The 515,673-nt window shown below is 37.1% G+C and overlaps 23 protein-coding genes and 12 long non-coding RNA genes across 103 annotated transcripts; 20 read left to right on the forward strand and 15 right to left on the reverse strand.

The window, feature by feature from the left end:
* The first annotated feature begins 701 nt into the window (after positions 1-701).
* LOC108609691 (uncharacterized) lies at positions 702-11,802 on the forward strand. The gene is made up of 9 exons (XM_089463854.1): positions 702-730; positions 1,570-1,691; positions 3,705-3,906; positions 3,964-4,230; positions 4,295-5,408; positions 5,519-5,617; positions 7,257-7,367; positions 7,429-11,285; positions 11,392-11,802. Exons 2-8 carry the CDS (start codon positions 1,589-1,591, stop codon positions 9,325-9,327), a joined length of 3,795 nt encoding a protein of 1,264 aa, XP_089319980.1. The 5' UTR covers positions 702-730; positions 1,570-1,588; the 3' UTR covers positions 9,328-11,285; positions 11,392-11,802.
* An 11,350-nt stretch (positions 11,803-23,152) lies between these two features.
* DIP-lambda (Dpr-interacting protein lambda) lies at positions 23,153-55,155 on the reverse strand. Of its 8 annotated transcripts, none has more exons than XM_089463711.1 (12): positions 55,100-55,155; positions 54,647-54,815; positions 44,816-45,131; positions 43,724-43,842; positions 42,915-43,100; positions 40,662-40,776; positions 40,482-40,562; positions 40,118-40,249; positions 33,140-33,259; positions 32,682-32,855; positions 30,046-30,318; positions 23,153-29,052 (listed from the first exon to the last, which is right to left on the reverse strand). In XM_089463711.1, the coding sequence occupies exons 3-12, from the start codon at positions 44,934-44,936 to the stop codon at positions 28,862-28,864; spliced, it is 1,512 nt and encodes a 503-aa protein (XP_089319837.1). In that variant the 5' UTR covers positions 44,937-45,131; positions 54,647-54,815; positions 55,100-55,155; the 3' UTR covers positions 23,153-28,861. The 8 variants fall into 8 exon arrangements, with proteins under 8 accessions (XP_089319837.1, XP_089319834.1, XP_089319832.1 ...); XM_089463708.1 differs by having other exon boundaries at positions 54,647-54,838; positions 55,100-55,148; XM_089463706.1 differs by having other exon boundaries at positions 54,647-54,900; positions 55,100-55,146.
* On the forward strand, positions 49,193-51,236 carry LOC149270037 (uncharacterized). The gene is made up of 3 exons (XR_016268969.1): positions 49,193-49,433; positions 49,494-50,533; positions 51,092-51,236. It is a non-coding gene; the product is annotated as an uncharacterized LOC149270037 (long non-coding RNA).
* Positions 55,156-57,123: 1,968 nt separating the features above from the next.
* Positions 57,124-57,562, forward strand: LOC149270038 (uncharacterized). Its single transcript, XR_016269169.1, has 2 exons — positions 57,124-57,225; positions 57,289-57,562. It is a non-coding gene; the product is annotated as an uncharacterized LOC149270038 (long non-coding RNA).
* Positions 57,563-64,214: 6,652 nt separating this feature from the next.
* On the forward strand, positions 64,215-73,790 carry LOC149270039 (uncharacterized). Its single transcript, XR_016269162.1, has 2 exons — positions 64,215-67,017; positions 67,132-73,790. It is a non-coding gene; the product is annotated as an uncharacterized LOC149270039 (long non-coding RNA).
* A 1,711-nt stretch (positions 73,791-75,501) lies between these two features.
* Positions 75,502-91,047, reverse strand: LOC149270040 (uncharacterized). The gene is made up of 3 exons (XR_016269164.1): positions 90,863-91,047; positions 75,996-76,172; positions 75,502-75,914 (listed from the first exon to the last, which is right to left on the reverse strand). It is a non-coding gene; the product is annotated as an uncharacterized LOC149270040 (long non-coding RNA).
* Positions 91,048-91,714: 667 nt separating this feature from the next.
* On the forward strand, positions 91,715-105,743 carry LOC149270041 (uncharacterized). Its single transcript, XR_016269161.1, has 2 exons — positions 91,715-93,589; positions 105,352-105,743. It is a non-coding gene; the product is annotated as an uncharacterized LOC149270041 (long non-coding RNA).
* Positions 102,935-149,721, reverse strand: LOC108610088 (cell adhesion molecule Dscam2-like). 7 transcript variants are annotated; one of them, XM_089464343.1, is made up of 14 exons: positions 120,029-120,263; positions 119,173-119,526; positions 115,373-115,492; positions 115,117-115,308; positions 114,572-115,039; positions 112,559-112,779; positions 111,274-112,405; positions 110,939-111,217; positions 110,691-110,869; positions 110,368-110,626; positions 110,202-110,297; positions 109,722-110,090; positions 109,575-109,656; positions 102,935-105,592 (listed from the first exon to the last, which is right to left on the reverse strand). In XM_089464343.1, the coding sequence occupies exons 1-14, from the start codon at positions 120,261-120,263 to the stop codon at positions 104,974-104,976; spliced, it is 4,605 nt and encodes a 1,534-aa protein (XP_089320469.1). In that variant the 3' UTR covers positions 102,935-104,973. The 7 variants fall into 7 exon arrangements, with proteins under 7 accessions (XP_089320469.1, XP_089320468.1, XP_017857416.1 ...); XM_089464342.1 differs by having other exon boundaries at positions 109,722-110,297; XM_089464344.1 differs by having other exon boundaries at positions 105,203-105,592; positions 109,579-109,656; positions 109,722-110,297.
* Positions 127,277-128,442, reverse strand: LOC149270042 (uncharacterized). The gene is made up of 2 exons (XR_016269163.1): positions 127,885-128,442; positions 127,277-127,824 (listed from the first exon to the last, which is right to left on the reverse strand). It is a non-coding gene; the product is annotated as an uncharacterized LOC149270042 (long non-coding RNA).
* On the forward strand, positions 143,476-151,485 carry LOC108620319 (proteasome subunit alpha type-7-1B-like). Of its 5 annotated transcripts, none has more exons than XM_089464378.1 (5): positions 143,476-143,936; positions 144,257-145,796; positions 145,889-146,118; positions 146,175-150,191; positions 150,267-151,485. In XM_089464378.1, exons 2-4 carry the CDS (start codon positions 145,623-145,625, stop codon positions 146,611-146,613), a joined length of 843 nt encoding a protein of 280 aa, XP_089320504.1. In that variant the 5' UTR covers positions 143,476-143,936; positions 144,257-145,622; the 3' UTR covers positions 146,614-150,191; positions 150,267-151,485. The 5 variants fall into 5 exon arrangements, with proteins under 5 accessions (XP_089320504.1, XP_089320507.1, XP_089320506.1 ...); XM_089464381.1 differs by having other exon boundaries at positions 150,278-151,485; XM_089464382.1 differs by having other exon boundaries at positions 143,480-143,936; positions 146,190-150,191.
* A 3,672-nt stretch (positions 151,486-155,157) lies between these two features.
* On the reverse strand, positions 155,158-165,670 carry LOC108610087 (chromatin remodeler ATRX homolog). 6 transcript variants are annotated; one of them, XM_018001924.2, is made up of 20 exons: positions 165,537-165,668; positions 164,003-165,112; positions 163,583-163,745; positions 162,658-163,467; positions 162,426-162,595; positions 161,149-161,342; positions 160,957-161,094; positions 160,714-160,889; positions 160,556-160,636; positions 160,344-160,436; positions 160,237-160,287; positions 159,964-160,178; positions 158,613-158,707; positions 158,112-158,419; positions 157,936-158,057; positions 157,659-157,864; positions 157,564-157,591; positions 157,445-157,508; positions 155,452-156,860; positions 155,158-155,399 (listed from the first exon to the last, which is right to left on the reverse strand). In XM_018001924.2, exons 1-20 carry the CDS (start codon positions 165,566-165,568, stop codon positions 155,318-155,320), a joined length of 5,547 nt encoding a protein of 1,848 aa, XP_017857413.2. In that variant the 5' UTR covers positions 165,569-165,668; the 3' UTR covers positions 155,158-155,317. The 6 variants fall into 6 exon arrangements, with proteins under 6 accessions (XP_017857413.2, XP_089320463.1, XP_017857412.2 ...); XM_089464337.1 differs by having other exon boundaries at positions 159,964-160,181; XM_018001923.2 differs by lacking the exon at positions 165,537-165,668 and adding an exon at positions 165,208-165,364 and having other exon boundaries at positions 159,964-160,181.
* Positions 165,671-165,689: 19 nt separating this feature from the next.
* On the forward strand, positions 165,690-170,676 carry udd (under-developed). Of its 9 annotated transcripts, none has more exons than XR_016269156.1 (3): positions 165,690-166,119; positions 166,212-166,419; positions 170,517-170,676. XR_016269156.1 is itself a non-coding variant. In XM_089464384.1 (3 exons), the coding sequence occupies exons 1-3, from the start codon at positions 165,787-165,789 to the stop codon at positions 170,533-170,535; spliced, it is 423 nt and encodes a 140-aa protein (XP_089320510.1). In that variant the 5' UTR covers positions 165,691-165,786; the 3' UTR covers positions 170,536-170,676. The 9 variants fall into 9 exon arrangements, 4 of the variants coding, with proteins under 4 accessions (XP_089320510.1, XP_089320511.1, XP_089320512.1 ...); XR_016269157.1 differs by having other exon boundaries at positions 165,691-166,119; positions 166,236-166,419; XM_089464384.1 differs by lacking the exon at positions 166,212-166,419 and adding an exon at positions 168,833-168,903 and having other exon boundaries at positions 165,691-166,119.
* Positions 170,677-179,556: 8,880 nt separating this feature from the next.
* Maf1 (repressor of RNA polymerase III transcription Maf1) lies at positions 179,557-181,731 on the reverse strand. Its single transcript, XM_018001940.2, has 4 exons — positions 180,674-181,731; positions 180,241-180,487; positions 179,896-180,173; positions 179,557-179,840 (listed from the first exon to the last, which is right to left on the reverse strand). Exons 1-4 carry the CDS (start codon positions 180,772-180,774, stop codon positions 179,786-179,788), a joined length of 681 nt encoding a protein of 226 aa, XP_017857429.1. The 5' UTR covers positions 180,775-181,731; the 3' UTR covers positions 179,557-179,785.
* Positions 181,732-184,003: 2,272 nt separating this feature from the next.
* On the forward strand, positions 184,004-194,776 carry rl (Mitogen-activated protein kinase rl). 4 transcript variants are annotated; one of them, XM_089464375.1, is made up of 8 exons: positions 184,004-184,125; positions 184,449-184,624; positions 192,692-192,818; positions 192,874-192,984; positions 193,825-193,959; positions 194,021-194,305; positions 194,359-194,547; positions 194,614-194,776. In XM_089464375.1, exons 2-8 carry the CDS (start codon positions 184,470-184,472, stop codon positions 194,737-194,739), a joined length of 1,128 nt encoding a protein of 375 aa, XP_089320501.1. In that variant the 5' UTR covers positions 184,004-184,125; positions 184,449-184,469; the 3' UTR covers positions 194,740-194,776. The 4 variants fall into 4 exon arrangements, with proteins under 4 accessions (XP_089320501.1, XP_089320498.1, XP_089320499.1 ...); XM_089464372.1 differs by lacking the exon at positions 184,004-184,125 and adding an exon at positions 184,132-184,355; XM_089464373.1 differs by lacking the exon at positions 184,004-184,125 and adding an exon at positions 184,132-184,345.
* Positions 194,777-194,925: 149 nt separating this feature from the next.
* l(2)41Ab (lethal (2) 41Ab) lies at positions 194,926-204,204 on the forward strand. Of its 2 annotated transcripts, XM_089464359.1 has the most exons (7): positions 194,926-197,173; positions 198,450-199,297; positions 200,235-200,377; positions 200,435-200,994; positions 202,631-202,775; positions 203,045-203,253; positions 203,309-204,204. In XM_089464359.1, the coding sequence occupies exons 2-7, from the start codon at positions 198,483-198,485 to the stop codon at positions 204,110-204,112; spliced, it is 2,676 nt and encodes an 891-aa protein (XP_089320485.1). In that variant the 5' UTR covers positions 194,926-197,173; positions 198,450-198,482; the 3' UTR covers positions 204,113-204,204. The 2 variants fall into 2 exon arrangements, with proteins under 2 accessions (XP_089320485.1, XP_089320484.1); XM_089464358.1 differs by lacking the exon at positions 194,926-197,173 and having other exon boundaries at positions 197,193-199,297.
* A 4,725-nt stretch (positions 204,205-208,929) lies between these two features.
* On the forward strand, positions 208,930-221,598 carry LOC108610090 (amino acid transporter heavy chain SLC3A2-like). Of its 3 annotated transcripts, none has more exons than XR_016269150.1 (5): positions 208,930-209,217; positions 211,988-212,353; positions 212,747-212,928; positions 212,983-214,587; positions 217,883-221,598. XR_016269150.1 is itself a non-coding variant. In XM_018001931.2 (4 exons), the coding sequence occupies exons 2-4, from the start codon at positions 212,003-212,005 to the stop codon at positions 214,196-214,198; spliced, it is 1,749 nt and encodes a 582-aa protein (XP_017857420.1). In that variant the 5' UTR covers positions 208,930-209,217; positions 211,988-212,002; the 3' UTR covers positions 214,199-215,844. The 3 variants fall into 3 exon arrangements, 1 of the variants encoding a protein (XP_017857420.1); XR_016269151.1 differs by lacking the exon at positions 217,883-221,598 and adding an exon at positions 214,657-215,844; XM_018001931.2 differs by lacking the exon at positions 217,883-221,598 and having other exon boundaries at positions 212,983-215,844.
* On the reverse strand, positions 217,883-229,238 carry LOC149270043 (uncharacterized). Its single transcript, XR_016269168.1, has 2 exons — positions 229,110-229,238; positions 217,883-217,963 (listed from the first exon to the last, which is right to left on the reverse strand). It is a non-coding gene; the product is annotated as an uncharacterized LOC149270043 (long non-coding RNA).
* On the forward strand, positions 221,998-261,492 carry LOC108610102 (uncharacterized). 5 transcript variants are annotated; one of them, XM_089464376.1, is made up of 4 exons: positions 221,998-239,863; positions 239,916-244,621; positions 261,141-261,287; positions 261,340-261,492. In XM_089464376.1, exon 1 carries the CDS (start codon positions 223,002-223,004, stop codon positions 224,013-224,015), a length of 1,014 nt encoding a protein of 337 aa, XP_089320502.1. In that variant the 5' UTR covers positions 221,998-223,001; the 3' UTR covers positions 224,016-239,863; positions 239,916-244,621; positions 261,141-261,287; positions 261,340-261,492. The 5 variants fall into 5 exon arrangements, 1 of the variants encoding a protein (XP_089320502.1); XR_016269153.1 differs by lacking the exons at positions 221,998-239,863; positions 239,916-244,621 and adding exons at positions 256,709-257,665; positions 260,281-260,538; XR_016269155.1 differs by lacking the exons at positions 221,998-239,863; positions 239,916-244,621 and adding an exon at positions 256,739-257,665 and having other exon boundaries at positions 261,146-261,287.
* LOC108609695 (dipeptidyl peptidase 4) lies at positions 237,304-285,922 on the reverse strand. Of its 11 annotated transcripts, none has more exons than XM_089464364.1 (17): positions 285,713-285,922; positions 284,888-285,296; positions 269,693-269,792; positions 261,732-261,892; positions 254,681-254,757; positions 252,704-253,004; positions 249,162-249,435; positions 248,837-249,104; positions 243,921-244,215; positions 243,720-243,852; positions 243,472-243,660; positions 243,294-243,418; positions 242,841-243,227; positions 239,176-239,361; positions 238,945-239,102; positions 238,674-238,879; positions 237,304-238,613 (listed from the first exon to the last, which is right to left on the reverse strand). In XM_089464364.1, exons 6-17 carry the CDS (start codon positions 252,907-252,909, stop codon positions 238,470-238,472), a joined length of 2,571 nt encoding a protein of 856 aa, XP_089320490.1. In that variant the 5' UTR covers positions 252,910-253,004; positions 254,681-254,757; positions 261,732-261,892; positions 269,693-269,792; positions 284,888-285,296; positions 285,713-285,922; the 3' UTR covers positions 237,304-238,469. The 11 variants fall into 11 exon arrangements, with proteins under 11 accessions (XP_089320490.1, XP_089320488.1, XP_089320487.1 ...); XM_089464362.1 differs by having other exon boundaries at positions 269,658-269,792; XM_089464361.1 differs by having other exon boundaries at positions 269,633-269,792.
* CYLD (ubiquitin carboxyl-terminal hydrolase CYLD) lies at positions 275,922-309,405 on the forward strand. Of its 10 annotated transcripts, none has more exons than XM_089464350.1 (11): positions 275,928-276,515; positions 276,587-277,394; positions 288,206-288,431; positions 298,553-298,731; positions 298,823-298,977; positions 299,035-299,253; positions 299,316-299,550; positions 300,648-300,789; positions 300,850-301,046; positions 308,649-308,846; positions 308,903-309,405. In XM_089464350.1, the coding sequence occupies exons 1-10, from the start codon at positions 276,012-276,014 to the stop codon at positions 308,840-308,842; spliced, it is 2,859 nt and encodes a 952-aa protein (XP_089320476.1). In that variant the 5' UTR covers positions 275,928-276,011; the 3' UTR covers positions 308,843-308,846; positions 308,903-309,405. The 10 variants fall into 10 exon arrangements, 9 of the variants coding, with proteins under 9 accessions (XP_089320480.1, XP_089320481.1, XP_089320476.1 ...); XM_089464351.1 differs by having other exon boundaries at positions 308,914-309,405; XM_089464353.1 differs by having other exon boundaries at positions 276,043-276,183; positions 276,260-276,515; positions 308,649-309,405.
* Positions 300,686-388,315, reverse strand: Ufd4 (ubiquitin fusion-degradation 4-like). 6 transcript variants are annotated; one of them, XM_089464332.1, is made up of 8 exons: positions 387,877-388,300; positions 381,702-381,750; positions 377,955-378,094; positions 367,599-369,294; positions 367,299-367,524; positions 367,017-367,235; positions 344,978-350,495; positions 344,401-344,921 (listed from the first exon to the last, which is right to left on the reverse strand). In XM_089464332.1, exons 3-8 carry the CDS (start codon positions 378,092-378,094, stop codon positions 344,639-344,641), a joined length of 8,082 nt encoding a protein of 2,693 aa, XP_089320458.1. In that variant the 5' UTR covers positions 381,702-381,750; positions 387,877-388,300; the 3' UTR covers positions 344,401-344,638. The 6 variants fall into 6 exon arrangements, with proteins under 6 accessions (XP_089320460.1, XP_089320461.1, XP_089320462.1 ...); XM_089464331.1 differs by having other exon boundaries at positions 387,906-388,299; XM_089464334.1 differs by lacking the exons at positions 344,401-344,921; positions 344,978-350,495 and adding an exon at positions 300,686-306,841 and having other exon boundaries at positions 387,906-388,314.
* LOC149270044 (uncharacterized) lies at positions 373,551-374,351 on the forward strand. Of its 2 annotated transcripts, XR_016269167.1 has the most exons (3): positions 373,551-373,635; positions 373,705-373,739; positions 373,800-374,351. It is a non-coding gene; the product is annotated as an uncharacterized LOC149270044 (long non-coding RNA). The 2 variants fall into 2 exon arrangements; XR_016269166.1 differs by having other exon boundaries at positions 373,625-373,739.
* Positions 388,316-395,794: 7,479 nt separating the features above from the next.
* On the forward strand, positions 395,795-398,484 carry Mdh1 (malate dehydrogenase 1). The gene is made up of 2 exons (XM_089464377.1): positions 395,795-395,953; positions 397,317-398,484. Exons 1-2 carry the CDS (start codon positions 395,951-395,953, stop codon positions 398,313-398,315), a joined length of 1,002 nt encoding a protein of 333 aa, XP_089320503.1. The 5' UTR covers positions 395,795-395,950; the 3' UTR covers positions 398,316-398,484.
* Positions 398,485-408,981: 10,497 nt separating this feature from the next.
* LOC108610097 (ubiquitin thioesterase otubain-like) lies at positions 408,982-410,078 on the forward strand. The gene is made up of 3 exons (XM_018001939.2): positions 408,982-409,119; positions 409,174-409,473; positions 409,539-410,078. The coding sequence occupies exons 1-3, from the start codon at positions 409,045-409,047 to the stop codon at positions 409,950-409,952; spliced, it is 789 nt and encodes a 262-aa protein (XP_017857428.1). The 5' UTR covers positions 408,982-409,044; the 3' UTR covers positions 409,953-410,078.
* A 699-nt stretch (positions 410,079-410,777) lies between these two features.
* On the reverse strand, positions 410,778-411,996 carry LOC108610095 (uncharacterized). Its single transcript, XM_018001936.2, has one exon. It carries the CDS (start codon positions 411,802-411,804, stop codon positions 410,899-410,901), a length of 906 nt encoding a protein of 301 aa, XP_017857425.1. The 5' UTR covers positions 411,805-411,996; the 3' UTR covers positions 410,778-410,898.
* A 9,036-nt stretch (positions 411,997-421,032) lies between these two features.
* On the forward strand, positions 421,033-421,704 carry LOC149270045 (uncharacterized). The gene is made up of 2 exons (XR_016268986.1): positions 421,033-421,173; positions 421,253-421,704. It is a non-coding gene; the product is annotated as an uncharacterized LOC149270045 (long non-coding RNA).
* Positions 421,705-422,726: 1,022 nt separating this feature from the next.
* On the reverse strand, positions 422,727-424,432 carry LOC108620429 (uncharacterized). Its single transcript, XM_018017336.2, has 2 exons — positions 424,292-424,432; positions 422,727-424,236 (listed from the first exon to the last, which is right to left on the reverse strand). The coding sequence occupies exons 1-2, from the start codon at positions 424,301-424,303 to the stop codon at positions 422,872-422,874; spliced, it is 1,377 nt and encodes a 458-aa protein (XP_017872825.1). The 5' UTR covers positions 424,304-424,432; the 3' UTR covers positions 422,727-422,871.
* A 12,636-nt stretch (positions 424,433-437,068) lies between these two features.
* Positions 437,069-445,100, reverse strand: LOC108609697 (phenoloxidase-activating factor 2). Of its 3 annotated transcripts, none has more exons than XM_089463433.1 (4): positions 444,941-445,100; positions 441,983-442,324; positions 437,836-438,088; positions 437,069-437,777 (listed from the first exon to the last, which is right to left on the reverse strand). In XM_089463433.1, exons 2-4 carry the CDS (start codon positions 442,316-442,318, stop codon positions 437,170-437,172), a joined length of 1,197 nt encoding a protein of 398 aa, XP_089319559.1. In that variant the 5' UTR covers positions 442,319-442,324; positions 444,941-445,100; the 3' UTR covers positions 437,069-437,169. The 3 variants fall into 3 exon arrangements, with proteins under 3 accessions (XP_089319559.1, XP_089319560.1, XP_089319561.1); XM_089463434.1 differs by having other exon boundaries at positions 444,902-445,060; XM_089463435.1 differs by lacking the exon at positions 444,941-445,100 and adding an exon at positions 444,557-444,684.
* Positions 445,101-452,533: 7,433 nt separating this feature from the next.
* Hand (heart- and neural crest derivatives-expressed protein) lies at positions 452,534-478,012 on the forward strand. Of its 2 annotated transcripts, none has more exons than XM_089463436.1 (4): positions 452,534-452,667; positions 457,496-457,695; positions 460,965-461,108; positions 477,758-478,012. In XM_089463436.1, exons 1-4 carry the CDS (start codon positions 452,550-452,552, stop codon positions 477,836-477,838), a joined length of 543 nt encoding a protein of 180 aa, XP_089319562.1. In that variant the 5' UTR covers positions 452,534-452,549; the 3' UTR covers positions 477,839-478,012. The 2 variants fall into 2 exon arrangements, with proteins under 2 accessions (XP_089319562.1, XP_089319563.1); XM_089463437.1 differs by having other exon boundaries at positions 452,566-452,818.
* LOC149270047 (uncharacterized) lies at positions 458,882-460,966 on the reverse strand. Its single transcript, XR_016268883.1, has 3 exons — positions 459,539-460,966; positions 459,374-459,453; positions 458,882-459,317 (listed from the first exon to the last, which is right to left on the reverse strand). It is a non-coding gene; the product is annotated as an uncharacterized LOC149270047 (long non-coding RNA).
* Positions 477,857-478,694, reverse strand: LOC149270048 (uncharacterized). Its single transcript, XR_016268884.1, has 2 exons — positions 478,458-478,694; positions 477,857-478,371 (listed from the first exon to the last, which is right to left on the reverse strand). It is a non-coding gene; the product is annotated as an uncharacterized LOC149270048 (long non-coding RNA).
* Positions 478,695-495,760: 17,066 nt separating this feature from the next.
* Usp14 (ubiquitin specific protease 14) lies at positions 495,761-497,870 on the forward strand. The gene is made up of 7 exons (XM_018004522.2): positions 495,761-495,886; positions 495,949-496,124; positions 496,178-496,282; positions 496,341-496,726; positions 496,892-497,048; positions 497,104-497,169; positions 497,244-497,870. The coding sequence occupies exons 1-7, from the start codon at positions 495,871-495,873 to the stop codon at positions 497,781-497,783; spliced, it is 1,446 nt and encodes a 481-aa protein (XP_017860011.1). The 5' UTR covers positions 495,761-495,870; the 3' UTR covers positions 497,784-497,870.
* Positions 497,871-500,349: 2,479 nt separating this feature from the next.
* REPTOR-BP (REPTOR-binding partner) lies at positions 500,350-501,572 on the forward strand. Its single transcript, XM_018017415.2, has 4 exons — positions 500,350-500,490; positions 501,058-501,139; positions 501,219-501,340; positions 501,399-501,572. The coding sequence occupies exons 1-4, from the start codon at positions 500,440-500,442 to the stop codon at positions 501,498-501,500; spliced, it is 357 nt and encodes a 118-aa protein (XP_017872904.1). The 5' UTR covers positions 500,350-500,439; the 3' UTR covers positions 501,501-501,572.
* Positions 501,573-504,519: 2,947 nt separating this feature from the next.
* Rsf1 (Repressor splicing factor 1) lies at positions 504,520-505,649 on the reverse strand. Its single transcript, XM_018004543.2, has one exon. It carries the CDS (start codon positions 505,500-505,502, stop codon positions 504,912-504,914), a length of 591 nt encoding a protein of 196 aa, XP_017860032.1. The 5' UTR covers positions 505,503-505,649; the 3' UTR covers positions 504,520-504,911.
* A 1,472-nt stretch (positions 505,650-507,121) lies between these two features.
* On the forward strand, positions 507,122-507,847 carry LOC149270049 (uncharacterized). The gene is made up of 2 exons (XR_016268907.1): positions 507,122-507,236; positions 507,297-507,847. It is a non-coding gene; the product is annotated as an uncharacterized LOC149270049 (long non-coding RNA).
* Positions 507,848-515,673: the final 7,826 nt, after the last annotated feature.

The following is a 515,673-nucleotide window of genomic DNA, read 5'->3' on the forward strand; positions in this document are numbered from 1 at the left end:
TAAACTAATAACAGTTACGAAATCTACCTATAATCTGCCTATATTATAGAATATATATAATTAAATCAAAAAATGTTTATAACGATTTATTTCATTAACGCAAATTTGTTGCATATGCTTTACAGTTTCTAAAAACTGCAAAATACATATATGTATATTCATTTGATACTTTCGGTTCTGCAATACTTGCATTTTGCCTCTGAAATATATTCCTTGTAAATGCCGATTAAAAAGATAAAGTGTATATTTGTTTTTGTTGTTATATTTATTTATTTTTTGTATTTTTATACCAAAAACAAAATGGATAAGAGGTATACTGGTTATGCTTACGCGTATGTATGAATAACAGGCTTACAAATGTAGGTCCATGATATACGTATGTATATATTTTTGTTGAGTGGAAAGTCGCCATAAAGCCGTATGTATATATGTTTGCGCTCATCCCATTAAAGAATGAAATTTTGAAATTAAGCACGGGGAGATTAAGTTGGCGTTTAATAATTATATTGCACAAGGTAATCTTTGAGGAGGATGCAAGGTATCTGCTAGTCAGGCTCTCCCGACTAAAGCACTCTTACTTGTTTTTTTTTATGACGTTGGACTGTTGACAGACAGTTTAATGTGAAACTTGAATTTGTTTCGCATAGAGCGTTCATTATTTTTTGTTTTGAACATTCTGTTTCAGTATATTATCAAGCTTCAATCGGACAACATCCGAATCGTTTCGGTTGTGCGTGAATGATTTATATATGCGTATTTTTAATATTCAACGAATATTTGATTAATAAGATAATAAATTATAGAGTAATCAATTAAAGAAAAAAATCAATTTAAATAGACAACATATTTTTTTTTTTGTTTTTTTTTTTTTCGAAGAAATTGCATTTTTAAAACGCAATTAAGAAGAAATATTTTATTAATGGATTAAGTAAGATTATGTGATATTGTTCAATAACAAAATTTGTGTTTGTAAGTATATAAAACACAGAAGTGGATATTTATGTGTTTTTTTTTTCCACATGTGTTTTCAAAATAATACGTGGGACATCAAATAAGTTTCTCCTAACAAAGTCTATTAAAAAATCAGTTGACAAATAAATAAATGAAACGTCGCATTTTTGTGAAGTTATACTTATATTGTGTATCTATTTTTGCGTGTAAAATCTATATGAATTAAAAGAAAAACAAAGCGTTTCATTATTAGCATTCTGTCCACCTTTATTTTAAGAACTAGTCTGTGGGCGTTTATTAGCTGAAAGTGAACCAAAAGATGAATATTTTTGCAGTTCTTGACTATTTGATGATTGAGTTCATTCTATAATAACTTTCGTGCAATAAATAAATAATAAAAATAAAAATAGTTAATATATATATTTTTGTGTTAAAATTTGTATAAAATCATTTATTTTAAATATTATGCATCTTTTCGGAAAGATTTATTTAACCTTTTAGAAGATATATATCAAATATATACATATATATATACAAATATAAATAATATATATATATCTGTATATTAATGTAACTAGCTTATATGATTTTTAATTATCTAAAATATTTTTTTTTCAGTAAGTTGAAAAAATCAAATATGTTATTCAAGCAAAATCGTGTGTTCGTCATGCCCTTTGCGGTTGCTTTCTTATGCCTTCCTGTATATATTGAATCATCTAATAAGTGTCTTAAAACAAATAGTAAGTTCATATAATTTAATAATTTAATAATTTATAAATATCTTTCTTATCTTACTTTATTTATCACAAGAATGAGACAATATATTTTTAAAAGAATTTTTATTATTTTCAATACATATTGTACTTATATTAGTGTATATACATAAATTTTTTAAATTTTCAGTTTTGGGAACATATACATTCGGTAAGGGATCACTATTCCTCTCTTTCCTTAGGGAAAATTCTTCATTCAAGATTCAAAGATCTAGATATAGGAAAAATGTATATGGGCATTTCTCCAGAAAGGTCAACCACAGCCAAAATATACAAAGTCAATGAAAGCATGTTCTGCTAACACATTTATTTTTACAACTAATCCATCAAATTGAACTAATATAAACCAATTTTACTTTTTATCATAATACATATCGAAATATTGAGACACAAAGCCGAACAAGTCCAAAAGTTCTGTTTTGAGCATTTCTATTGCACATTAGTTCTTATTATTGAGACACTATGCTTATTATGATAATTCGAATTTTCTCTATTTTATTATAATTAATAAATTGAGTATATTGAAAATCATTTCTAATGCTTTTATTCATGTAACATTACTAAAAAATTAAGAAATTGATTAAAACTAAAAAATAAAAAAACTACTCAATATTTTTGAATCAAATAAAAAACATTGTAAAAATGTGCCAATTTCTAATAATTTAAAATTATTCGTCACTTAAGGTTTCGCTAAAATCTCAAATACGTACGAATGTCCCATTCGCCTCTAGATTTGCCCATATTATTTTAAATATTGCTGAAATACATAAATTGCTTTTTTCGTATTTTGGATATTGGCTTCAGATATTACAGAATTCTCATTTGAAGGTTGGAAATATATGTATAACCATTTTTGATTACATTGGCATGTTTTCTATAACGTCAAATATAAGTTACCCAAATGTAGAAAGTTAAATATAATCCGTTAATGCAACATAAATTATTAAACAAAACATTTGGCCAACGTGGCAGCAACAAGAAGAGTTTCCCTATACATGTGCATATATACATTTAACCGTTCATGCGTTTTTCTATGCATTTGTACACATACACAATGACAATTGAAGTGTGTTAGAATTCTCAGCTGCTACTTTAGCTTGGATTTACTGCTGAGCGCAGTGGACACGTTTCAGGTTTATTAATGCTTGTTTGAGCTATAGATATTTGAAATATATGTATGTATATATGAAGAGGTTTTTTTTTGTTTAGACCTGTGCTCGATTCCAAGTGGATTTAAATTATTTCATTTTGGGCACACTATGGAGTATATTTAAAATCGCAGATCGGAATGGGCTAGGAGACTTGCTAGTCGAGCAGTGACGATTAGAATACTTTTTGAAGAGGAAGTTGATGAGATACTATTTAATTCAATTATTCAGTACGATATGCATAGTTCAATTTTTGAATAATTTAAAAAATTAAGTATATTTTTTTGAACGAATACACTTGACTTTGATGGTGTTTAGTTGCGTATTGATCTTTATTCTTCTGAGCCTGGGTTTATATACCCAGACTCATGCATAATTTCAACCCTTATAGTGCGTCTATTGCTGAGTGTGTAAGGCTCAGCATTGGTCTATTACATATTCTTATCTTATCGCAGAGTTTGTAAGGCTCCGCGTGGGCCAATTAGCTATTCTTATCCTATCGCTGAGGTTGTAAGGTTCGTGTCTTACATATCTGACTCTGGGGTTGCAAGGGTTGGTGTCCATTTGTCTATTTATAGAGTCTGTACATGTGACCTTTATCTTTTCCCAGCGAAATACCTGCTACACGTAGAGTGCGTCGGAGGCATGTATACGATCTTCGTATATTCATATGTTTATGCGTGAACATTTTAGTTACTAAATATGGTATAGTTCAACAATTAATTGAAATATATTTTGTTGCTTGTTTTATTTTTTATAATTATATTTTTGCATATAAAAAAAAAAATAAAAAAAAACGAAGCCTAATTTAATATAAAATCAATATTTGTAGATTACTTTTCAATTAATCCTTCAAGCAATGGATTTGGCATTGGTCTTCAAGTTACAAATAGATCGACGCATCAAGTGATGACACGAATATTTGCAATATTTTTAAAGGAAGTGCTTAACTATAAGGATGTACAAATCATTCCATTAATATTTGAAAATTCATCGGACCCTGAAAATGCTTTGCGAACCCTAAAATATGTTAAGTAAGCCCGATATTCATAACTTTCTGAGAACCATTATGAATATAATTGATGTTGTAGATACTATAAGGGACATCATCAGATTTCAATGATCAATTTGGAAGTGTGGACACCGTACACAGTACATAAGGAGCCTCAACCAAATATTTATAGTGCCGGTGCATCTATAGCTCCCGGTCGGTTTAGTTGGTTTGTGCCAAGATCACAAATTACGACGGATACAAAGGACTGTAGCTTGCATTATGAAGTCTTTAGAGATATTAATAACGTATATTATTCACTCTACATAATGGAGAATAATATTATGTCAATATTATTAAACAGAAGGTAAATATATAGTATAAGTATCTGATTGAGTGATAAACAATAAACTATCTTACCATTTTTATAGTGTTGAAGAATATACAAATCCAAATTGTGCCAATATCAAATGTGCGACGCTAATGGCGGAATGGCGCGATGATTCGAACTTTATTACAGAGGAATTAGATGACAGCTATCTAAATGTAGTTTGGTTAGGACATCAATTTAGAGATACTATTCAGGAATTGGATACAATATATAAATCTAGTTACAGTCGTGGACAAAAAAGATTTGTCGTTCTTCATTGGATTCCCTCGGATGTAATTGATTCTAAAATTAAATTTACACAAATATCATTGCCCAGATGTGAGGACCATGATTACTTGAAAAGGTCAAATTGCCGATACGAGTTAACTCCGATTCTAAAATATTATCCCGGAAGTTTAATTTATGATAAGCGAATGATGTACGCTCTTCGAAATTTTTATATAAATGATACAGACTTGGAGAATATTCTGAATGAGCTTAGTGTACAAAGAGCCTATACAAAAGATTCTGAAGAATTGTTTAACAATGTCGCGTGTAATTGGCTGCTCCAGAATTTTAAGATATACAGTCAATGGGTACTTCCAAAGACGGTAAAAACATTAGCGATTGGTGGTATATTCCCACTCCATATAACAGATCGGGGACATGCAAATATTATTGAGGCATCGCAAAAAGCTGTCGATGTAATCAATGAGAATAAAACAATACTACCAAACTATCATTTAGAGCTACTAATAAAAGACGGGCAATGCAAGTCGGATATGGTTTTAAAGTCATTTATACATTATTTCAATGAACCAAATTTATTGGGTGTTCTGGGCCCTGCGTGCAGTGAAACTGTTGAACCGATTGCAGGTATTTCAAAGCATTTAAATATGATGGTCATATCATATTCAGCTGAGGGCGACTCCTTTGTTGACCGCAAAGCATATCCATACTTTTTTCGAACGATTGGATCAAACAGCGAGTATGTGGATGCTTACATCAAAATTATGCAGCGACTTGGTTGGACTCGAGTCTCAACATTGACAGAGGACACCCAGCAATATACGGGCTATTTGTCGCGTATGGAGAACAAATTGAGACTATATAACTTTACCTTGGCGTTCAGCCGAAAGGTTCCGAGTGATGTGACTGCTACGGACATGAGAGAGGTTTGTTTTAATTACCGCATTGAAAAAGAATGTGTTAAATAAACAAATCAATAAAAAAAATCTATATATATACATATATAAATATATAAATATATGTTTCTTTATTTTAGCATCTGGTCAAATTAAAGGAATCTTACTCGAGAATAATTATTGCGGAGCTGCAAGGTGACAATGCGGCAATTACCATATGTGAAGCTATAAAGCTGGGCGTACGTATTACGATTACGATTATTATATTTATTATATAGAGACCTAGAAAATTTGAAAAGTAGTCAGTAACTAAGTAGATTTTAGGTTAGGAATTTTTGACGAGCCATCATACTTAGGTGATCATGTTAGTATTATAGTTTTAAAGAAATATCCTTGTGGTCGATTTGAAGCCGTGAAATTCCAATTATATACAAACGCGCTCTGCTAACTGCGCAGTTGACCCTACGACTTCGCTTGGGCTACAGTATGAGAACTTATTTATTAAATAATCCTGTTGTAGATGATTTTCTAACAACTTAATTTAATAAGAACGGTAAACGTGTATATTTGCATATGCACTTCTCTAGTATATAGAGTCCTTTCCTTTTATACCCTGAACCCATTTTCAATGGGAAATCAGGGTATAATAGTTTTGTTGAAATGTATGTAACAGGCAGAAGGAGGCGTGGCAGACCCCACTCCGTCTGTCTGTCTGTCCGTCTGTCCGTATGTTTGAACGCGTCGATTTCCGAAGATATAAGAGCTAGAGACTTGAATTTTTTTTTTAAATGACCGTATATACAGCGCGGATGTCGAGTTTGCTTTTAAAATTCGATAAATCATCCGGTTATGTTTTATCGAATAAAAACATTCAAGTTCAAGTCAGATGCCACTATAGTTAATTGTGAATGATTTTTCATTTTTTTTTAATTTTTCAAATATTCACTATAATATGTAGAGCATATGCTGAAAGTTTAAAAAAAATTAAAAATCATCAAATATTTGGCCAATTAAGAAACGCACGTGCAGCAGCTACTACAGCATCGTATACGTGTGCACACATACATTCAAACTTCTTCTAGAACATTCTTTGAATCACATCAGATGTTAGTTTGGTTTAGTTTTGGTAGATGGCGCTGCAGCAGTGAATCTATTTGAGTTTTGTCAGCGCGGATTCCAAAAGTGAGATGGCGTAGTGTGTTAGCGGTATGACGCTGGATCGAGAAGTCGTGGTTCGAATCCCGATCGGTGCAACTGATGTTAATTTTTTTAATTGTTTCCAATATTTTTATATTTTCTTAAATGAGTTTTCTATTTAATTTATATTTTTAAATACACCGAAATTTAAATTTTAACCATGCTAAATGTGCGTTTTTAAAAGTATGGTTATTCTAGAAGATTCTTAGAATCACATCAGCAGTTAGTTTGGTTTAGTTTTGCTAGATGGCGCTGCAGCAGTGAATCTATTTCAGTTTTGCCACCGCAGCTTCCAAAAGTGAGGTGGCGTAGAGTGATATCCGAGCGGTGCAACTTATGTTAATTTTTTTAATTGGCTCAAAATATTTTCATATTTTATTAAGTGAGTTTTATATTTAATTTATATTTTTAAATACATCGAAATTGAAATTTTAGCCATACTAAATGGGCATTTTCTCGACTAGAGTTTTCTAACTTGTTTTTTTTTTTTTTTTTTTTTTTTTGTATAAATAAATATTTCCTATTTCTACTAGGTTCAATATAGAGTTGAATATAGAGTTGTTCTAATTTATATCTAATTAATATTTTGGTTAGGGTTACAGTAATATCTTGCTCTAGAGCCCTAAAAATATTATTTTATATAAAACAGTCAACCATAATAAAACCATTAATTTGTTTTAGATGACACAAACTGAGAACTATGTTTGGTTCTTACCATCTTGGTTGTCAAAAGACTTTAAAATGTGGAGTATTAAAGTTGATAATAGATGTTCCATTGAGCAGTTTCGAAACGTGAGTAGTTCATATAAAAATATTAAATGCTGACTCTCACTAAACATTCTATGTTGAACAGGCGATCGAAGGACATTTAAGTATAAGACACACCCCATTTGGCGAGCTAAATGCAGAAATGCAAGAGGGAATCTCTATAAATTCATGGCTGACTACTTATAAAAATATGTATCCAACGTTCTCAAGTTATGTAGGGTTTGTGTACGATGCAGTGTGGACCTATGCACTTGCTGCACATAAATTGCTGGAGAACAACACGTATGCTTTCAATGAGCTAAGATCAATAGAAGCTACAAAGCAACTGTCCAAATTAATTAGCGAAACAGATTTTAATGGCTTGTCTGGGAATGTGAGATTTGGAACAGGCGAGTTTGGCGGCTCGCGTATAATCGATCTGGATATTTTGCAATGGACGAATTCGACGTATGAAAGAATTGGTTTATTCAAACCTATTATTGAGGGAGAAGCAGCAAATATGCATATTAACGGAGGAAGACTAATTTTTTCGACAGAAAAAACATTTCATGGACAGGTGCCAGAAGATGGACGATATGACTGTAGCTTTTCAGCTTTAGCCCGTTTTTTGGATGTCACCTGTGATATTGCTTCTATGATATTCATAATTTTTCAATGTTTAATAGTAATTGTGTTGATGTCACTAATCTCTTGTTATTTTTGGAAAAAACGCTTCGATCGAAAAGTACGACGATCTGCTCAAATAATGAAAATGTTTGGCATTGACCTGATCTCACCATCAAGAAACAAAGTGAATACATTAGACAAATGGGAAGTACAAAAGGATAACGTTGTGATCAATAGACGGCTAGGCGAAGGTGCCTTTGGTACGGTCTATGGCGGTGAAGCGCGATTGGACTCTGACGAGTGGACTGCAGTGGCTGTCAAAACTCTGAAGGCTGGGCAATCTACAGAGGATAGATTAGATTTCTTGGCAGAAGCAGAAGCGATGAAAAAGTTTAATCACAAGAATATCATTAAACTTCTGGGTGTTTGTTTGCAAACTGAACCAATTTACACAATAATGGAATTCATGCTTTATGGCGATTTAAAGACATACCTTTTGGCTAGAAGAAACATGGTAAATGAGAAACTAACTGATGAATCGGATATATCATCAAAGCGTTTGACAATGTATGCCATGGACGTTGCAAGTGGATTGGCATATCTTGCAGAACAAAAATATGTTCATCGCGATATAGCATGTAGAAATTGTTTAGTGAACTCTCAGCGCGTCGTTAAAATTGGAGACTTTGGTATGGCCCGACCCACATTCGAAAGTGATTATTATTGCTTCAACAGAAAAGGAGTAAGAAAACTTTTCCCAGTCCGTTGGATGCCTCCTGAAACACTTTCGATGGGTTTATTTACGCCTGGCTCTGATATATGGTCATTTGGAGTTGTACTCTTTGAAATAATAACATTTGGATCATATCCTTATCAAGGCCTAACAAATAACCAAGTTCTCGATTTTGTTAAAGCTGGTAATACACTACAAATACCAAGCGGTGTCAAGCCACAGCTGGAAGGCCTCTTAAAGTCCTGTTGGAGTCAGGATGTCAGTAAACGTCCAACGGCGCTGGAAATAATAGAATATATTTCCAACTATCCACGATTGCTCACACCATCGATAGACTTTTCCGGAACGGCAGTTCAACTGTCAGAGTCGGAATGTGATGAAGTGGAACTTCTACCAACTTGTCACAAACCTTTTTCGTCGAACAACGAGCCCAAACTGGATCTTTTGTCACATCATCAAATTTGTTCTGATAATTTTCACAAAAATAACACCGAGAATGAATTTTCTAAATTGGAGGAAAATGATGGTTCTGGTTCTCCATGTAATGATATTTCCTTTTCCCAAACGACGCCAGATGGTTATAGCATAATGGCTCCACTTTTGAAGCATCAATTGGATGACATTTCAAACGGAAAAAAATCGTAAACTAATAATACCCGTTAAGTAAAACTTGGGACCTATGAGGTCTAAAAGTTAGTGGACTTAAATAATAATTCAACAAAAAGGAATGATGACAGTTTTCTTAAAAGTACTGATGAATATAATAATACTATTGATATGCAGGGATAATTAGATATTCAGATATGGTTAACATTAAGACAGGGACCGCAAATAACAGTTATGCATTTAAAAAAATTGACTCACGAAAGAACCCCCTAGAAGAGAGGGGAAAACACACAACAGAATAAACTCTTACTTGCAATTTTTTGCTAAAAAATTATTTTTAATTATTAAAATTTATTTTTTGCTAAAAATGATTTAGATATATGTACATATGTACACATTTATAACTACATTAGCTATAAGCAAAAGTAATAAATATATAAGCAATTTGGGTTTCTTACAGCTTTTAATATCACAAATCTTAATAACTTAAGTCTATGCCAAATTTATTTTTTTGTTTCACTCGCCCAAGTTGCCCAAGACTTATACCTGTTATTATTATAACAGACATTATGACACATAAGTTTTTGGTTATTGTATTTTAAACTTTAAAAGTAATCGTCTTTCCTTGGCGGATGCACAAAAGAAAACAACAGTTTTAGTAAATCATTTTAAGTAAATTGCTACAAAATGCTTTCATATATATAAGCTAATTTCGCTTGTATGTCATGCTGGGCTAGTTAACAAAAATGCTCTATGGTAATTATAGCAGGAATATCTTATCAATTGAGAAGTATTTCAAATTTTGAAATTTAATATATTTAAGACATTCATAAAGTAAGTATAGCTATGTTATATTCATTTCTAGCTTCGAATAACTTCTTCAAGGGCTTCTTGGCCTGAATAGAACTGACATTTGTCCTAAGGTATACTTAACAATATATTAAGTAATTAAAGCAACTATTGTCTAAATATCGATAGAAAAGCTAGTTATAAAAACTGTGTTAGTAATTTTATTATAAGCTATATTTTTTATTTAAATGCTTTTACTCAGACCTATTAAAATATGTGCACAAAAAACAGTGTACATATATATTCACAAATTTTTAGTGCGACATTCGCTGCTTTGAGGGATATAACAAGAGTTCCATATTCGCTGAGTGAAAGAATAAAGTAATAAGGCTAGAATGGAATAGAAGCGCATTCACAATTAACCAACCGCACACACTTCTATGTATATGTATGTATTTGTGTGGGTGTCTGCGTAGAGATAGACTCTTACCCACACACATGAGTGCCTATATACATATTGTAAATCTGTGAATTAAGAAACAATCATAATAATCGCACTCAGCGCACGTAATTATAAAATCCACATCACAGAACGAGAAACGGTCGGGCCTAGCAATAGCTACACATCTACAGCGACAGCTACAGTTTCACCATAAGCTCCATTGCAGACTCCCTGCCTTTATCTGCGTCTCCGTTAACGCCATGACTGCCGTAGCAATTGCTGTGGAAAGTGCACAACGACATTATGTTGCGCTCTACCGCGCTAATGCAATGGTCTATCATCAACGTCCAGAGCAACCATATAATAGAATGGAAAGAGATGCAGATATACAGAAAGTATGTGTGTGTGTGAGAGAGGGAGAGTGAGTGGGAGAGAGAGGGAGAGCGAGAGAGAGAGAGAGGGATGTGGAGCGAAAGAGAGGTAGGGTGAGAGAGCGAGTGGGTTTGGATGGAAAAGCAAAGGGACCTAGCAGAAAGCTACAAGCGCGTTGCATGCAATTCCACAGTCATCATTAGTTGTGCTAATGCACCGGAGCTAGAGGGAAAGACGAGGTAGTGTGTTATCGCAGCAGCAGAAAGAGCAGCAGCGGCATCAGCTGCAACTGCAGACGCTGCAGTAAAATTGTCTGTCAGATGCAATTCCAAACGAATGAAATTGTTTCATGTTACACAATAAAAATTCTATATGAAACCAAAACAATGGGAAGGTAAATAAATGCGGGATCTGAGCGTTGACTCGAAATAAAAATATTTATAGCATATTCAAACACATTTATATATTAGAGCATTATGTTTGGCAATATTTATTTACAGTACAGTGGGCCATCTGCTTAAAAAAATGCAAAGCGTAATATTTTTAAACTGATAGAATTCATACAACATGATTGTGCGGCTCTTTATATTATTGACACGAAACGCAAAATACGAAACTTATTTAGGATCAAATAGTTCCTCAGTTTCTTACAAAGCTTGACGTTCATAATAAGTAAGTTTAAATATTATATTCTAAAATAAGTTTAAGACTGTTTCGATAATTATTCTAATATTTCACACGCGCCGAGTATGTGAACCAGGTGTGTTATCTTGGCAAATGAATACTTCTGCTAGATGTAGATTTGATATAGTGCAGTGAGGAAGACAGTTACATTAATTATCGGGTGCCCTTTGGTCTGGGATTTTATATGTACGCATTCATGTGTTCATAAATGTAGAAAAAACAAAAACTTTTCACAACAAATGTTAGTCATGCCCTTTCGATTAGCATTTTCTTACCAAAAAAAAAAAGGGGATAACAATTGCGGTATTCGACACGGTCAAATTCTAACATGACGTGATTCGGCTCAGACAGCGATGCTACTGCTCTGTTTGAAGAAATAGTATCGAAATTAAAGCAGCTTCACTGCTAGAGCGCCACACAATACAAACACAATTCAAAGAGAATGCAAACACGATTCAATATCAATTGTGATTGGTAGAATAAGTTAGAATGCATGCATATCAACATAGAAAACAACCCACGTGCATTGCTAATTGTTTCGCTTTGCTTAATAATTGTTGAGGCATGGAACGGAATGTACGGAATCTTTCAGCAATGATCTACATATTGTATTGAATATATGACATTCTATATAATATGCAAACTCTAAATTATTGTATTTAAAATTCATCAGAATTGTACGAGAAAGAATTTTATAATTGTTTGTTGATAAGCTTTATAATCGTTAAACAAGTAAGAAATCTCTAGTCGAGACTGCTCGACTACGAGATCCCTTGAACCCTTCAAGCAATAGCTATTTCAGTAATTTTTCGCGTATTTCTGCTTACACAAGAAACACGCACACACACACACACACACATACACACACACGCATACACACACACAGACGCATACACACACACACATACAAAAACATTTATACACACACAAGCATAAAGACGCATGGACTGCAATGTGCGCTTACTATGAGAACTTAATTGTTTAATAACTTTTTTTGGACATACGTTTGTGGACATACGATCTTCATGAAACTTTCAGATTATGATTATAACATGAATATGCATGTATTTGCCAAAGCACAAGTCTCTAGTATTTGAAATACGCCTTTTACAAAAGTGAGGGTGAGGGGGTGGATATAGAGGTGGGGGTAAATTCTAACGAAAACCGAAATTGCATAAATTGCATTTAAGCATACATTAAAAATTTAGAGACTCTAGCAATAAAGGTGTAAAAGATATAATTTTATAGCTGGTTTTCGATAAGGTTTTTTATCGATAAAACAAAGATCGATTTTTAATGATAAACTCGATATCTGCGCTGTAAATACGGACATTTTTTTTTTTTTAATTTGAAGTCTCTAGTTCTTATATCTTCTGAAATCGACGCGTTCATACATACGGACAGACGGACGGCTAAATCGACTCAGTTCGTCACCCTGATCAATAATATATATACTCTATGGGGTCCGCCAAGCCTCCTTCTGCCTGTTACATACATTTCAACAAAACCATTATATCCTGATTTCCCATTGAAAATGGGTTCAGGGTATAAAAAGGGAATAGTTGTCGGTTTTTAGAAACAAACTCAATTTACGCTATACCACTACTCTTGTTCTTGCTCTTCTGAAGTCAACGGGTTCACACTACGAAAAGTCGGACGGACAGATTGACGGACGGGCTAAGTCGACTTAGCTCGTCACTCTGACATATGTAGGTATTTGAAATCAATCATTTGTCACAAAGTTTCACACATACATTAAATTTTTACTTTCTTCATATTTACCATTATTATCTTGGGACTAACTTCACTAGAAGAACAACCATTCAAATGAATACATCCTTATATTTCATTATCATTATATTCATGATTATCTGACTTATGCTTCTCCACACTGCCTATTTTTCTAACATACATAACACTTCTTTCATCAATATTTTATAAAGCTGGCAGCAACGTACATATGTACATAGGTCCACAAAATTAAATTTAACAATATGTATGTTTTTAAAAGCAGGGTCTTATTTCTTTCATCTGACCACTGCGTGTTTAGTGAGAAAAAAACCCTTTCGCAGTTTGCATTGTGCGCAGGAATCGCATACAGGATTTGAGCTATTTTTAATAATTCCGAGTAACAGCACTAGTGTACGTTTGTTGCAAAAAAAAAACTATACTACCTTATCTGCGCTGCTTTTCTCAAAACAATTCATGTCCACCAAACTTGTCTCGACAAAAACTTCTTCAAGTTTGTATTTTGAGTTGCATTGTGTCAAAATGACGATTTTTGATCGAAACAGTAAAAAGCGGGACATGTCCCTGATGTGTAGGACGGATAGTCATCCTACTATAAACGGTCTTCCGCGCTTTCTGCATGTTAAATACATTTTAACAAAACCATTATACCCCGATTAAAAGTAAAGCCTAGCACAGCTTCATACGGCATTTGGCATGGTGGTGGTAATAGACTTACTTCGATTGAAACTTTTATAGTTGTAGCATATAGCCTGCATAATATTTTGCTCTGCAATACACTGTAAACACTTGAAATTGAACACATAATCGAGTATATCTCCGATTTATAAAGAGTTAAAATTTTCCCGATCCGCCCACTAGGGGCGTGGCAAATCGGATTATGCATTTTCCGATATGCCAGAAATCATATTAGTTGAGGAGCTAGATCATGAGCTATGGCGAGTATATCTACGCCCATTGGGGGCAAATCGGATAAAACTATCTCCAAAAAATTTTGCACGTTATAATGTTATGATTCTATAAAGTCTAATGACAAAATTATATGTCTACACCTATTAGGGCGTGGCAACACGGACCTGAAGATATAGTGCTTTTCAAATTCTGATATATTTTGAGCACTATTGATGCTATATACTAAATTTGAGGTCTCTAGCTCAAATTTAGTATATATCCTCGGGCTGACCACCCAAGACCACCGGGGGCGTGGCAAACCGCAAAAGTTTATATTTCCTAAAGTATAATAGCTGGAAACTGCAAATTTGGATAGTTACTAGTAATCTCCTCTATCGATAAAAATCATTTTTATGCCTCTTTAGGGGCGTGGCACATAGAATAATACCCTGTAATTTTCACATTTTTTGAGCGTAAGAATTCAAATTTTGCAGTTAAGCTTGTTCTAAGAACTAACCAGAAATAAGGTGTCTACAATACTAAGCTACTAAGTCGCGAATGAGTATTCTGCAAACGGTATTGCCCGACTGCAACGTTTTTCCTTTGTTTATGAATATGGGCTATAATTTTGATACAGCTAATGGTGCTGTTAAACTACTAATTTTTGAAGATTTTGAGGAAATATGCCATTTGGGAAAATTTTCAGTTTATTCGTTTAAGTGGATTAAAAGTGGGCTATAATTATGATAAGCATTGTATATTTATTATAACTAACAAAAATTTTACATAAAGCGAAAAAAAAAAAAAAAAAATATATATACATATATATATATGATAGATCACATTTTTCTGAAACGTTATCAGGTTTCATGAAAATTGAAAACTATTTTGATTTTCTTATTGTTTTTATAGTACGCTGATTTTTATACCCTGAACCCATTTTCAATGGGAAATCAGGGTATAATGGTTTTGTTGAAATGTATGTAACAGGCAGAAGGAGGCGTGGCAGACCCCACAAAGTATATATATTCTTGATCAGGGCGACGAGCTGAGTTGATTTGGCCCTGTCCGTCTGTCTGTCCGTCTGTCCGTATGTATGAACGCGTCGATTTCAGAAGATATAAGAGCTAGAGACTTAAAATTTTTTTAAAATGTCCGTAATTACAGCGCGCATATCAAGTTTATCATTAAAAATCATCCCGATCTTTTTTTTATCGACAAAAAACCTTATCGAAAACCAGTTATAAAATTATATCTTCTACACCTTTATTGCTAGAGTCTCCAAATTTTTAATGTATGCTTATATGCAATTTATACAATTTCGGTTTTTGTTAAAATTTACCCCCCACCCTCAAATTCACCCCCTCACCCTCACTTTTGTAAAAAGCGTATTTCAAATACTAGAAACTTGTGCTTTGGCAATTACATGCGTGTCCATGTTATAATCATAATCTGTTTCATGAAGATCGTACGTCCACAAAAAAAGTTATTAAGCAATTAAGTTCTCATAGTAAGCGCTCACTGCCGCCCATGCGTGTTTATGCTTGTGTGTGTATATGTATGTAATTGTTTGTGTATGTGTGTGTGTGTGTGTGCGTGTTTCTTGTGTAAGCTGAAAGACGCGAAAAATTATTGAAATAGCTATTACTCCAAGGGTTCAGGGGATCTCGTAGTCGAGTAGTCGCGACTAGAGCTTTGTTACTTGTTTCGATTCGAATTTACTACTAACGATGATATGGCTGCAATGGTTGGTTCGAAAATTGCGTAGTTGTGATTATAGTAGGGTCTGTATAAAATAAATACGTTCTGAGTATCTACGCATTGTCATGCAGTTTATTTAAAAACCCATATCTATCGTCGTTGAAGATATCTTCTACTGCGTTTCTATATTTTTCATTCAACCGGCAGCTATGAAAAAATAGGCTAGCCTTGGAATGTTGGGTGAAGGAGACATTTGAGTGATATCATTAAGATGATTTATTAACAAGAAATTAATTGCATGCATTGAAAAAGATTGGTAGCTATCCATAAATCGAATAAATATTTATAATAAAACTCTTCAATAATAAACGTCTTCTGCAATATATGTATGATTGCTTGCAGAAATATTTTCGTCAAATTAACAGCACGCAGCTAATCGAATTATATAAATATACGTAAATATACATCAATGCTATGCATACGAGGATGCTTTCAATTACTTTGACCCTTATAGTCTTTTGTCGTTTCTCTTTTTATGAACGTAGGGGTTTGATTTTCGTAGAAAGTCGAGCATCATCCTTGACTGTAGCATTGGAAACGATTTCGATGTGTGGCCCAGCTGTTGTTGCCTTGCTTCCAAAAAGAAAAAAAAAAAAAAAAAAAAAGAAATTTAAGTGACAATACGCACTCGGGTTGACGACAATGGTAATTTTTTTTAATTTTCTAGAAAATGTTCAACATTGAATCTAGTATATATATATATGTATATATCAATCACTAGTACTCTAGTGTGGGAGCGCTTAACTTATATACAAACAATATATAAATATATACTTGTTAATTGCTTGTTTGTTGTGCTAATATAATATATATTGGGGACGCTGTGTTGGTTTCTTGTGAATATATAACAACTTAGTGTTCAAAGAAATAATATATTAAATATATAATTAATAAACTGAACTGTTCTGTTCTACTGGTTAGGTTCTCCCCTTGAATGTCTGACTGGACTCTCCAGCCTCCTTAGATTGTCGATAGTCTTAACTTATATATATGTATATATGAATGTATATAAAACAAGTAAGAAAGCTCAACTCGACTACAAGATCCCCTGAACCATTCGAGCAACTGATATTTCAATAATTATTGCCACATGCATACACACGCACACACACGCAGGCACGCATAAACACGCATTGGCTGCTTACTATGGAAATTTAATTGTTTAATAACTTTTTTTGTCGATGGACTATCTCTATGAAACTCTATGAAACTCTATTTACTTGTTTTTCTTTTTCAAGCATATTAGATTTTGAATGCCACGCTAGCTTTTTGCCCAGTTATTAGTAGTATAGTATTTTAAGTACTATTATCTTGTGTTATTTCTCTTTCAAAAAGATAGTCCGTAAATGACAATATTAAATTTAAGTTGCCATAGTGAAACCAAACCTGTGTATGGTTTGTATATACCGTAGAATTGGAGTATAAGCTCCCTACAGGTTCCAGAGTATCTTCTAATCGAGCAGCCATTTTTATTTACATTATATCAAGTGAATTTTCAAAAATTAATTTTTGTAGTGTATTTATCCAAATTTGCCCATAGTGCATTGGGAATACACATGCATATGTATATATTGGGTGTTACATATACATAAGATTTTTTGCATGTTTTTACTGACGCTGCAGAAATATTCGGAACACAACTGGTCAGCTGGGCAGTAAATAGTGAACGCCACACTGAGACCGTGTGGGCGCAGTTCACGAATGGAATGATATCGAAGGGTGTCGCATGCCAGCTGAATGTCGGGTCAAAAAATTGTTAAATTGGCATTCATAAAAAACCCATATGTACGTATGTATATCTCGGTGCATATTCGCGCTTCAAGCACACACATGTATGTATGTATGTTCATATGTACATAAGTGGAAAAGTACACATATATGAATGCATATATTCGGATATGTACATGTGTATGTATGTATGTTCATTTATACATTTTCACGCATGTACATTCATATGTCAGCATATCCAAATGTATAATTTCTGTCAAGCCAAAATATTTAAGTTTATTCACATTTTTAAATGTATGCATATGCTCATACATGCACGTCGGCTCACACATACATACATGTGTCTATCATTGCTTATTTTGCAAACACATAAATTCGATTAAAATTCGAAAGTGGTCTCAGTATAAATACAAAGTATTTAGATATATACACATGTACATCAGTAAGCTTGGCTAAACGGTTCTCAATTTCTTAAAATTATTAAATATCTACTTCTGTTTTTCTATAAAAATTATACAACTATTAATGTTTTGGATATAGTCTTTATACGTATATACATATAGATGATAAAAAAATAATACTTTTGTAGAATCTTTAATTCTATGTATCCCCTTTTATGACTTTACATCGTACCCGCCGTTGAAATCAATTATGTACATATATCTCTTGACCTGTCACTATCTACCATACAATAATTATCTTTTTTATATATACGTTTTAAAAAAAGTCAAATTTGGTAAACAAAAAATGTGCTTTTTGTAGGGTATTTTCAAGGCAGTCACTTTGTGCTATGGTTCGCTTATTTGTTTTTCCATTCATACTTGCGCACTCACTCATGGAACTCACAAAAGGAAATAGCACGCGCCAGCTGCAGCAAGAGAATTAAAAGAAAAACTGAGAGACTGCCGGCCAAATTTCTTGTTTACGTTTTTTCAGTAATGCAATTAACGATCAACAAACTGAATTTCTTTCCATGAAATTTTAGGTTCACATTCGCCTTCATTACAACTTAAATTTCATTATATTAAATGTTTTCATTATTCCATAGTTTTATACCATAAATAAGTATATTGGTTTTGTGCAATGTACGTCCGTCTGTCCGTCCGTCCGTCTGTCGCTATTGAAGCTAGAGACTTGAAACTTGAAACTTAACAACTTGTCCTTTAAAATAGTACGGTTAGTTAAGCACGTCTAGCTAATCATCGGTATCAAATAGTTTCAATATTCTTATAAATTGAATAAACTAATATAGCTATAGTTGTTCATGAAGCAATTTACATAATAAGGTTTGTTTGTCATTTTACTTGCTCTTGTTTGAGTCCTCTAATATTTCATCAATTGAAAATCAAATTATGCCAATAAGCTTGTAAATTCACTTTATACATATGTGTATATATATAGTAACAAGTAAGAAAGCTCTAGTTGAGACTGCTCGAGTACGAGATCCCCTGAACCCTTCGAGCAACTGATATTTCAATAATTATTCGCATATGCACACTTACACGCACACACACAGCATACATACGCACGCATAAACACGCATTGGCTGCAGTGTTGGCTTACTATGGTAACTTAATTGTTTAATAACTTTTCTTGTGGATGGACTATCTTCATGAAACTTTCAGATTATGAATATAAAATAGATATGCATGTATTTGCCATACATAATACTTCATAATCATGAAGATAGTCTATCCACAAGAAAAGTTATTAAACAATTAATTTCCCATAGTAAGCCAACACTGCAGCCAATGCGTGTTTATGTGCGTATGGGTGTGTGTGTGTGTGTGTGAACAATTATTGAATATGAGTTACATGAAGGGTTCAGGGGATCTCGTAGTCGAGCAGTTTCGACTAGAGCTTTTTTACTTGTTGGTACTGTCTGTTATATTCGTATTATTCTGCTGAGCTGTTCTCATGAAGGGGGCACTGCAATGCACCTATGTGCATATGTAGAATTAAGAGATTTTACTACTCAGATCAATTTTTAGAAGAATTTTAAATTTCAGCCACTTCAAGTTGATAGAGAAAGCCATCTAATACCTAGAGCAAAAAGCCATTAGAGTGCAACATTTGGCGACACCCTTAAGTGAAAAGTATTTTTATCGTTTTAAATGCGGGAAATGACTTGCAAAATAGTTAACAAAATGCAATTAAAATGCTGCAATTATAATTATAATTGGGCGCAACAAAACGGAACATAGCAATCAGAAAGCAGTCAAAAAGTCCAGTGCTCCGCCTCGTCGAGGATGATGCTGACTGTTGCAGAGGTTAAAAAAAAAAACAACAACAACAAAAGTGAAAAGAAAAGCCCCGTGGGCTAAGTTAATCTGAAAAGCGTTAATTGCTGCCTGAACTGAATGAGCAACAGACAACAATACAATTATTCCAAGCGCAGCAAAAGATGCTAATTCCGCCTAAAGCAGTACTTCTCTTTAAAGCCCTACTGAATTATGAATGTAAATTTCTGCGTACCCCCAAAATCTAGTTTCACTTAAGGTTTTAAAGAATTTTTTTCACATCAATCTGAAACTGTAATCTTTTACAAATATATTATTCAGAAAAAGGTAATGCAAAGTAATATTCAAAATGCTTGCCTGCTCTATGAAATGACATAAACTTTCATTCATTTCATGACTGATTAGACTGTGAATTTTCATTTTATTTTTCCCACGTGCTAAAAGCAAAAAAGTGATTAAAGTTTATATTATCTTATGTAAAAATCCTTACAATAAATACATAAATTTGAAAATTAAATTAAACTTTTAAAACATTTCGGCTTAATATCATGCTGAGGCAGTGTATACTGCCTTTCTTTGAATTGTACAGTAAACTTCCTTACTTAAACTTCCTTATTTTAATCGGTTCCCACTTACTCCAGGTCTCTAGTCTGAGCCAATGCTAGACTTCTAGTCAGCGCAACACACAGAGGGCCATATTTCATAATCCTTTTGGGCTCTGAGATTGTTTTTGCTCAGCCACGAAGAGACCACTGACATTCTAATCGCTTAGCAGTGCACACAGCGTGCAGCCGGTTTCGTTCGTTGCCTTTTTGCATGCTGTTCGGATTGATTTTATACCCTGCACTGACTGGAGCAGGGTAAAATGTATACAATTGTGAATAAAGTAATGTACACTCATTACACAATGTTTTATTTAATTATCTTTCTCCGCGAAAGCGACTTATGCTTTTCTGAAGCTATTTTATTCTAAAGCACGTATTCAATATGTTTATTCCATTAGTATATATAGACTTAATTATACGCTCTACAATACTTTAAGCAGAGTTTTAAAGGGAATCGACCACGAATGGATTAGTTATGTGTAATAATAAATTTATAAAACATTGATTATTCAATTTTTTCTTTTTTGCACGTATATAGGGTACCTTTCATTCGGGAACCGTATCAACAGTATTTTTGTCCCTTTTGTGCTTGCTTCCAATTTGTGGGTGATTTTAATTCTTTTTCCAATTGGCTTGTTGATAACACATGGCGACTATTGGAAACTGATGCGCCCAACATTCGGCTCAATGAAAACAAAAATTTGTCAACTGGAGCAAATAGAACTAGAAACTTACTATTTCGGAGTCATTGAAATAATTTTAATAAACTTAAACCTTTTGCGAACAGAAGAAACTAAATAAATCATCAATCAATGAAATATGCTAAAGGCATACATACATATTCGTATATCCATTCTGTTTCTACATGTACTACTCAGCCTTACATAAAGTATTTGTACTTTTTAAAATTAACCCATTGTCACAGTCCGTCTGTCTATCTCAAAATCCTTAGTAGCTAGAAACTAGACATTTTTTGGTTGGATCTTCTAAAAAATGAGCAGATCAAGTCTGTGCTGAATAGACTATAGTTATTTCGTTAATGTATAGATAAAACCATAATTTTTTATACCCTGAACCCATTTTCAATGGGAAATTAGGGTATAATGGCTTTGTTAAATGTATGTAACAGACAGAAGGACGCGTGACAGACCCCATAAAGTATATATATTCTTGATCAGGGCGACGAGCTGAGTCGATTTGGCCCTGTCCGTCTGGCTGTCCGTCCGTCTGTCCGTCTGTCCGTATGTATGAACGCGTCGATTTCAGAAGATATAAGAGCAAGAGATTTTTTTAAATGTCCGTATTTGTGTGTGTGTGCAGGTTTCTTGGGTAAGTAGAAAGACGCGAAAAAGGATTGAAATAGCTATTGCTCGAAGGGTTCAGGGGATCTCGTAGTCGAGCAGTCTCGACTAGACCCTTCTTACTTGTTCTTCCTGTTTTACAGTTCAACGTTTAGTACATCGATCCTTCTGACTTTCGATCCTGCTGTCCTTCCATATTAACGCAACGATCTCGTACACCAATCTATAGATTTTCTGTAGAAATTACTAATTTAAAATAGTAATTACTACTTTGGCCAATACAAATGATTGTTGTTGCCTTTGAGAGATTAATTAAGAACCTTAAAAAGAAACTTCTTTCAACACATAATTTGTATACTCCGCCCACTAGGGGCGTGGCAAATCGGAATATGCATTTTTCCGATATACCAGAAATTATATTAATTGTAGAGCTAAAAAGTTGAAATTTGGAATGTTGATTCGCGACGACTACCCAAGATTATGAGCTATGGCGAGTATATCTGCGCCTATTAGGGGATAAATCCGTATTTCCAAGAGTTTTACAGCTAGAACGCCGAAATTTTGAACGCAAGCTGATGATGTTATGATTCTAAAAAATCTAATGTCAAAATTATATGTCTACGGCCGTTAGGGGCGTGGCAAATCGGACCTGAAGATATAGTCATTTTGTTAATTCTATTGATGCCAGAGACCTCAAATTTTGTATATATACTCGGGCTGACCACCCAAGATCAAAAAGCTTCGATGGATATATTTCCGCCCACCGGGGGCGTGGCAAACCGTAAAAGTTTATATCTCCTAAAGTATAATAGGTAGAATTATGTTTGGATACTTAGTTACTAGTAACCTCCTCTATCGATAAAAAATAATTTTACGCCTCATTAGGGGCGTGGCATATCAAAAAATACCCTGTAATTTTCACATTTTTTGAGCGTAAGCGCTCAAATTTTGCAGTTAGGGTACTGTTAGCTCGTGCTAAGAACTGACCAAAAATGAGGTGTCTACACGCATCTCTAAGCGCATAAGAATTCGGGAAAAAATTGCTGATGGGATGTGAATGAGTATTCCGCAGTCAGTAACGCCCGACTGCAACGTTATTACTTGTTTATAATAGAGAAAGTCAATATTGAACATGAAATTTGAACCCGTTATTCATCTAAAGAATCAAATCGTAACTTGATAGCTCAAACGGCGCTCAAAAGCAATCATCAAATTAAAACTATTCAGTTACATTTAAAAAACAAAACTATTCGGATCTTATTTATGTCTGTTGCTTGCATCCAAATGAAACATTTGACAAAGTTGAATATACTTATCTTTATTTATAATTGATTAACATAAGAACGCTTTGAACTTCACATATGTATTTGTTTATACTTATTAATAGTATATGTGTATGTTTATTGTCCTGTATTTCATTTCTGAGTATTTCACTTATTAATTGATAAATATGTGTTGTATTTATAAGTTTACTTACATATGTAGTTGTAATATTCTTTATTTAAATTAACGGGAACTTATAGTTATTGTCTTATGGTAAATTTGTATTATATAACAATTATCCATTTCAATATACTGCTTTTCTATTATTTTGTGCTTTGAATATATTTCTTAGTTGGCCACAATCCGATATTACTGTAAAATTATGAAAATAATTTTTTAATTTGATATTTTAATTTTGATAACATATTTCTTTAATATTCTGATGTATTCTCCCTGATTATTATTATATTTGTTTATTTCTTTTCTTATATAAATACACTAAAATAATTAATTTTTGTTTTTATTATCTTTAAATAAATATAATAAGTAAGAAACCCGCATTTTTAGTTGAATTTTTGATTACGATCAGAAAAAGTATCTTGAAAACCAAATATTGAATATTAGAGATTATAAGAAGGCAACTCTTAAACAGTGACAGGAAAATTAGGAGGTTCAGTAATGGGAATGAGCTCAATAGGATTAAAAACAAAAAAACAAGTAGGAAAGCTTGCATGCATTGGCTGCAGTGGAGGCTTTCTAAGGGAACTTAGTTGTTTGATCATTTCACTTTCTTTATGAAGCTTTTAGATTGTGATTATATCATTAAAATGCGTGCATTTACAAATACTCTTTTTATAAATTTAGCGGTGAGGGGGTGGATATGGCCTGGGGGGCCTGGGGGGAATTGAATTGAATTATAACAAAAGCCGAAAATCTATAAAGTAAATTTGCATATACAATTTGGCGACTCTAGTCTAAAGATGTTGGAGATATAATTAAGTAGCTTTTTTTCGATAGTGTTTTGAATCTATAAACAAATAACGGAAAGAGTTATCGATTTTTGGAGATACCTTCGATATCCGCGTTATATATACGGACACTTGAAAAAAAAAATGCAAGTCTCTAGCTTTATATCTTCTGATATCGACGCGTTCAAACATACGGACAGACAGACAGACGGACGGACAGACAGACCGATAGGTCTGAAACGACTCAGCCCGTCACCCTGATTAAAAATATTTATGCTTTGTGGGGTCTACCACGCCTCCTTCTCCCTGTTACATACATTTAACAAAACCATTATACCCTTATTTCCCACTGTCAATGGGTTCAGGGTATAAAAACAAGAAAGAAAAATTATAATAAAAAGTATTCTTTAAAGTATTTGTCTTTTAAATAGGACAGACGGGTATGGAACATAAATAAGGCCTAGGCATTGCATTCAGGCTCTTGTCCGACACTATCTTTGGTTTCTTTATAATGCCTGTCCAGTGAATCACATATTTATCTAAGCGTGTTATTTAAGGCTAGGTAAAACAACTTACTAAAACATGGTTGCGTGATTCATGTATTGCAGATGTGTTTTGTATTTGTGGCATGCATGCAATTGTCTGCCAAATAAAAAAAATTGCTCAACTATAAATTTATTACAACTGCAATGAAGTCGGTTTCTACGTAGACAATTATAAAAATTTTTAAAAAGCGCTGCTTGTGGTGTAGTTTTACTTGTAATAACATTTATAACTGAATTTTCGCCATCAATTTAGTATTACTTTCATTTAGTTTGACAGCGAAATAATATAGATTGGAAATTATGTCTTGTTTAGGACAAACACGAAGAAATCAAATTGAATCATGAGATACATATATATCATTTATAGTCATATATGATATGATAATTGTTGTTGCAAGAAATTATTATATTATTAATTTAATGGATGAAAATGAATGCTTTTGAGTACAGAAGTGAGCAAAGATGAAATGGAAAGAAAGAAAGAGCTGCTAATTGTTAAATAATTATTGCAACTGTTAAATTGTTATTGTTGTTATCTTGATTTCACGAAAACATATAATTTGACAGAAAGGCCAAAGATCTATTCATATACTGTCATCGAGTCTGAGAGTTGGCTATTTGTATTGTGAAATAAAACTGAGACTCGCCACACCAAATTAGTTTCATGCAAGGAAAATGCTAACGAATATCCAATTGTGCTAACGAATATCCATACACACAAAAATGTTATGTATATAAAAAGTACGAATTCCATTTTGTTATCAGTCATTTCGTAAAGTAAATATATGACTTGATGTCAACCAAGTAATTCAAGATTTTTAGGATTTAGTGACCATAGTTCAGATTTAGTATTTAGTAGTGTGAAAACTGAATGTGATACAATTACTCAGAATCAGCGATAGATGAAGAAGAAGATGAAGATGGAGCGAGCCCAGTATCTGTGGTCGACCACATGCACTTTGGAGTATGCAACGGCACGTAGCAGGATGCGAGTAAATTATGCATGCAGCTTCAAGTGCAATAAAACAGAATTTAATGGGAATTTAATGTTGAAAACATTATCAGGCTCTGCACTGGCCAAAGTGTGTGGATTCGACAAACAAACGGGCTCATTCCAACAAATAAATGCGCTCTCGTTAGGGGTTGTGGGTGGCGCATATGAGTGTGAAGTTTGCCGACTGTGCGACAATTGTCGAATCAGCCCATTTTTTATACTCGCTCAGGAAATGAAAGAGTGTATTGGCTTTCTAAAATGTCCATTTATTCCGGAAAACAGGCAATCAATAGACGCAAAAAAACAATAGTTTTTTATTAAATTATAAAATATTTCCAAATGGGTGATTATTATTATTGGCCCACAAATGTTAGGTAAAATATAGGATAAGAAAAGGTTAGCGAGTGAACCATAGGGCCCTCTCTCCCTTATAATTTCGCGATCCGCTTATAGCAAAGTTTTAAAGAAATATGCATAATATTGACTGCACCAGGATCGTACATCATATTATGCGGTGGTTACGTCCAACTTGTTATATTTCTATGAGCTGATGCCGCGCGAGCACTAGATTTGTCTAACTTTAGCTGTTCTCTACGATTCTGCAGCTAAATTAGGGGAAGAGTCTGCCGAAAGCCGGAGAGACTCGAGCAATGCATAAAATTCGTTAATGCGTAAATGCATGGGTGTAAGTGAGTGAGTGTGAGCGTGCTTCTGTTTGTTGGTGATGCAAGTTGGCTACTATTTCGAAAACCCTTCCTCATGGCCAAAGTGGTAGCATCGAGCGCACTTGAAGGTTTTGGCTCTTATCGCCCGTTGTCCACGCAGACTCGATAAACAAGCCCGACCGAGCCGAATATAGCGAGACGTGTAGAGGAGGCTTGGCGGTTGCCGTCATTTGCACAAATGCGCATCATCATTTAGATTGTTCCGCTGTAGTCGAAATGCAACAATAGCATGAACCACATTGCTCGGACACTAAACTGAACGCCCTCTTTTTCTGCCACGCATACAGCACCACCGGACACAAGCCATGTCCACAGACTAACCAGCCCATCCACCCACCATAGCTGCAGCAATTGGAAGCTGTCGCGTTTCGTCTCCCCCAAAATGGGAGTTGAGCTGCAGTCCGGGATTGCCATGCAACAGCAGCCACTTTGGCATTTTCAATAGCATGCATTTATGCAAATTCAATGCCAACTGCATCCCCGACTATACTGCCAGCTAGCAAGTACAGCTCTAAGTCTACTGCACGCATACACAAACTCGTATGTATATAAATTTATGCATACATAAACATATACATATGTATGTTTGTGTAATTAAATATTTAACCAACGCATACACCACCGATTGCATTGACCAGGATGACAATAATATTTCAAATTATATTCCTATTCACATGCACATAATATCGCATATGATATGTATGTATATCAGTGGAATGTAATTTGATATTGAATTATTTAAATTTTTGAACAAGACTCAAGAGTGTTGTGTGTTCTTCATGATAAAGGGTAAGCAACTTTATGTTTCATGGCAATTCTTTTCTTACAATTCGTCTGTTTGTTCCGCAAAGATTTTTATGCTTGCAATTTTGAGTGTCAGCATTTAGATATATGTATATACGCATAGTACATTCTGTATTCTTTATATTATAGAAATCGTCAAAAATGCAATTAATAATCACAAATTAAAAACAAATAGTCTGTTTCAATAAATTAAAGCATAGGTTATGAAAATAGTATTACTATTCCACTTTCCAATTACGATGTTCTTCCATGCATATAAATTAGTAATGCATATAATTTAATAATATAAATGAATTTTTTTCGTTTCTTATTGCATTTTTTAACTAATGCTCGAGATATGTTTAGTAAATGTAGGCCTTAAATAAACATTTATTGTCTTCAGGGCAAATAATTAAAGAAAATCAAATTAGCTTGGCGCTGTTTCATTATTAGAGATAGCATTGTTTGGGACTTCTGCCTTATAGGGTATGAAAATATGGCTTGTAAATCATTTGATTTTTATGACCGAAGGTTTCCCAATAACACATCTATATCTGAGATATATCTTCATTAAAGTTAATTATACTCTATATATACAATTTCGGTACAATGTTCAAGAATAACTTATTACATATGTATGTGAAATTTAATAAATTATTGTTGATTTTCCTTTTGTAAGCGTCAATCTTAATTCATATTTTTCTTTCTTTTTTCACGGAAGACATTTCTGTATTGCATTATTCATTATATAACTTGTGATATTTTTAATTATCTAATGTGAGCAAATAAGCTCAGTATAATGACTTACATATAAAATTTTTCGTTAACATTGATTTTCGTGTTGTATAAAATTATTGTATTGTTTATTTTAAGCAGGGGTTTTCTTTGCTTCATTGTTATTGATTTCAATTGGACTTTGAACTATTCTAAAGGGTTCATATTCTATTTATGCATATATATATATATATATATATATATATATATATATAATATATATATATATATATATATATATATATATATATATATATATATATTCAATTTTAAGTCACCTGGCTACGGTTTTACCATTCATTCAAATAAGGAAAATGTTAAAGTAGTATGATTATTTATGCGGTATAAAAATTAATGCAGATACAAAGCTTGAATATAAGAATATTACTTTTTAGTTTACACACTGAATGGAGATTTATATTAACATTTTTTTTTTTAAGTTTAACTCACAAAACTTAGTATAAATTCTTTCACACATATTTAAACCCTTCAATTACAAACAAACAAAAAAAAAAAAAAATAATAATAATAATAATAAATAAATAAATAAAATTACAAATTCAAAGACAAAAAGGTGACTAGCGAAAAAAAGATACATATATTTCTCTATATATTATTTTATTATTTCGGATCTTGCTTTAGAATATTTTGAAAAACTATTTTGATTGAATATACTTAGTTATGTGATTAGTTGTTTCGATAGCATTATGAAAGGCTTTCATAAATATATAGATAGGTTAAAAAAGTGCTAGTGCAAATAAAGCTTCCCTTTGACGGCCAGAGGATTGATACCCTCTAATGGGCCTTGGCCAGACCGACTTCATTTTCTCTCTTCATAGCTAATATAGTGCACTGTTAACTGATACCTTCTGCTTCTGCTACTATCGCCTACTGCTGGTGGTCTCCTTGCCATCCTTGCTGGTTGCAGTCTGGTGTTGGATTTAGTTGGAATCATAATTTTAAATGAGCTTAACTAAATACATAGACAATAAGCAGAAAAAAGCCATCTGGGCATTAGTCGTTGTCGTAGCTATGCCAAGCAGCTGTGACCCCGCACTTGGGTAAGTCCAGGGCGGACGATGCGATGGTACCGCACCCGGCGACTTATTTGTTTTTTCGTATCCATTGCGCGTTGGAACTTGCGTATGTACTACAAATTATTTTTAGATAAAACAATATTTTTTAAAATGTTTCAGAAATATAAAGATATAGAATATGAAATAGAACAAAATGTTTATTTTCGCCCAAACATTTTGGGTTCTTCTATTATTAACCATTTTTACAAAATTTGCAGAAACTTGTCGGTCAAGTTTTCTATTTAGATTGCAATGGTTCAGTGGTTGCAGTGTTCTTCTCTATATACTACATAAGTGTAAATATTTAATGATATTATTGAAATAAATTTTAGCTCTTACACCATTAAGGTTATTCTATCTAAATAATGTATCATAGTTTTTGCCTAGAAATATATTTACTGGCTAGTTTCAGTTGACATTAGCCAATTCCGGTTGAAAGTAGTTGGGTGGAAGGGAGGTTGGACTAGAACGAAAACGCACACTTGAAATTGAAACTGACTGCCGGAAAATTAACTTCAAAAGAGATTTGGAATATACTGAGTTGTACCAAAATACGGTTTCACTGATAAATCAGTGCACTCGACAGCTGCACGAGTGCTAAGTCCTGGTGACTACTACTGCTGCTACTGCTAGAGAAGTGGGTGGCAGGGTAAGCCCGTAGTGGCTTGAAAGGGGGTCACGTACTCTTGAATGGGCCGATGGGAGTGTACTCTGCTACTGCTGCTAGTGCCAGTGGATTGGAGAATGAGTATGTTGCGGTTTGCTGTCCGTTGTACTTTTGGTTCCTAGTAGAGAAGGAGCAAAGATCGAAGAAGTAAAGGCAAGCCACCAAGAGTTTCTTAAAAGGGCAGCCCTGGTGCAGCGACATTATATTTGTCCAAGTCATGGTCCCTTGGTGAAGAGAAGTGCCCTATGGATGGTGGAGTCGCATGTGTATGCAGACTGAGAGTATCCCCTGGTCCGGTAGATGTGGATGTGAGTGTTTGTAACTACCGCTTATGCCTGACTTCATTCTATGCTTGTGCTGCAGCATGTATTTGTGTGGAATTTTCTAAATCGTAACTTACCTTCCGCTCCGTTTATCATGCCGTTGACGTTTCCACTTGCCACAATACCACCGGCACCGGCACCACCACCGCCGTTGGGACTCTGGGGCACACCAATCCCGCTGCCGAATACATCGTTCTCTTGCTGCATTTGATTTGAGAAATGGGTTTCCTTGGCACGCACCACTTCGTTCAGTCCCTTGTTGTGGCTGGGCTGCTGCTTCCGACGCGGCTTCGTGGTAGTGTGCACGTGAGGTGTTGGCGTCGTTGTCGACTTGGGCGGTAATCGTAATTCTGCAAGAAATTGCACCAATTATGAAATGCCGAATGCTTCTTTGCATGGTTCGAGGGGCAAAACAAACCCAATGGGATGGCAGATAGACTTTAAAAAACAGTGAGGCAACAACAATTACAAATACAAACCCAATGGCAAGGGTTAAACAACGTGGAACGTTGCACTCAGTAGCCCTTAAATTTAATAATTTTCCATGTGTTACTTTTCTTCAGGGGACATCAGACACATTATGTATACTATACATTATGTGTACTATATGTATAATATATCATATCATATTATTGCTTTTTCCGTCCTTCCTATTTTCCAGCAGATTATTAAGCTAACGTTTCTACAACGTAACGTAAGGTTTCTACAGGATTTCAATAATATTTTAAGAATATGGTCAACAAATTCTATGAATATGTGAAAAATGCTCTCACTTATTGGATATGCTTGCAGCTAATTCACCTAAACATTATTATATTATATGAAAAAAAAAAACCAACAAAAAATTGATAATTTACTCTCGAGTTGTATGATATATCGTTTGACAACTATATTTTTTCATAAATACTGCCAGCGGACGAAGGGCACGTCAATAGCTTGTCGTCCTGATCAAGAATAATGTTATAATTATAATTATAAGTCATATAATGATATTAAAACAAGTAAGAAAGTTGCCGTCGGGCGTTACCGACTGCGAAATACTCATTCATATCCCATCAACAATTTAGTAGTTAAGTTTCGCTCTAATACTGTAGAAAATGCAGTTTTCCCTAATTTTTAGTCAGTTTTTAGAACGTGATAACGGTATACTAACTGCAAAGTTTGAATGCTTACGCTCAAAAATTATGAAGATTACTGGGTATTTTTCGATATACCACGCCCTTAACGAGGCGTAAAAATTATTTTTGGGTCATCGATAGAGGAGGTTACTGGTAACTTAACTATCTAAATTTGAAGCTATTATACTTCTAGCTATTATACTTTAGGAGATATCAACTTTTGCGGTTTACCACGCCCCCTGTGGGCGGACATATATCCGACAATGCTTGTTAGTCTTGGGTGATCAGCCCGAGTATATATACAAAATTTGAGGTCTCTGGCATCAATAGTGTCCAAAATATAGCAGAATTTAAAAAATCACTATGTCTTCAGGTCCGATTTGCCACGCACCTAATGGGCGTAATTTGTAATTTTGTCTTTTGACTATATAGAATCATAACATTAGCTGACGTGCAAAATTTCAGCGCTCTAGCTGTAAAACTCTTGAAGATACCGTTTTATCCGATTTTCCACGCCCCCAATGGGCGTAGATACATCCGCCATAGCTCGTGATCTTGGATGGTCGATGCGGATCTATATTCCAAATTTCAGCTTTCTAGCTCTTCAATTAATATGATTTCTAGTAGGCGGATCGGGAAAATTTTAACACTTTATAAATCGGAGATATACACGGGTATATGTTCCAAATTTCAAGTCTCTAGCTTCAAAAGCGCCGAAATAGATTGTGTTCATACGGACAGACGGACGGACGGACGGACGGACTGACGGACGGACGGACGGACAGACGGACGGACAGACGGACAGACGGACGGAAAGCAAGACGAACATTGCACAAAACCAATATACTGATTCACTTTCGTGAATGAGTATAATGAGCTACAGATAAAGCTCATAAAGATATTTGGAGTATTAATATTCCCTGTGCCCATTTACTTTCAATAAGGTAAAATTGTTCAGGTTAATACATTAATAATTTATTAATTATAAAAATTAGCTATATTGACATGGAACGTATAATCAATATACACGTGCAAATATGTACATATTCAGCTAATTTTTATTTTCTGTATGATATTCTTGGGTTTATGTCAGTACTCCTTTAAGTGTAAATTAAAATGTCGCCTATGAGCTGGATCCAACCATGGTGGCAATGCGCACAGAGAAAGTTTTTCGCTGATTGTGCAATAATTCATGCTTAGTTTTAGTGCTCTAGCTCTATTTTGCGTTGGCATTGGAGTCAGTGACTGCGACTGGGACAGCGTGTGAGACTGAGACTGAGACTGAAACTGAAACTGAGGCTGATGCTGAGCATGAGGATGTGCACCCACTGCGTAGATGAAAGATAGAGAAATGCTTCAGTCGCCTTTAAATGAGATCGATAAAAATAATAGACCGAAGAAAATCCTAGGTGATTTATTGCCAGGAAACTGAACGAATTACACATGCGATGTGCACACTCACACACACACATTCATTCTTCACTGAATTGATGGTTCCGAATTGAAAGAACTGCTTGGCTTAGCTTGGGCCTGGTTGATTGGTAAAAAATCATATGGGCAGCATTGAACTTGAAATAAGTTTCATTTTATCTTACCTTGCAGCCGAATTCGCGCCTCACTCTTCCCTAGAGCATTTACACTAGAGCAGGTATAAGCTCCAAAGTCAGATTTCGTCAGGTGTCGTATTGTCAAATTAAGGTGCCACATGTACAGATTAATCATCGCTTCCGAGATGTTGTACTTGTTGCTATTGTGCAACTTAACATTTCCTGAAAGTGTTAATAAGTTTAGTTATATAATGAAAATACAAAAATAGATCAACTTTAGCCCGGTGAAAAATATACTACAAATCACTGATTAGTTACAATAAATCGGTTACATATCATTTTAGATGCATTTTCCCTAATAATTAAAACATCAAATCAATTTCTAGCGTTGTCGGTTAAGTAAATATTTAAAATATTAAATATTAATAATGTATATTAAAAGTCAACTACCTGATTGATGTTACAATAAATAATACTATGTACAAAAATTAAATAAAAAAAAATACCTTCGTTGCGGTACCAGCCGTTTAGTGGTTTTGGATAAACTTCCACAATGCATTCTAATGTTACCTCCCGTTCAACCGGCGCTCCTACTAATTGGTTGACAGCCTTTATAGTTGGCGGAACTGAAAAATACAAATTAGCAACCAAGAGTATTTATAATTGCAACTGCTAGAATTTAAATTGCAGTAGTTTTAATGAGAACATCCTTTATGTTAATGAAAATGTATTATAATGTTAATCAAAATCTGTTCAATTTAGACGAATATCCCGTTGATAATCATTACTTAACCACACCAATCCAATGTATTATTAATATATTACAATTTATACTCTACTTGGCTTTGTCCGTACTATGACCTCACACCCAATGGAGTTACAAATACTGGTTCAGACTACAGAATTTGGAGATATTTTTCCAAATCAATGGGTAGCCGTCATCATTTCCCATTTAGCTAGTTAAAGTAAACTAACTTTAAATATATTATTTAACCATAGGACTCTAAAAAATTAAGTGTTTCGCTATTTTCGAGTTCATGACGGATGTACGGCAAATAATACGGCGAACATTACTTAAAACATTTATACTCTGTGCACTTAAATGCAAATAAAAATTTTTACCGTGTTGTCGAATATTGAATACCCTGGACTTATTTTTCTTTGTATAATGATCTGGCGTTGCTAAAAAAAATTATTGAAGTTTAATATATTTTAAAAGTCCCTACAATAATATAATTTGGTCAGAAATAATTCCATTTTACATACTCATCTCAATGTATGTATATTTTAGCATAGAACAATTGATAGAAGAATGAAATTATAGTTATTTACAATATTTTGAGATATTCAAATAAATAATACAATTTTGGATGTTATTCATTTGTATATGACCAGACTGTAATTCTTTATAAATAAAAGTTAAATTAAATTTAAGACGTAAATATACGACGTAGAAATAAATCTAAATGACATTGTATTAGTCGAGTACACCCGACTAGACTGTTGTTTTAATAGCCGCAATGGTGGCTGCACTTGCTTCTTAGGAATGACGATGCTGCATTCATCTGAAAGGCAAACTTTTTGTACTTTACATAGATACTGAGAAACTACGCATAGCAATAACTTGGAAGTTCTTTTGCTGTCATTTAGTTGCCTTAAAATTAAAATTGCTGCGAAGTTTTACAATAACTGATAATAAGTACTTACATTGAGATGGCGAGTACTTGCAAACCGAAGAGACACAGAAAACGATAATTGAAACCTAACTATAATTTGAATTGTTGTTACGTTTTAAGATTATTTTGCTTACACAGATGAACATGCATAATTCATAAGTATAAGAGACCGAAGAAGATAACAACAAAATAACAACAAACAGGTAAAGAGATCTTGGGCTTCATTCCAGGAATCACAATTGTAGTTGAGCTTCAAATTTGTTTTCTGAAAATGATTGGCTACCTAGTGCTGGAAATATTCACTTAGTGTTTTTTGCACACACGGTAGAATGCATTTGTGTTTTGAATGTAAATAAAAAAACACACTTAGGCTCTATTGTTGTATTTTATTTTATTTTATTGTTATTATTATTTTAATTTTTTTTTTCAATATGTATGGTGCTGTCAGTAAATCTTGATTTGTATAATCTAGACGTTTTTCGTTGATCTGTTAATTTAACAATACATGTATATATCTAAAGTCGTATAAAAAGTCTAATTTTCCAAAATATATATAAATATATATATATATACGCTTAGATACTAATTTACTTTAAACGAAAAATGCTATTTAATTATTGCTCTCACAATATATATATATAAATATATATATATATATATATATATATATATATATATATATATATATATATATATATATATGTATATATATATATATATATATATATATATATGTATATATATATATATATATATGTATATAAGCGTATTTTAACGTCGGCGCACAAAAATTATTTATCTGTTTACTCTTTGTACTTTTGCTCACAGATTACACTGACTGGGGTAAACGCAGAAGCTCGGGTGTTGTTTGGTTGGGTGCGTGAGTCGATAGTGGGGTGGTGTTTTCATAGGATTACTTTACGCTAGTTGTGTGGGTGCCACCCTAGTGTGAGAAAGAGAATGACAACTGTAATGTTCTGTTTCAATGCAGTAAAGGCTCATGCTATTTTTCCTCTTGCTGGGTGGTGTTTGGCTCTAGGAGTTCTTGTTGCTGCTGCTGATGCTGTTGTTGTAACTGAAGGATAATATTAAGCCATAAATAAAATGGATTAAAACCCACTGATCCGCTCATCAAAAAAGATTTCACCCTTTGTAACACTAGAACATTATTAAAGCTTTTCTCCAAAATCAATATCATCAGAATCCTTCTGTAGCGGATTTGCGCAATTTTAAATTTATGTTGTTGCTTATACTTTCACATTATGTCGTATGATGTTTTTGGTTAAGATGTCTTTTCACCAAGTAGATGCTACGATGACCCGGTTTAGTTATATTTTTTTTTTTTGCTTAGCTCTATTTATCGTTATATAGTGCATATTTAATTGTTCTTATTCAAAATAAAATTAAATATATGCCACCAATTTGCAATTATATTGTTTAAATCCATGATTGGCTCCTAATGTAAACAACAATTTTGTACAGTGTGGTCAAACAAAAAAAGTCAAACAATGGCCTGTATGCCAGTAGAAATTTGAAAATTTGTAGTTGGTTTTGCACTGTGTTTGACGTAGACACATTGCCTAAAATTGTAGTTTTATTTTACTTGGAAGGCTCCAGCAACACAATATACACAATCTACATAGCCGTGTTGCCCAGTCCCTCACAATTATGGAGTTGTTATTTTCAAATGTGTACTACTTGCTCACATTAGCAAAATTTTACAGTCTGTATGCTGGATACTTACTGATGGCTCTCGTGTATGGGAATACATTCTTATTAATATATATATATATACATATATATTAATATATAAGTACAAAATATACATATATATACACAAATATATACATATATATATATAAGATGTAAACAGAATAATAGCTCATGACAATAGTTCAATGTGTGTGCTGGCAGCTTCTCTGCTTCTACTGCTGCTGCATTGCTCGTTGCAAGCAGATGTTATAATGGAAGGACACACATACAGTTGTATGTGTGTAAATTTGATACGCCCTGCTTTGAACATGAAGTGAGACTATCGTAACTTTCTACAACTGGTACTCTGATTTTGACTTGACAATCTCACGGTGTTGATTTGTGTCTTCTGCCACACCAACAGCTTGTTTAAGGTACTGAAGCATTCTCTATGGACTGAAATTTCGCAACTAAACTTTCATTATTTCAAGAAAATACAAGTACAAGACTAAAGTGAGCAAACTGCTTTAAATACAGATCCCATTGAATAAATATAAACCCGGTAAAAAAAGTATGAAAATAACATTTTGGCAGCCAATTGAATTTGAATTTAAAAAAAAAAAAAACGAATGCCAAAAAATTTTTTTATTTTGACGATTAGTGAATCTTTTAGCTCTTGATTAGCTCTATAATTAGTGCTAAATCTGATTTTAGGCAAATGTTAGTTTTCAATATAATCACAAAAAAACCAAGAGGTTCGCAGGCTACAAAAAATGTAAGTCGCTTTTTAAATGAACAGTTCAACCTGAGATTTTAGCGAAACCTTAAGAAACCTTAGAAATTGGCACATCTTTAACATGTTTTTTATTTGATTCAAAAAAATTGAGTTTTTTTTTTTTTTATTTTTTAGTTTTAGTCAGGGTCGAAGGTGACGTGTCGTATAAGACATTTTTTACACCATACATTTATTTATTTATTTTTTTTTAAATTTTTTAGTAATTGCATCGTACCTTTTATATTTTTCTTTTACTCTTTAAGCATAAACGAAGATTTGAAAAATAATATTTCATTGTATAGTGTCTCTCTTTAAGAACTTTGGCACTTGTTCGGCTGTGTGTGTAAATATTTCGAGATGTGTTTTAAATAAATGCAAAATTAGTTTATACTAGTTAAATTTAAATTAATTTTAATTATTTTACATCGATTAGTTATAAAAAAAAAAATGTTATCAGAACATGCATTCATTGAACTTGCACTTTTTGGCTGTGGTTGACCTTTCTGGGGAAATGCCCATATGTAGAAATGGAATACCTTTATGCAGTTGACAGCACTTTCACGAATTATAAATAAATTACCTATGTATATCTATAAGTAACAGTATTAATTTATGTATGTATAATACAACGATACACACGTAATAAGTATTTGGAGTGCCATATACATATATTGTATGTATCGTATGTTGTTATCCGTAAACCTTTCCGTAATTATACCCTAAATCCATCGAAACTTGTAAAATAGGGTAAATTGGGTTTGTTAAATACATTTCAGGCAAAAGGAGGCGTGGAAGACGCCTATCTGATGCCCATCTGACCGTCTGTCCCTCCACCCGTCCGTCTCACCATATGTGTGAATGCGTTGATGTCAAGTGTATTGCACGCCCAGATCGAGCTCATATCGCCGATTAAAAACTGTCGCAAATTTGTTATGATATTATATTACCTCTCTTCAGCTGCCGTGTTTAATACTATGTTAAGAAATTCTCATTACGTTCCAAAGAATAGGGCATTTCTCGAGGGAAAAAAACAAGACTTTCAAAGATATAATCTATGCCCCACTATCACACTTAAAGGCCAACAATTAATAACTGTGATTCAATAAAAATACCTCGGACTAACTCACGATATCGAACTCACCTGGCGAAAACCCCTCTGCTGATCCCTAAACGATCTAAGTTTTTAAGTATACGCATTTATGTGTTTATTTATTGAACTTGCACTTTTTGGCTGTGGTTGACCTTTCTGGGGAAATGCCCATATGGGGCATCCACCAGACACGCATTAACATACGCATTAACTTTGTATACTTAATTACCGAAATCCTACCACACTTGCATAACTAATATTATTAACATGTACTCTACGACAACTCACTACAGTTTACACTAACATTCTATGAAATCACACAGTTCGACATAAACATTATTATTAATAAATACGTAGATAAACAAGTAAGAAAGTTCTAGTCGAGACTGCTCGACTACAAAATCCTCTAAACCATTCGAAGACTTGATATTTCACAATATTTCTTCGAATCTTTCAGCTTACACAAGAAGCACACAAACATAAACACGCATTGGCAGCACTATGGAAATTTTATTGTTTAATAACTTTTTTTGTTGATGAACTGCTCATTAAACTTTAATTCTAGTATTTGAAATACGCCTTTTACAAAGGTGAGGGTGAGGGTGGATGTAGGGGTGGGGGATAAATTACAACAAAAATCGATTATGATGGCGTTATTATTATTTAAAAAAAAATAAAATAAATATAAAAAAAAACTTAAAAGTTTATTTAACAAACATAAAAATATAAATATAACATTATTTAACAAACATAAAAATATAATAATAATAAAAGTAACAAGTAAGAAAGCTCTAGTCGAGACTGCTCGACTACGAGATCCCCTGAACCCTTGGAGCAATAGATATTTCAATCATTTTTCACGTCTATCAGTTTACACAAGAAACACGCGCACACACACACACACACGTACGCACACACAGGCATACATACACACACACGCATACAGACACACATACATACACACACACACACACACACACACACACATACACACACACATACACACACATACACAAACACATACACACAGAAGCACCCACGCATAAACACGTATGGGCTGCAGTGTGCGCTTACCATGAGAACTTAATTGTTTAATAACTTTTTTAATGGACGTACGATCTTTATGAATTATCAGATTATTATTATAAAATTAATATGCATGTAATTGTCAAAGCACAAGTCTCTAGTATTTGAAATACGCTTTTTACAAAAGTGATGGTGAGGGGGTGAATTTAGAGGTGGAGGTACATTTTAACAAAAACCGAAATTGCATAAATTGCATATAAGCATACATTAAAAATTTGGAGACGCTAGCAATAAATGTGTAGAAGATATAATTTTATAACTGGTTTTCGATAAGGGTTTTTATCGAAAAAAAAAGATCGGAATGAGTTACGAACATTTTTTAAAAAATTTGAAGTCTCTAGCTCTTATATCTTCGGATATCGACGCGTTCATACATACGGATAGACGGACAGACGAACGGACGGACAGACGGACAGAGCTAAATCGACTCAGCTCGTCGCCCTGATCAAGAATATATACTTTGTGGGGTCTGCCACGCCTCCTTCTCCCTGTTACATACATTTGAACAACCCCATTATACCCTGATTTCCCATTGAAAATGGGTTCAGGGTATAAAAATGAGCTTTCATAGCAGTATTTTGCTTAAGGCCTAACTTTAAAATTTTTAACATAGGAGATATATCATATACTTTCATAGCAGTCTTATACATTTAACTAAAATTAAACAGAGTTACATATTATTTTAGAGGGAACAGAAGATGCCATAAACGGATAACATTGTATTGCAATTTCGAATAAATTAGGATAGGTACTTTTCATAACTTCCCAAAAAGACAAAAGGTTTCAAATGGGGTTAACTGCATTCGCAGATAATGATGTTTTGCAAAGCATCGATGCATCGTTCAACATCGGTATCAGCGAAAACATCGGAAAACATCGGTAAAAATTGGTAATAAAACATCGATGTTCGATGCATCGATGTTTTTTACATCACTATTTCATATCTTCTGAAATCGACGTGTTTAAACGGACGGACATACAGACAGACGGACAAATCGAATCACCTCTTCGCCCTGATCAATAATATATGTATATACTTGGTGGGGTCTGCCACGCCTCCTTCTCCTGTTACATACATTTCAACAAAAACATTATACCTTGATTTCCCATTTTCAATGGGTTCAGAGTATAAAAAAAATTATATTCTATATATTGTGTAACTTACAATTTACGTGAACATCAAAGCGTTTGCTCACTGAAGGTGGAACTCCATTTGATGCAATGCAAAGGTAGCCCCCCATATCCGTACGATGAACGTGAGCAAGAGTCAGTCGCTCGCCTTCCACTGATTTGAATGCTTGAATATTGAAAGAGTAGTTAAATTGTTTTGTAATATCATCATCATCATGCCGAAAAATATAACTTGTCGTAGTGAAAATACATTTGGATACAAATTATATAAGTTCATACATACAGTTGTGCTTCTTATATGTCAGTATAAGTCTATGCCAAATCAATGAATTTTCAGGAGTGTCTAATATCGACTTATTCTGATAACTGAATAGACGTTAAAATATTCAAATATGCACCTTGCTTGTCTCTACCCTCTGATCGAATTATAATATCCTTGCCGCCTTCCCGTCGCCATTGAACCATAGGCTCTGGTACACCTTACGACATTGAGTTAGAAGAAATCGTAATAATTACTTATACATTGTAGTTTAACATTTTTTATATTCATATCAAATATAATAATAATTTGCTGGTACCTGTGGCACTGCATAGTAAGGAAATGCTCCCTCCTTCCGTACTAACACCTTCATTGATATTTTCATCAGGGTGGTTTAGGATATCCGGTGGAACCACGACATCTAAATATCCCGACTGTAAAACATTTCAGACATTAATACAAACAATTAGAATAATAAATGTCATAGCATATAATAATAGCAAGTGATTTTGAAAATTGGTATGATTCATAAGATCTTCAAGTCTTTTTTCAAAGACAAACGAAGAAACAGAATGTGAGACAGACAAGGAGATAGACAGAGAGGCAGATATACACACTAAGGGCTGCATGACTTCACTCACAACATACGTCCATTCGATTTGAAGTCGAATGAGTAAGTCAGAAGCATGAGTAAGTTATATTGAAATGCACTTTCGGCACTTTTTGGCACAAATATAGCTTAACACGGAAAGAAAAATATGACAAAGTATAAAGGCGTCGAGTCACTTGAGCCTTTGCATGCATAAGCTACTTTGTATTTTATTTATTTATTATTAAGGATATTGACAAAAATAGAGTCAACTTAAAGATAAGCAATTAAAAAACAAGTTTGAAAACTTTAGTCGAGAGTGCTCGACTAGATACTACCCTGAACCCAACAAATAAAAATGCCCATTTAGTATGGCTGAAATTTCAATTTCGATGTATTTAAAAATATAAATAAAATACCAAACTCATTTAATAAAATATAAAAATATTTTGAAACAATTAAAAAAGTTAACATCAGTTGCACCGATCGGGATTCGAACCACGACTTCTCGATCGAGCGTCATGCAGCTAACACACTACGCCACCCCACTCCTGCTGGTGGCGCTGGCAAAACTTAAATAGATTCACTGCTGCTGCGCCATCTACCAAATCTAAACGAAACTAACAGCTGATGTGATGTTTTTGTTGTAGCTGCTGCACGTGCGTTTGTTAATTGGCCAAATATTTGATTATTTTTAATTAATTTTTGACTGAACGGAATTTAATGAAACTTTCAGCATATGATCTACATATTATATTGAATATTTGAGAAATTTAAAAAAATGAAAAATCATTCATAATTAGCTATAGTGGCATCTGATTTGAACTTGAATGTTTTTACTCGATAAAAACATAACGGGATGATTTATCGAATTTTAAAAGCAAACTTAACGTCCGCGCTGTATATACGGTCATTTAAAAAAAAATTCAAGTCTCTAGCTCTTATATCTTCTGAAATCGACGCGTTCATACATACGGACAGACGGACAGAGAGACGGACAGGGCCAAATCAACTCAGCTCGTTACCCTGATCAAGAATATATATACTTTGTGGGGTCTGCCACGCCTCCTTCTCCCTGTTACATACATTTCAACAAAACCATTATACCCTGATTTCCCATTGAAAATGGGTTCAGGGTATAAAAAAAATAAAATAAAATAAATAATAGAGGCTCGAACCTCCCCTACTCTAACATTACTTGCGTCGCCCTTAGCACCCGCGCCGCTGCTTTGCTCGAGCAATCAGTTGCTAAAATAGAAGAGAGCGTATTCAGACAAAACTACAGTAACGGCTAGAAAGTCCAGAAATCAATCGAAATTCTAAGAATGTGAGAAAAGGCGCGCTTCTGTCTGTACGCATAGAATAGACGATGAGTGTGTGCACATGCATGGGAAAATCGCGCTGATCTGCTGTTAGCTTGAAGCCGGTATCCAATATATGGATATAAATATACATATATATGTATATCAAAATTGTATAAATTATATATGTATGTAATTTGAATGCAAAAGCTATCGATGATTTTCCAATTTTAATGGCATCATGCCGAGTTTTTTGCTGCGCACTAGACTTGAAAATTGCACTATATACTCTGGTTGACAGCGTTTGGCCTGTGAATGAGTCTTCTGCAATCGGTATCGCCCGACTGCAACGTTCTTACTTGTTTCCCATTGAAAATGGGTTCAGGGTATAAAAATAGAAATCGCGTTGAGAAATGTTACTGTTTCAGTTTTTCCAAATTAAATTAAGCAAAATATTATTTAACATTTTAGTGCACTGTTTGGCCACAGGAACTCTATAAAGCTACGTGCCAAGGCTTTTGGAGCCCTGCTTACCTGTGCTTATGCCTTATTTCATTGCTTTCACATAAGCTTGGACTCAGACGCATATGGCGATAAGATTACTGACCCTGCCAGGCAGCTAAGCATTTGAAAATTGAATAGCTGACCACTAAGGTCAGGGGTAGAGCTGTGCTTGACTTACCAGACTTTTCATGGGATCTGTATTCACTTGACACATGTAGCTGCCAGAATCATTTAGTTGCACGTGGGATATGTGAAGTTTCCAGGTGTTGTGCCCATTGTGTGTCACTGATAATCTTGGATTTAGAGATACCATATGTGTATGTATACCAAGTATTGCCTTTGAATCTGATTTAATCCAAGCCACCTGAAATAGTGAGAGCAGACCCAGGCAGCATTAAGGTAAGTAGTGTAACTTTGCTTTTGCCAACTTCACCCTCGCACACTGCTATGCTCTCCTCATAAACTTACTTACATTCAGCTGCAACTATGTATAAGAGAACATTTTCTACCCTTGTAGGCCTTAACATAAACTTATACTTAGGCATTCTTAAGATTTTGTGTAAGCGTATGTATGTGTAATGCACAATATTGTATAGCTTACATTACATTATATTTGTATACATACATACATACATAAATACAAAAGGCAATGCAGTCTGCTTAAAATTGACTTATTAAATTAGTGATGGTCCATCTACTACAAAATATATAATATGTACAATATAAAATATATATAGTATTCAATGCTGAAGTAGAATTTGTCAGCATAAATAGAATTTGTTATGTAATTTTGTAAGACTTTTCGCTATCGTATGTATAAACTTCAGTGTTGAAATATTCGCACAATTTGCAGTTTATAGATACATATGTATTTCACACTTCACATTTGTTCTGCCATCATTTCTTTGATGTTTTTTTATTTATATATATAGGAATTAATATGATTTATGTTTGTATACATACATATATTTATGGTTATCTACACACCCGATATTGTCCCAAGTTGTCTACAACACAGGTGAAAGATACGTCACGACCTTGTGGTACAGTAATATTTGTAAGTTGTGCCAAAAAAAGCGGTCCCACTTCATCAGGCTCGTTATGACCTTTGAATTCACAGAAAATATAAAAGATAATAAAAGAAAATGGTCCTGAATTGTTTGTTATAAATATGTATATACATATGTGTATATGCAAAATATGAATAAAAAATATCAAAACGCAAGAGATTAATTAAGCAAATGTACAAAGCATCATGTGGTTTCACTAACGAACCCATAACATTAATAAATTCTTACGAAGTCATAAAGTCCGTTTTCCTTGATGATTATAAATATTTATAAGTAAACGAATAATAATTTGTAACAAGTAAGAGAACTCTAGTCTGGGTTGCCGCCTGATTTAATTTTCAAATTCGGCTATATTTTGGGCACTATTGATGCTAGAGGCCTAAAATTTTGATATATGTTCTCGGGCTGAGCACCTAAGACCAAAGAGCTATGGTGGATATGTCTACGCCCACAGGGGTATAGCAAACCACAAAACTTCATATCTCCAACAGTTTATAGCTTAATAGTTAAGTTACTGATAATCTCCTCTTTCGATGACCCAACAATAAGAGCTACACTTCTTTACAATAAAATGCCCTGTAATTTTTAGTTTCTTTGAATGTGAGCGTCCCAAATTTACAGTTACGCTACTAAACCTAAAGGAATATATACATATTGAGGGTTTGGCAAATTAAAAATGGGATGTGAATGAGTTTTCTGCAGCTAGTAACGTTCATTTGCAACGTTCTTACTTGTTGATCTTTCGTGGTCATCGCGAATCTATATTCAAAATTTCTAGCTTTCTAGCTCTTCAACTAATATGATTTCTGGCATATCGGAAAATGCATTTTGTATGTTTTCTAATTTTCTAGCTTCAATAGCGCCGGCATTCGTTCGTTCATTCGGACAGACGGACAGCAAGACGGACATTGCACAAACTCAATATACTCATTTTACTTTCGTGAATATAAATCTATTTTTTCTCAAAAATAATTTATTTCACGTTCACGTGTGTTATATTAAATCCTACCTTGTATATTTGCTATTGAATGACTTCCTTTTGTGCGCAATGTTCCGATGAGTAACAAAAGTATTACAGAGGCTAAAGTCCTCACGCAGAATATAGTCTGAGTCATTGGGGCAGTCTTCATTTAAATATCAGGCTTCTGATCGTCAAAGGATCTTCAGGTACTTCCAAAACTTACTAAGTTATAAAATATTAAAAATAATCTCGCTATTCGAGCTGATCCCTAGCTGTTGATATTCGCCTAATTATTCCATAATATAATTATTATATTATTGTGTTTTATTGTCCCTGTTAACTTATGGTGCACTCGAAATCATTTCTGAAAAGAGAAAGAACCTTTTATTTAATTCTGTGAAAAAAATTGTTGTATTAAGACAGTTTAAGTTATTATTATTTAAATAAATAAAATAACAAGCAAACAAATCAATGATTAATAATAAAAAATTAAGTAGAATTCCTAACTTTTAAATGATCAACAATAATAACAACAGCGAACGAGTTAGAAAACCTATGTAGTCGCTATTTGAATTCAGCTTGGCATTTTCTTCAAGGATATGCATATATATACATAAAGAGATAGGCTGATGTCAGAGTGGCCACGATAAGCGAGGCAATAATATGGAGTGACAATGCGCGAGAAAGCGAGAAGAGAGCCAAAGTGAGAAGTAAAGCGAGTTGCGAGAAAGCATTCCTGAAGCGTTTTCTCGCTTTATCGCACGATAAAGCTGTTCTGATAAGTGTATTTACGTTGCGTGCTGAATAACCGTTGGTTAGTAGGTGAAATATATTCTTTTTGTCAATTCAAGCAATATATCTCTCTTTAACTCTGACATGCCATCGCTTTGCAGATCGCTACAATAAGTATCGCTTATAGAATCGCATCGCTTATCGCGGCCACTCTGACATCAGGCTTAGACGGGAATCCTTCTGTCTGTTACATTTGTATATTTTCACCCAGATTTTCAATAAATTCAAAGGTCAACAGTGTTGGCTATCGTAATTCGAGAAAATTCTGATGAATATTAATTCAAAAATTTTAGATCGATGGGAACATTATATATTTTAAAATATCAAACTAATTTAAAAAAAAAAATTTTTTTTTTATTTTATAAGTACAGTTTATTAGATTAACATTAAATATATTATGTCCTTTTGATATACATTTCCATTCATCTCTTAGCATTCCAGCAAAATAAACATTTATTCAAGAGCTTCGCCTAGTATCCCTCGTATATTTACAAGTTTTGCACTGTTAATGCAATAATTATCTCTATTTGTAAAGATATTTCCTCAACCGAAAGGCATAAAATGAAAGGGCGAATAGCAACCAAAGTTAAAACCAAATTCCTGTTGTGGAATGCGTCGCGCAATTCACTTTGCCAAGAGGAATTTCTTTACCAAAATTTTAAGTTGTGTACAAAAATGTGTAAAGTGGTGTAATATATCTAATTCAAGAAGGGTGAGTTCTGCTCATAAGTGAACAATACAATTAAAGAATGTACCATTTAAATAGACTAGATTATAAATATTTGACTTTTGTTTCTGCAGATATTTGCACTCATGTGTATATTTTATCTTTTGCTTTACTATGCGTAAAATAATGTTACCAAAATTTTCAAATATATATTGTAAGAAGTAAGGCCAAACAACTTTTATTCATTAACTTTTTAATTTTTATGAGCTGTGTCATTAATTAATTGACTAACAACTGAAGAAAGAGAATTTTTTAAATATATCGAATGGAATAAGACCGTCATTATGTTTTTAATATAGAAGCTATTTTTGCTAATTAGCACACGCACGGAAAAGCAGCGCTGAGAAACGCAAAGAATTTGAGTGAGCTTGGTACATTCCAAATTCAAATCCATGATCTAGTTCTGCAGCTAATATGATTTCTGACATATCGGAAATTGCATTTTTCATTTTGTCACCCCCCTAGAGGCAGAATCAAGAAAGTTTTTATACCTTTTATTTCGAGGGTATACACATGTATATTTTCCAAAGTTAAAATCTCTAGCTCATTAGTTGCGCTTAACGAAAATGGCGTATATATAACGTGTCATTTTGAAATTTCGGATCTGAGCCCGCTTGTTTCATCGTAATAGTCATGCATCAACAATTAATCGTTGAGTTGGTGGATGCCTTCAAGTAAGGAAAAATATTCAGTCGGCATTTTTAATTCGCAACGATTTCAATCAAAGGATTTTACAAATGACCAACCCTTCTGCTTGTCGGCTGCTTTTTGGCTTGAGCGAAGCAATGCGATTGCATAAAATGCTTTAACCACATTTTATGTTTGCTTTTGCACACTTGGACCGAACATCAGCCGTCGACCACAGGAAAACCCAACTCTGTTACTTTAGTGACATCATGGCCATCACCATAAAGCGCCTGCTGATCCATTTATTCATATTCAGCTACAGCTGAAATCACATGCAGCTCTACTGTGCCTTGTTAAATTTAAACGGAATGCCCAAAAAATTGTCTCTCTGTCCGTAGCAATGGGTCGGCTTCGAATGCCCAACGATGAGTCAATGCTTACACTTATGTATGCATTTACATACTTACATACTAGTTATACATAGTGCAATCGGATGAGCATTATGCATGTGGATTTGCATGACCGGATTGCGGGCTCGGCCACTAAGAGATACGTATACGTTGCGCCGGATACGGATGCGGAATTTCGAAATTGTGTACTGTTGGGAAATTCGAAATTCCATTCGCCACAATTTTTAATCAGAAGTAACTGGTGTGGTCGAAAATTTCCGACGGCCTAAAATAAAAATTCAAATAAAAAGATTTTCGTCTGAAATCTCATTAAAAACATTTCCGTTTGTGAAAACAAACAAATAAAAACAAGCAGACGAGCAAATAAACGCACAGAGACATGGACATATCCATCCACACGCATGGACAACGCAACGAGCTTGCGTCCAGGCGTAATCCCTACAGTTGTAGCGACGGCACTACCAATCGCCGCAGATGCTCTGCGCCTTCTTCTCTCTGTCCCTATCTGTCTGTCCGTTGCTCCTTTTGCTCGCAGTGCACTCACTGCCTTGAACTTGTCAGCTCGTTCGTCCAACTGATGCCTTGGTGGGCTGGCCAGTAGACCAGCTTGCGTAGTGTTCCTGTTTGTCCATTTGATGACGAAGAGCTACCATCAATTTGCAACACTCCCATTGCCGCTGCCACCGCTTAACTCCCACACAGCAGCAGCAAACCGGCAGTCGGGGTCCGTTGCCCACTCCTCAGCTTGAGTGTAAACACATAATCCATTTAAATTGTTTGTGGTTTTTCTTATTGTTTGTTTCCCTTCTTGTTTCCATTGTAGCTGCCGTTTTCGCTGCTGTCGTTGTCATTGCTGCCCAAGCTATGCGAAGGCAAATCAGGTTCATGTTTGAGGCCTACATATTCCACTGCTTTGCCTCCAGATATAGAGAAAAACATTACCCTCCATCCATTTTGTTAATTTTTGCAGATTCTTCAGTACTTTCAGTATTCTCGAAAACAGCAAAAGCAGTACTAAATCGGACATAACTAAATATATTTCACAATTTTATCATTAGATATTAAAAAATTAATATGCGGGACTATTTTAAAGATAGATACGGAGACATACAAAAATATATACTTTTGGGATAAAGTTAGAAAGTTTAATTTTTCAATATGTACAGGTAGAAGGATGTACGAAGCTATAATAGCTACAGATTTAGTTTTCAATTTTTGGTTTCACAGAAATGATAAATATTGCTTCAACATTGTCGAAATTAATCATTACATTTTTACTCCTACTTCTTGAGCGCTAGGTCGCCCAATTTGGCATATCGATCTAGTGTATTTTATACAGATTTGATTTTTGCTATATTTTTAATACCATCTTCAAACATTTATTTCAAACTTTTAAAATCACCTGTTAATATAGTACTAATATAGTACAAATATACTCAAAAAGCGCTTTTTCTCTGCATATTCGAGACTATTCTACAAATGAAATTGCGATTGTATTTAAACTTTCAGATTAATATGAGTTTAGATTACATGTGATAAATGTAGGAAGTAGTTCTAAGTTGCAAACCTGAACCCTGAACCCTCATTCTGCACTTCTTTTATGCACACATGCATACACACGCAACCACACGCGCGTATATAACGCGCTCTGCTAACTGCGCTTGGGCTGCGCTGCAGTGTGGGCAATATTATGAAAATTTATTAGTTGAATAATTTCTCTTGTAGTAAGACTATCTTTATGAAGAGCGTGATCATATGGTTAAAATGTGTGTACATTCCAAAGCACAAGTTTCTAGTACTTGAAATAAGTTTTTTACAAATTAGGGGAGAAGGGGGCGTGGTATACAAAATTTGCGATGACTCCTTCCGACTAATGCTGCAAAAATATCGGATCGGAATCGTTATAATCGATATTTTCGAATTTTGGCAAAAGATCGATATGGGTTTCTTAGTATCGATATATCGAAGAAAAAAAAATGGTTATTCTTGGCGTTGGTTTTAACTGTGTAAGAAGCGTATTTATTTAATTTTGCTAAATTGTATACAAATTGATTGATTTAATTTAATTGCAATAGAAAGAAAAAAATGGATCAGTTTTTGGGAAGAAAACGTAAGTACAATTGATATATCCTATTGGAAAAGCTTGGAGTCATAGCTTGTGTGTTTTAAGCGCGGCGAGGGTGGACTCCGATGAAGAAAATAAGACCGTGGGAGCCCCAAAAAAATCCGAAGTGTGGAAATATTTTGAAAAAGGAAAGGATGGTTGTGCGGTGTGCAGAAATTGCTTTAAGGTCTGCAAAACAAGTGGAAATACCAAAAGCCTTAAAAATCACTTAACACGCATGCATCCATCGCTGCAAGAGAGTGAATTGGCACCCAAGTCCGGTAGCATTTTGCACTTCGTAAATAAAAAATATGAGGCAACGTCCTCTGAGAGCGAGAGGATGTTTAGCAAAGCGGGAATGATTGCTAATTCCAGAAGGGCGTCATTAAAACCGGAAACAGTAAACAAACTATTTTTTTTTTTTTAATAAAAACCAATGGGTTTTGTCTTAATTTCTTTTTTTTTTCAAACTGCCATGGAGGCAATTGTTTTTGTTATTATTATAATATAATTTTAAGGAGCATAGTGAATTTGAGCTTTAATGAATTGCTGTTTTAGGTTTAAGTTAATGAAAAATAATTTGGTTTGGTTGAATAAATTTGTTTTTGTTTGATTCTGTTGCTTTTATTTTAATCTTGAAATGGTTGCCATTTTATCCATTAAGAAGTCATAATTAATATAAATATTATAATAGCTTCTAAGCAAGAAAATTAACATTTAAAAGAAGTGTTCGATATATCGTTTTTATCGATCTTTTTCTCTGAAAATATCGTGAGTATCGATATTACGGAATATCGATTCTTTTGCAGCACTACTTCCGACGCGTCGCCGATAAATACAAGACCGGCTTGTAAATTTCTCGTCTTTATTTCTTAGATGAATGCTGTGTATTTTTTTTATAAAAAGTGTATCGTATGTAGTCGATATGTACATAAGTGTCAAAAGTACCATGACAGGCATGTGACAAGTGCGGCAGAGACGAAGTACTCAGCGGTATGCTTAATACCGCTAACCAGTAGGAGAACTGGTGTTAGGGTTGTGTTATTAACATAATGCTGTTAATAGCATAGCATGGCGGGAGAAGTAATTCCTGTTAACGCAATCTGGTATTAACAATATATTTAACTATCTTTTTATTTACCCATAATTGAAAAATGGTGGAGCTCGAAGATATATTGAAAATATTTGCAAGGACATATCTAGCATTTTTACACTCATTTCATTGATAATGGCGTGCAATCTTAGGAGAATATTTGAAGTACAGAAATCTTTGCGTCTTCTACTTGGCTACTAAAACTTCAAGTAAAGAATTAAATTTTTGTAGAGAATATCTATATTGAACTTTCAGAGCGTGGTAATAACATTAAAGTTTGTGTATTTTCCTAATCATGGTTATGTAGTGTAAATATCTCATTTTGAAAAACTGCATTTTCTACAGTATTAGAGCGAAACTTAACTACTAAATTGTTGATGGAATGTGAATGAGTATTCCGCAGCCGGTAACGCCCGACGGCAACGTTCTTACTTGTTTATTATTATTTTTTTTTTATTTTATTTATTTTTTTTTTTTTAAGAATTATTTTAATTATTATGTTAGATATAGTTAATAAATCTACATATATAATTTTTTTTTTAATTTTTCTTACTAACACTTTTTTTTATAGCGTCATTAGTATCACTGACCATGTTTGGCTGTGAGACGTGGGCATAGCTGGCCGGACTGCCAAATAAAATCCCCCATCGCGTCGGTGTTACCATTGAAATTATATCCTGTACTTTGTTTAGGCTTTTTAATTTAAATTGACTCTCGTTTTTGTCAATAGCTTTAAGAAATAAATAAATAAATAAATAATTCACTTTCGTGAATGAGTATAATAATTCACTTTCGTGAATGAGTATAATTACAAAAACTTTGTATTCATTATATAGACCTGCACAGTAAATCAGAAATCTTTAGCTCTAACAGTATTCAATTTACGAAGTAAAATTATGGATTATAAGGATAAGTCATTAAATAAAACATAGTAAACTTCTACATACATGTAAGATTTTTAAGATTCTAGCTTTTGTTGCAAAATCTACAATTCACCAGAGCTCCTTTAAAAATTGTGGTTGAAGCGATATTTCGTTGGAACCTTAAATTTACCCTAGCTTTCTCTTAATTTGGCATGATAATCTAATAGGTGATAGGAAATCAGCTGTTTATCTTTCTACTCAGATATAATTTGAAAGAAGTTTAGGTATAAAAAAAAATATACTTGAAATTAAAAGCTAAAAAGATATATGAAATTTCACTGCTTCTCTTAAAGACGGGAGCTAATGTACACAATTTATGTGCCAATAGAAACAGTAGACCAGTGAACAGTGGTTACTCGTAAAGTAAAAGGGATGTGACTGAAATAGTCGTCCTGCAAAAGTTTGCCCCACAACACCAAGAACAAAGAGATGGAAAGCCAAGATATTAGGGGCCGGAGACTAGCTCAGGTTAGACTCCAAGAGGGAAATAATAATATTATTATTAATAATAAACTATAGCAGAAACGAGTGCCATGCAAAATATACATATCACATATTCATATAAATATGATAATATATGGTTTCATTTAACAACTCATTTGCCAATATATATACAAATGTATATATAATATATATGTAGTTATATGAGAATCTATACATGTTTAGACTCCTTTCAGAATGAGTCCTTAAGCTAGTGTGCTTTTCATAAACTGAGTCCGTTTCCGTGCCCTGTGCTTTGCCTATGCATTTGCCTTTGCCTGTGCCCAATTGAGTTGTGGAGCTCACCGTGTCTGTTGACTTTGTTCAACAAGTCGCCACTTAATTCAATTACATTAGATACGACGAGCAAATAAAAGGATGAGATGGCATCCCATACCAGCCATGGAGACTGAGGCGCGCGGTGGGGTCTACGGGTCATGCAAGTTGCGATAGGCCAAGCATAGAATCTGCGGTTAAATGAGAGCTGAGCACTGCTGCGGCATTTACTGTGTGAATATAAAACGTGGTGCCGTCTTAATAGCCGCGGGAACTTTAATTTAGATTTTTGCCACGAATTAAATATCTCTCGATGTGCTTTTGCGGTCTCATATATTTTCCTTTTCAGCAATAGCAATAGAGACTCAAACAAACTAAAAGCCTTAATAAAGGTCAATCGCTAAATGGGGCTCTTAAATGTTGAGAATCGCCTAGAGCCAATTAATTTCATCAGCGGCAGCTGGAAGTTTCATATATTTATTTATGCCACTGACCAATTTCACAGTTTTGTAAATCAATATTTGATAAATATGTATTTTCGGATTATGTATAAACATAAGTATAAGGAATAAGATGTAAATGACTTAGGTATCAGTCAAAGTCAAAGGACTTTGTTCTGTTTTATTAAAGTATTCATTAGTTTAGTGTAGTTCATTTAGATTATGTGAAGCTTCAAATTAAGTAAAACAATTATAGCAATGCACCTTCAAATTTATTTAATTATTTTGTACAGTATTATAGGACTATAGTATAGAATGCAAAGTTTCTTGATCAAGATAATATTAAAGAACATGATATATTTATGTTTATATTTTCTATTACATTTTCTGACAAAATATCAGTTTATTATTGATTATCTTCCAGTTGAAACAGATTTAGGATCTCTGACCTTGCTCTACCTTGTTCAGCTAATCCACTTACCAAAAGTAACTAAGAAAAGTATGAAATAAGTTAAAAACAATGAAATCACAATAAAAATAAAAATAAAACATTACAGAAATTAATTTGCTTTATATTTTGATGAATTGACTATAAGCCTTTGAGATTGTTGAATTGAATCAAATTATATACATACAACATTAAATGTTTAAATGAAAAATAAAAGACGAATGTATTTCACAAAAAAAAAATAAAATAAATGAATAAAAATAAACACGTTAGAAAGCTCCCCTGAACCCTTCGAGCAATAGCTATTTCAATCATTTTTCGCGTCTTTCTGCTTACAAAAGCACCCACGCCTAAACACGCATGGGCTGCAGTGTGCGCCTACTATGAGAACTTAATTATTTAATAACTTTTCTTGTGAATGTACCGAATGTACTTTATCTCATTGAAAATAGGGTCAGGGTATAAAAATGCCCAAAGAAATATACATTGAAATCATCGCATCATCATTACTGCAATTGAATTTATAAAAAGTCGTGTGATTTTCCACCGTGTATGCAAATTCAAAAGTTTAAACAGAGCAATTTGAGAGTTGCAAGCTACTTAGAATAATTTTTTCTATTGATTTCATTATTTTGCATTTATTGTTTTCATAAAGTAAGCATTTCCCTAATATTCATATCATTTTATTTCTTATACCCTGAACTCATTGAAAATGGGAAATCAGGGTATAATGGTTTTTGTTGAAATGTATGTAACAGCCAGAAGGAGGCGTGGCAGACCCCACAAAGTATATATATTATCTTGATCAGGGCGACGAGCTGACTTGATTTAGCCCTGTCCGTCTGTCAACATTTTTGAACGCGTCGCTTTCTTAATATATAAGAGCTAGAGACTTGAAATGTTTTTCCTATGTCCATGTATACCACGCGGATATCGAGTTTTTCCAAAAATCGATAACTTACACCGTTTATTTTGATATCGATTAAAAACTGCACTGCTGTGCACTGCAGCCAATGTGTGTTTATACGTGCGTGTGTATGTGTGTGTATGTGTGCATGTGCGAGTAATTATTGAAATATCGGTTGCTCGAAGGCTTCTGGGGATCTCGTAATCGGGCAGTCTCGACTAGAGCTTTCTTACTTGTTTTTATGAAAAAATATATAAATATATTGCATATAACGACGATTGAACTACTCCCATAAAACATTTCTCTTGAACAGAAAAAATCACTGCAATTCACAGATAAAAAATATATTCAAGTTGCAAAAATTATAATATGAATATTAGTAAAGCTTTTAAAGGGATTTTCGAGATTTAAAGGGGAACTCTTTTGAGATTGCAAGAGGAAAGATGTTGATCACCCGACCGATATCTAAAATGATGCTCAAAAACAGCCTTCTAAGCTACATTTATCTATACATCTATATTAAGAATTCGTTTACAATGCGGGTTAGAAAAGCAATTCGTGTATGCGTTACTTGACTTAATTAAAGTTCAAATTTATCTTTTTGTTTTAATTTTGAATGAGATCATTAATTATTATTTATTAAATTGCTTACGTTTTAGACATGAACTGATATTAGTTTCGCTTACAATGTGGCACTTCCTTTATTTTTTTTATTTTTTATTTATCTATTAGATTTTGATTTTATTTCTATCATGTGAAAAACAAACGAATTTGGAGTAGAAGTATCGCGAATCCTCTTCGAGTCTTAGATTAAGATAACGCTGAGTAATGCAATATTAATTATCTGTGCACAAATGATCGGTAATTTATGAAAATAAAATTCCATTTTCATTGAGAAATAACAAACTGGAAATTTTGATGTATATGTATAAAAGAAAAATATAAATATCGATGCGACTTCTCTTTAACTTTTTTAGCTCGGAGTTCACAATTCAACATAAAATTGGTTTAATTATATGTATATAAACGTTGCAAAGCCAATTATAAACGTAACGACGGGATTGCACGTTTTGGAACTGTGAGCTTCGAGTTCGCTGTCGCTTACAATTTGTGCTCAATGCAACTTCTACACGACCGACGCGCGTCAAGCTCTGATTGAAACTGAGTAAATGCGACTAGTGATAAGCTAAGCGTACCGTGTAATGGACAAATGCTGCACTTCGTATTAGCTCGTTTGCGACCCGAAGTAGACAATCACCCCTTCGATGTGCGGGGAGAGCGTATGCAGGACATCCATTGGCGGCTATATGGCAGGGGTTGGAGTGTTGGAGAGAGAGAAAGCGAGAGAGAGGAATCCATTATAATGAGAGAGTGACTGGAGAAATAAAAACAGATTCCACCACGTGTCGATGTGGATTTTATTTCCTGTTCTTTGATTCATGTAACTAATTGTTTTACCCTTTTGTCATTGAATATGAGTTAATGGTCTAACTCTTGGCTTGAACTCATTGAAAATTGTTGGTTAATTCTTAAGCCAAGTCTTTCAGCTTATATTTATTTATATATACCTTACAAAACCCTTTTATTTTGGGTACCTGAAATACATATTGTCTACCTATAGATCAAAATGTCATAGCTTGATGATTAAATCTATTGGGTAGCCAAAATCATTGAGGATTAACAAAATTAGAGACAGTTCAAAACTGGTCTTGTCCCAGTAGTGTGCTTTGTTAAATAAATCAGTTTTGCTTGAAACTATTTATTATTATACAGTCTATAGAGGCCTGCATTATAGTTAATTTGATGGTAATCCTCATTGGATATTTTCATGGTTAAGGTGACTCAAAGTTGACTCAAAGTTCTATTCTGACCTTTGTTTCACAAACTTAATATTCAATTCTGATAATGCGGATTTTATTATATTATTAACATGTTTATATATATATATCAGCTTTTACGACCAGACTTGAATTAAAAGCATTATAAAATTAATAAAATTTCATTGTTTACCGCAAAAATTAGAGCCAAAGCAAAAAAGCAGCATATTAGAAATAATGCAAACAACCTAACAAATGGTCTCAAGTGAATTCATTGAACATACATACTTGGTTTACATTTCCCAAATTCTTTTTAAAACATAACCCCGCCATTATTTCATTTCCAAGGTCCTTCGGTTTATTTATCACCACAAAATCTACGAATTTTACCCAGCTTCCAACGCAAAAGTATATACATACTAATATACATTTTTATTTGTACGCTCACAGGTTGTGTGGTTAGATTACCATGGCGATTGTGTATCTAACATATTAGCAATGGAATGTATGTGATGTTTTCGGCATTTTCTGATGGTTATAATTTAAACCTTTCATATACGCTACACATAACAAGTAAGAAGGCTCCAGTCGAGACTGCTGACTGGGAGAAATGGGCGGAGAAGGGGGCGTGGTATCCAAAATCTGTAAAATACAAAATCGTTGTATCCATTAACTTTATATACAACGCAAATTTAAAGTCTCCAGGTCTAAGGGCGTTACAATTAGGCTGAATAAAACAAAATCGATTTTCCGATTATTCTCGATAAAAAAATTATCGGAAAAGTTATCGGACATTATTTCATTTCCAATACTGCCTATGGTATACATGAGTATGTATGCCAAGTTTCAGCTCTCTAGTTTTTATATCTTCTGAGATCGGCTTGCTCATACGGGCGGGCGGACAGACGGACAGGGCTATATCGACTCAGCTGGTCATCCTGATCAAGAAATAGTTCGCCCGTCTGTTTCATAAAGTATTGTAATTATCGAATCGGAATATATACTTGCGTAGTCAATCCCAGATCGAATTATTCTTTTCTATTTCACTCGTCATTCTGTTTATTTCACTCTTTGTTATAACTACAGATTTTTTTTTTTTTGTGAATGAAATCTTACAATAATTTAAGAGTTTTGACCTTATCTTATTTACAAATATAACATATGGCATATCCGATGACATAATTATTTAGGTAAAAAACAAATAAAAAAAAAAATAAAAAAAAAAAAACAACTAGAAAACCCCAAGGTTATTTGTTACAAGTTAAATTAAATACTAAATAATACAAAAACTACATGGCTATGCCAGGTAAGTCGTTTATATACGAATATGTATGTTGATTTATGATACTTGGCTATGAAACGCACGTACTATATGTTTGAGTTTTCGTTTGTATTGGTTAAACGGTCGTTGAAAGTAAGTCTTTTGTCCAGTGTAATACCCAAGTACCTGACATTTGATTAGATCTAATTTATGTAGTGGATAAACATGGACGAAACAACCCACATATTTTCTACGGTTAACGGTTAACATAGATTTAAAGCCTATGCGTAAAATCCGCAGATGGGTTACTTTTCACTCTTATTAACGATGGGCCAACATTATATACAGAGTTTTGATAAATTTTCATACTTTTTAAATTATAAAGTCAAAATTTTACTAAATTCTTATTGCTGATCTTCATATATATGTATATTTTATGATTTCTTTTATTAAACAAGATTCAAATGATTTTAATCCTGAATGATAATAATTAATATTAGACTATTTATACCCTGAACCCATTTTCAATGGGAAATCAGGGTATAATGGTTTTGTTGAAATGTATGTAACAGGGAGAAGGAGGCGTGGCAGACCCCACAAAGTATATATATTCTTGATCAGGGTGACGAGCTGAGTTGATTTGGCCCTGTCCGTCTGTCTGTCCGTCTGTCCGTCTGTCCGTCTGTCCGTATGTATGAACGCGTCGATTTCAGAAGATATAAGAGCTAGAGACTTCAAATTTTTTTTAAAATGTCCGTAATTACAGCGCGCATATCAAGTTTATCATTAAAATTCGATAACTCATCCCGATCTTTATTTATCGATAAAAAACCTTATCGAAAACCAGTTATAAAATTATATCTTCTACACCTTTATTGCTAGAGTCTCCAAATTTTTAATGTATGCTTATATGCAATTTATACAATTTCGGTTTTTGTTAAAATTTAACCCCCACCCTTAAATTCACCCCCTCGCCCTCACTTTTGTAAAAAGCGTATTTCAAATACTAGAGACTTGTGCTTTGGCAATTACATGCATATCTATGTTATAATCATAATCTGAAAGTTTCATGAAGATCGTACGTCCATAAAAAAAGTTATTAAACAATTAAGTTCTCATAGTAAGCGCACACTGCAGCCCATGCGTGTTTATGCGTGAGTGCTTGTGTGTGTATGTGTTTGTGTATGTGTGTGTATGTGTGTGTGTATGTGTATGTGTGTGTGTATGCGTTTGTGTATGTATGCGTGTGTGTGTGTGTATGTGTGTCTGTATGCGTGTGTGTGTATGTATGCCTGTGTGTGTGTGTGCGTGTTTCTTGGGTAAGCTGAAAGACGCGAAAAATTATTGAAATATCTATTGCTCCAAGGGTTCAGGGGATCTCGTAGTCGAGCAGTCTCGACTAGAGCTTTCTTACTTGTTATACCCTGAACCCATTGAAAATGGGAAATCAGGGTATAATGGTTTTGTTGAAATGTATGTAACAGGCAGAAGGAGGCGTGGCAGACCCCACAAAGTATATATATTCTTGATCAGGGTGACGAGCTGAGTTGATTTGGCCCTGTCCGTCTGTCTGTCTGTCCGTCTGTCCGTCTGTCCGTATGTTTGAACGCGTCGATTTCCGAAGATATAAGAGCTAGAGACTTCAAATTTTTTAAAAAATGTTCGTAATTACAGCGCGGATATCGAGTTTATCATTAAAATTCGATAACTCATCCCGATCTTTTTTTATCGATGAAAAACCTTATCGAAAACCAGTTATAAAATTATATCTTCTACACCTTTATTGCTAGAGTCTCCAAATTTTTTATATATGCTTATATGCAATTTATACAATTTCGGTTTTTGTTAAAATTTACCCCCCACCTCTAAATTCACCCCCTCACCCTCACTTTTGTAAAACGCGTATTTCAAATACTAGAGACTTGTGCTTTGGCAATTACATGCATATTCATGTTATAATCATAATCTAAAAGTTTCATGAAGATCGTACGTCCATAAAAAAAGTTATTAAACAATTAAGTTCTCATAGTAAGCGCAACCTGCAGCCCATGCGTGTTTATGCGTGGGTGCTTGTGTGTGTATGTGTATGTGTATGTGTGTGTGTTTCTTGTGTAAGCTGAAAGACGCGAAAAATTATTGAAATAGCTAGCACTCCAAGGGTTCAGGGGATCTCGTAGTCGAGCAGTCTCGACTAGAGCTTTCTTACTTGTTATACCCTGAACCCATTTTCAATGGGAAATCAGGGTATAATGGTTTTGTTGAAATGTATGTAACAGGCAGAAGGAAGCGTGGCAGACCCCACAAAGTATATATATTCTTGATCAGGGCGACGAGCTGAGTTGATTTGGCCCTGTCCGTCTGTCTGTCCGTCTGTCCGTCTGTCCGTCCGTCCGTCTGTCCGTCTGTCCGTCTGTCCGTCTGTCCGTATGTATGAACGCGTCGATTTCAGAAGATATAAGAGCTAGAGACTTCAAATTTTTTTTAGAATGTCCGTAATTACAGCGCGCATATCAAGTTTATCATTAAAAATCGATAACTCATCCCGATCTTTTTTTATCGATAAAAAACCTTATCGAAAACCAGTTATAAAATTATATCTTCTACACCTTTATTGCTAGAGTCTCCAAATTTTTAATGTATGCTTACATGCAATTTATACAATTTCGGTTTTTGTTAAAATTAACCCCCCACCTCTAAATTCACCCCCTCACCCTCACTTTTGTAAAAAGCGTATTTCAAATACTAGAGACTTGTGCTTTGGCAATTACATGCATATTCATGTTATAATCATAATCTGAAAGTTTCATGAAGATCGTACATCCAGAAAAAAAGTTATTAAACTATTAAGTTCTCATAGTAAGCGCACACTGCAGCCCATGCGTGTTTATGCGTGGGTGCTTGTGTGGGTATGTGTTTGTGTATGTGTGTGTGTATGTGTGTGTGTATGCGTGTGTGTGTGTGTATTTGTGTCTGTATGCGTGTGTGTGTATGTTTTTTTTTTTTATATTCATTTATTGACAAAAATTATACAAATTGCAAGTTGCGTGGTGGCTAGGATAGCGCGCGGTGCTTGCGGGACGCCCGTAAAGCATTGCTTCGCAAGCACTATGCGCTACCTTAGCCTGGGACAGCTCGTCTTCTCGATCGCTCGACTCGGCGGAGCTCCATCATCACCGTGGCCGCGAAGGTGCTTGTTAGTTCCCAAGCTTTCTCCGATTCCAGCATGGCGTTGACTAAGTTGTCCGCTCTGATGGAGCGGCCCACTGCCTCTTCCAGACGACGCCTCTCCTCCAGGAACCGTCCACATTCGAAAAGAATGTGGTTGGCGTCTTCCACATGCCCTCGCTCGCACCAGGGGCACTCGTCAGATTCCTCGTGGCCAAAGCGCTTCAAATAGCTCCGAAAGCATCCATGACCCGAGAGGATCTGCGTAAGGTAGAAGTTAACCTCGCCATGTTTGCGGTTAACCCATGGTTCAAGCTCCGGGATGAGCTTGTGCGTCCACCGCCCTTTAGCTGAGCTATTCCACCTTCTTTGCCATCGTGCGATGCTGTTCGCCCTGACAGCGTTGAGTCGCGTAGGCCCGTGCGAATTCCGCTCCACGGCTTCGGCGACCAAATACTCCAGTGGCACCATACCGGCTATGACGAGCGCCGCGTCATCGGAGATAGTCCTGAAAGCGCAGCTGGCTCTGATTGCGCTCAGCCTGTAGATCGCGCAAATGCCTCGGCTGTAGCTCGGCGTTGCCATCGCTCTTGCCCATATTGGCGCAGCATAGAGGATGACAGACCTAATGACGCTCATTAGGAGGAGACGTCGTTGCTGTTTAGGTCCCCGCGTGTTAAGCATGATTCTCGAGAGAGCTCTGCAAGAATCAGCTGCCTTTTTATGCACATATTCTAAGTGCTCGCGGAAAGTTAATCTTGTGTCTATCATGACACCAAGATATTTTATCGCCCTCTTTGACGCAATGGTGACGCTGCCGATCTTTATATTGGCAGTTTCCGCTCTTTTGCGACTGCTGACTAGTACAACTTCTGTCTTGTGTGCCGCAAGCTCGAGCCCAGCTCCTGTCAACCAGCTTCGTATGCGATTGATACTTTCGCTGCACATATCCTCTGTATCTTTGAGCTCCTTTCCTATGGCTACGACAGCTACATCATCAGCAAAGCCAATGGTGTGCGCGCCTGCTGGTAGTTCCAAGCGCAGTACGCCGTCGTACATGATGTTCCATAGGAGAGGCCCCAGCACTGAGCCTTGGGGTACTCCAGCTGACACTGTATGAGTTTGGGGACCCTCACTCGTGTTGTATACCAGTGTTCTTCCTCTGAAGTAGCTCTTTATTATCTCTCTTAGATATTTAGGGATATTATATTGTGTCAGCGCATTCAGTATCATATCCCAACTAGCTGTGTTGAAGGCATTCCTTACATCCAGGGTCGCGATGATACAGTATTCCTTCGTCCCGTGCCTCCATCTGGTGCCTTGAATAACGGAAGTGGCCAGACCAACAACTTTGTTAAGCGCGTCCGTTGTTGACCGGGCCTTCCGGAATCCAAATTGGTTTGGTGACAGGCCTCCGGCGCTTGCAATCGCAGTCTCCAGCCTAGAGCAGATCAGTTTCTCAAACACCTTTCCCATGGTGTCTAAGAGACAGATCGGTCTGTACGAAGATGGCTCATCTGGTGGTTTGCCAGCCTTGGGTAGCAATACCAGATTCTGGGCTTTCCATTTTGCCGGGAACGTCTCTTGGATCAGGCATTCGTTAAATAATTCGGCGAACGTACTTGGGTGCAAGGCGAGGGCTAGCTTTAGCGCACGATTTGGGATCCCGTCCGGCCCTGGAGCTGTGTTGGTTCTAAGACCTCGGAGAACTACTGATATTTCTTCCTCTGTAACTAAGACAATTTCAGTGCTCGTTGAGCCCTGATCAGCAGACTCGGACTCAGGGGCGTGAATGGAGCTTAAACTTTCTGGAAAGAGTGTTTCCACAATCGATTTAAGCTCCAGACGATCCGTAGGCTGCACCTGTCTACCTGCGTATAGTCTTTTAACTACTATCTTATATGCCCTGCCCCAAGGGTCATATTCGGCTGAGTCGCACAACTGTAAAAAACATTCTCTTTTGCTTGCCCGAATGGCCTTCTTCAGCTGTCTTCTAGCTGCCTGGTAAGCTAACTGTTTCTCAAAAAACGTTGACCTACCGCGAGCCCGTTGGTAGCTTCTTCTCGCCTGGATGCATTTGCGACGAATGTCACCTATTTGCGTATTCCACCAATACGTAGGCTCATGTTGTCGCGTGAACTGCTTGCGACGTAACATGCTGCCATTGCAGGCACACTGTATTTGGGCTACCATTTGGCATGCTCTGGCCTCAGCATTACCAATTGTACCCAGAGACTGAATGGCCTCTGAAAAGACCGCGGGATCAAAAGTATCTAGCCGATACGACTCCCTCCACAATGTTGACGCCCTGGCAGGTGGCTCACCTATTGTCGCGAAGATCTCCAGTAGGATACGACCTCTGGCATTTGTTGTGGGGCTACCCCATTCTAGCGCCCAGGAGTTAAAATCTCCAGCTATAATGGCCTTCCGACCCCTAGCATCCTCGGCAAGCTCGTCGAGCACCGTCGTGAATTCACTGAGCTGCATGCTGGGGGCCAGATAGCAACTGTAAAGCCATAAGCTACCATATCGGCCACGTACGAACCCATTGAATGACTTAACATTCGAAAGTACGTTCGTTGAGTTGCCGCATACCCACAACGCAGCTTTGCCATTAACGTCTGTTGACCATGTCCTAGGGCAGCTGGTTCTACAGTGGTGAGGCTCACTGAGAAAAGCTACATCTATACATTTTTCCCTAATGGTCTGCTCTAGAAGATCTTGGGCAGCAACACAATGATTTAAGTTAAGCTGCAAAAACCTTAACATTTCATTTTACGAGCAGCTTCACGGTAAGATGGGCACTTGAAGCTGCCTGCTGAATGGTCCGTCTGCTTTTCACCTTTCCGGATGCAGAGGCTACATTTTGGTGGCTTGGTGCATGCTTTGGCACTGTGACCCATCTCTCCACACCTGAAACAGGCGCCCTTTAAGTCACAGTCGCTGCCGCAGTTTGCTGCCATATGACCGTAATCGAGGCACTTGAAACAGCGTTTAGGCTGCTCCACGGCTCGGATACGGCAAACTACCCATCCTATTCTAATTTTGGACAGCTCGAGCAGAGTTTTAGCTTTCCCAATTGGAAGAGCAACCGTAGCTCTTTGCTGTCCACCGAAAGCTGGCCGAAGCGATTTGATAGCCTCAATGGGGAGTGAGCTATCCTTCAACTCCACCCTAACTGCCTCCAAGATCTCCTCTTTGGTCGCTAACTCATCTAGATCGCGAATCTCAACTTGCGCCGATTCGGTAAGTGTTTTAACTACCGCTCGGTCTCCCAAGGCCTTGCCTACAGCTTCGTGCAGAGCCTCAGCGCTATGCTCCGGCTTCCTACTCAGTTGCAGTAAAAGGTCCCCCTTAGCTGTCTTCCTAATGCCTTGAACGTCGCTGCTCAGATGCTTCAAATTTGGGTCGTTTTTAACTACACGAAGCATGTCCGCATAGCTGCAACCCCCTACGCCTGAAATCGCAATCGCGTCAGTCCTGGGACGTTTTTGCATAGGCTTTCGCCCTTTGACGACTGTCCAGCTGCTCTGGTTTGTCTGTCGGGCGGCCTGGTTTGAAGTTTCAGATTCAGCTGTAGCCCGTAGAGCCATTGGTTCTTTTGGGTTCGCTGCACTTCTATTGGGCCTCGGCTTTTTTGAGGGAGTTTTCCTCTGTTCGGAGGCAACTTCCCTCGACCGCTTGGGAGTATTGCTACCTACTGTAGCACTAATGCTCGCTGCCTTAAAGTTTTCGCCTACTTTTTTGAGTGGCGTGGTCTGCACCTCACAGTTTTTAACCGAACGGTTGCAGAACGCTTCGGCCGTCTTGTGAAGGCTGACCAGCCTAGCCAGCTCCTCTCTCATTAAGGCATTTATATGCCGCTGACCCCCAAATAAGGCAGACAAACCCTCTAGTGTAGCTCCTATTTGAGCTAACGCTTCTTTTAGTGACTTGGGTGCCTGGCACTCAGCCACTGGAGCCTGGATAGAAGTCGACGGCTGCGCCAACCCTCTCTGTTGTTGCTGCGGCGATCGCTGCAACGAGGAACGACGCGCAAAAGCTTGCAGCTCGTCCTCCATCATGGCATCCATTTCTGCTCCGACTACCACGGCGTGAAGCCTGTAGTGGGCAATGGCTACTACTATAATCTGAGTTTACAACCCGCAGTAACTTAAACTCAACTTGACTACAGCGAGAGCCCGAAAGTATGCACTACTTTTATTAACTGCTACTTCACTCCAGCAGCTAGGTTGCTGTCTTTGCTAAGGCTTAGCAACTCACCAACGTTAGTGAGCAGCTGATTGCCCGATGCAATTTCCAGCACTACTAACAGCTGTTAGAGTGAATGCACCTGATTTTTCTTATTGCGCAAGTGTGACGCCTAAAGTAACAAAATTTACGCGCTCACAAAAGACAAGGAAAGGAAAGAAGCCCTGACGCCAAAACACTGACGCTATCGCCCCCCCTCTCTTGCACCTACGAATTATACCGCTTGGGAATTCCACGAACCGCCGCGCAGTAAGTCTCTGGTAGTTTTTTGAGGTCGCTGGGTACGCCGCGCCCACAGCAAACACGTTGACTTCAGTTCTTTCCACTTTCACAAGGGAAAACACAGTTCAAGCTATTGTCTACGATGGACCACGATGACATCGACCGCACTCCGTGAAAACGCAACTCGAACTCGTGTGTGTGCGTGTGTGTGTATGTGTGCCTGTGTGTGCGTACGTGCCTGTGTGTGTGTGTGTGTGCGTGTTTCTTGTTTCTAAGCTGAAAGACGCGAAAAATTATTGAAATATCTATTGCTCCAAGGGTTCAGGGGATCTCGTAGTCGAGCAGTCTCGACTAGAGCTTTCTTACTTGTTTATAATGGTTTTATTGAAATGTATGTAACAGGCAGAAGGAGATGTGGCACACCCCACAAAATATATATATTCTTGTGCCATGTCTGTGTGTCCTCCCGTCCGTCTATGTATCTGTATTTTTGAACGCGTTGATCTTAGAAGAGTTTATCTCCGTTCCGTTATTATACCCTGAACCCATTTTCAATGGGAAATCAGGGTATAATGGTTTTGTTGAAATGTATGTAACAGGCAGAAGGAGGCGTGGCAGACCCCACAAAGTATATATATTCTTGATCAGGGTGACGAGCTGAGTTGATTGGGCCCTGTCCGTCTGTCTGTCCGTCTGTCCGTCTGTCCGTATGTATGAACGCGTCGATTTCAGAAGATATAAGAGCTAGAGACTTCAAATTTTTTTTAAAATGTCCGTAATTACAGCGCGCATATCAAGTTTATCATTAAAATTCGATAACTCATCCCGATCTTATTTTTATCGATAAAAAACCTTATCGAAAACCAGTTATAAAATTATATCTTCTACACCTTTATTGCTAGAGTCTCCAAATTTTTAATGTATGCTTTTATGCAATTTATACAATTTCGGTTTTTGTTAAAATTTACCCCCCACCCTTAAATTCACCCCCTCACCCTCACTTTTGTAAAAAGCGTATTTCAAATACTAGAGACTTGTGCTTTGGCAATTACATGCATATCTATGTTATAATCATAATCTGAAAGTTTCATGAAGATCGTACGTCCATAAAAAAAGTTATTAAACAATTAAGTTCTCATAGTAAGCGCACACTGCAGCCCATGCGTTTATGCGTGGGTGCTTGTGTGTGTGTATGTGTTTGTGTATGTGTGAGTATGTGTTTGTGTATGTGTGTGTGTATGTGTATGTGTGTGTGTATGCGCTTGTGGTTGTATGCGTGTGTGTGTGTGTATGTGTGTCTGTATGCGTGTGTGTGTATGTATGCCTGTGTGTGTGCGTGTTTCTTGTGTAAGCTGAAAGACGCGAAAAATTATTGAAATATCTATTGCTCCAAGGGTTCAGGGGATCTCGTAGTCGAGCAGTCTCGACTAGAGCTTTCTTACTTGTTTTTTATTTTATTTATATAAATAAGCTACTTTATTATATTTCCAACATTAAAGCTAGAGTCGCCAAATTTCATATGTAAATTCATATGTTGTACTGAATTATCAGTTGCTCGAAGGGATTAGGGGATCTCGTAATCGAGCAGCCTCGACTAGAGCTTTCTTACTTGTTTATTATTATACTTGTTAATTATATCTCCTACATCTTTAGAGCTAGAGTCGCCAAATTTTAGTTCATATTTATCGTTTTTGTGATAATTCCAGGGCTGTCATTTCAGCTTTTTTCCCGTCAGATCTGGCTTTATTTGAAGTCCCACTGCGGGAAAAATTCGAAAACGGCGGGCTGCGGGAATTCTGGCTTTCAAGAAATTAATTTAGCTCTATTTTAGCTTTATTTCATTTTCATTTACTTATTTTGATTAATTTTGTTCTTATCGCTGCCAACACTAAAAATCATGAATACAAGTATCGATACATGATTTTATATCATACAATCTATAGAAATCATTTCGTGGTATGAGCAACAGGTCTCGTGTGTCAACAAAAAAACACTAACGTGCACGAATTGGATGGGCACAGAAAGAAAAAATTGATTTTGGGCAAACTCCAACAAAAACCACAGCAACAACCAACAGCACTTTTCCTCTATGTGGCAAATCACACATTAATTGCTCCCATCAACAACCTATGTACTCTCCGCCAAACAAAATTATGCGACAGCATGAGCGTTTAGCGATTTAAACTACACCGTACTAAATGTACAACATAATTAAACATTCGTTGGCTCCTCATTTTCTGGAAGAAATAAGATTGGAAGTGTTAAATTTATTTTGGTTTTGGACAAATCAAGTGACAAAGCGGCTCGGTAATTAACAATTATTTATTAAACACCTGACCTCTCGTTAAAAGATTGAATATTTTATAATTTGCATATATGTATATGCATGTATATCTATAATTTCTACGTTAATGGTTTTAGGTGTCGTTATTAAATACGTCTCTGTTGAGAGTGGAGTGATGATTTCGACGTTTCTGATTTTAACATTTCTCTTGAAAGTGAAGATTCCTTGTCTATAGTTGAAGGCATCAAACAATTAAAAACAAATGAATAATCATAAATGAATTTAATTAAGAAAATAGTGTTTTTTAAACCCAGCTTTTATTTTGGCCTATTTTTTCTTTAATTTAGCTTCTTTTTTTTTTGCCAATCTGGCTCTATTTGCTCGAAAAATTATGAGAGCACTGGATAATTCACTCCCACCCCTATATCCGCCCCCTCACCAATAAATTTGTATAGAGCGTATTTAAAATACTAGAGTCTTGTGTTTCATGAAGAAAGTCCATCCACTAGATGCGTGCTTGCGATTGTATGTGTGACGCGAAGAATTATTGAAATATTAGTTCCAAAGAGTTCAGTGGATTTCGTTATGGAGCAGTGTCGATTAGAGCTTTCTTAGAATGAAATTGATGAATATCTCACTTGTTAAATTTGTGTAGACACCCCAAAATACATACGTATTTAATATATTGAACTCATTCAAACTATAGAAGGGTGCTCATTAAATCAAATCAATACCATTCACTGTGAACAAAGTGTAACACTTGGAGCAATAATATTCAGGGAAAGTATCAGGCGTACCAATTGACTGCTTTTATGACCACTTCAGGCATCAGGGTCGTATCTGACTTATGCAATGCGGAGGCGAACATTAGCGATGTAGAAGTTCAGGACTTATGTGAGCATAATTTCTGTACTTTGTCTGTACTTCCCACTTGAAAGACAATCGAAAAGCCGATTTACTTTGTACAAGTCGAGTGGCTCAGGAAAAAATGTTTGCTTTTTGGTTTTCGAGCGAACAGGAAAAATGTAAGAGGAGCATGGCTTACCAATTCGCTCCCGGTGCCGAAAAACAAACGGAAGTTCTTGCTGGCAAACAGGCCCAGACAGTGAGACAGTCAGGCATCCATGCATAAGAAACGACAACAGCTACGGCTTTCTCAACAAAAAGAGAGCCAGGCAACAGAAATCAAAAGCCTGGCAAGACGGTTGCGAGTGTGAATGCGAATGTGGATGCGAATGTGAATGCGCCCTTCGCGAATTGCAAGTGCACGTCAAAAGGCACACACTCTTTCAGGAGATTTCACATCATTTATTGTTCAAAGTCTTTTTTGAAAAGCATCAGCTTCCCACTTGACTGACTGACAATAATCTCTGTTGTTTTGTCGACATCGACATTGCGAATGTAATTATTGTTGTTGTTGTAATTGTTACTGTTACTGTTCGGTTTGCTTTCGGCCATGGCAGCCAAAGTCAACGTCCATTTGTTCGAGTGCCATCCGTACTAAGAGGGATGCTTTCCTGAGCGATTGACAGTGTTTTAATGCCGGCGATTACAATGCTCCTTGCTGTTTATTTGGCTCGTATAGAAAACAATTAGCCTTTCTGAACGACTGAGTGACTGAATGACGGAATGACTAACTGCTTTGGGCGATATGAGCATAAGAAGCAAAGGATGTCACTCGGCTTATTGGTCCCCGCTCTCGCAATTATGGAGTACCTCTTAGCAGTCCAATTAGGTTTAAGCAGTTAAAAGTTCAACAGTTAACGGCCATCATTTGTCTTGGAATAAGTTTATGTGGAATGCAAGCGTACGCCGATGATTTTCTCAACATTCCCAAAAACACATTAGCTATATACGATTATGTACATATATGTTCGTTAATATTATATATTATATGCGCTTCTTTTCATGGCAAACTTCTAAAAACCTGTAAGCTGAAAAAACGTTTTCAGCAAATACAATTGTGCGTCTGTACATACATATGTGTATATATATATTCCTCTTAATCCTCATGTACAGAATTCATTGTTGCATTCACATAAGCCTTTTAATTAGAGTATGCTGTAATCCAATTTTAATTCCTCATTAGTTGAGATTATCATCATTGTGATAGAAAGGCATTTATCAAAGCATCTAGCAATAACAATTTGTTGTGTTCACATTCGCGTTAGAAGGCAAAGTCTCTATCTACACATTCAACATCACCAGCATCATCTAAGTTTCAGCTGGTTTCGTTCAGCTGGGAAGTGCTCGACTCCTTTCGAGCAGCCGCGCTTGGGCGCAGGGGCGCTTGGGCGCTTGGTCGCTTGGGTATGAGAAATGTTTGCAAAAATCCGCATTTGCGAGTATATACATACGATTGAATGGCAAGCGGTCTTAAGACTGGCGGAGCCATGATGTTCTAGTGCAAAAGGCATTTTACTAAGCCGTTGAGATTCACTGAGGTAATCCCCAACAAGAAACTCAGTAAATCCGAAAGTGTTTCTTGGATTTTATTATTTAAAGTGATTAAAAGTTATTGTTGTCGGCTGCCATTGACGTTGTCTTTGCTTTTCGACTTTTCATTCTATGAGTTTAGGGGATTTGCTCAAAAGTGATTATGTGAGCACAATAAAATCTTAACTGCTTAGTTGCAGACTCATACTTACATTTTTAATATTGACTCATTTTCGTTTCTTGATTTTTCCATCGGCGCTCCTATGAATCACTACACTCATAAATATTTAAAATACAAGAACAATGCCACAGCAGATAATCATCTATTTCGCTAGTACTATTAAGCAAGTTATTTAGAAATGTCGTTTGGCTGTGAATGTCTGAAGATTCAAATACATATATTAAAACTCTAATCATTTAAATTTATGTTAAGTCGTAATTAAACTTTAAAATTTACAATAATTTTAGCTTAATGCTTTATTTTAAATTTTTCCCGATTCTATCAAAAGTATCCATGTAGTTTGTAATATTAAATTGAATATCACATTTGAGCAGTTAGCCTTTCGTAAGTAATTGATTATGAACAAATAGTTTCTTTTCACAATATCTTAAGAAAGAAAGCTGCTGCATAGATGTCTTATGCGGATATGGATGGTTGTGAATTTAGTTACTAAGAGTTCTAAGCTGGGATAGAGAATGTTTGTGTAGACATTTTGCATAATTTACTTATTACTTAGGGAGAGTATATCTAAGAGCTGTGGAATACTTTGTGTTTATATACCAACAGTATTTTAATATATTTTTCACTTTTTCTGTAGATTATCATTCAGAATTATTTTGATAATTAAACAATATGTCTTTCGTAAACGTAAAAAAAAAAACGGAAATAAAATTTTAAAAAATCACTTGAGTGACGCATGTACATATGTGCGACTGTGAAATCGCTGAACTCTATTTTACACATCACCTTGCAAAACATGTGCGACCACTGTAAGCTTATTGACAAAGTATGAATTGCCTTTGAAGAGAGAAATACAACAGGAAAATACTCACATTCACGTTCAGTAACAATAGTGTCCATTAACACGCTGGCGGCCAAACAACTTCGCTATTGATGTCATAAATTAAAATTGCAATCGCAGACCATTGATGATAAATCATACGCTCGGATGAGTTTTCATCTCGCACATGAATTGTAGCTGCCGGCGACTCAACGCTACTCGGCCCACTACCACCCGCCTACCAAACGCTGCCCGATGCGATGATGTGACTGCTGTATGAGGGGCATGAGGGGCAGACACCACACAGCAGTCATCAGGAGCTGTGGGTGCTATATTGCGACGTGATGGGATTTTCAAAAATCCGAGCTAAATCGTTTTTGTTTGCAGCAAAGCTAACTTTGACTGCTAACTTTGTTAGAAGAGAAATTTATGTTTTATTTGGTGTCAATTTGTGGTAGAAATCATTCTCTTTATTCATAAATCGCATACAATTCGATTATATTCGATGATTTGATTGCTTAAAATTGAATTTGCGTGATACTGAAGATATTTCAATACATCCTCGAACGTGACGATCAAACACAATATGAATATACTTATGTAGTTTACGAATACATACATAGCTCCATATATGTAGGCTTGCGTGCATACCAATTTAGCAGTAGGCGTGTCGAGCATAGATGAATACTTGAATTACATATTTTACATACATATGTATATGCTACGACACGTCCAAGTCTACTCTCATCGATGATATCAACTCTTGAGAACAGAGAGATGGCTACTATGAAAATCATTTTGCAGTATTCAAGTAGGTTAGTTACCAAAGTAGTTCTGTCATAGTCGATTGAGCCAAAGTCAAAACAGATTTATATTTCAGACAAGTGTGCATATAGAAATAATGTTATTTATTATTAATAGCCCGTTTCTTTAAGAACTCTGAATAAATAACTTATCCATATATGTACGAGCTCTATAAAATATAAATTTATATGGCTGAACTATTGTTTCATTGGCCGATATTATTCGGACCCGCCCATTTACCAAGTAATTCAATTCTTAGCTATCTCTTGGATTCCAACTCACATCAAGCTTAATAAAGGCACAAATATCACTATATAACAAGTAAGAAAGCTTTAGTCGAGACTACTCGACTACGAGATCCCCTGAACCCTTGGAGTAATAGCTATTTCAATAATTTTTCGCGTCTTTCAGCTTACACAAGAAACACGCACACACACACACACTCACACACACACACACACACACACGCACACACACGTACGCACGCACGCACACACAGGCATACATACACGCACATACATACACACACATACACACACACACACATACACAAACATTTACACACACACACACAAGCATAAACACGCATGGGCGGCAGTGTGCGCTTACTATGAGAACTCAATCTATATATATAAAAGAGAGTTGTGTAAAAGTGTCCAAGCACTTATAACTCGAGATCTGCTGGACCAATTTTCATGGTTTTTGATTTGTTAGATTTGTCTCCGCCACGAGTAGGTCAGTGGATCTTTAAAATACTGAAAAAATTTGACGAATACTTGAAAAACGCGTTTTTTTCCCTAAAGATTCAAATTTCCATTTATACTCAGTAGCCTTGACAACAGTGACAGTTTCGGTCCTGTATAGAAGTAAATAAACAAATGTAGTCAGTCAGTCTACGGCACAGCCTCGAGCAGACCTGACTATTCAACAAAACAAAAAAAGAATATTCAACAAAAAAAAAAAATAAAATAAAAAAAAAAAAGAAACGAAAAACAAAAAAAAAATCAAAAAGAAAAATATTTCAAGTCAAATCTCTGCAAAAATTCAAAAAAATCAAAAGATTAAAACCTGACTGTTCAAAAAATAAATAAAAAATTCAAAATTCGAAATTAAAAAAAAAAAAAAAGTTAATTATTAAAAAGTGTATTTTTGGCTTTTTATATTTTTGGACTTTTACAAAAGCTAAATATCTCGAAAGTTCAGGTATTTGTTTGTCTCAAACATAAATTTGTGTAAATTATTTATATTTATATTTCTCGATTGTTTTATATGGTTTTGTGCGAGGGCAGTATTACTATTAATAAAAATGCCGCGTCCTAGAAGATCTAATCTTTCCCGGCGGACCCATAATGCAATTAGGCAACGGAATAGCGCGAGTCAATCATCTGACGAAGAGCGAGAAATCGCCCGAGAAAGGCTCCGCGTTAGTACCCAGCAAAGAAGGGCCTTAATTCGTGCTTCTCAAAGAGAGGCAGCCCGTGAAATGGCAATAAGAAATGGTTCAAGGATTGATTTGAATCGAGCAGCGTTTCGATATGATTGCACCATTGATTACAGCTTGAATCGTTTAGTTTGCATTGGTCCAATGGACGTTGTTTGCCAGAATTGAAGTTTGCTGGTGAAACGCCCGGTTTGTGCTGCCTTAATGGTAAAGTGACATTGCCATTAGTGGTCGCGCCACCAGAGCATTGCGTTCCCTGCTTTACGGCGAAACACTAGAATCACGACATTTTCTAGCGAACACTCAAAAATACAATGCTTGTTTCCAAATGTCTTCATTTGGGGCGGAAATTATTGGAGACGGATATAATCCGACATTTAAGGTAATTTACGTTAAAATTTTTATTTTCTATGATTGTAAAAAAAAAAAAACAAAAAACAAAATTTTGGAATAATGTAGTTTGTTAGATTTCTGTAAAAAGTGTAAATCTAACTATAACTATGGCTTTGAATTTAAAGATTCAAGGCCAGATTTGCCATCGCATTGGATCATTGCAACATATTGAAGATGCACAGCACAAATTCTTGCAAATATACTTCATGGGCAATATGGAAGAACAACTTGACCGGCGTCATGAAATGAACACAGCTATGAAAAGAGCAATTCTCCAAGATTTGCATGCTTAGAAATTTAAAGCAACCAAAACTGTGCAATGGAACGCGTTTGGTGATAAGAAAACTGATGAGCAATGTGATTCATGCGTCGATACTCAAAGGAAAATTTAAAGATGAGGAAGTTCTTATTCCTAGGATTCCGATGATCTCAACAGATATGCCCTTTGAATTTAAACGAATTCAATTCCCGCTTCGTCTTGCCTCCACCATGACGATCAACAAGTCATAGGGCCAATCTTTGACTATTTGTGGCCTCAATCTAGAAAATGTGTGTTTTTCTCATGGTCAATTGAACGTGGCAAGCTCACGTGTTGGAAAACCATCCGCATTATTTGTTCTTGCACCTGACCAAAAAACGAAGAATGTCCTTTGCCACAAGGTGCTTGAATGAAAATCCGATTAATAAATTAATCAGAGTGTATCCCAACCTGAACAACATAGCTTTCAACAATTTTTTACCTAGAAATAATATAGAGGGCAATGCAACGTTTGCCGGGCCAGCTAGTTGATTATGATTATAATATGGATATGCATTTATATGCCAAAACACAAGTCTCTAGTATTTGAAATACGCTTTTTACAAAAGTGAGGGTGAGGGGGTGAATATAGGGGTGGAGGGTAAATTTTAACAAAAACCGAATTTGTATAAATTGCATATAAGCATACATTAAAAATTTGGAGACTCTAGCAATAAAGGTGTAGAAGATATAATTTTATAACTAGTTTTCGATAAGGTTTTTATCGATAAAAAAAAGATCGGAATGAGTTATCGATTTTTAATGATAAACTCGATATCCGCGCTGTAATTACGAACATTTAAAAAAAATTTGAAGTCTCTAGCTCTTTTATCTTCGGAAATCGCCGCGTTCAAACATGCGGACAGACGGACGGACGGACAAACGGACATACGGACGGATGGACAGACAGACGAACAGGACTAAATCGACTCAGCTTGTCGCCCTGATCCAGAATATATATACTTTGTGGGGTCTGCGAAGCCTCCTTCTGCCTGTTACATACATTTCAACAAAACCATTATACCCTGATTTCCCATTGAAAATGGGTTCAGGGTATAAAAAAAAAAATATTTTTATACATTTTAAGCAGGAGGCCACAAACTTTCAGCTACCCAAACGTTTTATATCCAACTACTGCTTATGTAAAAGACATTCACTAAACAACATTACCTTTTGAAAAGAAGGAAAGCTCTAAGACAATTATTATAGGGGCTTCATGAACCATGAAAGGGGCGAAGGCTGTTCTTTTATATTCCTACCTCTTGAACAAGTTTTTCAAAGCAAAAGCAAATCATTTATTAAGGTATAGAAGTACACTTTTTGGTATGATAGATAGTTTGTGCGCCTCTTATAGACCGAGAAAAGAATTGAATTATTCTAGTATGCATATAACAGACTTACGACATTATTTGCGTGTACTATGTGTGTATATGAACAGAAAATAAAGGGATTATTTAGTTCTATGTTCTAAATACTGTAGAAAATGCAGTTTTCCCGATTTACCACGCCGCTACTTGGCGTAGACACCTCATTTTGAGGTGTGAATGCTTACCCTCAAAAAATGTGAAAATTACAGGTTATTTTTCGATGTGCCACGCCCGTAACAAAATTTGAGGTCTCTGGCATCAATAGTGTCCAAAATATAACAGAATTTAAAAAATCACTATCTTCAGGTCCCATTTGCCACGCTCCTAATCGGCGTAGACTTATAATTTTGTCTTTAGACTTTATTTGCAAAATTTCAGCGCTCTAGCTGTAAAACTCTTGAAGATACCGTTTTATCCGATTTGCCACGTCCCCAATGGGCGGAGATATATCCGCCATGGCTCGTGATCTTGAGTGGTCGACGCGGACCTACATACCAAATTTCAGCTTTCCAGCTCTTCAACTAACATGATTTCTGGCATATCGTAAAATGCATTTTCCGATTTGCCACGCCCCTAGTGGGCGGATCGGGAAATTTTTAACACTTTATAAATCGGAGATATACACGAGTATGTGTTCCAAATTTCAAGTCTCTAGCTTCAATAGCGCCGAAATAGATTGCGTTCATACGGACAGACGGACAAACGGACAGACGGACGGACAGCAAGCCGGACATTATAGGATGCTCTACTACTACTTTGCATAATACAATTGTACGCGATGTATCTACTGACGCTACACTTGGCGCATTCTAAATATGTGAAATCATGTACACATTTCATACGAATACACTTGTTTGTATTTAATAATGTCGACACTTCCGACATTTGGCACTTAATAATTTAGCGCTAAAATGTTTGTAGAAAAATTGACAGCATTTTGACAGAAAAAAAAACATGTGCGTAGTTGCTTTGTCCCTTCACGCCACCCTCACATGCCAGTTTTCGACCGCAATGCTTCATTGTGGGCCCTATGTATATGTCAGATCCAGCGCATTTTTGTGTGTCATTCCGGGTTAACATGCTTCACGGTCTAACTTAATACGGGCTTTGGAGTCTGTCCTGTTTTCTTTCGCATGCTGGATATACTTATGTATTTTCCATTTCATACAGACACACTCACCTACACAGAAACAGATTTATATATCGGAATGAATGTACTTGTGTATCTATCTAAATATATATTGGTAGATATACAGCTTACCTCGCTCGCCTGTCAACATGAAATCATAAGACGCTTGTCACTACGTAAGAAAAAATGCTTGAGCGGCGGAAAACATCCTTTAACTCAATTTTAATGCATTTGTAGTGTTCGGGCTTCAGCGTAGAAAAGTTCGTTGTAATTTTTATACCCCGTCTTACTTGCATCAAAAGAATATTTCTGTTGGGAATTTGAGCTTACATGAAATCAAAAATCTGTTAAGTATAGTTGAATGTTATTTAAACGAAAATTACATAAATATTTAGAGCTAAAAATTTAATTCAAAATTAAAATATTTAATTTAAAACGAAAAAATTTATTTCAAAACGGAAATCTGTTAAAATTTCAATAATTCAATATTTATTATTTATTTTTTTTTTATACCAGAAATTATATATTCATATATTGAAATATTTTGATTAACATACATAATATAAACAGATTTTTCCTTTTGGATCCAAATGAAACTATCGTATCTCTATAATAAAGTTATTATCTTATTATTATCTTCATAATAAAGCTATTAATTTTACATAGTTAAAGCAAAACAGACAACTAAACTACGCACACAACTCATTCTCTCGGTAACCAAATAACTATTTAAATAAGGTTACACGGTATTTTTCTAGTCTTGCAAGATGGTGTTGTATTACTACACATTTTCTCGAACACTATTAGCCTTGGATTAAGGGTTTTACTGTCAGTGTCAAGTTCTTATGATATGAAATAGATAGATACCAAATTTCTTTTGGGCTAAATTTATAAATATAAAAATTGAGCATTCGTTGAGGTTGAATGAACAATCTTTTTAGTTAATAAATTGATCAATGAGATTTAGAAGTGTATTTATAATAATTAAACATTTTCGTCTCATAAAGTATTTATTTTCATAAACAATATGATATATTCTTTACTTACATTAATAACGCAAGTTAATATGAATTAAACAAGCCAACAAAATTTGATCAGATTGAGAAACCAACAATAAATATAGGCTCCTCAAAAGTCGTTTGACTTCGATTCTGAATTCTAATTTGATCCAGATTTATAGAAAGTCAAAAAAATGTACAAATCTACGTTGGAATGGCAGAAGTAGCTGAGCGGCGGGCTCATAGTATATCCTTTACAGTTAGGATATGTGAAAAAACTAATATCGTCACAATTCTTTTTAAATTTCAATTATAAGAATCAGTATTTAGTAGATAAAATAAATCTCTTAGTTAAAATATATTCGGATACATATTGTTCATTCGTATTGGCCTGTATTTTCAACAGACATTATCTATCATTAATGCGAAAATATGTACATAGTAAATCCGAAGGCTAAGAATCTTTTAAATGCCAGGGACACCCTAAATATTATTTTTATTTCTGTGCCGTTTATATGTCTTGTATATGTATGCAGCCAGAGACTTGAAAATTTCCAACATAATTAAAGTACCCTTAACAGAGTCTTAAATAGCTGTAACACTTGTGGAACAATCATTTTATTTTAACCCCTTTGAAAATGTTATGGATTCTGCTCTGTTCGGCTCTTGTATTTAATTAATATCGTTACTCAAATACTTTGTATATTTACGACTCTTTTGGAAAGTTCTTTAGTGTTATTTACATTCCACTCTTACTCTATAGTAGTCAATGGAAGTAACTGGCTCAAGAAATCAAACTTTTTCAAACTGGCATAAACATTAATGACGTTTCACACCATAATCTCGCCCAAGTTTTAGAAATTCATAATTTTTCACAAGTATGTATTTAATGAAAAGCTCCAATATGGAATACTGAACGAAAGTGAAAAAAGAAGAAATATTGGTTTTGTGCATGTCGTCTTGATTTCTGTCAGTCTGTCTATTTTTGCTAGAGACTTGAAATTTTGAACACACACTTCTGTATCTTAATTTATAAAGTGTTAAAATTTTCCCGATGCGCTCGCCAAGGGCTTGGAAAATCGGAAAATTCATTTTCCGGTATGCCAAAAGCATATTAAATGAAGAGAAAACTGAAATTTGGAATGTATGTATCTTTCAGTTTGAGAGCTAGAGGCTTCAAATTTGGATAGTTGAGTTACTGGTACCCTCCTATAAATGTAAAAAAAAATTTGTATTACGGCTCTTAAGGGACTGGAATAGGGAAAAATAACCTGTAATTTTCACATTTTTGAGCGTAAGCGAGTTACGTTACCTTCAGCTCGTTCTAAGAACTGGAAAAAATATTAAGGATGTCGAATTTTTTAAAAATATATTATCGATGATATTTTAAGTTTAGAAAAAATATCAAAATGATATTTGATATGTAACTTTTAAAAAATCGATATATCAATATTTTTCGATTTTTTCCCACAATAAATTTATAATCCGTTCCAAAAAGGGAGAACAATAAGAATTAGTATTATTTGTTAAAATGGTAAAGTCCGCCTAACTCCAGTATTCGGTACTCAAAGATTAAACAAGTAAGAAAGCTGTCGAGACTGCTCGACTACGAGATCCCCAAAACCCTTCGAGCAATAGCTAATTCAATCATTTTTCGCGTCTTTCTACTCACACAAGACACACGCACACACACACAAACACATACACGCACACAAGCACCCACGCCTAAACACGAGCAGTCTCGACTACAGCTTCCTTTCTTGTTTACTTTGCACTTGGTTTATTTATCACGAGAGTGACCAACACAAATATATTAGAAAATCGAAAAAAAAATTTTTTTTATTCGGTTTATTATTAATTAATTGGAACATTTATATGCGTGTGCCATCTATATACAGTGAAATCCGGTTATAACGACTCAGCTTAATGTGGTCAACCGGTTATGACGACGAAAATTCGAAGTGTTCGTTGGTCCCCATACAAACTTATATGAAGAAGCCTCCGCTTAGCACGTTTCCGCTTTTAACGACAATCCGCTTATCTCGACGATTTTTTTTTTTTTTTTGTCATATTTTTCTATCCTTCACTGCCGTGCCAAAAAAAAATACAGTGAAATAATGACAAAATATTTCAGCATAAAAATGTATATATGTATGTATGTATTTATCACTGCGTAGCATCGACCCAGAGACAAACTGCAATGCCGACGTCGCACAAATGTTTCGATACCATGTTATTGAATAAATTTATAAACCTTTTTTGTTTTGATTAAAAAATTAAATTATTTTATGGTAAAACCTAATACGAACATGGAAACCGTAAAAGATAATAAAAAAAAAATTTTTTTTTGCTCTTTCTTGTTTAAGCGTCCGGCGAATATAGCAACGTAATATCGTCGGTCCCTTGAGTTATATATGTATGTTATAACCGGATTCCACTGTATATAAATAAGCTTAAAAGGCATTGATAACACGGAAACAACACAGAATTAAATAAATATAAATTAAATTAAAAATCTTTAAAGAATCATAAATAATTAAAAGTTTTCTGCAGCTAAGAAATTTATAACAACAGTGCTGGCTGGAAAATCAATCGCATTTCACAGAATAAGCTTGATGGCGCGCTTTTGACTGTACGCATAGAGTAAACGATGAATGGATGCACATGTATAGAATAATCGCCCTGATATGCTGCTAGCCTGCAGACGGTACCTAAAATATATAAAAAATGAAAATTGTATCCTAGCTGCCAAGATGTACAAGATATAAAAAGGAATAGCTATCGATGATTTCTCAATTTAAATGGTATCAGCCCCTGTTTTTTGTTGCGCACTAGAAAGTCCAAAATTGCAATTGAATGAGTATTCTGCAATCGGTTACGCTCGACTGCAACGTTCTTACTTGTCTTTAATTCTTGATCATGATGAGGAGCAGAGCTGTTCTAGCCATGTCCATCTGTTCGCCTTTCTTGCAGCATGAAAGTCTACAATTGAGCTTATGCTCGTGTACAATTGAGTGAAATAATAGTGGTGTATTCAGGACAAGTACAAACTTATGTTTTTATTCGTTATATATATCGATTTATTGATTTATTCAACATTGAAAATAAATAAGGATATATGTATATATCTGGCTATGAACTTTCTATGAATATAATAACTACACAAGCTCAAATTGCACGCAAATTTTGTTAAGAAAGTTTTAAAGTCACGTTTAAGGTATGCTTACAGTTACTTACCAAACCAAACTAAGGCTTAAAAGTAAGTATGCATGCGAATAGACATTATGTAAAAAAGCTATGAAAGCTTCTGACTTTTTTATCTACTCAAAATTTAACAAGTAACAAAACTTTAGCCGCGCCTTGCGACTATGTGATCCTCTGAAATCCAAATGATTTAAGGTTTTAAGCAGACCTATTTTCGTATGTATAAAAGCAGAAAAATATGAAACTAATCCAAATTTTCGACTACAAAATTAGTCACCGCTTCCATCAACGTCATCCATACTTATGCAATCAGTAATAAAAACTACATCACTGCTAAAGCTCTATTGTAATTATCAGAGTATGCTCGATTGCATGCATCTCCAAATTTGGCATATAGTTTTAGAAAAATTTGATGGATTATTTTGTGTTGCCATTTTTATACCCTGAACCCATTTTCAATGGGAAATCAGGGTATAATAGTTTTGTTGAAATGTATGTAACAGGGAGAAGGAGGCGTGGCAGACCCCACAAAGTATATATATTCTTGATCAGGGTGACGAGCTGAGTTGCTTTGGCCCTGTCCGTCTGTCGTCTGTCCGTCTGTCCGTATGTATGAACGCGTCGATTTCAGAAGATATAAGAGCTAGAGACTTCAAATTTTTTTTAAATGTCCGTAATTACAGCGCGCATATCAAGTTTATCATTAAAAATCGATAACTCATCCCGATCTTTTTTTATCAATAAAAAACTTTATCGAAAACCAGTTATAAAATTATATCTTCTACACCTTTATTGCTAGAGTCTCCAAATTTTTAATGTATGCTTATATGCAATTTATACAATTTCGGTTTTTGTTAAAATTTACCCCCCACTCTTAAATTCACCCCCTCACCATCATTTTGTAAAAGGCGTATTTCAAATACTAGAGACTTGTGCTTTGGCAATTACATGCATATCCATGTTATAATCATAATCTGAAAGTTTCATGAAGATCGTACGTCCATAAAAATAAAAAAAGTTATTAAACAATTAAGTTCTCATAGTAAGCGCACACTGCAGCCCATGCGTGTTTATGCGTGGGTGCTTATGGGTGTATGTGTTTGTGTATGTGTATGTATGTGTTTGTGTGTGTGTGTGTCTGTGAGTGTGTGTGTGTATGTGTGTATGTAAGTTAAGTTCTTTCTTTATTAAAACGGGAAAAAATAAGATGTTTTGATATTTCACTGCTTAAATGCAGTCCGCTTTATTGAAGAACAAATTTGCAACTGAATTACTTAAATCAATTCTATCCCTAGCTGAGCTGTGGTTCAGTCGACGACGTTGGCAGCGGCGTCGCTCGTGGTGTTGTTGAACCGTTGTGCAATTCTTCTTAGAATTGCTGGAGCTCTGGTTGGCGTGTGCAGGAAGTCCGCTAGACATGGTGTCAGCAGTTTTGGCTTATTGGTCTGATCAGCTTGTTACGTTTTATTTGTGTTGCAACAATTCCCATTGGGTTTTGTTGCAATGCAGAATATTTTTGTTTTTAACTTGAAAAATATATTTGTTGTTAACTCTTCCCCCTTTGATTTGAGCTTGTCCTCAAGCGATCATTAAAAGAAGGGAATGTCGTTGAACTGTATGTTTTCTATGGTTCGTCTTGGTGCCTCTGTTACTTTCTTTACCTGGCTATTGTCCAGTAGTAACGTAATTTTTTTCGCTCTCTTTATGTAGAGGAAGGCAATGACAATGATTATCACGACTATGCAGACCAATATTATGGATGATATTGCATGTGTCGTAAGTTTTAGGTGTTCTAATCTTTGGGTATTGTTGATGTGTAATGCCTGCAAAGCCTTTAGTGATAGAATTTGGAGTCGTCTCGATTCTTCTGGTGTCATCTGGATTATCGAAGAGCCGACTCTCAGTGTGCTGCTCTCTAGGTTGTTGAAAGTCCGGTTGCCAATTGAAATGGACTCGTTGGTAAAGCGAATGACATAGGTGCCGTTTAACCATGTACTTGTTGTGGTCGATGTCACCACTCCATCAAAGTTGTTGAGGATCAGAAGACCGTTGGCCACTTCTTCGATGGGTTCCACATGCTCGGCGTTACTGAACTCACACAGCGACTTTTCTCCATTGAGGAGCCTAGGCAAACATGTACTATTGCTAATGTTGACAATGTTATTTTTTGAACAAATCTTAATGTTATTATATTTTTTACAATTTTTTATAATTCCAAACATTACATTTTTTCGAGACAATATTTCTTTATACTCTATATTTATGATAGCGTTATTTCTTACGACTGGTTTCACAATTAGATTTTCATAATCATTTTCTTCTACGTTAGGTATTTTAATTACATAAAACAAAGTAGTAGTATTGTGAAATATGGCCACGTCTGAATATTCTAGCATTTCTTCTACAGATAATGAAGGCATTCTACCAGCTTTGAAGATTCTCTCTATTTCATCTATTTCTGCTTTTTTTAGTAAAAATGAGTTTATTACGTTAACTTTTGCCCATTGTATGGCATATTTTATATTAATAACCTCCTCTTTGATCAATCTAACTTGGTTCTGTAAACTTTGCGCTATATCGTGTGTGAATCTATCGTCTTTCCGTATATTGTTTGTAAGGGTATTGGTAACTGTGGTCAGCTTATTTAATCTTTGTTCTAACTGTGAGTTTATTATTACTTGTTTGTTATTGTTATCTATAACTTTATTAATATGTTCTTCTATCTGCACGAAGTCATCATGATCTGGGTTGCCTGCTATGTATTTCCAAGCTGTGCCTAGAATATTAATGGCCCTTGTGGTCCTCTTGTTAATGTCATAATCTATAGTGCGTAAAGTCAAGTGAGTTTGGTTAATTTCGTGGTGCAAGGTGTGGTATAAACTGCTAAATTTTAAATTTTTTTCTGTATGAAATTCTATCTGCTCTAAAGCTTCTTTAATTTTGCCTAAGTTAATGATGTGAATAATTCTTGTCGTCGTTGTTTGTATTTTGCCTAGTCCGTCGTAGATCGTTATGGTTTGTGCTGCCGTATGGTTCGTTATGTCCATATTCGGTTCGATAGGTTGTACCATCATCGCCATTATTACGAGTAGTCTATAAATGTCAAACGTTTTTAATATTACTTTTATGTATGACTCTATTTGTTGAGGTTAGTACTGTTGTGTTTCTGTCCTCTTTTACTGTTTCTTTTTTGTATCTGGGAGACAATTTAGTTCCTAGTCTGTTGTTGATCTTGACGTATATTTCTTGTCCTGGTGTGTAGGTACGTGTTTCGTTGCGTCTTTTATTGTGGTTCTGTAAGTCTATTGTTTGTTTCTGTCTAAGTCTGTCAATGTTGTCTTGTCTAGATTTTTCATATTGTTCTGGGTTCGTCGTTAGGTTTCTGCCAAAAAACAAATCTAGTGGTCGTCTGTTAGTCGTTGAATGAATGGTGTAGTTATAGTCGTATATTGATTTGTCAATTAATTCTTGAAAGGTTTTATATTCTTGTTTTCTCTTGTTACATCTCATAATGTCTGAAAGCGTAGAGTGAAATCGTTCGACTTGGCCGTTGACTGTGCTTTTATAAGGTGGAGTGTTATAAATTTCAATCCCTAATTGATCTCGCATCATGAATGTTATGGATGCTGAATTCAGAGATTTTTCGTTATCTATGACCACGAATTTCGGAACTCCATAATAAAATAAAATGTCGTGAAGTGGTTTTTTTATGTCCTCTATTGCTCTAGATTTGATGATGCGTCCTTGGGCTAATTTCGAAAATTTATCTATTGCTGTCAGTACTAAGTTTTTGCCTGTCGTGTATATGTCTACATGAATTATATGTCCAGGATATTGAGGTATGGGTGTTTCATTTAGTTTAGGGTTGTTTGGTTGTCTGTCGTATTTTTCTTCTTTACAGACTTGACATTGTTTGACTAATGCCGCTATTTTCTGTTTCATTTTGGGGAAGTAATGGGTTTCTGATAATTGTTTTTTATTTTCTATTGCGTTGCGGTGAGCTCTATTGTGTATTTTTAGTATATGTTCGTCCTGCTCTGTTTCATTAGTCAAGTCCTTCACTTGTGTCTGGGTGAATCTGATTTTATAATTCCTAAAGTGTTTGGGGTATATTTGTTGAATTTGGTTCATGATTTCTTCTGACGTTATTATCCCGTTAATTACAGAAGGGTTTAAATGCTTTTTTAATATCTGAACTAAGTTATTTTCTGTGTACTCTTGTCTAGTTATTAGATGTCTATGGAAAGTTGGGAAAGGGATTTGGAATTTATAGTCGTCTGTGTTTGCTTTGTTTAAGAATATTTGGTTCTTGAATACGTTTATCGGGACCTCTATACTAGGTATTAGGTTGTGACTTGAACTTTCTGCGCTATGCTGAGTGGATGTTACTGAATTGATTTGGTTTACTATGGGTATTCTTGACAATGCGTCTGCTACTGTGTTATCCCTGCCTGGTTTATAAAGGAGTTCATAATCAAACTCTTCTAGGTACGTTTTCCATCTTTTGATTCGAGCGTTGCCATTCCAACTGCTAAGCGAATGTGTAAGTGGTTGATGATCTGTGTATATTTTTATACCCTGAACCCATTTTCAATGGGAAATCAGGGTATAATGGTTTTGTTGAAATGTATGTAACAGGCAGAAGGAGGCGTGGCAGACCCCACAAAGTATATATATTCTTGATCAGGGCGACGGGCTGAGTTGATTTGGCCCTGTCCGTCTGTCTGTCCGTCTGTCCGTCTGTCCGTCTGTCCGTCCGTCCGTCTGTCCGTCTGTCCGTCTGTCCGTATGTATGAACGCGTCGATTTCAGAAGATATAAGAGCTAGAGACTTCAAATTTTTTTTAAAATGTCCGTAATTACAGCGCGCATATCAAGTTTATCATTAAAAATCGATAACTCATCCCGATTTTTTTTTATCGATAAAAAACCTTATCGAAACCCAGTCATAAAATTATATCTTCTACACCTTTATTGCTAGAGTCCCCAAATTTTTAATGTATGCTTATATGCAATTTATACAATTTCGGTTTTTGTTAAAATTAACCCCCCACCCTTAAATTCACCCCCTCACCCTCACTTTTGTAAAAAGCGTATTTCAAATACTAGAGACTTGTGCTTTAGCAATTACATGCATATTCATGTTATAATCATAATCTAAAAGTTTCATGAAGATCGTACGTCCACAAAAAAAGTTATTAAGCAATTAAGTTCTCATAGTAAGCGCTCACTGCCGCCCATGCGTGTATATGCTTGTATGTGTATATGTATGTAATTGTTTGTGTATGTGTGTGTGTGTATGTGTGTGTATGTATGTGTGTGTATGTATGCCCGTGTGTGCGTGCGTGTGTGTGTGTGTGTGTGCGTGTTTCCTGTGTAAGCTGAAAGTCGCGAAAAATTATTGAAATAGCTATTACTCCAAGGGTTCAGGGGATCTCGTAGTCGAGTAGTCTCGACTAGAGCTTTCTTACTTGTTACTTTTGCCTTACCGTAAAGGTAATTTTTGAGGGCTTTTAGTGCCCAAATAATCGCCAACATTTCTTTTTCATTAGTGGCGTAATTTTCTTCGGATTTTGACAATGTTCTTGAAAGGAAGCATATGGGTCGTTTATTCTGAGATAAGACTGCTCCAATTGCATAATTGGATGCGTCTGTTGTTAATTGAAATTCCTTATTAAAGTCTGGGTATTGTAAAATAACTTCATTGGATATTAGAGCGTTTTTGATTTTGTCAAAGGAATCAATGGCTTCTTGACTGAGATTAATTAGTTTTTTTGAAGACTGGCTTTTGGACACTCGTCCATCCTCCCCTCTTAAAAGAGAGCTAAGTGGTTTTGCCAACTTAGCGAAATCTCTTATGAACCTTCTATAGTAGCTAGAGAGTCCGAGGAAAGATCTCAAGTCTTTGAGTGTTTTTGGATAGGGATACTTGGCTATGGTTGCTATTTTGTCTGGGTTAGTCTCGACGCCTTTATCTGAGATGACAAAGCCGAGAAATTCTACCTTGTCTTTAAAGAACTCGCATTTGTCTAACTGACATTTCATGTTAGCTTCTTGAAGAGTTCGAAAAATTGTGTCAAGATTTTCTGCATGTGTTTCATTATCTTTGCTAAAAATGATAATGTCGTCTATGTAAATGAAGCATATCTTGCCGATATGATCACGAAGAATGTCATCTAACGCCCTTTGAAAAATAGAAGGTGCGTTTTTCAGACCGAAAGGGAGTCGTGTAAACTCGTATTTTCCGTTGTTTACGGAGAAGGCGGTCTTTTCAATATCTGCTTCTTTTAATGGAATTTGATGGAAACCACTTTTTAAGTCAAGCACTGAAAAAATTTTATTATTCCCAAGTTGTGCTAGTACTTCGTTTATTTCTGGAATAGGGTACTTGTCTGCTATTGTTTCTTTGTTAAGCTTTCTGTAATCAATAACCATTCTATACTTTTTCTCTTGGGAAGCATCCATTTTCTTGGGAACAATCCACACAGGTGAATTGTAGGGTGATCGGGATGGGCGAATAATTCCGTCCTCTAAAAGTTCTCGTATTTGTTTATGGACTTCGTCTTTTAAAGACATTGGGAATTGGTAAAATTTGGAATATATGGGTGAGTCTGTCTTGGTTCGAATTTCTGCTTTTACATTGGTTGTGTAGGTTAATTTTTCGTTTGGGGTGGCAAATAAATTGGGGTATTTCGTAACTAACTGTTTTAATCTTTGTTTCTGTTCGATAGTCATGTGATCTGTCCGTGGTATGACAGTGTTAACTGCCTCGATTTTTTTCTGTTTAAGGGGTATAAATATGGTATCTTTAATTATTAATTGATTCTTGCTGCTATGGATTACGGCCTCTAGTTCTTTAAGGCTGTCGTTGCCCAGAATTGCGTCAAATGCTTTTAACGTAGGTAATAGGAAAAACTTTACTTGGATATCTTGTCTGTCAAAGAGATTAGCGATTTTATGGTGAGTTATTCTTATATTTCCGCCGACTGTTACGGCTTCGAAAGGCTTTTGATTGGGAATCGGGTTAGAAACTAGTTTGGGCTGTATGTAATTTCTGTTCGAACCTGTGTCTATTAGTATTTTAAGTATCTCTCCGCTTTTTGTCTTACATTCTATGTAAGGAAGCGAAGAGCTAGTTATTCTAAAAAATTAATGTTATCATGTTCAATGGGGCTCTCTTGTTCGTCGTCATTTTGTTCAATTTGTTGTGCGTACTCTTGTAGTGATTGTTCGTGTTCGGTCTGTTGTTCGTAGCTTTCGATGGTCTGTCCGTATTCTTCCATACTTATGGAAGCGTTGTGGTAGTCGTTGTCGGGATATTCCTCTCCCATTTGAATATTAAAATTTCTTTGTCTTTTGTCCGTTGTATTTGTTATTGGTGGGGGTCTTTTCCCTAGTTCAAAATTTGGCCTGTTCATGTAATTTACCATCCGTGTTTGGATGCTTTTGTCAACGTCCATTGGTTCGGGGCGTGGCTGTGGTTTGGGTGCTAATGGTCGGGGCGGTACGTTTGTCTGTTGAGGTTGCGTTTGGTAATATTGTTGTCTATGGTATTGGTGTCCCTGATTAATGGTATTTGGCCATGCATGTTGCATTGGCACTTGAGCTCTGAAACCAATTGGTACAGATCTCATCATCTGAGGGGGATTTTGTGCGTATTGAACCATACGCGGTGGCAACATGGGTGGTGTTGCGTTTCGAGCTACGCTTTTGTGACCTGTTTGATGGCTTTTATTGAATGCTATGTTTGTTCTATAGTTCTGATTTTCTAATTTCAAACATAAATGGAGAGCTGAGGGAAGGTCTGTTGGTTCCTTTATGCTAAGAATACGTGGCAAGTCTCCTCTCAAACCTCTGATGAAAGTGTCTAATGCTTTTTCCCTGTACATTTTCGTCATGAGTAGTTCCGACTCTCTATTTAGTTCCATACATCCTACTTTGTTCAATATTAAAGTCAGCTGGTTGTAGACAACCTGATAAAACTGTTCTACTGTCTGGTTGTTGCCCTGTATTAACATAGTCATCTCGTATTCTAATGTATTTATATCTCTTTTATCTGCATAGTGCAGTGTGAGACACTTGGAGATGGCACTCCAATTAAGGGGAACATTGTAAGATTCGAGGGCCGCGTCGGCTTGACCGATGATCTTATTTCTCACGGTATGCAAAATGCCATAGTACATTGGTGATCCAACTTGGCTTGCATATATGGAGAGTATGCGATCCACACTCTTTTTCCATGAGCTAAATTCGATTTTGTTGCCGGAAAATTCCCTAAGACTTTTGACAATGTCTGGTACTCTGTTAAGGTCGTTCAAATTTTGATTGTCGTTTATGGTCTGATCGTCCACGTCATTGAATTCTCTAGAAGGGTTAACTATTTGTCTCACTAGCGTCGGAAGTTGTTCTGTCAAAATTTGAGCGACAGTGGCTGCAATCAACTGTTCTGCGTTATTCGCCATGCCTCTGTTCTGCAAATGTTCGTTCTGACGGTCTATATGTCGTTGTTGCTGCCTATTGATAATGTGTGCACCTACTTGGGGTTGTTCGACTAACACTGGGGGCCTAATCAAATTATTCTCGTTAGCCATACGTTATCAACTGTGACTTTGATCTATTGTTTTATGTTTACAGGTGGATTTTTGATTGAATTTAGTTAGTTAGTTAGTGTTAGTTTATGATTATCATTAGTACAACTTAATTTAATATAAAAAAATTTCTGATATAAAAATTTTTTTTTTTTTTTTTTTTTTTTTTTTTTTTTTTTTATAAATTTAAATTTAGCTTTTATTTTTATTTTGTATTAAGACCAGTGGCTGGTTTTTCCCTTCTACTTTGGAGGGTCCCTTGGGAATCGCAAAGTTGGGTTATTTTATACTACTATTGTAGTCACTTTGAATTTGATCGCTTTACGCTTTTTTATTTTTTGTGTTTTATTTATTTTTTTTTTTTAATAATTTATTTTTCTCTTTATTTTTCTAAAAAATTTTCTTAAATTTTCTTAAACTTGTTTGATTTTTATTTCTCTCAAAAATTTTTCTTATATTTTATTACACTTATTTAATTTTTATTTTTCTCAAAAACTTTTCTTATATTTTATTACACTTATTTGTTTTAGTTTTAGTTTTGTTAGTTTCTTGTTTCGTGTTCTTATGTTTCTAACTTACAATAATGATGATGTGGCGGTCTTCACTGCTGATCCGGATTTCATCCTTTTTGGTTGTACCTACTGGGGATCCTGCGACCAGACTCCGTTGAAGTATCCTGTGGGCGGGCCGTACAGGATTACCGTCCACCGATGGGCAATCGAACTATTACGTTCCAGACTACCTTTAACGAATTCCACCGAACGTCGAAGTTACGCGACGTGAGTTGCTTTGGTGATTTTCGGTCGCGCTCGTACAGGCGTTTTGCTGTGTTGTAACGCGATCGAATATTCGTTTTATTTAAACCGACTCTGCTTTTAACTTGCAGTATCACGCACGTACTAAACGTTTTGCTGTATTGCGCGCGAAGCCAGTCCCTGCTCGGGCGCCAGTTAAGTTCTTTCTTTATTAAAACGGGAAAAAATAAGATGTTTTGATATTTCACTGCTTAAATGCAGTCCGCTTTATTGAAGAACAAATTTGCAACTGAATTACTTAAATCAATTCTATCCCTAGCTGAGCTGTGGTTCAGTCGACGACGTTGGCAGCGGCGTCGCTCGTGGTGTTGTTGAACCGTTGTGCAATTCTTCTTAGAATTGCTGGAGCTCTGGTTGGCGTGTGCAGGAAGTCCGCTAGACATGGTGTCAGCAGTTTTGGCTTATTGGTCTGATCAGCTTGTTACGTTTTATTTGTGTTGCAACAATTCCCATTGGGTTTTGTTGCAATGCAGAATATTTTTGTTTTTAACTTGAAAAATATATTTGTTGTTAACTTGTATGTGTGTGTATGTATGCCTGTGTGTGCGTGCGTGCGTGCGTGTGTGTGTGTGTGTGTGTGTGTGTGTGTGTGTGTGTGTGTGTGCGTGTTTCTTGTGTAAGCTGAAAGACGCGAAAAATTATTGAAATAGCTATTACTCCAAGGGTTCAGGGGATCTCGTAGTCGAGTAGTCTCGACTAGAGCTTTCTTACATGTTTTTTTCTAGCTCCGTGTATATCACGCGCATATCAACCCCCGATATTTTATTATCGATTAAACACCTTATCGAAAGCTAGTTATTTAATTATATCTCCAACACCTTTCGAGCTAGAGCTTCCAAATTTTAAATGTAGACTTATATGTATTTTATATAATTTCGATTTTTGTTGTAATTTACCCCCCACCCTTATATACACCCCCCCCCCCCCCCCCCCCCCACCATCACCTTTGTAAGTTCAAGTACTAGAGACTTGTGCTTTGGTATGTACATACATTTGAACATTATGATTATGTTCTGAAAGTTTCATTAAGATTGTACGTCTAGAAATTAGATTATTCAACAAATAAATTCTTATAATGTTGCCCACACTGCAGCGCATCCCAAGCGCAGTCGCTGCTTACTGCGCAGTTATCAGAGTGCGCTCTAATACGTGCGTGTGTGTGTATGTGTCCCGAAAAGAGTTCAGAGTGATTAGAATATCAGATTAGAGGGTTCAGGGTATCTCCTAGTCGAGCAGTCTCGACTAGAGTCTTCTTACCTGTTTGGTATGTTTTTATATGCACAACCTCTTATGACAAACGGTTATATATGCAGAGACATGTGAAATGCGTAATGCGTATAAGTTACTGGTGTATGAATATTCCTTTAATTTACTGAACTATTTGCTTATACTCACAATAGGATTTCATTTGAAATTTGTTGCTCTATTAGAAGCCTTGCTGCAACAGCTAAAAGTTATATTTTCCTATATGTTTGAACAAATGACATTCTCAGTTTTGTTTGTTGACAAGTTTTGTCTGAAAGTTTCGAGTTGGGTTGCTTTTTGATTGTAGTGATAAGCCACACAATGCTTCAGGCAAAGTAAATATGAAAACTACGTTTTCAACTAGCTTTTAAATTTTAAGCTAACTTTGTGTCAATTCAAATATGACCTAATATGGCATATGATGAGAAGAAAGATTTTTATCTATGATGTATGCTTGCATTTCATATTTGATTTCTCGATGGCAAATAATTAAAAATAATATATATGTATATTAAATATAGTAACATCGCCAAAGTTTTATCAAAGAATAAATGTCTCACTCTTAGAATACCCATTCACGAAAGTGAAATGAGTATATTGGTTTTGTACAATGTCCGTCTGTCCGTTTGAGCGCAAATTATATCGGCGCTATTGAAGCTAGAGACTTGAAATTTGGAACACATACTCAAGTATATCTCCGATTTATAGAGTGTTAAAATTTTCCCAATGAATTTTCCGATATACCAGAAATCATATTAGTTCAAGAGCTAGAAAGCTGAAACTTGGAATGTAGATCCGCGTCAACCACCTAGATCACAAGCTATGGTGGATACATCTACTGTATCTCCTAGACTTTTAAAGCCAGAACGTTAAAATTCTATAAAGATTAATAAATAACAAGTAAGAAAGCTCTAGTCGAGACTGCCCGACTACGAGATCCCCTGAACCCTTGGAGCAATAGATATTTCAATAATTTTTCGCGTCTTTCAGCTTACACAAGAAACACGCACACACACACACACACGCACGTACGCACACACAGGCATACATACACACACACGCATATAGACACACATACACACACACACACGCACGTACGCACACACAGGCATACATACACACACATACACAAACACATACACACACATACACAAACACATACACACACAAGCACCCACGCATAAACACGCATGGGCTGCAGTGTGCGCTTACTATGAGAACTTAATTGTTTAATAACTTTTTTGTGAACGTACGATCTTCATGAAACTTTCAGATTATGATTATATGGATATGCATGTAATTGCCAAAGCACAAGTCTCTAGTAATTGAAATACGCATTTCACAAAAGTGAGGGTGAGGGGGTGAATTTAAGGGTGGGGGGTAAATTTTAACAAAAACCGAATTGTATAAATTGCATACAAGCATGCATTAAAAATTTGGAGACTCTAGCAATAAAGGTGTAGAAGATATAATTTTATAACTGGTTTTCGATAAGGTTTTTTATCGATAAAAAAAAGGTCGGGATGAGTTATCGATTTTTAATGATAAACTTGATATGCGCGCTGTAATTACGGACATTTTAAAAAAAATTTGAAGTCTCTAGCTCTTATATCTTCTGAAATCGACGCGTTCATACATACGGACAGACGGACAGTCCACGGACAGACGGTCCACAAAGTTATTAAGCAATTAAGTTCTCATAGTAAGCGCTCACTGCCGCCCAAGCGTGTTTATGCTTGTGTGTGTATATCCACATGCCCTCGCTCGCACCAGGGGCACTCGTCAGATTCCTCGTGGCCAAAGCGCTTCAAATAGCTCCGAAAGCATCCATGACCCGAGAGGATCTGCGTAAGTGTGTGTGTGTGTGTGTGCGTATGTGTGTGTATGTATGCCTGTGTGTGCGTGCGTGCGTGCGTCTGTGTGTGTGTGCGTGTTTCTTGTGTAAGCTGAAAGACGCGAAAAATTATTGAAATAGCTATTACTCCAAGGGTTCAGGGGATCTCGTAGTCAAGTAGTCTCGACTAGAGCTTTCTTACTTGTTTCAGATATAACTTTTGTTAATGATTGGTATATTAGTAGATCAGTCCCGACTAGAGGAATACTAGATCTTTTTACTTAATCAATACTATAAATACTATATTTATGTATGTTTATGATGGCTCTGAAATTGTATCGACTTTTATGTCGTTCATACTAAGGATTCAGTATTAAAATTGGAAGAAATTGTGTTTTGTAAATGTTGAATGCCTATCACATTATTAATCATACATTATTACATTATTAATCATACATATGTTATGAAACGTCCGAAACAGTCCCTTCAAAATAAACGAAAATAATGAATTACATATGTATGTTATATTATCTACACATACAAGTACACAAACACTCCACATTTTATCCATACTTATACATATCTATGTACACACGTAAATGTTTGTGTATGCCCTTTTCTTTTAAATACATACACACACATACACATACGCACATGAGCGTGTAATATTTGATTGTCCAAGTTATCGGCTTTATGATTAGCGTGTCTGCAACAAATGAACCGTTAAAGAATTAAATTGCCGGAATTCCAACCACTCTGTTACAGATATTTAAGAAAACAGTTTTCCACATGCCTTACATTTGTGAAATAAGACTGTACAGGGACTGTACAAATTTTTCCAATTGATTGTAGCTCAACTGTAACTTAATATTTATTTACTAATTTAATTCAATATCCCACAAATAAATTGACCAGGAAGATTAGGATAATTTTGTAAAAAGTAATACAATTGATTCGTGAACCCTTAAAAATGGACATACTTCCTTCAAATAAGTAAGATAGGCCTAATCGGAGTCCTCGACCACTAGGACCTGCACAATCAGGTAATATATTTATAAAAGAAAGCGATATAACCAAGTATGAAACTTCTTGTCGAGGCTGCTCAACTTCGAAGCATTCGGGGAATTTATTTTCAATAATTCGTCACTAAATTTAATTTATTACTTTAAGGTATAAATAAAACAACACTCTCAAATAATAATTAATATATGACGGGGTGCATCGCCTCGGGTAAAACTACTTTACTAGCATTTGTAGCATCTAGCAAACTGAAACTAAATTAACGCCAGAAAATTAAAACAATGTACAATGTACAAATGAATGCTTAAATGCATGTGTGCAGACGTATAGGAAAACTATTTGTGCTATTGCACAAATTGCATAGAAAACACGCACAACTAAATAAAAATTTAATCTAAAAATATGCATGATATTGTTTTGTCACTGCATTTTAATAAGATCGGAAAACGGAAATAGTTACATTTTTTTTAAAACGAACATTTTTAACGTCAAGGCTATTGCTCTTATTCTATGCCATGGCTGTTTCTGCCTGTTATACATATACATTTTAACAAAGCCATTATACATTGATCTCCCGTTATATAAGCTAAGCCCTCCCACACTAGAGTACTAGTGATTAGGGATGCTGTGTTGGGTTCTTGTGAATATAAATAACTTTGTGTTCAATGAAGTAATATATTTTATAAAATTTAGTAGCCATAGGTCTAAGCTCTCTTTCGACCGAATATAAACTGAGCCATATCAGTTCTACTGGTTGGCTTCTCCCGTTGAATGTCTGACTGGACTCTCCAGCCACCTTAACTTATATATATAATACCTAATATATATAAAACATATGCATTTCTTAAAGCTTTATTTTACTTAGATTAAAAAGTCCCTTTATATTTGTCAATGGAATACTAAAACTAGTAAGAAAGCTCTAGTCGAGACTGCTCGACTACGAGATCCCCTGAACCCTTCGAGCAATAGCTATGTCAATCATTTTTCAAACACACACACACACACACACACACACACACACACACACACACACACACACACACACACACACACACACACACACACACACACACACACACACACACACACAAACACACATGCATAAACACACATACACACATACACATATACATGCACGCACACAAACACCCACGCCTAAGTACGCATTGGCTGCAGTGTTGGCTTACTATGGGAACTTAATTGTTTAATAACTTTTCTTGTGGATGGACTATCTTCATGAAGATTATCAGTATAACATTGATATGCATGTATTTGCCAAAGCACAAGTCTCTAGTATTTGAAATACGCCTTTTACAAAAGTGAGGGTGAGGGGGTGAATTAGATGTTGGAGATATAAATTTATTACTGATTAAAGATGTAGGAGATATAAATTTATTACTGATTTTCGATAATGTTTTTAATCGATAACAAAATAACGGGGCAAGTTACCGATATTTAAAACAAAGCTCGATATACGCGTGCTATACACGGACCTAGGAAAAAATGTCAAGTCTCTAGCTCTTATATCTTCTGAGATCGACCCGTTTAAACATACGGACAGACGGACAGACGAACGGACGGACAGACGGACAGAGCTAAATCGACTCAGCTCGTCGCCCTGATCAAGAATATATATACTTTATGGGGTCTGCCACGCCTCCTTCTGCCTGTTACCTACATTTAACAAAACCTTTATACCCTGATTTCCCATTGAAAATGGGTTCAGGGTATAAAAAAATAATGAGAAGGGTTAGCCTTATTTTGCTAGTGCATCTAAGTTATGTGTCTGCTCGTATGCTGCTTCACGACGAAACAAAATGCCGAGTAATGTAAAACATCAGTAATATAAAATATGTAGTCCCTTATACGAATTCCTTCGGTGGCATTTTCTGCTTCAAATATTTGTCGTGCACACACATTGCAGAAGAGTCACATTTACTGAGCTATGCTCCAGGTAATACTAACCGTGGCTACCTATGTTTGTCGTCATATTGAAAATATTCACGAAAAGCTTGTAAACTTTGTGCACCCTCATAGCTTTCCAAGGGGTTGAGGCTGAGGGTTGAGGTTTCACCGCTGGTCACGCTGACAGAGCTTATTATGGCTTGCGTGGGTGCTTTCAATGTTTTCAAAATTCACTGCACGCAAGAATTCCTTTTGTTCTTAAAACATATTTTTGTAATATATTATAAGTATATTCTCGTACGCCCAATACTAACACGTTTACTAGTACATAGATACAAATATCGTGTGCCCTTCTCATAGAATATTGTCCCTTGAGAGGATAGGCTTCCCTTCTCACTTCAAATGGTTTCTTCTTTCACACTTACTCAAATTTCCTCAACGACAATGAGAGTAAATAGTCCCATACACATGATAAATCGTTTAATATTAGACTGTGCTCATAGCGTGCTTCAATCGAAAGTGTTTGCTTTTCATTTATTTTCTTCTATTCTCAGCAAACACATTAAATTGCAACTAAATATTACGGAAAATCTTTTATCTGAGAGCACACATACAAAAACAAACATACTCATGCAATCACACAACATACTATCAAGCGGTATTGCAGCTGTATCACTTTGTACGTAGTTATTATGTAGAATCAATAAAGTATGAATCCGTTCTTTATAGAGCCTAAAAATAACAACAATCATGATAGAATCAAATAGGCAAAGTAAGTTAAATTTGTGAAATCGTTTGAATATTTTAAATCAAGTTATTAGTAAGATAAGAAGCGAATCATTGAAATTTGTATCTATTGTTTGGAAATTAATAGAATAACAGTTCTACACCCAGCGACAAAAAAAAAGCAACACTATAAACATAAAACTTTTTCCGTCTTTAGCTCGGGGCTCCCCCAAATGATATTCAATTCATTTAATGTTTTCTTTAGTTTTAATAAAATTTGTAGGGCTTAGGCAAGACAAGGTTGAAAACATAGGAAAATGAAAGCAGATGAATATTTCTGAAAAAATAAAAATTATTGCATGGTATAAGCCAAACTATTCAATTCGCGAAATAGGTAAGAATATTGGCTTTAATGTTCATGTTAATGTTCATGTTTAAAGTTCAATTTGACGTTTAGTAAAAAAAATTTCGTGAGAGGGAGAAAGTAGAAAGGAAACAAGTAAGAAAATTCTAGTCGAGAGTGCTCGACTAGATACTACCCTGAACCCAACAAATAAAAATGCTCATTTAGTATGGCTGAAATTTCAATTTTAATGTATTTAAAAATATAAATAAAATACCAAACTCATTTAATAAAATATAAAAATATTTTGAAACAATTAAAAAAAATTAACATCAGTTGCATCGATCGGGATTCGAACCGCGACTCCTTGATCGAGCGTCATGCAGCTAACACACTAGGCCACCCCACTCCTGCTAGTGGCGCTGGCAAAACTCAAATAGATTCACTGCTGCAGCGCCATCTACCAAAACTAAACGAAACTAACTGCTGATGTGATTCTAAGAATCTGCTAGAAAAACCGAACTATTAAAAACGCACATAAAGTATAGTTAAAATTTCAATTTCGGTGTATTTAAAAATATAAATTAAATAGAAAACGCATTTATGAAAATATAAAAATATTTTGAAACAATAAAAAAAAAATAAACATCAGCTGCATCGACCGGGACTCGAACCGCGACTTCTCGATCGAGCGTCATGCAGCTAACACACTAGGCCACCCCACTCCTTCTAGCAATCCTGGCAAAACTCAAATAGATTCACTGTTGCTGCGCCATCTACCAAATCTAAACGAAACTAACAGCTGATGTGATTCAACGAATTTTTTTTTTTTGTAGCTGCTGCACGTGCGTTTGTTAATTGGCCAAATATTTGCTTATTTTTTATTAATTTTTGACTGAACGGAATTTAATGAAACTTTCGGCATATGAGCTACATATTATATTGAATATTTGAGAAATTAAAAAAAAAAAATCATTCACAATTAGCTATAGTGGCATCTGATTTGAACTTGAATGTTTTTACTCGATAAAAACATAACGGGATGATTTATCGAATTTTAAAAGCAAACTCGACGTCCGCGCTGTATAAACGGTCATTTAAAAAAAAAATTCAAGTCTCTAGCTCTTATATCTTCGGAAATCGACGCGTTCAAACATACGGACAGACGGACAGACGGACGGACGGACGGACGGACAGACGGACAGACAGACAGACGGACAGGGCCAAATCGACTCAGCTCGTCGCCCTGATCAAGAATATATATACTTTGTGGGGTCTGCCACGCCTCCTTCTGCCTGTTACATACATTTCAACAAAACCATTATACCCTGATTTCCCATTTTCAATGGGTTCAGGGTATAAAAAGGATCGGGAAGAAAAAAATTTACAAGCGATCGAGAAAATCGCATTATCTTAAAAACGAGCCTACAGAATCGGGTAAACAATGCTGTGAAAATTGCATCTGAAGTATATCAACAATTTTCCACCAAAATTTCGCCCCGAAATATTAAATGAAGGCTTAATGAGATGGGTTTGATGGCAAGGACTTTAGCCAAAAAAAAAAAAAAAAAAAAGAAACTGCTTCTCAACCAGAATATATAGACATCTCGATTAAATTGGACCATGATATGAAAAAATGGGGTCATTCCGAATGGTCAAGGGTAATATTTTCGGATTAGTCCAAATTCACCCTTATTGGATGCTGGTTGCCTCAAAGTTTGGCGGGGAAAAAGACAACAAATTTCCGAAAACTGCTGTCTTGCCACTGTAAAGAATTAGCCTTATTTTATGATATGGGTATGCATATCGAGATATAATACGGACTCAATGATTATTCTTCAATTCTATATTCAATTCTAAATTTTTGAGCAGGGTGACGAGCTGAGTCGATTTAGTGCAGACCGTCCGTCCGTCCGTCCGTCCACCTGTTCGTATCTATGTCGATCTCAGAAGAAATAGGAGCTAGAGACTTGATTTTGTATATATATATATATATATATATATATATATATATATATATATATATTTGAAGTTTGTAATATATAATTGTGATAAAGTCAAGGTCTTCCCGATATACCCGCTAAGACAGTTACAAATTGAAGCATGTGTTTTCCGGTGTGTCAGAAATCGCATAGCTACAAAATAAATATTTGGTATGCAAAGTCAGATGAAAGCTCAAATTAAAAACAAGTAAGAAGGCTCCAGTCGAGACTGCTCGACTAGGAGATACCCTGAACCCTCTAAGCTGATATTCTAATCATGCTGCACATCTATGCACACATACATACACATGCATCCAGACGCACGTATAGCAACGCGCTCTGCTGACGGCGCAGTAAGCAGCCACTGCGCTTGGGCTGCGCTGCAATGTGGGCAATATTATACGAATTTATTTGTTGAATAATTTAATTTCTAGACGTACAATCTTAATAAAACTTTCAGAACGTAATCATAGTATTCAAATGTATTGTAAACTTGAAATGCGTTTTTTACAAATTGGGGGCGAAGGGGGCGTGGTATCCAAAATCTGTAAATTACAAAATCTTTGTATCCATTACTTTATATACAACGCAAATTTGAAGTCTCCAGGTCTAAAAGTGTTCAAAATAGGCTGAAAAAACAATGCCGATTTTTCGATTATTCTCGATAAAAAAGTTATCGGATGAGTTATCGAAAAAATATGATAAACTTGTACTGCCTATGGTATACACGAGTATGCATGCCGAATTTCAGCTCTCTAGCTCTTATATCTTCTGAGATCCTTTTGCTCATACGGACGGGCGGACGGACGGACGGACGGACAGACGGACAGGGCTATATCGACTCAGCTCGTCGTCCTGATCAAGAATATATATACTTTATGGGGTCTGTGATGATTCCTTCTGCCTGTTACATACTTTTCACAAAACCATTATACCCTGATTTACCATTTTCAATGGGTACACGGTAAAAAAAAGTAGTACAAAATTTTCGAATACTTGAAAACGCGTTATTTTCCCAATTGCTATTGAGGATCTTTGCATTGTCATTGAGACTCAGTAGGCTTGATAACAGTGTCCGTTTTCGGTCATGCTCTCATGTGAAAAAGATTTATTCTGTGTAAATGTCTTTTTATAGGTTGTCTATGATTTTTATACCCTGAACCCATTGAAAATGGGAAATCAGGGTATAATGGTTTTGTGAAAAGTATGTAACAGGCAGAAGGAATCATCGCAGACCCCATAAAGTATATATATTCTTGATCAGGACGACGAGCTGAGTCGATATAGCCCTGTCCGTCTGTCCGTCCGTCCGTCCGTCCGTATGAGCAAAAGGATCTCAGAAGATATAAGAGCTAGAGAGCTGAAATTTGGCAAGCATACTCGTGTATACCATAGGCAGTACAAGTTTGCTTTATTTTTTCGATAACTCATCCGATAACTTTTTTATCGAGAATAATCGAAAAATCGACAATGTTTTTTCAGCTTATTTTGAACACTTTTAGACCTGGAGACTTCAAATTTGCGTTGTATATAAAGTTAATGGATACAAAGATTTTGTAATTTACAGATTTTGGATACCACGCCCCCTTCGCCCCCAATTTGTAAAAAACGCATTTCAAGTACTAGAGACTTGTGCTTTGAAATGTACACACATTTAAGCCATATGATTACGCTCTAAAAGTTTCATTAAGATCGTATGTCTACAAAAGAAATTATTCAACAAATAAATTCTCGTTATATTGCCCACACTGCAGTGCAGCCCAAGCGCAGCCGCTGCTAGCTGCGCAGTTTGCAAAGCGCGTGCTTATACGTGCATGTGTATGTATGTGTGCATAAAAGAAGTCCAGAATGATTAGAATATCAGTTTGGAGGGTTCAGGGTATCTCCTAGTCGAGCAGTCTCGACTGGAGCCTTCTTACTTGTTCTTGATAAGCTATTATCTATGCCTTGATTGTTTTATTTGGGTTCGTGCGAGTGCATATTCAGAATTACTATTAAAACAAGTAAGAACGTTGCAGTCGGGCGTTACCGACTGCGGAATACTCATTCACATCGTATCAACAATTTAGTAGTTAAGTTTCACTCTAATAGTGTAGAAAACACCGATTTGCCACGCCCCTACTGGGCGTAGACACCTCATTTTTGGTCAGTTCTTAGAACGTGATAAGAGTACCCTAACTGCAAAGTTTGAATGCTTACCCTCAAAAATGTGAAAATTACAGGGTATTTTTCGATATGCCACGCCAATAAAGAGGCGTAAAAATATTTTTGGGTTATCGATAGAGGAGGTTACTGGTGACTAAACTATCTATATTTGAAGCTTCTAGATATTATACTTTAAGAGATATCAACTTTTGCGGTTTGCCACGCCCCTGTGGGCGGATATATATCCCAAAAAAAATTTTTGGTCTTGGGTGATCAGCCCGAGTATATATACAAAATAGGAGGTCTCTGGCATCAATAGTGTCCAAAATATAGCAGAATGTAAAAAATCAATATATCTTCAGGTCCGATTTGCCACGCCCCTAATGGGCGTAGACTTATAATTTTTATCTTTAGACTTTATAGAATCATAACATTAGCTGACGTGCAAAATTTCAGCGCTCTAGCTCTTGGAGATACAGTTTTATCCGATTTGCCACGCCCCCAATGGACGGAGATATGTATATCCGCCATAGCTCGTGATCTTGGGTGGTCGACTCGGACCTACATACCGAATTTCAGCTTTCTAGCTCTTCAGCAAACATGATTTCTGGTATATCGGAAAATGCATTTTCCGATTTGCCACGCCCCTAGTGAGCGGATCGCGAAAATTTTAACACTTTATAAATCGGAGATATACACGAGTATGTGTTCCAAACTTCAAGTCTCTAGCTTCAATAGCGCCGAAATAGATTGCGTTCATACGGACAGACGGACGGACAGCAAGACGGACATTGCACAAAACCAATAAACTGATTCACTTTCGTGAATGAGTATAAAAAGTGCCGCATCCTAGAAGATCTAATCTCTTCCAGCGGACCCGTAATGCAACTAGGCAACGGAAGATCGTGAGTCAATTATCTGACGAAGAACGAGAAATCGTCCGAGAAGAGCGCCGCGTTAGTTTGGAGCAAAGAAGGGCCTTAATTCGTGCTTCTCAAACACAAGAGCAAATAGAGGCAGTTCGTGAAACGGCTAGATTAGAAACGAGAAATCGTCGAGCTTATCGTACAGATGAACAGAGGAATAATCTTCGAAGTGCAAGAAGAAATGGTTCAAGTATCGATTTGAATCGTTTCGATATGATTGCGCCATCGACTGCACCTTGCATCGTTTAGTTTGCATTGGTCCAATGGACGTTGTTTGCCAGCACTGTGGCGAATTGAAGCTTGCTGCCTGATTTGTGCTGCCTTAGTGGTAAAGTGACATTGCCATTATGTATATTTCTATCTATATTAATATTGTTTTGTATTATTGTATTACGTTCATCAAAGCCTAGATTAGTTCAGCTAAGAGGTAACACGACATTCTTTAACTGTTAGGTACGAAGTTCGCCGGATCAACTAGTATATATATATACATACATATGTTTAAAATTTATGCAAAATGTGAATATGACACGGTGTTTTTCGATATGCCACGCCCCTAAAAAGGCGTAGCAATTATTTTTGGGAATAGATAGAGGAGGTTACCAGTAACCACTAACCAGATACCAGTAGCCACAAAGATTTCGGTATACTCTTCCCTTAAAAGGAAAGAGGTGGAATCGATCCGAAAAAATCTCAATTCTTGTGCGCTGCTGAGTTTTATGATTTGAGAGACAATAGAGAGAGAGATACTGTCTCTGGCACATCAGAAAATACATATGCGACGCCCCTAGTGGGCGGATCGGGAAACTTTTAACACTTTATAAATAGAAGGTATACACGAGTGAATGAGTATAAAAATATATACGCGAATATAAATACATATGAATACGCAAATATGAATACATATGTATATCTCCTACAGTTTCAGTCTTTTATTAAAATTGAATCGTTGAGTTGCTCATACACAACAAGTTTTTCGTTCTTATCAACGGTTTGAGGAATCGATATTGGCCGTAAGCGCTTATAATCTACAATATATAAATAATCTTCATTGCATACGAACGATTGAAGAGAATTACAAAATCAGAACAGAGTATCCCACAGTCGGTTGCGGCCGGCTGCTTAGTTTAATTGTTTGTGACGAAAGATTGTTTTATTCTGAGATCGACACAGATATACATACGGATGCTAGGGCAGCATAGGACATCCGCCAGGTTCTGGTACGCCTTGTTTTGTAAGCGTATAAACCCTCATTTGATATTTTTCTGAGTTGAGGGTACAAATAATTACTGAAAGGAACAAAAAAAATATCTTAAGTGTTATAAATTTGTACACAACGGCTTCGTTTTTAATATTATATTTCAATTGACAATAAAAATTGATCTTGAATTCAGAAAGTCGTTTTACAAATACATATAATGGCATTTTTATATTAGTATATATGCTACCTTAAATAATACCTTTTATATACTGTTTTCTTTCTTCTTAATACCTATGACATATAAACAAATTATTAGATCATTCCAAATATATTATGTCGTATAAGTACTATAAAACATTAGTTATTATATTTAGTTTACTTATGTTGTGATGAACGATCTACTTATTTAGAATTCATAATTCGATTTCATGCCACCTCAGTCTAATAATTAAAAAACATAGTGACAATCTATTGATAGTAAATGCAGCTTCGCATGTATTAATAAATGTATTAAAGACACGTTTTGCCTTTTAAGAGTTACTCTACACTGATGTTTATAAAAACCCAATTTACAATTTTGAGCTCTAATAATATTGTGACATCGAATTTAACATGTATACACTAGTGCTTCAAAATTAATTTTCGTTACAACATTTTTGCGGTTCACCAACAAATGCACAAATTGTATATATATAGTAGGTAGTGAACATGTGATATAATTATTAGGTTAATTATTAATTTAAATAAATAAAATATATAAATATTTGCGAATTAACATTGCCTATTCGTTGCATAAACGTATATCGTTATTAGCACAAATAAATAATTCTTTGTAAAATTACTTTAATATTGTAAGAATAAAGTCTGTAATCGATACAGCTCAATTATTTTCAAATTGCGTGTAGAGCTTAACCTACCATTGAGATGACAAAGTACTATAATTGTTATTGGTGTAAGTAATAAATCGTTCATATTATTTAGTTACATCTAAATTGATTCATTCCTTTTTTATTTTCTAAATATTAGATATGAACGAAATTTCCGCATATATAATACTCAAAATATATTGAAAACTGAAAGGACACCAATCCAAAAAAAAAATTAAATTCAATTATTAAAGCAAGAATTTAAAAGCCAATATAACTTTTTTATTAGACAACGATTTCCAAGAATTCCAAAGTATAAATGTTTAATAGTTTATTTCTTAACTAACTGGAAGAGAATATTATTGGGTATAAGATTATTTATTTTCATCTTAAATGCTTTTCAAAAACATTTTCCAATAATTCTGCTTCCTTTTCACCATAATAATTGACTTACTTAAGTTATTTTCTTACTTCAAAATAAAGTATTGATCACATTAATATTGGAAGATTTTTTAAATATGGGATTTGTAAAAATGTTATCAAAGATGTCTATCTTCGGCCAGCTACATATGAAATGATCTTGTATAAATATGGCACATAGGTGTTTTGAGAGGGTTTTAGATATGTCAAGGTGTTATGGCCAGACTTGAACTTTGTGTTCATTAAAAGAACAAAAAAGGAAATAGAACTTTTTGATATGGTAGTCTCTTTCTCAAAAATTTCACTATCTATATTAGGAATATGGCAACACATGGGTTTTTGAATAAAATCTGTGTGTATTTTGTTATGCCAAATTCCATTCAACAGCGATTTGATATATAAAATTCGAAAGATGTTCTTTCCAAGTATTGTAGTACTTTTTTGAAACTGGGAATCTCGCTTACAGAGAAAGAAACACAAATAATATATACTTTAATGGCTTGAACAACCAGTTTCAATGTAATGATTTGATGGGTGATACGAATTGAGACTGTACATGATTTATAAACCCAAAGTAAGTAAACATATTATATTTTCTACAAGGGAATTAATAGATCGCAAAAACATTTGTAGAAAGAAACATTAGAATTAGAAACATCCAAAATACTTATATTATTAATTATTTGACATTTAACAATTAAATTATGTTTGCGACATACAGATAAGTCGCTAATTTTAGTCATATGTAGTTCAAATGTGCTCGTTACCATAATTAGACTACGTTATAAGGTATTTACATTTAGTATTAATTACCTATTATGCTGTTGAGAGCAATATTTGATCTACTAATTACTTTAATAAATGCAGTATTCATATATCTTAGCTAATTACATTTAACCAACTTTGTCAACAAAAGCAAATGGTGGACTGACTCGCTTTTCGGTTAGAATGTAATCTAATTGCTCGGTTTTTGTGATTTTTGTTAAGCTAGAGCTTGGTTTTGATAGTCTCTCAGTGTTTTCCATCTGAAATTTATGGTCACTCATAGTTGAACCAATAGCTAATGTTTCAGTGTTACTTAAAGTATCCATGCAATTGTATTCATGTTTATTTGCTATTCCTAATGAATCTGAGACAGATTCAATGCTATAAATATTTCGCCGATGAGTTAAGAAGTCAAGTTGATCGCCCTCAGTTGATGCAAGTAGCTTTATATTCGTATCAACAAATTTTTTTCTATAACCGAACTCATCCGACTTACGCGGTTTTAGTTTTTCATTGCATGAGTCCGATTGTGCAGTCTGTCGGGAGTTAAACTTGGCTTCCCCACAATCGCGATTAAGGGTGCTGCAACTGGGTCCACTTCTGGACATATCTGGACATTGGATTGCAACTTTGGCAGATTTAATTGTGAGAACTTTCCGCTGGGATTCACAATGATGCGTTGATTTGCGTTGCTGCTTTGTGCCCGGGTCAAAGAACTTGTAGTTGACGGGTACGTTGTCCACGGCGCTGTGGGTAATTAAACATTTTCATAATTTAAATTTTTGTTATTAACATTAAAAAATTTTGTAACACGGCACGTTAAAATATTATTCATATAACAACAATCAAATTTAAGCTAAATACAAATAGAGGGTCTAGCTCTAAAGATGTTAAGAGATATATATGGATAACTGAAATTTATAAGGGCTTTAAATCGATCAAATTAAATTTTTGAAACAAACTTGATGATTGATAGACACCTCTATCAGTTTCAAAGCCGATGTGTCCACGTCTACGGACAACCGGAGAGGGATAGTTTTATTCAGCAAGTCCTTAATATTTACTTTATGGAGTCTACCATAAATAATTCGTCCTTTTTATACCCTGAACCCATTGAAAATGGGAAATCAGGGTATAATGGTTTTGTTAAAAGTATGTAACAGGCAGAAGGAGGCGTGACAGACCCCACTAAGTATATACATATATCCATGATCAGGGCGATAAGCTGAGTCGATTTGGCCCTGTCCGTCTGTCCGTCCGCCCGTCCGTCCGTCTGTATGTATGATCGCGTCGATCTCAGAAGATATAAGAGCTAGAGACTTGAAATTTTTTTTCCTAGGTCCGTGTATATCTCTATATATCAATAACTCCTCCAGGTATTTTGTTATCGATTAAAAAAGAAAGATAGTTATTTAATTATATCTCCTACACCTTTAGAGCTAGAGCTTCCAAATTTTAAATGTAGACTTATATGTATTTTATATAATTTCGTTTTTTTTTGTAATTTACCCCCCCCCCCCCCCCCATATATCCACCCCCCTCACCCTCACCTTTGTAAAAAGCGTATTTCAAGTACTAGAGAATGTTCGAAAAGCATGTGCCTTCAGCCTAAAATTTGTGGTACCCGATTTTCAAATCAATCAATTATTCAATGACCAGACACATTTTTTTGAGAAATTTAAAAAGGATATGAATTATTAGGGTTTCTACTATGCGTTGGCTTTAATAAAATTTGATGTTTGAGCTTATTCTATTCATTTTTTGTAAAATTAGCAAGTGTTGCCAAATGCCATTTCTTGTAAATAAAATTAAACTTTGCAAAGAGATATAAAACAGCCATAAGGGCGCATAAATATAATTCCAATTGCATGTCATAGAGCAATTAATTGTGATTTCAATGCCTTTGTCTCAATGTGCACTTTTGCGCACAACCGGCAAATCAATTTTTAGCAGGTGACTACGAGCTGACCGGTTTGATATTTGGCTCAATGAAAAAGGCAACTCTAACCAAGAAATAGCAATTGTGATTTTTTTTAAGGCGAAACTAAATAAAACTAATATTTATTCAACTTATTAATCATATTAAAAAAGCAAAACCCGCTTTTTTGACAAAATATAAATGCCAAATGGAAGAAATGCAGCAGGAACAAAGACTAGCTGACAACTATGAATGACTGTCTATGACAGCAAATGTTTATAAAATAATTGCTTGGTCGAGGCAGATTTCATCACGCATGGAAAGATACCAGACTCCATAGTTTGTAATAGAGCAATGGATATATCTGATAAGATTATTTCTTCGGCAAATCTTTAGAAACGAGTTTGAAAGCATAAAGGTCGCTGTCTAATGAATTTGTACATCTTGTATTATGTATATTATGTAAAGTTGAAGGCACAATTAAATCAGTTGAAGAACCCGAAGTTTTTTAGCGGATCAATATTTGTGGCTGATCTAGAACTCGAAACATAAGAAAACTAATTTCGATTTTATGAAAGCTCTAAAGTATTAACTAAATTATTTTTTTTTTTTTTATTTTTTAATAAAAAATTTCAATTATTTTTTTTTGGGTGGGCGGTGACACGCCCATTTTTCTAAAATATATTTCTAATGGTAAACGTATTAATAATACAAAAACCGGAACAAAAAAACTGGCTTATTTTTTAAGTTATTAATTAATACCCGATAATTTGGATTTTTCCCCATAGTACACTGCAGCGCCCAAGCCCAAGCACAAGCGCAGTCGTTGCTTACTGCGCAGTTAGCAGAGCGCGTTCTAATACGTGCGTGTGTATGTATATGTGCAGAAAAGAAATTCAGACTGATTAGAATATTAGATTAGAGGGTTCAGGGTATCTCCTAGTCGAGAAGTCTCGACTAAAGTCTTCTTACTTGTTCATTAAAGCAAAAGTCATAGAATAATTTTCAACAAGTTCAGATAGAGGTGGGCATGGGCCGCGTTTTTGTCGGGTACCCGTGGGCACCCGCGGTTACCCGTGGGTATGGGCTGAAAAATCGAGTTTCAGGTTGGGTGCGGGCGGGTGCGGGTTACACCGCTCAACCTGTTTTATCCGAAAAAAATCATATTTTAGAGACCGTCAAAAGCATGATGGTTGAAATTTGTGATATGCAAAATTATGCAATTGAGGACGCGAGAATTGAGAACTCTCCCACAAATATGAATCTTGAATTTCTAGAGTTTTTGGACAAAAATCAACAAAAAACAAGTAAGAAAGCTCTAGTCGAGAGTGCCCGACTACGAGATCCCCTGAACCCTTGGAGCAATAGCTGTTTCAATCATTTTTCGCGTCTTTCTGCTTACATAAGACACACACACGCACACACACACGCACACACACACACACGCATACACACACAGGCATATACACACACATCATACACACACACGCATTGGCTGCAGTGGTGGCTTACTAAGGGAACTTAATTGTTTAATAACTTTTTTTGTGGATGGACTATCTTGATGAAACTTTTAGATTATGAATATAACATAGATATGCATGTATTTGTCAAAGCACAAGTCTCTAATATTTGAAATAAGCTTTTTACAAATATGTGGGTTAGGGGGTGTGTATGCGTGTGTGTGTATGTATGCCTGTGTGTGCGTGTGTGTGTGTGTGTATGTGTGCGTGCGTGTTTCTTGTGTAAGTAGAAAGACGCGAAAAATGATTGAAATAGCTATTGCTCCAAGGGTTCAGGGGATCTCGTAGTCGAGCAGTCTCGACTAGAGCTTTCTTACTTGTTTTATGTATACTTATATGCATTTTATAAAATTTCGATTTTAAAATTTACCTCCCACCTCTAATTCACCCCCTCACCCTCACTTTCGTAAAAAGCGTATTTCAAATACTAGAAACTTGTGCTTGCATGCATATATATGTTATATTCATAATCTAAAAGTTTCATCAAGATAGTCCATCCACAAGAAAAGTTATTAAACAATTAAGTTCCCATAGTAAGCCAACACTGCAGCCAATGCGTGTTTATGCGTGCGTACGTATGTCTGCGTGTGTGCGTGTATGTGTGCATATGCGAATAATTATTAAAATATCAGTTGCTCGAAGGGTTCAGGGGATCTCGTAGTCGAACAGTCTCGACTAGAGCTTTCTTACTTGTTTTTTAATAGCTTTTCTTGTCGATGGACTATCTCTATGACGTTCATAACATTTAAATGCGTGCATGTTTCAAACCACAGGTCTCTAGTATTCTAAATACGCCTTTTACAAAGATGTGGATGAGGGGGTGAAATTATATAAAACACCTATAAGTCTACATTTTAAGTTTTGAGACTGTAGCTCTAAAGGTGTTGGAGATATAATTAAATAGCTAGTTTTCGATAAGGGTTTTATTCGATAACAAAAATCGGGAGTAGTTATAGTTTTTTTTTTTTTTTTTTTTTTTTGGTAAAGCTCGATATGCGCGTGACATACACGGACCTAGGAAAAAAATTTCAAGTATCTATCTGTTATATCTTCTGAGATCGACACGTTCATACATACGGACGGACGGACGGTCAGACAGATGGGCAGGGCCAAATCGACTCAGGGTATCCCCCTGATCAAGAATATTTATACTTTGTAGGGTCTGCCACGCCTCCTTCTGCCTGTTACATACATTTAACAAAAACCACTATACCCTGATTTCCCATTTTCAATAAGTTCAGGGCATAAAAACAGTGAAAAAATTGTAAGAGAGAAAAGAGTAGGTACTAACTTACTATGCAGTTGAGGTCTGCTAAATACAGAAGACCTTTCTTTACCGATTCCGGTGTCATTTCTGATTTTTCTTCCATGTGCTGGAAGATATTATAAAAACTTTATAACGATTTCAATATTTGGAATATATGGTACAGTAGAATACCTGTAATCACTTCGTCCTCAATAAAACTTGATGTTTCACGGTTGCTAGTACGATTTTCATCATGGGCAAGTTCTCGCTCCCCACTTAGCTCACTATCACTATTCAGGCTATCGTACTCCTCCGACTCTGATTTTATAATTTTCGATCGGCGCTTTGATCGCTTTTCTGTATTTGTATTGTTGCTGTCATCAACAGTCATCATATTAGGAAGTTTGACATTTGAGTTGATTCCACCTATATTCGTTGATACAGGGCGCATACCTTTCGACCCCGAGCTACATAAAGTATTTTCATCCTCACAGCGAGAATCGTACTTTAATGAGCTTCCCGTGTAGCTCAAAGGAATATTCCCGGACTGGTTTTCATGTTCTGGTAAATGAAATGTAGCGTAAGGATATATGTCTTCTGAGTATTCGGGTATTCGCTCAAGTCCAGCAACCGCTTCATTCGGGGTTTGCTGGCAAGATTTGCGTACTGTACCATAAAAGTGTTCATGACTTTGAATATCCTTTCCATCTGTAGCACTACTTTGTGGCCTTAATGAATCAACATTACGTGTAAACAAAGTATGAGGATCTATAAAACATAAAGGGTTCAGCTATTTTGTTCTCTTTTTGTAGCCCAGACATAAATATTTAATACACACAATTTCTGAAGCAGATAAAAGCTCCAATTAATGCAAGAATTGTTCCAAATATTGATGTTATGATAACAGCTATAAAGTGAACATCACTGAAAACAGTTTGCTCTTCAGGCATCGCATCAAACTCCGAGTTACCGGCTAATCCAAGCAAATTCTGTGTTTCGAAATAAAACTCCTTTGTCGTGGAGCCAGCATTGTTATTCGCTGTAACACGTAGCTGATAAGCAGTGGCTGGCTCTAGGTCTCCAATACTATAACGATTCTATAAAAAAAAAAAAATACATAAATGACGAAATGAAGTGTACACAAATAAATAGTATACTAACATGTGATTCAATTTTATTTGAAACGATAATCCATTCACTAGAAGTCTTATAGTGTTTAAATTCAATACTAAAATAAAGTATCGGGCATCCACCGTCTTGCCAAGAGGACAAATCTAGGATAACTGATGTTGTATTCGAACGTATGAAGCTGTGCTTTTGCGGTGCTATTGGCTTATTTCCTATTGAAATTATTGATAGTAGACTTTAGGTGTATAAAACTGTAACAGAATTATATTTATATGTAATACCTTTTGTCTGCGCTGAGACAATAGCACTAGCTACGCTGGTGCCAATTTTATTGAAACAAGTCATTGTGAATTGATATTTAGTGCCGCATTGAAGGTTTTCAAGCATGTATGAAGTAATTCGACGATCAATTTGCAACTCATCCCATTCGGCGGACTCACGCCTATAGGTTAAAGTAAATCCTCTAATTGGAGCACCACCAATATCGTCGACTCTCCACTGAATGGACACCGAATTCTTGTGAGCTGAATTTACCGACACAATGGGAGCGGAAGGTGGAACTAAAAGAAAAATATATTTTATTCAAACTTTAGCAAACATATATAAACTATTTTACCTTGTACAAATAGCTGATAAACAATATGATCTGAGCCTATTGGATTTCTAACAATACATGTATAATTGCCTTCATGCGACCGTTGGACATTACGTAAGGTTAAAGTATTCTCTGAGTTAACTTCGAGTGGTAATTGCTTCTTGGATCGAATATTGAGTATTTTCCATTCGGCACTTGACTTGGGATTTCCAACAAAAACACATGCTAACTTAATATCTGACCTCCAATTTACTGACAAAGTTTGACTGAATGATATTATTGCGGCTGGTATTGTTGTGCTGGGTACTAGTTTAATTACTGGAGTACTTGGGCCCTGGCCCACTCTAGTTGATGCTGTGACCCAAGCCTCATATGTTTCTCGAAAATTTAAGTCTTTTGCTTCAAAATGCCTATTATGTGCTGGCAAGACTTCTTTAAGGATTTTCAGCTCCTGACCCTTTTCAAGAACTCGTATGTAAACATTGTATTTTGTAATTAGTCCATTAGGCCGTCGAGGGGGTAGCCAGCTAATAATCACCGAAGATTCCGTGTTCACTGCGGATTTGACAAGCTCCGGCGCATCAGGAACTGCTTCCTCCGTAATGCATGATACAGGTGAACTGGGAATGCCTTCACCAGCTCGGGTAAATGCTAATACTTGAACACTATAATTTGTGAACGGCTGCAATCCGTGGAGTACTGTACTAAGAGCCGATGTTATCTTTGTCTCTCGAACGCTGTATTCACTTTCTAAAAGTCCTGGTTCATAAAGCAATTTATAGCCTTGAATAATTCCATGACATAGTTTCTTTGGTGGGGACTGCCACGATATTTGAATATTTTGTGCAGTGAGCGCAACACATGACACTGACCGAGGAGATGCTGAAGGTACGTCTTCTAAAGTGTGACCCAATACCATATCACTCGGGGGACCGTCGCCTTTTATATTAAATGCTGCTACAGTAATTCCATACTGAGTATATTTCTCCAATCCAATCAAACGGAAGTCATTTAAGCCCTCTGTAGTCAAACTTCCGACCTTGGTGTGATTTTTCTCATTTTCGGGAGAGCCCTGCTTTTGATATGAAATTGTATAACCTAATAGCTCTCCATTCCACGAATCACGTACAGGTGCTCGCCAAGTAATCAGCAACTATTTATGCAAAAAAAGATTTTAATGCAATTAAAATTTTTTCTTTAAAAGATACATGTGTAAGAAAAACTAGTGTATACATACCAATACTAACGCATTGGAATTTAATTGTCCTTATACCTTATACCTTTATTATATTATGACTTCACTCACCTGTTGTGGGCCCAGAGGCTCAACAGCGACATCTTGTGGTGGGGCAGACGGAACTTCTGAATCAGTTTGCACAAATAAAATATCACTTGGGGCACTGGTGCCTAGATGATTTTCTGCAAACAGTCTTATATGATACACCTGCGCTGGTCGAAGAGATCCTAGCTGAGCCGTTGTTCTATCACCAGGAAGAAGCTTTTGATTATTATGCTCATGCCAAACATCTAAAATAAAAAATTTTAATAATGATTATTCTTTGAATAAACTAAATTTTCAGCTTAAATTTGATTCGACAAACAACCCAACAGTACAAACTTATAAATTTATTATATTCCATTCTTCCTTATGTACGAAAGCCCACATTACAATACCGAAGCTATAGACTTGAAAATTACCCTCGTCCTATATAGTGTTAAAATATTCCTGATACGCCCACGAGAGGCGTATATACATGAGCTGGCGCTATACATATATGCATTTATTATTTCTTTTGTAAGACTTTTACTTTATAATTTTTTTTATTAAAGTGCCTGTAAACAATTATAAACAAGTAAGAAACCTCTAGTCGAGACTTCTCGACTACGAAATCCCCTGAACCCTTCTAAGAATTGATATTTCAATAATTCTTCGCGTCTTTCTGCTTACACAATTATCGGGAATAATTATCTATTTTTGGAAAAACACGGACCTAGAAAAAATTTAAGTCTCTTATATCTTCTGAGACAGACAGACAGACAGGGTTAAGTCGACTCAGCTCGTCGCCCTGATCAATAATATATATGTCTACTTTGTATACTATTCACAAAACCATTATACCCCGATTTCCCATTGAAAATTGGTTTAGGGTATAAAAAAGAAAAAAGTATGGTGGAAAAAATTTCTCATTCGACACGTCACCTTCGACCCTGATTAAAACTAAAAAATAAAAAAAAACTACTCAATATTTTTGAATCAAATAAAAAACATTGTAAAGATGTGCCATTTTCAAATAATTTAAAATTATTTGTAATAAATTGTCACTTAAGGTTTCGCTAAAATCTCTGATTGAACTGTTCATTTAAAAAGCGACTTACGTTTTTTGTAGCCTGTGAACCTCTTGTTTTTTTGTGATTATCTTGAAAACTAACATTCGCCTAAAATCAGATATAGCACCAATTATAGAGCTAATCAAGAGCTAAAAGGTTCACTATTCGTAAAAATAATAAAATATTTTGGCATTCGTTTTTTTATACCCTGAAAATGGGAAAGTATGTAACAGGCAGAAGGATCAGGGCGACGAGCTAAGTCGATTTGGCCCTGTCCGTCTGTCTGTCCGTCCGTCCGTCCGTATGTATGAACGCGTCGATCTCAGAAGATATAAGAGCTAAAGACTTGAAATTTTTCCTAGGTCTGTGTATATCATGCGCATATCAAGTTTTTCTCTACATATCGATAACTACTCCCGATATTTTATTATCGATCAAAAACCTTATCGAAAGCTAGTTATTTAATTATATCTCCTACACCTTTAGAGCTAGAGTTTGCAAATTTTATATGTAGACTTATATGTATTTTATAGAGTTTCGATTTTTGTTGTAATTTACCCCCACCCCTATATCCACCCCCTCACCATCACCTTTGTAAAAGGCGTATTTCAAGTACTAGAGACTTTGGAATGTACATACATTTTCACCATATGAATACGCTCTGAAAGTTTCATTAAGATTGTACGTCTAGAAATTAAATTATTCAACAAATAAATTCGTATAATGTTGCCCACACTGCAGTGTAGCCCAAGCGCAGTCGCTGCTTACTGCGCAGTTAGCAGAGCGCGTTCTAATGCGTGTGTATGTATGTGGGCCGAAAAGAAGTGCAGAGTGATTGGAATATCAGATTAGAGGGTTTCATGGTATATCCTAGTCGAGCAGTCTCGACTAGGGTTTTCTTACTTGTTTAAACTCAAATACGTACGAATGTCACATTCGCCACTAGAGAATTGCCCATATAAAATATGTATTAATAATACATTTGGCTTACCTCCAGCTTTTTTGTATTGCAAAATATAATTTGATATTGGTTGTGCATCCCGGTTATTACCACCTCCTCCTCCCAATATAATTGAATCCTGGTCGTTTGGTGACCACGCCAATGTTACTGATCGACTTCCAAGATCTCTAACATGCAAGTTAACGGGAAAATTTGGAGGTTCCTGAACTTGAACATGTATAACACTTCGATCACGCCCATACGCGTTGCTGGCTATGCAAGTATATTCCCCTCTATCAGTTAAGACCGTTTGTAAAATAGTCAACTCTGACGAAACGCCACGAGCTAATGGCGAGTTTTTTATATGATAACGAATATCATAGGATGGATCGATACGACTTGCTTTCGATCTCCATGATATTTCTAAAGGCTGATCTCCAGTTGCCTCGCAGCGCAATGTAATACGTTCTCCACGTCGAATCGATAACTGCTTTTTCTCAACGGTAACTGTAGGGCCAACTATTTTAAAAAGCAATATGAAAACATACATTTTTAAAATAAAATTATTTTTTAATCGAATAAAGATTCATGCTCACCATGAACAGTCAACTTAATTAAGGTACTTAGGCCCGCACCTATTCCATTGGTTGCTTGACACAGATAGCTGCCCTCATGCTCACGGGCAACCTTGGATATCATCAGAGAACCATTCGAATGAGCCATAATATTTGATTGTGAGTTTCCATTGCTTACAGCATAGCTAAGATCACGATAATCCCCAGAGTCGCCTTCATGTACATACACGTTTAAATTAAGATTTTTCTCTTTAATTTGTCGGATTTCTTTTAATACCTATGGACTGCTTCCACTGAATGGTTGGTATGGGGAATCCATCAGCCTTACATGATACTACTACTGAATTTCCCAAGATTGCATCTTGATCAGTGGGTTTCAAAGTCCAACGTGGAGGAACTATTTTTTAATTTATATAGTTACTTATAATAGGTAATTTGAAGATTATCATGCACAGCAACAAAATCCATATATTAATCATGCTATCATATGTTTATATAAGTAAATTAAAATGAGCGGCTGACAAGTCAATTTAAAAAACTCAGATGTTGTACTATTCCGTTACCAGTTTGAAAGGAAAAAATGAATTTATTATTTACAATTCAAAAATAATACAAATGTTTTAGGAATATCTCATATTGTTACGGCTATGAATAAAGTATTCAGCTGAAAACGATTTTTAAATTGTAGTCCATCGAAGTAAAATTAAAAAGTAAATGTACAAAGTCGGCAAAATTGTTTATTACAAGCAGCAAACCAAAATAAAATTATTGTCAATATTACCGAGTTCATATTAAATTGACGCATCTGCGATCAAGTTACTTTTATCTCCGATTTCAAAACACAATCTATCAACTCCAAGGACAAATTTTATGGCTATTCGTACATGCATTGAAAATATATGTAGTTATTAATCCATGCGAATTGTGCATCACTGGTAGTTCTTGGAAACCGAGTGCATGGTGCTCAGTGCAATGATCTCCTATATTTTTTTTTAGTATTTAAAAATTATGCCACATCATATATTTTCTCATATAATATTGATCCCCTAATTTTTTATTATTAGTATTATCTTAATGTAGAGCCTATAAAAAGACAGAATTTAATAGATGGTCTGGTTTTTTATGTGACACCATCAATTCGACAAAAAATTTCCATTGAAATATATGTATATATAAATATATTTTTTTACTTTAATTTCAACTTAATTGCAAAAAAAAAAAAAAAAATTAAAATAAATGAAATTTAGTAGGGTCAAGCACAAACATCATATTATACAATGAATTGGCATGTACATTTGGGTTTCAATTAACCTATTTTATAAAATTGATTATATTGAATTATGTATAATTGATCTCCCACGTATTCTTAATAGTTTCTAATTACGAGTCAAACAATGTATATGAATATGTATGCAATTTTCTTTTGAAAATTAAAATTTTCGAGTTATTTCGCCTTACACAAACTGCGTAAAGATAAGACTATATTCAACGCAAGAATTCATTTATTTAGATTTATAGAAATGAAAAGTATTACTTTATAAACTAATTCTCTCAATTCATAAGTTATAAAACAGTCATTGTTTTACTGCAATTGGATATTATAATATTCTTTAAATACAACTCTAGATCTGAAGGTCTCTGCTTCCATAGCCATGTAGTAAGCTAGCCTATAATTTTGTTATTAATAAGTAAGCTCTTAAATAAATAAATAAAATATTCTTTAATCTCCACTTGCAAGTTCGATTAACTACCATATCTAAATACCTGAAAAAGCTTTAATACTTTCTATACATCATTAAAAGAGTATTTTAAATGGTAGATACATGTATCTATTTTGATACCCATTTATGTATTTTAACTAGGGTTGTCGAAAATATATTGAAATATCAATATACAGTGACGAGCAAAACTGTAACACGAATTCTATGTTGCAACTTCAAGGGTCTGTAGTTTTGTTTCTACTCTATGGATGTTTAAAATCTTAATTAGAGCCAACAGACTGGACTGTGGGAGCTCTATGCTAATGCCGAGATTATCCATATGACTTGAAACTGTTAATATGATCAGAGTATACAATAAACAAATTTTTTGAGTCATATGGATAATCTCGGCATTAGCATAGAGCTCCCACAGTCCAATCTGTTGACTCTAATAGTACAGTAAGGTAAACTATCAAGCGCGGTGGCCGCTCTCTTTTGGTTTAGGGGAGAATAAACAAAGATTGTGCTGGAACTCTTGGTTTTAATCGATGGCATAACGTTTCGGAGAATTAAGTGAACATATGGGTTTTACTACAGAAAAATGCAGAGCAATGACTCAAAGAACACGTCTAATTTGGTCAAAAAGTGGACAATATGACAAGGATTTAAGTCCCTTGAGTCTCCTGAATATTCTTCAGACATGAATATCTTTGAAAATATATGGAGTCATTTGAAATCGCAGTCTGCGAATTATGGGTGGCTCCAAAAGGAATGATAAAGCTATGTGAAAGGAACAAGGACATTTGGTGCGCGATTCTTGCTGAAATGGTGCGACGGTACACAAAAATGATGGCAAATGACATTAATGACCAAAAAAAGTCAAAAGAGCTATGCATTAATTATTAAATAATTATTAATACATATATTTGTTGAAAAATGACCCGGGTGCAAAACTGTAACATTTTACTTTTTTACATTTTTATTTCTTATAATTATTTCAGCCAACTGAATGATTTCAAATTTTCAAGTAAGACAGCTAAATATCATACTACCAAAATAAAATTCATATATTAAACATCCATAGATTAGAAGCAAAAATACAGACCCTTGAAGTTGCAACATTGAATTCATGTTACAGTTTTGCTCGTCACTGTATAGATATTTTTTGTTTGAAATAATATTTATATCGGAGGCGGGAATATTGTTTTGCAATTTATTTATATATTCGAGTTGGTCTCTCATGTGCTAAATGAACCAAGCTCAAAAGTAAAAAAAAAAATTAATATGCTGAAAACGAATTATTTGGACTTTAAAAATGGAACAGCCAAAAGTAATTTGTGCCTTAAAATAATAAAAGCATGTGGTAATACATCAATTATAGCGTCGCGTATGAAAAACAAGCACCATGATGGCTGCAAGATGCGGAAAAGAGGGAGCTTGAGATGTACCGCAGCTTGCCGCAAACTCCTTGGGGGAGCAATCTAATGATTGTTTTTATTTCTCATAAGGCGGCAATGCCTGGAGTATCGGAGAACGCACTACGATTCCTATCCACTCCTGGTAGATCAGTCTCTTCCGAGTGACTTGCTTGGCCATAAAATGTGTTGTCAGCGACTCACAAAGTCGTATGACGGATACTCATATCACAGAACGCGTTTTTATTTTTAAAATCTTTGAGTACCGAATACTGGAGTTAAGCGGTCTTTATCATTTTAATAAAAAATACGTATTTTGTTTATTCTTGATTTTTGGGACGGATTATAAATTTATTGTGGAAAAAAAAGTTTAAAAAAAAAATCGAAAAATGTTGATATGTCGATATTTTAAAGTTGTATATCAAATATCACATTTATATTTTTCAAAACTTAAAATATCATCGATATGATATTTTTAAAATATTCGACAACCCTAATTTTAGCATAAAGGCTATCAGGGTAAGTAAACGTTCAGGTACTCGAAACTCTGGATTACTCTAGACAAAGAGTTGTTCATTATTTCACTGAGGCTGATCAATAAATACTGATGAGCTCTTCTACGGGTAGAACTATTAATTATGTGGTCCATCCATTAGCAATTAAGAATAACAGTATGACTATTCTAAACATCAAACTGAATCTTATCTACATTCAGTATTTCATCACATCAACACAGATTTCTTAGTGTATCTGATTAATGTAGACTTGTAAATAGGAATTTGATTAACATCTCCAATAGTAAAATTTGTAAATACCAGATGAAACCCTTAAACTAGGTGAATTATCCTCCTGGTGCATTGTCTACGATATTTACGGTGAGTTTTTTTTTTTTGGTGCATTTTATATTTAGAGTTAGATGGTTTATTAATGTTTCTAGAAAACAATAGTTACTCTTGATTTACCCGAAACCGAAAGAACGGCAGTATATTCAACAGTGCCAGCGTGATTTGCTACACTGCAAGTGTAGTTACCATTGTGCCAGGAAGAGACGTTGTGAATGGACAATATGCTGGAAAATGGGGTATAATGATTGATTGTTAACGATGGATCCGGAGGTAGAAATTCTTCGCCTTGCTTAGTCGTCATGGTTAATTGTTTGCCCATTCGAACGCCCGAATTACTCTGAATTGTCACATTGTTTCTGTACCAAGTTATATTAAAGGGTTGATCTCCTTGGCTACTGGAGCACATTATCTGTGTCCGCATACCTTCAGTAATTTCATCTTCAAACGCAAAAGGAGATATACGCGGTGGCACTATACATAAAATATCAATAAAGAAAATATATTTTAAAACCTCTTCTTTAATTTTAGAATAAGCGTGAGCGGTTTGGACGTTGTTGCGAAGTGGATCATTTTCCTCTGTACAGTAAATATAGTTCAATCAAATTAAATTATACCTATACAAAATATAAAATTGGTCATATCAAAGACTTAAAATAAAATAAAAAATAAAATACACGCAACTTTATAATTTTTAAACAATTTTTTTTTTCACTTAGCTACTGGATTATACGAAAGACAATAAATGTATTTTGTTTTGGGTTTTTTTTTATACTAATTATCTACTGTATGCATGGAGTTTTTTATATGTAATTGTAACTTTCAAAATATGTAACCGTCTACAAATAATATAAGTAATCTTTTTGCAATAATAAGACAAATACGTGCACAAATATGTACATATATACATATATATACGGTAAATTTATTTTATTTGTATGCACAAACTAAAAACACATAATGCGATTACAAGTACCATTAACTTTAAGCTGTGCAGAGTGCGTTACAGTAGCGGCATCATTTTGAACACGGCACGTATAGGTGCCACTTTGGTCCCTCGTCACACTTGTGATGCTGAGAGCGCTGGTAAAATCATCATTTTGGCGAATTGTCACCTGGCCGCTACTTTCACCACTACTACGACCATTATCATTCGATGCGATTTCACTTGTGAAGGCCGACGGTGACATCGAAGATGAAAACTGCGACATTAATCCGGAACCGGAACCCGACACAGAAGCGCCACCGGTACCCTTAAGCCCACCGCTGACACTGTCGACGGACGCTGCCGATGGCAGAGGTATTCCATCCTTCAGCCAGGTAAATGTTAGCGGCAGGTCCCCGGTGCCAATAACGCACTGAATGCTTGTACGGTCACCGACGTTCAGATCGCGTGCGAATGAGAATGGTGTAATCTTGGGTGGAACTGGATGTTTAATTTTAGTAAATATGCTTAGTTAATAAATTGATCAGATGCTGTTCTGAAAACTAAATTACGAATGGTGTTTAATAATGTATATGGTATTAACGATTCTTCGAAAGTGCCGTCATATTCTCAAACTATCTATTTCATTAATGTATCTAAAATTGTATCAAATTTTAGATTTCTTTTATTTGTATACGATCTGAGTATCTTGAAAGTTTGCAGCGCTTCCAATTAGTATAGTGAAAAGGAATCATGAACATAGGTAGTCAAGGTCGAATTCGAAACTTTGTGTATTTTTATTTATTTAAAGGCTCAAAACAAAAATTTGTATTTTATAATGAATTACTTAGTAATTAAATATATTTATTGACAGCTTTTTGGCATTCATCTGGTTATTAGGAACCTTTTTTTTAAATAATAATGTTAGTTGCTTAAATACAGGGAATTGCAAAACAATCGATAAAATAGAAATTTCGCAGGTAATATCATATCCCAGATTCACACCAGCGGCAAAATATTTGCAGGACAAAATATCAACAAGAATTTGCTTTCTGTGTTTTTTAGTAGTCTTCTTGAATATGATTTCTCTTATAGAAACACGTAGGCGAAAAATATTATTATGTATTCATTTAAAGTAAGCTGAGTCGATCATATAGTATCAATACGACCAAGCACTCAGATGATATACGATAAATAGTTCCCACATCTGTTGGAAATGCATTTTTTTCGTATTGTTAAAAAATTCATTGTATATATGAAATATAATTTCCTAAATATTAGTGCATGGTATTGGTCATCATTGCTTAAAAACCGCTGTAGTTTAAAATATGGGACAACTGATGAGGAATATTTTATATAAAAGCTTCAAAAAGACTACCATTAAGTACACCTGCAAAAAAAATCCGATCAAAACACCAAATTGATGCGAACCGCGAATTTAGCTCGCTTCTTTAAACCTGTCTATGGATATTGCTTTAACAGTTAAAGAGATTTTTGGAGCTATTACAACATACAATTGTGGCGAATAAAACCCTGAAAGAATACCGCGCATGTCAAAAGCAAGTGCAGGCTCAAGTGTAAATGCAAGTGCGAGTGCAAGGAATACCTTAGGTGAGTGCGATTTTTATGTGCATTGTCAAAGTTCGAGCGGTGCAGATATTACATAATATTAAAATCGGATATCAATACAAAGATATGACTTATATAATGTGCTTAATGCTATAAGAATATCATATTTTTAATATCAGAATTAACATAACCTTACTTAGATTATATTTATGTATACTACGATTGATCTTATAGGATACGCTTAAATAGCATTCAGAATTAGTTTTTATACCCTGAACCTATTACAAATTGAAAATCAGGGTATAATGGTTTTGTTGACATGTATGTAACAGACAGAAGGACATATATTCTTGATCAGGGCGACGAGCTGAGTCGATTTAGCCCTGTTCGTCTGTCCATCTGCCCGTATGTTTGAACGTGTCGATCTCAGAAGATATATGAGCTAGAGAAATTTGAGTTTGAAAGTTGTTTTAAAATATCCGTATATATAGCGCGGATATCAAATTTATATCCAAAAATCGACAACTCTTCTCGTTTTTTTTTTTTTTTTCGATTAAAAACCTTATCGAATATAAGCTATTTAATTATATCTCCAACATCTTTAGAGCTAGAGTCATATGCACTTAGATATACTAGAGACTTGTTCTTTGGAAAATGCACGCATTTTAATTATGGAATAACAATCTAAAAGTTTCATTAAGAAAGTTCATTCAAAAACAAAGATTTTAAAAAATTAAGTTCCCATGGTAAGGCCACACAGGCGCATGGTGTTTATGGGTGCGTGCCTATGTGTGTCTGTGAGCGTATGCGTGTATTTCTTGTGTAAGCAAAAAGACACAAATAATAATTGAAATATCAGCTACTCGAAGGGTTCAGGGGATCTCGTAGTCGAGCAGTCTCGACTAAAGCTTTCTTACTTGTTCAATTTAATTTCATTATTTGGTTCGCAAAATATATATTATAATGATGTGATGAAATCAAATAATCAGATTTTAGGATAATTAGAATATAGGATGAAGAGAAAATATGGAGAACAAAATTGAGCTTTTACAGCATAAAGTAAAGTTACTAATTTAATTCCAGCTGACGTTCTACCTAACATCTTCCACATATTTATATCTCTTATATCTTTATATCTCATAAAGTCAATTCATCCACTATATCATTAGTTTTATCATATCTAGGTACATCCTTTAGATAACATCCAACCATCGATTTCAGATATGTTCCATTAGATAGTAACGCCCTTACTTTTTTACGCAGAATTTCAAGTATGTTCGATATAATAAATATCACTCGATGAAAATTTTTTATAATTACCAAATTCTTCAAAATTTCTTCATAATTGTATGTAATATGTAAGTTTAAACTATTTCAGAAGAACTATATCAGAAGAAATTTATAATTGGGACATAACACTTAAATTATCGCATCCATATTAAAAAATAAGAAAAAGGATCGTGCTGCGTACATTCAAATGCAAAACTTTTTTATGCACGTGCATTATTATCAGTTTTGTGATATAAACTTTCCTGAAAGTATTAAGATTCATATTTTAATTTAAGATAAACGCATGCATCTGTATAGAAACATTTGAAAAGGCTTCTTGATATATAAGATTCTTAAATAAATACAAGTTTATAAATAGTTATAGTTATCTTTTTAATACACAATTATGTTAAGCAGTAGCAATCTTATGAATATTATCCTGTCTCAATTATTCTGAAAAGCAAATGAATTTTAAATTCAAAATGGGGATTCTGAATTTTTATACTCATTCTCGAAGCGGAAATAAAATCTCCGTCTTTCTCTCCGTCGATATATCCGTATAAAGGCAAATCATTTAGAAATTTTGAATATATACTGTCGATATCTTTAGATATTAGGGAAATAAATAGATATACATATTTTTGGTATACCAGAGACCCTATTATTTAATTTGCTATAAATTTAAAATTTGGGTTATATATGTATGTATATATTCGTAGGCACAATCGCATCTAAAATATTTAAATTATTTATGTGGTCCTCTTTTTAGAGTTGTTTAAAATTGCTTACAGTTTCGTTAGACTAGACTCCTAAGGAGTTCTTTTAAATTTGTTCACTTTAGTATATTGTCATATATTTCATTTGGTCCAACTGATTTTAAACCGCGAATGAGTATGCAGTCGGTATCACCTGACTGCGACATATGACTGCGACATAATATCATAAATATATAATTAATAAATATATTAAATTTAGAAATACATACCCAATACTTTAACATCTATGGATCGCTGCGAAGTATAATTGTGCTTATTGCGTGCTATACATGTGTATGTACCCTGATCGGCAGCTCGTTGTACATTATCTATCACAAGTGTTCCGTTTTGGACCCGCTGTCACATGTTGCTTGGCAATCTAATACCATCTAAAGAAAATAATACTGTCTAAAAAGTGCTTAGCTCATTTTTAAACAAACTATACCTTTTTCTATAAAGACATTTTCTATTGGATATCCAGCAACCGGGCATTTTAAAGTAAAAACTTTTCCAGCGACAGCTGATATTTTTGGCATATGTCTTATATAGGGCATACCTGTAATGGACCAGGAATACATTCAACAAGTGAGAAAGCTCTAATCGAGGCTGCTCGACGGCTGCCTGAACCCTTCGAGCAATAGCTATTACAATCGCACACGCACACACATACACACATACACACACACACACACACACACACACACACACACACACGCATACACACACACAAACGCATACACACACACACACACACAAGCACCCACGCATAAACATGCATGGACCACAGGGTGCGCTTACTATGAGAACTTCATTGTTTAATAACTTTGTGGACATACGATCTTCAGATCGTAATTATAACAATAATATGCGTACACTTGCCAAAGCAAAAGTCTATAGTATTTGAAATACGCCTTTTACAAATATGTGGGTGAGAGGGTTGATATAGGGGTGGGAGGGTAAATTTTAACAAAACCCGAAATTAAATAAATATACATTCAAAATTTGGAGACTGTAGCTCCAAAGATGGAGATATAATTTTATAGCTGATTTTCGACAAGGTGTTTTATAAAAAAAAGACCGGGATGAGTTATCGATTTTTATTGATAAACTCGATATCCGCGCTGTAAATACGGACATTTAAAAAATATTGAAGTCTCTAGCTCTTATACATACGGACAGACGGACGGACGGATAGAAGGACGGAAAGACAGACGGACAGGGCCAAATCGACTCAGCTCGTAATCCTGATCAAGAATATATATACTTTGTTGGGTCTGCCACGCTTCCTTCTGCCTGTTACATACATTTCAATAAAACCATTATACACTGATTTACCATTTTCAATGGGTTCAGGGTTTAAAAATATTTAGAATCCTTCTTAGAGATAAAGTAATACACATCGTTAATATTTTTATACCCTGAACCCATTGAAGATGGGAAATCAAAATAGTTTTGTTAAATGTATATATGTATGAAGGAAGCGTGGTGTCTTCATCAGGGCGACTAGCTGAGTTGATTTAGCTCTGTTCGTCTGTCCGTCAGTCCGTTTGTTTGAACGCGTCGATCTCAGAAGATATAAGAACTAGAGACTTCAGATTTTTTTAAATGTCCGTATATTTAGCGCGGATATCGAGTTTATCTCCAAAAATCGATAAATCTTTCCGTTATTTTTTATCGATTAAAACCCTTATCGAAAAGAATATATATATTCTTGATCAGGACGATCTGATGAGTCAATTTAACCCTGTCTGTCTGTATGTATGTTTGCGCGCGCCGATCTCAAAATATATAAAAGCTAAATATTTTCCAAAAATCGATAATTACTCTCGATATTTTGTTATAAAATTATATCCACTACACCTTTAGATCTAATGTCGCCAAATGCTAAATGAAGATTTATATTTATTTTATATAATTTTAGTTTTTCTTATCATTCACTCCCCACCTCTATATCCACCCCTCACCCATAAATTTGTAAAAAGCGCATTTCAAATAGACTGATAGAAAAGATTCATGAAGATAGTACATTTAAAAAACAAGTTATTAAATGCGTTTTTGTGTAAGCAGAAAATAAGCGAATAATTATTGAAATAGCAGTCAAAGAGTTCAATAGATCTCGTAGTCGAACAGTCTCGACTAGAGCTTTCTTACTTGTTTTTTGAATATATACATACGTACCATATATATTTAATCTTGCAGAATGCGTAACAGCACCAGCTCTAGAAGTCGCCTTACACTCGTATTCTCCTCCATCCTCTGATTTAACAGCTGATATATTGACGTGGCTTATAACGTCACCAAAAGTAGTGACATATTGTCCTATCATAAGACGATCGTTCTGAAAGATATATAGTAGAATCCGGTTATAACGACTCCAATTTTAGCGAAATTCAGGTCCTCAGACAAACTTATATGAGCAAACGTATACAGTTACAGCCTCTTCCCGGTATAAGGACGGTCCCTTGAGCGGATTATACTGTATTTACTTTTAGTGGAGGCGTTGTTAATGCTAATTTTAATCGTCGAACTATCATTATAGCTCATATTCTTATCTATTATTATGGATTACACACAAGCAAGTGTATATTGTGCGTATATTAATGTAATTATATACATATACAGTGAAAAAAAACTCAAGCATAATAAGCCGCTATTGAAAATGTATTCATGATGAAAATAATAGGTACACCCCTTAAAATTTAACTTTATTGACATTTTCTTTACCCTGAACTCATTGAAAATAGGAAATCAGGGTATAATTGTTTTTTTTTTTTTTTTAATGTATGTAACACGTAGAAGGAGGCGTAGGAGACCCCACAAAGTATATATATTCTTTATCAGGGGGACGAGCAGAGTTGATTTAGCCGTGTCTATATGTCTGTCCGTCCGTCTGTCCGAATGAATGAACACGTCGATCTCAAAAGATATAAGAAGAAGGCATAAAATGTCCGTATATATGTATAGCGCGGATATCGAGTTTATCACCAAAAATCGATAACTCATCCCGTTATTTTTTATCGATAAAAAAAACCTAATCGAAAATCAGTTATAAAATTATATATCAAACATCTTTAGAGCTAGAGTCTCCAAATTTCAAATGTAGATATGTACCTCCCACTCACCTCTAAATTTGTGAAAAGCGTATTTCAAATGACAAATGGCAAATGCTCGCAATTTATTGTTATAATCACTGTGTATGTGTGTGCCTGTGTGTGTGCGTGTGTGTATGTATGTTTTTGCGTGTATATGTGTGTGTTTCTTGTGTAACCAGAAAGACGCGAAAAATGATTGAAATACCTACGTATTGCTCGAAGATTTCAGGGGATCTCATAGTCAATCAGTCTCGATTAGAGCTTTCTTACTTATTAACTTTTAAAATCTGTGTGAAGGATATTTACTATTTTATAACAATAAAAGAAACATTTCGTATTCTAAACTTTTTTTCAGACTGAAGAAGTTGAGTGTACGTATTATTTTCACCAAGCTCTTTACAATGGGTTATGACTAGTGCTGCAAAAGAATCGATATTCCGTAATATCGATACTCACGATATTTTCAGAGAAAAAGATCGATAAAAACGATATATCGAACACTTCTTTTAAATGTTAATTTTCTTGCTTAGAAGCTATTATAATATTTATATTAATTATGACTTCTTAATGGATAAAATGGCAACCATTTCAAGATTAAAATAAAAGCAACAGAATCAAACAAAAACAAATTTATTCAACCAAACCAAATTATTTTTCATTAACTTAAACCTAAAACAGCAATTCATTAAAGCTCAAATTCACTATGCTCCTTAAAATTATATTATAATAATAACAAAAACAATTGCCTCCATGGCAGTTTGAAAAAAAAAAGAAATTAAGACAAAACCCATTGGTTTTTATTAAAAAAAAAAAAAATAGTTTGTTTACTGTTTCCGGTTTTAATGACGCCCTTCTGGAATTAGCAATCATTCCCGCTTTGCTAAACATCCTCTCGCTCTCAGAGGACGTTGCCTCATATTTTTTATTTACGAAGTGCAAAATGCTACCGGACTTGGGTGCCAATTCACTCTCTTGCAGCGATGGATGCATGCGTGTTAAGTGATTTTTAAGGCTTTTGGTATTTCCACTTGTTTTGCAGACCTTAAAGCAATTTCTGCACACCGCACAACCATCCTTTCCTTTTTCAAAATATTTCCACACTTCGGATTTTTTTGGGGCTCCCACGGTCTTATTTTCTTCATCGGAGTCCACCCTCGCCGCGCTTAAAACACACAAGCTATGACTCCAAGCTTTTCCAATAGGATATATCAATTGTACTTACGTTTTCTTCCCAAAAACTGATCCATTTTTTTCTTTCTATTGCAATTAAATTAAATCAATCAATTTGTATACAATTTAGCAAAATTAAATAAATACGCTTCTTACACAGTTAAAACCAACGCCAAGAATAACCATTTTTTTTTCTTCGATATATCGATACTAAGAAACCCATATCGATCTTTTGCCAAAATTCGAAAATATCGATTATAACGATTCCGATCCGATATTTTTGCAGCATTAGTTATGACTACAATAAGTTTAAGGGGAAGTACACAATTTTGTTTGGCATACATCACATTGCCAGATTGCGTTCTTAAAGTTACCATCCAGCTTTTTTTTTAAATACCAAAAATTAATTTGTTTTGACCAAATTTCCAAAATTATTTTGGTAAACATTTTATTTTCATCACGGGGTATGCATTTAGCAGTGATCAAATGAAATGCTGCTAAAACATAGAGAGAAAGAGACAATCTACAATGCTGACGTCACAAAAATTCTCCTATACCATGTTAATGGAATAAATTTATACAATTCTTTTTGTTTTGATCAATAAATTAAATTGTTTCATGTTAAAGCCTATTATGAAAATGTCAACCGTATAAAAGGAAAGAACACGTAAGAACGTTGCAGTCGGGCGTTACCGACTGCGAAATACTCATTCACATCCCATCAGCAATTTAGTAGCTAAGTTTAGCTCTAATACTAAAGAAAATGCAGTTTTGCCACGCCCCTACTGGGCGTAGACACCTAATTTTTTGTCAGTTCTTAGAACGAGCTAACGGTAACCCAACTGTAATTTAAATGCTTATGCTTTAAAAATGTGAAAATTACATGGTATTTTTCGATATGCCATGCCCCTAAAGAGGCGTAAAAATTATGAATGCTTTTTTTGCTGCTTCTTTTAATTTTTATAATTAATGTATATGGTACTATAATCATTTATAATTATATAATTATATTTAATTATAAGACCATCAGCTATATCTCATTTAATAAATATTTCAACGATTCTAATTCTGAATTATATAACACATGATTATACAATAAAAACGAAAGTGTTTGTATTCTTTACCCTTTCATTAGCCGTTGTTCTAAGCTCTCAACTAAAAATAAGCTAACAATTTACAAATTTATTATACTTCTAAGAAACAGCTTTTTCAGGCCGACATACATAAGTTGTGTAGTGCAAATGGAATATTCATTCTGGGAGGAGATTTTAATTGCAGACATCAGTCATGGGGATGCTCTAGAGCGAACTCATGTGGTAACTTACTAAAATACAAGGTAGACTGCAAAAACATTTACCTAATGCATCCCTCAGAACATTCATATTACCCCGCAGGAAGTCACGGGCAACCCTCAGCTTTAGACATTTTCCTTACCAATCGTCCCGTTTATCTATCTAGCCCACGAGTGTTACACACATTAAATTCTGATCACCTTCCAGTGCTTCTTGAGATCTCTGTCAACTTTGTCGCGTCCGCAAACTACTTTTATTTCAATATAAAAAGAGCAATCTGGGTAAGATTCGCTCGAAAATTCGTCGAAAATTCGCTTCCTCACCTAAACTCAAGCACAATGTGACACCTAGAAGATGTTGATCACATGATTAACATTTGTTCTGATGTCCTCCGTGAAGCCAAAGATATTAGCATCCCAAAGGAAGAAGTGAAATTCTCGCTAAAACCACTGCCGCAAAACATTCTTAACCTTATAACAAGTAAGAAGACTCTAGTCGAGACTGCTCGACTAGGAGATACCCTGAACCCTCCAAGCTGATATTCTAATCATTCTGCACTTTTATACACATATACATACACATGCATCCACACGCACGCATAAGCCTGCGCTCTGCTAACTGCGCAGTAAGCAGCGACTGCACTTAGGCTGCGCTGCAGTGTGGGCAATATTATGAGAATTTATTTGTTGAATAAACTTTTGTAGACATACGATCTTAATGAAACTTTCAGAGTGTAATCATATGGTTGTACCATATGTGTGTACATTCCAAAGCGCAAGTCTCTAGTACTTGAAATGCGTTTTTACAAATTGGAGCAGAAGGGGGCGTGGTATCCAAAATCTGTAAATTACAAAATCGTTGTATCCATTAACTTTATATATAACACAAATTTGAAAACTCCAGGTCTAAAACTGTTCAAATTAGGCTAAACAAACAAAATCTATTTTTCGATTATTCTCGATAAAAAAGTTATCGGACGATTTATCGAAAAAATAAAGCAAACTCGTACTGCGTATGGTACACACGAGTATACATGCCAAATTTCAGCTCTCTAGCTCTTATATCTTCTGAGATCGACGCACTCATACGGACGGACGGACGGACGGACGGACGGACGGACAGACGGACAGCGCTATATCGACCCAGCTCGTCGCACTGACCAAGAATATATATGTATACTTTGTGGAGTCTGCCACGCCTCCTTCTGCCCGTTACATACTTTTTCACAAAACCATTATACCCTGATTTCCCATTTTCAATGGGTTCAGGGTATAAAGAGTAGAAACATACGACGGCACACCTGGCTAAGGTTCCGTCATCAGTCCGATCTTATCCTAGTCAAGTGGCTAGATTACTAGAATAGTAGCATTTAGAAATAAGTCCTGGAATATTACTTTTGCAGCCTTAGATAAAGGTTCTTCCCCGTTTTGGAAACTCTCCAAAATTATTAGAAAGAAACACCCAAACATTCCAACACTAGTCAATAATAACATCAGTTACTCGACGGACAAAGAAAAGGCCGAGACGTTAGATCAATCCTTTAAACTAAGCCATACGGTATCTGCTGGGCTCGGCGATCCGGTAACTAATGCAGCCGTCGATGCCTCAATTCTCTCAGTCGCACAATTAGCTATAGGGCCACTAAATGACTACCTTGTTAGCATCAACGTTATAAAAGGCATACTGAGTAGGTTTAAAATAAGGAAGTCACCAGGGATTGATAAAATTGACAATCTATGCTTAAAAACCCTACCTCCGAAGGGTATATAATTTTTATTATTTGCATAGTCAGATAAAAGCCTGTCGAGTTGCTCTCTTCCTATAGGCCTATTAGTCTCTTATCGGCAGTCAGCAAAATCCTTGAGAAGGTTATTAAAGATAAATTAACTAGTTTTATTGATTCTAATAATATCCTTCCAAGTCATCAGTTTGGCTTTAGAAGCAAACAGCTGCTTTGTAGAATTAAAAAAATTATTCAAAATAATTTTGCTAGTTCTATGTTATCGGGAATGATACTGCTGGACATCAAAGCCGCATTTGACTCAGTTTGACACGACGGCCTAATCCACAAAATGTTACATTTTAATTCTCATCCTGCAACTATAAAGATTGTTCAAAATTATCTAGAAAACAGATCCTACGTCGTATATTTAGGAAATGCTTCATCCACAGCCGTCAATATTTCAGCAGGCTACCCCCAAGGCTCATGTCTATCGCCTATATATATAATATATATACTATATATATAATATATATACTATATATATAATATATATACTATATATATAATATATATACTTCTGATCTCCCAACATTACCCCAGTGCACCACCTCGGTTTTTGCGGATGATACGGCAATTCTTTGTGGAGGAATCCGATCCGCTGACATAGCTAGAAACCTCCAATCAGCATATAACTCTTTAGATGCATATTTCTCCCAATCGAAAATTTAAGTCTGCCCAGAAAAGACCAAGGCAATATTTTTCACAAAAAAACGAAAAGACATCTACGTAATGACAACTGACATCAGATTGGGCTCGGAATATATAAAGTGGGAACCAAATGTCAGGTACTTGGGTATTACACTGGACAAAAGACGTACTTTTAAGGACCATATAACCAATACAATCAAAAAACTTAAACATATTGTCCGTACGTTATACCCGTTTATAAATAGAAAGTCGAGACTAAATAATATATTCCAAGCAGTAACGTTCTACGGTGCGCAAGATGTCACATAAACCAGTTACATATCACGCAAAATAAAGTCCTGAAGCTTATCTTTAATCTTCGATGGCATCATTCCACGATTGATCTACATTGTCGAGCCAGTACTGAACTGATAGATATTAGACTATCGCGACTATCGCAAAAATTGTAGTGTTTAGTGTTTAATTTAATTAAATTTAGTTTGTAGTAAATTTTCTTGGGGCTTTCTATTTCTTTGTTGTTTCCCCAAATAATAATGTTATCGCATATCCATATGTCATGTATGTAAATAAATAACTTAGCAGAAAAGGACTATGTATCAGCCTAAACTCTTCAAACATTGTAAAACACCATTCACAACATCATGTAGTTATAACAAAGAGTGAAATAAATTGAAAATTGAAAAAATAAAATTATACTTCTAATGATAATGTACAGTGCTGAAAGAAGGAACACGACTCCAAGTTGCTCAAAAAAAGCATTAAAGATGATCCTCAATCTATTCTCTCTATTACAGAACCACATATCTGCACAAACTAGCGAAAAACCAAATTCATAATTACAAAATTATATTTAACAGGATACGACTTGATAGGGCATAGGACAAGTGCCTATGTTATGCTATGCTATGCTATTTTAGTTTAAAGTTCTTTCTAAGCGTCAACTAAAGATTTGACATCCATTTTCTTTACCATTTAAACATATCAAACAACGTTCAAATTTAACTCTATATAAGCTATAAGCTATATAAGCTGCTCAGACATAAAATAAGTCTAAACTCTGTATATAAAAAACTAAACTAGCTTTAAGCTAAATGCAATAATTTGGAGAAATTCATATATTAAATTGAATTAAAGTCTGTAATTTTCATACTATTGGAGAGGTAAAACTCAAATTCTCTATTCTTTTTCCCATTTTCAATGGTTCAGGAGATACCATGAACTCTCCAATCTGATATTCTAATCACTCTGTAGTACAGAGTACTGTAGTACTGTTTAACAGAGTATTGGTTTTATTAAATATTTGTAACAGACAAAAGGAGGCGTGGCAGACCCCATTAAGTATATACATTCATTAGTGCTATTTAATATTGATTAGGTCGACGAGCTTAGTAGATTCGTCCGTCCGTACATACATATGTATGAAAGCGTCGATCTTAGAAGAGAATAGTTACACTTGACTTTTATGAGTTCCTTATTGAAAATCACTTATTTCGAGTCCCAAATTTTCAAAATTAATTTGTTTCAATTTTATAGAATTTTAATTTTTTATATAATTTACCACCTCCTAATCTCAGTTAATCGAATAGTTCAGAGCATCTCGTATTCGAGTTGTCTCGAGCTGCAGATTCTATATAAAATTTTAATTTCCCTATAAACTTAATAATTTTTATGGTCACAGAATGTATGAATACATATGTAAAGAGTTGTTATATTTATATTGCACCCATTATAATTTGTCATAGATTTTAGTTGTTATAAATTTCATATTTAATTAATTTTAAATATTTACATTTGGGAGAGGAAATCCATCCAAGTGCCAAACAATTTTAGGCGTCGGGTTACCACTTGCGCTGCATTTAAGCGAAACGGAAGGTCCAGGCTGCATAGTTTGCTCTATAAACTTATAAAGTAATTGAGGTGCCACTTCTGCAAAAAAAAATACATAATTAGACCATATGCACTTGAAAGTATTATGATATTTATTTCATAATTCATATATAAGAAAATTCGAATGAATGTTTCAAAGAAAAACATATTATATATTCTAAAGTTCTGTGAAAAATCAGTCCCACTTGCATAGCTCACAAATAACTAATAACCGTTTATTCTTTAAAGGAAAATAAAAGCTTTCTTTCTGAGCTAGAGTCTTCGGTTCTTTTTGGTATTTTTTCCGTTAAGCGCTTTGAGTTAACTTATTTGTCTGACGCTCTTTTCACGAACATAATTTAGGGAGAGATACGACTTTCGTTCGTAAAATGAGACTCAAAAAGTAGGCAAATGGCTCAAAAACTCAATGCAAATGGGCTTCACGATCACAAACAATGAACAAACTCCATGTGTATCTAATATATCGAAATTTTTTTGTATAAAAAATATATTTACATCGGTATATCTTTTTGCCCAAGTATCGATTTTTTTTTTTATTTTGGTGCCTGAAAGTAATAAAATCAAGAGGCTAACACATCAGATATGGCGTCGCATTTTAAAAAAAATCACTATGATTGTTTTGAGTACCAAATACTGGAGTTAAGCGGTCTTTATCTTTTAAATAAAAAAATACATATTCTTATTATTCTTGATTTTTGGGACGGATTATAAATTTATTGTGGAAAAAAGTAGCAAATCTGTAGTAGTAGTAGTAGTGGTAGTAGTAGTAGTAGTGGTAGTAGTAGTAGTGGTAGTAGTAGTAGTGGTAGTAGTAGTAGTAGTAGTATATCTAATATCATAATGATTATAAACTTAAAATATTATCGATACGATATTTTAAAAATATTCGACATCCCTACTGATAATGCATGAAAAGACATATATGTAAGAATAGTACATATCATGATCATGATTTTAAGACCCGTCTGCTTTCTAGCAAATATTTTTGTGGAGCAAAACCCTACCGTAAAAATGTGGCTTAGATGTCCCATATTTTGTATGTAAGATTATGCTACTAGTACTTCGTCTGCCAAATACCTACCTCCCAATCTTAGCTCGGCAGAACATTGACTTGACTCTAGATCGTTCTTTATAATACATTGATACATTCCCTTATCTTCTTTGACGATAGATGTAATGCGTATATGCTCCGTTGACAGATGACGAACACGAGCCCCAGAACGTAGTGTTTTGCCATCCTTAAACCACAAAACTTGTTGTTTCGGAAATCCAGACGTACTGCAAATCTTTAAATTAAAAAGTCATTTTTTGTTAATATGCATCTCAAAATACACCACAATGAAGTCACTTTACTCACTAAATCAGCCGTTTGTCCAAGATTTACAGTTTGTACTCGAGGCTGTACAATTGCACTTAAGGGCGATGATACGGACAATTTGACTTCTAAAGTTTCACTACCCTCTGAGTTAGTAACTGTACAATAGAATACCCCATCGTCGGATTTTGTGATGGCCGATATAATAAGAGTTCCATCTTTGATTTTGGCACGCCCAGTCGCAATCATATGCTGCATAGACTCTTCATTGCTTGAACGTGTAATATGCCACCTTAAATATAAAATATTAATTTTATTTTAAGCTATTGATAGAAAACAAGTAAGAAAGCTCTAGTCGAGACTACTCGACTACGAGATCCCCTGAACCCTTGGAGTAATAGCTATTTCAATAATTTTTCGCGTCTTTCAGCTTACACAAGAAACACGCACACACACACACACACACGCACGCACGCACACACAGGCATACATACACACACATACACACACACACACACACACATACACAAACAATTACATACATATACACACACAAGCATAAACACGCATGGGCTGCAGTGTGCGCTTACTATGAGAACTTAATTGTTTAATAACTTTTTTTATGGACGTACGATCTTCATGAAACTTTCAGATTATGATTATAACATGAATATGCATGTAATTACCAAAGCACAAGTCTCTAGTATTTGAAATACGCCTTTTACAAAAGTGAGGGTGAGGGGGTGAATTTAGAGGTGGGGGGTAAATTTTAACAAAAACCGAAATTGTATAAATTGCATACAAGCATACATTAATAATTTGGAGACTCTAGCAATAAAGGTGTAGAAGATATAATTTTATAACTGGTTTTCGATAAGGTTTTTATCGATAAAAAAAGATCGGGATGAGTTATCGATTTTGAATGATAAAATTGATATGCGCGCTGTAATTACGGACATTTAAAAAAAAAATTGAAGTCTGTAGCTCTTATATCTTCTGAAATCGACGCGTTCATACATACGGACAGACGGACAGACGGACAGACAGACGGACAGGGCCAAATCAACTCAGCTCGTCACCCTGATCAAGAATATATATACTTTGTGGGGTCTGCCTCCTTCTCCCTGTTACATACATTTCAACAAAACCATTATACCCTGATTTCCCATTGAAAATGGGTTCAGGGTATAAAAAATTATATCAACCTTATGTCAAAAGATAGATACTCGTACTGTGTATGGCATACATAAATATCGCAATTAGAAAGCAAGAGATTAGCTTTTTTATAGTTATGTGATTTGTCGAAATTTTTATTAAAGAACACAACTGTCCACAAAATTAAAGAGTAGTTTAAGTCAAACAAAAAATATTTATTGTATTCTATATATTTTATATATTTAAAAAACTAATTTAAGCACTGGCTATTTGCTTTAATCTAAGAATTGCGAATATACATACATGTATAATTAAAAAATGTATGCATATACATATGTACATACATATGTATGTATATGTTTAGCTGTCATTACAATGTTTTTGCATTTGTATGGGAATCACAAATGTGAACGAAATAAACGAAAAATCTAACCACTCTTATGTATGCATATACATATGTACATGCATACATACATGAATACGTATTTATATCTTTTATGTACATACATACAATATGTAAATACATATAAACATAGATTTCGTAATGAACGAAAAGTATATGACTGGCAATACAGTAAAGTTATAGGTACACACATACATATGTATGTATGTATGTACATTTGTATGTGCTTGCAAAAGTCCATGGATTTATTTTTGTGCTTACTCCCTTACATGGCTGCTACACATAAATACATATGTACATATGTATGTACATCTATGTAGGTGCTTGTACATGCAACTGAAAGTCTATATTCGTAAATGAACACATGTATGTATATATACATATGTATGTATGTAGTCACACACCACAAAGTCACAGGCCAAAGAAAAACATCATGTAGAAAAACTCAAGAGGAGAACATCGCAAATAAAACAAAGCAAACCCTTACGTCGTTGACGACTCGTCCTGGGCTAAACGTTTGGACATACATTTGTACTTGTGTATGCTTACATGTACACATACAAATGCATGCACTATATACAGGCATGCATGCATATTTCGTACATACATACATATATACACATGCATGTACATGCAAACATATGCAGACACATATGAATGTGTATGTACATATGTATGTAGATACCGAGAAAAACTCCACGTCATTTAAATGAAGTTGCCAGAGCCAAGAGACAGACTTACCCTAACGAGGAACTTGGGAGCATGGGAGCATGGCAGCATGGGTACATGGAAGCATGAGGAGATGTTGCCAGAGCGACACAGACCAGAATAAGTGTGGAAAGGATGTATTGAAACAAATTTAGTTGATACACTGAAGTGCATTCAGTTGAAGCATTTAATAGATGGCGAAGGGAAAGTACAGTAACACTGCATATCACGTTTCATAACGGCATTTTTATTTTAAAGAATTACTAGTTAAACGAACTTTACTATATAATCTTTTCTGTATCATGGTAGTTTTATAAGTATATACACATGTACATACATATGTGCATTCTTGATCAGGACAAGGAATGGATAATCAATAAATTTTTCAATGCTTTGAATTCAGTTTAGAAATTACATGGTAGTGTTCGTAAAGTTTCACGTTTCCGGGAAAGTAGGCTTAATGCGATATCGGGACTATATTTGTCGACGCATAAAAGCTCACACTTGCCGGAGCGTAGTATTTGCTAACCGAACACTCCTGATTAGATATTTCTTGTACTAAATTGAAGAAGACTTAATATAGAGATGTTTATATATCTATATAAATAAAAACAAGTAAGACTGCTCGACTAGGAGATACCCTGAACCCTCTAATCTGATATTCTAATCACTCTGCACTTCTTTTCGGCACACATACATACACATGCATTAGAACGCGCTCTGCTAACTGCGCAGTCAGCAGCGACTGCGCTTGGGCTGCACTGCAGTGTGGGCAACATTATACGAATTTATTTGTTGAATAATTTAATTTCTAGACGTACAATCTTAATGAAACTTTCAGAGCGTATTCATATGGTGAAAATGTATGTACATTCCAAAGTCTCTAGTACTTGAAATACGCCTTTTACAAAGGTGATGGTGAGGGGATGGATATAAAGGTGGGGGGTAAATTACAAAAAAAAATCGAAATTATATAAAATACTTATAAATCTACATTTAAAATTTGGAAGCTCTAACTCTAAAGGTGTAGGAGATATAATTAAATAACTAGCTTTCGATAAGGTTTTTGATCGATGATAAAATATCGGGAGTAGTTATTGATATGTAGAGAAAAACTTGATATGCGCGTAATATACACGGACCTAGGAAAAAAATTTCAAGACTCTAGCTCTTATATCTTCTGAGATCGACGCGTTCATATATACGGACGGACGGACGGAAATGATTTCCCATTTTCAATGGGTTCGGGGTATAAAAATACTGAAAAATTGACGAATACTTGAAAAATTTGTTATTTTCCATATTGCTATTGAGGATCTTTGCATTGTCAGTGAGAGTTTACTCAGTAGGCTTGATAACAGTTTATTTATTATTAATACGCGGACATGATTAATAAATATACGTGTTTTATTAGTATAAGAGGTAAGGCAAATAGTGAGCAATCAAATACAATATTATGTTACTGGTTATCACCAAACAGTTTTTCAACTTGATTAATTGTATGTTTGATTAGCAGACAACAATGCCACAAAGACGCAAGGGGGCTAATTTGAGTAGTCGAACCCTCAAATCTAGAGGCATGCAAGATAGAAGAGCACAAAGATCAGATGAAGAAAGGCATCAAAGCAATGCAGATGTCCGTGTAATCATAGCGCAGTTACGTGCATCACAATTGCAGGAGGCACGAGATGAGCGAAACCAGCAAAGACCATTAGAACGAAGAGAAGCGCGAAGATTCGTAGTCAATAGCCGTAGAGGAATTGACCTACAACGTCAACAAGTACTTCGAGCATTAACATCACATTCATTTCTTCACCTAGCATTTCAGTATGAGCCTGATGTTGTATATTACGCTCATTCCAAAGTGGTCATTGGCACTGCTATGCCTTTAAATTTAAAAATGAGCCGATCGGGATGTGTTGCTTATCAGGAAGAGTAATACTTCCAGAAATTGAAACACCGCCAGAACCATTGCACGGCTTCCTTATTAGTTCTGAACCAGATTCTTCGCTGTTCTTGCAATCAATTCGAAAATTCAATTCATGCTTTCAAAGGACGTCGTTTGGAGCAACGGAAATAGTTAAAAATACTGCTGCAAATAGTCAACAATTTAATTCCAATTCCAAAGGCCAAGTTTACCACAAAGTCAGCTCATTGCTATTAATGCCAAACGAACCTTATAAATGTTTACAAATTTACTTTATGGTTGGCGAGGACTCCGAACGCGCACTCGCCAATCCCGTGAATGCACGTTGCAACTATAATCAACTCAATTCACCTTTTGCAACGCGCATCGTCAGCGAACTAGACGCTCTGTTAAATAAGCACAATGAATATTTGTGGATTCCATTGCGCTGAGAGATGAATCTGAATTTTCTTTTAAATGTCATTATTATTAGTAAAAAAATAAAACATACTTCGGTTGTTTACAACGCTTTCGACATTCGGCATCCCCACACACTTATAGTAAATTAGTTATTTTGTATTTAAGTACAAAAAATATTCCCTAGAAATAATTGATAGGGCAAAGCAACGTCAGCTAGTATAATATAAACAATGCCGAACCCCCAAAATTATCTCTGGCTCATCGATGGAGAGGTTAACAGTAACCAACTATGTATGTTGTTAAGATTCCTCTTAGTATAAGATTAAGATTCCTGAGAGTATATAGAGAGAGAGAGTATATAGAGCATATAGATTCTGAAATTTAAGAGCTAAATTGTTTGCAGAAAATTTATATATATATTTCAGTAATTTTCATTTTTGACATCATACCTGTAAGTTGGTTTTGGGTTTGCATAGGCCACACATGCTAAAACTAATGGATCCCCAACTCTGGCAAATAGAGACTTTGTTTTTTCATTCAATATTGGGGGAACAAGCTCTCGCATTTCTAAAAAAATAAGGAAGAATAATATAACTCAATTAAAATCTTTAAAATCATACATAAGTACTTATGAATCACAAGCCCATAAGAATAGACTTTGTTGATCAGCTAAGAATTGACAGATAATTGGTAAAGTTGGTACATACATATGTTTAATACTAATCTGTATAAAACAAATCATACATACCATACAAAATTTAGCTATTTTCCCCCAACTCTGACGTTTCACAAACAAAGAGCATAGAAACAATTGTTAAAGAGCAGCTAGTGGCTTTACTTTGCTACAGACGATTTCTCAATATTTCAAATTTTCTAATAAGTTTAATTAGAAATTTAACGCTCAGCATTTTAAATTAACATTAAATTAAAATACTCATGTTTACCGCTTTGACCACGAAATTCGTGTACATACATACTCTATTCTTGTTACCCATGTTTAATTCAGGACATAAAATCATTAAGTGATTCTCTGTGAAATGTACATACATATATTAGATAATATCGCTAGACCCACCTGTTAACTGAATTTTGCCAACATTACTGCTGACTTTTGAGTCCTGTGTTAATTTGTGATGTGTTCGACAGCGGTAAATCTTTTGCGAATCATCTCTTGTTATGTTATATAGTAAAAGTTCCCCAGTTGGTAGCATGTGATTTTTACCGTCTTCATTGAAGAAGCATTAAATTACAAATAAAATCTGTGAAAGAAATGGTACAATAATTGTCCTTTAGAATGCACTTACCTCCTTCTAGAGATGGATAAATATTAAAGTTTGGTTCTTGCAACCAGGAAGTTACTGTTACGTATTCCTTGACGAACGACGGAATGTTACATTTAATAAGAACATTACTACCAATAAATCCACCAGGATTTTGCACTTCAGGCTCATAATGCTGATAGACCACTACAAAATAAAAAATAAAAATAAATAAATATGTTACAATTTGTCTTTAGCGACCATTTAATACTCATTCACGCTCAAATTGATAGAGATATAGTTCTACCCGAATTCAAGGGGCATATACATGCAAAGCCTCCAAAATCTTATCTAAATACTTTTACCTTATATTTCTCAAATTGTACCTTGCATTTACTTCTGTATTAAGTATTTTTTTAAGTTTGTGCTCAGATTGCAACATGAGAATTGCAACACGAGCAACTCTATTGGATAATTTTTCCAGTTTTCCATACAAATTTGTATTTTTTCGGACTTAAATAAATATAGTGGTTCTGTAAGAATCTATTAATATGATTCTAAGCATCTTAAAATTATATTAGATTTGAAGAATCAACGAAATTAAAACCGTTTAATATTGAAATAAAAAATACTTATTCTTGTTTTTTTTTTTTTTTTTGACGGATTATAAATTTATTATTGGCAAAACGTTTTTATTTTAATATCGAAGAATATTGACATATCGATATTTTTTAAGTTGCATATCAAATTTCATATTGATATTTTTCGAAACTTAAAATATCATTGTTCGGCGCAGCAGCTAATAATTGCTCTTAATAGTTAATAAGTTGCTCTTAAGTTAATCTCTTGTCTTTGTCATTCTCATTCTCTGTTAGTGCACTCATGCACATAACAAAGCATAACACACATACATATGTAAATTTCGGCTGCTCTGTTAATTGCATATTCCTACTTACTTCTATTCTTTAAACTCTGTACAAAAATAGTCTTCATTCGCGCAACACCTACAAATTTGTCACCCTCGCATCGAAATAACTTTGCCTAAACAGCTACCACAAACTCGGCTTTAAATTAATAAATAATAAGCTAAATTAAATCGTATTGACTTTTATTTGTGCCTTCGTAAATGATTGGAGCCAGCGTTGCCGAAAAAGCTCGGCGGCTTCAAACAATCATCGATACGATATTTTGAAAATATTCGACAGTCAACCCAATTAAAATGGTACAGGCAAAAGGAGTGTCAGAATATAGAATTTCAGATCTTGATATTATAACCTTCTTGTTACACTCCACCAGTGTATTGTATAGTTCATCTGCAGGAAAAGTTATTAAACAAGTAAGTTCACACACTACAGCGTGCTTAAGCATAGGTGTGCATGTGGGTATGTGTGGACCTGTTTGTCTCTTGTCAAAGCAGAAAATAAGTGAATAATTTTTGTAAATATCATAAATAAGGAATATTAAACAATAAGTAGTGTAGTAAGTCAGAGTGGAAGCAGAAGTACATCCATTTCATACTTTGACTGTGCTTCTTTTGCAAAAATGACGTGAGTATATTAAAAATCTTTTTAGATCTGTACGATACGAATGCTATTTTAAGACCAAGAGTCAATTTTGTAATGCCTATACATAAAGGCTCGTGACTCTAGTATCTTAAGCGTACGAGTTGTGCTCGAATAACTGACATTTTCCGCCCACCTTTAATATATTTAAGGCATATAATTGTAAGATAATATGTACTTAATGAAAAGAAAAATTGTTTATACATTATACCTATTGGGATTGCGGAAGGGAGAAAAACCAGTAGGAATAAAATTCTGGTGTTTTGGACAAAAACTGATCATAGAAGCACAAACCTGCTTTTACAACCACATCCCTGGATATTATAGTACCCACGCTGTTGGATGCTGAGCAACGATATATCGCCCAGTGAACATCTTGTCGAAATTCCTCTGCTGCAAATGGTGGAAAATGTAGTGAACCATTTGTGAAAATATGTTGAACCTGGAATATACAAAATTGAATATAACATTAGCTTTTCAGTAAATAAGCTTTTTAATATTTCAACATATCTATACTCTATGGGGTATTTTGTATTCCAGTTTTATACCCTGAACCCATTGAAAATGGGAAATCAGGGTATAATGGTTTTGTGAAAAGTATGTATGTAACGGGCAGAAGAAATTATCGCAGACCCCATAAAGTATATATCTTGATCAGGGCGATGAGCTGAGTCGGTATAAGACATATGAGCAAGAGACTTGATATTTGGCATGCATACTCGTGTATACCGTACGCAGTAAAAGTTTATCATATGTTTTCGGTAACTCATCCGATAACTTTTTTATAAAAAATAATCGAAAAATTATTTTGTTTTTCAAACTAATTTAAACACTTTTAGAACTGGAGACTTCATATTTACTATGTACATATGTATATACATATGCTGAATACAAAGATTTTGTAATTTACAGATTTTGGATACCACGCTCCCTTCGCCGCCAATTTGTAAAAAACGTATTTCAAGTACTCGTGACTTATGCTTTAGAACCATTTTAACCATATAATCACGCTCTGAAAGTTTGATTAAGATTGCCCGTCTAAAAAAGAAATTATTCAACAAGTAAATTATCATAATATTGCCCACACTGCAGAGCAACCAAGCGCAGTCACTGATTACTGCGCAGTTAGCAGTGCGGCTGCTTATGCGTGCGTGTGGATGCATATGTGTGTATGTTTTCATAAAAGAAACGCAAAATTATTAGTCCAGACTGCACTCTTACTTGTTAAAACAAATTTATAAAAGCATTTAAATTTATATAAACACAATTTTAATCATGCATAGTTAATAATATAATATAGTTATTTCGCAGCAAATCTATATATATAAAAGAAAGTTGTGTAAAAGTGAAGACTGCTTATAACTTGATTTGGGCTGAACCAATTTTCATGGTTTTTGATTTGTTGGATTTGTCTCCGCAACGAGTTTAGTATAGGGTCTTAAAAATACTGAAAAAATTTGCCGAATACTTGAAAAACGCGGTTTTTTCCCCAAATGTTCAAATTTTTTTTATACCCAGTAGGCTTGGTAACAGTGACAGTTTTGACAATAGTGTAGAAGTAAATAAACAAATGTAGTCAGTCAGTCTACGGTCTCCTGACCTCGAGCAGACCTGACTATTCAAAAAAAAAAAAAAAAAAAAAAAAAAATTTTTCAAATCAAAAGGAAAAATATTTCAAATCAAAAATCTGCAAAAAATCAAAAGATTAAAACCTGACTGTTCAAAAAATAAATAAAAAATTAAAAATTCGAAATTAAAAAAAAAAGGTAATTATTAAAAAGTGTATTTTTGGCTTTTTATATTTTCGGACTTTTAAACTTTATAAATATTTCAAATCAAAAATCTGCAAAAATTAAAAAAAACAATCAAAAGATTAAAACCTAACAATCAAAAATAAATAAAAAATTCAAAATTCAAAATTCGAAATTAAAAAAAAAAAGTTAATTATTAAAAATTGTATTTTTGGACTTTTACAAAAGCTAAATATCTCGAAAGTTCAGGTATTTGTTTGTCTCAAACATAAATTTGTGTAAATTATTTATATTTATATTTCTCGATTGTTTTATATGGTTTTGTGCGAGGGCAGTATTACTATTAATAAAAATGCCGCGTCCTAGAAGATCTAATCTTTCCCGGCGGACCCATAATGCAATTAGGCAACGGAATAGCGCGAGTCAATTATCTGACGAAGAGCGAGAAATCGCCCGAGAAAGGCTCCGCGTTAGTACCCAGGGAAGAAGGGCCTTAATTCGTGCTTCTCAAAGAGAGGCAGCCCGTGAAATGGCAATAAGAAATGGTTCAAGGATTGATTTGAATCGAGCATTGTGGCGCATTGAAGTTTGCTGGTGAAACGCCCGGTTTGTGCTGCCTTAGTGGTAAAGTGACATTGCCATTAGCGGTCACCATAGCCATTGCGTTCCCTGCTTTATGGCGAAACACTAGAATCACGACATTTTCTAGCGAACACTCAAAAATACAATGCCTGTTTCCAAATGACTTCATTTGGGGCGGAAATTATTGGTAACGGATATAATCCGACATTTAAGGTAATTTACGTTAAAAATGTTATTTTCCATGACTGTCAAAATAAAAAAAAAAATAAAAAAAAAAAAAATTTTGGAATAATGTAGTTTGTTAGATTTATGTAAAAAGTGTTTGTAAATCTAACTATAACTATGGCTTTGAATTTAAAGATTCAAGGCCAGATTTGCCATCGCATTGGATCATTGCAACCTATTGAAGATGCACAGCAAAAATTCTTGCAAATATACTTCATGGGCAATATGGAAGAACAACTTGACCGGCGTCAAGAAATGAACACAGCTATGAAAAGAGCAATTCTCCATGATTTGCATGCTTAGAAATTTAAACCAACCAAAACTGTGCAATGGAACGCGTTTGGTGATAAGAAAACTGATGAGCAATGTGATTCACGCGTTGATACTCAAAGGAAAATTTAAAGATGAGGAAGTTCTTATTCCTAGGATTCCGATGAGCTCAACAGATATGCCCTTTGAATTTAAACGAATTCAATTCCCGCTTCGTCTTGCCTTCGCCATGACGATCAACAAGTCACAGGGCCAATCTTTGACTATTTGTGGCCTCAATCTAGAAAATGCGTGTTTTTCTCATGGTCAATTGTACGTGGCATGCTCACGTGTTGGCAAACGATCCGCATTATTTGTTCTTGCACCCGACCAAAAAACGAAGAATGTCGTTTACCACAAGGTGCTTGAATGAAAATCTGATTAATAAATTAATTAGAGTGTATCCCAACCTGAACAACATACCTTTTAATCATTTTTTACCTAGAAATAAGGGTAGGGCAATGCAACGCTTGCTGGGACTGCTAGTATATACATAATATTCGTACCAATCCCTATTAAAGTACATCACGAAAGCTTGGAAATATTTGTTAGTCTATTTTTCAGTTTCTCATAAAACTTTACAATATGTGTCGTAGATCACTAATATACAACATTATATTATCAAAAAAGCAATACCCCAAATGCAGCATGAAGCCAATGTCAAAGAAGTTTGATGAGGCCGTGAATATATATTCACCGAATGGACATTTAATGCAAGTAGAATACGCTGAAGCGGCGGTACGCAAGGCTTCCACAGTAGTAAGTGCTAAGAATCATTAAAAATAAAGATGGTTCTCATAGTAGAAATAGTTTTCTTGTAAATTTTGCGTTTTTATTACTCTGTCGTACAGGTGGGCCTGTGCACTCAGGAATGCATTATTTTAGGTGCAGAAAAAAGGGCCATAGATGTGCTACAAATCCAAAGAACATCTTATAAAATAAAAAAAATAGATGAGCATATTGCAATGACTTTTGCGGGTCTTACAGCCGACGCTCGAATTCTAGCAAATCGTGCACAGATGGAGGCTCAAAGTCATCGCTTAAACTTTAATAGTCCCGCAAGAGTGGAACATATAGCAAGGTCTGATTAAAATACGATTTACCAGATGTGTAGGTTTTGTTTCTATAGATCTATAGAATTTTATTCTGTAGATTTTTAGCGAAATTAAAGCAAAACTATACTCAATGTTTTGGCCGGCGTCCGTTCGGTGTGGCCTGCTTGGTTGGGGGCTTTGACTGTGATGGCAAGCCCCATCTATTCCAAACTGATCCCTCAGGCATCTATCACGAATGGATGGCTAATACAACAGGTCGCATGGCCCAAACAGTAAATGAGTACCTAACAAAGAATTTATCTGCAATTTCCACCATCCCAGACACACTTTCAGCCATGAAGCACGTGGTAAGAGCCTTGCAAACGGCAACGTCTTCAGATGTCAGTTTCTTTGATATAGCTGTGCTCAAGTACAAACAGCCAATTGAAATTGTTAGTATGGATAAGATAAAGTATCTGACAGATTTAATAAAGCAGGAGACTGTGGGATATACGACTAGAAGACACTTCGGATTTATTTAAATAATACTTTTCTCCCTTAAAAACCTATTTCACGCTTTAACACACATCGATAATCCAATATCTATCTTTCATATTGTTTAATCGATCATAATATAGTGGCACTAACCTAACAAGCTGGACAACATAAAAAAAACTTCTCCATAAAGAAATTTACAACATAAAAATATATAAAAACTCTGCTGGAATGTTTGATTTAGCAAATGCAATCAAATGGCTTAGAGGCTGAAGTCGCAGGATCAGGATAGTTGGCTTACGAATTCAACTATGAAGAATGCTAAAGAATTCTCTATAAATGTAAGACGGCCACGATTATGCTATTATGAGCGAAGTTCCGCTGAAAGATATTAGGTGCCGGAGCTTCAGCAGACTTGCTGGTTTTAAAAAAAGTGTGGAAGAAGACAATAGCTAAGTCCAAAATATTAACTCTAAAAAATGTCCACTGTGCAATCACCAGTTTCTTGTATTTTCATCAAAGACATTTGAATTAAAAATTCGTAACTCTCGTGCCAATATTGAAGAGAATTTGTTCAATACTAACTAAAAAGTCAAAATTTCATAGGTCTGCTACGCTATCAATATGTTATTATGAAAAGCCTTAGTCTCAATCGAGAATACATCGATATACTCATCAGAGTTTCCATGCCAGATTTATTAAAGGTGTATCTTAAAGCAAATATGACATAAAATAAACATAGATATAGATATTTGGATCATACCTTTGATATGGATGTGATTGGATTGTTTTCCTTATCGAGCCACTGGACTATTGGAACAGGATTTCCATGAGCAATACAAGAGACTGTGCTTCCAACCGTGTTTAAAAACTCGATTCTACTAGGTGGCTCCAGTGAAAAGCTCGGACCCTGCGTATCAAAGTAATTTGATACTTCTGAAATTAAATTTAAATGAAAAAAAAAAAAAAACAAATATAAATATATATTTACAAATATATATATATATATATATATATATATATATATATATATATTTATTTATTTATTTATATTTATTTATTCATTTATATATACATAATGATATATATTAACCAATAAGATACAAATAATTCTATCATCCCTTAGGCTATTGTCAGAGTGGCCGTGATAAGCGTTGCGATATATGCGAGAAGGCTCTACATGCAGATTTACATGTAATCACTTCAAACATGTCAGAGCTCAAGCGAACCGAAAGCATTCGAAAAAGCATTCCTGAATCGTTTTCTCGCTTTATCGCATGATAAAGCTTTTCTGCCGATATTTTTTGTTTAAAATAATATTAATATCGGGATATTTCTTTTGGCCAAATATTGAATATATGTGGCGATTTTTTTTTATATACTTGACATCGTCACTCTTGTGATAAGTAAACCAAGCGCAAAAGTAAAAAAATTGAATTTGAAAATTGAATTGACCCCATGAAGTATATATATTCTTGATCAGGGCGACGAGCCGAGTCGATTTAGCTCTGTCCGTCTGTCCGTATGTTTGAACGCGTCGATCTCAGAAGATATAAGAGCTAGAGACTTGAAATCCTAGGTCCGTGTATAGCAGGCGCATATCGAGTGTTGCTTAAAATGTCGATAAATTGTCCCGTTATTTTGTTATCGATTAAAAACATTATCGCAAACCGGTAATAAATTTATATCTCCTACATCTTTAAAGCTAGAGTCTCCAAATTTTTTATGTATACTTATATTCATTTTATACAATTTTGATTTTTGTCAAAATTTACCCCTCACAATCACATTTGTAAATGGCGTATTTAAAATACCACGGACTTTTGCTTTCGCAAATATATGCATATCTATGTTATAATCATAACCTGTGTTTATACTTGTGTGAATATGTGTTTTTGTATGTGTAAATGTTTGTGTATGTGTGTGTGTGTGTATGTATGCCTGTGTGTGCGTGTGTGTGTGTGTGTGTGTGTGTGTGTGTGTGTGTGTGTGTGTGTGTGTGTGTGTGTGTGTGTGCGTGTTTCTTGTGTAAGCTGACACAAAAAATTATTAAAATAGCTATTGCTTCAAGGGTTCAGGAGATCTTGTAGTCGAGCAGTCTCGACTAGAGCTTTCTTACTTACCCTGATAAACTTGTACTGCCTATGGTATACACGAGTATGCATGCCAAATTTCAGCTCTCTAGCTTTTATATCTTGTGAGATTCTTTTGCTCATACGGACGGACAGGGCTATATCGACTCAGCTCGTCGTCCTGATCAATAATATATGTATATACTTTATGAGGTCTGCGATGATTCGTTCTGCCTGTTACATACTTTTCACAAAACCATTATACCCTGATTTCCCATTTTGCATGGGTTCAGGGTATAAAAATATATGTTCTGCGCACATAAGAATATGTGCTAAACATTTTAATCTTAACCGTTTGTACTTCTTTTTTTTTTTTTTTTTTTCTTCAATATGCAAAATATTTATACTTAATTCTTTTCATCAAAGGAATTACATCTACTTTATGCCTTTCTTCGACATAACGATTTAAAAATTTTATCTTCATCTGCTTTTTAATAAAGCGGAGTGCTATCCACCTGCCCTGTACAAATACCTCCTTTTTGTTAAGCTTTCTACCCGCTTAATTAAGCAACCCTTACGAAAATAAAAGCATCAGGCTACGCTAAATAAAGGTTGGGCCTTTTACAACTCTCTGGATTATATCTTGATAAAAGCAATCTATTGAATTTCATCTTGGCTAAATATTATCTTAGCTTTCATTTCTTACTGCGTTGCAATATCTGATGACATCTTTTAAAAGTCTAAAGAATAAGTGATTACAAGCGCTATGAATGCATTTTATATACTTAAGTCAATTTACGCTGGTATATACAGATGTCTCTGTGTGCTGTTGCTATATGTGCGCAAAGGTAATTTATATATAGATTGGTTCAGTTCTTCGCACAGGAACTAGGGTATGTTCTAGTCGACCAGTCTTGTCTATGTGTGTTTACTTGTCTTACCTGTGGCAGTGGTAGAAACACACAAAGTCAATGTAATTAAGAAATAGAAAGATTTCCCTTTTGCTTCAGCTTTCCAATTCATCTTGTCAAGTTTGTCCAATAGCTGAACAGCTATGAAACATTAATTATTTTTAGAACTTATATTACTCTTCTGAAATTAAAAAACGAAAAGAAAATTCCTTATTAACATATATTATAAGCTCATGAATATGAATTTGATGAAATATAACATGTGAGAGTGCTATAGTCGGCATTTTCCGACTTTCCTGAACTTGTCCCGAGCCATACGATCATGCTCCTGAGAAGTATAGAATTATTGGGATATATCTGAGTTCAGAATTCATTTTCCATTGGGCTTGAGCTCTGAATCTCGAGCTATATGCATTGGAACCTGGTCATTTTCATAATACTCATACTCAAATTTTTGATGAGCAGAGTAAGAATAATTTTTGTGTTATATTTCAGCTTCTAACACTTTTAAAGATAAACCCTTCTATCTATTTTGATTAAAGATCAATCTATATAAAACGCAAACTCACTTGCAAGATTTATGGATCTAATTCCCAAACTCAAGGTGATCAAATATTATCAAATCATCCCGCCCCCATCTCGGTAGGTATTCAACATATCTTTTTGATATTGGGATGTCAGTGTAATATACATTATATACATACATCAAATTTAAAGTATCGTTTCAGTATCGATAAAAATCTTTTTATTCAACATTTTGAAGACTGTGCCCTTAATAGCGACAAATGGTTTGTATTTATACGGACAGGACCAACGTATATGTGGATTCCATGTACATTTGATATAAACCAATATACCCTGTTGACCCATTTTTAATTGGTTCTGTGAAAAGCCCAAACTGAATTTAGACAACACATTTGAGCACTACATTCAAATTACATAGATATAAGCTTGTTGTTAATTAGAAACACAGGTTTATTGTTTACAAGCAAGAGCGCGATAAGTAACAGAAGTAACAAATCGTAATCATAAATACATAGCTTTAAGGCTCTTTTGCTCTCTTCAATGCGCTGAAGAGAGCAATATTTGAACTGAAACCGTTATAATCATTAGTTATGCATCACATGTGCAATTTGATTATGATAATAATTGTTATCAATAGTGTATAGAATGATATACGTAGAAATCAATCACTTAACACGTTTGCAAAATATTTTTACGTATGCATTTCAACTAGTTCACTTGAGTATAGGTTAGTTCAATTATGTTAATTATCAATAAGTCATGCTGCCGGCAAATGAACTACTCTCAGGCTTTTGAGATTCAAATGTGTGTATTCTATCTTCTTTGCCACATAGACAAGAATTGGGGTTTTTCACAAAAAACAGGCACGAAAAATGTGATACATACGTGTGCATGAATGTGTATGCACAAACGCAAATGTGTATAGCTTTGATGGAAGGCCTTTCCTTCTATAAACTCAACATTTTTTCAAACTCAGTTTTTCTGCTTTTTCGCGATACACTTTTGTGCCTATGAAGGACCTACTCCATGGACACACTCTCGATGACTGGCACAACCGAATGCAGCTTTCACAACGAATTCCCGGAGCAGATGCTGCTAGTACATTGTATGCGCATCATCTGCGCAGATGCTGTTTGCTATCGAGCTTTCGTATAACAATATTAAAGCAAAAGCCCTTAGGACAACTGAAATGTGCTAATCTGATGCTGATAAGCAAATCAGCTGCTTGGTCAGTAAATAAAAATTGCATATGTATGTACATACATATATTCAAAATATAATTTTAAAGACACATATACACCACCCAAATATTATTACATACATACAGTCTGTCAAGAAACACATTACACAGTGGAAAAAAACTCAATTTTTTTACTTTATGTGCAAAAATAAAGAGTTTTTGTTTAATTTAGCCAATTTTTTCAATGGGTAACTGTTTAATGGATATTTTTAAATTAAATTATAAAAAACAGAAACAAAAACAATAAGGGTGAAACTTAAAAACAACAAAAACTTAGATTACTCATATTTGACACTGTCAAGAAACTCTACACATTTTGTTCTCTTCGTCTGTTTTGCTCTCATTCTAAGAAATAACGGTGCTTTACCGTTAACTATGCTTTTAGAATCTCTGTATGCATTTCGGTTTTTGTGTTTATTTTTCACTTTGCGCGAAATTTGGCTGAGTTCACAGGAAAAAAGCAATTAAAATTTTGATTAATAATGCCTGGAAATAGATTAAGTTTCGATGTTGTCCAATTGATCTTCTGGAATCGGCAGTTGGGAAAATCAGTTCCAGAATTAGTGGAAATGTTTTCCGTGTCGAAAAAAAAAGAATATACAACGTTCTCAGTCGCGCGGAAAACGAGGGAAGATTTGAGGCAAAGGGTGTAGGTGAACAACAGATTTCTGATCGGGCAAACCGCCTTATGATGCGAAAGATAAAAGCAAATCCCAAAATTTCGACCAGAACTCTTGCCATGGAAGAAAGAAGAGTGTGACGTAGATGTGTCCCACGAAACCTTACGTCAGGCCATTCTGCGGCATGGGTATTCTTCGAAAGTGGCACGTAAGAAACCCTTGCTGTCGTCGACGAATGTGGAAAAGCGCTTCTCTTTTGCTCTTACTATGCTTAGGCACCCAGAGGACTATTGGAAAGACGTTATATTTTGAGACGAGACCAAAATAATGTTGTATTACAACGAAGGTCCGCCAAAAGTATGGCGAAAAGATTCTACAGCTTACGATAAAACGAATATCATTCCCAAAGTCAAATTTGGAAAACTGTCGGTTATGGTTTGGGGCTACATATCCAGACAAGGAGTCGGTGAACTGGTATTCATTGAAAACACAATGAATGCCGAGCAATATCTTCAAATTTTGAAGACAAATTTACGCCAAAGTGCAACCAAATTTGGCCTTATAACCGAAAAAAGGCCAACTTTTAAATTTTACCAGGATAACGATCCTAAACATAAGGAGTATAATGTACGCAATTGGCTACTTTACAACTGTGGAAAGGTCTTGGATACACCACCCCAATGCTTAGATCTCAACCCAATCGAACATGCATGGTCCTATTTGAAAAAACGGTTGGAAAAAGGAATCCAACCAACCGTGGACAGCTAAAAGCTGTAATGGAGGAGTGGCAGAAGAAGATGATTTTTTGTGTTGGTTTTACAGAAATATGCATGTACATATGTATGTAATAATATATGCTTACTTTCGTAATAATATATACTTACTATAGGTATGACAATCCCTGAGACCAATTTAAAAAAATATTTTTTTTCCAATCGAAACGTACAAATTTTATTACTCAATAAACAAATAAAATATTCCTACCTTTTTAATATGATATTCTTCTGATAAGACTCGACTTATTCACATTTTATATTCTGTTACCAAAAAAAAGTATTTTTTTGCTTTGTCCTTAAAAACGGAACCCAATTCTAAGCTATGGAAGCTAAAATATTTAAACTTGGAACAAATACTCGTGTATACCCTCGTATAAGTATAAAGATTTTCCAGATACACCCACTGATGCTAGAGATTTCAAATTTGGAATACATTGCTCAAAATAAAAAATATATGGCAGATACATGAGCACTCAGAATGGGCATGGCCATTTGCATCTTCTACAGTTCTAAAGCTAAAACTGTAAAATTTGGCACGTAAGTTAATGTTACAGTCCTCATTCATTATTTGTCTAGGCCTACTGGAAACATTTTTTATCTGGGGTTACTCGCTCTCCAATTTGATGAACAAAAACTTGAGCCTACAAGCTCAGTGCATTTTAAGATCTCAGCAGATACTTTCATGACATTGATCAATCATCCGTGCCGGAATGATTGGTTCGCAAGGTTCAGAGGATCTCCGAACAGTCTCAAAAATGGAGAATTACGCAATAATGGTTTTGTAATAGAGAGAAGGGTGCGTGACAGACTGCATAAAATATATATAGTCGAATTCCGAATATATAAGAGCTACAGACTTGAAATGTTATTTTCCAAATCCGTATATGTATACCATGTAAATAAAGTAAAAAAAAAAATTTATTATTATTCGCGTTTTTGTTTTTTATTTTTTATTTATCGATTAAAAACCTTATAAAAAATAGTTTCGATTCTGTTCATATCTTTGATACCGGCTCCAAATTAAACGAAACTCCTTACGAATGTTAAGTACCTCATTGCAATTAAACAAAACAAAACAGTTAGCAATGCACGTGCAAGAAACGTTGAGCAACGCAAAGCATTTTTTTATGTTGATACATATATGTATGTATGTAGCTATCCCACTAATAACAATTGATATTGAATTGTATTTGCATTGTCTTTAAATTGTATTTGTATTTTCAGCTACTACAATAGAGTCCCGGTAATTCGAAATGACAAGGGTATTTGTTATTATTCGATTTACAAACAAATTCGAATTATCGAGATTTTCACTAAACGAGGCTCAAAAAGTAAAAATTCAAAGAAGCGAGGCTTTTATATTTCAGCATGTATACTTAATAAATTTACATTCAATTGAACGTTTTTCATATTAAATCATAATTGAACAGAAAATAATTTTATAATAATAAACTTCAAAATTTTTTGTTCCATTGTCAATGGCTGAAAAAAATTCCTTGCTTTTGCGCGATGGCTTGGGTCGTATGCGTACGTCTATTTGCCATTTCTAAGAGATGATGTTGCACTTAGAATAGAACTGAAAAACCTTCGCGGGGTTAAGTCCTGCCAATTTTGAATGCTTTTCCCTTTTATCTTTAACAAACCTGCTATTCAATAGTGATGCAGCTTCGAAGGCATTCGCAGATGATAACCCAATCGGGCACCCCGACTTAAGTTTTTATACCTTGAACCCACTGAAAATGGGAAATCAGGGTATAATGGTTTTGTGAAAAAGTATGTAACGGGCAGAAGGAGTCATCGCAGACCCCATAAAGTATATATATTATTGATCAGGACGACGAGCTGAGTCGATATAGCCCTGTCCGTCCGTATGAGCAAATGAATCTCACAAGATATAATAGCTAGAGAGCTGAAATTTGGCATGCATACTCGTGTATACCATAGGCAGTACAAGTTTATCATATTTTTTCGATAACTCATCCGATAACATTTTAAACGAGAGTAATCGAAAAATCGACTTCGCTTTTTTTAGACCTGTAGACTTCAAATTTGTGTTGTATAAAAAGTTAATGGATACAAAGATTTTGTAATTTACAGATTTTAGATACCACGCGCCCTTCTCCCCTAATATGTAAAAAACGTGTTTCAAGTACTAGAGACTTGTGCTTTGGAATGTTTCATTAAAATTGTATGTCTACAAAAGAAATTAATCAACAAATAAATTCTCATAATATTGCCCACACTGCAGCGCAGTCGCTGCTAACTGCGCAGTCAGCAGAGCGCGTGATTATACGTGCCTGTGTATGCATGTGTGCATAAAAGAAGTGCAGAATGAATGCAATATCAGCTTAGAGGATTCAGGGTATCTACTAGTCGAGCAGTCTCGCTTTCTTACTTTTTTTATTTGAATATATTTATTTTGTATTCTTAATGATTTAATCTCAAAATTGTATGAGCAAGGAAATCAAAATATATTCACAATTAAAATATATAATCTCATAAACATAGTCACAGTTGATCTGTTCTGATCAAAATCATTGTTAGTTGATACAAAGCAATATTTATATGTATTCTAATTTTATAGATAATAAAATATAAAATACTATATTAGAGCTTAGTCCGTTTACTATTTAGATTTTCTCTTGGACTTTCAGTAGACCTCTTTCTCGAAGGGCTGCTTGACTTTTCTCTGAAATTTTAATATGATAATTATTGAATAATATATGTAACAAGAGTCTTACCCTGGTGAATGTACATCTGTTGCCATTGAACATAGGTCACTAGTGAGAAATCGACCGTCGCTTGAGCCTTCACCCTGCTTAACAAAATTTGTAGGTAAACTAGTGTTTAATGTATTATGCGTTGTGTTTATGGTCTTGCTTTTATAGAATGATTCGGGCAAAATTTTGTTATTCACTGTCGTCAACGACTTGGAATTATTTAAAATTAATTCCGCGCTATTCCTGTTGATTAATGTTTTGTAGTCTGTGGTAGCATCGCTAACTGCAGACAACGAAGCATTTGATAATGGTGATATATTCTGATGTAAAGTATTCTTCGATTTGTAAAGATTTGTATTTTGCTTATTATCGACAGTTAAGTTAGAAGAACTCTTTTGCAAGGTCTGCCGGCGAGATTTCGTTTTCTCTGTTAATGAGTTAACTGCTGTAAGAGATATGCTGGGAGATATTTCATTTAACTGCTTTGTAATACTACTTGTACCAGGAGGACTTGTTGTTGGTATTATCTGCATTTCAGAGTTCCTTTTTAAATAATCTTTTGAAATGGATGAACTAGCGCCACTGGGATATGTTGATGAAAAATTCATACCGCCTTTCAAAGATGACGCGGTATTTTTCGCTGCAACGGCTGTGATCGAGTCACTGCCAAGCGTTGACTTGGTATTATCAACTGAACTTGTGGCGAGCGTTTGCAGTTTTTTTGAATTCACTGAAGTCTTTGAGAGTGAGCTACTGACCGGCACACTAGCTGCCGATGTAAGATCGACTGAGCTGACAATATTATGATCAACCGGTTGCTTTGATTTAGTTGTTTTTTCTTTTATACTCATACTTTCGACTTCATCTAGAGTTTTGTCTGGATAAAGCAAAGTGGGAAAATTATGAAAACCACCCTTTAAATTTGAATGTAGGTTTTCAGGTGGAAGGGATGAAGAGTAGCCCTGGGGAACATAGTTTAATAGACCTGATAGCGGGTTTTCAAGTAATTGCTTATAAGGACCTAAACTTGCAAGAACATTATTAGAGTTGGAATTTACTGATGAGTTCTCCAGTGACGTTGTTTCTGGAGGGATCGGATGGTGAAATTGTGAATGATTCATGGAGCTACTTCGACCTTTTTGTGTATCAAATAAATTTGAGTCTCTACCCTGTGGTTTAGAATTTGTAAGATTTTGCATATGTGACAAAATTGAGGGATTTGATGGCAAACGATTAAGACCTGGCGTACTAAGCACATTAAAAGGGGATGGAGCAAAGTTATTTTCAATGCATGAGTTCATATCCGGGTAACGCAGAGATGTATACTTTTGATACAAACTTAAAGTATCTATATAGTTTTGATTTAATCCATAACTGTACGGTGGCATAAGTGACGCAGATTGTAGACTATAACTTAATAGAGTTTGCATCTGAAAAGAAAGACAAAACTTTTGATTATAATACTTGTATTCCGTATCCGTTCAATAATAGACATAAAAAAATATATTAAACTATTTATTTATATATTGTGCGCAAGCAAATCACATTCATAGCTAGTATTCGCTCGAGGTATTTTTGGGACAATTGAATAATAAGCTTATAGAGGTTTCGAATATATCAAACAAGTATATAAGAACTTCCTTAGTGAAGTCCAGATTTTTAAATTGATAGCTCGTACTTGGGGTTAATTTTTTCTTATCGTTTCAGTCTACTGTTTGAATAAATTACTTATGTAGTTGTTGCTGGCAATGGAGCCATCATCGTTAAGAGAATAAAATTCTCTTTAAGACAAACAAAAATTGGTTTGCGTTATCTTTAGTAGTATTGGCAATATAAGAGCATGGCGCACTGAAAAACAAAAATTCTGTTATTCGTGGATTGGGCTCGTATATTTCCATGAAATGTAGAGATTGCATATAATTTTTATATTGAAATTCTAATACAATTTCTTTTCAAATATAAAATTATATAGAAGGCCACGTTGTCAAGATTGATAAGGAAGAATATTACTTACATCAAGACTCGGAACAGAGCCCAAATATGACGCCAGTTTTGCGGGGTGAATAGAATTTTGAGTCCTACAATAATTTGACATATATTATCTGTGAATAATAATAGTGTGACCGTACTTACTTATCGGCATTAAATCCTTCCTGTTGAGCTATTAGGAAAAAATTGTTTTATATTAAGGCCAATAGAAAAGATCCATTAATTTGCTTGTCACATACCCAAATTCATTTGTAATTCTTTTTCATATGTATCCCAAGCATCAGCTTTTTCCTGCTCACTTAGTTCTTGTTCCACTTTATTCTCTAAAAGACTGTCGTGTTCATGATATTTATAAACCAACTCCGATTGCCGTAAAAGATGTGCTAGTATGGTATCTTTTGGTAATACAGGCATTGTCCTTTCACATTGTTTGGGGACAGTTAACCTTAATATTAGAAAACGATTACGAATTTAAATATTTCATATTAACACTTAATTTTTAAAAGAATAATTTACGTGTAAAGTTCAGCCAATTCTGCCATGTTGTAATGTCTATCAATTTGCTGCTCATCAACAACTCGAAAGCTCATTGCTTGCTTTGTGACCGATCGTGAGTAGACTTTTTCTTCCATCGTTCCCTGTGTAAAATTATTATCTTACATGAATTTTATTTTAAAATGGCTTCAACATACCATTGCTAGTAGACGGTATATATAACAGTTTTTTTTCTGGCCCAGTCGAAATATGCGAAAAATATTTTGCTGATCATTAGAAGGATTCCATGAAGTGTCCAATATTATAACTCTATTTGCACCAGTTAGATTTATTCCCTGGCCTCCTGCTTTGGCAGATATCAGGAAAACTCGAGCTCGTCTGTTGGCTTCACTGTTAAAACGTTTTATCATTTCGTGTCTAATGTTTTTCGGCGTTTTTCCATCTAGCCTATAATAATCTTGACCATTAATCCAAGTATTTGAAACTTTATAGCTACTTGGAATATCTGTAAAAAAAAATATATATATATAAACAATTTGAGAAGTCTCATGATTTACAAAATTAAAGTTGATAATTGATGCTAATAGGTCCAAAGAAAGTCTTTTTCCGCTATAAAGTCTGCAAGAATAGTTAACGCTTATTCAACTTACATATATTTTTACATAAATATATAGTTATTTTTTTTTTATTAAACTTACGAATGTGTTGTAATATTTCAGTATCCGATTCCGTTATCTTTTTAAAAAAATATTCAACCACATTAAGTACTGCAACAAACGCCGAGAAAATTAGGCTGAAAATATAAATGGACGATTAAGACAATAAATCAAAGAACAGATAGTTAAATAATTCTTCGCTTATTTTCTGATTGCACAAGAAACAAAAAATCAAAATTCTACAAAATTAATGTGAACCTAGACTTAAAATTTTGAGACTCTAGCTTTAAAGATATAAGATTTATAATTTTATAAGCAATTTTTGATCAAGATTTTAGTCAATAACAACAAATGGGAGTAGTAATCGATTTTTGGAAACAAAATCGAGATGATATCGACACTTGGATGGACTATCTTGATGAAACCTGAACCCATTTTCAATAGGAAATTAGGGTATAATGGTTTTGTTAAATGTATGTAACAGGCAGAAGGAGGCGTGGCAGACCCCATAAAGTGTATATATTCCTGATCAGGGCGACGAGCTGAGTTGATTTAGCCCTGTCCGTCTGTCCGTATGTTTGAACGCGTGGATTTCAGAAAATATAAGAGCTAGAGACTTGAAATTTCGATATAAATAAATAAATAAATTGCCCCGTTATTTTGTTATCGATTAAAAACATTATCGAAAACCAGTAATAAATTTCTATCTCCTACATCTTTAAAGCTAGAGTATACTTATATGCATTTTACACAATTTCGGTTTTTGTCAAAATTCACCCCCTCACCATCACATTTGTAGAAGGCGTATTTCAAATACTAGAGACTTGTGCTTTGGCAAATACATACATATCCATGATATAATCATAATCTGAAAGTTTCATGAAGAAACTACATCCACAAGAAAAGTTTTTGAACAGTTAAGTTCCTTTAGTAAGCCACCACTGCAGCCAATGCGTGTTTATGCGTGCGTGCGTATCTCTGTGTGTGTGTGTGTGTATGTGTGTGTGTGCGTGTGTGTGTCTTGTGTAAGCAGAAAGACGCGAAAAATTATTAAAACAGCTATTGCTCGAAGGGTTCAGGGGATCTCGTAGTCGGGCTCTCTCGACTAGAGCTTTCTTACTTGTTTTTTTTTGTTTTTAAGTTTTAAATAAGCCAAAATCTGACAAAGTTTATACTTATTGTTGAAATCTCTTTTTAAAACGCATCATTCCAAATCCATCAAGCAACAAAACTCTAGTCATTGTGCTAGAATATTAGATCCCCTTAACCTAATATTTATTCTATCGGTGGTGGTTACACGTTCATTCATACGGGAGGACAGACAAACAGATGGATGGATCGATAACTAAACCTCACTTATTTTTTACTAGTTTATTATTATTTAACAACGTACCATTTCTCTCCTTTTTCTTCGCACATACGAAGAATTGAAAACATTGTTCGAAGTTTATTGCTTGGCATAATGGTTTCCAGATCCCTTTTTGAAAGATATTTTCGCCACCAATCATTAGTCACGGAAATCACACCAGTTTGACTATCATAAATATCATCTGGCTGATCGTCGTCAGAATGCGGACATCCATGCTTTTTGTTATCTTTTTTATTTTTCTGCTAAAAACGAATTATAATCTCCATTCGATATTGTGAGCTTCGGTATATTACTTACAGCGTTAGCATTTTTCCACGCATCTTCGAGGACCTTGGGATGTGTCCATATCTTAAAAATATAACAAATTATTTTAATAATATTCATTAAAAAAAAAATCAGATTACCTTCCTTAAAACAGTGTAATCTGTGATGAGACTTTTTCCTCTACTATCTCCACGGCTGGCTATAGCTTCCAAAATAAATTCATATAGAGTGTTCTGTAATATAAAGATGTTTAGCAGGAAACTATACAGAATCAGACATTAAATAATATATATAGCTATTATTAAAATAATAATATTCTTTTAATTTTTTAAGATGCTTATATTTTACATACTTGAACCGCAGTCATTGGAATAAAAAGCACATATTCAAATTTTTGTGGTAAAAAGGTCTTTAGCAGTTCAGCTTCCTTTCTCTATTATGAAAAAAAAAAACAAATGTGAGATTGTAAAAAAAAATGCGAGATTGTAAAAACATCAAATACTTGAGTACCTGTACAAATTTGGATAGTTTTTTGTGTAAGACATACGATCTTTGCTTCATAACTGTAATATCCTTTTTACTTGAATCCTTATGTTGTCCATTCTTTATTGGATTAGCATATAAATTAGCAAATTCCTTTTCTGTACCGAGGTATAATGGCTTTATAAAGTTAACCATACTGTAATCTGAAACATAAAACAAACATTATTTAATACATTTATTATATTAACTGTTGTCAAACGCTATACAAACATTCTTTTAAATTATTTTGAATTGGAGTTCCGGTTAAAATAATTCGTTTTGGGGTTATAATTTTTGCAACAGCTAGACTTATAGCGGACTTGCTGTTTTTTATTATATGACCTTCATCACAAACGACAAGATCCGCACCTAAAATTATCTGTATTAATTTCCTTCTCAGTGCGATATTTCAATTTAAATTACCAGGTTGTAGTAAATATTTGTTTACTTTTTCTCGAATACTCTCCAATTTTGTAGAACTCAAATTTCCTCGGTTTTTATATTTGTGATAAAACACCAGAGTCCGAAAAGCCTCATATCCCACCAAAAGGCAACCAGCACGTTTGGCCGATGATAAGGACCACTCCTCTAATACACGTAATTTATCTGAAATGTCCCTTAAGTATAAAAGACAATGACAAAAGATTTTTTATATGTATGTATGTATGTATATTTTAAAATATGTCTATGTACATGTATTGCGCTAAAATACTTTTATATTCCCACCACTACATAAGTGGGCTATTTACGTATTATTATAGAGGAATATCGAATATTGAATTCAAATTGAATGTGTTAATATTAATATCTTAATATTAATATTCCAGCACAAAACTCTTTGGAATGTTATAATTAGGCAAACATGGAAAGTATCTACATATGTGCTACATCGTTAATTAGAAGAAACTTTTCACAGACTTCAAGATAAAAAAAAGTTAAAAGAAAAAAACAAGTAAGAAAGCTCTAGTCGAGACTGCTCGACTACGAGATCCTTGAAGCATTAGCTATTTCAATAATTTTTCGCGTCTTTCAGCTTACACAAGAAACACGCAAACACACACGCACGCACGCACACACAGGCATACATACACATACACACACACACACACACACACACATCCATACACATACACACAGAGATACACAAACATTTACATACACAAACACATACACACACAAGCATAAACACGCATGGGCGGCAGTGTGCGCTTACTATGAGAACTTAACTGTTTAATAACTTCTTTTGTGGACATACGATCTTCATGAAACTTTCAGATGATAATAACATAGAAATGCATGTAATTGCCAGAGCACGAGTCTCTAGTATTTAATATACGCCTTGAAGGTGAGGGTGAGGGGATGTGTTATCGATTTTTAATGATAAACTCGATATCCCCGCTGTAAATACGCACATTAAAAAAAAAAATTGAAGTCTCTGGCTCTTATATCTTCTGAAATCGACGCGTTCATACATACGGACAGACGGACAGGGCCAAATCAACTCAGCTCGTCGCCCTGATCAAGAATATATATACCTTGTGGGGTCTGCCACGCCTCCTTCTGCCTGTTACATACATTTCAACATAACCATTATACCCTGATTTCCCATTGAAAATGGGTTCAGGGTACAAAGGTAAAGGTAAAATTTATTCTATACTACATACAAGCAAAACTTATTAATTTTTAAAATTAAAACTTACGATGAATCCGGAAAAACGAAAACTTTTATATGAGTACTACTTTTCAGTGGCCCCAACCAGCGTTGCAGCTCATCAGCCCAATTCATAACCGTGCTCTTTGGACAGAGAACTAGGATTTTTGTTGTGTTTAGTTCTTTGTATGAAATAACGGTGTGTAGTAAAGCTATTAACTAAAGGTATATAGAATATGTTCATTTGTTTCTAATATAATGTTTTTTAAATAACGCTTCACCTGCAATGTTTTCCCCAAGCCCATGCAATGAGCCAATATGCATCCCGAGCCAGAGTTCTTTTTAGAGTGATCAATTCCTCCATAGCATGAATCATACATGAACTTAACTCCATCAATTTGGTGAGGCTTTAATTGTTTCACGATGTCATCATCGACCTTTATAAATGTTTTTGTGTTTTCCATGTAATCCAGTATTAAATCACCTGTTTTTGAATTTCCTAATTTATTTTTTATAGCTTTAGATAACATCACATGTTTTTTTTCCAGTCTTCGTATTCTTTCACTTTCTGATTTTTGAGCAGCTCTTGTTTCATTAGCCAACTGATCCATACGAAGCATTGGCTTAATAAATCTCGTCTTTTCTTCAACTGGTTCTGGCTCCGCATCAGAATAATCACTCTCTGAACTCAGCACAATTTCCTCATTTTGATTACGTTTTTCCGCTTCAGATAAAAGTTTCTCCAATGATTTTTTGGGTTTGTTTTTGTGAATAAAGTTATCATTCCATAGTTCATCGCAAACTTCAGAACTATCAGTCTCTTTCTTCTCAGATTCCACTTTACTTTCTTTAATTTCGTTAATTTTTACGTCCCTATTCATATTATCTGGTTCACTTTCAAAAACTTGCAGAAATTTGTCTACTACATCTGTATTATATTCATCTTCCGTAGACGATTCTTTCGAGAGATTGTATTCGCTTTGATCCGAAAGACCAGAATCATCACTGTTTGACTCATTTAATAATTGTTGTTTAACTTGTTCGTTAAATCGTAAAAGGTATTGGTTCTCCGTTATAATCTCATCATCACTCTACAAAAAAAAAAAAAAAAAAAAAAACTGGCTTAGTATATGGGATATAATGATGAATTTTGATTCTAAAAATAACATCTTGTACATGTTATTTTTAAACTACATACAAACTCACTTCTTTGAAACTGTGTTCAGTATCATACATCTCCATATCATCATCCATTTCAGTAGGCGGAGTTGCATTTTTAGTACCTACAAGTTTTTGATTGATTTTATCATTGGATTTGGCTCCCCTGTTTTGCACATGTCGCTTTTTAAGTCCATTTAAATTGGTAAGCCTAATCATTGAAAATATTGTTATTGAGCATTATATTTTGAAAAGCATTAAACATGACGAGACCATCTGAATAGGAGATACCTTAATTATATCTAAATATTGCTGCTTTATCTTTTAAATGAGTCTACCAATTAGGGTTTTTTTTTTTTTTTTAATTTTATTTGGTTTACCAAAATATGTTAATCTTGCACTTAAAATAAAAGTTATGTTTTTAGCGAAAAGTTAAATATTATTAAAAGCATATTTATAACTACATACCTTTCTATTTCTTTATCCGTACCATTTTCGGAAGAACATGAATTTGTGTTGTCATTATCAAAATCACAAGATTGCCAAAAACTACTTTTGTTAAAATCTAAATTAATATATTTTCTAAGATCAATACCGTCGCTGTATTCAAAAGTCTTAGCCAAAAAGTTTCGATCTTTTGCACTTTCGTTTTCCTTAAAATCATCCATAATATCACACTCACTTTCTGTGGTCGATGTAGCGGATGTATCTAACAGATACTTTTTTGCGTTATAATTAATTCGAAGTCTTTTCTTTAACAAACCTTTCGAAAACGTTTGAGTAGATTGATCAGTTGTTTTTATAATATTGGCAACTATCTTAAGTTTTTTAATTTTTTCAAATATATAATCTTTAAAATCCTCTTCCGCTTTGGATGAAAATGATTTGCATTCATTATAGAAATCCTTTACAAAATCAATTGTATTCTTGAAAACATTATTTGCCACACTTTGATTTTCAGTAATGTGTTCATAAAGGCTTTCAAAATATTCATCATTACCCTCAACTTCCAAAGGCTCCGAGCAGTTTTCTGAAAGAGTCGCATTGTTGCTCCGAGTGAAACCATCAATAGAAGATTTCTCATCAGCTTTTTTATCTGCGTTTTTCAATTGAAACTGTTTCATTTTATCAATTGTATTGTCTATAAAAGCTGTGACATTTTCTGGGACTGTTTCAACAGTTGATCTATTGATTATCATGTAACTCAAGAGTACGTCTTTAACACTATCCAAACTAGGTTGTGCTAGGAGCACTTCTTGAGATGTATAGTTATGATCATTTAAGGCATCCGAAAATTCCAAATCAATATATGGATATGGTTCAGGATCTTTTTGAAGTGCACACATTTCACCAACGTTATTATTGAGACTTCTACAGCATTCCCCGCTGGTGTCCAAAACTGTCTCGAATTCTACTTGACAAATCTGTTCCATTGGAAGATCCATGAATGAAGTCTCCGTTATTTGTTCCTCCTCAAAAGTAATTTCGCTTTTTATATATTTGTCTATGGACATTGAATTGCCAACCGTCAAATCGGGTTGCAATAAATTCAAATCCGGTTTAATATCCATTTTGAACCTAAAATAATGTAAAAGCTTGTAATTGCATCTATGTGTAAGTACACGACTTGCTGTGAAAGGGAAAGTAAATAAAAAGCTATAAATTTACTATACCATAGATATTAAAGTAGACAAACAATTCTACAATTACAATTCTTCTTAAAAGTTATGCAGTTTCCAATTTGTAGGTAAACAAATGCAGAGTTTATTGATATGCTGACTACTTTTAATAATAGGGATGCCAGATATATTTATATCGATATTTTAGTATTTTTATAGATACTTGATATTGATTACAGAGGCCAAATATATTAGCGATTAGCACGTATAAAAACTAGGTAAGAAATTAATACATTTTAAATTATTGTCTATTTAAAATAAAAATAAATAACATCAAGCTAATAAAAGTTCTGATCTGATTCAAAATTATTACAATACAATACCGATTCAATATCCAGACGTTCGATATAATCATTAAATAAAAACGAGCAAATTTGTTTTATTTGATTTAATATAAAAAGAACGTCAGCAACACCTCAAATAAATGGTAAGATAAATTAAATATCGATGACTCAATATAATATCAACATCGCTTGTATATCGATATGAAAAAATAAATCAGTATCCCTATTTTCATTATAACTTCTAACTTAGTAAAGCCTAAAGTTGATTTTATTTTTGTTTTTATTAGAAATGAAGGCAAAACAACACCAAAACTATGAAGAAAAATATGAAAGAAAATTCAGTTCCTTAAGATTTCCGCCGAAACCAATACCAAAACATGTTCTTTCTCGTACAATTAAAATTGTTAGCGATTCAAATGATAAATTTTGGTTAAACAAAAATTCATCATGTGCGCCGCCAGTTAATTATGAGCTTCACAATCATTCCGATGCGTACAAGAAATTAAATTTAGCTCGCAGATGTATATTAGGACGTGACTGGCATAACTTGGCAAAACTATTAACAACCAACTTGGTCGGTGATAGTTTGATACAAAAGAGTTCATATCCCGTGTTTTCCCAAGTAAGTAAATATTATTCGTTCAAGATAAAGTACAAAAATAATTAGCTCCAACATCTTAAAGTGAATGACATATTTGTTATCATTTGTCCAAGCATTACAACGATAATGTATTGCAGTGCAAAAGACTAAAAAAAATTCTGAGCCATATTTTTAGACCGAAGCAGGCTATGATATGTTTAGATGCTGAGGACTATCAGTAATTGACAGTAGAGGTGCCAAACTATCGATGGTCGGCCACTATCGAGCGACTGAACTATCGATTGTTCAATGTCTCGATAGTGGACGATAATATCGTCAAAGGTGCGTGACAAATAATTATAATTTTTCCTAATTTTATATCATATCTTGCAAATGATGGCTGATCCTTTTTATACCCTGAACTAGAGGTGGGCACGGGCCGACTTTTTTGCACCCGGCCCGATCCGCCCACGGTCAAAAGTTCAACATTTTATCGGTACCCGAAAGCAAAAAAAAATTGCATACCCACACCCAACCCGCCCGCCCGAAACACTTACAAAAAAAATTTAATTCTTAGAAATTACAACAAATTTGTTGTTCTCAAACATAACAACAATTTAATTCTTAAAATTACAATATTATTTACAGAAATACTACATGTTTTTATTTAGAGAAAAAAAGGAGCATATCAAGATTTGCGCTTAATAGCCTTGTGCGCCTTTCATTTAAAATTTTTCTAGAAGAGGAGAATACTCGCTCGCTTGTTACACAGCTTACCGGAATACATAAAATATTTTTTGCCAAAATTTAAGGTCCGTTGCCTCCTGCCAAAAATCGAAGATTGACAAGTTTGAATTATAACGTGTGGCATAATATTTATAAATTTCTAGTCAATTGCATTTTTGCCAGGTTCGTCAAGTTTTCTTTTTATACCCTGAACCCATTTTCAATGGGAAATCAGGGTATACTGGTTAAATCAGCCATTTCGATTGGGTGCTCCAGATACGGTATGTAAAAGTCTTGTATTTTACATTTTCATACCCTTTATTTATTGAAAATAGAAAGTCAGGGTATAATCGTTTTGTAAAAAGTGTGTAACAAGCAGAAGGAAGCATCGCAGTCCCCATGAAGTATACATATTCCTGTTCAGGGCGGCGAGCTGAGTCGATGTCCCTCCGTCCGTCTGTCCGTATGAACGTACCGATCTCGAATTACATGTATTGCAGCTAGAGACTCGTGTCTAGCATACCACTAACCAGAGAACACATAGACCGGACACATAGTGTAAAGCGTTTTGCACAATTTTTTTTCGAGCGTAATCTCCCAGACCACTTCGTAATTGCTCGGCTCTTCACTTTTAGGTTCGGGCTACGAAAATATACGAAAGCACAATCATTCGAAATATACGCCTGACCGAGAACAAAAGATGCCTCTATGCTCAATGTTTCCCTTGCCTCTCTCTCTCTCTCTCTCTCTCTCTCTCTCGATGCTCTCTACTCTCTCAAATATGTATATGTATGTAATAATACGTAAATGTATGTAATTGTAATGCATTACCTATGAGATTTTTATACCCTGAACCCATTTTCAATGGGAAATCAGGGTATAATGGTTTTGTTAAATGTATGTAACAGGCAGAAGGAGGCGTGGCAGACCCCATAAAGTATATGTATTCTTGATCAGGGCGACGAGCTGAGTCGATTTAGCTCTGTCTGTCCGTATGTTTAAACGCGTTGATCTCAGAAGATATAAGAGCTAGACTTTTTTCCTAGGTCCGTGTATATCACGCGCATATCGAGTGTTGCTTTAAATATCGATAAATTGTCCCGGTTTTTTGTTATCGATTAAAAACATTATCGCAAACCAGTAATAAATTTATATCTCCTACACCTTTAAAGCTAGAGTCTCCAAATTTTTAATGTATGCTTATATGCAATTTATACAATTTCGGTTTTTGTTAAAATTTACCCCCACCTCTAAATTCACCCCCTTACGCACACTTTTGTAAAAAGCGTATTTCAAATACTAGAGACTTGTGCTTTGGCAATTACATGCAAATCCATGTTATAATCATAATCTGAAAGTTTCATAAAGATCGTACGTCCACAAAAAGGTTACTAAACAATTAAGTTCTCATAGTAAGCGCACGCTTGCGTGTGTCTGTGTTTGTGTATGTAAATGTTTGTGTATGTCTGTGTGTCTGTGTTTGTGTATATAAATGTTTTTGTATGGCTGTGTGTCTGTGTTTGTGTATGTAAATGTTTGTGTATGTCTGTGTGTGTGTGTGTATGCGTGTGTGTGTGTATGTATGCTTGTGTGTTTCAATATTGTTAAAATTCGAGAATGAGTACAAAGAGTTTGCTATATAGATTTTGGATACCATGCTTCCTTTGCTCCAAATTTGAAAAAATGAACATTTAATATAGTATAGGCTTATTCATCAGCAAATACACACATGTATGCATAATAAAAGCGTAAATTGATTGGAATATCAACTTTTTGCCGAGTTCTGTGGATATCATTGTCGCGAAATCTGTAGCAGAGCACTCTTAGGAATGTTTTATTTCATAAGCTCTGAGTGAATTATTCGGTGAAATGAAACCTTCTATATATTCAATAGAATATTTGTCATTTTGGAAAAAATGCCACTTCATTACTAATTGTTTATACAATGCACATTGGGCCAGCGAGCCGATTTTTCGACGAAAATTAAATTACATTTAAAAGTGTCGATGCACATAAAAATATATCTAAGTTTCAGCCCGATCTGACCACGCCTTCCCTAGCCGCCCATATGATATTGATTCCTCTTATTGATACTTTGCGGTAATTAATTTTGATACCACTTATTAAATTCAAAAGCTGTTTTTAATTCATTTGTTTAACCATTATCCTTAATATTAATAAGTTAAAATAAACAATAATTACTCGCATATGCACACATACACGCACACACACAGACATACGTTCGCACACATAAACACGCATTGGCTGCAGTGTTGGCGCTCTAAGGGAACTTAAATGTTTAATAACTTTTTTTGTGCTTTGGCAAATACATGCATATCTATTTTATATTCATAATCTGAAAGTGTCATGAAGATCGTATGTCCACAAAGTTATTAAACAATTAAGTTCTCATAGTAGGCGCACACTGCAGCCCATGCGTGTTTATGCGTGAACGAACTCAGTCGATTTAGTCCTATCCGTCTGTCTGTCCGTCTGTCCGTATATATTAACGCAGTTTCTCTCAAAAATCAATAACTCTTCCCGTTATTTTTTATCGATTGAAAACATTATCGAAAATAAGCTATTTAATTATATCTCCTACATCTTTAAAGCTAGTCTCCAAATTTTAAATATATATTTAGATGTATTTTATACAAATTAAATTTTTATTAAAATTTAAACACACCTCTATACCCACCCTCTCACCTCTAAGATTTTAAAAGGCGTATTTTAAAAACTAAAGACTTGTGCTTTGGCAAATGCATGCATATCCATGTTATAATCATAATCTGAAGTTTTATGAAGATAGTCCATCGACAAAAAAAGTTATTAAGCAATAAAATTTCCATAGTAAGCCCACACTGCAGCCAGACGTATTAATTATTGAAATATCAGTTGCTCGAAGGGTTCAGGGGATCTCGTAGTCGAGCAGTCACGACTAGAGCTTTCTTACTGGTTTTTTTCTAATTGTTCATGCCCCCGACGCACACAACTAGTGCGCTGGGAAAAAATAAGGGTCACATGTACGGACTCTATAAATAGACAAATGGACACCAACCCTACAACACCAGAATCAGATTATGTAAGAGACGAACGCTGAGCCTTACAACCTCAGCGATTGATAAGAATAGCTAATAGACCCACGCGGAGCCTTACAAACTCAGCGATAAGATAAGAATATGTAATAGACCAATGCTGAGCGTTACACACTCAACAATAGACGCACTAGATTTAAGGGTTGAAATCATGCATGACTCTGGGTATATAAACCCAGACTCAAAAGAATAAAGACCAATACAAAACTAAACACCATCAAAGTTAAGTGTATTCGTTCACTAATATTATGCCTAAGTATTTTACATAGTTGTCCCAATTGATGTCTATTTGATTGAGGGCAATGCTCTTTGATGGGAAATAAATACTTTTTCTCTTTCTTGTAAAAAAGATTGCCTGGGTTTTGTGTGTATTGACAAAAATTTTCCGTTTGTAAAAATAAGTAAAATGGGTGTTAAAAGCTTTTTAGACGGAGTTTTAATTTAGACAAATTTCAGGTTTTTAGAAACAGTTTCCATTCATACTGGCAAACATTACACAAATCAAAGTACAAAATGTGTCTATAGGAACTAAGTATGCTTGATATTCAGTTTTTAGTTTTTTACAATTTAATTACTTAGTTACTTGTTTAAATTATTAACTTTTTTATTTATTTTCAGTATGTCTCAATCTTATTAACATTGGAGAACCCCGACCTTTTGCAAAAATTACAACAGACAATTACACCATCTACGTCCACGGTAAAACATCAGAACTTAAAATCGCATGATAACGATAATAATACGTATTTATAAAATAAAATGTCTACAATAAATTAAACGATCTTTGTTTCCCTTATGAGACTTATCACGTTGCTTGGGTTAATCTAGGTTCTGGACATCTGAAACTTAATGGAATAATATCGCATTGAGCCATATAATTAAATTTCTTAGACCTACCATTTAACTCGTTTCACTAGTCGCAACTATATACAGTGAACCAATAATGTCTTTGTACAGCAGCAACTTTTTTCTTTGGGAACGAAAAAAACATATAAATAGTAAAAAACGAATAAAATTTTTGATGCAGTCTTATTATCTTATATATTAATCTTCATTTACAAAAAGAATTATGTCAATATGTTGCTTAGTTTAGTAGTTATAACTAAAAGTACATAGAAAGACACGATTTTGGCTCCAATAAGTCTTCGTACACCGTACTTTCCTAGAACTTTAACTGCGGACAGAAACCGAAAATGATAACGGTTGTTTTCCAATGCATGCTCGGGCATAATGTCGCCACATTTTGCAAGAAATTTTCTTCAATTTGAATCGCTAAGCGGACAAATATTCATTTAAAATGCCGGGCAAATATTTAACCATAGAAGTACGTCAACTAATATTAAATAATGCACGTTAAGCAGCAGAAATCATATTCGGAAATTGCGAATATATTGTCTCGCAGTCGGTCAACGATCCAATCCGTAATTGGGCGATTTAAATACGAAGGGCGAGTAGAAAACAAGTGAAAATCCGGAAGGCCGAGCAAGCTAACAAACGGAGATCAGCTTAATATTAAGAGAATAGTGTCGTCGGATCCATTTGTAAGCGCAAATACGATATCTACACATATTTTACAATCTCAAAATAAAGTCGTCCACCCAGAAACTATAAGGAAGGCTATAGTAGCTAATGGGTATAAGTCGCGCACACCTAGACGAAAACCTTTTATAAGCAGCGCTAATCGCAAAAAACGTTTAGAGTTCGCAAAACAGTACGAAAATGCGCCAGTCGAGTTTTGGCGTAATGTACTTTTTTCTGACGAATCCAAATATAATATATTTGGATCGGATGGGCGACATCGCGTGTGGAGAAGAACCGGAGAGGCACTCCAACCAAAACACACACTGAAGACAGTGAAGCATGGCGGTGGTGGCGTTATGGTGTGGGGCTGTATGGCTGCGTCTGGTGTCGGAAATTTTAAAATAATTGATGTGGTGATGGACCACCTTAAATATATTGAAATTAAAAAAAAAAAATTTGGTGCCAAGTGTTGCTATGCTTGGATTATCGAGGTCTTACTTTTTCCAACAAGACAATGACCCTAAACACATGGCTCATAATACCAAAATGTACTTAGCCTATAATACGCCACATCTATTAAAAACACCTCCCCAAAGTCCTGATTTAAATCCAATAGAGAGTTGTTGGCATAAGTTGGAAAAAAATATCAGGAAGCATCATATTTCATCAAAACCCAAGCATATAGAGGTTTTAAAAGAGGAATGGGAAAAAATAGATAAAAATTATACAGAGAAGTTAGTCCTTTCAATGCCAAACCGACTAAAAGATGTTATAAAAAATAAAGGTTACCCAACAAAATATTAAATATACAAAAAATTACATTTTTGTTAGTTTTTAAGACTATTTTTTAAGTATTAAGTTTTACTGTACGAAGACTTTATTGGAGTCAAAATCGTGTCTTTTTATGTACTTTTAGTTATAACTACTAAACTAAGCAACATATTGACATAATTTTTTTTTTGTAAATTAAGATTAATATATAAGATAATAAGACTGCATCAAAATTTTTATTAGTTTTTTACTATTTATATGTTTGTTTCGTTCCCAAAGAAAAAATTTGCTCCTGTACGAAGACATTATTGGTTCACTGTACATATGTATGTATTGTCGGATTTTAACACCAGCAGAATAACACTATGATATAACACATTATTTTTCAGTTATAGGTTTTAATTTTCAAAATCCATATAGATTGTTTTATGCATACATATATCAGTAAAACGATAAGTGAAATAAAATATCGTTAATTGCCATATTTTCTATCTATTCCATATTTTATTCATTTAAGAATTAGTTATGCGCTTTATACCCTGAACGCAATGACAATGGGAAATGTATGTAACAGGCAGAAGGAGGCATGGATGATCCCATAAAGTATATACAATGAACTCTTGATCAGTGTGACGAGCTGAATCGATTTAGCCCTGTCCGTATGTTTGAACACTAACCATAAAACACATAGACCGGACAAGTAGTGTAAATCGTTTTGCACACTTTTTTCGGGAGTTATCTCCCAGACCACTTCGTATTTGCTCGGTTCTTCACTTTTAGGTTTGGGCTACGAAAATATACGAAAGCACAATCATTTCGCTTCATGCGCTCAACCGAGATGGTCAAATGTTGAATGCATAGTGCGCGCCGTTACGAAGACGGAGATGAAGATGAAACGCAAGCAATCAGCTTCAAACGCTGCTTTAGTGATTTTGCTATTTTACCAACTCTACCTGAATCGTCATCAAATCAATATTTTGATAATGATTTATCCCCACAGGAACCGAGCACCTTTGTTACATCAGCAAATATTACTACTTTTTCAAATTAAGTTAAGACAGTAAATAAACAAGTAATTAAATGAGAAAATCAATAAAATAAATAAAACTAAATATATTTTATATATTCTTTTACGTTAACATCACAATTAGCCTTTCACCGCACAATTTGGGGTTTTATTAATATTGGTCCAATTTTTAATAATTAGTTTAAAATGTAATCAATTTTTATTAAAATGTAATCAAATGTGCTCACAATACTCTGAACCCATTGAAAAAGGGAAATCAGGATATAATAGTTTTGCGAAAAATATGTAACTGGCAGAAGGAATCATCGCAGACCGCATAAAGTATACATATATATATATACATATTCCTGATTAGGATGTTGAGCTGAGTTGATAATAGACGTCTGCATGAATGGCAAAAAAAGCACATTCAACTGTACAAAGTCATCATTGAATTGAGTGAAAACTTGTACAAAACGAAATGAGAATGAGTGAGCAACTGAAGTCGTGTTTCTCTCGGCTGCACAAAAATATACCCGAAAAGAAACGAAGTAAGTGAGTGAGCAGCAGAAGCTATTAAATGTTGTATATTGAATACATTCGATTATTGTCAGCTGTTTTCTGCTGTGTGTATCTGTTAAAAGAAAGAGGAGAAATATGTGTGCAATGTATTTTTGTTGTGGAATTTTTAACTTATATATTTATTACAAATAATTAATTAATAATATTAGAATTTAGAAACATAATTTTATTAATGCTATCAGGGTTGGAAGCTATTGACCAAATAAATATTAAATCTGCAAATATCAACACAGATAACATATATAGACGGTCACAACTACACATTTTGTTAGTAAAACTAAAACACAAACTTTAAACAAAACAAAACACAAAAACAACACGCTGGTATTTGCCGAAAAATACATACATTTTTTCCACTTCCATTTCGCACGTCTGCTCATAATTTCTCAAAGCACAAAATGAATACACAAAATATTCTTCGAACTACTTGAGTAGTTCGAGTGTTTTCGAAGTTTTCATTTCACTTTGCTCTTCTTTCAGTCATTCGGCATGAGTCACCACATGTTCGTCTTGCGAAACAGTAGTATACACATTCGTCTCATTCTGTCCTTTTCACTCACTCATATTCCACTCAATTCGAATGTACTCAATGTGGCTTTGTTATGAATGTAATCATGCAGACGTCTAGTTGATATAGCCCTACCCATCTATCCGTCCGTATGAGCACTGACCAAAGAACACAGATGAGACATGTAGAACAAACTTTTTCAACACAGAAAAAATGTGCATTAGATACTACTCAATTTCGTATTTGCTTGGCTCAGTCTCGAGGCTCGAGCAGTGAAAATATTGCAGGACAAAGTCAGTGCGCTGCAAGCGCTCAAACGAAATGATCCCATTATTATATGGAACACGACTATGCGCTATATGTCCTACTCTCTCTCTCGTACTCTATCTCTCTCTTTGGTCCCTCAAAACACCAAACTCAGCAGCGCACAAAAATTGACTTTTATTCACGACGATTCCAGCTATTTCCTTTTGAGTGAAGGGTATACCCAAATCATAAAAGCGTTTGTCACGCGCATTCAAACAAAATGTAAGCGTTTCGATGGTTATTTGTGGGAAGGGTATGAAAGCGTTGATGTGCATAAAGAATATGATTTCGCGACGGGCAAGCACACACAAACTTGCATATGTGAGCATTTGTGGCCTGTGCAAATTGTAAAGCCGAAAATTTGTTGTTAGAGCGTTAAATGAAACAACTCCACTTTTGCCGAATTCAAGATTGAAACTGAACTCTTTATTGCTTAAAATCCTAGTTCTTATATACCTAACAGAGACTCTTAAAACTACTTCCAGTCATTGGTCGCTGCATTGGTCGTTTTAACTAAGGGGTGACATATTTATTACTTTGTGTCGGATAACGCGCAGGTTATCGAGTATTGTCTCTATTTTTATTATTATGTATGTTCATGTTTGAACATTTGTCGTTGGTCGGTCTTACGGACTGTTATATCCACTTGTTAATGCCAGATCCCATTAACAAGAATTGCTCCTCCCACACCATACCATAATAATCATAATTATAGCCCACTTTTAATCCACTTAAACGAATAGGCTGAAAATTGTTACCAAATGGCATATTTCCTCAAAATCTTCAAAAATGAGTAGTTCAGTATATCAATTATGAATGGCAAAAAACATTTTTACTTAAAATTAACGATTTCTTAAAAAGAAGTAAAAAAAAACTAAGAAAAACAGCACCATTAGCTGTATCAAAATTATTGCCCATATTAATATATTGGTAAAAACAATTGCGAATTCGTTGCGGATTGATGGAAAAACTAATGGTAATACATAGTCCGGCCTCCATTCGCCTTAGTTAACTCAAAAATTCTCATCCTTATTGAAACCACTAAATTTAATAAAAGGTCCTTTTCGAAACTTTGTCATTCATTTTGAATTTGCGTTTTAAGATATCAAACTGTCTCCAATTGGCGATTTTTGGCATACACACGTCTTGCAAGATTACCACAGACATTTTCTATCGGGTTGAGATCTGAAAAACATGCTGGCCAGTCAAGGACATCAACATGAAATCCCTCCATACACTCCACTCAAAATTTGTAAAATACTCGAAATAGACTCTACTGACACGAAAAGTGAGAAAATACGGCCCTTTTCATAATAAGATAATTGTTTTCCAAGCGACATCTCTTAAAAACTGTCTAAATTTACTTAATTACAATGTCTGTAAAGCCAAAAGTCTGTTCCGCACTTAATAAATTGAACATTTGCGACAGTGGGCTATAATTATGATGATGAAAAATCCAAGCAAAAATGCTAGCACAGAGCAAAAGTTAACGGTTCTTTCTTAGTGTTCCATAAATTGAACAAAAATTTTAATAAAATCTACTGAACATACTCTGGTTTACAAAGTGCTGTAAAATTAATTTTTGAAAACCCTTAAATATGTTGTTAAAACTGACTCAAAATTTAAGTTGCTGGGTGAGCGTTTAACCAAGAGGCAAGCAGTGGTGAAGTTGATGGAAGAGTCCATGGAGGCCAAATTCGACAACTGCTATGTATAACGGTGTACGACGCACCTGGGGGTGCAAATCGACACTTTCCGCATCGAGTACACCGCCCGCTCCTGTGTCTGCTACTTTTGCCTCGTCTGGAGGCTGTCGCCTTCCACCCGTTGATACGGAAGTGTTCCACGGCGACGACTTGCGCTGGCCAACATTCCGCGACCTGTTTACTGCGATTTATATTCAGAATCTGCGCTTGACTCCGGTGGAAAAGTTAATCCACCTCAATTCAAAGACAGCAGGCGATGCAAATGCCTTAGTCGCAGAGTATCCTCTCACAAACGATGGTTTTGCATCGGCTTGAGGCTCCTTGTGTGATCAGTTCGAAAATAAGCGGCTGTTAGTCAACAGCCAGCTTAAAATCTTGCTCAACCTCTCCAAAGTCACCAAGGAATTAGGCTTAGCTCTCAGATAGTTGCATGGCACCATTCATAGGTGCATAACTGCAATCGAGCATGCTCAAATCTCTACGGAGAATTGGGACTGTATCCTTGTGTTCGTGTGCACATCCAAATTGCCAGATCACACTCGATCTCTCTGGGAGCATTCACTGACACGAAAAACAAAAATCCCAGACTGGCAGGACGTTAGTCACTTTCTTATGGATGTTGATCGTTTTGCACCAACAGTTCCAATCTCAGTTCCGAGATGCGCGAACTATGCCCCTCCCAAACGAGTCAACTCCTTCACAACGCAAGTGAATTCGAAGAGCACAATGTGCGATCTGTGTTTAAAAGAGAACCATCCAATCCGATTTTTCCTCGGTTTCTCCAACTGTCTAGCCATGAAGGAGAGGCATACATCAAATCAAAGAATCTTTGCCTGAGCTGCTTTGCTAAGGTCACCAGTTAATGGTCGACATAACAACCTACTCCATAGGGACAATACTCCTCGGACTGCTGCAGCATCCGCAACAGCTATAGCCCCGATTCGTACGCAACCTACGTACGTCCAACGTCTAAATATATCTGGCTGCCAACACGCGAGGTGTCCTCCTCGGCACGGCGGTGATCAACATATACCATTCCGCTTCCAACACTTACATTTTGTTTGCAAGAGCGTGACAAACGCTTTTATGATTTGGGTATACTCAAGTGAAGGAGTGGAGTGAAGGGTAGCTGGAATCGTCGTGAACAAAAAAAACCAAAGAGAGAGATAGAGTACGAGAGAGAGAGAGTAGGACATATAGCGCATAGTCGTGCTTCATATAAGAATGGGATCATTTCGTTTGAGCGCTTGCAGCGCACTGACTTTGTCCTGCAATATTTTCACTGCTCGAGCCTCAGGAGACTGAGCCGAGCATATACGAAGTTGAGTAGTATCTAATGCGCATTTTTACGGTGTTGAAAAAGTTTGTTCTACATGTCTCAACTATGTGATCTTTGGTCAGTGGTATGAGCAAGCCGATCTCAGAAGTTATTAGCCATACGCAGTACAGGTTTATTATATTTTTATCGAAAATAATCGATGGATTGATTTAGTTTGTTCAGCGTAATTTTAACACTATTAGACCTGGAGACTTCAGGTTTGCTGTGTATATACATTTGATAAATACGAAAATTTGATAATAATAATAATTGATAATGTATAGATGTTGGATACTACGCCCCCTTTGCCACCAATTTCAAAAAAACGCATTTCACGTACTAGAGACTTGTGCGTTGGAAAATACACACATCACGATTACGTTCAAAAAGTTTTATTAAGACAGTCCCCCTAAAAAGAAATTATTCAAGAAATAATTCTTCATAATATTGCCCACACTACAGCGCAGCCCAAGTGCAGTAGCTGCTTACTGCGCAATTGGAAAAGCGCGGGCTTATGCGTGCGTGTAAATGAAGAATGATTAGAATATCAGCTTGGAGAGTTGAAGGTATCTCTTAGTCGAGCAGTATCGACTAGCGCACCTTTGTTTTCATTCTAGTATATTCCACAAATTCTCATCAAACAAATGGTGATTTGTTTCATTTACTTTTTTGCATTGCTCACAAATGAGTTTTTATCGCTTTTTCTTATATGCTCTACTTCGTAACATAACCACTGACCAGAGAACACATAGACTAGACATGTAGTACAAAGTTTTTCAACATCGAAAAGTCTGTCTCCTAGGGCCTATCAATTTCGTATTTGCTCGGCTCGTCACTTTTTAGGTTCGGGCTACGAAAATATGCGAAAGCACAATCATTCCGCTCCATGTTGAATAAAAGATGCCTCTCTGCTCAATTTTTGTTCTTGCTCTCTCGCTCTCTCTGCTCTCTGCTCTCTCAAATATGTATATGTATGTATGCATGTGAGCACAAGCAGCAGCTTACGAAATCTGAAATTTCTTCGGGTTAGACTGCCGTTTCTTCCCTTACGTGTGGAGAGTATTCCGAACACCAAGCTCGTACAAAATATTTGCGTTTTCGTTATTATTTGTGGGAAGGGTATGAAACAGAGCTTGCAAATGAGAGTTGAGCGTTTTTTCGTTTATTCTCTTTCTCGCATCATAACCAAAAAAAATTGTGCAGACACGTCTCTCTCTGAGCGTCACTCTCTGTTTTCTTTAGCATCTGTTTCGCTCAGACGCAATGCGATGACTCATTCGCGTAAAACTAACACGATTTTCCCTCACACAAAGCCTCTCAGCAAAAAACACTTTGACTAACAAACTCAGCAGAAAATGTTTTTGCCTTCGTGTGCATGTAAATACACGCATACATACATACAAAAAGAACGCAGCAATCGCGCGTGATTACCCATACAAACGCAACTTACCGTTACTTCATTTAACTCAAGCAAACGATCAGTGTTTGACTTGAGGAAACGAAAACAGAAACAACTATCTCCCTCAGAGCGCGAGAGAGCTAAGCCAGACGCGACAAAAACAGTTTCTGTCTGAGTTTTTTTGACTGTGTCACTGAAAGACACTTTTTTGCAGACAACGAAAAAGTGTTAACAGTTATTTGCGAGCTATGGTATGAAAGCGTTCGTGCGCATAATGAAAATGTTTTCGCGATGAGCATGCACACACACACTCTCGCTTGCTACATGTACTATGAGCATTTGTATGCCTGTGTGCGAAGCTCTTGCCGCCTGTAGCAATTTTACAGTCCAGCATTTGCATTTGGTCGATCTTGTGAAGTCCTCACATACATATGTATGTATGTATGTACAATATATACATTTGTGTATACATCTTGTGTAAGCAGAAAGACGCGAAGAATTATTGAAATGGTAGAGATCAGCATTTACAAAACGATAAATGTATGGAAACTTAGGTTTATTTTCAAAGAACGCATATTAATATTGTTTTGAATAAAGTACTTGATTAAATATTATTGTTCTTAGATATAATCATGTTCGTGATGCGTATAAAGATCAGTTTGCATCCATAGCATGTCTGACACTGAAGTACACAATTCCATCCATTTCCCTTCTCGTACTTATATGCCAAAATGATCATTGTGAAAATAAAATCGAAGGCTAAGAACTCGTTAGTATAGATCTTCTTCCATAGAAAAATCGGATGTTTCTCCAGCATAGAGTGAACTGAAAGTTTAACAATATATATAGAAAGTTTTTTTTAATTCAGTGTAGATCATACTTTACGGCGCGACTAGTAAAGAATACAATGCGCTTCAACTTCTTGTTGTAGAAGAAATAATTGAAAGACCATAAACAACCAGGTTCTCCAAACGGATCTGAGCTTAAGTCCGGATTATAGCTATATATATCGCATTCCGATAAATTAATTTCATCATCTACGGCTGACCACAACGGTTGGCGCAAAACCTGGTACTGGTCCCCAGCTAAAGCTGATAAATTTGAATGAACCGAATTCATAACCCATGGCAAGGAAGGTTCCTTACTAAATTCATGAGACTAAAAACATAAAGCGAGTTAACTTAGGGTTCATGTTTTATTTTGTATACAGGTATTTTGTCCTTACCTTTGCGTCTGAAAAATCATAATCGGGCTCAAAGGACGCATTTAAAGTTGCAATCAAGTAAAATAAAGTTTTTCGAGAGATTGTGTCACATAAGATTACGCCTTCATCCCCTGATTGACTGTTATTGCGATGAAAGTTTGGTGAAAGATCCGACAAAGTTTGCGGAGGCGACAGCGCTTGCAAATCATGCCCGTGCGTCTCAGCTGTAAATCGTTTGTATAATACCTTCTCAGCTGCAACCATTTTGCTTGAAATAAAAAAAACATACATATTTCTTGTCATAAAAAAGCTTGTATGGTTATTAATATATATGAATTTACATGATATGAATCAGTGAATGTACATATTTTCAATCGAAAGTCAACGTTCATTACAACTATTCTTTGCTTATACATACTAAGTGCTCAAAATAAATGTAACTGAGATTTCATACCAGGAATAGCTTTCTATTCGTCCGAAAATTGTGATTCCGCCAGTTTGTATCGAAAGCGCATTATTTATTGCTTCGAATCGGGAGCTCTCTAATAGCTTCATCTTTCTTCCACCAGTTCCCAGAATCTGTTCACCGTCGAGGTTGTCTCTATAAGAGCAATTTCGTGCGACGTGTCTTGCCTATCTAGTGGGAATCTTTATTTGATTCGATAATTGTAACTTATCCAAATCTGACCAATAATCAAAACTGATTTTACGGGAGATCCTTAGGCGCTTTGCGGTCTTTTTGAATCTATCGGCGTCTTGTTGTTTCTCGGTTGGTTTGCTCTTGATGCGTTCATTGCCCAGAATGTAAATGTTTGACAAATTGTACAATTTCTGAACATGGTATCCGGATGGACTGCGATTCTCTTTTTTACTGCCACTTTTTTCTCGACTTTGTAAATATGCTGAAGTCTGCACTGTTTCAATAACATTACAGTTAGCCAATTCTCAATTAAATTTTTTATCTCTGGCACTATTCGGTGCTGCAGAATACTATATCGCTTTTTCTTTTCTTTTATTATCTATTTGTATTTGATTATTTAATTACTTTTTGTTGTATAACTTTGTATTAAAGTACACACATATGGATTTATTTGTGTTTTCCTTTTAACTATGCATTTGTAGATTCATGCATCAGATTTTTCCGCATAAGCATATGTTAATATATATGTATATATAGTAAACACTTCAATATATTATCAATGTATAACGAGTTTCATGTACGAAAGTGTTTGCAATGACCTTCGTATTCAGGAATACTCATATATAAATATGGCGTCGAAAATACCCAGAATGACGACGTTATGTTTTATTATTTGAAACAATATCTTTATGACCTTAAACACTTCAGTTTATAAATGTTCAGAATCCATTGAACGCAACATATTTGAGTATTCCATTTGATTTCTCTAGATATATATAAGCTATACACAAATAGACGAGAAAAATTTTTTTTGTTACTTGAATCCCTCACACCAGCATTACAACATGAACACTGGTTGTATTTATGTGCTTTTGGTACTAAACTGGTGAAAATTAAAAAATACTAAAGTTTTGGTAGTATGTTTTTTAATATTTGGCATACATTTCTTAGTCAAGATAGCGTAAAGTGTTACACCACTATCCATAGAACACGCACCGGACACGTAGTGTAAAGCGTTTTGCACATTTTTTTTTTTGAGCGTTAGCACCCCAGACAACTTCGTATTCGCTCGGCTCCTCACTTTTAGGTTTGGGTTACTAAAATATACGTAGGCACACCCATTTCGCTTCATGCGCTCGACCGAGATGGTCAACTTTTGAACAAAAGATCCCTCTATGCTCAATGTTTCCCTTGCTCTCTCTCTCTCGATGCTCTCTGCTCACTTAAATGTGTATATGTATTTATGCATGTGAGCACATGCAGCAGCTCACGAAAATTGAAATTTCTTCGCAGCAAGAACCCATGTCTTCTCTTCTGAGTGAAGAGTATTCCGAACTCTTCAAGCCGTTTGCCATGCGTTTTCGTTGTTATTTTTGGGAAGGGTATGAAAGCGTTGGAAATGTTTTCGCGACGAGCATGTACACACACACACTTACAGTATGCTACATGTACTATGAGCATTTGTATGCCTGTGTGCAAAGCCCTTGCTGGCTGTAGCAATTTGAAATTCCAGCTTTTGCATTTGGTCGATCTTGTGAAGTGCTCACAATTGCATACATATGTTTGATTGTGTGTACGCAGGGGCGATGGGCCGCAATCACAAATGATGGGGTAATCATTGTAGAAGCATTTTAGTGCCTTTATATGTATGTGCGTGTGTGTATGTTTATGTGTGTGTGCGACATGGACATTGACGTGCGCCTACGACAACTTAGAATTGTGTGAACGATTTTGGGGTTTAATTGAAGAGGCGCCCTTAAATTTAAGTAGATGATTTTATTTCAATGTTCGTGGCATCTAACGGATGCCTCTTTTTAAAAAAGGGTCAATTTGGGCAATTTTGGTATGCAATTTTTGTAAAACGGGTTAATTTTACCTGTTTACGTATTCATCTTTTTAGAAAGGTGTCAAATTGACCTGCATATGTATGCACAAGTGCAAGGGTTCAAAAAACACATCCCATTTTGCCCACTGGGATTAATCAGGTACCATTTTTAAAAAACATTTATTCTGATAGGCAAACCCACGACCATTGAATGAAATCAGGTACTTAAACATAAGCACACCTTTTCAATTAAAACCCAAAATCGTTCACACCATTCTAAGTTGAGGGAGGCACACGAAAATGTTCATCTCCCAGGCATACACACACGCAAGCCACACACAGGCATACAAATGCTTCTACAAGTTATATCCCATAATTGTGAGCAGCGCCTCCCATGCGTACACACAATCAAATGTATATACATACATACATACATATGTATTTGAGCACTTCACAAGATCGACAAATGCAATTTTAAAATTGCTATAGGCAGCCAGAGCTCGCACACAGGTATACAAATGCTCATAGTACATGTAGCATACTGTAAGTGTGTGTGTGCATGCTCGTCGCGAAAACATTTTCAATATGCGCACCAACGCTTTCATACCCTTCCCACAAATAATAAGGAAAACGCATGGCAAACGGTTTGAAAAGTTCGGTATACTCTTCACACAGAAGGGAAGGCATGGGTTTTCGCTGCGAAGAAATTTGAATTTGTGAGCGCTGCTTGTGCTCACATGCATACATACATATACATATTTGAGAGAGCAGAGAGCATCGTGAGAAAGAGAGCAAGGGAAACAGCGCAGAAGGACCTTTTGTTCAACAGTCGACCATCTTGGTCGAGCGCATGAAGCGAAATGATACTGCTTTCTTATTTTTTCGTAGCCCGAACCCAAAAAGTGAGGAGCCGAGCAAATACGAAGGGTCTGGGAGATAGCTCCCGAAAAAAGTGTGCAAAACACTTTACACAACTTGTCCGGTCAATGTGTTCTCTGGTTAGTGGCTCGGCGAACATGTTCGTATAAGAAATTCGACTGTGGATAGCCCCATTAAAAAAAAAAAAAAAAAAAAAAAAAAAAAAAAAAAAAAAAAAAAACGATGTTTCTTCATAATATTTAAGCAAAATTTAAAAATGTGTTTTTTCGCATTGATCAGAGACTTACACTACATTGAAGAAAATTGTTTTACATTTGTATTGACTATAAAAAAAATTTGTAAGATAAGATAATGAGTTGTAAAATAAAGTAGAAAAATAAATGAACGATATAAATATATATTTTTTTTTTTAATTTTAGAAATTGAAGCGAAAATAACTAGGTAGATAACCAGTCCGACAATAATATTAAAAACCAATAACGATAGTACAGAAAAGGCTCACTAAACTGAGTAATGTTATCGAACTTGTTCAGAAAAGTGAATTTAACGCTATTAAATATATGTATGTTCAATAAATGTATCGCAATCGGATAGATGATGATTAAGAAATTTACTCATAAATTAAATACATAAAAAGTTAACAGTTATTTGTGTAAATCAATGATTATTATTGTGTAAATTGTATTTGCGTGTGGAAGTCTATACTAGGACTTATCAAACAGATGTAAAATCATTGGGTGTTTCCCAAACAGTAGATACATTTTGCATTATAAGAAGTTCATGTAAATTAATGTAAATGTCAAATAAATTGTAAAAAATATTTTAAAATACGTATAAGACCATGTCATTACTTATATATTGACATATGTATGTGATGAATTTCAGATCAAGAATTTTGTATATAAGATGGCGGAGGGAAATGCTGGAACTATTGCTGAGGGTGCCGCTGCTTTGGCTGCCCCACATCCCAACGCCGAAGTCATCAGGGGGCAAATATTTGAAGTTGGTCCAAGGTATAGAAAACTAACATATATTGGAGAAGGCGCATATGGAATGGTGGTGTAAGTATATTCCTAATGTGCATTAGATATTCATACATATATGGATACATATTGTTTACATGAAGCCACCGTCATGTACATCTAAATGCATAGTATGTGTGTGAACAATATAACTTAAAACATACTTACATATATTGCATTATTTACATGTAATATAACGGGGTTGAATTAATATCAAATCTAAAACTTCTCGAATAAGATAATGGAATATAAAATAGATTTTGCTTTACTTGTGATGCTATTATCTTGTATATGTATGTGTGTATGCATTGAATTTGGTAAACTTGATTACCTCCTAATGACACACAACATTTTTTGACTTTTTTTTTTAAATTCAAAAACCAAAAATAAACCTCGATATTGCTAAACAAAATTATTGACACACAAAAAAAACTTAAAAAAACAAAATATTTGAAAAACAAATTGATAATATCTATAATTAAAATTTTGTATGTTACCTTTTAACTTTAATAATGGCTGATAAGAGGTTTGGCATAAAAAAAAATGTTATGTTGTTATTACCCGTCTTGAGATGCGCCTATCCAATTCATTCCACAAGTATTCAATTGGACTTAGGTCTGGAGATAGTGGTGGGTGTGGCAACACACGGGCGATATTATATTCCAGCCATATCTTGATGATATGGGTAGAATGCTTGGGGTCGTTGTCATTTTGAAATGTGAATTAGCTTATTAGTTGTAGTTTTGAAATAGCTATTGCTCGAAGAGTTCAGGGGATCTCGTAGTCGAGCACTCTCGACTAGAGCTTTCTTACTTGTTTAAAGTTTATCTTTCAAAATATTTAGATACAAATGTTTGTCTATTATATACAAATACTAACTCGCGCACACCTGCTGCAGTTATGCAACCCCAGACCATCACCCCACAACCACCATGCTTAGCGTAATATTGTTTTTGTGAAACGCAGTATTCGGCATCCTGCAAACAGTTTTACGCCCATCCGATCGAAATATATTGAATTTGCTTTCATCACAGAGCAAGACTTGACTTCAATAATCAAATGGCTTGCTAAAATATTCCTTGGCGTAGTCCAAACGCTTCGTTTTATAATCATCATTGATGCACGGTTTTCGTCTAGCCACAGCCGTATTTGTCTTCTGCAGTACTCTTCGTATCGTAATCGGGTGCATATCCCTCCCAATTTCTCTTATAACCTCAGGAGCAATCTGTGTTGATATTATTTTGGAATTCATTTGCACCTTTCGAACGATTTTCCGGCATTCATTGCTGTTCAACAATTTAAGGCTTTGCGGATTGCGGGCTTGCTTGGAGTGCTGCACGTAGCTTCGAATAGTGAATCGGTTTCTTTCCATTATCTCTCCAGTTTATGCATAAAATCTGCCTTGTTTGTGCAAATGCAGGATAATTTTCCTCTGAGTGACGTCTCTTTTAGCTTGGGTGCCATTATTAAGACAAGTAAACCAGTAAGAAAGCTCTAGTCGATACTGCTCGACTACGAGATCCCCTGAACCCTTGGAGTAATAGCTATTTCAATATTTTTTCGCGTCTTTCAGCACACACAACACACATACAAGCATTTACACACACAAGCATAAACACGCATGGGCGCAGTGTGCGATTACTATGAGAACTTAATTGTTTAATAACTTTGTGGACATACGATCTTCATGAAACTTTTTATATTATGATTATATAATATGCATGTATTTGCCGAAGCACAAATCTCTAGTATTTGAAATACAAAAGTGAGGGTGAGGGGGTGGATATAGAGGTGGGGAGTAAATTTTAACTAAAACCGAAATTGCATAAATTGCATAGAAGCATACATTAAAAATTTGGAGACTCTATCAATAAAGGTGTAGAAGATATGATTTTATAACTGGTTTTCGATAAGGTTTTTTATCGATAAAAAAGATCGGGATGAGTTATCAATTTTTAATGATAAACTCAATATCCGCGCTGTAATTACGAACATTAAAAAAAAATTTGAAGTCTCTAGCTTTTATGTCTTCGGAAATCGACGCGTTCAAACATACGGACAGACGGACGGACGGACAGACGGACAGACAGACAGACAGACAGACAGACGGACAGGGCCAAATCAACTCAGCTCGTCACCCTGATCAAGAATATATATACTTTGTGGGGTCTGCCACGCCTCCTTCTCCCTGTTACATAAATTTCAACAAAACCATTATAGCCTGATTTCCCATTGAAAATGGGTTCAGGGTATAAAAAATGTACGCTGTAGTGTTTCGCAATATTTGTATTGTATAATTTAATAAATACCAAATTCTATTTAGTAAATTTTTTTATTTTTTTTAGAAAAATTGCTATAAAGTTGAAAAAGCCTGCTTTGCCAATAATTTAGTTTGTCACTGTATGTGTAAGTGGGCTATCTACAGACGAATTTTTTACACGAACATGTTCGCCGAGTTTGCCTACTATGATGCGAGCAGACAATTTACTTTTGCTTTGACGACATTAATTGTGGCGTTTTCTTGGACAACTTTATATTTTAATTATAATTCGTCCCATGATTTGTTGCGCATTTTTTTATTTTGATAGTTTTTGTTTTTATTTTGCCACAAAACCAGCTCATTTTTTTAAACAATCAAGAAATTATCGGTTCATTTTGGCCTATGTTGATTGTCCGAAATATTACTAGAAATGATGTTCGTGCGAACACTCGAATCCACTGTCGAACATGCTCGCACGAACACCCGTAAGATAGAAACATTTCTATTTCTATGCGAACACAAACGGCGAACAAAATATTCGTACGAACACTTCTATCCACATTCGAATATTTGATGAACACAACATGTTCGTGTAACAAATTCGTCTGTGGATAGCCCCCTTAAGACAGAATGTTAGACCCATTTATAATGGGGCTCTTTTCGGATACTCCCAACTAGAGTACTCCTCTTGAACATAAGTGATATACCCGTAGCTTAATTTAGATTCAGCATAAAAACGTGTGGAGATTGAACTGTTCAAGCAACTGTTTCAATAATTCTTCGCATTTGTTCCGCTGACACATTAAACATCTAATGCAAATACACATGCACACACACACACATGCATAGGCACACATAAGGCCGCAATCAGTTAGCCTATTTGAGGCTAGATGTAGCCTATTTGAAAGTGGCCTAGCCTGTTGATATAAAACCTATTGAAAACAAGTAAGAAGACTCTAGTCGAGACTGCTCGGCTAGGAGATATCCTGAACCCTCTAATCTGATATTCTAATCATTATGGACTTCTTTTATGTACACATACATACACATGCACTTATAAGCACGCACTCTGCTAACTGCGCATTAAGCATGGGCTGCGGTAGGGCTGCGCTGCAATGTGGGCAATATTATGAGAATTTATTTGTTGAATAATTTATTTTGTAGATATACAAACTGAAACTTTCAGAGCGTAATCATATGGTTAAAATGTATGTTTATTCCAAAGCACAAGTCTCTAGTACTTGAAATGCGTTTTCTACAAATTGGTGTCGAAGGGGGCGTGGTATCTAAAATCTGTAAATTACAAAATCTTTGTATCCATTAACTTTATATACAACGCAAATTTGAAGTCTCCAGGTCTAAAAGTGTTCAGATTAGGCTGAAAAAACAATGTCGATTTTTCGATTATTCTCGATAAAAAAGTTATCGGATGAGTTATCGAAAAAATATGATAAACTTGTACTGCCTATGGTATACACGAGTATGCATGCCAAATTTCAGCTCTCTAGCTCTTATATCTTCTGAGATCCCTTTGCTCATACGGACGGACGGACTGCCCGATACGAGATCCCCTGAACCCTTCGAGCAACTGATATTTCAATAATTATTCGCATATGCACACATACATGCACACACACAGACATACGTACGCACGCATAAACACGCAGTGGCTGCAGTGTTGGCTTACTATGGGAAGTTAATTGTTAAATAACTTGTGGATGGACTATCTTCATAAAACTTTGAGATTATGAATATAACATAGATATGCATGTATTGCCAAAGCATAAGTCCCTAGTATTTGAAATACACCTTTTACAGATATGTTGGTGAGGGGTTGAATTAGAGATGGAGGGTAAATTTTGACAAAAAATTCAAATTGTATAAAATGCATATAAGAATACATACAAAATTTGGAGTCTAGCTTTAAAGATGTAGCAGATATAAATTTATTACTGGTTTTCGATAATGTTTTTAATCGATAACAAAATAACAGAGCAAGTTTCGATATTTAAAGCAAAACTCGATATGCGCGTGCTATACACGGACCTAGGAAAATAAATTTCAAGTCTCTAGCTCTTATATCTTCTGAGATCGACGCGTTCAAGCATACGGACAGGGCCAAATCAATTCAGCTCGTCGCCCTGATCAAGAATATATATACTTTATGGGGTCTGCCACCCCTCCTTTTGCCTGCTACATAAATTTAAGAAAACCATTATACCCTAATTTCCCATTGAAAATAGGTTCAGGGTACAAAAACAAGTAAGAAAACTAGTCGAGAGTGCTCGACTAGACTAATAATAACAAGTAAGAAAGCTCCAGTCGAGACTGCTCGACTAGGAGATACCCTGAACCCTCCAAGCTGATATTCTAATCATTCTGCACTTCTTTTATGCACACATACATACACATGCATCCACACGCACGCATAAGCCTGCGCTCTGCTAACTGCACAGTAAGCAGCGACTGCGCTTGGGCTGCGCTGCAGTGTGGGCAATATTATGAGAATTTATTTATTGAATAACGTCTTTTGTAGTCATACGATCTTAATGAAACTTTTAGAGCGTAATCATATGGTGAATATGTGTGTGCATTCCAAAGCCCAAGTCTCTAGTACTTGAAATGCGTCTTTTACAAATTGGGGGAAAAGTGGGCGTGGTATCCAAAATCTTTAAATTACAAAATCTTTGTATCGATTAACTTTATTTTCAACGCAAATTTAAAGACTCCATCTCTAAAAATGTTCAAATTAGGCTAAAAAAATAAAATCAATTTTTCGATTATTCTCGATAAAAAAGTTATCGAACGATTTATCGAAAAAATAAAGCAAGCTCGTACTGCGTATGGTACTCACGAGTATGCATGCCAAATTTCAGCTCTCTAGCTCTTACAACTTCTAAAATCGACGCACTCATACGGACGGACGGACGGACGGATGGACGGACGGACGGACGGACAGACGGACAGGGCTATATCAACTCAGCTCGTCGCCCTGATCAAGAATATATAAACTTTTTGGGGTCTGCCACGCCTTCTTCTGCCTGTTACGCACTTTTTAACAGTGTTTGTTTTGGTAACTTTTGTAACTGTAATTGCCGAAGTCACTTGCGGCATACTTTGTTACAATGAAACAGATCGTAGGCGTAGTCTTGTATTAATGTGCAGAAAAGCAAAAACTGTGGAAGCTGTCTGCTGCGAAAATGCGAACTGCGAAAACTGCTCGCAGTTTTTTAAACACTGCTTTTTAACAAAAACATTATACCCTGATTTCCCATTTAAAATGGGTTCAGGGTATAAAAATAACAATGCATTCAAAATGACTATATTTCACATTTTAAAATGTTCTAAAAAGTCATCTTCTATATTAATTTATGTATATTTTCAAGCAAATATGCTAAAGCTTCATCCTTCGTTAGTCGAACCGAGATTTTTTCTCGCCTTATTAAGGTTAAACGGAGTAAGAAATGTATTTTTTAACACAAGGGATGTATCTTTCTCGTTCGATTTTCGGCCGAAACCGCGGTGGCAAGGAGAGATATGTGGTGACCCTGATTTACAGCTAAATCGGATACCAGTTTTCTCTTCTGGCGGCGTTAACACGTTCAATGGGTAGGCGTCCAAATGGTCTTGATGTTGACGGTTTAGGATTTGAAGATAAAAATGAACTTACTGTTATAGCCATATTGGACAAAAGCCATTTGGTATGTTTTGTCTTAAATCTGGGCATACTTATATTAAATTTTGCCAAGTTCTTTTGTATGTAATGGTAAAAGCTTCTCACTTTGGTGCTGACTTCATTTTTTTTCTTCGGGCTTAAATAGAATTCTTTCAGTTTATCATAAATGCAACCCGAAACGGCAGATTCGCGATGATTGTTTTGTATGTAGATCTCTAGCAGTTGCTCTTTGGCGAATTTAATCACAGCTACAATATTTGGGATTTATACACAACGGAGCAAAATGGAGCAATAATTTTTTTTTTACATTAGTTTATATACACTTTGCACTATACACATAATTATTTTTTGGCACAACTTGGCACAAAATTAGTTATAATCCACAACAGACGAGTTAAAAGGTTAGCTTTTTCTACTTTTGGACAGCTCAAAGAAACGCACACAAAAAACACACTAAGAAACGTGAACAAAATTTTTTTCTACATACCCTGGACTTTCTGTTCCTTAATTTTAGTGAAAATAGCTAAAGCCAAAATCATTATAGTTTTACTTTCCATAATAAATTTGAATTTTCGTCGAAAAATCGGCTCGCTGGCCCAATGTGCAATGGAGGAAAAAAGTATTTTGACAACATATTGCGAAAACTTGAACCTCATAGTTCTGCGTGCTGAGAGGGGTAACGGTACTCAATACATTTTTCAGAGAGAGCAAACATAATAAGCTATAAGTGACCAAAATATTGCATTGATAACATGACTCATTATTTTTTTTTATAATTATTTGCATGGCAGATTCTCAGTTTTTGGCTGGACAAAAGTATTTTGACATTCCTTTTCAAATTCATTTTCGGTAATTCGCTTGGATTAAAAAATACGTTTATTTATTATACTCATTCACGAAAGTGATTTAGTATATTGATTTTGTGCAATGTCCGTCTTGCTGTCCGTCTTGCTGTCCGTCCATCTGTCCGACTGCCCGTCTGTCCGAATCTAGAACACATACTCGTGTATATCTCTAATTTATAAAGTGTTGAAATTATCCTGTCCGCCCACTAGGGGCGTGGCAAATCGGAAAATGCATTTTTCGATATACCAGAAATCATATTAGTTGAAGAGCTAGAACGCTGAAATTTTGCACGTAAGCTAATGTTATGATTCTTTAAAGTATAAATAACAAAAATTATATGTTTTTATTATTATTATTTATTATATTATATATAGTGATTTTGTAAATTCTGCTATATTTTGGACACTATTGATGCTAGAGACCTCAAATTTTGTATATATACTCGGGCTGTCCACCCAAGACCAAAAAGCATGACAAACCGTAAAAGTTTATATCTGCTAAAGTAAATAGCTAGAAGCTTCAAATTTGTATAATTGAGTTATTAGTGAGGAGGATACTATATATGTCGTTGACCCAAAAATAATTTTTACGCCTCTTTATGGACGTGACATATCGAAAAACACCCAGTAATTTTCACATTTTTTGAGCGTAAGCATTCAAATTTTGTAGTTAGGGTACCTTTCGCTCGTTCTAAGCACTGACCAAAAAAGAGGTGTCTACGCCCAGTGTATTACAGTATTAGAGCCAAACTTAGCTGCTAGATTGCTGATGGGATGTGAATAAGTATTCCGCAGTCGGTAGCGCCCGACTGCAACGTTCTTACTTGTTTTTATACCCTGAGTGTAGGCGTGTGTGTGTATGTATGTTTGTGTGTGGGTGCCTGTGTGTTTCTTGTGTAAGCAGAAGGACGCGAATGATTGAAATAGCTGTTACTCAAAGGGTTCAGGAGATCTCGTAGTCGAGCAGTCTCGAATAGAGCTTGCTCACTTGTATTGTTTTTGAGCTATAGATGCAGAATGGAACAGTTCAGTATCTCCAGAATGCTTATAGACTTTTCTAACAAATAAATTCTGCATTGGGCTGTGAATGAATGTGTTGCTGTAGGTAACGCGTTAATGGCTATGTATTCTTTGTCATACGAAAGTTCTATTATCGATATTATCTAAATGCGCACACACCTCGTTTTATCAGAATAGCAAACCTTTCATGTTCTTTCTTAATTGCGCACTGATTAGATGTAAGTCTTACTTCTTCTTAGCTTAACACTTGAATTTAGGGTAGCCGTACTCCACATTATTTATAAAATGTTTATGTTATTTTACAGATCCGCTGATGACACGTTGACAAACCAAAGAGTTGCTATCAAAAAAATTTCACCCTTTGAGCATCAGACGTATTGTCAACGAACGCTAAGGGAGATAACCATATTAACCAGATTTAAACACGAAAATGTAATTTAAATTAATAATATTGTTCCATTTTAATTAAATAATTTGTTTCATTTAGATAATTGATATACGTGACATTCTGCGAGTAGATAGCATAGAACAAATGAGGGATGTATATATTGTACAATGCTTAATGGAGACTGATCTGTATAAACTACTTAAAACACAGGTGATATAAAATAATTTGAATATGTATATATATATATATATTTTTGGGCTATTTTTGATAGTTGCTTTAATTCAAGTGGCCGTTTTTTGAGCTCATTTACAATGAGCGATCCTTTAATGAATACGTATATGTTTGTGCCATGTCCCTCTTGTTAATCAGGCTTTTACAGTCTATGGATTAACCAATTCCCGCTTGAATGTTGTAGTAGCCGAACTTCGCCGGAAAGTTGTGAATTGCTTTAGTATCTTTAGTATCTGCTTTAGTAATATCTACCGCTACATGTATGGTATCTTATTAAATACTTATTCCGCAAAGTATAATAATTAGTTTTAATTTGCGCAAATGTTGCAATATCAAAGCAAAACTAACCAGTGTGGTGATCTTAACTAGAAAGTCAACATCAGGCTACGATGGTATAACACGTTTGATGACTATATGTGAATATACAGGCAGAGAAGGGCGTGGCAGTTATCGGACACCTTGTGAGCTAGAAGTCAAAATCAAAATTTGGTTTGTGTTTTTCCTATAACTTCCCAGCAATTTTACCATGTATTTAAGCTTGGTTGCTAAGAATGCCATTAAAATCTGTTTAGTAACACAGACAGAATTATAAAAAACGTTAAATGTGTATTTTGTATAACGTTCCTAACTCAAATTGATAAATCCAATTTACGAAAATCCTATTTCGAATTCTAGAGACCAGAGAGTGGGCTAATGCACCCATATTCTATTCTGAAAATTCCTTGTTCAAATACGTTCCCATAACGTTGCCCAAAATGCAACTTAACTCTTACTAGTATTTGTTGTTCCCAATTAATTATTATTATTTCTTATTTACAGAGGCTGAGTAATGATCATATCTGTTACTTTCTGTATCAGATATTGCGTGGCTTAAAGTATATCCATTCGGCAAACGTTTTACATCGAGATCTTAAGCCGAGCAACCTTTTATTAAACAAGACATGCGATCTAAAAGTGTGTATATTTAAATGACACGTTACATATACTGCAGTTATTTAAATTCAATCCTTATTAGATTTGCGACTTTGGCTTGGCTCGCATTGCTGATCCAGACCACGACCATACTGGGTTTCTTACAGAATATGTAGCAACTAGATGGTATCGGGCACCTGAAATCATGCTTAATTCAAAAGGATATACAAAATCCATTGATATCTGGTCGGTTGGATGCATTTTGGCAGAAATGTTAAGCAACCGACCTATTTTTCCGGGAAAACATTATCTAGATCAACTGAACCATATTCTTGGAGTCCTAGGTTCTCCATCCCAGGAAGATTTAGAATGTATTATAAATGAAAAGGTATGTATTAAGAATTCGTAAAAATATTTTGATTGCTAATAATTGTATTTTAGGCACGAAATTATTTAGAGTCTTTGCCTTTTAAACCAAATGTGCCATGGTCGAGGTTATTTCCAAATGCGGATCCTTTGGCTTTGGATTTACTTGGTAAAATGTTGACGTTCAACCCACACAAGCGTATTCCAGTAGAGGAAGCTCTTGCACATCCATATTTAGAGCAGTATTATGATCCTGGCGACGAGGTAACCTTAATATCTTAATGATGTAATAATATTATATAAACTGATTATTTCTTTTTTACTTTGTAGCCCGTTGCAGAAGTACCATTTGGCATTAATATGGAAAATGATGATATATCGCGAGACGCTTTAAAATCATTAATCTTTCAAGAAACGTTGAAATTTAAAGAACGACAACCAGAACAGGCGCTATAAAAACAATTATTAAAAAATAAAAATTAACATTTTTAAATATTTGTTTTATTTTAATTTTGTTTTTTTTTTTTTAAACATGGTAATTAAATTATTCAGTTTCTCATTCCTTCATGCATATGAAGTAACTTTACTCTGCAGTGGTAAATGTATTCAAGTTACCCAAAAAAAAAAAACAAAAAAAACTATAGTAACGTATATGCAATTAGTCTATTTATGAACATCCCATAAATATTCAACATAGTTATAAATAACATCATTAATAAGTAATTGGCTAAGCATATACCTCAAGAAAAAAAACAATACGTTTTTTTAATAATTCATCTAAAAAAAAAATTTCTTAATTTTTTGTTTTTTTTTTCTATATAAGAAAATACTTTATTCTATCTTACCCATTAAAACAATTATATTTTGTAGAGGATCAAACTTATTTATCGAAAGCATACCGATAATGGTAATAGAGATTTTTTGTATGCAAGCTTTTATTTTCTGATGTGAAGGGTTTTGCGTTTATGTCAGTTGAAGGAGTGGAAATATTAAAAAAAAAAATTGATATCTGTATGATGTAGTGATGCCGTACAGGTTATTCCGCAATACGTGCTTCCTAATGATTAAGATTTTTTTCCTAATGATCAATTTACAGTTATCAACCATAGCAATCTCATTTTCAGACCATAGTTAGCTTTTAAAATAACGGTAAGCAAGGTGTCTAGTAAAATCTTTTATAAAACAACTTAAAATTGATTCAGAAACTTAAAGTGTTACAAAATATTTATATTGAACGTAAACTCATTTCATTGGGGTATATCTTATGTGTTATTTCCTGGTATGACATAAATATATACTACTCAGAAATTTTTAAGACATTAGGATATAAATAGCACATCTATAATTTTTTGTCATTTACATATTAAAATTATAAATCGTAAAACTAAAAAAAAAAGGAGAAGCACATTTGTTACTTAATAAATTATATGTTGTGGGACTAGCAAATAATATAAGTATAATATATACATATAAAGAATTATTTAAATAAATTACAATCAATGTGGGCTTTTCCAATCAAATAGAATATCTTCAAAGAAAAGTATTTTCAAATTTTCTTTTTTAAAGCCGTCATTGTCATTTTGTCTTTAAAGATATAATTTTAGATGAGAAATAAGTCATCAAAAGGTTTATTGATTGTATAATTGAATGTTTTTGTCAGTTCCTTTTATAGGGAACTGCAAATAGTCAATTTGCTTCTCTTTGAATACATAAAACCTTTGCCTTGTCTGCTTTATTCCACAGAGTAGTCAAGTGTTAACATGTTTTTTATTATCCAAGAAACAAATTGAACTTTGTTATATACATATTTAAGTCGAATCATCGCGCGTGTAATGCCCATAATTGTGTAGATTGTAAGCACAACATGATAAAATATTAATTGAAACATTTAACTTAGTATCTTAAAGAGTTTATGTAATTTTTACATTTTTATGTGCGTTTGCTCTCAATTCCTAAATTAAAATCTAAAAATATTGTCAAAAGAACAATACAAATTTGCTATAATAATGAATATGTAATACTTTGATGATGAAATGTAGTATATGTTTTGGGATTGATTTACTCATAATGAAGATGGAACTCCTTAGATTTGCATATTCACATGTATGCACTATTGTAAACATGTTACATTCAATTTCTACACTTTTTAAAATTGCAATTATGCATTGCTCATTAAAAAATTTGATATATGTATTTATTTACGTACCTAAAGATTTGAATTTACAATTAGTTACCGTATATGCATGTAATTCCAAAACACATTTCAAGGTCAAGAGTACGATCTCTTAAATGTATGTATTTTAAATAAACATTTTACATTTATGCCAATACACTATGAACAAACTATTATTTTTTGTGAGCATTGTTAACAAAACTTACATCTTTGTATGTTGAAATTTTGAATAATTAAAATGTAATCATCATGGCTAATTTAGAAAATTTATTTTGTATAGTACACTTAAGATAACTCATTTGTTGGTGAAGGGATGAATTCATTGCCAATGATCAGCATAAACTAGGAGATTTGGAAATGTAAAGCGTTGTTCATGCGGATTTGAATTATTTATTTGGATGATAGTGTAGCATGTCCAATATGTTGAATAAATACTGTAACAATTCATTGCAAGTATTAGCAATAAATATCAAAAGCACACTTATAGTGCATGTGTAATTTCAGTGCCAGCATGTTTGACCCAACAGCGCACATGACCTACATTAGACATGCAGCTCTTTCTCTTTCTATAGAAAAAATATATTGCAGGCGCTCCGCTGTCAGTTCACTTTTCCTTGGCCTTACTTGATGCGCCAGGCGGTGCCGGTGCAGGCTGTACAGGCTTCTGCTTCTATGGTGGGAGACCGGTGCTGGCAGTGCCGGTGTACTCACATTAAGGTGAGTTTAGTGGTCCCTCACATGTCACATGTTCTCTTTAGTTTTGAAATCTCTTTTAATTTGGGTGGTGATTTGGTTAATTTTTCTTTTGCAATATTTGGAACGGCAGGCTAGGTGGATGTGTGCACAGTTGGTGTTTGCTTTTTTCAAATTGTAGGTTGATATTTTATATGTTCAACTTCGGCATGTAGTTTAACCGACCGAGTTGTTCCAACTTATCAGCCTAAAGCCTAACTTGCTCTGAGGTCTAAGTATAGGCAGTCCTTGGGGGTTCTATGCCACATCAGTTTGACGTTCACGCAATGGTGGACGCTGATGATTCCATGGCAGACGACAGGTCAAGTCAAAGAATAACGTCGATACTCAGTAATTTGAGCTGCGGAGTTTACTTCAAGTTTATTTTTAGGGACCCCATTGTCGCTTAGATACGGTACTTTGCTAGAAGGGATGTACGACTCAACTTTCCAGGAATATTGAAGTAACTATAAGAGAAATGCCAATACCATTCTCGACGTTTAGTGTCGAATCATAAATAGTCTGAATAACTTCCTCAATTTGCTTTACAAGCAGAGCGCGCATTGCAGTGTGCGATGCGTCGCGACAGTGCCAGAAACTAGTTGCTAGAGGCGTGCCTGACTGCAGAGCCCTTATTTGTTATATATAAATACCTTCGGCTAATAAACCCGAGTACATATTCTAGTTCTGAGGCTACCCGAAAAATGTTCAATAAAATTAGCATACTTATTTCGCTCCGAGAATGGTGAGATCAAGGGATATCAAATAGATGTCTAGTTATATTTAGATATATACTTCATATCTTAAATATTGTACGACTTGCAGTTTCTTAATCAAAACGAAGAAACAATCCAACCTAAACAATGAACATACATATGTACATCTCCTTGGCAACACGCATCGTATATATTCTTATGTATTTATTTGCACACCATTTGAGCAATAGACATAAGCATTAGGAGAGCAGCAAATAAATTATTCAATTAAAATAAATAAATTCTTGTAATAAGTATAATTTGGTAGGAAAATATAAAAATATATATAACGAGAGCCTATACAAAATCTATAAACAAAGGCGTATATATTTAAAATTTCAAGTCTCTAGCTTTAAAAGTGACGGAACAGATGGACTAACAGCACGATTGACGTTGCACAGAACCATTCGTAACGCTTAGCAACCTTAAATGTCAAGTAGTATTGTCAAAAATAACAAGTAGTTTTACACAATTGAACTGAATTATACGAAACATATTTTCAAAAGATATATATTTGCTGAAAAAAAAAAACATTTACAATGTCTGATGATGGGAATTTCGAGTCTTGTGAATTTGCAAATACTACGGAACATGGTCAACAGCCTGTTCTGGAGCCTGAAGAAATGGGTATACTTCCGCCTAACCATCCTTTGCTACGAAGATTTCAACTGTCTTTGAAGGAACATCTTTTGCGTACAAAAAATAAGTTGGAAAACGAGATTACAGATATAAAATATCATGTCAAGACCAAAGAGGAACGTAGGGAGGAGCAGGGGCTGGCATTGTATGACATGCAAAATAAAATTACATACCAGGAGCAACAAATCAAGGAAATATCTGCCCAAATTGATGAACATATCGAAAAACGCCAACTGGAAGAAGCCGCCGTAGAGATTCTAAGGAAGGAATATGACGAGAAAATTAAGTTGACAAGAACTCAAAAATCATTATACCATAATCGAATGATGGAACTAGAAGATCTTCAAAGTTTGGGCAGTAATATTAAGAATTGGGCATACGAAGTGGAAGATGAAGTTAAAAATGCAAAGCGCATTGTTAGCCGCGATGCTCAATTGCAAAAACAGCTGTCAGAGGAAAAAAGAAAATCGGATATACTATTTTATAGACTCGATATGGAAGTAAAGAAAAAAGAAGCAGAGCTGCAATCAATTTCCGAAGATGAAGTTGCAATTAAGGAGGTGGTTAATGTCCTTAACATGAGCATTGCCGATGCTAACACTGATTTGGAGGCTCTGCAAAATGAGCATAAACGCTTAATTCAGGCATGGAGTGAAGTTATCATAGCTATTCAGCAAAGAGATAAAATACTCTTTCAAGTTCAGGACAACATACGGTACGTAATTCTAAATAACAGTATGGAAATTCCTCTTTTTATATCCTGAACCCATTTTCAATGGGAAATCAAAAAAAGGCTATAATGGTTTTGTTGAAATATATGTAACAGGCAGAGGCGTGGCAGACCCCACAAAGTATATATATTCTTGATCAGGGCGACGAGCTGAGTCGATTTGGCCCTGTCCGTCTGTCCGTCTGGCCGTCTGTCCGTATGTTTGAACGTTTTGGTAGATGGCGCTGCAGCAGTGAATCCATTTGAGTTTTGCCAGCGCCGCTTCCAGAAGTGAGGTGGCGTAGTGTGTTAGCTGCAAGACTCTCGATCGAGAAGTCGCGGTTCGAATCCCGATTGGTGCAGCTGATGTTAATTTTTTTTAATTATTTCAAAATATTTTTATATTTTCATAAATGAGTTTTCTATTTCATTAATTTTTTTAAATACACCGAAATTGAAATTTTAACCATACTTAATGTGCGTTTTTAATAGTTTGGTTATACTAGCAGATTCTTAGAATCACATCAGCAGTTAGTTTGGTTTAGTTTTGCTAGATGGCGCTGCAGCAGTGAATCTATTTCAGTTTTGCCACAAGTGCCGCAAGTGAGGTGGCGTAGTGAGTAGCTGCGTGACGCTCGATCGAGAAGTCGCGGGTTCGAATCCCGAGCGGTGCGAGCTATATTAATTTTTTCAATTGTTTCAAAATATTTTTATATTTTATTAAATGAGTTTTGTACTTCATTTATATATTTAAATATGTCAATCGAAATTGAAATTTTAGCCATACTAAATGGGCATTTTTATTTGTTGGGTTCAGGGTAGTATCTAGTTGAGCACTCTCGACTAGAGTTTTCTTACTTGTTTTTTTTTTTTTTTTTTTTTTTTTTTTAATACTACATACATATTTAATAATAAAAAAAAATAACAAAATTTAAAAAAACAGTAAGCAAAAAGAGTCAATAAAACTGAATTCAAACGGAATTGAGGCCGTGAAAAAGCAAATTTCAAGAGAAATGGAGCTTAACAAAAAGCTGGAATCCTTCAAGCAAAGATTGGCCGATGATATGAGTAACTTAAGTCGTGATTGTAAGTGAAAAAGTCTAATCAATCGCAATCAAGTTATTAATTTATACATATTTTTAGGCCAAAGGGAAATGGAAGCATTACTGACCTTGCAAACAAAGCTGGACGAGTTTCCAGAGTTTCTGGCCCGTACCGAAGCCGATTTGCAAGAAGCGACTCGTGAAGGAAATAAATTATTATCAGAAATGCGTAGACTCGATCTGATTTTGGACAAAAACCATCAAAAAAAATTCAAAACTGAGGAGGCCATCTTGAAGTTAGCTCAGGATCAGCTTATCACTGATAAAGCTAGTGCTTATCGTCTTAAATTATTAAATAAAGCTCAAGAGCATCGTCGAAGCGTTGACATTTCGTTGTCGAAAGTACAAAATCAATTAGCATTGGCCATGCTCGATGTGGAGAAATTGCGAAGCGTATTATTTAACACAAAGAAACAAAATGACAAAATTCAAGACAAACTAACTAAAGCTGAAGAAAAGTCAAATAGTTTGGACGATGAACTAAAGAAGATACAATCTAAAATTGAAATCAAAATGCAGCGGTTCGAAAAGCTTAACAGCCTGATTGAAGAGATCCACAGCGTTCATGGTGACGAAACTGGTAACCCAACTGAACTTAAGGTAATATCACTAACCAGAGAACATATAGACCGGACAAGTAGTGTAAAGCGTTTTGCAAACTTTTTTTTCGGGAGTTATCTCCCAGACACTTCGAAAGCACAATCATTTCGCTTCATGCGCTCGACCGAGATGGTCAAATATTGAACAAAAGATCCCTATGCGCTGAATGTTTCCTTTGCTCTCTCTCTCTCTCTCTCTCTCTCACGATGCTCTCTGCTCTCTCAAATATGTATATGTATGTATGCATGTGAGCACAAGCAGCAGCTCACGAAAATTGAAATTTCTTCGGGTTAGACTGCCGTTTCTTCCCTTACGTGTGAAGAGTATACCGAACTTTTCAAACCGTTTGTCATGCGTTTTCCTTATTATTTGTGGGAAGGGTATGAAAGCGTTGGTGCGCATATACACATACACTTTCCCTTGCTACATGTACTATGAGCATTTATATGCCTGTGTGCGAAGATCTTGCCGCCTGTAGCAATTTTACAGTCCAGCATTTGCATTTGGTCGATCTTCTGAAGTGCTCACATACATATGTATGTATGTATGTACATATATACATTTGATTGTGTGTACGCATGGGAGGCGCTGCTCACAATTATGGGATATAACTTGTAGAAGCACTTGTATGCCTGTGTGCCTTTACATGTGCGTGTGTGTATGCATGGGAGATGAATATTGGCGTGTGCCTCCCTCAACTTAGAATGGTGTGAACGATTTTGAGTTTTAATTGAAGAGGCGCCCTTATGTTTAAGTACCTTTGGGAAACAGCCAGTAAATCAAACATTGAAATTCTTCAGCGTTACCAGTCTAAAACACTGAGAACAATAACAGGTGCTCCATGGTATGTATATAGCCAACTTTGACGTCCATAAAGACCTCAAACTTCCTCTTATCAAAGAGGAAATAAAAAAACCGCAGAGAGGTATTTAAATAGGCTACATGACCACTGCAATGCTCTAGCTTCTGGACTCCTCGACAACACAAATAACAGCGAACGGCGCTTAAAAAGATTCCACGTATTAGATTTGCCAAATAGAGAATAGACTAGTAGAGAGTTAAACTAGTAGATTAGCTATAAATATGTAAATATATGGTTATTTATAGTTATAGTTTAAAGATTTGCTTATTGTTTTGTACAAGACAGATTGCAAATAAAATAGATATACATAAAAAAAAAAAAAAAAAAAAAAACAAAACAAAAATTCAATTCAGGGCGACGAGCTGAGTCGATTTGGCCCTGTCCGTCTGTCCGTCCGTCCGTCCGTCCGTATGTATGAACGCGTCGATATCAGAAGATATAAGAGCTAGAGATTTGAATTTTTTTTCCTGGGTCCGTGTCTATCACGCGTATATCAAGTTTTTCTTTATATATCGATAACTACTCCCGATAGTTTATTATCGATTAAACCCCTTATCGAAAGTTAGTTATTGAATTATATCTTTTCTTTTCAAGAGTACTTGGTTAGCACTGTATATTTGTACTCTAGTGTTGTATTTCTTTATATTCTTTGCAATAGTATTCTTTGTAAATAGTATAAATTTATTCCATATATATTTTCCGGATATAAAGTATATAAAGTTTCCAGCTAATGTTCCAGCCTTAATAACTAGTTCATTTTTTTTCTGTTCACAGATAAAGCAAATAGAAAAATCTATTCATGTGGGCGAATACCAAATTAGAGAGCATCAACAATTTTGGATAATGCTTCAAAATCATTTTGTAAATTTAACCCATAAAAGAAGCGATCAGCTACATGAAATTCAGGTGACTAGAAAACGTAAGTATATGCTTTCAACAAAACAGAGATTGTTATCTCAGACTATAGCTTCATGCTATGAACTGTGAAATGGTATGGCTATGTTTATACCCCTTTTCTCATTTGGATGGACACTTTTATCTAGAAAGTACTTTTGCTGTCACGATTATATTGTAATATAATAATAATATAATAATATAATTTTTTTCAGCCCCAAAAAGAGCACGCTTTCTTGTTAACGTTGAATATCAATGAAATTTCTTTGAATTTGATTGAACTTTTATTTTCAGAATTATCGATCATAAAGCAGAAATCGCTGAAGGTTGACCAAGAATTAGAAATATCTGAAAATAAGACAAGAGATCTAAGGCTAGATATTCAGAAGTATACCTCAAAATTGGAGCTATTGAATGAGAAAATATACACTAAACGAAAGAACCATGATATTGAAGAAAGCGAATATGAGCACGAACAATTTGAGCTAAGCCAAAAACTGAAGGTAAATTTGGTGATCTGCTTCAGTTCCTAAAATATTACATTTAATTTATTTTCAGGATACCGAAATGAGTACATTAAAGTTGGAAAAAGATATAAATGAATTGTTAAATGAAATTGAACTAAGCAAGGACCTTGTACTCGATAGACATAGAGAAGCTCTTTCCTGGGAAACAAAGCATAAATTGATTGAGGAAACTATTGATTGGACTAAAACTGAGCGTTCATTAAACGGTGAAATAGGGGCAATGAAAATTGAAATTCATAGAATGACCATTCGCTTAAATCAATTAAAACGCGCACAGGAAAAATTGGTGCAAGATTTAGAGCATTGTGTGATGCATCGTGAACAAATTTTCGTAAATGCATCGGTGAAAGAGCACGTTGATGCAAAAAAGAAGAAATATAAAAACGCATCCCAAGCCCAAATAAAGCTTGATGAAGTCCGCAACAAATCAAAAGCCATTCAAAATGAAATAACATTTCTTTCCGAAAAGCGCATTACTGATAACATAAATAATATTGAACGAATGGTCTACATTCTACGAAAAAATCAAAACGATCTTAAAGAAGTTTCAAATAAAGATGCATCTATCCGAGCTCAGATTGAAGATGCACTTCTTTTAAAACATTTTAATTTAGAGCAAATAATTCGCAAACAAAATCGTGCTAAGGCATTCCGTAAATTAAATCAAACAAAAGGACAACAAAAAATTGTTAGATCAGAGAGTTCAATTGAGCAGCAATTACAGGCTCAAATCGAAATGAATGATACTCTAATGGAAATTGTTCAAACTTTAACTAATGATTATCCCGAGAAAAAATCTTTTTTTTCAAAACTGTTTAACTTCTTAAAAGAATGAAAATTCTTACAATAAATTATAGTAATGTAAGATATGTTATACCATAAACTAAGATTTCATTTAACCGATTGAGAATTATGTTAAACTATAAACTTGTTTTTTCATTACCCGACGGGAAGTTATTAGAGTTTTCCGTAATATTATATATAGAGTTAAAGGCAGATGAATGAATACATTCTCTCCAAAATCATAAAGAAATATTAAGACGGGATCTCATTGAAAAAGGGGAAATCAGGGCTTAATGGTTTTCTAAAAATTTACGTAAGATTATCAAAAGGTAATTCTTAAATTTAAGATTTATTTTTCTTCATGTGCAGCTTTTTTAATTATTTTATGTCGTATTCTGCTTTCTGATAAATCAGGTCTTGACATTGAGAAGGAAGCCATCGATTTTATTCAGCCGTACGAATCTTCCGTTCATTTCTTAGAATATTCGATCAAGGGCTTCTTTCAAGAACCCTTTCAATTCTTCGATGGCACTCAAACCTCACCATCCATATTTCTTATTCATCTTCATATTCATCTTCGGCCTTTTTCAGTTGCAACGTCCAATTTTTGACATAGAATTATCCCTTCCTCGAATAAACTATCAACGATGGCCTCTATTTCATTTTTTTTTTTTTTTTTTTTTTTTTTTTTTTTTAAATAATTTTGAAAAGCCTCAAAATCTCATATCAGCATTATGAAAATTAATCGTTGGATCTGGACGCGGTACATCCATATTGGTACTTTATTCCAAAATTTGTTGTAAGTGGCTAGACATCAATTCCTGTTTCACTTGTTTTATTCTTGCATTTGGGCAGAAGAAGAACTTTCAGAATTTGATTCAAATGGAATATACATTGAATTTATACAGTTGAGTTTATTTGATATAATATTGGGAGATGATTGTACCCCTGTGAGATTCAATGGTATAAACGACAACCCTTGGCTTCAATGAGTATGCCAAATTGTGGAATCACATATAGTTCTGACAAAATCAACAACTACATTGAATTTTAAGGTTTTCAAAAAAGGTTTTGTGCTAAAAAGAATTTAATAGGCAGAAAAAGGCGTGGAAGATCCTATTGAGTTTATATGTATATACATGATCTGTCCGTCCTCCCGGACACACACACACATGCACACACAAGCATAAACACGCATGGGCGGCAGTGTGCGCTTACTATGAGAACTTAATTATTTAATAACTTTTTGTAGACATACGATCTTCATGAAACTTTCAGATTATGATTATGTATGTATCAAAGCACAAGTCTCTAGTATTTGAAATACGCTTTTTACAAATGTGAGGGTGAGGGGGTGAATATAGGGGTGGAGGGTAAATTTTAACAAAAACCGAAATTGTATAAATTGCATATAAGCATACATTAAAAATTTGGAGACTAGCAATAAAGGTGTAGAAGATATAATTTTATAGCTGGTTTTCGATAAGGTTTTTATCGATAAAAAAGATCGGGATGAGTTATCGATTTTTAATGATAAACTTGATATGCGCGCTGTAATTACGGACATTTAAAAAAAAATTTGAAGTCTCTAGCTCTTATATCTTCTGAAATCGACGCGTTCATACATACGGACAGACAGACGGACAGGGCCAAATCAACTCAGCTCGTCGCCCTGATCAAGAATATACATATATACTTTGTGGGGTGTGCCACGCCTCCTTCTCCCTGTTACATACATTTCAACAAAACCTATATACCCTGATTTCCCATTGAAAATAGGTTCAGGGTTTAAAAAACAAGTAAGAAAGATCTAGTCGAGACCGCTCGACTACGAGATCCCTTGAACCCTTCGAGCAACTGCTATTTCAATAATTAATCGCCCATGCACACACACACAGACACACGCCTGGCTGTAGTGTGGACTTACTATGGAAATTTTATTGCTTAATAAATTTTTTTGTCGATGGACTTCAGATTATGATTATAACACAAGTGCCAAAGCACAAGTTTTTAGTTTTTAAAATGCGCCTCTTACAATCTTAGGGGGGAGGAGGTGGATATAGAGGTGTGTCTAAATTTTAATAAAAATCTAATTTGTATAAAATACATCTAAATATATATTTAAAATTTGAGACTCTAACTTTAAAGATGTAAGAGATATAATTAAATAGCTTATATTCCATGTTTTCAATCGTTAACAAAATAACGGGGAAATTAAGATTTGCTGACCATGTCCAACATTTCATAAAAAAATTAAATACACTAATCCGTACCTTATATCCATTTATAAATAGGAAATCTAGCCTATGTTTAATAAAATGTACCTATTCAGATCAATATAACAGTCCACAATATTTTGTGGGGCTCTGGCATGGGCTGATATTGCAAGTTTTACAAAATACAACATTAACAAGTAAGAAAGCTCTAGTCGAGACTGCTCGACTACGAGATCCCCTGAACCCTTGGAGTGTTAGCTATTTCAATCATTTTTCGCGTCTTTCAGCTTACACAATATACACGCACACACACACACGCACACACACGCACGTACGCACACACAGGCATACATACACACACACGCATACAGACACAAACGCATACACACACTCATATACACACACACATACACAAACACATACACACACATACACAAACACATACCCACACAAGCACCCACGCATAAACACGCATGGGCTGCAGTGTGCGCTTACTATGAGAAATTAATTGATTAATAACTTTTTTTGTGGACGTACGATCTTCATGAAACTTTCAGATTATGATTAAAACATGGATATGCATGTAATTGCCAAAGCACAAGTCTCTAGTATTTGAAATACGCTTTTTACAAAAGTGAGGGTGAGGGGGTGAATTTTGAGGTGGGGGTAAATTTTAACAAAAACCGAAATTGTATAAATTGCATATAAGCATATATAAAAAATTTGGAGACTCTAGCAACAAAGGTGTAGAAGATATAATTTTATAACTGGTTTTCGATAAGGTTTTTTATCGATAAAAAAAAGATCGGGAGAAGTAATCGATTTTTAATGATAAACTCGATATCCGCGCAGTAATTACGAACATTTTACAACAAATTTGAAGTCTCTAGCTCTCATATCTTCGGAAAAATGAAGCGTTCAAGCATACGGACAGACAGACAGACGGACAGGGCCAAATCGACTCAGCTCGTCGCCCTGATCAAGAATATATATACTTTGTGGGGTCTGCCACGCCTCCTTCTGCCTGTTACATACATTTCAACAAAACCATTATACCCTGATTTCCCATTTTCAATGGGTTCAGGGTATAAAAATGCACTCTGATAGGCAAACCCACAATCATTGAAATGAAATCAGGTGCTTAAAGGTAAGCGCGAGTTTCCCGGCAGTCACTATACCACACTTATATACATATGTATATGAGTTACCCTCCGGCCACAGTGCCACAGAGAATTGGGAAGTGCACTTGTCACTTTAGCTAGTCAGCTATTTATATACATATGTATGTATGTATGTATAAGCTCGCCTCTTCAATTAAAACCAAAATAAAAATATGTATGCGAGCACTTCAGAAGATCGACCAAATGCAAATGCTGCGCTTTAAAATTGCTACAGGCAGCCAGAGCCTCACACACAGGCATACAAATGCTTAGAGTACATGTAGCAAGGGAAAGTGTGTGTGTGAATGCTCGTCGCGAAAACATTTTCATTATGCGCACCAATGCTTTCATACTCTTCCCACAAATAATAACGAAAACGCAAATATTTTGTACGAACTTGGCAAACGGTTTGAAAAATTCGATATACTCTTTACATAGAAGGGAAGAAACGGGATTCTAACGCGAAGAAATTTCAATTTTCGTGAGCTGCTGCTTGTGCTCACATGCATACATATATATACAAATTTGAGAGAGTAGAGAGCATCGAGAGAGAGAGAGAGAGCGAGAGAGAGAGAGAGAGAGAGCGAGAGAGAGAGAGAGCAAGAATAAATTGAGCATAGTGGCTCCTTTTGTTCAATATTTGACCATCTCGGTCAAGCGCATGAAGCGAAATGATTGTGCTTTCGTATATTTTCGTAGTCCGAACCTAAAAGTGAAGAGCCGAGCAAATACGAAGTGGTCTGGGAGATAACTCCCAAAAAAAGTGTGCAAAACGACTTACACTACTTGTCCGGTCTATGTGTTCTCTGGTCAGTGGTAAAAGTTAATCATATTTTTTCGATAACCCATTCGTTAACTTTTTTATCGACAATAATCGAAAAATTGATTTTGTTTCTTCGGTCTAATTTGAACACTTTTAGACCTGGAGACTTCACTGTGTATATACAGTTGATGGATTCAAAGATTTTGTATTTACAGATTTTGGATACCACGCCCCTTCGCCATCAATTTTTAAGTACTAGAGACTTTTGCTTTTGGAATGAACACACATTCTAAACATATGATCAAGCTCTGAAAATTTCATAAAGAATGTCCTACTACAAGAGAAATTATTCAACTAAAAAATTCTCATAATATTTCGAACACTGCCGTGCAGCCCAAGTGCTATCGCTGCTAACTACGCAGTCAGCACAGAGCGTTATGATACGTGCGTGTGAAGAATGAATAGAATATCAGCTTGGAGGGTTCAGGGTATCTCCTAGTCGCGCAGTCTTTGCTTTTAAAATATGCAAAAATGTTCTGCTTAAGCAAATACAGTGTTTTTAACGTTATTATCACGGTTTAAAAGGTTTATGAAGATAGTCCATCTAATTAATTTCTGATAGTAATACCATGCGTTCGCGTACATTTTCCAAAAAAAAAATTATATCCTCAAATATCATTTTTGGCAATAACAGTCTACAATAGTAGGTAAACAGTAGAGAATTACTTTATCTACTAAAAACCAACTATTAGCAGTTGCCAAATTTCAAAAAGATATATTTTGATTTTGTATAAAAAATCAATTATCGATATATTAAATATAGCTTCAGATATTATCCGCCACTATGAGGCAAGAGAGCGCATGCGCTGTTTATTAGTTGCTTTTGTTATTCAGGCGAATCAAATTATAAAATAAAGTTTTGCTTTCATATTTCATTCATGATATATGAAAATTTTCTATTTAAGTGGTAAAACTCATCTCGTATATTTACGCAATTAATGAGTAAAAGTGGGCTGAGGTATGTTATATATAATACAATGTATTTACGAAATTTAAGTAATGTTACATATATGTACATATGTTATGTTATGTATATACATATATGTATCTTATCTCATAGATATGCTTATTTACATATATTTTCAAGATTTTGATAAAAAAAAAAAAGATTGATAATAAATGTGTAGAATATAGTTCTCCAGATAAACACTTTCATTTGATTCATTCGCAAAGCATTAATTCAAAAAATTATTAAATTGATAGCAAGATGATGATGCCCTCTGGATGCTGTGACCGCTGAAATTTTTTTTCGACCTTTCATATGGGTTTAGCCACATGATGGAAAAATAAAAAATGGGGCAAATAAGCCCAAATCACTTTAAAAATACATTGAACGAAATTTAAAAATTTGAAATTGAATCGAGTTAAGCGACCAGCATTAGTTATCTCGTTTTGTTAAAGTTACCTGATTTAATATAAAGTTTCGTGAACTCCCTATTATATTTAATTAGTATTGATTAGTAGATTAAAATAACAACAAATTAAGATTAATTGTTATTTATCGATAATTTTCTACTTGGATATTAATTTGTTCATATGTATATCATATGATAATTTAAAATTAAAAATTTTTGTTGGGAAAAGAGTTAGCCTACTTAAAACAGAGCGAAATTATTTTTGTGGGGATGTTTTGACTTTTGACATTTAATGGATACATTGGTCAATCATAAAGTAATACTAGGGGAGGTTTATGTGTCATTTGGTTATATCTGATTATTTTTTATTTATATTTTGCTTATTTAAAAATATGATCGGAAAACCGTGGTGTTTTCTAAATTTAGCTTCGCGTTTCTATAAATAAACGGTTAAAGAAACCAGCCTACAGTTTTGAGTGATTTCTTTTTATACCCTGAACCCATTTTCAATGGAAAATCAGGGTATAATGGTTTTGCTAAATGTATGTAACAGGCAGAAGGATGCGTGGCAGACCCCATAAAGTATATATATTTTTGATCAGGGCGACGAGCTGAGTCGATTTAGCTCTGTCCGTCTGTCCGTATGTTTGAACGCGTCGATCTTAGAAGATATAAGAGCTATAGACCTGAAATTTTTTTCCTAGGTCCGTGTATAGCACGCGCACATCGAGTTTTGCTTTAAATATCGATAACTTGCCCCGTTATTTTGCTATCGATTAAAAACATTATTGAAAAGTGGTAAAGTAATACATTTGTATCTCCTACATCTTTAAAGCTAGACTCTCCAAATTTTTAATTTATACTTATATGGATTTAATACAATTTCGGTTTTTGTCAAATATTATCCGCCACCTCTAATTCACCCCTTCATCCTCACATTTGTAAAAGGCGTATTTCAAATACTAGAGACTTGTGCTTTGGCAAATACATGCATATTCATATTATAATCATAATCTAAAAGTTTCATGAAGATCGTATGTTCACAAGAAAAGTTAGTAAACAATTAATTTCTCATAGCAAGCCAACACTGCAGCCCATACGTGTTTATGCGTGCGTACGTATGCGAATAATTTTTTAAATATCAGTTGCTCGACGGGTTCAGGTGATCTCGTAGTCGAGCAGTCTCGACTACAGCTTTCTTACTTGTTTTAATTTAAATCATCTAAATTTAGTTCATTGCAATGTCTGTAAATCCAAAAGTGTGCTCCGCAATTAATAAAGTTTAATTTGATACTGTTGGCTATAATTATAATAGACAACAAGTAAGAAGACTCTAGTCGAGACTGCTCGACTAGGAGATACCCTGAACCCTCTAATCTGACATTCTAATCAGTCTGCACTTCTTTTCGACACACATTCATACACACGCATGTATTAGAGCGCGCTCTGCTAACTGCGCAGTAAGCAGCGACTACGCTGTAGTGTGGGCAACATTATAAGAATTTATTTGTTGAATAATTTAATTTCTAGACGTACAAGATTAATGAAACCTTCCAAAGCACACGTCTCTAGTACTTGAAATACGCCTTTTACAAAGGTGTGGGTGAGGGGGTGGACATAGGGGTGGGGGGTAAATTACAACAAAAATCGAAATTATATAAAATACATATAAGTCTACATTTAAAATTTGGAAGCTCTAGTTCTAAAGGTGTAGAAGATATAATTAAATAACTAGCTTTCGATAAGGTTTTTGATCGATAATAAAATATTGGAAGTAGTTATCGATATATAAAGAGCGGACGGACGGACGGACAGACAGACAGACGGACAGGGCCAAATCAACTCAGCTCGTCGCCCTGATCAAGAATATATATACTTTGTAGGGTCTGCCACGCCTCCTTCTGCCTGTTACATACATTTCAACAAAACCATTATACCCTGATTTCCCATTGAAAATGGGTTTAGGGTATAAAAATGCAAGCAAAGATGCGAGCACACAGCAAAAGTTAACGGTTGATTCTTAGTTTTCTATAAACAGATCACAAATTGCGGTAAATTCTACATGCTTCTGTCAACAAAGTACAGTAAAATTTAGTTTTGAAAAACCTTATAAATGTTGTTAAAATTGGTTCAAACTTTAAGCTGCTGGGTGGGTTATAAATATGATAAGCATTGTACGTTTATTAATTCGCAGGAAATTGTAATTTGCATATTATTACAAAAGTTATTGATTTTTTAATTTAGAAAATATAGCGAAATATCCAGTTTTGCACATAGTTATACTAGACCTTTAAACCTCCAAAAATTGATTTGTGATCAAAGAGATATATAAGTTATATGCAGGTTATTTTAACGAACATCTATCATTTTTAGTAACATCTGTTAAACATGGACAACATGGAAATATCAACGGAACCATCTTTGCTTGAAGTCGAATTGCCACAAACCCTTCTTGAATCACCGTCAGTTTCCACATTTTTACCAGATGAAGAAGCTTCGATTTGTCCATTGCTTTCAAGCAACACCGTTTTAGGCCAAACCTTAATATCCCACCCACTCAGTCCGAACGTTGTTCCAAGCGATATTACCTCATCTAATATAAGTAATACCGACTGCAAAGCCGAAACGAGCTCTTCTGGAAGTAGTACAGGAATAGCAATGGATGCAATGGAGACGACAGCCAACCTTTTTAACAAAGTTAACTATCATCATCTACAAAACAACAACATTACAACTCAGGTAAGATTCATAAAGTCCTGTACAATCGCGTTTTCACTGTACTTGCATTTAATATTCTGAGCCCACTCAAAATGATTAACCAATCATCGATTTAGCTATATCTATAAATCTGTCAGTTTGTATCTTTTAACCCGTCCATCTCGAAAATAATATGATAATTGAAGAAATAATTTGATTAATATTATGAGAGGCTTTAACAGTAGCTAATTTATAAAATTGCTCTAGATAAAAAATATGTTTTTCTATCCACTATTTTTTTATTTTACATATAATTTTTGGTGAAACTTTAACAGTACCCAATATTGATACGACAGGCAATTTATTTTGTGAAAGAATATAAACATTGAGTATACGTACAGCCATTTGGGGTTTATTTATTGTACTTTTTATCAGGAAGCCAGCAATCACTGTTTAAAAGTGAGCAGAAGGAAATCCAAGGACACACCCTCTTTTGTATCTTGGAATTGGCCACTAATTCGGAAATGTACATTTTTCGTATTCGTCTCTGCAATTTTGGCAATATGCTCGATAGTCGTTGCAAAAATAGTCAGTATGCCAAAAACATGTAATCCAAAGTAAGTAAATCTATTTATAAAGTCTCAAATTAACTATCTTCCATTTTGCTTCAGAACTGCTTGGTATCGTGGAAGCGTTTTCTACGAAATAGATCCTGCCTCCTTCAAAGACACTAATAATGATGGAATTGGCGATATTAATGGAATAATAAACGAAATAGATTATTTTGTTAATTTAGAAATATCTGGAGTACGACTCAACTCTATTTTTGCATCACATTATGTCAGCTATATTAATGCTACATCGATAAATATAATAAGACCTGAACTAGGAAACCTGAATAGTGTAAGAAATTTGGCTAAACTCTTACACTCCCACAATCTGACTCTCTTATTAGATTTACCGCTGCAACATGTGATTGCAGCTGGAAAAGATTCTGACGCTCTTGATGTTGTTTCCAAATCGATTCTACATTGGATTAACCAGGGAGTGAATGGGTTTTATTTAAAGGGACTGGAATCATATACAAATACTCGAGTACTCTTAACCTATTTGTCATCTTGGAAACGTATACTTGGGCCAAACAGAGTACTTATAGTAGGAGAATATCTTTTAAAAAATAAATCAAAACCAGAACTATCTGCCATGTTTGAGCATATTGATTTGGTTGACTTTGTTTTAGATATTGAAAAAAATTCGCAAAATTTAAAAAAGTTCACAGATAATATATTGTCAGAAATGCCAATTGGTGACGACAAAACTTGGGTTCACTGGTCGATCGGAGGAAATTCCTTTAACAGGCTTAACACTAGTCAGCCAATTATTTCGAAACTGTTTGCAGCAACAATTATGTTGCTAATTTTACCGGGGACCCCAAATATAATGCATAGAAACGAAATCTTGATTGCTCAAAGAAAAAATCATACTTATTCAGGACAAACTACTCATCTAATGAACGATGAATTAATGAATCACGCAATGAGCATAAAATCATTGGATGAACTAACTATGGTACATAGGATGATATCATTACGTGAACATTCACCATCAATTTACAAAAAAGTTATTTGTAAATCTGATATAAATAAACCAAACACTCAAATACTGACTCACAGCAGTGCCGATATTCTGATAATAGTGCGAAATTATCCACGTAAAAACTCATTCGTATCAATAACAAATTTCGGGAATACCAAAGTTAGTTTAGATTTAACGTCAAATTTTTATAGTGGAACGAGAATGCTTATTGTTGGATCTGCTGAAAAAATATACTTTAAACAATTTTTAATTGATGCATTTAACACGATTGTAGTCAAATTGGATAAGTAGAAGTTGATATTGCAAATGAGATATATTATTTTTTAAATTATGTATGCTATCGAATTGAAAAGAAATATAATAATAAATTGTTATACATTAAACTAAAATTATCACATCCAAAACCCTCTCAAACTAATTTTAAAATCTAAATACGCTTTTACACATAATATATTTTTTTTTTTTTATCATAATCGATCAAATTATAATGTCATATACTGGTAGGCTTGAACTTAATTTTTTAATTTAATCCACTCAGTTACATACATTTTTATGTTTTGATTTTTACCTCATATTTGCTATTAGCATCATCCCCAGTAGAATATACTTAAATTGTAATATGAACGAAGCCACATGTTAAAATTCATTATAATCTATCAGTCAAATTAGCAGTCGTATTGGTAAGCCGATAAATATTAATTATTCAGTTTCAATACTTACGGTAGTATTTTTATGCTCATTCACGAAAGTGAAATGAGTATATTTATTTTATGCAATGTCCGTCTTGCTGGCCGTCCGTCTGTCCGTATGAACGCAGTCTATTTCGGCGCAATTGAAGCTAGAGACTTGAAATTTGGAAAACATACTCTTGTATATCTCCGATTTATAAGGCTTTAAAATTTTCCCGATCCGCCCACTAGGGGCGAGGCAAATCGGAAAATGCATTTTCCGATGTACCAGAAATCATGTTATTTGAAGAGCTAGAAAGCTGAATTTTGATATGTAGGTCCGCGTCGAACACCCAAAATCACAAGCTATGGCGGATACATCTCCGCCCGTTGGGGGCGTAGCAAATCGGATAAAACTGTATCTCCTAAAGCTGTAAATCTAGAATGCTGAAATTTTGCACGTGAGCCGATGTTTCGATTCAATAAATATGGGTAATTCTTATACCTGAAGATATCGTGATTTTTCCAATTCTGCTATATTTTAGGCATTATTGATGCTAGAGACCTGAAATTTGGTATATATATGTGGGTTGACCACCCAAGTCCCACGAGCTATGGTAGATATATGTCCGCCCCTATGGGTCGTGGCAAACCGTTAAAGTTTATATCTCCTCCAGCTTAAGAACTAGAAGCTTTAAATTTGGATAGTTGAGTTACCGGTAGCCTCCTCTATCGATGCCCCAAAAATGATTTTTACGCATCTTTAGGGGCGTGGCATATCGAACAATACCCCTACCATATACCCCTACGCCATATAGCAATGAAAAGCCAGTGTAGCGGCTGGAAATTCAAAAACAATGCAAAGACAAATCAATTGCAATTGAGATTCTTAGAATATGCTAGAGTACGCATTTATATGTACATACGTACACACATACGAATGAGCGCTGTTTTGGTAACTTTTGTAACTGTAATTGCCGAAGTCACTTGCGGCATACTTTGTTGCAATGAAACAGATCGTAGGCGTAGTCTTGTATTAATGTGCATCCGAGCAACAGCAAAAATGTCGCGTAATAAACAATGTGATGTTTCGAAGTATTTTGATACCAATGAGGAAGGGGACTTTGCTACATGTAAAACATGCAAAAGCAAACTTAAAACCAATAGAATTTCTAATTTAAAAGCTCATGTTGTCAATGTACATCATTTGAAAACGACTCCTACTTCCGAACTGTCGGAAAACCCTTCTATTTGTTCGTCGTCTAAAATTATACGAAAAAAAAAAAAAATTAAATTGAAATGAACAAAAAGCAACTAATAAGGTCATACATTGGGCCCGTTACGGAGGACTCCATACCGTTCAATGTGTTAAATTCTGTTAATATTGACAACCTGCCGCTCTTCCATGGAGATGACGAATAAAAACATAAATAATCGCCATTATAAATAAATAATTAAAATGTTAATTTTCATTTATTTCGTTCATGACGCACAAAGCAAAGCAAAAACTGTGGAAGCTGTCTGCTGTGCTGTTCGGCAGTCGACAGTTTTTGCTCTAGCTGCGACTGCGACTGTCGCCAGTGAACGCAGTTCGAATTGTTTTTTGCTTTTGCTGCAACTGCGACTGTCGCCAGTTCACGCATCAACAGTTCTTGCATTCTCAAAACTGCCGAAGCTGTCGATTCCCGAAGCGCTGCGCTGCGGATCAAGAAATGTTTTTACTTTTGCTGCGACTGCGACTGTCGAAAATGCTCGCGGCAACAGTTCTAGCAATAACAGAACTGCGAAAACTGTTCGCAGTTTTTTAAACACTGGTATTTTATAAACAAGTAAGAAAGCTCTAGTCGAGAGTGCCCGACTACGAGATCCCCTGAACCTTTCGAGCAATAGCTGTTTCAGTCATTTTTCGCGTCTTTCTGCTTACACAAGGCACACACACACACACACACACACGCATACACACACAGTCATATACACACACATCATACACACACACGCTTACACACAGAGATACGCACGCACGCATAAACACGCATTGGCTGCAGTGGTGGCTTACTATGGGAACTTAATTGTTCAATAACTTTTGTTGTGGATGTAGTTTCTTCATGAAACTTTCAGATTATGATTATAACATGGATATGCATGTGTTTGCCAAAGAGCAAGTCTCTAGTATTTGAAATACGCTTTTTACAAAAGTGAGGGTGGGGGGGTGAATTTGAGGGTGGGGGGTAAATTTTAACAAAAACCGAAATTGCATTAATTGCATATAAACATACATTAAAAATTTCGAGACTCTAGCAATGAAGGTGTAGAAGATATAATTTTATTACTGGTTTTCGATCAAGTTTTTTATCGATAAAAAAAGATCTGGATGAGTTATCGATTTTTAGTGATAATCTCGATATCCGCGCTGTAAATACGGACATTTAAAAAAAAAAGTTAGAGACTTCAAATTTTTATGGAATTTTTATGGATTTGTGTAATAACAAAAATCAATGATGATGTCGGATGTGGGTTTTGTGGTACTGATTTGGAACACCTTAAATTAGATGATTAATAATTTTCTGATGTTGATGTCAGAGTGACCGCGATAAGCGATGCGATGTTATAAGCTATAATGATCGCAGCGATCTGCAAAGCGATGAAAGCTATCCGCAAAGAGAGAAACATTGCGAGCATTCAAATTTTAGTCTCAGCCGTAATGTTTTCATGAAGAAAAGCAACGGGATCCATCCACTAAATAAAAACTATTTGAAAAGAAAGGTTCATTACTTATATCCAAGTTTAAGACTAAATATTAACAAATTTTCTAACTATACGAGTATACGAATTTCCATCATTACTTTTGATTATTGACAGTTCAAGTGTAATTGAGAGCAAATACATACATACAGTGAACCAAAAGCTATTGGCACACTTGAAAAATCAAACTTCTTAGAGCTGTAACTTTTTTTTTGAACACAGCTATAAATAAACGAAAACTGGTATTTGTTAAAACCATGTTTTCTAATAATATCTAACAAAAAAAAATAATTAAATCTATCGTTTGGTTCACCTGCGCAGAACTAAAATATAAATTTAGGCACAAATTTTCGTCAAAAAAGTATTGACACAAAAGGCGTAATCAGTCATTTCCATCGGTAGTCAATCACCCCAATACTTTGTGGGTCCTCCTAGACTGAATATCCGCCTGCATACGTCTCTTCGTGCTAATTATTAGCCTTGACGTTTCATAAGTAGCGCGTAGCGCCTCTTTTAGAGAATCCTTTGAGGTATTTGATGATATCGGATCTTTTTTTTCTAATAGGTGCCACACATGCTCAATGGGATTCAAATCCGGTGATTGGGGCGGTGTTTTGAACTGCTTGCAATGGTATATGAGCCACTCCTGCACAAGATAAGACGAATGTTTTGGGTTATTGTCTTGCTGAATCTTTTTGAGAATGTTTATTAAATTATACAGTAAAAATATTGCAAAAAAAACATAAACGTACTTTTTTTTAGACTCATTCACGAAAGTGAAATGAGTATATTGGTTTTGTGCAATGTCCGTCTTGCTGTCCGTCTGTCCTTCTGTCCGTCTGTCCGTATGAACGCAATCTATTTCGGCGCTATTGAAGCTAGAGACTTGAAATTTGGAACACATACTCGTGTATATCTCCGATTTATAAAGTGCTAAAATTTTCCCGATCCGCCCACTAGGGGCGTGGCAAATCGGAAAATGTATTTTCCGATATACCAGAAATCATATTTGTTGAAGAGCTAGAAAGCTGAATTTTAATATATAGGTCCGCGTCGATCACCCAAGATCACAAGCTACGGCGGATATATCTCCGCCCATTAGGGGCGTGGCAAATCGGATAAAACTGTATCTCCTAAAGTTATAAACCTAGAATGCTGAAATTTTGCATGTAAGCTGATGTTTTAATTCTATGAAGATAGGTGAAAATATTATATATCTACGCCCACTAGGGGCGTGGCAAATCGGACCTGAAGATATAGTGATTTTTCGAATTCTGCTATATTTTAGGCACTATTGATGCTAGAGACTTGAAATTTTGTATATATACGCGGGTTGACCACCCACGTCCAACGAGCTATGGTAGATATATGTCCGCCTATAGGGGGCGTGGCAAACCGCAAAAGTTTATATCTCCTACAGTTTAAGAGCTAGAAGCTTCAAATTTGGATAGTTAAGTTACTGGTGGCCTCCTCTATCGATGCCCCAAAAATAATTTTTAAGCCTCTTTAGGGGCGTGGCATATCGAAAAATACCCTGTAATTTTCACATTTTTTGAGCGTAAGAATTCAAGTTTTGCATTTAGGTAACCGGTTGCTCGTTCTAAAAACTGGCTAAAATTGAGGAGTCTAGGGCCACTAGGGGCGTGGCAATCGGCATTTACAGTGCCCGAATTGCGACATTTATATGCGTCAGCCATCTATTAAGTGCCATTCAGTCAAGCTCGCACCTTCCCAATAAAATATCTATTTTATAAAAAACGAAATATGTATGAAAAAATAAAAAACATAACACAGTAAAGGCTCGACCCTCCTCTACTCTAACATTACTTGCGTCGCCCTTAGCACCCGCGCCACTGCTTTGCTCGAGCAATCAGTTGCTAAAATAGAATAGCTTATTAAGATAGCGTCATCAGACAAAACTACAGTAACGACTAGAAAGTCCAAGTCCTGCTGTTAGCTTGAAGCCGGTATCCAATGTATGGATATAAATATATAATAAAAATCAAAATTGTATAAATTATATATGTATGTAATTTGAATGCAATAGCTATCGATGATTTTCCAATTTTAATGGCATCATGCCGTGTTTTTTGTTGCGCGCTAGACTTGAAAATTGCACTATATACTCTGGTTGACAGCGTTTGAGCTGTGAATGAGTCTTCTGCTATCGGTATCGCCCGATTGCAACGTTCTTACTTATTTTGTAAGGTGGCCTTTTTGCCCACCTTACATATTGCATTCTAGCTGTCGAGTTTACTGGAGTTTGTAGTGAGTAAGTTAGTAGTAAGTTATATTTGTAGTAAGTAAGTTGGTTAGTGAGTTATATTCGTAGCATGGAAGATAGTGAAAGGAAATGAATTGGATTATAGTCATTAAGTTTATATCTGTAGTTTTGTAGCCATTAAGTTTACGTTCTGGAGTCATTGATTATTTTGGTAGATAGTAAGTAGGCTAAGTGTTAGATAGTTAAGTAGATATAGGTGTCATAGTCGTTAGCTTTAGATAGTAGGCAAAATTCAAATTAGTAGGCGGGCACGCGATCAGCAATGCAACCGTGCAGCTCGAAAGCTCGCGGTGGTGAATTGCATTGCTGGTCGCGTGGTAAAATCTGCACAGCGGCAGAAGAGGCTCGAAAGCTGCGCGCAGATTTTAATTAGTTTTGAGCACTCAACGCGAACGGTCGATGTCAAAGAAAATAATAAACGGATAGGCGAGGGGCAGGAAACGCGAGGTAATATGGAATAAAAATGTTAACGTATTTAGAAATGATTGTGTTCTCATTCGTAGTTGATTTGGTAATAATAACCCACTAATAATCTTAACATTACTAGCCGGTGGTTAGCACGAGGGCAATCCTGTGCGCCAGACGGCCAAAACTCTGGCACATAAAACCGCGTGGTCTGGAGTGAACGCCGGCGTCAACGCTGGGCGTTCCTCGATCTGCGGTCCACCAGTTGTAGTAGAATAGCCCCACTAACACCCCGCAATATGCCTTTGTAGCCCCGACCCCAGCAATCTAGAGTGCGCTTGATCGCGCCACTCGATCGCTGCAGCCATCCCACGTGCAAGCGTGTGCGGGCGTGGTCGGCGAGTTCGGGCTGCGCGGCCATTTAATACGTAATAACTCCCCCATCCTCTCCCATTTCTCTAACTCGTAGTCCCGTAGTAATTTACAAATGTCTTGTAAGTTGTGGCCCTGGGCAGACTGAAGCTCTGACCCCGGCTGGAAAATTCTAACTTTACAAGTGGCGCCCGAGCAGGGACCTGCGGGGCTAGAGAGAGTGCGGTATACGGGCGGCGTAAAATCCCGCCGGCATACCCAAATAGAGGTTATGGTAAAATTGTTGGTGGCGGTTAATGTGGACAGAGTAGTGGGCATGTGAAAGTGAATAAAAGGAGGGAAACTAAGAACATTCGCGAAAAGCGTGAAAATTTAAAGCGATTATGCCTTACGACGGCCACGGGGTCGGGGCAAAAATTTCGAGAAGTGTCAAGTGAAAAGAAGAAAAAGTACAGTGCGCGCGCAAATATTACGCAGAAGCGTAAATCGAATACGCATATGCATAAGCATATGCACGCGCGGGGGCAGCGTCGCGAACATTGCCGAAATCCAGCGAGAGAGAAGAGAGGCGGCCGAAGAGAGGTGGTAAGAGTGTAAAACGAGAGTAAGTGAAAGGGAAGTTAAATTGTGAAGGGTATTAGCGCACGCACATATAAGCGTGCATAGATATGTGTATGTATGTATGTGTATATATATATATGTACATATATATATGTGCGCATTTGTCTATGCGCGCATTACAAGGTATTCACCACTAATTTTTACATGCACATATATATATACATATACATGTGCGCTTTATTAAACGTTTTGCTATTCACTCTCTCTATGACAATTTTATATGCGTGTATGAATAGTGAAGGGTACTTGGCGAGAGTGAAGAATTTTGTGCATAGGCGAAAGGGTAAGCATGCATGTGTATATATGCATAGGTGCAAGCGAGAAGGCCAGTGCAAATGTATAAATATGTATGCGTGAATAGATCAAGAGAGTGAGAGAGCAATCGGTTAAGCGTAGGCGTGTGATTGTGCGCATATGACACTGAGTGAATTTTGACATAGATGAGCTTGCGCGTGAAAGAGAATGCATGTGTGATTAAGCGCATATGACACGAGGCTAATAGTTGAAAATGAGAGTGGACAGTGGGCCGAAGCCGATATAAAATAAAGTGAATTGTGAACAAATAATAAGCGAGACTTAAATCAATAATAATAAATAAATAAATAAATATTAAATGAATAAAAATAAATACATATCAAATAAATAAAATTTATAAATAAATAAAAGTTATAAATAAATAAAAGTTATAAATAAATAAAAATTTATAAATAAATAAAATGTATAAATAAAATTTATAAATAACAAAAAAATAATTTATAAATAAATAAAATTATAAATAAATAAAAATTTATGAATAAATAAAATTTATTAAATAAATAAAATTTATAAATAAATAAAATTTATAAATAAAGAAAATTTATAAATAAATAAAATTTATAAATAAATAAAAAATTTATAAATAAATAAAATTTATAAATAAATAAAACTTATAAATAAATAAAATTTATAATAGAAATAAAAATTATAAATAAATAAAATTTATAAATAAATAAAATTTATAAATAATAAAGTGTTAATAAATGAAAATTATAAAAATGAACAAATGAATAAATAAATATAAATTGGTAATAATTAATAACAGGTAAATAAATAAATAATTCATGATTATACAATAAATAAATGGGATAAGGTTAGAGTGCATGACAATCGGGTCGGTGAGAAGTGAAATGAAGAGAGACGAAACCCAGTGGGGTCAAAGTAGGTCATGAAGTGAAATGAAACGAAGTCAGTTGAACTAGGCGTAAAGAGGAACAAGGTGAAGTAGATGAGAAAAGGTAGAACGAAATAAGCGGATAGGAAATAAAAGAAATCGGGAAAACGGAAAGCGAAAGATAAGAAAAAAAAGGGGAATAAATGAATATAATTAAAACAAAAGTAAAGAAAACGAAATAAAACGGAGTATATTAAGAGAAATAAAGAAGAATAAAATAAAATAGATTAAGAGCAATAAAGAAAAGAAAAATAAAATGAAATAGATTAAGAGAAATAAAGAAAACGAAATAAGAATAAAATAGATTAAGAGAAATAAAGAAAACGAAACAAAAAAAAAAAAGAAATAAAGAAAAGCGAAATAAAGCAAGAGAGATTAAGAATAATAAAGAAAGCAAAATAAAGATAAAAGCGAACCGAGAAAGGCAAAGAAAGAGAAATACAGTAAATTGAGAAAAATAAAGAAAAGGAATAAAAGGAAGTACATTAAGAAGAAGAAGATAAGAGAGAGTAAAATAGATTAAGACGAATAAAGAAAAGTAAACCAAAACTAGAATAAATGTAACATAAAATAGATTAAGACAAACAGAATTGTATAACATAAGGAAATTTGGAAAAAAAAAGAAAAAAAAATATAAATAAATATATAATAATAAAGAAAGGTTAAAAAAAAAAAAAAAAAAAAAAAAAAAAAGGAGGAAGAGAAAAAAAAGGAGAAAAGAAAAGGAAAAAAAAGGAGAGAGAGAAAAAAAAGGGGGAAGAATAAAGAAAGAAAAGAAAATTTTAGTAAATAATGGAAGGAGCAACACCCCACATTTCGGGATTAAGCGTCGGCTGGGTTTACCAGCGCTGCAAAGAGGAACTGATAGCGGTTGCACGAGATCTCGGCCTTGACGACGAGGGCCGCGTGGAAGATTTAAGAAAGAGATTGTCATCCTACATCCAGGGCGGTGGCTATTCGGCGGAAGTCAAAGGGCGACTGACTGAATGGGAAGCACGTTTCTCTTCGGGAGGCGCGATGTCGAGCATGGGCAGCCGCGCATACCAAAAGTCAGAGCCCGACCTACGAAAGATCCAGGAGAGCGGTTCCGCTTCGACGGCGCCGCTGAGGCTTAGCGTACCGACGGCGAGCAGCATGGCTGGGAGCCGGAGGGACGAAAAGTCGAAGGGATCTGGCAATGGAGGCGAGATGAGTGTTGAGCGTCGGACTCCAGTGTTCTCACCGCCACCAGAGAGGCACCCGCCGTGGAATATCGCCGAGCAAGTCAGGAAGTGGGGAATGAAGTATGACGGTCGATCGGATCCCCTCGGTTTCATCGAGATCCTGGAAGAGCGAGCCATAACTTATGGGATCGAGTTGGACAGGATGCCGAGGGCACTAAGCGAGGTGTTGGTAGACAAGGCGGCCAAGTGGTTCCTGACCAGTGGGCTAAGAGATGTGCCCTGGTTGGAATTTAAGAAGGAGTTCTTGGACTTCTTCTTACCTCCCCAATACCTCGAGCGTTTGGAGGACCAAATCCGGGCGCGCCGGCAACGGGAGGGCGAACCTTTCAAGGACTACTTGATTGAGCTACGCCTCCTGATGCGACAGGCTAGATACAGCCCGGCCCAAGAGTTGAACAGGGCTTACGAGAACGCATCCCCGGAATACAGACTGTACGTACGGAGGCACGATTTCTCAGTCTCTAACGCAGCTGACCCAGATGGCCGCGGAGTTCGAGAACGTGAGGAGTCAACAGAGAGAACAAGGAAGGAAGGCTACGGTGGAGACCGGCTGGCCCAAGCCAGTGGAGGCGCGGCAGAATAATCCGTTTCCGCGCAAAGACATCTGTTCCCCGATCTGGAGGACAAGTTGAAGGGCGGACGGAGACGCCGGTGGCGACGCAGTCGGCGGAGGCAACTAGCCGGATGATGTCACAGGATGCTGGACCCAGGCCAAGTCGAGTTTGTTATCGATGCGCACAACCTGGACACTTCGCGCGAGAATGTCGTAACGCGCCAGTGTTGTTCTGCTGGCGTTGCGGGCAGCAAGGCCGGACTGCGAGGGAGTGCTGCGAACGAGACAGCTCGGGAAACGGCCAAGGGCGCCCTCCAAGAGAGCGGAGCGGCGCCAATTAAAAACGGAAGATGAGGAGAGGAACCCGCTCCGAGTAAAGGAGTGGAAGATCGTCGCGTCGGTAACGGTCGGGGGTCAAAGGATGACTGCCACGATCGACACTGGAGCTACACGCAGTTTTGTTAGTGAGGACTGCGTGCGCCGACGGACGATAGGAGGCGAGCGTTGCCAAGTTGAGTCGCGGATCAGATTGGCCGATGGATCAGCACTAAACGTCACGGAGATGGTGAGGACGGATGTAAGCCTGGCAGGCAAAACGGCGGAAGCAAACTTGCTAATAATGCCGACCATGCTAGACCATGTCATCCTCGGCATGGACTTCCTGTGCGCCATTGGTACTACGGTGCGTTGCGGCAACGCGGAGCTCGAGATGAGGATGATAGACGACGTGGGAGATGGCGCATCGCCACCAAATGGACAGCGAGTGGAGCAAGGCAACAGGCGTCTTGGAGAGCAACGCCAGTTCGTCGAAGGAGTGAAGGAGTTGGGCTCGGAGGCGTCGCACGAGGCCGCAACGACAAAAGAGGGCCCAAAGTCGGCAATCGCAGTGTCAACGATCGGCGTCCAGCAAGCGTCGAGCCAAGGCACACTGCCCGACGAGAACAGAGGCAAGAGGGAAGGAATGGAAAAGGGAACGCCGAAGGAGAGACTTAGAGGGAGTCTCCCAGCGACAAGGAGAGACAGAAAGAAACGACAGAAAGAAACGAGCTAATTGAAGACAAAAGGGGAGCTGAGCCTCCCGCGAGAGTTGTAAAACAGAGCGAGGACTTGAGGAGCGGACCCGAGGAGTGGTCGCCGGAGTTCAAATCAGTCGAATTAGAGAAGGAAGGTGAGCCCGAGGGTGGCCCACCGACAGGAGAAGCAGCAGAGAGCGAATACGGAGGATATAAACGATCCGCGCCCAATAGTAAGGAGTGGCCGGATGAGTTAGAGACGAGAGAAGCAACGGAGAGCGAGTACGGAGGATATGAACGATCCGCGCCCAATAGTAAGGAGTGGCCGGATGATTTAGAGAAAGAACTGCAGGAGTTCCTCGAGGCAGAGTTGGCATTGTTCGAGGACCTCGAGGGCGTGACGCACATCGCTGAGCATAGCATCCGGATGAAGGACGACAAGCCTTTGAAGCAAAGGTACTACCCTAAAAATCCGGCTATGCAAAAGGTGATCAATGAACAGGTGGACGAGCTGCTTCAAGCTGGAGCGATTGAACCGTCGAAGAGCCCACACAGCGCACCCATAGTCTTAGTCAAGAAAAAGACTGGGGATTGGCGCATGTGCGTAGATTATCGACAGCTCAACGCCAACTCAGTCCCGGACGCGTATCCTGTTCCACGGATTCTTCACATTTTGGAGAAACTACGACACGCACGATTTATATCTACGCTGGATCTAAAGAGCGGTTACTGGCAGATCCCAATGGCGGCGGATAGCAGGGAGTACACGGCGTTCACCGTACCAGGCAGAGGATTGTTCCAATGGCGAGTGATGCCATTCGGTTTGCATTCGGCGGGGGCGACATTCCAGAGGGCATTGGATACGGTCATCGGGCCCGACATGGAGCCTCACGCGTTTGCGTATCTAGACGACATAGTGGTCATCGGAGAGACGAAGGAGCAACACGTGGCCAACCTGAAGGAAGTTTTCCGGCGGTTGCTAAAGGCCAATCTCAGACTCAACAGAAAGAAATGTAGTTTCTTTCGGGAGAAGTTGGCATACCTTGGCCACGTGATAAGCGGAGAGGGGATTTGTACTGATCCCGCGAAGGTCGAGGCGATCCAGAGCCTCCCATCACCTTCAAATCTCAAGGAGCTGCGGCAGTGCCTAGGGATGGCATCGTGGTATCGACGCTTTGTACCAAACTTCGCGTCACTGGTACAACCGATGACGAAGCTGCTAAAGAAGGGCCAGAAGTGGAGCGAGGAGCAGGAGGAAGCGTTGCAGAAGCTTAAGGAGAGTTTGACAACCGCACCATCAATTCGTCGGGGGGCGTCACAGTCGCTCCGTCGAAGTAAGGGGGGGGGGGGGGGTGTAAGGTGGCCTTTTTGCCCACCTTACATATTGCATTCTAGCTGTCGAGTTTACTGGAGTTTGTAGTGAGTAAGTTAGTAGTAAGTTATATTTGTAGTAAGTAAGTTGGTTAGTGAGTTATATTCGTAGCATGGAAGATAGTGAAAGGAAATGAATTGGATTATAGTCATTAAGTTTATATCTGTAGTTTTGTAGCCATTAAGTTTACGTTCTGGAGTCATTGATTATTTTGGTAGATAGTAAGTAGGCTAAGTGTTAGATAGTTAAGTAGATATAGGTGTCATAGTCGTTAGCTTTAGATAGTAGGCAAAATTCAAATTAGTAGGGCGGGCACGCGATCAGCAATGCAACCGTGCAGCTCGAAAGCTCGCGGTGGTGAATTGCATTGCTGGTCGCGTGGTGAAATCTGCACAGCGGCAGGAAGAGGCTCGAAAGCTGCGCGCAGATTTTAATTAGTTTTGAGCACTCAACGCGAACGGTCGATGTCAAAGAAAATAATAAACGGATAGGCGAGGGGTAGGAAACACGAGGTAATATGGAATAAAAATGTTAACGTATTTAGAAATGATTGTGTTCTCATTCGTAGTTGATTTGGTAATAATAACCCACTAATAATCTTAACATTACTAACCGGTGGTTAGCACGAGGGCAATCCTGTGCGCCAGACGGCCAAAACTCTGGCACACAAAACCGCGTGGTCTGGAGTGAACGCCGGCGTCAACGCTGGGCGTTCCTCGATCTGCGGTCCACCATTTGTAGTAGAATAGCCCCACTAACACCCCGCAATATGCCTTTGTAGCCCCGACCCCAGCAATCTAGAGTGCGCTTGATCGCGCCACTCGATCGCTGCAGCCATCCCACGTGCAAGCGTGTGCGGGCGTGGTCGGCGAGTTCGGGCTGCGCGGCCATTTAATACGTAATAACTCCCCCATCCTCTCCCATTTCTCTAACTCGTAGTCCCGTAGTAATTTACAAATGTCTTGTAAGTTGTGGCCCTGGGCAGACTGAAGCTCTGACCCCGGCTGGAAAATTCTAACTTTACAATTTTTAATTCAATAACCAAAAATAAACCTCGATTTTGCTGAAAAAATTTTTTGGCACAAAAAAAAAAAAAAAAAATTAAAAAACATAAAAATTTTATTAAAAAATTTGATAATAACTATAATTAATATTGGGTATGTATCCTTAAAACTTTAATAATGGCTAATAATAGGTTTGGCATCGAACAAAATTATTTTTGAGTGACGTCTTCACTAATTTTTTGCATTCCTCAATAAGAGCTTGTTTTAGGTCGGCTTGTTTTGTTATTACCCGTTTTTAAATGCGCCAATCCAATTCTTTCCACGAGCGTTCAATTCTATTTAGGTCTGGAGATAGTGGTGGCGGTAGCACATGGGCGGTAGCCATATTTTGACGATATGGGCAGTTGTAGCTTTACAGAATTTTTTCAAAGGTGTCACTCAAAATATTAAGATACAAATGTTTGTCCATTATCCCGTCTACAAATACCAATTCGGGCACATCTGCAGCAGATATGCAACCCCAGACCATCACCCCACAACCACCTGGCTTAACGCTTGGCGTAATGTTGTTTTTGTGAAACGAAGTATTGGGCATTCTCTAAGCAGTTTAACGCCCATCCGATCGAAATATATTGAATTTTCACTCATCACAGAACAAGGCTTGACATCAATTTTCACAAAAACCGAAATTGTATAAATTGCATATAAGCATACATTAAAAATTTGGAGACTCTAGCAATAAAGGTGTAGAAGATATAATTTTATAACTGGTTTTCGATAAGGTTTTTTATCGATAAAAAAGGTCGGGATGAGTTATCGATTTTTAATGATAAACTTGATATGCGCGCTGTAATTACGGACATTTAAAAAAAAATTGAAGTCTCTAGCTCTTATATCTTCTGAAATCGACGCGTTCATACATACGGACAGACGGACAGACGGACGGACGGACAGACGGACAGGGCCAAATCAACTCAGCTCGTTGCCCTGATCAAGAATATATATACTTTGTGGGGTCTGCCACGCTTCCTTCTGCCTGTTACATACATTTCAACAAAACCATTATACCCTGATTTCCCATTTTCAATGGGTTCAGGGTATAACAAGTAAGCAGACCCTAGTCAGACCCTAGAGCAGACCCTGCTCGACTAGGAGATACCATGAACTCTCCAATCTGATATTCTAATCACTCTGTAGTACAGAGTACTGTAGTACTGTTTAACAGAGTATTGGTTTTATTAAATATTTGTAACAGACAAAAGGAGGCGTGGCAGACCTCATTAAGTATATACATTCATTAGTGCTATTTAATATTGATTAGGTCGACGAGCTTAGTAGATTCGTCCGTCCGTACATACATATGTATGAAAGCGTCGATCTTAGAAGAGAATAGTTACACTTGACTTTTATGAGTTCCTTATTGAAAATCACCTATTTCGAGTCCCAAATTTTCAAAATTAATTTGTTTCAATTTTATAGAATTTGAATTTTTTATATAATTTACCACCTCCTAATCTCAGTTAATCGAATAGTTCAGAGCATCTCGTATTCGAGTTGTCTCGAGCTGCAGATTCTATATAAAATTTTAATTTCCCTATAAACATAATAATTTTTATGGTCACAGAATGTATGAATACATATGTAAAGAGTTGTTATATTTATATTGCACCCATTATAATTTGTCATAGATTTTAGTTGTTATAAATTTCATATTTAATTAATTTTAAATATTTACATTTGGGAGAGGAAATCCATCCAAGTGCCAAACAATTTTAGGCGTCGGGTTACCACTTGCGCTGCATTTAAGCGAAACGGAAGGTCCAGGCTGCATAGTTTGCTCTGTAAACTTATAAAGTAATTGAGGTGCCACTTCTGCAAAAAAAAATACATAATTAGACCATATGCACTTGAAAGTATTATGATATTTATTGCATAATTCATATATAAGAAAATTCGAATGAATGTGTCAAAGAAAAACATATTATATATTCTAAAGTTCTGTGAAAAATCAGTCCCACTTGCATAGCTCACAAATAACTAATAACCGTTTATTCTTTAAAGGAAAATAAAAGCTTTCTTTCTGAGCTAGAGTCTTCGGTTCTTTTTGGTATTTTTTCCGTTAAGCGCTTTGAGTTAACTTATTTGTCTGACGCTCCTTTCACGAACATAATTTAGGGAGAGATACGACTTTCGTTCGTAAGATGAGACTCAAAAAGTAGGCAAATGGCTCAAAAACTCAATGCAAATGGGCTTCACGATCACAAACAATGAACAAACTCCATGTGTATCTAATATATCGAAATTTTTTTGTATAAAAAATATATTTACATCGGTATATCTTTTTGCCCAAGTATCGATTTTTCTTTTATTTTGGTGCCTGAAAGTAATAAAATCAAGAGGCTAACACATCAGATATGGCGTCGCATTTTAAAAAAAAATCACTATGATTGTTTTGAGTACCAAATACTGGAGTTAAGCGGTCTTTATCTTTTAAATAAAAAAATACATATTCTTATTATTCTTGATTTTTGGGACGGATTATAAATTTATTGTGGAAAAAAGTAGCAAATCTGTAGTAGTAGTAGTAGTGGTAGTAGTAGTAGTAGTGGTAGTAGTAGTAGTAGTGGTAGTAGTAGTAGTAGTGGTAGTAGTAGTAGTAGTGGTAGTAGTAGTAGTAGTGATAGTAGTAGTAGTAGTAGTATATCTAATATCATAATGATTATAAACTTAAAATATTATCGATACGATATTTTAAAAATATTCGACAACTATGAATAACTATGCTTTGTATCCCATGTCCCAGCTGTGAACATAATTTTGATCCATGGATAACAGTTAATGGATAGCTGCTAGTATTCTTGAAGAAAACGCATCAGAAGCTCGGAACAAAATGTATACAAATTTAAAATGTTTTCATGTCCGAAAGAGCAGCAGATTAAACAGATGTTTTTCAGAGGGTATTAGACTTATCTGACCAACTCTTGTTGTCTTTGTCTTCAAAAAAGGCAAAACTCTTCAAAATAAATTAATTTTCAAGTGAAGGATTGGTCTATTTGATCTGATTGAGCGTCCGTCAATCGCGCCTCAGTAAAGATAGGATGATATAAGCGAAACCGGAAATTTAAAGGGAAGACGAAGATAAACATGATCTAGACAATTTTAATGTCGCATTAGGTAAAACATATTAAGATTATTGATGTTAATAATAATCAATATAAGTGAAAAAGAAAAAACAATCAGTTTTGCCATTTAAAAAAAAAAATTTACAGGATATAACTGAATTGTCATACACTTTTACATTTTTGTATTATATTATGACTTATTTTAATAATTTTTATCTAAAAATATGTGGTGCCTTGGTATGGGAAATTAATTGTTTAATAACTTTCTTGTGGGTGGACTATCTTCATGAAACTTTTAGATTATGATTATAACATGAATATGCATGTAATTGCCAAAGCACAAGTCTCTAGTATTTGAAATACGCTTTTTACAAAAGTGAGGGTGAGGGGGTGAATTTAGAGGTGGGGGGTTAATTTTGACAAAAACCGAAATTGTATAAATTGCATTAAAAATTTGGAGACTCTAGCAATAAAGGTGTAGAAGATATAATTTTATAACTGGTTTTCGATAAGGTTTTTTATCGATATAAAAGATCGGGATGAGCTATCGATTTTTAATGATAAACTTGATATGCGCGCTGTAATTTTAACAAATTTGAAGTTTCTAGCTCTTATATCTTCTGAAATCGACGCGTTCATACATACGGACAGACGGACAGACAGACGGACAGGGCCAAATCAACTCAGCTCGTCGCCCTGATCAAGAATATATATACTTTGTATATAGTATATGTATAAGTAGTATAATAACTCAAAGATCAGCAGAATGCAAATATACCAAATCATTTAAAGTATACCAAATTAATTATATAGAACCAAACATTATTTTAACTTGGAACTACCCAAAAACAAAAATCATTCAAAATTGTAATAAAAATAATATTAATATTCAGGGTAATAACATAATTAAAATATATGCTTGCAGCCTTCAAATAAATAACATCTCAATTGTAAACACACTATCAGACTACACACAAACTATCTATGTAACAAATAATATCACTAAAACAGAACCAATATCATTACTACAAACCAGAGCTTGCAAATGAGAGTTGAGCGTTTTTTCGTTTATTCTCTTTCTCGCATCATACTCAAAAAAAATTGTGTAGACACGTCTCTCTCTGAGCGTCACTCTCTGTTTTTCTTCAGCATCTGTTTCGCTCAGACGCAGTGCGATGACTCATTCGTGTGACGCACTCACATGAGTGTCGCGTAAAACTAACACGATTTTCTCTCACACAAAGCTCTCAGCAAGAAACACTTTGACTAACAAACTCAGCAGAAAATGTTTTTGCCTTCGTGTGCATGTAAATACACGCATACATACATACAAAAAGAACGCAGCAATCGCGCGTGATTACCCATACAAACGCAACTTACCGTTACTTCATTTAACTCAAGCAAACGATCAGTGTTTGACTTGAGGAAACGAAAACAGAAACAACTATCTCCCTCAGAGCGCGAGAGAGCTAAGCCAGACGCGACAAAAACACTTTCTGTCTGAGTATTCTTTGCCTGTGTCACTGAAAGACACTTTTTTGCAGACAACGAAAAAGTGTTAACAGTTTTTTGCAAGCTATGCTACAAACAAAGCAAATAGTTTTAGAAAATACAAAATATAATAAGACATTCAATATTATAACCACTACAACATTTATAATTACTTTTATAAGTCTAATACTATTTGTAATCATTAAATTTAAGACAATATCTAAGAAAATTATCATAAGACATAAAACAGCCATAAAATCAAGTAATTCAACACCAGAAGAGCAACCACTCCCCCAAACTCATGTACCATTAGAAACATTCCACAATTGTACCCTACATTTTCCGCCTGAGGACAGGCTAATCTCTTTAGGATGGGGAAGTAATATATCCATCAGCGCTCACCCACAAACACAACACCAAAGCCACGATCCCCTTCATCACTCAACATAAAATCGCCCTAGCGACTACTCATAAACAAATCGTCCCAGCGTCCACTTAGAAACAAATCGTCTCAGCGTCCGCTTAGAAACAATCATCCCATCGTCCACTCGTATAAACACTCCAACGCATCGAACCCTTCTCGTGGGAATTGCATATACAGCATATTTGGGAGTCACGAATCAGGAGCGATCAGGCCACTCACTTCACTAAAATCACGCCAGCATCGATATACATTTCTAGCTACTGTGGCTCACAGCTTATTTGACCCAACGTAAAATAAAAATTTCATCTGCTCATTACTTTTTACCCAATACAAATTTTTGAAAAATTCAAACGTGGAATTGTTATTTCAATATTAAATTAATGGAAAGCATAACTTTTTTTATTGATATTTAAATTTTTATTACATTACATTTACATTAAGATCCGGGGACTGTGCTTAAGGTTTGAGGTTATGCGGCCAGTTCCATACCCGCCAAGACTGAACGACACTCGATGTGTGCTTTGGGTCGTTCTCCTGATAAAATGTAAAGTCCTTTTTCAGGGCAAGATATTCAGCACTTTGGATAAGATTTTGTGTTAAAATGCTTAAGTACATAATCTTATCCATGGTGCTTTCAATAAAAGCTAGTTTTCCAACTCCAGAGACAGACATACAGGCCCAAACCCTCACAGACCTTTCATCATGCTCAGGGTTTCGGGTGCTTCTCTTGCAGCTCGGTATTCGCTTGTCGCAAGACGTAGGGCCTCCCATCCAAACCAAATATGTTAAACTTGGACTCGTCAGCGAAAATGACTTTGCCCCAGGTGCTGGTGTCCTTGTTTATGTACTCTTTAGCGAGTCGGAGCCGGCTTTCCTTATTTTTCTTACTAATGAAAGGCTTCTTTCGAGCAATTCTACCATGTAAATCATGGTCTCGGAGTATACGACGAATCGTTTCTGCACTAGCTGACTTTCCCCAGCTGTTGCTCCATCTGACTAGCCAGTTTTGGAGCGGATAATTTGGGGGTTTCCTTCATTTGGCGCACAATGTATCGCTCATAGGTGTCATTGAAAATTTTGTTGGCAGCCGTTCTACCCTTATTAACCTCTCTGTTTTCAAAAACAAATAGGTTTATTATGTTGTTTACTGTAGATTCGGGTAAATTAACGAACTCTGCAATTTTTCTTATTATATATATATATATATATATATATATATATATATATATATATATATATATATATATATATATATATATCCATATACCCTACCATTGTACTTCTTAGGTACGTTTCCAGCCTCCTTAGTGAAGAAAAAGAGCGTTCGCTCGGAGCAACAGAGACTGGAAGCGTCGCAGCAATTTGCAAATACAATTCTTATTGCTAGTAATTGTAACTTCGTGTATTACAAGTAGGAGCATTTTGAATCGAATAAAGGTACAATTGACTGCAGCAGCATAAGTAATGACTGTTAAATACCTGTGCAATTTTGGGCTCGAGTGAAGATGCTGTATCGGGAGCCTCTGCTTGCTGCTTATCAGTTTGTTTAGAAGTTTCCTAAATGAAATGTAATATATTTTTATAACCGTAAGTTTGAGGAAATCCAAAACATGATGATTCACTTGATATTCCAGCTTGTAGTATTCGATATGACAATTTTTACTTACCTCCTGATTTTCTAACCTAGGTCTTTTAACGAAAAATTTACGAATGTCCATTCTTGTGTATGTGATCTTTGTAGTGTTTACTCACTATATTTAAGTTTACACGCTTTTTAGTGTTTACACTCAATTGGTTAAATCACAGAAAAATAAATATCATTCACTGATCGGTGGTAAGAACGCTGGTCAGGGTAGAATGGAAAACAACATCAATTTTCAAAATGCTGTAATATATTACGGAAGTTCAAGAAATTGTCGCAAGAATTTCCATTCATAATATTGCAGCCGAGTCAAAATAAACGGCCCTGAGGGCCGGGCCCTCGCTCAAAACAGACAAATTTATTTCAAGACGGATTGGGCACACTGCCTACAGCCCACACTACGATCAGCTGTAGTCAGCCTTAGTGTGGCAACTTAGCGAAGATAAGCGAATGTGGCAACATCGGGATTCGCGGAGAAAAAACGTGCTTTTGAAACTATATGTATGTACATATGTATGTATAAACTATGAATGATTTCCCCCGAAACCCCCCTGTATACACGCCTGATATATACATACATATGTATGTATGTACATATACTTCATGGGTCAGCCTGCTGCCTGCTACATACACACTAGAGGGCTGCATGAGTGTCAAAAAAAAACGTATCCGAATTAAGAATTCGCATATTGAGATGTGTGGCTCCGAGATCAAATTTAAAACAAGTAAGAAGGCTCTAGTCGAGACTGCTCGCTAGGAGATACCCTGAACCCTCTAAGCTGATATTCTAATCATTCTGCATTTTTATGCACACATACATACACATACATCTACACACACGCATAAGCCTGCGCTCTGCTAACTGCGCAGTAAGCAGTGACTGCGCTTGGGCTGCGCTGCAGTGTGGGCAATATTATGAGAATTTATTTGTTGAATAATTTCTTTTGTAGACATACGATCTTGATGAAACTTTCAGAGCGTAATCATATGGTTAAAATGTGTGTACATTTTAAAGCACAAGTCTCTAGTACTTAAAATGCGTTTTTTACAAATTAGGGGAGAAGGAAGCGTGGTATCCAAAATCTCTGAATTAAATCAAATTAGGCTAAAGAAGTAAAATCAATTTTTCGATTATTCTCGATAAAAAAGTTATCGGACGATTTATGGAAAAAATAAAGCAAACTCGTACTGCGTATGGTACTCACGAGTATGCATTCCAAATTTCAGCTCTCTAGCTCTTATAACTTCTGAGATCGACGCACTCATACGGACGGACGGACGGACAGACGGGCAGGGCTATATCTATCGACTCAGCTCGTCGCGCTGATCAAGAATATATATACTTTGTGGGGTCTGCCAAGCCTCCTTCTGCCCGTTACATACTTTTTCACAAAACCATTATACCCTGATTTCCCATTTTCAATGGGTTCACGGTATAACAAGTAAGAACGTTGCAGTCGGGCGATACCGATTGCAGAAGACTCATTCACAGTATACTTGGGTAAAATCAGCTCATTGAGGTGAACCGGCTCACTTGCTCTTTTTTGTGAAGTGTGCCAACACACTCATATGGCTCACTGGCTCACCTGCTGATTGCTCGTGAGTGATCGAGTGATTGAGTGATCGCAAGCAACTTGAAAAAAAAAACTGTCAAAATACGTTACATTTAAACTTAAAAAAAATGACACATTTAAAATTTGTTTCTTAAAACTAACAGAACAAACTTTTAATGTCTGCCTGTCAATCTGCAAAGATTTGCTCACCGGAATGGGCTTGCGGACAAACGAAGTGACTTTTTTTGATGTGTTTTTTCCAGAACAACTGAGCCTTCCACGTTTTGTCGTATACCGGTCTCAAGAGCTGCTGGATGCTTGGTTTTTAAATGTCTATTCAAATTGCCTTGTGACTTGCAGCTTAAGACACTTTTGCAAATCTTGCATTTAGCCTGTTGCGTTCCCATGTCCTCAAAATGAGTCCAAATTTCGCTGTGCTTTCTAATTACCGACATTGAAAGTTTGATGAAATACACGATTCGCCGGAAAAAAAACGTTAACTTTCCGATTGAGAAGAATGCAAAACGAGCGAGTGAGCAAAAATGCGCTAGTCAACCAAAATGAGCTAGTGAGCCAAAATGAGCCATATCACTGACCAAACAACACATAGACTAGACATGTAGAGCAACGTTTTTTCACGCCGCAAAATCTGTGTAGCAGGTCCCGGCCAATTTCGTATTCGCTCGGCTTGGTATTGGCTGGCTCGGGTAATGAAAGATAGCACGACGAAATCAGTGCGCTCTAAGCACGCAAACGAAATGGTCATGCATGCGTTTTGCGTTTTTTGTCTTACTCTCCCTCTCTCTCTCTAACTCTCTCTCTCTCTCTCTGTGGGCTCTCAAATCATGAAGCTCAGCAGCGCACAAAAATTGAAATTTCTTCACGACGGTCCCATCTCTTTCCTTTTGAGTAAAGAGTATACCGAAATCTTAAAATCGTTTGCGACATTCATGCAAACATTCGATATATATTTATGGGAAGGGTATGAATGCGTTGAGGCGCATAAAGAATATGATCTCGCGACGGGCATGCACACACACACTTGTAGTCCCTTGCCACATGTTCTAGCTCTAGCTCTAAAGGTGTAGGAGATAAATTTAAATAACTAGCTTTCGATAAGGTTTTTAATCGATAATAAAATATCGGAAGTAGTTATATTAAATTTAGAGAAAAACTTGATATGCGCGTGATTTCAAGTGACTAGCTCTTATATCTTCTGAGATCGACGCGTTCATACATACGGACGGACGGACAGGGCCAAATCGACTCAGCTCGTCGCCCAATCAAGAATATATATGCTTTGTGGGGTCTGCCACGCCTTCTTCTGCCTGTTACATACTTTTAACAAAACCATTATATCCTGATTTCCCATTTTCAATGGGTTCAAGGTATAATGAATCGAAATATAAGCCTGATTACGCAGTAGATCATAGGTACTTATTTGCTGATCATGTGTACGAAATTAGAATTTCTAGTAAAGTAACATAACCTTTCATTAGAACTACGATACATATACAATATATATTACACACATTTCACTTTCAAAAGATGTTTTTAAAATAGGCATTACTTTGAAAAGTAAAGTTACTTTAAGCAACTCAAAATATTACTAAATAAAAAATTATTTCTTTATTTATTTTATTTTTGAATAAAATCAAACAAAATTAATTAAGTTGCAATTCACACATGTACGTATGTAGATGTAAAATTTCTAATCACCATATTTATTTTATAATATAAATTAATTAAGTAACACTTTCGGAAATCCGAATCTTAAATAGTTATAAAGGGGCTTGTAAATTATTATACAGTGTAAAAAATATTATTTTGAAACAATTTATATTCTATACAATTTTACGATTCTAAATTGTCCGTTTTTGTTTTCTTACTGACACAATATGAAATACATTTATATTTAAACGCAACTAAAACAAGGACAAGTGCCGATAAAGTTAGCCCTATACATAGTATGTATTTAAAAAAAAAACTTTTACGACTGTGAAAAAATCTTCGAACGTTTTGCCAATTTGCTTTTGATAATAACTTTGAGATAATTGAAATACTTATAGGCAAATCGAGTCGAGTAGTTAGGACATTAGGATCTATACATTGAGGGCAGCAGTATATCTCTTGAAAGGCAGGCAGTTCACATTTTAATAAGCTGATTGCATTTACGATTGTTAAGATACTTCTCATTGTGGATTCCAATATTATGTAAGAAGATATGAAAATATAAATTAAATTAATATTTAGAACTTTGTAATACGGCTTAGTCTATGATTTTATTTTTAGTTTTTTATACAAAAACAAAAAATTGTTTCTCAGTGATAAATGAGGGAGTAGTGTTTTCACAACAAAATCGAATTACATAATCTAACAGACCAAATATGTAGATTGCTTATTAATGAGGTTACTGAAAGCAGTATAAATAGTATGTTTTTAAAACCACTGCCACTAGTTATAATATATATATATATATATATATATATATATATATATATATATATATATATATATGGGAAGGACTAGAAAAGGAAGCATGTAATTAGCTCCAACGAGTACGTGGCTCTTTGGAAGTTATATGCACTTAAGATTTTATAAAATATGTAAGACAAAATTTACAATACATACACAATACAACCATCGAAGGATATTTTGTGTAACTTTAAATTTTGTGGCATAAGTACTATTTCTAGTATTAGAATAAAGCAATTTATGAGCCATATTTCGTTTTTTTTTTTTCATTTTCCTTCGTTTGAAAACAACCAATGTATCTAAATATAATGGTATAACAATTCAAATTATGTGTAATATTATAATATTTAGTCTACTCTATGTACATTGCCAAGGTTCTTTAAGACTGCTACTCAGCAGGTACCATATTTTGATCCAAATCTGGCTTAGTATCATCTGGATCCAAGCTCAAGCATTCTGCAAAGTAATGCTCCATTGAAGAGTATACATGCTCTAAGACTCCATTTAGTTCATGACCTTCATCAGCATAAGTCTGTAAATAAAAAAATATTTTTTTTCGTTGGGTTTATTATAAAAGTTTACAAAGCCTTACCTGATATCTATATAATATATTTGCTTCTGTTAATGATTTAGCTAATTGAACACCATGGACGTAGGGTGCTGTAGAGTCTGCTAAGCCGTGAATTAAAAAAAAAGAATTTGATTTAATAAGTCGAGCACGTTGAGTTGCATCAGCTTCTACGTATCCTTTATAGTTTTCCGCAGGTAGACCTAATATGCGTTCAGTAAAGGCAGAATCTAAAATCATTTATATTGATTAATGGATGAACAATATTAATTAGTATTAAATCAGTATTTCTTACTATAATATAACCAATCAGCTATAGGGGAAATCGATATGCCGCACTTAAAGACATCTTGCTGAGTTCCCAAAACCATAGATGTCACATATCCTCCATAGCCCCAGCCCCAAATACCAACTCTTGTTTCGTCCAAGAAGCTTATGGTATCCAATAGATATCTTAGCATTGAGACAAATTTAAATTTGTTGTTATTGTAAATGACGCTTATATACATTTTTAAATTATACTCACCTTAAAACAGATATTTGATCTTGAACTTCGACTCCCCCCAAATGACGATATAAAGACTTTTTACTTTGGCCTTTTGCTCCTCTGACATCCAAGCGCACATAAATAACATCATTTCTTGAGGACATGTATGTTCCCCAATCTATTTTAAACTTTTCAGAAACAGACTCGGAACCCGGTCGGCCATTGCTATAAAATAATGGGAAAATACACGAATAAAGTTCCCTATTAAAAAAGGAATTTTTTTAAAACAAGGCAGAAAACTCTAATCGGGAAATGACCAACTAAGCAATTCCCAACATCGGTATTCGAACTTGCAACGGCGCTTATAGCAAATCTCTACGAGCCCAAAACACCAATAATTCGAAATCAGATTATTGCTTAGGGATTATTTTAAATCTGGGAAGACACTTACGGAGATTAAGTTTGTCTAAGTCTGTGCAAGGTGCATGTGCATGGTGATAAAAATGTTCAACAAAAATATGGGAATATTGAAAATAACATTGCGAATTGAGGCCGAACATCAGCAAGAACACCCCGCGATAAAATACAACTGGTCAAAATTATTAAGGCTGATCGTCGCCAATCTTTAAGAAATTTGGCTTCTGAGTGGTCGCAGACAATTGGCAAAACTGTCAAGCGAGAATTACCGCGACCTCATTTAAAAAATATTGGATAAGGTTTTTATAAAGTATGTTTTGTTATTACCTATGCTCGTACCCAATAACTTATCTTACTCGTAGGCCAAGGAAAACCCCTTGCTTACGTTTCGTCAAAAAAGAAGCGTTTGCAATGATCTCGGGAAAGGATGCAATCAAGCAATGAAGCTAAATTTGATGTTTGTGTCGGCGATACGAGAAAACACGTCATCATCGTAAAGACTGCCTAAAAAAACAATAAAGTTCCCTGCAAGCACTATGGTATGGGGATGTATGTCTACCAAAGGATTAGGAAAACTGCATTTCATTGAAAGGATTGATATTATACATATTATTTTTGTCGAACCCTGAACCCATTTTCAATGGGAAATCAGAGTATAATGTTTTTGTTTAAATGTATATAACAGGCAGAAGGAGGCGTGGCAGACCCCACAAAGTATATATATTCGTGATCAGGGCGACGAGCTGAGTCGATTTGGCAATGTCCGTCTGCCCGTAAATGTCCGTATTTACGATATCGATATTTCATTAAAAACATAATAAAAAAATCGAGTTTATCATTAAAAATCGATAACTCATCTCAATCTTTTTTATCGATAAAAACCTTATCGAAAATCAGTTATAAAATTATATCTATATATAAATTTACGCCCGACTCCTATATCCACCCGCTCACCAACATATTTGTAAAAGGCGTATTTCAAATATTAGAGACTTGTACATTGGCAAATGCATGCATATCCATGTTATAATCATGTGTGTTAAAAATGATGGAAACAGCTATTGCTCGAAGGGTTCAGAGGATCTCGTCCGGCAGTCTCAACTAGAGCTTTTTTAATTGTTTAAAATCAAATCAGCATTATTTAAAGTGTTTGAAAGTAATTGAATAATATTGGCACATACAATTCGTACACTGCCGAGGAGAAAATTGATTTGATTGAGCTCGATAATCGTGTGTCAATTTTCGAATAAAAATATAATTCATAACACGTATGAAAGCTCTAGTCGAGACTGCTCGAGTACAAGATCCCCTGAAACCTTCGAGCAACTGATATTTCAATGATTCTTCGCGTCTTTCTGCTTACGCAAGAGACAACACATGCACACACACACATACGCACGAACGGATAAAGACGCATTAGCTGCAGTGTGGGCCTACTATTAAAACTTAATTGTTTAATAACGCGTGACATACGTGCGTGTGGATGCGTGTGTATGCATGTGTGTTCAGGGTATCTCCTAGTCGAGCAGTTTCGACTGGAGCCTTCTTACTTGTTTCTTATCTCTTAAGTCAATCGTTTGAATAAATTAGTCATATTTTTGTTATTGTTGGAAATAGTGCAACATTTTTCATCGTGAAGAGAATAAAATTATCTTTAAGAAGAAATGCATTGGTATGTGCTATCTTCAGTAGTATTGATAATATAGTGTGTTAAACATTGCGCACTGCAAAAATTCAGTTCGAATTATTAGTGGTTTGGGCTTGTAGCGGTGACGGTATTTTAGTACCAATATTTAATTTCCATCAACAGTTGAGAATTCAAAAACATTTTAATGGCAATTGTAAATTTTCGAATATGCCTGAATTTGTGTGTACATGCATAAAATGTTTGAATGTAGGTGTGCACACGCTTGCTCCATATGCTAACCTTTAATTGTGACTGATTTAATGGAATTAAATGAAGCGTTCAACATTTAATTCTGTTAAATATTTGACATTTTATAAAAATTTGAATCGACAAGTCGATATGCGCGTGCTATTCAGCGATCTACAAATACAAGGATATACTTCTTATATTGACGAATTCATACATATGGACAGACGGATATGCGGAAATGGATATAGAAAAATATACATGTCGACTCTCATTATTTCAAACCTGCGATATTTCGAACCTCTCATTAATTCAAAGTAATCACGAGTCCCTTACAAATTCTCTTTCGAATTATGTTCATGCACTCAGTAATTCGAACTACAAAATCTTTGCTAAGACGCGGTAATTCGTACTCATTTGGTCAAACACTCGAAAATTCAAATTTCAAGTTGGAGTGTTAGTACGAACTTTGAATTTCAATTTGGGGACTCTCCTGAACTACGAGTACTGTGCGTGGTTGCGTGTTATACATATTAAAATTTTTAAGAAATATGAGTCCTAAAAAGTATAAAAGTTTGACGATTGCTAAAAAGAAATAAATAATGAAACAAGTGAGAAAGCTCTGGCTGGCTGCAATGTAGGCTTACTTTGGAAACTTAACTGTTTAATATATTTTATGGTAGATAGACTTTCTTCATGAAACTTTTAGATTGTCATTGCGTGCATTTTCCAAAGCACAAGTCTTTACTATTTTACATTTGTAGGTGAGGGGAAGAATTTAGGGGTGGGCGAAAATTTAACAAAAATGTAAATTCAATAAAATACATATGAGTCTACATTTAAAGTTTGGAGACTTTAGCTCTTAAGGTATAGGAGATATAATTAAATATTATATTTTCGATAAGGGTTTTAATCGATAAAAATAACGGAAAGTGCTATCGATATTTGGAGATAAATTCGAAATGCGCGCTATGTATAGACAGACAGATGGACAGGCCTCAGCTCGTCGCTCTAATTAAGAATAGATGTATATACTTTGTGTGGTCTGCCACGCCTCCTTCTGCCTGCTATATACATTTCAACAGAAACATTATAGCCTGAAAATATCAACCATGAGTGTCGGACCAAACCCTTATGAATAAGTTCTTTTCAAAGATAATATAATTGGAACATACATTACAAATATTTAAAATAAAAAAATAAATAAAATTCGAAGTTTTATTCATTTTTTCTAAAAATTTCGAAACATTTAATATTTCGAGCATTCGATAATTCTTAGTATTTTAAGAGTCCCTTGAATTTCGAAATACCGAGAGTCGACTATATATGTATACTATTATAAATAAGTGCATAGTTGTAAATTTTATAATCTGTAAAGAAATAAATCTTCTCGTAAGAAATTATTGGTACCTACACTTCGACAACAACAGGAAACGCTGCATCTCGGAGTTCTTCTCGCCAGCTTGGGGGCAAAAGCAATTGCACTTGCGCACGACTACCATGAGGTAATGGTATTTCAAATGATCTTTGTATTGGTAATGCTAATTTTTGTAACCTTTCTGTGTAAAATGGTCGCGTATCATACAGGATTTTCACAAGGCTGTGCGTCCTCTGAGTATGCACCCCAGATACCGGTAATCCTGGACCTTGACACTCAAGAATATAGAAATCAATTCCATAGTTCGTTGCTAATCCATTTGATGGTGTTATGAAGGCGTCAAAATGGGAACAATTTGTATAATAATATCTACTACTCCATAAAGCTTCGCCTAAATCGCACGTTATGCACTGTGGCTCACTTCTGGTATTTAAAAATAAATTGCATTCATTATACTAGAATTAAATAAATTTAATACACTCGGCTTACTTTCTGGTATCATCATGCACGGGATCCTTCACTGAATACAAATGTCTTTGCCCAGGCTTCTTATCTTGAGTAGCAAGATAATACACTATATGATTCGTTGTATCCCAACATAAGATTTTTAAAACCTTTTAAACAAATATAATAATATTATTGATTTCATAGTTCTTTAAGAAAATACCTCATAACGGCCATGGGATATTACAGAAATTCTTTGCTGCGATATTGTTATATGTTTTATGTGAGTAAAATGATCGTTTCCGGATTCCTGAACGCCGGCTAGCAGTAAAAAACTGTTTCCATCTGGAGCAAATACAGGATGCGGAAAAATATCTAGCCATTCATCTTCGGGTGCGCGCTCAGAATGAATCTTGAAAATTAGTGAGTGCTGGTGAATTATATTTATTATATTATTAATACTACACCTACTTCTGCACATGACCAATTTGTATCCTTTGAGCACGTTGCTATTATACTATAATTTTGAGAGCGCACCATGTAAACTACAGATACTTGATTATTGCTACCAGATACCCAGCCAGCTGATGTTAAGTAATAATCTCTATGAAAAGAAAATTATTAATAATACACGCACATTTCGTAGACTTTGGTGCAAATATATTTACTTACTGTTTAAGGAGGGAAGGCGGCGGCATTAACTTCACTTTATTTATGGACGTAAAATTCGTTATGTCGACTATCCACAACTGAACTTCTGGATTGGCAGTACCTGGTGTTGGGTACCGTACATTTTTGGTTTCAGGAAATGAGCTTCCTGATGACATACCACTACCAGCAATTATGGCGCCAGATGATAGCCATGGATATGTCATCATCCCGACATGACTATCGTTAAATGAGGCGAAAATAAAGTGACTTCCATCAGTGGATGACCATATAGCTTCCGGTATATCAAAAATTTCCTCTAAAAAAATATAAAATATATATATATATATATATATATATAAATATATATATATAATTGGAAGTAAAAATAGGTGACTAATCGAAAAGTGCGTTTTGATCAGATCAAATTTGACAGTCAAATATTAATGAGAATTTATTTGTAGTGAGACTATCTTCATAAACCTTTCAGTACGTGATCGTGATGGTTAAATGCGTGTACATTCCAAAGCACAAGCTTCGAAAAAGTATTATAAACTCTTAGAGCGTATGGTATACACGACTATACATGTAAAACTTAAAGTCTATAGATCTTATATCTTCTGAAATCTCATCGTTACGTCTCATACGGACGGACGGACAGATAGACATGGCGATATCGATTCAGCTCGTCGCCGTGATCAAGAATATACACGGCGAGTCATCAGGTTAGTGCCTCTTATACTCATTATACTCATTCACGAAAGTGAATCTATGGCGGATATATCTAAGCCCATCGGGGGCGTGGAAAATCGGATAAAACTCTCCTAAAGTTGTAAATCTAGAATGCTGAAATTTTGCACGTGAGCTGTTGTTTCAATTCAATAAAGATGGGTGAAAAAATGTTATATCTACGCCTACTAGGGGCGTGGCAAATTGGACGTGATAATATTGTGATTTTTATACCCTGAACCCATTTTCAATGGGAAATCAGGGTATAATGGTTTTGTTGAAATGTATGTAACAGGGAGAAGGAGGCGTGGCAGACCCCACAAAGTATATATATTCTAGATCAGGGTGACGAGCTGAGTTGATTTGGCCCTGTCCGTCTGTCCGTATGTATGAACGCGTCGATTTCAGAAGATATAAGAGCTAGAGACTTAAAAAATTTTTTTAAATGTCCGTAATTACAGGGCGCATATCAAGTTTATCATTAAAAATCGATAACTCATCCCAATCTTTTTTTATAATTATAATTTACCAGTTATAAAATTATATCTTCTACACCTTTATTGCTAGAGTCTCCAAATTTTTAATGTATGCTTATATGCAATTTATACAATTTCGGTTTAAATTGACCCCCTCACCCTCACTTTTGTAAAAAGCGTATTTCAAATAGCGTATACAATTACATGCATATCCATATTATAATCCTAATCTGAAAGTTTCATGAAGATCGTACGTCCACAAAAAAAGTTATTAAGCAATTAATTCTCATAGTAAGCGCTCACTGCCGCCCATGCGTGTTTATGCTTGTGTGTGTAAATATATGTAAATGTTTGTGTATGTGTGTGTATGTGTGTGTGTATGCGTGTGTGTATGTGTGTCTGTATGCGTGTGTGTGTATGTATGCCTGTGTGTGCGTACGTGCGTGTGTGTGTGCGTGTTTCTTGTGTAAGCTGAAAGACGCGAAAAATTATTGAAATATCTTCTGCTCCAAGGGTTCAGGGGATCTCGTAGTCGAGCAGTCTCGACTAGAGCTTTCTTCCTTGTTCAAATTCAGCTTTGGACACTATTGATGCTAGAGACCTAAAATTTTATATATATACTTGTAGTTAGGGTACCGTTAGCTTATTCTAAGAACTGACCAAAATAAGGTGTCTACGTCCAGTAGGGGCGTGGCAAATCGGAAAAAAATGAATTCTCTACAGTATTAGACCTAATCTTAAAATTTTTCCCTAGGTCCGTGTATACCACGCGGATATCAAGTTTTGCTTCAAAAATCGATAGCTTGCCCGTTATTTTGTTATCGATTAAAACATTATCGAAAATCAGTAATAAATTTATATCTGCTACATCTTTCAGGCTAGAGTCTAGAGATTTTAATTGTACTTTCATATGTACTTTATAGAATTTCGATTTTATCAAAATTTACCTCCACCCCATCACACTTGTAAAAGGCTTATTTCAAATACTAGAGACTTGTGCTTTGGTAAACGCATGCATATCCATGTTATAATCATAATCTAAAAGTTTCATGAAGATAGTCCACCCACAAGAAAGTTATTAAACAATTAATTTCCCATACCAAGGCACCACATATTTTTAGATAAAAATTATTAAAATAAGTCATAATATAATACAAAAATGTAAAAGTGTATGACAATTCAGTTATATCCTGTAAAATTTTTTTTTTAAATGGCAAAACTGATTGTTTTTTCTTTTTCACTTATATTGATTATTATTAACATCAATAATCTTAATATGTTTTACCTAATGCGATATTAAAATTGTCTAGATCATGTTTATCTTCGTCTTCCCTTTAAATTTCCGGTTTCGCTTATATCATCCTAAATTTACTGAGGCGCGATTGACGGACGCTCAATCAGATCAAATAGACCAATCCTTCACTTGAAAATTAATTTATTTTGAAGAGTTTTGCCTTTTTTGAAGACAAAGACAACAAGAGTTGGTCAGATAAGTCTAATACCCTCTGAAAAACATCTGTTTAATCTGCTGCTCTTTCGGACATGAAAACATTTTAAATTTGTATACATTTTGTTCCGAGCTTCTGATGCGTTTTCTTCAAGAATACTAGCAGCTATCCATTAACTGTTATCCATGGATCAAAATTATGTTCACAGCTGGGACCTGGGATACGAAGCATAGTTATTCATGTATATTTCAAAATATGAGCGCAGAACGCTCTACATTTTTCACTATTTATATAGGGCTCAGAAAAGATAGCAAATAGTGTTTTCCTCTTGTCTTGCATGATCAGAAGCAAATTTTATCTACACTTGAGTGCTTGCTTCTTCATAATTAACTTCCTTATGGAGAATTTTATTTCGCGAGGTCCTCGACTCTTTTAACTTTCTCAATATTCTACCCATGAATGACCTATTTTGAATTTTTATAGATTCCGGCTAATTTTGACAAATATTTTTAATAAAATCAAAAAATTAGACAACTTGAGCAGAATATTGTTATTCATTTTCTCAACGATACAAAATTTTTTTAGCTCTACTTGGCGATTTTTGCTTGACCATACGTCTACAAATTCTCAGCGCTGAAACTCATATTTTACTAGAAAATTGTTATTTTTTCGAAATGGAGCAAAAAGAAGCACAAACAGTTAATAGTCTCTAATAATAGACGGTTCAGACAACACGTTTACAATTAAACTTAATCACTAATTTCCTCTTTTTGTAACTAATACTCCACGAAACAGGAACAATTTTTTTTTTAGTTAAATACACGACATTACAACATAGAAAAATTAGACAATGAAACATATATTATATATTATTAGTAATATGTTCCATTTTTATACCCTGAACCCATTTTCAATGGGAAATTAGGGTGTAATGGTTTTGTTAAATGTATGTAACAGGCAGAAGGAGGTGTGGCAGACCCCACAAAGTATATATATTCTTGATCAGGGCGACGAGCTGAGTCGATTTAGCCCTGTACCTCTGTCTGTCTGTCCGTCTGTCAGTCCGTGTGTATGAACGCGTCGATCTCAGAAGATATAAGAGCTAGAGACTTGAAATTTTTTGCCTAGGTCCGATTATCGATTAAAAAGCTTATCGAAAGCTCGTTATTTAATTATATTTCCTACACCTTTAGAGATAGAGCTTCCAAATTTTAAATGTAAACTTTTGTGTATATTATATTTCGGTTTTTGTTGAAATGTGTGTGTGTATGTATGTATGTATGTATGTATGTATGTGTGTGTGTGTGTGTGTGTGTGTGTGTGTGTGTGTGTGTGTGTGTGTGTGTGTGTGTGTGTGTGTGTGTGTGTGTGTAATTTGTGTGTAATGTGTGTGTATATGCCTGTGTAATGTGTGAGTATATGCCTGTGTGTGTGTGTGTATGCGTGTGTGTGTATGTGTGTATGCGTGTGTGTGTGTGTGTGTGTGTGTGTGTGTGTGTGTGTGTATGCGTGTGTGAGTGTGTGTATGCGTGTGTGTGTGTGTGTGTGTGTGTGTGTGTGTGTGTGTGTGTGTCTGTGTGTGTGCGTGTGTGTCTCTTGTGTAAGCTGAAATACCCGAAAAATGATTTAAATAACTATTACTCCAAAGGTTCAGGGGATCTCGTAGTCGAGCAGTCTCGACTACAGCTTTCTTACTTATTAAAATATAAACTTTTATTTATATTTACCGCAGCATTAAACTTGAAAGTTGCGCAAATTTTTCCGAGTTTTTTTTTTTTTTTTTTTTTTTTTTTTTGCTTACAGAGCAACTCTAGGTCAGGTGACTAGTAAGGAAAATTAATAAAAAATTTTAAAAGTTCTTTCTAGTTTAGTTAAGATGCATATTATTTTAAAATAAAACAAAAAGTTTAAAAATTAACACACAAAAAATTGCAATTATGCCAAAATTTCGGGTTTTTTTTCCTATAGTGCACTACAGCCAATGCTTGTTTATGCGTGCGTGCGTATGTATGTATGCATGTGCGAATAATTCTTGAAATATCGGTTGCTCGAAGGGTTCAGGGGATCACGTAGTAGGGCAATTCGACTGCTCTAGTTCCTTGTTCCTTGTTTATACTTAACATTCGTACGAATCTCACATTCGAAACATTATATGCAGATTACCCATTTTTAATAGAATCAGGGTATAGAAAATCAGATATATTACATTTAATATCGATTTTATAAAAATCAATGAATACCGGGCATAAAACAAAATAAATTTTAAACAATTTACATATAAAATCACCTTGGTAAAGCCAATCTGGAACTCCGTTATAAATATTGTTTTCTTGACCTGTCATTGTTATTCTAATATCTTCTTCCATGGATGGAGATTGTCTTACAAATATATCATTGTCAGCAACAATGATGATTGAAGTTGTGTTTCCCAGCCAGGCAGCATATTGAAGTCGGGTTCTTTGCACCTTCGATGAGTCCTTTAACTTCACAGGCATATGGTGGTCATTATCTACATCATAGATTGTGTAAAACGCAGTAAAGGATTTCTGAAATATCTGTAAAATATATTTATAATTTATAATGCTTACCATTATATACTTTAATCAACTTGCCTTCTTTACATTGTGCCTGAATAATACATATTTCAGATCGTGTGAGCATTCATATCCCCTTACATTTAGTTGACGAATGGTATGATTTGTTACTAAAATATTTATTGAGTTTACTGAAGTATCCAATAGGGAAAGCCCTCCATCGTCTGATTGAAAGACATATTTCTTCGTTGTCACCCATGATGGCTGTAATCGAGTCGGCGTCAATTCACCTTGCAAATACTCATCGAGAATCATTCTTCGACCCGACCAATATAGTAGTTCATCCACATATCTATAAAAATATTTATTAAATAAATATAAAATATACTATAAGCAGTATAAGCACTATATATATATATATAAAATTAAATAAAACGACGAGACTTCTTAAATTAGTCCTGGATGCTAAATCTAAATCTAACAATTTACCTTAAATAGTGAAATCAGTTCAATTGTTAGATTTAGATTTAACATTTAGCGTATATATATATATATATATATATATATATATATATATATATATATATATATATATATATATATATATATATATATATATATATACATATATATATATATAGTCTCTTATCGATTTATTTAATTTTACTTAAGTACTCAGTTATGAGCGTGGAATTTAAAAACAGCTAGCTGCGACTAAGCTTAAGCTGTATTATGAGATCCCCTAATCCCTCTAAGCTGATATTCCACACATTTAATTTTTCGTCGATTATTTAGAATGACATTAACTGATATGCCAAATTTTAGCGGTGTTGCGTTAAAATTGTAGAGACTTGCTACATCCCCATTGGATGTATATCCGCCATATTTTTATACCCTGAACTAGAGGTGGGCACCCGGCCCGATCCGCCCACGGGCAAAAGTTCAAAATTTTATCCGTACCCGAAAGCAAATAATACTTTCATACCCGCACCCAACCCGCCCGCCCGAAACACTTACAAAAAATGTAATTCTCAAAAATTACAACAAATTTTTTTTCTCAAACATAACAGCAATTTAATTCTTAACAAGTAAGAAAACTCTAGTCGAGAGTGCTCGACTAGATACTACCCTGAACCCAACAAATAAAAATGCTCATTTAGTATGGCTGAAATTTCAATTTCGATGTATTTAAAAATATAAATAAAATACCAAACTCATTTAATAAAATATAAAAATATTTTGAAATAATTAAAAAAAAATTAACATCAGTTGCACCGACCGGGATTCGAACCGCGACTCCTCGGTCGAGCGTCATGCTGCTAACACACTAGGCCACCTCACTCCTGCTAGTGGCGCTGGCAAAACTCAAATAGATTCACTGCTGCAGCGCCATCTACCAAAACTAAATGAAACTAACTGCTGATGTGATTCTAAGAATCTGCTAGAATAACCAAACTATTAAAAACGCACATAAAGTATAGTTAAAATTTCAATTTCGGTGTATTTAAAAATATAAATTAAATAGAAAACGTATTTATGAAAATATAAAAATATTTTGAAACAATTAAAAAAAAAAAACATCAGTGTTGCACCGATCGGGATTCGAACCGCGACTTCTTGATCGAGCGTCATGCACCTAACACACTAGGCCACCCCACTCCTGCTGGTGGCGCTGGCAAAACTCAAATAGATTCACTGCTGCAGCGCCATCTACCAAAACTAAACGAAACTAACAGCTGATGTGATTCAACGAATGTTTTTGTTGTAGCTGCTGCACGTGCGTTTGTTAATTGGCCAAATATTTGATTATTTTTTATTAATTTTTGACTGAACGGAATTTAATGAAACTTTCAGCATATGATCTACATATTATATTGAATATTTGAGAAATTTGAAAAAAGAAAAATCATTCACAATTAGCTATAGAGGCACCTGATTTGAACTTGAATGTTTTTACTCGATAAAAACATAACGGGATGATTTATCGAATTTTAAAAGCAAACTCGACGTCCGCGCTGTATATACGGTCATTTTAAAAAAAAATTCAAGTCTCTAGCTCTTATATCTTCGGAAATCGACGCGTTCAAACATACGGACAGACGGACAGACGGACAGACGGACAGACGGACGGACGGACAGACGGACAGACGGACAGACAGACAGACGGACAGGGCTAAATCGACTCAGCTCGTCGCCCTGATCAAGAATATATATACTTTGTGGGGTCTGCCACGCCTCCTTCTGCCTGTTACATACATTTCAACAAAACCATTATACCCTGATTTCCCATTTTCAATGGGTTCAGGGTATAAAAATTACAATATTATTTACAGAAATATTACATGTTTTTATATAAAAACAAGTAAGAAAGCTCTAGTCGAGACTGCTCGACTACGAGATCCCCTGAACCCATGGAGCAATAGCTATTTCAATAATTGTTCGCGTTTTTCAGCTTACAAAAGAAACACGCACACACACACAAAAACCCACACACACAAACACACACATACACACGCACGCACGCACACACAGGCATACATACACACACACACACACAGACATATACAAACATAACACATTTTCAATGGGAAATCAGGGTTAATGGTTATAATGGTTTTGTTCAATGTATGTAACAAGCAGAAGGAGGCGTCGCAGACCCCATAAAGTATATATATTCTTGATCAGGGCGACGAGCGGAGTTGATTTAGCTTTGTCCGTCTGTTTCTCTGTCCGTCTGTCCGTATGTTTGAATGCGTCGATCTCAGAAGATATAAGAGCTAGAGACTTGAAGTTTTTATTTTTTCCTAGGTTATTTATTTATTTTTTTATAGATTAAAAATATTATCGCAACTCAGTAATAAATTTATATCTCCACCATCTTTAAAGCGTTAATGAGTCTCCAAAGTTTATATGTATACTTATATGAATTTTCTACAATTTCGGTTTTTGTCGAAATTTACCCCCACCCTTAATTCATCCCCTCACCATCACCCTTACATTTGTAAAAGGCGTATTTCAAATAATAGAGATTTGTGCTTTGGCAAATACATGCATATCTATGTTATATTCATACACTGAACGTTTCATGAGGATAGTCCATCCAGAAGAAGAGTTATTAAACAATTAAATTCCCATAATAAGCCACCACTGCAGCCAGTGCGTGTTTATGCGTGCGTGCGTATGTCTGTGTATGTGCGTGTGTGTGAGCATGTGCGAATAACTATTGAAATATCTATTGCTCGAAGGGTTCAGGGGATCTCGTAGTCGGGCAGTCTCGACTACAGCTTTCATACTGGTTTTGATCTTAAGTTATCAACGCAATACATTCCAAATGCCTAAGCTAACTTACTTTAACCCTATCAGAGTATATATTTCAAATTTCAAGTATCTAGCGTCGATGTGGTATAAACGCTGTAAACGTAAATCGCAATTTTTCCCCTCTGGGAAGAAAGTTTAAACAAATGAACAAATATACTTTAAATCTGTTAGCTTAACCCTACCCGATAGATAAATGTTTGTCAATTACGGATACTGATGCCACAACTATTTTTTACTCTATCGTATTAATGTAATATTTTGTAAGTTATTATTTGTGAGGTGCACAAATAAAATATACTTACCCCAGTAAATATATAGCAGTTATTATTCCAGCTATTACGAAACTAATAACCAATAAAGAGAAGATTATACTACGCCAGTTGTGTCCTTCATCCAAGTCCAAGTCCTGATCTTTTTGCTTTGGATCTTGAACTTGCAATGTCTCATCCGGAGGAAGTCTCCACGATCCGCCTCCACCTCCGCGATCAGAAGCAACATTGGCATGCATTTTTTAAAATGCAAGCAAGATGATTTAAAAATAAATGGTTGGAGAGTTTAACTTATGGCAATATGAGGTGTCTCAGTACTCTCAGATGTAAAGAGCTAAAAAAGAAAGAATGAAGTTATTTTTTTTATATGTAAGATAGTCAATATTTGAAGTCGATATGAATAGAATATTTGCGATCCTAATCGTAATCCTAATTAATTCACTAAATTCACAAAAAACACGTATGCGTCGGCTTATTATTTTTCTGGTGCCTCTGTTGTAAGTAATTGTGTATTTAATGGATCTCTACTAAAACTTCCTGTTTTTATACCCTGAGCCCATTGAAAATGGGAAATCAGGGTATAATGGTTTTGTTGAAATGTATGTAACAGGCAGAAAGAGGCGTGGCAGACCCCACAAAGTATATATATGCTCGATCAAGGCGACGAGCTGAGTCGATTTGGCACTGTCCGTCTGGCCGTATGTTTGATATAAAAGCTAGAGACTTGAATTTTTTTAAATGTCCGTATATATAGCGCGAATATTAAGTCGATAACTGTTCCCGTTATTTTGTATCGATTAAAAACATTATCGAAAATAATAATAATCCAATATCTTTAAAGCTAGAGTCGCCAAATTTTATACGTAAATTCATATGTATTTTATATAATTTCGTTTTTTGTCAAAATTTATACATATTTGTAAAAGCGTATATCAAATACTAGAGATTTGTGCTTTGGCACACACAAGCATTTTAATGCTATGATCACGATCTACAAGATTCATGGAGATAGTCCCTCGACAAGAAAAGTTATTAATTAATTATTATTCCCTGAAATGCGGTATAAAAAAAATTTAGGTATTTTTAAGTATAACCGGCAATAACAGGACTATTTGTTAGCCGATTTCTTTATGACCTTTCGTCTTTGAGTGCCCCATCTATTGACGTATTCAGATTTTCAATGGGCCAACAACTTTTTGAAATATTTACATTATTATCCCCCCAGTATGGGCTTACTATACAGCATTAGTCTACGCCCATTTGGAGCATGGCAAATCGGACTTACAGATATAATGATTACTTAAATTCTACTATATTTTAGACAATATTGATGCCAGAGACCTCAAATTTTGTATATATACTCGGGCTGATCACCCAAGACCAAAAAGTTTTGTCGGATATATGTCCGCTCACAGAGGGTGTGGCAAACCGCAAAAGTTTATATTTCCTAAAGTATAATAACTAGAAGCTTCAAATTTAGATAGTTAAGTTACCAGTAACCTCCTCTATCGATGACCCAAAAATCATTTTTACGCCTCTTTAGGGGCGTGGCATATTGAAAAATACCCTGTAATTTTCACATTTTTTGAGGGTAAGCATTCAAACTTTGCAGTTAGGGTAACTGTGTTTTTTACAGTGTTAGAGCGAAATTTACCTACTAAATTGCTGATGGGATGTGAATGAGTATTCCGCAGTCGGTAACGCCCGACTGCAACGTTCTAACTTGTTTTACTCTGCTATATTTTGGGCACTATTAATGCTAGAAGCCTTAAATTTGGTATATATACTCAGGGCGAACCCCCAAGGAAAATAAGCTACGGCGAATATATGTCTGCCCACAGAGGGCGTGTCAAACCGTGAACGGTTCACTTTCGTGAATGAGTATAAAAGCATAAAAAGCTTAGTTAAAATAAATATCAAATATCAGCCAAAATGCTCAATATTATATTATATGCCTTTACACAAAAACATCTGACAAATTAAAATTTAATTGTTTGCATAATTTCTTACCTTAACCAAATCATTATGTTGCTAATTTCTTTGTCATCGCTTTATATTGATAACGGGGAAAGATGACAACCAATTTCCTGAAACAATAAATAAATTAATTATAAATAATAAAATTAATTAATTAAACTTGCAAGACATAATTTTAGTATTACGGATTTTACATTTCTAAAATATTTTCGATCGCACGGAGCCCTAAACTGTAGTTATTAGTAAATGTACAAACTTTAAAAATAGTTATTGCTTTTGTGAAATGTCCGCCTTGATGCCAACTATTTCGATAAGCCAAGCCTCTCCAGACGGCGTAATGTGAGTCAGATTACCAGTAACTAAAGAAATTGATTTTTACGATTTAACGTGCGCCCTTTGGGTATACGTATAAAACTAAATATTTGTATATAGGATCTATACCCGCGAAAGATATGCTAGATTTGAAATCTTTAGTGATTTTTTGCCTTTCACATTCCCTTATGGGAGACTTAGGCTCTAGCCGAGACTGCTCGACTACGAGATACCCTGAACCCTTTGAGTAACAGGTATTTCAATCATTTTTCGCGTCTTTCTGCTTACACAAGAAACACACACACACACATACACATATTTCAACAAAAACCAAAATTGTATAAAATACACAAAAGTCTACATTTAAAATTTAGCTTTAGTTCTAAAGGTGTAGGAAATATAATTGAATAACGAGCTTTCGATAAGCTTTTTAATCGATAATCGGACCTAGGCAAAAAATTTCAAGTCTCTAGCTCTTATATCTTCTGAGATCGACGGACAGAGCTAAATCGACTCAGCTCGTCGCCCTGATCAAGAATATATATACTTTGTGTGGTCTGCCACGCCTTTTTCTGCCTGTTACATACTTTTAACATAACCATTACAGCTGATTTCCCATTGAAAATGGGTTTAGGGTATAACAAGAGAGCGCTTGTCCCTCGTGCCCGGCTAGGAGATTCTCTAGTCCCCGCATGTGTTTATAAATGAAAAGGAAATACTACTCACTAAATTTTAAGGCATTTAAAAGAATTTAATGACGTTTTCCACATATTATTATACCCTGAACCCATTGAAAATGGGAAATCAGGGTATAATGGTTTTGTTGAAATGTATGTAACAGGCAGAAGGAGGCGTGGCAGACCCCACAAAGTATATATGTATATTCTTGATCAGGGCGACGAGCTGAGTCGATTTGGCCCTGTCCGTCTGTCTGTCTGTCCGTATGTTTGAACGCGTCGATTTCCGAAGATATAAGAGCTAGAGACTTGAATTTTTTTTTAAATGACCGTTTATACAGCGCGGACGTCGAGTTTGCTTTTAAAATTCGATAAATCATCCCGTTATGTTTTTATCGAGTAAAAACATTCAAGTTCAAATCAGATGCCACTATAGCTAATTGTGAATGATTTATCTTTTTTTTTAATTTCTCAAATATTCAATATAATATGTAGATCATATGCCGAAAGTTTCATTAAATTCCGTTCAGTCAAAAATTAATAAAAAATAATCAAATATTTGGCCAATTAACAAACGCACGTGCAGCAGCTACAACAAAAACATTCGTTGAATCACATCAGCTGTTAGTTTCGTTTAGATTTGGTAGATGGCGCAGCAGCAGTGAATCTATTTAAGTTTTGCCAGCACTAGCAGGAGTGGGGTGGCCTAGTGTGTTAGCTGCATGACGCTCGATCGAGAAGTCGCGGTTCGAGTCCCGGTCGATGCAGCTGATGTTAATTTTTTTTTAATTGTTTCAAAATTTTTTATATTTTCATAAATGAGTTTTCTATTTAATTTATATTTTTAAATACACCGAAATTGAAATTTTAACTATACTTTATGTGCGTTTTTAATAGTTTGGTTATTCTAGCAGATTCTTAGAATCACATCAGCAGTTAGTTTCGTTTAGTTTTGGTAGATGGCGCTGCAGCAGTGAATCTATTTGAGTTTTGCCAGCGCCACTAGCAGGAGTGAGGTGGCCTAGTGTGTTAGCTGCATGACGCTCGATCGAGAAGTCGCGGTTCGAATCCCGATCGATGCAACTGATGTTAGTTTTTTTTAATTGTTTCAAAATATTTTTATATTTTATTAAATGAGTTTGGTATTTTATTTATATTTTTAAATACATCGAAATTGAAATTTCAGCCATACTAAATGAGCATTTTTATTTGTTGGGTTCAGGGTAGTATCTAGTCGAGCACTCTCGACTAGAATTTTCTTACTTGTTTTTTATTGAATAACCAACAAATTCACAATTAGCAATACCGGACAGGCAATCAGACAGAGCCTAAATCGAGAGTATACGACAAAGCTTTCGAGCATACTGGAGCTAGGGACAGTAAACCTGTATTTGTATGCTCTTTGCCCATTAAAGATTCATAAAAAAGTTACCATTTAGCATAAGCGAAGATATCGAAAATCTCTACTCAATGAATTTCAAAAAGATTGTTCAATTTGTCCCATCTAATTATGTATGTTATGTTGTTAGATTAGTCTCTAAGAGGCAAATTTGGGCTTTCCAATTTTCACAGGCAGCTAGAGTTACGCACACAGGCACATACATATATTAAGGGACTATGTGTGTGTGTGTATGTCCATCGAGGGAGAGCGAAAGAGAGACAGAGAGAGAGGGAGAAAGAGAGACAAAGAAATAGACAGACAGAGAGAGAGCTGTGCTTCACATGAACGCTCACAGCGCACTATAGGAAAAAAACCCGAAATTTTGGCATAAATACAATTTTTTTTTTTATCAATTTTTAAACTTTTTTTTTTTATTTTCCAATAATAAATATCTTAACTAGTATAAAACGAATTTTTAAAAAATTTTATGGACTGCCCCTACTATATAACGCTGGGCTGCAAGTCAGCTGACCAAGAGTTGCTTTGTATGCAAAAAAAGCGCGGTAAAAATTTTGCAACTTTCAAGTTTAGTACTGCGGTAAATAAAAATAAAATTTCTAACTTTTAAAATGGAAAACATTACTGATGGTATGTACTATAAATTGTCAATTCAAATTTTTGAGTACATTTGTTTACTTGTCTAATTGTTCAATGTTTTGTTGTTGTGTATTTTAGCTAAAAAATAACAAAATAGTTCGTGTTTCGTGGAACCACTGACCAAACAACACATAGACTAGACATGTAGAGCAACGTTTTTCCACGCCGCAAAATCTGTGTAGCAGGTCCCGGCCAATTTCGTATTCGCTTGGCTTGGTATTGGCTGGCTCGGGCTCGTGCGCTCTAAGCACGCAAACGAAATGGTCATGCATGCGCTTTGCGTTTTTTTTCTTACTCTCCCTCTCTCTCTAACTCTCTCTCTCTCTCTCTGTGGGCTCTCAAATCATGAAGCTCAGCAGCGCACAAAAATTGAAATTTCTTCACGACGGTCCCAGCTCTTTCCTTTTGAGTAAAGAGTATACCGAAATCTTAAAATCGTTTGCGACATTCATGCAAACAAAATGTTGGCGTTTCGATATATATTTATGGGAAGGGTATGAATGCGTTGAGGCGCATAAAGAATATGATCTCGCGACGGGCATGCACACACACACTTGTAGTCCCTTGCCACATGTATGAGCATTTGTGACCTGCGCGCGTTACTCTTGCTGCTTGTAGCCATTTTAAAGTCCAGCATTTGCATTTGGTCGGTCTTACGGACTGTCATAACCACTTTACACAGATGTACTATGTATGAACATACATATGTATGTACATAAGCACATTTATATATTATTATTGCTAATCATGTTTATAAATGTGTTTATATCCGTAAATAATTATATATAATTCAAATTATTTTTTACACATTTTCAAACGAAACAAGTAAGAAAGCTCTAGTCGAGACTGCTCGACTACGAGATCCCCTGAACCCTTGGAGCAATAGATATTTCAATAATTTTTCGCGTCTTTTAGCTTACACAAGAAACACGCACACACACACACAGGCACGTACGCACACACACGCATACATACACAAACGCATACACACACACATACACATAACCACACACATATACACACACATACACACACATACACAAACACATACACACACAAGCACCCACGCATAAATACGCATGGGCTGCAGTGTGCGCTTACTATGAGAACTTAATTGTTTAATAACTTTTTTTATGGACGTACGATCTTCATGAAACTTTCAGATTATGATTATAACATGGATATGCATGTAATTGCCAAAGCACAAGTCTTTAGTATTTGAAATACGCTTTTTACAAAAGTGAGGGTGAGGGGGTGAATTTAAGGGTGGGGGGTAAATTTTAACAAAAACCGAAATTGTATAAATTCCATATAAGCATACATTAAAAATTTGGAGACTCTAGCAATAAAGGTGTAGAAGATATAATTTTATAACTGGTTTTCGATAAGGTTTTTTATCGATAAAAAAGATCGAGATGAGTTATCGAATTTTAATGATAAACTTGATATGCGCGCTGTAATTACGGACATTTTAAAAAAAATTTGAAGTCTCTAGCTCTTATATCTTCTGAAATCGACGCGTTCATACATACGGACAGACGGACAGACAGACGGACAGGGCCAAATCAACTCAGCTCGTCGCCCTGATCAAGAATATATATACTTTGTGGGGTCTGCCACGCCTCCTTCTCCCTGTTACATACATTTCAACAAAACCATTATACCCTGATTTCCCATTGAAAATGGGTTCAGGGTATAAAAATTATCGTAAAACACTATTAACTTTATTAAATGCTTTGCAATATATGAAATACACATGTCATATTATACTCAAGCTTTACTCATTATTGTCAAAAATTTCTAATTAAGTCATAATGGCCCATTTGATAGTCACCCTACGATTCAAATCATACAAAATTTACAAACTACTAAATCCAGAGACAATTAGCTTGCCATCCTATACAAGCATACACATACACAAATGTACATATGTATGCATGTGCTCACTTCACAAGGCAGACCAACGGTAGTTGGTCTAGTCTATGTGTCTAGTCTATGTGTTGTTTGGTCAGTGGTGGAACATAACTTACAAATAGAGGAAAGTAGTGATGAAGTTTAATTGCAAACGTGTTGTCTGAAACTTCTATTATTAGAGACTTTTAACCATTTTTGCTCCTTTTTGCTCCATTTCGAAAAATAACGTTTTTATAGCTAAGCATGAGTTTAAGCGCTCAGAGCTTCTAGACGTATGGGCAAGCAACAATCGCCAAGCAGACGCGGTGAAATTGTTTATGATTGAAAAAATTAATAATAATGTGGATGAAAATGTAGAAAACAGTATTTCTACCCAAGTTGCCCAGTTTATTGTTTTTGTTAAAAGATATTTGCCCAGATGTAACCGTAATCTGCATAGATTCAAAGCAACACATTCACGGTGGGTCGAGGGCAAAATATTTATCAACTTAAAAGAAGTTAAGTCCTCGAAAGATAAAGCTGGCCGTAAAGAACTTACTTATGAAGAAGCAGGCAGTCGGCTGAAGAGAAAATTAGCTTCTGATCTTGCAAGTCAAGAAGAACACACAACCCAACAAAATTTATAAAACTGACAGAAGGTCACATGCCAGAAAGAGCAGTAGGCTAAACAACATCACTGATGTTTTTCACAGGGCATTAGATTCATCTGATCCGCTTTTGTCAAGTCTCTGTCTTAAAAAAAGACAGAAGCTTCACAAAAAATTAAAATTTCCAAGCGAAGTGATTGATCTGTTTGCTCTGATTGAGCCTCCGCAAATCACGCATCAAGATGATACAAATGAAACTGAAAGTTTAGAAGCTGAAGATGAGGATGAGGATGATGCAAACAATTTCGACCCGAATATCGAATTGGATGAAGAAAATTATGATTATTGATGTTAATTTTTTGAGTATGTGGTAATTATTGTAAAATAAAAATACAACAAAATTTTTTTTCATATTTTTCTTAATTTTACAGGGTATAAACGGAATGATAATACACATTTTAATTTTTTCATTATATAATAAGCAGAGCTTGCAAATGAGAGTTGAGCGTTTTTTCGTTTATTCTCTTCCTCGCATCATAACCAAAAAAATTGTGCAGACACATCTCACTCTGAGCGTCACTCTCTGTTTTCTTTAGCATCTGTTTCGCTCAGACGCAATGCGATGACTCATTCGTGTGACGCTCTCACATGAGTGTCGCGTAAAACTAACACGATTTCCCTCACACAAAGCAGCAGAAAATGTTTTTGCCTTCCTGTGCATGTAAATACACGCATACATACATACAAAAAGAACGCAGCAATCGCGCGTGATTACCCATACAAACGCAACTTACCGTTTGCTTCATTTAACTCAAGCAAACGATCAGTGTTTGACTTGAGGAAACGAAAACAGAAACAACTTTTTTGCAGACAACGAAAAAGTGTTAACAGTTATTTGCGAGCTATGATAATAAGCTGTATACATTCATTTTTATCTGAATTTTTATCTGGCTTTTTTCCTATAGTGCAGCGCACCGATTTTGTCGTACAGTACTTTCACTTTCCGAGCTGAGCATATACGAGGTACAGTGGTTCCTCATCTTCAGATTTCTGAGCGTGGAAAAAAATGTCTTTACATATCTGCACTATCTGTTGTTTAGTTAGTGATCCAGGTAAATAAATTTGCAATCTACAATATATTGATTGATTCATCTTCAATTTCAGAAAACATAAGAATGTGACGTTTCACGTAAAATAATTCGTGATGTAAAAAAAAGGCCAATACATAATATGGGTGAATTAAAAATTTATTAGAAACTTACAGTAAGATAAAAATAATAATAATAATAATAATAAAAAATGTATGAGAATGATGTATGTATTATGATAGTTTAATTTATAATTTTATTTTGATATAAGTTGCCGGCCAATATTCATATTCCACGGATATTTCAAATTCCAGTAAGATGTTTCTCAATTTGCTTGTTCTAATTAAGTTTAACCACACGTTGTGTAATAGGTATTGGTGATCGACTGGCGTTGGAACTTCATTTTTATCAGGTCACAACAAGCATCAAGAGATATATTTTAAAAATTGTAATTTTTATTCGTCTTACCAATATACATTGATGATCTTACTATACTGTATATTTCTGGTGCCATTCACACAAGTCTTATTAGAAATGAACTGCCGTCATGTCTAAGTATATAATTTTGAGTCCTCCGTAAAACTATAAATACGATCACAGAGTGGAATGAGAATTGTGAATTTTGCAACCTGAAAATAAATCGCATATACTGTTAAAAACGTGTTTTTATCAAATTATAATTATACAAAAATTTAGAAATTAATATACTTGTTTGAAATGGCATTTTATCAGTACTCGGCAGACGACTTATGTATCTAGAAGCCCTGGTGCGTTAAAATCAAATTGATCCAATCCAACCATTTTCATTTACTAACAAGTATTTGCTTTTATAAATTTGTGTTTTATTTTAATTTAAAAATTTACCATTTAGATTAAGAATCGAAATTCTATAAAGTATATGTATATGAGTCTAAATTGAAAATTTTGCGACTCTAGCTCTAAAGCTAGGTACACACGATGCAAACAATTTGCAGCAAGTTGATTGCTGCAATCAAATTTGCTCGTTTGAACACGAGTGCAAACATTTTGCTGCAAACAAAAAATTTGCAATAACTGTTTGCGGCAGCTTTTTTTGCCTGTCGTCGGAATACAGAATTTTACCGTTAACTTGGTTGCGTCAGTAGCTTGCTTGTTTGCATGTGCTGTTTGCTTTCAGCCGCAATATTGCAGCAAGCAAAGCAAAATGTGAGATCGCGAGAAAACGATTGAATTAATTGAATTGTACGAGAATTTTTGAGTTTTATGGGATGTTTCGTCAGCAGACTTTAAAAATAAGTATAACAAGTAAGAAAACTGTAACAAGTAAGAAACTGTGTAAGCATACGGACAGACGGACGGACGGACAGACAGACAGGGCCAAATCAACTCAGCTCGTCGTCCTGATCAAGAATATATATACTTTATGGGGTCTGCCACTTTTTTTGTGGACATACGATCTTCATGAAACTTTTAGATTCTGATAATAACATGGATATGTATGTATTTGTCAAAGCACAAGTCTCTAGTATTTGAAATACGCCTTTTACAAATGTCAGGGTGAGGGGGTAAATATAGGCGTGGAGGGTAAGTTTTAACAAAAGCCGAAATTGTATAAATTGCATATAAGTATACATTAAAAATTTGGAGACTCTAGCACTAACCAGAGAACACATAGACCGGACAAGTAGTGTAAAGCGTTTTGCACACTTTTTTTCGGGAGTTATCTCCCAGACCCTTCGTATTTGCTCGGCTCCTCCATTTTTGGGTTCGGGTTACGAAAAAAATACGAAAGCACAATCATTTCGCTTCATGCGCTCGACCGAGATGGTCAAATATTGAACAAAAGATCCCTATGCGCTGAATGTTTCCTTTGCTCTCTCTCTCTCTCTCTCTCTCTCACGATGCTCTCTGCTCTCTCAAATATGTATATGTATGTATGCATGTGAGCACAAGCAGCCAGTGTTGCCGAATCAGCTATTTTGTAGCTAGATCTGGCTACTTCTTGAGTCCGATTGCTACACAAATTTTCAAGCAGCTATTAGCTACAAATCTGGCTATTTTCAAATATATATATATAATAGGTAAGCTTTCTAAAATGTTATGCAAAATTCATTTCTTATCAGTTTTTATACCCTGAACCCATTGAAAATGGGAAATCAGGGTATAATGGTTTTGTGAAAAAGTATGTAACGGGCAGAAGGAATCATCGTAGCTGAAATTTGGCATGCATCATATTTTTTCGATAACTCATCCGATAACTTTTTTATCTAGAATTATCGAAAATTTGATTTTATTATTTATGCTATGAGTATAGCGTTCCACCCAACTACATTAAAAAGGCAAATTATAAAAGCGACAATGGTGAAAATGACGAGTTGGTGGTCATAGATGAGATATTATAATAATTAAATTAATAAAGTTGACTTTTTATAAAAAAAAAAACGGCACTGTTTTCTTTTTTGCTACTTTTTCAGCTATTTTAGAAGAAAGTTGGCTACTTTTAGCTACTTTCAGCCTTCGATTTTGCTACTTTTGCTGAAAAAGTTTCGGCAACACTGCAAGCAGCAGCTCACGAAAATTGAAATTTCTTCGCTGCGAGAACCCATGCCTTCCCTTCTGTGTGAAGAGTATACCGAACTTTTCAAACCGTTTGTCATGCGTTTTCCTTATTATTTGTGGGAAGGGTATGAAAGCGTTGGTGCACATAATTAAAATGTTTTCGCGACGAGCATGCACACATACACTGTCCCTTGCTACATGTACTATGAGCATTTGTATGCCTGTGTGTGAAGCTCTGGCTGCCTGTAGCTATTTTAAAGCCCAGCATTTGCATTTGTCGATCTTGTGAAGTGCTCACATACATATGTATGTATGTATGTATATACATTTGATTGTGTGTACGCATGGGAGGCGCTGCTCACAATTATGGGATATAACTTGTAGAAGCACTTGTATGCCTGTGTGCATGGGAGATGAATATTGGCGTGTGCCTCCCTCAACTTAGAATGGTGTGAACGATTTTGGGTTTTATTTGAAGAGGCGCGCTTACATTTAAGTAGCTGATTTTATTTCAATGATCGTGGGCTTGCCTATCAGAATGATTTTTTCTTTTAATGTAGTACTTGATTAATCCCAGTGGGCAAATTGGAATTAATCAAGTGAAATTTATCTTTTTAATAAGAAGCAAATGTATGTACATACATTCATATAGTGGCCAAATGGACACATTTTAAAGGGTGCATCTGTTGGATGTCATAAAAATCATGCAATTAAAAAATACGTATAAAAGCAATGGAAAGTGAACTTGTTACTTTAGTTAGTCAGCGCCCACTGGGATTAATCAAGTACTACATTAAAAAAAAAAATCATTCTGATAGGCAAGCGAAGGGTCTGGTTAGTGACTCTAGCAATAAAGGTGTAGAAGATATCGACGCGTTCATACATACGGACAGACAGACGTCTAAATCGACTCAGCTCGTCGGACTGATCTAAAATACAATTTCCCATTTTCAATGGGTTCGGGGTATAAAAATTAAATTAATTAGTCAATCAAAATTTAATTCAGCCTGTCTCACCCTTTATAATTCAATATAGATTTTTCTTGTTCTTTGATACGTTTATCGAAAATACTTGGTCTTTATCTGCTTTTGTATGTCAGCAATTTAGTTCACCTTATTAAGCCCACATCCTTGCTATTCGTACCAAGTATTGATTAACAAATAAGAAAGCGAGACTGCTCGAAACTGCTCGACTACGAGATACCCTGAACCCTTCGAGCAATAGATATTTCAATCATTTTTCGCGTCTTTCTACTTACAAAAGACACACGCACACACACAAAATCACACACACAAACACACACACGCATACACGCCTAAACACGCATGGGCTGCAGTGTGCGCTTACTATGGGACCTTAATTGTTTAATAACTTTTCTTACTTAGGGGGTAACTATAGGGGTGGGGAGTAAATTTAAACAAAAACCGAAATTGTATAAAGTGCATATAAGTATATACTTAAAATTTATAATATAATTAAATAACTAGCCTTCGATAAAGTTTTTATCGATAATAAAATATCGAGAGTAGTTATCGATATTTAGAGAAAAACTCGATATGGGCGTGATTACACGGACCTAGAAAATTTCAAGTGTCTAGCTCTTATATCTTCTGAGATCGACGCGTTCATACATACGGGCGGACGGACGGACAGACAGACGGACAGGGCCAAATCGACTCAGCTCGTCGCCCAATCAAGAATATATATACTTTGTGGGGTCTACCACGCCTCCTTCTGCCTGTTACATACTTTTAACAAAACTATTATACCCTGATATCCCATTTTCAATGGGTTCAGGGTATAACAAGTAGGAAAAGTCTAGTTGAGAGTGCTCGACTAGATATTACCCTGAACCACTAACCACACAACACATAGACCGGACAAGTAGTGTAAAGCGTTTTGCGTATCTCCCATACCACTTCGTATTTGCTCGGCTCTTCACTTTTAGGTTCAAGCCATAAAAATATACGAAAGTACAATCATTTCGCTCCATGCGCTCGACCGAGATGGTCGAATATTGAACAAAAGAAGCCACTATGCTCAATTTTTTCTTGCTCTCTCTCTCTTTCTCTGCTCTTTGCTTTCTCAAATATGTATATGCAAGCAGCAGCTCACGAAAATTGAAATTTCGTCGCTTTAGACTCCCGTTTCTTCCCTTCTGTGTGAAGAGTACACCTAACTCTTCAAATCGTTTGCCATTTTCATGCGAAATGTTAGCGTTTTCGTTATTATTTTTGGGAAGGGTATGAAAGCGTTGGTGCGCGACTGCGCTTGGGCTGCGCTGCAGTGTGGGCAATATTATGAGAATTTATTTGTTGAATAAACTTTTGTAGACATACGATCTTAATTAAACTTTCAGAGGGTAATCATATGGTGAATATGTGTGTACATTCCAAAGCACAAGTCACAAGTACTTGAAATGCGTTTTTTACAAATTGGTGGAGAAGGGGGCGTGCTATCCAAAATCTGTAAATTACAAAATCTTTGTATCGATTAACTTTATATACAACGCAAATTTGAAGACTCCAGGTCTAAAAGTGTTCAAATTAGGCTTAAAAAACAAAATCAATATTTCGATTATTCTCGATAAAAAAAGTTATCGGATGATTTATCGAAAAATAAAGCAAACTCGTACTGCGTATGGTACACACGGGTATGCATGCCAAATTTCAGCTCTCTAGCTCTCCTCCCTCAGCCCGTTACATACTTTTTCACAAAACCATTATACCCTTTCCCATATTTCCCATTTTCAATGGGTTCAAGGTATAAAAACAAATGGTTAAGTGCTTATGTATGTAACAGCTGAAGGACGTATTTGAGACGACTAAAATATCTATTCTTCATTACCATTGTCTATTGTCTACCCTTCTTAGAACACTTGAAAACAATTCTCAAAAGCTAACTGGCTCAAACACAACTTTAGAACAAGTATGAAAGCTCTTGTCGAGGCTGCTCGACTAGGAAGTCCCTTGAACCCTTCGGGGAACTGATATTTCAATACTTCATCGCGGGTTAAACAGTATGGGCTGCAGTGAGTGCTTACTACGGGAACTTAATTTGTTAATAACTTTTCTTGTTGCTGTACTATCTTTATAAAACATTGAAATACATGTATTTGTCAAAGCACGTCTCCTAACATAGCAAAATAAAGTCCACTCAACGTGAGACTGTGTGAGTGAGTGAGGGGCATAAAACATATTGAAAGAGTGCAAATTCGCTTGGACTCATGTCTCAGATCTCCATGACTTCAGTAAAAAGAGTGACAATAAATAAGACCGAAAGCGGAATACAAAAGTTAACCGAAGCATATAGGCGTCGAGTCACTCGAGTTTTTGCATACATATGTATACATATTTTCGTAGCAACACTGTCCGGCTCCGTTGTTTGAGACTCGATCTGTGAAAAATTCTAACGCCAAGATCACGCGAAAAGTACGCCTTTCAATATGAAGCCTAACTGCGCGCTTAGGAAATTAGGGTATAATTTTCACAGGCCACAAATGCTCACACATGTTTCCAGAGACTGCAAGTGTGTGTGTGTGCTTGCCCGTCGCGAATTCATATTCTTTATGCGTATCAACGCTTTCATACCCTCCCCACGAATATCCATCGAAACGCTACATTTTGTTTGCATGAGTCTGACAAACGCTTTTATGATTTAGGTATACCCTTCGTTCAACAGGAAAGAGCTGGGATCGTCGCCAACAAATTTCAATTTTTGTGCGCTGCTGAGTTCGGTGATTTGAGCGACCATAGAGATATATATATATATATATATATATATATATATATATATATATATATATAGAGAGAGAGAGAGAGAGAGTAGGACAAAAGCACATAGTTGTGCTTCATATAAGAATGGGACCATTTCGTTTGAGCGCTTGCAGCGCACTGACTTTGTCGTGCAATATTTTCACTGCTCGAACCTCCAGCGACCGAGCCGAGCAAATAGGAAGTAAAGTGGTCGACCAACTTAACATTTTCTGCTGTAGAAAAATTTGTTCTACATGTCTAGTCTATGTGTTCTCTGGTCAGTGGTTTTATAGAGCATACCAAACTTTCGAAAGGGTTTGCCATGCTCATGTAAAACGTTAGCGTTTTCTTATCTTCTTATCTAACTAAATAATCCGGGCAACATAAATAAAATATTGTTTCTAAATGCTAATATTTATCTAAATATAATATTTATGAGACATTGTATTACAAAATTACATTGCCCTTCGTATTTACGTTATTTGTGGTATGGTATGTGGTATTGTGGTATGTGGGTATGAAAGCGTTAACATAAAGAATAAGCTGTCGCTGCGAACTTATAACGGGAAATTTGATTTTGTTCGGCCATCTGTTCTGCACACACACACAATTACATTACCATCGACATCGGAATTAAGTCAGTCGAAGATCTTGAGAACCATCACCGGAGAATCCGATGTGATCGAACCGAAAACTTTCTTAGACACTTGAATAATAGCAATAGCAATGACGATATTATGAAAAAGTGAAAGATTTAGGGGTTTATGGACAACTTAATAAATAAACCATTCAAACTCTTTGCTGAAATAATCAAAGCTTTAATTAATGCTTCTTGAATTTGGCGAACTAAAGCCAAAAATTTATTGAGATATTTATTAATTTCTTTCAATATTATGCCAGTTCATTAGGGTGACCATCTGGACCGGAGCCCATTCCGGGACTGTCAACAAAAAATATTCAAAATTAAATCACATATAACATAACATTATAAACATAAGTTCAAATATTTGTTATGCTTTCTAAATGTTAAGTAAGCAGTTTCCACGTATATATGTATGTAAATTTGTATATACAGTCGACTCTCGTTATTTCGAAATTCAAGGGACTCTTAAAATATTTCGAATTGTAGAGTGTTTAACCATATGAGTACGAATTACCGCGTCTTAGCAAGGATTTTTAGCTCTAATTACAGAGTGATTACTTTGAATTAATGAGGTTCGAAATAACGCAGGTTTGAAATAACAAGAGTCGACTGTACATACATATGTACATATGTAATACATGACATACATACATACGTATTTACATGTATACGAGTAAGCTTGTGTGTAAGAGGTTGCTAAGTATTGGACTCAAATATATCGTTTTGTACCTACATACATATGTATATGTAAGTATACTTACATACATATGTACACGTATGTATGTATAAATCAATTTTTTAAATAATTGGTATTGTAGGTAAGTGGAATTAATGCTTATAACACTTAAATTCGCTCAATACTCGGAATTTCTGTTCTTACATTCGTTAACTTTGTAATTATATAAACATCCTTCCATTACTTTATTTTGATACATACATACATATACTCTTATGTCTATATGTATATACACATGTATGTATTTCCCGTAATAAAAAACTACTCAAATTTGCAATTGCAATAAACCTTTTCCGGTAATGTTGTTTCAAAAAGTAAATATTTATATATATGTATGTACATATGTATTTATGAACAAATATTGTTTGTGCTTTTAGGTTCGTACATACTAATACATACATACATAATACATAGTATGTATGTGTGTACATACGTTTTTAGGGACTCATGCACCAAAACGAGCACTCAGTACAATCAGAATTGTTTATATGAATGCACATATATACGTATATAAATATAAACATACATATATGTATATCATAAGCCATAACTATTAATTTTTCAAAGAACATTTGTGTCCTTATTTTATGCACACTCAAAGCCATATGAATAATTTTAAGCACAGACACAATCGAGCAATTAAACACATTTCACTATATAAACACATACATATGTATGTATGTATGTATTAACATACTTTATTACAAGCCAAAAACACATACACTGGTTTCAGTAATATTTAGTGGAAGACCATTACCCAGTGACAGGCACCCCGGGACTAAATGTTTTAAGAATTGTAGCTAACTTTCTGCTCTTGCGAAATACTTGGAGGATTTTTTGCAGACATTCGGGGAATTCTGTAAATACACGGTAAAAATAATTATATATTTCGAGGTAAAATATTTATAGCATATTTAAAGGCTTATAATAAAAATTTATATATATAAATATTTATTTTTTTTTTTTTTTACACACTTTTGCTGAATAAACTATGCGGAAGAATAAACAAAGCTCGTTCGACTTCAAAATTGTATCTATGTATACGTAATGTTATTGTACCTTCTTAAGTGTTTATGTTTTCATACATGTATGCCCTCGAATATAAGGAAAAATTTACAAAATAAGTACAAGAAAAAAATTATATATGAAAGCACATGCATTTTGATAATTCTGTCTGCACTTTTTGTTCAGTGTATGAATGTATACTAACAAGGGTAGCTTAAACCCAAGTCCGTTAAATAAAAAAATATTATAATGACAACAACAACCAGCTTATAGTTATGTATATAAATCCATGTATATGAAATAATGTAGTAGGTAAAGTATTTATTGAAAGTCAAGTCATGTTCATTTCTTTATTTTATTATTTTAAAACTAAAATCAAACAGCTTGCCAATTGGTGGGATATTTTCTCTTAAAAAAAAGAGAGAAATTGACATACTCTTAAAAAACGGACATAGTGTCCAGGGCTGATATAAGCTTATTCGAGTACATTTCAGAATCAGTTGTCTTCAAGAAGCAATATTAATCAAGTATGTATATATATTTATATACTTGTCTGATATTCAAATTGGTCAAAATATTTTATCTAAGTATAAATACATTATTACTTTTTAAGTTTACCCAAATACATAAGCAGGAAGAGGCGTATCAGAACCATATAGGATATGCATAAATGTATGCTCAGCGTCTCTTGAAGGTATCGGCTCTAAATTAGTTTAAAAAAATTAAAAACTATTTATGTTTGTCTTGTGAGTGAATTTTTAAGGAGCATATTGACTAACGATTTGAAGAGTTCGATATAGTCTTAACTTGGAAGGAAGCAATGGGAATTTATCGCGAACAAACTTTAAGGCTGATGTCAGAGTGGCCGCGATAAGCGATGTTATAAGCGATAATTATCGCAGCGATCTGCAAAGCGATGTCATGTCAGAGTGAAAGAGAGAAATATTGCTTGAATTGCCAAAAAGAATATATTTCACCTACTAACCAACTGTTATTTAAGCTCAGAACGCAGCGAAAACACACGTATCAGAAAAGCTTTAGCTATTTAACGAATGCTTTCTCGCAACTCGGTTTACTTATCGCTTCGCTTGCACTCTAACATGTTTTAAGCGATTACATGTAAATCTGCATGTAGAGCTGTCTGGCTTATTGTCGCTCCATATTATCGCATCGCTTATCGCAGCCATTCTGACATCAGCCTAAAGCAATTTGCGAGAAAGCGATTCCGAATCGTGTGTCTTTGTTGCGTGCTGAACTTAAATAGCCGTTGGTTAATAGGTAAAATGTATTTTTTTTTCGCTATGCAAGCTTAAATAACAGTTTGTTTCAAAACTATTTCTATTTTTATACCCTGAACCCATTGAAAATGGGAAATCAGGGTATAATGGTTTTGTTAAAAGTATGTAACAGGCAGAAGGAGGCGTGCGTCCGTCCGTATGTATAAACGCGTCGATCTCAGAAGATATAAGAGCTAGAGACTTGAAATTGGTTTTCCTAGGTCCGTGTATATAACGCGCATATCGAGTTTTTCTCTATATAGAGATAACTACTCCCGATATTTTATTATCAATCAAAAACCTTATGGAAAGCTGGTTATTTAATTATATCTCCTAAACCTTTAGAGCTAGAGCTTCCAAATTTTAAATGTAGACTTACATGTATTTTATATAATTTCGGTTTTGGTTGTAATTTACCCCCACCTCTATATCCACCCCTCTCCTTCACCTTTGTAAAAGGCGTATTTAAAGTACTAGAGACTTGTGCTTTGGAATGTACATACATTTTACCATTTTACCATATGATTACGCTCTGAACGTTTTATTAAGATTGTACGTCTAGATATTAAATTATTCAACAAATAAATTCTTATTATGTTGCCCACACTACAGCGCAGTCCAAGCGCAGTCGCTGCTTACTGTTCTAATACGTGCGTGTGTATGTATGTGTGCCGAAAAGAAGTGCAGAGTGATTAGAATAATAATAATAATTTATACAGTAAGGGCAATATTATGATAATTTATTTGTTGAGTAATTACTCTTGTAGCCGTTCTATCTTCATGAAACTTTCAGAATGCTCAAATGTACATATGTATGTAAATACACTTGCCAGAAAAACTATGCGTACAGGCCTAACGTGCGACTTTGATAGAGAATAAATATGATAAATAATAGGATTATTATCAATATTATATTTTTTAGTGAAAAACTATTTAATAACACACATTTAACAACAATTTTTTTTAAATAATATTAAACAGTTTTTTTTTTATATTTTAAATAAGAAAAAAACAACGAAAATTCACTTAGAAAAAGTTTGCGTACAAACTAAAAAACAAAACCAAAAATAACTTTTTTTCAATGAAAATTTAAAAATTAATATGAGGTTGGATACCCCTTTCGCTTCTTGGTCTCTTCCAACCGTTTTGGCATCGATGCCACCAATTTCCGGGTGAAATCAGCCGGAATTTTGAGCCACTCCTCCATCAGAACCGATTTGAGCATGTCCTTTGAAGTAATTATTCGGTCTCTGATCCTGCGCTCCAAAAAATCCCATAAATGCTCTATGGGATTAAGGTCGGGTGACTGGGGAGGCGAATGAAGCTGGTATCTGGTATTATAGAGCAACCAGAGCTTGACATTGTGAGCTGTGTGTTTGGGATCATTGTCATGTTGAAAGACAAAGTCCTCCCCAAGACCCAATTGTCTGGCGCTTTGGTGTAAATTGTTTTTTAAGATATGGAGGTAATCCATATGGTTCATTGTGGACTCAATAAAAGCCAAATTGCCCACTCCAATTGAATTAAATGCCCGTGTTGCTCGAAGGAAGCCACTTATCTCTGAAGCAAATAAAATCAAACGGATGGATTTCGCCAGAAAATACTTGGAAGTCAGTCCTGAGTACTGGAACCAAGTGATATTTAGTGATGAGAGCAAATTCTGTATATTTGGTATCAAGGGGAGAAAGCTTGTGTGGCGAAAGAGAGGCACTGCGTTCGACGTACAAAATCTAACTCCAACCGTTAAGCACGGCGGTGGTGGCGTAATGGTGTGGGGGTGTATGGCAGCAAGTGGAGTAGGCAATTTGGCTTTTATTGAGTCCACAATGAACCATATGGATTACCTCCATATCTTAAAAAACAATTTACACCAAAGCGCCAGACAATTGGGTCTTGGGGAGGACTTTGTCTTTCAACATGACAATGATCCCAAACACACAGCTCACAATGTCAAGCTCTGGTTGCTCTATAATACCAGATACCAGCTTCATTCGCCTCCCCAGTCACCCGACCTTAATCCCATAGAGCATTTATGGGATTTTTTGGAGCGCAGGATCAGAGACCGAATAATTACTTCAAAGGACATGCTCAAATCGGTTCTGATGGAGGAGTGGCTCAAAATTCCGGCTGATTTCACCCGGAAATTGGTGGCATCGATGCCAAAACGGTTGGAAGAGACCAAGAAGCGAAAGGGGTATCCAACGTCATATTAATTTTTAAATTTTCATTGAAAAAAAGTTATTTTTGGTTTTGTTTTTTAGTTTGTACGCAAACTTTTTCTAAGTGAATTTTCGTTGTTTTTTTTCTTATTTAAAATATAAAAAAAAACTGTTTAATATTATTTAAAAAAAAATTGTTGTTAAATGTGTGTTATTAAATAGTTTTTCACTAAAAAATATAATATTGATAATAATCCTATTATTTATCATATTTATTCTCTATCAAAGTCGCACGTTAGGCCTGTACGCATAGTTTTTCTGGCAAGTGTATATTCCGAAACCCAAGGCTCCTTTCTAATACTTTTTTTTTTTTAATTGGGGGCGTAGGGGGCGTGGTTTCCAAAATCTGTAAATTACAAAATCCCCGTATTCTTAAAAAAATGTATATACACAGTAAATCTAAAGTCTCTAGGTCTAAAAGTGTTCAAATTAGGCTTTAAAAAAAAAAAAAAACAAAATTTATTGATCTTCGATTCTGCAATTTGAACTCATAATCGCTCACACAATTTTAAGTTGTGGTAGGCACACGCCAATGCTCATGTCCCATGCATACAGACATGCACATACACACATGCACATAGGCACACAAATGCTTTTACAATGATTAGCCCATAACTTGTGAGCATCGCGGCCCCTGCGTACCCACAATCAAACGTATGTATGTGTGTGAGCAGTTCAAAGCATCTACCAAATGCAAATTCAGGGCTCTAAAATTGCTACAGGCAGCAAGAGCTAGTGCTGCAAAAATATCGGATCGGAATCGTTATAATCGATATTTTCGAATTTTGGCAAAAGATCGATATGGCTTTCTTAGTATCGATATATCGAAAAAATGGTTATTCTTGGCGTTGGTTTTAACTGTGTAAGAAGCGCATTTATTTAATTTTGCTAAATTGTATACAAATCAGAGCTTGCAAATGAGAGTTGAGCGTTTTTTCGTTTATTCTCTTTCTCGCATCATAACCAACAAAAATTGTGCAGACACGTCTCTCTCTGAGCGTCACTCTCTATTTTCTTTAGCATCTGTTTCGCTCAGACGCAATGCAATGACTCATTCGTGTGACGCTCTCACATGAGTGTCGCGTAAAACTAACACGATTTTCTCTCACACAAAGCCTCTCAGCAAAAAACACTTTGATTAACAAACTCAGCAGAAAATGTTTTTGCCTTCGTGTGCATGTAAATACACGCAAACATACATACAAAAAGAGCGCAGCAATCGCGCGTGATTACCCATACAAACGCAACTTACCGTTACTTCATTTAACTCAAGCAAACGATCAGTGTTTGACTTGAGGAAACGAAAACAGAAACAACTATCTCCCTCAGAGCGCGAGAAAGCTAAGCCAGACGCGACAAAAACAGTTTCTGTCTGAGTTTTTTTGACTGTGTCACTGGAAGACACTTTTTTGCAGACAACGAAAAAGTGTTAACAGTTATTTGTGAGCTATGATACAAATTGATTTAATTTAATTGCAATAGAAAGAAAAAAAATGGATCAGTTTTTGGGAAGAAAACGTAAGTACAATTTATATATCCTATTGGAAAAGCTTGGAATCATAGCTTGTGTGTTTTAGGCGCGGCGAGGGTTGACTCCGATGAAGAAAATAAGACCGTGGGAGTCCCAAAAAAATCCGAAGTGTGGAAATATTTTGAAAAAGGAAAAGATGGTTGTGCGGTGTGCAGAAATTGCTTTAAGGTCTGCAAAACAAGTGGAAATACCACAAGCTTTAAAAATCACTTAACACGCAGAAATAAGCGGTTTGAGTTTTTGCAATATGTTACATATTACAGAACGCAACAATCGCGTGTGCTTACCCATACATACGCAAAAGACAATTCATTTAACTCAAGCAAACGATTAGTGCTTGACTTGAGTGAAACGAAAACTGAAATAACTGTCTCGCTCAGAGCGCGAGCGAGCTAAACCATACGCGACAAAAACAATTTCTGTCAGTCTTTTTTATTGTGTGAGTAAAAGACACTTATTTGCAGACAACAAAAATCGATCACTACAATAAAAAACATAACATAATAGTTTTTAGGTTTTAGCTTTTAAGTCAATTCAGCTTTTATTTTAAAACGTAATTTCACAAAATTGAAACGTTCATATAAGTTCAAATTTGTAAGGATACGAATCACTGTTTTTTTTTTCTTTTTTTGGCGACTGTCGACCGCTATCGACGGTTTGAAAATTACTATCGTCCTCAATCGATGGGACCCACCATCGATAGTTTGGCTCCTCTAGCCCGAACCTAAAAGTGAAAAGTCTAGCAAATACGAATGGGTCTGGGAGATAACTCCCGAAAAAAAAGTGTGCAAACCGCTTTACACTACTTTTCCGGTCTATGTGTTCTCTGGTTAGTGGTAAAGCTGAATTTAGAAGTTAAATTAACAATAATACATGATACAAATCATGTTCTGTTTCTATGTCTATTTTTACGTATAAACGCAATTCATTTTCTTATCGATTTTTATAAATATGCTTACATACATATATCGATATTATTTCATTTATTTATTTGTTATTTGTAACCTTTATATTCATTGTTAACTATTTTGGTATCTGAATTAGATGGAAACTAATCTAAAATATCTTAAATACGCGCTCGTTAATCGACAGATAGAGCTAACCAAATCTGGAATTATATCTTTATCCGATAATGGTGAAAGTAAACCCTCTATGTATCTCGACAAACAAATGGTCTTTCCTGGATCATTAATAAAAATTATTGGAACTTCTGATGGTAAAGAAAGTGACGAATGTATTGTTCAAATTTTAAACTTCAATGCTGTTACAAATAACCAATTTTACGAAATCAGGACGAGCTACTTGGTTAAAGTAGCAGAGGAAATTTGGCCATTTGTTATTAGCATTGACAGTCTTGAAAGTCGGTTACGTTTAGTTAACAATAGCGAAGAATGTCTTTGGTTGACTAACTTAAAAGTCAATGACGTTGTGTGTGTGCGTGGAGAATTGTTTAAAAATGGAAACACGAATTTTGATTGTATTATACGTTACATTGGTCCAGTGCAAGAACTCAATTCCGTAGGATATTATTTTGGATTGGAAATTTTGGTTTGTTACTTGAATGTTACTAATATTAATCAATTCTCCACTAATATATATAAATTGCTGTATTATCTTAGCATCTCAATAACGGGTACTCACCTCAAGCCAAGGAAATTCAGTTCGCTACGAAGTACATGCAGTGTGAACCTAACTTGGCAATATTTACCACTGCTAATTGGATAGCTCCTGTATCAAGTGAATCAAAACATAAACTATCCGCCAGACAATTGATCAACGAAACTATTGATCGTGTGTACACATCCATTGTGCCATCAACATTAAATGGACAGCGAAGTGATCACAAGTCCAAGAAACGACAGCCTACAGCTCATTTTTATGATTCATTGATAGAAACAGACGTGAATCGAAACACAGATAAATACGACTCCGAATTCATGAGTGAGTCTATTAAAGAAAATGATTCATCTATAAACGGGATAAATAAATATAATAATAGTAATAAATTATATTTAAATAACATTCTGATACCTATGGGACGTAAAGGATCAAGTCTAGTAAGTTGTCAGAAAAACGAGAATATTTTTGACACAATGAAGAGAACCGAATCAAATATTAATGAAAGCGATACTAATGTTATGACTAATAGTGACATTGAAGACGTTAGTAGAAAGGAGCAAAATATAAGCATTGTTAGTAATCGTCTGGAAAAAGAAAACGTCGATTTGGCCGATTTGCTCGGTACGAATTGGCCGACAAATGCCGGAGAAGCTGGTTTCATTTTAAACAGAGCTAAATTAGGTTCAAAACCATGCGACAATAAATTGGAGACATCTGCATCTAGTTCTACCTTTGAAACTTTTGCCAAGAATAGAAACAGAGTTTCCCAAGTACCTAGTTCATCTATAGAAGTCAACTGTAACACTGGTAAGAACATATTAACATATCTTATATATACATATATAAGTTAAGACTATCGACAATCTAAGGAGGTTGGAGAGTCCAGTCAACCCATCAAGGGGAGAACCCAACCAGTAAAACATATATGACTTGGTTTATATTCGGACGAGAGAGAGCTTAAGCTAGGTACACACGATGCAAACATTTTGCATCAAGTTGATAGCTGCAATCAAATTTGCTCGTTTGAACACGAGTGCAAACATTTTGCTGCAAACAAAAAATTTGCAATAACTGTTTGCAGCAACTTTTTTTGCCTGTCGTCTGAATACAGAATTTTACCGTTAACTTGTTTGCTTTCAGCCGCAATATTGCAGCAAGCAAAGCAAAAAGTGAGATCGCGAGAAAACGATTGGATTAATTTAATTGTACGAGAATTTTTGAGTTTTATGGGATGTTTCGTCAGCAGACTTGAAAAATAAGTATAAAAAACAATATGCTTATCGCGAAATTGCTGAAAAAATTTACTTTTTCTAATAAAAAATTGAAATCACTGAGTGACATGCGAAAATTGTTATAGTTTTATTCATCGCCATATTGTAGCTCTTTTAAAAGGTTCTGATGCAATCCTTTTCATCACCACCACCCACCCTCTTCTAGATCTATTATTACATTATTGTGTTCAACCGGGAAAATGTCTATTTTCCTACAATTTAACTTAGGTTGGGGATATCTTATAAGAAAATATAAAAGTACAGAATTTTGAAATGCTGAGCATCTCAGAATATTAGTGTAGTAGACCTTTTAGATGTATCTAGCATTAAATACCTCTAAAAGGTCTACTACACTAATATTCTGAGATGCTCATTTAACAACTCTTTAATGTCAATGCTATCCAAGATAAGTGGGCTAATAAAGCAAGTGTTACGGATAGAATTAGGTCTTCAAGATTAGCAATTATAATTCTGTTCTTCGCTAGAATTGTTGAATAGAGATGCTCAACTTTTGCATCGGGTTTTAGAATTGCATTAAGTGCCTTCGAAACTTAATTAAGTCGTACTTGAAATTTATTGTTTATTTCAATTTGTCTATTTTCTGAATCTATTAACTGACTCTGCTTGAACTTTATTTGCTCCCAGTCGTCAGAATCTGGGGTTCCTGCAATTACCTTAAGGGCGGGCACTACCTATCAAGTTTATGCTTCCAGATTGCCTATGGTGAACATTTAAAATTGTAATTAATGTGGCTATATGTTGAAAGTCGGACTTCAGTGCCTGTTTCATGTGGTCTTTGAGTAGGTTGTCTATTAGTTGTCTTGTTTCGTCAACGTAAGTTTTGAATGATGTTAAGTTTGTCGTGTGTCCCAAGTACCTGTATTCGTCCCAGATTGTCACGTCTCCGTCAGCTATGGGAATGTAGTCCGCGTGTAAATAGTCATTAAGTCTTAGTGTCGCTTCGGTCACAGGCAGCGTTGTCATTGTCAGAGCCAAAAAGTATCGTAACCTAAAGTGAGATGTATTTAAAACTTATTCGTCTAAAAGTTCAAATTCTGAGGAACAAGTTTTTCTCTACTTAAGACAGTCCTTATGGACCACCCTCCCTTTAATTAGAACCGTCGTACCCAGGTCCGCCTCAACTGTTGCTTCAGTGAATAGGGGCGAAAGTTTATTTCCCAATCTTCTGTTCGTTTTTAACCATACTTTCTCACCTACTTTATAATTTTTCTGGACCCTGTTCTTGTTCTGGTTTTCCAACGATTTTTCTTGTGCTGCCGTGATTTTCTTTTCACAGCAGCTTCAATAGGGATTGAATGGATAATTTCTATCGGCTTCTTTTTCGTAAGCAAGTGAATCGACTTATATTTTATCGTCGCAAGGAGGATATTGTCGACAGTGTCTTCAATATGGTTCCTGCTTTTAAGACAGCGACTTATGTCCCCTAAAGTACCGTGGAAACGCTCTACTTGCCCGTTCGACGTGCTATGTAGGGGCGGAGCATTTACAATCGCGATGTCAAAGTTATTTGACAACATTGATCTAATGGTCTCTGAATTTATAGACCTTTCGTTGTCACAGTAAATCGTCTTTGTTTTTGGGAAGTCGTTCAGGAGTTGTAGCAGTGGAGCCTTTATGTCGACGATCGCACGTGAATAAATGGGTTGGATGATTGCAAATTTAAACAAGTAAGAAAACTCTAGTCGAGAGTGCTCGACTAGATACTACCCTGAACCCAACAAATAAAAATGCCCATTTAGTATGGCTGAAATTTCAATTTCTATGTATTTAAAAATATAAATAAAATACCAAACTCATTTAATAAAATATAAAAATATTTTAAAACAATTAAAAAAGTTAACATTAGTTGCACCGATCGGGATTCGAACCACAACTTCCCGATCGAGCGTCATGCAGCTAACACACTTGGCCACCTCACTCCTGCTAGTGGCGCTGGCAAAACTCAAATAGATTCACTGCTGCAGCGCCATCTACCAAAACTAAACGAAACTAACTGCTGATGTGATTTTTGACTGAACGGAATTTAATGAAACTTTAACTTATTGAATATTTGAGAAATTAAAAAAAAAAGAAAAATCATTCACAATTAGCTATAGTGGCATCTGATTTGAACTTGAATGTTTTTACTCGATAAAAACATAACGGGGTGATTTATCGAATTTTAAAACCAAACTCGACGTCCGCGCTGTATATACGGTCATTTAAAAAAAAAATTCAAGTCTCTAGCTCGTATATCTTCGGAAATCGACGCGTTCAAACATACGGACAGACGGACAGACAGACAGACGGACAGGGCCAAATCGACTCAGCTCGTCGCCCTGATCAAGAATATATATACTTTGTGGGGTCTGCCACGCCTACATTTCAACAAAACCATTATACCCTGATTTCCCATTTTCAATGGGTTCAGGGTATAAAAAATTTGTCAGTGTAAGTCAAAAAGTATTTCTGGTCAGTGGAATAAATGTCAACGTGTAAAATTTCTCCGGTATATGACGGTATTGGGGTCTTCCCTATTTCTTGTTTAATTGGGTGACGAATGTGTTTGTTCATCGTGCACACCCGACAGTTTGCCGCTATTTCTGTTGTAAGACGACCAATTTTTGGGAAAAAATAGTCTCAAAGTATTTGTTGCGCATTCTCTTGCGCCGCGCGGTGAGCACGATTATGCTCAGCTATAGCAATTTCCCTTTGTTCTGCTGTGTCTGAGATGTCTATGAGCAGTAGAGGGGAATTCTTCGACCAATTTGTGTTGTATGAAGGCCAAAATGGGAAGCTCGCAAAATATTGCGTTGGTCGCTTCTGCGTTCACAGCTTCTCGAAGAGTTGGGAACAGTGAGTTCCGATCGGAAAACTGTATGACATGTCTGGTTTTTGTTTTGAACAGGATGTATGTCCTATGCTGTGGATCGGGGCTTTCCTCCAGTATTATCTGGTTTCGGAAGCAATTGACTTGGCTTGTCTGTCGTCTCAATTGTGTAAGTAAGAGACTCCTCACTATGGACTGTAGCAATGTCAAAATCTGTCGAATCTTCTAAGGCGTTGATACTTTGGCGAGACAGGGCATCTGCCACAAAGTTCTCTTTGCCAGGCTTGTAAATGATGTTAGCGTTATGCTCATGAAAGCCTTCCAAGGATTTATCTTAGCGTTCGTATTTTTTTCCGATACGGCAAAGGTTAAAGGTTGATGATCTGTATAGATGTTTAAATTTTTTACTGCATACTGGTAGTTTCTGAGATTCTTTAGTGCCCACACAATGGCAAGAAGCTCTAACTCATTTGTGGCGAAGGAACATTATAATCGGACGGCCGCCTTGGGACAACACCTCTCCGAGCCCTTGACCTGACGCGTCTGTTGTAAGATCAAATGGTTTTTTGAAGTCGGTATATGACAACATCTGACGCTTGAATTTCTTTTAGTCTGTTAAAGGCTGGCTGGCGCTTATTTTCCCGTTTTCACCTTTTAAAATCTCCGTTAGAGGTCTTGCGATGTTGGCGAAACCCGCAATAAAGCACTATAGTAGCTTGCTAGCTCGAGAAATGATCGAAGGCTAAACAATGTTTTAGGCGGTTGGAAATCTTTTATGGCTCGTACTTTAGCGGCCGACGTCTGGATTCCACCTCTGCATACAGTGAATCCTAATGAATCCATGCCTACGTGTCTAAGACTTTTCAAGACCCATTCAATACATAACAAGTTTTCCCAATGTGGTCCCTGAGGACGTCGTCTATTGCCCTCTGAAAAATGCTAGGGGCGTTCCTTGACCCGAAGGAAAGCCTGCAGAATTCGTACTTCCCATTATTTACAGGAAATGCAGTTTTTTCTCTGCCCCTTTCTGATAGTAATGAAATCCCGATTTCAGATCCAGTGTGGTAAAATACTGAGCTTCGCCCATGTTTGCCAATGTAGTGAATATTGATGGGATAGGGTATTTATCATCTATTGTTTTTTGATTGATGGGATAGGGTATTTATCATCGATTGTTTTTTGATTTAACTTGCCAAAATCAATTACATGACGTTTCTTTCTATGACCGGAGTTGTCAACTCCTTTCTTATCCACAACCCATATCGGGTTGTTATACGGAGATTTTGATGGTCTAATTATGCCGTCTGCCAGAAGTTGTTTAACCTCTGCATTGACAAATTCCGACACACCCATTGGGTATGGGTATAATTTAGAATATACTAGTTCGCCGTCCGTTCGGATTGTGGCGTTAGTGTGAATGTTATAAGGAAGCGATTTGTTAACGTCTGCAAAGGCGTCAATCATCCGGTCAATCATACGATTGAAAGTGGGTCTGATCGCGGCGGGAACATCCGCGTCAACTATTTGGAAGTGATTCACTTGTTGGCATGCCGTGAACTCTATTTTCTTCATTCCCTGGTCATATTTAATAATATTGTTTAAGTATATTTGGGCGTTGACTTTTTTTAACAAGTCGAAGCCGATTATACCATCGAAGTCTCTTAATGAGTCTAGCATAAAGAAATATGATTTTGTATTGAAAAGATAAATGAGATATTTCTGTTCAATTTTTGTGTGCCCGTGGATCGATTTGATATGAAATGGGGTATCGACTGACGTCCAATATGTGTCTATCAGTCGAGGCCGATTATACCATCGAAGTCTCTTAATGAGTCTAGCATAAAGAAATATGATTTTGTATTGAAAAGATAAATGGGACATTTCTGTTCAATTTTTTTGTGCCCGTGGATCGATTTGACCTGAAATGGGCTCTCGACTGACGTCCAATATGTGTCTATCAGAAGCCATATTTCCCGCCCTGCAACCCTGCAACGTCTTACAAACGGTAGCAGGGACTTTTCACTACAAAATTGCAACTATCTGCACTTGACAGGTCTTCTTCGACCTCCTCCACTTCGTGTTGGGAGCATGGCTCATAACTACCTTCGCTACTTTCTTCTTTGGGCAAGTGGTTAATGTTTTGCTGGGTCCTCATGGAATGATCCCCATAGTTTGCATTACCCCGATAACCCTGTGTGGGCTGTCTGAAGCGGGACGAGGTATCTACCTCCATTGGTTCGGGGCCACGCCCCTGTGGTTTCTGAAATTGAAAGCGTTGCTTTGAACTGTTTGGTTTCTGTTGACTTTGACTATTCTGAGTTTTTTGAAAATTGGGGTTCTTTCTCTGAGAACCGCCGTCATTTTCTTTTTGGCCGTTTTGACACCAGTTTTGGGTCCTTTGGCTACTATTTTTCTGGGGTTTTTCTTCGAGGTGTTTTGCGAAATTGGCTGCAAAAATGCTTCTTTCATTGCTTGACTTGGCTTCTTGTGCCAGAGCTAAAGCAGTTGGAAGATCTTGGGGCTGTGCTAGGAAGACGGGCTATCTTAATGACTTTCTTAGTCCCGAGACAAAAGTGTGGAGAGCATCGCTCCTGAATTTCGCATTTAAAACAGCCGCTGCGGCTGGATCATGAGTCATTAAAGTTTTATTTGTTAGGAGTGTGAGTTTTTTCTCCACTTCGTCATAATATTTCAACAAGGAAAGGTCACCCTGCCTTAGTGTGCTTAATTGCTGTTGGATCACGTGCACTGGCGTTTTGTCAACGAATGTGAAATCCAATCTGGCAATTATTGCTCTGAAATTAAGTACTGTGTTGAATGAAGCCAGTACTGCGTCCGCTGAACCCCTTACTTTGTTACGTATAATAGCAATGTCTAGAGCTGCCATTATAAGGCTCGAATACCCTGTAGGCAACGCTGGCGGCCTGTCTCCATGAAACGTAGGCCTCCTGCTTCCCGCAAAATTCCGGAATGAACTTTACAATGTCCAGGGGCTCATCGCACTTGATGCTTGGTACTATTTGTATTTCCGTATAAGTCTCAATTTGTGGGGCTGTTCCCTTAAGTTCATTTAACTGTCCTGTTAGAGCGGCTAGCTTTTGTTTAAAATTCTGTGTTTGTCAGTTCTGTTATTTGTTTGTCGGTCATTTTATTGTTTTTTCTATATTCTATATAAGAGGTAATGAGCTCTTCCTCGCTGCTGCAGTCTGAACTACTTATGTTTTGCATTCAAAATTGAAATCGAAATAATCTGATTTACGACAGAATTTAAAAAAAATCTAGCGATGTAACAGAATACTCAAAAATTATATTTTTTATGTAAAGAGAAAAATATTTCACACACTTATCTTGACCAGCATTAATCAAAATTTTGTAATATTTTTATACCCTGAACCCATTGAAAATGGAAAATCAGGGTATAATGGTTTTGTGAAAAAGTATGTAACGGGCAGAAGGAGGCGTGGCAGACCCCACAAAGTATATATATTCTTGATCAGCGCGACGAGCTGAGTCGATATAGCCCTGTCCGTCTGTCCGTCCGTCCGTCCGTCCGTATGAGTGCGTCGATCTCAGAAGTTATAAGAGCTAGAGGGCTGAAATTTGGCATGCATACTCGTGAGTACCATACGCAGTACGAGTTTGCTTTATTTTTTCGATATATCGTCCGATAACTTTTTTGTCGAGAATAATCGAAAAATTGATTTTGTTTTTTTTTAGCCTAATTTGAACATTTTTGGACCTGGAGTCCTCAAACTTGCGTTGTATATAAAGTTAATCGATACAAAGGTTTTGTAATTTACAGATTTTGGATACCACGCACGTAAAAAACGCATTTCAAGTAATAGAGACTTGTGCTTTGGGATGTACATACATATTCACCATATGATTACACTCTAAAAGTTTCGTTAAGATCGTATGTCTACAAAAGAAATTATTCGACAAATAAATTCTCATAATATTGCCCACATTGCAACGCAGCCCAAGCGCAGCCGCTGCTTACTGCGCAGTTAGCAGAGCGCGTGCTTATAAGTGCATGTGTATGTATGTGTGCATAAAAGAAGTGCAGAATGATTAGAATATCAGCTTAGAGGGTTCAGGGTATCTCCTAGTCGAGCAGTCTCGACTGGAGCGTTTTTACTTGTTATTTATTATTCTTTTCCTTGTTCGAATTGTAATGAAATAATGAGCATCTCACTTACATTTTTTATTGTCTGGCTTTGCGTAATAGTCTTTTTTTGTTTGGTGGCCGATGTATTTATTTCTGTCCCCTCGTTGCACTCATTCGGACGTTTGTTTTTGTTGCTTCGGACGAGGACCGATGTATTCAGCTTGGTATGGTGGTTCAACGACAGATCACAAATATATTTTTTGCTCCAGCAAATTTATGTTTTGTGTTTTGTTTTTTGTTTATTTATTTCTTATTTGTTGTCTTCTTGTTTGCACTACGATTTTTCGCACAGATCACAAATAAGCAGTTATATTTTTGTTTTGGCAACACTTGTGAGTTCATTCGACGTTGGGCGCCAATGAAAACCGAAGTTATTACTGTTGATTATTTTTTATTTTCGACTCGGTTGAATCGCTCGAGTAATAATCTAAAAACTAAAGCTAAAAGTAACATAAATGGATTTATATAGCTGCCACTGGTGGCAGACCGACCGGCAGACCGCTATGTCGACGCTTCCCATCGACGATCAGGCCACTTAGGCATGGTGATATCAGGTTCGCGATTCTTTCACACGGTATCCGGCCCAATTGCTTCATCAGCAACTCCGACCTTGCGCGTGTTGGCTACGATCAAACCATCCAGGTGTGGTAGTGTCAAGTTCTGCTTGCGATTCTTTCGCAACGGCATCCGGTGCAATTGCTCCATCAGCAACTCCGGCCGTGCGCGTTTTAACTTATATATATATTTGTATACAAATTTACGATATCTCGATTCTTTACATATCAATTTTGATAAGTAAGAAACAATGAACCACTTGAATGGAATTTATATCAATTATCTTAATAATGCTCATTACCGATAAATGAACTTTCTGAGATCGTTGAAAAAGAAACAGAGCCTTTACATTTAGTACATTTATTCCTTCCAATCTGCTGAGCAATAATTACAGATAACCGTTTACATTTTACACCAATTTTTACTTAATATTTTTATGCCATTGACTTGTTTGTAAATATAAATTCTGCATATACAGTGAAAATGCAGAGATTTTACGATGAACTATTGGTCTGAAAAATTTGTTTTATTTTCATTTCTTGTGTATTCATAGAATTTTATTATGTACATGTTCTGTTCATGATTATTAATAGAAAGTTTGACAATTTAAATGCAGTAGTTGGCAAGTTCGCATGAGTTTTTCATTAAAAAGTCAGAAATACAATTTATATATGTAGGTACATATACATGTATTTTTAGTATAGGGTATTGTGTAGCATTTATTCTCTTACAGTTCTATCCCTATATTTTTACTCACGCACACTTACAAAACTTAAAAATAAATCTCGTTGAGTCGCTTTTCATTATTACTTCCATTAAATAGGAGAACGACCAAGTGAAATTTACACGATATTTTGCATTGAAACAAGTTACTTTGCATATTAAATAAATAAATAAAAATGCATAATATTCCCTTGACTGTTCTGGAATTCAGTGTAACTAGCAAAGAAAACTATTTGGAAGGTATATTAAACTATTTATTGACCTGGACATCACATCGGAAATGAATGTCGCTGCGTTTGCAATTTTAATATAAAAATCGGGTGTGCAAAAATCTTTATATGACGAATCTTGAATATTTTTTATATTGCGTTAAATAATATTGTATTGTCACATTTTACGATAGGGAGATTATAAGAATTCGTAAATTTCCCCATTTTATAGGATAAATAAATAATGTATGTTTCAGAAAGAAGGAAGCTTCTTAGCCATAACTACACTTGCCAGCATAAGCAGTATAGCAATTGCTAAAAAGCACTTATGGAAATGAATATTCTTTTTGAAATATAGTTAATTTAATTATGTATTTATCCATGTGTTAGGTTTATTCAAAATAACTATGTGCCAAAAAAGAGAGCACATAAGTCCACCTTTTTCCTCTAATTTGAAAATATTAGGTGTTCAAAAAGCTAGCATGCTTGCATCCATACGCTTTTTATACTCAATGGGAAATCAGGGTATAATGGTTTTGTTGAAATGTATGTAATAGGCAGAAGGGGGCGTGGCAGACCCCACAAAGTATATATATTCTTGATCAGGGTGACGAGCTGAGTCGATTTGGCCCTGTCCGTCTGTCTGTTCGTATGTCCGTATGTTTGAGAAGATATATGAGCTATAGACTTGAATTTTTAAAATGACCGTATATAGAGTGCAGATTTCGAGTTTATCGAATAAAAACATTCAAGTTCAAGTCAGATGCCAGTATAGCTAATTGTGAATTATTTTTCATTTTTTTAAATTTGTCAAATATTCAATATAATATATTGATCATATGCTGAAAGTTTCATTAAATTCCGTTAAGTCAAAAAATAATAAAAAATAATAAAATATTTGGCCAATTAACAAACGCACGTGCAGCAGCTACAACAGTTTCGTATACGTGTGCACACATACATTCAAACTTCTTCTAGAACATTTTTTGAATCACATCAGCTGTTAGTTTGGTTTAGTTTTGGTAGATGGCGGTGCAGCAGTAAATCTATTTCAGTTTTGCCAACACAGCTTGCAGATGTGTGGTGGCGTAGTGTGTACCGGCGTCACGCTCGATCGAGAAGTTGCGGGTTCGAATCCCGAGCGGTGCAACTAATGCTAGTTTTTTTAATTGTTTCAAAATATTTTTATATTTTAATAAATGAGTTTTGTATTTCATTTATATCTTTAAATACATCGAAATTGAAATTTTAGCCATACTAAATGGGCATTTTTATACTCTGAACCCATTTTTATTTGACCCTGTCTGTCCGTCCGTCCGTCTGTCCGTATATTTGAACGCGTCGATTTCAGAAGATATAAGAGCTAGAGACTTACATTTTTAGAATGCCCGTATATATAAAAAAAAAAAAACTTTATTGAAAATCAATTTTAAAATTATATCTCCTATATCTTTAAAGCCAAATTTTTAATGTAGATTTATATGTACTTACCCCCCACTTCATTCCCTCACCCACATATTTGTAAAAGGCGTATTTCAAGTACTAGACTCTTGTGCTTTGGCAAATACATGCATATCTACATTATATTCTATCAGTTGCTCGAATGGTTCAGGAGATCTCGTAGTCGGGTAGTCTCGACTACAGCTTTCGTACTTCTTTATGTTGCTCTCTGATCTGTGCAGCTGCCGACGTGCAACATGACCATGATAGGGGTCTTATTCCAGACGCGAGGAAAGTTATTAAACACTAAATTTCACTAAGTAAGCCCACACTGCAGACCATGTATGTTTATGCCTCTTACATGTTTTGATTTTATATTTGTAATTCTAATATGTTCGATTATTATTTGTATATAATTTCAGAATTGCCTAACATAAGTTACCAACAATTACATGAAATACCTGGAACAAAGCTCACAGTTGGATCTCTGGTTGAAGTGTCTGATTCTGGGATTTCTGATTTGTATGGTGTAATACGATGGATCGGTATTCGTTCTACCTCCAAAAATATATTGGTAGGAGTCGAAGTAGAAGACGATCCAAGCTTAAGAAATCTTAACACATCCGATGGAACTTATCACGGCGTTCGGTAATTGCCTGACTTTAGAAATTTTTACGCATTAACTAAGCTAAAAGATTTTTATTCATTCACGAAGTGAAAATCCTTTTTTGTGTTTTTCCGTAATACCTGCTCATCATTATTCCTCTCCAGTGTGAGCATAGCTAAAATCGCTAGTTAAAATTTGAAATACATACTTTGATAATGATAAGCCCTTAATGGTGTGGCAAGTCGAGAGTCACTATACAGTAGAATCCAGTTATAACGACTCCGCTTATAGCATCCGTACGGTTATTGCGACGAAATAAGCTTATATATAACAAATTGATACAGTTAAAGCGTATTCCTGGTATACCGACGGTCCCTTGAGCATCGTCATAACTGGATTTCATTGTATATTAATTTGTAGAAAAGGGAGTTATTTTTACCCACTCGAATTTTTAGACTCATTCACGAAAGTGAAATGAGTATATTGGTTTTGTGCAATGCCCGTCTTGCTGTCCGTCCGTATTGAAGAGCTAGAAAGCTGAAATTGGTATATAGGTCCGCGTCGAACACCCAAGATCACAAGCTATGGCAGATATATCTCCGCCCATTGGGGGCGTGTCGAATTGGATAAAACTATATCTCCTAAAGTTATAAACCTAGAATGCTGAAAATTTGCACGTGAGCTGATGTTTTAATTTTATATAGATGGGTGAAAAAATTAGGGTAGTGATTTTTCGGATTCAGCTATATTTTGGACACTATTAATGCTAGATACCTGAAGTTTGGTGTATATATGCGCCGGTTGACCACCCAAGTCCAACGAGCTATATTAGATATTTGTCCGCCCATAGGGGTGTGGCAAAAGTTTATATCTCCTACAGTTTAAGAGCTAGAAGCTTCAAATTTGGATAGTTGAGTTATTGGTACCCCCTCTATCGATGCCCTAAAATAATTTTTAAGCCTCTTACAGGGTATCGAAAAATACCCTGTAATTTTCACATTTATTAAGCGTATTCAAATTTTGCATTTAGGTTACCGGCTTCTCGTTCAAAGAACTGGCCAAAAATGAGGAGTCTGCGGCCACTAGGCTTAATAGGCATTGATAGCACGGAAGGAAAATTTTTATAAAATTAATAAAATATAAAAAAGCTAAAATAACAAAAAAAAAAATTGCAATTTAGAAAAACGAGTTTTCCGCGGGATTTGAACTCGCACCCAAGCCGAAAAGCATGCTCATGTCAAAATATCTAAAATAAAGATCGCCGGCGCTTTTGCCTATAGCACCACCGCGTTTCGAGCAACAGAGTTAAAACGAAATCACATTATTGTTATGACGCCACATAAAGAAAAGCCAGTGTAGCGGCTGGAAATTCAAAAACAATGCAAAGACAAATCAATCGCAACGAGATTCTTAGAATATGCTAGAGTACGCATTTATTTCTTCATGAAACTTTCAGATTATGATTATAACATGGATATGCATGTAATTGCCAAAGCACAAGGTTTTTTATCGATAAAAAAGATCGGGATGAGTTATCGATTTTTAATGATAAACTCGATATCCGCGCTGTAATTACGGTCATTAAAAAAAATTTGAAGTCTCTAGCTCTTATATCTTCTGAAATCGACGCGTTCATACATACGGGCAGACGGACAGGGCCAAATCAACTCAGCTCGTCATCGTGATCAAGAATATATATACTTTGTGGTGTCTGCCACGCCTCCTTCTGCCTGTTACACACATTTCAACAAAACCACAATACCCTGATTTCCCATTGAAAATGGGTTCAGGGTATAAAAATAAATAAAATAACATCGAAGAGGTTTCAATCCTCCCCCATACTCTAACTCGCGCCACTGCTTTGCTTGACCAGCCAGTTGCTAAAATAGAATAGCTTAATAAGAGAGCGTCATCAGACAAAACTACAGTAACGACTCGAAAGTCCAGAAATCAATCGAAATTGTAAGAATGTGCGAAAAGGCGCGCATCTGTTTGTACGCATAGAATAGACGATGAGTGTGTGCACATGCATAGGAAAATCGCGCTGATCTGCTGCTAGCTTGAAGCCGGTATCCAATATATATATATATTTGAATGCAATGATGCAATGATCATAGCAATAGCTATCGATGATTTTTCAATTTGAATGGGATCATGCCCGGTTTTTTGTTGCGCACTAGACTTGAAAATTGCACTATATACTCTGGTTGACAGCGTTTGGGCTGTGAATGAGTCTTCTGCAATCGGTATCGCCCGACTGCTACGTTCTTACTTGTTTATTTTCGTACTGTGCAAGTATACTCTCTCGCTGTGTACTTTCGTTCTGCTCTGTAACGGTTGTTTTGTTGTTTGGACTCGCTCTCTCAACATATATTTTCGTTGCGCTTTTTAACTGCTGTTTGTTGTTGGACTTGCTCTCAACATATTAATACCTCTCTTTCTTTTTACATCTCTGTTTAAAATCAGTAATTTGTGTTTAATCCCAATTGCCAATATGAGTTGCTGTAAAAAATCTTGCACTATTAGACAGGCAGTTGATTCTGCACAAGCGCCATTTATAAATTGCTGGTTATGCGATAATATGATGCATACTAAGTGTGCAGGTCTTACTGGGCGTGAATATGACAAGATTATGTCCACTACTAAAGCTGGTAGTGGAGGCGTACGCTGGTTTTGTCCGATTTGCTTGGATAAACAGATCAACTTTTCTAAAATGTATAGTGCTATAGGGGCTCAATTTTTAAAACTGAAGAAGATTTCTGTGCTGTTAACCAGTGACATGGCTGCTGCTGAAGAAATATTAAATTAGTATTGTTTTGATAGTCCTCTCCCTCAATTGGAAAACCCTTCGTTGTTGGTAACTCCTTCCGTAATAGTACCGTCACCTAATTCGCTTGCTCCTCCCTCACCTTGTGCTTCTGTTTTGTCATCGGCTCCTAATTCACTTGATCCTACATCACTTGGTCCAAATTCTGTTTCTCCTATAGATGCTGCTATTGAAACTCAAACCCCTGTTCCAAATTTACTACTTCTATTGTTGTTCAAACAAAGAGTGACAATAAGTCAGCCACTCCGGAAATCACCTTATCAGTCGTCTTTCTTCGAAAGCCAGTATTTATACCCTGAACCCATTGAAAATGGGAAATCAGGGTATAATGGTTTTGTGAAAAAGTATGTAACGGGCAGAAGGAGACGTGGCAGACCCCACAAAGTATATATATTCTTGATCAGCGCGACGAGCTGAGTCGATATAGCCCTGCCCGTCAGTCCGTCCGTCCGTCCGTCCGTCCGTATGAGTGCGTCGATCTCAGAACTTATAAGAGCTAGAGGGCTGAAATTTGGCATGCATACTCGTGAGTACCATACGCAGTACGAGTTTGCTTTATTTTTTCGATATATCGTCCGATAACATTTTTATCGAGAATAATCGAAAAATTGATTTTGTTTTTTTAGCCTAATTTGAACATTTTTATACCCTGAACCCATTGAAAATGGGAAATCAGGGTATAATGGTTTTGTGAAAAGTATGTAACAGGCAGAAGGAATCATCGCAGACCCCATAAAGTATATATATTCTTGATCAGGACGACGAGCTGAGTCGATATAGCCCTGTCCGTCTGTCCGTCCGTCCGTCCGTATGAGCAAAAGGATCTCAGAAGATATAAGAGCTAGAGAGCTGAAATTTGGCATGTATACTCGTGTATACCATAGGCAGTACAAGTTTATCATATTTTTTCAATAACCCATCCGATAACTTTTTTATCGAGAATAATCGAAAAATCGACATTGTTTTTTCAGCCTAATTTGAACACTTTTAGACCTGGAGACTTCAAATTTGCGTTGTATACAAAGTTAATCGATACAAAGATTTTGTAATTTACAGATTTTGGATACCACGCCCCCAATTTCAAATACTAGAATGTGTACACACATTTTAACCATATGATTACGCTCTGAAAGTTTCATTGAGATTGTATGTCTGCAAAAGAAATTATTCGACAAATAAATTCTCATAATATTGCCTGCTTACTGCGCAGTCAGCAGAGCGCAGGCTTATGCGTGCTTATGGATGCATGTCTATGTATGTGTGCATAAAAAAGTGCAGAATGATTAGAATATCAGCTTTGAGGATTGAGGGTATCTCCTAGTCGAGCAGTCTCGACTGGAGCCTTCTTACTTGTTATAAATGACCTTACTAGCTATATCTCTTATTCTACTTTATTTATGTATGCGGATGATGTAAAACTTTGCCATCCGTACTCCAGTGCAAATGGGCATCTTCAGTTTCAAGATGACCTAAATGCATTGCAAATTTGGTGTGTGGCAAACCAGCTGGATTTAAATTGCTCACAGTGCTCTAATTGTTGATTATAAAAATTAACATTTCCTTACGACGCATCTTTACAATCAAAGATTTTGGTGTGTTCTTTGACTGCAAACTAATTTTAGTCTTCATATTTCTAAAAGTGTGCTTGGCTTTATTAAACGTTGGTCTAAGGAACTTAAAGATCCTTTTATTACCAAGCAATTATTTATTTCGCTTGTGCGTCCTATCTTAGAGTATTGCTCAGTTGTATGGTCTCCGCAGCATAAACTGTATCAGGATGGTATCGAATCGGTTCAAAAACATTTTTTTCTTTTTGCCTTAAGAGATCTTAGATGGGTCAGTAATTTACGATTACCGTCTTATCATAATAGGCTTCAGCTCATCGATCTTCCATCGCTAACCAATCGCAGAACAATTTTGGGAATTGTTTTTCTGCATAAATTGATTAGCGGTGATATTGATTCGTCCTCTTTGTTGAGTCGTCTAAATTTTTCGGTTCCGTTCCGAACAACTAGACACTATCGTCCGCTTCATTTACCTGTGCGCACTTCTTTGCACAGTACGTTTCATGTCCTTTGTCTTAATTTTAATAAATATTATCACGTATTTTCCTTAGAGCTCTCTCTTCCTAAAATAAAATCATTACTTTTAGCTTATCTTATATACATAATAAGTTCCCGGAAATTCTCATTTTAAATTTTTCGTTTGAGAATATTTCTAAACAAAATTTTTCCCAGGTTAGCACAACTGTTAGCCACTATTCTGTGAATTTTTAATGCTATATGTCATATAGTTTGGTTCCGGCCTCATTAGGACCAAGTCAACCTTTTGTGTGCGTTGGGATTTTTACTATGGATAAAAATTTCGAATAAGAGTTTGTGTGAAATTTTGTGTTTCAAACAAAATTTCTTATGCCAAAAGGTTGGAAATGTTGAAAAAAACATTTGGTGATACAACCATGTCAAAAACTCAAGCTTACGTTAGGTATAAATCGTTCAAAGAGGGGCGAGAAGAAGTGAACGATTTAACACGCTCAGGACGACCTTTGACCTCTTCAACTGGTGTCGTAAAAGATCAGATTTGTGGCGGAACAACAGTTGGATTTTGCACCACGGTAATGCACCAGCACACAAAGCGATCATCGTGAACGAGTTTTTGAACAAAAATTCAACAAATATCATCGAACAACCACCGTACTCTCCAGATATGACCCCGTGTGACTTTTTGCTGTTTCCAAAACAAAAATTACCACTTCATGGATTCCGTTGCATTGAAGACATAAAAACTAATTCGCAACAAGAACTGAAGGCCATCCCGGAATATAGCTTTAAAAAGTGTTTCGATGATTGGATTTTTTGTTTGAAGAAGTGTATTGCCTCAGAAGGGGCCTATTTTGAAGGGGATGTAAATAATTAAGATGATTGATAAGTTGTTTGTGTTTTATTTGAAATTTCCGGGTACTTATTTGATAGAATGTACATTTCGTTGCCAATGTTGTATAGTGATTTCTCAATCCTATCCTATATTCTATTTTGGGTCTTCCCTTAATCTTTTCTTTTTATTATTTTTTATTCTTTGTCATTATCAACTATTCTTGGAATAACGTTTAATATTGGGTAGTCTAAAAAGTCTTTTCGTATTTGTAATGAAACTTCAAATCATATTTTTTAATATTTATAATAAACTTTATTAAATCAAATATGCACCATTTTGGTCGGCCACCTTTTGTCATTTTTCTACTCGAGCATAATTCCATTCGTGTAAAACTTTCGTGGTTTCTCTTTGAAAAACTGCTCCAAGTAATTTTCACAGTCTTCTCTTGAAGCCAACTTTACTCCATTAAGGGAGTTCTGCATTGACCGAAATAAATGGTAGTCCGAAGGTGCAAGGTCAGGTCTATATGGTGGATGCATTAAAAGTTCCCAGCCAAGCTCTCTCAGTGTTTGCCGGGTCATCAAAGATGTATGTGGTCTGGCGTTGTCCTGATGGAATACGATGCCCTTTCTGTTGATCAGTTCTGGCCGTTTTTTTTCGATTGCTTGCTTCAATCTCATCAGTTGTTCACAGTAAAGTATCGAATCAGTCGTTTGGCCAGGCTGAAGCAGCTCATAGTGGATTATTCCTTTCCAATCCCACCAAACACACAGCATTACCTTTCGAGCCGTCAATCCTGACTTTACGACCATTCGTTTAGCTTCACCACTCTTGCACCATGATCTTTTTCGCACATTATTGTCGTATTTGATCCATTTTTCGTCTCCTGTTACCATTCTCTTCAGAACTGATTCGATTTCATTTCGTTTCAGCAAAGAATCGCAAATGTTAATTCTGTCCAATAAATTTTTCACAGACAATTCATGTGGTATCCATACATCGAGCTTCTTTTTGTAGCTAGCCTTTTTTAAATGGTTCGGAACCGTTTGATGACGAATGTTTAGTTCATTTGCGATGTCATGGCTGCTTATGTGACGGTCCTGGTCAATCCTTTCCATAATTTCATCGACTTTTTCAAAGATTGGTCGACCAGAGCGAGGTGCATCTTTCACATCGAAATTTCCAGAACGGAAGCGAGCGAACCATTGTTGTACTACACGAACTGATAGAGCATCGTCACCGTAAACATCACAAATTTCATTAGTGGCTTGCGTGGCATTCTTTCCTTTTTTATAGAAAAATTTCAAAATATAGCGAATTTCTTCTTTATTTTTACTCATTTTTGAACAGCTGTAACTTTTTTCAAATTCTTTGAATTACATTTTTTTGCTTTTGGCAATCGAAGCTTAAAGTGCTACCAATCGAACACCACAATGTGTACACAATGTGATTGGTAGCACTGGAGATATACGACGCCAACGACATCTATTGGCAAAATACGAAAAAACTTTTTAAACTACCCAATACTTTTCTTTTTCTTTTTATACTCATTCACGAAAGTGAATTAGTATATTGGTTTTGGGCAATGTCCGTCTTGCTGTCCGTCCGTCCGTCCTATTTATCAATCTATTTCGGCACTATTGAAGCTAGAGACTCGAAATATGGACCATATACTCGTGTATATCTCCGATTTATAAACTGTTAAAATTTTCCCGATCCGCCCACTAGGGGCGTGGCAAATCGGAAAATGCATTTTCCGGAAAATGCATTTTCCGATATGCCAGAAATCATATTAATTAAAAAGCTAGAAAGCTGAAATTTGGAATATAGATCCGCATCGACCACCCAAGATCACGAGCTATGGCGGATTTATCTAACGCCCATTGGGGGCATGGCAAATCGGATAAAACTGTATCTCCAAGAATTTTACAGCTAGAGCGCTGAAATTTAGCACATCAGCTAATGTTATGATTCTATAAAGTCCAAAGGCAAAAATTTATGTCTACGCTCATTAGGGGCGTGGCAAATCGGACCTGAAGATATAGTGATTTTTTTAATTCTGCTATATTTTAGACACTATTGATGCTAGAGACCTCAAATATTGTATATATACCCGGGCTGACCACCCAAGACCAAAAACTTTTGTCGGGTATATGTCCACCCACAAGGGGCGTGGCAAACCGCAAAAGTGTAAGTGTGAGCAGTTCACAAGATCGACCTAATCCAAATGCTGGGCTTTAAAATTGCTACAGGCAGCAAGAGCCTCGCACACAGGCATACAAATGCTCATGTAGCAAGGGAGAGTGTGTGCGTGTATGCTCGTCGCGAAAGCATTTTTATGAGCACCAACGCTTTCATACCCTTCCCACAAATAATAACGAAAACGCAAATATTTTGTAGGAGCTTGGCAAACGGTTTGAAAACTTCGGTATACTCTTCACACAGAAGGGAAGGCATGGGTTTTTGCTGCGACGAAATTTCAATTTTCGTGTGCTGCTGCTTGTGCTCACATGCATACATACATATACACATTCGGGAGCAGAGAGCATCGAGAGAGAGAGAGAGCAAGGGAAACATTGAGCATAGAGGGATCTTTTGTTTAAAATTTGACCATCTCGGTCGAGCGCATGAAGCGAAATGACTGTGCGTTCGTATTTTTTCGTAGCTCGAACCTAAAAGTAAAGAGCCGAGCGAGTCCAAAGTTGTCTGGGGTGTTAAAGCCTCAAAAAAAGCGTGCCAAAAGGTTTCCACTAGTTGTCTAGTCTATGTGTTCTCTGGTTAGTGTTAGTGGTTAGAAATGTATACATATGTTTTTTTAAATGTATACATATGTATTTTTATATAATTTCGATTTTTGTTGTAATTTACCCCCACCCTTATAACCACCCCCTCACCATCACCTTTGTAAAAGGCGTATTTGAAGTGCTAGAGACGTGTGCTTTGGAATGCACATACATGCTCACCATATGATTACGCTCTGAAGTTTCATTAAGATTGTACGTCTAGAAATTAAATTATTCATCAAATAAATTCTTATAATGTTGCCCACACAACAGCGCAGACCAAACGCAGTCGCTGCTTACTGCGCAGTTAGCAGGACGCGTGCAAATACGCGCGTGTATGTATGTGTGTCGAAAAGAAGTGCAGACTGATTAGAATATCAGATTAGAGGGTTCAGGGTATATCCTAGTCAAGCAGTATCTACTAGAGTTTTCTTACTTGTTTTTATTATTTTTATGATTGTTATTTTTTTATGTTAAGAATTATTTTAATTATTATATTATTTATACTTAATATTTATATATTTAATATTTATTTTAAGTTTTCTTTGTAACACTTTCTTTGCATAGTCTCAATAGTATCACTGACCATATTTGGCTGTGAAACGTGGGCATAGCTGGCCGGTCTGGCATATAAAATACCCCCATTGGGTTGGCGATTCTATTGAAATTATTTTCTGTACTTTGTTTAGGCCTTTTAATTTTATGTTGACTGCCGTTTTTATACCCTGAACCCATTTTCAATGGGAAATCAGGGTATAATGGTTTTGTTGAAATGTATGTAACAGGGAGAAGAAGGCGTGGCAGACCCCACAAAGTATATATATTCTTGATCAGGGTGACGAGCTGAGCCGATTTGGCCCTGTCCGTCTGTCTGTCCGTCTGTCCATATGTATGAACGCGTCGATTTCAGAAGATATAAGAGCTAGAGACTTCAATTTTTTTTTAAAATGTCCGTAATTACAGCGCGCATATCAAGTTTATCATTAAAAATCGATAACTCATTCCGATCTTTTTTTATCGATAAAAAACCTTATCGAAAACCAGTTATAAAATTATATCTTCTACACCTTTATTGCTAGAGTCTCCAAATTTTTAATGCAATTTATACAATTTCGGTTTTTGTCAAAATTAACCCCCCACCTCTAAATTCACCCCCTCACTCTCACTTTTGTAAAAAGCGTATTTCAAATACTAGAGACTTGTGCTTTGGCAATTACATGCATATTCATGTTATAATCATAATCTAAAAGTTTCATGAAGATCGTACGTCCACAAAAAAAGTTATTAAACAATTAAGTTCTCATAGTAAGCGTACACTGCAGCCCATGCGTGTTTATGCGTGGGTGCTTGTGTGTGTATGTGTTTGTGTATGTGTGTGTGTATGTGTGTGTGTGTATGCGGTTGTGTGTGTATGTGTGTGTGTGTGTATGCGGTTGTGTGTGTGTGTGTATGTGTACCTGTGTGTGCGTACGTGCCTGTGTGTGTGTGTGTGTGTGTGCGTGTTTCTTCTGTAAGCTGAAAGACGCGAAAAATTATTGAAATATCTATTGCTCCAAGGGTTCAGGGGATCTCGTAGTCGAGTAGTCTCGACTAGAGCTTTCTTACTTGTTTTATTTTAAAGTACTTAAATTCAGAAAATTAAATCTTTCTAATAAAATTCAATAATTATATATTTCAGATTGTTTCACTGTCGTGAAGGTGGAGCTATTTTTGTTCCGCCCAACAAATGTGCGAGTGATCGCAGGTTTGCAGATACAGAAGGCAGCTATTCTTTTAGTGCGGTAACACCCGATACAAACGCTATAAAATTTGGACACGTTGATTGTCCTTCAGTGCTGGGAGCTGTACCACCGTTAGGTAAACTATTTAGAAACAATTGAACTTGGACACTAAAACGATAATAAAACGATACTTAGCATTCACTTTTTTTTTTGTCCTTTATTATTAGTAATAAAAGATTTAGATGAATTGGAAGCCATATGCGGAAAATTTAAAGGAATTCAGGGACATCACAATTCCTGCTATTTAGACGCAACATTGTTTTCAATGTTTACTTTCACTAGTGTATTTGATTCCATTTTATACAGAAGGCCAAACTCTGAGGTAAATAAAATAAAACATAAAAATAAATATTTTTAATCATTATTATATTGATTTCAGGATATTTCACATTATAGTGCTGTACAGAGTGTGTTACGTGATGAAATAGTTAATCCATTACGAAAAAATGTTTTTGTGCGCGCTGACCGTGTCATGAAACTGCGAAATTTTTTGGACCAACTTAGTTCTGTAAGTGGTTTAACCAGTGAGGAAAAAGATCCAGAAGAGTTTTTAAATAGTTTATTATCTCAAATCATGAGAGTGGAACCATTTTTAAAAGTATGTTTTTCAATCATAAAAGCAGAATATAACGCAATTTCATGTGCAGTCTTTTTTTTTAGCTGAGCTCTGGGCAAGATTCTTATTTCTATCAACTATTTGTAGAGAAAGATGAGCGATTGACGTTTCCAACAGTACAACAACTGTTTGAACAAAGCTTTCATTCATCCGACATAAAATTAAAAGAGGTTCCGTCATGTCTAATTATTCAAATGCCACGGTTTGGAAAGAGCTATAAAATGTATCCTCGCATTCTACCCTCTCAAGTGCTGGATATAACAGATATCATTGAAGATTGTAAGTTATTAACGAATGTGTGTCTTTTTAAAAAATCAAAGCAGACCCAACTAGTCAGAGTTGAAATTGGTCGAACATGTTTAACTTGGAGAAAAACCGTAATCGTGATCAGGGCGACGAGCTCAGTCGATTTAGTCTGTCAGTCTGTCTGTCCGTTCGTCCATATGTATGAACGCGTCGATCTCATTAAAAATCGATAACTCATCCCGATCATTTTTTATCGATGAAAAACCTTATCGAAAACCATTTATAAAATTATATCTTCTACACCTTTATTGCTAGCGTCTCCAAATTTGTAATGTATGCTTATATGCAATTTATGCAATTTCGGTTTTTGATAAAATTTACCCCCCACCTCTATGTCCACCCCCTCACCCTCACTTTTGTAAAAGGCGTATTTCAAATACTAGAGACATGTGCTTTGGCAAATACATGCATATCCATGTTATAATCATAATCTGAAAGATTATCATCATGAAGATCGCATGTCCACAAAAAAAGTTATTAAATAATTAAGTTCTCATAGCAAGCACACACTTTAGCCCATGCGTGTTTATGCTTATGTGTGTATGTGTTTGTGTATGTGTGTGTGTATGTGTGTGTGTGCGTGCGTGCGTGTGTGTGTTTGTGTGTGCGTGTGTGTGCGTGTTTCTTGTGTAAGCTGAAAGACGCGAAAAATTATTGAAATAGCTATTACTCCAAGGGTTTTGGGGATCTCGTAGTCGAGCAGAGTCGACTAGAGCTTTCTTACTTGTTTTTTTTTTTTTTATTTGTAATTTACCCCCACCCTATATCCGCCCCCTCACCACTATATTTGTAAAATGCGTATTTAAAATACTAGAAACTTGTGCTTTGGCAGATTCACATACTTTGATGTTATAATCACGATCTGAAAATTTTCCACACTGCAACCAGTGCGTGTTTATGCTTGCATCCATATGCTTTTCTGTGTGTTTTTTATGTAAGCAGAAAGAAGAATTATTGTGAAATATCAATTCTTCGAAAAGTGCAGGGGATTTCGGAGTCGAGCAATCTCGACTAGAGCGCTCTTACTTTTTGTATTTTATAACAATGTATATATTTTTTATATTTATAAGCCCCTCGACAGTGTTCCATTTGTGGGAAACTTGCTGAATTTGAATGTCGAGAATGTTTTGGTAGCTTGCAGGTTGGTTCTGGTCTCGAGTGTACAGCTTTCTGCCAAAAATGTCTTAAAACAGTACATACGCATGGAAAAAGGTAGGTTCCTAAAAAACCAATTATACTATATATATTTAAATTATATTTTTATATTCGCAGAGTAAATCATGAAACAAAGAAATTGTCTGTACCAATAGACTTCAAAGTAATGGCTGATAACATGGTTTTACCCAGTCTTTATATGGAGCTATTTGCTGTTGTATGCATAGAAACTTCTCATTACGTAGCATTTGTGAAAACGGGCTCTGGACCAGATGCTCCTTGGTGTTTTTTTGATTCAATGGCGGACAGAAAAGGTAAATTATTTCCTTTAATTTTCATTTAATTAACATTATCGTATAACAGTTGACTGATATTTTTTTGAAGATGCAGGTCCTTCTCTTATCGATTATCATAAGAGGTTCTGTAAAACAATTTGAATGAGTTATTTCAGTATAAGTATTAGACAGTGCTCGACAAGTAAATACGCTGATTACCGACCTATATGCGTTTTCTAATATACTCAATAGCTTGTAATTAAACAGTGCTCTAGCAAACTCAACTCTCTATGAACGCTTTCACTCAAAACTTATCTCATATATTTTTATACCCTGAACCCATTGAAAATGGGAAATCAGGGTATAATGGTTTTGTGAAAAGAATGTAACAGGCAGAAGGAATCGCAGACCTCATAAAGTATATATATTCTTGATCAGGACGGATCTCAGAAGATGTAAGAGCCAGAGAGCTGAAATTTGGCATGCATACTCGTGTATACTATAGGCAGTACAAGTTTATCATGTTTTTTCGATAACTCATCCGATAACTTTTTTATCAAGAATAATCGAAAAATCGACATTGTTTTTTCAGCCTAATTTGAACACTTTTAGACCTGGAGACTTCAAATTCGCGTTGTATATAAAGTTAATGGATACAATGTTACATGTTGTACATACATGTTGTAATTTAATAGAGACTTGTGCTTTAAAATGTACACACACTTTAACCATATGATTACGCTCTGAATGTTTCATTAAGATTGTATGTCTACAAAAGAAATTAATCAACAAATATTTATTTATTTATTTATCTTAGAGTTAGAGTTAATTAAAATTAAAACTAACTTAAATTTTTAAAGCGCTGGCTGCATGGGCCTTCGGCTTATCGGATTAAGAATATTTTAACATTTTTTAACATATTTACATATTTTACTTATAATAGGTTTTAAAGGTTTATAGGATGTGGTAGAGGTTTGATTTCTTTAGGTATTTTATTATTTGGGGAATGTTGGTTGATGTTGGGTTTGATAGCATTTTTAAGGGGCATACGTTTTTGAAGATTTCTTTTCTTATGTGGGATGTTGCAGTGCAGTTTTTTAGTATGTGTTCTATGTTTAGGTCGGATGTTGAGTTGCAGTTTGGACAGGGTGTTATATCGTCAGGGTTGATGTAGTGTTGTTGGGTGAATCTTGTGTGTCCTAATCTGAGCCTTAGAATTTTTATTTGATCTATGCGTGTTATATCTTTTTGGTTTAAATTTTTTAGGTAGTGTTCTGTGTGTGAAAGGTTGCTGTTTAATTGTTGGTACCATGTATTGCAGTGGTCTATGTTATTTATGAGTTTATGAATTGAGTTATTTTTTAGAAATTTGTTTATATCTGTGGAGTTGAAGTTGGGAGTGTAATGGAGTGGGGAATTAATTGTGGATTTGGCGGTTTGGTCAGCAAGTTCGTTGCCTTTTATGTTGCAGTGGCTCGGGATCCAGAGGAGTTTTATTTTGGTTTTGGTTAGGGTTAGGATTGTTCTTATTAATGTGGGATAAAAGTTGTTGTTGTTTATGTTGCCGATTGATTTGATTGCTGATAAGGAGTCAGAGCATATTATGAAGTTTCCTTTTTTGTTTCTTATCAGTTTTATGGCTTCCAGAATGGCTATTATTTCTGCAGAGAGGATGGGGAGTTTGCGCTGTGTAAAATAGTTTTGAATGTTTTTGCTGTCATGAGGTCTCTTTTTTGTTCTAATGTGGGTATATTAGCTTCGAAAAGCAGATTGGCTATTGGTGTTGAGGGAAGGGCTCCTAGGGCTGCGCGTATTCCTGCATTAAGTGCTGTTTTTAGTTTGTTAAGAGACGATTTAGGGGCGTGTCCATATATGAATAAGGCGTAGTCAATTTTGGCTACGAGTGTTGCCTTTGCTATGTTAACCAGTGTGTGGGTGTTACAGTTAAATTTGGGGCTGGCTAAGCATTTTATTATGTTGAGTTTTTTGTTAAGGGATGGTTGAATGTATTTTATGTGTGAGTCCCATCTGTATTTGTTGTTTATTGTTAGGCCTAGAATTTTGAGGTTATTTACTTCGGGAATTGTTATGTTGTTTGAGGAAATTTTGCATTTGCAGTTTTGTTTCCTACAAATATGTAGGTGTTGGCATTTGTCTAGGGATAGTGATGCTCCTGAGTATGAGCACCATTGTTGGATGTTTGCAAAAAGGGAATCAAGGTTGCATGTTTGGTTCTTTTGTCTATTGAGGGGAATTATTAGGAAAAAATCGTCTGCATAGGCACTAGATTGGATTTCTTTTTGTAGGCTAATTATGTGGGAAAGTTTGTTGTAAGCAATTAGGAAAAGGATAACTGATATGGGTGATCCTTGGGGGATCCCGTTAAAGAGTGGGAGGGGGTGACTGAATGTGTTTTTTATTTTGACTTTGATTTTCCTGTTGGACATAAAGTTTTTTACGAAGTTTATCATTTTGGGGCCCATTTCCCATTCTATTAATTGGTCGACTATGGAGTGCACTCCGACCCTGTCGAAAGCTTTTGAAAAATCAAGAGCAATGACAGAGGAGTGCTTTTTGGTGCGCAGCGACTTTGTTAAAAGAGAGTCTGCTATGAGCAGACCATCTGAAACAGACTTGCCGCGTTTGAATCCTGTTTGATTAGGGTGGATCAAATTGTTTTTGGTGACGAACCACCAAAGGCGTTTTGCAATAATTTTTTCTAGAGTTTTTGCGAGACAGCAGTTTAGGGAAATTGGTCTGTAGTTTGTGATTAATGTCTTGTGTGAGTTTGACTTTAGGATGGGGATCACTAGGCTGGTTTTAAAGGATTGTGGTATGAAGTTATTGAATATGTTGTTAAAGAGGTTTTTGATACGGGTTTTGACTGTGTTGGAGCTATTTTTAATCATAGGGTATGATATTCTATTGATGCCGGGTGTGGTTCCTTTAAGTGAGTGTAATGCGGAAAGGAGTTCGATTTGGGATATGTCGGATTCTATGATTTGTGCTGAGGGGTGGGGTATGCAGTTTGTTGATCTGTTTGAGTATTTGTTTGTTATGAAGGTTTGTTTAAAGTTGTCATCTTTGGATTGGTTAGACCAGTGTTGGGCGAATAGTTGGGCTATGGAGATTGGGTCTATTGTGGGTAGGTTGTTGGATGGGTTGGTTATGCAATGGATTTGCTTGACTGGGTTAAGTCCGCAGAAACGGCGGATGTTGGCCCAAATTTTGTCGGAGGGGGTGTTGTGTTGTATTGTGGAGGTGAATTCGTTTGCGGCTTTGATTTTAGATAGTTTAAGTTCCCTGCGAAAGATTGCGTTGGCTCTTTTGTAGTTGATTAAGTTGTCAGTGTTATTGTTGTATTTGAATATTTTCCATGTTTTTTGTTTGTTTGCTCTAAGTACGCTAAGTGTTTTGTTCCACCAAGGTGTATTTTTTTTGAAGTGGTTGGGAGAGGTTTGTGGTATATTATGGTGGGCTGATTGGAGAATGATTTTGGTAATGTTTGCAGTTTCTTTGTTTATGTTTGAGCATATTGGCACGATTTCGTCTTTATCGTGGGTATATTGAGTGAAGGATGGCCAATTGGCTTCTTTTATTTTAAAATAGGGGCGAAAGGAGTTGTTTGTTTTTGACTGGGAGAATAGTGAAATAAGGATTGGGAAGTGGTCGCTGCCGTGAAGGTCATCGATAATCTTCCAATTAGCGAAGGGTGTAAGTTGAGGTGAGCATAAGGATAGGTCTGTGTGTGTGAATGTGTTGTGTGTTGAGAAGTGTGTTGGAGATCCGTCATTAAGGATGTGTAGGTTTGCATTCTGAAGGAATTTGTGAAGGTTTTTACCTCTCTTGTTTGTTTGTGGTGAGCCCCAGCTGTTATGCCAACTGTTGAAATCACCTACAATAATCTGGCTATTGTTGGTTGTATCGATGTTGTCGTTTAAAGATTTAGTGGAAAAATTTTTGTTAGGGGAAATATATATTGATGTTATTCGAATTTTTCTTTTTGATTCTATTTCTATGGTAAGTGATTCAAAGTAGCCGGTTTGGTTAATCTGGGTATGGCCAATAGATTGGTGGACTAATATGGCTGTGCCACCGAATCTGTTGGAAGCTGTATTCGTGAAAATTAGGTAGTTAATTGGGATTGGTACAGGTATGTGTGTATTATAATAGTGTGTTTCTTGAAGGCATATTATTTGTGGTGAGTGTTTTTTTATAATAGTTAGGAGTTCGTTGTAGTTGTTAGTGTATCCTTTTATGTTCCATTGTAAAATCTTAAGCATTGTTATAAATAAGTATAAGTTTTCGTGTTTAAGTATCTAAGAGTGTTTAAGTGTTTAAGTTTTAAGTTGATTTAGCTACTTTGTTTATATAGATTCACTATCGCTGTTGTTTGTTTGTTGGTTCTTAGTTAAAGTTTTGGGTTTTGTCTTTGTTTTTGTGGATTTGAAATTGGTAGAGAGGGTGTTAGTTTTGGGATCTTTAGAAAATATTTTTAATTTTAGATTGCTGGTCTGTTGTGATGTATATGTTGTGTTTGTCAGATTACAGTCGGTTTTCATGTCCTCTGTTGTAGTCTGTTGATTATTATGTTCTTTTTGGTGCATTGATCGTGTTTCTGTTACTTTTATTGAGTTGGCTGGTGGATTGTGTATCGATATTGGTGTGGAAGTTGATGGTTGTAGCGAGCAGTCTTCTGAGTATGTGTTTAGATTCCTGGAGAGTGTGTTGGTTGGACGGGTGTTTCCTGTGTGTGCAGTCGGGAGTGTGAGTATTTTAGCATATGTGTTTCCCAGTTGTTGACTGTGTCTTGTAAAGTATATGTTAAGTGCTGTTTTGTGATCCACTTTTTCGGTTATTTTTATAGCTGTTAATTCTTGTTGTTTGCGGAATGTGGGGCATTGTCGATCGAGAGGTGAGTGTTGATGGTCGATTTCAGGGTTATTTTTGCAGTTAAGGCATTTTTTGTTGTTCTTGCATTGTTCGATTCCGTTTGTGTGTGTTTGTTCAGAGCAGTTTTTGCATGATTCTGAGTTTTTGCAGGCTGAAGTAGGGTGACCAAAGCGAAGGCAGTTTTTGCATCTGAGTGGAAGTGGTATGTATGGCCGGATCCGTACGGTTTCGTATCCGATTCTGATGGTTTCGGGTAGTTTAAGTGTTGCGAACGTTAACGTAATAAGTCCTGTTTCGGTAAGTTTGACGTTATTGTCTGCAGTGTTTGTTGTTTGGTGGGCAGCGTTTGATTGTTTTTTAAATATTTTTTTAACTTCTGTTACCTTTTGTGGTTTTAATTCTTGTAATATATCGTTTTCGTCTATGTCCCTTAGTTCGTTGCAATAGATAACTCCTTTTGTGAAATTTAATGTTTTGTGTTCTGATGCGATAATGTTGAAGTCTGTCATTTTAGTTAGCTTTAATAGTTTTATAGCTTGCAGTTTGTTTTTGGTCTTTACTAGCAGGGAGCCGTCTCTTGTTTTTTTGCAAGATTCGACTTCACCTCCGCAAGTGTAGTTTATTGTTTTTTTGATTATAAAGGGAGACACTTTTTCGAATGTGCAGTTATCATCGCGTTTTAGTATTATATATTTCGGTTCGCCCAGTTATGTGTTGTTGTTTCTGTTGATTTTGTGTATGTCTGGTGGATCGAGCATGTTTGTTGTTGTTGGGCTGAAGCCCGGTTTAACGGTTTGCAACGTGCGATTTGTTTTTGTCTTTGTTTTCTTTTGTGTTTGAATTTTGTTTGAAGAGTTTTACTGTTACTTTTAGATGCACTGGCGTTAAGCGAGGTTTAATGTATTGCGACACGTCTTATCTCTGCGGGAGTTGAGGTGTGACTGTAATCAACAAATAAATTTTCATAATATTACCTACATTGCAGTTAGCAGAGCGCGTGCTTATAAGTGCATGTGTATGTATGTGTGCATAAAAGAAATCCAGAATGATTAGAATATCAGCTTGGAGGGTTCAGGGTATCTCTTAGTCGAGCAGTCTCGACTAGAGCCTTCTTACTTGTTTGAATTTTTTATTGGAAGGCACGATATATGTACTATGATTACATCTTGCAAATATTTAGTCAATGTGTGAAAGAGTTCATATTTCAATAAAATTTTTTACTATAATCCAAAAACCTCAATAAAAGCCATTGAAGCTATTAAACAAACTTGTTGGCTTAAGGGGGCTAACCACAGAAGAATTTGTTACACGAACATGTTGTATTCGAATGTGGATAGGAGTGCTCGTAGGAACATTTTGTTCGCCTACAAATAGAAATGTTTCTATCTTACGGGTGTTCGTGCAAACATGTTCGGCAATGGATTCGAGTGTTCGCACGAACATCATTTCTAGAAACAATGAACCGAAAATTGGGCAACAAATCATGGGACAAATTATAATTAAAATATAAAGGTGTCCAAGAAAACGCCACAATGTCGTCAAAGCAAAAGTAAATTGATGGACGCTTCATACAGGCGCGAACTGGAAAAAATAAAAGGAAACGCAAAGTCAGGTGCTTTCTTTTGTTTTAAATAAACATTCATTGCCATTAAGATTTTGTTTTCTTCCGCTGGCATGCTCACAGTCCAAAATTTGTTTTAGAATTATGATCGCGAACATGTTCGTGAAAATGTTCGCATAGTTAGTTGGCAAACTCGGCGAACATGTTCGTGTAACAAATTCGTCTGGATAGCCCCCTTTATTGCAAAGAACACACGAAAAGCGTTCTATATGAATTTAGAGTTCGTCGATGGCATTATAGCGGGAAAGTTTTTCGCAACTAATTAATCGAGCAGTGAAATGACTCTGCGGCTTGAGGCGATGCACGTTGCATCGTCTTTAAAGTGGGTGTTTGGAAGTCGCCGATCTGGAGTGTTTTAGTATCGTTGTCTTTTTTTAGAAACACTCCATTCGATTGCAAAACTGTGAGCTGGAATTACGTTTTAATCAAATTTTTTATTATACCCTGAACGAATTGAAAATGGGAAATCAGGGTATAATGGTTTTGTGGAATGTATGTAACAGGCAGAAGGAATCATCGCAGATCCCATAAAGTATATATATTCTTGATCAGGACGACGAGCTGAATCGATACAGCCTTGTCCGTCAGACCGTTCGTCCGTCCGTCCGTATGAACGCCTAGATAAATTGAAATATACCTAGAGACAAAGATTTTTAATTTGCTTTGTAGCATATGTATTTAATAAGTAAATTCTCATAGAATTGCCACAATGCAAGTCCAAGCGCTTCGCTGCTTACTGCAGTTAGAGAGAAAGAGAGAGAGAGAGAGAGAGAGCGTGCTTATACGTGCAGAATGATTAGAATATCAGCTTTGAGAATTTAGGGTATTATTTTTTTTTCTAGTCTCGAGTATGTTCAGCTATTGGGCAGAGGCAACGCAAATTTGCTTGTAAAGCGATCATTAACAGATGCAAGGCATTTCAAAGCATACTAGTGCATCTTCATATTGTAAATTTGTGTATTTTTATAAGCTTGTGATCCACGAATATGAATAAATGGCACAACTCAATTTACTTAATTATTTAAATATTTTTGTATTTGTTTTATAAATAAAAAATTCACATTAAAATTAAAGGAACCGAGTTAAGAATAAAAAATTAATTTTATTTAACTTTTCTTTTTTATTAGGTGAAAAAAACGGGTATAATATACCGGAAATGATATCCGTTCCTGAAATACCTCAGTGGCTATCTGATGAGGGGGCTAAACACATTAATGAAAGGTCCACAAATGACAAGGCCTTACCCGAACATGCTAAACGTCTCTTTTGTGATGCATATATGTGTATGTACCAAAGCACAGATGTCATGATGTACCACTAAATAGGTATTTGCCATTAAGTTTTAAAATATTGTAGCATATTAAACTAAAAAAATATTTAGTTTATTTATAGTCATGGAATTCAATTCAATTCAAGTTTACTGTTTTTGTAGTACCTATAAGAAAAAAATATTGCAAAAATCTGGATCTAATAACAACAATGTGAATCTGTATTTGTTTTTATATCCTGAAATGAAACGAAACTAATTACAAATGTTTTTTTTTTCCATTTACTTGATTACCTTCACAAATGAAGATTTAAAATTTACTGTCAGGTATATGTAATGAATACTAAAAAATAAAACAAAAGAAATTAATACAGTTATTTTAATTTTGATATTTTGAAATGTTGTTAACCAAACGAAAATTCGCCCATGCTGCCAGATGCAACCGTCACTTGGTGTAGTGATTTACCAATCATACATATTCGATTTATTTTTAAGATTCTTTAATAATTACTTTGTAAGTTTCCCTTAAATGTTTGTGACCACACATGACCGTTAATTGGGGCATGAGTTGAACTGTCAAATAAAGTACCCTTACCGGTTTGGTGGTATTATTATTATAGGTTTTGTCCTTTCTACCAATATAACCTTTAATAGTTTACCTTTAAATAGACTCCAGTTTTGACAATATCTTTACATAATTAGAACTACTACTACTCTTCATGCATTCACAATCAACTTAACAACAGCCCTCGTGGCTTTTCATTCCATGCCTCCAATTATATACTTTTAGACTTATATCTTTGTATTTAGTAATCCAGTTCTGTACGCGCCATTTAGTAATAGTCACACATTGCTTCAGCACTTGCCGATAAAGTCAATTAATTGCAATACCTTGATACAATGCAATGTAAGAAAGAAAGTGAACTCTCTAATCTAATCGTCCTATAAATTTCTCCAGTTTGGTCGAGCAGCAAAAGCTGTTGGACATTGGATAACCCTAGGATATCGCGGGATCAAAGCCAAAAATTTAACTCCTGTGCCTCAGCTGTAATTTAGGCTATTTTATGGGAGCTTATGCTGAATAACTTTTCTTGTAGATGAGTCTCAATTGAGTCTCCAATATTTCACAGACGTTTTTGAGAGGAATGGTCTTAATTTGGGGCGTTATTGAAAATATGACTATAACAAGTAAGAAAACTCTAGTCGAGAGTGCTCGACTAGATACTACCCTGAACCCAACAAATAAAAATGCCCATTTAGTATGGTTGAAATTTCAATTTCGATGTATTTAAAAATATAAATAAAATACCAAACTCATTTAATAAAATATAAAAATATTTTGAAACAATTAAAAAAATTAACATCAGTTGCATCGATCGGGATTCGAACCGCGACTTCTCGATCGAGCGTCATGCAGCTAGCACACTAGGCCACCCCACTCCTGCTAGTGGCGCTGGCAAAACTCAAATAGATTCACTGCTGCAGCGCCATCTACCAAAACTAAACGAAACTAACTGCTGATGTGACTCTAAGAATCTGCTAGAATAACCAAACTATTAAAAACGCATATAAAGTATAGTTAAAATTTCATTTCGGTGAAAACTCATTTATGAAAATATAAAAATATTTTGAAACAATTAAAAAAAATTAACACCAGTTGCATCGATCGGGATTCAAACCGCGACTTCTCGATCGAGCGTCATGCAGCTAGCACACTAGGCCACCCCACTCCTGCTAGTGGCGCTGGCAAAACTCAAATACATTCACTGCTGCTGCGCCATCTACCAAAACTAAACGAAACTAACAGCTGATGTGATTCAACGAATGTTTCTGTTGTAGCTGCTGCACGTGCGTTTGTTAATTGGCCAAATATTTGATTATTTTTTATTAATTTTTGACTGAACGGAATTTAATGAAACTTTCAGAATATGATCTACATATTATATTGAATATTTGAGAAATTAAAAAAAAAGAAAAATCATTCAAAATTACCTATAGTGGCATCTGATTTGAACTTGAATGTTTTTACTCGATAAAAACATAACGGGATGATTTATCGAATTTTAAAAGCAAACTCGACGTCCGCGCTGTATAAACGGTCATTTAAAAAAAAATTCAAGTCTCTAGCTCTTATATCTTCGGAAATCGACGCGTTCAAACATACGGATAGACGGACAGACGGACAGACAGACAGACGGACAGGGCCAAATCGACTCAGCTCGTCGCCCTGATCAAGAATATATATACTTTGTGGGGTCTGCCACGCCTCCTTCTGCCTGTTACATACATTTCAACAAAACCATTATACCCTGATTTCCCATTTTCAATGGGTTCAGGGTATAGAAAGTAAATCAAGTAAGAAAGTTCTCGACTAGGACGAGACTGCCCTACTACGAGATCCCCTGAACCCTTCGAGCAACTGATATTTCAATAATTATTCGCATATGCACACATACACACACACACAGACATACGTAAGCACGCATAAACACGCATTGACTGCAGAGGTGACTTACTATAGGAAGTTAATTGTTTAATAACTTTTCTTGTGGATGGACTATCTTCATGAAACTTTCAGATTATGAATATAATGTAGATATGCATATGATATGCATATGAAATACGCCTTTTACAAATAAGAGGGTGAGGGGGTGAATTAGGGGTGGGGTGTAAATTTTGACAAAAATCGAAATTATATAAAATGCATATAAGTATACATAAAAAATTTGGAGAGTCTAGTTTTAAAGATGTAGCAGATATAAATGTATAACTAGTTTTTGATAATGTTTTTAATCGATAACAAAATAACAAGGCAAGTTATCGATATTTAAAGCAAAACTCGAACTGATATTCTGCTGTCTGCTCTTGGGCTGCGCTGCAGTGTGGGCAATATTATGAGAATTTATTATACCCTGAACCCATTGAAAATGGGAAATCAGGGTATAATGGTTTTGTTGAAATGTATGTAACAGGCAGAAGGAGGCGTGGCAGACCCCACAAAGTATATATATTCTTGATCAGGGTGACGAGCTGAGTTGATTTGGCCCTGTCCGTCTGTCTGTCTGTCCGTCTGTCCGTCTGTCCGTCTGTCCGTCCGTCCGTCTGTCCGTCTGTCCGTATGTTTGAACGCGTCGATTTCCGAAGATATAAGAGCTAGAGACTTCAAATTTTTTGTAAAACGTTCGTAATTACAGCGCGGATATCGAGTTTATCATTAAAATTCGATAACTCATCCCGATCTTTTTTTATCGATGAAAAACCTTATCGAAAACCAGTTATAAAATTATATCTTCTACACCTTTATTGCTAGAGTCTCCAAATTTTGAATGTATGCTTATATGCAATTTATACAATTTCGGTTTTTGTTAAAATTTACCCCCCACCTCTAAATTCACCCCCTCACCCTCACTTTTGTAAAACGCGTATTTCAAATACTAGAGACTTGTGCTTTGGCAATTACATGCATATTCATGTTATAATCATAATCTGAAAGTTTTATGAAGATCGTACGTCCACAAAAAAAGTTATTAAACAATTAAGTTCTCATAGTAAGCGCACACTGCAGCCCATGCGTGTTTATGCGTTGGTGCTTGTATGTGTATGTGTTTGTGTATGTGTGTGTGTTCCTTGTGTAAGCTGAAAGACGCGAAAAATTATTGAAATAGCTAGCACTCCAAGGGTTCAGGGGATCTCGTAGTCGAGCAGTCTCGACTAGAGCTTTCTTACTTGTTTGTTGAATAATTTCTTTTGTAGGAGGACTATCTTTACAAAACATTCAGAGTGTACTCATATGGTTAGAATGTGTGTACATTCCATAGCACAAGTCTCTAGTACCTCTAGTACCACACACACACACACATACACAAACAATTACATACATATACACACACAAGCATAAACACGCATGGGCGGCAGTGAGCGCTTACTATGAGAACTTAATTGCTTAATAGCATGTTTTGTGGACGTACGATCTTCATGAAACTTTCAGATTATGATTATAACATGGATATGCATGTAATTGCCAAAGCACAAGTCTCTAGTATTTGAAATACGCTTTTTACAAAAGTGAGGGTGAGGGGGTGAATTTAAGGGTGGGGGGTAAATTTTAACAAAAACCGAAATTGTATAAATTGCATATAAGCATACATTAACAATTTGGAGACTCTAGCAATAAAGGTGTAGAAGATATAATTTTATAACTGGTTTTCGATAAGGTTTTTTATCGATAAAAAAAGATCGGGATGAGTTATCGATTTTTAATGATAAACTCGATATCCGCGCTGTAATTACGAACATTTTACAAAAAATTTGAAGTCTCTAGCTCTTATATCTTCGGAAATCGACGCGTTCAAACATACGGACAGACGGACAGACAGACAGACGGACAGGGCCAAATCAACTCAGCTCGTCACCCTGATCAAGAATATATATACTTTGTGGGGTCTGCCACGCCCCCTTCTGCCTGTTACATACATTTCAACAAAACCATTATACCCTGATTTCCCATTTTCAATGGGTTCAGGGTATAAAAACAAAATCAAATTTTTGATTATTCTCGATAAAAAAGTTATCGGATGAGTTATCAAAAAAAAATCAGCAAAACTTGTACTGCGTATGGTATACACGAGTCTACATGCAAAATCTAAGCTCTCTAGCTCTTATAACTTCTGAGATCTAGGCGTTCATACGGATTTATACCTTGATTTTCCATTGAAAATGGGTTCAGGGTATAACAAGTAAGAGAGCTGTAGTCGAGACTGCTCGACTACGAGATCCCCTGAACCATTCGAGCAATAGATTTTTCAATCATTTTTCGCGTCTTTCTGCTTACACGAGATACACGCACACACACACACAAACACACTAGCGCGCACACACACACGCATACACACACATACACACACACATACACGCACACAAGCACCCACGCCTAAACACGCATGGTCTGCTGTGTGTGCTTGCTATGAGAACTGAATTGTTTAATAACTTTTCTTGTGAGCATACGATCTTCATAAAACTTTCAGATTATGATTATAATATGCATATGCATGTATTTGCCAAAGCACAAGTCTAGTATTTGAAATACGCCTTTTACGAATGTGATGGTGAAGGGTGGACATAGGAGTGGGGGGTAAATTTTGACAAAAAACGAAATTGTATAAAATGCATATAAGTATACATTTAAAATTTGGAGACTAGCGTTAAAGGTGTAGGAGATATCAATTTATTACTAGTTTTCGATAATGTTTTTAATCGGTAACAAAATAACAGGGCAAGTTATCGATATTTAAAGCAAAACTCGATATGCGTAACTCTTGCTGCCTGAGCAAATTGTAATGCCCAAAATTTACCGTTAATTGGCCTTTGAGGGAGCACATACATTTGCATACATATGTGTATGTATGTATGAGATGGGATGATAATTGTCGCGCGATTTACTAGTTTGTCAATTTTGTATGGTTTTAATTGTAGAGTGACTGTCAAATGAGATCAGTAATATTGGCAATAATGAGTACATCTTGAGTTAGTATGACATGTATGTCCCCTTAATGTTAGCATAGCATTTAATAAACTTATTAGTATCTACAATCAACTTTTCGGTTGTGTTAAAACTAATTTTAATTATATATAATTACTATATTTTATCGATATTTGCATTTAACATGAATGTATAATAATATACATATGTATGTACATACATATGTATGTCTGTAAGACCGACCGACGACCAATTTTCGGCTTTACAATTTGCACAGGCCACAAATAGTCACACATGTTTCCAGAGACTGCAAGTGTGTGTGTGCTTGCCCGTCGCGAATTCATATTCTTTATGCGTATCAACGCTTTCATACCCTTTCCACGAATATCCATCGAAACGCTACATTTTGTTTGCATGAATGTCGCAAACGATTTTAAGATTTCGGTATACTCTTCACTCAAAAGGAAAGAGCTGGGACCGTCGCGAAGAAATTTCAATGTTTGTGCGCTGCTGAGCTTCATGATTTGAGAGTCCACAGAGAGAGAAATTTTTGACAATAATGAGAGAGAGTTAGAGAGTAGAGAGGGAGAGTAAGACAAAAACGCATAGTTGTGCTTCATATAAGAATGGGACCATTTCGTTTGAGCGCTTACAGCGCACTGACTTTGTCGTGCAATATTTTCACTACTCGAGCCTCCAGCGACCGAGTCGAGCAAATACGAAGTAAAGTGGTCGACCAACTTAACATTTTCTGCTGTAGAAAAATATGCTCTACATGTCTAGTCTATGTGTTCTCTGGTCAGTGGGATTACTAAACTTTCCGATTGCTGAGTGTTGTCCGTGTCACATAGTGTTATGAGGTGGGAACGTGTAGTATTGCCAGATTGTCAGAAGACGACTCGGGGCAGATGACTTGCATTTGAAAATATAAACACTCTTACAGGGAATTCACGCAGCTCCAGCGTTAAGAAGAATATGTCGGCAAGGGCTGATAGAAACGTGAAGACTATTCCATCTGATGATGAAATAGTTAAATACAAACAGGATAACGAAGACCCGACATATACATATAATAAAAGTTAGATTTTATTATATATTTTAAGTAAAAAAGTACATATTATTTGGCAAATTGGCTTGTATAGCCTTGTTGCCAACCTGCAACAATAAAATGGGTATAAAGAAAGTGGTGAGGGAATATTTTTTGTAAAGCTGAAATATAGGTTTTTTCGATTTTTGTGGTTGTTTACCCTATTCCACTTGTCTTGCAATACACATATTAAAATTTCCCTCCAATTTTGTGAATTGTGTATATTGTGTCCGTACCAATTTTATATCTACAAATTTTTCTAATAAAAATAGATTTTAATTTGCTACATTAATAATGCGTTTGTCACCAAGTTGTTGGGTTTGTTGTTGTGTATTGTGAGTAAGTCATGCATCAGTGCCAAAAAAAAAAACCGTAACCGAGTTAACAATGCTCAAAGGGCATAGAAAGAGATAGAGTAAGAAATAATAGACGCATAATCGGGCTTCATATTAAAATGCGTGCTTTAAGTTTGAACGTCCGAAGCGCACTAATCTTGGCGTACGATTTTTTCACTGCTCGAGCCTCAAGCGACGGAGCCGAGCAAATACGAAGTTTTAACACGGTGATATATGCATGCAAAAGCTTGAGTGCATCGACGCCGAAATGCTTTGGTTAACTGTTGTATTTCTCTTTCTGACTTATTTTTTCTAATTCTTTTTACTAAGGGCAGGGAGATATGAGATATTGAGTACATGCGATCTCCCACTCAATCAACACATTGTATGCCTATCACTCAGTCTCAATTCGAGTGTACTCTATTTTACTAGGTTATGAGTGCGGGCATGCAGCTCTCTAGTCTTGAATATCGTTATGTTGCTGATATACAACAATTTTGTTGCATTTATGCAACATACCATTGTTTGTGTTTATGTTTTATGTTACTGTTTATGCTACTACATACTTCTTGTGTTGTTTTGTGTTAATATGTGTTGCTATGAGTCATAGGAATTTGTTTTGGATTGTCTTATGTATTTTATATACTTTTTTGAGGAATATATGTGTATGTTATATATTTTTGTCGACAGTATTTCTTACACCTTCGGAATTATGAAGATTTTTTAAAAGCTTGGAAAACGAGGACGAACAAGATTTTTCTGCCAATGAGGAAAACGGTTTCGATCCAGACAGAGGTTTCGATTGTACGGATGAGGAAGATATTGATGAACAAGATGAACGTGCTGACGTTGATGTAACCATTGCTTCAAACAAGGCTGCTTCGTCCAATATCAACCTAAAAAGATCTCTGCTATGGAGACAACGCAATTTACTTTCGAATGAATGTCAACTGCGGCTTCTCGCGAGTATTGCCTTGCCTCTTGAAATAATGGAGCTTTCGGAGCCCATACAATTATTTTCATATCTGTTTCCAAAACACTTTTTTGCGCATATTTCAAATTAAATCAATTTGTACGTTTGACAAAAAAAAAAAAAAAAAAAAAAAAAAAAAAAAAAAAAAAAAAAAACAAGTAAGAAAGCTCTAGTCGAGACTGCTCGACTACGAGATCCCCTGAACCCTTGGAGCAATAGATATTTCAATAATTTTTCGCGTCTTTCAGCTTACACAAGAAACACGCACACACACACACACAGGCACGTACGCACACACAGGCATACATACACACACACGCATACAGACACACACACACACGCATACATACACAAACGCATACACACACACATACACATACACACACACATACACAAACACATACACACACATACACAAACACATACACACACAAGCACCCACGCATAAACACGCATGGGCTGCAGTGTGCGCCTACTATGAGAACTTAATTGTTTAATAACTTTTTCTATGGACGTACGATCTTCATGAAACTTTCAGATTATGATTATAACATGAATATACATGTAATTGCCAAAGCACAAGTCTCTAGTATTTGAAATACGCTATTTACAAAAGTGAGGGTGAGGGGGTGAATTTAGAGGTGGGGGGTAAATTTTAGCAAAAACCGAAATTGTATAAATTGCATGTAAGCATGTGGGGTCTGCCACGCCTCCTTCTGCCTGTTACATACATTTCAACAAAACCATTATACCCTGATTTCCCATTGAAAATGGGTTCAGGGTATAAAAAAAACAATGGAAGTTTAAATTTCAATTCGATGGAGATTCGACAAATTGTTGGAATTGTATTGTATATGTCCATTTCACGTCTTGTACGAATCACTCAATACTGGCACTAACCAGAGAACACATAGACTAGACAACTAGTGTAAAGCTTTTTGCACGCTTTTTTTGAGGCTTTAGCACCCCAGACAGCTTTGGACTCGCTCGGCTCCTTACTTTTAGGTTCGAGCTACGAAAAAATACGAACGCACAATCATTTCGCTTCATGCGCTCGACCGAGATGGTCAACTTTTGAACAAAAGATCCCTCTATGCTCAATGTTTCCCTTGCTCTCTCTCTCTCTCTCTCTCGATGCTCTCTGCTCTCTCGAATGTGTATATGTATGTATACATGTGAGGCTCACATTGTGAGCACAAGCAGCAGCTCACGAAAATTGAAATTTCTTCGCAGCAATAACCCATGCCTTCCCTTATGTGTGAAGAGTATACCGAACTTTTCAAACCGTTTGCCATGTGTTTTCGTTATTATTTGTGGGAAGGGTATAAAAGGGTTGGTGCGCATAATGAAAATGTTTTCGCGACGAGCATGCACACACACACTGTCCCTTGCTACATGTACTATGAGCATTTGTATGCCTGTGTGCAAAGCCCTTGCTGGCTATAGCAATTTGAAATCCTAGCATTTGCATTTGGTCGATCTTGTGAAGTGCTCACACTTACATAAATATGTTTGATTGTGTGTACGCAGGGGCCGCGATGCTCAAAAAAGATGGGGTAATCATTGTAGAAGCAATTCAGTGCCTTTATATGTATGTGCGTGTGTGTATGTTTATAAGTGTATGCATGCGACATGAGCATTGACGTGTGCCTACGACAACTTAGAATTGTGTGACCGATTTTGGGTTTTAATTGAAGAGGCGCGCTTACATTTAAGTAGATGATTAACTAAAGTAACAAGTGCACTTCCTATTACTTTTAAAGGTATTTTTTAATTGCATGATTTTTATGACATCTAACAGATGCACTCTTTAAAATGGGTCCATTTAGCCAGTATATGTATGTATGTACATACATATACTTTTTATTAAAAAGGTAAATTTCACCTGTATATGTGCAGGTACAAAGGGATCGAAAATCGCATTCCAATTTGGCCAAACCCACGATCATTGAAATAAAATCATCTACTTAAATATAAGCGCGCCTCTTCCGGTCAAACCCAAAATCGTTCACACAATTCAAAGTTGTCGTAGGCACACGTCAATGCTCATGTCGCATGCATACACTTATAAACATACACACACGCACATACATATAAAGGCACTGAACTGCTTCTACAATGATTACCCCATCATTTGTGAGCATCGCGGCCCCTGCGTACACACAATCAAATTTATTTATGTAAGTGTGAGCACTTCACAAGATCGACCAAATGCAAATGCTAGGATTTCAAATTGCTATAGCCAGCAAGGGCTTTGCACACAGGCATACAAATGCTCATAGTACATGTAGCAAGGGACAGTGTATGTGTGCATGCTCGTCGCGAAAACATTTTCATTATGCGCACCAACGCTTTCATACTCTTCCCACAAATAATAACGCAAACGCATGGCAAACGGTTTGAAAAGTTCGGTATACTCTTCACTCAGAAGGGAAGACATGGGTTCTTGTTGCGAAGAAATTTCAATTCTTGTGAGCGCTACTTGTGCTCACATGCAGTACATAGTACATGTAGCAAGGGACAGTGTGTGTGTGCATGCTCGTCGCGAAAACATTTTCATTATGCGCACCAACCCTTTTATACCCTTCCCACAAATAATAACGAAAACACATGGCAAACGGTTTGAAAAGTTCGGTATACTCTTCACACATAAGGGAAGACATGGGTTATTGCTGCGAAGAAATTTCAATTTTCGTGAGCTGCTGCTTGTGCTCACAATGTGAGCCTCACATGTATACATACATATACACATTCGAGAGAGCAGAGAGCATCGAGAGAGAGAGAGAGAGCAAGGGAAACATTGAGCATAGAGGGATCTTTTGTTCAAAAGTTGACCATCTCGGTCGAGCGCATGAAGCGAAATGATTGTGCGTTCGTATTTTTTCGTAGCTCGAACCTAAAAGTAAGGAGCCGAGCGAGTCCAAAGCTGTCTGGGGTGCTAAAGCCTCAAAAAAAGCGTGCAAAAAGCTTTCCACTAGTTGTCTAGTCTATGTGTTCTCTGGTTAGTGATACTGGTCTAAAAATATCGGCATAGCAGCCGTTCAAAATATTATGTCGTAGAATAAATTCGAAACTATTAGACGTTCATGTTTGGAATTCATGTTAACAATGATGATAATATTTTGCCTTTGACTCATGTGACTCACGATCGGCTTTTCAAAATCAGCCCAATTATCCAGGAATTAAACAATAACTTTTAAAGAGTTCCCATGGAGAACATGTGTGTCGATGAGCAGATTTATTCAACCAAAGATAGAAATCATATGAAAGGATAAAAACCGAAAAAGCCTCATTAATGGGGATATGGGATGTATATTCTTTTTTCAGGTTTCTGCTATAAGTTTGAGGTAGATTCAGGAAATGAAAATAATGTTTTCCTTAACGAACTAAGCAAAATGGAACAGAAATGGATATGAAATCAATAATGAGAAAAAGAATTTCTATGCTCGAAAAGGAAAAAACATAGAAATCCTAATGAACGCGTGCCAAATCAAATAGTACGGCAGGATGAATTTGGACATTGGCCATTCTGTGGTGAAAAACGAATAAGGTGCAAGTACCCAAAGTGTACAGGACACTCACATGTAATGTGCGAAAAATATGAAGTGGCCTTAGGTTGCAGCAAGAGAATGAATCGTTTTCAAAACTTCCATTTAAATTAAAATTTAAAAAACTATAATAATATGTTAAATAGTGTAAGAATATCCAAATTAAAAACAAGTAAGGACATTGCAGTCGGGCGATACCGATTGCAGAAGACTCATTCACATCCCAAACGCGGTCAATCAGAGTATATTGTGCAATTTTCAAGTCTACGGCGTAACAAAAAAACAGGGCTTGATTTCCTTAAAATTGGAAAACCATCGTTAGCTATTGCTATGATCATTGCATCATTGCATTCAAATTACATACATATATAATTTATACAATTTTGACTTTTAATAATATATATTTATATCCATATATTGGATACCGGCTTCAAGCTAGCAGCAGATCAGCACGATTTTGCTATATATGTATGTGCACACACTCATCGTCTATTCTATGCGTACAGACGCGCCTTTTCTCACATTCTTAGAATTTCGATTGATTTCTGGACTTTCTAGCCGTTACTGTAGTTTTGTCTGATGACAATGTCTGATGTCTGATGATCCTAATAAGCTATTCTATTTAAGCAACTGGCTGGTCGAGCAAAGCAGTGGAGCCGGTGCTAAAGGCGACGCAAGTAATGTTAGAGTAGGAGGTTCGAACCTCTTCGGTGTTATTTTTTTTTCTCGTACATATTTCTTTATTTATAAAATAGACATTTTATTAGGAAGGTGCGAGCTTGAATGAGTGGCACTTAATACTCTTCTTTTTCTTAGTCGAATAATTTTATAAGTTTAAATTTGTTTCTTCCTAAATAGCGCTCAAATACATATATATACGAAAATACATACATATGTATATATGTATATATGTAAGTCTGCACGCATAGCATCAAACATTCCAGCCTTATACACGCGCTCATTTGTATGTGTGTATGTATGTACCCATTTTCAATGGGAAATCAGGGTATAATGGTTTTGTTGAAATGTATGTAACAGGGAGAAGGAGGCGTGGCAGACCCCACAAAGTATATATATTCTTGATCAGGGTGACGAGCTGAGTTGATTTGGCCCTGTCCGTCTGTCTGTCCGTCTGTCCGTATGTATGAACGCGTCGATTTCAGAAGATATAAGAGGTAGAGACTTCAAATTTTTTCTAAAATTTCCGATGACTCATCCCGATCTTTTTTTTATCGATAAAAAACCTTATCGAAAACCAGTTATAAAATTATATCTTCTACACCTTTATTGCTAGAGTCTCCAAATTTTTAATGTATGCTTATATGCGATTTATACAATTTCGGGTTTTGTTAAAATTTACCCCCCACCCTTAAATTCACCACCTCACCCTCACTTTTGTAAAAAGCGTATTTCAATTACAATTACATGCATATCCATGTTATAATCATAATCTGAAAGTTTCATGAAGATCGTACGTCCACAAAAAAAGTTATTAAGCAATTAAGGCCTCATAGTAAGCGCTCACTGCAGCCCATGCGGGTTTATGCTTGTGTGTGTATATGTATGTAATTGTTTGTGTATGTGTGTGTGTGTGTGTGTGTGTGTGTGTGCGTGCGTGTTTCTTGTGAAAGCTGAAATAGCTATTACTCCAAGGGTTCAGGGAATCTCGTTGTCGAGTAGTCTCGACTAGAGCTTTCTTACTTGTTTTATATTCGTTTATTGACAATCTTTATAATACAAGTTGCAAGTTGCGTGGTGGCTAGGAAAGTGCGCGATGCTTGCGGGACGGCCGTAAAGCATTGCTTCGCAATCACTGTGCGCTACCTTAGCCTGGGACAGCTCGTCTCCTCATTCGCTCGACTCTGCGGAGCTCCATCATCACTGTGGCCGCGAAGGTGCTTGTTAGTTCCCAAGCTTCCTCCGATTCCAGCATGGCGTTGACAATGTTGTTCGCTCTGATGGAGCGGCCCACTGCCTCTTCCAGACGACGCCTCTCTTCCAGGAACCGTCCACATTCGAAAAGAATGTGGTTGGCGTCTTCCACATGCCCTCGCTCGCACCAGATCGCTCGTCAGATTCCTCGTGGCCAAAGCGCTTCAAATAGCTCCGAAAGCATCCATGTCCAGAGAGGATCTGCGTAAGGTAGAAGTTTACCTCGCCGTGTTTGCAGTTGACCCATGGTTCAAGTTCCGGGATGAGCTTGTGCGTCCACCGCCCTTTAGCTGAGCTATTCCACTTTCTTTGCCATCGTGCAATGCTGTTCGCTCTGATAGCGTTGAGTCGCGCAGGCGCGTGCGAATTCCGCTCCACGGCTTCGGCGACCAAGTACTCCAATGGTACCATACCAGCTATGACGAGCGCCGCGTCATCGGAGATAGTCCTGGATGTAGCTCGGCGTTGTCATCGCTCTTGCCCATATTAGCATAGAGGATGACGGACCTAATGACGCTCATTAGAAGGAGACGTCGTTGCTGTTTAGGTCCCCGCGTGTTAAGCATAATTCTCGAGAGAGCTCTACAAGAATCAGCTGCCTTTTTATGCACATAGTCTAAGTGCTCGCGGAAAGTTAATCTTGTGTCTATCATGACACCAAGATACTTTATCGTCCTCTTTGACGCAATGGTGACGCTGCCGATCTTTATATTGGCAGTTTCCACTCTTGTGAGACTGCTGACTAGAACAACTTCAGTTTTGTGTGCCGCTAGCTCGAGCCCAGCTCCTGTCAACCAGCTTCGTATGCGATTGATACTTTCGCTGCACATATCCTCTGTATCTTTGAGTTCCTTTCCTATGGCTACGACAGCTACATCATCAGCAAAGCCAATGGTGTGCGCACCTGCTGGTAGTTCCAAGCGCAGTACGCCGTCGTACATGATATTCCATAGGAGAGGCCCCAGCACAGAGCCTTGGGGTACTCCAGCTGACACTGTATGAGTTTAGGGACCCTCACTCGTATTGTATACCAGTGTTCTTCCTCTGAAGTAACTCTTTATTGTTTCTTTAAGATATTTAGGGATATTATATTGTGCCAGCGCATTCAGTATCATATCCGAACTATCTGTATTAAAGGCATTCTTTACGTCGCAGGGTCGCACTAATGCAGTACTGCTTCATCCCATGCTTCCATCTTGTGCCATGGATGGCGGAAGTGGCCAGACCAACAACTTTGTTTAGCGCATCCGTTGTTGACCGGGCCTTCCGGAATCCAAATTGATTTGGTGATAGGCCTCCGGCGCTAGTAATCGCAGTCTCCAGTCTAGAGCAGATCAATTTCTCAAACACCTTTCCCATGGTGTCTAAGAGACAGATCGGTCTGTATGAAGATGGCTCGTCTGGTGGTTTTCCAGCCTTGGGTAGCAATACCAGGTTCTGGGTCTTCCATTTTGCGGGGAACGTTTCTTGAATTAGACATTCGTTGAATAATTCAGCGAACGTACTAGGGTCAAAGGCGAGGGCTAGCTTTAGCGCACGATTTGGGATCCCGTCCGGCCCTGGAGCAGTGTTGGCTCTAAGACCCCGGAGAGTTACTATGATTTCTTCCTCTGTGACTAAAACAATTTCAGTGGTCGTCGAGCCCTGATCAGCAGACTCGGACCCAGGGGCGTGAATGGAGCTTAAACGTTCTGGAAGGAGCGTTTCAACAATCGATTTAAGCTCCAAACGATCCGCAGGCTGCACCTGTCTACCTGCGTATAGTCTTTTAACTACTAGCTTATATGCCCAGCCCCAAGGGTCATATTCGGCTGAGTCGCACAACTCTAAAAAGCGTTCTCTTTTGCTTGCCCGAATGGCCCTCTTCAGCTGTCTTCTAGCTGCCTGGTAAGCTAATTGTTTCTCAAAAAACGTAGACCTACCGCGAGCCCGTTGGTAGCTTCTTCTCGCCTGGATGCATTTGCGACGAATGTCACCTATTTGTGCATTCCACCAATACGTAGGCTCTTGTTGTCGCGTGAACTGCTTGCGGCGTAACATGCTGCTATTGCAGGCACTCTGTATTTGGGCTACCATTTGGCATGCTCTGGCCTCAGCATTACCAATTGTGCCCAGAGACTGAATGGCCTCTGAAAAGACCGCGGGGTCAAAAGTGTCTAGCCGATACGACACCCTCCACAAGGTTGACGCCCTGGCAGGTGGCTCACCTATTGTGAATAGAAGTGCCGTATGATCGCTGCCCGTATAGCTATCGCAATGGCTCCATGTTGCTCCCCGAAAGAGGGATGAAGTGACAAAAGTAATGTCGATAACAGATCCGTATCCCGCCCGACTGAAGGTGTACTCGTGGCCAGTGTTGAGCAGTGCAACATCTAGTGTCGCGAAGATCTCCAGTAGGATACGACCTCTGGCTTTGTTGTGAGGCTACCCCATTCTAACGCCCAGGAGTTAAAATCTCCAGCTATAATGGCCTTCCGACCCCTAGCATCCTCGGCAAGCTCGTCGAGCACCGTCGTGAATTCACTGAGCTGCATGCTGGGGGCCAGATAGCAACTGTAAAGCCATAAGTTACCATATCGGCCGCGGACGAACCCATTGAATGACTTAACATTCGAAAGTACGTTCGTTGAGTTGCCGCATACCCACAACGCAGCTTTGCCATGAACGTCTGTTGACCATGTCCTAGGGCAGCTGGTTATACAGTGGTGGGGCTCACTGAGAAAAGCTACGTCTATACATTTTTCCCTAATGGTCTGCTCTAGAAGATCTTGGGCAGCAATACAATGATTTAAGTTAAGCTGCAAGAACCTTAACATTTCATTTTACGAGCAGTTTCACGGTAGGATGGGCACTTGAAGCTGCCTGCTGAATGGTCCGTCTGCTTTTCACCTTTCCGGATGCAGAGGCTACATTTTGGTGGCTTGGTGCATGCTTTTGCACTGTGACCCATGTCTCCACACCTGAAACAGGCGCCCTTTAGGTCACAGTCACTGCGACAGTTCGCTGCCATATGACCGTAATCGAGGCACTTGAAACAGCGTTTAGGCTGTTCCACGGCTCGGATACGGCATACTACCCATCCTATTCTAATTTTGGACAGCTCGAGCAAAGTTTTTGCTTTCCCAATTGGAAGAGCAACCGTAGCTCTTTGCTGTCCACCAAAAGCTGGCCGAAGCGATTTGATAGCCTCAATGGGGAGTGAGCTATCCTTCAACTCCACCCTAATTGCCTCCAAGATCTCCTCTTTGCTTGCTAACTCATCGAGGTCGCGAATCTCAATTTGAGCCGATTCGGTAAGTGTTTTAACTACCGCTCGGTCACCCAGGGCTTTGCCTACAGCTTCGTGCAGAGCCTCAGCGCTATGCTCCGGCTTCCTACCAAAATGCAACAAAAGGTCCCCCTTAGCTGTCTTCCTTGACCAGCGTGGTCTGCACCTCGCAGTCTTTGACCGGTCGGTTGCAGAACGCTTCGGCCGTCTTGTGGTGACTGACCAGCCTAGCCAGCTCCTCTCTCATTAGTGCATTTATATGCCGCTGCCCCCCAAATAGGGCAGACAAACCCTCTAGCGTAACTCCTATTTGAGCTAACGCTTCTTTTAAAGAGTATCGACTAGAGCTTTCTTACTTGTTTTTAAATGACCGTATATACAGCGCGGACGTCGAGTTTGCTTTTAAAATTCGATAAATCATCCCGTTATGTTTTTATCGAGTAAAAACATTCAAGTTCAAATCAGATGCCACTATAGATAATTGTGAATGATTTTTAATTTTTTTTTTTTAATTTCTCAAATATTCAATATAATATGTAGAGTATATGCTGAAAGTTTCATTAAATTCCGTTCTGTCAAAAATTAATAAAAAATAATCAAATATTTGGCCAATTAACAAACGCACGTGCAGCAGCTACAACAGCATCGTATGCGTGTGCACACATACATTCAAACTTCTAGAAACATTCGTTGAATCACACCAGCTGTTAGTTTCGTTTAGTTTTGGTAGATGGCGCTGCAACAGTGAATCTATTTAAGTTTTGCCAGCGCCACTTGCAGAAGTGAGGTGGCGTAGTGTGTTAGCTGCATGACGCTCGTTCGAGAAGTCGCGGTTCGAATTCCGATCAGTGCAGCTGATGTTAATTTTTTTTAATTGTTTCAAAATATTTGTATATTTTCATAAATGAGTTTTCTATTTAATTTATATTTTTAAATACATCGAAATTGAAATTTCAGCCATACTAAATGGGCATTTTTATTTGTTGGGTTCAGGCACTGACCAAAGAACACATAGATGAGACATGTAGAACAAACTTTTTCACCACGGAAAAAATGTGCATTAGGTACTACTCAACTTCGTATTTGCTCGGCTCCGTCTCTTAAGGCTCGAACAGTGAAAATACAACACTACAAAGTCAGTTCGTTGCGAGCGCTCAAACGAAATGGTCCCAGTCTTATATGAAGCACAGCTATGCGCTATTTGTCCTACTCTCTCTCTCTCTCACTCTATCTCTCTCTTTGGTCTTTCAAATCACCGAACTCAGCAGCGCACAAAAATTGAATTTTGTTCGCGATGATCCCAGCTCTTTCCCGTTGAAGTGAAGGGTATACCTAAATCATAAAAGCGTTTGTCACGCTCACGCAAACAAAATGTAAGCGTTTGTATGATTATTCGTGGGAAGGGTATGAAAGCGTTGATACGCATAAAGAATATGAATTCGCGACGGGCAAGCACACACACACTTGCAGTCTCTGGAAACATGTGTGAGCATTAGTGGACTGTGTGCGTAACTCTTGCTGCTTGTAGTAACTTTAAAGCCCAGCACTGAGCCTTGGGGTACTCTAGCTGCCACTGTATGAGTTTGGGGACCCTCACTCGTGTTGTATACCAGTGTTCTTCCTCTGAAGTAGCTCTTTATTATCTCATTTCGATATTTAGGGATATTATATTGTTGACAATATTGATATTATTGACAGCGCATTCAGTATCATATCCCAACTAGCTGTGTTGAAGGCGTTCTTAGCGTCCAGGGTCGCGATGATGCAGTATTGCTTCGTCCCGTGCCTCCATCTGGTGCCTTGGATGGCGGAAGTTGCCAGGCCAACAACTTTTTCTAGAGCATCTGTTGTTGACCGGGCCTTCCGGAATCCAAATTGATTTGGTGATAGGCCTCCGGCGCTAACAATAGCAGTCTCCAGTCTAGAGCAGATCAATTTCTCAAACACCTTTCCTATGGTGTCTAAGAGGCAGATCGGTCTGTATGAAGATGGCTCGTCTGGTGGTTTTCCAGCCTTGGGTAGCAATACCAGGTTCTGGGACTTCCATTTTGCGGGGAACGTTTCTTGTAGTAAGCATTCGTTTAATAATTCGGCGAACGTACGAGGGTGCAAGGCGAGGGCTAGCTTTAGCGCACGATTTGGGATCCCGTCCGGCCCTGGAACAGTGTTGGTTCTAAGACCTCTGAGAGCTACTGATTTGCAGACTCGGACTCCGGGGCATGAATGAAGCTTAATCATTCAGGAAGGAGCGTTTCCACAATCGATTTAAGCTCCAGACGATCCGTCTGCACCTGTTTACCTGCGTATAGTCTCTTAACTACTATCTTATATGCCCTGCCCCAAGGGTCATATTCGGCTGAGTCGCACAACTCTAAAAAGCGTTCTCTTTTGCTTGCCCGAATGGCCCTCTTCAGCTGTCTTCTAGCTGCCTGGTAAGCTAATTGTTTTTCGAAAAACGTAGACCTACCCCGAGCCCGTTGATAGCTTCTTCTCGCCTGGATGAATTTGCTTCGAATGTCACTTATTTGTGCATTCCACCAATACGTAGGCTCTTGTTGTCGCGTGAACTGCTTGCGGCGTAACATGCTACTATTGCAGGCACTCTGTATTTGGGCCACCATTTGGCATGCTCTGGCCTCAGCATTACCAATTGTGACCAGAGACTGAATGGCCTCTGAAAAGGCCGCGGGATCAAAAGTATCCAGCCGATACGATTCCCTCTTCAATTGCTGCCCGTATAGCTATCGCAATGGCTCCATGTTGCTTCCCGAACGAGGGATGAAGTGACAAAAGTAATGTCAATTACAGATCCGTATCCAGTCCGATTGAAGGTGTACTCGTGGCCAGTGTTGAGCAGTGCAACATCTAGTGTCGCGAAAATCTCCAGTAAGATACGGCCTCTGACATTTATTGTGTGGCTACCCCATTCTAACGCCCATGAGTTAAAATCTCCTGCTATAATGGCCTTCCGACCCCTAGCATCCTCGGCAAGGTCGTCAAGCGCCGTTTTTATATCACTGAGCTGCATGCTGGGGCCAGGTAGCAGCTGTAGAGCCATAGGCTACCGTATTGGCCACGTACGAACCCATTAAATGACTTAACATTCGAAAGAACATGCGTTGTGTTGCCACATGCCCACAACACCGCTTTGCCGTTAGCATCTGTTGCCCATGTCCTAAGGCAGTTGGTTCTACAATGGTGAGGAGTGAGCCTTAGTGGAGAAATGCTACGTCTATAAATTTTTCCCTTATGGTTTGCTCTAGAAGATCTTGGGCAGCAACACAATGATTTAAGTTAAGCTGAAGGAACCTTAACATTTGATTTTACGAGCAGCCTCACGGTAGGATGGTCACTTGAAGCTGCCTGCTGAGCGGTCCGTCTGCTTTTCACCTTTCCGGATGCAGAGGCTACATTTTGGTGGCTTAGTGCATGCTTTTGCCCTGTGACCCATCTCTCCATACCTGAAACAGGCGGCCTTTAGGTCACCGTAGGTAACCGTAATCGAGGCACTTGAAACAGCGTTTAGGCTGTATCCACGGCGCGGATACGGCACACAACTCATCCAATTCTGATTCTGGACAGCTCAAGCTGAGTTTTGGCTTTTCCAATTGGAATAGCAACTTTTGCTCCTTGCTGTCCACGAAAAGCCGGTCGAAGCGACTTGATAGCCTCAATGGGGAGTGAGCTATCCTTCAACTCCACCCTAATTTACTCCAAGATCTCCTCTTTGCTTGCTAACTCATCGAGGTCGCGAATCTCAATTTGAGCCGACCGGCCGCTCGGTCACCCAAGGCCTTGCCTACAGCTTCGTGAAGGGCGTCAGCGCTATGATCCGGCCTTCTGCTCAGCTGCAACAAAAGGTCCCCCTTAGCAGTCTTCCTAATGCTCAGATGCTTTAAATTTGGGTCGGTCTTGACTACACGAAGCATGTCCGCATAGCTGCAACCACCCACGCCTGAAATCGCGATTGCGTCACTTCTGGGTCGTTTTTGCATGGGCTTGCGTCCTTTAACGACTGGCCAGCTGTTCGGGTTTGTCTGTTGACCTGCCAGATTTGAATTTTCAGCTGTAGCCTGTAGAGCCATTGGTTCTTTTGGGTTTGCTGCGCCTTTATTGGGCCTCGGTTTTTTGAGGGTGTTTTCCTCTGATCGGTGGCAACTTCCCTCGACCGCTTGGGCGGTCTTGCTTCCTGAGATCGCACTAGTGCTCGCTTTCTCCACTACTTTCTGGAGCGGCATGGCCTGCACCTCGCAGTTTTTAACCGGTCGGTTGCAGAGCTTTTCGGCCGTTCTATGGAGATTGACCAGCCTAGCCAGCTCCTCTCTCATTAGGGCATTAATATGCCGCTGGCCCCCAAAAAAGGCAGTCAAGGTCTCTAGCGTAACTCCTATTTGGCAGTTGGGTGCCTGGCACTCAGCTACTGGGGACTGATTAAAGGTCGACGGCTTCGGCAGCGCCCTCTGTTGTTGCTGCGGTGATCGCTGCAACGACGAACGACGCGCGAAAGCTTGCAGCTCGTCCTCCATCCTGGCATCCATTTTTTGCTCCGACTACAACGATGTGAAGCCTGTAGTGGGCAATGGCTACTAATATAATTTGAGTTTACAGACCGCAGCATCTTAAACTCAGCTTAACTACAGCAAGAGCCCGAAAGTATGCACTACTTTTAGTAACTGCGACTTCACTCCAGATGTTAGTAGAACAAGTAAGAAAGCTGTAGTCGAGACTACTCGACTACGAGATCCCCTGAACCCTTGGAGCAATAGATATTTCAATAATTTTTCGCGTCTTTCAGCTTACACAAGAAACACACACACACACACACACACACACACACACGCACGCACGCACACACAGTCATACACACACACACACACACACACACACACATACACAAACAATTACATACATATACACACCAAAGCAGCGCTTACTATGAGAACTTAATTGCTTAATAACTTTTTTTGTGGACGTGCGATCTTCATGAAACTTTCAGATTATGATTATAACATTGATATGCATGTAATTGCTATAGCACAGTCTCTAGTATTTGAAATACGCTTTTTACAAAAGTGAGGGTGAGGGGGTGAACTTAAGGGTGGGGGGTAAATTTTAACAAAAACCGAAATTGTATAAATTGTATATAAGCACATATAAAAAATTTGGAGACTCTAGCACTAAAAGTGTCCCTGACGGACAGGGCCAAATCAACTCAGCTCGTCGCCCTGATCAAGAATATATATACTTTGTGGGGTCTGCCACGCCTCCTTCTGCCTGTTACACATTTAACAAAACCATTATACCCTGATTTCCCATTGAAAATGGGTTCAGGGTATAACAAGTAAGAAAGCTCTAGTCGAGACTGCTTGACTACGAGATCCCCTGAACCCTTGGAGCAATAGATATTTCAATAATTTTTCGCGTCTTTCAGCTTACGCACACACAGGCATACATACACATGCACGCATACGCTTTTTACAAAAGTGATGGTGAGGGGGTGAATTTAGAGGTGGGGGGTTAATTTTAACAAAAACCGAAATTGTATAAATTGCATGTAAACATACATTACAAATTTGGAGACTCTAGCAATAAAGGTGTAGAAGATATAATTTAATAGCTGGTTTTCGATAAGGTTTTTTATCGATAAAAAAAGATCGGGATGAGTTATCGATTTTTAATGATAAACTTGATATGCGCGCTGTAATTACGGACATTTTAAAAAAAATTTGAAGTCTTTAGCTCTTATATCTTCTGAAATCGACGCGTTCATACATACGGACGGACGGACAGACGGACAGACAGACGGACAGGGCCAAATCAACTCAGCTCGTCGCCCTGATCAAGAATATATATACTTTGTGGGGTCTGCCACGCCTCCTTCTCCCTGTTACATACATTTCAACAAAACCATTATACCCTGATTTCCCATTGAAAATGGGTTCAGGGTATAAAAATGACAAAAGGTGGTCGACCAAAATGGTGCATATTTGATTTAATAAAGTTTATTATAAATATTAAAAAATATGATTTGAAGTTTCATTACAAATACGAAAAGACTTTTTAGACTACTCAATATTTGGCATCATTCGCCTGCGGCACTGGGCTTCCCTCCAAGAGCACGGCTGGCGGCGTTCTCCGCCTCAGCGTATAGCAAACATTGACGGATTTGCTTCCGTTGATGGCAATGTTCCATCGCCTTGCCCAGTCCGCAAATTTTATCGTAAAATCTTGGATGCCATCCGCTGCATCGTACTCACAACGGGACCTGTATGTGATGCATACGTCATCTCCGAAGGTGGCTAGCATTGATGCTCCATACAGGCTGCTATCAGGCTGTGGCATGTCGTGGCTGTACAGGCAGTAAAGCAGAGGGCCAAGGACACTACCCTGTGGTACACCAGTTGCCACATCGCGCTCAGTGGATATCGCCGTATGGAAGCGTACCGCAAATCGCCTTCCCTCAAGATACGACCTGAGCAGTCCAAAAAATGGCGCAGGGAGACTCTGTTTGATTTTCAACAGCTTTCCGGCGTGCCACACTCGATCGAACGCCTCCCGGATGTCCAGATAGAGTGTGTTGCAATACTCCTTGTTGTCGTACGCCATTAGTATTTGGTCGACAACTCTATGCAGCTGCTCCACTGTGCTGTGACCGGCACGGAATCCAAATTGGTGATCTGGGATAATTCCTCGAACTTCCATAATCCTCACCAGCCGAACAGCAATAAGTCTTTCCAATACCTTCGATATCGAAGGGAGGAGACTTTTCGGCCTGAAAGAAGATGGTTCTCTTTCCGGCTTGCCCGGCTTGTAGATCATGGTGATTAATCCAAGCTTCCACTGGGGAGGGGAGTATTGCAGCCTTACTATTGAACACCAACGCTATGAAGCAAACCGCATGTCTGGGCAATGCCTTCAGAGTGACATTGCAGATGGCGTCGTGTCCCCGCGCTCTATTCGTGTTCAGGCTTGCAATAACTTCCGCTATCTCACTTGGGTCGAATGGCTCAATAGGCAGATCCATTTGAAGCGCTTGAGTCAGCTGGTCGTCAGTATCCTGGACCTCTTGCAGGCTGGCCAGATTGAATGGCTGGAAGCGCTCGGCAAGATGTGCAGCAAACACCTCTGCTTGCTCCAAGTCCGTCTAACACCATGCCCCGTTACTGTCGGCCAGAGGCGCTTTCCTTACGCAACGCCCTTTAATACCGCGCGTAGCCTTACAGAGAGAGTGCGTTGCGTCCCTTGCAACCCCAGTATTGGCAAGTCTCTCATCAAACCATGCAGATTTGTGCTCCGCAAGTGCATGGCAGAGCCTACTCCTTGCTCTATTCCACTCGGCTTTGTCCAAGGGGTGACGAGATCTCATCCATCTAGCGCGTATGCGCCTCTTTTCGGCAATGAGCAGCAGAATTTCTCTGGTTACCGGAATCCTGTCGGCTGCAGGTCGCCGGGGCGCTGTGCCAGAGGCCGTTCTAGCTGCTGCCTGAACAGAGCAATTAAACGCGTCGATAGCATCATCAATATCTTTTCCAGAGCTCATGTCCATATTGAGGTGAAGTGTCGTTGATGAATTGGGTTGATGATAGACGAAAATACTGAGAAAGAATTGAGTTCCGCGACGCACGCACACAAAAGCACATACACGTATCAAGGATGTAAATGTGTGTGTGCATGCTCGTCGCGAAAATGTATTCTTTCTGTGCCGTTGGTCTGCCTTGTGAAGTGAGCACATGCATACATACATTTATGTATGTGTATGCTTGTATGGGATGGCAAGCTAATTGTCTCTGGATTTAGTAGTTTGTAAATTTTGTATTTGATTTGAATCGTAGGGTGACTATCAAATGGGCCATTATGACTTAATTAGAAATGTTTGACAATAATGAGTAAAGCTTGAGTATAATATGACATGTGTATTTCATATATTGCAAAGCATTTAATAAAGTTAGTAGTGTTTTACGATGATTTTTTCGGTTCAAAATGTGTATAAAATAATTTTAATTATATATAATTATTTACGGATATAAACACATTTATAAACATGATTAGCAATAATAATATATAAATGTACTTATGTACATATGTATGTTCATACATAGTACATCTGTGTAAAGTGGTTATGACAGTCCGTCAGACCGACCAAATGCAAATGCTGGGCTTTAAAATTGCTACCATCAGCAAGAGTAACGCACGCAGGTCACAAATGCTCATACATGTAGCAAGGGACTACAAGTGTGTGTGTGTGCATGCCCGTCGCGAGATCATATTCTTTATGCGCCTCAATACCCTTCCCATAATTATATATCGTAGCGTTTCGATATATAATTATGGGATTATTTTGTTTGCATGAATGTCGCAAACGATGTTAAGATGTCGGTATACTCTTCACCCAAAAGGAAAGAGCTGGGACGGTCGCGAAGAAATTTCAATTTTTGTGCGCTGCTGAGCTTCATGATTTGAGAGCCCACAGAGAGAGAAATTTTTGACAATAATAAGAGAGAGTTAGAGAGAGAGAGAGGGAGAGTGAGACAAAAAACGCAAAGCGCATACATGAATATGTTTGCGTGCTTAGGGCGCACTGATTTCGTCGTGCTATCTTTCATTAACCGAGCCATCCAATACCAAGCCGAGCGAATACGAAGTTAGCCGGGACTTGCTAGACAGATGTTGCGGCGTGGAAAAACGTTGCTCTACATGTCTAGTCTATGTGTTGTTCGGTCAGTGATAGTACTCAAGTTAGGCTGAAAAAACAAAATCAATAAATCTATTATTCTCAATAAAAAAGATATCGGGTTATCGAAAAATATGATCAACTCATATTGCGTATGGTATGCACAAGTATGAATGCAAAATTTCAGCTCTTGTGAGATCTCGGCGTTCATACGGACGGACAGACGGCAGGGCTATATCGACTCAGCTGGTCGCCCTGCGAACTTAATTGTTCAATAACTTTTCTCGTGGATGTAGTTTCTTCATGAAACTTTCAGATTATGATTATATCATGCATGTATGTATTTGCCAAGGTACAAGTCTCTAGTATTTGAAATACGTCTTTTACAAATGTGAGGGTGAGGGGGTGAATTAGGGGTGAGGGGCGAATTTTGACAAAAATCGAAATTGTATAAAATGCATATAAGTATACATAACAAATTTGGACACTCTAGCTTTAAAGATGTAGGAGATATAAATTTATCACTGGCTTTCGATAATGTTTTTAATCGATAACAAAATAACGGGACAATTTATCGATATTTAAAGCAAAGTTCGATATGCGCGTGCTATTCACAGACCTAGGAAAAAAATTTCAAGTCTCTAGCTCTTATATCTTCTTTATGGGGCCTGCCACGCCTCCTTCTGCCTGTTACATACATTTAACAAAACCATTATACTTTGATTTCCCATTGAAAATGGGTTCAGGATATAAAAAGAATTTCTTGCAGATATGCAACAGATTAAAAAAAAATAACTGATAGTTCTCTGAGTATCTAGAAAAACGAAAGTGAAATGAGTATATTGGTTTTGTGCAATGTCCGTCTTGCTGTCCGACCGTCTGTCCGTATGAACGCAATCTATTTCGGCGCTATTGAAGCTAAAGACTTGAAATTTGGAACACATACTCGTGTATATCTCCGCCCACTACGGGTGGCAAATCGGAAAATTCATTTTTCGATATACCAGAAATCATGTTTGTTGAAGAGCTAGAAAGCTGAAATTTGGTATGTAGGTCCGCGTCAACCACCCAAGATCACGAGCGGATATCTCTCCGCCAATTGGGAGTGTGGCAAATCGGATAAAACTGTTTCTCCTAAAGTTATAAACCTAGAATACTGAAATTTGGCACGTGAATGAATTAATTTTATTAAGATGGGTGAAAAAATTATATATGAAGATATAGTGATTTTTCGAATTCTGCTATATTTTGGACACTATTGATGCTAGAGACCTGAAATGCAATTTACAAAAACGAGTTTTTCGCGGGATTTGAACTCGCACCCACGCCGAATAGCATGTTCATGTCAAAATATCTAAAAGAAAGATCGCCGGCGCTTCAGCCTACAGCACCACCGCGTTTCGAGCAACAGCAGTTAAAACGAAATCACATTATTGTTATGACGCCATATAGCGAAGAAACGCCAATGTAGCGACTGGAAATTCAACAAGTAAGAAAGCTCTAGTCGAGACTGCTCGACTACGAGATCCCCTGAACCCTTGGAGCAATAGATATTTCAATAATTTTTCGCGTCTTTCAGCTTACACAAGAAACACGCACACACACACACACAGGCATACATACACACACACGCATACAGACACACATACACACACACACACGCATACATACACAAACGCATACACACACACATACACATACACACACACATACACAAACACATACACACACAAGCACTCACGCATAAACACGCATGGGCTGCAGTGTGCGCTTACTATGAGAAATTAATTGTTTAATAACTTTTTTTATGGACGTACGATCTTCATGAAACTTTCAGATAATGATTATAACATGGATATGCATGTAATTGCCAAAGCACAAGTCTCTAGTATTTGAAATACGCTTTTTACAAAAGTGAGGGCGAGGGGGTGAATTTAAGGGTGGGGGGTAAATTTTAACAAAAACCCGAAATTGTATAAATTGCATATAAGCATACATTAAAAATTTGGAGACTCTAGCAATAAAGGTGTAGAAGATATAATTTTATAACTGGTTTTCGATAAGGTTTTTTATCGATAAAAAAAGATCGGGATGAGTTATCGAATTTTAATGATAAACTTGATATGCGCGCTGTAATTACGGACATTTTAAAAAAAATTTGAAGTCTCTAGCTCTTATATCTTCTGAAATCGACGCGTTCATACATACGGACAGACGGACAGACAGACGGACAGGGCCAAATCAACTCAGCTCGTCGCCCTGATAAAGAATATATATACTTTGTGGGGTCTGCCACGCCTCCTTCTGCCTGTTACATACATTTCAACAAAACCATTATACTCTGATTTCCCATTGAAAATGGGCTCAGGATATAAAAAGAATTTCTTGCAGATATGTAACAGATTAAAAAAAATAACTGATAGTTCTCTGAGTATTTAGAAAAACGAAAGTGAAATGAGTATATTGGTTTTGTGCAATCTCGCGGAGTACCCCAGTGGTACAATCCGGTGGTGCAAGAGAAGGGGGCAATAGCGTCACTGTTTTTGGCGTCAGGGCTTTCTTCTTTCCCTTTCTTTTTTAAGCGCGAAAAGATTTGTCACATTAGGCGTCACATTTGTGCAAATAATAAAAAATCAAGTGCATTCACTCTAACAGCTGTTAGTAGTGCTGGAAATTGCAGCGGACAATCAGCTGCTCACTAACTTCGGTGAGTTGCTAAGTCTCAGCAAAGACAGCAACCTAGCTGCTGGTGTGAGGTAGCAGGTATTAAAAGTAGTGCATACTTTCGGGCTCTCGCTGTATTTTTTTTTTTTTTTTTTTTTTTTGTTCATTTATTGCAGCGTATTGTCTGAGACTATTTAGCGCATTATTGACTTAAACCTTAACTTAGATTATGGGCTAGAAGCCAGTATTTACATAGTAACAATTTTTAACAACATTTAAGGTCTGTGGTCTAAGGGATGAGATCTTTTAAGCCTTCGCCTACTGTTGTTTACTGCCAGGTCAGTAGCCAGTGGATTTGGGTGTGCTAAAAGCCTGTCCGCGTACCTCGAGGAGTGACGTCCAATCAGTTCAGCGATTGTTGGTACGCTTATGTCGCTGTGCAGCACAGAGTTGCGGACGTACCAGCTAGCGCCTGTGAGTCGCCGAAGCGCCTTGTTTTGCAGGGTTTGCACTTTTTTAATATGAGTCTTCGCTGCGGTACCCCAAATGGGGATAGCGTATGTTAGAGTTGGAACAACGATGGCATTATAAATTTTTATTTTGCTCCGTAGCGAAAGCTTGCTAGAGGGTCTTAGCATCCAATCCAGTTTTTTTATTCTCATCTTGGTTGTGTTAACTGCCTGCGTGGTGTGCGCACTATAGGTCAGCTTTTTATCTAGTGTTACACCGAGATATTTAACTTTGTTGACCTTCGGTATTTGCACTCCCAGAGTTACACCAGGGCAGTCTCCTCTTCGCGTTGTGAAGCTTACGTGGGCTGACTTCTGTGCATTGATGGTTATGCACCACCGTTTTGCCCAGCACCCAAATGCGTCCAGGTACCTCTGGAGGCTTTCGCTAGCTCCTTGCGCGGAATGAGATCTCGACAGGATGGCAGTGTCATCTGCATACGTTGCAGCACTTCCGCGTCTGCAGCTCCGTTGTTGTCCAGTGGAAGTGACATATCAGCTGTGAATAGTGTGTACAGTGTTGGCCCCAGTACACTGCCCTGAGGGACTCCAGCCTTGATAGGTCTTTCTGTTGATATAGCCTGACCCTTAGCCACTTGGATGCTTCTGTTAGTGATGTATGATGACAGCAGCATAAAGATAGATACCGGGAGGGCTGCCCTTGCTTTTTGCAACAGACCTAAGTGCCACACGATCGAAGGGTTGCTTGACATCTAGAAATGCTGCAGAGCAATACATCTTCTGCTCGAAGGCGCCAAGGATATGGTGTACAACTCTGTGTACCTGTTCCGGTGTTCCGTGCTGCCTCCGGAAGCCAAATTGATGATTTGGTACAATCCCCTTGCATTCCAGATGCGGCTGTACTCTAGCTAAGAATATCCTTTCGAATATTTTAGCAAGTACAGGCAACAGACTAATTGGCCTGTACGAGCCAATTTCGCCTACTGGTTTGCCTGGTTTGGGGATCATCACAATCACAGCCCGTTTCCAGCAAGCTGGAAAATGCCGGATGCGAAAAATGGCGTTGTACAGCATGACGATGTAGTCCAGAGTCGAGTCGGGCAGCGATCTTAGGACTCTGCTGTCTATTGGATCATGTCCGGGCGCTTTATTTTTCTTGATCCGGCTGATTCCGCCTACGACTTCCTCCTTAGTGCAATTCCTAATCCCGTCATCTGCTGGGAGTGGAGAGAGTAAGTTGTTTACTGTCTCTTCTACCTCGTTTGGCTCAGCACTGATCAGGAGCGTAAACTGCTGCTGCAGATGGAGGGCAAAAGCTTCGGCTTATTGCTCATCACCCGTTAACCAAGCACCAGATGTGCTGCGGATAGGGTGACGACGCATTGGCTGCCTTTTGATGCTTCTGGTGTACTTCCACAGTTGAAATTCAGCGTCGCACGGGGAGTCCGCTCGTTCCAGGGCATCGCTTATACGCTTCTGTTGAAGCGCACTGAGGGCAGTTTTGAGTTGGTGGTGGCTTCATTGTATCTCCCTTTATCTCTTGACGTCCTTGAGATCATCCAACGTCGCCTTGCCCACCTTTTGTACGTGAGGAGATTTTGAATTTCCAGCGGAAGAGCGATGTTGTGCTGAGAGCGTTCTAGTCTGCGAGGGGGGTGCGGTATAGCCAGGTGTGCAGCTTCAACTATTGTTTCTTGCAGCCTGTTTGCTGCATAGTCTATATCTTCGGGTGTGTTCAGCTCCATTTCCGGGTGTAGCGAAGAGTTCAGATGGCGTCTGAAGGCTCCTAGATCAGATCCTGGCGGCAGAAGTCGTTTGCTTGGGAAAGGCTGAGGCTGTGCATGCAGTGTCACTATGAGGGGATCTGAAGATAGATCGAAGCACTCTTCTATGTCAATCTGACGGTCAGCGATACCTTTGTAAACAGCAAAATCAATTGCTGATGGGTTATGTCCATTTAATGGATACCGCGTAGGGGCTCCAGTTGCAAGTATTTTGTATTGCATTGTATGTATAGCCTCGAAGGTAGCTTCGCCTCGTGGGTTTGTGCTGTTGCTTCCCCAGAATGGATGCCAGCTATTCCAATCTCCTCCGATGAGAGTTTTGTCCTGCCTCTGTTCAAGCTCTTTTACATCATTTTCACACAGTCTAGCGTTCGGTGGGCAATAGAGCGATGCGATCTCTAGCTCTCCGATAGACGTAGATAGTCGAATGGCTGCAACTTGTATCGTTGGGTTGGATATTGGGAGTAGAGGTGAATGTGTGAGGGAAGAGCGTACGAGGACCGAAGATCCACCGAACCTGTTTGCTCCTCCACCGTAGGCCTGATAGTGCTCATATCCGTGTAATTTGACGTGAGGACATTCATGAGTTTCTGCAATTAGCATTGTCTATTTGCTTGCTTGTCAGAGATACTACTAGTTCCTCAGTTTTGCTTCTGAGGCCATTTGCGTTCCAAATGCCCACTCGTAAAGCCATTATTTCGATGTTAAATTCGAAACAATAACCATTAGGCTCTGTAGAATTGTTTGCTGCTGAACATACATCTCATTCATCTTTTTGAGATCTGACCGGATTTCATCAAACTGAGTCTGTTGCTTTTGGAGAAGTTCAGCGAAGAAATTTTCATTTGTTGGCTGGATTTGATTTCTACCCTCTCCGCGCAGGGCTTGAGTATATGATACGCCACCAACAGGAAGGGCACTTCTGCTAAAAGAGCTGCTATGTAGAGCTGCAGCAGGTCTTGAATGGTGACATGTTGGGCCATTACGGACTAATTCAGGGTTAATTTTTTCTGCTGGAGACTGCATCTTGAGAAGGCGCTTGTAGACGAGGCAGCCTTTGTAGTTGGCAGGGTGTTGTTCATCGCAGTGTACGCATGTGGGTGGCTGTGACTTTTCTTTATTGCAGCTTTTGGAGTCGTGATCCCCTGCGCATTTCACACACCTAGGTGCTTTGTGGCAGTATCTCTGCGTGTGCCCGAATTCCTGGCAACGATAGCATTGTGTTAGGTCGTTGAACTTTCGTGGCAGTTCAACCGTACATCGCTGTCTGCAGATGGATCGTAAGTCCAAAATTTGCTTGTTGTTAGATGCCTGGGTCACGTCAACAAAAAATATATTGAGCGGCGATTTGTCGATGCGGCTGACTGGGTTGTACACGTTTTTTATAGCGTGCCCCTTTGCCTCAAGGTCCTCTTTTATGCATTGAGCTTCAGTGCTGTGATGAAGCCCTCTGAGACAAACTCGATAAGGTTTGTCCTCCTTCAGCTGGTAGCAATGGAACTCCAGTCCTTGCTCGGTGAAGTGCTTCACGACAGCGCTGTAATCATCGCTGTTTCGCGTGAGAACTCCAATGTCTCTTCGCCTTGCCTTGATGTCGTACGAGTCTCTGCTGATGCATTGCTCGATCAACAGGTGCAAATTAGCCACCGAATTGATGTTTGGACACCAAATAGGGGGCGGGCGTGGCTTTGGTTTCTCCGTTGGCGCTGCATCGTTCATCGGCACATCTTCAATTTCGTCGGTATCTTCTTCCGCTTGTAGGAGTGCAAAGCGATTTTGAGACATAGCCGCTTTGCTTGTGCTGGGCTCAACTACCAATATCTTTTTACTTGTTGGCTTTGGAGAAGTTGCAAGTAGTTTCCTTTTCGTGTTCACGTTTCTAGGGGTTTGCACTGACGCAACGTCTAATTTGGCTGTAGCGTTTGTTTTTTGAGCCATGAACAGCTTGAGTTGGTTTTGTAAGTTTACTTGCGCTTTTGCTGAGGCAGCAGCGAGATCTACGCTTGGGGTGTTTGCCAATGTTTTAGCCATATTGGCGTCGAACCGAGCTTGTATGTTCGCTTGCAGGGTTGAGGATCCTGAAGCTTCCTTGCTGGTAGCGGTGTTGGGCATCTTGGATAAGTGCAGTCGCACACAATAAGTTATACTGCTAGGCCTAAAAGTATGCCTTGAATATATTAAATTAACGGCCTAAAAGTAGGGTAGAGTTTTTGGTTTGTTTGGCAAAAACCAAAACAAAACACACGCGCACGTGCGCTGTGAAAAAATTTATTTTTCACTATTTCGTTTTTCTTTTAAAGTCTGCGGCTCACTATCCAGGTATGATGCGCGGCGTCCACGCACAAATTGACTGTGCCGTTTCCAGATAGATCTGGCAACAAACGCCAGAGGTCGTATCCTACTGGAGATCTTCGCGACACTAGATGTTGCACTGCTCAACCCTGGCCACGAGTACACCTTCAGTCGGGCGGGATACGGATCTGTTATCGACATTACTTTTGTCACTTCATCCCTCTTTCGGGGAGCAACATGGAGCCATTGCGATAGCTATACGGGCAGCGATCATACGGCACTTCTATTCACAATAGGTGAGCCACCTGCCAGGGCGTCAACCTTGTGGAGGGTGTCGTATCGGCTAGATACTTTTGACCCCGCGGTCTTTTCAGAGGCCATTCAGTCTCTGGGCACAATTGGTAATGCTGAGGCCAGAGCATGCCAAATGGTAGCCCAAATACAGAGTGCCTGCAATAGCAGCATGTTACGCCGCAAGCAGTTCACGCGACAACAAGAGCCTACGTATTGGTGGAATGCACAAATAGGTGACATTCGTCGCAAATGCATCCAGGCGAGAAGAAGCTACCAACGGGCTCGCGGTAGGTCTACGTTTTTTGAGAAACAATTAGCTTACCAGGCAGCTAGAAGACAGCTGAAGAGGGCCATTCGGGCAAGCAAAAGAGAACGCTTTTTAGAGTTGTGCGACTCAGCCGAATATGACCCTTGGGGCTGGGCATATAAGCTAGTAGTTAGAAGACTATACGCAGGTAGACAGGTGCAGCCGACGGATCGTCTGGAGCTTAAATCGATTGTGGAAACGCTCCTTCCAGAACGTTTAAGCTCCATTCACGCCCCTGGGTCCGAGTCTGCTGATCAGGGCTCGACGACCACTGAAATTGTTTTAGTCACAGAGGAAGAAATCATAGTAACTCTCCGGGGTCTTAGAACCAACACTGCTCCAGGGCCGGACGGGATCCCAAATCGTGCGCTAAAGCTAGCCCTCGCCTTGCACCCTAGTACGTTCGCTGAATTATTCAACGAATGTCTAATTCAAGAGACGTTCCCGGCAAAATGGAAAGCCCAGAACCTGGTGTTGGTACCCAAGGCTGGCAAACCACCTGATGAGCCATCTTCATACAGACCGATCTGTCTCTTAGACACCATGGGAAAGGTGTTTGAGAAATTGATCTGCTCTAGACTGGAGACTGCGATTACTAGCGCCGGAGGCCTGTCAACAAATCAATTTGGATTCCGGAAGGCCCGGTCAACAACAGATGCTCTAGAAAAAGTTGTTGGCCTGGCAACTTCCGCCATCCAAGGCACCAGATGGAGGCACGGGACGAAGCAATACTGCATCATCGCGACCCTGGACGCTAAGAACGCCTTCAACACAGATAGTTCGGATATGATACTGAATGCGCTGTCACAATATAATATCCCAAAATATCTTAAAGAAACAATAAAGAGTTACTTCAGAGGAAGAACACTGGTATACAATACGAGTGAGGGTCCCCAAACTCATACAGTGTCAGCTGGAGTACCCCAAGGCTCTGTGCTGGGGCCTCTCCTATGGAATATCATGTACGACGGCGTACTGCGCTTGGAACTACCAGCAGGTGCGCACTCCGTTGGCTTTGCTGATGATGTAGCTGTCGTAGCCATAGGAAAGGAACTCAAAGATACAGAGGATATGTGCAGCGAAAGTATGAATCGCATTCGAAGCTGGTTGACTGGAGCTGGGCTCGAGCTAGCGGCACACAAAACTGAAGTTATCCTAGTCAGCAGTCGCAAAAGAGTGGAACCTGCCAATATAAAGATCGGCAGCGTTACCATTGCGTCAAAGAGGACGATAAAGTATCTTGGTGTCATGATAGACACAAGATTAACTTTCCGCGAGCACTTAGAGTATGTGCATAAAAAGGCAGCTGATTCTTGTAGAGCTCTCTCGAGAATTATGCTTAACACGCGGGGACCTAAACAGCAACGACGTCTCCTTCTAATGAGCGATGGCAATGCCGAGCTACACCCGGGGCATTTGCGCGATCTACAGACTGAGCGCAATCAGAGTCAGCTGCGCTTTCAGGACTATCTCCGATGACGCGGCGCTCGTCATAGCTGGTATGGTACCATTGGAGTACTTGGTCGCCGAAGCCGTGGAGCGGAATTCGCACGCGCCTGCGCGACTCAACGCTATCAGAGCGAACAGCATTGCACGATGGCAAAGAAAGTGGAATAGCTCAGCTAAAGGGCGGTGGACGCACAAGCTCATCCCGGAGCTTTGAACCATGGGTCAACCGTAAACACGGCGAGGTAAACTTCTACCTTACGCAGATCCTCTCTGGACATGGATGCTTTCGGAGCTATTTGAAGCGCTTTGGCGAGCGGTGCGAGCGAGGGCATGTGGAAGACGCCAACCACATTCTTTTCGAATGTGGACGGTTCCTGGAGGAGAGGCGTCGTCTGGAAGAGGCAGTGGGCCGCTCCATCAGAGCGGACAACGTAGTCAACGCCATGCTGGAATCGGAGGAAGCTTGGGAACTAACAAGCACCTTCGCGGCCACAGTGATGATGGAGCTCCGCAGAGTCGAGCGAATGAGAAGACGAGCTGTCCCAGTCTAAGGTAGCGCACAGTGCTTGCGAAGCCATGCTTTACGGCCGTCCCGCAAGCATAGCGCACTATCCTAGCCATCACGCAACTTGCAACTTGTATTATAAAGATTGTCAAAAAACGAATATAAAAAAAAAAAAAAAAAAAAAAAAAAAAAAAAAAAAAACACACATACACAAACACATACACACATATACACAAACACATACACATATGACACAAACGGAGAAGGCTATATCGACTCAACTCTTCCTGTTCTGACGTCCTGATCAAGAATATATATAATATGGGGTCTGCGATGAGCCCTTCTCCCTGTTACATACTTTTAACAAAACCATTATACCCTGATTTCCCATTTTCAATGGGTTCACGGCATAATAATTTTAGGATCGATGCGATTGGTTTGCTCACTCCAAATCAAAAAAAAATTTAAATATTTAAGGGTAAATAATTTAAAACTCAAATTTTTAAAATAATTTAAAATTAACGCATTCAAATTTGTTTTAATAAAAACCAATATTCAACATTAAAGGCAATTTATTAATTCAAGTAATTATCCGCCTAATGCTCAGTTTGTTTCTATATTTTTTTTTTGTGATAAGTTAGATTAGATAATTATGTAATAATTCATTTACAATGCTTCTGACATTAATTGTTATTTTGTTTTACCAGAACGTTTAGTATTTACAGATATAGTAAGATTTTTAAAAGATCTAAGCCATTTTTAATTAACAAAGAAACTAATAAAAATACTAATTTAATTTAAATGAAACCCTTTTTCCTTTGTTGCTGTTAATAATCGATCCTTCATAATTTGCTCAGATGGATAGTCCGGAAGCTTAAGGTAATGAACGCAAGTATTCACAGATGGATAACTTCCTTGTCCAGCATCCACTTTTCTTACGACTGTAAGCCTAGGATGTAAATTAGCCAATCCTCCCGGAGGCAGGCTACTACAGCCCGTAGTAAATTGCAAAAATGCTTTACGTTCAGCGCCCGAGAAGCTCAAAAGAACATTAACAAAACGCAAAAATCCAGGACTACAATAACAAAAATTAATTAGAACCAGAATAACAAATTAATGTTTGAGCCTTACCTATCCTTGGAATAGCCTAATTTGGGCTCAGTGTAAGCCATTAGGTCCTCGCGGCTCCATTGAGGATATTGCTCTCCACATATCATCATTCTAGCTTCAGACGGGTTAAATGCGGCCAATTTATTTAACGGAAATACTTCGCAGAACCCATCATAGAATGCCTGCATTTGCTTTGCAATACCATCATGCAACATAAAGTTTACTAGCAATTCCCAATATGCTTCAAGGTTATTTATATTGACTTCAGTTAAATATCCATTTGGAATAAGCTCTGCGTATGCATATCCATACACAGACGAGCTTGGTAAATAAGTAAATGTGAGGCCCAAGTCTTCCAGAGATACTTCAATATCATTTTTAGTGCGCAATTTAAGATTATTTATCAACTTTTGTTTTTCCTCAAAGTTTAAAGTGTCATCTATATCAATAGCTTGTTTACGCATTAACAATTCCTGTAGTTCAATTAAAAATTGATAACGTGTTGGATCAATTTCTTTTAAGTTTTCAATATTAAGAATTCCATTGATCCAGTTGCACTGTGTAAGATCCCCGTTTAAAAATTGTGAATATATATTTGCAAGCTCGGCATCTTTTGAAACAACTGAGCTCGTCATCAGATCTTGGAAACGTGATTTTGATTTAAGCTTTAAATCATTTCGAGATAATACTTTGTTATGACAAAGTAATTGTAAAAATGAGTTGGACAAGGGCATATCAACAAGTCGCATATCCTGCAATACTTTGGCAATAAAAACGCCGAAAAACCAAAAATATTTTGAAACCTGCTCACAGAGTTCTGAATCTTGTGGCAGGGGAGCTGGGAACAATCCGTGCTCGCGTCTATTTACGTAATATCCAACGGGTTTCGAACCATCTTCTATGTTGTGAAATTGAGCTTCGCTATGAGTTTCACTATATTCATCATCACATAGCCACATACATAAATCAGATCGTTGAATTTCTGCAGCTACTAAAGCATAGAATTCAAGTGTTGGACCCAGCCCAGTTCCCTCTTCATCTAAAAACTCTACTTCTAGCACAGACTTTCGATTACAATGTGCCTTCATGACTTGAATAGCCCACTTAAGTAAATCTTTATTCCGTGGAACTTTTACACGCTCGTGTTTTAATCTTCCAACACGGAAGTCATGTTGATCGTCTCGACGTGGACTCATAATGGGAACTCTTTGCCGTTCAGTTGTCATATCACGTTGAGATTGTAAGCAGACTATACTTCTGGATGCTCCAAATGCAGTGCAATTAAAATATAATTGTCGAGTCTCGAACGGAAATAAAAAGGGACAAGATTGATTTAAGTCCTCGCACCAATTGGGCAGAGCGTTGCTTGAAAGAACTAGAGGATCATGAAGTTGCTGCTGTAATTTATTTGTAATCTTTTTGCTCATAAATAGCTCAGCTGGTAAATATGAATCTTTTTGCAATGATGCAGTATTATCGTCGGATTCAATGTCATATTGATTTAATGTGTTAATTTGTGTAAGTAACTCTAAAACATCCTCTACTGAGCATATGTTATTATCAGTTATGCTTAATCCACCATGGACTGGGGAATTCGGCGATAATGTCGAAGCACCACTTCTCGATGAAACTCCTGGTGTTTTTTGTCCTTCAGATTCGATATATGAACATTCCTGAACAGTTGGATATGTTTCACGATAAACAATTGTATAGGTCGGCTCCCATAATTTGCGAAATTTGTCATTTTTGTTTATTTGACTGTTTTGTAATAGTTCTTGTACTGCTCTGAATATAGTCCACTCACTATTATCCAAATCAATTTCAACGTCAGGAATTCCGCCGACACCTGGCCCACGCAACTTTAAGCTAAGCTTTGTTTGCTCAGGAATTATTTGCCCACTTTGTTGAGAAGTTTCCAGATTTGTGTCTGGTGGACAAATTTCCAAATCGGAAGTCTGATTGACATTTGTACGACCTGGTCTAGGATCGAAAGCTGGTATTAAGGCTGAAAATTGTCTTTTTAAAACAAATTCATCATCCCATGATTTACGCTTGCTTACACTTGCCAATCTATTTTCCAGGGACTCATCATCCATAAATGTTAAGAGGTTGCGAGATACCATAACCTGTAAAAGTGTATTTCCTACTTCTTCATATTCGTCCTCGTTTTCTTCCTCATCATTTTCTTCTTCCATATCATCTTCATCTTCCATATCGCCCAGCAATGTCGGAGCTCTGCAACTTTCTAAAAAGTCTTCTAAGGAAACTTGTTCGCTATCACTTGATGTAGAAGTTAAACTCATTGTTAAAGTTGGATTAATGGACGAAGTAGGTTGCTGACCAACTTGTTTATTAGCTGGATTCGATGAAGCATTTTCTCCATTGTTAGATGAGAGGCTAGGATAACTTTGCGCTGTACTTAATAATCCAGAATGGAAATTGCTAGATAGAGCTAGTTTTACTAAACTTGTTACGGAGTTAGGTCCTCTGGCAAAGAATGAACCTGTTCCAACGTTTTGATTACTATGCTCATTTTTATTGGCAATTGCATTGTTTGACTGATTTGCATCATTGCTTGTGTCTTGTGAAGTTCTACGACGTGCAATAGCTGTGAATGTTTCTAATAGACCAGTATGAACAGCAACTTCTGATGTCGATGATACTTCAGACGATGTTGTTAAATTGGGCACACTGATACTCATTTGGTTAGGAACGGAGACAACATCATTACCAGGAAAAGTTGATGCTTGGGGAGCTTCTGAATTAGAAAGGTTTTTATTTGGGGTGGAAGAATTCACAGATTCGTTACCTACACCAACCAATATTTCAGATTTTTGAGAAGTTTCCGGTTGTATTAATACCGAGAACTTAGCATTTTCCTTTGGAGCCGCTGACACGCTTGTACGAGGTATGTGTGATTCATCTGCAGACAGTATATTATTAGTATTGTTGCGTAACATGTCTACACCATCACGCATTTTATCAATAATATCTCGAGGTTCGGTAGGAAACTGAGAAACACAATGAGAACTAGCTGAATTAATTTGCCTTAAATTTATCAAGAGTCCTTTTGCCAAATTATTGACAGAGTTATTTACATTCATTTTATTGTTTTCTTCTATATAGGGTTTTCGTTTCACGTCGTTTGATACGATGGAATTATTTTCACCTGATTTATGTTCAGTTTGATTTGTACTTTCTTTTGAAAGCTCAACAATTGACAAATTTTCTGAAATTGTAGCCAAATCTGACACATTGTTTAAGTTAATCGCAGGCATTGAATTATTTATTGTAGATAAGTCCGCAATGTGCTGTAATTCACGAATTAACGGTGATGGAATATTCGATGTTACCAAGGAAGGTTGATCGCAGATTGCCTCATTGAATATAGCTTGTGTTTCTTTTACTGAAGCGGTGCTCGACTGATTTGTTGCTATGTGAGTCTTTGCTGAGGTAAATACATTTTCTGTTATGGTCTCTACAGTTTGTTTCCATGCTAGGTTATCAGCTGAAACAGTTTGATTGGATGTATCCTCTGAATTTTTATTTATCTCAGTAGCTTCAGGAAGCGATGGAGTTGAACTAGATTTTCGAGAAGCTAACACGTTTGTCTTATCCATTTTTTTAGGTCCTGAAGAAACTGGTAGCATTGAATTAACTCCTTCAAAAATATGGGCATTCTCCAAGTTAGCTAATTTTAAATCGTATTTACCTTCTGCGCCCATACGATAGGAATTTCTTACACCATGGTCCCATTTAACATCAATCCATCCATTGTGAATTTCTCCAGTGACAGTACCTTCGCAAGAACCATCCTGATCTTCCCAACGCCAGTCAACTCCGCGAACTACTCGTGCTCCACTGGTAATGTGTTTGAGTTGAGCTCGAATTTGACGTCTTTCTCTGCGTGTTTTCGCTTCCGCTTCTTTAATGGTTTTACCTATATCATCACAAACACCTACGACACGTCCGTAAATTTCAAATCCACTTAAGCTCAAATAATGAGTTTGATTAGAGGCGTTACGACCATTTTGTTGGATTTTTATGTGGCGATATCCTTTTGTATCATCAGAAGAACATATTATGGGCCATGTGGCTGTACTTCCGGGTTCTGACAAACTCTTATCATCAACATGATTTATGAGTGTAGTCCAGTTAATTCCGTCTTTTGATGCTTGCAAATGCCAATTTCTTAGGGCGGAGCGACCGTATCCTCTAGCATGGCGCAAGGTGTAAGCGGTAGGTAGAATATATACTCCAAGATCTATTGAAAACCAAGCCTTTTTGTTATCTTTTGTGTGGCAGTTAAGGGAAACGCCGTCACGTGACAGTATATCTTCTAGTTTTCCATAGGGCAATGTTTTACCCTCAGAACTTGTAACTTGCACCAAACCGTATTGCGCAGGATTGACCCACTCACACGTTTTTCCATTTGATCCAATGTAGTAAATTAGGCCCTCTTCATCAAAATCAAAATTGTACGTAAAGGAAATACCTTGTTTATGTTCACGCATCTGTTTTAAGTATAAGAAGGTAGATCGATCGAGGTCATACCATTGTTTGGCAACCATTTTTAGCAAGTATTTTGCGAGTTGTCCAACTGTTGCCAAAGGTTCTACTTTTAATGTCCGACCCGTTCTATCAAAAAGAGTACTCTCAGATGGCGCACGTTCCAGTCGAAAGCGAAGTCGTTTTTGAAGTATTTGTAATCCGTAACTAGAGCCAGGAGCGTCATACAGGAACAATGGAAATTTTTCAGTACTTTCTAAGACAGCGACAAGTTTTTGTATGAGGATGCTTGCCGTATTTTTGGTATTATATATATTGGAGGCATCGCATTCTCCGAAAATACATTTTTTAAATATATCAATGCGGTCCTTTAGCATTTTATTAGTTTTGCAACGCGACGAATTAAATTCCCAATAGTTATTAGATAAAACTGAAACCAAAGCTTGAACAAGGCCGGAAGAATGCATTTCATATGCACTTACAACACCATCTTCATGAATTAACTTTGAAAGACTGGTTAATGCCATCACCAACGTTTTTGACCATTTACTATTAGAAGCCATACGTTGTTCCTCAATAGCGAGATTGATTTGCTTCACAATAGCTGTTAGCTTTGCTACTGCTCCACGCGGTATTACTTGAGCGGACTTAAAATATTTATTATAAATTTCACGAGATAGGTTTGACACTTGAACTTTCTGTATATCTGTCTTTGATTTGGAACGTTTTTTTTTCTCAGTGGACCATCCTGAAGCAAAATCGGCACCTAAGGTTGTTTCAGCTGTAAACGAATGTTTTGTTCCTCTGTTACTTTCAAATATAAAGCCTTGAATATCATCTTGTAGTATAGTAACTTGATGACCTTCTGTATTGTGAATTTGCAGCTGATTAGGTTTATGAGATTGCAACACCCAATTTCCAACAACAAGTCTTAATACACATACATTTGGCAAGATTGGTTGTGAGGGCGTGCCTGGACTTACGCTAGATCGAGCTCGAACTAGTTTTTCCAAGAACTCCCCTCGATTTTCTGAAAAAAAAAAACAAAAAAAAAAAAATATATATATATATATATATATATATATATATATATATATATATATATATATATATATATATATATATTAAGACATAAATAACTAGCTTTCGATAAGGTTTGTAATCGATAATAAAATATCGGGAATAGTTATTAATGTTTAGAGAATAACTCAATATGCGCGTGATATACACCGACGTAGGAAAAAAAATTCAAGTCTATATCTCTTCTGAGATCGACGCGTTCAAACATACGGACAGACAGACAGACGGACAGGGCCAAATCGACTTAGCTCGTCGCCCTGATCAAGAATATACATATATACTTTGTGGGGTCTGCCACGCCTCCTTCTGCCTGTTACATACTTTTAACAAAACTATTATACCCTGATTTCCCATTTCCATTGGGTTCAGGGTATAACAAGAAAGCTCTAGTCGAGACTGATCGACTACGAGATCCCCTGAACCCTTCGAGTAATAGCTATTTCAATCATTTTTCGCACACACACACACAAACACACTCACGCACACACACACACAAACACACTCACGCACACACACGTATACTCACACATACACACGTACACATATACATACACTCACACAAGCACCCACGCCTAAACACGCATTGGCTGCAGTGTTGGCTTAATATGGGAACTTAATTGTTTAATAACTTTTCTTGTGGATGGTCTATCTTCAGGAAACTTTCAGATTATCAAAATAACATAGATATGCATGTATTTGCCAAAGCACAAGTCTCATGAAGCATGTATGGGTAATCACATGCGATTGTTGCGTTCTTTCATGTATGTATGTATGTATGCATATATTTACATGCACATGAATGAAAAGATCATTTCTGTTGAGTTTTTTAGCCAAACAGTCATTTGCTGAGAGTCTTTGTGTGAGCGAAAATCGTATTAGTCTTTACGCGACTGTTATTTGAGAGCGTCACACGAATGTGTCATTGCAATGCGTCTCATCGAAACCGATTCTAAACAAAACAAAGCGTGCCGCTCAGAGCGATATCGTGTCTGCACAATTTTTTCGGTTACGATACGAAGCAGAGCATATACGAACAAACGATCAACTCTCATTTGCGAGCTCTGATTTCTCATGATGATCTGCTGAGCAAAGTTTATTGTTATACTCATTCACGAAAGTGAAATGAGTATATTGGTTTTGTGCAAAGTCCGTCTGTCCGTATGAACGCAATCTATTTCGGCGCTATTTAAGCTAGAGACTTGCAATTTGGAACATATACTCGTGTATATCTCCGATTTATAGTGCTAAAATTGTCCCGATCCGCCCACTAGGGGTGTGGCAATTCGGAAAATGAATTTTCCGATATACCAGAAATCATGTTATTTGAAGAGCTAGAAAGCTGCAATTTGGTATGTAGGTCCGCGTCGACCACCCATTGGGGACGTGGCAAATCGGATAAAACTGTATCTCCTAAAGTTGTTTCGATTCTATAAAGATGAAAATTATATATCTACGCTTACTAAGGGCGGGACAAATTGGACCTGAAGATATAGTGATTTTTTAAATTCTGGTATATTTTAGGCACTATTGATGCTAGAAACTTGAAATTTGGTGTATATAGTGGTACAATCCGGTGGTGCAAGAGAGGGGGGCAATAGCGTCACTGTTTTTGGCGTCAGGGCTTTCCTCTTTCCCTTTCTTTTTTTAAGCGCAAAAATATTTGGCGTCACATTTGTGCAAATAATAAAAAATCAGGTGCATTCACTCTAACAGCTGTTATTAGTGCTGGAAATTGCAGCGGACAATCAGCTGCTCACTAACTTTGGTGAGTTGCTAAGTCTCAGCAAAGACAGCAACCTAGCTGCTGGTGTGAGGTAGCAGGTTTTAAAAGTAGTGCATACTTTCAGGCTCTCGCTGTAATTAAGTTGAGTTTAAGTTACTGCGGTCTCTAAACTCAAATTATATTAGTTGGAAGTGCCCACTACAGGCTTCACGCCGTGGTAGTCGGAGCAAGCTTTCGCGCGCCGTTCCTTGTTGCAGCGATCGCCGCAGCAACAACAGAGGGCGTTGCCGCAGCCGTCGACTTGTAATCAGTCTCCAGTGGCTGAGTGCCAGGCACCCAAGTCTTTAAAAGAAGGGTTAGCTCAAATAGGAGTTACGCTAGAGGGTTTGTCTGCCCTATTTGGGGGGCAGCGGAATATAAATGAACTAATGAGAGAGGAGCTGGCTAGGCTGGTCAGTCACCACAAGACGGCCGAAGCGTTCTGCAACCGACCGGTCAAAGACTGCAAGGTGCAGACCACGCTGGTCAAGAAAGTAGCTGAGAAGGCTAAAACAGCGAGCGTTAGTGCTACAGCAGGTAGTAATACGCCCAAGCGGTCGAGGGAAGTTGCCACTGAGCAGAGAAAAACTCCCTCGAAAAAGCCGAGGCACAATAAAAGCGCAGCAAACCCAATAGAGCCAATGGCTCTACGGGCTGCAGCCGTTAAAACCAACCAGGCAGGTTGACAGACGAGTTCGGTTGTTAAGGGACGCAAGCCGCTGCAAAAACGACCCAGAAGTGACGCCATCGCGGTGGTGTAGGTGTAGCAGCTATGCGGACATGCTTCGCGTAGTGAAGAGCGACCCAAATTTAAAGCATCTGAGCGGCGACGTCCAAGGGATTAGGAAGACAGCTAAAGGGGACCTTTTGTTGCAACTTAGTAGGAAGCCGGAGCATAGCGCTGAGGCTCTGCACGAAGCTGTAGGCAAAGCCTTGGGTGACCGAGCGGTAGTTAAAACACTTACCGAATCGGCTCAAATTGAGATTCGCGACCTCGATGAGTTAGCAAGCAAAGAGGAGATCTTGGAGGCAATTAGGGTGGAGTTGAAGGATAGCTCACTCCCCATTGAGGCTATCAAATCGCTTCGGCCAGCTTTTGGTAGACAGCAAAGAGCTACGGTTGCTCTTCCAATTGGGAAAGCAAAAACTCTGCTCGAACTGTTCAAAATTAGGATAGGATGGGTAGTATGCCGTATCCGAGCCGTGGAACAGCCTAAACTGTCAGCAAACAGTCGCAGCGACTGTGACCTAAAGGGCGCCTGTTTCAGGTGTGGAGAGATGGGTCACAGTGCAAAAGCATGCACAAAGCCACCAAAATGTAGTCTCTGCATCCGGAAAGGTGAAAAGCAGACGGACCATTCAGCAGGCAGCTTCAAGTGCCCATCCTACCGTGAAGCTGCTCGTAAAATGAAATGTTAAGGTTCTTGCAGCTTAACTTAAATCATTGTATTGCTGCCCAAGATCTTCTAGAGCAGCCCATTAGGGAACAAGTAAGAAAGCTCTAGTCGAGACTGCTCGACTACGAGATCCCCTAAACCCTTGGAGCAATAGATATTTCAATAATTTTTCGCGTCTTTCAGCTTACACAAGAAACACGCACACACACACACACACACACACACACACACACACACACACACGCGCACGTACGCACACACAGGCATACATACACACACACGCATACAGACACAAACGCATACACACTCACATACACACCCACATACATACACATACACAAACACATACATACACATACACAAACACATACATACACATACACAAACACATACACACACAAGCACCCACGCATAAACACGCATGGGCTGCAGTGTGCGCTTACTATGGGAACTTAATTGTTTAAAAACTTTTTTTATGGACGTACGATCGTCATGAAACTTTCAGATTATGATTATAACATGGAAATGCATGTAATTGCCAAAGCACAAGTATTTGAAATACGCTTTTTACGAAAGTAAGGGTGAGGGGGTGAATTTAATGGTGCGGGGTAAATTTTAACAAAAACCGAAATTGTATAAATTGCATATAAGCATACATTAAAAATTTGGAGACTCTAGCAATAAAGGTGTAGAAGATATAATTTTATAACTGGTTTTCGATAAGGTTTTTTATCGATAAAAAAAGATCGGGATGAGTTATCGATTTTTAATGATAAACTTGATATGCGCGCTGTAATTACGGACATTTTGAGTCTCTAGCTCTTATATCTTCTGAAATCGACGCGTTCATACATACGGACAGACGGACGGACGGACAGACAGACGGACAGGGCCAAATCAACTCAGCTCGTCGCCCTGATCAAGAATATATATACTTTGTGGGGTCTGCCACGCCTCCTTCTGCCTGTTACACACATTTCAACAAAACCATTATACCCTGATTTCCCATTGAAAATGGGTTCAGGGTATAAAAATGTATAGACGTAGCTTTTCTCAGTGAGCCCCACCACTGTATAACCAGCTGCCCTAGGACATGGTCAACAGACGTTAATGGAAAAGCTGCGTTGTGGGTATGCGGCAACTCAACGAACGTACTTTCGAATGTTAAGTCATTCAATGGGTTCGTCCGCGGCCGATATGGTAACTTATGGCTTTACAGTTGCTATCTGGCCCCCAGCATGCAGCTCAGTGAATTCACGACGGTGCTCGACGAGCTTGCCGAGGATGCTAGGGGTCGGAAGGCCATTATAGCTGGAGATTTTAACTCCTGGGCGTTAGAATGGGGTAGCCTTACAACAAACGCCAGAGGTCGTATCCTACTGGAGATCTTCGCGACACTAGATGTTGCACTGCTCAACACTGGCCACGAGTACACCTTCAGTCGGGCGGGATACGGATCTGTTATCGACATTACTTTTGTCACTTCATCCCTCTTTCGGGGAGCAACATGGAGCCATTGCGATAGCTATACGGGCAGCGATCATACGGCACTTCTATTCACAATAGGTGAGCCACCTACCAGGGCGTCAACCTTGTGGAGGGTGTCGTATCGGCTAGATACTTTTGACCCCGCGGTCTTTTCAGAGGCCATTCAGTCTCTGGGCACAATTGGTAATGCTGAGGCCAGAGCATGCCAAATGGTAGCCCAAATACAGAGTGCCTGCAATAGCAGCATGTTACGCCGCAAGCAGTTCACGCGACAACAAGAGCCTACGTATTGGTGGAATGCACAAATAGGTGACATTCGTCGCAAATGCATCCAGGCGAGAAGAAGCTACCAACGGGCTCGCGGTAGGTCTACGTTTTTTGAGAAACAATTAGCTTACCAGGCAGCTAGAAGACAGCTGAAGAGGGCCATTCGGGCAAGCAAAAGAGAACGCTTTTTAGAGTTGTGCGACTCAGCCGAATATGACCCTTGGGGCTGGGCATATAAGCTAGTAGTTAGAAGACTATACGCAGGTAGACAGGTGCAGCCTACGGATCGTCTGGAGCTTAAATCGATTGTGGAAACGCTCCTTCCAGAACGTTTAAGCTCCATTCACGCCCCTGGGTCCGAGTCTGCTGATCAGGGCTCGACGACCACTGAAATTGTTTTAGTCACAGAGGAAGAAATCATAGTAACTCTCCAGGGTCTTAGAACCAACACTGCTCCAGGGCCGGACGGGATCCCAAATCGTGCGCTAAAGCTAGCCCTCGCCTTGCACCCTAGTACGTTCGCTGAATTATTCAACGAATGTCTAATTCTGGCCACTTCCGCCATCCATGGCACAAGATGGAAGCATGGGACGAAGCAGTACTGCATTAGTGCGACCCTGCGACGTAAAGAATGCCTTCAATACAGATAGTTCGGATATGATACTGAATGCGCTGTCACAATATAATATCCCTAAATATCTTAAAGAAACAATAAAGAGTTACTTCAGAGGAAGAACACTGGTATACAATACGAGTGAGGGTCCCCAAACTCATACAGTGTCAGCTGGAGTACCCCAAGGCTCTGTGCTGGGGCCTCTCCTATGGAATATCATGTACGACGGCGTTCTGCGCTTGGAACTACCAGCAGGTTCGCACACCATTAGCTTTGCTGGTGATGTAGCTGTCGTAGCCATAGGAAAGGAATTTAAAGATACAGAGGATATGTGCAGCGAAAGTATCAATCGCATACGAAGCTGGTTGACTGGAGCTGGGCTCGAGCTAGCGGCACACAAAACTGAAGTTGTCCTAGTCAGCAGTCGCAAAAGAGTGGAAACTGCCAATATAAAGATCGGCAGCGTCACCATTGCGTCAAAGAGGGCGATAAAGTATCTTGGTGTCATGATAGACACAAGATTAACTTTCCGCGAGCACTTAGAGTATGTGCATAAAAAGGCTGCTGATTCTTGTAGAGCTCTCTCGAGAATTATGCTTAACACGCGGGGACCTAAACAGCAACGACGTCTCCTTCTAATGAGCGTCATTAGGTCCGTCATCCTCTATGTTGCGCCAATATGGGCAAGAGCGATGACAACGCCGAGCTACATCCAGGACTATCTCCGATGACGCGGCGCTCGTCATAGCTGGTATGGTACCATTGGAGTACTTGGTCGCCGAAGCCGTGGAGCGGAATTCGCACGCGCCTGCGCGACTCAACGCTATCAGGGCGAACAGCATTGCACGATGGCAAAGAAAGTGGAATAGCTCAGCTAAAGGGCGGTGGACGCACAAGCTCATCCCGGAGCTTGAACCATGGGTCAACCGTAAACACGGCGAGGTAAACTTCTACCTTACGCAGATCCTCTCTGGACATGGATGCTTTCGGAGCTATTTGAAGCGCTTTGGCCACGAGGAATCTGACGAGTGCCCCTGGTGCAAGCGAGGGCATGTGGAAGACGCCAACCACATTCTTTTCGAATGTGGACGGTTCCTGGAGGAGAGGCGTCGTTTGAAAAAAAGAGGCAATGGGCCACTCCATCAGAGCGGACAACATAGTCAACGCCATGCTGGAATCGGAGGAAGCTTGGGAACTAACAAGCACCTTCGCGGCCACAGTGATGATGGAGCTCCGCAGAGTCGAGCGAATGAGAAGACGAGCTGTCCTAGTCTAAGGTAGCGCACAGTGCTTGCGAAGCAATGATTTACGGCCGTTCCGCAAGCAGCGCGCACTATCCTAGCCACCATGCAATTTGCAACTTGTATTATAAAGATTGTCAATAAACGAATAAAAAAAAACAAAAATACAAAAAAAAAAAAAACACACACACACACGCGCACACACACGCATACGTGTTTAGGCGTAGGTGCTTGTGTACGTATGCGTGTGTTTTTTTGTTTTTTTTTTTGTTTTTTTTTTTTTTTTACAAAATACAAAAAAAACATACGCATACGCACACAAGCACCTACGCCTAAACACGCATGGTCTGCAGCGTGTGCTTGCTATGAGAACTTAATAGTTTAATAACTTTTCTTGTGAACGATATACGATCTTCATGAAACTTTTAGATAATGATTATAATATGGATATGCATGTATTTGCCAAAGCACAAGTTTCTAGTTTTTGAAATACGTCTATTACAAATATGTGAGTGAGGGGGTGTATTAGGGGTGGGGGATAAATTTGAACAATAACCGAAATTGTATAAAATGCATATAAGTATACATTTAAAATTTGGAGACTCCGGCGTTTTCGATAATGTTTTTAATCGATAGCAAAATAACGGGACAAGCTATCGATATTTAAAGCAAAACTCGATATGCGCGTGCTATACACGGACCCAGGAAAAAAATTAAAGTCTCTATCTCTTATATCTTCTGAGATCGACGCGTTCAAGCATACGGACAGACGGACGGACGGACAGACATACGGACAGGGCTAAATTGACTCAGCTCGTCACCCTGATCAAGAATATATATACTTTATGGGGTCTGCCACGCCTCCTTCTGTCTGTTACATACATTTAACAAAACCATACAACTCATTTAATAAAATATAAAAATATTTTGAAGCAATTGAAAAAATTAATATAACTCGCACCGCTCGGGATTCGAACCCGCGACTTCTCGATCGAGCGTCACGCACTACGCCATCTCACTTTCGGGAGCTGCGGTGGCAAAAATAAAATAGATTCACTGCTGCAGCGTCATCTACCAAAACTAAACGAAACTAACTGCTGATGTGATTCTAAGAATCTGCTAGAATAACCAAACTATTAAAAACGCACATTAAGTATGGTTAAAATTTCAATTTCGGTGTATTTAAAAATATAAATTAAATAGAAAACAATTTTAAACAAGTAAGAAAGCTCTAGTCGAGACTGCTGGACTACGAGATCCCCTGAACCCTTGGAGCAATAGATATTTCAATAATTTTTCGCGTCTTTCAGCTTACACAAGAAACACGCACACACACACACACAGGCACGTACGCACACACAGGCATACATACACACACACGCATACAGACACACATACACACACACACACGCATACATACACAAACGCATACACACACACATACACATACACACACACATACACAAACACATACACACACATACACAAACACATACACACACAAGCACCCACGCATAAACACGCATGGGCTGCAGTGTGCGCTTACTATGAGAACTTAATTGTTTAATAACTTTTTTTATGGACGTACGATCTTCATGAAACTTTCAGATTATGATTATAACATGGATATGCATGTAATTGCCAAAGCACAAGTCTCTAGTATTTGAAATACGCTTTTTACAAAAGTGAGGGTGAGGGGGTGAATTTAAGGGTGGGGAGTAAATTTTAACAAAAACCGAAATTGTATAAATTGCATGTAAGCATACATTAAAAATTTGGAGACTCTAGCAATAAAGGTTTAGAAGATATAATTTTATAACTGGTTTTCGATAAGCTTTTTTATCGATAAAACAAGTAAGAACGTTGCAGTCGGGCGTTACCGACTGCGGAATACTCATTCACATCCCATCAACAATTTAGTAGTTAAGTTTCGTTCTAATACTGTAGAATATACAGGTTTTTCCGATTTGCCACGCCCCAACTGGGCGTAGACACCTCATTTTTTGTCAGTTTTTAGAAAGAGATAACGTTACCCTAACTGCAAAGTTTGAATGCTTACCCTAAAAAAATGTGAAAATTACAGGGTATTTTTCGATATGCCACGCCCCTAAAGAGGCGTAAAAATTATTTTTGGGGAATCGATAGAGGAGGCTACCAGTAACTCAACTATCCAAATTTGAAGCTTCTAGCTATTATACTTTAGGAGATATAAACTTTTGCGGTTTGCCACGCCCCCTGTGGGCGGACATATATCCGACAAAACTTTTTGGTCTTGGGTGATCAGTCCGAGTATATATACAAAATTTGAGGTCTCTGCCATCAATAGTGTCCAAAATATAGGAGAATTTAAAAAATCACTATATCTTCAGGTCCGATTTGCCACGCCCCCAACGGGCGTAGACTTATAATTTATCTTCAGACTTTATAGAATCATACCATTAGCTGACGTGCAAAATTTCAGCATTCTAGGTTTACAACTTTAGGAGATACAGTTTTATCCGATTTGCCACGCCCCCAATGGGCGTAGATATATCCGCCATAGCTCGTGATCTTGGGTGGTCAACGCGGACCTACATACCAAGTTTCAGCTTTCTAGCTCTTCAACAAACATGATTTCTGGTATATCGGAAAATGCATTTTCCGATTTGCCACGCCCCTAGTGGGCGGATCGGGAAAATTTTAACACTTTATAAATCGGAGATATACACAAGTATGTGTTCCAAATTTCAAGTCTCTAGCTTCAATAGCGCCGAAATAGATTGCGTTCATACGGACAGACGGACAGACGGACAGACGGACGGACGGACAGACGGACAGACGGACAGACGGACGGACAGCAAGACGGACATTGCACAAAACCAATATACTGATTCACTTTCGTGAATGAGTATAAAAAGATCGGGATGAGTTATCGAATTTTAATGATAAACTTGATATGCGCGCTGTAATTACGGACATTTAAAAAAAATTTTAAGTCTCTAGCTCTTACATCTTCTGAAATCGACGCGTTCATACATACGGACAGACGGACAGACAGACGGACAGACGGACAGGGCCAAATCAACTCAGCTCGTCACCCTGATCAAGAATATATATACTTTGTGGGGTCTGCCACGCCTCCTTCTCTCCCTGTTACATACATTTCAACAAAGCCATTATACCCTGATTTCCCATTGAAAATGGGTTCAGGGTATAAAAAGAAATGTATTAAGTGCGCTTCATTCAAGTTCGCACCTTCCCAATAAAATAACTATTTTATAACAAGTAAGAAAGCTCTAGTCGAGACTGCTCGACTACGAGATCCCCTGAACCCTTGGAGCAATAGATATTTCAATAATTTTTGGCGTCTTTCAGCTTACACAAGAAACACGCACACACACACACACACAGGCACGTACGCACACACAGGCATACATACACACACACGCATACAGACACACATATACACACACACGCATACACACACAAACGCATACACACACACACATACACACACACATACACAAACACATACACACACACATACACAAACACATACACACACAAGCACCCACGCATAAACACGCATGGGCGGCAGTGAGCGCTTACTATGAGAACTTAATTGTTTAATAACTTTTTTTGTGGACGTACGATCTTCATGAAACTTTTAGATTATGATTATAACATGGATATGCATGTAATTGCCGAAGCACAAGTCTCTAGTATTTGAAATACGCTTTTTACAAAAGTGAGGGTGAGGGGGTGAATTTAAGGGTGGGGGGTAAATTTTAACAAAAACCGAAATTGTATAAATTGCATATAAGCATACATTAAAAATTTGGAGACTCTAGCAATAAAGGTGTAGAAGATATAATTTTATAACTGGTTTTCGATAAGGTTTTTTATCGATAAAAAAAGATCGGGATGAGTTATCGATTTTTAATGATAAACTTGATATGCGCGCTGTAATTACGGACATTTTAAAAAAAATTTGAAGTCTCTAGCTCTTATATCTTCTGAAATCGATGCGTTCATACATACGGACAGACGGACAGACGGACAGACGGACGGACGGACAGACGGACAGACGGACAGACAGACGGACAGGGCTAAATCAACTCAGCTCGTCGCCCTGATCAAGAATATATATACTTTGTGGGGTCTGCCACGCCTCCTTCTGCCTGTTACATACATTTCAACAAAACCATTATACCCTGATTTCCCATTGAAAATGGGTTCAGGGTATAAAAAACGAAATATGTATGAAAAAAAAATTATGATAATATTAACATCGAAGAGGTTTCGAACCTCTCCTACTCTAATATAAATTGCGCCGCCTTTAGCACCCGCGCTACTACTTTGCTCGGTCAGCTAGTAGCTAAAATAGAATAACTTAATAGCAGAGCGTCGAAATTCTAAGATTATGCTAAAAGGCGCGCTTCTCTCTGTACATATAGAATACACGATGAGTGTATGAGGAAAATCGCGCTAGTCTGCTGCTAGCTTAGAGCCGGTATCCAATATATGTATTTATGTAAGCAAAATTTTATAAATTATATATGTAATTTGAAAATCCTAGCTGCAATGATGATAGCAATAGCTATCGATGATTTTCCAATTTTAATAAGATCATGCCGTTTTTTGTTGCGCACTAGACATGAAAATTACACTATATACTCTGGTTGAACGAATACACTTTACTATGTTGGTGTTTAGTTTCGTATTGAATTTTTATTCTGCTGGGCCTGGGTTTTTATACCCAGACTCATGTATAATTTCAACCATTAAATCTAGTGCTTCTATTGCTGAGTGTGTAAAGCTCAGCATTGGTCTATTAGCTATAATTATTTTATTGCTGAGTTTATAAGACTCCGCGTTGGCTTATTAGCTATTCTTATGCTATCGCTGAGTTTGTAATGCTCAGCGCTCGCCTCTTACGTATTCTAATCGCTAAGGGTCAGGGTCATAATTTATGCCCATTTATTTTATGCTAGCTGTCGAGTGCATAGCGCGTACGTTCCCCTACTTATCATATTTTTATGTTCATGCATGTTCATGAACACTGGTTGACAGCGTTTGGGCTGTGAGTAAGTATTCTGCAATCGGTATCGCCCGACTGCATCGTTCTTATTTGTTTATATGCCCTTATTTCAGAAATTTTTGAGCGCGCGCTTACATTTGTATGAAAATCAAGCAACGTTGACACTGGGCTAGCTGGGCGGCTAAACACAAGTTCTATATAGATTCACGAATCAGACAATATAAAAGTTATTGCTAATTTTTATATTCTAAGCCATTTTCTAGGCAGTTATTCAGCACCCAATCCGTTGACCACTCTTACTTTCGCGTAGAATGGCTTTAGTTCTATTATCTTAGCCTTTAATTTTTAAAACTAAATAGTTACTACTAAGTATTATGCATTACTCATCATCCGCATCATAATATTCACCAATTTCATTCATTATACTACGAATCAGATGGCCATAGATGATACGCAGCATTGTTAGCTTCTGTCTAGGTTTTTAGAGCTGATTCAAGCAGATTATATTTTTCCTGAGGTTTTATTACTCATAATCATGATCAGTTTTCGATTTGGCAATGAATACACCAATTTTATTGTCTACCGGATGCTTCGGACATGCCACCAGGTGTGAGAAGCACCTTTATTGATGCCGCGTCAACGTGTACTATATTTTAATGTGTAGATAGATTGGAATAAATAAACCTTATCGATAATGAAAACTCAGTTAGCTATGTCCATCAACCATTCCTGCTGACTTATTGGTCATTTTGACCATATTATTGCTGCTCTCGAGAGGCCTCTTGTATGGTAATAAAATTAGTGATTGACCATTTTTAGGGTATTTAGTATTGAAATATCCTTATATATACTTAATATTGTTTGTTTTCGACCACTTAGCCGATCTCAGCTGAAATGCCTGCCAAGTTTCAGCCGGAATAACATATCAAAATCTGATAATGTGACATCACAAGAGAGCTGTTAGCTAACATTAAGAGTAACGGGACTGCTCTTTGCGCAACCTACTGTGTCTTTTAACAGTGCCCTGAACCCATTAAAAATGGGAAATCAGCGTATAATGTTTTGTTGAAATGTATGTAACAGGCAGAAGGAGGCGTGGCAGACCCCACAAAGTACAGTTTGGCAAGAAATTGTTTACACACAGGGAAAAAATTTGAATTTTTTACTTTGAAGCGAAATAAAAGCAGTAAAAATATGCATATTCAATTTTTCTTAAATGGAAATAGGTATATTAGACTATAAACTATATTAGTAAGTAAAAAAAAATTACAATATGTTTCCATTAACAAAAGAAAATAACAAAAAACAAAAGAAGTAACAAAAATCAGCTGACAAGAAAGTGTTTACACAACTAAAACAATTAATTCATTATAGTGTTTTAACTACTTTTTAGTTAAAACCAAGACTTTTTTTGGCCACCTTTGGCATCTATGACTGCTCCCATGCGTCTATTCATCGATTGGACCAAGCTTCTGACATATTCCACTGGCTCAGTTTTATACTTTGTATACCTCTTGGCGGTCCTCTTCTTCAGATAAACCCACTCATTGAGGCTAAAGTCCGGGCCTTTAGCTTGCGTATCCAACACATTTTTCCAGTTATAAAGTAGCCAGCACCTCACAATATGCGCCTTATGTTTTGGATCATTTTCTTCTCGAGGGCTTTTAGGAGATTGCGCCACTCTCTAGTTGGACCATTGTTATAACATACCATCATTTTGGATTCATCGCAAAATATTACATCATCCCGATATGTACCTGGCTGATTTCCGTGCATTTTAGCAAACGTTAGCCGCTTTTGAGCGCGATCTGCCGACATCAGTGGTTTTTTCCGGGCTAGTCGGGACGACAGATCGTTACTTTTTAGTGCTCTTCTGACACTTTCCCGGGAAATGGTTATGTTACACTCCTCCTTCAGCTCACTGGCAAGCATCCTGGTCAAAATAGTTGGTTTCTCGTCCATTTTTCTGAGCAGAGCTCTGCCCTGGGTGATGATAGAAGAGGCCGTCCTTTAACTTTAACCATTAACCTTTAACTCAAGCCTATCCTCTTTTTATACCCTGAACCCATTTTCAATGGGAAATCAGGGTATAATTGTTTTGTTGAAATGTATGTAACAGGGAGAAGGAGGCGTGGCAGATCCCACAAAGTATATATATTCTTGATCAGGGTGACGAGCTGAGTTGATTTGGCCCTGTCCGTCTGTCTGCCCGTCCGTCTGTCCGTGTGAACGTATGACGTCGATTTCAGAAGATATAAGAGCTAGAGACTTCAATTTATTTTTTAAATGTCCGTAATTACAGCGCGGTTATCAAGTTTATTATTAAATCGATCGATAGATCGATATCGATAATTCATCCCGATATTTTTATCGATAAAAACCTTATCGAAAACCAGTTATAAAATTATATCTTCTACACCTTTATTGCCAGAGTCTCCAAATTTTTAATGTATGCTTATATGCAATTTATACAATTTCGGTTTTTGTTCAAATTTACCCCCTACCTCTAAATTCACCCACTCACTCACATATTTGTAATAGACGTATTTCAAATACTAGAGACTTGTCTTTGGCAATTATATGCATATTCATGTTATAATCATAATCTGAAAGTTTCATAAAGATCGTACGTCCATAAAAAAGTTATTAAACAATTAATGTCTCATAGTAAGCGCACACTGCAGCCCATGCGTGTTTATGTGTGGGTGCTTGTGTGTGTATGTGCTTGTGTGTGTGTGTATGTGTGTCTGTATGCGTGTGTGTGTATGTATGCCTGTGTGTGCGTACGTGCGTGTGTGTGTGTGTGGTGTGCGTGTTTCTTGTGTAAGCTAAAAGACGCGAAAAATTATTGAAATATCTATTGCTCCAAGGGTTCAGGGGATCTCGTAGTCGAGCAGTCTCGACTAGAGCTTTCTTACTTGTTTTTGCACGGCTTAGTATATTATACACCGTTTTCCAAGAAATCAAAAACATTTGGCCAATCTCTGTGGCAGTTTTACCTGCCAAGAGGCATCCAAAGTATAAAACTGAGCTGAAAACCATTGTTTTGGAGGAATGGCAAAATATCCCAGTGGAATATGTCAAAAACTTGGTCCAATCGATGAATTGACGCTTGGGAGCAGTCATAGATGCCAAAGGTGGCCAAAAAAAAAGTCTTGGTTTTAACTAAAAAGTAGTTAAAACACTATAATGAATTAATTGTTTTAGTTGTGTAAACACTTTCTTGTCAGCTGATTTTTGTTACTTCTTTTGTTTTTTGTTATTTTCTTTTGTTAATGGAAACATATTGTAATTTTTTTTTACTTACTAATATAGTATATAGTTTAATTTACCTATTTTCATTTAAAAAAATTTGAATATGCATATTATTACTGTTTTTTTTTTCGCTTCAAAGCAAAGAATTCAAATTTTTTCCCTGTGTGTAAACACTTTCTTGCCAAACTGTATATACAGTGTGCGTCATTGAAAATCGTACAGCTAATATGAATTTAAAATATAGCTCTTAACTTCTAAAGTAACAAACATTTTTGTACAAAATATTTTTATACCCTGAACCCATTGAAAATGGGAAATCAGGGTATAATGGTTTTGTAAAACAGTATGTAACAGTACAAGTACAAGTTTATCATATTTTTTCAATAACTCATCCGACAACTTTTTATCGAGAATAATCGAAAAATTGATTTTGTTTTTTCAGCCTAATTTGAACACTTTTAGACCTAGAGACTTCAGATTTACTGTGTATATACAGTTGATCGATACAAAGATTTTGTAATTTACAGATTTTGGATACCACGTTCCCTTCGCCACCAATTTATAAAAAACGCCTTTTAAGTACTAGAGACTTGTGCTTTAGAACATTTTAACCATATGATTACGCTCTGAAAGTTTCAATAAGATTCTATGTCTACAAAAGAATTTATTCAACAAATAAATTCTCATAATATTGCACACATTGTAGCGCAGCCCAAGCGCTGTCGATATAATGTTCATAAAACAGGCATTGCTACTCCCATTTTTTTTTAAATGTGCAACAGCTCAAACTGTACGAAAATGTAGTGTCACTGAAAATCGTACATCCGTTTAATTTAATTAAATTTCGGGTATTCCAAAAACTTTTCCAATTGAGCTTGGCTGAGAATGTAGGTGGAGGTGTCTTTAGTGATTTTCCGTTAAATTTATAGAACCAGTATAGTTACATAAACATACTTAAGGAAAATTTGATTTCAAGTGTCGAAAAATTGGGCATGCGGACATCGATCTCAAACACAGCTTTTTGAGTGCCAAGACATGGGCCCTCTATAACTGTCCAAAAGTGATGGAAACACCGGATCAACCTCCAGATATGAATGTGATCGAACATACGGCATTTCGAACAGGGACGATCTCAAGAAAGCACTTATTGAGGAGTGGAACAATATAAGTGTGGAAGCTTGATGAAAGCTGGTGGAAACAATGTTGATTGAAACGCCCAAAAATACCCTAGGGGGATCAACAAAATATAAAAATAAGTAATTCCTCTTGTTAAACTTTTTTTTTTTTTTAAACATGGCTGTACGATTTTCGATGAACGATGCAATTTCGTCGTCTGAATATAAAATGGTTTTTATACCCTGAACCCATTGAAATGGGAAAATTCTAAAAGCATAGATATACAAAAAGTATTCGCAACATTATATTTACCTGAGCTGTCATTTCCATTTTCAGGGCTTCCGCTTGAGTACATTGTAGCTAATTTTCCGTCAAGTATAAAGCGGAACCAGCCATTGGAACCATTAGAAAGCTCTAATGCAGCGGAATCTGACCAAACGTATAAACAATCTCTACCTCGACAAATGCTCCAGTCCCGCCAATGATAGGGTTTGCCTTGCAAAATTTCTTTAGCATCCTCCACTAAATCATCTGCGAACAGAAATATAATAATTGGGCATTCTAATTAATACAAAAATGTAGTTCTAAGGCTACCTGAAACTGATCTACTCGGCATACAATAGGTTGATCCTTTTTGTGTTGACGAAAACTCTGGGGAGCCTGAAGCGAATTGTGATGAATTGTCTCCGCTTTGATCCATCAAGGCTTGTACTTTAGAAAATACTCCCAATCGCGCAAAATGCTCAATAAATTCTTCTTGCGTCTTACACATCAGCTCCTCAATAATGTTCAAAATAATTACGTGACCATCTTCATCATCCTAAAAAATTATAAAAAAATAAATAATAAGAGATATGTGACTGCTTCAAACTTTAAACAATCTTATATTTTTACCTCACTGTCCAAGACGCTGGCGATAACTTCAGTTAACAAGTTTCCAACACTTTGAATAGCTATTGAAGTTGTGGGCTCATCATACTTTCTACAAATATTTTTAAGAACTGAGGGATGTGCATACTGAACAATCTTTTTAATTAGACTCAAACTAGCCCGTCGAACACTAGGAAGCATAGAACCCTGAAATGTTCGACAGAGTATGGGCAAAAGTAGTTTTAAATATACCGGTGCCATTTCAGGATCACCGCGCGGTTCTAGAGATGTGTATATTTGTCCTTCCTTATTTGTCAGTACATTTCCAGAGGACATCCATTCACCAGGAGATTGCAAAATCGCAGCAACTTCGCGGTGGCCATCATCTGATCGTTCACGTGCTTTATCAAGAGGTGTTTTTCCATCTTCATCGCGTAGATCTGGATAAGCACCAAATTTAAGTAAAATTTTTGCTATTCCGGGGCGTCCGAAACAGGCAGCATAGTGAAGAGATGAGCTCCTTTGCCCTTTGTTCACATCCGCGCCCTTCTCACATAAATATTCAACCATCTCCAAAGTACCAAAAGCAGATGCCCAATTCAATAGGGTTTGCCCTACGTCATCCATACAATTTACATCAACACCGCAAGTTTCGATTGCCTCCTGCAAAGCTTCAGTATCTTTAGATCTTATGCAGTCTATAAGCTGGCGATGAGTACGATCAGTACTGGAGTCATTTCGTTTTGGTCGTGGAGCCAATTGACCTTGATTACTATTAGCAGTGCCCCTGTTTAATGCTTGCCGACCTTCAAATAAAAGGAGAAGTAATAGATCTGCAAAACGCATGCAGTCAAGGACACAGCGTTCATCCCCCTTTAGAGCTGTTTCAATAGCATTAGGTAACGGAGACCTTAAGATATCACGTGTTATAGAGGGTGAACCACGACATAATGTAGACAGCAGCGAAATCGTTGTCGATATTGATTGCGGCGACCGGAATTCATTCGATTGAATTTTTCCTGCTGCGTTCGATGATCCTGAAACATTTTCATTAAGTCGGTCTGAATTTAGGTTGGCGGGTACAGGCCCACTTAATTTAGATGTAGATAGGGAGTGACTATTGGCGCCACCAGCATTTTCTAGACGTTTGAGCAGTTCAGCAACCAATCCATATTCAGCTAAAGGTGCAGGGTCAACCCATTTCCGTGTAAAGCGATCCGCAACAGATGCAAAGCATTTTAAAGCACCATCCGCTACCAGTGCATCTTCATGCTGTAATAGAGTGCTTAAACTTTCCACGCAGTTATCTATACATGGTGAATTGGGTTCCACTTTAGTGCAAAGTCGTGAAACAACAGACATGGCAGAATGCAGTGTGTCTTTATGAACTTGGGATCCACAATCCCGAATAAATGACAACACACAATTTAAGCCGCTGCCCTCAAAAACGGCTCCTGCTTCTCTACTGCATATAAGTTCAAGAACTTTAATACACTGCTCTGCAAGATCACGCGATGTACGTGAAGATAAGTCGGCAACAACTAATCGGTTACAAATGGCTTTAATAGCGCCATCGATTGAGACAATTCTTCGTGTACACTCCGCAGAAACATCCAGGTAATAGGTTATGGCGCGTGCAGTAACTTCAAGAACATTTTCAGGTGCAAGCTCATCCAAAAATATCTTGCATAAAGCTGGCAAAAATGTTCGAGGAGGACAACTGAAAGGATATATAACAAAAAGGATTAATATAACAAATAAATTTGTAGTCGGGCGCTACCGACTACAGAATAATCTATTACTGATCAAGCGCTGTCAGATTCAGATTCGCTTTGCCTTTATATATATATATACACTGGTCGGCATATATATTTTTACATCATTTACTTTTCACTATTAATCACTATTAAAGTGCACACTAATAACTGTAAATTTCCGAAATATTTTGTCTATTATGTTTTGTTAGCTCATTCTGCTGATAACAAATGCCAGACGCCAACGATTTTTGCAGCGGCATAAGCATTTTGACATTGGTATGTTTATCAACAAAATTTAATACTATGGTAAAAAAAACGGAATTTAATTTGTTAAATTAATGGAAAATATACCCTCCTTTGGCATTTCTGGCTATTTGGAGGCGGTTCGGGAGGAAATCCACCAAGGTTTGGAGATGTTTTAATGGAATCCTTTCCACCTCCTTTGTGACCTCAGCGGCTCTGTTTCGATTTATAGGCGACCAAATATTTTCAATAATATTAAAATCTGGACTTTGGGGTGGACAGTCCAGTGTTTTAACCCTAACTTCTCACAAAAATGTTGGTACCATTCTCGCCTTGTGGCTAGGAGCGTTGTCCCCTGGTTATTTCACTTAATTTTTATACCCTGAACCCATTTTCAATGGGATATCAGGGAATAATGGTTTTGTTAAAATGTATGTAACAGGCAGAAGGAAGCGTGGCAGACCCCACAAAGTATATATATTCTTGATCAGGGTGACGAGCTGAGTTGATTTGGCCCTGTCCGTCTGTCTGTCCGTCCGTCTGTCCGTCTGTCCGTATGTATGAACGCGTCGATTTCAAAAGATATAAGAGCTAGAGACTTCAAATTTTTTTTTAAATGTCCGTAATTACAGCGCGCATATCAAGTTTATCATTAAAAATCGATAACTCATCCCGATCTTTTTTTATCGATAAAAAACCTTATCGAAAACCAGTTATAAAATTATATCTTCTACACCTTTATTGCCAGAGTCTCCAAGTTTTTAATGTATGCTTATATGCAATTTATACAATTTCGGGTTTTGTTCAAATTTACCCCCCACCCTTAAATTCACCCCCTCACCCTCACTTTTGTAAAAAGCGTATTTCAAATACTAGAGACTTGTGCTTTGGCAATTATATGCATATTCATGTTATAATCATAATCTGAAAGTTTCATGAAGATCGTACGTCCATAAAAAAGTTATTAAACAATTAAGTTCTCATAGTAAGCGCACACTGCAGCCCATGCGTGTTTATGCGTGGGGTTTTTTTTTTTATTTTATTTTTATTTTTTTTTTTATATTCGTATATTGACAATCTTTATACAAGTTGCAAGTTGCGTGGTGGCTAGGATAGTGCGCTATGCTTGCGCAAGCACTGTGCGCTACCTTAGACTGGGACAGCTCGTCTTCTCATTCGCTCGACTCTGCGGAGCTCCATCATCACTGTGGCCGCGAAGGTGCTTGTTAGTTCCCAAGCTTCCTCCGATTCCAGCATGGCGTTGACTATGTTGTCCGCTCTGATGGAGCGGCCCACTGCCTCTTCCAGACGACGCCTCTACTCCAGGAGGCGTCTTCCACATGCCCTCGCTCGCACCAGGGGCACTCGTCAGATTCCTCGTGGCCAAAGCGCTTCAAATAGCTCCGAAAGCATCCATGACCCGAGAGGATCTGCGTAAGGTAGAAGTTTACCTCGCCGTGTTTACGGTTGACCCATGGTTCAAGCTCCGGGATGAGCTTGTGCGTTCACCGCCCTTTAGCTGAGCTATTCCACTTTCTTTGCCATCGTGCAATGCTGTTCGCCCTGATAGCGTTGAGTCGCGCAGGCGCGTGCGAATTCCGCTCCACGGCTTCGGCGACCAAGTACTCCAATGGTACCATACCAGCTATGACGAGCGCCGCGTCATCGGAGATAGTCCTGAAAGCGCAGCTGACTCTGATTGCGCTCAGTCTGTAGATCGCGCAAATGCCCCGGCTGTAGCTCGGCGTTGCCATCGCTCTTGCCCATATTGACGCAGCATAGAGGATGACGGACCTAATGACGCTCATTAGAAGGAGACGTCGTTGCTGTTTAGGTCCCCGCGTGTTAAGCATAATTCTCGAGAGAGCTCTACAAGAATCAGCTGCCTTTTTATGCACATACTCTAAGTGCTCGCGGAAAGTTAATCTTGTGTCTATCATGACACCAAGATACTTTATCGCCCTCTTTGACGCAATGGTGACCCTGCCGATCTTTATATTGGCAGTTTCCACTCTTTTGCGACTGCTAACTAGGACAACTTCAGTTTTGTGTGCCGCTAGCTCGAGCCCAGCTCCAGTCAACCAGCTTCGTATGCGATTGATACTTTCGCTGCACATATCCTCTGTATCTTTGAGCCAATGGTGTGCGCACCTGCTGGTAGTTCCAAGCGCAGTACGCCGTCGTACATGATATTCCATAGGAGAGGCCCCAGCACAGAGCCTTGGGGTACTCCAGCTGACACTGTATGAGTTTGGGGACTCTCACTCGTATTGTATACCAGTGTTCTTCCTCTGAAGTAACTCTTTATTGTTTCTTTAAGATATTTAGGGATATTATATTGTGACAGTGCATTCAGTATCATATCCGAACTATCTGTATTGAAGGCATTCTTTACGTCGCAGGGTCGCGCTAATTCAGTACTGCTTCGTCCCATGCTTCCATCTTGTGCCATGGATGGCGGAAGTGGCCAGACCAACAACCTTGTTTAGCGCATCCGTTGTTGACCGGGCCTTCCGGAATCCAAATTGATTTGGTGACAGGCCTCCGGCGCTAGTAATCGCAGTCTCCAGTCTAGAGCAGATCAATTTCTCAAACACCTTTCCCATGGTGTCTAAGAGACAGATCGGTCTGTATGAAGATGGCTCATCTGGTGGTTTGCCAGCCTTGGGTAGCAACACCGGGTTCTGGGCTTTCCATTTTGCCGGGAACGTCTCTTGAATTAGACATTCGTTGAATAATTCAGCGAACGTACTAGGGTGCAAGGCGAGGGCTAGCTTTAGCGCACGATTTGGGATCCCGTCCGGCCCTGGAGCAGTGTTGGTTCTAAGACCCTGGAGAGTTACTATGATTTCTTCCTCTGTGACTAAAACAATTTCAGTGTTCGTTGAGCCCTGATCAGCAGACTCGGACCCAGGGGCGTGAATGGAGCTTAAACGTTCTGGAGCGTTTCCACAATCGATTTAAGCTCCAGACGATCCGTATTTATTACATGTTTATATTTATTAATCTTATAATAAAGAGTCTGACGTGACAAATTATATTCCTTAGCGAAATATCCAAATACCCTTTAATATGAAATAAATATACGGATCTATTAAATCAAAAGACAATTTCTCAAAAATTTCTTTATAAACACTCAAAGTCCGCCTACAAACAACGAAATCACGCAATGTCTAAATACAGTCTGTCAAGAATGAGCTGGCACACTGCAAAAAAAATATAATTTTTTGACTTTGGATGCAAATTAGATAGTCATTAATGCAAAAAAAAACAATTTTGTTTTTTCAAATAGGAATGTGTTTAATATTATTTCATTAATTTAAATATAAAAAAATAGAAAACAACATTCAGTATGTAAAAAACAAATCAAGAAAAACAAACATTACTCATAAATATCAGTGTCAATAATGTGTTGGCACTGAGCGTTTTTGACATCTGCTTTGCTCTAGTTCTTAGAAGTAACAGTATTTTACTGTTATCTGTTGATATTTTATGCATCTATGAACGTTTTCTTTTACATTTCTTGCCATTTGATTGTCAATTTTCGCTAGTTACGTATTTAAGCACACATTTAATATTTTTTTTAAATGCCTGGAAAGCGATTGAGCTACTATAACCACGAGATGGGCAAATCCGTTCCAGAATTGATTGACCCGTTTTCTGTACCCAGGAGAACAGTTTATAATATCATAAACCGGGCCGAAAAAGAAAACAGGCTGCCTTTAAAGACGGGAGGAGGGCCGAAAAAAAAAGATCTCTGGACGAGTAGAGCGTTTTATTCTCAGAAAAGTGAACGCTAATCCGCATATTTCTGTAAGAAGTCTTGCTAAAGAGCTGAAACAAGAATGTGGCATAGATGTCTCACATGAAACGGTACGCAAAGCCCTCATGAGCCATGAGTACAGTTCGAGAGTAGCGCGTAAAAAGTAGTGCTGCAAAAATATCGGATCGGAATCGTTATAATCGATATTTTCGAATTTTGGCAAAAGATCAATATGGGTTTCTTAGTATCGATATATCGAAGAAAAAAAATGGTTATTCTTGGCGTTGGTTTTAACTGTGTAAGAAGCGTATTTTTTTAATTTTGCTAAATTGTATACAAATTGATTGATTTAATTTAATTGCAATAGAAAGAAAAAAATGGATCAGTTTTTGGGAAGAAAACGTAAGTACAATTGATATATCCTATTGGAAAAGCTTGGAGTCATAGCTTGTGTGTTTTAAGCGCGGCGAGGGTGGACTCCGATGAAGAAAATAAGACCGTGGGAGCCCCAAAAAAATCCGAAGTGTGGAAATATTTTGAAAAAGGAAAGGATGGTTGTGCGGTGTGCAGAAATTGCTTTAAGGTCTGCAAAACAAGTGGAAATACCAAAAGCCTAAAAAATCACTTAACACGCATGCATCCATCGCTGCAAGAGAGTGAATTGGCACCCAAGTCCGGTAGCATTTTGCACTTCGTAAATAAAAAATATGAGGCAACGTCCTCTGAGAGCGAGAGGATGTTTAGCAAAGCGGGAATGATTGCTAATTCCAGAAGGGCGTCATTAAAACCGGAAACAGTAAACAAACTATTTTTTTTTTTTTTTTAATAAAAACCAATGGGTTTTGTCTTAATTTCTTTTTTTTTTTTCAAACTGCCATGGAGGCAATTGTTTTTGTTATTATTATAATATAATTTTAAGGAGCATAGTGAATTTGAGCTTTAATGAATTGCTGTTTTAGGTTTAAGTTAATGAAAAATAATTTGGTTTGGTTGAATAAATTTGTTTTTGTTTGATGCTGTTGCTTTTATTTTAATCTTGAAATGGTTGCCATTTTATCCATTAAGAAGTCATAATTAATATAAATATTATAATAGCTTCTAAGCAAGAAAATTAACATTTAAAAGAAGTGTTCGATATATCGTTTTTATCGATCTTTTTCTCTGAAAAGATCGTGAGTATCGATATTACGGAATATCGATTCTTTTGCAGCACTAGTAAAAAGCCTCTGCTATCGAAAGCAAATATAGAAAAGCGCTTAAATTTGGCTGTTAACCTGGTTTGTTACCCCACAGAATATTGGGATGACGTAATATTTTGTGATGAAACAAAAATGATGCAGTATTACAATAAAGGTCCTTCCAGGGTATGGCGCAAGCCATTGAGGGCTCTTGACAGAAAAAATATAATCCCCACGGTTAAATTTGGCAAATTATCGGTGATGATATGGGGGTGTACATCGACCAAAGGAGTCGACGAGATTGCATTCATTGAAAACAATGAATGCGGAGCAGAACCTCCAAATTTTGAAATAAAATTTGAGAGCGATTGCGGCTAAATTTGGCTTTATGAATGGCAACAAGCCAAATTTTAAATTTTATCAGGACAACGATCCGGACCATAAAGAAATTAATGTTCGCACTTGGCTGCTTTACAACTGTGGCAAAGTGATTACATACTGAATGTTTTTTACATACTGAATGTTATGCTTTCTATTTTTATATTTAAATTAAAGAAATAATATTATATTGTGTTTATGCATTAATGACTTAGATATTTGCATCCAAAGTCAAAAAATTATATATTTTTGCAGTGTGCCAACTCATTCTTGACAGACTGTACTTATGTCGCTGCAAAAATCGTTGGCTTCTGGCATTTGTTATCAGCAGAAAGAACTGACACAACATGATAGACAAAATAATTCGGAAATTTACAGTTATTAATTTGCACTTTACTTTGGCATTCATTTTCGCTTCGTTGAATGCAATGGTACTTAGAAAAAAAGACTAAAGTGAAATGTAAATGATGTGAGTGTATCTAAGATACCGGAAAATGTCTTTCTAAATTTTCGACGCCCCTTAACTTAAGCCTTACATAAGTAGATTGCACGTTTTTGCAAAATAAGAGTTGCATTCAGGGCCAGGGTCCTAAATACTTGAAAATCCTAATTGTATCAAATTCACACTTTATATGCAAAATTTGGACACAATTTTTATACCCTGAACCCATTGAAAATGGGAAATCAGGGTATAATGATTTTGTGAAAAGTATGTAACAGGCAGAAGGAATCATCGCAGACCCCATAAAGTATATATATTCTTGATCAGGATGAGGAGCTGAGTCGATATAGCCCTGTCCGTCTGTCCGTCCGTCCGTCTGTATGAGCAAAAGGATCTCAGAAGATATAAGAGCTAGAGAGCTGAAATTTGGCATGTATACTCGTGTATACCATAGGCAGTACAAGTTTATCATATTTTTTCGATAGCTCATCCGATAACTTTTTTATCGAGAATAATCAAAAAATCGATATTGTTTTTGAAGCCTAATTTGAACACTTTTATACCTGGATACTTCAAATTTGCGTTGTATATAAAGTTAATAGCTACAAAGATTTTGTAATTTACAGACTTTGTATACCACGCCCCCTAAGCCCCCAAAATAAAAAATTAAAAAACGCATTTTAAGTACTAGAGACTTGTGCAAATGTAGAATGTACACACATACTAACCATATGATTACGCTCTGAAAGTTTCATTAAGATTCTATGTCTACAAAAGAAATTATTCAATAAATATTGGGTAGTCTAAAAAGTTTTTTCGTATTTTGCCAATAGCTGTCGTTGGCGTCATATATCTCCAGTGCAACAAATCACATGATGTACACGTTATGGTGTTCGATTGGTAGCACTTTAAGCTTCGATTGCCAAAAAAAAAAAAAAAAAATGTAATTCAAAGAATTTGAAAAGTTACAGCTGTTCAAAAATGAGTGAAAATAAAGATGAAATTCGCTATATTTTGAAATTTTTGTATAAAAAAGGAAAGAATGCCACGCAAGCCACTAATGAAATTTGTGATGTTTACGGTGACGATGCTCTATCAGTTCGTGTAGTACAACAATGGTTCGCTCGCTTCCGTTCTGGAAATTTCGATGTGAAAGATGCACCTCGCTCTGGTCGACCAATCTTTGAAAAAGTCGATGAAATTATGGAAAGGATTGACCAGGACCGTCACATAAGCAGCCATAACATCGCAAATGAACTAAAAAATCGTCATCAAACGGTTCTGAACCATTTAGAAAAGGCTGGCTACAAAAAGAAGCTCGATTTATGGATACCACATGAATTGTCTGTGAAAAATTTATTGGACAGAATTAACATTTGCGATTCTTTGCTGAAACGAAATGAAATCGAACCATTTCTGAAGAGAATGGTAACAGGAGACGAAAAATGGATCAAATACGACAATAATGTGCGAAAAAGATCATGGTGCAAGAGTGGTGAAGCTCAACAAGTGGTCGCAAAGTCAGGATTGACGGCTCGAAAGGTAATGCTGTGTGTTTGGTGGGATTGGAAAGGAATAATCCACTATGAGCTGCTTCAGCCTGGTCAAACGATTGATTCGACACTTTACTGTGAACAACTGGTGAGATTGAAGCAAGCAATCGAAAAAAAACGGCCAGAACTGATCAACAGAAAGGGCATCGTATTCCATCAGGACAACGCCAGACCGTACACATCTTTGATGACCCGGCAAAAACTGAGAGAGCTTGGCTGGGAAGTTTTGATGTATCCACCATATAGCCCTGACCTTGCACCTTCGGACTACCATTTATTTCGGTCAATGGAGAACTCCCTTAATGGAGTAAAGTTGGCTTCAAGAGAAGCCTGTGAAAATTACTTGGAGAAACCACGAATGTTTTACACGAATGGAATTAAGTCTCTAGTGGAAAAATGGCAAAAGGTGGCCGACCAAAATGGTGCATATTTGATTTAATAAAGTTTATTATAAATATTAAAAAATATGATTTGAAGTTTCACTACAAATACGAAAAGACTTTTTAGACTACCCAATAAATTCTCATAATATTGCCCACATTGCAGCGCAGCCCAAGCGCAGTCGCTGCTAACTGCGCAGTCAGCAGAACGCGTGCTTATAAGTGTATGTGTATGTATGTGTGCATAAAAGAAGTCCAGAATGATTAGAATGTCAACTTGGAGGGTTCAGGGTATCTCCTAGTCGAGCAGTCTCGACTGGAGCCTTCTTACTTGTTTTAACTGCTTTTACGTAAGGTTTCTTGTGGCACAGATATGGCTAAATAGACTGTTTGTCGCCATGATAAATTACACAAATACTTGATAGGGTTTGCAGCGCATCCTTCTGCCAGTTACACTTATTTAACAAAGCATTATACCCTGAATTTCCATTTCTAATGGGTTCAGGGTATAAGTATGTATAATTAAATATGTATAATTATATATGAAAGCAATTATGATTTCATTACAATATGGAAGACAACAGCAACAAGTCGTTTAAGTCATTAGATATTTAAAAAAAATTAGTATATAAAATAAATCTAAGCGATTAATTGTAACTTCGCCGGCTTCTAGAAAATAAACTTACCTTTCGAAACATCGATCAACATTATCGGACATTAAAAGAAGCATACATAGCTGCTCTAATGCGATTAATTGCATGTCCCTTTCATCTCCTTGGCCCATCGATAACCATTCCAGCAACGTTTCGGGATCAACATCGCCCATCTGAAACAAAAGTAATAATTTTATTAGCTTAACATCATCAACTAAAAGAAAACATTATCAATTAAAATTTGAAAAAAAAACTTGATTGTTCTAACAAATTTTAATGTGCAACAAATTTTAGAAGACATGTTGAAGTGGTAGTTCCTATTCAGAGAACTACTTTGTTCAATGTTTGTTAGAGGCTCCAGTATGCGTATGTGTGTAGTATACCATTCTGTTATTGGAGCAGTTTCGAGCTATTATAGGTCAAATTAATATATAATAGTAATAAAGCATTAATAAAGTATTCATTAATGTACTCCAAACTAGTAAGAAAGCTCTAGTCGAGGCGGCCGACTACGAGATCCCCTGAACCTTTCGAGAAACTGATATTTCAATAATTATTCGTATATGCACACATACACGGACACACACAGACATACGTACCCACGCATAAACACGCATTGGCTTACTATGGGAAGTAAATTGTTTAATAACTTTTCTTGTGGATGGACTATCTTCATGGAACTATCAGATTATGAATATATTGTATGTGTATTTGCCAATGCACAAGTATATAGTATTTAAAATACGCCTTTTACAAAAGTGAGGGTAAGGGGGTGAATTAAGGGTGGGGGGTAAATTTTGACAAATCCGAAATTGTAGAAAATGCTTATAAGTATACATATACTAAAGACTTTAGCTTTAAAGATGTAAAAGATATAAATTTATTCCTGGTTGTCGATGTTTTTAATCGATAAAAAATAACGGGAGAAGTTATCGATATTTAAAGCAAAACTCGCTATGCGCGTGCTACACACGGACCTAGGAAAAAGTTCAAGTTTCTATCTCTTATATCTTCTGAGATCGACGCGTTCAAACATACGGATAGACGGACGGATGGACAGACATACGGACAGGGCTAAATTGGTTAAATCGATCAAGAATATATACACTTGCTCGCAGAACTCTGCGTACACTTGCAAACAAACACCTATTTTTAAGTTTACATGTATATTGTATTTAATATAGAAGACTTAAGGCAATACTTCTTTTTGTATAACAATTTTCATTTATTTTTGAACATAATTATGTTTTCATTTTATTATTAAAACTAAACCTAATATTAACAAGTAAGAAAGCTCTAGTCGAGACTGCTCGACTACGAGATCCCCTGAACCCTTGGAGCAATAGATATTTCAATAATTTTTCGCGTCTTTCAGCTTACACAAGAAACGCGCGCACACACACACGCACGTACGCACATACAGGCATACATACACACACACGCATACAGACACACATACACACACACGCATACACACACACATATACACACACAAGCACCCACGCATAAACACGCATGGGCTGCAGTGTGCGCTTACTATGAGAACTTAATTGCTTAATAACTTTTTTTGTGGACATACGATCTTCATGAAACTTTCAGATTATGATTATAACATGGATATGCATGTAATTGCCAAATCACACGTCTCTAGTATTTGAAATACGCTTTTTACAAAAGTGAGGGTGAGGGGGTGAATTTAGAGGTGAGGGTTAATTTTAACAAAAACCGAAATTGTATAAATTGCATATAAACATACATTAAAAATTTGGAGACTCTAGCAATAAAGGTGTAGAAGATATAATTTTATAACTGGTTTTCGATAAGGTTTTTTATCGATAAAAAAAGATCGGGATGAGTTATCGATTTTTAATGATAAACTCGATATCCGCGCTGTAATTACAAACATTTTTTAAAAAAATTTGAAGTCTCTAGCTCTTATATCTTTGGAAATCGACGCGTTCAAACATACGGACAGACGGACGGACGGACAGACGGACAGGGCCAAATCAACTCAGCTCGTCGCCCTGATCAAGAATATATATACTTTGTGGGGTCTGCCACGCCTCCTTCTCCCTGTTACATACATTTCAACAAAACCATTATACCCTGATTTCCCATTGAAAATGGGTTCAGGGTATAAAAATGACACCTCAAAAGTCTGCGTACAGTTTAAGTTTGCTGCGTACAGAGTTGGAATTCACGATCACCGTTAGTTTTTGCATGTTTCTTTAATTCCCTTCCGCTGATTTGCGTAATTTGCTATCACTTTGAAAAGAAATTTGGCACGCGTTTCATCATGGAGCAAAAAGGGAAAGAAATATCGGTAGAAGTTCGTAAGCTTATATTAAAATATAGGTTAGAAGGCAAATCCTACCGAGAAATTGGTCTATTGGTAGGCAGAAGTCACTCTTCGTGCCAAAGAGTCTACGACAATTATGTCTCATCGGGCTGTATATTGTCAAAGCTTCATTCAGGCCGCCCACCCTTGCTCACGGAACGAGAGAAAAAACGTATTGTCCAATTGGTACCTCAAAATCCAATGATATCTGCTCACCAAGGACGTCTGGAAGTTGCAGAACGTTTCTCCAAAACTGTTTCTGAGGAAACCATTCGACGCACTTGGAAAGAAGCGGGCTATCATGGCCGCGTTGCACGTAGGAAGCCACATGTATCAGAGGTGAACAGGAAAAAGCATATGGACTTAGCCAATGAGCACATTTCCAAGCCTTCTAGCTTCTGGAAAAGGGTAATTTTCTCAGATGAGAGCAAGTTTTGCCTATTTGGCATAAAAGGAAAGAAAATAGTATGGAGAAAAAGCGGAACAGGGATGGATAAGGAAAGTTTATTGCCTACAGTAAAGCATGGTGGAGGTGGTGTAATGGTGTGGGGATGTATGGCGGCTAGTGGCGTGGGAAATCTCTCTTTTATAGAATCAACAATGAACCATAAGGATTATATAAAAGTTCTTAGTGAGAATCTGCATCAGAGTGCCCAGAAATTGTACCTGGAGGGCGAATTTTGCTTCCAACAGGACAATGATCCGAAGCATACAGCCCACAATGTAAAGCTCTGGCTACTTTACAATGTAAAAAGCCAACTCCGAACGCCTCCCCAGTCCCCAGACCTCAATCCTATTGAGTATCTATGGGACTTACTCGAGCGTAGGATTCGGCAGCACACCATAAGGTCTAAGAACATGCTGAAGGAGGTCATGATGGAAGAATGGGGCAAAATAACTTCAGGACACTAAAAAGCTGGTTGAGTCAATGCCTCGTCGTCTGGCTGAGGTGTTAAAACGAAAAGGATATCCTACAAGATACTAACAACTAACAAATTCCAGCGCTGTACGCAGCAAACTTAAACTGGTTATGTTTTTTGTTTATAATTGTTTTTAATATTAGGTTTAGTTTTAATATTAAAATGAAAACATAATTATGTTCATAAATAAATGAAAATTGTTATACAAAAAGAAGTATTGCCTTAAGTCTTCTATATTAAATACAATATACATGTAAACTTAAAAATAGGGGTTTGTTTGCAAGTGTACGCAGAGTTCTGCGAGCAAGTGTATACTTTATGGGGTCTGCCACGCCTCCTTCTGCCTGTTAAATACATTTAACAAAACCATTATACCCTGATTTCTATTACTATTACTACTACTATTAATATTATTACTACTATTAATATGACATATACATCTACGCCAACACACATCGGATTACTTTTGTAAATTTATAGCTTTATAATTATAGCTTTGTTTACATGATACAGTGCTCTTACATTGTTTTCTTAATTTCCAACAAAATATACAGTTGCGGGACAATTAGATCTGAAAGTAATAGAAAAAAATATATATTATTATTAAAACAAGTAAGAAAGCTCTAGTCGAGACTGCTCGACTACGAGATCCCCTGAACCCTTGGAGCAATAGATATTTCAATAATTTTTCGCGTCTTTCAGCTTACACAAGAAACACGCACACACACACACACACACACACATACATACACAAACGCATACACACACATACACATAACCACACACATATACACACACATACACACACATACACAAACACATACACACACAAGCACCCACGCATAAACACGCATGGGCTGCAGTGTGCGCTTACTATGAGAACTTAATTGTTTAATAACTTTTTTTATGGATATACGATCTTCATGAAACTTTCAGATTATGATTATAACATGGATATGCATGTAATTGCCAAAGCACAAGTCTCTAGTATTTGAAATACGCTTTTTACAAAAGTGAGGGTGAGGGGGTGAATTTAAGGGTGGGGGGTAAATTTTAACAAAAACCGAAATTGTATAAATTGCATGTAAGCAATTTGGAGACTCTAGCAATAAAGGTGTAGAAGATATAATTTTATACCTGGTTTTCGATAAGGTTTTTTATCGATAAAAAAAGATCTGGATGAGTTATCGAATTTTAATGATAAACTTGATATGCGCGCTGTAATTACGAACATTTTACAAAAAATTTGAAGTCTCTAGCTCTTATATCTTCGGAAATCGACGCGTTCATACATACGGACAGACGGACAGACAGACGGACAGGGCCAAATCAACTCAGCTCGTCACCCTGATCAAGAATATATATACTTTGTGGGGTCTGCCACGCCTCCTTCTCCCTGTTACATACATTTCAACAAAACCATTATACCCTGATTTCCCATTGAAAATGGGTTCAGGGTATAAAAAAAAAACTGTTATTTCAATATTAAATTAATGGAAAGCATATCTCTTTTAATCTATTTATTTATAAAAAAAATAAAAAAAAATAAAAATTAAAAAAAATAAATAAATAAAAACAGCAAGAAAATAACAAAAACTAAAAAAAAGCTCATAAATTCAATGTCACAGCTTATTTGACCCACACTGTTTTAAGAACAGTTATATTCGCGTAAAATGAATATTAAAGGTACTATTTCAGCTTTTATTTTGACTATTAAATTTGCAATGTGAAGCTAAAGTATTCTTACCATTCAAAGTGAGATTTTGTCAAGGAAACACGTATTTGCAAAAATGGAAAAGCGCACAACAAAACAGCAGCGGTAATCGGTGCTACACCACTTTGAATCGCGGCGCGAAATTGCAGAGTTCGTTAATTTACCCGAATCTACAGTAAACAAATAATATACTTATTTGTTTTTGAAAACAGAGTGCGAAAATTAAAATAGCACCAAAGCAAATGCAAAGTTTAAGAAGTTCTCCTAAATATATTTCTCAGTGTATTGATCTACTTTTTGCTTTTTTATCCAGCCGAAATGGAAATTCTCACAAAAAAGTTGGTCGCTAGGTTGTTCAAATAAAAAGATCTACAATGCAACTCCATAAAAAAGTGATGAAAAACACGGACGGCGTTGAGCCCTGTCCCAACATCATGTCATTCGACTCACTCGCGAGAGTAAAAAGGATCCTTTTAAGTCGGCTACTCAACTAAAGAAGGACTTAAACATATCAGCAAACGACCAAACAGAACGGAAATATTTAAGACATCACTATTTCAATACTCGTGGCCCCATACCATATTTGAATATAAATCACATTTCCAAACGGATGGCATTCGCAAAGCAACACAAAAATTGGTCTGACCACGAATGGAGAAACATACTTTGGACTGAAAGTAAGGTGGAAAAGGATCGCGGTCCTAAGTGAGACGTTCACAGAACTCGAAATTCAATCCTAGATGTACAACAAAAACCATTAAACATAGCGGATCAGGTGTAATGGTATGAGGATGCTTTTCGTACTGTTGTGTAGGCTCAATTCACTGGATCAAAACCGTAATGAACCGACATGTTTATATACATATATATATATATTGAAAAAAGTGACGCTGAATCAATATGCCACTAAAATGGGTCTTCCAGCAAGGCGATGAAGGAATGGCTCAATCAACCATAAGGTGTGGCTTGCGCAGTAGCCGAACCTGAATCCAATCGACAGCTTGCGGGCGAATGTCAAAAAAATTGTTTCTGAATCTAATCCAACTAATGCAAAGATGTTTTGGGAAGCTAAAGGGGAGCTAAAATTTTTCTTAAACAATGCCCGCACTTGGTCAAATCCATTCCTAGGCGCTGTGCAGCCTTGATTGCCAATAAAAGCAACACAACCAAATACTAAACTAAAGTAATATTTATACTCATTCTCGAAAGTGAAATGAGTATATTGCTTTTGTGCAATGTCCGTCTTGCTATCCGTATGTCCGTATGAAGGCAGTTTAGTTCAGTGGTATTTAAGCTAGAGACTTGAAATTTGGAGCACATACTCGTGTATCTCCGATCTATAGTGCTAAAATTGTCCCGATCCGCCCACTAGGGGTGTGGCAAATCGGAAAATGAATTTTCCGATATACCAGAAATCATGTTAGTTGAAGAGCTAGAAAGCTGCAATTTGGTATGTAGGTCCGCGTCGACCACCCAAGATCACGAGCTATGGTGGATATATCTGCGCACATTGGGGGCGTGGCAAATCGGATAAAACTGAATCTCCTAAAGTAGTAAACCTAAAATGCTAAAATTTTGCACGTAAGCTGATGCTTTAATTCTTTAAAGATAAAGATATATCTACGCCTACTAGGGGCGTGGAAAATCGGACCTTGAAGATATAGTGATTTTTCGAATTCGGCTATATTTTGGACACTATTGATGCTAGAGCTGACCAAAAATGACTCTACGGCCACTAGGCGCGTGGCAATCGGCATGTATAGTGCCTAAATTGCGACATTTATATGCGCGAGCCATATATATATGTATTTGAATATATAAATAAGCTTAATAGATATTCATAATAAGGCTGGAATGCTTGATGTTATGCGTGCAGACTTATATATACATATGTGTGTATATGCGTATATGTATTTGAGGGCTATTTAGGAAGAAACAAATTTAAACTTATAAAATTATTCGACTAAGAAAAATAAAAGTATTAAGTGCGATTCATTAAAGGTCGCACCTTCCCAATAAAATATATATTTTATAAAAAACGAAATATGTATGAAAAAATAATAATAATAACAATAACATCGAAGAGGTTTCGAACCTCCCCTACTCTAACATTAGTTGCGTCGCCTTTAGCACCCGTGCCACTGCTTTGCTTGATCAGCTAATAGCTAAAATAGAATAACTTAATAGCAGAGCTTTATCTGTCCAGCAAATCCAGAAATCAATCGAAATTCTAAGAATAGCAATGATGTACTAGATATAAAGGCTATCTATCGATGATAGGGATGATAGGGACGGACGGACAGCAAGACAAACATTGCTCAAAACTAATATGCTCTTTTCTTTTTCGTGAATGAGTATAAACAAAGAATCATATTTCCGTCAAAAAAAAGTTTACGTGTTCTTACACACGCAGTGGCCACAACGTTTCCCTTAGAAATAACAGTCATTTTTAAAACATATGTGCAATATCTTCAAAGTTTATACTACTTGGCAATATCCGTAAAAAATTAAACCCATATGAAGGAGAGCCAAAATAATGTCCAGAGCCAGGTCGCCGATCTGAACAGTAATCAGCCATACTAGAAACGTGGCTGAAACAGTCATACTAAATCTGGAAGGACCGTCTGCACTTTCGGCTCGCTTGCTAAGCCCCACTTTCTAACGCTATACAGATTGCATCATGAATAATCATCAATAGTCAGTCAATTAGAAATGCTTCGTAACGCCATTAAATCATACGGACACTTCCCACAAGAAGCCATAGTTGAGGCGTTTACAGACAAGCCGCTTTGGACTTTAGCAGCAAGATGATAAAGCACGACGGCAGTGACCAAATGGTTTACAGTTAGCTGAAACGTTGCCGACTACTTTTAGGCCATCGACATCCTCAAAACAATTTGGCTTTTGGTATAAATTTCATTTTTGGTATAGGGTCATTTTCTACTCAAAATAAAATAACAATTCGACTTATTCATTGGAGACTTCACCACATAGTCCAGCCAATAGAGCAAAAGTGGGATGTACTTGAAATAATAATAATATTAATCAAAAATACCATATTAGCAACAAAACAGCCAGCTAAGAATATCATTGCAGTGGTAGAGTTGATACGTGGAAATGGTTATGGTAGATTTCATCTGAGAAGTGATATAAATGGGGGAACGTCCTGCTAGATTCTAAAGTTTAATAAAAGTAAGTAGACTTTTGAAGACACAAATATAATAAAATCATTTTTTTTTAACATGTGACCTAAGAAAAAGATGGCTAATTATTAAATAATAATGTGTATTTAATAGAGTATTTTAAAGTCCGCCACTAAAACACTTTTTTTATTTTTACGAATTTACAGCATATTTTGTGAAAATGTATTGAGGCTACGGCGACATTAGTGGCAGTGTCTGTAAATTTATTCATGCACATCCATATACAGTATGTCCATTAATTATTGCAAAACAAAACAAGTAAGAAAGCTCTAGTCGAGACTGCTCGACTACAAGATCCCCTGAACCCTTCGAGCAATAGCTATCTCAATTACTCTTCGCGTCTTTCAACTTACACAAGACACACACAAATACACACACACACACAAAATGGGTTCAGGGTATAAAAAGTACAAATTCAACTTTAACCATCATACTTTATTAGGAACGAAGTATGCAACGAATTAGCTCGTTTTTCGTCTTAGGACTTCGTTTAACGACTTTTTTCTTTAGTAAAGCCCACAAATTCTCAATAGGATTGATATCCGGGCTCTGGGGTGGGGTATCAATAACTTTGCTGCAGTTATAAAGTAGCCAATTGCGACACAGCAGCGAATTATGTTTCGCAGGTATCCCACACCTTTCGCAGAAATACAATCCCACACCATCACTGATAGCTTGCCAAACTTAACAGTGGGCACAATGTTTTTGGCGTGGAGGTCTGTTTTTGGTTTCTGCCACACTTTTCCAGGGCCATCATTGTAGAACAACATTATCTTTGTCTCGTCGCAAAAGATTACGTTATTTCAATAGTCATTAGGACAGTCAATAAAACTTACAGCAGACATAAACGGCTTCTTCCTTGCCACATGTGAGGAGTATTTGTGTAAATTGAGAACTTTTCTCACAGTCTCGGGACATACTGTCTTTTGAAAGTGTAATTTAATGTCCGTCACCAACTTCCGGAGACTTCTGTGTGGTTTGTTTTCCACTGTCTTAAGAATTTTAGAACAATCCCGTCTAGAGCTTTGCTGGTCTGTCTTTATAGCTGTTTAGTTCCAGTCTATTTTCTTTTTCTGGCCGATTAAAATAATATTATAAACTGTTCTAAGCTTAATAGTAAACATTTCATCTAACTCGTTCATGGTTTTTCCTTTGATAAAATTATAATACACTAATTGTATGAAATTGTCATCGGTGCGTTTACCAGGAATTGCGAAAATTCAAATTGTATGAGAAATGGTAGTGATTCCAAGACTTTATTAGAAGACTTTTCCCCGTCTTCTTTCAACTAATGTTTGCATTTTGCAAAGAATTAATAGACAGTTGATATTTGCTATTTTATCTTTTGAATTATTTTGTATGTTTTTGTTGCTATTCTTATTGTTATTATTTATTTTCGTTAATACATGAAACAAAGTTAATGTAAAAAAAAAAAAAAGAAAAAAAAATCGGAGAAAATGTGCCTTTCCTAATAAAATATAATCAAGTTTAATTTGTACGACTTTTTTTGTTTTACAAACAATTAATGGACATACTGTATATACATATACATACATACATATTTACGTATGTACACATTCTTATGCTATAAAAATATAAAATCTACGCAGTTATTGCAGCTTATTTAAAAAATAAATATAAACAGAATGATTATATAATTAATAAATATCACTGTAATTAAAATTTATTATAAATATTAATTTTGTTTATCCTTCAGTTTTTTATAGCTTTGAAAAAAATTTAGCAAAGCAGATACATACTTACATATGTATGTATGTACTTATATATACACGTGAATTTAATAATTACCTCAAGCACCAAAACTTGGCACTTCATATCTCCAGCCTACAAAACTTCTTATGCTTTACTTAAATACACATTTGCAAATTTTCACAAGCTATTTTAGTATTAATTTTTTTTTTTTTTAATATTGCCTAAAACTAAATGTCTATTGAAAACACACATACATGCTACAAACATTCACAAAGAGCTTACAGCTATTCGATTAAAACTCCAGCTTATCGATTATTTTTGTATATGTAATATTCTATATTCAGATTTCAAATATAAAGTATTTTCACAAGCTACATCTAATTACTTAATTCAATAAAGAAAATTTTTGTTTATTTTTTAACTTTGTCAACAACTTTTGGTTCTAAATACAAATATTTTTTATATAAATTATTTTCTGATCTCGGTCGAAACGAGGGTTGTCATACGTTTTTGGAGGTAATGTTCCGGTGTCCCGACCTGACACGCAATTGTCACGGTTTTCTACTCTTTCGATAAACAAATCTTAATTTTGACAAAATGCAACTCAGAAGACGAAAGAAATAATACACTGATGGGTATAAGATTTTATATTTCTTTATTTTAAAATGTATAGTGGTAAAACCACTAACCATACAACACACAGATTGGATATAGCGAGCAACGTTTTTAACGTGCTATTATTTGCTCGGGCAATGTAGAGATAGCTTGATAAAATCAAGCGCTAAAAAAAATTGATATACATATTTTTATATGAAGCATCGATATGTGCTATTTATACTTATTCACGAACGCAATTCATTTCGGCGCTATTAAAGCTAGAGTCTTGAAATTTGGAAAAGCGTGTATATCTCCGATTTATAAAGTGGTTAGACTTTCCGGATCTGCCCACTTGGGGAGTGGCAAATCCGAAATTCGGAATGTAGATCCGCGTTGTAATTGAGATACTAATAACCTCCTCTATCGATGATCCAAAAATAATTGTTACGCCTTTTTTGGCGCGTGGCATATCGAAAATACCCTGTACTTTTCACATTTTTGGAGCGTAAGCATCCAAATATTACAGTTAGGTTACCGTTAGCTCGTTCTAAGAACTGGCCAAAAATGAGTGGTCTATATCCAGTAGGAACGTAGCAAATCGGGAAAATCTGCCTTTCTTAGAGTATTAGCGCTTAACTTAGCTACTAAATTGCTGATGGCATATGAATGACTATTCTGCAGTTGGTAACACCCGACTGCAACTTTCTTACTTGTTTTACCTTAGTTTATCTATCTCTCTGTCCCATTCTCTATGTACGTAAAATTAAGCATTAGCACACAAAAATAATTATAATATATTTCTTCGCGACCGTTCCATTGCTGCCCTTCTAAGTGAATAGTGAACGAAACTGGACAAAACCGAAATTGTATAAAATGAATATAAGTATACATAAAATTTGGAGAGTCCAGCTTTAAAGATGTAGGAGATATACATTTTTTACTGGTTTTCGATAATGTTTTTAATAGATAACAAAATAACGGAGCATGTTATCGATATTTAAAGCAAAACTCGATATACGGGTGCTATACACGGACCTAGGAAAAAAATTTGAAGTCTCTAGCTCTTATATCTTCTGAGATCGACGCGTTCAAACATACGGACAGACGGACGGACGGACAGAGCTAAATTGACTCAGCTCGTCGCCCTGATCATGCATATATATACTTTATGGGGTCTGCCACGCCTCCTTCTGCCTGTTACACACATTTAACAAAACCATTATACCTTGATTTCCCATTGAAAATGTGTTCAGGGTAGAGGTGGGCACAAGCCGGGTTTTTATCGGGTACCCGTGGGCACCCGGGGTTACCCGTGGGTATGGGCTGAAAAATCGAGTTTCGGGTTGGGTGAGGGCGGGTGCGGGTTACGCCGCTCAACCCGTTTTACCCGAAAAAATCATATTTTGGAGACCATCAAAAGCATGATGGTTGAAATTTATTATATGCAAAATGATTCAATTGCGGACGCGAGAATTGAGAACTCTCCGACATATTTTAATCTTGAATTTCTAGAGTTTTCGGGCAAAAATCAACCAAAAAAAGAAAACTTGACGAACCTGGCAAAAGTGCAATTGATAAATATTATGCCACACGCTATAATTCAAACTTGTCAATCTTAGATTTTTGGCAGGAGGCAACGGACCTTAAATTGTGGCAAAAAATATTTTATGTATTCCGGTAAGCTGTGCAACAAGCGAGCGAGTATTCTCCTCTTCTAGACAAATTTTAAATGAAAGGCGAACAAGGCTACTAAGCGCAAATCTTGATATGCTCTTTTTTTTTTTATATAAAAACATGTACATGAGCGAGTATTCTCCTCTTCTAGACAAATTTTAAATGAAAGGCGAACAAGGCTACTAAGCGCAAATCTTGATATGCTCTTTTTTTTTTTATATAAAAACATGTAATATTTATGTAAACAATATTGTAATTTTTAAGAATTACATTTTTGTTTTGTTTGAGAACAATCATCAACAATCAGCATAGCTCGCAAATAACTGTTAACACTTTTTCGTTGTCTGCAAATAAGTGTCTTTCACTGACACAGTCAAAAGAACTCAGACAGAAACTGTTTTTGTCGCGTCTGGGTAAGCTCGCTCGCGCTCTGAGGGAGACAGTTATTTCTGTTTTCGTTTCGCTCAAGCCAAACACTGATCGTTTGCTTGAGTCAAATTAAGATTGCTGCGTTCTTTTTGTATGTATGTATGCGAGTATTTACATGCACACGAAGTTCTGTTGAGTTTATTAGTCAAACTGTTTTTTGCTGAGAGTCTTTGTGTGAGGGAAAATCGTGTTAGTCTTTACGCAACACTCATGTGAAAGCGTCACACGAATGAGTCATTGCATTGCGTCTGAGCGAAACAGATTCTAAAGAAAACAAGTATGAAAGCTCTAGTCGAGACTGCTCGACTACGAGATCCCCTGAACCCTTGGGGTAATAGCTATTTCAATAATTTTTCGCGTCTTTCAGCTTACACAAGAAACACGCACACACACACACACATACACAAACATATACACACACTCACATACACACACACATACATACACATACACAAACACATACATACACATACACAAACACATACACACACAAGCACCCACGCATAAACACGCATGGGCTGCAGTGTGCGCTTACTATGAGAACTTAATTGTTTAATAACTTTTTTATGGACGTACGATCTTCATGAAACTTTCAGATTATGATTATAACATGAATATGCATGTAATTGCCAAAGCACACGTCTCTAGTATTTGAAATATGCTTTTTACAAAAGTGAGGGTGAGGGGGTGAATTTAAGGGTGGGGGGTAAATTTTAACAAAAACCGAAATTGTATAAATTGCATATAAGCATACATTAAAAATTTGGAGACTCTAGCAATAAAGGTGTAGAAGATATAATTTTATAACTGGTTTTCGATAAGGTTTTTTATCGATAAGAAAAGATCGGGATGAGTTATCGAATTTTAATGATAAACTTGATATGCGCTCTGTAATTACGGACATTTTTAAAAAAATGAAGTCTCTAGCTCTTATATCTTCTGAAATCGACACGTTCATACATACGGACAGACGGACAGACAGACGGACAGGGCCAAATCAACTCAGCTCGTCACCCTGATCAAGAATATATATACTTTGTGGGGTCTGCCACGCCTTCTTCTGCCTGTTACATACATTTCAACAAAACCATTATACCCTGATTTCCCATTGAAAATGGGTTCAGGGTATAAAAAGAGTGACGCTCAGAGCGAGTCGTGTCTGCACAATTTTTTTGGTTATGATGCGAAGCAGAGCATAAACGAAAAAACGATCAACTCTCATTTGCGAGCTCTGATTAGTGCTGCAAAAATATCGGATCGGAATCGTTATAATCGATATTTTCGAATTTTGGCAAAAGATCGATATGGCTTTCTTAGTATCGATATATCGAAAAAATGGTTATTCTTGGCGTTGGTTTTAACTGTGTAAGAAGCGCATTTATTTAATTTTGCTAAATTGTATACAAATTGATTGATTTAATTTAATTGCAATAGAAAGAAAAAAATGGATCAGTTTTTGGGAAGAAAACGTAAGTACAATTGATATATACTATTGGAAAAGCTTGGTATCATAGCTTGTGTGTTTTAGGCGCGGCGAGGGTTGACTCCGATGAAGAAAATAAGACCGTGGGAGCCCCAAAAAAATCCGAAGTGTGGAAATATTTTGAAAGAGGAAAGGATGGTTGTGCGGTGTGCAGAAATTGCTTTAAGGTCTGCAAAACAAGTGGAAATACCACAAGCCTTAAAAATCACTTAACACGCATGCATCCATCGCTGCAAGAGAGTGAATTGGCACCCAAGTCCGGTAGCATTTTGCACTTCGTAAATAAAAAATATGAGGCAACGTTCTCTGAGAGCGAGAGGATGTTTAGCAAAGCTGGAATGATTGCTAATTCCAGAAGGGCGTCATTAAAACCGGAAACAGTAAACAAACTAATTTTTTAACATAAAAACCAATGGGTTTTGTTTTAATTTCTTTTTTTTTTAAACTGCCATGGAGGCAATTGTTATACCCTGAACCCATTGAAAATGGGAAATCAGGGTATAATGGTTTTGTTGAAATGTATGTAACAGGCAGAAGAAGGCGTGGCAGACCCCACAAAGTATATATATTCTTGATCAGGGCGACGAGCTGAGTCGATTTGGCCCTGTCCGTTTGTCTGTCTGTCCGTCTGTCCGTCCGTCCGTCTGTCCGTCTGTCCGTATGTTTGAACGCGTCGATTTCCGAAGATATAAGAGCTAAATGACCGTATATACAGCGCGGACGTCGAGTTTGCTTTTAAAATTAGATAAATCATCCCGTTAAGTTTTTATCGAATAAAAACATTCAAGTTCAAATCAGATGCCACTATAGCTAATTGTGAATGATTTTTCTTTTTTTTAAATTTCTCAAATATTCAATATAATATGTAGATCATATGCTGAAAGTTTCATTAAATTCCGTTCAGTCAAAAATTGATAAAAAATAATCAAATATTTGGCCAATTAACAAACGCACATGCAGCAGCTACAACAAAAACATCAGCTGTTAGTTTCGTTTAGTTTTGGTAGATGGCGCAGCAGCAGTGAATCTATTTGAGTTTTGCCAGCGCCACTAGCAGGAGTGGGGTGGCGTAGTGTGTTAGCTGCATGACGCTCGATCGAGAAGTCGCGGTTCGAATCGCGATCGGTGCAACTGATGTAAACTTTTTTAATTGTTTCAAAATATTTTTATATTTTATTAAATGAGTTTGGTATTTTATTTATATTTTTAAATACATCGAAATTGAAATTTTAACTATACTTTATGTGCGTTTTTAATAGTTTGGTTATTCTAGCAGATTCTTAGAATCACATCAGCAGTTAGTTTCGTTTAGTTTTGGTAGATGGCGCTGCAGCAGTGAATCTATTTGAGTTTTGCCAGCGCCACTAGCAGGAGTGAGGTGGCCTAGTGTGTTAGCTGCATGACGCTCGATCGAGAAGTCGCGGTTCGAATCCCGATCGGTGCAACTGATGTAAACTTTTTTAATTGTTTCAAAATATTTTTATATTTTATTAAATGAGTTTGGTATTTTATTTATATTTTTAAATACATCGAAATTGAAATTTCAGCCATACTAAATGAGCATTTTTATTTGTTGGGTTCAGGGTAGTATCTAGTCGAGCACTCTCGACTAGAGTTTTCTTACTTGTTATTGTTATTATTATAATATAATTTTAAGGAGCATAGTGAATTTAAGCTTTAATGAATTGCTGTTTTAGGTTTAAGTTAATGAAAAATAATTTGTTATACGACTTTGTTCGGTTGAATAAATTTGTTTTTGTTTGATGCTGTTGCTTTTATTTTAATCTTGAAATGGTTGCCATTTTATCCATTAAGAAGTCATAATTAATATAAATATTATAATAGATTCTAAGCAAGAAAATTAACATTTAAAAGAAGTGTTCGATATATCGTTTTTATCGATCTTTTTCTCTGAAAATATCGTGAATATCGATATTACGGAATATCGATTCTTTTGCAGCACTAGCTCTGATAATCAGATCATTTCGACATGTGTATTTCATTTCCACTTGAAGTTTTTATAGTCCACTAGCCAATATATTGCAAAGCATTTAATAAACTTATTAGTATACCCCCATAACATTTTTTCGGTTGAAATTTGAATAAAATATGTAGTTATAATTATATACAATAATAGTTTTTATCAATACATGCATTTATAAACATGATTAGATATAATAGAATATAAATGTACGTAAATATGTATATATACATCTGCTTGGAGTGGATATGGCAGTCCGTAGGACCAACCAACCAGCGGCAAAATGATCTTTATTGCCAAAATTACTGATTAAGTCATAAAGGCTCATTTGACAGTCACTCAACAATTCAAAGCATACCAAATTGACAAGCTACTGAATCGCCAGACAATTATCATCCCATCTCATACATGCATACACATATGTAGGCAAATGTATATGCTCCCTCAAAGGGTAAATTTTGGGTAAATTTTGGCCAACACAATTTATGTTACGCACACAAGCCACAAATGCACACTTGTTTCCCACGAATAACCATCGAAACACTTACATTTTGTTTGCATGAGCGTGACAAACGCTTTAATGATTTTGGTATACCCTTCACTCAAAAGGAAAGAGTTGGGATCGTCGCAAACAATTTTCAATTTCTGTGCGCTGCTGCTATTTGAGAGACCATAGAGAGAGAGAGAGAGCATAAAGAGAGGGTGAGAGTGAGGAAGAGAAAATGAGCGCATAACCGTACTTCATTTGGGAACGTGTGCATTTCGTGGCAGCGATCGCAGCGCACTGATTTTGTCTTGCCTTATTTTCACAGCTTGAGCCTCAAACGACCGAGCCGACCAAATACGAAGTTGTCCGGTCTCTTCAACGCATTTTTTCGGTGTTGAAAAAGTTTGTTCTACATGTCTAGTCTATGTGTTCTCTGGTTAGTGATATCAAATATCATTTTGAAAATTTTCAAAACTTTAAATATCATTGATGCGGTATTTAAAGATTGTTCGACAGCCCTAGCACTGACCAGAGAACACATAGACAGACATGTAGAACAAATTTTTCTACAGCAGAAAATGTTAAGTTGGTCGACCACTTTACTTCGTATATGCTAGGCTCGGTCGCTGGAGGTTCGAGAAGTGAAAATATTGCACGACAAAGTCAGTGCGCTGCAAGCGCTCAAACGAAATGGTCCCATTCTTATATGAAGCACAACTATGCGCTTTTGTCCTACTCTCTCTCTCTCTATCTCTCTATCTCTCTCTATGGTCGCTCAAATCGACGAACTCAGCAGCGCACAAAAATTGAAATTTGTTGGCGACGATCCCAGCTCTTTCCTTTTGAACGAAGGGTATACCTAAATCATAAAAGCGTTTGTAAGGCTCATGCAAACAAAATGTAGCGTTTCGATGTATATAAGGGTATGAAAGCGTTGATACGCATAAAGAATATGGTTTCGCGACGGGCAAGCACACACACACTTGCAGTCTCTGGAAACATGTGTGAGCATTTGTGGCCTGTGTGCATTCATACATACGGACAGACGGACAGACAGTTGGTTGTTGTTGACAGTCCCGGAATGAGCTCCGGCCCAAATGGTCACCCTGTATGTGTGCTCAAAAATGAAGTGTCTAAAATGTCCGGTCTATGTACATATGTGTTCTCTCAGTGATAAAACTTCTTTCTATCTTGATAAATAAAATGTCGGTGATGAAATTATATATTTTTCTACATATTTGTTTGTATATGTATGCTATGTTCATACAAAAACTATATTTAAAAAAAGACTGCATTGGAAAAGCTCTATTGTTGCACTATTTGTCTTAAATGAATCGATAGCTTATTTATGATATTTAATGTAAACATCGATATAATATCCGACTTTAGTAAAATCGATTTTAAAAATATAATTTCTTAAGCATCACTATAATTTGGTAGTTTAGTAATTCGCCAGTTTTATTACGCATAGGAAAACGAATCTATCAGTTATGGTAAGATAGAATTATTAAATGTGCTTACATTATTCACTATTCATTTTCTACTTATAAAACTCATATTAAATATAAATTTTTGCTGTTGTATTTAAATATTGAGAGAATTTGCAATTATTAATTATGGTTTTATACAAATGGACATAACATTCAAATGACCTTATCATGTTTTAATTAAAAAAAAAATGGCCAAAATAACTAACTATCCTATGTATTTATATATATTAACACTCATGTGAATTTTTGATAAAATAAATAAGCATTTTAATGTGTGTAGGCGATATTATCAATTGGCATTATTTAAGCTTATTTAAAATAAATAGGTTTCGCCTGGAGTATTTTTAGATACATATATTCATTTACATGCTATGTTCATATATACTTTATTAAGATATTATGTTTATACCGATTTGGTACCTTGCAAAAATTGTGCATATGTACTACATACATACTACATTGTATGTATGTAAAGTATCTAAAGCGTTGATAAGAAAATAAAGATTACTGTTGACCCGACGACCTTAGATCCAATACGTCAAGCTTAATCTTACCTAATCCAAAACACGCTATCACGAATTATTCTTCCTAAACTTTGGACTGGGGTTCTTCCTCGCTAATGTTGCCTTTTAAAATCAAGTGAAGGTCTTAGTAGCTATGATTGAATATCTGAGTATTTAATAATTACAAATAAAATTTCAGCTGTGTGTGTTTGTAGTGTATTGTAGTTATTATACCCTGAACCCATTGAAAATGGGAAATCAGGATATAATGGTTTTGGTAAAGTATAGTAAAGTAGGTAATAGGCTAAAGGAGGCGTGAGAGACCCCACAAAGTATATATATTCCTGATCAGGGCGACGAGCTTAGTCGATTTTTGTTGTAATTTACCCCCCACCCCTATATCCACCCCCTCACCCTCATCTTTGTAAAAGGCGTATTTCAAGTACTAGAGACGTGTGCTTTGGAATGTACACACATTTTCACCATATGATTACGCTCTGAAAGTTTCATTAAGATTGTACGTCTAGAAATTAAATTATTCAACAAATAAATTCTCATAATATTGCCCACATTGCAGCGCAGCCCAAGCGAAATCGCTGCTTACTGCGCAGTTAGCAGTGCGCGTTCTACTACGTGCGTGTGTATGTATGTGTGTCGAAAAGAAGTGCAGACTGATTAGAATATCAGATTAGAGGGTTCAGGGTATCTCCTAGTCGAGCAGTCTCGACTAGAGTCTTCTTACTTGTTTATGAAGCGTTATTCGAATTTATAAATCTTAATTTATTATTTACTAATTTTTATTATTTTAATTTTCTATTTACTTTACAAATTTGTAAATATTTGCTTTTTGTAATTTGTCATAGGCTGAACCAATCCGCGTTGTTGTTACTGGAGCTGCTGGTCAAATAGCTTACTCCTTGCTTTACATGATTGCCAGGGGAGAAGTTTTTGGCAAGGAACAATCACTAATTTTACATCTGCTTGATATTCCGCCAATGGCTGGAGTGTTAGAAGGCGTCGTGATGGAACTTTCCGATTGTGCATTGCCTTTATTGCGTAAAGTTGTGCCCACAACGGATCCGCTGGAAGGATTTAAAGATGTTTCTGCAGCGTTCCTCGTAGGCGCTATGCCCCGCAAAGAGGGAATGGAACGCAAGGATTTGTTATCTGCTAACGTTAAGATATTCAAAGTACAAGGCGAAGCTCTCGATAAAGTCGCGAAAAAAGATGTAAAAGTGCTCGTTGTTGGAAATCCAGCAAATACCAATGCCTTAGTGTGCGCCAACTACGCACCATCTATTCCACGCGAAAACTTCTCGGCTATGACACGCCTTGATCAAAATCGAGCCGCAGCACAGATCGCTTCAAAATTCGGTGTCCCGATTTCAAACGTAAGCAATTTAATTATTTGGGGAAATCATTCCTCGACGCAATACCCAGATGCCAGCCATGGAAAAATACTTATTGATAATGAATGGAAAAATATTGTTGATGCAGTTGGAGATAATTCGTATTTGGAGGGTCCATTTGTAGAAACTGTTCAAAAACGAGGAGCAGCAGTTATAAGCGCTCGGAAAATGTCGTCAGCCATGTCGGCAGCAAAGGCTGCATGCGACCATATGCATGATTGGTGGCATGGCACTGCTCCAGGCAAATTTGTTTCTATGGGTGTGTTTTCCGATGGCAGTTATGGCTCGCCAAAGGACGTAGTGTTCTCATTCCCAGTTGAGATTAAGAACAAACAATGGAAAATAGTTGAAAATTTAAGTATCAGTAATTTTGGTAGGTCCAAACTAGATTTGACTGGAAAGGAATTGGAAGAGGAAAAAAAGGAAGCAATGTCTGTGTTGGATTCGAATTGACTAGCCGGCGCAGGGGACTCAAAACTGTAACCATCATATGCGTCAATTACAGGTTGAGGTTATCGCAATGGACAACCATATATTTTTTTGTGCTTATGCATTTATAAAATGTTAATAAAATGTTTGTAAATAATATATATTAAAAATATATTTTCTTGAGTAAAAATAATCTTTGTATTGAATTCCTAAAGGCTTCAAATGTTTGTTATTGTCAGACATTTGTTTCTTTGGACAAATTATACGATTTTCACTGTTTTATTTCACTAGTTTACACAAGTATGAAAAATTATTTATACATTCTCAGGTTCCAATGCACAATGCCTAGTAAAATAATTGTAATTGATACACAACACCACTAACCAAACAACACATAGACTAGAAACACTGACCAGAGAACACATAGACTAGACATGTAGTACAAAGTTTTTCAACACCGAAAAATCTGACTCCTAGGGCGTATCACTTTCGTATTTGCTCGGCTCTTCACTTTTTAGGTTCGGGCTACGAAAATATGCGAAGGTACAATCATTCCGCTTCATGCGCTCGACCGAGATGGTCAAATGTTGAATAAAAGATGCTTCTATGCTCAATTTTTGTTCTTGCTCTCTCGCTCTCTCTGCTCTCTGCTCTCTCAAATATGTATATGTATGTATGCATGTGAGCACAAGCAGCCGCTCACGAAAATTGAAATTTCTTCGCGTTAGACTGCCGTTTCTTCCCTTCTGTGTGAAGAGTATTCCGAACTCTTCAAACCGTTTACCAAGCTCGTACAAAATATTTGCGTTTTAGTTATTATTTGTAAGAAGGGTATGAAAGCGTTGGTGCGCATAATGAAAATGTTTTCGCGATGAGCATGCACACACACACTCTCCCTTGCTACATGTACTATGAGCATTTGCATGCCTGCGTGCGAGGCTCTTGCTGCCTGTAGCAATTTTAAAGCCCAGCATTTGCATTTGGTCGATCTTGTGGAGTGCTCACACTTACATACATATGTATTTATGTTCGATTGTGTGTACGCAGGGGACGCGATGCTAACAAATTATGGGATATCACTTGTGGAAGCATTTGTATGCCTGTGTGAGCATGTGTGCATGCATGGGCCATTGAACATTGGCGTGTGCCTACCACAACTTAGAATTGAACAGGCACACAAATGCTCAAGCAAATGATTGCAAGTGTGTGTGTGCATGCCCGTCGCAAAATCATATTCTTTATGCGCCTCAACGCTTTCATACCCTTCCTAGAAATAATCATGAAAACGCTAACATTTTATTTAAGCGTCGGTATACCCTTCACAAAGGAAAAAGCTAGGATCGTCGCGAAAAATTTTCAATTTTTTTGCGCTGCTGATATTTGAGAGACCATAGAGAGAGTGAGGGAGAGAAAGAGAGTATAAAGAGAGAAAGAGAGTGAGTAAGTGAAAGAGAGGGCATAACCGTACTTCATTTGGGAACGTGTGCATTTCGTGGCAGAGATTGCAGCGCACTGATTTTGTCGGGTCTTATTTTCACTGCTTGAGCCTCAAAAGACCGAGCGGAGCAAATACGAAGTTGTCTGGTCTCTCTAATGCATTTTTTGTCGTTGAAAAAATTTCTTCTAGATGTCCAGTCTATGTGTTCTCCGGTTGGTGGATGAACTCAAACACTGACCAGAGAACACATAGACTAGACATGTAGAACAAATTTTTCTACAGCAGAAAATGTTAAGTTGGTCGACCACTATACTTCATATTTGCTCGGCTCGGTCGCTGGAGGTTCGAGCCAGGGATGCCAAGTCAAAATTTGAAAATTACGTAGCCAGGCTGCAAAATCTACGTTTTTTTTTTTTTTAACCATTAAATTTAAACCATTAAATTTGTAAATTAACTGTATTTACTTCGTCGTTATTAATTTCATTTGTCGTTTTAGAAAGCAAATTATAATTATAATATCATTTCGACATGTGTATTTCATTTCCACATGAAGTTTTTATAGTCCACTAGCCAATATATTGCAAAGCATTTAATAAACTTAGTATACCCCGATAAAATTTTATCGGTTGAAATTTGAATAAATTTTATTTATTAGATAATATAAAAAATATAAATCTAAAAATTATTAAACGTGCTAGCTACGAGGGCCATCGACGTGAATGTTGGAAGTTAAATTGGATGAAAAATATTACAAAGATTTATAACTTAACAATTAAATTAATATTTACAGCTGTAGGTTCGGTAAGTAAATTTATAAACTTAACAATTAAATTAATATTTACAGCTGTAGGTTCGGTAAGTAGTGTGGTAGGAGGTGTGTTGCCGAAGAGTCTTATCCTCTCCCGTTGGTAGGTTGGGCATTGGTCAAGTATATGGTCTACCGTTTTACGTGTGTTGCTGTTGTTGTTACAGCTGCAAAGAGGAGGCGCAGAGCCCGTAAGTAGGTGACCGTGTGAAAATTGTGTGTGTCCAATACGCAGACAAAAGTTGACCACTCCTGTTTTCGGGTATTGGGGGGATATTTGCTGCCAAGTCCAGTAGCGTTGTACGTTTTGTAGCGATGGTGGAAGTTATTCCAGTCGCATGAAGTTATGTTGGCGTGCCGAATAAGTTGTAAGCGGATGTCAGTCTCAGCTAATGGAATATGCATGATGGTTGGGGATTGTGCAACTAAATTAGCTGCTGTATCCGCGTTTTCATTGCCAGGGATTCCTTGGTGACTGAGTACCCAAATAAGCACAACATTGTTGGCGATGCATAAGCTGCGGATGTCACTGATAACATCGTTATAGCAGTTGAGATTTTGTACTGCAGTTAGTGTGTAATAAATTTGCCTTTGTTTTACTGAGCGAAATGACAAGCTTTTAAAACAGCAAAAGCCTCTGCCGTGAAGATGGAGTAGTAATTTGGAATTAGGCCGTGGGCTATGGTAACATTTTGATTACAGACCACTGCAAAGGATGTGTAGTCTCCACTTTTCCAAGCGTCTGAGAACAGCCAGGTCCGGTTTCGGTATTTATCTCTTTCCTGTCGATAAAGTTGCTTGAAAGTATCGCTGCTGGTGTTCTTCTTTTTATGAGCGTGGATGTCGAGATTGATATTAACATCTTCCAGTAGCCAAGGGGGCTTGCATGGTGGTTTCTTGGGATGACATGGTAAGAGGATATTTGACTTGCGTAGGATAGCTGCACATCTTCTTATAGTGGACATTGTTTTGTAATTTTTTTTGGCTGCAATAGCGCTCTTGAAGCATTTTAGTAGTAGAAAATTTGGCGTGGTGCAGAGTTTGGCTAAGAGTTTTGTTGTAGATACCACCAACCTATCTTTGATAGAGGGCAGTCCAGCTTCCGCAAGGATACATTTGATCGGTGAGGTTGGATACGCATTAATGCTACGCCGGACGGCTGTGTGGTATGGAGGCATAATTTTTTTGTTGGTGGAGTCGGAGCAACAACCGTAGATTGGCAGACCATAATCCAATTTGGAGAGGATAAGAGCTTTTGTTATGTATGTTAGCGTGTTTATATGAATATTTGAAAATTTTGAACTTAAAAATTTAATAATATTTATTCTAGATTCTAAGTTGGATCTTAATTCTAGGCAGTGTTGTACAAAATTAAAGTTCTTATCAAATACAATTCCAAGTATTTTTAGGCTATTAACTAATTCTATGTTATTATTATTGATGGATATTTGTCCAATGGAACAATTACGCTTTCTGCAAATATGCAGTAATTTGCATTTTTCTATTGAGAGGGTGGCACCCGATAAGTCTCCCCACGTTTTAATATCATTAAGGACTCGGCTAAGAGCGTTATTGGCGGCAACAGTGTCTTTTATCTTCGTATAAATGATAGCATCATCTGCATATGCTGTGAGCTTTATATTTTTGTGATTACGGACAATCGAGTTTAATTTTTCAAAGGCGATTATAAATAAAGATACCGAGAGTGGGGAGCCTTGTGGGATGCCGTTGTATAGGCAGTAGGTATTTGATAACTTATTATTAACTCGAACTCTAAAGGAGCGTTGAGCCATAAAGGCCTTTACTATATTAAAGTCCCTTGGACCAACTTTCCATAGGTCGAGTTGATTAAGAACAGCATGTATACCAACGCGATCGAATGCCTTTTCAAAATCAGTTCCCAAAATGGAGACATGATTTTTTTCTGAAAGGGCATCCGACATGAAATGATGGATCTGCAGGAGAGAGTCGATCGTTCCGTGTTTGCGTTTAAAAGCATTTTGATTGTGGGAAATAAGATTATTTTTTGTGACGAGCCATGACGAGAGAGAATTTTTTCAAAAAGCTTGGCAAGGCAGGAGAGAAGAGATATTGGTCGAAAGCTACTAATATGATGCGCAGGCTTCTTTGGTTTCGGAATAGGTAACACAATTGCCATTTTCCATGTGTGGGGGTAGGAACCGTTGTGTAGCATATCGTTATAGATATTAATTAACATGAGTTTAGCGTTATCAGTGAGGTTTTTGATGATAGGGTATGAGATGCGGTCGAAACCGGGTGTTTTACCTTTAGAATGCACAAGTGATGCATTCAGTTCGGATAGGGATATGTTTGACTCTAAATATTTAGCTTTAGGGTTAACACTAGTAGGGGTGTAAGTTTTATTGATTGTCATATCTTTATTAAGAATATATTCGGGCGAAAAGTTATTGTCTTTGAAAAGATTTGACCACATAACGCCGAGCGCTTCTGAAATATCTTGTGCAGATGTTAATACAAGTTGGCCAACTTTAAGGCTTTTCAGTGGTACGCTGGGCGAGCCAGTTAGACGCTTTACGTCAGTCCAGATTTGGGTCATAGAGGATTTTGGCGAGATCCGGGATGTGAAGTTAAACAGAGCTGATCTTTTAGCGATTTTTGTTTCTCTTTTGAATAATGCGTTGGCTTTTTTATAAGCAATTAGGTTAATGGTATTCATGTTGCGTTTAAAGATCTGCTACAGTTTTTGTTTTTCATCGCGCAATTTTTTTGTGTCCTTATTCCACCAGACAGGGCTAACTCTAAGGGGTATACCTTTAGTTTGGGGGATAGACTCATTTGCTGCCTTGCGGATGGCTTTGGTTAGCTTGGCTACGCCATGATGGATGTTGACATATGAGCAATCTGTTAAACTGGAAGAGAGGCTTAAATTAAATTTGTCCCAATTTGCTGCATCAGTTTTGTATTTTGCGGTGGGAATTGTTTTTTCAGGCCGAAATATACGTATCGACAAATAGCAGAATTTTTGCAATGTTTAACAGTATGACCGAGAAGTTGGCAGTTTTTACACCGCATAGGGTTGGGAATATACTCCCTTACCTTAACATTATTCCAGGCAATAGAAAGTTTGTTTGGAAGTGTAAATAACTGGAAGGTGACTAGTACCACACCGGAAGGTTTAACTTTTCCATCGAATTTTTTGGTAAATTTGTATACTGAGACCACATTTTGAAGTTTTAATTCTTGTACAATTTCTTCTTCTGGTACATTGTTGAGGAACGGAGCGTAGATTATGCCCTTTATATTATTGAGGGAGTCGTGCAGTTTACAGTTAACCTCACAAATACCCGGTATGTGCTTTGTTGTGATAAATCTATATGCGACTTCTTTCCTTTTTATTTCAATGATCGTGGGCTTGCCTATCAGAATGATTTTTTCTTTTAATGTAGTACTTGATTAATCCCAGTGGGCGCTAACATTTAAGTAGCTGACTAACTAAAGTAACAAGTTCACTTCCCATTGCTTTTATACGTATTTTTTTATTGCATGATTTTTATGACATCCAACAGATGCACCCTTTAAAATGTGTCCATTTGGTCACTATATGTATGTATGTACATAAATATGCTTCTTATTAAAAAGATAAATTTCACTTGATTAATTCCAATTTGCCCACTGGGATTAATCAAGTACTACATTAAAAGAAAAAATAATTCTGATAGGCAAGCCCACGATCATTGAAATAAAATCAGCTACTTAAATGTAAGCGCGCCTCTTCAAATAAAACCCAAAATCGTTCACACCATTCTAAGTTGAGGGAGGCACACGCCAATATTCATCTCCCATGCATACACACACGCACATGTAAAGGCACACAGGCATACAAGTGCTTCTCCAAGTTATATCCCAGAATTGTGAGCAGCGCCTCCCATGCGTACACACAAGCAAATGTATATACATACAGACATACATATGTATGTGAGCACTTCACAAGATCGACAAATGCAAATGCTGGGCTTCAAAATTGCTACAGGCAGCCAGAGCTTCACACACAGGCATACAAATGCTCATAGTACATGTAGCAAGAGACAGTGTATGTGTGCATGCTCGTCGCGAAAACATTTTAATTATGCGCACCAACGCTTTCATACCCTTCCCACAAATAATAAGGAAAACGCATGACAAACGGTTTGAAAAGTTCGGTATACTCTTCACACAGAAGGGAAGGCATGGGTTCTCGCAGCGAAAAAATTCCAATTTTCGTGAGCTGCTGCTTGTGCTCACAATGTGAGGCTCACATGCATACATACATATACATATTTGAGAGAGCAGAGAGCATAGTGAGAGACAGAGAGCAAGGGAAACATTCAGCGCATAGGGATCTTTTGTTCAATATTTGACCATCTCGGTCGAGCGCATGAAGCGAAATGATTGTGCTGTCGTATTTTTTCGTAGCCCGAACCCAAAAATGGAGGAGCCGAGCAAATACGAAGGGTCTGGGAGATAACTCCCGAAAAAAAGTGTGCAAAACGCTTTACACTACTTGTCCGGTCTATGTGTTCTCTGGTTAGTGATGTTACGCACACACAGGGCTGTCATTTCAGCTTTTTACCGTCAGATCTGGATTATTTGAAGTCCCACTGCGGGAAAAATTCGAAAACGGCGGGCTGCGGGAATTCTGGCTTTCAAGAAATTAATTTAGCTCTATTTTAGCTTTATTTATTTTCATTTACTTATTTTGATTTATTTTGTTATTATCGCTGTCAACACTAAAAATCATGAATACAAGTATCGATACATGATTTTATATTATACAATCTATAGAAATCATTTCGTTGTATGAGCAACAGGTCTCGTGTGGTAACAAAACAACACTAACGTGCACGAATTGGATGGGCACAGCAAGAAAAAATTGATTTTGGGCAAACTCCAACAAAAACCACAGCAACAACCAACAGCACTTTTCCCCTATGTGGCAAATCAGACATTAATTGCTCCCATCAACAACCTAGGTACTCTCTGCCAAACAAAATTATGCGACAGCATGAGCGTTTAGCGATTTAAACTACACCGTACTAAATGTACAACGTAATTAAACATTCGTTGGCTCCTCATTTTCTGGAGGATCTTAGAAATAAGATTGGAAGCCTTAAATTTAATTTGGTTTTGGATAAATCACTAACCAGAGAACACATAGACCGGACAAGTAGTGTAAAGCGTTTTGCACACTTTTTTTCGGGAGTTATCTCCCAGACACTTCGTATTTGCTCGGCTCCTCACTTTTTGGGTTCGGGCTACGAAAAAATACGAAAGCACAATCATTTCGCTTCATGCGCTCGACCGAGATGGTCGACTGTTGAACAAAAGATCCCTCTGCGCTGAATGTTTCCCTTGCTCTCTCTCTCTCACGATGCTCTCTGCTCTCTCAAATATGTATATGTATGTATGCATGTGAGCACAAGCAGCGCTCACAAATTGAAATTTCTTCGCAGCGAGAGCCCATGCCTACCCTTATGTGTGAAGAGTATACCGAACTTTTCAAACCGTTTGCCATGCGTTTTCGTTATTATTTGTGGGAAGGGTATGAAAGCGTTGGTGCGCATAATGAAAATGTTTTCACGACGAGCATGCACACACACACTTGCAGTATGCTGCATGTACTATGAACATTTGTATGCCTGTGTGCGAAGCTCTTGCTGCCTGTAGCATTTTAACTCCCAGCATTTGCATTTGGTCGATCTTATGAAGTGCTCACATACATATGTATGTATGTATGTATGTATGTATATACATTTGATTGTGTGTACGCATGGGAGGCGCTGCTCACAATTTTGGGATATAACTTGTAGAAGCATTTGTATGCCTGTGTGTGCCTTTACATGTGCGTGTGTATGCCTGGGAGATGAACATTGGCGTGTGCCTCCCTCAACTTAGAATGGTGTGAACGATTTTGGGTTTTATTTGAAGAGGCGCGCTTATGTTTAAGTACCTGATTTCACTCAATGATCGTGGGTTTGCCTATCAGAATGAATGTTTTTTAAAAATGTGGTACCTGATTAATCCCAGTGGGCAAAATGGGATGTGTTTTTTGAACCCTTGCACTTGTGCATACATATGCAGGTCAATTTGGCACCTTTTTAAAGATATGAATACAGGTAAACAGGTCAAATAGACCCTTTTTACAAAAATTGCATACCAAAATTGCCCAAATTGACCCTTTTTTAAAAAGAGGCATGTCGTAAAGTTTCAAAATAGCTATAAAAAGTAGTGGGAAGTGCACTTGTCACATAAACATATAGTACATTTTGTTATTTATTTATTGTTTACGGTTACGACATCTAACGGATGTCTCTTTTTAAAAAAGGGTCAATTTGGGCAATTTTGGTATGCAATTTTTGTAAAAAGGGTCTATTTGACCTGTTTACCTGTATTCATATCTTTAAAAAGGTGCCAAATTGACCTGCATATGTATGCACAAGTGCAAGGGTTCAAAAAACACATCCCATTTTGCCCACTGGGATTAATCAGGTACCACATTTTTAAATTGAGTGAAATCAGGTACTTAAACATAAGCGCGCCTCTTCAAATAAAACCCAAAATCGTTCACACCATTCTAAGTTGAGGGAGGCACACGCCAATGTTCATCTCCCAGGCATACACACGCACATGTAAAGGCACACACAGGCATACAAATGCTTCTACAAGTTATATCCCAAAATTGTGAGCAGCGCCTCCCATGCGTACACACAATCAAATGTATATACATACATACATACATATGTATGTGAGCACTTCATAAGATCGACCAAATGCAAATGCTGGGAGTTAAAATGCTACAGGCAGCAAGAGCTTCGCACACAGGCATACAAATGTTCATAGTACATGCAGCATACTGCAAGTGTGTGTGTGCATGCTCGTCGTGAAAACATTTTCATTATGCGCACCAACGCTTTCATACCCTTCCCACAAATAATAACGAAAACGCATGGCAAACGGTTTGAAAAGTTCGGTATACTCTTCACACATAAGGGTAGGCATGGGCTCTCGCTGCGAAGAAATTTCAATTTGTGAGCGCTGCTTGTGCTCACATGCATACATACATATACATATTTGAGAGAGCAGAGAGCATCGTGAGAGAGAGAGAGCAAGGGAAACATTCAGCGCAGAGGGATCTTTTGTTCAACAGTCGACCATCTCGGTCGAGCGCATGAAGCGAAATGATTGTGCTTTCGTATTTTTTCGTAGCCCGAACCCAAAAAGTGAGGAGCCGAGCAAATACGAAGTGTCTGGGAGATAACTCCCGAAAAAAAGTGTGCAAAACGCTTTACACTACTTGTCCGGTCTATGTGTTCTCTGGTTAGTGGATAAATCAAGCGACAAAGCGGCTCGGTAAATAACAATTATTTATTAAACACCTGACCTCTCTTTAAAAGATTGAATATTTTATAATTTGCTTATATGTATATGCATGTATATCTATAATTTCTACGTTAATGGTTTTAGGTGTCGTTATTAAATGCGTCTCTGTTGAGAGTGGAGTGATGATTTCGACGTTCCTGATTTTAATATTTCTCTTGAAAGTGAAGATTCCTTGTCTATAGTTGAAGGCATCAAACAATTAAAAACAAATGAATAATCATAAATGAATTTAATTAAGAAAATAGTGTTTTTTAAACCCCGCTTTTATTTTGGCCTATTTGTTCTTGAATTTAGCTTCTTTTAGCTCCTTTTTTTTGCCAATCTGGCTCTATTTGCTCGAAAAATTATGACGGAACTGCGTGACGCAGGTCACAAATGCTCATGCATGTAGCAAGGGACTACAAGTGTGTGTGTGCATGCCCGTCGCGAGATCATATTCTTTATGCGCCTCTTCGCATTCATACCCTTCGCATAAATTTATATCGAAACGCTAACATTTTGTTTGCATGAAAGTCGCAAACGATTTTAAGATTTCGGTATACTCTTCACTCAAAAGGAATGAGCTGGGACCGTCGCGAAGAAATTTCAATTTTTGTGCGCTGCTGAGCTTCATGATTTGAGAGCCCACAGAGAGAGAAATTGTTGACAATGAGAGAGAGTTAGAGAGAGAGGGAGAGTAAGACAAAAGACGCAAAGCGCATACATGACCACTTCGTTTGCGTGCTTAGAGCGCACTGATTTCGTCGTGCTATCTTTCATTACCCGAGCCATCCAATACCAAGCCGAGCGAATACGAAGTTGGCCGGGACTTGCTAGACAGATGTTGCGGCGTGGAAAAACGTTGCTCTACATGTCTAGTGTAATTGTTGTTTGGTGAGTGCTCAAATTAATTACCATTAGCGATATCACTTAGATAAATTTGCTAACTTTATCGATTTTTTTTAACACGTGAATGGTTTTCTTAATTGAATACATATATTCTTTTTCAGTATTTAGTATTTATTTAGTAAGTATTTTTTTCGGTTTTTTATCATTAATTCATTATGGTTTTTTAGATGTCCACACAACGAAATCAATTGTGATAATAAAAAATATTTCTTTATAAAAGAATCATGGAATCTATTGAAAATAATGACGCCAATCGTGACGAATTAATTATACAACAGCAGCGAGAAATAGAAAAGGAGGTAATAACCGCTATTACTATTAAATTAGCAATAATAAACAATTTATGTATTTAGATTAGTGACTCCACTCCTCTGGTCAGTGAGCAATTACCGCTTACCTGTTTACAAGCCGAATATAATGGTGATGAGGTCTTTACAGATAAGATACAAGAACTGTCTAAGAAATATAAATTTATTCGACGCACTCGTCCCGATGGTAATTGTTTCTTCAGAGCTTTTGCTTATTCGTATTTGGAATATTTGATCGCAAATAACATTGCTTACCAAGAATTTCGAGAACTTGCTGAAGCTTCGAAAGACAAACTTGTGGAGCTTGGATTTCCTAGTTTTACATTGGAAGACTTTCATGAAACTGTGAGTTAATTGTTTGTTCGACTGTTAATGATTAAAATATTGCTTTTCCATTCGTTTTATGCCAGTTTATGGATGTAATCAAACGTGTATGCCCCATTAATTCCGAAACAACTGAAAAAGTGAAAAATGAACTACATACAGTATTTAACGATCAAGGATATTCCGATTATGTAGTCGTTTATTTACGCCTTATTACGTCTGGAAAACTTCAGGAAGATGCGGAATTTTATCAACATTTTATTGAGGGTGACTTTTCAATTGAAGAATTTCGTCACCAAGAAGTCGAGCCAATGTATAAGGAATCAGATCATATACATATCATTGCGCTGTGCACAGCGTTAGGAGTAGGTGTGCGAGTTGAGTACCTGGATCGGGGCGAAGGTGATCAGGTAAAAGCCCATGATTTTCCTGAAGGGTCGGATCCAAAAGTTTATCTTATTTATAGACCAGGGCACTATGACATATTATATCCTAAATGATGTTGACATGGTGAAACTATGCCTAATAACTGCATATGTTCATCTATAAGCAACTATAGAAAAATACCGTTTTAAAATTTAGCCATCTAAGTCAAATATAATAATAAATACAATTTTCTTAATCTATCGAATTTTGTTTATTCATTCAATTTTTAAAAACTTTAAAATTTGTATCATTATTAATCTTGGTATTATAATTGTCACTGAACTCAGTAATTATTATTTTATTAATGGCTATCCGTAAAACCGAAAGTAGCATCAAGCACATGACTCGACCCAACTGGTCTTGTTTTCCTCCTCCATGTCGGCAGCGTTGAAAATTATGTTGTGTCCCTTTTAGCCGACTATTTGAACTTTTGTAATATTAATAGAATCGTGTGTGAGTCAATAGATAGAAATAATGGACGTCTCCAATATCAAAGAGTACTTTTGGCAAGGTTTTATAATAAACTGGTGCTTAAGTCATAAGACATAGGCTATAATAGTCATATCCCAGTTCTTTTAAAAACAGGTTATTATATATATCAGCGAGTGATAAGGAACAATTCAGATTCGAAGTTTAACTGGCTCGCAATTTGAAAATCGATTTGAATCTCTATACTTTGCCATTTTATTTATATCTAACATATCTTCTTCAAATACATCATATTACTTCACCTTTCATTTCACTTTTTTTAAAATGAAATGCTTGTTTATTCCAGTAAGAAATTTAATTAACGAATTGTTTATACTGGCTGGATGAAATTATTAATTACATATTTAATTTTAATTCTGTTTTCCAAAACTCGTACTGTAAATCTCAATAATATAATTAGTTTATATGCGTATGATTCATATTATATTTAATCTATAGAATTAATTCGAATATTTTGTTTATATACATGTAAAAATACACAGAATTATTTATATTAGAAGTAAATTAAATATATTTGACAGCGCCAATTTCTTAAATATACATCATTTCAGCCATTGAGGACATCTTCTTAGGAATATGCACCATGGTGTCGAAATAGCTAGCCAACTCTACTATGGTGACATCGTCACAATTTCTCGGGCTTGCTCCACTGTTGCCCGCTTCCTGGGAACATGAAAGTCGGGAGCAAGAATTCGAGCTGAAGCTGGTGACGGAGGTATTGCTGCATTGATCACGATTGATAAATGCCTGCTCATCTCCAGTAATATCGCTATTTTTGTCCGTTGCTTTTAAAGTTGATGTCCCTCGTTGCTGACATGTTATGAAATTTTTTGACATATGAATGTTGTCTGTAGTTTCCTTCTTAGATTTAGATTCATCGAGCAAGATATTGCATTCACTTATCAAATCCCGAAAGCTACAAATACCGTGTATACTTGACTTAATATTTATGTTAACTCGTGGTTTATGAAAACTAGCGCGATTTCTTTCGTCTAAATTTAGTGGAATCGAGCGACGAATACGGGTACCAAAACCACATTTCGTATGTAGATTGTCGTGTGTGATTCGTAGTACAGGCTCACGGACCATATTTCTTTTCGATGGCGTAATATTGCTTCGTTTTAACTGAAGTTTATTCACCCCGGGTAGAAATCTTAGAGGACTCACACAAATTTCAAAACTATCTGCAGTAGCAGCAACTGGAGAATCCAACTGTTTATTATTGAAATCATCGATATTGCTCTCTGAACTTCGACGGATCCTCCGCGTCTTACAATGAATTATTTGCTTTGTACTTTGCATAGGTGCTAAAATATTCTCACTCCTAAATGTAACGTTTGGGCTATAAAATGGATTTCTATCACATAATTTTGTGTGTTCCATTTTTGTTGTTATTTTCAGTTTATCTAAATCAGCTGGCAGCTCTTCTGTAGACATATTTTTCCTTCTCGACTTTGCATCAAATGTCCGAAAAAAAATTTGTAGATAATTTTTCAGTATGTAGATCAATTTAGATTGCGTTTCTTATTGAATGACTCTTAGTTTTAGTATATAAAGTTTCCTTTATTATTTACAATTTTATTATTATTGGTGTTGGTCAACGTCCATAATTTATTGAAAAATGTTTTCACTGATTAGCATCAACATTCAAATGCGATTTTCTATAGTCATGAAATACAAATATTTTAAACTGGTTCGTGAATAGAAAAACCATTTTATCTATTATAGTACATTATATATAAATAATCTAATATTTAATCTAATTTAATGTAAGCTGTATTTATGCTGCGCAGAAGCACGTACTACTGACCAGAGAACACATAGACTAGACATGTAGAACAAACTTTTCTACAGCGGAAAATGTTAAGTTGGTCGACCACTATACTTCGTATTTGCTCGGCTCGGTCGCTGGAGGTTCGAGCAGTGAAAATATTGCAAAGGCCAATCAACGGTAAATTTTAGGCATTACAATTTGCTCAGGCAGCAAGAGTTACGCATACAGACCATAAATCGTCCCGTTTTTGCATGAAACACACAAATTTGTTCGCGACGATTCCAGCTCTTTCCTTTTGAGGGAAGAGTATACCGAAATCCATGTGCTCATCGCGAAAACCTATTCTTCATGCGATATAAAAATACCCTTCCCACAAATATTGGAAACACAAACCTTTTATACGATCTTGGCAAACGGTTTAAAGAGTACAATGTACTCATTATGCGAAGAAATTTTAATTTTTGTGAGCTACTGCTTGTGCTCACATGCATATATATATACATATTTGAGTTTGTAACAGGCAGAAGGAGGCGTGGCAGTAAATAAAGTATATATATTCTTGATCGGTGTGACGCGCTGAGTCGATATAGCCCTGTCCGTCTGTCAGTCCGTCCGTCTGTCCGTCTCTATGAGTGCGTTGCTCTCAGAAGATACAAAAGCTAGAGAGCTGAAATTTGGTATGCATACTCGTGTATACCATTCCGTTAACCAGAGAACACATAGACTAGACAACTAGTGGAAAGCTTTTTGCACGCTTTTTTTTGAGGCTTTAACACCCCATACAGCTTTGGACTCGCTCGACTCCTTACTTTCAAGTTCGAGCTACGAAAAAATACGAACGTACAATCATTTCTCTTCATGCGCTCGAACGAGATGGTCAAATGTTGAACAAAAGATCCCTCTATGCTCAATGTTTCCCTTGCTCTCTCTCTCTCTCGATGCTCTCTGTTCTCTCGAATGTGTATATGTATGTATGCATGTGAGCACAAGCAGCAGCTCACGAAAATTGAAATTTCGTCGCAGCAAGAACCTATGCCTTCCCTTCTGTGTGAAGAGTATACCGAACTTTTCAAACCGTTTGCCAAGTTCCTACAAAATATTTGCGTTTTCGTTATTATTTGTGGGAAGGGTATGAAAGCGTTGGTGCTTATAATGAAAAAGATCGTGCAAAAAGCTTTCCACTAGTTGTCTAGTCTATGTGTTCTCTGGTTAGTGACCATACGCAGTATGAGTTTGTCTTAATTTTTCGATAAATCATCCGAGAACTTTTTTATCGAGAATAATCGAAAAAATGATTTTGTTTTTTCAGCTTCATTGGAATACCATTAGATCTGAAGACTTCAGATTTACTGTGTATATATGTACATATGATGAAGGCAAATATTTTGTAAATTACAGATTTTGGATACTACGCCCCCATCGCCACCAATTTGTAAACAACGCATTTCAAGTACTAGATACTTGTGCTTTGGAATATACATACACTAGCTGGCCCGGCAAACGTTGCATTGCCCTCTATATTATTTCTAGGTAAAAAATTGTTGAAAGCTATGTTGTTCAGGTTGGGATACACTCTGATTAATTTATTAATCGGATTTTCATTCAAGCGCCTTGTAAAGGACATTCTTCGTTTTTTGGTCAGGTGCAAGAACAAATAATGCGGATGGTTTGCCAACACGTGAGCTTGCCACGTTCAATTGACCATGAGAAAAACACACATTTTCTAGATTGAGGCCACAAATAGTCAAAGATTGGCCCTGTGACTTGTTGATCGTCATGGCGAAGGCAAGACGAAGCGAGAATTCAAATAAATTCAAAGGGCATATCTTTTGAGATCATCGGAATCCTAGGAATAAGAACTTCCTCATCTTTAAATTTTCCTTTGAGTATCGACGCGTGAATCACATTGCTCATCAGTTTTCTTATCACCAAACGCGTTCCATTGCACAGTTTTGGTTGGTTTAAATTTCTAAGCATGCAAATCTTGGAGAATTGCTCTTTTCATAGCTGTGTTCATTTCTTGACGCCGGCACTAACCAGAGAACACATAGACTAGACATCTAGAACAAATTTTTTCACCGACGAAAAAATGCGCTGAGGAGACTACACAACTTCGTATTTGCTCGGCTCAGTCTCTTGAGGCTCAAGCAGTGAAAATATTGCACGACAAAATCAGTGTGCTGCAAGCGCTCAAACGAAATGGTGCCATTCTTATATGAAGCACGGCTATGCGCTATTTGTCCTACTCTCTCTCTCTCTCTCACTCTATCTCTCTCTCTCTATGGCCTCTCAAATAGCAGCAGCGCACAGAAATTGAAAATTGTTCGCGACGATCCCAGCTCTTTCCTTTTGAGTGAAGGGTATACCGAAATCATAAAAGCGTTTGTCACGCTCATGCAAGCAACATGTAAGCGTTTCGACGGTTATTCGTGGGAAGGGTATGAAAGCGTTGATACGCATAAAGAATATGATTTCGCGACGGGCATGCACACACACACTTGTAGTCCCTTGCCACATGTATGAGCATTTGTGACCTGCGTTCGTTACTCTTGCTGCTTGTAGCCATTTTAAAGCCCAGCATTTGCATTTGGTCGGTCTTACGGACTGTCATAACCACATTACACAGATGTACTATGTATGAACATACATACATATGTATGTACATAAGTACATTTATATATTATTATTGCTAATCATGTTTATAAATGTGTTTATATCCGTAAATAATTATATATAATTAAAATTATTTTATACACATTTTCAACCGAAAAAATTATCGTAAAACACTACTAACTTTATTAAATGCTTTGCGATATATGAAATACACATGACATATTATACTCAAGCTTTACTCATTATTGTCAAAAATTTCTAATTAAGTCATAATGGCCCATTTGATAGTCACCCTATGATTCAAATCATACAAAATTTACAAACTACTAAATCCAGAGACAATTAGCTTGCCATCCCATGCAAACATACACATACACAAATGTATGTATGCATGTGCTCACTTCACAAGGCAGACCAACGGCAAATTTTGGGCTGATGATAGACGAAAATACTGAGAAAGAATTGAGTTTCGCGACGCACGCACACAAAAGCACATACACGTAGCAAGGATGTAAATGTGTGTGTGCATGCTCGTCGCGAAAATGTATTCTTTCTGTGCAGAACAGGCTGTGCAAATTGTAAAGCCCAAAATTTGCCGTTGGTCTGCCTTGTGAAGTGAGCACATGCATACATACATTTGTGTATGTGTATGTTTGCATGGGATGGCAAGCTAATTGTCTCTGGATTTAGTAGTTTGTAAATTTTGTATGATTTGAATCATAGGGTGACTATCAAATGGGCCATTATGACTTAATTAGAAATTTTTGACAATAATGAGTAAAGCTTGAGTATAATATGTCATGTGTATTTCATATATCGCAAAGCATTTAATAAAGTTAGTAGTGTTTTACGATAATTTTTTCGGTTGAAAATGTGTATAAAATAATTTTAATTATATATAATTATTTACGGATATAAACACATTTATAAACATGATTAGCAATAATAATATATAAATGTACTTATGTACATACATATGTATGTATGTTCATACATAGTACATCTGTGTAATGTGGTTATGACAGTCCGTAAGACCGACCAAATGCAAATGCTGGGCTTTAAAATGGCTACAAGCAGCAAGAGTAACGAACGCAGGTCACAAATGCTCATACATGTGGCAAGGGACTACAAGTGTGTGTGTGCATGCCCGTCGCGAAATCATATTCTTTATGCGTATCAACGCTTTCATACCCTTCCCACGAATAACCGTCGAAACGCTTACATGTTGCTTGCATGAGCGTGACAAACGCTTTTATGATTTCGGTATACCCTTCACTCAAAAGGAAAGAGCTGGGATCGTCGCGAACAATTTTCAATTTCTGTGCGCTGCTGCTATTTGAGAGGCCATAGAGAGAGAGAGATAGAGTGAGAGAGAGAGAGAGAGTAGGACAAATAGCGCATAGCCGTGCTTCATATAAGAATGGCACCATTTCGTTTGAGCGCTTGCAGCACACTGATTTTGTCGTGCAATATTTTCACTGCTTGAGCCTCAAGAGACTGAGCCGAGCAAATACGAAGTTGTGTAGTCTCCTCAGCGCATTTTTTCGTCGGTGAAAAAAATTTGTTCTAGATGTCTAGTCTATGTGTTCTCTGGTTAGTGACGCCGGTCAAGTTGTTCTTCCATATTGCCCATGAAGTATATTTGCAAGAATTTTTGCTGTGCATCTTCAATAGGTTGCAATGATCCAATGCGATGGCAAATCTGGCCTTGAATCTTTAAATTCAAAGCCATAGTTATAGTTAGATTTACAAACACTTTTTACATAAATCTAACAAACTACATTATTCCAAAATTTTTTTTTTTTTATTTTGACAGTCATAGAAAATAACATTTTTAACGTAAATTACCTTAAATGTCGGATTATATCCGTTACCAATAATTTCCGCCCCAAATGAAGTCATTTGAAAACAGGCATTGTATTTTTGAGTGCTCGTTAGAAAATGTCGTGATTCTAGTGTTTCGCCGTAAAGCAGGGAACGCAATGCTCTGGTGGCGAGACCACTAATGGCAATGTCACTTTACCACTAAGGCAGCACAAACCGGGCGTTTCACCAGCAAACTTCAATGCGCCACAATGCTGGCAAACAACGTCTATTGGACCAATGCAAACTAAACGATTCAAGCTGTAATCAATGGTGCAATCATATCGAAACGCTGCTCGATTCAAATCAATCCTTGAACCATTTCTTATTGCCATTTCACGGGCTGCCTCTCTTTGAGAAGCACGAATTAAGGCCCTTCTTTGCTGGGTACTAACGCGGAGCCTTACTCGGGCGATTTCTCGCTCTTCGTCAGATAATTGACTCGCGCTATTCCGTTGCCTAATTGCATTATGGGTCCGCCGGGAAAGATTAGATCTTCTAGGACGCGGCATTTTTATTAATAGTAATACTGCCCTCGCACAAAACCATATAAATCAATCGAGAAATATAAATATAAATAATTTACACAAATTTATGTTTGAGACAAACAAATACCTGAACTTTCGAGATATTTAGCTTTTGTAAAAGTCCAAAAATATAAAAAGCCAAAAATACACTTTTTAAAAATTAACTTTTTTTTTTTTTTAATTTCGAATTTTTAATTTTTTATTTATTTTTGATTAGTCAGGTTTTAATCTTTTGATTTTTTTTTTTTTTAATTTTTTCAGATTTTTGATTTGAAATATTTAGAATGTTTAAAAGTCCAAAAATATAAAAAGCCAAAAATACACTTTTTAATAATTAACTTTTTTTTTTTTTTTTGAATTTCGAATTTTAAATTTTTTATTTATTTTTTGAACAGTCAGGTTTTAATCTTTTGATTTTTTTTTGAATTTTTGCAGATTTTTGATTTGAAATATTTTTTTTTTTTGATTTGGAAAAAAAATTTTTTTTGTTGAATAGTCTTTTTTTTTTTTTGTTGAATAGTCTGGCCTGCTCGAGGCTGTGCCGTAGACTGACTGACTACATTTGTTTATTTACTTCTATACAGGACCGAAATTGTCACTGTTGTCAAGGCTACTGAGTATAAATGGAAATTTGAATCTTTAGGGAAAAAACCGCGTTTTTCAAGTATTCGTTAAATTTTTTCAGTATTTTAAAGATCTACTGACCTACTCGTGGCGGAGACAAATCCAACAAATCAAAAACCATGAAAATTGGTCCAGCAGATCTCGAGTTATAAGTGCTTGGACACTTTTACACAACTCTCTTTTATATATATAAGATTTGAATTATGATTACATTCTGACAGTTTCATTAAAATTGTACGTCTAGAAATGAAATTATTCAATAAATAAATTCGTATAATATTGCCCAATTGCGTAGTCGTTGCTTACTGCGCCGTTAGCAAAGTGTGTTGTTATAGTGCGTCTGGATGCATGTGTATGTATGTGTGTATTGGAGAAGTGCAGAATGATTAGAATATCAGCTTGGAGGGTTCAGGGTATTTCCCAGTCGAGCAGTTCGACTTGTTTCTATTTTCGAACCTAAAAGTGAGGAGCCAATCAAATACGAAATTGTCTTTTTCTGATTGAAAAAATAAAGTGTGCAAAAAGCGTTACACTGCGATTATTTTAAACGAAGTCATTGGAAATGGGAAATCAGGGTATAATGGTCTTGTTGAAATGTATGTAAGAGGCAGAAGGAATCATCGCAGACCCCATAAAATAAATACAATCGAATTTTTTACGAATTATGGAGGTTTTCGATTTACCGAGGTTTTCATTTAACGGGGTGTAAGAAATCAAAATACGAATTGAAGGGGTTTTTATATTTAACTTCATTTCAACAATTTTAACTTATTAAAAATAAATAAAATACACATTCATTTCAATATTATGTAATTAAAAACAAAATTAAACATAAATAAAATCATATTGGCAAAAAATTTATTAAGATTTAAAAAAGCTTGTAATTTTTACGAATAGTCTGGCCGCTTCAAATAAAATTAGCAAACTAATGTAAATCCAATAGATAGAACAACGAAATTTCGCACATGAAGCGACATAAAGGCGCCATGCGTAAGAGTCTGTGAGATCTACATATGTACGGCTGCAAGCATAGTGCGCGCTGAGACGAAGACGAAGACAAAGCTGAAGACAAGTTGCATAGTGCAAAAAGAATTGGTTGTCCAAACAGCAGCGGTTAAAGCTTGCGTTTCATCTTCATCTTCGTCTCAGCGCGCACTGTTTCCAGCCTGACGGTAGTTTAACAGAAAAATCAAGACTTACGAATTACAAGAGGTTACGAAACGAAATTACAACAAGTAAGAAAACTCTAGTCGAGAGTGCTCGACTAGATACTACCCAACAAATAAAAATGCCCATTTAGTATGGCTGAAATTTCAATTTCGATGTATTTAAAAATATAAATAAAATACCAAACTCATTTAATAAAATATAAAAATATTTTGAAACACTTAAAAATGTTAATATCAGTTGCACCGATCGGGATTCGAACCGCGACTTCTCGATCGAGCGTCATGCAGCTAACACACTACGCCACCTCACTTCTGCAAGTGGCGCTGGCAAAACTCAAATAGATTCACTGCTGCTGCGCCATCTACCAAAACTAAACGAAACTAACAGCTGATGTGATTCAACGAATGTTTCTAGAAGTTTGAATGTATGTGTGCACACGCAGGGTATCACAAGTAAGAAGACTGTGGTCGAGACTGCTCGACTAGGAGATAGTTATAGTGAAGTAGATGATTTTTTTTAAATGATCGTGAGTTTGCCTATGAGAACGATTTTTGTTTAATGTAGTACATGATTAATCCCAATGGGCAAATTGGAATTAATCAAGTGAAATTTATCTTTTTAATAAGAAGCATATGTATGTACATACATACATATAGTGGCCAAATGGACACATTTTAAAGGGTGCATCTGTTGGATGTCATAAAAATCATGCAATTAAAAAATAGGTATAAAAGCAATGGGAACTGAACTTGTTACTTTAGTTAGTCAGCTACTTAAATGTAAGCGCCCACTGGGATTAATCAAGTACTACATTAAAAGAAAAAATCATTCTGATAGGCAAGCCCACGATCATTGAAATAAAATCAGCTACTTAAATGTAAGCGCGCCTCTTCAAATAAAACCCAAAATCGTTCACACCATTCTAAGTTGAGGGAGGCACACGCCAATATTCATCTCCCATGCATACACACACGCACATGTAAAGGCACACAGGCATACAAGTGCTTCTCCAAGTTATATCCCAGAATTGTGAGCAGCGCCTCCCATGCGTACACACAAGCAAATGTATATACATACAGACATACATATGTATGTGAGCACTTCACAAGATCGACAAATGCAAATGCTGGGCTTCAAAATTGCTACAGGCAGCCAGAGCTTCACACACAGGCATACAAATGCTCATAGTACATGTAGCAAGGGACAGTGTATGTGTGCATGCTCGTCGCGAAAACATTTTAATTATGCGCACCAATGCTTTCATACCCTTCCCACAAATAATAAGGAAAACGCATGACAAACGGTTTGAAAAGTTCGGTATACTCTTCACACAGAAGGGAAGGCATTTGAATTTTCGTGAGCTACTGCTTGTGCTCACAATGTGAGGCTCACATGCATACATACATATACATATTTGAGAGAGCAGAGAGCATCGTGAGAGAGAGAGAGCAAGGGAAACATTCAGCGCATAGGGATCTTTTGTTCAATATTTGACCATCTCGGTCGAGCGCATGAAGCGAAATGATTGTGCTTTCGTATTTTTTCGTAGCCCGAACCCAAAAATGGAGGAGCCGAGCAAATACGAAGGGTCTGGGAGATAACTCCCGAAAAAAAGTGTGCAAAACGCTTTACACTACTTGTCCGGTCTATGTGTTCTCTGGTTAGTGACCGAGCCGACCAAATATGAAGTTATTCGGTCTCTTTAGCGCACTTTTTCATTGTTGAAAAAGTTTGTTCTACATGTCTAGTCTATGTGCTCTCTGGTTAGTGATATTACTCATTTTGGCATACTAGCTCGTATGGCTCATTTTGCGTTTTTCGGAATTGGCGTTCGCCAAATTAACGTTCACTTTTTGAATGTCAGACTATCGGTAGACGAAAATAATATCGAGGTATTGCCGTTTTAGAAAACCATCGATAGTATCGATAGTACCATCGATTGTTTTGCATCCCTACCACGGGGTAGTGCTGGGAAACCATCGATGCAACCATCGATTATATCGATGGACTTTAATTTTTATGATATATCGATGGACTTTTGTCGATATCGATTTATCGCCGCTTTGAGTAACATATCAAACACATGTGAAATTTTCTTTTGTAACAAAATAATATTTATTGTTTGCGTACTTGATCTATTTTTTTGAAATTTAATAAATAGTTGACAAGCATAGTATATGGACATTGTTAAACATTGGTAGTTTTTCTTCAACATGGACAAGTTTGTCGTTTTAGGTAAGTATTTTATACCCTGTGGAGGGACCCTTTACGTTAAAAAAAAAGCGCTATTTTCTAGCCTGAACGTATTTTTCAGATTTTAGATAAAGCCTGCAATGCCTCCACTACAATTGCATCTTCAAATGCATTGACTGAATCCAATGAGCCTAGCACGAAACGAAAAAAAACCACATCAGAAGTTTGGTCACATTTTGAGAAACTGATGAACATGCTTGTCAAATGCCGTCATTGCGGAAAAGAGTACCGCACGAGCGGCAACACTTCCAATATGATGGAACACTTAAGACGTGTACATCCCTTCGTGGTAAGAGACCACGTTGAAACAACTGCTCCAAAATTGGATCAGTATCTTTCACGTATCGAAACATACGCCCCCAGCTCGGCGAAAAAAGCATGTCTTGCTAATTCACTGACTGAAATGATTGCGCTTGATATATATATTTAAGTTATCTTTAAAATCATTATGTTGAATTTGTGTTATGTTTTGGAACTGAAAATTTAATGAATTAAACCTTTATATTTTCTCTATATTTGTCTATATTCTTTATTATTATTCTGTAAATATGTACAACGAAAAGTATGAAATTACAAGAGCATTATTTACATTTATTTCTATTATGAAAAATACGACTTTTATACAAAAAAAAGTAAAATTTGAAAGGAAAAAATGTTCGATGAAATCATCGATATAATCGATTACTTTTTCCATCGATGGGAAAAAATGTGCCATGTACCATGGGGATATCGAGTTTTTCTTCAAAAATCGATAGCTCTCCACGTAATTTTTTTATTTATTAAAAACATTATCGAAAACCAGTAATATATGTATATTTACTACATCTTTAAGGCTAGAGTCGCCAAATTTTAAATGTAGATTTTTATGTAATTTATATAATTTCGATTAAATTTCCATAGTAAACCCACACTGCTGCAAATGCGTGTTTATGTTTACATCCTTATATTTTCTATGTTTGTGTTTCTTGTGTAAGCAGAAATACTCGAAGAATCAGAGTGAAATATCCATTCTTCGAAGGGTTCAGGGGATTTTGTAGTCTACCAGGCTCGACTAGGGTTTTTTGTACTTGTTTTAATACAACCAAAAAATTAATTGTTATTAATGTTAAATTATACATAATCAAGTAAGAACGTTGCAGTCGAGCGTTAGCAACTGGAGAATTCATTCACATCCCATCAGCAATTTAGTAGCTAAGTTTGGCTCTAATACTGTAGAAAATGCAGTATTTTCCTATTTGCCATGCCCACATTGGGCGAAGACATAAATTTTCAGTTCTTAGAATAAGCTAACGTAACCTAACTGTACAATTTTGATGATTCCGGTTACTAGTAACTCAACTATTTAAATTAACGCTTAAACTGTAGGAAATACAGTCCTATCCGATTTCCCACGTCTCCAATTGGCGTAGGTATATCCACCATAGCTTGTTCATCTTGGGTGGTTCAACATGCACAACATGCTGCTGCCTGTTACATATGTATAAGTATTTAAACAAAACTAATTTTAAACAAAAATTAAAGAAAATGAAATAAAATTATGTTTATTTGATCAGTTCTTTTATTGGTCCTTCTTAAACTATATATAACAATGAACACGAATGAACAGCTTTGTTTTCTTAAGTAATTTAAACTACATTTTTTAATAAGAAAAGAAAGAAAAGACTTTGAATTTGGTTCGCATCAAGTATTTTTAAGCGATTGTTGGGATACAGATGATTCCAATCGAATAGGATTTTGAAAAGGCATTGGATGTACTTGAATAAACTCAATGGGAAATGAAAATGGTAATTCTTGTAATTTGTTGGCGAATGTTTGAGGATTTACATCAAATGATGTGTCATTATTAGCGACAAAAAGGTTAAATGGAGTCTTCGTCTCCAGAAATTTTATGGGAAGAAGTGTACTTTCGGCTGTTGATTGTTCCATTTGTCTGATATGTTGTGAGCTATCTATGTTCGCCGGATGCTGATCTATGGCTTCGTTATAGGTATGATATTGAGTACTCGTCGGTAAATCCATTTGCTTGGATTGACTGAGCTTATGGTTATTATTGTAATTTTCATATGAATAAACTGGAGAGTTAGACGTTTCTTTAAAGTGTGTATGCTTCTCATCAAAATTATTAGATCTTTGCTCAAATTTATATGGTTCTTGGGACCTAATGTATACTGGCACCTTTCGTTCAACCTCTACGGTATAGGGTACAGGAATTTTCTTTTCAACAGTTACGGGTACTTTGATTTCAACTGGATATGGAACTGTTTTTAGTACTGGGTATGGTTTCGGCACATGTACAATTTTTTCCGTAATTTTTTCAACTACGTATGGCTTTGGAATATGAACGGGTTTGGGAACTCGAACAATTTTTTCAATAACCTTTTCGATAGGAACATGTATTATTTTTTCAACCGTTACATTAACAATTTTTGGAACTTGGACAATTTTTTCCACTATTTTTTCAATTGGAATGTGCACAATTTTTTCTACGGGATACGGTTTTGGTACGGTCTTAATCACTTCTTTAATATGATTATGATGATGATGATGATGATGATGTTTTACTTTAATTTTAATAGGTATATTATGTTTCTTCTTCTCACTGATTTCTACTCCACCAACATCGTGACTCTTGTGGTGGTTAGAGGGCTGGGTGTCTGGGTCGTGATCGTCAGGCTCATTTACATGCTCGTGAATTTCTTCAAACGTTTCATATATCCTCACGTCTTTGTTATTCTTGGACCTCGTCTGTTGATTTGCAGGTGTAGTGAAAATGATATTTTTTGAATCTCGAGCAGATTTTGGTATATGAGAAGCTGCAGATGCATTTTGCCGTTTGTTTTTTGATCTACGTTTTCGGATTTCATTGAAGCTGCGATTCAAAATTAAATTAGGGTCAAAGTTCTCAAACTGCTGATAATCAGAATAAATTTGTGAATGGTTCAAATTAGTATCGGTCGCGTCCCTTTCATTTTGAATCGAGTTTCCTTGTGTCTTTCCCGTATACAGAAATAATGAAATTATAATAATTAAAAATGTCAAGGATATCTGAAATTTTTAAATTTTATTTGTCAGTATTTAAAATTAAATGATTTAACCTTACGTGAATAATCATTATTGAGCAAAATATAAATGTTTTGCAGAAACGCTTTTTTACTTTTGTTGTTGATGCTGGACGATGTTATGCAGCAATAAATGCTTGGGCTATTTCACGAGGCATTTATAAACCCTGCCAACTCACAAAATAATTTGCACTCACGTTAATGAACGCAAAATAATTTTACCCTTAGTCTTAAATTTTGAAGACGATGTAAAAAACACTAGTCAACAATTATTTAAAAAAAAAGTACATTAAATAAATCAGATCAAGTCAAACATATATTTTTCACAAAATACAAAATTATTTAATAATTTAATTTAGTTAAGTTAATTACGCAAATAAATACAATTTAGCATTATTAGACATTAACATTTAACATTTCCCAGATTCCTGGTCTAGCGAATTAGGATTGTTACGAAATGAATTATTCCGTTAACAATTTATTATCCACACTACGGTGAAATGCAGATTTTTTTCTTTGATCTACATACATAGGTATAAAGGATTTATTAATACAATTTCTTCTTTTGTATAACAGTGTGAGCAATAGAAACAAGTAAGAAAGCTGTAGTCGAGACTGCCTGACTACGAGATCCCCTGAACTCTTCGAGCAACTGATATTTCAATAATTATTCGCACATGCACACACACGCACACACACAGACATGCGTACGCACGCATAAACACGCACTGGCTGCAGTGTGGGCTTACTATGCAAATTTAATTGTTTTCTTGTGGATGTACTTTCTTCATGAAACTTTCAGACTATGAATATAACATAGATATGCATGTATTTGCCAAAGCACAAGTCTTTAGTATTTGAAATACTCCTTTTACAAATGTGATGGTGAGGGGGTGAATTGGGGGTGGGGGGTAAATTTTGACAAAAATCGTAATTCCATTAAGTACATGAAAATCTACATTAAAAATTTAGTGAATAGCTTAAAAGATGTAGGAGATACATATACATAACAAAAAAAAATCAAGTCTTATACATATCTTCTGAGATCGATGCGTTAAAACATACGGGCAGACGGACAGAGCTAAAACGACTCAGCTCGTCGTTCTGATCGAGGATATATGTACATACATATATGGGGTCTGCTCCTTATGACTGTTACATACATTTAACAAAACCATTATACCCTGATTTCCCATTTTCAATGGGTTCAGGGTATACAAATTTAATGTGGATCAACTGAACCGTCATTCACGTACAAGACCAGAAAAAAGAAATACTTTACTCGACTGAAAGAGTTCGATCGCGTGTCTTTTCTCTATTTAATTCCATGGTAAAAGCGTATAGTACATACATATGTACATAAATATGTGAATATATGAGTTTATGTCGTTATACGAACATAACTGCTGTTATTATAAGAAATAGATTTCCGAATGCTTTATATTATCCCGTTTATGTGTATGTACATCTTTGTTTTTTAACACAACGCTAGTACATACAAACATACATATGTATGTACAAACAGCGTGCGTCATTGAAAATCGCACAGCTAATATGAATTTAAAATCTAGCTCTTAACTTCTAAAGTAAATATCATTTTTGTACAAAATATTTTTTTAAAAGGTAGGTTATACAAAAAGGTTTAATATAATGTTCATAAAACAGGCATTGCTACTCCCATTTTTTTTTAAATGTGCAACAACTCAAACTGTACGAAAATGTAGTGTCACTGAAAATCGTACAGTTGTTTAATTTAATTAAATTTCGGGTATTCCAAAAACATTTCCAATTGAGCTTAGCTGAGAATGTAGCTGGAGGTGATTAGTGATTTTCCGCTAAAATTTATATACTTTAAAAGCTTCACTGTGTATTTAATAAAGTTTATCGAGGGTAGATAAAAATATCACTTGTAAGAAATTAAACTTTTAATTAATTTGCTAAGTGTTTTTAATATATAGCTGTTCATATGTACTTACTTAGATATTTAATGATTTGGATTCGAACCAATGTCTACCTCAAAATTGTATTTATAATTTCTTTCTTTTCTAAAGTTGAAAGTTCTGCTTAACAGATACATATTACACTGTTTAAACTATTAAACAAGCAAGAAAGCTCTAGTCGAGACAACTCGACTACGAAATCCCCTGAACCCTTCGAAGAATTTATGTATATTTCAATAATTCTTTGTATTTGTTTAATAACTTTTTTTTTCGATGGACTGTCTTCATGAAACTTGTAGATCGTGATTATAACATTGAAATGCGTGCATATGCCACAAGTCTCTAGTATTTTAAATAAGTCTTTTAGGAATACATACATATGTAGTAATGTGTTGGCTACAGGGATGATGTGTAAATTTTGACAAAAACCGAAATTGTATAAAATTCAAAAAGTATACAATAAAAATTTGGAGACTCTAGCTTTAAAGTGTCGGAGATATAATTTTATAACTGATTTTAGAAAAGGTTTTTATCGATAAAAACAACTAGCGGGATGAGATATCGATTTCTGGTGATAAACTTGATATCCGCGCTGTATATACCGACATTTAAAAAAAAAATTTGAAGTCATACATACGGCAGACGGACAGACGGACGGACAGGCGGACGGATAGACAGACGGACAGGCCAAATTGACTCAGCTCGTCACACTGATCAAGAATACAAATACTTAGTGGGGTCTGCAACGCCTCCTTCTGCCTGTTACATACATTTCAACAAAACCATTATACCCTTATTTCCCATTTTCAATGGGTTCAGGGTATAAAAACTTCCCTCGCTTATACATACATACATATTTACGCTTATTTACGCCCATTTAATCGTCACGATTGGCTAGTCTCAACTTCCGTTATGTACAACATGTACATATCGAATATGAGTTATTATGTGATTTGAATTACACAAGCACACACAGTTACACACACACAGAGAGATACACAGGCACGTATAAACATGCATTGGCTGCAGTGGTGGCTTACTATGAGAACTTAATTGTTTAATAACTCTTTTTGTGGATATACGATTTTCATAAAACTTTTAGATTATTATTAGATTATTATATAATGGTGGATATAGGGGTGGGGGGTAAATTTTAACAAAACCCGAAATTATATAAAATGCATATATCTATCTTTATAGATGTAGGAGATATAATTTTATAACTGATTTTCGATAAGGTGATATGCTCAATATACGCGCTGTATATACGGACATTTTAAAAAATTGAAGTCTCTAGCTCTTATATCTTCTGAAATAGACGCGTTTATACATACGGACAGATGAATGAACCGCAAGACGAACATTGCACAAAACTAAAAATAAGTAACAAGTAAGAAAGCTCTAGTCGAGACTGCGCGACTGAGAGATTCCATTTCGAGCAATAGCTATTTCAATAATTTTTGCGTCTTTCTGCTTACACAAGACACACACACAAACTCACACACACGCACTGTAACGAACCTTCGGTTTATCCCGAGTCTAAGCTGGGCTAGTTTCAGCTGACTGTGGATTCGTGCCAGCAAATTTATTTGTTGAAGCGCCTGCGATATTAATTAGTCACTTGTGATTTATTGTTTAAAGCGTAAAGTATATTTTCTTGAATATAAGCACTAACCAGAGAACACATAGACTAGACATCTGGAACAAATTTTTTCAACGACGAAAAAATGCGCTGAGGAGACTACACAACTTCGTATTTGCTCGGCTCAGTCATAAGTCATAAAGGCTGCCGGTAAGTAAATGGAGTTGATATTTTTCAAAGTTCCCATAAAATTTAAAAAAATATTGTTTTGCAGGCTAGGCATCTTCGTCTCCATGCCCCTTGACCTGATGGCCTGCCGTTGCCAATGCCCACGCCGGGCGCTGCTGCAAAACTCGCCTTTCGGTTTTGCAACCCCCGGTGGCATTGGCGCATGCGCGCACGGCAATTGCCATTTCGGCCATTTCGCGCCTGCTGTCCCTCGCCTCTGGAGACATCTCTCTGCTGGTTTTACTTGCTCCTTCAACCCTTGAGGATGCTCTGGTGGGGCTCTGCAGACATTTCATGCACTGCTACTAGGAGATCGGGCCACAGACGTCGTTCGCAAGTGGGCACCAGTGTCAAATCTTTGTTGTCGGTACGCTTGTTGTATTCGGCCAGCAAAACGCGCCTACGCCTCAGCACGGACAACCGCTTGGACTCGCCGCGTGGCAGGCATCGATGGTGACCCGATCTCCCGACAGGCAACCCAAATATATGGCTGCATGCTCTTCACTTGACACACTTCACTCCACTCTGGTAACTCATCCACAAGAAGACCGGCCCGATGCCAACATGCCCATTTATACCCTCTGCTGCCGCGCCGCCGGCTGCGTAGGCGGCAGCATATAACGGGTCCTGTGTCCTCTGTTCAGCCAACTCTAGCTTTCCATGCCTTATGGCTGAATTCCAGGCAGGCTACGGTATCGCCTTGATATCGTTTTCCCACTCTCATCGACGCATGCATATACAGCCCTTCGATGGCCGAACATACAAATGCACGCTCTTCTGCTACGATACATTGTTGTTGGCCATGTATCTCTTTGTTGTGGCTGTTTTGCACGTCCCCGCGTGTTTTGTTGTTGGCTGTTTTAGATGTCGCTCGCTTTGACATCTTCGTGCCGCTTCGTGCGCTAGCGATCGCTGAGCAGCCGACGTAGGCCCTTGCCTATGCTCGCTTGCTCTCGCTTCGCTGTGTATGTGTGTGTGTGTGCGGAAATTCTTTCGCCTGGAATGCGTGCGGTTTGTTGTTGTTTTTCCGCTTTTGCTTTCGTTAGAAAATGCATAATTTCAGCTGCACGCGTTGTTGTTGCCGAATGCGCCTGCACTGTAGGTGGGTGCTGCTTGCACCTGCACTGCGCAATTTAAACATTTGTTGTTGCGCAATTATATTATAATTTCCCGGTAGTAACTGTGATTTTCCAGCCACAGATGCGTTTCGACGATAAAATTATGCATTTTGAGCAAAATTTTCGCTGTGCTTTTTTTCTCTTCTTCTTTTTCTTCGCTTAGATGAGAAGCAATACACTTCGCTGTGTATTTACTCCTTTTTTTTTCGAAAAAAAAAAAAACGAAACAGCTCTATTGCTCACCCGTGTCTCCTCTCCACGGTTTGAGATCCGCCACATGCGCCGTCCTTTTCCGCTTCTCTGCCTCCGATCTGATCCGGCAGATAACTGGGGACACAAAACTGGCCACTGTGTATGGACCTCCATACACGTGGTGCCAGTTTTGCTGCAAAGCCCTCAGCGGCATTAGACAAGTGGCGTTCCTTGGCCCACACTTTGTCACCTACGGCCGGCTTCCACTGCCGCCTCCGTAGGTTATATTGCCGCGCCTGATCCTGTCCAGCTCTCTCCAGGTTTCGACGCACTTGATTCAGCCTCTGCCCAGCTGCATGCGGCGGACTGGTCTTGCAGTTCTGACACAGCTCGTAACGCTGCACGTACGCCCGCGCATCCAGATACATACAAGGCCAGTAGTATCGTGCGGCCACCCGAACAATTGTTTTTCGGCTCCCAAGGTGGCCAGCGGCGACTGCATCGTGGCTCTCTTCCAGTAGCTGCTTGCGCCGCTCCATTGGCACACCGCCACACTATTGTGGCCGGCTTTATGCGGACTGTGCCGATATAAGTTTCCAGACTCTTCGCAATAGTCTGGCCACATTTGTGGTGCCTTACGCAGATCCTGGCGCAGCTTGGTGATCGAAGCGTCTCCTTACTAGCGACCAAGCGGCTCGCCTCTTTCTCCAGAAGCTGCCGTGAGAGTGCATCTGTTGCCACATTTCGCCTGTCTTTCCTGCGTCGAAGATACCGTTGCTTTTTGGTCCTGTTGGTGCCCTTCACATCCTTATCCACATGAAGCGGTTCTTGACTATCAGAAGTCACCTCCAGTGGCGTCTTGGACCCGATTCCATGCTTACAGCAATCATCGATAACTTCGCTTCCAGTTGGCGGCTTAGTTTGGGATCTCTTGACCCAATTATCAGCGCCAAAGCGCCACACTCCAGTGTGGTGCCTATACTAGCCAAGAAATCCCAGCATAGCATCAAATCGGCGATCACTCCTGGCAGGATCAGCAACGCTATCAGGATTTGCTTATTTCCCAGGCTGATCGTCGTCTGCAACTTCTCCAGATAGCCTCTGGGCAAGAAGAACTCCTGGAAACTCCGCACAAACGTCGCCCACGCCGTCCAGTGTCGGTTGTCGCCCCCTTCAAGGCCATGCCTTTCAGCAGCTCTGGCATCGCCCTCGGGATCATGTCCAACTCCAAGCCATATGTTTCAGCCGACCACTCCACTTGATCCAGGAACTCAAAAGGCTTTGTAGTGCCATCAAAGCGGAAGCTCCACTCCCTCACTTGTTTGGCCACCTTTGGATACTCCTGAGCTGTGGTGCCGAGCCCTCGTGGCCCTATTTCAGATTGCGGGGTGGATGTGGCTCCCATCTCACCTTGCCGCGTATCCTGCAGGCGCGCAGCTGCGCTAGTGGAGGGCACACACAGCCGCGCCACATGCGCAAGCTCTGCCTCCAGATCGTCCTCCGTGCCGGCGGTCGTTGCCTCATCCCTGAGTGAGGCACGGCGTCCATGCAGTCGACCCAGCTCGGCGATCCTCAGTGAGTAAGGAATGCTTCCTTCATTCCTCTCAACCCAATCGCCAAACTGCCTCCGCATACCGTCCAGTGTGCCTGACAAGCTCACTCCGAACTCGTCACCATAACGCAGCACTTCCTCCTTTTTTAAGTTATATAACCACGCTCCCACCATTGTCACAAATGCTAATTAACCTCTTATCGCAGGGCCCACGTTGGGTACCAGTTGTAACGAACCTTCGGTTTATCCCGAGTCTAAGCTGGGCTAGTTTCAGCTGACTGTGGATTCGTGCCAACAAATTTATTTGTTGAAGCGCCTGCGATATTAATTAGTCACTTGTGATTTATAGTTTAAAGCGTAAAGTATATTTTCTTGAATATAAGCTTGTAAATTTACACGTCACTTATTATCACTGGTTCGCATTAGCAAGGCACACTTGCTGAGTGCTAATTCAACGCACTCCGGCTGGGAGAGTGTTGTGCTAAGACACGCTAGTTTCAGTGGAACGATTCGGAAAACGTCAGGATTTGGGTCTGTGAACTCCGGCGGTTCGCTCGGCTATACAGACCTCTCCTACTATTCCACTCGCTCACAACAAAACACTAGCTTCGCTTCACTCACAACACTTCTCTTACGCACGGCTACGTGAACTTAGCGGACCAATGTCCTTTATGTCCTTTATTAAAAATATTTGCCAAAAACTAGCCGGAATCTTTTAAAATTCAAAACAATTCATTCACGGGTAGAATATTGAGAAACTTAAAAAAAGTAGAACACCTCGCTAAATAAAATTCTCCATAAGGAAGCCAATTATGAAGAAGCTGGCACTAAGTTGAAGGTAAAACACCCACTATTTGTTATCTCCTTTGAGCTTTATATAAATAGTGACAAATTCAGAGCGTTCTGCGCTCTATTAATATACATTAATAACTATGCTTGGTATCCCATGTCTCAACTGTGCACATAGTTTTGATCCATGGATACCAGTTAATGGATTCTTGAAGCTCGGAACAAAAGTTATAAAAATTATAAAAGCTCTCATGTCCGAAAGAGCAGCAGATTAAACAACATCACGGATGTTTTTCAGAGGGCTTTAGACTTATCTGATCCACTTTTGACGTCTTTGTCTTCAAAAAAGATAAAACTCTTCAAAATAATTTAATTTTCAAGTGAAGTGATATGTCTATTTGCTCTGATTGAGCGTCCGTTAATCGCGCCTCAGTCACGATAGGATGATATAAGCGAAATCGAAAATTAACAACTAAGAAAGCTCTAGTCGAGACTGCTCGACTACGAGATCCCCTGAACCCTTCGAGCAGCTGATATTTTAATAATCATTCGCATATGCACACACACACGTACACCCACAGAGATATGTATGTACACACGCATTGGCTGCAGTGGTGGCTTACTATGGGAACTTAATTGTTAAATAACTTTTTGTGGACATACTTTCTTCATGAAACTTTCAGACTATGATTATAACATGGATATGCATGTATTTGGTCTGATGATAGACGAAAATACTGAGAAAGAATTGAGTTTCGCGACGCACGCTCACAAAAGCACATACACGTAGCAAGGATGTAAGTGTGTGTGTGCATGCTCGTCGCGAAAATGTATTCTTTCTGTGCACAACAGCCTGTGCAAATTGTAAAGCCCAAAATTTGCCGTTGGTCTGCCTTGTGAAGTGAGCACATGCACACATACATTTGTGTATGTGTATGTTTGCATGGGATGGCAAGCTAATTGTCTCTGGATTTAGTAGTTTGTAAATTTTGTATGATTTGAATCGTAGGGTGACTATCAAATGGGCCATTATGACTTAATTAGAAATTTTTGACAATAATGAGTAAAGCTTGAGTATAATATGACATGTATATTTCATATATTGCAAAGCATTTAATAAAGTTAGTAGTGTTTTACGATAATTTTTTCGGTTGAAAATGTGTATAAAATAATTTTAATTATATATAATTATTTACGGATATAAACACATTTATAATCATGATTAGCAATAATAATATATAAATGTACTTATGTACATATGTATGTATGTTCATACATAGTACATCTGTTTAAAGTGGTTATGACAGTCCGTAAGACCGACCAAATGCAAATGCTGGACTTTAAAATTGCTACAAGCAGCAAGAGTAACGCACGCAGGTCACAAATGCTCATACATGTAGCAAGGGATTACAAGTGTGTGTGTGCATGCCCGTCGCGAAATCATATTCTTTATGCGTATCAACGCTTTCATACCCTTCCCACGAATAACCATCGAAACGCTTACATGTTGCTTGCATGAGCGTGACAAACGCTTTTATGATTTCGATATACCCTTCACTCAAAAGGAAAGAGCTGGGATCGTCGCGAACAATTTTCAAATTCTGTGCGGTGCTGCTATTTGAGAGGCCATAGAGAGAGAGAGAGAGAGAGAGAGAGTAGGACAAATAGCGCATAGCCGTGCTTCATATAAGAATGGCACCATTTCGTTTGAGCGCTTGCAGCACACTGATTTTGTCTTGCCTTATTTTCACTGCCTGAGCCTCAGAAGACCGAGCCGACCAAATACGAAGTTGTCCGGTCTGTTCTGCCACTAACCAGAGAACACATAGACTAGACAACTAGTGGAAAGCTTTTTGCACGCTTTTTTTGAGGCTTTAGCACCCCAGACAGCTTTGGACTCGCTCGGCTCCTTACTTTTAGGTTCGTGCTACGAAAAAATACGAACGCACAATCATTTCGCTTCATGCGCTCGACCGAGATGGTCAACTTTTGAACAAAAGATCCCTCTATGCTCAATGTTTCCCTTGCTCTCTCTCTCTCGATGCTCTCTGCTCTCTCGAATGTGTATATGTATGTATACATGTGAGGCTCACATTGTGAGCACAAGCAGCAGCTCACGAAAATTGAAATTTCTTCGCAGCAAGAACCCATGTCTTCCCTTCTGTGAAGAGTATACCGAACTTTTCAAACCGTTTGCCATGCGTTTTCGTTATTATTTGTCGGAAGAGTATGAAAGCGTTGGTGCGAATAATGAAAATGTTTTCGCGACGAGCATGCACACACACACTTACAGTATGCTACATGTACTATGAGCATTTGTATGCCTGTGTGCAAAGCCCTTGCTGGCTGTAGCAATTTGAAATCCTAGCATTTGAATTTGGTCGATCTCGTGAAGTGCTCACACTTACAGAAATATGTTTGATTGTGTGTACGCAGGGGCCGCGATGCTCACATATGATGATGGGGTAATCATTGTAGAAGCAGTTCAGTGCCTTTATATGTATGTGCGTGTGTGTATGTTTATATGTGTATGCATGCGACATGAGCATTGACGTGTGCCTACGACAACTTAGAATTGTGTGAACGATTTTGGGTTTTAATTGAAGAGGCGCGCTTACATTTAAGTAGATGATTTTATTTCAATGGTCGTGGGTTTGCCTATCAGAATGATATTTGCTAAAAATGTAGTACCTGATCAATCCCTGTGGCCAAATTGGAATGCGATTTTCGATCCCTTGTACCTGCACATATACAGGTGAAATTTACCTTTTTAATAAGAAGCATGTGTATGTACATACATACATATACTGGCTAAATGGACCCATTTTAATGGGTGCATCTGTTAGATGTCATAAAAATCATACAATTAAAAAATACCTATAAAAGTAATAGGAAGTGCACTTGTTATTTTAGTTAGTCAGCTACTTAAATAAAAGCGCCTCTTCCGGTCAAACCCAAAATCGTTCACACAATTCTAAGTTGTCGTAGGCACACGTCAATGCTCATGTCGCATGCATACACATACATATAAACATACACACACGCACATACATATAAAGGCACTGAACTGCTTCTACAATGATTACCCCATCATCATATGTGAGCATCGCGGCCCCTGCGTACACACAATCAAACATATTTCTGTAAGTGTGAGCACTTCACGAGATCGACCAAATTCAAATGCTAGGATTTCAAATTGCTACAGCCAGCAAGGGCTTTGCACACAGGCATACAAATGCTCATAGTACATGTAGCATACTGTAAGTGTGTGTGTGCATGCTCGTCGCGAAAACATTTTCATTATTCGCACCAACGCTTTCATACTCTTCCGACAAATAATAACGAAAACGCATGGCAAACGGTTTGAAAAGTTCGGTATACTCTTCACAGAAGGGAAGACATGGGTTCTTGCTGCGAAGAAATTTCAATTTTCGTGAGCTGCTGCTTGTGCTCACAATGTGAGCCTCACATGTATACATACATATACACATTCGAGAGAGCAGAGAGCATCGAGAGAGAGAGAGCAAGGGAAACATTGAGCATAGAGGGATCTTTTGTTCAAAAGTTGACCATCTCGGTCGAGCGCATGAAGCGAAATGATTGTGCGTTCGTATTTTTTCGTAGCACGAACCTAAAAGTAAGGAGCCGAGCGAGTCCAAAGCTGTCTGGGGTGCTAAAGCCTCAAAAAAAGCGTGCAAAAAGCTTTCCACTAGTTGTCTAGTCTATGTGTTCTCTGGTTAGTGGTTCAGCGCATTTTTTCGGTGTTGAAAAAGTTTGTTCTACAAGTCTAGTCTATGTGTTCTCTGGTCAGTGATATAAGTATACAATTAAAATTTGGAGACTCTAGCTTTAAAAATGTAGGAGATATAATCTTATTTTTGATTTTCGATAAGGTTTTCAATCGATAACAACTGATAACATAGTCAAATTCAAGGGACGCAAAAGTATTTGCATATTCTTTATTTCTTTATTCTTTATTTCTTCCAATTGCTAAATTCGCATTTACCGCATTTACATGAAGAATAGATATAATCTTGATCAAATTTAAACAAATTAAAAATGCCAGGGAAGCGATTGTCATTTGACATGATTCAATTGGTTTATTATAACCAGTGCATAGGAAAAATCGGCCTCGGAAATTGCAGAAATGTTTATAATATTGAAGAGGACAGTTTACAATATTTTAAGCCACGCAGGGAACAATAAAACACTGGAGCCAAAGCGTTCAACTGGCCGACCTCGGGCGTTAACAGATAGGACAGAGCGTATTCTAGCCAGGAAACTTAATGATAACCGAGCAATTTCGACTAGAACGCTTGACAGGAAGTTGCAGCAGAATATCGTATTGAGATATGCCGAAAGTGCGAAAGTGTCCGCAGATTCATAAAAAATAACGAGTCTGCACCCCGATTTGCACGGAATAAACGAAAAAACGTTATTGTCTTCAGATCATAAAAAAAAAGCGTCCAACATTCGTCAGGATGCATGTGGTACATGTGGACTCATATTCGGATAAAAGCATATTTTGCGACGAGTCGAAAATGATGGACCCAGCCGTGTGGGGCGAAAGCCTTTGAAAACCTTTGAACTGGAAAATATAATTCCTATTGTTAAGTTCGGAAAACTTTCACTGATGGTCTTGTGTGCAAACTCTATACTTTTTAGGACTCTGCGCATACTTACGCGGGATATGTCAATACGATATTCTTGCTGAAGCTCCCTTACGATCGTTCTGTGGTGGCAGACCCCACAAAGTATATATATTCTTGATCGGAGCGACGAGCTGAGTCGATTTACCCCTGACCGCCTATCCGTCCGTCCGTGTGTATTAATGCGTCGATCTCAGAAGATGTAAAAGCTAGAGACTTGAAATTTTTTTCCTAGGCTCAAAAATCGAAAGCTTGTCTTGTTATTTTGCTATCGATTAAAACATTATCGGAAATCATTAACAAATTTATATCTGCTACATCTTAAAGCTAGAATTTTAAATGTAGATTTATATGCACTTTATAGAATTTAGATTTTTGTTAAAAATTTACCCTCCACCCCTATAGTCAACACATCACCCATCAATTTTTAAAAGGCGTATTTCATAATCTGAATGAATATAGTCCACCCCCAAAAAAGCTATTAAGCAATTAACTTAATTGTTTAATAACTTGTCTTGTTAATTGAATTAAGTTCCCATATTAAGCCGACACTGCTGCCAATGCGTGTTTATGCGTGAGCGCGTATGCCTGTGTGTGTGCGTGTGTGCATGTGCGAATAATTATTGAAATATCAGTTGCTCGGATGGTTCAGGGGATCTCGTAGTCGAGCAGTCTAGACTAGAGCTTTCTTAATTGTTTAATGTTAAAGAACAAAAATATTTGTTTCCTATGTGAAAACACTTTCATGTTAAACTGTATAAAAAATAATTATCTTTATGCAAACATACTTTTTTTTATTAATTTTTCATTTTACATTGTACGATTCATAAACAAAATTCATACAATTTTCAAATATCTAAAATGATCGATTAAGGCGTAAAATATTTGGAATCAACCTGTCGCAAAGCAAGCTTTTGGTCTATCCATGGTCTTAAATAAGAAACCTTCGCGTATACACCAGGTATATTCTCTTCGCCACAACCTATACCCCAGGCAACTATGCCAGCGGATTTGAAACGGTTAGGTTGATTTTTAATTGGACACACTAATGGTGAGCCACCATCGCCCTTGCAAGTGTCCCTATCCTTTTCTCCCCCGGCACACATAAAGCTATCATGCAATATAAAATGCCTTCCAAGTCGTGTTTCGCGTAAATTAGCTTGGCATTTTGCGTTTGAAACGACGGGTAAATCTATTTTTTTTAAAATAACTTGGTATTCGCCTTCCTTTCCAAATTTATTTTTTCCCCAACCAGTTGCGTAACAGCGATCTAGCTCGAAATCCTCCCCTATATTCGGCAGGCAAATAGGTTGAATATTCATTTGCAAGTTAAATGGACTTTCCAGGAAAAGTAGCGCAACATCATTATAAAGAGACCCCTTATTAAACTGTTCGTGATATATTATCTCCTTAACATAACGATCCTCATGTGGAATTATTTCTACTTTCGTCTGCGTATCCCATTCACCAGCCCGAACTGAAATAAATATAAAGTATTTCAAATTAATATAATTAAATTGTTCAGGTCATCTTACCAATAAGAGATTTTGCATCCTTATTATGAACACAATGGGCAGCTGTCAGTATAACATCTGGGGCTATCAAAGCTCCTCCACATTCATATAAGTTGAGTTGCGATTCTTCTCTTAAAATTGCAACCATCCATGGAAATTCTCCAAATTCTGCTTCTTGATCGATTGCTCCCGTAATCTTAAAGCCAACTCCGTTTGGGTTTTGGTAACCACAGCCCCGATCAATAGGTTCAATTGATATATCTGCCTTTTCTTTCTGGTTAAAAAAAATATATATGTATGTAAGTATTATATACAGTGTCAAACATTAATATTCGGTTTTTTAGACTCATTCAGGAAGTGAAAGAGTATATTGGTTTTGTGCAATGTCCGTCTTGCTGTCCGTCCGTCTGTCCGTATGAACGCAATCTATTTCGACGCTATTGAAGCTAGAGACTTGAAATTCGGAACACATACTCGTGTATATCTCCGATTTATAGTGTTAAAATTTCCCAATCCGCACACTAGGGGCGTGGCAAATCGGAAAATGCATTTTCCGATATACCAGATATCATGTTTGTTGAAGAGCTAGAAAACTGAAATTTGGTATGTAGGTCTGCGTCGACCACCCAAGATCACGAGCTATGGCGGATATATCTCCGCCCATTGGGGGCGTGGCAAATCGGACAAAACTGTATCTCCTAAAGTTATAAACCTAGAATGCTGAAATTTTGCATGTAAGCTGATGTTTTAATTCTATGAAGATAGGTGAAAATTATATATCTACGCCCACTAGGGGCGTGGCAAATCGGACCTGAAGGTATAGTGATTTTTCGAATTCGGCTTTATTTTGGACACTATTGATGCTAGAGACCTGAAATTTTGTATATATGCGCGGGTTGACCACCCAAGGCCAACGAGCTATGGTAGATATATATCCGCCCATAGGGGGCGTGGCAAACCGCAAAAGTTGATATCTCCTATAGTTTAAGAACTAGAAGCTTCAAATTTGGATAGTTGAGTTACTGGCAGCCTCCTCTATCGATGCCCCAAAAATAATTTTTAAGCCTCTTTGGGGGCGTGGCATATCGAAAAATACCCTGTAATTTTCACATTTTCTGAGCGTAAGAATTCAAATTTTGCATTTGGGATACCGGTTGCTCGTTCAAAGAACTGGCCTAAAATGAGGAGTCTGCGGCCACTAGGGGCGTGGCAATCAACATTTATAGTGCCCATATTGCGGCATTTATATGCCTCAGCCATCTATTTATGTATTTGTACACATAAATAGGCTTAATAGGCATTGATAGCACGGAAGGAAAATTTTTATAAAATTAATAAAATATAAAAAAGCTAAAGTAACAAAAAAATTTTCAATTTAGAAAAACGAGTTTTCCGCGGGATTTGAACTCGCACCCAAGCCGAAAAGCATGCTCATGTCAAAATATCTAAAATAAAGATCGCCGGCGCTTTTGCCTATAGCACCACCGCGTCGTTTCGGTAAACAGTAGTTAAAACAAAATCACATTATTGTTATGCCGCCACATAGCAAAGAAAAGCCAGTGTAGCGGCTGGAAATTCAAAAACAATGCAAAGACAAATCAATCGCAGCGAGATTCTTATAATATGCTAGAGTACGTATTTATGTGTACATACCAGAGCTTGCGAATGAGAGTTGAGCGTTTTTTCGTTTATTCTCTTTCTCGCACCATAACTAAAAAAAATTGTGCAGACACGTCTCTCTCTCAACTTACCGTTACTTCATTTAACTCAAGCAAACGATCAGTGTTTGACTTGAGGAAACGAAAACAGAAACAACTATCTCCCTCAGAGCGCGAGAGAGCTAAGCCAGACGCGACAAAAACAGTTTCTGTCTGAGTTTTTTTGACTGTGTCACTGAAAGACACTTTTTTGCAGACAACGAAAAAGTGTTAACAGTTATTTGCGAGCTATGGTACATACATACACACATACAAATGAGCGCGTGTATAAGGCTGGAATGCTTGATGCTATGCGTGCAGACTTACATATATACATACATATGTATGTATTTGCCTATATGTAATTGAGGGCTATTTAAAAATTTCAAGTCTCTAGCTCTTATATCTTCAGAGATCGACGCGTTCAAACATACGGACAGACAGGCATCCAAAGAATACTGAGCCATTGTTTTGGAGGAATGGCAAAATATCCCAGTGGAATATGTAAGAAACTTGGTCCAATCGATGAAATGACGCTTGGGAGCAGTCATAGATGCCAACGGTGGCCAAAAAAAATATTAGTTTTAACTAAAAAGTAGTTAAAACACTATAATGAATTAATTGTTTTAGTTGTGTAAACACTTTCTTGTTAGCTGATTTTTGTTACTTCTTTTGTTTTTTATACCCTGAACCCATTTTCAATGCAATGGGAGAAGGAGGCGTGGCAGATCCCACAAAGTATATATATTCTTGATCAGGGTGACGAGCTGAGCTGAGTTGGCCCTGTCCGTCTGTCTGCCCGTCCGTCTGTCCGTGTGAACGTATGAACGCGTCGATTTCAGAAGATATAAGAGCTAGAGACTTCAATTTATTTTTTAAATGTCCGTAATTACAGCGCGGTTATCAAGTTTATTATTAAATCGATCGATAGATCGATATCGATAATTCATCCCGATATTTTTATCGATAAAAACCTTATCGAAAACCAATTATAAAATTATATCTTCTACACCTTTATTGCTAGAGTCTCCAAATTTTTAATGTATGCTTATATGCAATTTATACAATTTCGGTTTTTGTTAAAAAACCCACCCTTAAATTCACCCCCTGCAGCTCATGCGTGTTTATGCGTGGGTGCTTGTGTGTGTATGTGTTTGTGTATGTGTCTATGTGTTTGTGTATGTGTGTATGTGTTTGTGTATGTGTGTGTGTGTATGCGTTTGTGTGTGTATGCGTGTGTGTGTGTATGTGTGTCTGTATGCGTGTGTGTGTATGTATGCCTGTGTGTGCGTACGTGCCTGTGTGTGTGTGTGTGCGTGTTTCTTGTGTAAGCTGAAAGACGCGAAAAATTATTGAAATATCTATTGCTCCAAGGGTTCAGGGGATCTCGTAGTCGAGCAGTCTCGACTAGAGCTTTCTTACTTGTTATTAGTTGGGTTCAGGGTAGTGTCTAGTCGAGCACTCTCGACTAGAGTATTCTTACTTGTTTTTTTATAAAAACATGTAATATTTCTGTAAATAATAATGTAATTTTTATACCCTGAACCCATTGAAAATGGGAAATCAGGGTGTAATGGTTTTGTTGAAATGTATGTAACAGGCAGAAGGAGGCGTGGCAGACCCCACAAAGTATATATATTCTTGATCAGGGCGACGAGCTGAGTCGATTTGACCCTGTCCGTCTGTCTGCCCGTCCGTCCGTCCGTCCGTCGATTTCAGAAGATATAAGAGCTAGAGACTTCAAATTTTTTTTTAAAATGTCCGTAATTACAGCGCGCATATCAAGTTTATCATTAAAAATAGATAACTCATCCCGATCTTTTTTTATCGATAAAAAACCTTATCGAAAACCAGTTATAAAATTATATCTTCTACACCTTTATTGCTAGAGTCTCCAAATTTTTAATGTATGTTTATATGCAATTTATACAATTTCGGTTTTTGTTAAAATTTACCCCCCACCTCTAAATTCACCCCCTCACCCTCACTTTTGTAAAACGCGTATTTCAAATACTAGAGACTTGTGCTTTGGCAATTACATGCATATTCATGTTATAATCATAATCTGAAAGTTTCATGAAGATCGTACGTCCATAAAAAGTTATTAAACAATTAAGTTCTCATAGTAAGCGCACACTGCAGCCCATGCGTGTTTATGCGTGGGTCCTTGTGTGTGTATGTGTTTGTGTATGTGTGTGTGTATGTGTGTGTGTATGTGTGTGTGTATGTGTGTGTGTATGCGTTTGTGTGTGTATGCGTGTGTGTGTGTGTGTATGTGTGTCTGTATGCGTGTGTGTGTATGTGTGCCTGTGTGTGCGTACGTGCCTGTGTGTGTATGTGTGCGTGTTTCTTGTGTAAGCTGAAAGACGCGAAAAATTATTGAAATATCTATTGCTCCAAGGGTTCAGGGGATCTCGTAGTCGAGCAGTCTCGACTAGAGCTTTCTTACTTGTTACTTGTAGCTTAAATACCTTGTTGGGAATTTCACAACATAGTTCCAAATAATTAGAGCAAGTTCCGTCAAATCGAATGTCTATAATATTTTCTCCACTAGTATTTATCGTATCATTCGCACATAACCATCGGGGCACACATTCCTTCTGTATACCACATGACTCATATTTGGTTTTCTCTTTAGGAGTCTCAGCTGTTTGTGAAGGCTGCGTTGGTTGGATGGGCTGTATCGGGGTTGAAGGAGTGGAACTGTCGGTTTTAAAAATCTCAGCAATAAGATCATTTAATGAGGTATCATCGCCCAGGCAATAGCATGCGAAAATCACTACTATAAAACACTCAATTTTCATCATTGTTTCCTAAAAGAAGCAAGGTAATTATGATTATTAATTAATGTAATATTCAAGAATCTGTAAAAAGGAAATTATGCATATTTTTACACCCTGAACCCATTTTCAATGGGAAATCAGGGTATAATGGTTTGGTTAAATGTATGTAACAGGCAGAAGGAGGCGTGGCAAACCCCATAAAGTTTATATATTCTTGATCAGGGCGACGAGCTGAGTCGATTTAGCTCTGTCCGTATGTTTGGACGCGTCGATCTCAGAAGATATAAGAGCTAGGTCCGTGTATAGCACGCGCATATCGAGTTTTGCTTTAAATATCGATAAATTGCCCCGTTATTTTGTTATCGATTAAAAACATGATCGAAAACCATTAATAAATTTATATCTCCTACATCTTTAAAGCGAAAGTCTCCAAATATTTTTTGTATACTTATATGCATTTTATACAATTTAGGTTTTTGTCAAAATTTACCCCCACCTCTAATTCACCCCGTCACCCGTTGTAAAAGGCGTATTTCAAATACTAGAGACTTGTGCTTTGGCAAATACATGTACATATATCCAGGTTATAATGATAATCTGAAAGTTTCATGAAGAAAGTACATCCACAAGAAAATTTATTGAACAATTAGGTTCCTATAGTATATATATATATATATATATTCTTGATCAGGGCGACGAGCTGAGTCGATTTGGCCCTGTACGTCTGTCTGTCCGTCCGTCCGTCCGTCCGTATGTATGAACGCGTCGATCTCAGAAGATATAAGAGCTAGAGACTTGAAATTTTTTTTCCTAGGTCCGTGTATATTACGCGCATATCAAGTTTTTACCTATATATCGATAAATACTCCCGATATTTTATTATCGATCAAAAACCTTATCGAAAGCTAGTTATTTAATTATATCTCCTACACCTTTAGAGATAGAGCTTGCAAATTTTATATGTAGACTTATATGTATTTTATAGAATTTCGATTTTTGTTGTAATTTATCCCCCATCTCTATATCCACCCCCTCACCCTCACCTTTGTACAAGGCGTATTTCAAGTACTAGAGACTTGCGCTTTGGAATGTACATACATTTGAACATTATGATTATGCCCAAGCGCAGTCGCTGCCTACTGCGCAGTTAGCAGAGCGCGTTCTAATACGTGCGTGTGTATGTATGTGTGCCGAAAAGAATATGATTAGAATATCAGATTAGAGGGTTCAGGGTATCTCCTAGTCGAGCAGTGTCGACTGGAGTTTTCTTACTTGTTTTACATTACTTTACCGTTAACCACATTAAATAAATGCAAATATTTCGTTAATGATAATCTTACAATAAATGATACATAGATATATACAACCAATAGGAAATCAGAGTATAGTGGTATTGTTAAAAAGTATTTAACAGGCAGAAGGAGACGCGTCAGACCTCGTCTGTTTGTCTGTCCGTATGTTGAACGATTCCATCTCAGAAGATATAAAAGATAAAGACATGCAATTTTTTGGTAGGTGTATGCACATATGTACACACATATTTATGTATGTATGTATATCATTTAGCATTTATCTTTACTCAACGAATTTTGTTATTCCTTCGAACAGTGTTTTTAGGTTTACTTAAGTTGAACAACGTGTGTATTACTCTGAAGGCCCATTTATAAAATGTTCTTATCAAAATGAATTGACGTACATATGTATGTATGTATATTTAGCTACAAGCTCAGCTTTAAGTATTGGGAAATAAGTGTTAAAGGTGATAAAGCCACAAAAACTTATATGTACATACATATGTACATATGTACATACATATATATAACATTTAATAGGGCGGCACATTATTCTTCGGTCGATTACACAATACAAATGCAAAATCTTATAAAAATGTAAACAAATATGTACATACATACATACATATGTACAATGAAATGTATAGGTATATACATATGTATGTATGTATGTATATTTCACTTTCAGACTTTATGACGATACAAACAACCAATGACTAAATTAGTTACATAACTCCCTCTCTATAATGTACAACTTTTTTACGGCCAGGAATGTCCCATTCATTCCAAACGATTGTAATTTAATGTTTATACAGACCGGTTTAATTTGCGATGCCGCAGTCACAAAAATACATACAATATGTGTGTATGTATGTACCTATCTGTATTTAATACATACATACATAAATACATATGTATGTACGTATTTATACGGATGTATCACTGTACTGCATTATACACACAAACCCACCTTCGAGCATATACAGCCACTGACAGATTTGTGAGTTGCGATAGACACACGCACATGTGCAAGTGTGTAATTTCTTAAAAACAACTAGCAGTACTGAACATGGCTTCTTGTTTACAAACAAGGAGATAATTATATACTTGTGATTTACAGGCACACATACACAAAAATACATACATATGTATGTGTATACTGATGTACATAAACATATAATATACAGGTTTGTAAGTATGTATGTACTAAATATACATACATATGTATATACATACATACATATGCATACATTCACATTTATAAATTTCCCATTCACATGTAAATACTAAGTTAAATACGAAAAATTCGTCTTACTAAAATACGTAAATATGTATGCACATAATGGCTATAAACCTTTTTGAAATATCTCCAAGGTTCGTTGTGCTACACTCGGAGTTTAAAACGAAACTGATGCTCTTGATGTTGAAATTGAACTTGACTTTATAAGCTTTTGATCGCTTAGGTTGCGATCATCCTCGTAGAAGCTTTAAATCAAGACAGAGATTTGCTGTCTTATAGCGCTCTCGCGCAAAACGCATCGTACATACATACATATGTACATATGTACATAATATCTGTAAATACAAGGTACACTCAATCGTGCATACATTCAATACATGTCTATGTACATCTACATATGTATGTACATACATACATACATATGTACATACATACATACATACATATGTACATATGTATGTACGTAGAGACATTAATGTGTGAATGTACATATTTGTTGCATGTACATATTTCAATATTCAAATCTGAAACTCCTATATGTATGTACATACATATGTATGTATACACATACATATACAGGTTTTTAAAACGCTTAAGCTCTAGTCGAGTTTGCTCGACTTCGGAATCCCCTGACCATTCGAGGAACTTATATTTTAATAATTATTCGTTTTTCTACTTACACAAGAAATACACGCATATACACACATACATATGTATGTATGTACACACTCATGAACACGCATTGGTTGCAATGTGAACTTACTACAGGAACTTAATTGTCTAATAACTTCTTTTCAATGGACTATCTTCATGTTCTTTAGATTTTCAATGGGATATCAGGGTATAATGGTTTTGTTGAAATGTATGCAACAGGCAGAAGGAGGCGTGGCAGACCCCACAAAGTATATACATATATTCTTGATCAGGGCGACGAGCTAAGTCGATTTGGCCCTGTCCGTCTGTGTGTCTGTCCGTCCGTCCGTCTATCAGCCTGTCCGTATGTTTGAACGCGTCGATTTCCGAAGATATAAGAGCTAGAGACTTGAATTTTTATACTCATTCACGAAAGTGAATCAGTATATTGGTTTTGTGCAATGTCCGTCTTGCTGTCCGTCCGTCTGTCCGTCTGTCCGTATGAACGCAATCTATTTCGGCGCTATTGAAGCTAGAGACTTGAAATTTGGAGCACATACTCGTGTATATCTCCGATTTATAAAGTGTTAAAATTTTCCCGATCCGCCCACTAGGGGCGTGGCAAATCGGAAAATGCATTTTGCATGTTGAAGAGCTAGAAAGCTGAAACTTGGTATGTAGGTCCGCGTTGACCACCCAAGATCACGAGCTATGGCGGATATATCTACGCCCATTGGGGGCGTAGCAAATCGGATAAAACTATATCTCCTAAAGTTGTAAGCCTAGAATGCTGAAATTTTGCACGTCAGCTAATGGTATGATTCTATAAAGTCTGAAGATAAATTATAAGTCTACGCCCGTTGGGGGCGTGGCAAATCGGACCTGAAGATATAGTGATTTTTTAAATTCTCCTATATTTTGGACACTATTGATGGCAGAGACCTCAAATTTTGTATATTTACTCGGACTGATCACCCAAGACCAAAAAGTTTTGTCGGATATATGTCCGGCCACAGGGGGCGTGGCAAACCGCAAAAGTTTATATCTCCTAAAGTATAATAGCTAGAAGCTTCAAATTTGGATAGTTGAGTTACTGGTAGCCTCCTCTATCGATTCCCCAAAAATTAATTTTACGCCTCTTTAGGGGCGGGTTCATATCGAAAAATACCCTGTAATTTTCACATTTTTTTAGGGTAAGCATTTAAACTTTGCAGTTAGGGTAACGTTATCTCTTTCTAAAAACTGACCAAAAATGAGGTGTCTACGCCCAGTTGGGGCGTGGCAAATCGGAAAAACCTGTATATTCTACAGTATTAGAACGAAACTTAACTACTAAATTGTTGATGGGATGTGAATGAGTATTCCGCAGTCGGTAACGCCCGACTGCAACGTTCTTACTTGTTTTTTAAATGACCGTATATACAGCGCGGATGTCGAGTTTGCTTTTAAAATTCGATAAATCATCCCGTTATGTTTTTAACGAATAAAAACATTCAAGTTCGAGTCAGATGCCACTACAGCTATTTGTGAATGACTTTTCATTTTTTTAAAATTCTAAAATATTCAATATAATATGTAGATCATATGCTGAAAGTTTCATTAAATTCCATTCCGTCAAAAATTAATTAAAAATCATCAAATATTTGGCCAATTATCAAACGCACGTGCAGCAGCTACAACAGCATCGTATACGTGTGCACACCTACATTAAAACTTCTTCTGGAACATTCTTTGAATCACATCAGCTGTTAGTTTGGTTTAGTTTTGGTAGATGGCGCAGTGAATATATTTGAGTTTTGCCAGCGCAACTTTCAGAAGTGAGGTGGCGTAGTGTGTTAGCTGCATGACGCTCGATCGAGAGGTCGCGGTTCGAATCCCGCTCGGTGCAACTTATGTTGATTTTTTTTAATTTTTTCAAAATTGTTGTATATATTGATAAATGAGTTTTCTATTTCATTTATATATTTAAATACACCGATATTGAAAGCTTAACCATTCTAAATGTGCGTTTTTAATAGTTTGGTTATTCTAGCAGATTCTTAGAATCACATCAGCAGTTAGTTTGGTTTAGTTTTGCTAGATGGCGCTGCAGCAGTGAATCTATTTCAGTTTTGTCACAAGTGCCGCAAGTGAGGTGGCGTAGTGAGTAGCTGCGTGACGCTCGATCGAGAAGTCGCGGTTCGAATCCCGATCTGGTGTACAGTTTTTTAATTGTTTTAAAATAGTTTTATATTTTATTAAATTAGTTTTGTATTTCATTTATATTTTAAAATACATCAAAATTAATATCTTAGCCATACTAAATGAGCATTGTTATTAGTTGGGTTCAGGGTAGTATCTAGTCGAGCACTCTCGACTAGAGGTTTCTTACTTGTTTTTTTTTTATACCCTGAACCCATTTTCAATGGGAAATCAAGGTATAATGGTTTTGTAGGAAATGTATGTAACAGGCAGAAGGAGGCGTGGCAGACCCGACAAAGTATATATATTATTGATCAGGGCGACGAGCTGAGTTGATTTTACCCTTTCCGTCTGTCTGTCCGTCCGTCTGTCCGTATGTATGAACGCGTCGATTTCAGAAGATATAAGAGCTAGAGACTTCCATTTTTAGACTCATTCACGAAAGTGAAATGAGTATATTGGTTTTGTGCAATGTCCGTCTTGCTGTCCGTCCGTCTGTCCGTCTGTCCGTATGAACGCAATCTATTTCGGCGCTATTGAAGCTAGAGACTTGAAATTTGGAACACATACTCGTGTATATCTCCGATTTATAAAGTGTAAAAATTTTCCCGATCCGCCCACTAGGGGCGTGGCAGATCGGAAAATGCATTTTCCGATATACCAGAAATCATGTTTGTTGAAGAGCTAGAAAGCTGAAAATATGTAGGTCCACTCCGATCACCCAAGATCACAAGCTATGGCGGATATATCTCCGCCCATTAGGGGCGTGGCAAATCGGATAAAACTGTATCTCCTAAAGTTAAAAACCTAGAATGCTGAAATTTTGCATGTAAGCTGATGTTTTAATTCTATGAAGATAGGTGAAAATTATATATCTACGCCCACTAGGGGCGTGGCAAATCGGACCTGAAGATATAGTGATTTTTCGAATTCTGCTATATTTTAGGCACTATTGATGCTAGAGACCTGAAATTTGGTATATATACGCGGGTTGATAACCCAAGTCAAACGAGCTATGGTAGATATATGTCCGCCTATAGGGGGCGTGGCAAACCGCAAAAGTTTATATCTCCTACAGTTTAAGAGCTAGAAGCTTCAAATTTGGATAGTTAAGTTACTGGTGGCCTCCTCTAACGATGCCCTAAAAATAATTTTTAAGCCTCTTTAGGGGCGTGGCATATCGAAAAATACCCTGTAATTTTCACATTTTTTGAGCGTAAGAATTCAAATTTTGCATTTAGGTGACCGGTTGCTCGTTCTAAAAACTGGCTAAAATTGAGGAGTCTACGGCCACTAGGGGCGTGGCAATCGGCATTTACAGTGCCCGAATTGCGACATCTATATGCGTCAGCCATCTATTCATGTATATGTACACATAAGTAGGCTTAATAGGCATTGATAGCACGGAAGGAAACATTTTTATAAAATTAATAAAATATAAAAAAGCTAAAATAACAAAAATTTGCAATTTACAAAAAAAGTGTTTTCAGCGGGATTTGAACTCGCACCCAACTCAAACAGCATGTTTGTCAAAATAGCTAAAATAAAGATCGTCGGCGCTTCAGCCTACAGCACCACCGCGTCGTTTCGATCAAGAGTAGTGAAAACGAAATCACATTATTGTTATGACGCCGCATAGCAAAGAAAAGCCAGTGTAGCGGCTGGAAATTCAAAAACAATGCAAAGACAAATCAATCGCAACGGGATTCTTAGAATATGCTAGAGCACGCATTTATGTGTACATACATACACACATACAAATGAGCGCGTGTATAAGGCTGGAATGCTTGATGCTATGCGTGCAGGCTTACATATATAATTATATATACATATGTATGTATTTGCGTATATGTATTTGAGGGCTATTTAAGAAGAAACAAATTTAAACTTATAAAATTATTCGACTAAGAAAATGAAAAGTGTTAAGTGCCATTCAGTCAAGCTCGCACCTTCCCAATAAAATATCTATTTTATAAAAAACGAAATATGTATGAATAAATAAAAAAAAAATAACACTTTACTGTGGTTCGAACCTCCGCTACTCTAACATTACTTGCGTCGCCCCTAGCACCCGCGCTACTGCTTTGCTCGAGCAATCAGTTGCTAAAATAGCTTAAAAAGAGAGCTTCATCAGACAAAACTACAGTAACGGCTAGAAAGTCCAGAAATCAATCGAAATTCTAAGAATGTGAGAAAAGGCGCGCTTCTGTCTGTACGCATAGAATAGACGATGAGTCTGTGCACAAGCATAGGAAAATCGCGCTGATCTGCTGTTAGCTTGAAGCCGGTATCCAATGTATGGATATAAATATATAATAAAAATCAAAATTGTATAAATTATATATGTATGTAATTTGAATGCAATAGCTATCGATGATTTTCCAATTTTAATGGCATCATGCCGTGTTTTTTGCTGCGCACTAGACTTGAAAATTGTACTATATACTCTGGTTGACAGCGTTTGGGCTGTGAATGAGTCTTCTGCTATCGGTATCGCCCGATTGCAACGTTCTTACTTGTTTTTAAATGTCAGCGCGGATATCAAGTTTATCATTAAAAATCGATCATCCCGATCTTTTTATATCCTGAACCCATTGAAAATGGGAAATCAGGGTATAATGGTTTTGTTAAATGTATGCAACAGGCAGAAGGAGGCGTGGCAGACCCCATAAAGTATATATATTCTTGATCAGAACGGCGAGCTGAGTCGATATAGCCCTGTCCGTCTGTCCGTCCGTATGAGCAAAAGGATCTCAGAAGATATAAGAGCTAGAGAGCTGAAATTTGGCATGCATACTCGTGTACACCATAGGCTTTATTTTTTCGGTAAACTGCCATATAACTTCGTTATCGAGAATAATCGAAAAATCGACTTGGTTTTTTCATTTCAAGTACTAGAGACTTGTGTTTTGAAAGTTTCATTAAGATTGTATGTATACAAAAGAAATTATCCAACAAATAAATTCTCATAATATTGCTCACACTGCAGCGCAGCCCAAGCGCACCCGCTGCTTACTGCGCAGTTAGCAGAGCGCGTGCTTATAATTGCATATGTATGTATGTGTACATAGAAGAAGTGCAGAATGATTAGAATATCAGCTAGGAGGGTTCAGGGTATCTCTTAGTCGAGCAGTCTCGACTGGAGCCTTCTTACTTGTTTTATCGATAAAAAACCTTATCGAAAACCAGCTATCAAATTATATCTTTTACACCTTTATTGCTAGAGTCTCCAAATTTTTAATGGATACTTAGATGCAATTTATACAATTTCGGTTTTTGTTAAAATTTACCCCCCACTCTTAAATTCACCATCTTACCCTCACTTTTGTAAAAAGCGTATTTCAAAACTAGAGACTTGTGCTTTGGCAAGTACATGCATATCTATGTTAATCGTACGTCCACAAAAACAGTTTATAAGCAATTAAGTTCTCATAGTAAGCGCTCACTGCCACCCATGCGCGCGCGCGTGTGTGTGTGTGTGTGTGTGTGTGTGTGTGTGTGTGTGTGTGTGTGTGTGTGTGTGTGTGTGTGTGTGTGTGTGTGTGTGTGTGTGTGTGTGCGTATGTGTGTGTGTGTGCGTATGTGTGGGTGTGTGTGTGTGCGTGTTTCTTGTGTAAGCTGAAAGACGCGAAAAATTATTGAAATACCTTTTACTCCAAGGGTTTAGGGGATCTCGTAGTCGAGCAGTCTCGACTAGAGCTTTCTTACTTGTTTTATTGTACAATTTATTGGGACACTACAGAATAATAAAGAAACTCCAATCAACTTTACCAGAGATGATGATAATTTGATAGAAAATACTCTTCTGTCAAACAGAACACTAAGCACCAGAGCTTGCAAATGAGAGTTGAGCGTTTTTTCGTTTATTCTCTTTCTCGCATCATACTCAAAAAAAATTGTGTAGACACGTCTCTCTCTGAGCGTCACTCTCTTTTTTCTTTAGCATCTGTTTCGCTCAGACGCAATGCGATGACTCATTCGTGTGACGCTCTCACATGAGTGTCGCGTAAAACTAACACGATTTTCTCTCACACAAAGCCTCTCAGCAAGAAACACTTTGACTAACAAACTCAGCAGAAAATGTTTTTGCCTTCGTGTGCATGTAAATACACGCATACATACATACAAAAAGAACGCAGCAATCGCGCGTGATTACCCATACAAACGCAACTTACCGTTACTTCATTTAACTCAAGCAAACGATCAGTGTTTGACTTGAGGAAACGAAAACAGAAACAACTGTCTCCCTCAGAGCGCGAGAGAGCTAAGCCAGACGCGACAAAAACAGTTTCTGTCTGAGTTTTTTTGACTGTGTCAGTGAAAGACACTTTTTTGCAGACAACGCAAAAGTGTTAACAGTTTTTTGCGAGCTATGCTAAGCACTCATCTCATGCAAATCCACTTGCACAATTACTTCCATTTGATACTCTTCATCCTTCTCTATAAAGACAAGAGGCCAAGACCACATCATTCCCTTGTAATATCATTTCTTATACATTCTTTCATCTAACTTACACCAGTCTGCACTCAAATTTTATAACAGCGTTCACCTAAACTTTATAAATATAATTCTCAACGTCAAGTTTGTATTACTATGGATCTTACAAATACATATATACATCATGCTATAATAATATAATCCTGGTCAAAATATTGGTTGTTATTTCTATAAAATAATAAAAAAAAAAAAAATATATATATATATATATATATTTACATATATTTCTTAGCAACAAATCCAATGCTTGTTGGTCTCGATACAATAAAAGCATTATTGCATATTCTTATCATAGCTGTGTTACATTTTCACCATGGCTCCGTATTGGCTAAGGGGAAATAACAGAACACATCCCATTGGCTAATACTTGGGGTGCTTTCGGTGTGTTGGTTTGTTCAATATTTGTATATCATGAAAGTGACTGTTAGTGCGGAAAGTGTGCTTCAATTGTATTTAGTTTTTTCCGTGAATCAAATCCGACTACATCCCAATAATGCAAAACTACGTTCGCTCCGAGCGCATAATAAATGTAATTTATAAATAACCATTAAAATAATTTTAACATAATTTAATGAGTGAAATGTCGAAATATGTCAGTTCTGTCTGTCGTGAATCTCCTTCCTATTATTGCAACGGTGACTACAATAACTCTCCAATATCGGATTTAAGTGCTTTTGATTGTATGTATTTAACAAGTATATAATTAATACACATTTTATCTAATATAGAACACAGGAAGAGATTTATTATACCCTAAACCCATTTTCAATGGGAAATCAGGGTATAATGGTTTTGTTGAAATGTATGTAACAGGGAGAAGGAGGAGTGGCAGACCCCATAAAGTATATATATTCTTGATCAGGGCGACGAGCTGAGTTGATTTGGCCCTGTCCGTCTGTCTGTCCGTCTGTCCGTCTGTCCGTATGTATGAACGCGTCGATTTCAGAAGATATAAGAGCTAGAGACTTTTTTTTTAAATGTCCGTAATTACAGCGCGCATATCAAGTTTATCATTAAAAATCGATAACTCATCCCGATATTTTTTTATCGATAAAAACCTTATCGAAAACCAGTTATAAAATTATGAAGATCGTACGTCCATAAAAAAGTTATTAAACAATTAAGTTCTCATAGTAAGCGCACACTGCAGCCCATGCGTGTTTATGCGTGGGTGCTTGTGTGTGTATGTGTGTTGTGTATGTGTGTGTATGTGTTTGTGTATGTGTGTGTGTATTGTGTGTATGCGTGTGTGTGTGTGTGTATGTGTGTCTGTATGCGTGTGTGTGTATGTATTCCTGTGTGTGCGTACGTGCCTGTGTGTGTGTGTGTGTGTGTGTGTGTGTGCGTGTTTCTTGTGTAAGCTGAAAGACGCGAAAAATTATTGAAATATCTATTGCTTCAAGGGTTCAGGGGATCTCGTAGTCGAGCAGTCTCGACTATAGCTTTCTTACTTGTTTTTATTTTGTTAGTGTCCTATTTGAAAATTTGAAATCATTCTGTTGGCTGGAATTATAGGAAATAAAAATGTAAAGAAAGTCAAATGTTAAAGTTTTGCAACCTGGTAATTTTTCAACAAATATATTTATTAATAACTTTTTATACTCATTCACTAAAGTGAAATAAGTATATTGGTTTTGTGCAATGTCCGTCTTGCCGTCCGTATGAACGCAGTCTATTTCGGCGCTATTGAAGCTAGAGACTTGAAATTTGGAACACATACTCGTCTATTTCTCCGATTTATAATAAATTTTCCCGATCCGCCCAATAGGGGCATGGCAAATCGGGAAATGCATTTTCCGATATACCAGAAATCATATTAGTTGAAGAGCTAGAAAGCTCAAATTAGGTATGTAGGTCCGCGTCGACTACCCAAGTTCACGAGCTATGGCGGATATATCTCCGCCCATTAGTGCCCAAATTGCAACATTTATATGCGTCAGCCATCTATTTATGTATTTGAACATATAAAAAACCTTAATAATTAATAATAAGACATTCATAATACGGAAACACTTTTATGAAATTAAAAAAATATAAATAAATCTAAAATAACAAAAAATAGGCAATTTACAAAAAAGAGTTTTCCGCGGGATTTGAACTATTGAACAAATAGCATGTTTGTCAAAATAGCTAAAATGAAGATCGACGACGCTTTTGTCTACAGCACCACCACGTCGTTTCGAACAACAGAAATTAAAACGAAATCACATTATTGTTATGACGCCATATAGCGAAGAAAAGCCGATGTAGCGGCTGAAAATTCAAAAACAATGAAAGACAAATCAATCGCAACTTAGATTCATAGAATTTATGCTTGATGCTATGCGTGCAGTATTAAACAAGTAATAAAGCTCCAGTCGAGACTGCTCGAACCTGAATCTGAACCCTCCAAGCTGATATTCTATTCATTCTGCACTTCTTTTATGCACACATACATACACATGCACTTATAAGCACGCGCTCTGCTAACTGCGCAGTAAGCAGCGGCTGCGCTTGAGATTTTATTTGTTGAATAATTTCTTTTATAGACATACGATCTTAATGAAACTTTTAGAGCGTAATCATATGGTGAATATGTGTGTACATTCTACAGCCCAAGTCTCTAGTACTTGAAATGCGTTTTTATACCCTGAACCCATTTTCAATGGGAAATCAGGGTATAATGGTTTTGTTGAAATGTATGTAACAGGGAGAAGGAGGCGTGGCAGACCCCACAAAGTATATATATTCTTGATCAGGGTGACGAGCTGAGTTGATTTGGCCCTGTCCGTCTGTCTGTCCGTCTGTCCGTCTGTCCGTCTGTCCGTATGTATGAACGCGTCGATTTCAGAAGATATAAGAGCTAGAGACTTCAAATTTTTTTTTAAATGTCCGTAATTACAGCGCGCATATCAAGTTTATCATTAAAATTCGATAACTCATCCCGATCTTTTTTTATCGATAAAAAACCTTATCGAAAACCAGTTATAAAATTATATCTTCTACACCTTTATTGCTAGAGTCTCCAAATTTTTAATGTATGCTTATATGCAATTTATACAATTTCGGTTTTTGTTAAAATTTACCCCCCACCCTTAAATTCACCCCCTCACCCTCACTTTTGTAAAAAGCGTATTTCAAATACTAGAGACTTGTGCTTTGGCAATTACATGCATATCCATGTTATAATCATAATCTGAAAGTTTCATGAAGATCATACGTCCATAAAAAAAGTTATTAAACAATTAAGTTCTCATAGTAAGCGCACACTGCAGCCCATGCGTTTATGCGTGGGTGCTTGTGTGTGTATGTGTTTGTGTATGTGTGTGTATGTGTTTGTGTATGTGTGTGTGTATGTGTATGTGTGTGTGTATGCGCTTGTGTATGTATGCGTGTGTGTGTGTGTATGTGTGTCTGTATGCTTGTGTGTGTATGTATGCCTGTGTGTGTGTGTGTGTGTGCGTGTTTCTTGTGTAAGCTGAAAGACGCGAAAAATTATTGAAATATCTATTGCTCCAAGGGTTCAGGGGATCTCGTAGTCGAGCAGTCTCGACTAGAGCTTTCTTACTTGTTTATTATATAAATTGGAGGCGAAGGGGGCGTGGTATCCTAAATCTGTAAATTACAAAATCTTTGTATCGATATATACAACGCAAATTTGAAGACCCAAGGTCTAAAAATGTTCAAATTAGGCTAAAAAAAAAACAAAATAAATTTTTCGATTATTCTCGATAACAAAGTTATATGGCAGTTTATCGAAAAAATAAAGCAAACTCGTACTGCGTATAGTACTCACGAGTATGCATGCCAAATTTCAGCTCCCTAGCTCTTATAACTTCTGAAATCGACGCACTCATACGGACGGACGGACAGACGGGCTATATCGACTCAGCTCGTCGCCCTGATCAAGAATATACTTTGTGGGGTCTGCCACGCCTCCTTCTGCCTGTTACATACATTTCAAAAAAACCATTACACCCTGATTTCTTATTTTCAATGGGTTCAGGGTATACAAAAAATCGAAACAAGTAAGAACGTTGCAGTCGGACAATACCGATTGCAGAAGACTCGTTTACAGCCCAAACGCTGTCAATCAGAGTATATGGTGAAATTTTCAAGTCTAGTGCGCAACAAAAAACAGGGCATGATCCCATTAAAATTGGAAAATCATCGATAGCTATTGCTATGATCATTGTATCATTGCATTCAAATTACATACATATATAATTTATACAATTTTGACTTTTAATATTTAATATATATTTATATCCGTATATTGGATACCGGCTTCAAGCTAGCAGCAGATCAGCGCGATTTTCCTATACATGTGCACACTCTCATCGTCTACTCTATGCGTATTGACAGAAGCGCGCCTTTTCTCTCATTCTTATAATTTCAATTGATTCCTGAGCTTTCTAGCCGTTCATGTAATTTTGTCTGATGACGCTTTCTTATTAAGCTATTCTATTTTAGGAACATGCTGGCCAAGCAAGGCAGTGGTGCGGGTGCTAAGGGCGACGCAAATTATGTTAGAGTAGGTGACGTTCGAAACCTCTTCTATGTTAAATTTTTTTTTTGTTATACCCTGAACCCATTTTCAATGGGAAATCAGGGTATAATGGTTTTGTTAAATGTATGTAACAGGCAGAAGGAGACGTGGCAGACCCCATAAAGTATATATATTCTTGATGAGCTGAGTTGATTTAGCCCTGTCCGTCTTTCCGTCCGTCCGTCTGACCGTATGTATGAACGCGTCGATTTCAGAAGATATATGAGCTAGAGACTTCAATTTTTTTTAAATGTCCGTATTTACAGCGCGGATATCGAGTGTATCATTAAAAATCGATAACTCATCCCGATCGTTTTTATCGATAAAAAAACTTTATCGAAATCCAGTTATAAAATTATATCTTCTACACCTTTATTGCTACACCACACCTCTATATCCACCCCCTCACCCTCACTTTTATAAAAGCCGTATTTCAAATACTAGAGACTTGTGCTTTGGCAAATACATGCATATCCATGTTATAATCATAATTATCAAGATCGTATGTCCACAAAAAAAGTTATTAAACAATTAAGTTCTCATAGTAAGCGCACACTGCAGCCCATGCGTGTAAATGTTTGTGTATGTGTGAGTGTGTGTATGCGTGTGTGTATGTATGCCTGTGTGTGTGTGCGTGCGTGTTTCTTGTGTAAGTAGAAAGACGCGAAAAATGATTGAAATAACTATTGCTCCAAGGGTTCAGAGGATCTTGTAGTCGAGCAGTCTCGATTAGAGCTTTCTTACTTGTTTCTAAATAAGTCTTTATTAAAATATAATAATAAATATTAATGTATAAAATAGCTTTCAATTATTATTATAATTTTTTTAGACTCCAACATAAAATGTGCCGGTGAAATATATTCATCCACCAATCATCTTAATTTTATTCCACATCCAACGGTTAGAACTATTAAAAAGAGAAATACAGCTAATAAAAAAGAACGAAGGAGAACTCAAAGTATTAATAATGCATTCTCTTGTCTACGCGAGAGAATACCAAATGTTCCTTCTGATACCAAGTTATCTAAGGTAAGTATTTTGATAATATTAGTGCCTAATATTTTTTAATACCCTGAACAATGCGAAAATGGGAAATCAGGGTATAATGGTTTTGTTAAAATGGATCCAACAGGCAGAAGGAGACCCCATAAGTATATATTGTACATATATTCTTGACGAGCTGAGTCGATTTGGCCCTGTCCGTCTGTCTGTTCGTCTGTCTGTCCGTCCGTCTGTCTGTCTGTCCGTCCGTCTGTCTGTCTGTCCGTCCGTCCTTGAAATACGCCTTGTACAAAGGTGTGGGTGAGGGGGTGGATATAGAGGTGGGGGATAAATTACAACAAAAATCGAAATTCTATAAAATACATATAAGTCTACATTTTAAATTTGCAAGCTCTAGCTCTAAAGGTGTAGGAGATATAATTAAATAACTGGCTTTCGATAAGGGTTTTGATCAACAATAAAATATCGGGAGTAGTTATCGATACATAGAGAAAAACTTGATATGCGAGTAATATACACGGACCTAGAAAAAAAATTTCAAGTCTCTAGCTCTTATATCTTCTACATACGGACGGACGGACAGACAGACCGACAGGGCCAAATCGACTCAGCTCGTCGCCCTGATCAAAAATATATATACTTTTTGGGGTCTGCCACGCCTTCTTCTGCTTGTTACATACTCTTAACAAAACCTGATTTCCCATTCTCAATGGGTTCAGGGTATACAAATCGAAGTTATATAAATTACATCTAAGTCTACCTCTAAAGGTCTAGGAGATATAATTAAATAACTAATTTTCGATAAGGGTTTTAATCGACAACAAAATATCGGGAGTAGTTATCGATTTTTGGAAAAAACTCGATATACCAAAGAACATATAGATGGGACAAACTTTTTCAACGCCGAAAAAATGTGCATAAGGTACTACTCAACTTCGTATTTGCTCGGCTCGGTCTCTTGAGGCTCGAGCATTGAAAATATTACACGACAAAGTCAGTGCGCTGCAAGCTAGTGCTGCAAAACCATCGATGGACCGTCCATCGATTTTGTTTGAGTCCGATGGACTAAAATATCGATAGTATCGATGGTTCCATCGAAAATAGCTCTATCATTCAAAATTATTGAAAATTCATAGAAAAAAAAATCAACTTTATAAACATTTACACTTAGTAAGTTCAAAACAATTCATGATTTTTTGTCTAAATTCATAAAAATAATATTTGTATTCCAGTTCATAACAAAACAGTCTATCCTAAAAATAAACTTTGGTTCATATTTATCTTATAACTAAAAAACAAAAGTTCGACTGTAATTAATAAGTCTTAAAATTTAACTTAAAATTAAAAAACAAAGCTTGACTATCTTTCACAAAAGTCTTGAGCTTAAAACTGAAATTAATTATCGTGAGATCCATTATGTGCACGCTTTAAATGCTCTTGCATATTTGATGTGTTCCCGCTCGTTTTATATTGCTGCCCACACAACAGGCATTTCACAAAGTTTTTTCTTTGCATTTTTTCAAAAAACTTCCATACTTGAGATTTCTCAAATTTCTTTCGCTTATTCGGAGGCGCAATATTTTCAGTGTCTACCGTAACAGCAAATGAAGATTCCTTATTGGCGTCTGCAGGCGAAAAAGCAGTTTTATCTAAAATCCAAAACAATTAGAAAAAACGTGTTTGCTATTAATTATATGAATCTTACCAGATGGGATCAAAAATTTTTCCATTTTCCGTGGAGGAACCGCCAACAATTAAATAATGTGGTAATTAGGTATCTATGTGCTATATGTTAAAAAATAAATCAAATTGTTTGTGTAAAATAGATTCTAATTTTAATAATAATTTGAGTATCAACGTATGAACTTACTTGTGGCTTGGCGTCTGTAGCGATCTATCGACATCGAGAAAATTCCATCGATCTATCTAACAAAAGAAAGTCTATCGATACTATCGATATTTCCATCGATGGATTTGCAGCACTACTGCAAGCGCTCAAACGAAATGGTGCCATTCTTATATGAAGCACGGCTATGCGCTATTTGTGTTTTTTTTTTTTTTTTTTTCAAATCACCGAACTCAGCAGGCACAAAAATTTAATTTTATTCGCGACGATCTCAGCTAATAAATCTCTCAAATCATAAAAGCGTTTGTCATGCTCGCGCAAAAAAAATGTAAGCTTTTCGATGGTTATTCGTGGGAAGGATATAAAAGCGTTGGTTCGGTTCATTTCGGCATGTCTTGACTGTCAGAAATATTTCTAGAAATAATGCTCGTCCGAACATTCTGACTTTTAATATCAATAATTATTCGCTTCTTCTTCAAGAAGCAACAAAAATAAATATACAAGCATGGGCTGTACCGTGGGCTTACTATGGGAACTTAACTGTTTAATAACTTTCCTTTTTAATGGGTTATCTTAATAAGACATTTTTGGGATTTTAAGATTTTGGAATATAAGAATATATGTATATGTATTATATATACATATATAATATAATATACATATAAACAGGTAAGAACCTCTGACCAAACAACAGATAGAAATGTATATATGTACATACATAAGTCAGCACGCATAGCATCAAGTATTCCAGCCTTATACACGCGCTCATTTGTATGTGTGTATGTATGCACACAAAAACAAAAACATATTCTAAGAATCTCGTTGCGATTGATTTGTCTTTGCATTGCGATCTTTATTTTAGTTATTTTGAGAAACATGCCATTTAGCTTGAGTGCGAGTTAAATTCCCGCGGAAAACTCTTTTTTGTAAATTGCAAATGCTTGTTATTTTAGCTTCTTTTATATTTCTTAAATTTCATAAAAGTGTTTCTTCTATTTAGCTTATTTATATGTACAAATACATAGATAGATGGCTAACGCATATAAATGTCGCAATTCGTGCACTATAAATGCTCCTAGTGGCCGCAGACTCCTCATTTTTGGCCAGTTCTTAGAACGAGCAACCCAAATGCAAACCTAACTGCAAAATTTGAATTCTTACGCTCAAAAAATGTGAAAATTACAGAGTATTTTTCGATATGCCACGCCCCTTAAGGAGGCGAGGAGGCTACCAATAACTCAACTATTCAAATTTGAAGCTTTTAGCTCTTAAACTGTAGGAGATATAAACTATAAACTACCATAGCTCGTTGGACTTGGGTGGTTTGCCACGCCCCTAGTGGGCAGATCGGGAAAATTTCGTGAATGAGTATGAAAAAAAAAATTAAATTCTATAAAAATAATCTTACATACATAATATTACATATTTATATTTAATGAAATATTTACAGATAAAAACATTAAAGTTGGCAATATTATACATAAATTACCTAGTGGGCATTATAGATGGAGATCAAGATCCCAAAAGCGTATTCCAAGCAGAGCTAAAGCTGCCAAACCGTAAAGTCTACATAGACAGAGAGCAGAAGAATGAGGTATGTATGTTTTCAAGAATTTTATCAACCATTTTAAGTTTGTTAAAACACAAACAAAATAAGTAAGAACATTGCAGTTTACCAACTACAGAATACTCATTCACATCCCATCAGCAATTTAGTAGCTAAGTTTAGCTCAACGTAAGTGCAAAATTTGAATGCTTACACTCAAAAACTGTGAGCATTATAGGATATTCTTTGATATGCCACGCCCCTAAAGAGGCGTAACAATTATTTTTGGGTGATCGATAAAGGAAGTTACCAGTTACTCAGCTGTCAAAATTTGGACTGTATGAGATATAAACTTTCGCGGTTTGCGACGCCGCTAAGAGCGGACATATATCCGCCATAGCTTTTTGGTATTGTGTGGTTAGCCCGAGTATATATACCAAATTTCAGACCTCCATCATCGTTAGTGCCCAAAATATGGCAGAATTCGTCTGTCAGCTTGTTGATTAGGTGGTCAACATAAATCTATATTCGATTCTTCAGCGCTCTAGCTTATTATATGATTTCTGGCTGATCGGAAAATGTATTTTTTTGTATACACGAGTATGTGTTCCAAATTACAAATCTTACAAGCGGCGAAATAAATTGTGTTCATACGTACAGATGGACTTAGCTGTAATTTATTCGATTTTTATCAAAATTTAACCCCAAAATCCAAAAAGCACATACATATATATCTACATTAAAAATTTGGTGACTCTAGCTTTAGAGATGTAAGAGATATAAATTTTTCGATAATGTTTTTAATCGATAACAATATAACGGGACAAGCTATCGATATTAGAGCGTGGTATACACGGACCTAGGAAAAAAATTTTACGCGTGGCTTGCACGCGGACAGACGGACAGAGCCAAATCGGCCCAGCTCATCGCCCTGATCAAGAATATATGTATATACTTTATGGCGTCTGCCACGCCTCCTTTTACCTGTTACATACATTTAACAAAACCATTATACCCTGATTTCCCATTGAAAATGGGTTCAGGGTATAAAAATATAAACAAACAAGTAAGAAGACTCTAGTCGAGACTCGTCGACTAGTCGACTAAGAGATACCCTGATCCCTCCAATCTGATATTCTACCTTTTTACCGACCTTTTATTATCATTTCAGTGTTTTCTATTGTTAATTCTGCCAAAATTTATATAAGTTAGTCCGCTATTTAAATATAAGCGCGCCTCTTAAATTAAAACCCAAAATCGTTCACACCATTAAAAGTTGATTTAGGCACACGCCAATGTTCATCTCCCAAGCATACAAACAAAGATATACACACACGCACATGTAAAGGCACACAGGCATACAAGTGCTTCTACAAGTTATATCCCATAATTGTGAGCAGCGCCTCCCATGCGTACACACAATCAAATGTATATACATACATACATATGTATGTGAGGACTTCAAAAGATCGACCAAATGCAAATGCTGGACTGTAAAATTGCTACAGGCGGCAAGAGCTTCGCACACAGGCATACAAATGCTCATAGTACATGTAGCAAGCGAGAGTGTGTATGCATGCTAATCGCGAAAACATTTTCATTATGCGCACCAACGCTTTCATACCCTTCCCACAAATAATAACGAAAACGCATGGCAAACGGTTTAGTTCGGTATACTCTTCACACAGAAGGGAAGGCGTGGGTTCTCGCAGCGAAGAAATTTCAATTTTCGTGAGCTGCTGCTTGTGCTCACATGCATACATACATATACATATTGAGAGAGCAGAGAGCAGAGACAGCGAGAGAGCAAGAACAAAAATTGAGCATAGAGGCATCTTTTATTCAACATTTGACCATCTCGGTCGAGCGCATGAAGCGGAATGATTGTACTTTCGCATATTTTCGTAGCCCGAACCTAAAAAGTGAAGAGCCGAGCAAATACGAAATTGATAGGCCCTAGAAGTCCGATTTTTCGGTGTTGAAAAACTTTGTACTACATGTCTAGTCTATGTGTTCTCTGGTCAGTGCTGTTACATACTTTTAACAAAACCATTATAACTCATCCCGATCTTTTTTTATCGATAATTATATCTTCTACACCTTTATTGCTAGAGTCTCCAAATTTTTAATGTATGCTTATATGCAATTTATACAATTTCGGTTTTTGTTAAAATTTACCCCCCACCTCTATATCAACCCCCTAACCTTCACTTTTGTAAAGGTGTATTTCAAATACTACTTGTGCTTTGGCAAATACATGCATATTCATGTTATAATCATAATCATCAAGATCGTATGTCCACAAAAAAAGTTATTAAACAATTAAGTTCTCATAGTAAGCGCACACTGCAGCCCATGCGTGTTTATGCTTATGTGTGTGTATGTGTGTGTGTATGTATGTGTAAATGTTTGTGTAGGTGTGTGTGTGTGTGTGTGTGTGTATGTATGCCTGTGTGTGCGTGCTTGCATGTTTGTGTGTGCGTATATCTTGTGTAAGCTGAAAGACGCGAAAAGTTATTGAAATAGCTATTACTCCAAGGGTTCAGGGGATCTCGTAGTCGAGCAGTCTCGACTAGAGCTTTCTTACTTGTTTAGTTTAGATTTGCTAGAATGCACTGCAGCAGTGAATCAATTTCAGTTTAACCATCACAGATTCGAGAGAGCTGTAGCGTTTTTACTAGCAGCGAGACGCTCAATCGATAAGTCTCGGGTTCGCCTCCAGACCGCGCAAATTGTGTTTATTATAATTTTTTCAAAATATATAATTTTCCCAGTTGCCACGACGTCGTTTGTTTTAGCAAAACATACATACAGTGTCTAACATTAATATTCGTTTTTTTATTTTTCAACTTCAACCGGCCATAACACAACAAATAGTAGGTGAAATTTACAAATTTTAAATGCTAAATTGTAGATTGAAAAATTACCTTTCCGATGAGGTGTATATCATTATAGTATATTTAATATAACTAACAAAAATTTTACAGAAACCGAAAAAACCCAAAATTTGTCGTTACTTTAATATTCGGTTTTTTCTTCATCAACTGACCTAACTCGAGTTCTATTAAAAATGGTTCACATTTAACATTTGGTATGATATCCATTATATTTTAGAGTGTCCCTTAGATGTTTTTGTAAAGTGGTTATAGTTTTTGCTATGTCATTGGAGCCGATTTTTCCCCACTCTTCCTGTAGCCATGTCTTTAGGAAAGATATTGAAGATATCGAGGTTTTGTAACCTCGGCAGTCTACCTGGCTCCAAAATTTTTGTATAGAGGTAAGGTCTGGGGGCTGTGGAGGTGTTTCCAAAAGCACTTCACAAGATCAAATGCAAATGCTGGGCTTCAAAATTGCTACAGGCACCCAGAGCTTCACACACAGGCAAACAAATGCACATAGTAAATGTAGCAAGGGACAGTGTGTGTATGCATGCTCGTCGCGAAAGAATTTTCATTACGCGCACCAACACTTTCATACCCTTCCCACAAATAATAGCGAAAACGCAAATATTTCGCATGAGCATGGCAAACGATTTAAAGAGTTTGGTATACTCTTCACACAGAAGGGAAGAAACGGCAGTCTAACGCGACGAAATTTCAATTTTCGTGAGCTGCTGCTTGTGCTCACATGCATACACACATATACATATTTGAGAGAGCAAAGAGGAGAGAAAGAGAGAGAGAGAGCAAGAAAAAATTGAGCATAGTGACTTCTTTTGTTCAACATTTGACCATCTCGGTCGAGCGCATGAAGCGAAATGATTGTGCTTTCGTATATTTTCGTAGCCCGAACCTAAAAGTGAAGAGCCGAGCAAATACGAAGTGTTTTGGGAGATAACTCCCGAAAAAAGTGTGCAAAACGCTTTACACTACTTGTATACACAAGTATACGCACATGCAAAGTTTTAGCTCTTTAGCTCTTATACTTCTGAGATAGACGCAATCTTTCTTACTTGATTTCAATGGGAAAGCAGGGTATAGTGGTTTTGTTGAAATGTATGTATGATCAGGTCGACGAGCTGAGTTGATTTAGCCCTGTCCGTCAGCTTGTCTGTCTGCCCGTCTGTCCGTCGTTCTCAGAAGATATAAGAGCTAGAGACTTGAAATTGTTTTCTAGGTCCGTGTATACCGCGTGGGTTTCGAGTTTTGCTTTAAAAATCAATAACTAGCTCCCTTATTTTGTTATCGACTAAAAGCATTATCGAAAACCAGTAATAAATTTAAATCTGCTATATCTTTGAAGCTAGAGTCGTCAAATTTCAAATACACACAAACACACACACACACCCACCTAGCAAAAAAGAGTGCACTCGAATTAAGACTGCGTGAGTGATGCATATATGCATATATCTTCGTGTCCACACTTCTGCTCCGTCGCTTGAGGCTCGAGCAGTGAAAAAATCTCACCCCAAGATTAGTGCGATTCGAGCGTTCAAGCGTAAAACACGCATTTTAATATGAAGCCTGATTGTGAGTCTATTATTTCTTACTCTGTCTCTTTTCTATGCCCTTTTCATTTAGAGGGTATATCAAGCTCTTGAAAGGGGTTTGCCATGCTCATGCAAAATGTTAGCGTTTTCATGACATTATCTTATGTATCTACTAATCCAGACAGCTTAAATAAAATGATTCTAAATTTCAATATTAATTCAACATATACATATTTACAAATATTGTATAACAAAATTACATTGCCGTTCGTTTGCTCGTTATTTGTGGGGAGGGTATAAAAACGTTGCTACGCATAAAGAATGCTTTTTCGCTACCAAATTGTAACAGTAAATTTGCCGTCAGTCGGCTATCTGGTCTGCACACACACAATTCCATTGCGCATCGCCTTTTACAAAAGTGAGGGTGAGGGGGTGAATTAGAAGTTGGGGGCAAATTTTAACAAAATCCGAAATCGCATAAATTGCATATAAGCATAGATTAAAAATTTGGGGACTCTAGCAATAAAGGTATAGAAGATATAACAGGGTTTCGATAAGGGTTTTATCGATAATAAAATATCGGGACGTGTTATCGATTTTTAATGATAAGCTCGATATACGCGCTGTTATTACGGACATTAAAACAAATTTGAAGTCTCTAGCTCTTATATCTTCTGAAATCCACGCGTTCATACATTCGGACAGACGGACGGACAGACAGACGGACAGGGCCAAATCGACTCAGCTCATCGCCCTGATCAAGAATATGTGGGGTCTGCCACGCCTCTTTCTGCCTGTTACATACTTTTAACAAAACCATTATACCCTGATTTCCCAATTTCAATGGGTTCAGGGTATAAAAATTTCAAGTCTCTAGCTCTCATATATTCTAAGATCGACGCGTTCATACATACGGACGGACGGACAGACAGACGGACAGGGCTAAATCAACTCAGCTTGTTGTCCTGATCAAGAATATATATACTTTGTGGGGTCTGCCTCGCCTCCTTCTGCCTGTTACATAGATTTCAATAAAACCAATATACCCAAAATTCAAATTTTGCATTTAGGTAACCGGTTGCTCGTTCTAAAAACTGGCTAAAATTGAGGAGTCTACGGCCACTAGGGGCGTGGCAATCGGCATTTACAGTGCCCGAATTGCGACATTTATATGCGTCAGCCATCTATTTATGTATATGTACACATAAGTAGGCTTAATAGGCATTATAGCACGGAAGGAAACATTTTCATAAAATTAATAAAATATAAAAAAGCTAAAATAACAAAAATTTGCAATTTACAAAAAAAGTGTTTTCAGCGGGATTTGAACTCGCACCCAACTCAAACAGCATGTTTGTCAAAATAGCTAAAATAAAGATCGTCGGCGCTTCAGCCTACAGCACCACCGCGTCGTTTCGATCAAGAGTAGTGAAAACGAAATCACATTATTGTTATGACGCCGCATAGCAAAGAAAAGCCAGTGTAGCGGCTGGAAATTCAAAAACAATGCAAAGACAAATCAATCGCAACGGGATTCTTAGAATATGCTAGAGCACGCATTTATGTGTACATACATACACACATACAAATGAGCGCGTGTATAAGGCTGGAATGCTTGATGCTATGCGTGCAGGCTTACATATATAATTATATATACATATGTATGTATTTGCGTATATGTATTTGAGGGCTATTTAAGAAGAAACAAATTTAAACTTATAAAATTATTCGACTAAGAAAATGAAAAGTGTTAAGTGCCATTCAGTCAAGCTCGCACCTTCCCAATAAAATATCTATTTTATAAAAAACGAAATATGTATGAATAAATAAAAAAAAAATAACACTTTACTGTGGTTCGAACCTCCGCTACTCTAACATTACTTGCGTCGCCCCTAGCACCCGCGCCACTGCTTTGCTCGAGCAATCAGTTGCTAAAATAGCTTAAAAAGAGAGCTTCATCAGACAAAACTACAGTAACGGCTAGAAAGTCCAGAAATCAATCGAAATTCTAAGAATGTGAGAAAAGGCGCGCTTCTGTCTGTACGCATAGAATAGACGATGAGTCTGTGCACAAGCATAGGAAAATCGCGCTGATCTGCTGTTAGCTTGAAGCCGGTATCCAATGTATGGATATAAATATATAATAAAAATCAAAATTGTATAAATTATATATGTATGTAATTTGAATGCAATAGCTATCGATGATTTTCCAATTTTAATGGCATGATGCCGTGTTTTTTGCTGCGCACTAGACTTGAAAATTGTACTATATACTCTGGTTGACATCGTTTGGGCTGTGAATGAGTCTTCTGCTATCGGTATCGCCCGATTGCAACGTTCTTACTTGTTTGCTTTCGGGTACGGATAAAATTTTTAACTTTTGACCGTGGGCGGATCGGGCCTGGTGCAAAAAAGTCGACCCGTGCCCACCTCTACTGGGAAGTATTAAAAATAGCGCAAATTTGGAAAGGGTTTTTTTCTTACTAAATACACAATGGTCAGACGAAAGAAATAAGTTAGTGGTGGAGAATGTTACAAACATCCATATCGTTAATTTAATTTAATTTTGTGGACATAAAAACATGAAATATTGATGAAAGAAATGTTATTTACATATGTTGGGAAAAATAGGCAGTGTGGAGAAGTATAAGTCCGCCCATCATGAATATAATAACAATTAAATATAAGGATGGATTCATATATGTACATATATGGATGTTCTTGTGAAATTAGTCCCAAGATAATGTAATTACGCTAAATATGAGGGAAGTAAAAGTTGAATGTACATACATACATATGTGTGAATCTGTGTGACAAATGATTTATTTCAATTACTTCATTTTAGAAAGGGGGGAGGTGGTTTGGTAGTTTTGGACAGTCCCGGAATGGGTTCCGACCCAGATGGTCACCCTACAGTAGAGTCGGTAAAATAGCAAGCGATTCGTCTTCAAATTCAGTACAGCAGCCTTTAAAGCTGATTGGTTGCGTTTCGTTCTCATCTTGTACATATGTACATACATATGTATGTACATACATATGTATGTAGCTCACTATACGATTGGCATTTGAAGTATTTAAGTATTCACCCAAAAATCATTGACGGATTTTATTATGGCATAATACAATCTTATTTATATCTAAACACTTTTCCTCAATGTAAATACATACATATATTGTACTTATGTATATACATATCAATATCTTTAAGAAATAAATATTTACATAAAGCATTTCTGCTTTAATGTACTTACATACATATGTAAGTACCACTGGCACTTGACTTCTTAATTGAGGAAACTTGTAAAACCAAGTTGCACCCTCTGGCCGAAAATATTTATTTCGGGTTGTTTATATGCACATGCATACACACATTTGTACATGTACACAGTGCACATATTTACGTATGTACATATATATATACATACATACTCCTAATGTAATTGGGCCGTGTGAAATTTATTTTGGAAGGCCACAAAAATCAAAAGGGGCGGAAATGAACAGGGTTGGTTGGATGATTTCTATTTATTGTACGCAGGCACAATTTTCAGTGTTTGAAAAGCTGACAGTCACAGCAGCAACAGTCGTAAAATTTTGTTTTTGCTGTGCTTCTGCAGCCAACAGTTTTCGCAGTTCTGTTGCTGCGAGAATTTTCGACAGTCGCAGTGGCAGCAAAAGCAAAAACATTTCTTGATCAGCAGCGCAGCGCTTCGGGAATCGCAGCTTCGGCAGTTTTGAGAATGCTAGAACTGTTGCTGCGAGCATTTTCTACAGTCGCAGTCGCAGCAAAAGCAAAAAACAATTCTTGATCAGCAGCGCAGCGCTTCGAACTGCGCTCACTGGCGACAGTCGCAGTCGCAGCTAGAGAAAAACTGTCGACTGCCGAACAGCACAGCAGACAGCTTCCACAGTTTTTGCTTTGCTTTGTTTTGGTGTGTATGTATGTACACATAAATGCGTGCTCTAGCATATTCTAAGAATCCCGTTGCGATTGATTTGTCTTTGCATTGTTGCATTGTCGCTACACTGGCTTTTCTTTGTTATGCGGCGTCATAACAATAATGTGATTTCGTTTTAACTACTCTTGATCGAAACGACGCGGTGGTGCTGTAGGCTGAAGCGCCGACGATCTTTATTTTAGCTATTTTGACAAACATGCTGTTTGAGTTGGGTGCGAGTTCAAATCCCGCTGAAAACACTTTTTTTGTAAATTGCAAATTTTTGTTATTTTAGCTTTTTTATATTTTATTAATTTTATGAAAATGTTTCCTTCCGTGCTATCAATGCCTATTAAGCCTACTTATGTGTACATATACATAAATAGATGGCTGACGCATATAAATGTCGCAATTCGGGCACTGTAAATGCCGATTGCCACGCCCCTAGTGGCCGTAGACTCCTCAATTTCAGCCAGTTTTTAGAACGAGCAACCGGTTACCTAAATGCAAAATTTGAATCCTTACGCTCAAAAAATGTGAAAATTACAGGGTATTTTTCGATATGCCACGCCCCTAAAGAGGCTTGAAAATTATTTTTGGGGCATCGATAGAGGAGGCCACCAGTAACTTAACTATTCAAATTTGAAGCTTCTAGCTCTTAAAATGTAGGAGATATAAACTTTTGCGGTTTGCCACGCCCCCTATAGGCGGACATATATCTACCATAGCTCGTTGGACGTGGGTGGTCAACCCGCGTATATATACTAAATTTCAGGTCTCTAGCATCAATAGTGCCTAAAATATAGCAGAATTCGAAAAATCACTATATCTTCAGGTCCGATTTGCCACGCCCCTAGTGGTCGTAGATATATAATATATATATATTCAAAATTTCAGCATTCTAGGTTTATAACTTTAGGAGATACAGTTTTATCCGATTTGCCACGCCCCTAATGGGCGGAGATATATCTGCCATAGCTTGTGATCTTGGGTGATCGGCGCGGACCTACATACCAAATTTCAGCTTTCTAGCTCTTCAACAAACATGGTTTCTGGTATATCGGAAAATGCATTTTCCGATTTGCCACGACCCTGGTGGGTGGATCGGGAAAATTTTAAAACTTTATAAATCGGAGATATACACGAGTATGTGCTCCAAATTTCAAGTCTTTAGCTTCAATAGCGCCGAAATAGATTGCGTTCATACGGACAGACGGAAAGACGGACGGACGGACAGACGGACGGACAGCAAGACGCACATTGCACAAAACCAATATACTCATTTCACATTCGTGAATGAGTCTAAAAATATTTTCATACCCGCACCCAACCCGCCCGCCCGAAACACTTACAAAAAACTTCATCCTCAAAAATTACAACAAATTTTTTGTTCTCAAACATAACAATTTAATTCTTAACAAGTAAGAAAGCTCTAGTCGAGACTGACGACTACGAGATCCCCTGAACCCTTGGAGTGTTAGCTATTTCAATAATTTTTCGCGTCTTTCACACGCACGTACGCACACACAGGCATACATACACACACACGCATACAGACACAAACGCATACACAAACTTACATACACACACACATACAAAAACACATAGACACATACACAAACACATACTCACACAAGCACCCACGCATAAACACGCATGGGCTGCAGTGTGCGCTTACTATGAGGACTTAATTGTTTAATAACTTTTTTTATGGACGTACGATCTTCATGAAACTTTCAGTTTATGATTATAACATGGATATGCATGTAATTGCCAAAGCACAAGTCTCTAGTATTTGAAATACGCTTTTTACAAAAGTGAGGGTGAGGGGGTGAATTTAAGGGTGGGGGGTAAATTTTAACAAAAACCGAAATTGTATAAATTGCATATAAGCACATATAAAAAATTTGGAGACTCTAGCAATAAAGGTGTAGAAGATATAATTTTATAATTGGTTTTCGATAAGGTTTTTATCGATAAAAAAAGATCGGGACGAGTTATCGATTTTTAATGATAAACTTGATATGCGCGCTGTAATTACGGACATTTAAAAAAAATTCAAGTCTCTAGCTCTTATATCTTCTGAAATCGACGCGTTCATACATACGGACAGATGAACAGACGGACAGACGGACAGACAGACGGACAGGGCCAAATCAACTCAGCTCGTCACCCTGATCAAGAATATATTAATAGATATATAAAGAGACTCTAACTCTAAATGTGTAAATAACTCATTATGCTCATTCACGAAAGTGAATGCAATGTCCTTCTTGCTGTCCGCCCGTCTGTCCGTATGAACGCAATCTATTTCAGCGCAATTGAAGCTAAAGACTTGAAATTTTGAACACATACTCGTGTATATCTCCGATGTATAGTATTAAAATTTTCCCGATCCGCCGACTAGGGGCGTGGCAAATCAGAAAATGATATTTTTCGATATGCCAGAAATAATATTGGTTGAAGAGCTAGACAGCTGAAATTGGATGTGTGGGTCCGGCGGCGTTTCCTCTTCTTAGTGTGAAAGTTGTAAGGAGCATGTAGTAGAGAGCGAGAAGAGCTGTCTTGAGCTTAAAGAGTAAAGCCTGTTTGACGTCCAGAAACACTGCAGCGCAGTACTTCTTTCCTTCATATGCTTCCAGTATTTTCTCAACGATCCTGTGGCATTGCTCTGGTGTTCCGTGGCATTCCCTGAAGCCAAACTGGTGATGGGGGATCAATCCGATCTCCTCCAGTATTGGGCCAACTCTACGCAAAAGTAGTCTCTTGACTACCTTGGAGAGTACCGCCAGAAGAGTTATCGGGCGATATGAGGCGAGATTAGCTCCAGATTTCCCAGGTTTTCGGATAAGGATGATTTTAGCGCATTTCCACTGGGTGGGGAAATGTCCTAGCTGAAAGCATTTGTTGATAATGTTGAGGAAAAGTTCTCGACCAGACTGCGGTAGGGCTTTAATGGCAGGTACATCGACTCCATCATATCCGGGCGACTTGGATGCTTTGAGCTTTCTTATCTTTGATGACAGCTCTTCTGCAGCGACTGCACGAATCGGGAGAGCCATCTGACAGGGAATGGCAAGGAAGTCCACTGACGCGATCGCATCCTCGTTAGAGCACCTTGTAAAAGGGATGAATGCATCGATGGTTGGCAAATGCCGCTGCTCTTTCGCTGTCAGATCTGCACCACGTTCCATCTGCTCGCTTAACTGGCTCTTTTTTGGTAGTTGGCCTTCTGATGTTTTTGGTGACACTCCAAAGGTCGTGTTGGGTGTGACCTGGCTCCACTTCTTCTAGGAACTGGTTGAGGGATTGCCTTCTCAGGTAGTAGAGCAGTTCCTTGAGTACTTTAGCAGCTCTTATCCCTAGGGTTGCGAGAGTTGTGCTAGTTACGGCGGAGGCGCCTTTTCTCGGCAACCAGAGCAGCTACTTCCGGCGACCAGAGGTGAATGTCCCTATGTGGCACACTTTTGTGTGACCTGGAAGGAGGAGTGGCGTGAGAAACGGCATTGTGAATTTCAATGTTGAGTTTCTCGACGGCGCAGTCCAGGTCGGCGTTAGTTGTTATTGCGACCGCTGGATCTAAGCTATACTACTCTTGGAGTGGGTGCAGGCAGGCATATTGACCAGTATTTTGACAGCACTGTGGTCAGAGCACAAGTCAATTGCGTTGCCAGTGACGATTTTGTGTCTCGGGATTCCTTTTGAGATGGCTATGTCCAGCACATCTGGAATCTTGTCACTGTCGGTGGGCCAGTAAGTAGGTTCGCCATCATAGTGGGTGTCGAGAGAGCTCTCTGTTATGCACTTGTACAGCGCTCTGCCTCTGGGATTTGCAGTGCCAGAGCCCCACCATGTGTGCTTGGCATTGAAGTCGCCTCCAACTATAAATTTCGGACCAACGTTGTCCAGGAGTTTTTGGAATAGGCCTTGTCCGATGTTATGTCTTGGTGGACAATATGCGGCAGCTATTGTTATGTCAGTTGGGCAGATTACTCTGATCTTGGCGCACTGTACCCATACCTCTTGTTGAGCTGGCAGTTCAATGTACTTTATACCGCTTCTTATTATAACTTCTGCTCCTCTGCGGGCAGTGCCATTTGGATGGTTAACAGATATGACGTCGTAGCCGTTTAGGGTGAAATAGAATTTGTGGGAAAAGTGGGTTTCAGAGACGAGGAGAATGTCCACGCTTCTAGTTTTCAGGTAGTGCTCTACCTCTGGCCTGCTTTTGCACAGTCCATACGCGTTCCAGATGATAATATGGAGATTTATTTGCATTGCTGGGCCAAAAGTGACGTGAGCAGTTGCGTTATGGCTGCAAATTGCAAATTGGTCCAACATTTTCTTCATCATGGTTTCCAGTCGGTCCAGTCTGGAATTGGTTTGGGCGGGAGAGGGTGTGTGTGAGGTGTGTGTAGAGGGAGGTATCCCTTGCTGTTGTAGAACTTGTTGTGTTGGCTGCTGTTGCCCACGGACTTTACTGGTCTTCTGATAAACCTTGCAGCCTTTATAAAAGGCTCCATGGTTGTCATTACAGAGAGCACAGCAAGAAGGTGCTTCGTGACTCTTAGTGCAATCAATTGAGAGGTGATCCTGTCCACATTTCACACACCTTGGATGTAGTTTGCAGTAACGTTAGGAGTGCCCAAGACCTTGGCAACGACAGATTTGCAGCACGTCCTTGCTTTTGAGCGGAGGTTCAACTTTTACACCGCATTGGCACAGGCGGGTGATGGCGAAGGCATCCTTATTGTAATTACAGCGCGCATATCAAGTTTATCATTAAAAATCGATAACTCATCCCGATCTTTTTTTTATCGATAAAAACCTTATCGAAAACCAGTTATAAAATTATGAAGATCGTACGTCCATAAAAAAAGTTATTAAACAATTAAGTTCTCATAGTAAGCGCACACTGCAGCCCGTGCGTGTTTATGCGTAGGTTCTTGTGTGTGTATGTGTATGTGTGTGTGTGTATGCGTTTGTGTATGTATGCGTGTGTGTGTGTATGTGTGTGTGTGTGTATGTGTGTCTGTATGCGTGTGTGTGTATGTATGCCTGTGTGTGTGTGTGTGCGTGTTTCTTGTGTAAGCTGAAAGACGCGAAAAATTATTGAAATATCTATTGCTCCAAGGGTTCAGGGGATCTCGTAGTCGAGCAGTCTCGACTAGAGCTTTCTTACTTGTTTCTTACATATTTCGTTTTTTATAAAATAGATATTTTATTGGGAAGGTGCGAGCTTGAATGACTGGCACTTAATACTTTTTTGTTGTTTAGCCGAATAATTTTATAAGTTTAAATTTGTTTCTTTTTAAATAGCCCTCAATTACATATACGCAAATACATACATATGTATTTATGTATGTATATATGTAAGTCTGCACGCATTGCATCAAGCATTCCAGCCTTATACACGCGCTCATTTGTATGTGTGTATGTATGCACACATAAATGCGTACCCTAGCATATTCTAAGAATCTCGTTGCGATTGATTTGTCTTTGTATTGTTTTTGAATTTTCAGCCGCTACATTGGCTTTTCTACTGTTGCTCGAAACGACGCAGTGGTGCTGTAGCCAGAAGCGCTGGCGATCTTTATTTTAGATATTTTGACATGAACATGCTATTCGGCTTGGGTGCGAGTTGAAATCCCGCGGAAAACTCGTTTTTCTAAATTGCAAATTTTTGTTATTTTAGCTTTTTTATATTTTATTAAATTAAAAATATTTCCTTCCGTGCTATCAATGCCTATTAAACCTATTTATGTGTACAAATACATAAATAGATGGCTGACGCATATAAATGTCGCAATTCGGGCACTGTAAATGCCGATTGCCACGCCCCTAGTGGCCGTAGACTCCTCATTTCCACTATTGATGCTAGAGACTTGAAATTTCGTATATATACGCGGCTTGACCACCCAAGTCGAACGAGCTATGGTAGATATATGCCCGCCCATAGGGGGCGTGGCAAACCGCAAAAGTTGATATCTCCTATAGTTTAAGAACTAGAAGCTTCAAATTTGGATAGTTGAGTTACTGGCAGCCTCCTCTATCGATGCCCCAAAAATAATTTTTACGCCTATTTAGGGGCGTGGTATATCGAAAAATACCCTGTAATTTTCACATTTTTTGAGCGTAAGAATTCAAATTTTGCATTTAGGTTACTGTTAGCTCGTTCTAAGAACTGGCAAAAAATGAGGAGTCTACGGCCACTAGGGGCGTGGCAATCGGCATTTATAGTGCCCAAATTGCGACATTTATATGCGCGAGCCATCTAGTTATGTATTTGTACATATAAATAAGCTTAATAGATATTCATTATACGGAAAGAAACATTTTTATGAAATTTAAAATATATATAAAAGAAGCTAAAATAACAAAAAAATTTCAAATTACAAAAACGTGTTTTCCGTGGGATTTGAACTCCCACCCAACCCAAATAGCATGTCTGTCAAAATAGCTAAAATAAAGATCACCAACGCTCCTGGCTACAGCACTACTGTGTCGTTTCGAACAACAGTAGTTAAAACGATATCATTATTGTTATGACGCCATAGAGAATAGAAAAGCCAGTGTAGCGGCTGAAAATTCAAAAACAATGCAAAGACAAATCAATCGCAACATAGACTGTTAGAATATGCTAGAGTACGCATTTATGTGCACATACGTACACACATACAAATGAGCGCGTGTAAAGGCTGGAATGCTTGATTCTATGCGTGCAGATTTATATATACATATTTACATATGTAAATATGTATATATATGCTGTGAGGAGCAATATAGGTATGCACGTATTAATGTATATGAACGTACGTATTTGCTGTGCGTTTATATGCATATACGTGCATATACATGTTGCTCCACACAGCGATCAGGACATCGGTGTATATCAGCGGCTTAAGCAAGGCCTGCAAATCTGAGTAAGTTCAAGTAGCCGTGCGCAAGAGAAGGGTTTGTGAGTGAAACGAAGCTAGTGTTGTGCTGTGGACGAGTGGGATAGTAGGAGAGGCCTGTACATCTGAGCGAACCGCCAGAGTTTACAGATCGAAATCCTGGCGTTTCCCGAATCGTCCCGGTGAGCTAGCGTGTTTTAGCACAACACTCTCCCAGCCGGAGTGCGTTGAACCAGCGCTCAGGAGGTGTGCTTCGCTAAAGCCAACCAGCGAACCAGCATAAATTTAAGTGACGTGTACATTTCAAACTTATTCAAGAAAATATACATTTACGCTATAAAACTTAAATCACAAGTGACTAGTTAATATCGCAGGGGCTTCAACAAATAAATTTGTTGGCACGAATCCACAGTTAGCTGAAACCAGCCCAGCTTAGACTCGGGATAAACCGAAGGTTTGTTACAATGCGTATATGTATTTGAGGGCTATTTAAGAAGAAACAATTTTTAAACTTATAAAATTGTTTCATTGTTTAAGAAAGCTCTAGTCGAGATGGCTCAACTACGAGATCCCCTGCCCCCTTCGAGCAAAAGTTATTTCAATTATTTTTCGGGTCTTTCTGCTTACACAAGACACACGCATACACACACACACGCACATATATGCATTTTCCGATTTGCCACGCCTCTAGTGGGCGAATCAGGAAAATTTTAACACTTCGGAGATATACACGAGTATGTGTTTACAACTTCAAGTCTCTAGCTTCAATAGCGCCGAAATAGATTGCGTTCATACGGACAGACGGACGGACAGCAAGACGGACATTGCACAAAACCAATATACTAATTCACTTTCGTGAATGAGTATAATAATTCACTTTCGTGAATGAGTATAATAATTCACTTTCGTGAATGAGTATAAAAATTTGGAGACTAGCTTTAAAGTTGTAGGAGATATCGTTTTATAACTGAGTTTCGGCAAGTGTTTTCATCGATAAAAAATATCGGGAGTAGATATCGATTTTTAAAGCAGAACTCAATATCCGCGTGGTATACACAGACATTTTACAAAAAAATGGAGGTCTCTAGCTTAAGATATAAAGCTAAAAATCGATGCGTTCAAACATACTGACAGACGGACAGACGGACAGGGCTAAATCATCTCAGCTCGTCGCCCTGATCAAGAATATATATACTTTGTGGGCTCTGCCACGCCTCTTTCTGCCTGTTACATACTTTTAATTATAACCTGATTTCCCATTTTCAATGGGTTCAAGGTATAAAAATAATTTTGTCAATACCTCACACAGAGCTTGTTTTATTTTAACATCTTTCCACCCAGATTAAAAAACCCTATTAACGCTATCATTTATACTTGCTTTAATACCTCTTTATAAAAAAAATAACATAGATATAATAGTACTCTTTATATTTTCAGAATGATTGCATATCAGGAAAAGGTCGTACAGGATGGCCACAAGATGTATGGGCATCAGAACTTATTCCTGAACAAAACTAAATAAATACAAAGACCAAATACATTTTGCAACTAAAAATCGCTTTATTCTTCTAATGGCGTTAGATAAAAATCTGAATGTAGAAAACTTTATCTTACCAAATTGCTGAGATGCTTTGGTCCATAATAAAAATTATATTAATACTCAAATAAAGTAATAAATTCAAAATATTAAAACAGTGTTATAATTTGAACGATTATGAATTGTAGAGACTTATTTTATGAAAGCCTAGATAAAAACAAGTAAGAAAGCTCTAGTCGAGACTACTCGACTACGAGATCCCCTGAGCTCTTGGAGTAATAGCTATTTCAATAATTTTTCGCGTCTTTCAGCTTACACAAGAAACACGCGCACACACACACACACACACACACACACACACACACACACGCACGCACGCACACACAGCCATACATACACACAGGCATACATACACACACATACATACACACACATACATACACACACACACACACGGAGTGCGGTCGATGTCATCGTGATCCATCGTAGACAATAGCTTGAAGTGTGTTTTCCCCTGCGAAAGTGGAAAGAACTGAAGTCAACGTGTTTGCTGTGGGCGCGGCGTACCCAGCGACCTCAAAAAAACTACCAGAGACTTACTGCGCGGCGGTTCGTGGAATTCCCAAGCGGTATAATTCGGTGGTCCAAGAGAGGGGGGGCGATAGCGTCATTGTTTTGGCGTCAGGGCTTCTTTCCTTTCCTTGTCTTTTGTGGGCGCGTAAATTTTGTCACTTTAGGCGTCACACTTGCGCAATAATAAAAAGCATGTGCATTCACTCTAACAGCTGTTAGTAGTGCTGGAAATTGCATCGGGCAATCAGCTGCTCACTAACGTTGGTGAGTTGCTAAGCCTTAGCAAAGACGGCAACCTAGCTGCTGGAGTGAAGTAGTAGTTATTAAAAGTAGTGCATACTTTCGGGCTCTCGCTGTAGTCAAGTTGAGTTTAAGTTACTGCGGGTTGTAAACTCAGATTAGATTAGTAGCCATTGCCCACTACAGGCTTCACGCCGTGGTAGTCGGAGCAGAAATGGATGCCATGATGGAGGACGAGCTGCAAGCTTTTGCGCGTCGTTCCTCGTTGCAGCGATCGCCGCAGCAACAACAGAGGGCGTTGGCGCAGCCGTCGACTTCTAACCAGGCTCCAGTGGCTGAGTGCCAGGCACCCAAGTCACTAAAAGAAGCGTTAGCTCAAATAGGAGCTACACTAGAGGGTTTGTCTGCCTTATTTGGGGGTCAGCGGCATATAAATGCCTTAATGAGAGAGGAGCTGGCTAGGCTGGTCAGCCTTCACAAGTCGGCCGAAGCGTTCTGCAACCGTTCGGTGAGGTGCAGACCACGCCACTCAAAAAAGTAGGCGAAAACGTTAAGGCAGCGAGCATTAGTGCTACAGTAGGTAGCAATACTCCCAAGCGGTCGAGGAAAGTTGCCTCCGAACAGAGGAAAACTCCCCCAAAAAGCCGAGGCCCAATAGAAGTGCAGCGAACCCAAAAGAACCAATGGCTCTACGGGCTACAGCTGAAACTGAAACTTCAAACCAGGCCGCTCGACAGACAAACCAGAGCAGCTGGACAGTCGTCAAAGGGCGAAAGCCTATGCAAAAACGTCCCAGGACTGACGCGATTGCGATTTCAGGCGTAGGGGGTTGCAGCTATGCGGACATGCTTCGTGTAGTTAAAAGCGACCCAAATTTGAAGCATCTGAGCAGCGACGTTCAAGGCATTAGGAAGACAGCTAAGGGGGACCTTCTATTGCAACTGAGTAGGAAGCCGGAGCATAGCGCTGAGGCTCTGCACGAAGCTGTAGGCAAGGCCTTGGGAGACCGAGCGGTAGTTAAAACACTTACCGAATCGGCTCAAGTTGAGATTCGCGATCTAGATGAGTTAGCGACCAAAGAGGAGATCTTGGAGGCAATTAGGGTGGAGTTGAAGGATAGCTCACTCCCCATTGAGGCTATCAAATCGCTTCGGCCAGCTTTTGGTGGACAGCAAAGAGCTACGGTTGCTCTTCCAATTGGGAAAGCTAAAACTCTGCTCGAGCTGTCCAAAATTAGAATAGGATGGGAAGTTTGCCGTATCCGAGCCGTAGACCAGCCTAAACGCTGTTTCAAGTGCCTCGATTACGGTCATATGGCAGCAAACTGCGGCAGCGACTGTGACTTAAAGGGCGCCTGTTTCAGGTGTGGAGAGATGGGTCACAGTGACAAAGCATGCACCAAGCCACCAAAATGTAGCCTCTGCATCCGGAAAGGTGAAAAGCAGACGGACCATTCAGCAGGCAGCTTTAAGTGCCCATCTTACCGTGAAGCTGCTCGTAAAATGAAATGTTAAGGTTTTTGCAGCTTAACTTAAATCATTGTGTTGCTGCCCAAGATCTTCTAGAGCAGACCATTAGGGAAAAATATATAGATGTAGCTTTTCTCAGTGAGCCTCACCACTGTAGAACCAGCTGCCCTAGGACATGGTCAACAGACGTTAATGGCAAAGCTGCGTTGTGGGTATGCGGCAACTCAACGAACGTACTTTCGAATGTTAAGTCATTCAATGGGTTCGTACGTGGCCGATATGGTAGCTTATGGCTTTACAGTTGCTATCTGGCCCCCAGCATGCAGCTCAGTGAATTCACGACGGTGCTCGACGAGCTTGACGAGGATGCTAGGGGTCGGAAGGCCATTATAGCTGGAGATTTTAACTCCTGGGCGCTAGAATAGGGTAGCCCCACAACAAATGCTAGAGGTCGTATCCTACTGGAGATCTTCGCGACACTAGATGTTGCACTGCTCAACACTGGCCATGAGTACACCTTCAGTCGGGCTGGATACGGGTCTGTTATCGACATTACTTTTGTCACTTCATCCCTCTTTCGGGGAGCAACATGGAGCCATTGTGATAGCTATACAGGCAGCGATCATACGGCACTTCTGTTCACAATAGGTGAGCCACCTGCCAGGGCGTCAACATTGTGGAGGGAGTCGTATCGGCTAGATACTTTTGATCCCGCGGTCTTTTCAGAGGCCATTCAGTCTCTGGGTACAATTGGTAATGCTGAGGCCAGAGCATGCCAAATGGTAGCCCAAATACAGTGTGCCTGCAATAGCAGCATGTTACGTCGCAAGCAGTTCACGCGACAACATGAGCCTACTTATTGGTGGAATACGCAAATAGGTGACATTCGTCGCAAATGCATCCAGGCGAGAAGAAGCTACCAACGGGCTCGCGGTAGGTCAACGTTTTTTGAGAAACAGTTAGCTTACCAGGCAGCTAGAAGACAGCTGAACAAGGCCATTCGGGCAAGCAAAAGAGAATGTTTTTTACAGTTGTGCGACTCAGCCGAATATGACCCTTGGGGCAGGGCATATAAGATAGAAGTTAAAAGGCTATACGCAGGTAGACAGGTGCAGCCTACGGATCGTCTGGAGCTTAAATCGATTGTGGAAACGCTCTTTCCAGAAAGACTAAGCTCCATTCACGCCCCTGAGTCCGAGTCTGCTGATCAGGGCTCAACGAGCACTGAAATTGTTTTAGTTACAGAGGGAGAAATATCAGTAGTTCTCCGAGGTCTTAGAACCAACACAGCTCCAGGGCCGGACGGGATCCCAAATCGTGCGCTAAAGCTAGCCCTCGCCTTGCACCCAAGTACGTTCGCCGAATTATTTAACGAATGCCTGATCCAAGAGACGTTCCCGGCAAAATGGAAAGCCCAGAATCTGGTATTGCTACCCAAGGCTGGCAAACCACTAGATGAGCCATCTTTGTACAGACCGATCTGTCTCTTAGACACCATGGGAAAGGTGTTTGAGAAACTGATCTGCTCTAGGCTGGAGACTGCGATTGCAAGCGCCGGAGGCCTGTCACCAAACCAATTTGGATTCCGGAAGGCCCGGTCAACAACGGACGCGCTTAACAAAGTTGTCGGTCTGGCCACTTCCGCTATTCAAGGCACCAGATGGAGGCACGGGACGAAGGAATACTGCATTATTGCGACCCTGGATGTAAGGAATGCCTTCAACACAGCTAGTTGGGATATGATACTGAATGCGCTGTCACAATATAATATCCCTAAATATCTAAGAGAGATAATAAAGAGCTACTTCAGAGGAAGAACACTGGTATACAACACGAGTGAGGGTCCCCAAACTCATACAGTGTCAGCTGGAGTACCCCAAGGCTCAGTGCTGGGGCCTCTCCTATGGAACATCATGTACGACGGCGTACTGCGCTTGGAACTACCAGCAGGCGCGCACACCATTGGCTTTGCTGATGATGTAGCTGTCGTAGCCATAGGAAAGGAGCTCAAAGATACAGAGGATATGTGCAGCGAAAGTATCTGGTTGACAGGAGCTGGGCTCGAGCTTGCGGCACACAAGACCGAAGTTGTACCAGTCAGCAGTCGCAAAAGAGTGGAAACTGCCAATATAAAGATCGGCAGCGTCACCATTGCGTCAAAGAGGGCGATAAGATATCTTGGTGTCATGATAGACACAAGATTAACTTTCCGCGAGCACTTAGAATATGTGCATAAAAAGGCAGCTGATTCTTGTAGAGCTCTCTCGAGAATCATGCTTAACACGCGGGGACCTAAACAGCAACGACGTCTCCTCCTAATGAGCGTCATTAGGTCTGTCATCCTCTATGCTGCGCCAATATGGGCAAGAGCGATGGCAACGCCGAGCTACAGCCGAGGCATTTGCGCGATCTACAGGCTGAGCGCAATCAGAGTCAGCTGCACTTTCAGGATTATCTCCGATGACGCGGCGCTCGTCATAGCCGGTATGGTGCCACTGGAGTATTTGGTCGCCGAAGCCGTGGAGCGGAATTCGCACGGGCCTACGCGACTCAACGCTGTCAGGGCGAACAGCATCGCACGATGGCAAAGAAGGTGGAATAGCTCAGCTAAAGGGCGGTGGACGCACAAGCTCATCCGGGAGCTCGAACCATGGGTTAACCGCAAGCACGGCGAGGTTAACTTCTATCATTCGCAGATCCTCTCGGGTCATGTATGCTTTCGGAGCTATTTGAAGCGCTTTGGCCACGAGGAATCTGACGAGTGCCCCTGGTGCGAGCGAGGGCATGTGGAAGACGCCAACCACATTCTTTTCGAATGTGGACGGTTCCTGGAGGAGAGGCGTCGTCTAGAAGAGGCACTGGGACACTCCATCAAAGCGGACAACATAGTCAACGCCATGCTAGAATCGGAGGTAGCTTGGGAACTAACAAGCACCTTCGCGGCCACAGTGATGATGGAGCTCCGCAGAGTCGAGCGAATAAGAAGACGAGCTGTAACAGGCTAAGGTAGCGCATAGTGCTTGCAAAGCAATGCTTTACGGCCGTCCCGCAAGCATCGCACGCTATCCAAGCCACCACTCAACTTGCAACTTGTAGTATAATAAGATTGTAAATAAAGAAATATAAAAAAAAAAAAAGAAAACACACACACATAATCACCCACGCATAAGCACGCATGGGCTGCAGTGTGCGCTTACTATGAGAACTTAATTGTTTAATAACTTTGTGGACATACGATCTTCATGAAACTTTCAGATTATGATTATAACATGAATATGCATGAATTTGCCAAAGCACAAGTCTCTAGTATTTGAAATAAGCTTTTTACAAAAGTGAGGGTGAGGGGGTGAATTTAAGGGTGGGGGGTAAATTTTAACAAAAAGCGAAATTGTATAAATTGCATATAAGCATACATTACAAATTTGGAGAGTCTAGCAATAAAGGTGTAGAAGATATAATTTTATAACTGGTTTTCGATAAGGTTTTTATCGATAAAAAAAGATCGGTATGAGTTATCGATTTTTTATGATAAGCTTGATATGCGCGCTGTAATTACGGACATTTTAAAAAAATTGAAGTCTCTAGCTCTTATATCTTCTGAAATCGACGCGTTCATACATACGGACAGACGGACAGACGGCCGGACGGACGGACGGACAGACAGACGGACAGGGCCAAATCAACTCACCTCGTCGCCCTGATCAAGAATATATATACTTTGTGGGGTCTGCCACGCCTCCTTCTGCCTGTTACATACATTTCAACAAAACCATTATACCCTGATTTCCTATTGAAAATGGGTTCAGGGTATAACAAGTAAAAAAGCTCTAGTGGAGACTGCTCGACTATGTGATCCCCTGAACCCTTCGAGCAACTGATATTCCAATCATTATTCGCGCATGCACACAAACACGGACAGGCATACACACACACGCATAAACACGCATTGGATACATGGAAAGTTAATTGCTTAACAACTTTTCTTATCGATGAACGATCTTCATGAAACTTTCAGATTATGATTATAACATGTATACGTATGCATTTGCCAAAGCATTTGAAATACACCTTTTACAAAGATAATGGTGAGGGGGTGCAAATAAGGGTGGGGGTTAAATTACAATAACAACCGAAATTATATAAAATACAAATAAGTCTATATTTCAAATTTGGACACTAGCTTTAAAGATGTAGGAGATATAATTTTATACCTGATTTTCGATAACGTTTTTTATTGATAACAAAATAACGGGATGAGCTATCGATTTTTGGAGATAAAGTCGATGTGCGCGCTATAGATACGGACATATGAAATTTATTTCTAGCTCTTATATCTCCTGAAATCGACGCGCTCATACATACGGACAGACAGATAGAATCCGTTTTGAAATAAATTGTTATTAAGCTTGAATCGCGAAAAAGATTTTAGCTCGCCAACTAACCAACGGGCTTAAAGTCAGCACACAACAAAAACACACGTATAAGAAAAGCGTTAATATGCGATAAAGCGAGAAAGCGATTCAGAATCGCTTTCTTGCAACCTGCTTTACTTTTCGCTTTAGCTCTCTTCTAGCTACGCATGCCCTCTGACATCTTTTAAGCGATTACATGTAAATTTGCATGCAGAGCTTTCTCGCACATTGCCGCTCAATATTATCGCATTGCTTATCGCGCCCAGTCCGACATTAGCCTATAAATCACATTGCGAATGAAGTGTGAAGTGAAGAATTGTCAACAGTTAGTTATACCCTGAACCCATTTTCAATGGGAAATCAGGGTATAATGGTATTGTTGAAATGTATGTAACAGGGAGAAGGAGGCGTGGCAGACCCCACAAAGTATATATATTCTTGATCAGGGTGACGAGCTGAGTTGATTTGGCCCTGTCTGTCTGTCTGTCTGTGTGTCTGTCCGTCCGTCCGTCCGTCCGTCTGTCCGTCTGTCCGTCTGTCCGTATGTTTGAACGCGTCGATTTCCGAAGATATAAAAGCTAGAGACTCGATTTTTTTTTTAATGTCCGTAATTACAGCGCGCATATCAAGTTTATCATAAAAAATCGATAACTCATACCGATCTTTTTTTATCGATAAAAACCTTATCGAAAACCAGTTATAAAATTATATCTTCTACACCTTTATTGCTAGAGTCTCCAAATTTTTAATGTATGCTTATATGCAATTTATACAATTTCGGTTTTTGTTAAAATTTACCCCCACCTTTATGTCGACCCCCTTATCCACACTTTTGTAAAAGGTGTATTTCAAATACTAGAGACTTGTGCTTTGGCAAATTCATGCATATTCATGTTATAATCATAATCTGAAAGTTTCATGAAGATCGTATGTCCACAAAGTTATTAAACAATTAAGTTCTCATAGTAAGCGCACACTGCAGCCCATGCGTGCTTATGCGTGGGTGATTATGTGTGTGTGTTTTCTTTTTATACCCTGAACCCATTGAAAATGGGAAATCAGGGTATAATGGTTTTGTTGAAATGTATGTAACAGGCAGAAGGAGGCGTGGCAGACCCCACAAAGTATATATATTCTTGATCAGGGTGACGAGCTGAGTTGATTTGGCCCTGTCCGTCTGTCTGCCTGTCCGTCTGTCCGTCTGTCCGTATGTTTGAACGCGTCGATTTCCGAAGATATAAGAGCTAGAGACTTCAAATTTTTTGTAAAATGTTCGTAATTACAGCGCGGATATCGAGTTTATCATTAAAAATCGATAACTCAGCCCAATCTTTTTTTATCGATAAAACACCTTATCGAAAACCAGTTATAAAATTATATCTTCTACACCGTTATTGCTAGAGTCTCCAAATTTTTTGTATGTGCTTATATGCAATTTATACAATTTCGGTTTTTGTTAAAATTTAAATTCACCCCCTCACCATCACTTTTGTAAAAAGCGTATTTCAAATACTAGAGACTTGTGCTTTGGCAATTACATGCATATCCATGTTATAATCATAATCTAAAAGTTTCGTGAAGATCGTACGTCCACAAAGTTATTAAACAATTAAGTTCTCATAGTAAGCGCACACTGCAGCCCATGCGTGTTTATGCGTGGGTGCTTGTGTGTGTATGTGTTTGTGTATGTGTGTATGTGTTTGTGTATGTGTGTGTGTATGTAAGTGTGTGTATGCGTTTGTGTCTGTATGCGTGTGTGTGTATGTATGCCTGTGTGTGCGTACGTGCGTGTGAAGGACGCGAAAAATGATTGAAATAGCTAACACTCCAAGGGTTCAGGGGATCTCGTAGTCGAGCAGTCTCGACTAGAGCTTTCTTACTTGTTTTTTTTTATATTTCTTTATTTACAATCTTATTATACTACAAGTTGCAAGTTGAGTGGTGGCTTGGATAGCGTGCGATGCTTGCGGGACGGCCGTAAAGCATTGCTTTGCAAGCACTATGCGCTACCTTAGCCTGTTACAGCTCGTCTTCTTATTCGCTCGACTCTGCGGAGCTCCATCATCACTGTGGCCGCGAAGGTGCTCGTTAGTTCCCAAGCTACCTCCGATTCCAGCATGGCGTTGACTATGTTGTCCGCTCTGATGGAGTGTCCCAGTGCCTCTTCTAGACGACGCCTCTCCTCCAGGAACCGTCCACATTCGAAAAGAATGTGGTTGGCGTCTTCCACATGCCCTCGCTCGCACCAGGGGCACTCGTCAGATTCCTCGTGGCCAAAGCGCTTCAAATAGCTCCGAAAGCATACATGACCCGAGAGGATCTGCGAATGATAGAAGTTAACCTCGCCGTGTTTGCGGTTAACCCATGGTTCGAGCTCCCGGATGAGCTTGTGCATCCACCGCCCACTAGCTGAGCTATTCCACTTGCTTTGCAATCGTGCAATGCTGTTCGCCCTGGTAGCGTTGTGTCGCACAGGCGCGTGCGAATCCCGCTCCACGGCTTCGGCGACCAAGTACTCCAGTGGTACCATACCAGCTATGACGAGCGCCGCATCATCGGAGATAATCCTGAAAGCGCAGCTGACTCTGATTGCGCTCAGTCTGTAGATCGCGCAATTGTCCCGGCTGTATCTCGGCGTTGCCATCACTCTTGACCATATTGGCGCAGTAAAGAGGATGACAGACCTAATGACGCTCATTAGAAGAAGACGTGGTTGCTGTTTAGGTCCCCGCGTGTTAAGCATAATTCTTGAGAGAGCTCTACAAGAATCAGCTGCCTTTTTATGCACATATTCTAAGTGCTCGCGGAAAGTTAATCTTGTGTCTAACATGACGCCAAGATACTTAATCGCTCTCTTTGACGCGATGCTGACGCTGCCTATCCTTATATTGCAATCTCCACTTTTTTGCGACTGCTTACTAAGACGACTTCCGTTTTGTGCGCTGCAAGCTCGAGCCCAGCTCCTGTCAACCAGCTTCGTATGCGATTGATACTTTTGCTGCACATATCCTCTGTATCTTTAAGCTCCTTGCCTATGGCGACGACGGCCACATGATTAGCAAAGCCAATGGTGTGCGAACCTGCTGGTACTTCCAAGCGCAGTACGCCGTCGTACATGATATTCCACAGGAGAGGCCCCAGCACTGAGCCTTAGGGTACTCCAGCTGACACTGTATGAGTTTGGGGACCCTCACTCGTGTTGTATACTAGTGTTCTTCCTCTGAAGTAGCTCTTTATGATCTCTTTTAGATATTTAGGGATATTATATTGTGACAGCGCATTTAGTATCATATCCCAACTAGCTGTGTTGAAGGCGTTCTTAACGTCCAGAGTCGCGATGATGCAGTATTGCTTCGTCCCGTGCCTCCATCTGGTGCCTTGGATGGCGGAAGTTGCCAGGCCAACAACTTTTTCTAGAGCATCTGTTGTTGACCGGGCCTTCCGGAATCCAAATTGATTTGGTGATAGGCCTCCGGCGCTAGCAATTGCAGTCTCCAGTCTAGAGCAGATCAATTTCTCAAATACCTTTCCTATGGTGTCTAAGAGGCAGATCGGTCTGTATGAAGATGTCTCTTCTGGTGGTTTGCCAGCCTTGGGTAGCAATACCAGGTTCTGGGTCTTCCATTTTGTAGGGAACGTCTCTTGTATTAAGCATTCGTTGAATAATTCGGCGAACGTACTAGGCTGCAAGGCGAGAGCTAGCTTTAGCGCACGATTTGGGATCCCGTCCGGCCCTGGAGCTGTGTTAGTTCTAAGACCTCTGAGAGCTACTAAGATTTCTTCGTCTGTAACTAAAACAATTTGAGTGCTCGTTGAGCCCTGATTTGCAGACTCGGACTCCGGGGCATGAATGGAGCTTAATCATTCTGGAAGGAGCGTTTCCACAATCAATTTAAGCTCCAGACGATCCGTCGGCTGCACCTGTTTACCTGCGTATAGTCCTTTAACTACTGTCTTATATGCCCTGCCCCAAGGGTCATATTCGGCTGAGTCGCACAACTATAGAAAGCATTCTCTTTTGCTTGCCCGCATGGCCTTCTTCAACTGTCTTCTAGCTGCCTGGTAAGCTAATTGTTTTTCGAAAAACGTTGACCTACCCCGAGCCCGTTGATAGCTTCTTCTCGCCTGGATGTATTTGCGACGAATGTCACCTATTTGTGCATTCCACCAATGCGTAGGCTCTTGTTGTCGCGTGAACTGCTTGCGGCGTAACATGCTGCTATTGCAGGCACTCTGTATTTTGGCCACCATTTGGCATGCTCTGGCCTCAACATTACCAATTGTGACCAGAGACTGAATGGCCTCTGAAAAAGCCGCGGGATCAAAAGTATCCAGCCTATACGATTCCCTCCACAAGGTTGACGCCCTGGCAGGTGGCTCACCTGTTGTGAACAGAAGTGCCGTATGATCGCTGCCTGTATAGCTATCGCAGTGGCTCCATGTTGCTTCCCGAACGAGGGATGATGTATTTGCGACGAATGTCACCTATTTGTGCATTCCACCAATAGACAAAAGTAATGTCAATTACAGATCCGTATCCAGCCCGACTGAAGGTGAACTCGTGGCCAGTGTTGAGCAGTGCAACATCTAGTGTCGCGAAAATCTGCAGTAAGATACGGCCTCTGGCATTTGTTGTGTGGCTACCCCATTCTAACGCCCATGAGCTAAAATCTCCTGCTATCCGACACCTAGCATCCTCGGCAAGCTCGTCAAGCGGCGTTGTGAAATCACTGAGCTGCATGCTGGGGGCCAGGTAGCAGCTGTAGAGCCATAGGCTACCGTATTAGCCATGTCCGAGCCCATTAAATGGCTTAACATTCGAAAGAATATTCGTTGTGTTACCACATACCCACAACACCGCTTTGCCATTAGCATCTGTTGCCCATGTCCTAGGGCAGCTGGTTCTACAGTGGTGAGACTCACTGAGAAATGCTACGTCTATACATTTTTCCCTTATGGTCTGCTCTAGAAGATCCTGGGCAGCAACACAATGATTTAAATTAAGCTGAAGGAACCTTAACATTTCATTTTACGAGCAGCCTCGCGGTAGGATGGGCACTTGAAGCTGCCTGCTGAGTGGTCCGTCTGCTTTTCAACTTTCCGGATGCAGAGGCTACATTTTGGTGGCTTGGTGCATGCTTTGGCACTGTGATCCATCTCTCCACACCTGAAACAGGCGCCCTTTAGGTCACAGTCGCTGCTGCAGTTTGCTGCCATATGACCGTAATCAAGGTACTTGAAACAGCGTTTAGGCTGATCCACGGCGCGGATATGGCATACAACCCATCCATTTCTGATTTTGGACAGCTCGAGCAGAGTTTTGGCTTTTCCGATTGGAAGAGCAACTGTAGCTCTTTGCTGTCCACCAAAAGCCGGTCGAAGCGATTTGATAGCCTCAATGGGAAGTGAGCTATCCTTCAACTCCACCCTAATTGCCTCCAAGATCTCCTCTTTGCTGGCTTTCTTATATAGGTCACGAATCTCAATTTGAGCCGATTCGGTAAGTGTTTTAACTACCGCTCAGTCACCCAAGGCCTTGCCTACAGCTTCATGAAGAGCCTCAGCGCTATGCTCCGGCTTTCTGCTCAGTTGCAACAAAAGGTTCCCCTTAGCTGTCTTCCTAATGCCTTGAACGTCGCCGCTCAGATGCTTTAGATTTGGGTCGGTCTTGACTACACGAAGCATATCCGCATAGCTGCAACCACCCACGCCTAAAATCGCGATTGCGTCACTTCTGGGTCGTTTTTGCATGGGCTTGCGTCCTTTAACGACTGTCCAGCTGTTCGGGTTTGTCTGTCGACCTGCCTGGTTTGAATTTTCAGCTGTAGCCATTGGTTCTTTTGGGTTCGCTGCGCCTTTATTGGGCCTCGGCATTTTTGAGGGTGTTTTCCTTTGATGGGTGGCAACTTCCCTCGACCGCTTGGGCGTATTGCTACCTGAGATCGCGCTAGTGCTCGCATTCTCCACTACCTTCTGGAGCGGCATGGTCTGCACCTCGTAGTTTTTAACCGGTCGGTTGCAGAGCTTTTCGGCCGTCTTATGGAGATTGACAATCCTAGCCAGCTCCTCTCCCATTAGGGCATTAATATGCCGCTGATCCCCAATTAAGGCAGTCAAGACCTCTAGCGTAACTCCTATTTGGGCTAACGCTTCTTTTGGTGAGTTAGGTGCCTGGCACTCAGCCACTGGGGACTGATTAAAGGTCGACGGCTGCGGCAGCGCCTTCTATTGTTACTGCGGTGATCGCTTCAACGAGGATCGACGCGCGAAAGCTTGCAGCTCGTCCTCCATTCTGGCATCCATAACTCAGCTTAACTACAGCAAGAGCCCGAAAGTACGGTCTACTTTTAGTAACTGCGTCTTCACTCCAGATGTTAGGTTGCTGTCTTTGCTAAGACTTAGCTCTCACCAAAGTTAATGAGCAGCTGATTGTCCGCTGCAATTTCCAGCACTACTAACAGCTGTTAGAGTGAATGCACCTGATTTTTATTAATTTCGCAAGTATGACGCCTACTGACAAAACTTTTCGCGCTTGAAAAAGAAAAGGAATGAGAAAAGCCCTGACGCCAAAACAATGACGCTATTGCCCCCCTCTCTTGCACCATTGGAATCTACCACCGGGGTACTATACGAACCGCCGAGCAGTAAGTCTTTGGTAGCTTTCGAGGTCGCTGGGTACGTTGCGCCCACAGCATACACGTTTTCTTTAGATATTTCCACTTTCGCAGGGAAAAACTCGGAGCAAGCTATAGTCAACAATGGATCACAATAACATCGACCGCACTCCATGAAAACGCAACTCGAACTCCTGCCTGTGTATGCGTGCTTGCGTGTGTGTGCGTATTTCTTGTGTAAGTTGAAAAATTATTGAAATAGCTATTACTCCAAGGGCTCAGGGGATCGAGCAATCTCGACTAGAGCTTTCTTACTTGTTTAGTTTAGATTTGCTAGAATGCACTGCAGCAGTGAATCTATTTCAGTTTCAACATCACAGTTTCGAGAGAGAGGTAGCGTTTTTACTAGCAGCGAGACGCTCAATCGATAAGTCTCGGGTTCGCCTCCAAACCGCGCAAATTATGTTTATTATAATTTTTTCAAATTATATAATTTTCCCAGTTGCCACGACGTCGTTTGTTTTAGCAAAGCATACATACAGTGTCTAACATTAATATTCGGTTTTTTTTATTTTTCAACTTCAACCGCCCATAACACAAGTAATATTAGGTGAAATTTACAAATTTTAAATGCTAAATTGTAGATGGAAAAATTACCTTTCCGATGAGGTGTATATCATTATAGTATATTTAATATAACTAACAAAAATTTTACAGAAACCGAAAAAACCCTAAATTTGGCGTTACTTTAATATTCGGTTTTTCTTCATCAACTGACCTAACTCGAGTTCTATTAAAATGGTTCACATTTAACATTTGGTATGATATTCATTATATTTTAGAGGGTCCCTTAGATGTTTTTGTAAAGTGGCTATAATTTTTATTGTGTCCTTGGAGCCGATTTTGGCCTACTCTTCCCATAGCCATGTCTTTAGGAAAGATATTGAAGATATCAAGGTTTTGTAGCCTCGGCAGTCTACCTGGCTCCAAAATATTTTTATAGAGGTCAGGTCTGGGGGCTGGGGAGGTGTTTCCAAAAGTTTTGGTTACCTGAAAAGTAGACAGGACTCCCATAGCCATGTCTTTAGGAAAGATATTGAAAATATCGAGGTTTTGTAGCCTCGGCAGTCTACCTGGCTCCAAAATATTTTTATAGAGGTCAGGTCTGGGGGCTGGGGAGGTGTTTCCAAAAGTTTTGGTTACCTGAAAAGTAGACAGGACTCGATTTCGTGGCCTTAGGCTAAGGGCCATTGTCCTGAAACAGCTTAATTGTGTCTGAAATACCCATTTTTCAGCGTTCACACCATTCTAAGTTGAGGGAGGCACACGCCAATATTCATCTCCCAGGCATACACACACGCACATGTAAAGGCACACAGGCATACAAATGCTTCTAAAAGTTATATCCCATGCGTACACACAATCAAATATATATACATACATACATACATACATATGTATGTGAGCACTTCAAAAGACCGACAAAATGCAAATGCTGGGCTTCAAAATTGCTACAGGCACCCAGAGCTTCACATACAGGCATACAAATGCTCATAGTACATGTAGCAAGGGAGAGTGTGTGTGTGTGTGCATGCCCGTCGCAAAATCATATTTTTATGAGCACCAACGATTTCATACCCTTCTTAGAAATAATCATGAAAACGCTAACATTTTGTATGAACGTGGCGAACGCTTTACAAGTTTCGGTATACCCTTCACTCATAAGGAATGAGCTGAGATCGTCGCGAACAATTTAAAAATTTTGTGCGCTGCTGCTATTCCAGAGACCATAGAGAGAGAGCATTAAGAGAGGGAGAGAGTGAGTAAGGAAAAAAGAGCGCATAGCCGTGCTTTATATGGTAATGCGTGCATTTAGTGGCAGCAGTCGCAGCACACTGACTTTGTCATGCCTTATTTTCACTGCTTGAGCCTCAAACGACCGAGCCGACCAAATACGAAGTTTTCCGGTATCTTCAGCACATTTTTTCGGTGTTGAAAGAGTTTGTTCTACATGTCTAGTCTATGTGTTCTCTGGTTAGTGCTGCTTGTTAGTTATCTATTAATCGGTATTATTAGCTGATTCAATTCATAAATAAGCCAGATTTTACGCCAACCGCAATTTCAAAATTTCTTCCGCAATCGCACTTGAAAATAAGCTAGATCTGGCCCAAAATAAGCCAAAACGGCAACACTGAAGCTAACTACTTTATGTTAGAGATGAAAGTATTGCAGAACTTGTGATGTTAGCCTTTAATAGTTGCCAACTTGTTAGTTTGTCTACTAATCGGTAACTAATATCAGGTATTAAGCAAAATATGTATTAGCTGATTTGATTCATAAATAAGCCATATATTCCGCTATCCGCGATTTCCAAATTTTTTCCGCAATTGCACTTGAAAAAAAGCCAGATCTGGCCGAAAATAAGACAAAACGGCGTAATTGTTCCGGTGTAATTGTTCTCTGCTTAGTTTTAGTGGTTAGTGTCAATATTATCACTGACCAAACAACACATAGACTAGACATGTAGAGCAACGTTTTTCCACGCCGCAAAATCTGTGTAGCAGGTCCCGGCCAACTTCGTATTCGCTCGGCTTGGTATTGGCTGGCTCGGGTAATGAAAGATAGCACGACGAAATCAGTGCGCTCTAAGCACGCAAACGAGATGGTCATGCATGCGCTTTGCGTTTTTTGTCTTACTCTCCCTCTCTCTCTCTCTCTCTTCCTCTCTCTCTCTCTCTCTCTCTGTGGGTTCTCAAATCATGAAGCTCAGCAGCTTTTGAGAGAAATTATAAAATGTATTTATTTACAGCTTAGCGCACCGCTACCTAATTGGTAACTTAATCTAAACAGATATTTACAAAAATTTATTTACTTAAGAGCTATATTATTATTAATATTATATGCATATATTCTTGTCAAATCTGCAGGTGTTAGGTCAAGACCCGATCCAGTAGGTCTTACGGGTGGTGGCGTTTTAGTCTTCTCCTTATATTTCTACGGCAGTTGACTGCAGAGCCTAGTCGTCTGGCCAAGCTATTTGGGTGTGCATTCAGTCTTCCAGTGTATTTCTTGGCTATCTCCTGTATTTTGTCTCCGATTTTTGTTACTTTGAGGTCGCGTTCGATGTTTCTTGTTCTAATGTACCACGGAGCCCCAGTGATCTTCCTTAAAGTTTTTGCTTGTAATACTCGCAGTTTATTCAAATGACATTTGGCTGCGATGCCATACACTTGAATGGCGTAAAAAAAGCTAGGGGCTGTGCCAGAGGCCGTTCTAGCTGCTGCCTAAACAGAGCAATTGAACGCGTCGATAGCATCATCAATATCTTTTCCAGAGCTCATGTCCATATTGAGGTGAAGTGTCGTTGATGAAGTGGGTTGATGATAGACGAAAATACTGAGAAAGTATTGAGTTTCGCGACGCACGCACACAAAAGCACATACACGTAGCAAGGATGTAAGTGTGTGTGTGCATGCTCGTCGCGAAAATGTATTCTTTCTGTGCATAACAGCCTGTGCAAATTGTAAAGCCCAAAATTTGCCGTTGGTCTGCCTTGTGAAGTGAGCACATGCATACATACACTTGTGTATGTGTATGTTTGTATGGGATGGCAAGCTAATTGTCTCTGGATTTAGTAGTTTGTAAATTTTGTATGATTTGAATCGTAGGGTGACTATCAAATGGGCTATTATGACTTAATTAGAAATTTTTGACAATAATGAGTAAAGCTTGAGTGTAATATGACATACATATGTATTTCAAATATTGCATAGCATTTAATAAAGTTAGTAGTGTTTTACGATAATTTTTTCGGTTGAAAATGTGTATAAAATAATTTTAATTATGTATAATTATTTACGGATATAAACCCATTTATGAACATGATTAGCAATAATAATATATAAATGTACTTATGTACATATGTATGTATGTTCATACATAGTACATCTGTTTAAAGTGGTTATGACAGTCCGTAAGACCGACCAAATGCAAATGCTGGGCTTAAAAATTGCTACAAGCAGCAAGAGTAACGCACGCAGGTCACAAATGCTCATACATGTAGCAAGGGACTACAAGTGTGTGTGTGCATGCCCGTCGCGAGATCATATTCTTTATGCGCCTCAACGCATTCATACCCTTCCCATAAATATACATAAATATGTATATCGAAACGCTAACATTTTGTTTGCATGAATGTCGCAAACGATTTTAAGATTTCGGTATACTCTTTACTCAAAAGGAAAGAGCTGGGACCGTCGCGAAGAAATTTCAATTTTTGTGCGCTGCTGAGCTTCATGATTTGAGAGCCCACAGAGAGAGAGAGAGAGAGAGAGAGAGAGAGAGAGAGAGAGGGAGAGTAAGACAAAAACCGCAAAGCGCATGCATGACCATCTCGTTTGCGTGCTTAGAGCGCACTGATTTCGTCGTGCTATCTTTCATTACCCGAGCCAGCCAATACCAAGCCGAGCGAATACGAAGTTGGTCGGGACCTGCTACACAGATTTTGCGGCGTGGAAAAACGTTGCTCTACATGTCTAGTCTATGTGTTGTTTGGTCAGTGATATTATATATATCTCGTTTATCGATGTATCGATAAATAGTTAACAACGAGGATAGTCATTCACACTGTTGAAAGTAGCATCACCAATTCTGTCTAGAATTGCATGACTTTGTGATTTTAAAATTATTTGTTACTAATTCCGAAATGCCATCTTTTAAAGGTAAAGTTTTTAAATAACAGTTTGTGTTGAAATTGATAATAAATTAGCTTTTTTCTGTTCAGTTAAAGTCAAGTGGGGCCGTGAACTATATCCGGATATTGATGTCAATACTGATGAAGACCCAATATTATTTAAAGCTCAACTTTTTGCATTAACGGGAGTTCAACCGGAACGCCAAAAAATAATGTGCAAAGGCGGCATACTTAAAGATGATGAATGGAATTTACAATTAAAAGACGTAAGTTGTATGAAGTATTTAACGATATCTCTATGACCATTTATATTCCAAAGGGTGCCGTAGTCTTATTATTGGGTTCTAAGGATAAAGTTCCCGAAATGCCCCAAACACCAGTTAAATTTATTGAAGACATGAACGACGCAGAAGCAGCCACCGCGGTATTGCCCTTTACATTTAAGAGTATTAAGTCTTAAATACTAGACATCAATTTTCTAGATGCGCTTACCTGCCGGTTTAACTAACCTCGGCAATACATGTTACATGAATGCCACTGTACAATGTTTAAGGGCTGTTCCGGAACTACGAAAAGCTTTGGAAAAATTTCAACCTGATAGCTCTGACGCCACTTCATATGCATTTACTATTTCATCAGCTATGAAAATAGTGTTTGCACAGATGGAGAAGGGAACAACTATTACACCAATTGTGCTGTTGCAAGCCCTACATAGGGCATCACCGCAGTTTGCACAGACTGGAGAAAATGGCACCTATCGGCAGCAAGATGCCAATGAATGTTGGTCTGAAATACTGAAAATGTTACAGCAAAAACTTTTACCATTAAAACAAGAGTTAGGTGAAGCTACCGATAAAAAAGTTCATAAGTAAGTATCTGCTTCGTTGGTTTTAGAAAATGACTAAAACCCATTTAACATGAAAGTTTAATATGCATTGTTATTTTATTGCGCAGACACTTTTAAATGCTATTTTATAAATAATTTCGATATTTTTATTGACATATTGCTTAAAATTGATTATTTTCTTCAAAGCTCATTCATTGAACAATTCTTTGGTGGAACTTTTGAAGTCAAAATGACTGCTGATGAAGCTCCTGATGAGCCTGTTACGGTTTCAACAGAAAATTTTTTGCAGCTCAGTTGTTTTATATCGATGGAAGTTAAGTATATGCAAAGCGGCCTCAAATCGGTAATCATCAATCAAATTATTGTTGCATTACATATGTTAATATTTTATTTAATAGAAAATGAAGGAGCAATTGGTAAAGAACTCGAATACGCTGGGTCGTGATGCACATTATACAAGAACTGTGAGGCAACATATATTCATATATATCATATATAAAATAGAAACAAAAAATAATTTAATCGTTTGTATTTTTAGTATTTGATAAGTCGACTTCCAGCATATCTTACCGTTCAATTTGTCAGATTTCAATATAAAGGAAAGGAAGGCATAAATGCAAAAGTATTGAAAGATATCAAATTTCCAATTGATTTCGATGCATTTGAGCTGTGTACGCCCGATTTACAGAACAAACTATGCCCCATGCGATCCAAATATAAGGATCACGAAGACAAAAAAATGGATGTCGAAACACAGATAAATAAGACAGCGAAATCTTTGGAAGTCGACGGAGAAGATGATGAAACAAAATATGAGCAATTCTGGTTTGATAATGATTTGGGCAGCAACAACTCTGGTTATTATACACTTAAAGCTGTTCTAACTCATAAGGGTCGCTCGAGTTCATCTGGTCATTATGTGGCCTGGGTACGCTCAAATGGTGATGTTTGGTATAAGTTCGACGACGACGATGTGACATCTGTTACCACTGATGAGATATTACGACTGTCTGGAGGTGGTGACTGGCATTGCGCTTATGTTTTGTTGTACGGACCTAAACGTTTAGAAAAGTGCTAGTATGGGTTTGCATTGAGGATACCAGATTGTTAACCAAATTTATAAATTAAAATATTAAAGAATCCTAACGCAAATAACGAATATAAATTTGTTTTTATACTATTTTTCTTCAAACAAACTATGATGGTTTTTAGTTTTGTCTGGATCATTATTCTGCAGAGCGCAGGTTTTATACCCAAACTCATTCATATTTTCATCCTGCGTTTATTGCTGTGTCTAAGGCCAGCAGCCGGCTTTTCAAAAAAGCCAGTTTTGACGGGAAAAAAGCTGATTTGGCAACACTGGTTTCCCTTGCTCGCTCTCTCTCTCTCTCTCTCTCTCTCTCTCTCTCGATGCCCACGGCTCTCTCAAATATGTATACACCCACCCAGTGGCGACCACCTGAATGAGGTCTGTTGAAATAATGCATTACATGCGAGAAAAAAGTAATGCATTGCCTATGAACATTTTTTTCAGCGCATTTGTAATGTACAAAATAAAAAGTGCTACTCATACGACAGAATCGAGCTCTTGTCAACTTCGTTTTTGTATGCCCCTTCCCCGCTAACCAACAAACGATTTTCGTCTTTCGTTGCGTCGCGACGCGTCGTGACGAAATCGCCGAATTTCGTTTTGGACTTTACCGTTTTTTGTATGGAAGGCGTGCCTTCTTTGGTTTGGTTTCTTTGTCAATGCCTATTCCTTTTGTGTGATAGTGTTAATGAGTGTAAATACAAGTGCAAAAATGCATATGTGTGATAATTCCTGTTTTCGTTTTACCCGCCGCGGCGCGTCACTTTTCTGATATTGTTGAGCCGTGCGGACGTAAATTTAAAGGGAAGTATCTGGTATGTATAAACCATCTTACATGTACTTTTAATGACAAAAAAATTAATAATGTTTAATTTACAGATGCTATAAAAACCAAAGAGTCCACTAAGAAGACCTATATAAGTACAATAAGAAACTGCTTTCGGGTCCAGAATGGTCGACTGGCAAAGCAGAAGTTCGATAATAAGGACAAACTAGATAATAAGACATAGCTTAAGATTTAGATGTAGATAGATATAATAAAATAGTAATAAGACATAGACTATACATTTATTTATAGATATTAAGAAATAATAAATAATAATTCTTAAAAATTAAAACAATAAATACTACAGTACTCAAGCGTTTCTATCTTTCAATTAGTAATCAATTATTTCTCCAATTACATTGCATTAAGAAGTAAGCCATTTTATATAGGGGGAAAATGGGTTGCAGGTATATTGTGTTGTAATGTACGCACATTACTAACCCATAAGCGATTTTGAAAATGTATAGGGCGTTTTCTTCAGGTTGCGGAATTTCTACATTACAATATTTAAAAAGTATACGCATGGGTAATGGAGAGCCGAAGGAAACTTCGTCACCTCATTACTTTCTGCATTACAAAATTCAATAATTTCATGCACCCGGGAGAAAAAGCGGCCATTCCTTAAAAAATTAAGGCAGCTTGTAATCGATCTTTTCATGCACACAGGCGACAAGTAATCCATGAGTAATGGACAAAATAATGGGCATTTCCGCCACTGGGCAGTGCACCAATAATGTCTTCTTACAGCAGCAGATTTTTTCTTTGAGAACGAATAAGACATATATACACTGCGCGTCATCAGGTTAGCGCCCCCCTTTACACTCAATCACAAGCCATCAGAGCTTCATATATAAACTTTATTTTTTATTTTTTGTATTATACTACATCTATTTTTCTTTAAAATAATAAAAAAAAAAAAAAAAAAAAAAACAATGGCTACTGTAACAATAGGGAATCATTTTCAATAATTTTTTTTTGTAAAATGTACAAAAAAAATGTAACAAAAATTTGGTCATCAGATTAGCGCCCCCTGCGTTAAATTCAATTTATTTAAGTTAATGAATTTATTTAAGTTATAATGGTTTTGTTAAATGTATGTAACAGGCAGAAGGAGGCGTGGCAGACCCCATAATTATATATTCTTGATCAGGGCGACGAGCTGAGTTGTTTTAGCCCTGTCCGTCCGTCTGTCCGTATGTTTACTTGTTTTTTTTTTTTTTTGTAATTTATAGAATCATAACATTAGCTCACGTGCAAAATTTCAGCGTTCTAGCTTAAAAACTCTACATAGACAGAGTTTTATCCGATTTGTCATGCCCAATGAGCGGGTATATATCCACCATAGCTTGTTGATCTTCAACTAATATGATTTCTGGTATATCGGAAAATGCATTTTCGGATTTGTCACGCTCTTAGTAGATGGATAGGAATATATTAACACTTTATAAATCGGAGATATACGCGATTATATGTCCCCAATTTCATGTCTCCGACTTCAATAACGCTGAAATAAACGGCATTCTGCGGACAGACGGACAGCAAGACGGACTTTGCACAAAACCAATATACTCATTTCACTTTCTTGAATGGATATAAATATTTCCTATGAATGTTTAAATTCAAAGTAAAAAACATAAATACATATATTCGATATTCAATTAAAGGAGTACCCCTTTTAACGTTCATTGCCAGAATGATGAATCTTATCGATAAATTGAGTAAATATATGTTGTTAGTAAATAGATGCTTGATATTAGCACTATAGAAAAAGTTACAAAAATATTACAAAACCTTTAATAAATTTTCAAATCTAGCAAAATGGATTGTGACAGCATGCAAATGGCTATCACGGAGGAAAATCAATCAACCGTACGTATTAAACACTATTCTTATGGCTATTGCGTTGTATGTTTTTGTAAATAGTGAATACATACATACATATGTATGAATGTATGAATTAATATACATACATAAATATAGTCAAAGCAATACGTAAACAATTGCAGAGGACGTAGCGAGTATTGGAGATTTATAAACATACATACATAGTTAAAAGCATTTTCCCCACTTGGCTTATGTTTTATTTTAATAATCAGCGTAATGCGTAATTTTAATTAATACCTAAATTTAATAGTGTTTAATACTTACCCCTAAACAATTCTTTATATCTATCATAGAACTAACAATCATTGTGAATATTGCATATGAGATACACATTAATTAATCCATATTATTTATGAACTGTTAATATGCACATATGTACATACATATACATGTGGGTATGTACACACAAAACATAATGGCTCTATTATTATTTTTCTCTTTAGTCAGCATTTATAAATTTAGTAGTTGTATATAGTCTATATATATGTATATAACATAGAGAAATTCGTGCAATAAAGGTTTTAAATTTATAAAACTATTTACATATTTCAGGAACGCAAGGAATGCGGACGAAGAGGACGTAAGCCAGGCAGAAAATCGTCGTCGGAAAAAGTCGATGTAAAAGCTAAACTCGGTAAAAATATTATATTTTAAATTTTAATTTTAAACAATATGTATAATGATTTGTATTTAATTAAATACCACGACTTTAGAGCGAAGCAGACAAAGCGCACGAGAATGCCGCGCACGAAAAAAACTTCGATATCAGTACTTGGAGGAGCTAGTTGCAGATCGTGAAAAGGCAGTTATTGCTTTGCGTGCTGAACTGGAGCGAGTTGGTTAATACATATTAATAAACCTAATGCTCAATTATTGAAAATTTTTTATTACAGTTCATGCAATGCGATAGACGACTAGACGAAGTGGCATCTCCCAATGATATTGATCAGTTACTTAAAGACATTGGCATTCTAAAACAAGAAACATTTACATAGGTTACACAAAAAATATAATCTTATTTCTTAATGTATGTAATCGTACATTACTATTATTATCTCTAAAAAATATTTCAGCCTGGCTTTTATTTAAGAACGAATAAGAGATTGTTTATTTGGTATGCATATAAGAATGTCCTTAAGCTTTTTAAATATACATGTGTAAATAGTATGTATGAGTCGATCAAAAAATTTCCATCTACTCAATTTTGATCAAACATTTATAAAGCGTTACAAGAGATGTGATTCTGGCCCAAAGCACATACATATGTACATACAAAAAAAAAAAAAAACAAGGAAGCTCTAGTCAAAACTACTCGACTACTAGATTTGAATCCTTCGAAGCACTGATATTTCTGTCATTCTTCGCCTGTAATTTATACACGCATAGTGCCTTTACTCACATACATACATATGTATGTAATTACACACTGCTAACTGCGCAGTTGAAGCAGCGATTGTGATTGGGCTGAAGGTTGGGTCATGTTATGAGATATGTATTATTTTTATACACTGAACCCATTTTCAATGGGAAATCAGGGTATAATGGTTTTGTTGGAATGTATGTAACAGGCAGAAGGAGGCGTGGCAGACCCCACAAAGTATATACATATATTCTTGATCAGCTTGACGAGCTGAGTTGATTTGGCCCTGTCCGTCTGTCTGTCCGTATGTATGAACGCGTCGATTTCAGAAGATATAAGAGCTAGAGACTTCAAATTTTTTTTAAAATGTCCGTAATTACAGCGCGCATATCAAGTTTATCATTAAATCGATAACTCCTCCCGATATTTTTTATCGATAAAAAACCTTATCGAAACCCAGTTATAAAATTATATCTTCTACACCTTTATTGCTAGTCTCAAAATTTGTATACCCTGAACCCATTGAAAATGGGAAATCAGGGTATACTGGCTTTGATGAAATGTATGTAACGGGCAGAAGGAGGCGTGGCAGACCCCACAGTATATATATTATTGATTAGGGCGACGAGCTGAGTTGATTTAGCCCCGTCCGTCTGTCAGTATGCTTGAACGCGTCGATTTCAGAAGATACAAGAGCTAGATACCTGAATTTTTTTGTAAAATATCCGTGTATACCACGCGGATGTCGAGTTTTGCTTTAAAAATCGATAACTAGTCCCGATATTTTTTATCTATAAAAACCCTTATCGAAAATCAGTTATATAATTATATCTCCTACACCTTTAAAGCTAGTCTCCAAATTTTTAATGTATGTAGATTTATATGCAATTTATACAAAGTCGGTTTGTGTTAAAATTTTCCCCCCACTCCCTCATCTACATATTTGTAAAAAACGTATTTCAAATACAAGAGAGAGAAGAGAAAGTTTTATGAAAATCGTGGGTCAAGAAAAGTTAGGCGTGGGTGCTTGTGTGCATGTACATATATGGGGGTGTGTGTGTGTGTGTGTGTGTGTGTGTGTGTGTGTGTGTGTGTGTGTGTATGCGTGTGTGCGCGTTTGCGTATTTCTTGTGTAAGCAGAAAAATGATTGAAATAGCTATTGCTCGAAGGGCTCAGGGGATCTCGTAGCCGAGCAGTCTCGACTAGAGCTTTATTACTTGTTATACCCTGAACCCATTGAAAATGGGAAATCAGGGTATAATGGTTTTGTTTGAATTACATTGTTGTGAGAACACTTTTATTAGATTCAAATGTGTGTATTTGCTAAAGATTAAAGCTCTAGAATTTTAAATGTTTTTTTCTCCCAAATTTAGGCCCATGAGCAACCAAAATAAAATAAAAATTTTAACATTCATTGCATGACAGCTTTGACGCACTGGGAAGTTAATACAGTCATAAGGAAAGCTTTCAAGTTTCTTCCAAACTCTAAAACTGCTCAACTGGGTTGAGATCTGGAGATTGTGGAGAAAGAGTTAATCGAATAGCGTTAAATAAAAGCCACTCCTTGACGAGATAGTACGTTTTTCGTTTTGCAACTGGATGATCAACACATGCCTCCTTAGGTCAGATGTGTCTACCCATCTAAGATCCTTACTAGGATTTCGCTTTTATTTTTGGAGGATAGCCTGATCTGAGTTGAACTTGTTTTTATAAATTATAATGGTTTGCACAATTTGCAATTTCGCGCACACCTTTCCCATCTAAGTGGCGCTTTAATATACATATGTATGTACATATGTACGTATTTATACGCGATTTTAGTGAAATTTGCTTTCCTCGACCATGACTGAACATGACATATGTATGTACATACATACATATGTACGTAAACGGTTTCGTCTTGCTTTCTGGCATTTCTTGTTAATTTTGTAGCATAAATTTGCTATAATGGAACTAACATATGTAACTTTTGTTCACTAGCGTCATAAATAAATGCTTGTCTTATACATATGTATGTATATAAACTAATATACCGTTTAAAGGACATTTTGTATAATAAATGTTCAAGTATGTAAACTTTTTTTTTGCCGGCTACTTTAATGAAGAAATGCATAACGATATTTTGAAATATGTACATGCATACATACATATGTACATATGTATGTGATATATGGACCATATGGCTATAAAATATTATACTATGAAAATTGAAGTAGGCTATGCAGCTTAAAATGAGATCGAAATGTTTCAGGTAATCAAGAATTAACACGATTGTTTTTAATTTTAATAAGATAATCAGTCATAGAGGACTGATTAACTTATCATAATTAAACTTAAAATAAATACATAAATACATATGTATGTATATCGTTATAGGTGAAAGGGTAACGTGTGTGTAACCTTCATTTACGAAAATCGATATTAATTTTATGTTTTTCCATACTATGTGCAATTTCCTTTAATTTGATATGTATGTACATAGTGTGTAGTACTTACATATGTACATATATGCGTCCGGTCCCTACATATCACGTTGGAAGCATTACGACATACATATGTATGTCTTTTTGTCTATTTTGGGACCATCCCGACTTTAATATAATCATTAAATGGATCATGGATCAGAGAAAAATAAATTAGATTTTAGGCCCTATGAATTTTTAAACTGTGTTTTAATATCATTTACGACTTTAGACATTTTTATTTTGCTCTTGAATTCTAAGTTTTCAAAGACTTAGTCCGTATTTTTCATTAAATATATTTAACTTAATTATTTTTAATAGTTGGCTAATTTCTTAAATTTGAATATATAAAAATTTCGTTTGATGCAATTTGTAAGTAAAATAAATAATATTCGAAAGCTGATGCCCTAGCATAGAAATATGTTTTAATAGATGAATTTCTTGCTGATTAAAAAGCAAATCTTAATATTTGTCTTTAGTATATGTATGTACATATTAGCAATGATTTTATATGATAACTGGGTTGTATCAATATCGCACAGACATTTTATATTTCTCTATTAACATCTTCAAATTATATGGTTTAGAAACGATGATTAGCAACTGGGGACCGAGACCTGAATCGTCCACCACTTTGCCCTCCGCTGCGACTATAGCTAGAACTGGTTCCACCGCCATAACGACTACTTTCTCGCGTTCCGTTGTATATGTCGCGACGATTGAATCCGTTGCTGCCGCCATCTCTAGTACCGCCATACGTGGTACTTGAACGGCCGGAACTGTAACCGCGATCCAAATGGCGACTGCTTGAGCTACTGGAGCCTCTCTGTTGCCGGAATCCACCGTTGCTACTGCTACTTGTAATGCTGTGTCTGCCGACATCACCGCGGCGTCCTCTTTCGCCAGGTCCTCCTCGTCGTCCTTGCCGTGGACGACCCTTCGAAATTTCCACTCGTAATTGCGAGCCCAAGAGCTCCGAACCATTTAAAATGTCACATGCCTTTTCGGCATCGTCACGATGTTCAAATTCAACAAATGCAAATCCGGGCGGATTAAATGCAATCCATACTGAATTTAGCTTTCCATACTTTGTAAATTCGCCTTCCAGATCATCCTTCTTTACTTTATCAGTTAAATTACCGACATAAACTCTAGTCCCCCGTTGATCAGTCATGTTTTATAAACAAATATATCTGTGTTTGTGCAGATAATTATTAATCAATATTTTCAACGCTGCACTTCACCTCGTTTTTTAGTATGTACATCAAAAGTTCTCGTTCAGAGGGACCATATTATTGTCTGTCTTTTGTTTCAGTATAAACTAGCTCATACTAGTGACATAAGGTAATTACAGAATCCATTTCATATAATAGAATGACAAAGTATCCTTGCTTTGGAATAGTGAATTGAATGCAAAAATACCAAATATTGATAAATGTAATATACATATTATCACTTTGATGAATAGCATAAGTGAATATATTCTCCTAATTTATGATGAATGAATGTAATGAGATCCTAGAACGGTATGTGATCTATAATGAACTAGAGGACTGTTTATTTTAAAAAGAATGAGAAACAATTTAAAATCTCACATAGTATTATCAGACAATTACGCTAAGCCTCAGCAATATTTCGCAGATAGCAAACTATAATGTGCTTGGTTGCTATTGAAACACTTGCAGACTCTCAGCACACGACCAATATCAATAATTAACTACTGCTTCTCTCCTGATATCGATGACAACATTGTTGTTTTTTTTTTAATCTCATATGTTTAGGATAACCTTAAGTACGTGTTGGGACCGCTGATGTTTCGACGAGCGGATGCTGTCATGCTGGATACTCGATTTCAAAGCTGGTACGATCTAAGAATTTACTGTTGCAATCAAGACCAGATTGCTTTTTAGCAGGTGCACTACTTCTTTGTGTGCAACCGAAAAGATAATAATATTCCTGCATAGGAACTTAATAAAGTGAGAGTGGATTCAAGTTGTAACGAACATTCGGTTTATCCCGAGTCTAAGCTGGGCTAGTTTCAGCTGACTGTGGATTCGTTGCCAACAAATTTATTTGTTGAAGCCCCTGCGATAATTAATTAGTCTTGTGGTTTAGGTTTTATAGCGTAATTTTCTTAAATAAATATGAATTGTACACGTCACTTATGTAAATGTATGTGGCTCGCTGGTTTGCTTAGCGACGCACACCTACTGAGCGCTTGTTCAACGCACTCCGGCTGGGAGAGTGTTATGCTGAACACGCTAGCTCACCGTAAGGATTTGAGAAACGCCAGGATCTGGATCTGTAAACTCTGGCGGTTCGCCAGCTATGCAGATCTCTCCTACTATCTCGCTCACTCACAGTACAACACTAGCTTCGTTCACTCACAAGCACTTCTCTTACGCACGGCTACGCGAACTCACCCAGGTGTGCAGGCCTCGCTTACGTTGCTGATATGCACCGATGTCCTGATCGGCGCCTGCTGATGATCTGCAAGGATTCCCACTGGATGTCCTTGCTGTTCCCTCGATGTCCTTGCTGTTCCCACGATGTCCTGGGAGTCCTGATTTACCACTCGCACTTTCACTATATAGCTTCTCACCGGTATATTTTCGACTTCTTTTACTTCTTTTTACTCCTCGTATGGAGCCGCTGGTGGCCTTTTATACTAGTGCTGCAAAAATATCGGATCGGAATCGTTATAATCGATATTTTCGAATTTTGGCAAAAGATCGATATGGGTTTCTTAGTATCGATATATCGAAGAAAAAAAATGGTTATTCTTGGCGTTGGTTTTAAGAAGTGTAAGAAGCGTATTTATTTAATTTTGCTAAATTGTATACAAATTGATTGATTTAATTTAATTGCAATAGAAAGAAAAAAATGGATCAGTTTTTGGGAAGAAAACGTAAGTACAATTGATATATCCTATTGGAAAAGCTTGGAGTCATAGCTTGTGTGTTTTAAGCGCGGCGAGGGTGGACTCCGATGAAGAAAATAAGACCGTGGGAGCCCCAAAAAAATCCGAAGTGTGGAAATATTTTGAAAAAGGAAAGGATGGTTGTGCGGTGTGCAGAAATTGCTTTAAGGTCTGCAAAACAAGTGGAAATACCAAAAGCCTTAAAAATCACTTAACACGCATGCATCCATCGCTGCAAGAGAGTGAATTGGCACCCAAGTCCGGTAGCATTTTGCACTTCGTAAATAAAAAATATGAGGCAACGTCCTCTGAGAGCGAGAGGATATTTAGCAAAGCGGGAATGATTGCTAATTCCAGAAGGGCGTCATTAAAACCGGAAACAGTAAACAAACTATTTTTTTTTTTTTTAATAAAAACCAATGGGTTTTGTCTTAATTTCTTTTTTTTTTTTCAAACTGCCATGGAGGCAATTGTTTTTGTTATTATTATAATATAATTTTAAGCAGCATAGTGAATTTGAGCTTTAATGAATTGCTGTTTTAGGTTTAAGTTAATGAAAAATAATTTGGTTTGGTTGAATAAATTTGTTTTTGTTTGATGCTGTTGCTTTTATTTTAATCTTGAAATGGTTGCCATTTTATCCATTAAGAAGTCATAATTAATATAAATATTATAATAGCTTCTAAGCAAGAAAATTAACATTTAAAAGAAGTGTTCGATATATCGTTTTTATCGATCTTTTTCTCTGAAAATATCGTGAGTATCGATATTACGGAATATCGATTCTTTTGCAGCACTATTTTATACCCCAGCCACAGGCCCTGCCTCGTGTGGTAACGGGGCCTGTTCGGCTCTGGAGCGGGGCCTTCCTGCTGCTCGTGCCCATAAAACGGTAAAGTGGCGTGATCTGGGTGACGCCACTTCCCCGCCAAATTGCGTGGCAGCCTCCCATTGGCCGAAGTACCGTTGTTGCCATGCGAGTGAAAACGTCCACTGCTATCACCCGGCCCGAACGGCACCTCGACTAACGGTCATCGATGATCGTCGTGCGTGCGACGCGAACCCATTGCTGAATCTGTAGGAGCGAAAGAGCCCGCCTCTAACAGGACTTTGACCCCCTTTCCAGTGCGAGGGTCGCTCCTACAGTATTCGCGTCGCTGTGTGGAGCAACATGTATATGCACGTATATGCATATAAATGCACAGCAAATACATACGTTTATATACATTAATACGTGCATACCTATATTGCTCCTCACACTCCCCTCTTCCTTCGGGAAAACACGAAACCATCGTGTTTGAATTTGGCGCCCGTCTCCGCTGCGTTGCTCCGTTTTGCGTCGCTCCATCCCTCGATGCTCCATTCTGTGCTGATCGCTGCTGTTAACGCTCTGTTAACGTTAACAGCTGTATTTTTCCCTTACCGCTGGCAATGCTGCACTCTGCCGGTAAGTGAATGGGGCTAATATTTTTATAAGTCTCGACAAAACGTTAATAAAAATATTGCTTTTCAGGTTGGGCATCTTTTCCTCTATGCCCCTTGACCTGATGGCCTGCCGCTGCCAATGCCCACGCCGGGCGCTGCTGCAAAACTCGCCTCTCGGTTTTGCAGCCCCCGGTGGCATTGGCGCACGCGCGCATGGCAATGGCCATTTCACCCATTTGGCGCACGCTGTCCCTCGCCGTTGGAGACATCTCTCTTCTGGTTTCTGCTGCTTCTTGGCCCGTTGGGGATGCTCCGGTGGGGCATCGCAGTCAATACATGCGCTGCTGCTATGAGATCGGGCCACAGACGTCGTTCGCAAATGGACACCGGTGTCAGATCTTTGGTGTCGGTGCGCTTGTTGGCCACTCCTCTTTCGCGCACAGCTCCAGCGGAGTCGCTGGCCAGTGCGCGAGGTTTCGGTTGCCAAGCTTTACCGACACCTGGCGATCCATGACCGGTGGAGCCATTCGCGTGGCAGGCGTCTGTAGTCACACTCTCACAGCAAACAGCCACATCTCCGACTGCATGCCCGCGTGCAATATGGGCCGCCGCTGCCTCCGCCCACGCCGGACGCTCCTGCACAACTCACCTGTTGGTTCTGCAGTCTCCGGTGGCTTTGGCACTCGTCCGGCGGCCACCTGCCTCACCATATCCCTCGTCGACCTCTCTGCTGCTGGCGAAGGCTCGTCGCTGATCTCCGTCTGTGGCTGGAACTCCGTAGTGGGTGCATTAAAATTATGGATTGTTTGTTTGAAAGCTGGCCACATCGATGTCGTTCGCAACTGTCACCGGCGCCGAATTTTGACGCCGACTGGCATTTTGTGGCACACTCCTCATTCGCGCACAGCTCCAGCGAAATCGCTGGCCAGTGCGCGAGGATTCGGCCAACAAAACGCGTCTACGCCTCAGTACGGCAACCGGAAGAACAGTCGCGTGGCAGGCATCAATGGTGAACCAACCCCAATGGGCAACCCAAAAATATGCCTGCATGCTCCTCGACTTCACCTGGAACACTTCACTCGACACACTGCACTCGAGCGCCGTCGGTCCACTCTGGTAACTCATCCACAAGAAGCCCGGCCCGATGCCAACATGCCCATTTATACCCTCTGCTGCCACGTCGCCGGCTGCGTAGGCGGCAGCATATAACGGGACCTGTGTCCTCTGTTCAGCCCACTCTAGCTTTCCCTGCCTTATGGCTGAATTCCAGGCAGGCTACGGTATCGCCTTAATACCGTTTTCCCCACTCTCACCTACACATGCATACATAGCCCTTCGGTGGCCGAACAACCAAATGCAAGCTCTTCTGCTGCGTTGCATTGTTGTTGGCCGTTTTATGTATCTCTTTGGTAGTGATTGTTTTATATGTCGCTGTGTATTTTGTTGTTGGCTGTTTTAGTTGTATCTGTACATTTTGTTGTTGGCGGTTTTAGATGTCGCTCGCTTTGACATCATCGTGCGCAAGCGATCGCTGGGCAGCCGACGTAGGCCCTTGACCCTTGCCTACGCTCGCTTGCTCTCGCTTCGCTGTGTGTGTGTGTGCAGCAATTCTTTTGTCTGGAATGCGTGCGGCTTGTTGTTGTTTTTCCGCTTTTCGCTTTCGCTAGACAAATACATAATTTCAGCTGCGCGCGTTGTTGTTGCGCATGTACCGTATATGAGTGCTGCTTGCGCATGCACTGCTTTGTTGTTGTATCTATGCATTGCGCATGCACCGACAGCTAAGTTTACACTGCTTGCTGTCGTGCGCGCGCAGTTCAAACCAATTGTTGTTGCGCACCCACATACCGTAATTTTCCTGGTGGCAACTGTAGTTTTCCAGTCACAGATGCGTTTCGCAACCGAAATTATGCATTTTTGAGCAAAATTTTGTCGTCTTATTTTTATACCCTGAACCCATTTTCGATGGGAAATCAGGGTATAATGGTTTTGTTGAAATGTATGTAACCGGCAGAAGGAGGCGTGGCAGACCCCACAAAGTATATATATTCTTGATCAGGGCGACGAGCTGAGTTGATTTGGCCCTGTCCGTCTGTCTGTCCGTCCGTCCGTCTGTCCGTCTGTCCGTATGTATGAACGCGTCGATTTCAGAAGATATAAGAGCTAGAGACTTCAATTTTTTTTTTAAATGTCCGTAATTACAGCGCGCATATCAAGTTTATCATTAAAAATCGATAAATCATCCCGATCTTTTTTATCGATAAAAAACCTTATCGAAACCCAGTTATAAAATTATATCTTCTACACCTTTTTTGCTAGAGTCTCCAAATTTATAATGTATGCTTATATGCAATTTATACAATTTCGGTTTTTGTTAAAATTTACCCCCCACCTCTAAATTCACCCCCTCACCATCACTAGAGACTTGTGCTTTGGCAATTACATGCATATTCATTTTAATCATAATCTGAAAGTTTCATGAAGATCGTACGTCCATAAAAAAAGTTATTAAACAATTAAGTTCTCATAGTAAGCGCACACTGCAGCCCATGCGTGTTTATGCGTGGGTGCTTGTGTGTGTATGTGTTTGTGTAGGTGTGTGTGTATGTGTGTGTATGTGTGTCTGTATGCGTGTGTGTGTATGTGTGCCTGTGTGTGCGTTTGTGTGTGTATGCATGTGTGAGTGTATGTGTGTCGCAGTTCGCAGTTCGCAGTTCGTGTCGTGTTTCTTATGTAAGCTGAAAGACGCGAAAAATTATTGAAATATCTATTGCTCCAAGGGTTCAGGGGATCTCGTAGTCGAGCAGTCTCGACTAGAGCTTTTTTACTTGTTTTCTTCTTCTTTTTTTCTAAGAAGCAATACACTTCGCTGTGTATTCACTCCCCTTTTTTTTTTTTTGGAAAAAAAAAACAAAACAGCTCTATTGCTCACCCGTGTCTCCTCTCCACGGCTTGAGATCCGCCACATGCGCCGACCTGGTCCGCTTCTCTGCCTCCGACCTGATCCGGCAGATGACTGGAGAGACAAAACTGGCTACTATATATGGCCCTCCATAGCGTGGCGCCAGTTTTGCTGCGAATCCCTCTGCGGCATTAGACAAGTGGCGTTCCTTTGCCCACACCTTGTCACCTACGGCCGGCTTCCACTGCCGCCTCCGTAGATTGTAATGCCGCGCCTGATCCTGTCCAGCTCGCACTTGATTCAGCCTCTGCCCAGCTGTAGGCGGCTGACTAGTCTTGCAGTTCTGACACCGCTTGCAACGCTGCACGTACGCCCGCGCATCCCGATACATACCGGGCCAGTAGTATCGTGCGGCCACCCGAGCAATTGTTTTTCGGCTCCCAAGGTGGCCAGCGGCGACTGCATCGTGGCTCTCTGCCAGTACTTGCTTGCGCCGCTCCGTAGGCACACACAGCTTCCACGCCGCCACACTTTTGTGGCCGGCTTGATGCGGACTGTGCCGGTATAAGTTTCCAGACTCTTCGCGATAGTCTGGCCACTTTTGTGATGCCTTGCGCAGACCCTGGCGCAGCTTGGTGAGCCAACGACATCCTGTCCCAGCTGGCGTCTCCTTACTAGCGACCAAGCGGCTCGCCTCTTTCTCCAGAAGCTGCCGAGAGAGTGCATCTGCTACCCCATTTCGCATGTCTTTCCTGCGTCGAAGATACCGTTGCTTTTTGGTCCTGTTGGTGCCCTTCACCTCCTTATCCACATGAAGCGGTTCTTGACTATCAGTAGTCACCTCCAGTGGCGTCTTGGGACCTGCTTCTATGCTTACAGCAACCATCGATAACTTCGCTTCCAGTTGGTGGCTTGGCTTGGGATCTCTTGGCCCAATTTTCAGCGCCAAACCGCCACACTCCAGTGTGGTGCCTATACTAGCCAAGAAATCCCAGCCTAGCACCAAATCGTCGATCACTCCTGGCAGGATCAGCAACGGTATCTGGATTTGCTGATTTCCCAGGCTGATCGTCGTCTCCAGCTGCGAGTCCACCTGACTGCAACTGCCGTCCGCCAAGCGTATGCGCCGCCGTGTGGCGCGCACCACGCCCACTCCTCCGAGCTTCTCAGCGAGCCTCTCAATGATGAAGCTGCTCGAGGCTCCCGTGTCAATCGTGGCCTTCTGCTGTGAGACTCCAATGGCCACGATCGCCGTCAGCCGGCTGCCTTCGTCCTGAAGACGGCCCATTAATACCTGGGGACTCCTGGCTGCTGCTCCCGCTCGCCCCTGGATGTCGGGTGCCGCTGCTCGTTTCCCGACTGGCAACAGGCAAACGTTCTCACTCCAATGCGCCCGCACTGCCAGCAGAAATCCAGCGCCTTGTTGCGACACGTAAACGCGCGGTGCCCCTCCTGACCACACACTCGACATGCCCTGGCTGGATTCGGGATGTGTGTTTGTGCTCCGGCTGTGCCTGTCCTTGGCGCAGGCGAAGGCTTTGCCTCATCCTCCATGCGGCGATACTCCACATCGCCTCCAGCGTCGTCCATGGCCATCAGTCGTGTCCGGCCAGGCCGTGGCTGTTGCCGCAACCTCTCGCGGTCCTTCTCCAGCTCCTCGAACTCATCTGCCAGGTGCGTCAATTCCACTAGATTGTGGAATTGATACGGCCTGGCGTAAGCGCGCAGATCGGGCAGGCTGTTATTGTATATTAGCTTCATTTCGCGGTCTGCTCCATAGCGCAGAGGCCGCATGAGAGTCTGCATCTCCACCATGTAGACTTTGAAGCACTCATCTACCATCTGCCTCCGGCGTTTGACGTCATCCTCCAGCTTCTCCAGATACCCTCTGGGCAGGAAAAACTCCTGGAAGCTGCGCACGAATGTCGCCCACGCCGTCCAGTGCCGATTGTTGGCCACGTACCATTTCAAGGCCATGCCTTTCAGCAGCTCTGGCATCGCCCTTGGGATCATATCCAGATCCAGGCCATATGTTTCAGCCGACCACTCCACCTGCTCCAAGAGCTCCAAAGGCTTTGTGGTACCATCAAAACGGAAGCTCCACTCCCGCACTTGTTTGGCCACCTTTGGATATTCCTGAGCGGTGCTGTCGTGTCCTCGTGGCCTGATTTCCGGTTGCGGGGTGGATGTGGCCCTCATCTCACCTTGACGCGTATTTTGGAGTCGCGCCGTCGCGCTTGTGGAGGGCACACACAGCCGTGCCACATGTGCAAGCTCCGACTCCAGCTCATCGTCCCCGTCGGCGGTCGTTGCCTCAGCTCTGAGCGAGGCACGGCGTCCATGCAGTCGCCCCAGTTCGGCGATCCTCAGTGAGTAAGGAATGCTTCCTTCATTCCTCTCAACCCACTCGCCGAACTGTCTCCGCATGACGTCCAGTGTGCCTGACAAGCTTACGCCGAACTCGTCACCATATATATTGTATACCCACGCTCGCACCATATTCACAAGTATATACTAATTGACTCTTATCGCAGGGCCCCACGTTGGGCGCCAGTTGTAACGAACCTTCGGTTTATCCCGAGTCTAAGCTGGGCTAGTTTCAGCTGACTGTGGATTCGTTGCCAACAAATTTATTTGTTGAAGCCCCTGCGATAATTAATTAGTCTTGTGGTTTAGGTTTTATAGCGTAATGGTATATTTTCTTAAATAAATATGAATTGTACACGTCACTTATGTAAATGTATGTGGCTCGCTGGTTTGCTTAGCGACGCACACCTACTGAGCGCTTGTTCAACGCACTCCGGCTGGGAGAGTGTTGTGCTGAACACGCTAGCTCACCGTAAGGATTTGAGAAACGCCAGGATCTGGATCTGTAAACTCTGGCGGTTCGCCAGCTATGCAGATCTCTCCTACTATCTCGCTCACTCACAGTACAACACTAGCTTCGTTCACTCACAAGCACTTCTCTTACGCACGGCTACGCGAACTCACTCAGGTGTGCAGGCCTCGCTTACGTTGCTGATATGCACCGATGTCCTGATCGGCGCCTGCTGATGATCTGCAAGGATTCCCACTGGATGTCCTTGCTGTTCCCTCGATGTCCTTGCTGTTCCCACGATGTCCTGGGAGTCCTGATTTACCACTCGCGTTGACTTTCACTTGACTTTCTTCACGCACTTTCACTATATAGCTTCTCACCGGTATATTTTCGACTTCTTTTACTTCTTTTTACTCCTCGTATGGAGCCGCTGGTGGCCTTTTATACCCCAGCCACAGGCCCTGCCTCGTGTGGTAACGGAGCCTGTTCGGCTCTGGAGCGGGGCCTTCCTGCTGCTCGTGCCCATAAAACGGTAAAGTGGCGTGATCTGGGTGACGCCACTTTCCCGCCAAATTGCGTGGCAGCCTCCCATTGGCCGAAGTACCGTTGTTGCCATGCGAGTGAAAACGTCCACTGCTATCACCCGGCCCGAACAGCACCTCGACTAACGGTCATCGATGATCGTCGTGCGTGCGACGCGAACCCATTGCTGAATCTGTAGGAGCGAAAGAGCCCGCCTCTAACAGGACTTTGACCCCCTTTCCAGTGCGAGGGTCGCTCCTACAGTATTCGCGTCGCTGTGTGGAGCAACATGTATATGCACGTATATGCATATAAACGCACAGCAAATACATACGTTTATATACATTAATACGTGCATACCTATATTGCCCCTCACAAAGTCGATCAAAGCTCTCTATACTTTGGATGAATTTCATTAATTTTTTCGATTACGCATCGGAGGGGGCTTATACCTACAAAATGAGGTCGATGATGTTTAAGATACACCATTAAGCTTCAATTTGCCTGGTCGTTGGATGTGCCATGTAATTATTTAGCATTTATAATGCTTACATTGATTCTGTTCATTACAGTCCTTGAGTTTAGCGCATGCACTTTATCGCAATGGACATGCTTTTTTCGAGAACTATACTTGACCGTATCACTCAGCTCGTCGACCTGATCAAGAATAAATATATTTTCTATAATTTACCTCCTGCTTGCAACGTATACTATTTAAAAAAATTATTATAGCTCGATTTCATACATTTAAAGAGTTC

Source organism: Drosophila arizonae, chromosome 3, assembly GCF_054131065.1.
Source record: "Drosophila arizonae isolate 15081-1271.41 chromosome 3, UAZ_ARI_1.0, whole genome shotgun sequence".
In the NCBI taxonomy this organism is placed as follows: domain Eukaryota; kingdom Metazoa; phylum Arthropoda; class Insecta; order Diptera; family Drosophilidae; genus Drosophila; species Drosophila arizonae.

What these genes read in the sequence shown, in the direction of transcription:
- LOC108609691 (XM_089463854.1), top strand. Translation starts at nt 1,589, where the DNA reads ATGTTATTCAAGCAAAATCGTGTGTTCGTCATGCCCTTTGCGGTTGCT. An exon ending in CGAACCCTAAAATATGTTAA is followed by an intron (nt 3,907 to 3,963) that starts GTAAGCCCGATA and finishes TTGATGTTGTAG; the next exon opens with ATACTATAAGGGACATCATC. An exon ending in GTGAAGCTATAAAGCTGGGC is followed by an intron (nt 5,618 to 7,256) that starts GTACGTATTACG and finishes AATTTGTTTTAG; the next exon opens with ATGACACAAACTGAGAACTA.
- DIP-lambda (XM_089463711.1), bottom strand. Translation starts at nt 44,936, where the DNA reads ATGAAGACTGCCCCAATGACTCAGACTATATTCTGCGTGAGGACTTTA. An exon ending in ACAACTTGGGACAATATCGG is followed by an intron (nt 43,101 to 43,723) that starts GTGTGTAGATAA and finishes TCACTATTTCAG; the next exon opens with GTGGCTTGGATTAAATCAGA. An exon ending in GGCGCGAATTCGGCTGCAAG is followed by an intron (nt 30,319 to 32,681) that starts GTAAGATAAAAT and finishes AATTTCTTGCAG; the next exon opens with AATTACGATTACCGCCCAAG.
- LOC108610088 (XM_089464342.1), bottom strand. Translation starts at nt 120,263, where the DNA reads ATGTCGCAGTTTTCATCTTCGATGTCACCGTCGGCCTTCACAAGTGAA. An exon ending in TGCACAGCTTAAAGTTAATG is followed by an intron (nt 119,527 to 120,028) that starts GTACTTGTAATC and finishes TTTTATGTATAG; the next exon opens with TGCCACCGCGTATATCTCCT. An exon ending in AGCCTCTGGGCCCACAACAG is followed by an intron (nt 112,406 to 112,558) that starts GTGAGTGAAGTC and finishes TTGCATAAATAG; the next exon opens with TTGCTGATTACTTGGCGAGC.
- LOC108620319 (XM_089464380.1), top strand. Translation starts at nt 145,623, where the DNA reads ATGTGTCGTAGATCACTAATATACAACATTATATTATCAAAAAAGCAA. An exon ending in TACGCAAGGCTTCCACAGTA is followed by an intron (nt 145,797 to 145,888) that starts GTAAGTGCTAAG and finishes TCTGTCGTACAG; the next exon opens with GTGGGCCTGTGCACTCAGGA. An exon ending in AGAGTGGAACATATAGCAAG is followed by an intron (nt 146,119 to 146,174) that starts GTCTGATTAAAA and finishes ATAGATCTATAG; the next exon opens with AATTTTATTCTGTAGATTTT.
- LOC108610087 (XM_089464337.1), bottom strand. Translation starts at nt 165,568, where the DNA reads ATGATTATATCGAACGTCTGGATATTGAATCG. An exon ending in GCTTGGGGAAAACATTGCAG is followed by an intron (nt 162,596 to 162,657) that starts GTGAAGCGTTAT and finishes ATATACCTTTAG; the next exon opens with TTAATAGCTTTACTACACAC. An exon ending in CAAATATTTACTACAACCTG is followed by an intron (nt 161,095 to 161,148) that starts GTAATTTAAATT and finishes AGATAATTTTAG; the next exon opens with GTGCGGATCTTGTCGTTTGT.
- udd (XM_089464383.1), top strand. Translation starts at nt 165,787, where the DNA reads ATGAAGGCAAAACAACACCAAAACTATGAAGAAAAATATGAAAGAAAA. An exon ending in CATATCCCGTGTTTTCCCAA is followed by an intron (nt 166,120 to 170,516) that starts GTAAGTAAATAT and finishes ATTTATTTTCAG; the next exon opens with TATGTCTCAATCTTATTAAC.
- Maf1 (XM_018001940.2), bottom strand. Translation starts at nt 180,774, where the DNA reads ATGAAGCTATTAGAGAGCTCCCGATTCGAAGCAATAAATAATGCGCTT. An exon ending in ATGATTTTTCAGACGCAAAG is followed by an intron (nt 180,174 to 180,240) that starts GTAAGGACAAAA and finishes TTATGTTTTTAG; the next exon opens with TCTCATGAATTTAGTAAGGA. An exon ending in TTTACTAGTCGCGCCGTAAA is followed by an intron (nt 179,841 to 179,895) that starts GTATGATCTACA and finishes TTAAACTTTCAG; the next exon opens with TTCACTCTATGCTGGAGAAA.
- rl (XM_089464375.1), top strand. Translation starts at nt 184,470, where the DNA reads ATGGCGGAGGGAAATGCTGGAACTATTGCTGAGGGTGCCGCTGCTTTG. An exon ending in ATAAACTACTTAAAACACAG is followed by an intron (nt 192,985 to 193,824) that starts GTGATATAAAAT and finishes TCTTATTTACAG; the next exon opens with AGGCTGAGTAATGATCATAT. An exon ending in ATTATGATCCTGGCGACGAG is followed by an intron (nt 194,548 to 194,613) that starts GTAACCTTAATA and finishes TTTACTTTGTAG; the next exon opens with CCCGTTGCAGAAGTACCATT.
- LOC108610090 (XM_018001931.2), top strand. Translation starts at nt 212,003, where the DNA reads ATGGACAACATGGAAATATCAACGGAACCATCTTTGCTTGAAGTCGAA. An exon ending in ACAACAACATTACAACTCAG is followed by an intron (nt 212,354 to 212,746) that starts GTAAGATTCATA and finishes ACTTTTTATCAG; the next exon opens with GAAGCCAGCAATCACTGTTT. An exon ending in CCAAAAACATGTAATCCAAA is followed by an intron (nt 212,929 to 212,982) that starts GTAAGTAAATCT and finishes ATTTTGCTTCAG; the next exon opens with AACTGCTTGGTATCGTGGAA.
- LOC108610102 (XM_089464376.1), top strand. Translation starts at nt 223,002, where the DNA reads ATGGAAGGAGCAACACCCCACATTTCGGGATTAAGCGTCGGCTGGGTT.
- LOC108609695 (XM_089464370.1), bottom strand. Translation starts at nt 252,909, where the DNA reads ATGCATGCCAATGTTGCTTCTGATCGCGGAGGTGGAGGCGGATCGTGG. An exon ending in TATCCCATGGCCGTTATGAG is followed by an intron (nt 243,419 to 243,471) that starts GTATTTTCTTAA and finishes TTTGTTTAAAAG; the next exon opens with GTTTTAAAAATCTTATGTTG. An exon ending in ATATATTATATAGATATCAG is followed by an intron (nt 238,614 to 238,673) that starts GTAAGGCTTTGT and finishes TTTTATTTACAG; the next exon opens with ACTTATGCTGATGAAGGTCA.
- CYLD (XM_089464349.1), top strand. Translation starts at nt 276,012, where the DNA reads ATGGAAACTAATCTAAAATATCTTAAATACGCGCTCGTTAATCGACAG. An exon ending in GGAACTTATCACGGCGTTCG is followed by an intron (nt 288,432 to 298,552) that starts GTAATTGCCTGA and finishes TATATATTTCAG; the next exon opens with ATTGTTTCACTGTCGTGAAG. An exon ending in AACAGATATCATTGAAGATT is followed by an intron (nt 299,551 to 300,647) that starts GTAAGTTATTAA and finishes TATATTTATAAG; the next exon opens with CCCCTCGACAGTGTTCCATT.
- Ufd4 (XM_089464332.1), bottom strand. Translation starts at nt 378,094, where the DNA reads ATGGGCGATGTTGATCCCGAAACGTTGCTGGAATGGTTATCGATGGGC. An exon ending in GTTGATCGATGTTTCGAAAG is followed by an intron (nt 369,295 to 377,954) that starts GTAAGTTTATTT and finishes ATATCCTTTCAG; the next exon opens with TTGTCCTCCTCGAACATTTT. An exon ending in GCCGAGTAGATCAGTTTCAG is followed by an intron (nt 367,236 to 367,298) that starts GTAGCCTTAGAA and finishes TTCTGTTCGCAG; the next exon opens with ATGATTTAGTGGAGGATGCT.
- LOC108610097 (XM_018001939.2), top strand. Translation starts at nt 409,045, where the DNA reads ATGGAATCTATTGAAAATAATGACGCCAATCGTGACGAATTAATTATA. An exon ending in AGCGAGAAATAGAAAAGGAG is followed by an intron (nt 409,120 to 409,173) that starts GTAATAACCGCT and finishes TTATGTATTTAG; the next exon opens with ATTAGTGACTCCACTCCTCT. An exon ending in TGGAAGACTTTCATGAAACT is followed by an intron (nt 409,474 to 409,538) that starts GTGAGTTAATTG and finishes GTTTTATGCCAG; the next exon opens with TTTATGGATGTAATCAAACG.
- LOC108610095 (XM_018001936.2), bottom strand. Translation starts at nt 411,804, where the DNA reads ATGTCTACAGAAGAGCTGCCAGCTGATTTAGATAAACTGAAAATAACA.
- LOC108609697 (XM_089463433.1), bottom strand. Translation starts at nt 442,318, where the DNA reads ATGATGAAAATTGAGTGTTTTATAGTAGTGATTTTCGCATGCTATTGC. An exon ending in GTTGTGAAATTCCCAACAAG is followed by an intron (nt 438,089 to 441,982) that starts GTATTTAAGCTA and finishes TTTTTTAACCAG; the next exon opens with AAAGAAAAGGCAGATATATC. An exon ending in GGATGCAAAATCTCTTATTG is followed by an intron (nt 437,778 to 437,835) that starts GTAAGATGACCT and finishes TATTTATTTCAG; the next exon opens with TTCGGGCTGGTGAATGGGAT.
- Hand (XM_089463436.1), top strand. Translation starts at nt 452,550, where the DNA reads ATGAAAGTGACTGTTAGTGCGGAAAGTGTGCTTCAATTGTATTTAGTT. An exon ending in GCTCCGAGCGCATAATAAAT is followed by an intron (nt 452,668 to 457,495) that starts GTAATTTATAAA and finishes TAATTTTTTTAG; the next exon opens with ACTCCAACATAAAATGTGCC. An exon ending in ACAGAGAGCAGAAGAATGAG is followed by an intron (nt 461,109 to 477,757) that starts GTATGTATGTTT and finishes TTATATTTTCAG; the next exon opens with AATGATTGCATATCAGGAAA.
- Usp14 (XM_018004522.2), top strand. An exon ending in ACGCAGAAGCAGCCACCGCG is followed by an intron (nt 496,283 to 496,340) that starts GTATTGCCCTTT and finishes TCAATTTTCTAG; the next exon opens with ATGCGCTTACCTGCCGGTTT. An exon ending in ATGCACATTATACAAGAACT is followed by an intron (nt 497,170 to 497,243) that starts GTGAGGCAACAT and finishes TTGTATTTTTAG; the next exon opens with TATTTGATAAGTCGACTTCC.
- REPTOR-BP (XM_018017415.2), top strand. Translation starts at nt 500,440, where the DNA reads ATGGATTGTGACAGCATGCAAATGGCTATCACGGAGGAAAATCAATCA. An exon ending in CGGAGGAAAATCAATCAACC is followed by an intron (nt 500,491 to 501,057) that starts GTACGTATTAAA and finishes TACATATTTCAG; the next exon opens with GAACGCAAGGAATGCGGACG. An exon ending in TGCGTGCTGAACTGGAGCGA is followed by an intron (nt 501,341 to 501,398) that starts GTTGGTTAATAC and finishes TTTTTATTACAG; the next exon opens with TTCATGCAATGCGATAGACG.
- Rsf1 (XM_018004543.2), bottom strand. Translation starts at nt 505,502, where the DNA reads ATGACTGATCAACGGGGGACTAGAGTTTATGTCGGTAATTTAACTGAT.